At 40.3% G+C, this 535,794-nt stretch overlaps 20 protein-coding genes and 6 long non-coding RNA genes across 54 annotated transcripts in view; 11 read left to right on the top strand and 15 right to left on the bottom strand.

Annotated features, from left to right (window-relative positions):
* LOC148402639 (uncharacterized) overlaps nucleotides 1-24,619 on the bottom strand; it is a 45,537-nt gene extending 20,918 nt beyond the window's left edge. For all 4 annotated transcript variants that reach the window (XR_015857179.1, XR_015857178.1, XR_015857180.1 and 1 more), the window contains exons 1-2: nucleotides 24,474-24,619; nucleotides 20,733-20,800 (exon numbers count right to left, since the gene is read on the bottom strand). This is a non-coding gene — a long non-coding RNA (uncharacterized LOC148402639). The remainder of the gene's footprint in view (nucleotides 1-20,732; nucleotides 20,801-24,473) is intronic.
* On the top strand, nucleotides 16,579-29,701 carry LOC148402638 (hyaluronidase-2). 2 transcript variants are annotated; one of them, XM_088369346.1, is made up of 7 exons: nucleotides 16,579-17,128; nucleotides 22,430-23,087; nucleotides 26,161-26,409; nucleotides 26,976-27,122; nucleotides 27,512-27,598; nucleotides 28,201-28,380; nucleotides 29,120-29,701. In XM_088369346.1, exons 2-7 carry the CDS (start codon nucleotides 22,491-22,493, stop codon nucleotides 29,477-29,479), a joined length of 1,620 nt encoding a protein of 539 aa, XP_088225472.1. In that variant the 5' UTR covers nucleotides 16,579-17,128; nucleotides 22,430-22,490; the 3' UTR covers nucleotides 29,480-29,701. The 2 variants fall into 2 exon arrangements, with proteins under 2 accessions (XP_088225472.1, XP_088225473.1); XM_088369347.1 differs by lacking the exon at nucleotides 16,579-17,128 and having other exon boundaries at nucleotides 22,360-23,087.
* LOC148402637 (uncharacterized) lies at nucleotides 26,084-30,752 on the bottom strand. Of its 2 annotated transcripts, XR_015857182.1 has the most exons (4): nucleotides 30,643-30,743; nucleotides 28,216-28,366; nucleotides 27,948-28,005; nucleotides 26,084-27,570 (listed from the first exon to the last, which is right to left on the bottom strand). It is a non-coding gene; the product is annotated as an uncharacterized LOC148402637 (long non-coding RNA). The 2 variants fall into 2 exon arrangements; XR_015857183.1 differs by lacking the exon at nucleotides 28,216-28,366 and having other exon boundaries at nucleotides 30,643-30,752.
* A 1,012-nt stretch (nucleotides 30,753-31,764) lies between these two features.
* Nucleotides 31,765-36,016, bottom strand: borcs6 (BLOC-1 related complex subunit 6). Its single transcript, XM_088369718.1, has 8 exons — nucleotides 35,892-36,016; nucleotides 35,326-35,390; nucleotides 34,578-35,110; nucleotides 34,297-34,477; nucleotides 34,040-34,222; nucleotides 33,145-33,308; nucleotides 32,966-33,049; nucleotides 31,765-32,871 (listed from the first exon to the last, which is right to left on the bottom strand). The coding sequence occupies exons 3-8, from the start codon at nucleotides 35,097-35,099 to the stop codon at nucleotides 32,746-32,748; spliced, it is 1,260 nt and encodes a 419-aa protein (XP_088225844.1). The 5' UTR covers nucleotides 35,100-35,110; nucleotides 35,326-35,390; nucleotides 35,892-36,016; the 3' UTR covers nucleotides 31,765-32,745.
* A 3,545-nt stretch (nucleotides 36,017-39,561) lies between these two features.
* Nucleotides 39,562-84,263, bottom strand: sema3h (sema domain, immunoglobulin domain (Ig), short basic domain, secreted, (semaphorin) 3H). Of its 3 annotated transcripts, none has more exons than XM_088368583.1 (20): nucleotides 84,112-84,263; nucleotides 82,721-82,798; nucleotides 80,358-80,581; nucleotides 63,418-63,572; nucleotides 58,487-58,549; nucleotides 57,944-58,063; nucleotides 56,692-56,785; nucleotides 56,494-56,613; nucleotides 55,528-55,673; nucleotides 54,881-54,995; nucleotides 48,046-48,115; nucleotides 46,441-46,585; nucleotides 45,933-46,022; nucleotides 45,668-45,797; nucleotides 45,491-45,579; nucleotides 45,145-45,186; nucleotides 44,753-44,910; nucleotides 44,055-44,116; nucleotides 43,411-43,553; nucleotides 39,562-42,964 (listed from the first exon to the last, which is right to left on the bottom strand). In XM_088368583.1, exons 3-20 carry the CDS (start codon nucleotides 80,455-80,457, stop codon nucleotides 42,509-42,511), a joined length of 2,298 nt encoding a protein of 765 aa, XP_088224709.1. In that variant the 5' UTR covers nucleotides 80,458-80,581; nucleotides 82,721-82,798; nucleotides 84,112-84,263; the 3' UTR covers nucleotides 39,562-42,508. The 3 variants fall into 3 exon arrangements, with proteins under 3 accessions (XP_088224709.1, XP_088224710.1, XP_088224711.1); XM_088368584.1 differs by having other exon boundaries at nucleotides 80,358-80,465; nucleotides 82,722-82,798; XM_088368585.1 differs by lacking the exons at nucleotides 82,721-82,798; nucleotides 84,112-84,263 and having other exon boundaries at nucleotides 44,753-44,907; nucleotides 80,358-80,894.
* Nucleotides 84,264-92,285: 8,022 nt separating this feature from the next.
* Nucleotides 92,286-99,877, bottom strand: rhoab (ras homolog gene family, member Ab). Its single transcript, XM_088364491.1, has 5 exons — nucleotides 99,723-99,877; nucleotides 96,257-96,414; nucleotides 95,779-95,899; nucleotides 95,009-95,139; nucleotides 92,286-94,509 (listed from the first exon to the last, which is right to left on the bottom strand). The coding sequence occupies exons 2-5, from the start codon at nucleotides 96,410-96,412 to the stop codon at nucleotides 94,336-94,338; spliced, it is 582 nt and encodes a 193-aa protein (XP_088220617.1). The 5' UTR covers nucleotides 96,413-96,414; nucleotides 99,723-99,877; the 3' UTR covers nucleotides 92,286-94,335.
* Nucleotides 99,878-101,776: 1,899 nt separating this feature from the next.
* On the bottom strand, nucleotides 101,777-104,709 carry tmem115 (transmembrane protein 115). The gene is made up of 3 exons (XM_088369385.1): nucleotides 103,338-104,709; nucleotides 102,839-103,203; nucleotides 101,777-102,373 (listed from the first exon to the last, which is right to left on the bottom strand). Exons 1-3 carry the CDS (start codon nucleotides 103,827-103,829, stop codon nucleotides 102,085-102,087), a joined length of 1,146 nt encoding a protein of 381 aa, XP_088225511.1. The 5' UTR covers nucleotides 103,830-104,709; the 3' UTR covers nucleotides 101,777-102,084.
* Nucleotides 104,710-105,792: 1,083 nt separating this feature from the next.
* LOC148402631 (helicase ARIP4-like) lies at nucleotides 105,793-143,717 on the bottom strand. 5 transcript variants are annotated; one of them, XM_088365290.1, is made up of 23 exons: nucleotides 143,541-143,717; nucleotides 136,092-136,243; nucleotides 121,094-121,325; nucleotides 120,679-120,812; nucleotides 120,292-120,444; nucleotides 117,074-117,285; nucleotides 116,825-117,007; nucleotides 116,524-116,657; nucleotides 115,898-116,094; nucleotides 115,618-115,821; nucleotides 115,337-115,475; nucleotides 114,295-114,472; nucleotides 113,892-114,110; nucleotides 112,934-113,052; nucleotides 112,685-112,809; nucleotides 111,858-111,957; nucleotides 111,559-111,764; nucleotides 111,272-111,447; nucleotides 110,953-111,149; nucleotides 110,538-110,737; nucleotides 110,294-110,383; nucleotides 110,090-110,185; nucleotides 105,793-109,720 (listed from the first exon to the last, which is right to left on the bottom strand). In XM_088365290.1, exons 2-23 carry the CDS (start codon nucleotides 136,207-136,209, stop codon nucleotides 108,669-108,671), a joined length of 4,464 nt encoding a protein of 1,487 aa, XP_088221416.1. In that variant the 5' UTR covers nucleotides 136,210-136,243; nucleotides 143,541-143,717; the 3' UTR covers nucleotides 105,793-108,668. The 5 variants fall into 5 exon arrangements, with proteins under 5 accessions (XP_088221416.1, XP_088221426.1, XP_088221443.1 ...); XM_088365300.1 differs by lacking the exon at nucleotides 143,541-143,717 and adding an exon at nucleotides 137,166-137,283; XM_088365317.1 differs by lacking the exons at nucleotides 136,092-136,243; nucleotides 143,541-143,717 and adding an exon at nucleotides 130,311-130,391.
* Nucleotides 125,885-130,291, top strand: LOC148402632 (uncharacterized). Of its 2 annotated transcripts, XR_015855033.1 has the most exons (4): nucleotides 125,889-125,996; nucleotides 126,169-126,234; nucleotides 126,883-128,451; nucleotides 128,522-130,291. It is a non-coding gene; the product is annotated as an uncharacterized LOC148402632 (long non-coding RNA). The 2 variants fall into 2 exon arrangements; XR_015855034.1 differs by having other exon boundaries at nucleotides 125,885-126,234; nucleotides 127,861-128,451.
* A 5,787-nt stretch (nucleotides 143,718-149,504) lies between the features above and the next one.
* bsna (bassoon presynaptic cytomatrix protein a) lies at nucleotides 149,505-217,806 on the top strand. 5 transcript variants are annotated; one of them, XM_088364328.1, is made up of 17 exons: nucleotides 149,505-149,917; nucleotides 159,932-160,583; nucleotides 174,081-176,171; nucleotides 191,513-191,971; nucleotides 193,741-198,984; nucleotides 199,653-199,694; nucleotides 200,203-200,373; nucleotides 200,519-200,769; nucleotides 202,102-203,035; nucleotides 204,490-206,137; nucleotides 207,758-208,258; nucleotides 209,025-209,347; nucleotides 210,154-210,247; nucleotides 210,453-210,584; nucleotides 210,713-210,768; nucleotides 211,125-211,251; nucleotides 212,677-217,806. In XM_088364328.1, exons 1-15 carry the CDS (start codon nucleotides 149,739-149,741, stop codon nucleotides 210,751-210,753), a joined length of 12,762 nt encoding a protein of 4,253 aa, XP_088220454.1. In that variant the 5' UTR covers nucleotides 149,505-149,738; the 3' UTR covers nucleotides 210,754-210,768; nucleotides 211,125-211,251; nucleotides 212,677-217,806. The 5 variants fall into 5 exon arrangements, with proteins under 5 accessions (XP_088220454.1, XP_088220448.1, XP_088220432.1 ...); XM_088364322.1 differs by having other exon boundaries at nucleotides 207,695-208,258; XM_088364306.1 differs by having other exon boundaries at nucleotides 204,490-206,962.
* Nucleotides 209,634-213,448, bottom strand: LOC148402630 (uncharacterized). The gene is made up of 3 exons (XR_015854763.1): nucleotides 212,652-213,448; nucleotides 210,687-211,196; nucleotides 209,634-210,589 (listed from the first exon to the last, which is right to left on the bottom strand). It is a non-coding gene; the product is annotated as an uncharacterized LOC148402630 (long non-coding RNA).
* Nucleotides 217,807-218,732: 926 nt separating the features above from the next.
* Nucleotides 218,733-232,787, bottom strand: LOC148402628 (oxysterol-binding protein-related protein 2-like). 2 transcript variants are annotated; one of them, XM_088368871.1, is made up of 14 exons: nucleotides 232,649-232,787; nucleotides 226,022-226,280; nucleotides 225,828-225,948; nucleotides 224,101-224,176; nucleotides 223,300-223,434; nucleotides 222,502-222,599; nucleotides 222,254-222,436; nucleotides 222,042-222,149; nucleotides 221,803-221,892; nucleotides 221,570-221,690; nucleotides 221,286-221,411; nucleotides 221,081-221,204; nucleotides 220,671-220,761; nucleotides 218,733-220,212 (listed from the first exon to the last, which is right to left on the bottom strand). In XM_088368871.1, exons 2-14 carry the CDS (start codon nucleotides 226,056-226,058, stop codon nucleotides 220,110-220,112), a joined length of 1,413 nt encoding a protein of 470 aa, XP_088224997.1. In that variant the 5' UTR covers nucleotides 226,059-226,280; nucleotides 232,649-232,787; the 3' UTR covers nucleotides 218,733-220,109. The 2 variants fall into 2 exon arrangements, with proteins under 2 accessions (XP_088224997.1, XP_088224998.1); XM_088368872.1 differs by having other exon boundaries at nucleotides 226,022-226,277; nucleotides 232,649-232,666.
* Nucleotides 232,788-235,933: 3,146 nt separating this feature from the next.
* On the top strand, nucleotides 235,934-279,042 carry mtcl2 (microtubule crosslinking factor 2). Its single transcript, XM_088368345.1, has 24 exons — nucleotides 235,934-237,199; nucleotides 239,950-240,051; nucleotides 240,485-240,607; nucleotides 247,989-248,138; nucleotides 262,198-262,260; nucleotides 264,309-264,476; nucleotides 264,585-264,738; nucleotides 265,200-265,728; nucleotides 265,925-266,222; nucleotides 266,402-266,617; nucleotides 268,460-268,588; nucleotides 269,523-269,624; nucleotides 269,951-270,181; nucleotides 270,375-270,479; nucleotides 270,565-270,732; nucleotides 272,031-272,180; nucleotides 272,258-272,359; nucleotides 273,587-273,651; nucleotides 273,713-273,860; nucleotides 274,071-274,637; nucleotides 274,782-275,049; nucleotides 275,135-275,353; nucleotides 275,600-276,009; nucleotides 276,164-279,042. The coding sequence occupies exons 1-24, from the start codon at nucleotides 236,273-236,275 to the stop codon at nucleotides 276,305-276,307; spliced, it is 5,538 nt and encodes a 1,845-aa protein (XP_088224471.1). The 5' UTR covers nucleotides 235,934-236,272; the 3' UTR covers nucleotides 276,308-279,042.
* A 259-nt stretch (nucleotides 279,043-279,301) lies between these two features.
* On the bottom strand, nucleotides 279,302-287,089 carry LOC148402626 (dnaJ homolog subfamily C member 16-like). Of its 8 annotated transcripts, none has more exons than XM_088370020.1 (16): nucleotides 286,724-287,089; nucleotides 286,440-286,608; nucleotides 285,577-285,758; nucleotides 285,441-285,507; nucleotides 284,756-285,083; nucleotides 284,487-284,671; nucleotides 284,293-284,397; nucleotides 284,054-284,212; nucleotides 283,827-283,957; nucleotides 283,558-283,747; nucleotides 282,931-283,110; nucleotides 282,742-282,818; nucleotides 282,132-282,212; nucleotides 281,965-282,054; nucleotides 281,728-281,898; nucleotides 279,302-281,031 (listed from the first exon to the last, which is right to left on the bottom strand). In XM_088370020.1, exons 3-16 carry the CDS (start codon nucleotides 285,747-285,749, stop codon nucleotides 280,584-280,586), a joined length of 2,385 nt encoding a protein of 794 aa, XP_088226146.1. In that variant the 5' UTR covers nucleotides 285,750-285,758; nucleotides 286,440-286,608; nucleotides 286,724-287,089; the 3' UTR covers nucleotides 279,302-280,583. The 8 variants fall into 8 exon arrangements, with proteins under 8 accessions (XP_088226146.1, XP_088226149.1, XP_088226148.1 ...); XM_088370023.1 differs by lacking the exon at nucleotides 286,724-287,089 and adding an exon at nucleotides 285,921-286,005 and having other exon boundaries at nucleotides 286,440-286,717; XM_088370022.1 differs by lacking the exon at nucleotides 286,724-287,089 and having other exon boundaries at nucleotides 285,921-286,717.
* Nucleotides 286,819-290,959, top strand: casp9 (caspase 9, apoptosis-related cysteine peptidase). Its single transcript, XM_088370028.1, has 10 exons — nucleotides 286,819-287,474; nucleotides 287,952-288,141; nucleotides 288,490-288,558; nucleotides 288,640-288,719; nucleotides 289,160-289,336; nucleotides 289,411-289,500; nucleotides 289,943-290,090; nucleotides 290,163-290,351; nucleotides 290,578-290,687; nucleotides 290,771-290,959. Exons 1-10 carry the CDS (start codon nucleotides 287,343-287,345, stop codon nucleotides 290,900-290,902), a joined length of 1,317 nt encoding a protein of 438 aa, XP_088226154.1. The 5' UTR covers nucleotides 286,819-287,342; the 3' UTR covers nucleotides 290,903-290,959.
* A 2,197-nt stretch (nucleotides 290,960-293,156) lies between these two features.
* On the bottom strand, nucleotides 293,157-295,366 carry LOC148402624 (L-rhamnose-binding lectin SML-like). Of its 2 annotated transcripts, XM_088370032.1 has the most exons (9): nucleotides 295,241-295,366; nucleotides 294,923-294,955; nucleotides 294,764-294,832; nucleotides 294,473-294,608; nucleotides 294,194-294,303; nucleotides 294,091-294,135; nucleotides 293,675-293,807; nucleotides 293,507-293,610; nucleotides 293,157-293,269 (listed from the first exon to the last, which is right to left on the bottom strand). In XM_088370032.1, exons 1-9 carry the CDS (start codon nucleotides 295,275-295,277, stop codon nucleotides 293,247-293,249), a joined length of 690 nt encoding a protein of 229 aa, XP_088226158.1. In that variant the 5' UTR covers nucleotides 295,278-295,366; the 3' UTR covers nucleotides 293,157-293,246. The 2 variants fall into 2 exon arrangements, with proteins under 2 accessions (XP_088226158.1, XP_088226157.1); XM_088370031.1 differs by lacking the exon at nucleotides 293,157-293,269 and having other exon boundaries at nucleotides 293,436-293,610.
* A 504-nt stretch (nucleotides 295,367-295,870) lies between these two features.
* Nucleotides 295,871-298,356, top strand: LOC148402623 (L-rhamnose-binding lectin SML-like). Its single transcript, XM_088370030.1, has 9 exons — nucleotides 295,871-295,997; nucleotides 296,407-296,439; nucleotides 296,535-296,600; nucleotides 296,733-296,868; nucleotides 297,290-297,399; nucleotides 297,459-297,503; nucleotides 297,606-297,738; nucleotides 297,859-297,962; nucleotides 298,175-298,356. The coding sequence occupies exons 1-9, from the start codon at nucleotides 295,910-295,912 to the stop codon at nucleotides 298,204-298,206; spliced, it is 747 nt and encodes a 248-aa protein (XP_088226156.1). The 5' UTR covers nucleotides 295,871-295,909; the 3' UTR covers nucleotides 298,207-298,356.
* Nucleotides 298,357-299,123: 767 nt separating this feature from the next.
* lrrc47 (leucine rich repeat containing 47) lies at nucleotides 299,124-302,625 on the bottom strand. The gene is made up of 7 exons (XM_088370027.1): nucleotides 301,999-302,625; nucleotides 301,146-301,589; nucleotides 300,706-300,822; nucleotides 300,491-300,606; nucleotides 299,827-299,929; nucleotides 299,596-299,685; nucleotides 299,124-299,478 (listed from the first exon to the last, which is right to left on the bottom strand). Exons 1-7 carry the CDS (start codon nucleotides 302,566-302,568, stop codon nucleotides 299,260-299,262), a joined length of 1,659 nt encoding a protein of 552 aa, XP_088226153.1. The 5' UTR covers nucleotides 302,569-302,625; the 3' UTR covers nucleotides 299,124-299,259.
* Nucleotides 302,626-302,863: 238 nt separating this feature from the next.
* On the top strand, nucleotides 302,864-320,888 carry cep104 (centrosomal protein 104). Of its 3 annotated transcripts, none has more exons than XM_088368963.1 (22): nucleotides 302,864-302,998; nucleotides 303,582-303,708; nucleotides 304,211-304,384; nucleotides 304,618-304,756; nucleotides 304,946-305,008; nucleotides 306,382-306,458; nucleotides 307,463-307,631; nucleotides 308,615-308,797; nucleotides 308,896-309,117; nucleotides 310,127-310,342; nucleotides 310,484-310,651; nucleotides 311,277-311,444; nucleotides 311,730-311,906; nucleotides 313,860-314,057; nucleotides 314,879-314,947; nucleotides 315,182-315,260; nucleotides 315,808-315,880; nucleotides 316,008-316,116; nucleotides 316,177-316,315; nucleotides 316,983-317,050; nucleotides 318,141-318,228; nucleotides 319,149-320,888. In XM_088368963.1, the coding sequence occupies exons 2-22, from the start codon at nucleotides 303,596-303,598 to the stop codon at nucleotides 319,283-319,285; spliced, it is 2,829 nt and encodes a 942-aa protein (XP_088225089.1). In that variant the 5' UTR covers nucleotides 302,864-302,998; nucleotides 303,582-303,595; the 3' UTR covers nucleotides 319,286-320,888. The 3 variants fall into 3 exon arrangements, with proteins under 3 accessions (XP_088225089.1, XP_088225087.1, XP_088225088.1); XM_088368961.1 differs by having other exon boundaries at nucleotides 315,182-315,269; XM_088368962.1 differs by having other exon boundaries at nucleotides 302,997-303,134; nucleotides 315,182-315,269.
* Nucleotides 320,848-322,801, bottom strand: b3gnt7l (UDP-GlcNAc:betaGal beta-1,3-N-acetylglucosaminyltransferase 7, like). The gene has a single exon (XM_088368964.1). It carries the CDS (start codon nucleotides 322,515-322,517, stop codon nucleotides 321,282-321,284), a length of 1,236 nt encoding a protein of 411 aa, XP_088225090.1. The 5' UTR covers nucleotides 322,518-322,801; the 3' UTR covers nucleotides 320,848-321,281.
* An 882-nt stretch (nucleotides 322,802-323,683) lies between these two features.
* Nucleotides 323,684-326,047, top strand: c2h1orf174 (chromosome 2 C1orf174 homolog). The gene is made up of 4 exons (XM_088369506.1): nucleotides 323,684-323,853; nucleotides 324,741-324,812; nucleotides 324,956-325,309; nucleotides 325,382-326,047. Exons 1-4 carry the CDS (start codon nucleotides 323,845-323,847, stop codon nucleotides 325,529-325,531), a joined length of 585 nt encoding a protein of 194 aa, XP_088225632.1. The 5' UTR covers nucleotides 323,684-323,844; the 3' UTR covers nucleotides 325,532-326,047.
* A 122-nt stretch (nucleotides 326,048-326,169) lies between these two features.
* Nucleotides 326,170-328,692, bottom strand: dffb (DNA fragmentation factor, beta polypeptide (caspase-activated DNase)). The gene is made up of 7 exons (XM_088369505.1): nucleotides 328,466-328,692; nucleotides 327,874-328,000; nucleotides 327,606-327,791; nucleotides 327,393-327,472; nucleotides 327,147-327,320; nucleotides 326,972-327,072; nucleotides 326,170-326,840 (listed from the first exon to the last, which is right to left on the bottom strand). The coding sequence occupies exons 1-7, from the start codon at nucleotides 328,586-328,588 to the stop codon at nucleotides 326,618-326,620; spliced, it is 1,014 nt and encodes a 337-aa protein (XP_088225631.1). The 5' UTR covers nucleotides 328,589-328,692; the 3' UTR covers nucleotides 326,170-326,617.
* A 1,431-nt stretch (nucleotides 328,693-330,123) lies between these two features.
* nphp4 (nephronophthisis 4) lies at nucleotides 330,124-423,374 on the top strand. Of its 2 annotated transcripts, none has more exons than XM_088370017.1 (29): nucleotides 330,124-330,580; nucleotides 331,082-331,219; nucleotides 345,366-345,526; nucleotides 345,733-345,797; nucleotides 350,708-350,857; nucleotides 352,968-353,104; nucleotides 362,091-362,275; nucleotides 363,774-363,909; nucleotides 376,697-376,906; nucleotides 377,612-377,735; nucleotides 381,466-381,518; nucleotides 385,815-386,006; nucleotides 386,900-387,057; nucleotides 389,729-389,920; nucleotides 392,382-392,569; nucleotides 395,461-395,621; nucleotides 396,487-396,649; nucleotides 403,277-403,408; nucleotides 405,125-405,321; nucleotides 406,482-406,705; nucleotides 408,138-408,330; nucleotides 409,758-409,841; nucleotides 412,242-412,398; nucleotides 412,942-413,021; nucleotides 413,310-413,395; nucleotides 414,337-414,508; nucleotides 418,092-418,271; nucleotides 418,739-418,882; nucleotides 423,038-423,374. In XM_088370017.1, the coding sequence occupies exons 1-29, from the start codon at nucleotides 330,404-330,406 to the stop codon at nucleotides 423,176-423,178; spliced, it is 4,380 nt and encodes a 1,459-aa protein (XP_088226143.1). In that variant the 5' UTR covers nucleotides 330,124-330,403; the 3' UTR covers nucleotides 423,179-423,374. The 2 variants fall into 2 exon arrangements, with proteins under 2 accessions (XP_088226143.1, XP_088226142.1); XM_088370016.1 differs by having other exon boundaries at nucleotides 330,125-330,580; nucleotides 409,755-409,841.
* An 8,306-nt stretch (nucleotides 423,375-431,680) lies between these two features.
* On the top strand, nucleotides 431,681-435,350 carry LOC148402616 (uncharacterized). Its single transcript, XM_088369296.1, has 5 exons — nucleotides 431,681-431,922; nucleotides 432,075-432,130; nucleotides 433,103-433,150; nucleotides 434,335-434,382; nucleotides 434,841-435,350. The coding sequence occupies exons 1-5, from the start codon at nucleotides 431,681-431,683 to the stop codon at nucleotides 434,870-434,872; spliced, it is 426 nt and encodes a 141-aa protein (XP_088225422.1). The 3' UTR covers nucleotides 434,873-435,350.
* A 7,894-nt stretch (nucleotides 435,351-443,244) lies between these two features.
* Nucleotides 443,245-453,253, bottom strand: LOC148402615 (uncharacterized). Its single transcript, XR_015857275.1, has 3 exons — nucleotides 453,053-453,253; nucleotides 450,779-450,967; nucleotides 443,245-443,682 (listed from the first exon to the last, which is right to left on the bottom strand). It is a non-coding gene; the product is annotated as an uncharacterized LOC148402615 (long non-coding RNA).
* Nucleotides 451,342-458,128, top strand: LOC148402614 (uncharacterized). The gene is made up of 3 exons (XR_015857274.1): nucleotides 451,342-451,433; nucleotides 454,026-454,069; nucleotides 456,065-458,128. It is a non-coding gene; the product is annotated as an uncharacterized LOC148402614 (long non-coding RNA).
* Nucleotides 458,129-535,794: the final 77,666 nt, after the last annotated feature.

The raw sequence follows: 535,794 nt of genomic DNA, 5'->3' as shown, positions 1-535,794 counted from the left end.
TGGGTATCCCTGCATCAAAAATGAGACATGTTTTAAGTTTTAAAAATCATATTTCCTATATAAGTCACAAAATGCACACTTGTAACATAATTGTCACATTTAAATAAAATGGTTTTTTTTAACAATGATTCATTTCAAATGCAACCTCTATTGCACATGTATGTCAGGCTAAAAATCTAAATCTATGTTCCAAAACAAACTGCTCATGAAAATGAAATGTAAATGTGAAAAGTTAAATACAACCGAAAGGTAAAGGCACTGATTAATTTGCTTACCACCAGAAGGAGCCAGCGTACCATAGTTTTAGAATCAGTGTATATACCTAAAATAATGCGACAAAATGACTGGTACATGCACTCTATTGTCTGTCTATGATATTAAATCTTTGGAGGGCGGGCTTTCATGTTCTCTCTTGCCTTGAGCCCCCAAGGGGTCTAGAAATTCACCTGATGAATGATTTCAAACAAAACAAAAATGATTGTTTTGGTAAATGCAAAGAAAGAAGTAGAAGCAAGGACCGAGGCAGAGAGGGCAAAACAAATTTGTCATGTACGTATATGTCATGCATTTCCTCATTAACTCTCAAGGACAAACATCCAAGGAAACAATCTAAGTGGCGCAAAAGCTCAAGAACATGACATCTTCTACTATCAAGTCCAATAGGGCTGAAACAGATCTAATTTCACATCCATTCAGACAACAAGCTTTGTTCAAAGTCATTTCTTGAGCCAATGTGGCAAAGCATCTTTTGTTGAAAGCCTGATGATCTCGTTATTATTTCCTCACTTGATCTGCTCATTGCAATTAAATCTCAGCTAGACGCCAGAGTCACCCGGAGGTTACTGCACGGAGAGACTAACCTTTCGAGAATTTTATGACTTTGCATATGACAACGAGAAGATGCGACTATTATCATGGTGTGGAACAGGTTTTAGACTTTTCAATGCATGTCACCTTTAAAATAATTGCAAAACGCTAAAGGGCACATGTTATAGAATTGTGACTTTTTAATTGTTCCAGAGACTTAGTCAAGTCTCTGGAAAACTCAATTTTATTTTTTTCCATTAAAATTATTTCTTGAAGGATACACACATCATCATCAGGGCAACATTATAGCCACAAAAATAGCGTCAAAAAACATACATCGTGATTTGTGGAGTCATGAGCACAGTGAGTTCATGGCACTCGTCTAAATCAAGGACTTCAACACATTGCCCATTTGCAGAACATTTGTAATGGGGACATGTCGAATATCAACCATAAATCATAGTATTCACAAGATTTAGATGTGTGATTTTAATATGACAAATTTGATGACTAAAAGGCAGCAACATTCATTTTTCAAAATAACAATAAACATGTATGAGCTTGGGTTGCCTTCTTCACTGAGCTTCTGTGAGAAACAAACTTCTCAATTCCGATGTTATTTTTTTTCCTAACTTGGATGTTTTGTGTGTGTGTGTGTGTGGGGGGGGGGGGTACTATTTTATAGCTACAGCAATTTTTTGTGCCCCTGGGGGCCCCAGAATCCATTCGCTATCTTTAATGAGATTTCAAAGATCCATGGCCATCAATCTTAAAATGAGCCTGCCTTTCTCCATTTCAGAAAAATTGACTTTTTGAAAACACAGTGAACAGCGGGTGAGGAGAGAAGGTGTCCTCCTCCTCTGCACACACACACACACAGGAATAGTTCATCACTCTTCCCAACAATTCAATTTAGAGGACAGCTGATGAAAGACATCTCTTAGTCGCCATTCATTTTATGTTTGAGAAGCCTGTTGTGAGCTGTATGATCACATGCTTGATCACATGATTGTCGACTTGCTGTCTGTAATCCACCTCTCGGATGATACCGTCCAGTCACACCGAGATAAAATCGCACCTCAAGGCAGAGATGGAAGCACACCACAAAGTTGGTTAGCTGGAGCCTAACCCAAGTGACTCTGGGCAAAAGGTGGAATCCTTAACGTGTTCTTAATGCATGTGCAGTATTTCCGTCCATCCGTTCGCTGTACTGCTTTTCCTCACTACAGTGACTACAGTCGCTACAGCTAACTTGGGCCAAGAGCTGGGATCCACCCCGAAGTGGTCGCTAACTAGTCAAAGAACACAAAAAGAACATTAACACTCACTCTTTCTGCTAGTTTAGAGTCTGAAATTGCTCTGCCATGCATGCATTTGGAATTCGTCAGAAAACCGGTGTACTCGGACAAAAACCAGGCAAGTGCTAAAGTGCAAAATCCCCATTCTGTCATGTTATAGCGTCCTCGTGAAATGGAATAATTTCATTTTCACTCACAATCACAGAACCCTCATCTATAATAACAATGTCCAAAGTATATTTTACTTTTTTAGAAAACCAAGAAATCACAAGAACATAAGTATTCATAGTCTTTTTTACAACCAAGCTCACAATTGAGCCTAGCCGCATCATATTTCCACTGATCATCCGTGAGAGATTTGTACAACTTAATTGAAGTCCTTCTGTGGTCAATTCAGTTGAAAGGGCATACACCATTCTATATAGTGTCACACAGGTGAGTGTGTCAAAGTTGTCTGTGGTCCTCCAAGACAGGATTGTCTTAAGGCACAAACCTGGGCAAGGGTAGAGGGGGGAAATGTGTTGCTTTGAAGATATATTATATTGCTTTGTTCCAATGAGCACAGTGGCATCCATTATCCGTAAACGAAAGTTCAAAACCAGCAGGACTCTGACCAATTGGGGAAGAAGGGTCTTGATTATTATTAGTATTATTATCATCATCATCATTATTATCATTATCATTGCTGTTGAAATCTTTGCTGCAACTGAACATAGGTACAGAACTTGGAATAATACTCCAGCATGTGCCTGCTCCCCAAAAACGACCTAAATTAATGTTACTGATTGCCTGTCAGGAAAAATAAACCTTTGAATCCATTTTCCCAAAGGCAAATTTCATCAGCTAGGTAAATTGAGAGTTGCAATGTCCTCCTGCTGATTAAAACACTTTGCAGTCACCTGCATTCGGGGAACTAGCAGGGACACGTTTGGACTCAACAAAGTTGCGGAAGAAAGTCAGACAAAACTCAGGCTACTTGCTGTTTTACTGTTAATAACTTAAATATATCAGCATCTGTTGGTTATCATACAAGTTGCCCCTCTTAAGCCAAACCAGCTATCCTGCACAGTTTGATGGTGCTGGAGCCCATCCAAGCTGAGTTTGGATGAAGGGTAGATTTGTTCATTATGAATTTGGATTGGTTGCCAGTCAATCACAGAGTGCAAACAGAGACTGACAACCTTCCACATTCACATTGACTGAAATAGTGGGAATGTGTTCTATTGAAAGCAGACATATTATGCAGGACAGTGTCTTCACTTTAAGCTAAGAGCTGCCCCTGCAGACTAAACACCCACTGAGTTTCTCAGAGCGGCTGTCATTCCACTTGAGTTCACATGCGGCTATTCTGATATTGTTGCATCAAATAAGTGATAAAATGTTTCCACGTACCCCCTGCAATGTGCCCAAGTACAAATCACTACTGTTTGGCACATCAAATGAGCCTTTTTTTAAGTGTAATTTTGTCCTCATTTGTGAGCGGGCACCTCGAGTCTACCGATGAATGAGTACAGCGGAGGCGTGGGTTCTGGTAAACAAGATGTCTTACTTTTGGCTCAGAAAAGTAGCCAAAAAATTGGAAAGTAGGTCGCCATTGTGCCAAAGGTAAAGTATATGATCATATATTTGACATTACAAAAAAAAACCATCAACTAAAGTAGACAAAAGACCAAAATTAAGACATGATTACGCTTTAAGTTTTAACAGGTTACTATTTTACTATTACCAAAAGGAACATTTGATCCAAAATCCAAACACATCTAGGGTTGACCAGCATACTTTAATGATTTGTTAGAACTTCCAGGTACGATCAGACATTGTGTAAGTTTAATTAAAGTTGACCAATAAAAAATGTATGTGCGTAAAGGTTTAGGGTTAGGTTAGTTTTCATACTGCCATTAAGATTTGAATGTAGCCTTGAAAACTACAAACTCCCGCTTTACCTTTTCTTTTGTGTTTTAAAAGCTTGCAGGCTTTGGTATTTTCTAATATATCAAGATGATGTCTAAATGTAAAAAAATTACAACAAACTTTCAGTTTTGCCCATGGAACATAATAACATGTCGTCACTGCATTTGTCTCAGTTGTGTAAATTGAGTTAAAGTGGGTAGAGGGGAAATAGACTAGGGAAAAAAAGTGTGTGGGGGGGATTGTGTTAAACGATCAAGAAGTAGGAGTGGGGCTCTTGTAACCATGGTGAGGAAATGGTTGTCATAGTAACTCACAGAGCCCGGGTCAGCGGCTCAAGGAATGTGCATGTCGTTTGCATGTGTATGCGCACACACACACAAACACGCACACACACGCACACAAACACACACATACACGAACACACACACTCATACGCGTGCACACGCACACACATCTTGATGATTATTTTCCATCCCCATCTTGTATGTGTGTGCGTTGTGACAGATGAGTCCTGTTGCGGGAGACACAGAGGAGCTTGAGTATCTGCTCTTCAGGAGGTAAGAAGTGTGTGTGTGTGTGTGTGTGTGTGTGTGTGTGTGTGTGTGTGTGTGCGTGTGTAGGCTCTTGACTGGTCTTTATACCCTACAAGAGCTAGAAATATTATATAATATAATATGTTATCATGTGGTGTATGTGAGAGTGTGCTGTTTTGTTTGTGTTGATGTGTGTTGTTGAGCCAAATAATTTCATACAATAAAGCGAAGAAGAGCCACGAAGCCAAGCGTAACGCAACTGAAGCAGCGGTTGTGTGCTTGTGCGTGCGTATGTGCGTGTTTAGCACAGCATGGACTGTAAGTTAAGGAACTAACAAGCACTGCGGTGCTGCCATCTCTTTACAGAAAATCATCCACATTTTCTTACATATTGCGGTTGAACAAATTCAGGCAGGTCTGCGTATCTGCACAAGCTCACCTGAGCACAAAATCACTCTTTGAAGCAAGAAATTCACACATCATCTCCCCCAACATCAATCCACTACGTTTAGATTTCAACTGCCATTTACATGGATATGAAGAACCTGAACCAACCTGCACCTCTTATTAGACAACTGGAGTGTCTCAACACTTGACTTTGACTTGGAATTCATGAGACTTCTCTGCCGAGTCAACGTGCTTGCATTTGAAGAGTATGCCTTTCATTTTTAAAGTTATTATTATCATGATCATTATTAATATTATTATTATTATTCATGCACGCTCCAGTTCAGGGCAAACTATTGCTATTTTACGACGCAGAGTGCAGTGGCTGCCTCATGGAGTTACATCCTAAAATGATTACCAGTATGTTTTGATAAAGTAGGGGAACTAGACAGGCACAACATTTAACTCAGAGATAACTGACACAACAACGATTACATCTCGATTCATTCAACACTGTGAAATTTACAGACAACACATATCCATTAAGAAGTATTTCATATTTCAAATTCAGTGATATTATGTAAGGATCGTTGTCATGCTTGTTTGTGCAAAGCATGCTCATGAGCTGATCACTGTGTGTGAGAGAAAAAAAAAACAAAACAGCTCTCAATGACTAGTCTTGGAGACCCCTGCAGTAGCGTATTAACTCATTCATTACCATTCTAGTAATAAGTGATGTTTGACATCTATTCTCGTCAATGACAATGTATGAGTTCATAATAATTGCCTCCTTGCCCCAACCCGTGCATTTTATGTGCTCCCTTAAATCTAAGGCTTGGGGACGGGGGTCTGCCACTGGTTCTACTCTCGTTGACTCAATCTGATATAAAGTCCTTGGATTCTGAATCAGACTGAACTCTCACATACATAGACATTTAGTCATTTCGTTCCCCCCCCCCAAAAAAAAATCCAATTTGTATTATTCACCCAGCAGTAATAATCAGCATGATAAATGTGCTCTTATCCCACTCACCAATCTGCAGCCAATTCAGCAAAGCGGCCAAAAGACGATATGCTAATTATATAGTATTCACACAGATTTGCTAATGTCAGAGTTACCTTGGGACCTCACCAATATGATCACATTTGCATTTTGATGTTATAATAGGTTTCACACAGCCAAATTTGCTAGTGTTAACCCTGAACTGACCATGCCATATGCAGTGCAACACAGTCCTTTTCGTTGCCCAGCAAGGGCCACAACACAGCATGTATTTAAAAGGTTAACTTGATGGTATAATGAATGTTGAAGGTGCATCTGGGGCTTTCCTCTCAGGCAATTTTCAACTGTTCTGAATGTGGATCCAAAAGGTATCAAAAACTTAAATCAGATGTACTGGATTTACTGGAATTGATTAGGACTATGATTATGAGGTGGGTTTTCTTTCTATGCTTTGATTTTGTGTCTGCAAACGGTGCTGATGTGATGCGCTAAAAAAGCTTGCATCATAAAAGCACATGCTCTCAAAAGGTTTGCGGCTTGTTGGTGCAAATTACGAAAAAAATGTCAGTCTTGTCACTTCAAAGTTATTTCCGTGACTTACTGTCAGTTTTCAGTTATTTAGGCACAAATCACAAACCCAAGTCATGGATCCTGGGATATTTGACATTTTGCTTACATTTTTTCCAATTTTACTCTTGTGGGACTCCTAAAGCTCATCTCATTTTATTTATACAGCAAATACAAATACAGCAAATGTTCTTTACTGAAGGCAGATTTCTTTACAATGTGCATTCGGATCATAAATGTATAAAAGTATCAAGGGACCCAAGCAATCCAAGTCACAAGTACAGGTCTCTTGCCCTAGATGGCCGCCCCATAGCACCACCTCTGCGCCCTGACATCCCTGCATGTTACTATTTTGGGTTTGTCAGGCCATCTGTCCAAATTGCACATGGTTAGTTTTCTACTGGATTTGTCAAAGTCATGATGATGTGTGCATACAAACGCATCACCCGCAGGCAAAAATCTGATTTTGTAGTCCAGAGTGCCACAAACAGTAATATCTTGACGAATTATGGAGAGGTGGTGACTGATTATTGAAGGGTCGGGATGACGCGGTTGAAGAGATCACGTCCTATCTGAAGAGTCCTTGATAACCCTGATCATGACCTGTCAGCCGACAAGTGGAGAATAGAAAATTTATTTTTAAGAAATGTTATCCTTGTACTCTTTTTGCAACATGAAAAATCAGCTCATCGAAACTAACATCGTGGTCTTGGGGCAAAAGCAGATATTGAAAATGTTTTATGTAAGGTCATAAATTCACAAACATCATCTGGCATCGGGGGAGTCAGTTTAGCCAAGTGCTGGATGGGCTCACAAAGGTCACTGACAACTATAACCTGCCAGGATAAGACAGCCAAAGGTCTACCTTTCGCTCTGGCCTTTATGCGTCCTCTCGACCACTAGGATGCAATCCTGCTTAACTTTACTAAGGTCACACTGTGAGATTGGTTCTCAAAATTTCTTTCACATAACAGGTAGATCCCACTTTATGACATGTACCACTGTAAAGTTCTCCCACCCCCACTTTTGCATCTTACATGGATGGTCAAAAACAAACAATGTGCCACAGTGATTCCCATAGTGATGTAATTAATTTAAGATATTTAATGTTAAACTGTGCATTCAATTCAATTCAATATTAATGAAATTATTGTTTGAGTAAAGCTTTTTATGTTCCTAAATTTAAGCACAGTTTTAGTTGCTCACAATCATATTAATTATAATTTTTAAGATTAAAATCTCTGTCAAGTAGGTATTTATTAACCCTTACGTCTACTACGCTACTATATTTTAACTTTGCTCATTATATTAGTAGTTGTCAAGTATTAAGTCAAGTATTTTTCAGCAGTTTTTTTAGCAACTGACTCTGCGGTCCAAGAGCTGACCTTCGACCTTGGCAAAGTCATTCAGTCTTGAAGCATGTTATGAATGAATAGAGGAGAATGCTACTGTGAATAGACCTCCCACTTCAACTTTGTCACTATTCAGACCTAGTGGGCTCTCAGAGGTATGTTGGGGCCCTTCTGTGAATACACTCAACCCCACTGCCTAACTGACAGTGAAAAGCATTAAATACATCGACACAGACATCAACGTTTTTTCCGAAAATGCCCCACTTGGTGTATAAAATCACTTGAGACTCCTCCAATTAACTACCTCAAATTCTTTATCCAACAGAGTTTTTTTGTGAGTGGAGTCCACCTGACTGGCACAATATATACTTCACAGCGGATGTAAAAATCTAAAAACTCCCTTTCAACGAAATGTTTTCGTGGTATAAAAATAATGACACCAAGGTGAATCATTTCAAAACTGTTTCGTTCATGTGCAAAGCAACTAAAAAGGCAAATGTTTTAGGGAGGTGAAACACAAATAAGTAATGTGGTTGCACAACTGTACACACCCTCTTCTAAATATCTGGGATGGGATGTGGCTTTGTTAACAATTAACTTCACACGGTGAAACTCATGTTAAATAGGAACCAGCCCACAATTGATACCATTTAAAGTGCCTTTTTTTAACATCACATAATACATTTCAGATGTTTTCTGGTCATATTTTTTTCACGTTTTTAGAACATGCGTTTATGTGTAGGTGTGTAAAACTCTCCAACAACCGCCCAAAGTCAGCTGAGATAGGCTTCAGCATACCCAGGCCGTGACCCTCATGATGATAAGCGGTTCAGATGGTGACATTCTGTATAGATCAGGGGCATCAAACTCATTTTAGTTGCGGGCCGCATCGTAGTCACAGTTTCTTTCGGGGTGCCATGATAACTGTCAACGCCTTATATTATATACATACATTATAGGCGACACAACAAACTGACAGATAACTAGTTTTGAAATCAGTGACCAGTAAAACTGTTTAATTTTAAAAAGATGAATGGTAATAAAAGAATGCTGGAATTATCTCTATTTTATAAAGTGTCATTTGTAATTTTAGCATTGATACATGAAATTGATCCAAAATTTGTCTTCGCGGGCCACATAAAAGGATGTGGAGGGCTGTATCTGGGCCCCCGGGCCTTGAGTTTGACATCTATGGTATGGATGCTACCATTCTGTAAACTACAAGAGAAATAAACTTGAGTCAAAATGTCACACTCCCCACCTTCCTTGGCTGAACAGTAACACAAAAATCTATCACTGTCACAGTTGGGTGATCATCAACTTCATTGTACTGTCTTAATGTTCACTTTCCAGTTACTGTGCCATATTTACAGCAAAACGAAGATTACAAGGCATTCCATAAAACAAATTTAATAACCCAATGACGTGTTGGCTAATTTCACAAGGCAGTGTTGGTTTATTAACCGGCTGCACTTTATTTAAACCTCATATTTGCTGCAAGACCTACACCTACACAGCGTGCCCTGAATTATATCGGAATCTATTTTATTTCTGTCACACTTGGTCAGGTTTTATTTTGTCTGTGTGAAATAAAGGAATTTTCATCCAAATGTGCAATGAGATTTTATTTCACCGCATCTAACCCTTGAAGAAAATTACCTGAATCCCATAGTGGAGATTGTGTCTTTTTTTATCTGTTACTCTCTGCGATGGCCCGCTGTGCTGGAGGTAAACAACATTCCTGTTCATTTCAGCCTTGGAGAGCAAAGCATAAACCATAAGACTGCGGAAGCCAGTGAACTCTTCCACTGTCTGTCGGTTGGAGAGAAAAGAGAAGGCGAGCAAAGTCGCTGGCTTGCTGGCTTATTGGCTCAGTGGTTGCTTGCAACACTCTAATGCATGCAAAACAGCAGGCAAGGAAAAACCTTCCTTGGTGGGCCACACAAAAAGAAACGGAATATTGGCACCGTGGGGCTGTTTGAAAAGGCGACATTTGATTTTGTGCTGTCTAAAATGTTCTTCGGCTGACAGTAAAAGCCAACTGAGGTTGATCTTCACGAGGTAATGAGACGTGTGTTATGCATCTGAGTGCCATTAATCACTCAAAGATGCAAGTGCAGTGTAAAAAATGTGCATGCACATCCTTGACTGCGTGAATGCATTATGCAGCGAGGACAATTTGTTTCTTTTTGAACTTTTGATTTTCCCATTCAGAAAAGAAATGTCCACATCACAATGGTTTGAAGAAGTGTTTGCTTTGGATGTGAATTTTTACAGTATTTTTATTTTTCAAGGGTACCGATTTGGCCAGAAGTACATGAAGGCTATTGTTGGTTGACAAAGTAAGATTATAAAGAGCGTGCATCATCACGGGTGACGCAACGATCGAGTGGTTATATCTGCCTCAGAGTTCTGAGATTTGGGCTTTAATTCCAGGCTTCCTGTGTGGAGTTTGTATGTTCTCACTGTGCTTGTGTTGGTTTTCTCTGGGTTGTCCCGCTTCTTCATGATTCCAAAAACCTGCATTTTGGGTTCATTGAAGACTCGAAGGGCTCATCTCATGAATTGTAATTTACAGGATTCAGGCTCCTCTGTTTACATGCTAGCGCCTCTCACCAGAAGTTCTATTGAAGAGCAAGGAGATTGACAGGGGAGCTAGTCAGAAGGAGGTAGAAATGTTTTGGCAAATGAGATGATTGCTCCTCAGTTTCATCATTTGACGCATGTCTCAACTGCAAAGCACAGTTATTACTATCACCACAAACATCCACTTCATGCTTTGTGTCTAGTGGGATTAAATTCATGTGAATTCACATTTCCGCTCGTGCACTATGCATATTTGGAACGACTTACAAATAAGTATATAGTGTTGATATGTTGCCTATATTGTTGAATGTGAAAAACTGTAGAACCGTCAATATGTTTGTATTTCATATAGCCACGAACTAAGGTTCAGTGGCCTATTGATGTTTAAAAATGATGATTGCTAATTTTATTTCTCTCCCTTCTCACGGCTTCAAGAGGCGAATCTGTACTTTGTGTGCAGTTGTTTTAACTGTTGCAGAGATGCGAACACGAAGGAGCAGACGCACTAACTTCGCAACAGCATTCATACATGGCTGGCAGCAAAGATGCGTTTTTCTCCTCACAGAGACTAAGCTTCTGAACAACATCCAAAGAGCAGGACTTTGTAGCTAATACTTAGTAGCAGCTGTGTGATGCTACAAAGGCCAAAGTGTGGGCGCTTACACTGATTAGCATGAAGAGTGCCAGAGCATGCTGGCTCCAAACTAGACTGTTTGTAATTAGAGGATTGCGACTTAGAGTGAGGACTGGGCACTCTGTGCCGAGCTGTAAAGAGCATCAAATCTTTAGAAAGCTGCCAAAGTCGCGAACAACATTTGCTGCTTCTCCTACAAGATGGAAGTTACTCACAGTAGCTTCATTGCCAATAAGGGAATTTTCGACAATCACACACTCGAGACGTTTACGACTGTAAAATCTCTCCCTTGGTGTGTGTGGATCTGCATCACACTCAGGTTGAACTTCTTAAAAAAGTCAACTGTCATATGATCCACATTACTAATGAGTATAGAAACAAAGTATTACTCTAAGAAACATCCTTTTTGCTTGCCCATGATTATTTGCAGATGTTTTCTCATGGTTCATTGTTAGCTTGGTATACTGTGGACGACCCAATTAAGTGCTGGGGAACAGAGAGACAGGCCCAAGGAGCAGGAATAATCTCAAAATGAATTTATTTTCCAAAACAACAAGGCAACAGCAATGAATGAAAAAACAAAATTAACCAAGTCAAGCAAATCAGAATTTAAAGAATCAAATTACCACAAAGAAAACAAAAACACTCACTAATAAGGGAGGAATGACATGAGAAGGCAATGCGACAAATGAAGAAGGTGGCTCTCCTTGCGGCTCACAATTATGCCAGGTTTTGAAATTCTGCATTCAATGCTGAAAGACAAGCTCCAATAAACGATTTTTTCTGCCACCAAGTTAATTTCACATCTTAAGTGTGACATATTTTCTAAATGAATTTAGATGGCATTCGGAAAACTTCACAATATAGGAATGACTGCCATCCTCGACATTTAAGAAATGCATGACGAAAACTGCACAAGACAAGCACATCTAATTCCAAGTCCCAGAAACTGCTCCTCACAGATGAAGAAAAAGGTCCAATGGCGTTGATCCATCTTTTTCCCCACCAATTTAATAAGATGCAATGTTGATGTTAACGTAAGGACACATAAAGCAATTGGCCAATCAATAATTAGATAGGTGTGCTTTTTATTTATTTAATTTTTTTTCTATACAAAAAATATTTTCAGTTGAAGCTAAAACTACTTTTAATATGAACTTCTTAATTGAAAAAATTGCTTTGAGATAAAGTGAAGTTATATATCTACACAAAAAAATGGTCACTTATCACTTAAAAATATGTGATATTTCTCAGAACCCATTTTGGCTATAAAACACTGCAAAAATAATGGACAGATAAATGGCTTTGATCTACAGGTAGACATGGGCTCATGGGCCAAAACTGCAAAGGGCACAAAAGCTAAGGTGGACAGTTTCGGTCGCTTTTACAAGCAGAGTGCTGCTTAGCTTTTTCTGCTGACCACCAAAAGTGGATTTTAATAAGGTTGGGACTGGAGACCCATGTTCTGCTCAGCAACACATTGAGCTGGAACTCCTGCGTCTTCACCGCTGGAAACGCGCTGCAAGAGGCATTCATTCATGCAGGGAGGGTGAAATGGTTCATTTAATAAAGAAAGATGGCATCGATGCTAAAAACCTGTGGCGGATTCATTTCTTACAAGCAAAAACGTGCTCGGCAATCATTAAAGATGGATTAAGGGATGACTGACTGATTTTGTTCCTCAGTGAGTTATTAACGCCTCCCTCCTTTTAGTTGCTTTCTCCATGGGCCATGGAAGAACTGTTTGCAGAACTACAAACCCAATTTTGTTAACGCACCAGACACAAAACGAGCAGAACTGTTCAGTTACTCAAGCATATGATCTAAAGGTGTGCATTTTTCACACAAGATTATAGTAGCCTTCCATTTAAAGAAAAAGTTAATTTTCAGTATTCATTTGTTATTATTTTCAGTTTCAAATGACTCCGCGACCCGACCCTGGATAAGCAGAAGAAGATGGATGGATGGATGGATGGATGGATGGATGACTTTTACCGATCACAGGAGGTTTTTCTTTTTCAGAACGACTGAAAAGTAAAGACAATTTTGCATAGCTGAGAATATGCTGATCTGAATGATTATTCTTTGTGATGTCATAGTGAAGACCTCGTCCTTATCTCGACAGGTCCTCAGAGATTAGGAATGAGCAGAAAATGCTCAGAGATGGTTGGGATTGAGGAAAACACCATTTTAGGTGCGCAATTAGCATTTTAACATGAGTAAAAGATGAAAAGATTGATTTAAAGTGATAGACCCTCTAAATAGTTACATCCAACTGTGAGCATTGATACTAAAGATAAGGCACTGTAATTTGAGCACGAATTGTATGCTATCTGAGGCACTTATCTGATGAAAAAGTGGCAGTTTATTATTAAGCATACATTTATTCCAATTGTATTCTGTGCACTCTTTCTCTCTCTTGCCATTACATCCACCCACTTACAATACTCTTGCCCCCCCCCCTCACCCCCCCACCACCCTGTCTTGAAAAAAGTTGTGTTACCACTGTGTGCTCTGAAGGAGCTCAAACTTGCGGCTGCGGAAGCAGTGAAATGGAATAATTTAATCGCATTAAGAGAAAAACATTCTCTTTTCATTTGTAAATTCCTGGGGCACACTTTTTTTCCCCCTTTGAGCCTCTCTTTTTTTAAAGCACCTTTACACCTACATTTCTGTGTCCGTAAACCGACACAGCGGCTGGGCTCAAGGAACATCCATCAAGACGTTGCTCAATGCACACACATGCAAGCACACGCTCCTACACATCTTTGAATTTATATATATATATATGTGCGTTAACTAACTCTAATAGCACAGCGCCAGCTACCTGCCAGAAAAACATTGTGTTCCTGCTTCTTTGTGACTTAGCAACCAAGTTCCTAGTTCTGGGAGGATGATGTATAGACACCTCACATCCTGGTGAGTCATGATGGAGAGTCACAGCCAACTTCAGACAAAGGCTATAGATACACTCATGCACGCTCAGATTAAAGTCATTAAAGCAGCACTGAAAGCATAAATGCAAAAGCAAGCACCTTAAAGCAGTCAGACATGTGAACCACTTCACCACCTGTGAGCAAACCATGACACATGATGTCCTTTTTAAATGTGTACAGTTCTTACAGTATAGTCAAAGTCAAAGTCAGCTTTATTGTCAATTTCTCAATAGTTTGTTAGAATGTAATATTCATACAAAAGAATTACAACAAGCCAACTCTCCTGGGTGCACCAAAAATGGTTTGTTCCGTCCAATCCCACCAGTCTTGGAATGGGAGAATTAAGATAGTTGTTATCTATCTCTTGTGCATGTGTTAATATTAAAGCCAAGGTACTACTAACAAGCTAATTGAAGACTCGTGACCAAAAAACATTATGCTTGTCTTTTATAAATGTGGTAATGAAATTACATTAAAATGTACTCTGTTGAATTGATCATGCCTGGCGGGGAGCTCAGCGCCCCTAAACCTCTGACCCTTCATTCAAACCAAACTACAAGTCCTTTATACAGATTTGTATCCAAATTAATAGTTTCTTCCTTACTCACTCGGTGGATGCTGCTGGGCTAAGGTTCGTTACAATCAGTCGTTGTGAACTTTGTTGAATTTAAAGCATCTTTGAGTGAAAAGCGCTATTTAAATCTAATGTAATTTAAAACTTGTATTTCGAGGAATTTGTATCTCTTGCCACCACTGTGTTCTGTCTTAACGGAAATCCATTTATAGATACCGTCACTCAGCTAGAGGATCATTATTAAAAGTTGCTCACGCAAACAGACCTTTACTTTTGTCTGTCTTTTCTTGCGTCTGAGGATTTGCCTTCCGGTTGTGTCCACTAAATCCCTTTCTATTGAAATCCAGTGAGCCCCAAATTTTACACGCGCACACGCGCACACGCGCACACGCGCACACGCGCACACGCGCACACACGCACACACGCACACACGCACACACGCACACACGCACACACGCACACACGCACAGCTTCTATGGGGACAAGCCACCTGAAGAGCCCTGCGGATTATCGGACCAGCTCAAATCCTGTTCAGAGCTTTTGCTCCTTTGCTTGGCTATAAGGAAACAGATAATCAAACGCACCAGGGATTTTAATGTATTCTTTAACACTTGATTTGAACACTATCTTTCCAGCTAAGCGATGCTCAATTATTTGTTTCTCCTTCCAAATTGTGAATGCCCTTTTGGTCCTTATCGCTCTGCAATAACGCCACATAGACAGCAAGACAAGCAACCATGCCTCTGGGCTGCCTTGGCGAGCGGCACATTCCAGTTGGATAATGTCACACTAGCGGAGCACAAAAGAGGTGCTTTCACACAGCAAATCCTTTAGCTCAGAGCCGCAGCATCAGCCGAACTGTAAAACTGCTCACTCGAGGCAGTGTCCCAACATGTTCCCTTCTGCCGTTAGAGAGCGCTCTCATGCAGTCAGATCACAGAAGAAATCATTGGTGCACACGTTAGATAGACTGAACATATGTCGACAAGACTGCGGCCTAATAGTATCCACAGGTACCTATGTGTTTTTTGCACTACATACATATTTCTGTACCCTTATGTGCTCTCACTGCACTACTCTAAAACAATACGACAAACTGGGCCTTGGTGCAATGCTCATATAAACCCATTTACATACAGTACAAGCCCGCCTGAGGGTTAAAATGTAAACCATGAAGCTACAAACAAAAAGCAAACAAACCAACGCAGTGGAGTCAAAGTCACCCTGAAAACACAATCCTCGTTCTATAAAAGAACATTTTAGCAGGCTGGGAGGACGCATAAGCCCAGGAAAATTTATGATTCAAATGTAAAGACTATTATTAGCATGCTGCACTTGCTTTTATCTTGAACTTCCTGTGGTGCTGTGATGCACTTTGGCGCATGAGGGAATAAACTAAGAGGCTGAACTATGACAGTCAATGCTCATCTCAAAGTTGATCAGACTGATATGACTCATCAGCAGTCAATATGCACAAGGAACATGTAGATGTATTCATCCAGCATTTCGACTGAAGATTTAAAGGAGGTGCAGTGTGAACATACAGTATCGGAAAGACTGATTGCAAGTGTGATGCTAATCAGACAAGCAATGCAAGTGAAAGGCATGAAGGTGATGGAACCGGAATTATGGGAATACGGAGTGAGGACAAATGAAATGAGACATAAACATTGAAAGAGATGGTGATTTTTGCACAGAACAGGAAGGGAATGAACGCAGCAGATGGACAAAATAAGGATGTAGCAACTGATGAGGACTGAATTGTTTTACCGAGAGCTGTAGAGAACTGTTGTGTATATGGCACAATATTAACAAAAAACATTCAATTGTACAACTACAAAAACCTTTGATTTTGGAAACTCTCCAATTCAAGATGACTATATGAACCAATGGTGGGAAGTTATAAAGTACTAATGAGGTCTTTCTGCAAACCATTCCAACACAAGTGGGTAGTTCAAAGTATCCTACACCGAGGGCAGTGAAAAATAAGACGATGGAGAGGGAGAAATAGACAAACTAGAGCGGAAGTCAGAGAGAAAGTATAGGCAGGCAGCGAGGAAGCCAGGTGCGATAATCCAACACGTCAAGTGTTTGTTTGGACAAGGGTAGCAGCAGTGTAGGGAGGATTATGGGATTACGGCCGGTGTCGATGGTCATGTGAAACGCTTGGGTCATTGCTGAACTCGTTTAGCATCTCGCGGGAAGGAAGCTGAGCTCGGCACATACACCCCAGCATTCCAACCCACGCATCTTTCCATGTACTACTTTATCACTCCTTCGGTGAATTTCTCTGATGTCATCCCTTCTTTTTTCTTTTTATCTTCAATCTTCATCTCACTTGGCTATTCCTGACTCTTCATCCCCCTGCTTTTCTGCCCCTCTCTCTTCCGGGTGTTAGGCTGCTTTTGCGTGTCTTTTTCCATGTCTCCGCTAATCCAGGAGACGACGTGGATTTTTCTAAAGAGGAAAGCATTTGCAATTCAGGTGAAGACACTCTGAAACAATGTCCAGACTGTGAGGAGAACCCAACCTTGGCTTTGGTAAGTTTTGCAACCTCTTGGCGTTGACCAAAAAGATTTTTGTGGACTACTTTTAAGGTTACAACTCTGCAAGAAAATGTAGTTGAATAGGTACAAAAGGTTATTCTGGCCATAAAACAATTTACAAGACCCAAGACTGTACAATTCGTTTCATTACAATTAACACCATAATGTCACGCAAGATAGTAAGCACCAAGGATTAATTACAGATGTGTGTTTCTTGATAAAAACTGCAAAAAGATGGCCAGCAGTTATGGGTAACACCACCCAAGAGGTCATCAAAACATATGGGACCTCAACGTACCTCTTGAAGCCTCAATTCATCTTAACTCCACCCACAACAAGGCCAGTTATAAGCGGAAGAATAATATACTCTACACTGTTAAAGGTCATGTGACATTTCGCTAGCATTTCATCATTGCTAGACATGGGGATGAATTAACACGATGAACATGTCGAAGCTAAAGGGCCTGTAAAGTCCTGGCATTCGAGATGAATGCTTACGTCAGGGGCTCGTAGTGATGTTATGAAATGAAAAGATGCTTCTGAGCTTGTCTCGAGCAAGAGTGGACATGCCTAATGAAGACCAAATTCAGAGCGTGTGTCATTTCGGTGACAAACGAGGCTTCAGGTCGTGCAGATGATGTCATTGGTTTATTCAGTGTATCGTTGCCTCACAATAACATTGATAGGGCGATCCTCTTATAATCACTATGTCCTAAATTCATTCCGCATCATGTATTTGGCAATTTTAAACTCATATTTATTCATACTCGGAGACAGTCTACTTGCAATTTTTGATGAGAATGGTTATTGGGAACGTTTCAAATTCAACACTCCAGTGATGTGCTTGAAAAGAATTTCACCAAATTCAATTGAATTAAATTAATGAATTGAATTTATTTAATTATTTAATTAATTGAATTACTATTTAGCTAACATTACTGACATTCAGTGAGTGTTTCCGCTAAAGATTATGCTACAACTCTCCACAAAAGAGGATGGGGAAAGCTATAATTGCTATGCATTTGCAGGATTGAGCTAACAAATAAATATGAAACAAACAACTTTATAGAGAATAATCCTCTTAATATGTTCCTGCGTGAAGTAAACAATATTGAAATATCAAATATTGTATAAAGTTTACCGACTGAGTTAACATCGATATGATATTAATAAAACATTATAGAGTAGAATATGTACTAGTAGAATGTGAGATTTATCACAATCATATCACAGCTTTTAAGTGACCAAATCTAAGGTAGGGAGCAGTCATTGCTTGAGTATATTTGTGTTCACAGTTGATACAGTTTACGGTGTGACTGTGCATGATGCACGATCATTTATTGCAAATTACCCCGTGGACCTCCAAATTGGGACTCTCAGGACGCCGGCGTTCTCTACAACCCAGTTTAAGAATCATTGCCTTAAGAAGTGTGTCATTGTTACGTGCCCACACAACAATGAGTCACCGATGGCGTAACTTCCTTTGCCTGTGCATTCAATTTGCACTCAGTGGTGGTGTGAATGTGAAAGGTTACCAGTCTCTGTACTGCATGTGCCCTGTCACTGACGGATGCTCAGTTTACGGTATAGTCTGCCTTTTGCCCAAAGTCAGCTGGGATAGACTGCAGTTTTCAGCAACCCACAACACAATGAGTGGGATTAAAATGGATGGATATTAACAGTGGATGAGGTATTTGTACACATGAATGGCTGTACAAAATTGCCTGCCTGCTTGGTAAATGTTTACAATGGCAAGCAACCCAGGTACACATTCCAGATATTTCACTTCCCATTATTTCTATTGGAGCAAAAACTGTTCACAATTCTGAATAGTCGTCCGAGCGTCCCAGAATGGATTCAGTTCAACCTTAGGTTTTCCATTCTACAGGAAATTCAAGTATTTCCAGTGATGACCAAATTGGAAAAAAAATCTGCAGGTAAGCGTAGTCAGTAAGGCAAAAGAGATTGACATCGGACTTTTTTTTCAACCTTTTGTTAATCTAGTTTAGCCCATAAAAATATGTAGACACCCTTGTGTATTTTTTCAGGCAGTTAGATGGGGCTGACATGATTATTACTCTAATCTCACTTCCTCATTGGATTGTACTACGTGTATCTATAAGGCAGCGCCACCAACACTTTAACCAACCACACAAAATGTTTTAAAATTTCTTAAAAATTTGTAGGTCTCTATCAAAAAACAAATCTAGATGCAGTTATGTTTTGCCGTTGCCAATATATACATAGATATGTATCTGTATTCATTTGAATTGAGCAGGAGAGGTGGGCTCAGAATGAGCCTCAGTCCAGACGGACTTGTAAACACAGACCAGCAGCTTTGTCTCAACAGATTAAGCAACCATCACCCTGGCCTTTCACCTGTGACATTGCGTGAAGCCCTGCGCATATTCTGCAACACAGCAGCTTGTGGGGACTTAAACTGACAGTTAAAGGTCACTTGAAAAAGCTTTCCATTATAAAATGAATGGCCGCGAACTCATAATTCCTAACGTAATGCTTTAGATGTATTTTCTTAGTGTGTGCTAGTACAACATTGTGTTGCTGCTAACTCACACTTTACTCACTGTGTGGGATATGTACAAAAGGTAATGAATAAATTGGGGGGGAAAATTGAGGTGAACCCAGTATGAAATTATTATCATAAATATAACTTCATAACTGAAGACAATCTAGAGGTCTCCTCTGTCTGGCACTAATGAGCAAGGATTAAAAAGCCTTTACTTAGTGTATACTATGCATTCTATAACCTTTTAACCTTCTACATTATTCAGCTGTTCTGTTGTACTGTTAAAATAATCAAGTACACTTTAAGGCAAGGAAGGCCAACTTAAATGATGGCAGGGCCATTATTTTTCATGAGTGCTACTGTGGGGCAACACTGGACCAACTAATCAGATCTATGAAAAGAATCAAAATAATAAATATGTGCGCTTAAAACAATCCATTTTCCAAATTACATTTCTCAATGCATTGATCCACTATTCAACAACAAAGCAAGCTAAAGATATCCGACTACTGTGATTTTGAAACTAGAGTATCCAAAAGGAAATCCCTCACAAGCATGGGGAGAATACACAGAAAGGACGGAGCCCTGAATTTAAAAAGTTAAAATGGAAGAAGTCAAGTTTTAGAGGCTTTCCTGCAGAAAAATGTGCCAGAGGTTTATGGATGCTTTATTGGGTGTGATATATCAGTGTCTCTGTGGCTTGATTTCATAGAGGAGATGACCTCAAGCTCACATAGCGCTCAAATATTGAATCTTGTCTTGCTTTGCTCTGTGCTGCTCCCACTCATTTGTTTCCACCACTCAGGGCTGAATAAAAGATGCATTTAAAGTGATGTGTTCAGTCAGTTTTGTTGCCCCCGTATGCATTTGCAAGTAAAACTTGTCTGAGTAAATAGGATAAAAATCAGTTCTTTTTTTTTTTTTCTCCTAATACTGTAACAACGTGTCACGGTACCATCTGAACAGAACAAAATAACTTTGAACTGACTAGAATTAGAGATGAGAAACAAAAATGACAACAAGAATTGTGATGCATACACCATGTGGCGACAACAAAAGAGCGTTACTCACTGGAGTCTGGAAGGTGATGTCGGGAGTGGTGATGCTTGTAGAAATCGTTCGTGTGGGGGGAACATGACCTAGGAGGGCCAAGGAAAAAAATCAAAAGAAAAAAATTAAACTGTGCATCCAGTACTCCACAACATAAATTACTGTAATTATTTTATGTCGCATTAAAGGCAGTGGTTAGCTCGTCTGCCTAACAGTCGTGAGTTCCTGGGTTCGAATCCAAACTCAGGTCTTCTGGTGTGGAGTTTGTAGTATGTTTCCCCTGTTCTTTCATAGGTTTTCACTGGGTACTGTGGCTTCCTTCCACATTCCAATCACATACATGTGATGCAAATTGAAGACAACATACAGTAGTTGTGAAAGTCAGAGTGAATAGTTGTATGTGTATATGTGGCTTGTGATCGGCAGGTGAACCATGTCGGATGTACTTGATCTTTTGTCTGAAGTCAGCTCACCTACTGACCCTATTGAGAATGAGCTGAACATGGATGGATGGATGGATGGATGGATGGATGGATGGATGGATGGATGGATGGATGGATGGATGGATGGATGGATGGATGGATGGATGGATGGATGGATGGATGGATGGATGGATGGATGGATGGATGGATGGATGGATGGATGGATGGATGGATGGATGGATGGATGGATGGATGGATGGATGGATGGATGGATGGATGGATGGATGGATGGACAGGGTCGGGTTGCAGAGGCAGCAGTAGTTGTGTAAATAAATGCTATGGGATAGTGTCAGTTTATTCTCCACAAATATACAGAGAATAATTTTGTAAGAATGCTAGACCACATAATGGAGGAGAGGTCTTTTTTTTTTCCTTCGCATAGCTGCGCTCACGTTCATCATACATGATAGAACCTTTTTGCACAATTTACCGTATGAAACTGAAAGTTTTCTTCTAGTCTCAGCATAACACTAATGGAGCACTTACTTTGCACATTTTTTTTTTAATATAATGACTCTTTAGCGCCCAGTGAGATTAAGAAAATGTAGAAACACAAATATATGACATTTCGGTGCTCCCCGTTAATGGAATGACCATGTCAAATTGAAAAAAATGCAAATGAAATACGAATATAATAACAATGACTAGAAGAAAAAGGAAATAAATACTGTATAGCAACAAAAACTGAAATGCAACTAGTCTCTTTGGCATCAATAACTCGTACGCATTCAGTGCCTGTTCTTTTCCAGACAAAATGAAAATACTACATATTCATCCAGAGTAGAAAGCAGAGCCTAAATCCTAAATCATGGAGGTGGATGAGAAGCAAACATCATTATTGGCAAAAAGTAGGTTGTGTGTCCAAAGTCATTTCTGCGGGTGTGATTTTAAGGGATAATGTCATGAGGGTAATGGATTTCACTGAGGCAAATCATCTGCTAATAATCCACACCGTACAACCAATCAGACTCCATCCAAATGTAACAAAGTTCTGCTTATTCTTCTTATACACTCGATGTCACAGATTGCATGTGACATCAACGAGACCTGATGAATATTCTTCAATGGATTACCGCTGAAAATTTTATTAGCGATGCTAAAAACAGAAACAGAATCTGAATGTAGAATGATTTTCCAACAGTTTGTTTGTGCTGTAAATTTGAGGAGCGCACAGGTGTCACCTATGCTCAACATCATGACCATGACTGACTTATTTTTCTGCCGATTGTTTTTCAGGATCATGGTTGGCTGCTGGAGTCTGAAGGAGTGAGAGACTGATTGTGAGTGAGCAGCTCCAATGGCATGGAACAACCCACCACTCAATCTAAAGCCAAGATGGCCGCAATTTAAACACAGGACTAAGCCATCAGTCATCTCTTGCTCTTCAGCTGGCCTTGGAGGACAGGCGACAGTTCCACGGACCCTCCTTGTCTTACTGCTTGCTGGCCTCAGTGCGGCCGGTCCGCCGCAGCCAGCTCGCCCGCCTCTCCTGTCCGGACAGCCTTTTATCATTTTCTGGGGCATCCCCGATTCCTCCTGCACCATGAGGCCCGACCCCGCTTCTTTTGGGATGGAACGCGAGGGCCGTGTGGCCATCTTCTACGAGGACACGCTGGGAAGCTACCCCTATTTTATCGACAAAGACACGAAGGTCAATGGGGGTTTACCGCAGCACACGCGGCTGGACAGCCATCTTCAGAAAACTCAGATGGATTTAGATGCAGCTTTGCCTACGCCCAGGTATCTCGGGCTGGGCGTTTTACGCTGGGCCGAGTGGCTACCGCAGTGGTTAAGAAATCGAGAGAAGAAGGCCGTGTATCAAGAAGCATCGAGGAACTTGCTGAAAGCCTTCTTTCCTAACTGGACCCCGGAGGAGGTGGAGAAGTGGTCACGGGTAAGAAGGGAGAAAGTGTGGCAGATGAGAGCTGTCAGACATTCACAAAGAGGCGATCGACAAAAACTTTGCAGTGGTGGAGACTAATATTGGATATAATTAAGCCTCCTCTGCAATTTCATAGTTCAAATATTTAGTGAATAGTTGAGTAAGCTTTGCAGTTGTAAGGTTGCGAGTTTGAATCTTGTCCATATTTAAACATTTTCTCACACATCGAGGAAATGTGTGGTTTGATGAGGCCCCACTATAGCGCTGATGAAAATGTATGGGCTATCTTTTAAGTTGCCCATCCCTGGCCTAAGGTATTCAGTTCTATTGCTGTTTTTGATTTTGAGAGGGAAATAAAACATTGTTCCTACAATGGCCGCATATCTAGGACGAGTATGCTCTCAATCATCAGAATCTTCCTCTTAGGCACACCTACTAGATGCCTTTGAAGACGCAATGCATTCTGGGGCCATAAACATCAATATTTACGTTGTCAATACTGCCATATTCATATCAATATATAAAGCTGTAAAAACCAATATGCAATTACCGTAAACTGCAGATTTCTGTACCTAGTTCCCCCCATAAAATCAATATAGTGCAGAGCTCTTGATAGAACATTATATATTGATGTAGACAATGGGGGTTGACAGCAGCTAAATCCGGAGATTTAGGTAATCACAAAGACTACATTTGTGCTGGAACGCTCCTTTGCTGATATGGTAGCATGCACATTGATGAATGTTTGTGGCAAATGTTGCCAGGTTGAGAACGTCAACTGCGCTCCCAAACATCAAGCACACAGTTAACTATGAGTGGTTTGTAAAGCAAGGTTGTGGGTGGCAATAGAGCACCATCATACAAGCAAAGCAGCTGAAAGAATCAGAATTCAATTAAAAACTCATTGTTCAATTAAAACTATTCATTTTTTTAAGTTGAAGGGACATTGACACGATATCTAAATATAAGTTGTCCTGATTTTTCCCAGTTCTTTGCCCCAACTTGAAAAAGGGCCTTGGTTCTTAGAACGGAAGAACAACTTAGATCGTCCTCTTTTTCCTTTTTCAGTTTACAATTTATTGCAAGGTTAATTAGAGGGTGATTAGGTTGATAACCTTAAATAAAGAAAAGATGGCATTATTTCAAGTTTAACTAAGTTCAGTAATTGCATACATATATCAGGGAAATATGAAGCAGAAGTAAAAAAACTTAACTGAGTGTTTAAACATAAGCATATGCCAAACATAAACATCCACTTTGCCTTTGTGAATACTTCAAATTGATTGATAAACACACAAATAAATACATTTAAATACAGCTTGTAGTTCAAACCAAACATTTCAAACAAACTAAGCATTAACCAAACTTAGAACTATAGCATTCAAGTCCATTTCTTACCAGTTGCGTGTGATCAGAAACTAAGGCGTCTCTTTGGGTTTTTTTTCTTTGCTTTCTCTGTTTAAGATTTTTTTCTTTCACTGTTTGTTCCTCCAACTAACATGCTGGTCTGCAGGCAATATGGCCATCCCTGGCATCTGACAGAAAGTTTGGTGAATTGTGGTGTGGCTGTTTTTTATCTGCCCCCTGCAGGTTTGGAGAGGATCATTTGAATGCATGATTTTTTTTATTTTATTTTTGTCACTCACACACACATTCACATCATCACTCACACACATTCACACCGTCATATGTGGGAATCGAACTCACGGTGTCGGCAGACAAGACAAGCAAGTGTACCCCAACACCACCAGCCACTCCCTTGAATGCATGATTGCTGCCTGTCAGTTGACGTTACAATGACAATCAGCCATTCTGTTTACTTTTTTAAATCAAGTGCACTGATAATATTTACCGAATTTGAATCTCGGCTCTGTTAATTCTGTGCTTGCTTGGTTATTTATTTATTTATTTATTTATTTATTTATTTATTTATTTATTTTGGGGCAACTTAATAATTAGATGTATGACAAATATGCAATTTTTAATTATCTAATTATATTATTTCTTTCATGAGCCCCGTTGAGGAGGGTATGGCAGAGATCATGTTGAACATTGTCAAAACCATTTACATGTTGGAAAAGCAGTCATTTATTACTTACTGAAACTGATTATTTTATCCACTGTTACATGTACGTATATTAAGTCCACCCACTGTGGTTATTTAGAGAAAAGTCTATCATTCTGTGCTGCCGGCACCTTGCAGAGTAATCCAAACTGATCCCGTTATCTGATGATCTCCACTTGGTGAGGCAGAATTAAACGTGAGGTCATTGGAACAGAGGGGATCAGGAAAAGTTCAGACCAAAAGATAGTGTTACTTTTTCACCATGCACTAACTGATATGTTGTAATAGTGAATCTATCATGAACTGGACATTGTTATATAAATACTGAAAATGCATAGCAAGTCCTTTTTGAGGACATTTAGCTTGTATACAAATGTATGAGGTTTAGATGACACTGTAGCATTGCAAGGATGGAAACTAAAACACCTAAATGCATCAAAAACCTTTTGAACAGGGTTCGCCAGCTGAAACATAAAAGAGTAAAAAAATTGTTGCGGACCTCCCTCTGAGTCCAGATGCAACTCTGATGGATCATCACACAATAGAAACATGTACTGCTGTCAGACAAGTCATTATTGATGGCCTCCTTCGGAACAACATGTTCCAGTGTGCTCAAGGCAATACAAAAATTCGTTTTAATATAAGAAAGTTGTAAGTCTATAATGGGAACGTTTCAACTAAAGTGCCACGCTAAATAAAAAAATTTAATAAAAAATATGATGCAACAATTGTACAAACCAGGATTACATTATGAACATTTATGGATTATATGTTTGGGGCTATTTTTAATGGGTCAACTCACCTCAGAGGTTTTTCACAACTGCATGGTGGGTCTCACAAAACCACTGCCTAAAAATTGTGTCAAGGCTTTTCTTTATTGTTAAATATAAAACAGAAATACAAGATGCCGCCTACTCACAATATAGAACATTTTTGACAGCGATCTGCAAATACAAAATTTGGTTAAAAAAAAAAGGACGCCCAAATATGACCTAAAGTACTTCTATGCCCTTGTGCCAGGTGGACTTTGAGGCAGCAGCCCAGTCAGTAATGATGGAAACCCTGAGAGAAATCAGACGGCTGCGACCCAAAGCATTGTGGGGCGTCTCCCCTTACCCGAGCTGCTACAATGGCGATTCAGCCCAAACCGCGTTAGCCAACTACAGCGGCCAGTGCCCCCCTGCTGAAAAGACCCTCAATGATGAGCTTCTCTGGCTGTGGAAGCGATGCTCTGCCCTTTACCCTCTTCTCACCCTGGAGAAGCTGCAGGTGGGTGAAGCCTTTGGGTTCAAAAATTTCAATGCTTTGATTTGATTTTCCTGTTGATATTTACCACAAAGGTGAGCGGTGTCAGCCTTGTTTTCATCATGGGACGCATCTTAGTTATGCTTCACAGGGGGTAGTTATGATCAGCAAAGTATTAAGTATGCACGAGTAAGCCATAGATCAGTCAGTGTTCAGTATGCAAATTTCACAGGTGGGTTCGCATTTGCTGCAACAAAGGAGTCAAATGTAAAACAAATTGCTGATGTTTTATCAACAACAGATGGAATGTTTTCTTTTTAGGAAAGCGCACCATCAATAGTTCATCTTCTGTACAGGAAATAAAGGTGTCAAACAAGTGTAAACAAGACAAGAGAAGGACACTAGTATTTTTGGCTTGCCAGAAGCTTTGCTGCACTGTGCATATTTACACAAGCTTATTTTCAACACATCAGGACTTCTTTTTGATTCCAACTTTGTCCAAATATGTCAGGTCATATCGTCAAGATTCATGATCATGTATTGCTTCTGGTTTTTGTACAAATGTATAGGCCTGACCTTTTTTTGTACAGGGTGGAACATCCGGAGGGAAGCTTTATTTGACCAGTCAAATCCAGGAGGCGCTACGAGTTTCCTCTCTGGCTGGAGTATCTTTCGATCTTCCCGTGTTTCCACTGGTCAACAGTGTGTACGCCTCGACCAACACGTTCCTTTCTCAGGTGGGATACACGTGCGATTTGGACTCACATGATGACAGAGGCTAAGTGCTTCAATGTTCCAAATTCATAGGTCTGAAAAGAGGATTTTAAGGCAGAGATGAATCATATGAGGTCAATAAGAAGGAAATTAGGACGATGACACGCCACAACATGGCAACGAAGCACAGCTTTTCTATTAGCCACTGCTTTGGCCTGTCGAAAAGAAGCTCCTCCCTTCACTTCAGCATAGTTGCCTGGTGACAAAAGATCACAAGATGACACCAAGGCACTATTATAACATGACAAAAGGATATTTCAGGAAGTGCACAAAAAGTCTTAGTGTAAAGAATGTTGCTGGCAATCCAATACGGGAAACATTTTCAGTGTCTTTGCACCTTGTCCTCCTTCAGGCAGACCTGGTCAGCAGCATTGGGGAAAGCGCTGCCATGGGAACAGCCGGGGTGGTCATCTGGCAGAGAAGTGAGACCAGGACCGATGTAAGACATTGTCTCAGTCAGTAGTGATTGCATGGAAAAGGAAATACATAGAGCTAGCCGGATTGATGGAGAGCAGAAGTAAAATGTGACTATCATTCAAAAGTCAATAAATAGTACAGTTGCAAAGAAGAAAATAGCCTACAAAATGTATTTGACATGCGATTTAACAATTAATAAATGTGTTTAAGGGTGCATTTTTTATTTATTTATTTATTTATTTATTTATTTATTTATTTATTTATTTATTTATACCTGATATAATTTGATAATGCATCCTGTATTGGCCCGTTGGGAAACAAAATGCCATTTTGAAGATAATAAAATATAAAACAAAAATAAAATACCCCACCTTCATGAGTTTTGACTTCATCATTTTCAGATGGACATTATCAGTGACTGATGGTGGACTGAAAGAGAAAAAAAAAAAAAACTTAACTGATCCATGTTGACCGCAGCTTCTTTGTCTATTGTCAATATCAAGAGGGATCTTGTCGTGTTTGTTATTTTTCAATTGAAACTGACATCTCTTCAAGGAAATAATACAAAAGGGGAAAAGGTTCTCATACAAATCAATTTCAATGTGTTTGTGTGTCCATATGCAGAGAGAATGTCAAGACCTGGCAGAGTTTGTCCGCAAGCTCTTGGGACCTTACTCTCTCAACGTAACCACAGCAACTGGCCTCTGCTCAGCCTCCCTTTGTGAAGGAAAAGGCAGATGCGTCCGTCAGAACCCGAACAGCTCCGCCTACCTCCACCTTCCACCGCCCCCTGACGTGATGAAGGTGTCAGAAACAGTGATTGATGATTGTTGCCGTCGTTGCAGGTGTTACACATACTGTAGAAGGCATTTGGTGCATGATGATAATGATGTCCTTATCGAGGACTCATTCGACTATGAGCCATTAATGAAAACGGACAAGCCTGTTTTAAATGTAAATCAAATTCTAGGATGAAAGTCGTGCTAGCTGGCTTGACATGTGGATGTAGTGCACCCACACCTATTCACATTTTTTTCCTATGGAACCAAATTTCCATCCTCTATCCTGCTTTTCTGTGCATACTCGTTTCCTTCAGCCTCCTTCCAGATTCGTAAAACATGCATGTTAGGTTCATTTCAGTTTCTAAATTCTCCTCATAAGGTATGAATGTGAACATTTGTCTATACCTGGGGTGCCCAAGTCTGGTCCTTGAGATTTCTATCCAACCTGTTTTAGATGTTTTCCTACTTCAACACGCCACATGATCAGATCACCAGAAATCTTTGCAGAAGCTTGGTAATAGTTCTGATCATTTCAATTAGGTGCGTTGGTGGAAGGAAATATAAAACAGGCTGGATGAGGACTCTCGAGGACTGGACCAGATCGCCCTTGCGATTAGCCAGCAGCCAGTCCAGGCTGGATGAGCAGAGCGACTCTGGCTCACACTAATGACAATAAGCAGAATAGAAAATGATGGATGGCAAATCTTTTCATTTTCAAGTACTGAATTGTAGTCCCGCCACTAAACATTTTCTACCGGCAGGCGGAAGCAGCCAAAGCCACAGACGAGCCCGATCCAGACTTTAAGGCAGCTGAACCGGACCCAGCTGAGATGTGGAAGAAAGACTTCCAGTGTCAGTGGTACAAGACTACAGATGGGGACGTCTCAGATCAATCCCCTAAAGATGGAGCCTCTGTCAGTGGGACACGTGAGCAAATTTCCAGAGAGCTCGGAGGGACTGCAGCACCCTTTACAACAGATTCCATAACAAAAGGTGCCTCCACGATGGAGCCGAGTGGAAGCGCTTCGGCACCGATGGAGCCGAGTGGAAGCACTTCGGCACCGTTGGCTTCCAACACTTTCAATGTTTTGTTGTTGCTGGTAACTGCTTGTTTTTTGTGAACTGAAGCAAACTTCAGTTATGAGGATTAAACAGATGTGCCTTTAATCAGGACAGCAGACATATCATGTAAGTCTGTACAAAATTTTCTGAGGATGTGCCAATGCACAGTGATACTGTAGCACTTGTCACTTTTTTCCAGTTGTGGTACAGTACTGGTGGAAAGCTGGTTGATGAGCAACCTTAACAAAAAAGACATCATACCACTGCCAATAAAACTGATTCCAAACCAACCAAATCTTGAATAAGTTCTTTGTACTACTGTTATCAATTTATGTAATCTGCAGTGTTTAAAAATAAAGGTTGAATCATTCAATCTCATAGCAATTTAGATGGGTGTATATTTTGCAAGGTGCCTGTTATCATCAGAGCTAACATATGTCTATTGGGCCTTAAGCAACATTTAAATCAGGGCCTCTATTTCTGAAAATTATTTTTCTATTTGCTACTTCCTCTCAAGGGATAACATAATCAATTGAAATAAATAGTACACTACAAATAGAAAATTCATATGAAAAACACAAAGCAGACTATTGCATATTAGTTAAGCATTTAAGTAGGTAAAGCAACAAAAATTAACATTTGGATTCCTTTTCGTGTTTTACGTTACCCTAGAACAATAAATAAGTATATAAACACTAGTACATAAAACGAAATGGTGAAATGTTTTCTTAAAAAAAAAAATGTAAAGATGAATAATTAGGTATTAAACTACCAAATGTGAAAATGCAATAGCTTAACAAAAAAAGTATCGACCTTATGTGGGTTTCCAACTGGGTCTTAGGTTGTTTCCAAATGGGGAATATCATGTCTGTCTCACCTAGGCCCCATGTGTATTTGACTATATGGGCTTAAACTGGGGATCTGAGTGCTCCTTGTGTGGGTTCCTGCTGGACAAATTATATGCAACCCATGTAGGCCCCATTTGTGTTTGCCCATTTAGGGCTCCAAGTAATTTTGGTGGCTTTGATGTAGTCGTGCAAGGACAACGGCAATGCCAGGTGACAGAAGACTTGATCCAATTTGGAAAATACTTTTATTAAACTAGGGTGCATGGAAACAAATGCAAAAAATAACCAATGGCGAGGATGTGTAGAAGGTTAGCGAGACGGACAAAATGATATCTTGAGGAATTACCACAAAACAAACAGTCACATGTACTTACGGTGGCAAGAAGAAGAAACAAACTCCACAAGCACATGGAACATACAAAGAGCCTGCGCTTGAAAACTACGAGGCACATGGAAACAAGCGATGCAAACATTTGGCACCAACTCATTGCTGAAACTGCCCTTAAATAGCTTCTGATTAGGACTAGGTACCAGGTGTGTAGCCCAGGCAAACCCTAACCCATGCCCACTCAACCCAACCTTTATTGCACCCACCACGTTTACCCAGCTCGACCCCATGAGCCACAAATCCGAAATGTGGTCAATAAGGAGCCCAGTACCTTTGCCGACTTCTAGTCCATATATAAGACAATGTGGGCTAACACAGGTGTGCCCAGGAGCAAAACCAGATGAAACCAATAACCACTTGGTACCCAGGAAACACGCATTTACCCCATTTGAGGCACGACTGGGACATATCTCGAGTGAAACGTACTTTGAATGTCTCTGATCTTGCTCAATAACAATGCCCTGAAGAATACAATACTATACTAAGCTCGTTGACGCTCTCCAGTGGTAGTGGGTCAATTCTGCATCAACCTCACCCAATCAGGTTTGTTATGCGCCGAAGCCGGCCGGCCGCCACATAAATGCATTGTCACCTAGGTCATCACCTTTAACAAGGCAGGGTAACAGATGAATATAAATTTGGTGAGTGACCCACGCTTATTGTACAGCTCACGCTGATACCAGCACGATTAGGCTTTGATGAAAATGTTTTTTATGTAATGTTCCATACTGTAAAAATAAGTTATGTTAATATTAAACTTAAAACAGACGACGAGTATCTAAGTTTGTTACAAATCACAAAGATGGGATGTACACATTTTTTTTTCATCATTCTCATCTTCTTCACACATTTTGTATGCCATGCTCAAGATTTTTCCTGCAGCAAAAATGTATCTTCTCTACTATGGCCAAATTCTAATTTCTGAACCTTTTGACTTTAGATTTCCACCTAACTAGAAATTATGGTTTGTGCATGCAGCTTTCTGCAAAGCCATTTTTAATGTCAATTTCTGGCCAATGTGTGTGTCAGTTGTCCAAAAGCCTTCTTCACACTTCTGAAAATATGTTGATGAAACCCCATCAGCTGAATGGAAACGTTACATCAAATGTGAGTCAACAACCAAAGTGAATTTATTGAGTGAAATGTGATATACAATATATGTTGCTCCATGATAGGAAACTGGTGACTTTGCAACCAAAAAGAAGCAGCAGCCATTCACTATTTTTTTTTTTTTTTTACATTTCATGAGCGCGGTCCAAAAGGCGCATTTTGTTATCAATTACTCTGCAAGTGAATCAATTTGTTTTAGTGGTTTATTGGGTGGACACTGCAGTGGCTTAGTATCATAGTCATAAAAATAACAAAATAAACATCACAGAATTGCCTGTACTGGACAGTTATAATGGCATTAACTCCAAATCCTGTAATTGTGTCTGTCATTGGCTGGCAAAATACAAACAAGTATTGCCCAGGCAGCCACCTGTGATGTGTATTAAGGTTAACAGTTTAACAAAAAGAGTGACATCGTGGGCAGTGAAACATCAATCACTAGCTTTCATTTATCCTTTGACTAGCGATCAAGATACATGGCCCATGTCTGCTAAATGGCGCTTTGGCATCTCCAAGACACAAGTTTGCAACATAATATCCAAATAAATAAAAATAAATACAAGCAGCTTTCCGTGATGCTCACCTTCCCCCGTTTGGCCTGCAGTGAAGGATATGGGTGCCTTTATTGCAATTTTTAAAAAATAGACTTTGTTTGAATCTTCCCAGCCCAAAGAAAATAAAAATTACTGTCCTTGCAAAAGTGACAAACATCACCCCCCCTCCATGTGAGAAGGAGAGGTTAGTGCAACCTGAACAAAGCTCACTGGACGGATACGTTTCCTCCATTTCAAAAGTCTCGCAACAGTGCGATGGAAAGAATCAGGTTCGATACACAAACGTGATTATCGTTAAATAACGAGCAAGGTCCAAATAATCCAGCATGCCTGGTACTCCGCAAAGATGACCCCGGTAGGAAAGAGCGCAGGAAGGTGGAACTCCCGGGGTATGCTTGGTGTCAGGGCACAAACGGTGGCTGGAGTTACTTGCAGATGGCCTCCAGCGCATCCAAGGTCCGCTTGATGTCTCGGATCTGCGCTGCCAGGATGCCGATGGGCCGCATGGAGCGGTCCAACTCCTCACAACGCGCCATCAGCGTGTACATGCCCTGTGGGGAACACGAAGCGGGACTTTGTCAAACACAATTTGATTTTTGCATATGGGAGCGGTGATGTTGGTCTTGTCAGAATACGGCCGATCACCTTAATACTCATGTCCACAGACTCCCCCAGGCTGTCCACTGAGTCTCTGTATGTCTGGATGTAGCCCACGCTCAGAGCAGTCATCTGCTCAGAGATGCGGGGACAAGGAAGACATCATTCGGTAAAACCAATCATGGCGGAGGAAATGAACAACATGTTCACAGGTCGTCAAGCCTCACATTCTGGATGGTTCCATTGAGGCTGCGCATCATCACTTCCACACTCCGTGCCACTTCTTGAGTGTGCTTCTGCAAGTCGACAAGGACGCTCGGATCAATGGGCGGAATATCTGCCGGTCGTCGTGACAACCCTCGGCTACGGTAGATGGGACCTGAACAATCCGCTGCCGAGAAGTTCACATTTCAGACTTTAGAAGGAGAAACCAAGATCAGATTTTCTTTTAATTTCAGATGACAGGCGATATCTGTTTTCCTATCAGTGAAAATGACATTTTACAATTACTTAATTGACTTAGTTTTTTTTTTTTTGAATCGTCTTCTGTAGTCTAGCACAATTGTACTTTCCCAAAGGACATTTGGAGTCTCTTTACATTCTGACACGTAGTAGTTGAGAGTCCAATCACCACCTAGCGGCGAACACTGATTAATCGAGTTCCACACTGTCCATAATGTGACAACCTATCCGTAGAAAAAAATTCTGTTGCCGTCATTTCATTTTGAGTGCAGAAGGTGCCTAAGATGATAAAGGGCGTAATATTGCGCACTGGAACGACTTTAAAATTTTAAATCAGAGGTTCAGTGGTTTCACTTTAAAATATGGTGTTAGTTTTTTGTTGATTTCACGACAACCGAGTAGATTAATTCTCTCATGTCTGTGTTTTCACTCATACATTTTCTCTGATTTATTTTACTTTCCCACTGTAAAAGATAAAATTAAAAAAAGAGTTGTGCAGGTCACGATAATGGTGACAAGTTTGGAAATCATTTCTCATTTTTATATGTATCACATTACCTGGCATTTGACTATTTATATCCCCCAAAGCTGCAAAGGCTTTTCAGATAAATTCGACCACATAAGGGAGAAACAAATGTCTTTGTTCCACTTTATACTCACAGTCACTGCAGTCCAGACTGGGCTTTGAGCTCATCTTGATCTTCTGCTCCAGGTTCTTGGTAATGAAATTGGTGAGGTCTCCCTCATGGCTGACTGTGCCCTCCAGCTCCAGGGCTGAGGAGATGGTTGCCCGTCGACCCTCGGATTGGCCGCCTCTGCCTGCCCCCCGGGCCCCTGCTCCACCTAATGAGGAGTGACCGACATATTAGGTTTAAAAGTGGAGGCCCTTAGTAGATGTTTAAAAACCCTGCTTGTACCTCCACACGCTTGGCTGATCTCATCCAGGCTCTTGCTGTCCTGCATCCCTCGAACGTTGCGGACCCACACCTGGGCCATGACGTGAGGGGGGCAGGGGGTGTCGTCGGAAGGGAGAAGAGGAGGTGGCGGCGGGGAGGAGGTGCTGGGACCTGGTGCTGAGGAGGAGTAGTGACGTAATGACTAGAACGTATGTGCAGAGGGGAGTCAAGGAAGCAGAGAGGACTTTAATTAGCATGTCAGTTACACACATTTAAACAAAAATAGACGCCGAAAACCTCACCTCGAGCTCCTTTCTCTCTCCCGTGGACTCATTGCGCCATTTCTTGTCATTCTTCTCATCCTCCTCCTCATCCTGTTTCTCTTTCTCCTCCTCTCCACTGTCCATGTCTGTGCCGATTGGATGTCCTCTCCAAGACGAATGTTCGGACAGCGCTTTCCCTGAGCGGTCCTGCCGCAGAGGCCACATAGCGCCCAAGCCCGCAGGACAGACAACAGTCTCGTCAGTGTGTGCAGTGCGTGTGTCCTCAGAGGGGGAGAGGTCCATCTCATGAGATGAATGTGGAGAATAATGACCCATTTCTGTGTCCAAACAACGCCGCTCATGAACTCCGATTTCTGCACCCACGTGGTTCTCTGTGTGTCCGTGGGAGGCATCCTCTGACCCCTCTTCTGGAAAGTTCTCCTTACGCCGCACACAATTCAACGAGTCTGCGACACGAGGAGTGTTTTCCGAGGAGGGAGGTGTCGCTACCCCATTTGCCATTTCTGGCACCTCTGTGTCAATCACAGGGGAGCGACTCATCCCTCCACCCGCTGGAGAAGAGAGAACATGTTACATTAGTTTGTTTATAATCAAACGTCTAATCTTCTTTTGACCAATCGTTTCATTCCTAAATCAGTGATTCTCTAAGGGTGCAACAGTGGCAATGAAAAATACCCACATTTAGCAATAATGCAAATTTTGGTTTGTGGGATGAGAGCTTTTCCTAAAGTGCATAGGGAACACTGGACTACGGTACAGTACTTACAAATTGTCGTACGTCGCTGCTGTGGGAACGGAACTTGGTTGTAAACTCAGGACTCCCCCTTCAGCCTAAATCACAAGTATCATAGTTCAAGTCAACGACTGAATGTGACTATGTAGTCATCAAAACTGCGCATCGCGGTCTGTTAAAGGGCTTATCAAAGCCTCCTATACATCTGGCTCCAGCTTTATGACTATCGTTTAGCTATGTAGTAGCCTAGATCAAATTCAACTTTATTAGCACTAGCATGAAATCACATGACATCTTATCATATGATAATATATGCCGTGGCGAAGTCGCCTCGTCGTTTAAGGAAATGGTGAAACACAAACTACTGTAAACGAAAACGCATTAAGAGGGAAACTTAAATGCTGATATTGAAAATGCTGCCATTTGGCCGCCCTGTTAGCTGTCTCTTAATACATGGGGAGTTGCTTCATTTAATGACACTTAGCATCTTAGCATCGACCGGCTATAGGCCTCTCAAAAGACAATGACGATTGCATGCAGCTGCGTTAAAGGTGCATTCTATGGAATCTATATACAAATAGTCATATTTGTTTTCATACCAATTCAGCACTTAATTCGATGATGTAAACGATCAATATGGTTGTTTACGCTGTCATGAAACAGAGCATCTAAAAAGTCCGTTCGGAAACTCCTTCCCCGCAAAGAGCAACGGTTTGGGTTCCGCCTTGAACTAAAATAAATTGTTCCGCATGTATTTTCTCCTTTTCTTTTTTCTTCTTTAGTTTATGGGAATATAGTAAAAATTAAAAAACGGAATTATAAATGGAAAGACCAAGTATTCATTAATTTCTCCCCTTTATTATTACTTCATTGGTATTTAATTATATTCATTAATAATTTGTAAATAACTAATGTATTTATTTTAAGTAGTAAAACAAAATTCAGTGCTAACAAATTAACATCATATATGTAATTTTGTGGATGGATGGATGGATGGATGGATGGATGGATGGATGGATGGATGGATGGATGGATGGATGGATGGATGGATGGATGGATGGATGGGTGGATGGATGGATGGATGGATGGATGCACGGATGGATGGATGCACGGGTGGATGGATGCATGGATGGATGGATGGATGGATGCACGGATGGATGGATGCACGGATGGATGGATGCATGGATGGATGGAAAGGTAGCTGCTGAGGTGAGCTCGTAGCATGTAATAAACTTTGACCACAAAGTGGCAGTATTTGCAAGGTTACCAAATGGATTCAGTATTCTAGTGTGGCCTCTTACCTTTGTTATAGTCCTTTAATGACCCTCCTGGTTTATTTCTTTGGCAAATGTGCTCATGGGTCCAGGAGGTGGCCTATTGCATGTTTTGTGACAATTACACATTCTTTCACTATTTGGTTTTGTGGGGGAAGTAATGGCTCCTGCAAATACAAAAAAGGCCTTTAATTACGACAACCAGAGCCAGAGTTTTTCTACATTTTCCAAATTCATTGTGAATTACTGCAAATTTTGACTGCTTCAAAAAAAACAATAATCAAATCAGATGCAGCAACTTGTGGTGCTACTGGAGACTTCTGAGAATCAGATACTCCATCCAGAGAGGTGGTCCCCTCTTCTCGTCAAGACTGCAAATAAATATAACCACCATTCGATACAGTAAAAGACATAAAGCTATTATTTTGTTTTTACTAATAAATGCACCACTTCAACAACAAGCCACCAAATTACCCTTTTTAATTTGTGTTTGGCTCCGTGCATATGTTGCATGTAAACTCCCTGGCCCCACATAGACAACTTGAATACTGCGAACTAATACTAATCTACGCTAACGCTGCAAATCAATTTGCCTCTCGGCTTTGACGTGACAGCTTCTGTGTAGAACTCTCTCACTTGAAAATGTCAGATCTTCACCAAGCCTACCTGGTCAAATCATGGACAGGAAAAACTAGCTATTAAAATGTCCAACCATCCATATTCTATAGTACTAGCCCACCCACAGTTCAGCTGGAACTGATCCCTGCAAAATTTAGACAAGAGGTGGGATGCATGAGCCAAGGTCCAAGCCCCCCAACCTCACAACTGCGAGGCAGACATACTCACCACTAATGCACAGTGCTACACAATAAAAAAAGTCGATTATACATAATTTATCCCCTTTAAAACTTGTCAATTTGACATTTAACAGGGTTAAATATGCACACACAGACACACATCACATTAGATAAGAGATATGAAAAGACTGGAAAGTCACTTTACTTGTGCTGGCAGTAAAATAAATGACATGAATAAAAAGCACAAAACCCCCTCTGTGACTTAATAAGCGACAACTGAGAAAAGTGGTGCCTTCATCATTTTCATCATCTCTTTGCAATAGGTTACATGTGTGCACATCATAAATCACACTGGCTTGCCTCTGCACTTCGAGCCCTCTAATGAAATGGTGCTTGACATCATTTAAGTGAGTGGAAAGTCGGTGTACGTGAACAGACGGACCGCCACTGCGGCTGCTCAGAGAAGACGAGAAGGGAAAGGAGGAGGAGAAGGACGTCACCTTTTGAAAGGGGAACAAGAAGGAGTGTAATGTAGCCCAGCTGCTCCCTCTTTGTCGTTGGCTCGATGTCAACGGGAGAGCGACCACTTGATCCCATTTGCTCCCTTTCCAGTCCTGTGACAAGCCTCAAAGGCCGCGACAATTAACCAAACACAATTACATCACTCCAATAGGTCCGCTCAATCGTTTTCACAGTTGCCCCTCGAAAAAAAAGGAAACTTAGTTAGTGGCCAATCTGATCGACCAGCAGCTTTTGGGAATACCTCAAAACACTTGGAAACATTTGCCTTGCAAGTGAGATCAGCTTGAGATGCCATTAAAGACATACAATACTCATCTCAAATCATCTCTCCTAATAGAAATGAATGGAAATGCCATTAATCCATTCCAGCCTCTAACCCCCCTGAAAATAAAGATATTCGTAATGTGTCTTTCAATATGCAAAATAGTATTTAAAAATACTGTTATTTATACAAAAAATATAGTCTTCTATATAATCTTGTAATTTATACTAATTCAACAACAATGAATCAACTAAGCATATATATATATATATGGATATTTTAGCAGATACATTGCTAGTTAAACAAAAAATACTGCAGTTTTATTTAAATTAACTATATTTGAGTATAAATCATTAAAATAAAAGAACAAATACGACAGGACTAATGCAAATACTTGGTGGGACGGATTAAGAACTGGGTAAGCTGTGTGTGGCCTACGGGTCATACTTGCCTGACCCCTGCTGTAGACGGTTGACGTGTGTCTTCTGTGTGGAAGCGTTTGATCACATTCTCATTTATACAACATGGCTCACATGGCCTTTCTCATTTTTGACACTTTCAACATTCACGTGTCATCATACACAAAAGCTCTTTTAAAGAGCTGCAGCGCCAACGTTTCTCTTCTCATCCATTCACTTCAGTAGAGGCACCCTGTGCTTGCATGTGACAATAGAGCTAAAACAACAAAACACAGTTTGTGGACTGTTTGGTCGGACTCAGTGAATTTATTTGATTTTTATTTGGTCTTTTCTACCTCTATGTTCAATTTGATGACTTTGCAAACATGCAGTACATTCACAAGAACATCCTGCCCCAGAATGCAAAACGTAGCGTAGTCTTGCGCTGCTTACTTACAGTTTAAAAGCAATTTGTTGTTCACCCCCTTAATCAATCCCTTTAGAAAGCCGCTTGTCCTCATTAGCGTCGTGGGTGAGCTGGAACCTACGCCAGCTGAAGCTGAATGACGGGAAACACCATAGTCAGCCAAAAGCAGTACATTTCTTTCACATTTCAAACTAATTCTAACTCGGTTGGTTATATTGCCTCGCAGTGAGGCCTGTGGTGTAACCAAATGTGGTTCCTTTAGACATCACCTGTGTTTGATAATGAGACAAAATTAATCTATTCACCTTTACACGACATGTTTAGTGCTTTCAAATGCACAACTACATTAACTGGTGTTTCAAATGTAGCTAGTTATTAATCAACTAACCAAATGTTCGACGAAATGTCAGATGACTGCAGTCTGCCTGTAGAATCAACAAGTTAAAAAAAAAAAAAAATTTTCGACTTTTACACAGTAACACACAGTACTTATGTGATGAATATGTTTCCAGTCGATTAATGGCTGGAAGCAGTTTTTAAAAAAGTGAGCACACAACTTGTGAGGGAAATAAATACACTGAGACAAAAATCATGTGAACCACTTTTGTTGGTGTAATACTTAAAATTGAGAAAACTGCCACAGTCTGTGATGTCATTTTTGACCGCAAGGTTCCATCACAAGGCTTGCTTTATTTTATAGAATGTACATTGGAACACCGGCAATTTGTTCCTCATCTGCCCGGCTGGCTCCAAAATGTGTCAGACACAAAACAAATGAAAAACATGCACAATCTGTACAGAGTCCTCAGACAGTTCACTCATCACTCAAGTTGGATTGAACCTTGCCCAAAGTCTTTTTGCGACGCAACTTCTTTTACTGTCCATGTTAAAATTGACAACACACTCACCAATACATGATCTAAATACTAGTTTGGATCCCTGTGAGATGAGGTTATCTACAAGAATTCATCACCCAGATTGTGTCAATCAAATAGTCATCAATTAGTGTGTGAGCATCTCAAGGAAAGTCCCTCAAAAGTAGAGATACTGTATATTGTGAAACCTCCAACCAACATTTTTGAGGAAATAAAGGCTCAGTTGAGGGTCTTGAGTATTACTCCACAATTGAGTTGTTTTTTCTTTGTCTTTTTGTAACCACCACAGAACAGTACCCGTGAGAAAAACAAACCTGGCTGTTCAGTACACTCCAGCAACGTGGATAATACAGAAGAAAGAAATGTACATCAGTGAGTTACATTTCATGAAGCGAATCGCCTCCCAAGCACACGCAGAAATCTTACTCTGCACGTTTGTCACACAAATGACTGTTTTTACATTCTGTTCTTATTTTCTACTTTTAAGAATGTTAATACTGTATGTTCAAAAAAATATTCTACAGGTAGACGTTTTACAATGGTGATAGACCGGGAAATGATTATCTTCCTTATTACCAATGGGGAAACTTATTTGATAGAAGTCCTCAAATTGGAAGTTAGCCATCGTCCAGAACGGATTGTGTTTGACTATAAAAGCTCCACTGCGACAGTTCCTCCTTCAAATAACATTTTTAAGCATAATATCACGACTATAAGGATCACATATGGTTCTTTTGGACACCGGTGGAGCTTGGATTGTTTTCCCTTTGTGCGGTCCACAGAAAAACAACAACAAATATTTTGCAAACCTAAAGTTGCCTTCAATGTTCCCTACAGGGCACAGGTGGAATGATGGGAAAAAATCCCAGAAAAATCAGAAAATACCCAAAAGTCAGGCCTGGAACCTGAGGGGTCCAATCATATTTTGGGGGTGGGGGGGTTGTCAGTGCCCCAATGACCCCTCCTCTAGCTCCACCAGTGCTTTTTGTACCAGCTTAGACATCTCACGTGTTCTGTTAGCAAATGCATGTTAGTTTGTTTCATTTTTGTTTTCACCAATGAGGCAAATCCAAAGTTAAAGACACTTCATAGCTGTAGGGGGAGCCCTTGAGCAAGGAAGAGCTCAATTTTCTATGACTTCAATCACTCCCCTGTATACTGGCACAACTTCTCCAAACAACTCAACTCCTCAGTGCCATTTTCAGTTAATTTGCACATTTTAAATGACATGACCCAGGTTGTGGTTTTAGCCCTGAGCACGGCAAACCTTTCTACCTGTGTTTTCTCCCTTAGATGAATGGTTGCTCTTTTGCAGTCATTCTAATGTGAAGGTACGTCTTTAATCTGAGTGTAATCAAACTAAATATTTTAAATGTACAGTGTTTACCTTCTGAATCTATCATTTATGATGCAATATCAACCATCCACATTAGTTCAGTTCGATTTGAAAAGAACAAGAAAATCTGTCAGAAGCAGTGTTGCTCAGTGTGACTGTTTGAACACACTGCATAAACGCTACTTCCCAAAAGTTAAGGGTATTCAGGTTTAAGGTAACATTCCAGGGTGAATCTAAAATGTACTATAACCTTCACGAGTAAATTCAATATGACCATCTCTGAACTTTTGAAGACACATGTCTAACTGTTCATTGCTTTCTGTACAACTTGAATGGCAGAATTCCCAAAGGGTGTTTGAGCCATGAATGGTGCAATACAATTTCAAGCTCGTCCATCCATTTCAGTGCTTTTCTGTCTCTCCTGCTATCTCTGCGGCTACTTTCCCTCAAGGGTCTGTTTGAAGCCTTGCAATTGTCAGCGAGAAACTGTTGGTCAATTGTTTGAGTCATCTCGGTCTCATGATGTCAAAATCTAAGGTCAAAATGAGTATACCTGTGAATGTTATAACGCATTTTAGATTCATACTGAAATTTCACTTTTTTTGTGAGAAGTCTAATTGAGAATGCTAAATACGGATTTCCATGATGATTGTCACTGCCATAAACAAGTGTGGAAAGTTGTGTTTGTAGTTGGCAACATGAACAAAAACGGATCCTGGGGGCCCAAACTCTTTTTTTTTTTTTTTTTTTTTACATGTGGAATATTCACTTTATGAACAAGACTCCTATTCAGTCAGAGTGAAACGTGGATACGCAGCTGATTCTTCATTCCGCGAAGTATTCCATCTGATGACTTCTTGAGTTCAAACACAGTCATTTTGTTACTTTGAACGTTCATCAGTCACTAAAGTGTAATAAAAAGTTGTTGTTTTTTAAGATGGCAAGTGCATGCAAATATCTTAAACGTACAGCGTGGCTAGAATTCATGACTGATGTGTTTCTCCCTTTGCTTATTTTATCATTTCACTGATGTTTGCCAAAACGTATTTAATATTTAATAATTTCATACAAAAATAAAATAATACGATTTGGAATGGGTAAAGCTTTAACAAGTGTTTTAAACGTGTGATGTGGTTTCTTAAACGGACCTTATTGAAGTATGCTGAGTAATGTGCATAACTTACAGCCCACTAGAAAGACTTTGTTTGAACTAGTTCTTTCACGAAACAGGTAGCGTTGGAGACCCCAAGAGTCATGAATTCCGGCCCACCCTGAACAAGACGTATGTGTGGACATGCACGTGTAGCGTTTGCTCTGCGACATATTCAAGCGCTCCTCGGCGTTCTTTGCTGTGGTTTGCTCCTGCTCTTCCTACCCGCTGACCTCCCTCCTCCTCCTCCTCCTCCTCCCCCACCTCCTCCTCCCCGTCCTCCACCGTGCTTGTGCCTCTCGGCCCTCGCCTTCTCCTTAGCGCCCTGCACCACCGTGTCACGGTGGCGGTTGCGAGGCGGACGGTACCCCAGAGCGCGGCAGTGCTGGCCCAGGTTCTTCGGGTGAACCAGCGTCATGGCGTCGCCGTACCAAGGTTGATGCGAGGAGGCGGACCAGGACGTCGTGAGTCGCTCGGCCGAGGGGCTCCAGACCGCCAGGTGGACGGTGACGGCGGTCCAGTGGTAGCCATGCTCTTCCACTTGGCAATGGTAGACACCGCTGTGAGACAGCTCGGCCCGACGGATGAGGACGCCTCGCTCGATTACCACCACCTGCTCGCCTGACATCACCTGCAGGGAACATTGGCCAAAGTCACATGACATTGGACTGCCATAATTGTTTGCCAGAAACGAGCTAGAAACAGAGAGCTAGCTTAACATTTATCATAGCAAAACTTTGCAAATGTTGTGAAAGAGAGCTTGCATATAATTAAAAAAATATATTTTCAGATGCAATGGAGAAATTTTGTGCATAGCAGAACCTTTTATTTTAGGCTTAAACACCATGTATGGGGAATATCTTGCTTCTGCAAATCTTTTCTATCATTGTTAACGCTCCCTGGTTCACATTTTTCAATAAGTTCCATTTATATGGTCGTCATCACACGTTTTCCTTCTCACGTGTTATCACTTTTGGCTCCCGAGAAGTCTTTTTCCCAAAAATGTTGGTTGAACTCCAGTCGTGTTATGATATCGCTTTTCACTGTATTTTTCCAAGTTAAACTGAACATGTGTACCTGGTTTAGTTCGGGGCTGTTCTCTCCGGCTTGCTTGTACCATATGACAGCAGCGTGCCTGGACCGGGGAAGACACTCTAAGTAGGTACTGTTGCCCTCGGCAACCATCATTAACCTCTGCTCGGCCTCCACCTGCAGCCCGGCTAACAGAGACCATGGAAAAGATGGAAAGAATTATGAGCTGTCACTTAGTATTGTTTTGGTGTCTAAATAAGACAGACCTGTCACTGTTGCCATGACAACAACTGAGACTATAGTGGCAAGTGAATTATTACATTTTAGTTGCAAATACGAATATGAAAAATAAAACAAAAACAAACGTAAAGTGCTAGATTCTTTCCTTCTTCCTCAAAGTTTCTTTTTTATTCTGGTCAATTCTCCAGTGCTAGTGCACGTGCCTACTCAGAAAGTTGCCGGCCCAAGCGTGGGCTCGGGTCAGACCATATGCTGACCCAGGTCCTTCCAAAAACAGTCTAGTTTCAAGCATTCGCAAGGAACTCCAGATGGAAGCGCAGCTTTTGTGATTGCACCAGGTGTTCCGTGCCTGCCACTTCCACGCAATTTTGTGCAAATCTCTCATTTTCATCTTCGGCTGTTATGAGACACATTGTATATAAAAACACGGGCAAAAACAGACCCTTTACCTCCTTGTCTGACACATTGAGTTAATGGATCTTCATCCTCGCCCAGGTGTCGAGCGTTCCTCCTGCAGAAAACAAACAGTCAATGAAATTCCAGGGTTCCTACTGTGGGAGATTTCCAACAGAATGTCGAATCATGTCTCACATAATTTCCATTTTCAGTCAAATAAGACTCAGAACTGCACTGATTGCATGATGACATCAGACATAGCCTACTGCGTAAAACCCACTTCTCTAAATATTGAAGATCCAGATGATGGTAGCCTATAGAAGCAACCAAAATATTTCAAGGATGTTTAATCTTTCATGTATTGGTGGTGCAGGAAAAAAAAAAGTTTTCAAGTTGGGAATAACTGGTGTGTTCCAAGCATTACAACGTTCTCCTCTCGGCCTGAGTTGATTGGAGCATAGAAACCGTGTGACTGTCACATTAGATGAGGCGAGAAGGAGACTTGCAAGGAGCCTCAATTTGTCCAGCACATCCCTCTTACATTATTAGATTGGGAGTTGGCAAAGAGCAAGGATGATTAAAACAAGGGATGAGTTTGCGGAGAGGTTCTGTGGCAATGGAAAATGCTCACCAGAGAGATCTGAGTCCAGTTGTAATTGAAACCAGGCTTCAAAAAGGCACGGCTGTTTTTTACAATTCAAGCCTTATGTGTTTCTCCTTTGCTTCTCCAACTTGGAAATAGACCTCATACCTGCGCACAGCGGGCATGTAGGGGCTGCAGGCATGTCCATCCCACGTGCAATATGGATCTCTGGCCAGGCAACACTCAGCGCAGGCTTCACCGTACAGCTCACACTGGTACAAGCCCAGCTGGGAGACCCCTTCCCTGGAGCCCACAAACAACCACTGCTGGATGGAGGGAAGAAGGAAACATCACCGTTTGGCCTGATAGCAGAAAACGCAAGCTGCTTTAATTATGTACATTTCTGTGTGAGTGACAGCGCGCGCGGCATCTATTTACAACTGCTGTGACTGGGGTCGAGTAACCATAGCAACTGTCCCTGTAGGTGCGCAGATGAAGTGTCATAATGTGCCTGTCTCATTGGTTGCATAAGAAAATTATGTTTTTGTTGCATCTATTACCTTCTTCTTAGAGAGTGTCATCACCGTCACTGGTGACTTATACTGTGAGGATAACACAAAACAATAATGATTACTTAGTTTAGTTAATTTGTCAGGTAGTTAATATACAGACCAAAAATTCTGAACTTAAAATTTATATCATCATAGCGTGGAGTGGCTAGTGAACAAAAGCCTGCACAAGTTAACATTTTTTGGCCTTGCAACCATTTTTGGTAAAAAAGCATCTTTCAATTAACTCAGGACTTGGTCGAGGCCAGCGCAATAAAAACAAAAATACATATTGACAAGCAGATCAAATGACTAAAAAAAAAAAAAAAAAAAAGAGAAATGAGATGATGTAATTTACCTGGAAGACCTCCAGCTCCTCCAGGGTTACCTCCTGACTTGGTCCATGTTCTCTGGGCAGATGGATGGCCTTCAGAACCAGGCCAGAGTCTTCAGCAAAAACACATCCCAATTGAAACATTACAAAAAGCTGTTCTGAAAAGGAAAAGATACATTTCAAGAACCGGGCTCAGTGTACCTGTGCCAATGAAGAGGACATCGTAGGTGCTGTCCACGGCTTCCACTCTGTCCACCAGCAGTTTGCTAAACTTGTAGTGAGCACCAACTCTGACAAGGAGAGGGCGCTCTCCCAAGGGCAACACGTTTTCCTACACAAGTGCAGAAATTTTGATTTAACTACAACACATTATCTAATGATTGCACAAAGTCATCTCCCTCAAAGGTATTTGCACAAAAACACAAGGGGTTGACATTAGGGTCACGAAATAAAACATGAGTTGAACCTCCAGCAGCGGGTGAGTCCTGCTGAAGAAGATGACATCATCGGGATATTCCCTTGTAGAACTGTAGCTTCCATATGTGCTGCTGGGACACTGTGATTGAGAAGAAGAAAAAAAACAAGGTAATAATTGTGTTTATATACTATGTTTCAAAGTGGATGGGTAAATCTGTGGCAGGATTTAAAAAAATCATCTATAGTGGCCATTCAAATTGTGCAGAATTAAGATTCTTCCTTAATCTCTTTCCCGTGCGCACGGCACCATTTTATTAATCGTGACATGGACATAATCTGTGGACATGTGTGACCACTTTTTTTTTGCCATAAATATATGAAATTGACACATCAGCTTAACCAATGGGCCACAAGCAGTGATTTTCAATTCAAGTGTCAGTAGGAATTGTCAAGCCGAGTAGGTACTGTGTAGGGGTCGATGGAATTTGGTCCTGATCTAGATAAACGATTAAAGTGGGTTGAGCTACATAAGGAATGAGGTTTGAGTGTGAACTCACAGTTCCGGGACGTGGGTAGGGCACCTTGCCAGTAAATTCTGCCCACTTGTACTGCGGCCCCTCTTTGTGCAGAAAGTTTCCTTTAAAAGCCCGAACCACATCCTCCATTCGGTAAACACATATGGCTGAGCCATTGAGGATGTCACTGATAACAAAAGCAGTAGTGAAAGAACAATTAGGCAAGACCTGACCACATTTTAGCAGCTTGCATGAATGAAAACACAAGCAGAGGGTATGCACTTAGAGCAGAGCGGACAGTTTAAAAAAAAAAAAAAAAAGGGGTGGGGTGGGGGGGGGGTCTTCGCAGAATGCACTAAATGTGAAGCTGTGTGAGTCATGTTTTTTTTTCTTTCAGCAACGACTCACAAATGTGTTCCAAAGTCCAGCTTGGATGGATGTTCACCTTTTTACATATTGTTCTCCACTGGTGCTTCACAATTGCAGTGCTATTATTTTTGGAGAATATGTAAGTGATTAAATTGCAACAGCTTTGAACACAGCCCTATTACAACAGAAACCACATAATTTATTTCAAAATAAATCACCTGAAAAATAATATTCAAAAAGAACAATTTAACCGAGAAAAATGATTTTTTTTATGGAGAAGGATTTAGAAATTGTTCAATAAGCTGGTTATTGTGCACACCCTATAATGAATTTGACTTGTGTGGTCATGAGTGCTTTAGAGACCTCATAGCAATGACCTTGGTTAAGCTATGCGGTTTCACCCCTCCCTGGATTCCTGTCAGTTCCTGGTGAGCTTCCACAGACTTTTTCATAAAAGCCTGAAGCAGATCAACTCCCACCACCGTGGTGTCACCTGTCATCACGCTTGCGCTGCTACTGATTATTTTTACTTGTGAGAGAAAACTGGGAAAGGATCCAAGATTTCCTGACAATTATAGATACGTGCAACTTAATTTTCAGCCAATGTGGTAGATGTTTTCAAAAAATATAAAGACATGGTCAGCAACTACATGAATCAAGTCAAGCTAAATACATAATTTTAGTATCCAACCACCTCTGAATAATACGAAGAAGTAAATGAAGAAGGGTGCTGTGGGAATGGAACAACCTTAGTCTTAATAGCAAACTAAAAAGAAAAGTTGCCTTGCCATGAGATACACAATGTGACCGTGTAGCGAACAAAAAGCTACTGTCGCAGCAGGATCAGTCATGATGACGTGCTATTTCATAGCATGAATGTGTTCAATTCAGAAGTCAGTGGCAGAAGGTCCTGCAGCCAGTGTGAATTCCACAATATGTTGCATTATCTCTGCACCGCGCACACACTGAAGTGCGACCGTGGTGGGAATGATCACAGATGATCGCCTTTGTTGCTCTCTGTGTAGAAATCCGCAAAAAACTCATGAGGCATCTGATATTTGTCACCTCTATATTCTCAGCGTAACTTCTGTGCAGTCCTGAAGCTAAATATAACAGCGGCAGTTGATCAATAACCATGATTCAGAGTTTTTTCCCTCCACCCTGTGTGATCTCAAATCTCGCTTCGCAGCGTGATTTCCTGCCGACTCCCACCCACCACCATGCTGGCATTTTCCCGCACGGCAAGCGACATGATTACAAAACAGTGTTGGGTGTTACCTTGAAGTGGTAAACAGGCCATAGATGAGTGGGTTCTTCTTGTCTTTGCCATGGAGGATGAAGACGTCCTCTGTTGAGAGAATGATGAAGAGCGAGTTCAGGATAGATGCATTCTTAAACTCAAGTGACAAAATTGTATTGCATGCTTTCAAATGACATGATAGGAAATTTAAAATAAAATTTGGGTCCACTGAATGTAACATTGTGGGCTTTATAGTCTCATAGGCAAAGTACACGTGCACTCTGTCGTGCTTCATTTCAAGGGAATGAGGGGAGTCTCATTTATTGGCCATGCAGGAAGTAAGTCACTACCCTACCACAAAGACGTGAACATCACTTTCTACTTGCAATTTGCATATGCAAGTGTTACGGTAGCTTTTTATATCTTCTACAATTTTTATGGACGTTAAGAAGGTCGCTAATTATACACAGTATATGTGTCGATAGGCACACGAATGTGGATAGGAATAAAATAAATGTGTACCCGTTTTAGATTACAAACAATTCTGTTATTTCTCCTCTCTCCTTTATTCTGCTCCCCTATTCTCTTCCCTCCTCTGATGGCAAACAGCAAAGCGTCTGGCGGTTCCCACATTCCTAACGTTCCTTGTGCTTCAGGTGGCCTCCATGGACCCACACGTCCCTGGATGAAGGTTAATCTCATCTCATAACACATGCACACATGCACACACACGCTCAAATATGGAGGGATAATTTGCTGGTAAAATATCAGAGGCAAGAGTTCTGCAATAATTGACCTGAAAAGTTAAGCACCCCAGTGAAAGTAATTAAAGCATTAAAGAACCAATTAACCAGAAAAAGAAGCACAAAAAAAAACTAATATGGAAGACAACTTGCCATTTAAGAATATTTTACAGCAAATTCTGCCACAATTTCCCTGAGATTAAAATCATTCATTCATTCAGTCAATTTTAACCCAATGTATTTTCATAACATTATTGCAATACTGGCACTCTGCTGAACAATCCTGTTCTAAAAATTGGACACCTGAGTTCTTTCTATCAGTTCTATCAGTCACTATCACCAGCATTGTTTTAAGCAGCATTTAAACATCTTAACTTGTTGTTTAAGTTTAAAAATGAGTTTTTGGATTCACAATTACAAAAGTTTTGATGATGGCGATAGAAGGTTCAACAATCTAACGTATAGTGTGGTGACACAAGAGTCTAAATGTTCTGGATACAAATCTGCCTACATCTAATTACTACTTTTCTTCTTTTTTATGTCTCCACATTGAGGGTGCTTATTTTTTGGGATAAGTATTGCCAAAGGACAGCTCTTACGTGACATCATGAATGCATATATGATTATACGAGCTAGGGGTCCACTGTATTTGTGGCGCTTGCTGAGAAAATACAATCCTGAGGGTCTGTGCACAATGTGAGGAGACCACAGTGTAATAAGTAAAAACAGACGTTCACTTCAGAGAACTGTGGTGTAATTTGGATACTATAAAAAACATCTCTGAATATTCCGTCTTTGTTCCTTTCTGCGAGAACATCTTTCTTATTTAAAGTTCAGCGTGGCAGGAGGAAATTTACTTTTATCACCATGTGACGAGTTTAAATCAGGTCTGATTTAGTGCTGCTTTGCCTGAGTTCTGCCTGAGCCCTTATCCTGATTTATTATTTAACTTCAGCAAATGTAACATGACCTCCTTCACGTGGGAGGGAAAGCAAAGCATACGCACAGACATCCTGCAAAAATAAATAAATAAACAAATATAATACATGACAGATCAGTTTTGCTAATATACTACAGTTTCTTGACACCCTCACTCGTGACTTTCTTTGTGTCTTTATCTTCTGACCAGGTGCTCAGCCCCCATCCCTTTTTTGCTCAAATCCACCTGGGCTTCTCAGGACCCCTTTGGTGCTGCTCCCCTTTTCTTTGTTTCTCACTTTCACTACAAACCCACATCCCGCCCTTGTCCTCCGTGCCACCCTCCCTCCTTGCGGCTGTCCAAGTCATTCTATCTTCCCCGTCCATCTGTCTATCTATCTGTCTGGCCTATTTTCTCTGGAGGATTGTTCTTGTGTCTTCTTCCCTAAACAAAAAAGCCAGTTACCCCCTCAGGGAAGATAGTGTTGTCTAGCCTGCAGACCTGCCGTATCGAGCTAATCTTCTTCCTCCTCCTCCTCCTCATCCTAATTGTCTCGCCGTAGCCCCCAAGGCAGGGACCCCTATTCCGCCTCCCTCCCACCCAGTCACCATGAATGCCAACATACCTTCTTCCCTTTGTCACATTTGTGGCCGCACTGCTAATGTTCACCCTCATTGTCTTATTGTATCGCTAATAGGCTCACTTCCAGCTCGTCTGCTTTTATAGCCCTCTGGGCTATTGGCCTTATTTCTTCGATTGCTCCATCTTTTTTGTCTGACAGGTTTTTGTGCCCTCTGGCAACGGCTGACATCCTCCACTTGATGTCCTTCACTTGCTTTCAGTCCTAAAAGTCCAGACCACTTTACAAGGACACAAATGATAAGATGAGGCTGTCTGACCCGTTGGTTTGTTGTTCTGTCTTATGATAAGGTTTTGGGTATTATTTTAGCATAGTCAATTGTCACATGAGTGCAAAACGATGTATATCATTAGCATAACACATTTTTTTCACTTGAAAAAAGGTTCCTTTTCTTATGCCATCACCATTACCGTTTTCCTCATTGCCTTATCTAAATACGGTAGGAGATCAAACAGTTGACTTCACAAAGTTTTCGGGCTTCCAATGTTTTTTCAATCCCAAATAATGTCACTGTTCAAAGTATCACTGCTAACTTCTAAATATTGTCATTCAAGTTTTTTTTATTTTTTACTGTGTGTTTACTGCGTGTTTTACTGTGTTTTAATGTTCAAAAGCAACTTTGTGACGTGTTTGAAAAAGCTTTGCTTTGTGATTCATGAAGTACTTTCTGTCCCAGCCATCACCTCCTGAAACTTCACGTCCATGTCATTCTCCTCGTTTCACATTTGTGTGTGTTCCCACCCCATGCCAGTTATTCCCACCTTGCCTCCCCATCGCCCCCTCACAGCCTTTCTGCTTCACTTCACATGTCTGAATTGTTTGAGGGTAAAATGTCTTCTGCCCGGGTTGGCGCCATCTCCGGTCCTTGCCTCAGGTTTTATCCTCCACCTCTATCTTGGGACAGAACATGTAAAAACTTTTCTGGATTTATTGCCTCCTCCCTCCTTTTTATCGTCCTTGCCTCCCCTTCTCATCTTATGTTAGATTGCACTACTGAATGGCTCCATAATCAGCACTGTGTGGAGGAGATAACAGCCTAAAGTCCCCTCCTCACCTTCTCGCTCTCCTCTTTCGGTTCCTCCTCCTCCCTCCCTAACCTCCAACTAAAGCTTCGGCTTTAGCTCATGTCCCCGCTCTCCTTCCTCCTCTGGTCTGGTCGACACCTAACGCTTTAACCTCCACCCTCTCCCTCTCGTTCTGCTTCATTGTGTTCCCTCTTCACCGCCTTCCTTTGAAGCCCTTCTTTTCTACTCCTCTTCTGGCAAGCAGCCATTTTAATTCCTTTTTGTGTTGCTTTTGCAAAAACTCTTCCTTCACACAAGCTATGATGGATAGGAGAAGCTGAATGGAGGCCTCCAACGTAATCAATCTTCCTTGTTATAACAAAGCATCTTTTCATGCCCACTTCACATACTTGTAGGAGGTGTTTCCTGGGTGAGGTAACAAAGTATTAAACAATACTTGACAGAGTAATCGGACAGTGTTGATGTTCGGTAGGATGAGTCATACAGTACATGTAAATCCATCTCATGGCCTCCTTCTCCTATTTCACCCCTCCTGTCTTTCTTTGTATGTTTCATGAAAAATTAAATGACAGTAATGGTCTTTGTTAAAGTAAAACTAACACAAATAGAAAAAATAATCATAACAATGTAAAAGTAAGGTTACCTGCACATTTGATTATCAACAGACAGGAGTCACTATAAATTACTTTTGCATTGCAAAATTAAAATGTTACTTGAAAAAACATAACGACTTCAGGAATGTTTCTGTTCTTTCCTTGGGGACACTCAAATCTTTATAAATTTGAAGTTCAAGTGGCTTCCTAGAAGATGATGCTAATTTTTTTAGGGACATTTTCTTTTTATTACCTAATAGAAATGTATTATGAGGAAGAATGGCTTTATCATTGTTGTTATAATAAGACATTCTCCGAAACATGAGCAGAGTAGCTTTCCCATGTCTGGTGGCGTTTACCAGAAGGTGTTTCAGTCAAAAAAGGCAGTGAGAATGTCATCTACAAGACATAAAACAGTAAACACAGCCGACTGTCTGTGTTTATGGTTCAGCAGACGTTTGACTCACAGTTTCACGTGTTGCATCAACACTCACAAGCACATGAGTGGAACCAAGTGCGTGCGTGCAGAGTGACGTAGAGAAATCTTGTCCCGTGAGGGGGTGATCACTTCAAATTAAAGGCAACTGAACCATACTAGATAATTGTGAACGTATGTTTCTGACAACTATTTTAAAAGGTGACAGACGTTTTTTCTTTTGTCATTTGTAAAGTATAGCGCTATTCTTTTAATAGCTCAATTGCGTTGTGTTATAGCTTACAGGTCATAAGAAATTAGTAGAATTCATCACCAAAATACTGTATATATATATTTGAAAATATTTTTATTTTATCCAAGCTAAATTTTACACATTAATGTCAAAACACTGTCATGCATGATGTTGTACCACATCAGACTTGAGTGAATCTCGGGATTTCTTTTTTGTTTGTGTTATAATTACATAATATGGTTATAGTTAATTTTGTTTATTGATCATTTATTTTTAAACATGTTTCAACTGAAATAAAATTACACTTAAATAGTGACTGATCAGAAATAAAGTTGTATCAAGGCAATCATTTTGTGAATATACATTGATTATTTATTAAAAAAGTTTTCACGACTATGATACTCCTGCGTGAGCACGTTGCATTCATAATTCTTTACAGTCACCTAGATGTTCGTAATTCTTTACAGTCACCTAGATGTTATTTCAAGTCAATATTTACAACATTCATCCAACAATGTTTATGAGCAGCAGCTCTGCGTCCATTCAGAAGACAGTGTAAACAGTGCTGCATTAGATGAGTTTGACACATAAACCCAGACGCGCCTGTTGACATTCATAAGCAAAGATGACCTGAGCAACATGTTGAACTAGTATAAACAATTCAAAACTTCTGCAAAAGTTTTTAAACACTGGCTTTAGACATATTTTGAGGTTGAAAACACAGCCTCGTCCCCATGGCCTACACACATGGAAATAGCCTTGACCCCTGAAGTGAAGGGTTATGGGAATGCTTCTTATTAAGGTTTTTTTCATGTCATCTGACCACCTCGCACAATCGCACATATAGCCAGGTGTTAACCACGGTTCCTCCATGAGGGACCCGCAGATGCCTCAAGGCTTCTTGGGATTTGTAGTGTTTCTGTGTGGTTAAGCGTGGCGTAAACACAGCACTGACAGCATTCTTAACCTGATGGCTTAATCCCCCGTGTGGGAGCTTGTGCTCTCTGTGTGTGTGCGTGTGTATGTGTGTGTGTGGGCACGTTTAGTTTTCAACAAACATTGGGGCGCTGAAGTTTACTTTGTGCGTCCTCCGTTAAAAAAAACAGCAGATAAGAATGCACTCCTGTCTCCACATACTCCAAATTTCCACGGTTTCTCTCTGCATGTCTCTACAGTGTCGATAGAATATTGATATAGAAACAAGGTATGAACATCACAGAATCTTTGATTTACAGTATGTTGTGACTGTGCACTATTTGAAAGTAGGAATAAAGCGACAAGTGCGTCAAATGTTGAAATAGAAGGATGTCAATTTGTTCTTAGCCTCAAAAGTAGAGTTTACAGTATTTCTTTAGTAAATTGAATCAAGCTTGATCTGCCACTGAGGTCATTGCTGGCAGCCACCAGTTACTGTAAAAGGTGAAAAGGCTTTACGGAATTATTTTTATGGGTGATGATATCTCCAGTTTCCTTAATTCAGTCACTCTGCATTTGTGTGTGAATAAAAGTGCCTCAAATATATTGTAGTCATAACTGCCTTGAGGCGCCTTTCTACATTGGAGGGAATCTTTTTAATGAAATTTACGTATTTACATGTCCCTTACAGTAAGGACAAGCCAGTCCCTTTCAGTGAAGCGGGATATGCTGTTGCAGCTTTGGACATCCAGATAATTAAATCTGTGCCTGGGACAGCGACAATTGCTTTCAGCACACTGAGGGCAGTAGGTCAAGGTTTAACATTACACTCCGATCGCATCCGGCGGCCTTCTGCATTTGTTACGCCATGACATTGTTCATTGTCAACTCCTGCAAAACTATTTTGATATTTGCTTATACAACAGACTGAGAGAATCATACTAAATGGAAAGGGAACTCGGCTGAGAGAAGACACACCAACATAGATGCTCCAAACCACACACACAACCCCCCCAGAGGATATTTCTGATAATGAGCAAAACGGCAGGAACTAACTGTTGAGGCCAGTTGCAACGGTTACCAAGGCTGAGGCACGTTGACAGACCCAAGGTGACCGACACGGCTGTTGATCACCGTGGAAACAGCAGAGTTATTCAGTTACGCCAAAGCGGTCGGTGCTTGTGCACTCGTATATTTCTTTGAAGCAAAAACTTGTTGCTCGTCCTTCCTTTCCTCACACTCGTTAACAAAACATACAAAAAGGAGGAACGAAGCAAGGGCAACCAGGTCGTTACTGCGTCTAACAGTGAAAGACTGACGTATTTTCATTTTTACTGCACATGTGAGGTTTTATCACTCTTTGTACTCACGCAATTGGTCAAAGTGTGTCTGCAGGCCATCTGGTCCTGGGACTGAGCACACCAAACGAGCCTTTTGGAAGGTGCTCCACTTGTTCACCAAACTCCTCTGGCCTCCAATGTCATTCTGCACACAAAAACAAATCGCATTCAAATTAAAAATAATAATATAAACTAAAATATAAATACAATGAATATAAAAAAATTATATCTTTCGGACTTGGGTTAGTTAAAGCATTGAATAAACAGCTACAGGTTTGTGATGGTGACAATTTGACTGTAGAAGGAACTGATTAAATATTCTAATCCAAGCAAATTGGAGGTTGAGCAACAAACATTGCGCAAAATGCAAACGTCATCATGCACACGTAACGATCATCATGAAATAGTCCGAAAGTAAGAGGATGCAGCAGACACAAGAGAAGATGACAAATATAAACAGTCCCAGTGTGTGTGATTATCTACATGATGTGGTTGGAACATCCAAACAAAGCTTTCTACAAAAAAAAACACACACCTGCATGGACTCAGACACATGCACAGCTAAGCACGTATCTAACATGTGCAGGCAAGCACTTTAAAATAAACAGGCAGTCTGAGGCCGATAGAAGCATGTAAACAAATACAGGTACTGGCCGCAAACATTTCAGCATCCTTACCTTGCACACCCGGGCCACTCTGGAGTGGAGCACCTTCCCAGTGGCCCCTTCGGCCTCCTGAGCGCGCTCGGTGAAGAACACGTAGACCTTATCGTCTTCCGGATTATCAGTTTCAGACAGTGGTGCGACCCGCACAAAATGGGCATCTGGTGAGTGAGGGACAGAGGCAAAAACAACAACATTAATCTGTTGCGCAACCTGCTGCTGATTGCACATTTACATGTAAGAGTGCAAAAGGGAGAGTAGGAACGATAGAGGTTCATGTTATGCGCAGTAAAAAAATCATCTTGTACTGTATCTGTTATCACCAGCAGACAACTGCGAAGTACTGCCTGGCGTTCAGCAGACGGTTTAACATAGATTCGATCCCATAAAACATCAGTCATCTACAACGCTATGTACAACGCTTGCTATTTTCATCACAGTTGACTTTACATTGGTGGGACCAATATTACAAAGGCCCATCTGGAGATGAAGCCTTCCTATAGAATAATTGTTTGGATACGCGTATACAATATCACAGCAGCAATTAAATCTGAAAGTGATGCAACGATGTTATTGTTGAGACGAGAGCTGACCAAAGCCATATCCAATGTCATTTCATTTGTTCCAGATTTCATTATGATTACTCTCAGTTGATTCAATTAATTCAATCACAGTATTTCAATTTTATTTATAATGGGCCCAATTATATCAGAGGATGTCTTGGGGCACTTTTTATACATGGAGCATGTCCAGAAACACACTGCTAATTTTTTATGAGACCAATTGAACCCCGCATTTGTTTTGGGACTCACACTTAGACTTGCTCAAGCCCGTCTGCTTCAATGTTTTGTACTTTTTGGGGTGTTATGTCAGTCTATGAAGAAAAATATTTCCTAACTGAAAAGAAATATGTGTTTGGATAGAAGTCAGAATACACAAGAGACATACGACAGCAACTTTAAGTATGTTTTTTGTTCTTACCCTGCAGCCAGGTGGAGTCGTACTGCTCGGTGCGGATGACATGCCGGTTGCCAAGACTACGGAAGAAGGCAGAGTCTCTGCTCATGAAGTCTGAAGTAATGCCAGCATACAGCTCGCCATCTACACAACGTGGGAGAAACGTACCAGCTTCTATCCACCAAGATGTTCAATCTCGACTCCAAACCTCACCGAACTTACCGACAACTGCTGATGCTGTTTTCTGAAACGGATCGTACGGACATTTGCCCTTCCCACATTCGGTTTGGCTGTAGGAGAGGGTCTGGTGTCCTGGCTGGGAGGCCAAAACAGAGACATGGATTATTTTTGCATTAAATGTATGAAAGAGTTTTTTCATTGGGAACTGGCTAATCAGTTACGCACACACACACAAAAATAATTTGGGGTTAATAGGCTAAGTGGAGGGATTTTAAAATGTGTTAAGTCCAGTCTTAAATCAGCCAGCGCCACCAGTTCCTCTAAGTACCACGTCTGAACACCTGCTCTGATCTTGCGTGGCCTTTCATGGGATTATCTGGTCCCTGACACATGCACACAAGCACACACAGCTTTTTTTGACCACACGGTCACACAAGAGGCACGGCCTTAAACCTATGCATTCATAATTGCCAATCACATAATTTAGAACTTTTTATCTGTTGATAAACATGACAAAATTGACAAATGCACTGGTTTAGAATTTGATAAGTCTCTTTGACGGAAATGTCACATTTGCAAAATAATTGTCAATTTTCACCACTGAATCAAACCAAATTGGGTCATTCCACTTTAAAATATACTATACTATTGCACCCCATTTATCAAGATACGTACATATTTTATTGGAGGGATTACGCTGGATATTTACATTCGTATTTTAAAAACAGGGCATACATTTCTACTTTAGAGAAAGTTGAGACTGGAGGAATAGTGGTCCTTGCATGGCTATAGGGGCAGACACCACACTACCTGATAGGGATGTGCATGGGGGCCAACGCTGGAAGTTGGAACACACAGACACTAACACTACTACCAAAACATACAAACATTTGTCCAAAACGTTATGTCGAGGCAAGAGGAATTCAAAACTACGGATGATAATGCAGATATAACAACCCAGTTTGAGCACAGTTTATGGCTTTAACAGTATTTTGTAACGTGTATATTTAAAGAAAACATTTCTGTGGTTTCCATGCATATGGTTCTATTTTGCACAAAGCCAACCTTTTCTACAGTTACGCTGATATCCACATGTGGTGTACTTTTCTTGCAATAAATCGATTATATCGTCCAATTTTGTATCATGATGCTAGCGTTATCTTGGGCCGAATATTGTCGTGTTATTGTATAAGGAGCTAGTCTGTAATACCCACTGCTAATAATAACACAGAAATGAGGAAATTTGAAACGTGACTAAGCCTGGTTCAGACAAAATGTGGGTTTGCTGTCATACCTGTTGGAAGATGCTGGTAGCTATAAAAGCACACCTTGGGTTGAAGGCCCCTGTGCCACACACATACAGGTGAGTCTTGTTGTAGGGCTGCAGGACTCGTAGGAAGTTAGCACACTCCATCTGGATAGAGAAAGTCACGTGATGTTGATCTTTTCCAAACTCTTTGAACTATTGTTATGAAAAATAATCTATTATCATCAAATAGCATGTGTTTCTCTGTTTGACAGCAATGCAAGTTCAGATTTCAACTCACACGAAGGGGGCATTTAAAGTCAGTGGGAGCATCACCTGTTTTTAATTCCCTATAGTTGTGTGAATGTTGTTCTTGAGAGTTGTTTTTATTCCTGAACAAATATGAAACTTTTGACAGTTTGAATTACTTACTACAGTGGGGAAAAATGTACCCGACAGCGAGGAGAAAATAAAAAATATCTCAAGTGACTCCTGCCACAGATTCATATTTGCCAAGAGGTGTGCACAACAAACACACAGTAACTTATATGCTGAGGCAGAGTCTATTTGTGTTTGGGTATGCTGATTCACCTCTGGATCCTTTCCAGCCATTAGACATTCTTGGACTCGATCCGGGCTGGCAGGCCAATGCAACTGGAGAGAATGAGAGAAAGTGAGATTTAACGACGGTTTTCACTGCTCGCTTTACATTTCACTTAACGGGGATCTGGCAGTGGCAGGTGCTTTATGAGGAGAGTCAGCATGAGTGGAACACTAACCGAGACAAAAGAGGTCAGGAGGAGAAGAGACGGGGCTGTTACTGCAGCAACCAGCCTGACTACTAATTAATCTTCTGATTGACTGACTCCACTGGCTAATTTGGCCATTACAATCACTTAGGGTTTTCAATGACTTCAGGTATCACATGAATCAACACACCAAGATTCTCTTAATGTGGCTTGTCAAAAGGAAAGTTGAGCAGCAATGAGTCTTGTTGAATTCAAAGATGAGCTGTACTCATGTCAAAGTGTAACTTCTAATATTTCTCGTTGTTTGGAGAAGTTGTCAATATGGTCCGAAACCTCGTCGTGCTGATTCAGATCCATCTTTCGGCAGTCATATCATAACCAACCACTAAAATAGTCCTTTACCAGCTTGCTCCAAGCAGATCAGAAGTTTATCCATGCTTCAACGCTAATTAAATACAAACTCAGAATGCTTCTGAAGTCAGCAGACTCGGGTCGATTAGAGGAGCCCGGAGGTCAAACCAATAATGGTGAATCAGCGTTTAGCTGTTACACTGCATGCAAACAGAATGAGATGTTGACAGAAGTGAAGTCAGCCCCCAAGTGCAAATGCTTTTAAATCTAGGTTAGAAAAAAAACCTATGATTAATGGTCTTTTAAAGCATTTCATAATCATCACAATCATTCTCATTGTTGTTGTTTTGTGTTTTTCCCACTTTAAATGTCTAATTTGTGAACATCATTAAATGTTGTTTTCCTAATTATGTGAAGGATGCTGAGTTACCTTGTGTTTGAAATACTTGATATACTGCAACTAAAGCTATCTGGCCTAGCCTTGCCCTGAAGTTCAAGCACATTTTTGCCTCATGAAAATTCAAGAATTTGTCGACAGTAATGTCAAGAATTCTTGCACAATGTGGGATGAGTTGATTATGTTCCAAAGTGTATGGCCATGCTGTTGTTATTCAAGGTCAAAAAGAAGAATGTAACGAGAAATTTTCAAAAAACCTGATAAAGCTGCACATATCGAAGTCAAGACAGATTGTAGTTCTTTGCAACCTGTTTGAAGTTTAACTCTTGCATATAATGCTTTTCTTGGACACAGCAGAAGCAAGGGAAGAATTTAATACTGTCTGCATTCTGACAAAAAATATAATATGAGTATGTTGGCCAGAGTGCCAAAATCTGGTCAATGTTAATTAGTTAAGCTTATCCACACAAAAGTTTATACAGTTCAATGTTTATCACAACATATGATAACTGGTGATAACTGAAATGATGTTTGTGGGTTGATAATGTCTAAGGCCATTCAACATTTAAAATGTAATCATTGTAACTGAAAACATGGCAAAAATTGCGCCAAAGTGATGTCCTGACAAGTGAGGGTGCCATGAGGAAACGATCTTGGATGCCAAGGAATGGCTCCCTGATGTAGTTGCAGCGCTGCCTGATGGATAGCCGATTAGATTAGAAACCACAGTCCGCCTTATCGCCACATACCACACACTGGCAGGAACCAGCATGGACCACCGCCAAAGGATTTTCACCATGCCAAAATGTCATTCATTGGAAATGTACCTCATTGCGGGGAAGTGACTGTCAACGACCCGCAGCCTCGACCTGCGGCAGGACATGAGCAAATCCGTTTCTTCTGCTATGTCAAGGACTCTTAGCGACTCTCTCTTTATGTAGATATATCTATGTATGTATGTATCTGTTTGCATTGTCTTTACTGCTATCTTTTGAATTGTGTAAATGATTATAATGCTGTCTGAATAACATTTAAATTCCAACTCAAATTGAAAAGTTAAAATGGAGTGTACATGGCAAACTGTACAGTAATTACCAGCAGAGCTAAATAAGGGCACTCAGAAGGCTTAAACATTTGTCAGCAGCATAATCAAAGACCAAACATACCAAGGCACCAAATGTATCCGACATAACGACAACAAACCTGAGCTGATGAGGTCTAACAGTATAACACACAGTATAAGCATTTCGACATTGATAAAATAATGTCTGTGTTAGAATTACCAACAGTAAGTGCCAAATGATGTTAAGGTTTCATTGTCATCAAATATACAATGTGTACTGGTTGTTGGCATAACCTTATTACTGCCTATTATTTTTCAATTATTTGCACATAAGGTTATGAGCATCAGACTTAGAATAATTGTTATGCACACAATAGGAATGTGAAACATCTTCCCTTGCACACTCTGCACAGTCCAAAACCTAATTAACAAATCAAATCAATTTTGTGTTTATCCTGTCTACATTACTATGCAACTTCTCACAAACATTCAATGTATAATATTTGAGAATCCTTTTTCGTTTCATCATCATATAACATTTCTCTTCATAAGTTGCCTAGTATAAGAAATAAAGGTCTTGGGTTTGCTTAAATTGTTGATTAATGATTTGACTACTTTGTATGATGTGATGAGTGGGCAGATTTTCACCAAGTTTGATGGAAATATCCTTGGAAGAATATGTCGCTTGTCCAAAGCTGTAGATGTTGCATTTTAACACTTAAGCTTGCCAAAATATGTGGTTAACCTCACATCATGTGAAAAGAAGTTACTAATTATTACACTGAGTCCTGAAAAGAAGAAAAGTCTATATGTCAACAGAGAAGATGAACGGTCATGATGAGAATGTGGCAACACGGGGGGGTTGTACCACCACAGGGAAGGGAGGAAAATACTGCAGACAAGTTGGAACATCTCATAAACAGACTATAAATATGGCACATGACTTTCTAGCCAGCACAGAGTTGAGTTATGTCTTGAATGTGACTATCTATCCTGGTGCTGGCTGCCTGCCTGGCAGAGTGGGTGGCTGGTCAGCCAGCAAACTCTTGGTTGTGCACTTCCTACCTGCCCGCCTGCCTGCTTGCTTGCTTGCTTGCTTGGCTCTCTACCCGCATGCACGTCTCACTGACGCAAGTATTGTTTTTCTGCGACAGTGCAGCCCTGTCTCTGTCCTTGCTGTGACCCCGAACACATCCTAACGGGCTGGCAGAGCCATCATCACGTCTGTCTGCATGTTAAAGCTCAACCAAAGAACTACAAATGTCAAGAGATTTAAGGCCTAGGTTTGTGTTCATGAGCATTAAATCTGGCTATGAATCTTTTCTAAATTGATTTGATTACAAACATTTGGTGGCATGAATATTAGTGCAACCGGGGAGAGACAGAAATGTGATCCTCAGGATCTTGGCCAGGAAAGGGCAGGGCTCACTCAGCACATCCTGCCTCAGGGTGTTGAGACTGGCGTCAAATTGAAGAGTGATACGTATCTATATCTTTTTTCTACACTATTTGGTAAAAGGCAAAGAAAACCACAATAACTTAAGTGTTTGCTTTTATATGAAAACAACCAATACATACAGATTTATACAATCATGTTAGCAGATTCTCCTCATTCTACGTTGATGTGAAACAAAGAACGACATCTACACAAAAGGACAAATTAAATTGTGAATAAAAGATATTAAAAAGTTGGGCTTTGCATCCCACTTAGTGAGTTGTTTACTGACATAGCAATACTTGTTGGACATTGTTTTCTGTGGGGACAATTTTGGCAGGGGTTGCTGTCTGCCTGTGCAAAACAAGGTCCAGAAGAAGAACTTCACTGGACCCAATCAAAGACATTTGGAATGCAGTAAGTACATGAGAGATTGTAATGCACTTGGGTCTACTATCTTGGGTCCAAGCACACAAAATTTCCAAACAAACGCACGACACAGTCTTGTAGAAATTATTTTTAGAACGAGTCGAAGCTGTGACAACTGCAAGGGGTGTCATACTTCCTTCCATTTTCACTAAAAATGATGGCTTTCAGAGGATTTGCTTTGGGAAAAATTGCGAGAATGGTGCCATGTATGTTGCATTCACAACCTGTAAATTTAGCAATTTCAAGACATCTGTCATTTGTTAACTTGAGATTTTCAACAGCCACTCAGCAGATAAAAAACATAAGCAAGTGGAAAAGACTACAAACAACTCAGGACAAACTGAGCTCCTTCTGGATCCAAAATATCTCAGAGCAGTCAAAATGCATCACTTGAATAGATAAAGTTGACACCAATTACCATTTTTGGCAGAGATTATTCTTTTATCAAACATCAACATTACTTGCACTCAAACATGGCAACGAGCCAAACTGGAGAGATGAAAATCTGGAAAATACCATAATTCCTTTGGTTCATTTTATGAGTACCTGCATGTGGAATGAAGAAACAAACTTAATACGATGGCAAGCAGAGGACAATGAAAAAAAAAAGTATTAGTCAGAGGGGTGTGTTTTACGGTACATATCAATCACCGCTACTTCCAAATTCTGACTCACAGGCTTTATTTTCAGGCCCAGTGCTAGTCTAGTCTAACTGAGTGCATGGTGCGGTTTTCTTTCTTTTGGTCGAGTTGCTCCCAGTCAATGGAAGCGGCTGCTCTCACTCTCTTTAAATTCAGTGCAAAAGAGTTACAAAATCTAGATAAACAAATTTGCACGAGTCCATGCAGGAGATTGACGCGTACCCCTACAAGGAACCCCCAAGATGTTCACTTGCAGGGGACATAAAGTTGGCTGCGGTGAAGTGAACACTTGAGACTGCCTTCTACCCCCTATCACACACACACACACACACAAGAATCAAGATGTGCCAGTCACGCCCAAGCACATGTGGGCTGTAAACCAAAATCTTGCCCAAAAGTCTAGATCTGTAGTCATGTTTGTGTGCACGTCATCATACTTTGCAATACAAACACCTACCTTGCGGGGGTTCTGTGTAATGTCATCCATGCTGGTCGACAACAGGTTATCTTTCATAGCCACATAAAGATGCATCCCATCTTCATCAGGCAGCAGAGAGTGCAGATCTCCCGCATCCAAGGGCAGCGTCAGCAAGCGCCCATTTTGGATCAGTTCTATTAAGGAAGGACCACATAGGCATTAACCAGAATGATTACAACGAAGGCAATTGCAGATATTTTGTTGGTATTGTTGACTCAGTAAGATTAGTTTTAGGCAGAACATAATCCATAACTGCTAATTCAGACACACATTCTTATTGAAACACTAGTTAAGTCTCAGTTGACCTTATTCATGGAATTACAGTACATAATAAATTACACATTCAAATTTTAAGGCACAAAAAAGATTCAGACACAAGCAAACCATACTGAATAACATACAAATGGCTAAAGCACAACGTTATGTATCTTCACGCAGCTGTCATCTGACATGTCAACTATGAGAACTGCGCTGGTGATCAGCGGCTAACTGAGTAAGTGCAGCCAATGCACATCCATCTGTCTTGTGTTAACACTTCAAGTATATTTTTTTATAGACTCGAATTTGCACCAAATTGTAAAACTAAGAGTAAAAGGCCTTTTTTTATAGACTACAAACTCAACAGCAAAAGGCAGAAAATTATTATGCAATTACACACACAGTTCTTTTTAACAGCCAGTTAAGACACTTTATACTTTGAGTAATACCTGGAAAATGTTTCTTCAAGTAAAGTCAAGTGGAGGTCTAATTTTCACAACGCTGCAGTAAAATCTAGTTAAGCTCAGTATGTAGGAAATTGTTTTTGTGTTTTCTTTTTCAACAACTGAAAGTGGTTGTGAAATATCTTGGGTGGTACAGTAATTTAACTGTGGCTCTCGACTGTGGCCCATCAACTACAAAAGTGACATTGGATTGGCAAACCACACTGTGTCGCACCACAATGGTCAGACCATTTGCTGTAGATCACGAGGTGTCATACGAATTTTTAGTGGTAATTCTTTGCGGTAATTAATAGTTACCCTCAGAGAGCAGTTCTGACTGTGAACTTATATAAATGTATGATCACATGTGGACCACATTGAATGATGTGGTGGGCAGAACCTGGCTCCTGGGTCTTGAGTTTGACACCATTACTGTTTGACACCATTTCTGTTGTTTGTTGATACAGCAACACTACAGCTGACCCCTCCAGAATCCAGATGAAGTGTTACAGATCCAAATAGCATCATGGCAAGTTGAACTGAACTGGCGTACTTGGTGGAAATGTGCTGCTAAACAGAATTTCAAGTAAGGAATGAATGAACTGCAAAAAAGCCCAATTTCTGGGGTTGTTTTATGAGTTATTCATTTGGGGATTATGATTAGGTTTAGGGTTACTTTTGACTCAACTGCTGTGTAGTGACAGGTAGTTCAAATTATTCTTGTTCACTATGTGCTCAAGGAACCTCTGCGGGAACATCATGCACTTTTTACAAAGGTTCCCTTAATCATTATCCATTTCATAATGTCTCAAGGACTGTCGCCAAAAATCCTCGTTTCCCACGATTGCGTTTAAATGAAGACAAACTTTCTAGGATGCCCCCCCCCTACACAGACAAGCCGTACCTGTTTGTAGATTGACCCCCTAATGGCAGACAACCAGCAATGAGAAGGATTAAATATTGATCCAAAAATGCCTCAAAGAAAACAAAAAGAAAGACGTTTGGGCTGCAAATAAGTTTAAAATGTTCTCATTTGATGCGGCTCGGTTGGACACTGGGTAGCACGTCCGCCTCACAGTTAGGAGGGTGCGGGTTCGATTCCACCTCCGGCCCTCCCTGTGTGGAGTTTGCATGTTCTCCCTGGGCCCGCGTGGGTTTTCTCCGGGCACTCCGGTTTCCTCCCACATCCCAAAAACATGCTTGGTAGGCCGATTGAGCACTCCAAATTGTCCCTAGGTGCGAGTGCGGATGGTTGTTTGTCTCTGTGTGCCCTGCGATTGGCTGGCAACCGGTTCAGGGTGTCCCCCGCCTACTGCGCGTTGATGGCTGGGATAGGCTCCAGCACGCCCACGACCCCCGTGGGGACTAAGCGGTTCAGAAAATGGATGGATGGATGTTCTCATTTGGATTTGTCCAAAATGGTAGGACAAGATCCCAACATACGTACACGTGCATGGAATTTGTGACAAATTTGGGAAAATAGAAAATAATTGACCTTTTCTAACTCACAAATTGTTAAAATGTAACAGATTCTATGTTGATTAGTCCACCCTAATTTCTGAACTATAAACCGCACCAGCTAAAATTAGGGGGAAATCATGTTTTGTTCATATATACGCCGCACTGGACTATAAACCGCAGATATTTGATATATAAGGGATTATGCACAAATCATACAATAAAATAAAAATCATGAGAAATCCATAGATAAGACGCACTGGTAAGAGGTTAAAGTTTGTGCAAAAACTACCACTCGCTTCTGCTTATGGTCTGGAAAATACAGTAGTCTAATTGTTATAGGTAAGAACAAAGTGTGTGTGTGTGTGTGTGTGTGTGTGTGTGTGTGTGTGTGTGTGTGTGTGTGTGTGTGTGTGTGTGTGTGTGTGTGTGTGTGTGTGTGTGTGTGTGTGTGTGTGCGTGTGTGTGCGCGAGTGGAGGGGGGGGCTTAGGAAAAGAAAAAAAACATCCATGTCCACATATTTATGTTTATATTGTTCACATTTATATTTATGCATTGTCTCAACTATTAATTCACACAACTGTTCCTGTTTTCAAAACAAAAACATGAAAGCGTTAATTGCTCTTTTTGTCTGGTTTCTTGCCAAATGAGTGGCAGTGTCTCACCTGGCGGAATGACAAACTTCTGCAATGCAGTCCAATTAAGCAGCTACATGCTGGGAGCTGGTGTGGGTTTGTTTACTTTTCCTAGCTGTGCTGTAATTTTGTCACTCCCAGAAGCAATAATCAGAACCTACAGGAGTCCTCTATTTTTCTTTTGGCCCTTATGTGATTGAACCAAGCTTTGAAAGGGCCATTGTGCTCAATGATTCTATTCTATTAGTTAAAAAAAGTGTGCTTCTCTTTTTGTCATTTTCGCAAATGTGAGTGAAATTCAAGCATACATAGGTCGATGGGGAAAAAAGAGGAGGTGGAGGCACAGCAGAGAGGTAAGATAAAAAAAAGTGGACAATCTGACATGGTGAAAAGTGACAGCCAGATGAAACTGGTCTGATAGTTGTAAGACCGTTACGAGATGAGAATGCCGAAAGATGACATGGTGATGGACAGATGAGGGAAAGAGCAACTGTGGAGAGAAAGCAATCCTGATGGAAGAGATAATGAAATAGTGATGGATGACGGTGAGCTGGGTGGACGGGAATGAGAGACGACAGGAGGTGATTGTGAAGGAGATGGCAGCGAGGGGCATGATACACATGGAGGGTTATTGAGGGGGAAGCCGCACCACATGGCTCAAGTCAAAGACCGACTCCGAGTGTAATAACGTAGAGTAATGAGAGAGCACAAAGCGATGCATGGATAGGTGTATTGAAGAAGATAGGGGGAGATGATAAAGAAGGCTAATGGGATGATAAATAATGATTGGATGGTTGATGAATGAGGGAAGACAAGGAAGCCAGGGTGACTGTGAAGAACTTCACAATACCAAATTGAAAAAGATAGAAAGAGGGGGAAAGGACATAATTATGAGAGGTAATTGGTATATATTAATACTACGGAGAAATGTGGAAAGCCATTTCTAAGAATGGAATGCAAGTGTATTCAGGAGCGTGCTTTATGCTTTAACACTAGTACCCGTTCAACAAAAGAGAAAAGCTGCAAAAAGCTGAACTACGGCTATGACAGCATACTAAAAAACAATCAAAACACTTCTGCTTGGCAGAGGTGAAAAAAAAACAAATCGGAGCTATTTCCACATTATTTTTAAACAGTCACTGTGTTGTCCCAGCATGAGAATGTTGCTGAGGAGAACTATCTATTGAGATGGAGCTGTTGAGACGTAATAATCAGCAAAAACAACAGGAAGAAAAGATGTTGGATAAAAAAAAGAGAAAAAGAAAAACAAGATAGGTGACGCTTTGCTTCAGCTCAATGGGGAAACTCAGCAGGTATTTCTGCAAATAGTCAGAGTGGTAAATAGTTGCATGCTGTTTTCAGAGTCGTTAAAAACAGTGGGGGGAATGAATAGCCTGAATAATGGGATCGTGATATAGAATCAGATATAGAATCATGGAAATGACAAACATTCAAGGTTACCCACATAATACTTGGACAAAGATGGATGACAATGTCTATTTACATGCCTATCAGAAATAAGGATTATTTTGAAAACAAAATATTCACCAAGAGAGTGAGAGAGAGAGAAAAAGAAAATGTTTGTCGCAGTATTAACCAAAAGATCCACACCCAATATGGCAATATTTTTAATGGTGTATTCCGCACTGCCCACAGTGTTACTTGGAAAATATTTTAGTGGCATTTGCGTAATCCCACAAATTGCGATGAAAACATGACCGCCTTGGAAACACTCATAAGGTATACAGTACCCTTGTCATGGGATTTGATTCTCACCCAAATTGAATATACTCAAGGGGGCCTAGTTAATAAGAGGCGTTTTGTAATTGCAGCAAATAAACAGAGAGGGACTATTTGGTCATGTCGGTGAGTCAGCATGTTTCACACCTAAACTTGAAACAACCTAATACATCTCGGGACTTCTTCATGGCAAAAAAACATCAAATGTCTATTTTGTAAAAGTTTGGTGGTGCTTTTAGCGGGTTTGTCAGTTGCAGTGTACTTCATTTTTGTTTATTATAACAAGCATACATATATCCAAAGTACAGTTTCACATTTCCAGTTGAAGGCACACGTCTTATGAAAGCCAGTCTCTTCACAGGGAACCAACCGCACTGGATGTGCATACGCAAGCATCCAGCAAGTCATCTGAATTACAGTGCGCATGCCACAAGAGCAGCTCGACCTTGCTTTGTTCAATATAAAAGCTCAGCTTAATTGAACCCGAAACCACCTCTGCAGTGGGAACATCAACATCCCAATAGGATCGCAGGGGCCAAACCAAACCAGATCCCACTCACACCATCAGAATCCTAAAAATGCTATTTCAATGAGTAGGATTGCAAAAAATGAACTCAATAATACTGTGCGCCGTCATCATTTTCATAAACAGTTTCTCTATTCACGCTGCACTCACACAATTTCCTTGGTTTTGGCTGTTATTATTTCTTACTCACCACTTTATTTATTGCTATTGCAATGTGCTTTATTTATTATGTTCTTCTTTCTTTGTAACTCATGTGTAATGTTCTCTTTTGTGCCATTTCTGTGTGTGCTACTGGAACCAGAATTTCCTAAGGGAGCAATCCCGCAGGATGAATAAAGTTGAGTCTGAGTCTAAGCTTGCCCACATTTAGTTCTGGTTACCAAGCAGCCAAACAGGAAGTAGCTATGCAGCATTTATTTGTCAATCTTTGCTTCTAATGAGGAGGAGGACAAGATACAACTATTAAGAATTGTGTGTAAATTAGATTACTTCTGATTTCAAATATTCTCATTAGCAATTAATGAATACTTGAAGATCTTTGAGTGTGACACAAGCCAAATCTGTCAGACTGGTTGCAATCCGTCTAGCCCTCTTTATCCTAAACAAACACAGATTCTTGTCGACAATTTAGCCTGGTCAAATGCCTCCCATCACCGTCATGAATGGCTTATTCAGAATGAAGACATTCTTTCCTCTAGCCTGCAAATACACAAACACACACGCACGGTTGCACACGCTACTGACTCAGTCGTGAAACCAGCAGCTCCATCCGCCCCACCCTTACTCCTGGGAATGTTGCCGTGGCAACAGCAGCCAAGCCGGCAAAATTTGCGAGCGGGTGTGAGTGGTTGGTCGAAGGGTGGCTCTTGGCCTTGCTGACCCTCCATAACGCTCCCTCTCCAACCACAAAATTGTGGTTGGAAAAAATGACACCTTCTGAACATTTGACTAAATATCGCTGATTAAACGGATGAGGAAATTAATGACCAAATCATCGATGGCTATGGTATTAAATGGAATGGGAGAATTTATTTGATTGTTCTGAACTTGTGGTTTTGTGTTAATCTGGTTATAAGCACAATAATGATTCTTGGAGAAATTAAATCTCGATGGATATAGCTCTTCTTTCCTAAATTATTGTCATACTATTGGAATTTGACCATGGATATTTTGGGTTGTGGTGTGAACAACCTACACAGCCATGGTGAAAACACTCCACACGGAAAGGCCTCACAGTCAGTTGTCAGAATCCTAAAGAATAATATATAATATCCACAAGGAAAACGAGCAGTGTGGCAGACTTCCACACAAGTATGCCCACAGAGTCCAGCCTTTCTTATCAACTTCAAGTTGACAGCAGGGTCAATGAGGGTCATGACCTTTGATCTGAGCCAATTGCCCTCTGACCCCTGTCACTCTGAATCAAAGTTCACATATAAAGGAACGGACGCACCAAGACATAATCCTAAAGGCCATCGCCTATTAGGACATGCAAGCACACAAAGGCAGACATGCAGAGTGGGAAATGCATGAATGGCCACTTTATATTAGTTTAAGCTTGTCCATGTCCATACAGTATACGCCTCAGTGAGTGTCCACTCGATGTTCATGAGTGTTCATTTCACATTAGGGGTCAACAGTTTTATACATGCTGAACATTAGATTAAAGACTACTGGTCATGGGAACTCAGATGGGCCTCAACGTGATTAGTAAATGTGTGGCGTGTGATACAGCTAAGAGCATTCCTGCACATGCGCGCGCACACACACATGCACACAAACACACACACACAAGTAGTAGAGGTGTCAAAATGAATCGACAAGTATTTTAAAGATTGAAGAATCATTTATAGCTATTGTGTTGGGAAAAAAAATCACTCAGTGGATACAGAATCAGCATTATCACTGTGCCCATCTTTTTGGTGTGTGAAGGGGAGTAGTTGTCCCATCAAAATTAATGTGTTTTAAATCATTAATTGTGACATCATGTTTTTCATTTTTATGGCATTGATTTTAGTTGAAAGAAAACATTGCCTTTCCCTTACGCCTGATAACAATGATTTACTGGTCAGGGCGTCTTGGTTACTTCGCAATGCTTCATTTATAGTGTCTTTCGCAAGCCACATTGTTGTCCTGCAATTTCGATTATGGCTCTTGGTTTTATTGCAATTTCATCAGTGAGCCCTGTAAACAAACACATTTGTATTTGGGCCATGTGGCCTCAAATGACACTTTTAGTTTATGTTTATCTATCTGCCTTCTTGTCACATCACAGATGTTAGGAAAAAGAAAACATTTTCACACGCCAACATCCTACAAGAACATGACACAATTGTTTCAATTAACGCGCGACACTGTGAGAATGACGCCGGGTAACAGACAGGGCCAGAAAGTCAGTCACAAGCACTCAGTCTCATGTTTGCACTATTTTTGTGTTCACTACTTATTTTTACGCTTAAGTGACAGTTAATGGGTGAAAGTTGTGGCACTTTTCTTTTTTGTCGTCAGAATTATTGTTTGTCTAAAGTTGCAGTGTTTAAGGATTAATGTGACTTAAACAAAAGTGTTAATGGCAACACTGCTTGAACAGTTAGACAAAAAAATCCATGCTCGAGTTAAGTAAGGATGAAGATAATTTAAGCAACAGTAAATGGGGAAGTTATTTGTGAAAGCTGTGAGAAACAACTAATGTGGTCTGTGTTTATATGGCAAATTACTGTCCATAACAAGCAGGCATGACATTAAAGATGTCAGCACATGCTGTGTTTGTAAGTACCTTAAGAAACCTTCTGCACTTGTCCTGTTGTCTTCTTTAAAACATCTGCAAAGGCTAATGTGTATTTGCATAAGACACCATTGCCAATTTCTTAAAAAAATCTGTATTTGTTTCTCTGACACAAACATTTACCAGGCTTGGAAGTGAACCGTGACTGTCACATGCAGATGCCGCCAGTTAAAGCGAAGGGATGTCACGGTGACGGCAACGATGAAGCAATGAGGCGGAAAAACCCAGCTCAGAACCTATGAAGCATATGGCGAGTGTCAACACTACTTTTTCCATGCTGGCATGTCTTGAATGCATCAGAGCGGCGCTGACGACTTCATCGACACAGTCAAGAACAAGTGGGACGTTTCCTAATTTGGGTAGCAGATGAGCAGTACTGGATTTGTTTTTCTTTTGATTTGACCAAGAGTGATACATTTAGAGGAAGGAAACTTTGCACGGTTTTCCAATTGAACAGCGTAACACAAGTTAGCACATTCCATCATGATGGAATTGGTAAAGGTTTGACTGTGACATGCAGGTCCAGTATTCTGCGATACAGTATACTCAACAGAGCTTTTATGGAGCCCCATTTGGAGGTCATGTACACATGTACATGATTATTTCTTAAAAGGAATATTTTCCTAGCCCCAAGTTAAGAATTTCTACATCCACAGGCATGAAAACACATCTGCAGGTCCACCCATAATTATCCTGTACAAATACGAGGTATAGACAAGTATTTGGGCAGTTGGTGCTATGCTAATCTAAGATCATGTTTCTTATGGGAAGATGTTGCCACGTGTCTCTGGGAATTTTTGTCAGAGGTCAATGATGGACCTGAGAAGGGGTCTGGTCTCTGTTCTAGGTGCTTGATGGGATTCAAGGTCATGGGCAAAGCCATGTTTTTCCATAATGTTATCATTGAAGCATGTCTCAGATGTTAAAAAAAAAAAAAAAATCTTGTTTACCATTTACTATTTCGACATCTGGGCAGACACACTTATTAGCACTATCACTTATCTGAGAAATTACCCTAACAACGTGTGTGTGTGTGTGTATGTGTGTGTGTGTGTGTGTGTGTGTGTGTGTGTGTGTGTGTGTGTGTGTGTGTGTGTGTGTGTGTGTGTGTGTGTGTGTGTGTGCGCGTGCGTGTGTTTTGTCTCTGTGTGTATCTTCGTCCGCCTGCTGGTCTATTCACCGGGCCCGAGGGAACTCCAGTGTCTGGTGCAGCATTCCCTGGGGGTGGAATTTGCTGGCTACGCCACTACTGGAGGGGTACTGGTAGCGGGGGTGGGTGAGGAAACCGGGGCATGTTTCCTGTGGAAATGGGGTTATCACTTTGCCAATTACTAGTGCAATTACAACAGGAACCTCGCAGAAGAAGCCTGGGAACATCTACAGAGCCGAAAGGCCCTTTCAAAAAACCAGGCAATTAAAACGTAACTGTATGTCTTCATTGTTTTGGAGGCTTTCTTTTCAACACAAGATGCATGTTTTTGGTCACTTTCCATTTATAGGATGTAATTTCTCTGGAAATAATGTATGAATCCAAACTACCACATTAAGAACTGCACTAGAGGTGGCTATCTATGAAAGTGTTCCTTCAAATTAGCATTGTTGATCCTAGAGTAGTGCTACCTCCCGGTGTTCCATTTTGGAAAAGGTCACAATACCGTTTGAAGTGTCCAATTAGTTTTGATCATTGCTGCCTTACATGAGACTAATATTAACAAAGATTGATCGTTTCTGTGTATGTGCAATGCCTCCATTGTCTGTAATGACAGATATGATGCAATTTGTAGTACCGTTTCACCCTCTGACTGAATATTACAACAATGTCAACAAAAAGGCCTCTTTCACTTCCAGGGCACAGGGATACAATAAAAAAAGATCATAAAGTTGTAAGAAAGATTTGCCCAAACTGAATAAAATAGTATTCAATATATTCTCCTTCATTTGATAGAATGAGTCCAACACAACTCGCAACTACTGTATTTCTGACTCATGGCTTATTAATGTCCCACGTGAGCTCACAACATTGATACTAGCGCACACACTGAAGTCAACAGCAGACCAAACCCACAGACGGCACGTCTGGACTGTGTCACCAACAGACCAGGCCCTTGTACACGGCTTGAACTTTGACCTCAGCTCGTGTGATTATTCATCATCATCACCATCATCATCAGACTGTGCAGTTTGGCTCCCTGTGAAGCATGGCATAAACTTGTCAAATTTTAGGTCTAGCCTATTGTTATTATAGGAAAACCTTCATTGCCTCACTTTCACATTTGTTGCAAATGACGGCTGGTGTGGTAGGTGTCTACTCACTAAAACAAATTTCTAGAGACTGATTTAAAATGGGAAAGTGTTTTGAATGAACAAATAATGTTCTCATGGTAGGAAAACTAGTAAGCCAAACAAGCATGGCTGTTTGTGGTTTACTTTTCAATATTCCTTGTTGCACTCACGTGAAACATGTTTTATTACTAAAAACAAAATATGTTGCCTTTTTTTTCCAGGGGGGAGGCATGTTTGTGTCTTTTCCCAAAATTACTGTCGTCCATAATCGTATTGCTGAAGACTGCCACCTGTTGCTATGGTATGTACTTGACAGCCTGAAGGCATGACAGACACTGTAAATATATGTTTGTTTTTTAACTGGAGTGGATAATTTGATTCGAATATACACCTCGAAAAATTGTGCATTAAGTGGAGCATGGGGTGCCTTGTCTCTATGTATCAGAAACGTATCAGAAAACAAAAAGTATAAGAAAACAAAAAAGCTCATACAAAAATGAAATGTAACGTGGACTAGCTAATGTGCTCTTTAAAAAATAACAAGCTATCAGACTGATGATGATTTACTTGTTGGCTCAGCCTCAAAGCAGAGTTGAGAGATCCATGGAAATTGCCAAACTGTCCAGTAAAGCTACTAAGGATATTTACTGTGACGTGAAGAGGGGTTCATTTTCAAGTTTATGATTAATGGCTGCTTAAGAAGCCAGCGCAAAATGTTTGTGATAAAAAATCCCCGTATACAGTACGACGACTTCCTGATAAGATGATCTCTTTTTAAACAGGAAAGGGAAGGCCAACATTCAACCTTTTGTGTCCTTGGCAAATCTTCCCATCATTAAGTATTCTTGAGGCTGCTCCTCATTTACATTGCAACAGGAATGTCAGATTGGTATTTACGGGTAGTGAGGCTTGACTGGATTTTAGCAATTATTTTTGTTGATTTGAAGTGAACAAAAATCTGATGTCATTTGGCAAAAAGACTTACTGTAGCTGATTTGCATGTGTTGAGTGGAACAGAATGTCCCACAAACAGAACACAGATTGGGACCTTGGCGGGACCTTGGCTATTCAAAGACATCTTCTCTTTTTCAATTTACCTTTATTTATTCTTGAAAGGTCATGGTCTGAAAATTGTGGGACAAAAAGGTACTGAGTACACCTTCTTGAGTTTGGAGCTTTTACCCTGCACAGAACTCTAATGACATAAACCTCAAGTTGTTCTACGTCCAGTCCATTTGTGACTTGCACCTGGCTCGCCACTCAAGCGTGCTTTGTGAACTGCATTCACTCGAGCAATCAGAATGACAAGAATGCTTGTCAGAAGGAATCTGAAATAATCCTCTATGTCTAGATAAGTGTTGCTCAAGATGTGTCAATCCAAATCCAACTTTCAAAAACAAGGATTCCTTGTTCAATGTTGATATTATGGAATCAATTGCTTGACTTATTATTTTTATTATTATTATTATTATTATTATTTTTAAGTGTAGATCTGAAAAAAAAAGAGGTGAAACTGGACTGATAAAAAGGAATGGCCTCAACAGCAGATGAGGAAAAAGATCCAACTCAAGATAACTAATACGGGGAGGGAGCAAATTGTGCTAAATTATACTTAAGGGAATTAGCAGCAATGTGAGGCTTAATTTTTACTTAATCGTGTGCTTTAGGCTAAAGATAGCCTTCTAACACCAGAACATTTTCCAGTCACCATTAACAGCATGCCCACTGTTGTTGCTACCAAAGCAAGAGTCTACTTTGCTGAATACTGTACATGCAAAAAAAAACAAGGGATACAGTTGTTCACGTGAAAAAGTTACACGTATAGTATATGTACGTGAAAAGAAAAAGACAGATCTGCCAGCTCATCTATGACAGACACGTCCTAAGGCTCCCTTTAACATTTTCACTTTTCTTAAAAGCCATTTCCACTGTTTACTGCTTTACTTGTTTGGCAAAAGTTGAGACCTCCGGAACCTCCATTTTTCTGTTTCTTGTCTGGTTAAATTGACATCCTCAAATACAAAGTTGCCTTCCTTACATAACTTTTTGTTTTGCATGAGCCAGCAGCTGGGTTTGACACAAATGGGCACTTAAAGAGTGACAAACAATGGCCGTTCGACCACTGGGGACTAACAAGCATTAAAATGAATAATAGAGAATGCTGTGGTGTCACATCGCCATCCATGTGAATTGTGCATCTCCGCAGCAGCAATTTGCAGCACAGAGCTTGCAAAGACCTGTCCTAGATAAAAACACATCTGAAAGAATAAATGAATAATGGAACAACTCGATATCCTTATATCACTCTGGAATCATTTGTGCTTTAATGGTACACACTGGAAAGAGCATGAACAATGATGAGGACAGCAATATTACTATTATCAAAAGGCATGATCATCGACCAGTAACTTATTGATTAATTAGGATTTGAAGGTGCTTTTAATCAGCCATAAAAAACACAATTAGTTCTAATGCTGATGACTGTTGTTTAACGACAAATTTGAATTCTGTTGATGTGCTGCTGTTGCTTTAAGGTTTTCTGTCGAGGTCAAAATGAGAACATGGCAGCTGGGTTGTGTGTCTGTCAGTTTTGGTGTTTCAGGGACCACAGAGCTTCAAGATGTCCTTATACTTAATCCAAACAGCCAATTTGTAAGGCTGCGATGGATGCATGGAAACAGCTGTCTTGGAATCCTTCCATGTGTTGGTTTTCCAAAACATCTCTATTATGACCAGACTGTCATTAATTTATTTAATTTTTTTCCTCAAGAATTTGTGAACAAAAGCAGTACGAACCACTCCTATCGGGCAATTTGGATGAAGTCACTTGTTTAAATGTACATTGTATTTTGGGCATCTGTCCATAAAGTGACAATGGGATGTGCGTGTGAGTGTGTGTGTGTGTGTGTGTGTGTGTGTGTGTGTGTGTGTGTGTGTGTGTGTGTGTGTGTGTGTGTGTGTATGCGTGCGTGCGTGCGTGTGTGTGCGTGTGTATGAGCCTCTTGTTAATGTGATGAGGCGTGCTAACACACATTGTTTGTGTGCAGCGTGTTAGCTTTGAGTTTGAATGTATGTGCATGCTCATGTGATGTAATCAACAATACATTGAATTTTGAGTCTGGCTGTACTTTATCACTTATGATGAATCTTCTAAATGCAAACAAATAACCCCTGAAATGTGTTTTGAACTTATAGCCAGGCTGTCTATGAGTTTGTTGCTATTTATTTTTGGGACACGTATAGTTAGTTGGCAAATTGATTACTTTGGTGGGGTTACTATTTTACATTCTGTCTTGTAATGGATTGCTTTACTGGAAGACAAAGCATTCCGTATGTTATAGGGGTGAAAAAAACACTGGAGTAATTCGAGCAGCCAAAAAGAAATGCTTTTTTCTGCTTTGAGTATTGGTTTATTTGGTGCGTGTGGTCAAGTAGGCATTCAAGCCAACCGTAGCAATGCTATGCATGACGGTAACACACAGACGGCGTGGTGAGATGGCCAACTTCAAAATAAAATCTTCCCAATTACGGTAATGCACAGACATCAGTGCCTTGGTATGCTTATGAAGTTTTTCGTGGCGGTGCAGGGTGGCCTAGCGGCTGACTTGGCTCTTCTTTCCGACTAGGAGTTGGAGCCCAATCTAAATTTAAATTGCCATCACAAACTGTTGCCACCAACATCAACACAACACACATTTTGAAATCATGTTAAATGAAATGAAATCATGAAAAAACTATCTTTTTCTTCATTTAATACAAGTACTCAATTATTCGATTTTTCAAATTAGAATTTTTAGTCAGATATCTGAATGCCCAAATATATTCAATAGGTATTCAACAGATGCAACCCAAGTTTGTTAAATCGAAACGCATCTCAACGATCTCGTTTGGGGAAAGTGGAAGATCAGAAAATTACCCAACAATTTAGCTAAAGAATTTCTGTTCTGGGTGAAAAATCTGCTTCTATGCCTGGCCGCAGTTCAAGCTGGGCCTTCATGTAAAAAACGAAAAATTGTGCCGTTTAAGTTGCATTACTATAATGATTGTGACATAATTTCATTTATGCTTTCAAACAACACTACTTAAGATGATTATTCACTCTGATCTCTTTAATCTTAATCTTACATTTCTCTTGGGCATTAGAGGACAACAGAGCTCGACCAGAACCAAATTAAATTAAGGAAATTTGCACCCTCATAAGAACAGCTACCATTGATGGGCACAAAAGTGACTAATCCGCTGATTGTGTCTCGTCAATTGTGTGGAATTTTGTCGATGCAGCAATTATATTACCGGGGGGAGGAGGGGGCTGTAAATTTCAGCCTCAACAAGTTTGTTGGCTAAAGAAGGATGACACATTGCCACCAGCAAGTCAGCAGGTCAGCCACATTGATATGCACAATTCCAATGGGAGCATTACTGGCTATGTGAAACACATTGGTGACAGTGCTGCAGCCTATGGTCATATTCTGGAGCAGATAGCTCCTTGAGATGGTGTTTCCTTCATCACCTGAATGTTCTGTGACCATCATTGTTTTTTTTTTACATCATTACGGGATCATTTTTAACCAGTATGTGTGTGGGTGGGTGTTCTTGTGGACAAGTGGTGGGAGGGGCTGATTTTAATACACGTAAAGCACTCTGAGTTGCATTTTTTTTTTTGCATGAAAAGCAGCATAAAAATAAAGTTTGATTGATAATGAGAATGAAACACAAATCCAAATGTATATCATGTGTGAAATAAAAACTCCATCCTGAATCTACTTTTAATTACAATGACTGGCAAAAAAATCTATTCCATCTGCTGGAAGAAAATGATGAGTATAAAGTGGTGATGGAAAAGGAAATGACCACGACATAGATCTCCCACAGAGAGCGACAGAACGCATCCACACCCACAACCACCCACGCACACACATAGTCCACTATGCCAATACAAATCACAACACATCTATTCTCTGCTTCTAATCTTTGCAAAGATGAATACGCTGGTCTCTGTGGAAATGTATATAGTATATATATAATCATGCATGCAAAGCAAGAAGCGCCATCCATCCACTCCATGCAACCCCACTTACTGAATGGTGAAGCGCCTGTTCCCATGCTGAGATGTCATTAAAGCTTAATTCCCACCTGGAAGAGCTCAACGATCATCTTCATCTGCCTGTATTTTCTAGGTCAGGGATGGGCTACTTAAATGCTGGAGTGGGCCACAGTTTTTTAGTCGTGCTGCTGGGGGAGGCCACATAGGACCACACACTTCCTAACCACATGTATGACATACATGCTATTTTAAATATGGACAAATACATGCTCATGTGCAAAGGGCTCTTGACACATTTATCAATGCCTGTATAAAAGAGCCACGATCCTAACCCAATAATAGGGTTTGAAGCAAATAACAAAATATCCATACTGTGATTTTTTTCCAGTGCAAAGGGCTCTCTCACACAAAACTGTTGAACAGCAAACCAAATCATTTTGTAAATTTCTTAGATTTTTAATATTATTGAGAAACAATGTTTATCCTGCATATCATTCCAAATAATAAAAATACTCGGCTTACTCACGTTGTAGTATAGGGCAGTATAAGAGGTGGTTCAAGCACAACTGTGTCTGCCATCTAGTGGTGAATGATGATATTACAACTTAAAACTACAATCAAACCTTTGTACTCACTCACTTGTTTTTGTGAATATCACTGTTGAACTCTTTGCTTCCTAATGGGAGATGAATTTATCGTGACATAGGGTATTTCTGCCTCAAACATAAAAATGTGACTATTTTCTGAGAATCCCCCAATATTGTCTTCTGAACTGCCACTGTGATAAAAATGCCAACAATCAATCTCCAGTGTAATCCTTCAATTCAAGTGCCTCTCAAGTTGTATAATTTGGAATTTGATCAACATTTTTGGGAAGACTGTCTCTAACGCCGTGACAAACCATTATTGCGCACAGACTGAATCATTATAGGGTCATTAATGGCACACTTCAAACTTGTTTCAAGTGAGGGCCAACCTAGACAGTTGCTGCTCCCATGAGATTGGAGTGTGGTCAGCAAGCATACACATGTTACAAGGACTACTCCACTACAAGTCAGCTATTATATTGATCATCTCTGGTTTAGTTGCTGTGGCAAAGTCATCACACATTATACAGTGGAGGTCGAATCAGCACAGGGCGAGGAAAGAATGAATTTGGTTGTGATGCGCTTCTGGGATTTCTGCCATCGGAACATTATTTTTGGTCAAGCTTTCTAAAATGGTCACAGACACTTGACTCTGAATCCTGAAGGTGGGTGGGAGGGAGCTGTCAGAACTCGACTGGGGGTGGGTGTTTTTAGGTGTCAAGCTTCATTGCTAAGTAGTTTGTAAACAGTTCAGCAGAGATTAATTCATACAAACCGTCTAGGTGGGGGAACCTACAGTCTGTGGGCTATATCAATTTAGTAAGTATTCCACCCCTGATCTGTCCACCCATGACATTTTCAAATAAATAAGGAGCTATGATTCGGGGGGGGAAAAAACAAGTGCTCTATACATGTTTCAATATTTGATCGTTACGTGACGTTATCACAAATGTCATGTAACTCTCAGTAGACATGAAATGAACCAGGTGCTTCACTCTGCTTTTATTCGTCTAAAAACTCAAACTCAGATTACTGAATAAAGACTAAATAATCTGTACACAGTATACTGTATACAAATAGGAAAGAGCGTTTGTGCATGTGGTGAGATGGAGTGACTGACATGTGAGACAGAGCCCATCATAAGGATGTTTCTTCTTACCGGAGTGTGTGAACTGCAGTCGTGGCTGAGATGCTTTCCAGGCCCCCGTTAAGGTGGCTCCGAGGTGGACTAGAAGCACCACTGTTGCCGCTCCACACATCCTCCTACCCCTCACACACAAGAACACCCACTAAGTCACAGCCTTGGCTCCGGATCGGACCAAATCAGGCAGTTCACAACTGCCCAAACTCTCTTGGTGTCAGTGGAGGCACCAAAGTGTTGCACTGTTAAAATAAATAAACAAACAGTTCAGAGAAATAGAAAAATAATTCCAATTGGAATGTGAGTCCAAGTCACAAAGATGTCCCAGTTTGCAGGACGTGAGTCCAAATCCTGAAAATAATTTTGCGCTCCTTGTAAGCATGTAGCATCACCATCTGTGGGCTTGTGTCTTTGGGTTGGGTGCGTGTGTGTCTGTCAGAGATGTGGTGAGAAAAAAGAAGAGGAAAAAAATGAATTTGTCTCAGTGTTGCCTCCTTGCAGCTTGACAGCTCTCTTCTGCTCTTGTCCCTGCTCCTCTCTGCATTTGACTGTTCTCTCTCTCTCTCTCTCTCTCTCTCTCTCTCTCTCTCTCTCTCTCTCTCTCTCTCTCTCTCTCTCTCTCTCTCTCTCTCTCTCTCTCTCTCTCTCTCTCTCTCTCTCTCTCTCTCTCTCTCTCTCTCTCTCTCTCTCTCTCTCTCTCTCTCTCTCTCTCTCTCTCTCTCTCTCTCTCTCTCTCTCTCTCTCTCTCTCTCTCTCTCTCTCTCTCTCTCTCTCTCTCTCTCTCTCTCTCTCTCTCTCTCACATTCTCACATACACTCACACCAGCCGCACCCACGTGCAGACAATCACTAACACCCATCACTGCTCCCTGGAAAAATGACACTTCATCTCAATTTAGCTTTTCACTTTTACTCCCGCACATATTTCCTAACTACAAGTGACTGTGTTCAGTCAATTATTCATTTATAAAACTTAAAGTGATATACATCCCAATAGACTTCACAAGAAAAGTTCATACGAACACACAGTCAGCCCGCCACTTATTATATCCTTGTAGTGATGTAGTTGACCTATATACTATATCCTGCTTCTCATAAATGAGATGAGTTGTTTTTAATAGTGGATTAAAAAAGATCCCTTTCGCCATATTTGTTCAAATAATGGTCAGTATACACCGAGGTGAAAAAAAGTATGCTTCTCTGACCCATCTTGTACCTCTAATTCGACTTTTCAGAAACAATGGTGGCTGAGAAAGAAATAATCATAGAAAGAACCGTAACCCTAAAATAACTCTCTAACTTTCTCATACAGCTGTTTATGTGGTCCTATGTGGCCCCCCATTAGCACTGATGAAAAATTGTGCGCATAGATTTGCTCGATCAGGCAACATAAAGTGATGCAGCAGGCCTTTTTGGGGGGCGGAGTAGAGTGGGCGTCCTTCAACAAGTTGGAGGTTTGATCCCCGACCATTATGACCCTGTCAAAGTATCCTAGAGCAAGACACTGAACCCCCAGGTGCTCTTGAAGCGCCGCCATGAGAGCCTGTGGCAGGCTTTATTTTGTCCCCCCCAGTTTGTTATGGTTACAAATGACCCTGCTCATGAATGTATCGGTTCACAAATAACATCTTTGGACAAATATTGCTATGGGTCACCAACTGTTCTTCAATTTCATCTGCACAGAACATTTAGTTGTGCTTACTCTCTTACATCGTGGGCAAGAGGTTCCCTGCTCTCTGTTCACGAGTTCTACTCTTTGCCAGCCGAATGCCCAGGCCACGCATGGAGGAAACTTGGTTTTGGGTTTGAAACGGATACATTCTAATTCTAATAAATTTTCCGTGCATTCTAATAGACTATCCGTGCATTTTAAAATGAATTAATGTATGAATACAAATATTTTAAAAATTAAAAAATATATTAATAGGACCAGAATTACTTTTTCAAAACACTTGAGAAGCAACATTTTCTGTAATTGTTAAAAAAAAAAAAAATTATACCCGAATGCAGGAAAAAACTAATCCCTCAATCATCAGTGGTTAAGTAACTCAAACTCACTTGGTTAATAATTACAAATATAATGTTTGTTAAATGACATGTGAGCAAAATGTTGCCATTCATACAACAGCATCAGTCATCGAGTTGAAATTTTTTTTAAATTTGACAAGACAAGAGCATCATGATTTCTGGTGGCACTTTTGTTTGGTTTTCTACTACCCTTTTTTTCTAATGTAAAACTGGGACCTTAGCTCATACAAAGGTTGGCAAACATTAGCCTAATTAATGCAGTTCACATTCACTGATTCTGCGAGATTAGTTGTGTGTTACGATGCAGGAACAAGCATCAGAGAAATAAAAATAATCTACCTTTAAACACAGTACCTGAATCACTGGTGCTTTTTATGCAGTAGCTCTTTCCAACAATACAGTGGTGGTCCAATTGCCATGATCTTCACAAACCTGTGTGTGGAGATGGAGAGATGAGAGGAGAGAGTTTTAGATATTATAACTAGCGTCCGCTAAGCCATCAGGTCATTATGACGGGATAATTGGTGACCTGACCACAGGGCCTCTTAATTGCAACAGAAAACCTCCCTCCCACTCGAACAAAAAGCCTCTGATTTTCTCGCTGACAAGTGACATCCATTAGTCAATTGTTGTGTGAGCTCTGGCTGCGGAGATCATTATGGACCTCACATCTCACCGCTCCCTTTCTGCACGAAGCACAGCGACACTAACACACACTTGTTGTCGTGCACATTCCCCGTGTGGCGTGGATTGAGTGTAAACGCTGCGGTTAATGAGCTCTCATTGTCAGCCAGTTGTTCTGTTTGTTCAGAAGCATGAGGTTCGTCTACTCCTTGGGCTGATACCAAGACCAAAGTGTCCACTTTGATTACGCAAGCATATTGATTAGCAGTGCTCCGGCAAGTGGATACGGAGGTTGTTTTGTGTTGTGCTTTTTTTTTTTCAATCTGTTTATTATAAAGTGGAGCAAAGTATTCTGCTTGGAAACTGTTTTAATTGCAAATCGATTACTTTATTTATTTAATTTTTTTATTTAAATTTAATTTTATTGTTAATCCCAGAGACCTGAAGCAAGGATTTGAACGTACAACCAAATATTTATTTAAGTATTTATTTTTGTTAATTATTTTATTTATTTATTTATTCAAATTTATTTACTCATTCATTTATTTGCCGGGCTTTTCAGTCCACAGACTGGTTACCAGTCCATGGTCCAGTTACTGGGGACTGTTGCTTTAAACTTTTGACATTTTGGTGATGGGAACACCTCTAATGTTGCAACTTTGAACTGCCATCATCCATAACGACAAAAGCTCAATCAGCTCATCTAAACTACTAACTCTAATAAATAACTTTACTTTAGCTTTACTTTTTTTGACAACACCACAGGAGGTAAAGATGACGTCAAAGTGTCAAAATGTGATGATGACCACAAAATCAGGAATGTAACTTGAATCGTGAAAATCAGCTCGACATCAAGTCTTCAGTCAAAATAACTGCCAAATCATTGTCTGGGACTGTGTGCGAGTCGAAATTAGTATGTTGGTTAGTGGGCAAGCACCCCGATGCCAAATAATTGTATACTACACAAAGATTAAAATTTAAATCTTTTGCACTGCAACCAATTAACAAAGATTGAGGGGACAGTTTGGCCATGTTACCAATTCAGAACTCAAATCAACGCTCGACCTTACAGATTTCACTGCAGCACACAGCAAATGTGCAATCATAAATAAGCACTTTACCTGCAAATATTGCTTGATGGAGGGCCAACATTTGATGAGTTTGAAGAATTATGTGGACAAACTATTTGTAACGATCGTCCATGGCAGTGAAGACAAGCTTCCACCTATTTGCACCTTCACCGAAAACAGCAAGAAGACTTTCTGTTGTTATCGTGCTGCCACCTTGTGTCATTTCTTGGGGCTCACTCAACCGAGAGCAGATCAAACTTTGCAAAGCTCGCGAGGATACGTCAGCGCGATTGCCTTATTGGATGTGAAAGCTCTGAGCCATACAATGTGCAAGTCAATGTCTCCCGTTCAGACCATCAGTCATGTGCTTGTGGGAAAAAAAATGTTCATTACGAATGTTTACAATATAAGTTAGCGCAATATGTATTTTGTGATATTTTAAAGCTACCAATATTTTTAACAGTGTGATGATAATTTAAATATTTTCGCACCTGTATATTTGGGAATCCTACACGGTATGAGGAAATTTACATTAGTAACTTAATAACAATAGTGTCAAAAACAATTATTCATCCCAGCATGAGATCTGGATTTGCGTGTCAAACACTTTATCTAGCTTTATCTCCAAGCAGGAAAAACACATTGAGATGCGACTCAGCTCTCAAGGCAGCATGTACTGCATGTCAATGTCATCAACTGTCCACTCCTTAAATGCATCAGATCAGCTCCCATTACCGTCCTGTCAAGCAGTACAAGTCAGTGTGACTGGCGTTTTTCAACATTCTCATGCTGGTCATGTGATGCAATCAATTTGTGGAAATCTGATCACTGACACGAGCCCACGATGATATGGCCACCAATAGCATTGTGTTTGTCCTTGCTGTGCCCCCTGGGAAAAATATGCCCTCGGGATGGACAAACTGGTTGAGGCTGAAAGAGGACACTCAATTTTGCCCTGGTTCAGACTGGCCATTAAAATTGCTTTACTGAGGGTGAGCATAAAGAACAAAAGTTGATGTAATAACCTTCATAAATTATAGCACGTAAGTGACCGATTTATATTCAAATCTGTATGCACTGCAACAGAATTGGCTCGCATTAGCTCACAGGTGTCAGACTCAAGGCCCGGGGGCCAGATACGGCCCGCCACATAATTTTATGTGGCCCGTGAAGACAAATTGTGCATCGAATTCATGTTTCATTACTAGAATTGCAAATTGACTTCACTTTTAATAATATATATATTTTTTTAATCTTTGTCCAGTTTTTACTCGTCTGATTTGAAAACGAGTTATTTGTCAGTTTGTTTTGTAGCTTTTACTGTATATAATATGAGGTGCTCATACATTTATTTGGATTGACAGTCATAATGGCCCTCCGAAAGAAGCTATGACTATAATGCGGCCCGTGAAAATAATGAGTTTGACATCCCTGCATTAGCTAAACCTTCTCTATTGTTGTTTAAAGGTATGCATGGGAATACAGAGCACTTTTAAGTATTTCAGCCGCTCTGTCTCCCAATGTTATATTTTCTTATTCATGATCCATAAAGGTAATTTCACACAATCTATTCATGACTGTCTGCTTGGCAATTTGTGCAGCCCCAAGCAGAATACTGATGTGGCACCATGGCTGCTACAACTCGTCGGACATTCTGACTTATCCGCCGGGCAAGACGTGCAGCATTTGGCGACGTCATCGAGGGTGTCATTTTAACGCACCATTTCTGTAATGTGCAACTTCTACCACTAGATGTCAGAGTAATTTAAACTTAGGTTTAAATTCAACCTCCAGCGCTGGCGAACGGTGTCAAGCCTCGAGTTGTTTAAACGGCGTATATTGTCAAGTAAAGGTCTAATATGTTGTTTAATTGTTTTTACTTATTAGTTTTTTTATCATGTATTTTCTGTTAGTCTGGAAACAAACTTTAAAATGCAGTACCACGTCACAAGGCGCGTAATACCCTTTCCTCTTTTGACCTACTTTCTTCCAAATTTAAAAGATCCGTGTAGATTCATAGGGCTATTTAAAGGAAACTATGACGAATTAAATTCATAATTTGACGTATACATAAAACAGAGTCAACAGTTGAGTTGTATAGCATCTATAGTGCTTAACCAACGAAGCCGACCACCACTCAATATTAGGTTATTACGCCATAATCATTTTTATGTCTGCAGTGTTTTTTTTTTTTTACCAGTGCAGCACTTTTAACCACTGAATCGCCCATTTAAAAAAATATCATAGAGCAGCATTTTTTTCCTCGTGATTTTTACGTTTCACACGAGTACTTTACATTCCTGAGCAGAAAAATTCGGTTAAGTGGTTGAATGACAGGGCTGGCGCCTCAGCACTGACAGGGGGACGTTCCAGCAGTCATAATCAGAGATCGTCTACTAAGAACAGTGCTATTGCACGATGAAAACTTGTACTTCAATACTGTACACGGAAATATATGCACAATACAATAGTCTATCTCTGGAATTTTTCCACTGGGGTTCCCCTAGTGATTCACTATCTTACGGATTCACTGACTTCCCTGCCATGTTGTGTTGCTTGCCATGGTATGCTAAGTATGTTGAGTGACTGACTGTAAGAATCAAACATATCTTACTAAATTCAGATCTATGAATACAGATACATATTTTAGATGTTGCATACAGACGAATAATAAATTCGTTCTCTTGATATGCAATTAATGTAAATGGCTTGTTGGGGAGTATCAAGAGATCTAAGCACGCCTCATCTATGTCCAAATGGAAGGAAATTCAGAAGTACTGTTGGATTTTGCCCACAATTTAGGGAGCGCGTTATCTGCGCCTCACGGCAAAAGCCTTTGCCAATCACCTGTTATTCAATTTACTCACTGCGTGCTCGTTTGATTTCTTCAGACTTAGGAAAATGCAAAGACACTGAAGCAGAAATTAGACTTACACAGGTTGGTTGAGTTCAATCACAATTCTTGTTCAAAAAGCTCTGTTTTCAGGAAAGTACAATACAGCGCTGGGCCCTTCAAGAGCGGAAAGTCTCCATTCAGAAAAGGCAAAGTCCAAGGTTGTTAGATCAGTTTTATATTCAGTAGCACATTGTGGGCTGGGATTGATGGGCGATGAGTCTTCGGGGTGGGGCAAGTTCGAAGGAGAGTCTGCTTCCATGGGAGTGGTGCTGGTTATGGGCGATTCGGTGTGTAGGTGGGGGCCGTTGGTGTGTGTGTGTGTGGAGGAGGCTGTTGTCTTCCATCCCGTCTCTCGGCCTTGGCGATCATCTTTGGCCGAATTCTCGGGTGGGGGCTGTTGTCTTCCATCCCGTCTCTCGGCCTTGGCGATCATCTTTGGCCGAATTCTCGGGTGGGGGCTGTTGTCTTCCATCCCGTCTCTCGGCCTTGGCGATCATCTTTGGCCGAGTTCTCGGGTGGCTCTTTCTGGCACCAGCTGGTTTTATCTCCACGTGGCCTTCCTGTGCACATTCTCCTCCAATCTCGGACATACACTATCGTACCGCATTCTTCCAATTGTGTCGTCTTGTGCGAATTTATGTTAGCTTTTGGTTGTGACATCATTAATCTATTGCTCTTACCTGGCTATGTAAAGTTTGTGCTTTTGATACTTCATGTCTTGGTTTACGTCATTATATTCTTAGTTTAATCATGTTTCCAACCGTATCTTTTCTTTGTTAGGCCAAGATATTTCCCTCTGTGCAGAACGTTCAGTAGTAATCAAAAAGATGGCGTCTCGCATTAGGCAACATATGGCGTTTAGTCAAAACACAAGTTATAAAACACAAGATATAATCAAATACTGAACGGTCACGACGACTGTGGCCGTGTCCATGATTTAGAGAAAACATCAGGCATGCATCACACAGTTCTCTAAAGGTCATTCAGCTATTTGGGCAATATATCAAAAGACATTTATTATGCAGTGCACAGAAATACATATTGAATCATGAAGTTGTAGCAACTTCTGTTATTATCGTATTATCAAAGAATGTCTAGTTATGTCGTCTTTATTGGTTGATTACGTGAATATACTTGTCTGCTTATATACTTTATCCAAAGAGATGTGAGCCTATCTGTTATCGTGGCTATGCGGGTTTTTTGTCTTTCGACCCTATCCCTTCAGTACCAAACTCCTCCTCTAGATGTGGTGGTGGCCAAGAGGCTGGCATGAAAGTGACCAGTGGTGGCCACCATGTAACTCCGCCACTGCTCTAAGATATAGTACGTATAGGCGATGAAAATATGGTACCTTGACCTTCAGTGGGGAGAGAAGAGGCAAGAGAAGAGAAACGCTTCAAAATGAAGTGAACTAATCAATACAGTTTTATGGAACAAATATTGGAATTTAGGTTGTAAATAGGTCCGTGCTTCATATAGAGATAATAATTAAAAGAAAAAAGAAAAATAGCGACTGAGTAATAGATGCAGAGTGAGATATCTTTTTCTTGACGATCTCGTCCATCCTCACTGCAGTTTGTACAAGCTCCGCTCCTTTCTAATTTTCCGTCCTCCCATTGGACAGTTCGTGTGCCCTACGTCCAGTTTCATTGGAGATTTCAAGCAGGCAACGAAAGCATATTGGTTAAAAATAGTTGGGCTCGAGCCTGGCTAAAAATAGCCCGGTATATAAAACCGGCGTTCACCAGCATGTGGAGCAGCACACACCTCGCGGGCTGGAGGAGGAGGAGGAGGAGGAAGAGAAGGGAAGGGAAGCAAGGGGAGGCTAGAAGAAGCTAGAAGAGAGGGCGAGGCGATTTGTGAACAGAAAAAAATAAAAGAACCGGCGTTAATGTTCTCAGCTTCATTCCCTGCTGAAATGTTCCGCTTTCGGGTTCTGTTGTGCCTCTTTCACGGTGTCTGACCACCGCATTGGGTGGAGGATGCAGTGACGACCTTCCTTCCTTCCGGCCTATGGTTTCACTTTAATAGAGCCTGCTGTCATTTTCCATAAATACACTGAGAAGAGTTAAAGGGAGGCTTTACTGACATCACAATGTACTCTGCAGGTTTTTAGTGTGTTTGACTGAATAGAATACTGTTTGGTTACAAGGACTCTATGAATGAACTTCATTATTCAGCAGTGGCCCAGTGGTGTTTTTCTATGGGAAAGGGTGGGGCACTAAGCACATTTAGATTTGAAACTTGACATTTACTGTTTTGCTTACTGTTTCAAGAAGAGATTAGGGGCAGAGAGAAAAAGGACCACTGCAGTAAACTGGATGTATGGGCTATATTACTGCAGTGAGCAGAGTTAACCTATAGTGGGGGTCCACTGTATAGTTCTCAGCTTCATCTAAATCGGATTAAATCTGCTGTTGCCAGGCGGAGTTCATTGGGCTAAACCATAATTGCCTCACAAGCAAATACTGTACAGATAAAATAAAAAATAAGTAAATAAATTGTCCATACTGTTCTGTGCAAGTGGTGTCTAATAATCTAACACCACACTATGTTGCACACTCCCTGCAGTTTGTGAATATGGATGTGCTACGTGTCCCATCCCACACCGGAGCAAACTGGCTCACCTTTGCATCCCACACAAGCCCTCTCTGCAGCACAGCCATCAGTCAAGAGTATGAGGCTGCTGCTGCCAAGAGGACTTGGTGTAGTAGCATTATGCTCTTTAGGCAGCAATCATCTCACCCAGGTTTGCAAAGATCCTCATCTGCGTTGACTCTGAATGAGAAACAGCTCATTTTCCTCCACTTGAAAAATGACTATTTTGGCTTACAGGGAGTTTTGATCTAAAGTTATACAATGTATGAGCGCAAAAGAAAACAGACTGCTGCAGTGGAGACGGATAATACTGCAGTGTGCAGTATTAGTGACATTCTAAGCTAACATGAGCATGTGTTTATTCACTTTCATTTTTAATTACCGTATTTGCCGGTGTATTGGTCGACCTTTTTCGATCCAAAATCGACCGAAAAAAATCGACCTCGACTTATACACCGAGTCATAAAATTTAACTTCGTATTCATCGCTTCAAATGTGATGGTAACCAAGGCCGTTTCTCATGCATCTCATTGTGCGTTGCACTTAGAAAATTTGAACCGGGCGGCGTGCGCGAGTGCGCGGCCCGCTGGAAGTCGAATGAGGCGCCGCCACCACCTCCGCGGTGCTTATAAACAGCCGATCCGCTCGGCGGGGGCTATTTTCGGCCACTTGGCTCGTGCGCACGGCCTCCCGGATGTGCCGGGCGGGTGCGCGAGCTCGCCGGCCGCTGGAAGTCGAATGAGACGCCGCGACCACCTCCGCGGTGCTTATAAACAGCCGATCCGCTCGGCGGGGGCTATTTTCGGCCACTTGGCTCGTGCGCACGGCCTCCCGGATGTGCCGGGCGGGCGCGCGAGCTCGCCGGCCACTGGAAGTCGAATGAGGCGCCGCCACCACCTCCGCGGTGCTTATAAACAGCCGATCCGCTCGGCGGGGGCTATTTTCGGCCACTTGGCTCGTGCGCACGGCCTCCCGGATGTGCCGGGCGGGTGCGCGAGCTCGCCGGCCGCTGGAAGTCGAATGAGGCGCCGCCACCACCTCCGCGGTGCTTATAAACAGCCGATCCGCTCGGCGGGGGCTATTTTCGGCCACTTGGCTCGTGCGCACGGCCTCCCGGATGTGCCGGGCGGGCGCGCGAGCTCGCCGGCCACTGGAAGTCGAATGAGGCGCCGCCACCACCTCCGCGGTGCTTATAAACAGCCGATCCGCTCGGCGGGGGCTATTTTCGGCCACTTGGCTCGTGCGCACGGCCTCCCGGATGTGCCGGGCGGGTGCGCGAGCTCGCCGGCCGCTGGAAGTCGAATGAGGCGCCGCCACCACCTCCGCGGTGCTTATAAACAGCCGATCCGCTCGGCGGGGGCTATTTTCGGCCACTTGGCTCGTGCGCACGGCCTCCCGGATGTGCCGGGCGGGTGCGCGAGCTCGCCGGCCGCTGGAAGTCGAATGAGACGCCGCGACCACCTCCGCGGTGCTTATAAACAGCCGATCCGCTCGGCGGGGGCTATTTTCGGCCACTTGGCTCGTGCGCACGGCCTCCCGGATGTGCCGGGCGGGTGCGCGAGCTCGCCGGCCGCTGGAAGTCCAATGAGGCGCCGCGATCTCCTCCGCGGTGCTTATAAAGTGCCGATCCGCTCGGCTTGGAGCTATTTCCGGCCTCCCGTTGGTGCCGGGTGGCGTGCGCGAGCTCGCCGGCCGCGATCTCCTCCGCGGTGCTTATAAACAGCCGCATGCGCACGGCCTCCCGGAATTTGAACACATTTCGTCAATAAATTTCGCATATTGAATTTTGAAGTTTAATATAATGCAACAATTGAGCTCGACTTATACAAAGGATATATCATAAAATCGTAAATTTCCGTCGAATTTTAGGGGGTCGACTTATACACCGAGTCGACCTGTACACCGGCAAATACGGTAGGACTCATGACAGCTAAGAAATAACTAGAGCAATTATGTCAGAAATCTGTTTAGCCCCAGTTACTTACTGGTCTATCTCCCCTTAAGCCCCAAGCAAGAAAACAATCCTAGTTGCTCCTGATCTTCACTTTCATGTTACAAGCAAGTCAAAAATCAAGGATGTGAACACTACATTTTACACTTTCATGTTTCAAGCAAGTAAAAAAAAAAATCCAGGATGTGACCGCTAAATTTTAAGTCAGACGAGTCAGACTCGCTTGCTCAGTCAAAACAGCATACTGTATTTTGGCATTAGCTGCTTTGTGTTCACTCAGTGTATGTATGTACTTGCAGTAGTACAGTGCTAACATAAGTGTGGAACTGATAAACTGTCAAACATTTTTGACTGGCAAATATTTTCAAACGTATTTACACATACGTTTGAACCTAATATCCAGTTTACGGTATATGTTCAGCTTCACATGCCTCCCAAGATCTGACAGGCAATCAGATGTGATTTGGACTCAGATTGAATAGTAAGTAGAGAATGTGTTTAAAAGTCCTCTTGCGTTGAAATAACAGGGGTCAGATTGAAGTAACCCATAAATGTTTTGAAGCCTCCTTTGTTAACAGTTACACCATTGATCCAAAAGAAATACGTTCCCTCCGGTGGGGCTCTTTTCGCATCTTTAGTTAGTATTCAATCAGAGTCCAGGGGGAACGTTAACAATAAACTCGGCACTTCATAAAACTTCTCATCCATCACACTCGCGTGTGCATCGATTGACTTTTAAGAGCTCTGCCCCATCTCCGACTCAGAACGAAAAGCACTGGGTGTTATAGAAAGTAATTTATTACACAAACCAAAGCTAGTTTACAAATACGCTTTCCAGTCCCGTGTGTATAGTTTAGTATGAACAAACCAACAATTCATATTTACAGACATTGCATACAGCTTGGTTTACCTGTTCTGACTTCAGCATCAAAATTTAAGATTTAAACATTCATTAAAATGAGGAATAAAAATGATTTGTACATTACATTTTTGCCCTCTCAATGTCATTTTTTTGCATTTGAAAACATCTTAATCCAGGGCCCAAGCAATAATTAATCTTCTCGTGACTGTCTAAAAACATTTGGTGGGACTGATTGACAGGTCGTTAAGAGTAAGGTCAGGTAAAGCGAGCCGCTCTTGTTCTGCCTGTTTTTTTTTTTCTTTTAAATACTGACAGACAACAATACATTTAAAAATAAAAGGAGGAAATAAAGTGTAATCCAACAATACAGGAGTAGGTTTCTGGAGCAACCTCATCTCAGTAGGCCAGGAAGAGGAACTAGTTTTTTTTTTTTATTTGAGGGAAAACTGACAGGCCACCATCAGCATATTTAATCAAATAAAACTAATAGCAAGCAATTAACCAGGTCTCAATTCTTTTTTTTTTTCTTCTAGACAGTGCTGAAGAACATTGTTTCCCCAAAAAGGCTGTCATGCAGTTTTATGGATCGGCAGGTACCAGCACTTAAACGATAAGGCAGATTCAATTGTAAAATGTGCTCATGGCGGATCCAGGCATTCTCTGAAATTACAAAGACAACCTACAAAACAGCCGCACTTGTGCCGTAACAGAAGGACTAGCGTATGAAAAATACTTTACGGTAGCGATTGCTTTCAACACAAGTGTGTTCGGGGCCATTCCAGCTCGGTGTTACAACTTCTAAAGGCAGGATCCGAGATTTAACAGGCTATGCAGGATTCCGATTACTGTCTTCAAGTCTACATTTCTGCCCCCAAAATAAAATGAAATCAAATTGCGTCACTCCTAGATCAAGAGATTAGTGGTGGCGCGCATCTAAAACACAACACTTAGTATCCGCGTTCTCTGTCCTGGTCTACAGCTAGAAGATCAGCACCAGCAGTCAGATGTGTGGAGGAGGAATGGAGAGCAGACGAGAAGGGTTTGGCGGGCTTATAAATCCATCCACTGGGCCCTCTTTTAATTGGTTTGTCATTCTTAGAACCCATTATATTATTGTTGGTGGGGGCGTGCGTGTTAATGTCAAAATTGCCGAATCATAATCACCATCTTGCAAGTACTTTAAATAATAGCAAGAGGGGGCAACGGTTTGTCAATTGCAACAGTGGGATAATAGAAATGTGAGGTGAGGGCTGAGTAGTCCTGTAAGCACAGGATTAGCCTCACATAGACATCATGCCTTGAGGCTGTAAAACCATCGTATCTGAAGTGGAGGGGGTCAGCTAGAGGTGCACACCCGACCAAAATGTTTCCAGACACCAGTATTCAGGTTGTCTTGTGGTAGGCACACCTAAATTTGAGCCAAAGTGAGAATTTTAAGTGTATACATAGCCTCATCAGAGGGCAGATTGCCTTGCCTGCACAATCGGGGTTAACTATCCCACTGGCGGCCATTATTTACGTGTACTTGCTGTGCCCTGACCCGTCAAGTCATTCAAAGAGGAAACTAAGGTTGCCATCCAAACATAACACAGTCAGCGGAACATCCCCACCACAAATGATCACGCATGGCTAGATTTGAAGCAGGGGCAGGATCTCTTAATGACCTTCGGTGTTGGGCGGGGTGAGGACAAGCGGTCTTTGGATGGTGTCAAGTTCCCACCAAATTAGAAGGCCAAAGGTTTACAAAGGTCGTCGTTATTTGCCCACATCCAATCCCTCTCCTTCTTAGCTTCCCAAACAAAAGTCTCTGGGTAAATTCAGTCCGACAAACAGCCATTTTTTAGCGGGAGCCATTAACTGCAGTCTTTTGCTGACCTCCCTCCTGTACGCCGTCTACTAATTCTTCTATCCCTCCCTGGCCACAGGTACAACAGGCCAGGTGCAAACAGTCCCACAATAACTGCCACGTTACAGCAGTACACATTTACTGCTCTTGTTTCTGCGGCGAGCCTGCAGCGCCGCCCTTGTGGCCATCTCAAACACCTCCCGCACACCGTCCTTGGTCTTTGCAGAGCATTCCATGTAGCCGAATGCCGCGATCCGACCAGCCATGTCCCTGCCTTCCTCAGACTTCACTGGCTCCTGTTGGACAAAAAAGACAATTAATACCGTGTCTTACTACCAGTACTGCTTCAACACAAGAAAGTTCTAAATAACATTAACAAACCATTAGCAGCATGCAACTGGAAGCAAAAAATAACAGATGCACAAAGATGGCCCCTAAACATTGTACTTCTGATGCACCTCATGCATCACCTTACCTTGCTAACTTACTGGGAAGCTAGCTAGCTAGCTTGAGAAGCTAATGTAGGAATCTTTGTTTAGTAATCCTTCTTATCAAATAGCACAAACAGATGGACTCAAGCAAATGCAAAGATCCCCTTTAAAATTCTTTGTTCATAGCAAAGTAGTCAATATCAAGTCCTATCAAGCTAACAGAAATTGGAACAACCAGCAAAAGGACAAAACAGTAAGAGCGCTAAAGACCGCTTGAACAAAGCACATGGGAACATTTCTGCTCAGTCATCTAATGGACGAGTGGCTGTTGACCTGACTATGTATGTTAAATGAGATCAAGCACCTGCTTCATTTTAGCCAGTTCCCGGCGTGTGTGCTCATCATTGCGCAGGTCTTTCTTGTTTCCAACCAGGATGATGGGAACGTTGGGGCAGAAGTGTTTTACCTCAGGTGTCCACTTCTCTGGAATGTTTTCTGTGCGCAAAAGAAAATGAAATCATTTGTTGGTTGGGCGAGGCAGTGCGTTTGACAAGACACATTTCATGAATGTTTGAAACCAGGTTTTCCAGATATCAGATAAGCCAGACAAAGGGAAATAAATTGCATTCATATTTGTTCTGGGTGAAACCAAGCAACCAGTGAAACATTCATTTCAGCCTGTTTGCATGCACTGTGCTGTACAAATCAAAATACAACATTGTACTTGTAAACAAAGATAATCATGTCTCTAAGAGCGCAAAATAGCACTCTTACCTTGTTTTTATTACTAACATACCAGGTAATAGACATTTTCTACTCGTTTAATCACATTTATGCATGACGTTTAAATTATCCAGCACTTTCATCACATGATTTTATATGAACCTATTTCCATATTCATAATCCTAATGGCAGAAAGTGCATTGCGTGTAATTTTGCAGCATGGCTGCCTGGTGCTGCTTGTGCTGCAGCGACTTGCTCTGGCAGTTAATCAACGAACGGCTTTAACGATTATTTGGAAATCAAATAAATTAAGTAACCCCGGAAAGTACCTATGTTGCTCATCAAAATGGCTGGAGAGGAGAGGAGAGCAGTACAAAATTGATTGATGCGCATGACTGTGTTTACGCTCACCCAAGCTGTCAGGGCTGTCTATGGAAAAGCACATGAGAATGACGTCAGTGTCTGGATAAGAGAGCGGTCTGAGCCTATCATAGTCCTCTTGACCGGCCGTGTCCCACAGCGCCAATTCCACCTGAAACACACATACAAATGGTTATTTTGATTTGATTTTCCAGGCACGGGGGTTATAGAAGATTTGCTGTGTGCTTGACTGCACGACAATACAATTACACAATCAGAAGAATTGCATTGATTGACTGCAGTATGTTTAAACTCTACATGGTAGTGCAATCGCACATAGCCAAGTAAACATGGTGCAGCACAACATCCATTTAAAAAAAAAAAAAAAATGTGTATTTTATAGTTTTAACATGATTTGATATTACATTAGTAGTTAACCCCCTGTTATTCTTATGTGAAATAACATGGCAATTGTTTGACAAGATAACTAAATGTGCAATAGTGGCACACCATCAGTGTTACTTCGTACCTGCTTGCTATCCACTTCTATGTCGGCCACGTAGTTCTCAAACACAGTGGGGACATACACCTCGGGGAACTGGTCCTTGCTAAAGACAATCAGAAGGCAGGTCTTCCCACAAGCTCCATCACCAACTATCACCAGCTTCTTACGGATGGCTGCCATCCCTGAAGAGGGAAGGAAGGGTGGGGGTTAGCAAAATAAATTGATATGCTGCTATTTTTACAGCACATCCAACCATCAAATGTAAAGCAATTACCTCGCGGCGTGTACTGTGATATACTGGCAGCAACGCGCCGCAAAGGAAGCAACACACCACACACACACAAAAATTACACTTCAGAATGAGTTTCAGTAACTGCGGAAGTATGCTTGCTCAGTAGAGTAAAGGGAAGTTATTGGGAAACAAGCAAGTACACAAATGGGAAAATGAGGACCTTCAGAGCAATTGTGCTGTTTTCCACTGAACTCGACTCAATCGGCATCATTATGTAAGGCCAACGAAAGAAAATATTTTCCCAAACACCAACAAAATTACCAACACTAGAATTCATTAACACTCCAGTTACAACAATGGAAAAGTGCTCACGCAGTTGCACAACGCTACACTATAAACTACATACATACAACAAATTTGGTTTAAGAATATTGCCTCTCTGACAGCGGCAATCAAAACACGGCATTAGTACCTTACAAAACGGCAGAATATGTAATGCAATGTTATCATAAAGCCAAAGTGGTCTTAATGTTGTTGCTGGTTGGTGTTATGGGTTAGACATTCTTTTCTAATCTTGGAATTATCCTTAAACTAATTCACTATTAGACAGTGAAATGTCTGACAAAAGCCCGCAAGCGTCACGGTAGATGAATAATCTAAGTAGGACAGTCTTGTCAAAAATATTAGAGCATTCCCTCGATGACTTGAACAAGAAGAAAGGGCTCCTGAAATGGGGCAGCGGCAGCCTGGAGGCATGTGTTGACCAATGTTTGACCAAGTCTTGATAACAATGTCCCCACCCCTTCAACAAATGCCATCTCGGTGCTGTAAGGCGGGCTATTACAGACACTGACGGGTGTTTCAGCACTGACTAATAAAAATAAAAAGCCGACAAATATTGATCCAAAGCACACCACAAAGCACACTGAGGGTGGATATCAATGCGGGTAACCACTTTATTAATGAGTGGCTTTCTGTTAAAGTAGAACAAGAACCGGAAGAGGAAAACACCAGCAGGAAGATAAAAATAAAAAAATAAAATAAAAAGGGGAGACGCGCTAAAAAAAAAAAAAACGACAACAGGAAAATCCGTATTAACATTACATGGAAGATTGTTGTGTCTGAACTCAAAAGTCATTTCCTTTTACTGCACGGTCTTCAAGCTTTTAGTAGAACAACTTAAATCTAAACCGAGCACAATGGCCTCACTGACACGCATACACAAAATCAGGTCAAATTACACATGGCTGACAAAGACGCGTCAAATTCTAATGCAAAATTAATAAGGTTTCCGAACATTTAACGAACAACCAGGTTGTTGTCCCCAAAAAGTGTTCGTCCCAGGGGAATGCAGTTGGAGATGAACAATCACTGTCTCAAGGCAAGCTGCTCTCAAAATTAAAATAATGGCTAATGAGACCACGGGTGCGTGTTTTGCTGCTCATCTGCAACCCTTCTCCTACATCCATGACCTGGAAATTGTGCTCATGCCGTCAATTATCAAGGGGATCTATTCTCTGCGCAGTGAGCATTGGGAACACCCCAAAGCACTTAGGTGGAATATTTATCGCTTAAGTCTCAGAGCTCCTTGCCACTGATGTATACAAATGGGTGAATGGGAATAGGTCTAGTTTACAGGGCAAATGTTTGGTTCATGTTAAGAAAAGAAGATTTTGCTTCACACGGCATGTTTTCCCACCAACTACAATTCATTCAGAGGCATGTCTTAAAATAACAATGTAAAGTTACAAATGACATTTTGGGGCACAGATCAAAAGCTGAAACCACATAGAAAGAAGACAATAAAATGATAATGAACAATAAAATGATAATGAAAAGTCAGTGCCGACAAATGGTTGGTTTTGTTTTCTTTTCAGTATGGTCATGAAAGGGTGTGCAATAAACAGCCTAGAAAAGACAAGACTCAAAATATGTGGTTTTGCATCACAGTTTGCGAGTTAAAATTTGCAATTTGCTTATCAGCAAAACACACCGTATAGCAAAACGAGAATCCACCGCTGAGACGGTCCGAAAAAGCTTCATTGGACTGGGACACGCATGTCACTCGCATCACCTGCCGCAGGTAGTCCAAGGACGAAGTATCAACTAGCTCGCAACGACCTTTGTCTCGTGCAGCGTTGTAACACATCATGCAGTCTTAAGGCAGTAATCATCACCTCCATGGCGACAAATAAGCTACACTTCTTACAGGTTTTACATTCCCCCCCCATTACTTTGTTCAATGAGTAGTTCAGGGATAAAATGTCATTTTCCATAAAAAAATGCAATGCATCATGGCTTCATCAATTACCAGTATTTGGCATTGCTGAGTACTCAAATATACTGTAAGTAGGTCTGGAAGAATTTGGTCTGGGGGAAAAAAAAGCGGGATCGTTACATCCCTTGTTTTAATGGCCCAAACCACCCAAGCATAGAGAGGGGATTGTGCCTTCCTAACGAGAGCTTCCCAGTAAAACCAGTGTTTTAAAAGCAGCTTGCCACTGGGTGGGTCACCAGAAAGATGGCGTCATCACAGAGGCAACAGATGGCTAGTGTGTCCGCAGTGGAAGAACGTGTAGGTGGCCTCATTTCAAATTCAACGCCCGGCGGAAAGAAAAAAGATATATAACCAAAAACATGTTTGACGTATGACTGAATGATATCAAGATTTTAAGAAAATCCAATATGTAAGGGTTGCATTTAAAATTGAACGTTGCTCTAAGGCGTTTTAAAATAAGTGGAGTTCGGGGTACAATCATTTATCGTACCGAACAAAAAAATAAAAACGAAAAGGAATTAATACCTTATTGTGGTCTGTCTTTGATTCTCAACCGGTTCAATGAAAAGTCAACGAGCCAGCCGCCTGCTCTGCCGAGGCAAGTCGAGAAGACAGCCTCTTTGTTTGACTACAGCCGTTTCGACAATCTCGGCCAAATGTCAACGTTTCGATTTTTTAAAAATAAATGGATGACCGTATTTGTGAAGCTGCTCTGGTGAGATTGTCGGTATTGTTTACACCACTGATGATCCTACATTCAAATGAGAGCATCTTTCAGCTTGAGCTCAACTGTCTGGAAAGTGCGGAAGCGGCATTTAGCAATGGAGGTCGTCAGGGAGGAAAAAAAGCTTACGAAGCTAGCGTCGGCGAATCTGGTCAGCCTTATTAAACCAGCGCAACTTTAACTACACTTTTGCCTGCTTCGAGGCAGAAGGATAAACATCACTAATTGAGTGAATGTACAGAAAGTAAAGTTTTACCTGCAGTGCGTGCGGACTAACAAGTACAGATAGTAGTGCTCGAAGGAGAAGAGTCGCGCCACCAGTGCAGCCCGTCAGCGTACTACTTTCATACAATGCAATGCTTCACGGGAGCGCGCGAGGAAGGTTGGTGAGAGGGGGAGGGGCGTCGAGCGCGTGCTCGAGAGCCACACCTGCGCGAGCACGTTAACGTTGATCGTGATGAAGCGCGCACACGTTCAATAACGCTGCCACGGAAGCAACAATATATTCAATGATATCAATGAATGATATCATGTAATTCATCAACTGGCACACTTGCTTAATTGAAACAATTATTATTTTGTGTTTACAATGTATATTACTGCAGTCCCCCCATCAGGATGAAAAGCGCTAGCCGAGCGTTATATGTCAGTAGTCTGGGCAAACTGCCCCACCCAGTGGACAGTTTGGGACATTACTGAAAAAAAAACAGTTGCCGTGTACAGAATTCTGACTTTAAAGTGGAATAAGTCAGAATTCCGAGAAAAAAAAGTCAGAATCCCCCCCCCTTTTTTTCTTCACTGGCCCTAATCCTCTTCCGTAGACTTGACTTATTCTCACTTTAAAGTCAGAATTCTGAGAAAAAAAGTCAGAAACCTATCACTCCCCTTTTTCTTCTTCACTGGCCCTAATCCTCTTTCGTAACGCCAATAAAACAATTTCCACGCAGCTGCCTATGAACCAAAATCATACAACGTATAAAATCATAAGGTATACAGAACTTGCTTTTGCACATTTTTATTTTTTTTTATAACGAGTGCTACTGAAAGTTGGTCAGCAGTAAAACAATTGGGCTATTTTGTCTAAGCATTAAAAATCAAACAGAAAATAACGGTTTGGCTTTGAAAACCCTTCATCCCACTCAAGCATGAATTGAAATCAGGGGTGCAGAACCATTCAGTTCAAGGCAATGTCTGTTTTCAAAGTCATCTGAGCATTTTATAAAATTAATGAAAACATGATGCAGTAATCAAACACATATTGTTCATAACCTAACCTTGTACAAATTTCATTTCCACTTTTGCGAGTTGCACGCAAGGCTAGGAAAAATGCTTTCTGGAGTTATCAGTTCATTACCATACTATTTCATCACATGCTCAATTTCCCTTATAGTATCCCTTATACAAATTTCTATTGGTCCAAACCCAACATTATTTCTTCAGCTTTTGACCAAGTTTGATTTGAAATCAGTTGGACTTTGATCAACGATGACCAACTGACCCATTAAAAAACTGCATTTTCCCAACATACAAGAAACCAACCCGTAGTCTGTCAAACTATCATATCGTAATACAACCTAGACATGCCACAACTTCTTCCTCTGTGTTTGTATCCTAAACATGTTCCTTTTTGCCCAATTGACTTGCCTGTCAGAATCTGACCATGATTTTCATCATGCACTTGATCTATGGAACCATGTGTCTTAATCTGTAAAATGCAGCAATTTTATGAATGCATCAAGCCCCCCTAAAAAGCACAAACTATGCTGACTACCACTCAGTGCGGGTGTCCTCTCTCGGTTTGTCCTCTGCAAAAGTTAGGGATAGCACAAACAAAAAGAACCAAATCCATAAAATTTGACTGTATAACAAAACAAAAGTATTGACAGTATGCAAACCCGCTCAACTCTTAAACAGTAAATCAAGTAGGACACAGGATTAGACATTGAGTCAACCTAAAACATCAGACAGATCAGATGTTAACGCAAGACATCCAATATGCGTGTATGGAAAGTTGTTACTGTCAAGTTGTGACCAAAACAGGAGGAAAAAAGACAAGTCATAAAACTGGTCCAAAATAGTCACAGCTGGCACTTTGCTTTCAAATCCCAAAGATATTTTTTGCCCATTGCCAATCTGCTGGAACCTCTCTCCCGTCTCGTGCTGCTTGTGCTGCTGAAACCTTTTGTGGGTTGCCAAACCAAAACCTTGACAGCAAAGTAGCCTGTACAGAGTCTGTCTTGTTGGGAGCCTGTCATGAATGAGCACTCCCTTGGCAAACATCTGTGGTCTGCTGTGAAAAAAGCAAAGGAATTGTACATCCAAGTTGCCATTTATTTAAAAAGCAAAAACAAAACAAAAAGAAATCTCACAGAGCGGTGCACATCGCTCAGCTCAGTTGGGATTAATTCAGCATACGAGAATGGCTGCTTAACTTGCGCCTGTATGCAAGGAGGAAGCGTAGGTCTGCCTGACCACACTGAGCAAATCCAATACGTGTCAAGTGACAAGACACGCTAAATCCACGTTTGGAGTTGACGGTGAAATTAACAGTGTATAAACAGGTCCACCGCCTTCTATCGTTGAAGTTAGGCCTGCCAGTGACATGCTCATCGTGTCTATTACGATCTAGAAGGTGCGTCCTCGAAACTGATGATGCTTGACTCTGGGTTGGCTTGTGCAGCACCGCTCTGCGACATCGAGGATGAGGAAGTGGAGGAGAGGGCCATGCCGACAGCGCCCCCCGCTGCTGGCCGGGGCATTGAGGATGGAGGGTCACGAGGGAGGAGGGGCTGCGTATCGGTCCGGATCTCGTCCACGTCCTCATCTTCCTCGTCGTCCATGCTAGGCCAAGCTGACTGGTCCTCCACACGCTTCAGACGCTCGTTCAGAGCCTTGAGAGCCAGTTGTCTGTGCAGAGGAGAACAAGATTGTGACTTCTTTGCCCATACCACAAAGACGAAGAGCAAATTGTCATCACTTTTTTGTTCTGTTCCGACATTATCACATGAGGGAGAGGAGACGAGACGCAACAAAAATGCTGGTCATGTGACAATAACGGTAACTAAATCGGTAATTCCTAAATGTGGTTTACAAAATAAAAACAATGCTATTTTCGTCAACCAGAACCAGAATGTTACAAAATATCAAGCTAATTCTCAAAAATGTTCCTCAATTCCAATCACAGTAGTATTGAGCTGGATCAGAAGAAAAAGCACACGCTTGGGAGGACATAATAGTCAATAGGGGGGAATAGAGAGGTGGGAAGGGGTGGTGTCGTATCCGTAAATCCATATCCGCCGGGCCTCAGTTTTTAATGAAATAATAATTTGTTGCATGAAAACATGGTATGATTCATTTAATCTCCTGACTCACCTCCTCCTCTCAGCATCCTGCGGGTCTGTCCCCGGCAGACTGATGGTGATGGACGACGGCGCGCCCACGTCGTACCTCTTCACCATCTTCCTGCACACCTTCACCTTCACCAGGGTGGCGTGAACCAATCCCGCCAGCAGGCCCACTGCCGGCTGCAGCGCCTCAGGGAAGAAACTCGCAAAGGCAAAATGATCCGACATGTCGCCGCGGCCCCTGCTGTGCCTCTGGTAGAAGCGTAGGTACACCCAGCCAGACAGGGTGCCATAACTGTATGAGGCCAGGGGGGCGGAGGTCTCCAGCAGGCCTGAGAGGCGCAGCAAGGCCAAGAGGAAGAGGATCAAAGCTGGGGCTGCTTTGAGCCTTACCTGGCAATTAGAGAAGAGAGGGTTTTAATTCTAGATGGGAAAATAGATTGTTTGTCAAAAGTAAAGCCCTATTCTCACGAAAGACATGCTTCTTCCAGCTGGCATCAGCGCATACCAAATATTCTTAGCCTCACCTGTGGAACTCGGAGTACCGTTGTGTCCCCCATGGTCTGCTTCAGTGCCACCAGGACACCTCCCAGGAAGCCGGCCACTCCATGGACGCGGACAGCAAACAGGAAGTCCAGGTTGAAGGTGGCCACATAGGTGAGGAAGTAGGAGAGGCCTGCTAGAAGGCCTGCAGATACATTTACCACTGCAAAGAAGATCAGCAGTTCCAGGGCACCCCACAAAGGCTCCAGCAGGCGCCCACAGGACATCACAGTCCCAACATTGGCCACCACCCCCCACACGTGCTGCTCGATGATTCCGTGGGTGACCAGAGTCCACACCCAGAAGTTAGGAGGGAACAGATATCCGGGGGTAACGCCCAGTGCATATGATGTGTCCACGGCCCAGGAGAGCAGGTAGAGGAGAATCACCAGAGCACTGATGGCTTTCACAACCACACTAGTGCTTGCTAGTGCAGCCAGAAAGTGCTGCCTTGCCACAGGCAGATAACGATTCATAGTGAGAAGGATCCCTTCAGAGCACAAACAGCTCACAGACCAAGTGGCGTCGTTTTGAGGTTAACAGCAAGCCAGAGAAGTGACACTTGAATCCACAAGCCTCATTTCTCTGGGAGCTACCTTAGTAGTAGAGTAGGCAGGAAAAGATTTCATTACGTTTCACTGAAATTCTACGCTTAAACTACACTTCAAATCTTGGACGAGAGGAAAATAAGACACGCGATGCAAAGGGTTGTTAACGTTTTAGCTAAGATATCTTGTGATTTGCTTTTACATTTGCTTACAATCTATCGAGGGGGAACTACGGAGTATGTAACAAAAACAAATCGTTTCAATGTTAAGAGACAAAGTGCGCCAAAGTCCCAAATTCTTGAGATATCTTGCCAGTTAGCTTGTCAACACGGGCAAGCTAATGTTAGCTGGCTGGCTAACCGAAGAAACTGTGAGCTGGTGGTGTGTGCCCGCCATGGAGAAGCACAAAACACGTCTGGGTTATCTTTTGATAGAAGACAAACCTCTCGCAATGCAAGATGGACCAGCAATCCCGTCCACAGATCTCCCAGTCTCGGCATCTACCAGACGAGTTGGAGCATTTCCCGTAGCCAGCAACAGGCCTTCATCAAAACACAACCCCGGATACGTTTGACAGTTCACGTCATTGATCAATATTTCCTCGTTAACGGCAAATATCTTTTTTCCAGACTCTCATTTTCAATTAAATCTACTTTGCTCCTTGGAATGCTAGTGGAAGTATACAAGCATAAAGTACGACTCCGGTCATAAACCCGACTCAGCTACAAAACCACTGCCTGCCACCGTCATCTGCACTCGGCGAAAAGGCGTCAAGTCACGTAACTTTTTTAAAACACGAGCATGCTGGGAAACTGAGTTCATCGGGAAACTGAGTTCATTTATACAAAAGTGCCCAAGAAATTTCCCGTTTGAAATGGATTTCCAATTTGAATTCATTATTCCTGCGGAGGGCAATTCTGACTATCAGCGCCTTAAATTATATACATCATACTTGTACTAAGTTCATTTTGAGTATATACATCATAGCAAACTCAAGGCCCGGGGGCCAGATACGGCTCGCCACATCACTTTATGTGGCCCGCAAAGACAAATTGTGCATCGGGTTCGTGTGTCATCACTAGAATTACAAATTGTCTTCACTTTTGATAATATCTTTTTTTTTCTTAAATATTTGACCAGTTTTTACTCGTCTGATTTGAAAACGAGTTATTTGTCAGTTTGTTTTGTAGCTTTTACTGTTTATAATATGAGGTGCTCATACATTTATTTGGGTTGACAGTCATAATGGCCCTCCGAAAGAGCTATGACTACAATGCAGCCCGCGAAAAAAATGAGTTTGATACCCCTGCACTATAGGCTACACATCAAACAAATAACTAGTTTTGAGATCAAAGACTAGTAAAAACTGTTCGAATATTTTAAAAAGATGATCGTTAATAATTTATGGCAATATCTCTATTTTTAAAAGTGAGGACAATTTGTAATTTTAGTCTTGACAGATGAAGTCGGTGCACAATTTGTTTTCGCGGGCCACATAAAATGATGTGACAGGCCTTGAGTTTGACTTCTCTGATCTAGCAAATCGTGAAATGTGACAAAATATTCTCGCTGTTCGTTGAATGACTGTTGTAAAAAAAAAAAAAAAAAGACACGTGCTTTGGTGGCATTTAACTAAATTGATGTATGCTTATACCTATAGTGTATTAACTTTTATGTTACAAATACATGCATTCCATCAACCCATTTAATTTAAATTACTGTAAATACTGTAGATACTGAACCGCTTGAATATCTGGATCATGTGCCTAGAAGTGTAATTTCTTTCAGGGAGTGCAATATAACTTTAATCTACCTCTTTTCAAAACTGAGTGAATGTGTGAAGGTTAAACGTGTGAGAAACACATGTGTGTCATTATAGAAAATGAGAAAGTACCATTTGAAACACTTTTATTGTCAAACTTCTGAAAACAAACATACGAACAAATAACTTGTCTACTCAGAGCACTGTAATTTAAGATCATACACTCAGTCCATGAATTCTCTACACATCAGAGTTTGACCACATTTAGTCCTGCAAGATGGCAGTTTCAAGGTTGTCACTGCAAATGGAATTCAGACAGACTCCTTTGATTCGTTTAAATAAATATGCAAATTCAAGTTGAAAACTTTGTAAAATAAAAGTCAGTTGGTAAAGCGAATGTCAAGCTGACATCCAAACCTTTTGCCATCAACCATTTCTGATACAAAAAACAAATAGAAATCACTTCCAACAAGATGATCTGAACAATCTATAATTTGTGCTTATCCATGTGTGAAACAAATGTCTTATATTTTAATATCCAATTTTGAGCAGGCATTTACTACATAACTTTCATGGGGGAATCTGTGGTCGGACAGATAAAAGGGTTTCAGATTCAATGATGATGAACAAAAGACAACCCAATGACCAGTTACCCAAATCTGCATCATTTGAGAGATCATTTGTGGATGGATGATAATCGCTCCAAATTTCTTGAGCACTCACCTGGCTATTACTGATTGGTTGGTCCACAGAAGCAAAAACTGTTATTTTAAATATGCTATGGAACAGAACTTTTTTTTTTTTAAACCAGATGTTTTTTTTTTCATTTTTAGTAACAACAAAAGCTCTATGACCATATAAATTTAAAAAAATACAAAAGATATATAAAAAAAATACAAATGAATAAATATTCATTGTAATAAATAAATCACCTTGGAAAATTCAAACATTTTCCAAATAAAAATGAAACAGGTAAACTCGCAATTTCAGAATGAAGCACAAATACAATTCTCTTTGCCAATTCTCTGCTTACTCATGTGAAGTTTTGCTTTTTTATTGTATGACGCTAGGACATTGTCACATATGCAATGGTGTCAAAGGACATGTACACTGGTGTCAATGTGATCAGCATATTAACTGCAGCTCTAAGAGGGGGCTTGATCACAAAATGAAAAATGTTTTTTTCTTTGCCCTGTCTACACATAAAGGTGTTTTGGAGTCTAGTGTTGTGTTAACCTCAAGATCAAACTGCCCAGATGGGCCTGTTCAGTATTTATATAGCATGTTTCCACAAATGGCAGCCACGGATGTTCATTTACTCAACTGCAGAGGAGGGGAGGTCTTTGTATGTACAAAATTGCTTTTGGAATAATTTTACACAATGTTATCAGTACTGCTATATATTCAACCTGTGACAAAATTGCAGTTCTCTCAACTGTTTTGGTGAGCAACATAAATACAGTGCAATTGACTGTGTTTGAATGAAAGAAAAAAAAAATCGCGTCGATGAACATGAAGTTCATACAAGACGGATGGCCATTATTTGAGGAAACATGGTATTGTTTTTATTTTTGGTCATTTAAGACACAATCCTTTTTGACCGAGGTCACAGATGTGCTGTTTTTGGCAAAGCTCTCACCCAGAATGGTTTGAAGACGTGAAGTCATAATAAATGTGACGCACTCAACACTGAAAAGCCATCAGAGCAAAAGGTGGAATATCAACAACCAAATTTCCTTCGTTCTGACACATTTGCATGGAATATCAACAACCAAATTTCCTTCGTTCTGACACATTTGCAATCACAACACACAGACAACAACACAAAAACCTAAACTCAGGTGTGGGTCACCTTGATTCCTGTTGGCATGTACAAACACGGTATATAGGCTTGAGTGAGTGTTTTGCATCATTTGTCACTAGGCTACAGTAAGACTGTGGGTGAGATTTCAACAACTCTCTTTGCATCTTCTCTCTCACAGTTCACATTCAGAAAGATAAAAGGCATTTTCCATTGTTTCTCCGCTACAAAGAGAGCACAGTTTTTCCTCAGTTTCCCCTGGCTAGGTAAAATACACAAAGAATGCAGAAAAACTGATATTCCCATGTCACATGCCTCAGTATGGGTCTTTATCGTAAAGGCCGAGGTCAAAGGCATTTGATTAAGAATACATTCTGTGAAGAGTTTTAAGGTTTTATCATTTGTACCTCATCATCCGTCTTTCCAAGAACAACAAGATTCAATTCTGCTCACCTGGCAGAGAAGTTCAAAATGCTTCTAGAAGTTCTGCTTTCTTTCAAATTTGTTGAAGAAATCTTCTTTTGCAAGATTGGATGTGGCAATTAGGGATGGGCAAAATTTTAACAAGATGAGAGTATGAATTCTTCCTTCCATCCAGCAACTTGAGGAAAAATAATGCTGCTAGTGAAGAGTAGAACCACAGCAGAGGACTGTGTAAATGTGATGTCAAGCTTTAGACACCAAAAACCGAGCTGAGGCTGAACCAATAGCGCCTTTGCTGGTTGCAGTCAAGTAGTTCACTCTCAACAGGCTCAAGACATGATTAAGCATTGATCGTTGCCACAATCAATCCAATTCTTAACTATATTATTTGCCCACCCCTGCAAATTGATGCACACACACAATAACCCTTACTACCATTTAACGTATCAAATAATTTTCCCCCAGGCAAATCTGCCATTTTGTTTTCTCTGGACAAAGAGCAACAAAAGGCCATTTCAGTCACTGCAGGCTTTTTGTCCAGTGATTATTAGAGTAAAAGGTAGAGGCCTCAAGGTTTATGATTTCTTCAATTGTCTTCTGCCCTGTAAAATGTTTTTTATATCTTCAGGTGGTAACTTCAGAGATTCAGCATCAAGACATGACTGTGCAGTTTGCACAAAAGGGACAGGCTGACGTTCATGCATTGTCCGTTGTCCCTCACAGGTTGCCCCAAATAGGATGTAGCTCCCATTACAAACACATCAAGCAAGCATCATTGTTTTCATTGACTGTTTACTTCAACGACTTCCTCATCGTCATCCGAGCTGTCGGGGCTACCGACATTCCTGCCGTTTACAGTTACTCTGGGCTTCTGGTCCTCAGAGTGTGCAGACGGGGAAAAGGATGAAGGGGAAGATGAAGAGGAAGAGCTGGAGCCAGTTGGTGGGTATTGTGAGAGATAGCTTTCACCAGCTGGGCCAGGGGTGGCCGCTGGACCTGGAAGCCCGCCGGGGAGCATTGACCCCCGATACAAGCTGGCCAGGGATTGACTATAAGAGAGGGCGAAGCTTGATGGCAGCATCCCCGCCATGCCTGCCAGGTTGGGGCTCAACGTGAACGGCGGCATGGTGCCTGGAGCCAAAGTGGAAGCGTTTGATGCAGAGAAGGTTTGCGATGAGAAAGATGAGACATCAGCGGTAGTAGAAGTGCACCGCGCTGAGGTGGAGGACGAAGTGGGGACTGCGTTTAAACCGAACAGCTCCGGCATGAAACATGGGTCGCCGAGTGCAGCCATATGGGAAGAGTGGAAGAAAGGGGAGCCTGCCCCCATGTAGAGCGGGTGTCCCCGTGAGCCACCCAGCACGGCGGGATTGAAGCCCTGAACGAGCCCGTAGCCGCCTGTGTAGGGGAAACCCTGGGAGGCTAAAGAGGCTGAGGAGATTTCGCTAGCAGCAGGCTGCTTTCTAGCCCGCTCTTCTGGCAGTGGAGTCGAGGCTTTGCGCTTGGAGCCTATTCTCAAATCTTGTGCAGCTGTGGCATTCATACTGTGCTGGATGACATTAGGCCTGCTGGCTTCAGGGTGGGACACATTTCCACTGTCGCTGTTGCTTTGGGCCGGTTTAGCTGAAGGCAGTTTGTCCACATTGCTCTCGTCCTCCCTTTCTGGCTGACTCCCCTTACCTGCAGCGTAACGCTGCAACTCATTGATTATCTCTGGGCTGTCGGGGGAAAGGTGGCGGGGCAAACTGTTGTCGGTTACTGGCTGCTCTTGGTCAGGTGAGGGACAACTGCTACTACCGGTGGTTGGCTGCTCTTCTGCAGATCCTTGTGGCTCTAAAGAGAAAAAACACAATTATGAAAACAAACATTTATGACCCTGTTTATTTGAGAATGGCTAAAAGCCCTTAATAGCTAAAAAGGACAATTCAGAACGTTCCACCCTGATCCAGTAAGGACCTTTTGTGCAATTTCTATCAGTTTAGCATTACAGTTTTGACCCTACAGCCAGAAAGATTTATTTTGAAATTAGTTTAACAATTAAGACTCCTTGGGAATTATCAGACTAATGTGTGGTCATTTTTTTGACACGTGCCCAGGAAGCATAGACAAACAAACACCGCCTCTTTACAGAGTTATAATTTACTCTATGTAGAAAAGTACTTTATGTTCAGCAGCATTGCGTTATAACATAAGTCTTCCAACCATTGTGTGATGTTGCAGTATTCTCCTCTGAGATCTTAGGCTTGTTAGCTGCTCTGATAGCAAAGATTCGGCCATCTGACGTCCTGATGTAGGTCCCTGAAAATAAAGAAAATAGTTGACCTTGAAGTTGAAGAGTTTCTTCATGTGACAGGAAATTGACCAAATCTAAAATTCAAGTACCAAAACTGAAATGATGAGTGTTACCTTTGGTGCCTCTAATGACATGGATGCTCTCGCCGGCTGTGATTCTGGCCTTGACATCTGTTGAGCTGTTGGTGCCTGGAATCACCATATCTAAAAGAAGAACAATATACAATATTTGCGGCTATTTGCTTTTTCGTGGAGGGAAAAATAGTGCTATCACTTTGCAACGTTTTAATGGTAGTTTTCATATAAGCTCCTAAACCGACTAACCAAAAAAAACAACCACCAATCAGCAGCAACCTACCTGTAGTGGTGATAATCTTCTGCACAAAAACTCCAGCTTTTTGTAAGCAGCTAACAGGAAAACCTCCAAAGCTAGACGGTGATGAGTCTTTGGAAGTTGGAGCCGAACCTGCAGACACCTGGCAAGGAACAGCGGGAACTGGAGCAGATTGGACTGGTCGGACGTTGCCCCCCAGTTTCTTCTCAGTGTGAGGTGGGCGCCTGAGAATAGTTTTGAAGATTTAACACTGACTGCCTTACAAGGACTTTTTCACATTTTAAATATAGATAATTTATTTTTTACTAAATTAAATGATTTTTTTGTTGTAGTTTTGACCATTTTTCCCTTTCGAAGGTACCTGGTAAACGCATCAAATGTGCAAAAAGGAAAAGTCCTTTTGATTTTGAATCAGCTGCAAATATTTAGAATTACATACCAGTTTCGCTGGCTAAAGGCGGGGATGTTGGTGAGGCTCTGGTCACTGGCTGGGTAGTAGTGAGCGTAGGAAGGGCGAGTGTATGGAACAGATGCCCTCTTTTCTTCCTCGTAACCTTTTTTGGCAGCCTTCTTCTCATCAGTGCTCAGCTTCAGCTCTCTGCGGTCCATGAGAAGAGACTCATGGGGGAATGGTTGCTGAAATGAATTCAAGAAACGGAGGTGAGCTATGTAATCTGTTCTTGTTTGTAAATTGACACTCAGCTAGTTCGCATTTTAAGAAGGTGACGGGTTATGTTCTTCTTTATTCTTCTACGTACCTTGGTAATGAGGTGTGGAAAGAGGCACAATGCCTTCCCGAGGACGCAATCCATGTTGTCCCAAGGTTGCAGCTGTACTTGGGAGAGCTCTGGGTCCTCTTCGACAAAGTGTAGGAGAGATTCCACCTCCCTCCTGGTGAAGGTCAGCATAGGGTTCAGATCATCCACCACCCGGTCTGATTGATGGAGAAGGAGGGTTAAAATAATGCAAAGAAACAAAAACAAACACATCTGCACAACATTAGGCTATATTTTTCCCAACTGTATACATACAGGAGCGCACTCACCAGACATGCCCTGCTTGGAAATCTGGCGATCATAGATTTTCTTCTCAAGCGTGAAATCACACACAAGCCTGTAGACGTGACACTGCTTCTTCTGACCGTAGCGGTAGACACGGCAAACAGCCTGGGCATCATGGCACGGGTTCCAGGAGGCATCGAAAACCACCACACGGTTTGCTCCGATCAAGTTCACGCCCAGACAACCTGCCCTGAGACCCCACATAGGTGCACAGTCCAGTTATTCATCACATTGAAAAACAGCATCTATGCGTGAACACATGTTCCGTGTGTCTGTGTGTTACCTGGTTGACAACAGGAAGACCCAAGCTGATGTGTTGTTGGGATCGTTGAACTGGTTAATTAATCTTTCTCGCTCTGAAGTGGTTGTACTGCCGTCCAGTCCTTTAACACATTACACAGCCAGAACAGAGATTTAAAAACAATAGTGTAATATACAGGATTCGTTAATGTTAAAAATAATTTATTATTCACCCGCTTGTCAACTGCTTATACAAAAACTGAACTAAACTGTACACCGCGCTTTGGAAAAAGATGCTACTTTGGACAGATGCGTTTTTAGATTTGTTAGGTGAATGAATGAATAATCTTGAAGACAAATTTGGGCAAGGTGATCGAAATTAGGATTTATCAGCCTTGGCAGAAGCTAGTGCTCCAAATCTTTTACTGTAGGGGACACATACTTCTGATAATTGGTTGGAAGGGATTTTCTCCCCCTTACGACACCTATATTAGACATTATCTGTGGCAATTAAAAAGTGAGAAATGTTTTTCAAAATGACTAAAAGTGACTTTATTTTCAGAGGTTCAGTTTAAAAATCATGAAACACCAAACTATAAATTACGTTGTCTGCCGTAAAGAACCAGCAGGTGGCAGTGCTCATTACAAGTACACTACATGGGGGAGGATATCGGCAATGCATTCAAATGAATGTGCATCATTTGAGTATATTAGCCATAAATCATCACAAAAAAACTAAATGTACTTCTCACACCTCATGAGTATAACATCACTGTGTTTTATCCAAAATAAACTGTCCACTCTTCAAGTAAATCTCAGCTCAACGTCACAGACACAGAGCATGTACTGTAGTGTGAAAAGACCACTCACTGTAATAGTTGACATTTCGGACCCAGTTCTGACTGGCTGTGTCCTTGGCGGAGGTGTTGGGAGAACGCGGTACTGGCCTCTTAGCCAGGAAATCCTCAATCACAGTTAGAGTTGACAAACTCTGACTGCGGGACACAGAAATAAAGGACCGGGTCATAAGATGGGGAACATGGGAATCCAAGGAAAAGCGAGGAAAAGAATGAACCATTTAAAATGTCCTTTTCACTGATGTACTTTTCAGCCTTTTACCTGAAAACAAGAAGTTTATCTCCCTTTGTGACACTCTCCTCAATCAGGTGGAAGAGCAGTACCATTTTTGCAGAGTTCTCCAGGATGCCGGGCTTGTAATCACACATTATGTCCTTCGCCTAGGGAAGCATATAGGAGTTATCACATCTTATTATGTGCCGTTAGCTGAATGACTATGACTTGCTTTAAATAATGTTGATGTTAGACTGATTACGGCTTGTGCAAACAGAGTCCAGAACACACATGGTAAAGTGGAACCTCTCTCCTCTACTCATTGGAATTTGAGTAATAAGTATATCACACAAGATTTCAGCTCTTCACTTGTCGATGACCAAGAGCAACATAGTTAGTTACTTAATTGGAAGTCAGGGACTCACTCAAAGGACTGCAGTAGTGTCCCATTACTTTTGTTCAGCATGACCAGCATGTATGTGAAACAGCTGTCTTTCAAAATGACTGTTTCATAATTTTCAATGTTTTAAGATTGGTTCATGTTTTACACGCTCCCTGTAAAATGCTTTATGAGATTTATCTGAAATGTAAAGTGCAGTACATTATAAATTAAATGTATTATTGACAGCACAATTTGATTCGGTAATTATTTCACTTGGGTTTGCATAATTAACTAATATACTAATTTGTCATCAGGAACACAACTTCATTGAGAATGCTGTGACAAGCTGATGTGTTCAACTTTTTTTTTTTCTAGGGCACTGCAAACAAATGGGTCATTTATTTTTACCTCCACCAAAACTTTGAGGTTTTTGGTGCCCTGCACTCACAGACGGGGATCATACAAAAATGACCTCATTTTCTAAATCTGTTTAAAATTACAAAGGAAATGCTGACTGCCCAAGAATTATACTTAACTCTAAAAAATATAAGATGTGATTCAAGGAAAATAAAACAACAATAATAATAATAATTGTGATGCCTACTAAGGAATTTTGGCACATACCCATTCGTATGTGATGACCTGATTGGCCTTCTCCTGCAAATGGTTGAGACTCACTCCTCCATTTGGGTTAGGGGTTTCCAGGGGCTTTGGCTTCTGATCGGCGGCAGTGGGACAACATGTTGGTGCAGCTGAGGTGATGTCGTCAAGGTCCAGGTCCTGGTCATTGGCCAGGTTTTCCTTCTGTAAGGCTTCATAGAGCACATCTGGATGGTTCCAAATCTTAAAAAGGGCAAAGAACAACCAATGTAAAATGACTTCCTTTGACATGTGGATTATTTAGATTCCGTGTCCCCCCTCTAATTCTAATGTGAACTTCTTTTTCCAGTAGTTCCTGTGGTCCAAACACACAGATGTTCTCCAAAAGTTACTAGCTCTGGCACATTTGGCACGTTCTTTGTCTCACCTTGCAGCAGACGCAAAAGGCTTTGAGCGGGTTGAGGCTGAGCCAGCCAGAGTTCCCCGCCTCTCTGAAGCGGTTCATGAACTCTGTGTAGAGCGCCCTTTGCAGGGGAGACAGGCGCACTAGGATCACGTGCTCTTCCTTAGACGGCAGCTGGTCCTTAAGAACACCGTGGCCTCGTCTATAGCACAGAATCACAATGCGTTCATTTAAAATATGGGAAAAAAAAAATGTCCATTTTAAATTAAATATATTGACCATTGCAGATTCCTTTTATGGAAAGTTTTTAAGGCTCCTATAAGTTACTAAATATCTCACCGAGGGATATATTTGTCCGTGTCTAACTTCCTGTCTGTTCTTTTTATTTTAAGAAACTAGATTCACTTTGATGTCAGTACACTAATAATCTCGGTTAAAAAAAAATAGCGATGCTACTATGTTGGAACCAGCCACAGTGAATCCCACTAATGTATTTATAGTGGGATTCTATTATCTGCTAATTTTTACTATTCGAGTCCCAATCCATTGCAAGTAGTGGGAGCCCACTGTATATCTTTCGGTGCAACATTTGGAAAACTTCTGTTTGAATGAATGGGATAATTAATTTTTAATTATTATCAATCATATAGGAATTCTATGGGAGGTCCAGGCAAGTGAATGGATTTCATTCAACATTTGAAATGGGCCCTTTGATGGTGGTCAGGACAGGTAATGTGATTATTTCATCATCGTTAATATCTTTGTTGTTCAACTAAACAAACTGACTAAAGCGAATTCCTGTCATATTGTCATTTCATGTTGTACAATACACTTATTTTTAATATCTGTGAAACATCCAATGGAAAGGTTGTAGTTAATTTAGAGAATCTTTTTTCTGCTTCTTTGCAAGCTTATGCAACAAAAGGTTGCTCCAACAAACCAATCCGATTGTAACAAAGAATAACTATTTTTGTACCAAGGTCCGCTCTCTCTTCACGTTCGTGTTTACTCAGTGAGTTTGACAAATCTCAAGGTGCTTTTGAGAGTAGCCAGGCAGCTGTCTCACCTCTGTACGAAGCCCTCCAGCAGGCTATGTAGCACGTGGCTCCTGTACCTCATCAATTGAATGTCCTGGGGTGTGCTGTCCACACACTGCCCGTTCAGAATGGGACGCTCAAACATGTTACTGAATTCTTGCCGTGAGCCTGAAACATATGTATATCAGAAGGTCTTCCAAATATCATTTTTTGTAGTTATGCTCCACGTTTTTAATTGTTGTTAATGTTCTCCAAATGTGTTAGTCATTGAAGGTCAGCCAGCTGCAGTAGCAATAAACAATTGACTTACCGAGGAAGTCGGGCCGAACAAAGTCAACCATGCACCAGTACTCTATTAGGTTGTTCTGGAGTGGATATCCCGTCAAGACCACACGGCGCTTGGTTCGAATGTTCTTCAGGGCCAGAGAGGTGCTGGCATGGCAGTTTTTAATGCGATGACCCTCATCACAAATCACCACGTCAGGACCAGGCCTGGCCAAGGCTCTCTCAATAGCTGGAGAAAGATAATTCCCTATTTAAAATTTGATTTATTGCACCTCTTCATCTGCTCTCTCATGTATCTCTCCCACCTATGAGCAATTTCTGCTGCCGGTCCTCCTCAGCCAGGTTGTTTGTGACAGGCCCCGCAGTTTTCTTGCTCTTCTTCTTTCTCCCAGACACAAAGTTCTTCTTGAGCGACAAGAGGCGGAACATCTCATAGCCCATTAGCAGCACACCTCCATCCTGGACCCAGTTCTCCACCACCTGTGCCCTGGATGTTGTGTTTCTGGGTAATCACAGAGAAAACATTTAATTCACACAGAAGATGCTTGGCCTTCTCTGTTGTATTTTGCCTTAGTTCATTTAAATGTGAACCAAAACTAAAGGGCAGAGGAAATACATGTGATAGTTTGCAAGCACACAGAAAGAGTCATCCTACAACTCCCCTCATTGACACACATTATGTCCCATACACACAGAATGTGCGGCAAAAGCACACACACACACACATATTGCAAACAGCTGTACGGTGTGGTAGCACCAGATGGCAGGTCAAAGGTTCAGCTGTTGGGGAAAAAAAACAAACAAAAAAAAAAAACAGAAGGAGCATTTTCCCTCACATGTGGGCACACTGGCATGATGCATGGACCTCAGCAGAAAGTTAACACATTTCATGATATTAATCCACACCAGCTGCACGCCTGTGTAAACTCACTTGTGTTCGTCATTGAGGATGTGAACCTTGAAGTTTCGAGGCCGCACCAGGCCATGGTCGCAATCTGGCGGCAAGGCCTCGGCATCTGGGACCCACATGTTAAACTCTGCCAGCCAGTTCTGCAGCGTGTTCACCTGTGGGATAAAAAGGTTGTCAACGAATATAATGGAGTTTTTCTTCAACAGGCTTTTCCTCGCTCTGATCAGACATTTATTCAGTTCCTACACCGTTTGAAGAGATGTCTAAACTTGAACATCAACACATCATTCATTACTTGAAATTGACTCCTGAAGGTACTTACAGGTACGATGGCGAGCACGGTGTGGGCCTTTGTGTATCTGAAGAGAATGTCAATGAAGGAGATGACCTGCAGCGTTTTGCCCAGGCCCATGCTGTGGGCCAGAATGCAGCCAAAACCACTGCTGCTGCTGAAACGCTCCGCCGACTCCACCAGGTTGTCGTACAGGAAACGAATTCCGCCGATCTGAGATAAATGACACAGAGCTCAGTTGGTCTTTACTCAGACTTCAAAAAGGGTATCACTTGGTACCTGGTGAGGTTTCACTGCTCGTGCCAGCTGAGGTGACAGGAAAATGTCTGTCTCTGTTGCCGGATGGTTCAAGTTGACCAGCACCCGTCCTTGGTCATCTGGCCGATTCAAGCTGTCGTTGACGTGCATGCCACTTTGCTCACGCTCTATTTCATGGTGGGCGGAGTCACTGCTGTTAGCATCGTCCTCACTCTGGCTCAGATTATTCGCACCTATGGAGAAAATGAAGGATGTGTGATGGGGGGAAAAAATCCTGTCCTCTTTGGAATTTTGCAAGAAAAACCATGAAAGTTGAACACTGAATGAATTCATGAAGGAGCAACTTTTCTTCATTAGATTTTGCTAATGCTAAATATAATCCTTGTACTGTAGTTAGTTTCACGTAAGCGTGAATGGTAGAAGTAAATTGAGATAGTACATGGAGATAGTGACCGATTTATTGCTACATTTAAATTCCATTGTGTGTGAAAAAAATTGTAGAGTGGTTGTAACAGGTTGCCAAAGACAAAGGGGATGGAAACATCGTTTTTTGCAGGAATGTAAATCAGAAGACATGAGTCATTTTTGGCCCACATGTATGGAATCTTATAATGTCATCACAGGTTGTACGTAGAATGAAGGAGACCAGAAAAACGGACCAGAGTAACAAGAATATCCTGCTGAAGAACCAATTTTTGAGAATTTTGAACATTTTCCATACCTTAGTTACATTATTTTAATACTGTAAATAGAGGACCGTTAATCCCAAATCTGCCCAAGTGCCAAAGACTTTTTTGACAAAAGCAGAAGACTTTTTTGACGAAAACGAATGTAATGTTTTTTCGGGATGTTTGGTATTTTATTCCTTTACTGCAATAAATACGAAATCCAACTATTTACCTAAAACAAACTTTCACACTTCTAGCGTTTATACTTTGATGTGGTTTCACGTAAGGAAAACCAGTTTGACATCCCTGGTTTAAAACAAATGTATGCATCTGTCTATTTGAATTGATTTAGCTAAGTAGGAAAAGTGGTTTCATAACAGTTTTCTGATGGGTACAAGCAGACACAAAGGGGACAAGCTAATTGACACCTGATGATGTTTTTGTTGTGCGCGTGTTTAGGGTGGTGTTTTTGTGTGTGGCCAGTGGCCACCAGACCAGCATCCCTAATTAATTAGGGGAAAAAAGAACATCAAATGACAAGCATTACACAAGATGGCAGCATGTGTGTCAGTATGTTAGTGTGTGTACAAAAATAAGGGAGAGCGAGAGGGACGAAGATGAAGCGAGAGAGAGCTTATATAACTGCAATGAATGTCTGGTTATACAAGTAGGATTAGAGTGGCGGGGGAGACTGGTTATGCAACTTTAACTAGAAATGTCACTGTGCCACGGTGGTGCGGTGTGTGTGTGTGTCCGCGCATGTGAGCGTGTATGTCTTCTGGGTCCCAACTTGGATTAGCCAGCTTTATTGCGCTGATCTGCTCCTTCTATCACTCTTCCACCTACCTCATCTTACTTATTTACCCACAGCCCCTTCCCTTTTCTTCCTGTCATTCTAGGCTCCTAAACACACGTCTCTAAAATTTAAGGACGTGTGGATTATAAAGCGTGTGCACATGAGCCAGTTATAAAAACGACTTGGGAATGAGAGAAGTGTACAAAGTGTACCCTGCGGACATTTGAAACAGCTTCTGAAATTGCATTAGAGTTGATATGATTTCCAAAACAACAGATGTATCAAATATTCCGTTTTTACAAAAACAATGCCGTTGAAAGAAGTCTTAATTTTACAATGGCTTCATTACGGCATACTGCATGGAACCAATTCAGGTAACCAAAACACAACAACACCTCACTACGAAGCAGTCAAGAAAGCTACAAACACAAGTTAGCATGAAACTGAACATTAATGTCTTTGTATGTGGAACAAGAATATTTGATACAGCTCTTGTCAAAGTGGGAAAAATGATGTGCCCAGTTGGTAGGATTTTGAAATTGTGTGTCTCTGTTGCATTTGGCTCATGAAGCAGTTAAAAGCATGCGCAATGCAAATGTCACAATTATCCAGTCAGAAGGATAATCTCCAAGCTGGGAGTTTCCCGCTGGGAGTTCTGACCTTCCAGAGGCAGCTGACCTACTAGCCCACTAAACACTGTCAAAGGACAAAGTGCAAGGGGGCCCCGAGGCCAACTCCATGTGGGGCAATCTACTTCAGCGGCCTGGAATTGTACCTGTACTTGTTGGAGCTGTGATGATTAATAATTTTCACAAGCAACGTTCCTTTCTGTCGTGTCTTTATAATGCTTGATTTATTTGTGATGTTATAAAGTATACGATAAGTTTTTTATTCATAATAAATAGTAACTGTTGTCACGGTGTCATACATATTAGTAGTGCATTCAGACCGAACCGGAGCTGAGCTATTCACGAGAGGCGATTACATGTGAAGTCAATGCCATTCACGCAGATAGGCGCAAATCTGGCGACAGGTGGCACAATTGATGCATTTGAGGTGATGCGAGTGGAGGCAAGCACACTCACGATGTTAGTAATTTTTTTTCCATCAGAGGAGGAGCTACCGTTTCAAGTGGAACAATTGGATTTGGCTCGAGTCAGTGGAATTAAAATTCGATAAGGTAAGGCAGCAGCTTTTGCCATGTTTATTTATATGTGACAGCCTAAACGTAAAAGGTCTCTAAAGCCCAAACTATTCCAGTTAACAGAAGTGAAAGCCACAACAAATTTATACGTGGTGTCCATCTCGCATGAAAATGATTCGATAAGTATTTCGATACACGGGGTGTGATATGATTCAAGGACGATATATTTGAAAAAGGAAAGATTTAATTCAATTAAACTGAGTTTACATCAAAACCAATTTTCCGCCTCAAATAGGTTTTCCTTACACATTTCTTGAGTATTGATATCAGAGAAAAGTTATTTCAATTGTAAATAGTTAATTGGGGAAATATTTATTTACAGTAAATAAAATCTATTTAGAAATTAATAGTGTTACGAGTGCCTAGTGACAGGCTGGCGACCTGTCCAAGGTGTACCACACCTCTCAGCTGAGACAGCCTCCAGCTCACCTGCGGCCCCAATGAGCAAAACCGCTCGAGAAGGATGGATAGCACTTCTCTTAAATTGTGCCGTCCCTGAAGGGAGCAGTTGCCCAAGGAACACTGTGCACGTGTGTGTGTGTGTGTCTCTCTCTCTATTGTTTTGTCTGACCTGTTTTGTGCGTGGGCTTCGTGGTGGAGGCACATATGTTGGTCTTGACGTCCTGGCATGTGCCGGAGCTACTGGACTCGAAGCAGATGACTTCCTGTCGCAACTCCTGCTGCGACACTGATGATGATGATGACACATGCTTTGTTACATCACCTGCACAAAGGAATTAGCAAAAAGCATGAGAGATTCAATGCTTTGTGTTTACATTCTTACCCTAATCTGGTCACACTTCAAAGCTTGTACAGATAATAAATTGTGCTTGTCTGTCTCTCTGTGTGTTAGTCCAGTGATTGGCGCGTGATCAACGTGTGTGCGACCCTGAATGTAATAAGTAGCATAAGTGTAATATGTACTGAAAATGGATGGATATGGATGCCGGGGAGACACCTGTTTCATATTCAGGCAGCAGTGGTATGGGGAAATCTTGCTTTCTCTGATCACCCAGACGTTGCTTTCTCTGTTGTTCCTCCTGCTGAGCACTTCTGGTGACTGCTTCCAGCTGATGGTCCCTCAGTAACTTCCTACCATCACAAGAGCGGAACACAAAAACTCAATAAGAACTCAGTATGATTGTTTGAAATTGGAATGAAACTTGATGTGATGATGGACAAACATTATACGTGTGTTTTCATGTCCCTCGTGTACCAAGAAAACAAACACGATGAAAGCCTGAGGAACTGCTGAATGTATTTTTTATGACTAATTCCAGAATGTACAATCTTGGGAGACACAAAATGGGATGTTTAAATGCTCAAGCCCCAAAATGAACTCCCTATACAATCGATAAATAGATTTTGCTTACCGAATGTTGCGTCTCATGTGCGAGGGTTTGGAGCTCCTCTTTCTATTTCCTGTCAGGGTGGCGGGCGGGGTGGTCCTTTGGCTGGAGGGTCTCGAAGCAGGTTGTGAGGGGGGAGCGTTGGCTGGCGTCCCCCCTGAAGGTGAGGTAGATGGTGGAGGGGTACGCTGCCATGCTGCGGTGTCGCCTCCCTGAGCCTCATTCTCTGAGCTGAAGGAGGCGCAGTGGGACTGATCTGTGAAACAAAATGGGGACCCACTGTTAAACATGCAAAATTCAATCTATTTATTTTGCATCAAGACCATTCCCAAGATGTCATAGACAATGCATACAGATCATGTCCAGAGCACGCACAGTCCTGAGCCACAAAATGAGTTGCCTTGAGAAAATTCACACAAGTGTGATCCACCAAGTTACACTTTTGAGATTATTCTGAAACTAGCCATTTTTCCATTGATCGTTGTTCTTCATTAAAATGACAAGCCATAATAATTTTTTTAACTGGGATATTTCATCTCATCGTAAGCTTGAGTATGTGATTGAAGTGTTTCCTTTGTTTTTTGGGTGTATGATATAAACCGTCGCTTAACTGTATGGCACTGCTTCCATCCAGTGTGAAGTCGGGGTTCAACCCTTACAACATCGGTTAAAAATGAGTTTGAAAATAAATGTAAACAGTAAGTGAGGTTACCAAAACCTTGAATGCAGTGCCTTTCTACAATACTGGAGGCCGTCAGCGTTTCTGTGTTGAATTTGTGCCCTCAAACAGAGACACTCGTGTGTGGTGAGAGCTCACTAGGAGTGCAGCGGGAAATTAACACTTAATTTGTCTGACAATAATTTCCATACTTTCATTTGCTGTACAGCATATCTTTGTTCGTTTATCTGCCAGCAATGTCTAGAGATGAAAAGACAATTATCTTCCATTAAATGTGAAGGTCCAATAAAAGTCTGTATGCATTTTTTTTACCATTTACACAACTAGAATAAGACACGGCTTCCTGTATTTCAGCTTTGTGTTCAGCAAAACAAGTCCAAAATTAAGACTGACTAAATATTTGTTTTTTTACTTTTTTTTCTTCAAGAGAGGGGATCATTGTTATTTCAGTGTTCGTACTTTTTGTGCTATAAATATTTGTTTGGTGGTGTGCTGTGAGATTTTCCAGTGTAGAAGAGTGCTTGAAGATTTTGCCCTAGAGGCTAGTTGACAAAGCTTAGTTTTGTGTTTGCCTTAATTAGTTATAATTGCTTAACCGTCAAAGTGACGCACTCACTAGTTAAAGCTACGAAAGAAAAGACATGAATCATGCAAATAAAGAAGAACATTTCCAAGTCCGTTTTGGGGATACACCCAAAGTATGCAGTCATCGTTCTAACACTGAAGGAAATCTATAAACTTGATATTTTTGTGCAAATTTGAATTTATTTTTGTACTTCCACCAACCCACTTGAAAACTGCTTTCACTTCATTTTTTTCACGTTTCATCTTTTCCTCCACTACTCCCCCCCTTTTCAGTTGCTCTGCCAGAAACACACTGAACCAAATCTCGGGTTTATGTAAGCACTGGATCATAAATATGGACAGATTACGAAATGAAAAACAGGAAACCCACACAAACAGTACCAAGAACAAGCTGTGCCAGGAACTTGCTAGGGATGACGGGACAAAATGATGCTGCGTTGCCAACACACAGCGTCCTCACTCACAACTTTCGATGTTTATGACACCTGGTATATCATGTTGCCGTTGTGGACCTGCAATATCTACATTGTGACAAGAATGTCTGCAGACACTCTGAGCCTAGCTGCCTTGCAAAACAACTTGCACAAAACACCCAGTCTGGTCATGATACATAATCAAACACAATGCGGTTGGTTAAATAACACCAGTCTGTGCGTGTGTATGCGTGCGTGCGTGGGCATGCATGCATGCACATTGGGACATATCTGAATACATGGAGGAAGGACTAATATTTCAAACCAATTCATAGGAGAAATCCTTAATGATGGGAAGTAAATAAAGTCATGTCAATATTAAAATATTTTTCTAACTTGCTGTACTACATATTGGTGATATAGATGCTCAGCATTACTATTGACAGTAGTTAACTTATTTTTACACTTGTATTAGACTTACCATCACATGTTACTGAAAACATTACCGGTACAGTAACAAGGTTTTATAATGACATTTTGCGGGAGGAGGAATGTATGAAATTGCTTCAAAATATGTTCTTCAATTGACAGTTGCAAGTACACTTAACGAAAGATGAGACTGCACTGCCATATTGCATCGGCAAAGGACACAGGTTTTCTTATCTCAGTCTGAGATAGCGCCAGAGACATAACAATGTGTCAACGTGAACATTTCACATACACATTTCCACTCATATCAGCCCCTTGTTTCCTACCTTCAATGTTACCCGACAGAACAATTTTGTATATGACTTTACGTCATCCAAAGGGCACTGACATCAATATACTCGCACAATGGCTAGCTGTACGCACACACAAACACACACACACACAACTGCACACTGAGCACTCGGGGAGCCGTTAGGGAAGGACAGGAAGTGGAGTGGGCAGATGAAAGTGAGGTCACCATTCAAAGAGTAAGGCTGCACTTGAGCGGAAGAGGGGGCAGACACACACATGATCAATGAATTTGACTGCTTCACACATCACAGTGAACTATTGTCTCACTATTGAAGCTCTATTTTAATACATACTCTACGTACATATAGTGCATTTAGAGTTAGTTTCATTTCTTGTCCACAATGTGCTAAATGTGTGTCTCAACCACAGGAAACAGATAACAACAACAATAACAAGAAAAACATCTGAAGGGCAGAATGAAGGACAACACAAGACCACAAACATAAAAAGGATACTGCAATATTGAATCTCATTTCTAGGATTAAATCTCAATTCCAACCAAAGATTCATAGAAAGATGTACAACCTTTCACACACATCCATCCAAACGTCTTCAGCAACCTAAATGTTACTGAAGTACATCTACATGTATGTTGAAGGTTTCTCAGTAGAGGGCTGAAAACCACAACTTGCTCTTTGTTTGAACGCGTGTCAAACAAATGGCTTTTGCTTGAAAGTGTTGGCGCTGAGAGGAAAGGAGAAATGAAACTTTCTTTTCAAATGAATTTCATCCATAGATTGATGATTAACAAAGAGCAGTAACAATGACTTGGCATTGACTTGACATTGAGGTGTGTCAAGTTTCATGCTTTTTATTTCCTCTCTAGCCACAGTGAAAATATTGTCAAGCTGCTGCTTTTCACTAAAAGCACTATTTCAATGGAACAGTACAAGTAATGTACTACATTCAGGCAGAAGACCTGCGTAGAGATTGTAATCTATAGTGGTAGTTTACTAAATTGATTCAAAAACCAGGAAATACATACAAAGTACTTTGACGCAAGCGTTTGCAACCGTCGGCTTACATAACGCTGAATCACAAACACATGAAAGCAATTTTAGCCCTTTTCAGATGTGCTTTATGCTTGAAAAGTTGCAATTTTCCATTTTCTGTGTCTTCTAACGGCATCAATACAAAAGGAAACTGGAACAATCACATGTTTGTCTGATTAGATGGTAAACAACGTGTATCTAAAGCTATTCCACTCCAGTCTTTTAGGTGCATTAAGTTGTCTGTGTCATCTTAACATCTTATACATGCTTCAATCCATTTTCTATGGTCACAGTGAGCTGGAACCCGTCCTAGCTGACTCTGGCTGAAAGGTGTACTACACTTTATATACTGATTAAAACAAGGCACAAATAAAGACAAACAACAATTCGCAGCCACTGATTGGGAACTGTACCCACAATTCCTGCACCAAAATCAAGTGACTAAAACTTTGATGGGCTTCATGATTATGGCCAAAATCATAACCGTGACTATTTTAATTATGATTGAAATTAGATAATTGTGAAGCTCTAATACATCACTGAAGGTGGTTGGGCTAGACCCCTTATTTACTGTGCGCTTAAACCTTCATGTTTCATCTCATGAAGAGAATTTAGACAATTAAATGTTTTTCTGTCAGAAACCCCACAAAATAAAACAAGACAAAACGCAACCCAAAAGGCAACACAAAGAAGTATTAGTACTGAAAACAAAAATAAGGATGAAGCATATATCAAAAAAGCATCAATCTGCAACAGAATTCCAACTTTCTTCAACAGGCATCATTGGGAAATTGAGAGTTTGTTATAGACTGCACATACAGTTTGTCCACATGCTGTCTCGAGAAGCTGCATCATACGTTACGATGGCCTTTTGTACTTTGCGTACACACTCACACACTGAGTCTTGAGTACAAGTCTTGCACAGAACGTTACTCTCTAATGCCAGCGACGCTGAGGGGGATGTGAGAGGGTGCTTATATAACGGTTGCCTGTGGCTGTTACACAACCAGTGTTCACAAGAACCGCACACACACACACGCACGCACACACACACACACCGAAAAAAACAGTAGCACATACTGCATGTGTGTGTGTTTTACATGTGCTCTCTTTCACGCTCGTCTGTTATTTGAAGAGCTGTCGGACTCATTGATTGAGGTTGTTTTAAGCAACAGATCAGTTAAATCATTAAAAAAAAACACACAAAAAAGAATTTTGTAAATTTGAGGCAGACTGAACACTAATTTCATCAAATCTCTTCAAAATGTGAAATCATCAGTTGTCATAGAGCTGCAAGGTGCTTTTAACAAAACAGGACTACAGGCTGTTATTGCTGTAACCATGACAACCACTTAATACTGTTTTACATAGCCTCTTGTAAAGGACCTAACACAATGGTCCACAGGGAATTATTATATATTATTCTTTGACATTTTGAAACGTCATCCAAATTATCAGTAATAAAAATCAATGGAAATGTGAGTATTTACTTTGCAAGTTCATTTGCAGACTATGCCTCTATGATTTAAATATCAATACTCCTCGTAATAAAATATAAAGGCTATGGGCCTGCACACTATGCATTGAAATCTCATGACATTTGTAGTTATAATTTTGTTGTTTGGTTTGAGTAAAGTCTAATTGGAGTAGGCTTGTTTTGTTAAAAATAGATGACGCTGAAGATTTGTTGCAGAAGAAAACCTGTCAGCCACAAAGGTAAGGCTGTGTGCATATTCATTTCCACCTATTACACCGTCTAGTCAGATCATTGTTTTTTTTGTATTACTCATGGCTTTCAGAGTATTGACTTGAAACAAATGTTTGAGGAAGATGATGTAACCACAGTCATTTGTTTTTGTGAGTGAAAAAGCCTTTTATCTTGTTGGTAGCTTATTTGCACATTTGGATGGGCACAACTTTACTGGATGTAGTGTTTGGTCAATCAAGCAAGATGCTATATTGTTGATTTCTTTCCAAGTTGATTTGGGGATGTGAAGCTTTCTTCCACCTGACAGCTACGACAAATAGCACATAATGGAAATGTATTATTGAATTCAACTGAGCACTGGAGAGAAAGTGATGGATCTCTATTTTGTGCTGCACTGCAATTGAACAGTCTGTAAAATTGTTTTCTCTTGGACATACCAAGATAAAATGGGTTATGTAACGTGTCTTACGAAAGACAAAAAGCACACACACACACACACACGCACGCACGCACGCACGCACGCGCGCGCGCGCACGCACACACACACACACACACACACACACACACACACACACACACACACACACACACACACACACACACGTTTCTTGTAATACAGCCTTTCCTCATTGAGTTATTAAGGCTGCTTTTATTAGCGTGGAAGCAGGTGAGTTACGAAACCCACCGCAGGGGACGCACGAGTGAAGAGGCACCAGAAAGTTAAAAAAACTCAGCGGGCGGAAGAGGACAAAGACCACACACGTGATGGAGCGATAGAGAGCAGGTGAAGTGTGTTGGATTTGTTTGTAGGCCAGTATGTCAGCATTGCTGTAGGGAAGAGGAGGATGAGTGATGCAAAAACACACACTTCCAAATAATCCTCAATTTAAAAGGACATTTTGGGTAATAGCAGCTGCATAATTGCAGCCTCCGCCTGCAGCGGCAGTCTTATGAAAGCAGTCAGACTTCATGTGCTCCTTGCATTCAAGTCGGACCATCACGCTGTTTCCGAATAGGATAGCTTGTTCCTTACCGGCACGCTGTAGCCAATTACAGCCAAGCTGAGTCACTAGTGCAGCACAGATACCTCAGTGGTGCTGTTAAAAGCTTCATTTCTAACTAAATTTTTCTTAGTCTGATACACACTTTATCATGATGGGCAGCTGCAACACAATCAAAAGGGAAAGTAAACACCCACATCATCCACATTGGGTGTAAGAGAACAGGGTGTGCTTTCATCCTTTCCTCACTACCGCACATGGTGCAGAAACAACAGGGCACATAGTGTCCTTTTCACAATGCGCCAGACAAATCAGATTTATTTAGTCATTCCAATGCAAACAGTTCTGCGTTACATCCAGGACAACATGTGCAGAGACGTGTACAAACAAAACCCTGTTGAGTTCTCTCAGGCAGCCACAACACAAAACAACATTGTATGAAGTGGCATTCCCCGAATTTGGGCTGGGCTTGATTGGGTCAATACGTGATGTATTATTGTATTATTTGACTTGCATCATGCACTGAAAAAGGGATTATAAAGTCAGATATAATAAAGACATATTCACAGTCGGTTTGTGGAAAAACCAATCTGTGAAAGCTATTCACAAAAATGTATCTGTTCATTCATCCAGATGAGACGCGGGCGTCGCTCTGTTCCTTCTGCAGTCGCCTAACACATTTACCCCGCTAACCCAGTGGTCTGATGAACCATGTGTTCCTGCCTTGAGAGACACACATTTCCAGCATGGCTCGAGCCAGCCCGCGATGGCCAATCACATGCGGGCATTGCTTAAAGCAACCCTAGAAACAGCCAATCGGAGCGCATGTGTGAGAGGACAACACAGGAGAGCCAGCCGGTCGGTGCACGTGGGACCTCGACAAAAATCAATGGAGTAAAAATTCCTTGAAAGTGGATAAAAAGGAGTGGGGAAGCACTCACGAAGGAAGAGAAGGGATCCAAGAGAGTGAAGGGAATGAGGGAAATGGTGGCAGGGACTATGCATGTTCAACTAGCTGTGGATCCAGTGTTACACAACGCTGTTAAGTAAATTCGCGATTATCACCTAGCGGCTGAAGCACGTTCGAAGGACTTCTGAGATGTCCAAGTGGCTTTCTTGTACCATTTGGCTCAGATTTCTCTCTTACAAAATGCTCTCATTTTTCTGGTCCAAGGATTGGGATACAACTGAGTTGCATTTGAGAAAAAGCCTTTCCCAAATCAGGTTTGGTCTGTTGTCCTGTCTTCTCTAACATTTCAAATAATTAAAAACTGTTTCAATCTTGGATCCCCAGACAGGAAGATTTTCTTCCAACAAACTTGCTCCATCCCTGGCCGTGCAATACCAGTGTGATGTTCGAGTCACCTACCTGTGAACGACTCGGATTCGTCCAGGAGCAGCATGACTCGGGAGTGAAGAAACAGGCTTCTCGGTTCTTCTTGGCTTTTCTCCTCCTCCTCTCTTTTTGATTTCCCCCCAACTCCTGCTTAAAACAATCTGCTACCGTCCAGGCACAGCCAAAAGCCTTAAGAAAGCCAACAGGATGCGGAGATGATTGTCCGTCAGCTTGTTTTACGTTGAGCCTTTCTATAGCACTACTGCCACAGTGACTGACTGACTCACTGACTAACGGCTGGCCCGCTCTGTGTGCAGTTTTCAATAACAATGTCAACATGAGGCAGAGGCAGGAAGGAGGGCTGGCAGCTGAAAAACTTACATAACCCCTGATGCTGGAGGCGGGGCCCAATGAGGGTGGACTACTACGGCCGACCGAGCGTCACTCAGACCCACCGCACACCCCGAGACAGAAGGAGACGCCCACACATTCAAGTCTTTTCTCGAAGGAAAGGGGTTTGAACAAAAAGCAACTGTGTAATTAGAAGAAAAGGACGTAAAAATATTTTCAAGTTTGAAACAAATCTGTACAAGTGTCAGGCTTTCATTTTGCCCCTGTGAGATTTTTAATACACAAATAAAACTCAAAACCTTTCCAAACGTATGTTGTTTTATTGGACAGCAAGAGAATAACTATGCAAGCATTTCCGTGACACATTGTGACGGGTGTTGCTTGGTTAATGTAGAAACTAGGATTTTGTTTGCTCCCATGTATCAGTGATGAAAATGCATCTTTTAAAATACAGTTTTGAACATTGACCCCCTAACTCACTTTCAGGACTGGAGTAGATCAGAATTTGCACCTGCTCAAATTTACATTTTTAAAATTCCAGAAATAATTTCAGGAATTATTTAACCTTTATCCATCCACCAGGTTAGGCAACTGATACCAATTCTGTTTTGTAATGCTGACTGGGCTGCAGAAAGCAAAGTTAACAATTTCTTTCACAAGCGCGTGCACAGACAAACACGCAGCTTTACATATTTGCTCACCATAGGAAATGTAAAGTCTTGCATTAAGCCACTTTTGCTTTTTACACCGATCCGAGTGAAGTCAGGATATTGTTTCAACTTCCTGTGCTTTTAAAACATTTCACGATTCGACAATGTTAGGAGCAGTATCTGTTGAGAAGTATCAAATACTGACATTGATTCTGATACTCAACACGGCACGTGAGAATTGAGTGTTGAGCCTGAACGGTCACTGCCATTCTAAGTGTGCCCATTGCGACACGGACCTGAATTTACGTACATCCAAAAGCAGCAAAGTTTCAGAAAGGACATTACATGTCAGTGCCGTTCTTACAGAAAAGATGGTTCGTTGAACCAGGGCTGTGAAATGGAGCTCATGACAGACACTTTGTGTCCGTTCTGAGGGAAGCCCATATGAATATGTACAGAACCTCGCATACTGCTAATACATTAGTCATAACACTGGGGTGACATGATAACATTTTAGGTGTCACTTGTTGCAATGTTGCAGTTACAAAACAATTAATGAAACTTGCTCGTCCTATTCCATAACAAGTCTGATGAAACCTCTGAAGTGCATGTTGGCATGCACCACATTTGGGTCAGGGTGAAAAACCCACCCCCCTCGCAAGAAGACACAATAAAAGAGATGAAGTGAGACAAGGACAAAAACACGGAAAACAAAAGCCACTTAAGACCCAATGACATCTACTCACCCATAACGTGTGGTTTCATCTACTCTGACAGATCCATGTTTCTTCCCTCCCTACTGCTAGCACACTTGCTCACTCGGCGAGCATGGTATTGCCTCCAGGCAGCAGGCCACAGGGACAATTACAAAACACCGGGTCGCTGAAAGCTGCCCGGGCCTGCCGCACGCTGGAAACCTCCCAGCTTGCTTTCTCTTCCCGCTGCTGCTCCTCCTATTCCCCCGCCCCACGGCAAACTGATACAGGGATGTGATGTCAGCAAGTCACACCCACTCCAGAGCCTGCCTTAGGTAACAAGGTTAAGGGTTCAACTGGGAACATGGCAAGATTGAATAATCGTCTTGATTTCCGTGCATTGTCGATTTGGGAGGATTTTGTCTATTCTAGTAGCATATGACTCCATTCACCTATAACTCGATTTAATTAGCACGATTGGTTTTTTTTCTTCATTTATATAATAATGTAATATGGTCCCTTTGTTGTCCATTATTTGCTGTAGCTATACAGTGCATAAATAGACTATACAGTATATATGTACATATTGTACACAAGCGTGAGAGAGAGTAAAACAAAATGATCAAAAGAAATGTGTAATGAATGAATCTTTTAAATGACAGTGTGACATCTCACTTTATTATTTCTTTTGTTACAGAATCAATGCCAAAATCAACCAATAAATTGATAGACCTTAAAAACATTGAAATCCCTTCCTTTTTTAAAGTTAATAAGATTAAATTATTGTTGTTTAAGTGTTTTATTTCTTTATATCTAAGAATGTGTTTTCACTTATCTTTATATTTCATTGCATTTTTTTTTTTAATACACACTGGTTTAAATAAAGGATCAACATTGCATTTCTGTCAGTGTTGGTATGTGCTTATTTTGACACACCATCTCCATACGACTCCATCTGCATGGCTCCATGCATTGGTGCACACACACATGCATACACAGACAGTGCGATGCAGTTTTGGGGGGAGGGCAGACAAGCCAGAAAGCGGAGAAAGAGGCGGTGACAAAAGCAAAATGAAGGGGGGTCGGCAGGCAGACTGGCTGCTAAGTCATTACAGCACATATGTTCACCTTTGCCACACTAGCACAATTCATGTAGCCCCGCCTCCAAGATGAAGCGTTTGTGTTTGTGTCACAAACTGTGCACAGAGCAAGTTGTAATCCATCTATTAAGTAGTAATCCATCTATCAAATAATCTATTCCCTTGAAGAGGAGATTTTTCATTAGTCACATAATCCCTCCATTGACTCTCAATCAGGCTTTGTTTGGAGTTATTTTTAAGGTTTTGGGCAGGGGGGAAGGGGTGCATCAACTCTGTTGGAATGCTGACAATGGTGCGCAGAGCATGAGCAGACCAGGCACAGCCTGCCTATTCTGACTGGCAAAACAAATAGGACGTACAAGTATATATGTATAAGACTAATGAGATGAAATTTCGTCAGGGTTTTCATCTTGATCCAAGTGTTTATATAGTAGAGCATTTTAATTGTATTTGGTTGGTAATTTGATTTTATTCTAATCGGAAAGTAAGGCTTTGTGTAAACTTGAGTTACTAAATGAGGCCTAAATTTGTACAGGAACGTTTTCAACCTGTCCATTTTCATTGTATGTCTTGGTGTCTGAGACATAAACATTTCAAAACTGGTTGGGTCTCATTGATTTGCAGAATATTTACTTGATTCATAACAACAATGATGAATGTGTGTTGTTGGTTTTTTTTGCATACATTTAGTGGAGTTTTTACAAATCATTTAAATTAATTTCAGTGCAATTGAGTGCAATTTAGTCTTCTGTGTAATACACTGTTACATAGTTTGACTGACAATAAATAAATCACTTTTATCGATCATATGAACTACAGTACTGTGCAAAAATCTCACCAGCTCATGAGTTGATCATTTGAATTAGGTGTGTTGGGAAAGGGAGACGTCTGAAAAATACAGGGCAGCGGCTGCTTATATGACTTGTTATACAGTTATATATTTCTGGAGTAAACAAAGGTTTTATAATGGACTTTGCGATCCATGATTTCAAACATAAGTGGTGTTGAAATTTGTTTTAAAAAGCTGACCACGTCAAAGTTCAACTATTGACTCCTCAAACTAAAAAATGGCCCTCAAGACTGAAAGATTACGGTGTGAGATGAAACTAAGCCATATGACTGTATTGTGTAACTCAACAGTATGACTAAGCATTTCTGCAAATTTGATGACCCCTCTGTCTACAGTTGACACTCAAACGACCACACACATACATCAGCAGCAAGCACACGCACGCTGTGACCTGGTAGTCTGGTGTGCCAGTATGTTGACCAGCTGGTGTTATTTTATCACCTCCCACTCATCACTCAGTGCAGCTCCTTATCAGCACAGATACAGTATATCCCCTTCCAAAAATGCCGTAACAGTGAATGAGGCCAATTCCTGGATCTGCCACACAGCTTAATATTATCAGTTATAACGCTCTACGCATTTGCAGTAAGCAGGTAAGGAAACTGGACTGAAGTGAATATGACGTCATTTTTATTTGCATCCTTAGCGAGAACAGCATTCGAGGTTTCTCCCTTGGCAGCTCGTGCATTTAGGTCAGAAGATTGACATGGCCAGTCTAAAACCTCCTTCATTCTTTCCCTCTGATGAACTCTATGTGTTGTATCGGTGATGTATTGGGGCATCATCTAGCTGCCAATCATTTTTTTAAACGGCAGACTGTACACATCTGGGTTAATTTTGCTGTTGCCATTATGTTGTTAGGTAGGCCGGTAGGAGTAACTAAGTATAAATATTTGGCACCATTTATTTTATTTTTTTCCCCACAAAGTTGGATGCATGCAATTGCCCCAAATGTCTTGCCAAGAAATAGACTTCATATATAGAGGTAATTACGTGTTCCATTCCCACCTCTTGATTGATTGAGGCAGTTTATATTGATGCTTTTCTGGATCAATATTTGTTAATCCTTAACTACTTCAAGAAGACATCCAGATCTGTTTTGAAGGCCGAGTGAGTCGAAAGCGAGAAGTTGGTACAAACTGGACAAATGTCTTCTGAGTCACTCACCAGGAGTCAGACCAACAGGAGTCTGTGACATGGTGGGAGGAAAACATGTTGTTGTGTTCAATCCCTCAGAATGCAAAAAAAAAAAAGAAATGCTGTACACGCCTACACAGTGGCAAGGGAGGAACATGCTAATTAGCACACTCACCTTCTGCTCCTGTGTTTTTGCATGTGTGCACGTATGCATGCGCGTGTGCATGAACCTTACGAAAGAAGTGACTAACCCTGGTGGTAACTGTGCCAAGCACCCATCACACACACCAGTCCTTTCACGTACTGAAAGGTACACAATGTTCGCGACAAACATGCACACACAATTTGATCTATCTATATTTGTCACTTGTTCTCAACTGTTGTCACCCACATCTACCGACGGTTGCTAAGTCGCGCCCCACTTTCATACGTAGACGTAAAATGAATAAATAAATAAATAAATGAGAACAACAGCCTTTGAAAACACACGTACAGTGTATGAGAATTTTGAACATAACTATACACATGATTTCATGTTTAAAGTTCCTTTCAGGGCACATTATTGAGAAAGTGAGGATGACGGGTACAGCAAACAAAATATTATATTAAGATGAAAATATCATAACTGCAGATCACAATTCAAAATTCTATCTATTATGTATACATCAGAGACAAACAAATATAAACACACATTCTGTTATTGAAGCAATTACGTTTCTGACACATGCCTGTCAAAATGTAAAAGTCCAGCCAGGCATGCATATTAAAAAGTAAGCCTGCAGGGATTCTCTTCTGTTTACCATGGAGGTCTGATTTTATAGAGGGGACAAATGAATTTCACATTTACGAGAACCCTACCCGTCAATCTTTGATAAATTCAAGGTAAAAATATAATTAAAGCTTTCCTGAAATGAACATTTGCAAACAGCTACAAGAGTTAGTGTGTCTAACATTGGCAGAATAAATAGCTAGCCATTAGGTATGTGCATAAAATTTCAAAGGGTAATCAATTTACAAGAAACCAGCATCATTACACAGTTTCTATTGATATATTTTAGCTGAGACACAGATTTACCAGAAAGTGATGACTATTAAAAAGGAGTAAAAATGCACCAAATTGTTAGAACCTGTGCTTCAAACTTCCATGATTCTTCAAACTTTCTTAATCTTTATCCTGTTTTTATGCAACTGCTATAGTTGGAAAGCTTGCTAAACAAGGGTAAACCACATAATGATGGTAATTGTTTCTAATGATGTACGAAAGTAATTCTAGTCATTGTGTGAAACAACAATCAAATCAGCATAAGTAAAATTATTATAATTTGAAAACGGTGAATATTACATTGAAGTTTAACGTAAAATAATCTGAAAGCTTCCTTTTAGGACAGTAATCGAACATCCAATTGTTAGGTAATTTGAATGTAGCAAAATATAGAAATTAAGACAATTGTGGGTATAGTATAATGTCTAAATATCAACTGTACTGTATCTGCATATCAATATTTTCTGATTGACTTACTATCTTACTCACAGTATGATTTTTGATAAGATATTAGAGTTTCATGAAAGTAAAAGGACTGCAAGGAGAACAAAATGGGATGCCAAACCAAGGAGAACAACTTTGATTGGGGGTGGCATCCTGGTGAGCTGTCATGGCAACAGCAGGACAGACGTAAGAGATGATGGCGGGTGGCCATGAAGTCACAAGAGGAAAATATATGTGCCATGTCACCATGGGGGAAAATGTAAATCATGTTTCAAACATACCTTGATCAACAAAGCAAACCATCCCTTGCCCTGAAAGGTCAAGTAACATTAAGAATCACAATAATCAAACATAAATGATTTAGTAATATTTTTCAATTAAGGGTTAGGTTCAGCAACAGGAGGATTTTATATCATAGCTATAAATTACAACGCAGCGTAAATGGTACTGCATAAGCTTTTACAGGTCAAACTTAAAAATAAAAATTATCAAAAGACTGACGCGCTAGGGGACAAAACAGGAATGGCTATTTAAATCGGCATCAAAAATACATTAAGGGACACATAAAGGTAGGCTATCTCTGAATAAAATTTGCGTTTGATAAGTAATATTTTTGGAGTAATGGCAAGCACAATATCATCTTTGCATTGCTCAAGAATCAAGCTGGCACAGTAAGTGCGCATCACAAGTAACAGCACAAAGCTAAGGACAGCTTTCCGGCACCCTGGTTGCCCCGGGGGGTGAGTTCCCCTGCAAATAGGACAACTTTGGAACCACAACGGTGCGTCATTAACATACAGTACACCTGGATTTTAGTCTCTTTGTTACCAGGAAGACAAGTTTCACCAACCACATATCCCGAAAGTGACTTTTAGGCCTAATCCGCCTGCACAGTCTACGTCTAGTCGGGTCAGTTATGCAAAGTGTTGCACAACTGCTGAGGTAAAAGGTTTTATAAGCAAAAAATGTCACGATACAACTCCAGCCTTTTTTGTTGTTGTTGCATGATTAATACTTCAATTACATGTCTATTTTGGGGGGGTGGTTTAGGGCTTGCGGACTAACCTAGACAAAAATACAAGTACAGAATGAACTCATGGGGGATACATTCCAGTCCCAAATGCTATGAAGAGCATATAAAAACATTTGCACACATGATTTAAACACTTTAATTTAATTTTTAATTTCAAATTTTTTCAGTTTTAGCTTTCTTGGACAAGTTTAGACACAATGAAATGACAGTAATCACTTGTACTCACCAGGTATCTCATCATCCTCATCATCATCTCCATCATCCTCTGCCTCTTGGTCAGTGATGTGGCACATTTCTGGCTGGCCTTTGCTGCCATTCAGCTGCTGCTCCTCTTCATCGGACATCCTGTTGTGCTACCTTAGCATTGCCGCGAGACGCCTGAAAGAAGACAGAGTGTGATTGGCCTTCTCTTTGTATCCATTCAGCCATCAAATACGATGGAACACTTTTCAGCCCACGATCCGCCCAGTGATTGGGCACACATGAGACAATAATGGAGGCGAGGTCCTCTCAAGACTTTCTCGGGCACTTAAAAAGCTCTCTCTGATGGGGGCTAATGACTCTCTCATGCTTTTCTCCATTGTGTGGTTGCAGTCTTGAAAATCTCCATGACAATGCTGATACAAAACAAACAATTTTGGGGCCCTCAAAAAGGCTACATATTATCAAGGAAAACAACTCTACTGTCTAATGTGCTTTTTGCCCTGATGGTGGCAATGAACAAAAAGGCGTGACATTCATCATAAACTGTCACAACTGAAAGAATATCTTATCAATGGCAGAAATTCTTCCGGTCATGTCTATGTGGACATGTCATAAAACACCTTACCGTATTTTCCGCACGATAAGGCGCACCGGATAATAAGGAGCACCTTCAATGAATGGCCCATGTTAAAACTTTGTTCATATATAAGGCGCACCGGATTATAAGGCGCATAGAATGAATAACTCAACGTTGCTCAAACGTTAAGGCAATCACAATATGGTAACACTCGAAAGAGTGAAAACAATAACAATATATCAATAACTCAACGTTGCTCAAACATTAATATCACACAACTCACAAAATAAACACGTAAAGCTTACTTTAATAAATTAATCCTCATCCACGAATCCATATTAGTCCATATATAAAGCGCACCGGATTATAAGGCACACTGTCGGCTTTTGAGAAAATTGGAGGTTTTTAGGTGCGCCTTATAGTGTGGAAAATACGGCAATTTAAAACAATGAAATACAGCTTTGGGCTCCCTGCCATCGTTTTGTGAAAGCATAAAAAAAATGACTCTAGTCCACTCACCTTCTGTGCCTTGAAGGTTGAAAAGAAATTCGACCAAATTACGATGTAGTATCTACCACTGTTTGAGCATTATACAGGAGAGAGTAATTTCCCCACTGCAGGACTAATTGAGGCTTCTTATCCTCGCAAAAAAAAAAAAAAAAGGAGCAAGCTTTCAAAAATCACTCCCAGTGAAACGCGGGACATTGACAAAGCTAATATCACCTGCCAGAATACCTTGCGTAACATTACAATGCACCATTGTTTCTCAACCTTTTTTCATCCACGGCACACCTTTTCATTAGAAAAAATCTTGAGGCACACTACCAACGAAAATCTGTTAGGTGTTCCACCAGCTTCTATATTCAAATTAGTTATATTACAACGAAAGACATTGTGAACGTGCTTTATAAATAAAGTCCTATATATGTATATATATGGAGAGAGAGTGGAATAATTATTTTTAAATTGTATTTCTTAATTTAATTAAAGTGACATTTTTTAAAAAAGGTTTTAGTGTAAGGAATAAACTATTAAAAGTTATTGTGATTAAAATCCAAAAGAATCAACATTACTTTGTTTACTGTTTTAGAGTGACTCTATAAATATTGCGAGAAAAAGTGGTTGGGAAACACTGCATTACACAACCAATTACATAAGTGGAAATTTGACAACATTTCTTTTTAGCCACAATCATGACTCCAATCAAACTAGACAATCCAGATAATTCTGAATCCAAGGGTCTTATATAAGAGACACGGTAGACTGACACCTGGGTCTTAAACGCAACATGAGTTTACGTTGCCTAATGTGCCAGAAACTGCAAATTTCAAAATGTATTTGGCCATTTCACTTATGCACACATCAACCTCAAAACATATGACAACAATCGCACCAATATTTTGTATTTTATGGAGAAAACATTTTCCCCAAAAAATAAAATTGGCTGTTGAAATATATTAGCATGAATGAACCTGTATGATTGAATATTGCAAATTTCTTTCCTCAACATGACCATAGTGCTTCCTGTGTGCTGATCCTGGCCATGCTTTGTTGACTTTTAAAATGTGTTGCAGGACAATAAAATATAAGCTGTAGGCCAAAAATGGCCCTCTGCTGACTTCATCAACACAAAAATGCTGTTACGCAATCCTGTTAGACTTCCCATAAATGACATGTCACACTCAATAACCAATTAATATGTTATATTTAGCACAAGGAACAAAAGGGAAACAACTCTACAGCCACCTGCCTCACAGCAGAGATGGATGTTATCCATAGGTGAGAATGTGTGTGAACGGTATTTGCCCTACGCTTGGTTGCTGTTCAGTCCAACTCCCACCTCCTGCCTAAAGTCAGCTGGGGTACTTTAACTCCCCCGGGATCCGAATGAGGTCAAAAATGGGTGGAGGGTAAGTTTTAAAGTTGGTGAACATTATTTCTGGACTTTCCAGTCTAGATACAATAGTTGATAATGATTAATTTTGGTCATGTTGAATCATGACAAATATGAATGTCAACGAGTTGTAGGCACGCAAAAGACCTTTTCTACAAAGCCTTCCCAGCCATGCTAACAGTAGTGTGTGCCGCCTCTCCCTGCCATGTCATGTTACATAAGTACCATAAAGATGATTTAAAGTTGTGCGAGTGCGTGTGCGTGTGTGTGTGTGTGTGTTCTTCGCAACAGTGTTTATTAGTCTGTGGTAATGACAGCATTGTGGCTTCAAAGTTCTTTCTTTGCAGAGCCAACAATAAACTGAGGTAGAGGCATAGAATTTCTACCTGATGTGCTATCCTGCATAGTTATCTGCATCCATTGCAGCCTGGTCATCCTGCAAGGGGGATCCTCCCATCTGTGGCCTTTTCTCAAGGTTTCTCATTTTTCCCCTAGTAGGGTTGTTTTGAGTTTTTCCTTGCCCTCCTGGGAGTTTAAAATCAGGGGATGTTTGAGAATAATTGTTAATTTTTGTACATGTGAAGCCCTTTGAGACTTGCTACATAAGTCAACTTGACTATTGTATGAATAAACTTTGCATAATCAGGTAGATGGATTTTTTAAAATAATTTAGACAAAATAAATAAAATGTATTTAATCTTTGTATTGTCATTTGAATTTGATACATGCAACAGTTACAACATACCGGCTGTTAAAATTTCGGCGTGGTTTGATGCATGTTTTTGGAACGTGGGAGGAAGCCACTTGAGTGTAGCCTGACTTCAGACAGCAATAAGAGGTTTGGGGGTTGGGTTTTGATGGGGAAGCTGGGGTGAGGGAGGAGGCCTGTCTGTCTGCTGTTCTAAGAAAAAATGTCGCCATGGGAAAGTGGGGGAGGTGCCAGAGAAGCACAAATAGATGTTTTTTATTCAACAGTACAAGTCGACAATGACAGCTGACTTTTAGGATGAAAGGTTGAGTTGAGGCTATACAAATCCGGGTTGGCCAGCATTACAATTACTATAATTAGATTAAGTTAAAAATGAAGTCAAACTAAAATCTATTTAAGAAGAATATATTTTACTTCATGGTGTTTCTTTTAACTCAATATTCCGTCATTAAAAAATAAAATCAATATCCATTTAGGAATTATCAAACATAATAGAAGATACTCAGTTCTAGCCATTGTAGAAACTGAATGGGCATGTTCCCATTTTGACTGACTTGACGGGGAATACAATACAATACAATTGAATAGAAAGGAGGACAATACATCATTAGGCATCAGCGGTGCTACCCAAGTGATTGACATTAGAACTTCTAAGACCGAAATGCTGTCCAATCCCGGTACATTCACACCATTCAGAAATAAGGAAGCTGGCTTGGAAGAAGATGATGACTAATCTAAAATTAGCATTAAATGTCACTCTTTAAATATTGCAAGATTTGATAAAGTTTGACAGAACATGCATTGCTTTTTAAGTCACAGGGACATTTTGCAGCACACACATTCTTCCTCTTCAACATTGCGAACATCAAGACTCCACGTGTTAGTTGAAATGATAGAAGTGTTGCTACTTAAGTTATTTATTGAAGTGTTAAAAAATGTGCCTTCTGAGGTGTCAGTACGAAAGAAAGTATGGAGTGAAATAAAAGAAATGATTAAGGGGTGTGTGAACACAGCTGCTTGCATAAGACTGCTTACATAAGGTCTGGCTAATAATGTCACCATTTTGCTTACTAGAAAATAAAGTTATATAAGGTCTGTGCCAAGATACAAGGACGTGCCCCACAAGTAATTGTCGACCCCATTTGATTCATTTCCCTTCCTGTAACATCCCAAGGCGCGCTGTAAAAGCTCTCTAAGGAGGATCTTGTCTACGTCAAAAGTACCAGGAAAAAGTCTTGATAAATTGTCAAAATTAAGCAAAAAAAAAAAAAAAAACACTATCCATACCAACTTCCCATTGGAAGGAAGTGAATCAAAGCAAACCTCACCAGCTGCCCTTTCGAAATATCTTTTTATAAATCGCCCACTTATTTTCCCATTCTGATATCATTAAGGACACAGTTGGATGCAAAGAAAGTGGTCACGCCCCACAACACCCCACTCAACAAGCTCACAGATAGGAATTGGTGCTCATAAAATGGATATTGTATAACAAGGCCTGATGTATTAGCTTGGCTTACAGCTTTTAATAGCTTGTGTAAGAGAATTACACAATAGTGAGGCCCTGCTGGTGCTGCACACATGCTAAGCTATATGGATTCAAAGTGCAACGTTTTTGTAGAAACAATGTGATGCTCACAAATGCTGTGTTGTGTCTTATACATTAATGTTGCATCTTCTGGTATAACCTGCATAACGTGGAAAGTCAATTGTGAGACCTTCACTCCTGCCCTCTGGAGGTTACTGCTGATGTTACTAACAGTGTTGCCAAGGGTAGAAAATGGAGTGCATAAGAAAGAATGCACCTTCTGCAAAATTGCATTGCATTCCATTCCATTTGAACATGCCTTGTTTTATGATGTCAGCACATTTGTCCAAAGCCACACCTGACCTAGAAAATAAGTCTGCTGCATTTGTATTGAAACCACAGCCAAATACTTTCATATACTTTTAACTTTGGGCCCGTAAGATGCACAATTCATACAGGATTAACATGGATCAAACAGTAAGGAACACAAACATGCGCATGCACACACGTGACCTGGACCAGTAAAAAACACTGACCTGCATCGACTTGCTTCAGGGGATATTTTTAAATAGATGAACACCTCAGGCTAGCCTCACCCAGGCGCCATCTCGTCCAAACGCCTCATTTGTGTGGCAAAATAAACCAAGGTTTCCTTTTAGTATATAGTACAGCAGTCTGCTGCGTTGTGAATTTAGTCTTTAGTTACAATGCATAAAATTCTGTCAACATATTGTGTTGATTTTCAATCTAAAAAGCTGCATTGTGAAAGATGACAAAAGTCAGCAACCTCAAGTCAAACATCCCAAGGCCATTAGGGAGTGGGGGAGGGCTCAGAAATCACTAAGTAAGATGTTCGGATTGGACTCTTCTGGCAGCCCTCCAGCCAATCACTGATGACGCTGAGGGTTCATGGAGGTTGTTTAGGGTTGGAAGGGGACTCAAGTAGGGGAAGGGTCTTCCATGGTATAGGTGTTTATTAACCATGGAAGGGGCAGCTGATCCTTTCGGCTGCTATATAGAATCTGGGGGGCAAAAAATGCACAACGGCTAAGTGAAACAATCAATCTGGAATATTGCAGAAAAAGAGAAAAGAAATAAAGCAATAGATGAAGTGACTTACGTCGAATGCAAGAAAACTAAGTTTTTGGTGTTGCTACCTCAAAGTGAACCAATGCTGGAGATGAAATTGATAAGGTACATTGTTTGTTTGTAATGACAATTGGCTGCTCAAACAAAAACATGGTGTGATAATAAAATCATGGCTCTGATGTTACATCAATTAATCTGTACTTAATTAATGGTGTTCTTTAATCTCTTAAATCGCAACTCATTTACCATTCCTCAGATTTTCTTTCCTTTAATGTCAAAAAACATGATTGCGTGTGTATCTTTGTGCGCATGTGCGTGTGTTTGTGTGTGCATATGTGGTGAATGTGGTGATACGGCATGCAAACAACCAACCAGCTGCTCTGATTGTGTCTGGCAACTGTGCAGGATTCGAGTTGCAAATTATTGTGACCATTCATGTCACAATCAGAGTTTGTAGATTGTTCGAACTGCGTTGACCACACACAAAGACTTTAAAGCATTAATTATCCATCCATCCATTTGCTGAAATGCTTATCTTCATGAGGGTCTCAGCTGCTGGAGCCTATCTTAGCACTGTCGGCAGTGTACAGCCCGAACTGGTCGCCAGCCAATCGCAGGGCACACATAGACAAACAAACATTCACACACACAATCACACTTACGGACAATTTGGAGGGTTCAATAGGCCTACCATGCATGTTCTTGGATTGTGGAAGAAAGAAATAACACTGAACAACCCCCACGACAGGCTACTAATTTGATGAGACAAATGACACTGCTGACCACTGCTAACTTTGCTTTATTTATATCGCACATTTTGGTCACAAATGAGCTCAATTTGTTTCAAAAACGTAGGTAAAATGTTCAAATTTGGAACAAGAAACTGAACTTGAAGGCCAATACAATACTTGAACTAGAATAGGAAACCCACTAAACAAAAGTGCAACCAGAAGACCAACCAGAAGTAGAACCAGAAGAATAATCAACCAGGGGGGAAAAAATCCATCTCTCTCTCTCTCTCTCTCTCTCTCTCTCTATATATATATATATATATATATATATATATATATATATATATATATATTATATATATATATATATATATATATATATATATATATATATATATATATATATATATATATATATATATAAGGTTTGCCTTAAACCTAATTTAAAGAGTCAATACACAGATAAGAACTTGACAGTGCTTGCTGTTTGCTGTCCTAAATGAAAAAAAAAAGCCTGTGCGATTAAAAAAGCACTCTGTCGTATAGCATGCCTAAAAAGTTGACACACATTCAAGTTGAATCAGAATTGGGTCCATTTAATGCGATGTATAACAACGCGAGGGCTCCAAGTAGATATGCATACCTTATTTTGTTGGGCCCTCAGGAGTCTGTTAGGTAATCTGGCAGACAGAAGGGATGCGATTAAACTGCATAATGAGGGGAAAGGCCAATGTAAAAAAAAAAAAAAAAGAAAAAATGCAGCGTGATCGTTTGTTTCATAAGCCTGGAAAGCTGCATCATTGCACTGCGGACTGAGGGCGCCAAGGTTGCAGCCGCTATTTTGTGAAACCTAAACAGACCCCAGTCCACACACAATCATGCGCACACACGCACACAAAACAAGCCGAATCGAAGTGTTTGCATACGGGCAAACGTTTCTCACCTGCCCTCCCGCCGCTGATCTGTTGCGATTCTGCTCCAAACAAAAGAAAAGCAAACAAAGGGTGTGCAAGTGTAACGACAGGCAAGGGTGGAAGGCTTGTGGGCTTCCAGTCATTCATCAGTTTTTTTGTTACCACAGGAGGCAGGGCAGCCCCCGTCCACCCTGTTCGGTACTCAAACACCGGGACGAAAGTTCCGGAAGTACACGAGCAACCAAAAACCAGCACCGAAGCTACATGGTAACATGCTTCCGTTACTTTTAGTGAAAGAATGTGCATATTGTTGCATATTGCACTTTATAGTCGTTCTTTTTTTTTTTTTTTAAATTGTATCCACGCGCGCGTCCGTCTGTGCATGTTCAAATGTCCCAATTTGACACAACCAAATTTGCAATCTTAAAAGTATTTTCATTTTATCCATTGAAAGGAGAAATTTTTCCAAGGGCAGCCTGGCGCACTCGTGATCATCTAGTCTGCCTCTCAATTTTTAAGTTCAGGGTTCAAACCTCAGCTCAAGCCTCCCTGTGCAGTTTTCATGTTCTCCACACTCAAAAATCATTAAATACTATATTTTCTATAGGTGTGATTGTGTAAAAGTGATTACTAACAATTTAACAATATAACACCAACACAAATATGTTACATGTCAAACAAAATAAAATTAATTAATTAATTATGTATGCTGTGGGTTTTGTTTTTATCCCTCTGCTTTCACAGATAGCAGCATTTCTCCAAAGATTGTCAGTCACGAAATGTGTTTCTACTTTGGGATGGTGAGCTATCACTTTGAACTAAATCATAATGAAGTATTCAACTATCTACAATGTGGACTGTCATGACCAGAAACGTATAAGAAATCAGATTGCTCTGATGTCATAGTTTACAGCTCATGGAATCAGGCCATCGGATGGATGGATGGATGGATGGATGGATGGATGGATGGATGGATGGATGGATGGATGGATGGATGGATGGATGGATGGATGGATGGATGGATGGATGGATGGATGGATGGATGGATGGATGGATGGATGGATGGATGGATGGATGGATGGATGGATGGATGGATGGATGGATGGATGGTTAAACAAAAGGTTAACAACAGGCACGGATCCAGGTCCTCATTAATAAATAGTTTAACGATACAGAAAACACACACAAATGAGCCAAATAAGATTCTGATCGCACTTTGACTCACTCTACCTGCCACAAGGTTATATAAGTTACCTGCAATTTACTGTGGTTTCTTAATAGTCTAGTGGGCACAACACAAATGCTCATGCTAAAAACCTTGCCAGAATGAGATGACAATAAACAAATACTCAATACGGTATACAGTGCACTTGTAACGAAAACACAGACACAACCTGTTTTCACTTCTCGAACCCTACTAGGTCGCTCTAGTATTCGTACACTGTCATCTAGTGGTCAAAACGCGTGCAGCTATTTACATAACAGTGAATCGTGCAATTTGTTCACACAAATAAATTGATTTTTCTTTTTGCATAGTTTTCTGGTTAATGAGTTTAATAAATACGGATTTATTTTTTCTTCATGACAAAATATGTATGTTACTTCTGTTTTCCACTACAGTCTTTACACATGCTTATTTTTTCCATAATAACAAAATCAAACCAGGATTGTCACCGTCACGCTGCTGCGGCTGCCTCACATTCCGGATTTCCGCTCTGGCCACCCTGTGTGGAGTTTGGTGTCACTGTGCTTGTGTGGGGTTTCTCCAGGATTTCTTCAACATCCCCAAAACATGCATGTTAAGTCAATTGAAGAGCTGAAATTGTGGTGGAGTGAATACTTGTTTATGTGACCTCTGAAAGATTGGCGACCATTAGAGGTTTTGTTGCACCCTTTTCTACCTACTTCTTTAACTGTTGGCCTACTTTCCTTTAATAACCCCATGGTATCAACTATTTGGTATAGTTTTCTCTTCTGTTTGAACTGTCATCTACAGCTCTACTTCTCCCCAATTCTCTGTCTAATTCTTTCTTCCTTTATTTCGGATGTTCAACCCATTATCCAAGCAGTGCATCTGAACCAAGAGATTTCCATCAGAGCGGGCCTGCAGCCAGACGCTCGAGAGCAGAAAATAGCATTAAATGACAGGGTAGATTAAGTGTGGGTGTTTTCCGATATGAATGCCATGATATTGATTAGATATCTGTGGAGCGACGGAGGAGATGGACGTCACTGGCTTCTCAGGAAATTGAAAGTGTTCAGGTTTAGACTGGCTTCTGTTTTTCCTCCTTCCTTTATGTCTGTCTTTATCTGCCTTTGTCTTGCAGAAGATATTTTAAAAGTCAAACTGCACGATGCCAACAGCAATACTGCTCGCAACCTAATCATTTATTCATTACATGATTAACCCGATCATGCATTTTTACATATACAGTTGTTCGGGTTATGTGCACTTTACATGCACTCTGGACCCTTACCATGCAATGAGTGAAAGCAATTCCAATGCCAGAAACAAAATGACAATAGCTTAAACTGTGCAGACCACTTCCATACACTAGATGGAGACACCAATCCTGAAGGTCTCGCTCTCTCCTCTCTCACACTTGCTCTCCTTAATTTAGGGAAATGCAGCATGTGTGAAAATAAAACTGCCTCAACATGCTATAGCTGATCTTGGTCTTGGATATAAATGTTTGTTTTAGTTATTCACTCTATTAATTTCCAGCAAAACAATTTTTGATTAAAAAGTAAGAAATATTAAGGTATATCTAGGTCAAAATTCCTCATTCCTATTCAACATAAAATTCCTAGAACAGACCGAATTTCAAAGAGTCTTTATAAAAGCTTTTCTTGATAATGCATGGTCTCTTCTTTCTCTACAGTTACTTCGGGTAGATTCCACTCTTCCATCCCGAAGAAGCAGCACATAGGTGATGGTAAGATAGCATGATGTCGGCCAGGCTTCTATGCTAACATTGCACGATCTCTGTGTGTAAGAAAGACAAAAGTTCTGTGGTAACATGCAGTTAAGGCTAAGGCATGAGTTATTGCTCTTCCTATCCTTGTTAGTGCTTCAGTGCCGCTTCAGCGAAACACGGACTGATCTAGGTCATGGCAGACAAGAAGTCACAGGACTATTAAATGAGGGGAAAAAAAAACCCTGACACTGTTTTTTGACAAGAATGAAAGTAATGAGACGAAGTCATGGTTACCAAGTGAGGGCTTGTTCAAATGTAAAATCAGCACTTGTTTGATATGGGTGAATTCAACACTGGACTACCTTGTTGCAAGTTTGGAACTCATCCAAAGTGAGATCATCTAGATTGAATCGAAGCATCTGGACTTCTTGGTTGTCAAACAACTCCAGAAGATACACCCGCAAGAGGGATACGTTAAATATATTATACATGAATCTAAGATCCTGACTTCAAAAAGCCCTCAACGGCCAAGAAGTCCAGTCATTTCTATTCATCATATGCAGAATACACTTGTTGCTATTTTTTTCAAATAGTGAGTTTTGCAGAGAAACTAACAGTCGTGGAAATAGTGGATCCAAACATATTGCACAAACAACTACGTAGCTTTAATTTTTTCTTGTCTGGGCTATGCACTCAGAAGAGAATATTTTGATTCAATCCCCCCACCCGTTGATCCATCCATCCATCCATCCATCCATCCATCCATCCATCCATCCATCCATCCATCCATCCATCCATCCATCCATCCATCCATCCATCCATCCATCCATCCATCCATCCATCCATCCATCCATCCATCCATCCATCCATCCATCCATCCATCCATCCATCCATCCATCCATCCATCCATCCATCCATCCATCCATCCATCCATCCATCCATCCATCCATCCATCCATCCATCCCTAGCCCCCTCGCTCCATCCATTTTCGTTTCCTTTTGTCCCTTCCATCTCTTAGCTTTCCCCTCGGTTCTTTCATCCATGTCTTATTGTAGTTTAATAAGTGTAAAGTTTTAAAGCTTTTCCTCTGATTCCGCAAACAAAAGTGCTTCTCTTGGGCATGGACACAATGTCGACGAGAGCAGAATCTCTCCCATCACACATAGCTGTAACTAATTTTGCATTGAGGTGGTGAAATTCTTTGGGATGTACTGTTTGAAGGAAACGGAGGCTGACACTTTTTTCTTTGGTGGCTTGGGCGGTGGGGTTTCAGATTTCCTATGAAGCAACTGGTTTAATAAATTGTTAAGTGCAGTTAAATGTCAACTTCATTCAGATATATTGAGAAGGCCAACATAAAGAGAATCAAATAAAGGTTAAAATGATGTTCGTGTACTTTGGATATCGTGTATTTTTCCTTAGGTAATTTAGTTCGAAAGTTTTTTTCTTACATTACCAAGGAAACAGACGTTTTATTTCCAGTTTTGCAATCAAGCATACTCCATTCACATGCACTTCAAAGTTTCAAAAATGATTCTTGTTATGTCATTAACAAAGAGTGAAAGATGGAATTGTTGTATCTTTTTGTCGCTTATTTGTGGCAATGAGTTCAAGTGAAAGAAAAGGAGTTGGCCAGTGAAAGTGCTGATGAGGTCTTTGCGGCCCATCAGTCATTCAATTAAGCATTCACAGTTGACCAATAGTGTTTTATGTTGCTCAGAGTGAAGTGGAAGGCTGGCACGTTGCTCATTTCTAATCTCTTTAAGTAATCGGCCCGGCAGGCAGGTCAATGAGTCCATCATGTCAAAGTGATTGACTCAACGCTAAGGTTAGAGGTTTTTGGTGAGGCTTCAAGGTTGGAGTAGTTCTTTCAACATGGCGCACTGCAGAGATGCTCCTTGGCTGCTGTCTATTAACATTTGACCCTGACATTATGAAGCCTTAATGAAGACATTGTATGCATTCTTTTTTAAAATTCAAAACTTCTGAGTAACGTGTGTTTCAGCCGTCACTTGAAAGTGGCTCTGGGTCTTCAGCTAATTATGCCATGGGTGGAGCAACTCAGTGAAGGCAGGCGATTATTGTTACTTGTCGACTGTAGAACGTCTTGCTCTCAGACTTTCAGAAATAGAGAGATAGCCAATGATTTGCTCAGTTGTTTAAGTTCATACTTGATGGGTGTGCGGGCACCCCAGTGACTCTATTTGTATACAAGCCTTTCAAAAGTCAAGCTCTTTAAAGACCAAACCACTCACCTTTCTCTTCTCATTGGCCACCTGGGACGAGATTTTCATCCTGCCTCGGAGTGCAACCGCTGCAATGAAAAAGGGGCAATAAAGGCACAATAAACGCATTATATTACGAATAAAAATGTTTGCTTTCTTAATATTTGAACATTTTGGTATAATGTAGTCCAAATGTTTAAAACAAATCAGCTTTTTTACTCGTGCATGCACTAGTCAATGCCACGTGGCATTGTGGAAAAAATGCTAGGTTCGAGTGTATTTGCTGGTACTGTTGCACAAATGTGTTCGAACATACTCGTGTATATTTGCAAACGTACGTTTCACTGTATTTGCGAGTCAATTATTTTTAGTCCACAGGAGTAGCTTCAAGATGCATAATTTTTCATTGTAATTGTGAAATTATTTAATTCCAATTGTTATTTTGATCTAATACGACCTTTTGTCAACAACAACTTTTATGTTTTAAATATGTTCGAAATAAAGACATATCAATAAATCGATCAAATATTACATCATTAAAACTGCTGGGTCAAAAACAACCCAATTTCGCTTAAAAATTGACAGCCCTTTTTTGCACAAAACACCCAAAAATTCATTCATTCATTGTCTATTTCTTTCTAGCTTTCTTTCTTGCTTTTTTTTGTTTTCTTGCTTCCTTGCTTTTTTTCTGTCTCGAGGAGTCACATTCTAACTATAGCCTCTCTTGAACTGCAACGTGTGACTCCATGAATCCAATCGCACTCTCTTGCGCTGCCTATCGGTTGTATTCCCCTCTGCCCGGACGGCCCAAGCGCGCTCCCGTCACACGTCAGAACCCAGCCTACTGGTGCTGAGGCTGACGGGGAGGAGGAGGATGATGAAGACGATGGCGGTGATACAGGAGCAACGCTGAGTTCGCTCTCCCTCTTCTCTTTTTCCCCCTTTCGTACCCCGGTCCATTCTATTTTGGACCACATGTATTTCCATTAAAAGGGCATCTTAGCGACACAGAAACAGACAGCTCAGACCGATCGGACGCGGTACCGCTCTTCACCGCCCGCCTGGCTGCTGAGCCGAGACCGAGATGGGGAACGAGGCGAGCATGGAGGGCGGCGGGCAGCCCGGAGAGGCCGGGATGATGGGCTCCGTGATGCCCGGAGGACCCGCGACCGCAGGGCCGGGAGGACAGCACGTGAAACCCGTCAATGGCTCTGCTGCCGGCGGAGGGATGGGAGTCGGAGGCCCCGGGATGGGGATGACGAGGTAGGGCCAGTGGTTCCGCTAAATTTTGGTCTCGTGAAGAATGCACATACGAATTGGAAGGTTGCCTCAGGAGGACATCCCTGCGGTGTGACAGATACCACGGTGGAACCTCCTGCCACCCCACCCCCCAAAGAAAAAACAACTTGACATTGAATGAAAGCAGTTGCTATAGCAGCCACTACCCGAAGCCCATCATCCGCCTTCGTATTCGGTGCTGTCATGTGCTGCGATGGTAGTATTTCCCCTCTTGCGTGGTGCGTTGTACGGACCTGGCGTGACCAGCTGCAGAAAAACGCGCGCGCGCTCGAGTACACGACCGCACTCACTCACTTCCTGACGCGCACGGCTAGGCGAGCCTCCGTGTTTGTCGTTTCTTACCAAATGCAGCATTCGTGCACGTTACTCATGAAATTTTGTTTTGTGTTGCTGTTTTATTCTAGAGGTGATCGACACGTGACTTTCGTGTCGTGTGTGTGCATGTGCGCGCGCGTGCTTCACGGGGCTTGCCTTGAATGCGTGGGATGTGTGTCATAGTGGTACTACGTATTGTTGGGGTTAGAACAGATAAACTCAATTGCACACCCCTCTTATGGAAATAAGAGATTTTGCAGACCTGTAAATTTCCTGTCCATAGAGGCTATTGCCCAATGCATCATTGAGCATTCCCAGCTATGTATAGTAAGATGGGAAGAAAAAAAAAAACGCTTGGACGCAATCAAGTTGACGCAGAAACAGGATAAGCATAAGTAGTAGATTCATGTTACATGTAGGCATGCCGTGTGCATGATTGATTCCCACCCCTTATGAGAGAGGGTGCATATAGGAGCAACGACACGGCATATCCATCATTATATAACATAGCGACTCAGAGGAGGCATGGACAGCTTAAGCTGCCTTCTAATAAACGACAGTTCAGACGAGGCATCATAGGAGCACGATTGCATTTGAGACAGTGTTGCTTCTATCAGATATGTTGGAATAAAGGTTTGCATAGCGTGCAGCGCATCACATTAAGTATTGATAAGACAGGATAAAGAGGCCATGTGAGCTGAATGATCACGTGCAAAGCGTGTTTGCCTGTACCGCCCCCCCCCCTCTTCGTCTCTCGTTTGCAATGCCTGCACATAGTCCTCCTCTCCTTATGTCCGCCTCCCTCTTTCCATTTGAGCGTCCTTCTGGAGGGAGGATGCTTAGATTTCCTCTTCTTTTGCTCTTCTTTCCATCACTCTACTCATCCCCTCCAGCGACATTTGTGTGGTCATAGAATGGAAGCATGAAGATGAAAGAGTATCATGTATTGTATGTTAGCATGTCAGTCCGTCCATTCAAATATACATAGCGCTTTTCTTCACAATGGTCGCCCGAGTTGGCGCTTATCTCACCTGACTTTAGATGAGACGTGCATTTTGACAAACAAGTCTTCACAGGCACATTGCAGTGGTTCACAACTGTTATTACCCTAGGACCCGCATTTTACTGTTGCCACAAAGTCGTGACCCAGTTTTATAGATGTCTGAATAATAGCCTTCAAAAAAATTTGTTTGTTAGCACAACTACATGGTTACATGTTGAACGTGTATTTCAGAACATCTTATTACAAACTGAGCATGAGCAAAAAGAAGAAAAAAAAGAACAATAATGTAAAATACTTAGTTGCTTTGGCTCCATCTGAAGAGCATTGGAGAAGCTATTCGCATAATGTTGGAGGTTGCATCTGCACATGTTCATTTGTGCTGCACTGATAGCATATTTATCTCTTTGTGTAACGCTGCGTCAAAGAAGAAAAACGTTTGACATCTTATATATTTTCTGGCACACCTTGTATGTCTTGATCGTCGAAATGCAAGAGCCCCTTAAAATTTTGACAAGCTGCCTTGACACACTGGACCTCAAGCATGTTGCATATGCTTGCTTATTATTTATTCTTTGTGAGGGTCACTCCAAACAGTGATCCTGGTATAAACTGACAACAATGTTTTCCACAAAAACCAAACAGAATTTGTCAGTGAGTTTGTTCACGCAAGATGGCTGCCCTCTGGCTTCATTCGTGAGAGGCCTTGGCAGTCCAGGTTATTACGTACGTTTACGATGTGCTGTCGACGCTTGACTCCCTACAGATTTTCAACCAATCACAAGCAGCCTGGAAGTAACTCCACCTCCCCGCTGCTGTATTGGTCTTGTGCAGTCTAAAGTGCAAAGATGTAAGGGTGGAAGAGAGTGATAGAGTTATACAGAGCTAAAAGGGTAAGAGCAGTGAATAAAGGGAAAAAGAGAAATGAGGCTATGGAAAAGACCACTCTGGCAAGGGCATAGAAATAGAGGAAAGTGGGTGGGAGGAACAGAGGGAACGAAAGGCCAACCATGAAAAAGCCAACTGAAAATAAAGTCTGACATATTATCATCAGAAAAATAAATATCACTAATATTGCCAAGGAATATCTCCTGTAGTACATTTTGATGTTTACGAACATTATAGTTTTATATTCCAGAGCTCCATATAGAGGCTCCAGCAAATCCACCAGCCTAGTGAGGGATACCAAAAGAGAAGATAGATGGAACTTTAATGTTTTAATAGAAGTCAGGTTTATTTGTACGGCCCTTAATCACAAAAGAGTCTCAAAGGGCTTCACAACCCCACAATTGACAAATATTAACAACATTCTCTCCTCTAAACATTCCAAAACACAGAGATCCACTCTATAAACATGCTTGACATTTTTGGCCAAAAACATTTAATTTAGCCACAAAAAACTATGCAAAAATAAGGTAGCTTCATGTTCAATTTTTTTTTCTAATTGAAAAACAAAGTTGACTGTTTTTGTATGAATCCAACACAAGGTTCATAAAGTGCATGACAATAACAAAATTTAAAATAAAAATGTGTTGTGATTTTTTTAAAACCTTTTGCATTATATACTGTACATTTGTACATGTACAATATGTATTGATTTTTTTTAAAGGGTTGGCATTATGTACTGTACATTTTATTTTTCATGAGCAACTCTATATAATAGAGAGGAGAAATAGGAAAAATATATGCTTAGTAAATAACAATGTTATACTGCAATTAAGGTGGAGTTGCAGTAAAATTGTATAAAGCAGTAATTTCTTAAATCTATACGTATATTCATAATAAAATGTTCCAATCAATCGGTGGTGATTTGGGCAAGACTGAAAAGTGCATAGAAGCGCAAAATAATGGAGCCCTAATTTTCTTCAAGTCGGAGCCGCACTAAGATACATAAAAGGCACAAATAAGGATATGAGAAGAATGTGTGAAGTCTGAATTGGCGTGGGGAGAAAATGAAGACGGGAATCAAGAGCAATGATGTCCAGATGGCTCAGTGAAAGGAACTTAGAGGTAGTGAGAGAGAGAAGGAGAGAGAGAGAGAGAGAGAGAGAGAGAGAGAGAGAGCGAGAGAAGTAGAGAGAAAGCACATATGGAACAGAACATTTGCTTGCTGTGGTGTCACGTGTTCATGTTCCATCTGAGTCAACTCACTCATGCCGGGCTGGTTTACGCCCACTTTGTTGACTGTATTTGCATATGCCCATATGTGATCTATATCTCTGTGAACATATAATCATGAACAAATTGAAAAAAAATCACAAGTTACAAGACTGGAATTTGTTAAACTGTATTGTGACAAGAGACAAACGCTGATTAGTGCGTCCGGCTCACTGTGCGGTTGTGGGTTTGATTCCGGCTCCAGCCTTCCTGTGTGGAGTTTGCATGATCTCCCCGTGCCTGTGTGGATTTCCTCCGGGTACTCAGGTTTCCTCTCACATCCCAAAAACATGCATGGTAGGCCCATTGAGCACTCCAAATTGCCCATAGGTGTGATTGTGGGAGCAAATAGTCGTTTGTCTATGTGTGGGCCTGCACTTGGCTGGCAACCAGTACAGGGTGCAATATTTATTGGGACAAATAAGTCAAAGGAGATCATTTCCTGCTGCACCCTAAAAGATGTATGTTGTAACTCTGAGCCAAAACAGCAACCTTGTTAAGTGCTGTTGCAAATTTTATTGCAAAACAATTCGACTGCTACACAAAATAAAAAAAACAATATTATGCTTATTATTTTGAACAGTTTGAACTTTTGCATTGGTGGAGATCTAAATGCCCTTGCGGTGCCACGCATATACGTTAAATCCTGGTGATATGTCGTCAGGTGGTAATTCAGTGCAGTTATGTAGTTTGTGATTATTTCGCTGCTTTACCACAGAAAATGAACAGCACTGTTCGCAAAGAAATGTGTCAACTTCTCATGACTTCCATGTTTGTTTCTGAGGCTAATACGCTGCGTTTGGCGTCTATTCTCCCTCGTTGCAGTTGTGAAGGTCACGACATGTTTTCTCATTATGTTGTCGACCAGAATTTGCCGCCCATTCACATGCATGTACGCTTTGGTATAGCTCGGAAAGTATGCAGACAACATCGCCGCTATACAGCTTATTGTGTTGACTCCCATTAGCCTTTCGTCTTGTTTTGTGAAGCACTTTGACAAATGAGTTTCAGATTCATCTATTTGCTTTTTCACAACATTACACTGATTTACCACCCTGTCTGTCCCTTCGCCCTCACTGTGGTTTACCCAAAGATGGTGGTAAAGTAAAATTATCCAGCAACCTCATCATTTCTTTCTTGCCAAGAATTTGAATTGCACAGCTCTTGATGTTTTTTGTATTTTAAATGCACTGCATTCACATTTTTTGGTACTAATGAAGTTGCAATGTGATTAATACAATGCATTATGGGGCAGTGGAGTGTGGCTTGTAAGCTACCATAGAGTTGGCTCATTGGATTTTTCACACACAAGAAAAACATCTGCACTTGAAGCAATACAATGGACTTAATTAATGGAAATACATGCCTTGCATGCTAAAATATCCCTGCAAGAAAAATCTAGCAAAACGTCCTCCTTGAGTCAAAAGTGCACAATCAATCCTCAAAGCTCAAGCTGAGGTAAGTAACAACAACAAAGAGTATTTCTGAGCACTTTGAGATGGTCCCTTAGCAGCAAAGTGACACTTAGCTCTTATGGCTCCCTTTACTGTGAAAGGATTGGCACCACCGAAGACAGAAATGGAATGTTATTATAGTCGGCAAGACTTATTTATTTTTTTGGCGGGGGTAAGTTTTCAAAACTAGGTCATTTTGTCAAATGTGTTCAAAGGTTTGCATTGTGAATGGGATTTATGTTCACCATCTCCCAAACGGGAGTCCAGTTATGCCGACTTGTCTGATTGTGTTAAAATGATTGACAATTCAATTCAGTTTGAACACGTGTGCATTGATCCAAAGTATCTCCAATGAAAATGAATCAGTGAACATGTCAGCTTTTATTTGAATACCAATACATTTCAAATGTTATTGGAAATACGGGTAAGCTAGTGTGCTTCTTCACTACTGGTGAGGTGCGGTTGAGCAAGGCAGCGTCCCCCATCGCTCAGCTCAAGAGCTGCAATTCTGTTTGCACCCCTTTCACTGTAACACATCTGCATGTGTATCATTTGGTTGTCCGTGGCGCGTGCAGCGCAGAAATATACAGCAGTTTGAATTTCCCCATGGGGAGAATAATAATAAAATGAATTTAAATAAAATGAAAGTAGAGATGCCAACCCCTTCATGACCTCTCTGGAATATTTTTTGTCAGTATCATTTTGGTTTTGATAGGAACACTTGCATCTCAGCCAAAACAAACACATGTCATCATAACACTTCCAACACTAATTCAAATGTTCAAAAGTAGTAGTTTAATGCAAACATTTCTTTTACTAATACGTGTTTTCTGAGATGCTAATTACATTTTTCGGTCTAGATTTTTATTCTTCTCTTGATTAATACACCTTGCATGAAAACCAATGCAAATGCATCTTTATATCTTAAGAGTTCCATTCCATTTTACATTACATTACCACCACTAGAAGGAGCCTCTTTATGTTGTTGAGGGATGTGTGATCTGAAGTGCCAGGATGTGGCAGTCATTTTACATTCACACAATATGAGATGGTTACAGATTTGGGATTCAATCACCCAGATTTTGACGCAAATGAGGGACACGGTGCGGCTTAGCTGGGAAAAGTCTACTTCCGTCCCAGCGTACAAAATTGCAAACACCCTCCTTCCGCCAAATTCTACCAGCACGACGCCGAGCAAAACCAAAAGAAAGAAAAGTTAGCTCTCCAGAAGACTTGCTTCAGGAAGGAAAATTGGATCCTACGTTTTGGAATCCCACCCAGAGGAGCTGGACGAGGCGGCTAGGCAGATGCAAGTCTGGGCTTCCCTGCTTAAGCCGCTGCCCCCGCGACTCGCCCTTGGATAAGCGGAAGAGTTGTTTGGATGGCAACTCAATGTGGCACATGCATGGTGGCACAGAATGACAGAGATGTCGGTTTTCAAATATGGTGGTGCATGCTAAGCATAATCATTATTTCAGACCATCCCTTTCTTCACTCTGCTGCCCTTCATTGAGATCATTTTCACACCTGCCGCCATTTGTCATGGCTTTTAATTTCAGGGTCCAAGGCAGTTGAGTCACTCTGTCTTGCCCGTCTGGCTCATTCATTTTCTGTGAAAGGCCGGCTAGCAAAATTGTCAGCCTGTTTGCGGTGTAAATCATCAGGCTGCAGTCAAATGCGTAAATGTTGTTTTTCCTGGTAATGTAATTGCTGCCCGGATGAATGGCCTGGATGAATGGCTCTGCATTATGCGCAACACCTTGTGCTTGGGTCTTTTACAATGCATTCTTCGACAATTATTATTCAGAAGCAACGCAGAAAACAGGCTGTCTCAATAGTCATTCAGGTGGTGCTTCTATTTACTTTCCAATTAGGTCCTTTAGATTGAATTTAGACTAATGATTCAATATTGCAATCCTTATCGTGTTTTTTGGGCTGAGTAAATTATGAAAGGGCACGTCATTAACATTAGCCTTTAGTTTCTTTTGCAAACAGCCTCATGGTTCATTGAACAATTCTGTTTATTTATGTTGCTAATGGGGGTAAAGGAACAGAAGAGTAACTTTTGGCTCCAATATAATGTGAAAGCTATCCTGGCCGGTCCACCAATTATTAAGGACCAACAAAGTCGATCTGGTTGCCATGGCAATGTTCAAAATGTAATTTTGTAAACGACTATACATGACTTCAAAGTTTGGAAGACTTTTAAATATTTTTTTGCAATCATAAGTCTTGTAGTCATTTAAAGACTTCATTTGCATAGAAAATTGGTGGACTCCCCGATATTTGTCCACGGAGAGTTCCAGCTGTGCATTATGTAGTATTCAGTGATGCTATGCACATCATGTTTTTTTCTCAAGACAACCGCTTGCAACCTTTGACAAATATGATGTCATCATATCATCATATTGTACATCGGTAGTGTACGTTTAGTCCATTCCATACAAAAGATCTTCCATGATTACTGTGGAGGTTTTATAGTTTCTGAAAAGGTGCGGCTTTATGAAAGTGCACGAAAAACTGAGGAAAGGCATCACTACCGATTAGATGTATCAAATTGTACCACAAACATGTGAGACCGATGCAAGATTGACTTGGATTATTTCCTCCTTGGCTGTGTAACCACTGGCCAGTAGATGAGTCAGCTGATGCAGCAAAGTGAGATGGAAAAGATCAATTCAAGCAGCTGCAGCACCACTAAAGCAGATAAACATCTTGCTCATTTCCTCTCCCATTTTATACACACGGCAAAAGATTGCGAAGATGGCATCATTGTGTTTACTTTGCTCACATCAAACTTGTAAGCGCCTTCTCAATCTCGAGACGTGAGCAGGACGAGGCTCTCTTGTCAAAACAATAACAACAGAATCTTTAATCCAGCTCTTGTATTGGATCTCACAAGATTGTGTAGACGTGTTGCTGCTGCATTTAAGTTTTAGACATTAACTATTTTTTCCCAGCTGTGCACTAAAGCTTATCCTTTTCTTACTGTACTGCGGTTCCCTCACCAGCTTTTTAAGCCTCTTATTCTGTCTTCTTCCACCATCACCCAGCTGCCTGAATTAATGGAGCTTTGAGCTTCCTGTTGAGTCACTCTATCAAATACACACATGATGAGACAATGTGCAAACAAAGCATACATAGCAGAATTCCCTCACAATGTTTTCCTGCGCGCAAATATGATACCATTATTTAATGTCTTAAAGTTCTTGGTTTCTACTTTCGTACGACCGAAACACACACTCTTGTCACAATCTGAAGGAGCACATTTGCTGCTTCTTCACAAATACGTAATTTTTTTGGTATTTTGGTCCAATTCATCACCCCACCCTTTGTTGTAGGGCCCTTAACTACCTTCTTGCTTGGGGCGCCAGGGGATGCCACTTTATGTACAGCAAGGCTGTCCAAACGTTTTGCAAAGTGGGGCAGATTTGGTGAGGTGAAAATGTCTGGGGGCTGACCGCTTATCTTAACCTGGCAAGAGCCAGATTGATATGTGAATCCCCAGACAGAGTTCTTCACAGTATCAATGTGGGACTGCTCCACTGTGATATGCTCGGGAAAGGTGGGACAATTGAGTGCAATACTTCAAGCTGATTGGACGATGTGGCAACTTATGCAGCCTACCAAACTTTGGTTTTCAGCAATCACGGCAAGGGAAGTCCTAATCGGGAAGTTATAGAAGCGCAAACCTCTAAAAATTCACATTGCGTCTCTCGTTGCTCTTCTTCCGAAAGGAAGCTGTGAGTAACTTCTCAAGAGCAGGATTAATTGCAGTGCCCATGCATTATTACAACCAGTTTGGTTGGTTCGTTTGTTTTCCCCGGCCTCAGCGCTTCTTGCTTTCGTCGCAGCCTCATATCCCACCAACAATAACATTGTTGCTTTGTGACTGGCCCGGTCAACTAGTGACCGGCTTGGAGGAAATCAGCAAGCTCAGGACAAGTTGGAGTGTTGTATTTTTTTGAGCTCACAAATACCGTGAGAATTCAGCTACCATGCAAAGTTACACTGAGCTTCTAGTTTCTCTAATTGTTCACGAACGTTGTAGTTTGCATGTTTCTTCTGGTAGTGTTTCTTGATAATGAATTTTTAGAAAATTGCCAGCCGCTCAACGAACTTGGCAGACACAGTTGTTTTTTTATTTCGGAAATAAAAATATGCCAATTTCTACTTGTCCTGGAAGCAACAGCCCCTCTGGAAAGTGCCACACAAAAGTCATGCAGCGAGAGGTTCAGTTTGACACCGAACACAACCTTGGGATCGGTGTGTTCGGAGAGGCAGCGTGCGCTCGGAGCATATTTCCGAAAGCAACCAGGAACAGGTCTGTGCCCATCTTCTGGTGAAATATAGTTTCCTTTTTTCTGTACATTTAGTTTTCTTCTGTGGTTGGCGGTGCTGAGGGACGACAAGTTCTTAATATTATGCCAGAAGCTGGCGGCCGGTAGAAATTTGAACACGGGCCGCATTCGGCCCACTGCGATTGCAATTCACACATGCGAGATGTGTGTGTGTGTGTGCGTGTGTGTGTGTGTGTGTGTGTGTGTGTGTGTGTGTGTGTGTAGCCTGCTATGCTCCCTTTTAATTGCTCTGTGCCTGTGGTTGTTGTGAGTTCCTTTCCCAGCTTTCATCAGCACCCTGGACTAATTATTTTTGCGTTTTTCCCCCTCAATACTGTTTCTGTCAATCTGGTTGTAAGAAGATAATGGGATTGCCTACCAAACATTGACATTTAGGATTCTTAATTGCTTATTCATCCAGTACTATGTTAAATGAATCCGTTTCCCATACAGTTACGGAACAAACTTGAAATAGGATTAACACACGCGCACACACGCACATGCACTACACATTTGTGTTTGGTTTTCTTTTCATTTTAGGACGTGTTTAGATTGACCCAGCATTAGATTACTTGCTTGTTATTATGATACAGTTTGTGCGAGCAGCAGGTGCAAATGTTGACGTATTGAAAATCAACCACTTTCGGTTTGTACTCAAGGTACAAATGACTTGATGTCTAATTTTTGTCTTCTTTTTCTTCTTCTCTTTCAGGGGACCAATGGGTCAGATGGGTAGCCCCAAACTTGGCATGCAGCAAGGAGTTCAAGGTGGAGGCGGGATGGGAGGAATAGGAGGTTTAGGAAGTGGGATGGGTGGAGGAATGGGAGGCAGAATGGGCGGAGGAATGGGAGGTGGGATGGGAGGCGGAGGAATGGGAGGTGGGATGGGAGGAGGAATGGCCACTGGAGGTGGAATAGGCTCGAGAAGCGGTGAGCCCTATCGCCTGGCCGCCCATGACACCCCAACCTCCCCGCGTCACATGCAGTCAGGCCAGGGGTCCGGAACTGGACAGGGCTCAGGCCATGGGATGAGTCACAGTCCAGCCGGGGCCGGCATGGGGGCCCATGCAGGGCAGAGTCCCGGCCAGCACGCCTCCAGACGAAACCTGCAAGTCGACTTTAACAGTTCGGGCGGCTCCAGGACTGGCCGCTCCCCCTCGGTGTCACCAGACCGTGGTGTGACACCCACCTCGCCCTACTCGGTGCCACAGATCGCGCCCATGCCAAAGAGCAAACTGTGTCCGGTGTGTACCACCACAGAGCTCTCCAACCCACCAGCTGTGCCCAACTACAATATCTGCACCCAGTGTAAGGCCACCGTGTGTAACCAATGTGGCTTCAACCCAAACCCACACCTCACTGAGGTAGGTTGCGCTTGCATATGCCTTGGTAATAATAATAATGACAATATAATAAATTATTATTTCAATTCATTGCTTGGTCGCACTTTACTGTTATACACATTACTGCTGTACTGTAAAACCTGATTGGGAGTTACATTGTGCTGGTCTAAGTTACAGGAAATTTGAAATGAGCCTTCAGCATCATTGTTGTACTAAACACCCCCCCTTCACCATTGCTTGGTCGCACTTTACTGTTATTCACATTACTGTTATACTGTAAAACCTGATTGGAAATGATTTCTGTGCTGGTCTAAGTTACTGGAAATTTGAAACGAGCCTTCAGCATCATTGTTGCAGCCTGTAATCTAATAAGTGCTACTTGCATCCATAAGATGTCACATCATAACATCAGATAGCATTTAGCAGAGAGGAGAGTGATGCCAATTAGGAGGATCAGCAAGAGATTACACTTGTTTTGATTATGTTGGGATTCAGTTCATTAGTGACATGGGTCGCTGACTGTTATTTGATTGTTTTGACCTGGAATTGTAGTTCAGCATGTTATAGACATTCATGCATGTATTATACACGTAGACTTACATAAGGAGGTTAACGTTTCCCCGTCCCCCATAATTATGATTATGATTATGTTTTTTGAGCTCACCTGCGTTTTACAGGATGCTCCTGTCTCTTTTGAAACATGGGTGAACTACATGAAGCCATTTCCATCATCGTGCACTGCTATTGCCAATTTATCACTTTAAATGGATACAATTTTGCAAGAGATGCAGCTTCTTATTAATATGGATGAGAAATTTTTAAACGCCCACACTCCCTGATGTGTTTATGTTTCTCTTATTGTTGTTGAAAAATGACATCTGGGAAAGATGTTAAAAAGCTGTTGTGTGGAAGCTAGTCATTGAATGATTAAGAGCAGGAAAAGTGTGGGTGTTGACCCCTTGGGATAAGTGGAGGTGCTTGAACACCCACATCCCCAACAGGTGCAACGCCTCTGGACACACCATCTGATATCCATACTGTCGCTGTCCAATGTCCAATATATTTATTATATTTATTTATATGTGAAGCCCAACCTACTCTGTTATAGCTATTATAGTATGTACTATATCACACATTGCAAAATCTATGGGAATTATTTTATTGTTGACCAAAGACACCCAATTTTGCTTTGCCCCAAAATCTATTCGGTAAATAAAATCTGTTCAGTAACTACAGTCAAATTATAAACCCGTTCCATAAAAATTATACTCATGAGAAGTTTGCATGCTCTCGCCGTGATTGCATACATAGGTTTTCTCCAGATGCTCCGGTTTCCTTCGGCTCCCTGTTTCTTGCCTATAGTCTGCTATGCTTAGTTCACCCTTGACCCAAATAAGGACAAGCGCAATATGAAATGGATAGATTAGTAGATCGCATTGGTCAATGGTTACAACCAAGTGATTAAAGTTTGTCAGTTCACAGGGCATTACATCAAAATAGAGTCAATAATAAAGGCAGCACTCGCTCACTGTGTATAATTATGCTAACCTGGGAGATGGGAAACCCATTTAGCAGCCTAGAGTGGTGGTAATGCAAACTGATGGTATTGTATTTTTTTGTGTCCTGAGCAACCAATATTCTGGGAAATATCAGACCCACTCCATCGGTAGGGCCATCCCAGCAGAAAGCATGTCCGCTTTTAACCAAAGTGCCTCTAGTGTGTAAAAATGGACAGTATCTGTATTGTAGTGTTATTTATTGAACCTTCATTTACTTAGGAACATTACGACAACTCTTCTCACGTGGAGTTCTATTATGATGATAACAACGCTAAATTTGGCCTTTGTATGTGTGAAGAAATGATAAACATATCATTTGTTGCTATTTCCGATATAAATGCATTCATTCAACTCTGTCTCTCTTCCTCTGTCTCTCGTTCTCGCTGCCATTTGTCATCAGACTCTTTTGCAGACAATGTCTTCTTCCCTACAGCCTGTTTGTTGTTCAACACACTGCATGCTAATTTTAGACTCAGTGTGCATACATGGCTGCTGACAGAGATGTGCTGCTTATGTGTGTGCGTGTGTGTGTTACGCGTGTAAAAGGGGAGAGAAAAGAAGGGATTAATTGGTTTCAGCAAAAAAAAAAATCTGCAGATTGAGGTTTCACTGCCTGTCAAACATGTTTTATGTTCAAATGTGTGAGTTCATTTGAATACTTTTTTTCTGGCAACAGTATATCATTCTAGCTCTCGTGCATCCCAAGGGTGTTTGATGGGGATGAGGTAAGGGTTCTGTGCAAGCTCCACACCAAACTCATTCAAGCCTGCAGAAAATGGCCTTTTCTTAAACCGTTCCCATTCCATTGCGTACAATCATCGCAAATATCTTTCGAAGATGAACAATTAAGATTGAGGGCTCAATAAGTCAACTTATCAATGAATTCATTGATTAAGAAGTGTGACCGCAGCTACCTATCCACCCATTTGTCACACTCTAACCACTTGTTCCAAAATAAGATGTTTACTTGATTATTCATAAACTGCAACACATTTCTTATTCCCACATATTTTAAACAGTGAGATGTCATCCTTCAAATCCCAGTACCATGCATCAAAGAAACGTAGGTCTTTGTGATTTTACTTTAGACAAAGTATTCTGCTCACTTTGTATATTAGTTATCTCCGCAGGTGATAAGTTAAAGTCATTTCCTGAGCTTGCAATTACTTCACATAATGTGCCGGGAATGAGCAACTCCAGTGCTATTTCATTGCAGGGAATTGTGACTAAATCAATGATTCATTTTCTTTTTGTCCGCTGCTTTTCATATTTCAGATTCACATTCATTATTTTCCCTTCACATCTTTCTCCTTCTTCTCTCAAACCGTATGTGTGTATGTGAAAATGGGGGTTGCTACTTGTTTCCATTTAGAGAAAAAGAGAAGCTTTATTCAAATACTAAACCGGAAAATTGTGTGACGCCATCCACATGATCATGACAATGAGACTTAGGACATGAGACACAAGACACACTTTGGGCTGGTCGTCTGTCAGTTGCAGTGTATGTATGAACAAACAACCAGTCACACTCTTGTACACACTGTCAACGACTTGCCCCCTTTTTTATAGGCATTTTGGACTGACACAATCTTTAGTCGCAAAACCTCAAAATGAAAGGCGATGAAAGGTCCGATGATTTTGTGCTAGTTTACAGTCTAGAAATTTGGGTCAAATTCCAAATCCTACAGCCTCAGGGGCATTCCTCTTAATACGAATCATTACAGCGCGCACTGATGGTTTGTTAAAATGTCAAAACATCGTTTGTATCTTCAGTCTATGAAGGAGGCTACAGTGACTAAAACCTATAGGGGGCACTACATTAACGTTTATTGGCCTCTCCGCTCCCTTTCCCTCTAGTATAAGGGTGCCCTTATGGCTCGTTATCTTCCTGCTTCTTCTCCTTTCACTTATCTTCACGCCCTTCCTCACACCCCTCTGAGCTGTGTGCCAAAGATGGGGGAGGAGGATTTATTTTTCCTCCTGCATGGAGAGAATCATGTCTATTCTGGGAAAGTAGGATGAGATGGAAGGTAAGAGAGAGGAGGGGGGCATAAAGATGGGGAGAAGGTGAGAGAGTCGAGGGTTCTCTCCTCACATGCATTAACTATAAGAAGTTCCTTTAGTCAAGCAGGTGGACAGGACGCTCTCACAATGACGAGTAAACACATGCATATGTCGTGTGTGGTTACGCGTGTACTTTGACCAACACACAAACGTTGACTTGAACACATCCGCACCGAGAGGATGCAGCTGCAAGCCCAGCAGTTCAAGCGCGGGAATTCCTAATGAGGCGTTTTAAATGATGAATGCATTCTGCTGGCACTCACATGGCTGCAGATGGGAGGGAGGATGGCGCCGGCCGCGGCTTTCGAGCTAGGCTGCAGCTCCACTGTGACAAAACAAAAATACCAATGTGACCAATAAACTGAAATATTTTAATTGTGCTTCCACTTGAAGCTTACTGCAAAAGTGACGCATAAAGTCAAAGACAATCAAAGTGTTTAATCAAACCAGCCGCTTTACGATAGCATATAATACAACATGACATAGATGGGCAAACGGAAATTAACATTGACGTTATTGTTATTATAAACTTTTCAAACAGCTGCTAATTTCCCACACTGAACATCTACATCTGTGGGAGCAACAACTATTCCTGGAGTTTAAATAGAAACTTTCTGTGCCTCTTATCAAGTCAAGTCTAGTTTATTTATATAGCACTTAATCACAGATATGTCTCAAAGGGATTCACATGGCCACAACTAATAATTATTCTCAACATCCTCTGATCTGTGCTGGAATTGAACCTGCAGTGACGAGTGCATGCAAGGTACCTAAATATAACACCTGAGTCTTTTGTAAATGAATTCCTCGATGCAGTCATGTCAGTGGCTTTGCAAGAAAAAAACTGTCAATGATTTACCTATCCCTAACTCAACCTATTCCCAACGTCAAAGGTAAAAGTAGTAATGCGGGCTTGCTCACACATCACAGCACAGGGGGGACATGAAGGTGGCAGAGTAGCATAACTAGAAGCTGCAGGAGGATTTCCAAAGGTTGGCTGGCTGCTGCCCCAGTGCGATAACGCCTTGCTTTGACTGAGCTTTGCAAACGCGTCTGCACTGGAAGGGAGATGTCTTATCTCCCATTTCCTTCTCCCGCACAACAGACACCCTTTTGTGGCGACTGCTGTACCCAAATACAGCAAAACAACAGTGGCAAGCTAATAACAACCTTTAGCATTGAACAAAGAAAGCAATAACCATGCACAAAAAAAGCACACAGAATTAATTAGAGAGACATATTCTTGTAACTACTCTGAGCTACACTCGGGGTCTAAGCAGACATGAACTGCTAATAGAAATGAGACACGGCTAGGTCACACTAAAGTGGGGTTGAGAGCTGATTGGATGACATAAAGAGACACGGCTTATGACTTCAGATGTAAAACTAAATTGTTGCGTGTTTCCCGCATATGCTGTACGTATTGCAATATGTATATTTGAGATTCGTGTTCCCCAACCTTTATTCAGGTATTTTGCGATGTAAGACAAAAATGTCACAGAAACTGGATACACGGGTTTATGTATGTTCTGCCATGCAATGGAAGCGTGGTTAACAATTCTGCCTGTCACTGTCATATGTAGATTGATGAATAAGGATACATATTGTACTGTGCATTGTATATTGTTTAGATAATCAAACTAATTATCCTGAGGAAGACCAATAAATGTGTTAAAGGAAAATTAAATGTGACAGACCACAAAATTCAAAGACAGACCATCCAGCTTCATGAATTGCTTTGATGTAGACACATTTCATCAATTAAACATTTAATGAAATTTTAAAATCCATCATGTCTTCCGTTCTTCTGATTTAGTAGTAGTTTAACAGCATTTTGGAATTGCATTTACACATAACATATTTCATATTCATATTAATCCCCCTGCAAATTTATCACACTAAAAGTCTTATCCGCCTATAACAGACCCATCTATCCATCCACAATCTTCTTGTGTATTCACAGTTTGTCCACTGCCACTGATTGTGTGTGCATGCGGTTGGCAGGGAAGCTGCGATCACACTGGGTTTGTTCCAAAGCGCTGAGACAGATTTTAATTAGGAAACATACGGTACGATCCTAATCAATACCATCGAACCCTTTGAGGTTGTTCAATAGAAAGAGAGGTGTGTACGTGTGTTTGGTGTTCACCCATTTTTTGTACCGCTTAAGTTGTGGGTGACCATTCAATCGCAGGGCACATGCAGACCACTAATCATTCTTACCCGTACACAACATACGTATTTAGAGTCTTCAATAATACCAGCCTAATCGAAATATGACTTCAAAATTAGTGCAAGTGCAAATGCCTTAAAGTGAGTGTTTTGTTCCCAATATCAGCACACACATATTATTGTACTGTCTTTTTGTTCTGCAAGCTAGTGAAGGTACACACACGGCATATGAGATAATACAACCGGTTGTGTGTGAGTGTGTCAGTGGCTCCTGCTGCTCGCAATGGAGGCAGAGGAAGATAGCGAGAGTGTTGTGCACACAGCTGGAGAGTGCAGCACCTGCGAGGCGCCAATTATGGTTCATTGATCGCACTTTTCCTAGCTATTATTTCCGCGGTGTGTGTAATTGTGTGGGAGTCAGTGAAGTTCACAAAGCCAGTGTGACTCCCACTTTTGAATGTGTGATTGACACATGCAACTTCTAAAATACACTTCTGTGCCTCATACGGACTAGTTTCCAATTGATTAGATGTGGAAAACACCGGTCAATAGTCATCGGGTGTCTATTTGCAGTTAATCAAAGAGGTCACCGTTCTTGCATTGAAGGATGACTAATATGCGTGTGCATTTTCATAACTAGCGAGTGAATCTCTGTGCTTTGTTATTGGAAAAGTTCCAGGAACGTCCTTCCAGCTTGCGGAATATTGATCAGTGCATTCGTCTGTAAGTCAAGTAAGCCAGAAAGACAAATTGTTCCTTCATTGGAGTCATTCTGCATATCAGCCTCCAATCAATGTCGACTGTCAGTCATACTGCAGTCACTGTTCATCCGACAGAAGTGAGTACAAACATTTGTAAACATTTTAGCTTTTCACGGGTGGCGCAGCACCCAAATAAATGATATTGTAATACAATTTCTGTTGGGGTTGTTTTAACTTTAGACTTTGTAGTCGCTTTTGTTGCTATCGGTTTAGTTACTATTGCCAATGTGTTGAGTTATTATGTGGGCAGAGTTAATTTGTGAGCTGCACACTAACTACTTTATATTCTCGCAGTGTTGTCCCATACATACAATAAAATACCGATCCAATCCAAGAGACAGATTGTGACCCTGTGTCAGGTTTGAAGGCTCCGCATAAAATATCCTGCACTGTCTTAAAAAACAAAAAACAAAACAGTTTTTTTTGGTCATGAAGCAGAAGGCCACAAAGAAGAGGGAAAAAAACAAAATGAAGGACAAACTGGATATTTTGAGAAGTTGGTCAACTACACCTCCCATTTTGGTGACAGACGCTATCTGCCCTTTGCTTACAAGTACATATTAAAGTATAAATAAAGTTAAGCATTACCATAACATATACACGATCAATGAGTAATCGTGTTTCCTAAATTTCAGTATCTCAGTTCAACTATCAACTAATTTTTAAATCAAAACAATCTTGAATATTATTTTTTCCAGCTCTAATACATATTATCCCATACAAAAGATCAATGACATATAAAATGCACAACTTTACATGCAGGCATGTTTTTAGGATATATCAGTCAGTCTTGACGGCTTTAATTCTTATGTTCCATAATGTTTCAATCAGAGATTTGAAAAAGTAAAAAATCTAAATAGGTGAAACCATTCCTGATCAAACCTGTGAACTAACGCTAACACTGGAGCAGTCCTTGTCAGTTGTCTCCCCATTTCTTTGCCCGCTTGTTTTCCTGAGCCCAAAAGCAATTTACAGCATTTTGATGGACAGGTCTATTAGCGTAAATGCTTTGTGTGGGTTTCAAGATGTAAGTGCATATGGATCCTGCGGGAGCCTGTGGAGCCGTGCAGTGCACAAAGTGTGGCCAATTGTGAGTGTGTGTACTTGAGTGTTTGGTACTGTATGTGTGCGTGCATACGGTCCAGGCTCAGATTTGTAGAGTATGTAATGGGCTATATTGTATTACACTTTGGACTGCCACACTTAACCGCAAACAGCTTCAAGTACTTGCTTACTTTACATTACCACACTCCGAATCTTGCTTGAACCGCGTCACCATCTTTGAGTGTTCAAATAATGGATCTTTCAAGACAGCAACTCTTTATCTGGTCATACTTTCTTCATGCAGCTTGGGGCTTGAACCAGTAAATGCTAAATAAATACCGCCCAAAAAAGCACTGAAAGAATTATGTTATTCATACGTCACTGCTGTAGTTGACTCATTGCTTCCCGTTAAGTATGAATCCAGCCATTCATTTTTTACACTATTAATAGCATTGCAGGTGTGCTGAATCCTGTCCCAGCTTACTACTCTACTGGTCACCAGCCATTCAGAGGGCCTTTTAAAACTTTGAATACATTTTTGCGTGTTCCTGCTGTGTCATCTATTTTTATGATACTGCCTCACTGTCTTAAATTACACAAGTGAGCAGCGACTATATATCAAATCCATTACCCTGATTAATGTCCATGTAGTAAAGTTATCAATTCACATCTGCTTGTTGAATGCCTTGCATTTGATTTTTCAGGTCCAACTTAATCTTTCTATAGCTGTTATAGGCCTGTTTTATTTCAAATGTACAGAAAAATGCTATTAATTATACCTTAACACAATAGTTTCAAAATTGAGATTATAATTATAGGCTGCAAACAACCGTACTAATATGCAGTGGTGAACTGCGTGTTTGGCACAGTTGGGATTTACCCCGCTTAATCCACCTCTTAACACAATCATGTTGCAATACAAGAAATCATCAGATGAAAACACAATATAATAGCGCACAATGGTGCCATAGACATCACCCAGAGCAGTTCAGAGTAATAATATGTTAAAAAATGTTATTTCAGGCCACCTACAAGATCTGAAGCAAATATAAAAATCTACCAGGTTAGAGGAACACTCCCATTGCAAATATATCCTGTTTGAATTTACCACAGTTAAATGCTGGTTCCAATTCATACCTATATGGGAGAGCCACGAGAGGACAAACAAACAAAAACACCCAAAAATAACAATGCATGCTTTCCATTGAAGTGCAGGTTAAAAGATGCTCCAGTGAGGGACCTAATCAGTAGTGACCATGTCCACTTTTGTCAGGCTAAGCGACATTCAGGGCACTCTGACATGTGTTATACATAAAATGTCGACAGGGACAGTCTTGTATTGATTAAACAAGCCCCTTATTTCCATTTAGAGTGCTAATATCATCAAATTCATGTGACTTAGCTTGATCGAATGAACGAGGGAACAACTGCAGGATGGTTTTCATGTATGAGGAGCCATTAAAATGTGCTGAGGTGCCCTTGAAGTAAAGCATTTATCATACAAACAGGACAACTACCTTTTAACATGCATTGGACACTTGCCAGCATCTTTGGTCCTTTGCAGTTAGATTCTATGATGTCATCTCATGCCTGTTCAAAAATATGCACCCCGGTGACACGCATGATATTGGCTGAGAAGTTACTCTAACACATGCTTTTCGTGTTTGTGACGTGTGTCATGGTAACAGTTTCAGTGCGTGTTATCCCACTTACAGTATACTTAGACACCCACCTTTAAATTGAATAAGGTGATGTCGTCACTCACTTCTTCCTGGCACCGCGTAGTCTGTAAAAGGGATTATTAAATTTATATTAGGGCACAATTGGCTGCACTTTTGGTAGTCACTTGGCTGTTTTAGAGGGTAAACATATAAATACACTGTAAAGAGTACATTTTATAGAACATACATGAAAATATTACTAATGTGTTCATAGACAATTAATTTAACATGTTAATTGCTATTTTTAATTTGCTTAATTCTAATGAATTTTTTTATTCATCTACCAAGTGTGTGTATAAAAACCGGTTTGAAGTGTATAAAAACTGTTTTCAAAGTGCATAAAAACTGGTTTCGTAACATGTATGAGAAAAAAAACAAATAGCCAAACTGACTACATGCAGGCAAAAAGGAAACAGAAAAATAAGTCTGGAACTGTGTCTACTTGTGCTCTGTTTTATTGATTTATATGTCGAAATATTAGTTTCATGGATTAAGTGAGAAAGGGGTAGGAATCTAAAGTCCTCCTACTTCTTTTCGAGCATTCTTCGTTGTTGTTTTTTTCTGACTTGAATATGGCACTTTAAAGTGTTATTATATTTCATTGTTTTGTTTTTCCTCTTTTCGTGTTTTAAATATGTTTGAAATAATGACATATCAAATCAAATCAAACACCAATATTTCTTAATCACAGTGGAACCTTGCTAGTCAAACGCATGCATATTAGGGGCACATGCTCTATTGGAAATAACAAAATTGGGTAAGAACCAATCGAGGGTCCAGCTAAACTTTTATTAATTTTATAGGCATTTTTAAACCTACATTATATAGCATATGAACAAATTTGTCCTTAGTCATAAGATTGTGATAAAATTCTAAGAAGAAATTTGCAGCAGATTGGCCGTACATTCGTATCACATAATTATGATCGTTTTATCTGCTTAATGTTTTAGCTGGTGCACAGGTGTAAAATGCGCTCAACCACTCTAAGACATAATAAAAGCAACAGAACAATAGGAATATGCAGGGCTCTGTGGCTTATGGAAAATCGTGTCTCTTTTTGATGTTACGGATGGGATGCTATGAAGTATTAACAGACCGGTGGAAGAAAACATTGTCACATGGCAGAAAGAGGCACGCTCAGTACTCATTGTTTTTCATTTGATCATTTTAAATTTATGACCTACAAGTTTTTCATACATAATGGAATTAGGACTTCAGTGTAGGTTAGATATATAACTTGACGTTACGTAGCTACCATAGTTATGCAGAATCCAAGGAAAAAGCAAAACATGCATGCAGAGGTAATAATTTTTATAATGCGAGACCGTCTTTCAAACTCTGAAACTTTACGTAACTTTAATTGTGCATTCCGTGAAAATGTTGCTTGAATTTTTTCCTTGCTGACAATGCGGCAAGACATTCAGGGTCCATTTTGAAAACCCACTGAAGTGAGTTCCTTGTCACTCTGCACCAATGGTGTATGTTTTGTAACCACAGGAACAGACCACTTCACAGCCAGCATTCTATTACATTTCTATTCGCATCAATGCTTGCCATCACTTTCATTAGTCTATTGCCATTTTGTTAGCAGTGAGCAGAAAAAGTGAATCTAATGAGAGGATGGCTCATAACAGTGGTAGCGAGTTCTGTTCCACCCTCATTGTGCTGCTTTGGCTCTTCAATTGAATCTTGCTCCATCGCCTGTTCTCTGCATATCTTTTTATGTCTGCAGGCTAATTAATGACAAATTGGATTATAGAGTCATGCTGAACTCTGCCCAATGGAACGCACAGTCTTCCTTCCACCCCCATTCTCAGATGAGAGTCTGTGATATTGGGAACACTATTTTGACAGATATGACAATCAGATCACACATGAATTGTTTTGTCAGCAATGCCACCAATTTGTGGAAAGATCACCACAGTAAAGGAGAGTGTGTGTGTCTGCCTGTGCATGTTTGTATGTGCACATCTGAGTGCATATATTTGTGTCAAATTCACATAGAGACTTGTTGCTATGCACAATCGATTTGTGGTGGGAATAAACGCATGCGGGTAAGCGCGAGGTGGACTGGACAGGAAAGCCGGAAATAAAGGTTCTTAAAGAATCTATTTTTGAAAATCAGCAAATCCTTAAGTGTAATGCAGTCATGTGATTGGTTTTGATGTCCACGCTGATTAGATGTCACACTTTTGGATTATGGGATCCAAAAACAACAGAAGTATTTTCCTGTACAGTGGAGCCTGTTCTGGTTGATCTCAAGCTATTCCAGAGTGCTGTTGGACCCCTTTTTCATTTGCATTTCACACCATTTTTTTTATACCATGCCTAAGAGGAGGTTTTTAGAATGATACTGGCTCATAAATAGAAGGATGAAAAGTTCAAAGATGATATTCACATATCTGATGTTTTATGTGATATGCAGACATCCTTACGTCTAAAATTTTTGTACAATTTTAGAAGATAACTTTTTGTTGAAATTCGAAACCATCTGTCTTCTGGAGTGGTAATGGCGTTTCCACTGTATTAGATTGGAAACAAATGACATACTGTGATTACATAGAATTTTGTGTGTGTGGGGGTGATTGAGTTATAGGTCCCTGTGGGAAACCCATCTCTGTTAGTCCAGGATTATGTGTTTTTTGGAGTAGAAGTGGATAGATGGTCCTTGGGGCTGGGCTGTTAATGAAGCGCGACATGATTAGACCACAACCAGATTCACTAACTGCTGAGTTGATCCCCTCCGGGATCTACTTTCTTCACATCTTGTTTTTAACAGAACCAATAAATTCAGTTCAGATGTTTGTTCTCCCCTGTATTATTTTGATTGGTGTCATTGTCTAACATAAAATACATTTTTCTTTGATTCTCACGTCAGCTGAGAGCTGTTTCTATTATTTTACTTACACGTAGCTGTAAGATTGAGGGTTATAAGGTTAGACACAATACTCTGGTATATCCTTTCCACAACAAACTACAACCACAGTAATAAGCATGTTGGTAAATTACTCAAAACTAAGCATGATTTTCTTTTAAAGGTCTCATTGTGGCACAGCATGGATGCAATTACATTCTGCAGTTACCATAATCTTGTGCAGATACTTTCTTGATCATCCTCAAAGAGTGTGTTGGAGCAACACTATGGGGGAGATTCAGAAGTGGAGGGGTGGGCGGGTGTAGGAGTGCTGTATGTTTGCGCATTGCATTATGGGAATGAAAGGGGATGGGAGCAATGTGAAGAGATTTACAGTGCTGTGCTCAAGCTGCAGAGATGCTAAAATAGCAGTCGGTATGGTGGCTGAGTGTTAGCGGCTGATGCAAAGCTGTGAGGACAGACGCAACACGAGCGGGTCGACACACTACACAGGAGGTTTTTTGCAGGGTATGTCTTTTTTAAGTCAGAAGATGTGAGCAAACCTGGTCTTTAATTAAGCATCAGTTATCGTCTGGAGGATGAGAGCTGATGTTGAGAGATGATGAAGGGTGAGGCTCATTTCATAATCTTTCTCGTTATATTTGCTTGAGTCTCGTTTATAACTGCTGTGTGCGTGACCATATGGATTTATGTTTGAAAATCTTCTCAGCCACATTGCAGTGATCTCTCAACAGCCACCTATGGCCGAGCTCAGCTTCCAATTCTGGTCAAAATGTGTTGCCAGTTTTCAAAGGAATAAAAAGTGATGGTCATTATGTAAAATTGTCCAAATGCACTCCCTCTGTCATTGCTAGGCATTGAATTAATATAGTATTCACGTGGTTTGTATTGAAGTGGAAGGTGTGTCTTGTGTCAGAGTCTGCTGTGATAGTAATCATCATAAGTCCTGTTATGTTTCACATCTTTCCTGTCCACCTTTGGATTTGTAGGATGTCACTGTATAAGCAGCAGAAAATGTGTGTATTTATTGCATCAGATGAGGAGCTTTCTGTTTTTGATAAACTGAGTTAATAAAAACAACTCAAGTAGACCAACTTTGTCTTGCTTTGTAAACATAGCTCCAACATTGATAGTGACAGTATGTTTATGTGCAGCTCATATACAATGCCACAGTATCCACCCATCCAATTTCTGTACCGCTTGTCCCCACGGGGGGTCACGGAATTCTGTGTAGCCTGAAATGCAATAAAACAAATGATTCAAATGTTAATAACTGAGATGGAGGGCAAAGTTAAAATGTCATTTTGGCTTTCTGTTTGCAGGTCCAGGAATGGCTATGTCTCAACTGTCAGATGCAGAGGGCTCTTGGCATTGATATGACCACACCTCGTTCAAAGAGTCAACAACAGATCCATTCGCCTTCCCATCAAGCGAAACCTCTCGTCCAGCCTCAGCAGGCTGCACCTCAGCCAACACAGCGAGAGACTGCAGCACAGCCCAAACCTTTGGCACAGAGCCAGCCCACCCAGCAACAGCAGCCGCAACAACCGCAGACTCAACTCTATGGCCAGAATCAGTCCTACCCTCAGTCACAGCCATATTCACAGTCCCAAGCATACCCCCAATCCCAGACATACCCACCGTCACAGCAATATCCTCAGTCCCAGCAGTATCCCCAGGCCCAGGAACATCCCCAGGCCCAACAGTATCCACAGTCCCAACAGTATCCCCAGTCCCAGCAGTATCCTGAGCCCCAGCAATACCCCCATTCGCAGCAGTACCCCCAGTCCCAGCAGTACCCCCAGTCCCAGCAGCATCCACAGTCCCAGCAGCATCCGCAGTCCCAGCAGTATCCCCACTCCCAGCAATATCCCCAATCTCAACAATATCATCATTCCCAGCAGCATCCGCAGCCTCAGCATTATCCCCAGTCTCAACAGTATCCACAGGCTCAGCAGCAGCCTTACCAACAATCCCAATCCGGACCCCAGGCTCAGCAGCAGCCTTACCAACAATCCCAATCCGGGCCCCAGGCTCAACAACAGCCTTACACACAGTCCCAATCCGGACCCCAGGCTCAACAACAGCCTTACACACAGTCCCAATCCGGACCCCAGGCTCAACAACAGCCTTACACACAGTCCCAATCCGGACCCCAGGCCCAACAACAGCCTTACACACAGTCCCAATCCGGACCCCAGGCTCAACAGCAGCCATACCAACAGTCCCAATCTGGACCCCAGGCTCAGCAGCAACCTTACCCAGCGTCCCAGTTTGGACCCCAGGGTCAGCAGCAGCAGCAGCAGCAGCAGCAACAGCAGCAGCAGCAGCCTTATCCACAGCCTCAGTCTGGTCCCCAGGGTCAGCAATATCCCCAAACTCAGCAGTATCCACTGGCTCAGCAGCAGCCTTTTCCACAGTCCCAGTCAGGGCCTCAGACACAGCCTCACAGTTCTCAAAACTTACACAGTCACACATCTTCCAGTGGTCCCCAGATCCAGACAGGTCCTTCCCATCAGGGAATGAGGTCTGACTCATATTCCCAGAAAGATCAGAGAACTGCTGGAGGTTCTGCAGTAGGTCCCAACCAACCTGGTGGTCCAAGAATCCCTCACCCTGGTGCTGTGCCCCTCCCTGGCTTGACAAAAGCACCGTCCCAGCCTGATCTAGGTCGTGGCTCTCCCATGCACCAGTCTATGGCACGGCATCATGACCGCACCAGAAGCGCTGGCTCCTCTCCAGCTCACAAGCCCCAGAGTCAGGCCCATCCTCCTGCCCAGGATGGACTGACCAAGCTATTCGGCTTTGGAGCTTCCTTACTCAACCAAGCGAGTACCCTGATCAATGTGGACCCTTTACCAACCTCATCCGTGCATCCCAGTCCCGCACGAGGCAAGGTGGTATTCAGTAATGCAGCCCCTGACAACAAGCAGCCACAACAAGGAGTCTCAGGTGCCAAACCATTTGGCATGGGGGGTTCTCATGGTCCGACTCAAATGGGCGGTCCTCATGCGCCGACCCAAACGGGTGGCTCTCAACCTCCAATCCAAATGGGCGGCCCCCATGCACCTAGCCAAATGGGGGGTTCCAATGCACCAAAGCAACAGCAGCAGACTGTGCCCCAACAACAAGGAATGCCACAGCAGTCCCTTCAACAAAAAGACCCACAACAACCTCAAGGGCAGCAGCTTCGACAAATGCCGTCACATGGGCAAAAGGCGGAACTAAAGCAGGATCCTGCAATGGCTCCCACCGCAGCTCTGCAGCCAGCGAAGCCCAAAGTGAACTGTCCTCTGTGTAAAACAGAGCTGAACATCGACAGCTCTGACCCACCCAACTACAACTCATGTACGCAGTGTCACACTCAAGTGTGCAACTTGTGCGGCTTCAACCCGACACCACATCTGGTTGAGGTAAGGAGAACAACAAATGACACAAAATATCTCACACAATGAAATAAATGTGGGTCCATCAAAACAAAAGGAAAATGAAGAAGTAGCAAAGAAAGAAAAAAATCGCCTAAGGAAAGGTCACATCATAAAGAAAATGAAAGGTGGAAGATCAGCATAAGGGGGGAATCTCAGTATGTTACCATCAACTGATGGAAAAAATATTCCAAATTGAGAGCAGAAGCATGTAACTTGTGCAGACAGGCAGATTGAAAACAAATCGTTTGCTTTGAGGCAGCATGAATCCTTCAGGGTCTTGGGGGAATACAGTTGGTCGTAGTACTGTACTGTGCTACTGCCTAGAGATAGACCTCAAGATAATCCACAAAGTTATATTTAGCTACTACAGCTGGCTGCTAATTTTATTTCGATCAAGCGTATATTTGTGTGTGTGCGTGTATTTGTGTGTGTGTGTGTTTGTGTATGCGTGCTTGTGTTTGCGTGTGTTTGTGTACGCGTGCTTGTGTTTGTGTGTGCTTGTGTTTGTGTGTTGTACAGCTCTAGAAAGAAAACAGGAAGACAGAACAGCATTAAAATAATAACGTAGGAATACAGTATAATATAATATATATACAAACCATGGAGCACCCATGTTTATTTTAACCCGAGAGCTGGTTATTGGGTTGTGATTAATGCCAAGTGCTACCAGTTATCTGAAATATAAATCTGCTTGATTTATTCAAAACTAAATCATTTGCTCATTATCATAGTGCCCTCTAGCTCATTTCTTCAAAGGCTATGATTTGGTCATTTAAAATACTGACCATGAACAATTATTACATCTACTCTTCTCTGTATTTCTTCTCCTTTATTTACACCAATACAAGTGTGATTTAAAAAATAAAAGATATAATTAAATGGAACCAAAGGTTCACTGGTAATTGGTGCTTTCTTTTAGAGGCTACATGTTGCAGACAAAAAGCTGGAAGCGATAAAAGCTGTATAGAAGGGATGGAAAATTCTTTGCATTATCTCAAAATAAATAGTAGAATTAAACACAGACACACACAGTAGCTTGCTGTTTACAACAGTATATCCATCGATAAAAAAATCGAACACTCTAAGATGACAGTGCAGATGACTGGTGGTTTGCAAAAGACAAGAACACTGTGTGACAGCAAAACACTTGATTTCTCAATAATTCATGGCAGTTTCTGAAATATAAATAGTGGGAAAGATTAAATATGTAAAAGGTGGTGGTGTCTCCTGAAACAGCAAAGTAGAGAGTCGCCGGGTTCACTGTGTTTCATTTGGCCGGCTATTTGGTCCTTATTCCTGACTTTAGCAGTTTTCTGTAAATAAATAAAAGAAGACACAAAGCTTATGAATGAAGACTCCAAAATTCATTTCATTTTCGTCAACAAAACACAGCAAAAAAGACTTTCCCAGTAAATAATGCATGACCTTAAATGGTGCAATTCATTGCCGTCGTAGAAGCTGTTCAAATGCCAATAAAACGAAATGATGACGCACACGTACGCTGCATAAGCAGGTGCTGGTGACTGACTGAATGAGGCCATTTGTACAGACCAGTCTGTCACTCCAACTTTCACAGCCATTGCCGGTGCTGTCGTACCAATTATTACTGCACCAGCCCTACCCACCTGAGACACCATCTTATCATTTGTGTGTTTTTCTTGCCCCACTTTTGTAGCTCTAAGCTAGTGTTGACTACATTTGCAATTGTGGTTTCCAACAATAACCAGCCACTATCCTGAACGTGCATAGAGTACCTATAGGGGGCCACAGAAATTTTAGACCATGCAACAACATCACATATTGACTGAGCATTAAATCCAGTCCTTGAATACAAATACAACATGATAGGACGAATGAAAAGAAGGCAAAATATTTCCTTCCTACAATTTCTGAAGAGTGAATGGCAGTATTTGGGATGACACTCAAGCGTCCACTGCAGCGACTGATGTGCAACATAGACAAGGATCCAAATTAAAAATTAACAAGAGATGAAATCACCATTTCAAAATATGGGTGGATAGATCGAGTTAGAATGCAGTGAATCACGCTCCTACATTTAGAAAGAACCCAGAACAAAAAAAACAGTGAGCAGTAGCTAAACCAGAAAGCTGCTCCTAATGGACCAACGCTTCGCTCCACTACTTCAGGACATCTCGCTACAATTAATAATACAACAACTCCACACACTTTGCTTTACTTTCTTGCTTCACAACTTTATCCAAACTCAACTTTATTTTTAGAGTATTTAAAAATACACACAACTTAAACAGTGCAGTGTATAAAGATCAAGCATAAAACATAATACAATAAAATCTTACCAATATTACTTCAACAATAATAATAATAATAATAATAATACATATAATATCACACTACTACAATAAAGTACTATTACATTAATAATAATAATAATAAAAGTACTATTCAAACCTCTCCCTCACTTAACTCTACTTAACTGCCACTCCATATCTCCTCTAAGATGTTTTCTTTGCTGGGGGGGACATCAACGACGGCAGTAGTTCCTCATGGCTGTAGGTAGAGCAAAAAAGGTATAAGGTCTAATCATGCCATGCCCAGACTATACATCTTGTACCAAAAAAATAGCACAATGAGGCAAAACGCTATGAAGAAAAAAACAAACAAAGAAAATATAGAATTCATCATTTTAGAATACCGCACCAGATTCCTTTTTTTGCCATTGGAATATTTACATAGCAGCTCAAACAAGCTTTGAATGAGAATTATAAAATAATAACTAAATAAATACAATATATATCTTAATGGCTCAGACTGCTGACTGTTGTCATCTTCGCCTCATGCAGGTCACATACTACTTTTTTTTCTTTCTTTTTTGTACATCCTTTCTCGGGAACTTGAGACTGATAGGGCACAGGCTGTAGTGCACATTAACACAAAATACATACTGATAAAATATACGCTGGCATACACACACACAAGCAGAAATGGAAGACACCCACAGGAACATCATGAGACAGTTGAAACAAAGGTGAAGGAACAATGTTGCCACGGAATGTGTGGAATTCCCTCAATGGGACTTTTGAGGGAAAAGAACTTGGGGAACAAACACATTTTTTCTCTCTTTTTATAATGCATTCAGCTGTTGAGTGGCCTTGACTTCATCCAATACTGTAAATGCTGATTCAGAATGCTTAATCTCCTGTTTACTGGCTTTAAACTAACAGCATCCTGTAATTGCAACTGAAAATCCTGCGGGAAGAGCATTAAGTACGACAAGGTAACTCTGCCAGAATGGATGAAGAGCAGGTTCAAAATGAAGGAATAAAACAATGTTTATTTCATGGAGCTCATCTGAACTAAATCAGAGAGATGTTTGCATGTTTTTGCAATTCAGAAAACGGCAGCTATTTGTCGATTTGCAATTTATTTTCATTCATACGTTCAAATTGAAGTTGGTGATTTCAACTCAACACAAATGAAAATAAATGAGTATGAATCAGAAAGACGCGTGAAACTAATCATTTTCATTCATCACATTCACTGGCAACCTCATGTTCTGTCTAAATAAATGGCATGTTTAAATCTGATACAAAATAGGTACAGATTATTTGAGTGTGTCACCCGTGCGTGTAATAATGACGATTTCAATGAACTAACTTATGAGACCTCGACTCTCAATTAATGAAGTAAAAATAAAGCATCAAAAACATTTTTCAAATGTGAGTAGTAGTGTTCGTTTGCTTCAGAGGGGCGGCCTCCTCAGTGCCGTTGCTTGGAAGACTTTTATGACCTCACAATTTATTTTGTTATTTGGTATTTATGTGGCTTGCCCAATGGCAAGCAGAAGGTCAGAAACCAACTTTAGGTAGTTAATGTTCACACTAAACCCATTATTATGACAATAAAATCATACAGACAGCTAAATAACACTGTCCATTTTTTTAAAATGATCAACCATCACATTTTGCCTTTTAAATGTACTAGTTTGTGATGTTAATCACCGAGAAAAATGATGCCTTGTTTATAAAGCTTGACAGTTTATTAATGGTTAAGAGAAAAACATGCTCACTGTAGGCTAAGCGCATAGATGCTCTCCATGCAAGTCGAGTTTACCGTGTTAGAGAATTTGGCAGACCGCATAGTACTGCCTCGCTAGAGCAAGGGCATATTTCTTTACATTGACAGAATAAACTAGAATTCAACCAGCTAAAAGCAGGCCTACTAAGTTGTGGCGCGGGTGGTGTAATGCGATTTCTATGGATTTGATCGAGGTGCAGGCAAACAGATTCATTGCGCAAATTACTATTATTATTATTATGATAATATCATGTTACATTGGTGTTATTCATCGCAAGCATACATCCACACATAGTTTGACGCAGACTTTGAACTTTCAATGTACTCTGTCAGCAGGTTAGACAAAAGAAAAGTGTTTAAAGGAAGCTCTCTTTCTTAACACAGCAGACATTTTGTGGAGGCTCTGTGGGGGAATCAGCAGCTGGAGGGACTTCAAGCGCCTCACTGCACTACAGCGCTTGTACTAAATTGTGCTTTAAAAAAAAGAGAAAAAAAAAGAAAAAGGGACCATGGTCTTTTGTATCGCTGCCCCCACACCACCTCTTCCTGCCTCCCTGCGGGTGTTCATTTCAAAGAGCAACACTGATATGTCTTTCTTCTTCTCAAAGCAGCATTGAAAGTCGGATGAATTAGTGAGTCATAACTGGAATTCTGCGTGCGTGTGTCTAAAATAGGTTTGCCTGTGTAGTACATCATGCCACAAATAGGAAGCTCACAGTGTTGACTCATAAAATTGAATGAAAGTGGTAAATTACTCATGTGATCTGACAAACAACCCAAATGTTAAACCCTTTCGAGTGAGAAAAAGAATGGAATTAACTAATGCACACCATCCCCTTGTAAAGGTGAAAAATCCTGATGTGTGTAACAATAGGATTGTGAGATTACGTGTGTTCACAGGGGGACTGTTGAATTGTTGCACAACATGTGACGTAGTCGCAAGAAACATGAGAGAAACCTGGGGTGTAACATAAAAACAAGTGAGCAAACATGATGGCTCTAACCAACCATTCTGTATAGTTAGAGAGACAGAACAGAATGAAACAAAGTGTATGTCAGAAAGTCAATAATGATCAAAAGAATACCCACATGGAAAATGTGATATTAAAGAAGGCACCTGGTGGCATGGACTCCAGTCTGCCTATAAATAGTGCATCATATTCCAGCCTAGCTTCCAAGTCATGGGCAGTAAAATTCTCTCTGGGTGCCATATTGTGTAGATTAGCTGTGCTGTTACCTCACAGAGGGGCAACATTCAGAACTGTTTGCTCACAGGTATATTTTCAGAAACAGGCAGATGGCAAAAGCTTGGTGGGTAGACACAACCAATTTACAAGTCAAACTTCCATATGTGTCCCAAAGTCAAATTAAATGAAAAGTTACAATAATCCAAGATAGCTGCTTCTATTTCCTTGTGATGGCAGGCAGGTTCCAGTATGAACACCATTTACTATTGTTAGCGACTAAATATGATTTCACCAATTTTTTTTTTACTCCATCGGGGTGTGAGGCCATTATGACCATGTGGAGAACATTTAGGGTACTACTTAGCAAACCGCTCTGAATGGACTCACACTGACAGTTTGACAATGTCGTGAGTGGTTGCCAGGACGTAAGCTGCCAGACTAGCTGCCAATCATCTGTCAGATGCTTTCACAATGGCCATCCTTGACTTTGCTGACAGCTAGTAACCTGTCACACACACACACACGCACGCACGCGCACGCACACGCACAGGCACAAATACCGCAAAAAAGCATATGTTCATGCAGAGAAAAATAACATGCAGAATTATCATACATACACACTGTTTGTTTTTAAACTTCAAACTTGAATACATTTTTTTAAACAATTCTTGTTTTACTTTTGATAGCATTACTTTTGTCCAGCATTTTAATCAAATCATTACTTAAGTAAAGTTTTTTATTTTCCAATATAGTATGGTGTTAATGTTCAAACTATTCAAACCAGCTCTAACAATAATGTTAAATATACTTTTCTGAAGTAAAACGTCTGTCTCATTTTTGATAAACACTTGCTATACTTTATCTGTGGTCATTATAGGAGTACTTGTAGAGCCAAGCACATTTTGAGGTGGTACGTCGTATAAAAGGTTTGAGAACTACTGCCCTATATGTTTCTACTAAGTGACAAATGCCACTCTTGTGTTTCTGTTAAGAACTAAATTTGGCAGTAGCCGGCAGCCATGGAGGAAGACGACATGGGAAGTGCAGGATTGAGAAATGAGAGAAATCAAGCGGATGACTCACACGATGACTCGACTGGGAGACACATAGCAAATCTGATAGAGCGAGCTTAACGAATTAGGCAGTGGGTGAGCTGCTGAGAAAAGTTCAGAGGTCCGGCAGTGAGGGATCACTTGTGAGAGAGAGAGATTAACTTGAGGGGTATACCCAGCTTGATGTATTTGCTGGGTCTTCTTCTTGCTCCCCGTTGCTGTTTATTGAGTGGATGAGTCATACGCAATCCTTGCTTGTCCACTAGAACATTCAACTGTGGCTTCATTCGTATAACAACACAACTTTGAAACATCAGGTTGATGCTTGTGTTTCCACAACATGAGAAGTGTCTGATCTGGTCTATTAAAATTATGCACCAGTTGGTGAGTCAGAGATTGCCATAACAATGCCAGAAAATTTCAATCCTGTGTACTATCAAACTGAGTTTAATTTGACTGACTTTTATGCTGAGGTCAAATTATTACATATTGTTAATTCAGATCATAAAAGAGAAGCTCAAAACAAATAGAAATGATACAGAGCATCAGCGTCATATTTGCCTCTAGGAGATGATGATTTTTAGCCTTAATTGCTTGATTGCTTTGCTGTTTGTGTAAAAACAACGCACACACAAATGAATTCCTGGAACCTTTGTGAAGAATTGCTTTACGGGCCAAAAAGAGCCAATTTCATTTTGGAGAAATGATTTTTTATATGTGGAAAGGGAAATAAAGGGTCTCTTTCTTACATTTGCTCAGAAGTATCACAAATAGTGTGATTGTACAGGAATACCTCATAAAAGTCTTGCTCCACCACTGCCAGTGGGATGATTAAAAAAAAACATGAAGAGGATTTGATGCTCTCTGTTCACATATTTATGAATGGACCACATCACATTAGACTATTTGGCTGAGCACTTAGACATGATCTGAATAGGCATACAATTTGGTCTCAAACCCGCATCTCCAAGAGACTCCTTCTGCTGTGCCGGCCCACCCAGGTTGACAGAGAGCGCTCTGCCAAATTGGCAAACATTCGTAACAAGCTTTGCACTGATATTAAAATCTTTGAAAATAGAGCCCAATGTGTGAACTATCAATAACTCATTAACTAAAAATATGCCCCATTGACATACATTTTGTGTTAGAGGTTCGTATGCTACTGAGCGCCATTTTTGTTTTGAAATGAGATTGATTGATATGATTGTAATTTTAGCATTTTGTCATTTGAACCGTGTGGAATTGGTGAAGTTTATTAATTTGTTCAGTGCACTTTAGGGTTAGTCAAATTGTAATTCATTAACTTAATCAACCAAATGTGGCCAAAAGTCCCTTCTGTTTTCATTGCACTACAAGTCATTTGAAACCTGCAACAAATATCAGTGAGAGCATGGCCCTGCACCAACCTATACTCTATATAGTATACACCCTATGACCTATATCATACAGTATGCGCACACTTGCCTCCCCACTGTTATTTATGGTGACAAATTGGAGCAACGACGGTCTTTTCTAACACCCTGAGAGCGCAAGCTTGAAAGAAATCAAAAAGAGAGAAGGGGGTTGGAGGGAGTGACTGATGCTGAGAGCTGGGAGCAAGGGAAAAAATGTTTGGACCCTAACATGTTGCAGAGGGAGACTGTTGATGATAAGTTGAAATGACTTCAGCTATTTGACTTTCATTAGTTCATTCATTGGACTTAAGTGACATTGCTGTGTTTTCAAAATGAAGACAGATGTATTTAATTTGAGGATCGCTTGCTTCAGATGTATCTATGTAGACACATACAACTGATGACTATGCACAGTCACACATACCTAAATGGTTTGCTTCTCATTGGGGTTTTCCTGCCCTGTGGTGTGTGTCTCTGTGTGTGCATGAATGTGTGTGTGTGTGTGTGTGTGTATGTGCGTATGTGTGTGTGTGCGTGTGTGTGTGTGTGTGTGTGTGTGTGTGGGCATGTGTAGAACTTGAAAAATCCAGCTGCAACCAGAAGCCCAGGTGGTTGCATTCTACTGCTGTTGTACAGTTACTCACTCACTCACTCACTCACTCACTCACTCACTCACTCACTCACTCACTCACTCACTCACTCACTCACTCACTCACTCACTCACTCACTCACTCACTCACTCACTCACTCACTCACTCACGCACGCACGCACGCACGCACGCACACACACGACAGGGCTGGCTAAGTCTATATCTAACAGAAGGGCAGCTGTCCCCCTGCTGTTTGAATGTGGTACTGTGTTGCCTCTCTCCATGGTTCTGATTTGAGTTTATGCAACGGTTGGGTTTCGTACTGTGTTGGCTCTCTCCATGGTCCTGGTTTGAGTTTATGCAACGGTTGTATTTCGTACTATTTAGTCTCTCTCCATGGTCCGGATTTGAGTTTTTTTAACGGTTGGATTTCATACAGAAAGTGTTGCAGTTTACATACTTGCAAAAATAATATTCACAAAAAATCCAAAACTAAATGAGCTGCAAGTGAACTAACAACTTTAGTGGCATCAAAGTCAAACCATCATCTTTTTTAGTCAGCCGTTTGCTGTCTGTCTAATCAAATAAACCTTGCATGCGTTGCCTCAACACGGATTGACTGTCAGTATGTTTGTTCCGTGATTCAAAACAGATGGAAGTGATGCGGAAGTGAAACATAAAGTGAAGCGAACATGAAAAGCGTATCGCAGCAGGAGTCACCGCGGCTGTCAGAGTGCAGTTTGAGCCTCCTCCAATATCCATTGTGAAGCGCTATATTTAGGGACACCAGCACTGCGGTCATAGTCCACAGCTCAAATTAGCATATTCTTGAGTGTGTACAGGTTTCCACTTTATTATTTTAATGATGTCGCATTTCTTTGTCGAGAACAGTTAATTTTCCCAGAAGCCTGCTTTTAAAAGTGGAGGAAGGGAGCAGAAAGAAACACAATAAGACTCATTGTTTCAGTTGACTACATTATAATTTACACTGTTTGGGGACATTGACACCCATTTTAAATTCATATGACACCAAATATACTTTTTATTTATTTATTCTCAGCATGGGAAATTCAATTTTTGGACAAAGGTAGTGATGGAATGTCGTATAAAATTTTATTGTTGTTGTTTTACGATAAACTCATCTTGAATCTGTAATTTTAAGTTATCTATACTTGCCACAAAAAAAAGGATACAGTCAATATTTTTTGTGCTTCTCATCTGAGAAAATTAGTTGAAGACTTTTTTTCCCCCTGGAAACTAAAAACTGGCAGCAATAGTAGAAACCATTAGTTATTTATTGCAGCCTTCTTGGACTCCAACTAGATTCGATTCCATCTCACAATGACAGTGGTCCTGTGGGCAACAATCAATAAGCTGAGTGTATGTGTGTGTGTTGCACTAAATCTCTGGAAGGCTAGATGGTCATTTTATTACCCCAATGGGCACAACAAGTCATAGAAAGTATTATTATGGGTAACTATTGTGTAGTGTGTTACTGATTAGGTATGTTTCCATGTATATACATTCATTTTTTTATGTCATAAATAGATATATCATTTTCTTTTTTGTTTTTGTTGTTCTCCTTTTCCGTCACGTGTAATTTTGTGCTCCGTCTTGCCTTCTTCATCTTTTTTCACCTTTGACCACACACCTCATTTCCCAGTTGTGTTGTCACGACCCATAAATAATCTCGTATGTGACCACGTATCGGTCCACGGCCTCAGGGTAACTACCTTGTGTGTTTTTTTTGGTGCAGCTAAATCTCACTAGCAGCTTTTCTACATTGGGTTGATGAAAAAAGGCTGAGCAATGGTTTTGTCATTTTCACATACGAGTGGAAATATTTCTGCAATGCCCTCAGGAAATGCCCGCGTAATGATATTTGCTCAATCTAAGAGCTGCCAAAGCCACTGGATTCAGTCGATATATGTTACCTGAAACATAATATATCATTTATGTTCATTTTCGTCAATCATATGATTATAATTAGTTTTTTTCCTACCAGTTCATTTATAGGCACCCTTAACTTCAGCATTCTTAGGGGTGAAGACAGAAGCGATATGAGAACAGTTTATGCTCTGTTATACTATGCTATGGTATGCCGTGCCGTGCCGTGCCGTGCCGTGCCGTACCGTGCCGTACCGTGCCGTGCCGTACCGTACCGTACCGTACCATACTATACTATACTATACTATACTATACTATACTATACTATACTATACTATACTATACTATACTATACTATACTATACTATACTATACTATACTATACTATACTATACTATACTACAACTTGAGTTACACAAAATAAACAGGAGCCCAGCCCATTTCTTGAACATCTGGATACCACCAAATTTCCCTAAACAAGCTAATAAAACCACTGAATAGTGAATGCAGAATGACCCAGATGTCGTTTGGCTGCAGTGGTTGCAAAAAGAAAGTGAGCACATGTGTGGAGGCTGAATCAGCACACTGAGTTGGGTGTCAGTTAGTAGACACGCACCCACGCACACACACACGCTCGCACAAAGAAGAGCGCGAGCGAGAAAGAGAGAGCTCAGACCTAGTAGCAAAACACTGGCGACATGAGTCAAGCTGTGAAGGGCAGATGACTTTGTCTGATGGATATAAAAATCACTGGCATGGGCACATATAGACACAGTGACAACAGGATAATCAAACAAGGATATTGATTGAAAAATCGAATTATATTGTCAAAAGAAAATTGTGAGCGAGGAAGAAATAACCTGCAAAAATCCCCTATCAATTATTACGCTTGACACAATGAGACAGAAAGCCTTCCTCGCTCAATAGAAATAATGCAGTATTTCCACACACAGGCACACACACAGAGACGCATGTACACTCTCACAAAGAGCCCCAAAGCAGCTTCTCAGCTAAAAGTGCCCAATTTCATGAAGCAGAACTAATTCACTGCTCATTTTTGTTCCGCCGCCTCCTCTCTGTTCTCTCACTGTTTCTGTTCACATCTTTTTTCACCACTAATTCACAAATGTGCTTATCTTCTATGCTGTCTTCTCTGCTCATACTTCCTTCGCGCTCCTCGCTCAATATTCTACCTTCACCATTCAACCTGAAATTTACCCCCGATGTCTGACCGCTTCATTCTCTTTTCCAATCCCTTAGTGGCTGCTATGTGAACTTTCTTTTCTCCACTAGCAAGCTCTTCATCTGCAAGTATTGGAGCAACATTTGTAGAAAGTGAAATAGCACCAATAAAGCACAGATGTTCTCCAATAAGGGAGAAATATTTTATTATATATAAATATTTTATTTCTTATCATGTCATAATAAAAGGTGTTAAGTATAGACATGTGTTTTTCTTTTTTCTCTTTGAGTGAAATATAGTGCGCAGTTTGATATATTTCATCCCAATAGTGAATTAACATTAAATTGAATGTCACTCGGAGGAATGACATTTTTGAATGTGGAATAAAAGAAGATGAATCATCATATATTGTTTTGTGTTTGTCAAAAGGCTACTTGATCAAACGAGTGACTCACAAAGTAAATACATTCCTGCATCGACCACTTTAACTGAGATTTTACAGCTTCTTTTAGGCACTTATACCAGCTGTCCACAAAATTGTGTGAAATAAGTGGAGCATTGTAGTTGTAATACACACTTTTTCTTTCCAACTATTTCGTCTTGACAGAATTAGGGAGGTGCAACAAGCCATCATCCCATCCAAGATTCACAATTTTAAATTCTCCATTTGTTTGACAAAAGAAGCTCAATTTCTTCACCTTCACTTCTGTCAGCCAGCATCACAACTTAATTTTGATTTTTCAGCCTCTCTCCTCTCTTCTGTCTGATCACTTCCTAGCCTCAGAGGGGAGCAGCAGCAGCAGCCATAATGCTTTCTGCTCTTCAAAGTCCACACTTCAGCACTTCAAAGGCTGTCGTCTCTCTCAGCCTTACACCAAGGCTAATACTCTAATACCTAGCAGGGTGTATACGGCAAAGCAAGAACTTCAATTTGGTCAGCTTTTTTTCTGTTGCTGTCCCTACAGAGCTCATTTGGGGGTGACCCTGTGCATAAATAGGAAAAAAAACCTGCACTGATTTCAAGACAGGAGAACAGCTACAAGGAATCTTGTAAAGTTGCTGTTACATTTTAGTTGAAAATACAATGGTCAACAGCAAATTTACATCAGAAATGGCTTTCTGTGTCTCTATATTTTTGGCGCTGACTTAATTTTTTTTTACTATTTTCTAGCACATCCGGGAGGTTCATTTTGGGGAGGTTCACGTTTTTAGAGGGTCTGTATCATGGTAAAATAGCATGCTATTTTAATCTTCCCAAAGTTCATTTTATATATATATTCCCTTTTATACAATGGCAATCTAATTTCTTATGAAGTATGAGTTATTTTGGTGGCTGTTTTTCTAACCTGGAAGTGAGACACCTGGTTCATTCAAACCCGGCCTCCACTGGACTCACTCACATTTGTCTGTAGACTCAAAGTAGACAAAATATACTTAAGACGTCTAAAAAAACAGCAATGACTTGAGCAAAGAGGGGTATGTGGAAACATTTAATAATTTATTTGATGCTCCAAAATCAGAACAGCTGCTTGTTAACTCAAGTTGTAGGGACAGTTGCGCTGAGAAACTAGACGCGTGTTTAGTCTGCAGGGACGGTACAGGAGGAGCTCCTCACATTGTGACCTCACTAAGGGATTATCTGGTCATTCCTTTGGATCAGGCGGGGCATCTGCTTAGAGAGGAGGAATGAGCAGGAATTTTGTGTTTTTGGGTGAGAAATTAGCATTTAAACATTGCTAAAAGCTCCCAAGCTTGTGCTTTTGATTTCTCCAAGAGCTGAAATTTTAGTCAGAAAGATGCTATTATAAAAGTCGGGGTCTCGACACTACTTCATTCACACTCAAGTCATTTTTTTCTGTCCATGACATGCTCCATTTTTACCTCAACTTCAACAGGATTAAACACGCAGGCTTCCAATTATGAACATTACAGTACAGCAAAGCAACTCATTGATTACCCATGTCCATATTCAGTAACAAATAACTTAGCAGTCTCAATCTTACATGCACATGTGCGACTTCACAAGAGTTCTGCCCTTACAAATATGTTCTCAGTTTTGACTCATGTCAGTGGTATTATATTAACAATATGCTTATCAATATGCAAATAAGTGTATTTTTCCTGCTTTCCGAGCATATAGAAGTGTAACTAAAATTGTGACCGGCGAGTATATGTAATGAAACTTGTTTGGGTTTCCTTAAGTAGTGCATTATGCCACATACAGGATGTTAAACTGGACACGGAAAGGTATTGTAAAAAAAAAAAAAAGCATGGTTACTGCACTGACATTCTCTTTTCTTGTCAATTCAGCCTGTAAAAAGCAAACACACACAAACACGCCTACCTACACCCCTTGATGCCCTGATTATAGTTCAAACTGTCTTGAAGCACCTTTGGCACCATAATAATCAGTAGCTTCCCAACGCCTACTTTAGCTGCAGCTCTAGTTTCTTCCTCCACTTGCTTGAGCCTCAGCGGGGAGGCGCATCCTTTGAGGCAAGAGTTCAGTGATTTTATGTGTGTGTGTGCCTCACATGCACGTGTGCTATCACTCACTCGACTCTCAAGATTCAAGATTCAAGATTCAAGAGTTTTTTATTCGCCATGTTTGAGCGTGCCAAACAAGGAATTTGACTTCGGTAAATCACAGCCTCTGTTCAACATTTAGGTGACTAACAACAACACTCAGCACATGTGAAGAACGAAAGATATTCTCAAACATCCCCAGATCTTAAACTCCCAAGAGGGCAAGGAAAAACTCAAAACTCCAGCTATGGGAAATGAGAAACCTTGAGAAAAGTCCACAGATGGGAGGGTCCCTCTTCTAGTCCCTCATTGCACCCTTTGGCCTTCTCCGCTACCCCATCCTTCTTCCTCTTTTCCCCAGTCTCTTTCTGCTTGTCATCGCTCACTTCTTGGTTATCATTCAGCTCAACAGACTGTTCCATTTTGCTTTGATGAGATATGTGCGTGTGTGAACATGTGTGTGTGCAAGTAAATATAAGTGTACAATGCAGGAGAGTGCAGCCTAAAGTAACAGTCAGGATGAGCAGAACAATGCAATTCAGGGGTAAAAATAGCTCCTACTCTGTCAAAAGAAAAGAGGAGACCAGAGTGTGAGAGGATGGAATGAAAGGAGTGATTATGCTCACAAGAGTGAAAGACAAAGGGAAAAGCTTCCTGAGTTCTAATGAAGTTGTTTAGCATTAAAATAAACTCATAGCAAAGCAATACAACAGAGCAGAATTGGATTTTTAGATGGAACCAATCGCAATTCAAATCAACAATATAATGACTTGACGTTATTAACGTCATGGACATATAGCAATTAGTGCTATCAGTGTTATCAATCAACAAGTGCTGTCAACTGCTATAAAAAGCCATGGCAAGCGTGGCAACGTTGGGGTACCTGCATATTTCGCCCAGGTTTATAAAAGGCCAAAATGGTGCCCAATTGTAATCTTAAGCCAAAATAGCAGACATCCTGTTAGTTTTACCATATGGCTCTAAAATATATTTTTATTGGTCTTGGTCCGTTACAAATGCCTCTAAATTTGTAGTTGTTGGTTTTATTTGATATAATTCAAGTTATTCTATTTGCATTTTTACAAATTAGAAATGATTCATTAAAAATTTGTAGGGGGTGCTTGTTGCCATTTATTTAGAAAAATACAATTGCACACAATTGCAAACAAAAGACCAAAAAAATATATATATTTCATCCAAGCGATGCCAATCCCAAGAATACCTGTGCAAACACTGCCAAGCAATGGCCAATATGTCACACAAAATGATTTTTATGATCCCGAGCATTCCGTAACACGCTGCCCAAAACTGTTATGGCATATAAAGCACAAGGAAAAACAGTGGAAGATACTACTTTAATGTTATAACATTGACAGGCATTTTATCAAACATTACGTCAATGAATTCAGATGTTGTTTCCTAAATATGTCATGATTTGGACTGTCTTGCAGAAGAAAGAGTGGCTATGTCTCAACTGCCAAACCCAGCGGCTGATGTCTGGAGGAGGTCTCGATGAACCTCCTCTCCCTGTTCCTCACCCGTCCCCAAAACATCAACCCTCGGGGTCCCCACGTCACCAGGCGCCAGCTAGTCAACAAAGCCCCCTCCACAAAGCCACCAACCTGCAAGGGTCCAAACAAGCCCAGCCTCAGACACAAAAACCACAGTCGGGAACTGGAGGTAGTGAACAGTTTGGGCCAAATGCTACCAAGCTGCACCTAGACACCAAGAGCGCCATACCAACTACAACAACTGGACCAACAACAGAGACCCAGAAGAAGACAAAAACCTCAGACGAAAAACCTAAAATGGAGCCTGAAAGCCAAACTGCCAAAGACAGCAAAACCACGCTCAAAAAAGGAGATCAAATCACACCAATCAAGGAAATTAAGAAGTCAAGGCATTATGACGTAAGTAACAGTAATGGGAGGAGTGCATTGTAACAGTTTATCCATGTGTATCCTTACTCATTCTCATTCCTGAGTTTTATCTTGACACGTGCCAACATCTTCAAAACTACATGTATCTCTTGTGACTTTGAATCAAAGTGAAGAGATGACTTCAGGATAGAGCCATTTATTCGGACTAAGAAAGATTCCAAAGTGCCTTTGATGATGCCTTAACATTACATTGCCCTACTTAGAAGACATTTTTTTCAATTTTTTTTTTTAACTTTGCGTTAAAGGTTATACATTAAAAGTTACGCTTCATAACGATTCCTGTGCAAATGGACCCCATAAACGTAATGACAGATACACTGTATGTATACCAGACCAAACATTGGGGTACTCCCATTGTATGAAAACCATATACACATAAACTGCTTCTCTTTCCAGGACTTGTACACTTGTCAAATATGAGTCATCTGATAAGTTGCAGTGCAGTTGTTTTGCACTGAACAGGTAATCAAAAACATATTTTCACACAACATTGCAACTCATGTTGCGACCAGTCAAGGAATCCAATATTTTCAAAATGTGTCGTGTAAACAATCACGAACAATTTTTCTGATATGTACTTAACTATTCTTGATGGCGTTTCTCTTTGTGTAAAGTGAAGGTTGGAACAGCTGCAGTCTGCAGCTGTTTATAAAGCAGAATATTGATTTCCTTCTAACAAAATGCTGACATTGTCAAACACAGCAAGGCAGACATGGATTAGCGTTTGGATGGGGAGCGAGTGAGGCTTTTTCTTACTCGACTGAAGCCAACGTTGCAGCAGAGATATGTTTGATGTACTTATATGCAACATCATAATTACTAAGGCTGAAATAATGCAGCTCTGTGAGCTTTTGAAATGCAAGGAATTGGCACATTAGTGTTGGCAAACAGGTCAAGTGAAAGCTTATTTTATGTGCACTGTTGAAGTTTTTTTCAACACAATTAACAATAAATAGGTGATTAGTGCACAACTCCTGTGTGAAACTTCTGTTGGCAAAGAGGTCAACAATTGCAAACTTGGTTTTTACATCTTGACCTTTCTCGAAACAATGAACAGTGCCCATTAAACACAAGTATTTTACTATCATGTGATGGGACATTCTAAAAAAAAAAATAAAGAAAACAGATGTGATTTATTATATGCAATCATGATTGAGACCATGTTGTTGATAGTCCTGGAAGATTTTCATCATCCTATTTTTTGTATTTTGCATTCTTTCAGTCATTTTGAATTTCATTATACCAGGTTAGTTCTTTGATTTGTCATGTTATTAATCAGCCACTGATGAATTCTGATTCACCTTTTCACTTTTTTATGTTGCATTTTTAGCACTGCAATCTTATTTGTTGATTCAATTTCATTGACCCCTCAACAAGAATGCCCTTTTTATATATTGATTTATTTATTGTTTGATCGTTTTTGTTCGTTTGTTTTTTGATTCCCTGAGAAATTATGTTTTTACGCTAGCTATTCTCATTATTTTAAAATAATCTCACCTTGTCAGTGAATGGGCAGTAAATATTGCCCTTATGATGCAGAGATGATTCTGTGATTAATATAATTATAAACTCTTGAAAAGTATGAAGTATTTGCAGATGAGTTTTAGAATTAGATCCATTAAGACTTTCTAGTGAGGAAAAGCGAATCAGAAAATTAACGGCTGGATGGTGGCATATACTGCATGCAAAGTATCACCCATTGAGACCTTAAAGGCTTTTTTTTTTGTTTCTCTCTTTAGGATACAAAAAACAGCACACATGACTTGTCACGCAGCCCGCAGAGCCTCAGTGATACCGGTTACTCCTCTGACGGCATCTCCAGCTCTCACAGCGAAATCACAGGACTAATTCAAGAGGAAGAGATGAAATTGAGTGAGAGGGGCATCATCGGGCGGGGCTCCCCGCCAAGCCCTTCAGAAATTAAGAAGCTGGAAAGTTCCATGAGGCCTTTGCTAGAGAAGAGCCTTTCCGAAGACAAAGCGGACAGAAGAGGAAGGAAGCACAGGGATAGAGACTTGGATGACAGAGGGAAGCATCGCCCACGCTCTTTGTCAATCCCACCAGATGCATATGACTCAGATGAAGAACTTGAGGACATAATGGAAGAACAGGAAGACGGAGGAGACTGGGAGGCTAAACGGAAAGAAGGGAAGGAGGAGAAGAAGGAAAAGAAGAAAAAGGAAAAGGAAGGTGAGCCAACCGAGATGACCGATGAGGAGTTCATGAGGAGGCAGATAATGGAGATGAGTGCTGATGAAGGAAATGATGAGGAAGAAGAGATGGAGGAAGATGAAGATGAGGAAGATGAAGGATATGGGTATGAGCGAAAGAAAAGCCACCACAAACACACCCTATCTGACACAGCAAAAGAGAAGCGCCGCCTACAGCACCACTCTAGCAGTTTTGAGGAGGAAACAAAAAGCTCCACCGATGTTTACAAAAGCTCAGTAGAAGAGGGTGAGGAAGATCTGATGGCGTCACAAGGTGGTCTGAGGCGCTTTAAAACCATTGAACTCAATAACACAAACAGCTACAGCCGAGACATTGAGCTCAGTAACGAAAATGACTTGAGCCTTGATCGAGAACCCGAACTGGAGATGGAAAGCCTCACCGGCTCTCCCGAGGAGCGCTCTCGAGGTGACTACTCGTCCACTCTTCCACCAACCTCTGCATCCTCTTACGGCTCGGGCCAGTCTCCTACATCCATCTCATCAATGGAAGAAGACAGTGACAGTAGCCCCAGCAGGAGACAAAGGTTGGAAGAGGCTAAGCAGCAGAGGAAAGCACGGCATCGCTCTCATGGCCCTCTGCTTCCTACAATTGAAGACTCTTCCGAAGAAGATGAACTGAGAGAGGAAGAGGAACTCCTGAGAGAGCAGGAGAAGATGAGAGAGGTTGAACAACAAAGAATCAGAAGCACAGCACGCAAGACTAAGCGGGATAAAGAGGAGCTGAGGGCTCAACGACGGAGAGAAAGGTCCAAGACACCACCCAGTAATCTTTCACCTATCGAAGATGCTTCTCCAACAGAGGAGTTGAGACAAGCTGCCGAAATGGAAGAACTCCATCGTTCCTCTGCCTCTGAATACTCCCCTCAGAGTCTCGATTCCGAAGCTGAGGGCTATGAGTCCAAACTTTACAAGTCAGGCAGTGAGTACAACCTTCCTACCTTCATGTCGCTTTACTCACCAATTGAGAAATCATCGATCACAACCACAGTTGCGCCATCAACCACTTCCAAGCCATTAAAGAGTGCTGAGGAGGTTTATGAAGAGATGATGAGGAAGGCAGAGCTGCTTCAAAAGCAACAGAAACAGCAACAGTCTCCAGTAAGACACAGTCAGTACTATGAAGAAGACATGAATGGAGAAGGTTATGATGAGGAGTATGACTATGAACAAGATCAAACAGGCTATGACAATGACACAGTTGAGATGGAAAGTGATATCTATGAGGAGATTCGACAAACATCTCAGAACATCACAAAGATGCAGCAGGCTACTGATGAGCAAGTAGAGATTGAGAGCTCTTATCCAGACAAGCAATTTCTTGAAACAGGTTCAGCCTTTGCAAAACTACTGGAGCAAAGCAATGCTCTTTTGACTCCAGGAACCAGCCCCACCCAGCTCTCCTCTCCTGTGTCTTTTGCCGAAGCAGGAGGACGCATCCCTGATGTTAGAGTAACTCAACACTTTGCTTCAAAGGACAGACACAAAGACAGATTAAAAACCCAAGCGGGGAAAAATGGAATAACCCCAACAGTAGCTGCCACTACAATTGCAGCTTATGGAGTTTATGCCAGAGATGCTGTAACAATTTCACATACAAGTACAAGTAACACGATGACATCCACACAGTCATCTATGTATAGCAGACACACAAGTCCTGCCACATCTTCAGCTACTGTCTCAAGTGTATGCAGCAAAATTGCAGAGATTACACAAGCCTATAGTCAAAGAGAGGTTATCACCAGAAGAGTCGGGGACACTCGCGGTGTTCGTGATAGCCCAACAGCTTCTAATGAGCGAATCAGTGAGCCACGCTCCCCTAAGTATACAACTTATTACAGGAGCACCAGCCCTCCCCTTTCACCGTCCCCACCACCACAAAGCCCCACCCGCTCCCCCTCCAGGAGGGCGACAGCTGAGTTCTCTACACAGACTTTCAATTCAGCACTACGAATGGACTCTGGGGGTTCTGGGCCGACATCTCCAGTGATGGCTCAGGGAACCCAAACTTCACATAGATCGGTCTCCCCACGTCTCTACCGGCAGCAGTCGTCCCAGGATGTGCCATACTCTCCACCTGCCAGTCCAGCTCGTCCAATGACCGTCAACACGGCTACATCCCCTCTGTCTTCACCCACACGATTTAGCCGTCAATCTACATTTGATTCTTATTCACCATGTGGTAGCCCGCCAGATACGCCACCTTACCAACATTCACCTACACACAGCTTCTACAGAACACAAAGAATAGAAAAGGTAAATGTTGGAACAAGTATGGTTACCACAGCCGGTAGTTATACAAGAGGTTCCATTTCTATGGATAATATATCCCTCTGCCGCATATCGACAGTGCCAGGCACTTCTAGGGTGGAGCAGGGCCATATGATCCAAGGTGGAAGCGTTGTGGACCTCAGAACAATCACCAAACCTGCTCCAATCATCATGACTGATCAAGGAATGGATCTCACCTCTCTAGCCACTGAAAGCAGAAAATACCAAGGTGGCTCAGATGGGAGCAGACAGTCAACAATTGTACAACCTCTGATTATGAACCTTAATACCCAGGAGACCATCACACCAACCACTGTGAGTGTAACTGTGGCGGCTTCAATGTTTATGTCTCAGACCAAACAACCAATGATCTACGGTGATCCCTACCAAAACAGAATTGATCTAGGTCAGGGCATGGGTTCAGCTGTGTGTTTTTCCCAAAACAAACCCCCTCTATCACCTCCAGTGGACCCTTCAATACCAAAAATTGATGCAAAACTTGAAGACCTTAGTATTCAACAGAAGGAACTCCAAAAACAGCAAGAGAAGTTGCAAATGCAACAAGAGCTTCTTGAGCAGCAATTGCAGCAACATCACCATATGCAACAACACCAGCAGCAGGCATCTGTTTTAGCCAAGTACAACTTTTCCGGCCAGGTCTCACCCTTGCTGAAAAAAGACTTGCTGGTCAGCCAGACAAGCACTGCCTCAGCTGTTGTCAGTGCTGTGTCACCAGTCATCAACCCGGAGATGTATATCACTGGACCCATTGAGCTGAAAGGAAAGCCCAGCCCCCCTGGCATGATTACAGGTGGAAAAACACCACATAGTATGGTAGTACAGATAGATGGGGGACAAGAGCAGGTCAGGGCTGTGACCCAGATTATAAAAGTGGAGGAAGGACAAGATGCAGCAGATCTGTCAGGAGGCCAGATTAAACCTGACAACCAACCAGCTTGCTGCGATGTTGTATACAGACTTCCCTTTGGTGGAAGTTGTGTTGGTGCTTCTGAGAAAGAAGGTATAAGACCTCCTTCCGCTCCACCTTTTTCCTATGATTCTGATCAAGAGAGACAACCTGGAAGATATTGTGAATATCCAGTGGAAGGGCCCAAGTCCCACACATTGCCTTATCCCGGTCGGCTTCAACCCTCAATGTCTGACACAAACCTGGCTGAGGCGGGGCTGCAATCCTACCATTCTAAACTAGAACAACTTCAAGTCCAAGGAGAACACGCAATGGATCTAAACGCTGTAAAACACAGCTATGGGGGATATATTGGGATGCAGTATGGCTCATACACAGATTTGCGTCATGGAGCGGAACTCCCTGCCCCAACATTGCCTATACGCCGATACAATTCCTTGTCCAACATCAATTCTGACTATGGCTACTCTGCTCGTGACATTGCCAATTTCCAGGAAGCTAACTTAGCTCAGTACAGCGCCACAACTGCCAGAGAGATCAGCCGAATGTGTGCTGCGCTCAATTCAATGGATCGCTACGGAAGCAACCCAGACCTGATGCAGTTTGGGAGTCTGGGGAGAGGAACCAGCCCGGCGACCTCAAGGTTATCAGCTGGTCTTGGCTTGAGACAAAACCTGCTTTTTGGATTGGATGGGAAGCCATTATCCCACAACCAAGCACTTACTCACCTCATAAATGCCAGACAGGCCAGTCTTAGAGCCATGTACCCTGCAGCCATTCGCTCCTCAGATGGAATGATCTACTCCACCATTCAGACACCCATTGCCTCTACCTTACCTATCACAACTCAGCCTGCTTCTGTTCTTCGACCACTACTAAGAGGGGTTTACAGACCTTACTCATCCCCCAACATGACGCCTGTGCCCCTGTCTAGTCTCACCAGATTGCCAATGACGCCAAGAACGTCGTTATCTGGACAAGCTCCAATCCGTTACCCTGGACCAGGTCTTCTCCAGACGACATCGGTCTCTGCCACTACTGCTAATGCAATAACAACCTTAGCACCAACGAGTGCCCCAGTATCTGTTCCCATGACAGCTACAGTCCAAGATGAACCGGTTTACCTGGGTAAAGGTGCTATTGTAACCTCTTCATCTGTAGAGGTCACATCAGCTGACCCACAGCATCAACCGCTAAACATGTCCCAAGCGCACTTGAACAGTCAACAACAACAGACTCAAGCAACAACTGCTCATTGTTACGCATCAGTCGGCCATACAGATTCTTCTAGCAGTTTATCGGTAGCAGGGGGTCTACCTCCATTCCCCCCACCTGGTGCTGTACACAAAGATGGTGAAACTGAAGCTGAAAGGTTACATCGTCAGCAGGAGCAGCTTCTGCAGATGGAAAGGGAGCGTGTCGAGCTGGAGAAACTCCGGCAACTGCGTCTACAGGAAGAGCTGGAACGAGAAAGGGTTGAGCTGAAGCTGCACAGAGAGAAGGAGCATATTCTGGTGCAGAGAGAATTGCAGGAGCTGCAGAACATCAAGGAACAGGTATAAGGAAAAGCAGGAACTTAAATACAGAGATTTAAGGTGTTTTGTGGTTGGAAGTTATTTTTTGTTTTGTGGTGTTATTGATAGTTTGTTCTCCATTGCATCAAATAGTACTGTAACAATGTTTGGATGCGGGAGTGACATTATAAAGTCCCATATTTTTGTTTTTAACAACCTGATAAGAAATTTTTAATTGATAACGAGCTAAATATGCTAATAGAATCAATATCAGCAATAATTAAATCAATTCTTTTGAACATATGTGGATGCGTATGTTAGCATTTGATTACTGTCAACCAACAATGAAGTGTTTCAATTTTTTTAAATGAAATTATGATATATTTGTCATAACTTACATTGTTGGAATGTCATGCCCACTGTATGGTTTACAATTCTCCTCTGAATGTGTAAATACTTATACAGTATCCTGCATGTAACATGCGTGATGAGAAATGGATTTTGATTTTTGTTGTTTTTGTTGTTTTTGTTTTTAAGGTGGTCCATGTTCTATAAAATCATATTTATTTCCAACAGTGGTGACAGTGGTGAAATACTAGAATGTCTTATCGCTGTCCCAAAATAATTTCCTTTACCTCCCACTATGTTTATTGCTGTGCTTTAAGACTTAACAGAAGAGCTAACATAATAATTGTCTTCTTTCTCGATAGAACAAGCAGTTGAAAATCTTTCAAGTTAACTCTGTTAAACAGGTGTGGAAGCTTTGCTTGATACAAAATCAGCAAGAGAATGTTTCTGCATCCCATAGCCTCCAATTGCAGCAAAATTCCAAGCACTTTTATTTGCAACAACCTGTCATTAATGCAATGAGGAAACTCCATGAAATCTGTTCTTACACGCATTACATGACTAGCACTCGCACTTATCTGCAGATGCTGTTCTGTGTGCTGTACTTGTATTTTTGTTTTCTGGCAATACAAAGAGGTTTAGGTCTACTCTAACCCATCCGAATTAATGCCATACCATATTCTGGTTCAGGAGGCTTGTGATTTTTTTTTTTTTTTAATCATCATTTGTCCAGCCAGATGCGCTGAAGAAACTGCTTTTTGCTATACTCTTTTTTTTTTTTTTTACATCGTTTTAGTTCTTTTCCGATCAACCTCTCCCTCGTGCCTCATCATCACAAAACCCGTTCATAAATACTTGTCAAAAACCTTTGCTCTCTGCCTATGTATGATTGTTTCTGTTTCTACAATCTAGGTTCTACAACAGCAGCAACAAGAACGAGAGAAACAACTTGTTGTCCAGAGGGAACAGTTGGCCCAGCAAAAGTCCCAACTTGACCAGATCCAGTCCTTACAACATCAGCTCCAACAGCAGCTTGTAGAACAGAAGCGACAGAAAACAGCCGCTGCGGTCCAGAACTTGCAGGTGAGGTCAACAAAAACTCCAAGTCAACAAAAATTCTCAGTTGTACAGATACACTGCAACCTATCTGACAGTGAGGAAAGTCTGCGGCCATTGTAAACCTTGCATCATGTGATGACAAATGACCACAATTGATTTCCTATTGCAGATGGATGTGAACGGACAGCCTCTACATACTGACCATCAAACTGGAACCCGTTCACTCCCCAACTCCTCTTCAGAGATGTGTCTAAAGAGCCACGAGGAGCATTTTGAGAACCAGAGCAATATGAGGAAACACAGCTCCATGACCAGACTGAGCAGAGACAGCTTGGATGGAGAAGGCGTTGTCTTCCATGTTTCCCCTCGCAGGAATGTGGATAGTTGTGTGCAGACAGATGATGAAGATGGAGAGGAAAGGTATTTACATTTATGAATGTGTCTGTGTGTCTGAGTAGGAGTGTGATATGTTTTAGCCTTTAAAGTACTTAGTGTTTGTGTTAATTCCAACATTATGTGTGTTAAATTTATATATCAAGCACAAATAGTATGTAGTTGTACATGATATGTTATAATTACTAATAGACAAGTTCATACAAACCAACTACAGATGATTTGTTAGCATTTAAAAAACCCAAACACTTCACTTTAAAACAAACGCAAGTCTAAATTGAGGTTGATCCCAATTAAATTGACAATATATTGTTACCCTACTGTGTTAGGTGCTACATCGAAATGCCGAAAAAGACACCCAGCTTTCTTTTTAGATGGTTTCAAGAGGAAGCACTAGAAGGCTGAATCGAAACAGTCAAAACCACGACATATCTCGAACCAAAATGTTACAAGGTATCCACGGCACGGCAAGACAATTATCTGATCAAAAGTGAACTGAATAGGGAAGGTGTAAATTGACACGGAAGAGAAGAAACGAAAAGAGAACACCTCAAATAAATCATGCAGCTTAGTAATCACAAATCGCAGTAGGGTGCACTAGTATGTGGCGGATGATGGCTGGCTTGAGTCTTTTGGGTCACCGTGTCCCACTTTTGGATGTTGGTGGTGGTGCGGGTGTATCTTTCCTTTACAAATAAGTATGTCACTTCTTTGTCATATTTTTGTATTCTGTTATAGTTTGTTATGGTGTTTTTCTGTTGTTGTTCTTTTTCTGTCCTGTTCTCTCTTTTCTCTGTGTAGCTCACAAACCTTGTTCTGTCTGCCTGCATTTGCAATAATACCACAATACAAACAACCACACGGGAATTATTTCAAACTCTTGTGTTGCACAGAAAAAATATTTCCAGCATAAAAAAAAAACAGTTTCTGCACGACAATGAAGCTGAGCGGGACAAATGTGTATGCGAAATGTTTTCACTGAGTACTATATACCATACAGTATAGGCTGGATATGATCTAATTCTCCAACTGGTCCCAAAAATTATACGTTTGATGATAAATGTTCACTTTTTTTCTGACAGTATGAGCTAGTAGTAGCAGCCTTGTCGCAACTCCCTAGCACTGCCCTGGTTGTCATGGTAACAAAATTTGGGCCAGCAGTACAGAAGAGCTAAATGAGCAGTTGCTCATTTGCATGAAACAGAAAAAACAGGTTGTAAAATGCTCTGTTAGTCTTGATCCTTGAGGTACTTTGATGACAGCATGACACAGACATCAGGGAACTGATTTAAATTGTAAAAACAAAAAGTCTAATATAAAATATAATGAAAATTGTTGAATTCTTCCCTCCATCACAAGGTACATGATGCGTCATCGAACCAGGCGGCGTGGTCGCAGCGTGGACTGCTCGGTTCAGACAGATGACGATGAGGACAAGGCTGAAACAGGGCAACCAGTCCGCCGAAGACGCTCTCGCTACTCTCGACATTCCGAATCCAGCGCCACTGGCAGCGGAACTGCCACGAGCACGGCTGCTACTGACACCAAAACCAGCACGTCTAAGATGGTATCCTCCAGCATAGCTATCCAAACCATCAGGGAAATGTCCTGCCAAACCGAAGTCGAGCACCTTGGAAGAGTTTCCCCTGCCATCCATGTGACGTTACCAGACCCAAACAAAGTAGAGATCGTGCACTACATCTCAGGACCTGAACGGACCAATAAAGGACAGTCACTGGCATGCCAGACTGACCCAGAAGCCCAGTCACAAGGTGTTGTCGCTCCCCAGCTCAGCATACCAACCACAGTGAGCCCGTATTCTTCCTCCACCAGTAGTGGAACCCAACAATCGGGTTCCACTGACATTTCGTCACAGCAGCGCCAGCAGCAGCATATCTCAGCAAATGCGGCCAAGTTTGAACGCAGACGTCCTGACCCACTCGACATTAACTACCAACCTCACAACCACCTGCACAATGAGTCCATCTCGAGCATCATCCGGCAGCAGCAGACGGTCCCGAAAACCACACAGGTCCTCTACTCACCTGTCTCGCCGGTTTCACCTCATCGCCTGTTGGAGAATTCGCTATCGAGTGAGCGGCTGAACAAGGCCCATGTCACTCCTCAGCAAAAAGCATACACTGCAGAGTCCCCCCAGCGACATCCCTCCATGCCCAGACCAATCAAGAGCACCCAAAGGTCCATGTCAGACCCCAAATCTCTTAGTCCTACAGCGGATGAGCACACAAAGGCTAGGCTGTCCCTTTATCAACAACAAGCACTACAGAACCAGGTAAAGTCACTCAATGGTGACAACAATGATGTTGGAATTACAGACAATGCATGAAGAATAATGTGTTTTACAGGGATGATGTTTTTTTCTTATTATTTTAAGTGTGCACAGTTCATATTGAGCAGATAAGGCCAGATATCACATGTTCCCTATATTTTAAAACGTTTTTAAGTTTAAAAAGTTTGCAAGTTTTAATATACTACTTCTGATGAAACATCAAATATTTATTTGAAACACCCAATTTCTTCTAGGTGTCAACCTAAGATCTTGAATTAATTTGTCATATGGTTTGCTGGGAAAGAAAAAGAGTAGAAAATTACAAGCCTTGTCACATTACATTGAAAGTTAATTTGGCACTGGCAATATATGTCACTTCACCATCCAAAGCATTATTCAAATAATATCTAATTGCATCAAGTCATACATATTGCTTTAATTTCTACTGAGCAAAAGACAAATTATATGGGAAAGTAGTTGTTAGAACCCTTTTCCCTGAGCAAGCAAACCTAAGAAACTGGATCTTATCTCTGACAAAAGACAAATTACGTGACATTGCATCCCAAGTTCTGACAGCATATTACAAAACAGCTTCAATTAGCTCGATAATCCTAATAAAACAGCAGTCAGTTTAGAATTTACTGAATTGGGGGGTCATCTGAACCACAATGGTAGAAGGTTTGATCTCAAATTTTCAATTTAAAACAAAATAAGAATGCTTTTCGGTTCTCTAAATTTATTTGCAATATTAAATAAATATAGTTCAAGAATAGAGTCAATGAACAATGCCCAAAAAGTGTTTTGGCAGTCAAAATAATTCAATCTCTTGTTGAGATTGTTCAGTCGTCTAACCAGAAATGTTTTAACAATTTCGATAATGTTATTACTCAATTTAATTCTCTAGTGAGATATGTCAGCTGCTTGTTAACACTGCTCTATTCTCATCATAACGTTCAAGGTTTTTCTTTCACAATTATTAGGTCATGTCTTCTAACGCAACCCCCTTGTTCTTTCTTGTTGTCCTTGTCTTCTTGTCTATGTCTCCCTTGCCTCCTTATATTTATTTCCCTGAACTTTTTCAATGAGCTTGCCTTCTTCCTGTCCATGTGATATTTATCTTTTGATTGATTTGTTTTCTTGATTTTTCTCCAAAACTATATCATACCATTGTGATCCCTATTCCTACTTTTATTAATTTTCCTTCTTTCCGTTGGTACCTTCCAATCCTGAACTACTTCATTATTCATTTTTTTGCTTTCAATTTGATCCTTTGATCTCCCAACATATTATGCCTTATTATGTTCTCAATATTTCATCTCTTACCAAATGCCAAACAATTCGCCTGTCATCCAAACAATCACACCCTCTTATTCTGTTTGACTCCTTTTTTTTCATGTTTTGTCTTTGTCCCCCATATTGTATTGCTCTTCCACCCCACCCTTTCTCTCATCCTACAGCTGGCAGCCCTTCATCAGAGCTCGCTGCTACGTAAGGTCAAGAGAACCCTGCCCAGCCCTCCTCCGGAAGAGACGACGACATCAGTTCATCTGCCCCTGATGACCCCTGCCCTTCAACAGGTCTACTTGCCATCCGTGCCCAGCCTGAAGCCCAGCTCCAGGTCTGGCCTAGCCGCCAAAGCCAGCCTTCTCAAAGACCTCACCCATGAGCTAAAGGCAGTGGAGCAAGAATCAACAAAGCTGAGGAAGCAGCAAGCTGAACTGGAGGAGGAGGAAAAGGAGATTGATGCTAAACTGAGATACCTCGAGCTGGGGATTCACCAAAGGAAAGAGACATTGGTCAAGGAGAGAGAGAGGAGGGATATCGCTTATCTGAGGTGCATGGGTGATGCTCGGGACTATATGTCTGATAGTGAGTTAAACAACCTACGATTGGCAGCTGCAGCTGCATCACATGAGACCAATGGACTATTGACAAGACCAAGTACTGCACCTCTCAGCCAGTTCAGCAACGACCTGAACACAGCAGCCCAGTACACACCCACATCATCTTTCCACTCGCAATATCCCCAAAGCCAACCAGCAGCACCAACTCAATCAAGTTTAGGCTTCCAGTCCTCAACATTCAACCAAGCTCCTTATCCAACAGTGTCTCAGTCCCAGGCCTTACCACAGCCGGCCCCCCTCCAGACTCATGGTCATCCTTCGGGACCACCCTACCAATCTCAAACCGCATACTCTTCCCACACCTACCCTCAAACTCAACCCCCATACCCCCAAACCGACATAGGGTTGCCAAGTGCACCGCAATCTCAGCCCCAACCAGGGCACACTGGTTTTGCTCCAGCACCACCTGGTCAGCCCCCATACCCCACCCACAGCTCACCTTATCCGAGTGCTGTGTCCTCTTACCCCAGCCAGAGTGCCCCTTACCCTGCGCAACCTCAAACAGAGATTTTGACAGTACATCAAGGGAGGCCGAGGCAAACGTCGCTGGCTGATCTGGAGCACAAGATGCCCACCAATTACGAGACAATCAGCAATCCTACGGTCGTGGTTACAACCACGGCACAAGACAGTACCTATTCCAGTTCAGCTGCCTCATTTGGTCAATACACTGGAACAACAACCATGGCCAACTATGGACCCTATGGCTCAGCAACAGTCTCCACTGGTTACGGTGGGTTTTCTACTATTCCACCCAGCACCTATGGACAGTATACATCAACAACAGTTGGTTCGTATGGCCAATACACCACAACCACTGCTAATGCATATGGCTACACAGCAACAACAGCCAGCTCATATGGACAGTACACGTCAACCGTTTCCAATGCCTATGGACATGCTGTGGATAGTCCCTCCACGGCTGAGGGCATGTACGGGGCACCTGGTTTGGAACAAAACATCCCAAGAAACTACATGATGATTGATGACGTAAGTGAGCTGACGGCAAAAAACGGGCTGGGCACGACAACAGTGGACATGATGCATCACGGCGGTGTTGGGCGTTACCCCGGCGACACCCACGGTCACAGCAGCACCATTGGCAGCACGACGCGTGGGGGAACTAGCAGCGCCATGTACGGCAGGGCAACCGAGGAGGAAGCGGCGATGCAGGAAGAATTGTACGACCACCATGGCAGGGGTAAGAGCAACTACAGGCACGGACCTCTAGGGGGCAGCAGCAGCGTGAGCACTAGCATGGGTGGGGGATCCTCCTATTACTATGACTACGACTACAAACATGGAAGCTTCCGATCTGGGGTGCAGAAATCGTCGTCCCCCAGAAGCCTTTTGGCTCCTGCTGTCATGTCCAGCAAACGCAGCAAGCACAGGAAACTGGGCAGTATGGAGCAGAAAATCTCCAAATTCTCTCCCATTGAGGAGGCTCGAGATGTAGAGGCAGACCTGGCCTCTTATTCTTCAGCAGCTGGTGGAGGTTACCCTTCCTCCAACATCCGAGGACGTCAGCTGATAGAGGACTACGGCTTCAAGAGGAGTACTTACGACACTGGCAGCGGCATCACCCATGGTAGTCGATACTTTGGAGAGGAGGATGACCGGGTGTACTACACTTCCACTGGCCGCTCACGCTCCACTGGCTACGGCATGGACAAGATCACAGCCAGAGACTACTCTGGGTACCGCAGCAGATCCTATGAGAGGGATGACCGCTCCTACCGATCTGGCTATAGCCGGGGGCGCCACCCAACCAGGCAGTATTCTGAAGAGGAGAGCCCACTCAGTCCCCTGGGGAGATTCATGGGTTCCGGGCGATCGTCAAGCTTAGGCCCCGACCCATATGACAGTCGCAGCAGTAGATACCAGTACTATTATGGCCAATATGGTTCCAGTCACTCTCTGCCAGATGTTCAAGACCACATACGGGACCTACCCCGGACCCATGTCTACAAGTCGGATGATACATACATAATAGACGATTATCATTGTGCTGTGTCAGACAGTGAAGGTAAATGTGGGAGCTGAATGCCCACGGTCTCACTACCTACTACTGCTCCCACCATTTATCTAAATGTCCCCCACCCACCCAATGGATAGGCTTAGAAAAGAGAAAGAGAAGAAAATGAGGCAGAGCTAGCTGTTGCATGCCAATGTTTTCTTCTTCCTGAGAGTCACTTGGAGCTCTCATTTCAGTGGACTGCTGTCTGTCTGTCTGCCTGCCTGTCCGTCCCTCCGCCTGTTCGTCTGGTCTTCTGTTTGTCCAGTTCACGCATGGTTCTCCGGCGTGGTCGTTTTCTTCGTTCGCACCACTCTGATTCCCTTGGAAGGTCTTCTTTGCACGTCACCAATGCAAATTGTTTTACAGGGTTTTATCGTAATCTAATGTTTGTCTTTTGCATTGATACTTTTCACATGTTTTCATTTCTAAATTCTGGCGGCACTGCAAAATAGTCTCATTTCAGAAGGACAACCTCAGCCAAATATAAATATTATATTTTATTGTATACTCAGGTTTCTACCCAACATGATTGGCTTATCCTTTGTAAAGAAAAAATAGCGCCTATATAGTTTTCACCGTGGACGTTTTTGCAGTGTTTATTTGGTCTACTGTAGTTACAGTCTTGTACCGTGAAAGTGAAGTAAATTGTATTTTGCATGGATATAATTGTATTATTTTTGATTTCCTGTGTCTTCTTATACTTTTCTTTGGCATGTGGGTGGTCTTTCTTCTTTTTCTCAGCCTGCATGCCGCTGTCTCCGAACGACATGGAGATTGACTGTGATCTGCTTTCGGTTTCCAAAGCCTACCATCTGGGCCAGGAAGAGACAGACTGGTTTGAGAAGCCACGTTCCAGTTCTCGGCACTACGGCAGCAGCCACTCAACCGGAAGGAGTCGCCATGGTGTGAAACACACCTATCATGATTACGATGAGCCTCCCGAAGAGGACCTGTGGCCTCAGGATGAGTACGGCCATGGAGGACGACACTCTTCGTCCACCCGAGACCACCGGCACCATGGCAGCTCAAGTCGGCACTCATCCTCATCACGTCATTCGGATGAACCAAGGTCCTCTAGGTCATCTAAGGCCCATTCTAAAGATCCTCCATTACGGCACGAACCTTCAGGGCGGTCTTCTTCATCGGGAAGACGCGGTGATTCAAGGTCTGGAGCTTACCAATCATCGGACTACTCTCGGGATCCGTCTGGCCACCATCATAGCCAGAGATCTTCGAGGCAAGGGGATCCGCATCGCTCATCACGCAGCAAGTCTCAACAACAAGTCGACATGCAAGGCCAGCCAGGTATGTGGAGGAATTGTGTGTGTATTACTTACCCTATTTGAAAAATAAATGTAAAATAGAATTCCAAACAACATTCTCTAACATAGTTTGGAGGGAGAAATGCTGACCAGCACATCTGTGTCAAAAACGTTTTGGGTTCCAATCATGGCTTGGATTTTTTAGTGTGGAATTTGCATTTTATCCCCCGTGCTTATGTGAATTTTCTCTAGGTATTCCCGTCCATTCAGTTAATGGAAGACTCTAAAGATGTCCCATAAATCTGGATTTGGATATTTTAGATAATGTTGATACCTATTTTACAAACAAGTAACATCATTGAGTCGAATTAAATGAAAGTTAGTTACAGAACTAGAACTTGATATAACTGAGATTCTTGAATTAAATGATATTATTTTAATTCTAATAACAGACAAAAATCTTTAATATCACTTGTTCCGATGCAGTTTGGTTGTCTTTTACACTCGTGTCCCCACGGGGATCAACAGTCTTTAATTAAATCTATCAACCGTAACCTCTTGGAGGAAATTTTCTCCCCGAGGGCATCACTGTTCTTAGTCATGTACTCATTAAATCTCAGATTGTTGCTTCTTCTCATTTTTTATATAATTCCATTTTCCACGTCTGCTTCCAGTGTTCATAGCAGTTGTTTACAATGTAAATTCAAACCTCACTTTGAATTGGCTTCAATGAAACATATATACTGTAGATTAAAATTAAACATGAGCCTTACCAGGTCAATCTTCTTTTCCCCATATAAATCATCCAGGTACTTCCAGGTCTGGCTCTTCATCAAGGGGACAGGGCCCTGCAGGTGGCCCTTCAGGATCCGGGCGACAGGTTGGCCAGGTTTCCCAGAACGACGGTGTCCCAGGACAGAGGACGCAGCTCCAACAAGCCCAGACGTCAACGGCAAGGCCGGGGCAGCAAGGACCCCCAACTACCACTAGTGCTCAGCAACAGCCCCCAGCCCAAGGACAAAGCATGGGGGTGGGGCAGGGCCAGGTTAAACCCGGGCAAATGGGAGCAGCTGGAGGACCTATGGGGCAGGCCAGGCAGACAGGACCCACGGGAACAACAACTGCCCCCATGGTGAGTATCGGAAATAAAGATTAGTGATGAAGACAAAAATTATAGAATTATTTACACTTGAGTCAACAATACTCTTTTAAACTCCATTTTACATGCATTATATGTTGCTTCCAACAATTTGACAATATATTTTCCTTTCATCTGCTGGTAGAAGATGGGTTAAGAGCTAATTGGCTGACATGCAAAGTCAGTTGACAAGATGAGGTCAAGTCAAGTTTATTTATATAGTCCTAAATCACAAGCAGGTCTCAAACAATTATTCTCAAACTGCTTTTGTGACTCAGTCTACCACCATTGCTTTTTGTATCTTCTTTGCCTCCCTCCTCTTCTTCCCTAATCGCTCTACTCTAATGGCTAGTGTCTCAAGAAGTCAATACAATTGAACCGATTTGCCCCCTGCAAGCATGGTGCATATGGTGGCTGCACTATGTAGTCAAAAGTCTTGACACACTTTAAATCAGTTAGTCAGGAGTCAGAAATCACTTATTTAACCCTTGAGTTTAATTGTATGATGTCATTTTGGACCATTATATGCTTCCATCCTTATAGGCAAAGTTTTTCCCGGCATAGTGCACAAAATGAGGTCGTGCTTGGTTGAGTTTAGTGTGAACGAACTTGACTTGAATCCTGATCTGTAATCTCATCAAGCAACACCATTCAGATCTCAAAAGAACTGTTAATAACTATCATTTTCACTTCCTGTGGCTGTTATTCAGACAACACTTGGGTCCATATGGAGGATTTGCCCCCTGCTGTTTTCAGCAGTGTTGCTAAGCGATGAGCTCTTTCTCTTGTTCTCTCTGCAGGCCAAGATTGAGACACCTCCAACAACAGCCATAGGAGCAAAAGCAGCACCTGTCATGGCCACAAAAGGAGCTCAACCGCCTCTCACAGGCATAGGTGCCATATGCACACGCACGAACACACACACACACACACACACACACACACACACACACACACACACACGCACATTCACATTGTTATTCAGCTTCATTCTGAGAAGCTGATTTGCCTCAGATGAACACGTTTTTCATGCTGCTCATTGACTCATCATTCATTGGTTCCTTTCTTTGTCATCTTCCCAATTATCATCTTCCGGTAGGCTCCAAGGCAGCTCCAAGGCCCGGCGGTATAGGCAGTGCGGCAGCAGGTCAGCCAGGCATGGAAGGAGACAGCATGTTGTCCAAGATCCTGCCAGGAGGAGCTGCTGAGCAGGCTGGAAAACTAGGAGAAGGTATCCTGAAACCATTCATTGTATAGTACATGCATATTCAGTTGGTTTGATGTCATCACAAAGTACTCTTTGAATCGTTCTTTCATCAGCAAGACACTTTACCCTGTATTGTGTTTTATTATTCCCAGCTATATCCGGCTTTGGCAAGAAGTTCACCTCTTTCTTCTAAAGTGCTAAGTTCAAGGTGTGTATTTTTGTTCGTTTGATTTCTTGCACATGCGCTGTTTAACTTTGGGAAAGCAAGCTACTGTCATCCTGTTTGCAGAGTTGCTTTTTTCATTCTGTAAATAGATAAATAAATAGATAGATTCACATGTAGTACTAGAGGTTTTCACATAGAATTACCAATTTTACCAAAATTCCAGCAAATTTGATTTCAGAAGTGTGCATCAAACTATAATTGATAGCACTTGACGGTTATTCAGTACCAAAGAAGTTGCTCTTGCTTTCCAAAGGTTTAGTCACCCCTGGGTTACAAGGATAAGGTGCATCAAAACAGGAAAATGTAACAACTGACATAATGAATTTGTGCCTTTGCAGGACTATGTAAAAACTCAAAGCCATGCGACCCGTACCAGACAAACCTGCAACGTTCCTCTTGTTTTTCATTCCCTGAAAGAGAGAGAAAGAGGGAAGGAGCGGACAATGTTGAGACTCAAGCATGCAAGTGAGTACTGGATCCGGACTTCTAGGGATCGTAAATTTGATGAGGGCACAAGGTTTAAAGCCATTCCCAGGTGTCTTAATACAAGATCAGACATTCCTCCGCCAAAATACACAAAGGATTAAGACACTTCACATTTGGCACACTCGCTTTGAAATCACACAGTTTTGAGAATGTCACAGATCGGAATGGAGCAGGGCGACCAAATGGAGCTTGGACCAGGGTTTATTGAGGGGAAAAGGTAGTTGGAAGGGAGGATAAGGCAAACAAGCCAACAGAACCGACAAACTAACATAACAGCCTAACAAATATCAACGGGACTGACTGACAGGGATGGCAAACAAAAACAGAACTGTGAGACAAGAAAAAATCCGAAAAGGGCGTGACACGCAGACAGGACTTAAATACGCGACAGGTAACGCGAGGCAGGTGACTGTGATTTGTACATAGATTGTGAGTAGACACAGGAAGGGAGGGGCGAGTACACAGACAGAAATAATGACAACCTCCACATAATAAAACAACCGGGGACGAGTCGTGACAGAGGAGGTGGTTCTGTCTCGAGAAAATACTAGTATGATTTCTGAGGGTGGAGCTAGGGTGTGTGGCAAAGTGAGCAGATACTCGGCATGGGCAACATTGCATTTTTTTACTACCATTTTAACATTTTCTTTATGTTAAAAGCAATCGAATGCCTTTTTGCAGTGTCATTGAAGACCTCTGGCACCTCTGTGACTCCAAAAACTGTTTGCGCAATGTCGCCACTGGTCTATTCAACTCTGGCTGTTGCCTAAAAATGACAGATATTTGCCCACCAGAATGCCAAATAATGGCCAGGAAAAAAAGAGTGGTGACATGCTTATGTTGTAGATCAGGCAAAGTGTGACATCACAATTCTGAACAGTTGGCGTATTTTCCAAAATCGAAAGCTAACAAAAGATTTATTTATTTATTTATTTGGTTTGGTCAGTTTGTCATTTCATGCATGAGCAGGTACGCCGGGTGTTTCAATACAAATACGTCAATTATCAATAACATTTCCCCTTCAAATGAAGTGTTTCACTTTGAGCCTTGCTTGTTTGAAGTGTGATGCTTTGGGACACCAGTCTGTGCATTTGGAGTTAAAAACAAATTCAAGGCTTATTTTTAGATTGTTAAAAAGATGGTAGCTATTCCTGGCATAAGTGGCCTCAAACTGTCCTAATCTATTTTGTAGAAAACGTGACTTTCATTACTTCTTGAAACAAAAAAGTGTAGCTTACACTGCAGGCATATAGCCAGACTGGCGATGAGCGCATGTTCAAGAACAGTGTTGGGATCATCCTTTGACTTCTGTCAAATATTTTGAACCGTGTCGACATTTTACATCTGCAGGATGGAACATAGAACATTTGACGTTTCACCTAAATGACGTCTGTTTTTCCACAGATTATTCCAGGGCGCCAATCATCAATCCAAAAATTCACTTTAACCTCAACTGGCTTTGAGACAAAACAAATGGTGGATCAAGAACAATCCTGAAGAACAAGTAAAGCAGAAAGATCACATACAACCAGTCAACCATGTGGCTCCAAAACACACTTGACTGGGAGAACATGAATGATGCAACGTATGCAGAGGACTCCGATCCGTACCACTGGAGAACTTTAGCATGCTTTGTCTCATCCAACAAAGCTGCTTCGCTCATCTTCCTCTTCCTCTCTTCCGAAGGATTTGGAAGCGAAAGGGACGTAGAATATTTGCAATGCAGGTTTTTCTGGTACCGACCACCTCTTTGTTTCGTCACCCGTCCAGTTCATGCAAATGCATCGTTGACAAACGTCAACGGCGACGTTATGCGGGCGTTCTCTTTCTATCTACATTCCAGATTGTGATTCCTCTTCTGCACTTCGTCCAGTTCTGTTTTCTAATTCCCACGCCAACGCTCCTCAATTTGTCTTTAAAGAAGCATAGTGGAGAAGGAGAGAGAATTTGGAATGCATGGAACTTTATATCTAAGACCTTCACACTGTTTGTCATCATTAAGCAGAGGCCATAAAGACACTGGCAAATGCGTCGGAGCTCGACGACACAAACAGGAACAAAATAGAAATGGGAGTTTGTATTCAGAAGCAAACCGTTTTAGCCATTACAAAGCCATCAAGACATTTTCTGTCTGCTGTCATATAGTCCCCATTTTTGAGTTTTGATTTTTGTTCAGTTGCCAGCACAGCCTTAATTGTTTATTTATATTTTGTTTTAACGTGAAAGTGGACTATTTTTTTATGGCATCCATGAACACAATTTATCCGCGTATTTCTGTACGCTGACAATGAGATTATCATTTTTTTTTATCATCACTTGTTTTCTATTCATGTTGCCAAGCTCCCTTTCATTTTTGTTGTGTTAACACTCATGAACTCATGAACTATATCAAAGCAATAGAATTTAGGGAGCCGAGTCAAGAGCACAACAGTGTGTCATTTGACCAAGTAAAAAATAGTTGCCTGCGTCAGTCTAAATTAGCAGTCATGTGACGCTCACCAATCAACATATAAGGAAACGGAACACCCCCCTCCCATCCCCATCCCTTAATCCCAACCTCTCAATGTTGTACCACAGCTGCGGCTGACTAATACAGTACAACGACCTGCAACCAACCGCAGTGGGACATTTTGAGGCGCGAGTCACCGATGCGGCCGAGAGCACTGCAGGCCAGCAGAGAGGCAGTGAAGAAGCAGACCCCGGACTTGGCACCCTAACCTCGGTTTCGGGATCACTTTGGGACAACGCCACCCACACTCCCACCTCCTTCCGAGCCAAGGCCTCGCATATCGTCAGTATGCATCAGCATGTCAAGTCGAATGTGCGCAGTGCACATGAAAGCACATTTCCAAATGGTGTCAAGAGAGGGAGAAAAAGGAACCAAAAATCACTTTTTTCCCCATTTTCTATCTCACCCTGACCTACAACCTATCTCAGTTGTCATGGAAACTACTCAGGTCAGTGCTCTCCCTCCTGCTGATGACGCTCCTGCAGTGCATTGTGGGGTGGATCTGTATTTTGCCTATACGCCGCACGACAGCAACAACAAACGTACAGTCGAGGCCGAACGTGACGAGCAGAAACCGACACTTGTGTTGTATATTGTCCATGTGAACGCTCGCCGGGGACCTTCGCATGCTGCCCGGCGATAACAAAAAAAAAAAGGAAAAGAAAAACCTCAAAGTCACCTCTATATTGTTTTGTTCCTAAAATTCGTATGTATGTGCATATGAGTGCAGCACTTGTGTTTGTATGTATCCGCGAACGATGAACATAAAAAGAAAACCTGTTCAATCAATCGCCACAGGTACGGTACGGGGCTAAAAGGAAAGGCCACCACTCATCTCCACTCGTTCTATGCAATGAATCCCATTTAGTAACAGTATGAGCCAGACATGTTGGCATAAAAAAACACAGTCATAGCCAAACGCTAAGGTTTCGCCATTAGTGAATAATAGCAGCAAAGCTTACGCGATGCGTTCAACCGGAAAATGGAAAATACAGGAGCATCGTAATACATTTTTAGTTTGATTCAAAGGGTGGAACTCGTACACATTCATAAAAGAAAATCATTTTCAGAAGGCTGATTTCCAATGAAGCCCTATAGCTTCGGTAATGTTCTTGCAACTGTATAATTTGAGAAGTTCATTTTCGGTTTGGATTAGTTATAAAGCTATAATCATTAAAATTCTGACAAAACAAATAGTGCAAATAGTGAATCTACATGTCGTATGAGTTTCGCTTATGAATTATTTTTCCCACGATATTGACATGTATTAGAATACGTACGCCTGTATTTTGGGCTATTTCAGAAGTAAACTATGGTAAAAATCTTGCTGTGGTCAAATTGACCCCGAGGATCCAAACTGTTGGTGATTTTTACGGTAACAGGAGAGTTAAATAGAACAAGTGAGAAAAAACAAACAAAGTTGATAGCGGCACACAGTTGATCACAAATGTCAGTCATAACTGGATACGATGCTTCAAGCAGCACGTGCAGTCCTTGGCCGAATAAACATTGAGAGGTGTTCCCCAGAGATTTATCAAGAAATTCATATATATATTGAGAGATTCTATACAGATTACCATAGATTCCAAAATGTGCCCCATGGCTGCTCAGTGGTGAAAGCGACCTCATGTTTTCTTTGTGTTTGTTTCTGATGACATTGACGATACCATGGCGGTTTACAAAGAGTCAGATCAAAGGCACAGAAGAGATTATACTTATTATATTATATTTATTTGTTCTCTTATGTTGCAATAACGTTCCTTGGGCAAGTTGTAATAATTCTCCCCAATCCCAATAACATTGTTCATTATTCAGTTTTATCAAATCATCCGGCAGTTATATAAAGTATACAGTATGTTGTTTTCATGTGAGCAGAAGTTTCATACCAAAACATTTTAACTTGAAGATGAGTCTATTTGACCCATGATATAATATGAGGGTCAACTGTATTATGATAAGACTGTGTATTTGTCAGAATGGGATGGAGATGGGGCTCAAGAAAATTGCTATTTTTGTTTGGCATACAAATCAGTCATCTTTAAGAAGTCTATATTTTATGAAATATGAATGAGAGTATTTAAGAAATTATTTTCTAATAATCATAGGGGATGCTGTACGGTTGGGGGTATTTCAGAAAGGAGGACGTTGAACCCTAACGTTAAAAAAAATTGTGGAAGAGCAGAAAGAAATATTTCATACACAGCTGGCGAAACTATCAAAGGTCATCACACACTATTTTCTCAAACACAGATAGAATCTTTATGAGGTTTCTAATAAATTGATATTTCGTAGCCTGGCCACCGTTAGTTCGCATTTGCTTGTCTCAATCAGCCACTCGAGGTGACTTAAATATGCATCGCAGCAAGGGCTTTTAGTCTACAGTGTAATACTAGTCATCGAAGAAAGCCATTGAAGCAGTTGTGCTGTCTGCGCTCTGTTGGTGTCTTGTCTAGTTCTAGCAATGTAATAGACTAGACTTGAGAGTGAAAATCACCAACCCACGGCATGTTTGAAGCACAAATGTAGACAACTAAACACACATATTGCAGATGATTCACATTTTGACATTAAATTTACTTTGGATGTGAAAAGCATTCAAATAAATCTCCATGACCACATCAACTCTGCTTTATGTGCAAAATAAAACAATGGAACAGATGACATTTTGGAGTGTTCAAAGTCGTTAACTGTCACTAACACTTTTTTGTTTGTAATACTGTTTCTTGATAGCCTCAGCAATAAGTGACCAGTTTTACTTAGATTGCATTTTAAAATGATGTTTACATTATTTATTTTTTTAAATAAATTTTGTTTTCTTGACATGAAAAAGACCAACGTAAAAGTTCCGCATTCAACAATTTTTACGGATAAGTTTACAGTCGTGAAAAAGGGCACGTGTAAATGTCGCTCAGAGATTTTTTTTCCCTTGTATGTGTGAATGGTCAAAATGTTTTTACAGCCGTGCTACATAGGGCAGCATTCCATGAAAAAGACCTTGAAATATTATAAATGCATATTATAAATAGATATTTATGAAGAGATGTTTAAGGTGAGCAGGAGCGGAACAGAGATGAAATGAGACAAGCTATAAAATTGTATTGGAGTCTTTTTGTTTGATTGTCCATATAAAGAATCATTAGTGAAACGGCATGCATGAATTGACACCTATCCCAGCAATCCGAAAAGAGAGTCCACTCAACCCCTTCCCTTGACTTTTTGAGCCTCGTCGACATTCCACCTCACGAGCTGCCATACTTTGGGGTTTGTTCCCGGTGTAAATAAGGGATGAGAGCCAGTCCACTTGACACAATCATGGCACTTCATGGACATGTTCTTTTCAACATGTAAATGTCAGCAATGATAAAACAAGCAGGTACGAGTGGGGGGGTTTGCAAACCACCACAAGGCAACACAAGTTGGAGCGTATGCAAGCCTGAGCCTCCTTATAGCCAAACGTGCGCTTTAATTGTGTGTAAAAACAACTTCAACAAAGAGAGCTGAAGATCAGACAAATGAGTATAGGACAAACATTTGCATTGTGTGTGGCTGGCTCGTGCCGACTGTTTGATTATATTGATTGAAAAAAATGGAATCAGATATGGAGAAAGATGACATTGATCTCTGTAGAGTTTCTATAAATGTTGTGTTTGTAAAATGCGATACCATTCAAAACAAAAGGTGGGTTACTTTTCCGGCTTCCGTGTAAATTCTGGGGTGGGCACATGGTATTTGGAGGGGAAATGGACAATAAATGTAAAAAAAAAACATAATTATATAGATAAAATTGATGAAGCTGGAGATGAAAAAAAAAGAGCCTAATAATAACAACAACGTCCATTGTTGTAAGTGCAATGAGCTAAACTTCCTGTTCTCCCCATTGTAAAACCTTGTGTACGTTTCTGTGTGTTCCTCCTGTAAATGGGTGTAGTAGACCTGGTGCATCATGCCATGTAATGTGATGAATGATTAATTATGACCTAAAAATACATTTCAATCAGGAAAAATAAAAAACAAATACATACGAACCTGATGTGGACATTTTATTTGGTATGCGGGATACTTACCAAAAACACAATAGTGCTTAGTGGGATCCTTCGTATTAACTTCTCATGATCACAACTCTACATCAGACTGGGCAGGATTTGAACTTAATCCATGCCACTGTAATTTTCATATTCCCCATCTGCCAGCTGTGGCTACGTAATGCAGTTTACCACCACCACCACCAGTGTGAATGTGTGAGCGTATGAATAAAGTAATGTATCCACTGCAAGCGCATTGAGTGTGCTCCAGGAAAAGCACAATATAAATCAAATGCATTATATTTTGAATGACTGTAAACCTTTTGAATAATATTGTATCACAATCAAAACTTGTTCATGATTGTCTTATAGAAAAGTAGAACCAATTGACTTTGGACTCTCTTGCTGAGGCAGCTAAAATCAATCATACTCCCGCAGTCCATCAAGCACTCATTCATTTACCGTGGCTTTATTCTATTGTTTTATTGAACCGTTAAAGGATTCTTTATGGAGCTTCTCATCGTTTTGATATATACAAATATATGAAACATCACAACGGTAACCTCTGAAGATGTTAGCCAAGGACAAATATGAAGAGTTCTTTTCCAAAATTTTGAATGTTCTAACAAAAAAATGACATTTGCCCATACCTGTAAATTTCACACTTGAATTTTATTCGAGTTCCTTTGATCAAAAAAAAGGTCTTAACATATTCAACAAGTTATTAGTTGGTGTTTTTTTTAAAGTGGTTGTATTTTGTCAAGCATACTTTAGCCAGCATACAACATTTTAAAAAATAAATCTAAAAATAAGAGAGGCCAACATCTATTGCAATAGATAACAAATATAAATATTTTCTGTTGGGGCAGAACATTTTCTCTTCTTTTTCATATAAACTGTTGAAAACAAAAAAAAGTCACCATCCATAATTGAAATTAAGGATTTTATTAGTAGACATTCTCTTGTCCATGACTCTATCAAGCTGTCCACAGTACGCCCATATGGTCCCCCACCAAAAAATAAAACATCTGGTGGTATGTCCACACCAAAGAAAATGCTTTAAATACTATAAAAATAAATCAATTGCACAAAATAATGTGTCATTCATTTTGCATGTGATTACCTCTGTGTAACACGAGTACACAAACAACAACAATCACATAGATAGTCCAAGAGAAGGGGGGAATAAAATTCAACAGAGGAAATGTTGGGAGAAATACCAAAAGCAAACAAACACAAAACAAAAAAAAAAAGATTTGACGGTTCAAATGTTGCTATGTGCGTTAATGAAAGAGGCCTTGTACCATTTTGTGTTAAATACAAATTTTGTGCATATCAACACTGCACCCAACTTTAGTGTTTTGATTACACATCACATAGTAGATTAGGCTTTGCCCAAAAAAAAGGCAGATGTAACAGACACAGAAACTACATGTACAAATAAGTCTAACGGGTGCATGTGGTTAAGTGCTCTAAAATAAATACAGGCAGGCTATGGAAAAAGGAAAAAAAAAAAAAAAAGACATGGAGTTTGGCCACCGTTCAACAAAATTCATGTTTGCGTTTTACAGTATGCAATAGTCACACAAAAACAACCATTGTCCAGAGATGTTCTTGCTTTAGCTGTTTGAAATTTCTTTACTATTACAACCACAGTCAGCACAAGAGCTGAGCTTTTTTTATTTTTTATTATTATCATTGTATTATTTTTACATTTTTACAACATTTTCACTTGGAATGTAAAATAAGGATTCAATGTGCTGATGGTCTGCTGCAAAATGTAGAAGATATTAACAAGGTGTCACATTACCAATTGAGGTTTTTCTTTTATCTTTAAGTGTCTACACCAAAATAATATCAAGTTTTTTTTTTGACACTGGAATTGAATCATTTAGCAATTTTTCAACATCTTAAACATGTGTGTGTTTTCTTGACAGCAAGGTAGCCATATCGTACCAACACTTGATACTCCTCATTCTGTTGTTCAAGCCCATGTACACACAATTTGCATTGATATGCCGCATATTCCGTCATGGGCCATTTAATAGTGACATATGGAAGAAACAATTAGCGATGGCAAACAGTTACAGGTATCGCAATTCACGTTGATGTACAATCCTTTATGGGGAAGAAGTGAGCAAGTCAAGATGAGTCAACTGTTCAAGAGAGGCCTCTGTGTAAGTCTTTCCTATCTGCGCTGGATGAGTGCAATTGTAAAGGGTTACATTTTTAAACGTGTCCCTCCTGCTTATGACAAGGCGTGTGGAAGAGGTGGAAAGGGAACAGGGTGAAGGCTACTCGTCTCATCAGTAGATATCAGGCAGGTCTTGGTAGTTTCTACTAAAGTAACCACCCGAGTAGTTCCAGTCCTGGGCGCCAGTGTTCGGGTTGGTACCCAATTGGAACCACCTTCAACAAAAAAAATTAATAAATGAAAAACACTAACATAAAAAAAAAAGCTGATTGGTGCGCACTTCCGCCCAATGAGTCAAATGCCCCCCTCCTCAGATTAACTGACACGTTTCCGTTAAACATATTCACCAATTACTAGTAAAATTCCAAGACGTCCAAATTCCAGTGATGTTTCAAACACCAACATTTGCCCTAAAAACTAAAGTTACCATGCGCAAGGTAATATTACGGGTGAGAATAGCAGTGTGAGCAATTTGTGTATTTCTGCAATTTGGTTTTTTTTCTGAATGAAGGATTTTAGAGGCATTTGAAGTGCTTGGGTTTTTTTTTAATTCACAAAATTGGAAACTGCTTGTCACATTGCTAGTTAGTGTGTGAGAGCAAGACTGTGAATGTGTTACACAGTGAAAGAGAGCAATAGTGTGAAACCAAAAGCAAATGAACTCTCCACAAACCTTGTAGACCACTCTTCCTCATTCTTGGCTCTCTGCTTTCTGGCTGCTCGTTGTTTCTCTTCTAGTCTCTCCTTCTCCTGGCTTGCTTCTTCTGTAAAACCACAAGAGTCACAAAGTGGAGCCATTTGTGTCGTCCCCATGAGGCAGTTATGGAGGCAAACAGCAGATGGCGACAGCGCTTCATTATCTTAATCTCATCCGTCCATCCATCCAGTGAAATGGTCCCCCGTCAATGGCATATTGCTTACAGACAAACAAGCATCCAAACTTGCACTCATGGACAAAGAACATGCAAATTCCACACAGGAGGGATAGAGCAGAGTTCTCAAAGCCAGGGGCATTTATTTTTGCTAAAACAATGCCAAACTGAGCCCAACAAAACACTAGCTGGTTGTAGACAATGCAATTACCCATTTTGCCATTCTCCATGGCTCGAATGTCAGGTCTGAAGCGACAGTCTGATGGGGCCAAAATGGCCTCCATGCCTGGCTCCAGCTCATTGAGGGACAATGCAAAGTTGGTGAAGTTGTACATCTAAACATGGAGAAGTACAAAGAATCTGTTGAGATTTTGAGCACACAATTATTTTATTTTCCTTCCTCTCCCTTTCAATACCTGAGCTGAGTGAGCCGGTCTAGGATCTATTCTCCAGAGCAAAGTGCTCCCTGGTATGACCAACACAGTCTCTTGGACCTCTGGCATGTCATCAGCATCATCGTTTTCCGATCCTACTGGCTCCTCCTGGTAGAAGGGAATAGAGTGGATTGAGAAATCACATGGTTAATCATCACATTAGCTGTTCTACCAAGAATATGCTAATGAGGAATTCTGCATCGACATTCTGCATCGACCCAAGAGAAAAAAGACTCGTGTGATTCTGACTCAATTAATCAATTTACACGTTTTTGCTTCCTGTTGTCTCCTTTCTTCTCTGCCTTTTTGTGAGCCTCGTAGGACTGAGGATCAATACTCCACATGCACTCCGTCCACTTCCCATAGATGACACAAAGCTTCTTTTTACTGCACAATGACAAACACAAGAGGAAGATCCGATTACAAAACCAGCTTTCTTGGAAAACTTTATGCAATATATTAAAAATCATATCATGGGTGACAAAGTAAAAAGGCTAACCTCTTGTCCTGGATGTATCCCTCCACTTTGTGCAGCTCTTTGCCAAACATCCCACAAGGCTTGAAATTCAACACACACTTGTCTCCAGTGCTGTGTAGACAAGAGTGTAAGCATTTAACACCTCTCCATAACTCATGGTGAACTGTATGCGACCTAAATGTTACACGTTGCACACCAAGAGAAAGATGTCTCACGGCATAATAGGTTAGTCATGACTGCAGAGCAGTACATTCGTTTACCTATGGTTGACTATTTCTACTGAGCCATACTGCTCTATCCATAGTTTGCCTAGAATGATGTTGTGCACGCAGCAGTTCGGGTTACTCCATGTATATGCCTCATTGTGCCTAAGATAGAGAAGGAAGGGGAAGACACATGAGACAAAGATGGGACATTGCCACAAGGACTACATTTAAATGAGGAAAGTAACTCCCACATTTCTTTGACATACTTAAGTAGCTCGAGAGTGATGGTCCCTTTGGGCTCGGCCTCAACACTCTTCCCCCAGAATTTGAGCTTGGGGTATATGGAGCCATGGAATACAAAGTCTCCTGCCAGGCTCTCAGCATGGAAGGCACTCACTGGTGGATGATGGGATACCTGCTCTGCTAGCAGCCGGAAGCCCTGCTCCTCTCTGTGTAGACACGCAGGAGCATGAAGGGTGAATAATTCATGTTAAAAAAAGATGTGAAGATGTACCTGGTAAGTTCATAAGTCTCCCCAAGAAGAGGGTTGAAAGGTTTTCCAGTTCGCTCCCACTGAGATGCAACCGCTGACACGGCAAACGCAGCAACAGCCTGAAGAAACAATTATAGACAACATGTTTAGATCACTCACGGAAAAGCTTTTTCAACAACATTTCTCTCACAGGTTTGGCTATTTAGTCGAGCTCGTCTGCAACCCGCGGCTCATCCTTTGGCTGTGGCTCTCCCAGACTTTGGAAAATCTATTTTAAATGTAATTTTGCCTGTTTGTTTTTCAAATTATATTTAAATATTAAGATTATGGCACTTCCATAATGTTAAAATACAATATGCATCACAATCGCCAATGTGAGACACTTGGCCTTAAGATTGAGATGCTTGAGCCCTGGTAAGAAAAACATGGATGAATCCAAGAGAAAAGTTTCTGAAGAAAAAGAAAACAATGTTGATGCAACATGCTACACAAATATGTTAAAAACAAAACATCACTCAGATCGCACAGATGCCAGCTGTGAAAACGAGGGTGGCGTCTCCTGCCCTGATGTAACGACGCTGTACGTTGAGAAGCAAAATCTCTTCAACCAGGTAAATAAACGTTTGACTTCATAATAAAAAATGTAAGGCGGACTAGTCTCAGACATTTCTAAAGTGTTGATGAGGAGGCAATTTTCTTTTGAACAATTGCAATTCTGTGTTTGATTTCTTCCCACCATGCAACTTAAGCGGGATACACAACACACAAGCTGATAATTGTGCGGTAGTTCACGCAGTTCGAAAGGAGTGAGTGTCTGACCTGCATGCGCTCTATGGAGTCAGACAGAGAGCAAGCTCTGTTGATGAGGTAAGTGTGTTCCATGTATTCGGTGATTCTCTGCAGGAAGCTGAGGGGCTCGTTGAAGACAACGGGCATTGTGATCTTGGAGAGTTCCTGACAAAGTACACATGATAAGAAGTGTGGAGATGACTTGGTTTATTGCCAACACTAACAGTTTTGCATTGGGAAATGCAAAGTATTTGCTTGCACAGTCACATTAATAATGAAATCATCATTTCCCAAACTTGATATTTGTCCCTCGGTAAGAGTAAATCATAGCTCGAACGACATTTTCAACACAGGTAAATGCGTTAATTTGTTGTTGGTATTGTTTCGAGCATTCACATTCAAAGTCATCTTTCTCCTCTTCTTCACATTGACCGATCACTGCTTATTGCTACATAACAGCTGTGAGTGCAAAACCATTTTTGAGAAGTCAATGGCCTCTCTAGTGCAGTCTGAATAAAAACAACAACAACAACAACAAAAAAGACCCTGCGCCCATGAAATTTGCTTGCTATTTATTTCCTTATGTATCGAGAATACAGTAAATCTTCTTGAATCTTAGTATAATTCATTTAATTTGTCTCCTACAAATGTGTGTTTTTTGAGTGGGTTGGAGCGGGAGTTGGGGGAGGTGTGCACAACTTTCATTAAAAAAAAAAAAAAATAATAATAATAATTAAGATACACGTGGGGAACAAACAAAAAGTTTGGGAATGATGAGCATATTCAGTAGAAAAAGTCAATGAGTAAGATGGGATCAATTCCAATCCTTACCATTCCGATGCATTTTTTAAGGATACTCCAGACACTAATAGTGCTTCTGGAAAACATGGGTGCAGGTAATGACGTCCTAGAATGAAAAGAGAAATAAAATGACAATTGACGAGTGGAGAGAAAACAGAATTAAGAAAGAGGCAGACCATCTTTCGAATCTGAAACTTGGAATCCAATCAGCATTTCGTGCACGGTGTCAAACTCAAAGCCCGGGGGCCAGATACGGCCCGCCGCATCATTTTATGTGGCCCGCGAGACAATTGTGCATCAAATCTGTGTGTCATTACTAGAATTGCAAATTGTCTTCATTTTTAATAATATCTTTTTTGTTAAATATTTGACCAGTTTTTACTCGTCTGATTTGAAAACGAGTTATTTGTCAGCTTTTTTGTAGCTTTTACTGTATATAATATGAGGTGCTCATACATTTATTTGGGTTGACAGTCATAATGGCCCTCCGAAAGAAACTATGACTACAATGCGGCCCGCGAAAAAAATGAGTTTTTGATTAGAATCTAATCAATCTGATATCCGACACATTTTCACACTTTATGTATGTAGGATTTTTGTATTTGAGTGCATTTGTTTAACAAATGTGCAAACTACCTTTCAACCCAAACTGTTGCTATGGTTGCAAGGAACATGCACCATCGGTGATTCACAGAGTATTACATTAAATGCAGACGCTAAATTCTAATTAGCATGTCTGGCCTTTGCAATGGTATTTAGGTAGCAAATATTTGTGTAATCGTTTGTTTTACATGTCAGTTTTACAGTAAACTACAGTTGGGAGTGCCAAATAGCTTGAAGAAAGAATATTTTGCCTCTTATTTGCAGAAGTGTTTGCTACATGCACATGGGGCACTTTCATAACTTCAAACGCCACACCCAACAAAAATTGTCTCTCAACCCCAGTTGCATCACTTTCATACACTGCGTTGAGTTTAAGATCAGGGGATGTTTGAGAATAATTGTCAATTTTTGCACATGTTGTCCTGAATGTTGTTAGCTACCTAAATGTTGTACAGAGGCCGAGATCTACCGGAGTCAAATTCCTTGTTTAGCATGCTCAAACTTGGCAAATAAAGATTGATTCTGATTCTGATCGTAGAGAGTTCTCGAAAGAAAACCGGATAGGTTCAACAACAAATAAAAATGTGATTAGGCGATGGGTTACTGTATCCGTGCAACTCTATCTGATACAAGTACGCTGAAGTGTAAACAATGCATTGGCACAAACAAAGTTTGTAGATAAGCAGAGCATGCTGTCCAACAGGTCTGCTATCAGAAAAAGGAAGCTTGTTTGTCCATTTGGCAGGAAATGAGAGAAAAAACGGAGCTCGCTTTTCACCTGGTCCACCTGCTGTATCACACCAAGCCTGTTCATGGTCATGTCTGGGGTTGGTTAGGTTAAAGCGCAACAAAAATAGCTGATAGTAGGCATAGGCAGACATCCTGGACTTGGAGAGCAAGTCAAGTACAAGTACAAAACTACCAATGGCTGCCCACAAGAACCTCAAAATCGTTAATATCCAATCAAAGTGAATGAACAACCACTTACTTGATGATGTTCTTACCTTGTGGTAAGGTTTGACAATTTCTAACCATGCCCCATGCCCATGCCCATGACAGTAAAACCTGTTTCGGACTGAGTGGTTTCTGGTGGAGTTCACTCTGCTACAAATACACACGCGTGCCTGAAAGGTGTTGCAGGAATGCAGCAGTACCTGTGTTTCTTGACACCGTTCTCTTGTGGCTTTGATCCATTGTTCTTGGTGCTATCAAACACCAGTGCATCTTTGTAACTGGACTCTGACACCCCTTCATATGACTCGTCCGAATCCAGGCCTGTGAAGCATAATAATTACAACTATGTAAATATGGTAACATGCCAGCAATGAAACAGTCACTCGGCACTAACCTGTAACGGCGTCGAAGAACTCCTCTTCATTGCTCATCTTCTGTCGTCAACCCTGACAAATCTGACTGTTGACTGGTCAACCTCTAACACATGGTCCCTCTGATGAAAACCTCGGAGAGTTCTTCAGGATAGAAAATGGTCGGCCAAGGTTCCCACTGGATCGTCACAACAGCAACAGCACAGTATTTGTGCTTGGTTTCCACAAAATGCTTATGATGGATGTTTATGGAGGAAGAAGAAGCACACCAGCTAATGTCTGCTGTTTGAAAAATAAATAAAGGTGAACATTAGCTAAGACGGTGTTATTGAACATATAGTTTTACTTTTTGATGATGCAAGGTAGAAATAGAAATATGTGGAGACAAAAGTAGTTGTTGAAAAGCAACATGAGAAAAAAACTCTGACCTGACTAAGTTACAGGGAAGAAAAACTAATGAATATTTCACACGAGATTTTTGTAGATGTCTGTGTGTATTAATTTGAATTACATGACATTGCAAATACCCTGTAGTATAAATTCTAACTTCTGTACTCTACGAATATGACATTTGTGGACATTATGAGTTGTATGTACATAAATATCTCATCTTCGTTATATTTAGGAAGTTAAAAATTTAAAATGGTGTGTATCACAAATCAAATCACAGCATTTGAAATAAAGTGCACCATTAATTTTACAGTTGGCATCCTCATACAAAATCTATATTTATTGGCTGCCTTGCCCTTTTTAGACACATGATAGCAGCAGCAGCATTTTCCTGCACTTGAACAAGGATGATGTGCTTGAGTTGCACACGGCAATTTGCTGTTGCATTTTAGCTGTTAATTTACGAGAGTTATTATGAGTTTTGTTTCTTCTATTACTCGTTTGTCCATGCACTTTGTATGTTAACACTTACACAGACTGAAGCAAAACGGATACAGGCACGTTTACAAAATCTTCAACTGATTTTCACCACAATTACCGTCTTTTCCGGACTATAAGGCGCACCTAAAACCCTAAGATTTTCTCAAAAGCCGACAGTGCGCCTTATAGTCCGGTGCGCCTTATATATGGACCAAATTCCTAAATTTAAACGAGCCCGAAGCATTGTGTCATGAAATAATTCATAAGTGGCCCGCTGAAGACTATGAATCATGAATCAAAAACACTATGGATCATTATTTTGTGATTATAAAGTAGTTTGTTGCGTCTGAAGTTGAAATTAAAAAGATAAAATGGAGAATGATTTGATTTGGATTAAAAATCTGACATGACGCATTAATAGTGTGCCTTATAGTCCGGTGCGCCAAAGTTTTAAAATGGGCCATTCATTGAAGGTGCGCCTTATGGTCCGGTGCGCCTTATAGTCCGGAAAATATGGTACTACTAGAAACACCTTATTTTCTTGGACTTTTGCGTTCATTAAAATTAATTCTAGTTGCTGTTGGTTATATTTTCTAATGTGCACACAATGCATACAGTTGCTGAGGCTTCATTATTTTTTAACTCAAAACTTACTACAATGGTTTAGGTACACCACATTTTTGGTGCACATTTATTCCTGCAATCAGCATAATTTTGACAACTGTATACTAAGGATATATTTATCATCTCTTCGCATCTCTAACTGCAACTGTCCGAACTGACTTTAATCACACAATGCAATCACATGATTTTGTTCCCTCCCTAATCCAAGCAGCATCTTTTAGGTGTATAATGCTAAAAGGACAAAAAACAAAAGTGGCATGATATTTTTATTGTGACACAACTCACATGGTAAATAGATACAAGGAATGTTGACTAATACTCTGACTCAATCATCACAAAGATCAGAAAAATGTTAAATCACTGGATGACTTGTCGCTCAAAAATCTGATACATTTTTAAGAATATGATGCTTTTATTTTTGATTTTGAAAATGTACTGTCTGTCTAATGAAAATTCTACCCAATAACATCTTAGGCAACACAATGACCAGACACTATGATTTTATAATGAAGTCACTACTGTTGTTATGAACAAAAGGTGGTGACAAAAAGTTCTCATTAGGACAAAAAGAAAGTCATCAGCGGTAGAATTCTAACCTAGATTACCATGTCCAAGAAGAAAAAGATAGGGCAGGATGTTCTCTCCTTCATGGAATCGATAAACAGTGTGAATGATTGTCTTGTAATCCACTTCCTGGAGTGGAAAATTATATATCGTTTGACCTAAAATAGAAGCCTTGAGAGACACACTGGAAATGAAAATGGAATGGAAAGCGATTAGCACTAGGGCTGCCAAGGTTCGTCAACAAGTCATGACTGTCGACGTCCCAATCCACTAACGGCTAATTTAAAAGCCAATGTCAACAATTTTTTTTTTTTTTTAAGTTTTGTTTTCCCTCTAAAAACAAATTCTGTTAAATCCAGTAAAGACTAAACTAGACTTCTCAATGTGGTGTTAAAAAATAAAATAAGGTGGTAAAAAGAAAACAAGAGTCAAGATACTTAGCGCTAAATGACCAGTTAATACTGAACAGAGACAGAACATACACACATCTTTCTTCCCCTCACATGCACGGATCCGCACGCACCTACCGAGAAACGTACCACAAGTCCATTTCACATGAGCAACAAAATCACAAGATTTGTAAAGAGAGAATTAATGTCAGTCGCCCGCAAATTAAGTGTGACCTCACATCTTTAACCTACAATCATCAAAAGAACAAGCTTGTGATTTAGGAAGAGCTATTCTGTAATCCTTTCTATAACTTGCTATATAAGTTTTGTCATACCACAATAGTTTTTTGATACTTTATAGCTGGTATCGTCACTACGACTTGACCCAATATCTTAAAAATAAACCAAGTATCGGCCCAATACCTGATATCGGTACTGTCCCATCCCTAACTGCAATCCAATGTTGAAAAAAGCAAATGTGCAATGTAAGCGATTGTTAACAAGTTACTCCAGGCACATCCTGTAATTTCGGAAATAAACCTGACTGCCAACCTTTATTGAAAAACAAACTTATCTTGCTCAGGATCAAATAAGGCAGGGGGGAAAAAATAAACAATAAAATCAGGTTTTGAAGTCACCTTTGAAACGCTGTTCCAGGAAACTGAATCGTCCTGCTAGTTCATTCTGATGACTATCTATAACTATGATAAATTAGTAATTAAATTACTTCTAAACTGGCTTTTTACAGTGTGTCAAAATGCCTCAAAGTGTTCCTGAAGTCATGTGTTTTATGCAGAAGGATATCCATTCATTTAGAAAAGGATGCTTGATTACTCATACGCCCACAGACCCATGAACATAATTAATACAATAATTGTACTAAGTTCATCTTGTTTTTCCTTTTTTTAATCACTTCACCGCCGAAACATGTCAGGTAATGAACCTAAAACAATTTGTTTGATATAAAAGAAACCAGTGAAATAATGAATACAATGTTCTATACGAACTGGCACATTTCCTTTTAATAAAACAATTTTGTTTAGCAAATATCAGCTTTCTTGGTTTTTTTACTCGTTATGACCATCCCTAATTACTAATACATTACATTTCCACAATTTGGACCATTCGCCTTGAGATAGACTCTGCTTGGGGCAAATTGTGCTTTAAAAAAAAAAAAAAAAAATGCGTTTAGATAGTACGGGGGAATGAGTTTTGGATAACTTGTGAGCAATACTGATAAGGTATAGAATCCCTTTCCAGTTTACAAAGGTTAAGGTTAAACCACGCAACAACTGACAAAGAAGTTGATACAAGCATCCATGACTGATAATAGATTTTATAACGCAGCTCCATAGCAATTTATATCTGTAGTTTCTCTGCTGGTCAGTGTTTTATCTTAAACCAGGGTGGTTACACAGTGGGACAATGATTGTGTGCACAAAATTGCCTGTTATTTCGTACCCAAAAACAGATTAAAGAGGATATAACAAAATAATTGAAACGGAACATCAGTTTTGATTTAAAAGACGCGAGTGCATCAAATCAAGCCGAATCCAACTATGTCACTTTAAAATATATTGAATCGTATTTGATTGGAATTATATATTTCTGAAGGAAATGCCAGACCAGTGGTTCTTAACCTGGGTTCGATCGAACCCTAGGGGTTCGGTGAGTCGGTCTCAGGGGTTCGACAGAGCCTCCACTGGGGAGGTCTGAACAAATCTGATTTATTGTGTAAAATCTGATATGCCAGTATGTAATTTGTTGTGAGTTCATGCATTGTTTTGTTCTTTGAACAAGGTGATGTTCATGCACAGCTCATTTTGTGCACCCGTAAAAAACATCTATGTCTTGAATTAAAAAAAAAAAAACAATTTCACTAACGAGGGGTTCGGTGAATGCGCATATGAAACTGGTGGGGTTCGATACCTCGAACAAGGTTAAGAACCACTGTGCCAGACTGTACTTTATTCATATGTAAAATGACAACTACACCTAATGAATCAGCAACTAAGAAAATATTTATTTAGTAATATTAATAGTATAAAAAATTCCTATGGCATTTATGGGAACACATGGTAGCCAGACAGCCTTCAATCACAGACCCCACTCACAACAAGTTAACGTTTGAAGAATATTTGACATTGACTTCTGTCACACACATGCCCATTAGTTTGGCTACCGCTGCAAGATTCAACTCAAATCTGTTGAAATGTGGCCTTGAGAACATGCGTTTGCAAAATGTCTTTCCTGTCGCAAAATTTTAACCACACGTCAACAATAATTGGAGAACAAATGCTGCCACTCAAGTAGCAGTAACCATTGATCCAAGAACAAAGATACAGCATAACTCCCTTCCACAAAGCGTTCCTATTGTGGCCAAATTGGACATTTGACATTGATTCATTATGGAGAGCTAGTTCAAGAGGTCTTCTAGTCTTCACTACCATGCGCAAAAGATTATATTTTAACATCTTGTCCCAGTTTGACAATATCTTGCATTATTGCTGCTGGGCCACAGCCCAATTATGTGAGGCTACTCAAAGTTCATTGACACTGGGCCAACTGGGCCAGTACAAATTTCATAAATAAGAACAATTCAAAGCATTTTTTTATGTTTCGGAACTTAATGCTGATGAGTTTTCTCTACTTAAATCACAGTATGATGACCAAGCCTCATGCAATTTGCGAGTGAAAAATGCACATTTTATACATAATCCCAACACATTAAAAAGCAAAACTGCAATGAGGCATTTATGTGGCACAATGAAAAGCTTAACGCACACACTATATTGTGAGTTATACTATTACCAGGGAGAGAATCAATTTATACTATCGTACTAATATTTAGGTCATATAGCCCAGCCCCAACAGATTCCTCTCATTCGTTTGAATGTTATATAAATGATATAAAATCAGAGAAATATTTGGTAAAATGCATTTGCACAAATAAATGACTTTCCTAGACATCGCAGCCACTGCAGTCAGTTAAGACTACATCACGAAATATGCCCTTGATAATAGAATACAAAGGAATTAGCTTTGTTTCTTTGTTGTTGATAGAAGACAATTTTCACTGCAATCATTTTGCCAGTGTAAAATAGCAAGGAGTAGGCCATTATACATTCCCCTCAAACTTTGTAGAGTGTGGAGCCAAAGCCGAGGAAGACCCCACAGCATGTTAAAGAGTATATAAAATAATTTATTTTAACCCATTGCTTCACTGTGGGATTATTGGAGCCGTCTGTTCGCCATTCTCCATGAACTAGGAAGTAGTCTGCTAAAAACTAACAAATTGAGATGTTTCATTTGATAAACTGTTACAAAGTAAACAAGTAGTTAAAACATACAGGCTTTACTTAGTACTGTCCACACACAATGGTTGCAACAGTGTGAACGAGTTTCTCGGTACAGTAAAATAACTTCCCAACTTGCCGCAATGGACTTCAGTGTCAATGACCCACAATAAACCTCCTACGAAACGAAAACAATGGGTTTCCTGAGGGTTAGATGTAGATTTTGATGGAGGAGGTTACAAGTTGAACAGGCATTGCTGAGGCAGTAAAATTCCATGGGAGGAAACTTTAACCAACACGGAGCTTGAGATAATAACGCAGATGTTCCCACGCAGATCAGTGCGATTCGCGCAAATCTACAGAAATCTATAGCACATTATGTCCCATTTCCAACTCGGGGCTTATCTCACACTTGACGTTGAACGGAGCTAAAGTGAAACTTATAGACAGAAGTCAATCAGTGTGTGCCATTATTGGATTTATCAACAGCCAACAGGCCAACAACCCCCATTCAGTGTAGCCTAAAGACAAAAAAAAAAAAAAAAAACACTGACTGTCCCAAATGCTGAGTTGGCTGCTATCATTAGCAAGTACTGTACAACAATTCGTCTAGCTAACACATCATCATCGCGATCAAACTTCAGTTGTCTACGTGGTATGAAATCCCGACGAACAACTTAAAGCGTTATTCTTTATCATAACGATATTGACCAGCCAAATGTCTGATCCAACACTGACAGGACATCATAGTGACAGCTAGCATTCACGTTAGCGTTGCGGCTAAAAGTGAGGAAAGCTACCTCGTACAGAAGCGCCCATATCTGACATAACAGACCTTAAAATGCTCAGCCATGACACCTAAAAATATATAAAGACGGAAAAGAGATGCCATGAAAACATGTCTTACCAGGATCTCGTGGACAGTGTAAACGCTTTGACAAGTCCCGAGTAAGAATTCGCAGTCGAGCTTTGGGTCTGACACAGAAGCGGAAGTGGCGAGCCACGGGGAAGGGAATGGAAGAATGACTGACATAATAGACAGCCAATCAAGCCCGTGGGTGGGAGCACGCTGTCCAATGACAAAACATGTCAGTAGCAAGAACGTAACGAAGGGGGTGGGAGAAGCATCACAATATGCAGGCAGGTCACAGTATGGATCGAATACATCCTGAAAGAAATATATATATTTTTTTAAATTACTGGGGAAAATATGTTCCATCCTTTCTGGTTGATATGACTGATATTCTCATCTAAACAATCTTGCAGAGAGTACCAATAATTTGTAGCTGTACCTAAGCTAAATATTCTGTACTTTATATTGATGTCAACTTTTGTTTCACTTTAAAAATAGCGGGGGGATAATCAATTAGTCAAGTTTATTTACATTATGTATGTATACACCCAGGCTGTGGGGACATTCCCTTATTGCTATATACAACTCTCAACTTTTCCCTCACTTGCACTCCTCTGCTACAGGTGTTTGGAATTCACATATGTAGCCATTCCAGCTGCACCCCAGTTGCAGAAAGGTCCATCACTGTTGTCCTGCGTCTTCCTCTGCTGTCCCCGATCCCACATTATTCTGTCCTTCCCTGACAGGGGTTAGGAACTAATGCATTCCTTCTATGTATTGAATGTGACATTGTAGTACACCTTTTTACGTAAATGCTGTGTTGAAAATTGGGCCGACCCAGAAGTTTTTTGTTTTTTTTTGGTAAATTGACCCAAACTAACAAACCTAAACCTCAACCCACTAAAACCTTAACCCTATAATCCAGGGATGGGCAACTGGTGGCGCATGTGCAATTTTGCAATTGTGTCTTAACACAGTATATAGGCCATCTTCCATTTCACCAAGGGATGGAGCACGACTTGTTTTTCCAGATAAAGTAGGCCACGTGAGACACATTCTCTATGAGTCACATAGACAGCTTCAGAACCCCTCGGGTCTGTCTCGGAGGGAAAATGTGCAGATGTTCAATCTGCTTCTACAACACTACAATTAGGGGGATAAATTATGATATTATTTTAGCATGCAACAATAATTTATACATGAGAGGTGTTGTAAATTGCCTTGAGGCATTGCAAAACTGAGGGACATTTTTGAGTGTGTATGTAGAAAGTAAAAATAAAATATTTACATGACAATTATTATTTACAATTAAATATTTACATATTTTCATTTATTGTGAAATGTTACTTTGTTGAAATGTTCATATGGAGGCGTTTTGTTTTCAGAGGGATGTGGCTGAAAGCAGACAACAAATATATTTTTAAAAACAAGACAAACAATTAACAACAGATTAACAGCTCGGATGTTATAAACAAAGGTTATAGAAAATGCATTCAGAGAAAACCAAAAAATGGAAATGAGGGAAGGAAAATGTATTTTGTTGTTCTTGCGTATATTGTGGCAGCAGCAATATTGCTGATGCAGCTCATTATCACCAACACAACAAAATTGAAAGCTAGACAATTCCTTAGGCTCTAACATGCAAGGGCAGCATCTTTATAATGTGTCCCTTTTACCCTCAACAAAACAATAAAAATGAAATGGTCTTGTTATTTAATAATGTTGACATCCATTTGTCACCATTACTGAATTGTAACAAAGTATTTCTGAAACCCAATGTACTGGGGTGTGTACGTGCTCATGCACCATCAAAAAAATAATGACATAAAATAATGCAACACAATGAAGACCAGCTCTTAATATGACAGAAACATTCATACCTGTATGATGAGGACAGATGGGTAAAATGAACTGCGTGATTATTCATGCCTTTGCGCAGCCGTTAGGCTTTTGTCTCGGTTCAGCCACATAGCTTTCCTTTTGATGTCTTTGCACTGGCTTAGTTCCAGTAAAATATCGAAATACAGGGCCCTCAATGGTCAGGCTCCTCCACACTTAAGTCATCTTGTGTCTTTTCATTCTCCTGTGTGGCCACCGAGGTCTGCTGACCAATTAGTCCCGCATCAAAGATTAAAAATCAAAAATCAAAAACCAAGACCAAATACAGTTTGACCATAGAATGGTTCAGCACAATACTTTTGTTCTCATTGGTGTATCATGATGTTGTGGAGATGCAGAACATAACAAGATGAGAAGACGAAGGCAAGTCATCTTCTTTTATTCTCTACACACAAAAAATATTGTTTACAGCGTAAGTAAGCAGTTTAAAAGTTATCATACATTTCAAGACTGTCGTTGCTTTGAAGCAAGTGAGGGGTTACAGATTTGGGGTTAGGAATAGGGGATTAGGGTTATTTGTCATAGTAGGGTTTCAAACTAAAGTCATCATTTTGAACTAAGGTTATGCTTTCAAAGCAGAGTTTTAAACCAAGGTTCAGGTTTCATAGGAGGCTTTGAAACTATAGTTAAGGTTTCAAACTAGAGTTGAGGTTTCAAAGTAGGGTTTCAAGTTAAAGTTAGAATTTCAAACTAGTAAACTCATGTGGGCTAACATAGTTGTGGCCCTGGCGGAACCGAGGAACAAACCCAGATGGAACCATGCTTATAAGCCCATGTTAAAAAACCACATGGAGCCCAGTTTGCTGGGTCTGTCTATCGATTTATACGTCCGTCTATCCATCCATCTACCTATAGGAGGTCTGTCTGTAGAATCACATAATGTTCTCCAGGTGGCGACAAAGTTGCAGAAATGTCACTGAGTCGACGCTCATTACAATTATCCACATTATCCACATTATTTTCAAACTACATCAACTTTTTTTGCCCACATAATACTTGCAAATTCATGTACACTCACTATTTGTCATCCCTTGTAAATATTTGCCAGCTGTTTCTATAACATTTATTACTGATATTGACATTTATTTATAAAAACTATAATAGAGGGTACAGATAAGAATTGGTTGATTTCGAGTTGGATAGACAGGGTTTTACGCTTACATTTTTGTTATTGTAATTAGTTATGTTGATGTCTACGAGGGTAATACGTTTTAACAACAAAAACAACAACAACAACAACAACAACAACAACAACAACAACAACAACAACAATGATAATAATAATAATAATAATAATAATAATAATAATAATAATAATAATAATAATAATAATAATAATAATAATAATAATAATAATAATGTTTTGGTTGAATCTCGTCTTTCTCTCCTGTCGCACGTCCCGTTATGTGGGCGGAGAGAGAAAGCGACATCTCCGCCTCCGACTCTTCACGCATACTCGTCCGCGTCCTGGAGGGCAAACGCTGCGAACGACAACCGTTGCGGCTTTGCTAGGAAATGCATATTTTTATACATAAAACCTTGAGATAATTTTAGGCATTACTAAACACAGTGAAGGGTGCACATCTATTAATCAGATCCTCTCGTATGTATTTTTCTGTATCGCTTCAGTGCGTGAGCTTTTCATTGTAGCCAGAGCGAGGATCTCGCTCCTTTTGTCTGTGCGCTGTTGTTTATTCATTTCTGTAGAACTTCTGCCTCCCACTACCCTACAACAAGCTATATCCTTTCTGTTTTCCGGGTTCGCTTCAAACGGAATGCATGACAAAGTCAAAGGAGGTTGATGTCCACAACAGCCCGGCTCACCTCTCCTTCGCCTCGCCTAAGGAACGGAGACTCCATCTCCGGCAGAAAATGGAAAGCGGAGGCGGGAGAGAGAGCTCGGACAGTGGGCAGGCGCAGCACGCGGAGCTGCCCGCTATAGTCTTAGCTCAGGGAGGAAAGAAGAAAATTAATCGCGCTCCGTCACCTGCCAGACCCAAGGATGTACCCGGGTGGTCTCTCACGAAGATCCGAGGTGGGATCGGCGCCCCCAGTTTGAGTGTGAAACCGGGTGCAATCCACCTGGGGAGCCGCACCTCCAGGCGCAGCCCCATAGGAGGTCTGAGCGCTAAAGACACCAAAGCCGATAAAAGTGGTGTGAAATCGGTGGGCAAGTCGTCCGCTTCCTCAGTCAACGCGTCGTCCAAAACCCCGGCCGCCAAGATGTCTAAAAGTAGCAGCGGTGCACGGAGGAGGGTATCGGACGCCAGCATAGGATCGGACGACTTATCCAAGGATTCCGGCTGCGCCACTGGGAAGCTTTCCCCCACCGACAGCAGCTCCGAATTGTCGGACTGCGCCTCCGAAGAACAAAAGCTCTCATCAGACGCTCCCAGCAGTGACACTGAGTCGAGGAGCAGCCGAGGCGGAGGGGAGAACCTGCTCGGGAATGGAACTTCACAACAACTCGCTGCTGCTAAAATCTTTACGGAGAAGGGCGATAAGCACCGATTGTCCGTTGGTGTTGAGGCCGGAGAGGAGAGCGCATCTCCGGCTGAGGAGCGCTCGGTCACCTCGGTGGACAGCCGAATTCCAGCCAGCACATCTCTTGCTTTCTCTGACCTCACTGAGGAGTTTGTGGACAGTATGCATGAGGAATTTGTGAGGGAAATTGAGGAGCTGAGATCTGAGAATGATTACCTCAAAGTAAGTCACATACTGTATATTTGAATTGGTGTCATCATGATCATGTGCTGGGCAGGTTGGCAGTGTGTTGATTGCATGCAGCACACTAATTAGAATCATTTCCATTATCATTGACCCACCTGACCCACATAAGGGTGCTGCTCGAGATATTAAAGCCCATTAATGTTATAACACTGGCCATTTAATATTATCGGCCTGCCTGTTGCAAGGGACCCACAATGCTACTCTGGCTTTTTCAGGCGAGCTCCTTAATGTGCCTTTAGGGTTTACGGTACAGTTGACTCAGACATGCGTCTGCTGCTTGGATGCAAACCAAGGTAAATGACTACCAGTACCAGGGCACTGATGTTTAGAATCTTATGAGCAAAACCTGCAGATTTGGAGCTGCCATGATGACACACAATAATATTTTAAAAGCACCATGCTTGTGTGCAGTCTCATTTATATAACAGCTGTCCAAAGCTACCAGACAACCATACCAACAATCCAAAATGAATAGTTTGCTTTGGTATCTGCTATGTCTGATCGCTAAAGGGGATTGACTCGAGTGCACTTGATTGTAGTTTGTTTGATAATAATGCCATATTTTGATATACATAATTATCAATTGAGTTCTGTCAGTTAAATGGCACACCCTTAAAAATGGTGGGTTAAAAACAACCCAATTTGGGTTAAAAATTGGACCGACATCCTGGTTTGTTTTTTTGCTCTAAATAACCCAAATTGACAATGCAAAGTGTTGCCAGGCCCACTGAGAGCCAATTACGGTCTAGCCAGAGCCTTCCTCAAAGATAGTTCCACAGCCGATAGTGGGAGCTCAGATTTGTGGAAAAGGGGACCTAGATCAACCTAGATCTCAGAAGCAATATGACAACGTGACAATACCCCCCCCCCTCCAAAAAAGAGCCTCACGGCAACTGTCATTGCAGCTGTGAAGAACACCTGCTTGATGCAAATGAAGTGAGCATCAAAAACAGAGGACTTGAATAGAATATTTTTGTAAACTAGACATGCATCTCATTCAAAACAGTCCTTCTATTTATAGGTGTCAAAGTGTCACTAAATGTGAAACATTCAACATGCAGACATAATATCTAAATATTTAATTATAAAAGTAAATCTCAGTGTTTTGACGATACATTATATATTATGATGTGTGACACGATAAAAGAAAAACCCTTCCAACCAACCAAGAAAAACCTACTCTGTATTTTCTACATTGTAGAGGACTGCACTTAATGAGAGCAAAATATTTTTCTCCTTGCAAATATTGCTCAGCTCCAATTTTGAACCAAGACTGCAATCTGGTCTTTGATTGGCTCATTTTCTTCTGACTGATCACGGGACCAAGAAAACCTCATCCCTGTTGTTCCTATCAGTTAGATGTGAAAAGCGGGTCAGTGGAGCATTTCTCTCTCGGTACATGAACTTGTGACTCCCCAGCTCTGTGACCTCACGTCTTCGTTCTCTGCGGCCGTGTTTTCTCCGCCTTACTGTCTACACGTGTTTCATGCTCTGTTTTCCCCACCTTTCCCCCTTTTGGTTACCGGCGTTTATCCTTCCTATTCCCCACCTTTCCTGTCTTTTCGGCCTACCATTTCCTGTTTTCGCCTTTAATTCACTTCTTCCCCTCTGTTCTTTGCAAATGTATTGCGCTCTAGTCAGTGTGACGCCAACAGATTCATTCACTGTCTTCCCTCAATAGTAAACTTCTGCATGGATGTTGGGATATTTTTAGATGCTTGGAATTATTTTTTTATTTTATGTTCTGGTGACCTTTCCATTAATATAAGATAATTGATTGGTGATGACCTTTCTTCTTTCAACCTCATTGTTTATACTCGAAGAGTGCATACACACCCAGCCTACAGCTGTGAAATTTTCTTTTATCATTAGCTGCTGACCCATATTTTCCAGCTGTGGTAAATGATGACAGCATTATTACTACTGCAAACAGTCATTCTTTTTTTGGCTACACACACACTCTGGGAATCACTCTACTAGTTCAACAGTGTCCCGCAAATACAAGTGACCCAATCTTTGTTGGGACCAGGCACGCAATTTTAAACACAGTGACCTGATATGATTTATGCTCCTCTACTGAAATGAATAATTCATTCCTATTATATACACAAATCTTGAATTATCCTCGTAGCGCCTTGTCCACCCTGTGTCATTTTTTTATTTGACATCTAGTTCCCGATGAAGTAATATTTTTTGCTTTGCTCTTAACTACTACCTGCGGGGACTGTAGTAGAGTATTCACAAAGAGAATCCAATATATTTGATCTGATCTTTTACCTCCTTACTAGAAAGTAGATGGACTGAAGAATCAATACAAAACAATTACTTTACTTTTTATGCACTTTTTTTGTTACTTAGGACATGATCTCTGGATTATAATACCTCTTTGATTTGACAAGAGGAGACATTGTCATACTATTTGTCATCCTGATATTCTTTGTGATTGTGAGGAAGGCATGTCAGCTAATGACAAAAGGTGGTGATTTTGAATAAACACCAAGGATAATCTGTTTGTATGAATGACTGACACAATAATAAATACTGTTTAGAGGCTGACAGCAGAGGATTTGGATAATTTTAAGTTAAAAAATGTCTCTAAACAATTACTCGATGAAACAGTTGTCAATTAATTTGATAATTGATTAGTTAGTTGTCAATTAATCGATTCATTTTGATAGCTCGAGATGGAGGATTTATTCCCATCATGTATTCTGTTCTGTTTCCAGGATGAGATGGAAGAGTTAAGATCCGAGATGCTGGAGATGAGGGACATGTACATGGAGGATGACGTCTACCAGCTGCAGGAATTGCGGCAACAGCTGGAGCAGGTGTGTAAGTGTGTGTGTACGTGTGTGTGTGTGTGTGTGTGTGTGTGTGCGCAGCCAAGCATGAGTGGATGAGAGCTCAACCTCACACTGAACCTCATTTTCTTTGTTCGCATATTTTGGAAACACAGACGCGAATCAGAGACTGCTGCAGAATGTTTTTAAGCCATGTGAGAGTAGAGTGGAGCCTCTAATTCAGATTCAAACTTTTTAGGGAAAAACCCTCTTAAGTATTATGTAAAGGGCATTATAAAAAGACAGTGGCACTTTTTGGGACTTTTGAGGTATATTTACCGTTTGAGTTCAAAAGTTGTACAACCTGAGAAGTATTTGTGTTCAGTTGTAGTTCATAGTCAAGATCCATTGTAATTCACTCACAATTTCAGATTTTTTTGTTTTGTTACGTTTTGATCCTAAGTGTGTCTTTGATTGGCAGGCGAACAAGACCTGCCGCATTTTGCAGTACCGGCTGAGGAAGTCAGAGCGGCGCTCCATCCGAGTTGCGCAAACGGGGCAGGTTGATGGTGAACTGATACGAACGCTGGAGCAAGATGTCAAAGTAAGTGTTTGCTTCCAAGATCTTGCCTAGTATGCAGACTTGAAGGTTTATTGTCACGTCAGACAGACAGTTTATAGACTCATTCAGAAATTAATTGGGTCAAAAATGACATCATTTGGGTCAAAATTGGACTTGGGTCAATTTGTCCCATTTTTCTGGGTCACTTATGGGAGTTATTTTGTGATACAAAACAATTGAAAGTTGGGTCAAAATAAGATTTGTACACATTTGCAAGCTTTGTGATTAAGTATTATGATGAGACTGATGTTGCCTTGGCTATTGTAGTTTCATTTGGAGAAATTTGCATTTTGTCATTCCTCCCATTACTTTCCTTTCATCACAGGAATGTGACGTTTTTGCCAAGAATCATTGTCCACCTACTTTAAGAAATTAAGATAGGAACTTTGGTGAATGATACTTTGATAACCCATCAAGCATTCCAACCATCCAAGGGAAATTCAACTTGTTAACAAACGGTAATGTACTTTCCTCAAATAACCTTGGTCATGGATGACCTAGTTCTTCCACAGTTTAAAGACTGTGGTGACGGAAGGCTTCAAAAAACCCCTTAATATTATTTGGTTTGATTATCAGGCTGCCTTAAGGACAGTGAACCACACTCTTCCGTTAAACTAACCTCAATGACATGCGCATGCACACTGTCATGAATACGCACATGACACACACACGCACACACGTGTGTATGCGCTTGCACTTCTGTGTGTTTGTCCCAGGAATGTGGATAGACGTATTCAGATTCTCCCCCCAAATTTTCCAAGTAATGGAGAACAAAGAAAGTGTTATATGCTAAGTGATAGTTTGTATGTGTGTGTGTGTGTAGGCCAAATGTGGTTTGTGTGATATCACGTCAAACCCCCCCCGCTTGGCTTTTCTGTCTGCGGCTCAGCTGCTGTCTCACCATCTAGTTGTCCTGAGAGAAGGAATGATTGAAAGAGGAAGTGGAAGGGATGAGTATACATCCTGTGTGGGTAAAAAAAAAGCAAGAGGCAACTGGTGACTGTTTGAAAATTCAAATTAGCCACTCAGAGTGAGCGATAAAACAGGGAGGGGGGAGGAGTAAAAAGAGGACAAGACTGCAAGGGGGATTATGTGACTTTAATGGAGTTGATTTGAAACAAGATCTGACTTGAATTTTAAATAGAAAGGTTTAAAATGTAAATTGAAAAATGCTATAAAGCAAGAGAAGGCTTGCTCATACCATGAGCATAAAAAGAAAATAATTTTCCATGTGCCTTTTGTCTTCTCATGCAGAACAATAAAACAAACAATTTTGGAGAACTGTGGCCCCTGAGAATACTTTCCTCAAATGTATATGAGTCCCCCATTTCCGCAGCTCAAGACAATTGTTCTTATTGTGCTTTTACCACAAATTACTTTCTTCTGTTTGGCTGCAGTGGCTGTTAGGTTAGGCATTATAGCGCCCCATCAAACACCTTCTTAGAGTGTATTAAAAAAATGTTAAGGCATGATTGTGGGAACATTTCCTGGAAAAAAAACATGCACATATAGACAACTTGAGTTAGAGCAGCAGAGGACTGCAGTAGAAAATACGTGTCCTGTGAAAAACGACACTGGTGGGAGATACAAACTGACATCAGTGTGTCCCTCAACAACACATGAGTGATTGTCGCCTTGCTACCAGGGGCAAACGCTGGCGGGGGTCAAGTTACAACGCATTGTCTGCGTGCGTGCGTGTGTGTGTGTGTGTGTGCGTGTGCGTGTGTCTACTCACTATTCATGTCGTCTTATCATTCGCCTTACAGACAGGCACTCTTGCCTCTCATCACTGAGTCTTTTTAACTGGTAAAAAAAAATCAAAATGAACAAACAAACAAAATAATACAACAAAGAAACAAAATATTTTATTTAAATGTACTAATATTTATTTTTTATCCTTCATGTTTCATGTTGCACAATTATACTGCAAATAATTCCTACTTTATGAACTCCTTCACTGACAAATTTTGATTCTAATACAAATCTACGGGTACAGAACTGCGAGTCGACAACGGGTCCACTGTTCCTTTCTGACATAATATAGTGCTTTACTTTTTGGACAGACTAAACAGACAGAATTGGTGCCTTCCAGTCAGTGTTTCTCTTAGTCGTGACAACTTGACCTTGACTTCTTGAGCTTCACAAAAGTGAGCTGCTTTACCAAATTGGCTTAACTACTGCTTATCCTTGAAGGCACTGATTTGGTAATGCACGCGCACGCACGCACACACACATACACTCACACACACATCGTCCCCCATCTTACTGCTCATTTCTTCAGCCTGGCAGAGTGTGAAAACTCTCATGATGAATGTAATACGTACTGTCAATGTTGTAGTCAGGCGACTGTTATTTTTAAACACATCACGTCTGTTTGCTTTGTAATGTATGTCAGTGTCAGGGCGCCATGTGACTCGGCAAGTGTATTTCCCAGAACAAAACAGAATCTCCTTCAGGAGGCCTGACATAATTTCCTGTCCCACTCACACACTGCTCTCATTCCCACAGACAGCTGCACACATCTGGACACATACTGTAGTGTGTACCGTATTTAGACACAGGATGTAGCTAGTTATGCTGTCCATGATGTCAACGATTCGGCGTGTATTTTTTTTCCTTTGTCATTTAAGGTTCATCATCTGTTTTAGCCGGTTTTGGATAACTTGATAATATATAGTTAAGTGGATGAAAGCCATGTGGCTCCACTCTCGTGACTGTTGCTCAGCACTGACTGGAGGTAATGCAAAACTTCTTAGTTAGTGCCAAATAAGGAGAGAATGCAGCCTACTCCAGCAGTGACCCAAAATTAAATTTGCTTTATGGTGAAACATGTAATATGTGTGCTGCTTACACTCGCTACCCCGAAATTATGTACAAATACAATAATGATAATTTACAGAATCAAAAACTATATTTATTGCTGTAGAAGTAGTAGTAGAATGAGATTTCAAATTACAATAAGAATTTTACAAGCATTGTACAATAGTTGTTTTGTATTTAATACATTAAAAAAAACCTCAGGTTTATTACCTCTTCTTCAGGGATGAGATTTTTCCGATCGTTTCAGACCAAAATGACCATTCTAAGCGCATGACGCACGCAACAAACAAGTTGTTAAGCAATTAAATTAAGAGTGGGGTGCTGTTAAGAGATTTGCGACCTGGTGTTAGCATTAGCTGGCGCTAAATTGGCCTTGCGCTTAATGTCATTCATGCCTGTTTAATGTGTCTTACATCTGTTTGGTGCATTTGTTAATCATTTCCAAGATAGGTTCCACCCCCAACTTTTTTTCGACAAGTATGTTTTGGCTTGCAACTAACAATTATTTGAATAATTAATCCCTCAAATATTTTGTCGATTAATCAATCAGATAAAAAAAGATGTTTTAATTGTCACACCGTCATCCTATGACGCGATCCACTCTCTTACGAAGCTTCACTTTACACTCAAGACAACTGAGGGTCAGACACAAACCCCCTTATGTCCTCATTATAACGTCTAAGTCAGAATGATCTTTTGTCAGAGCAAAAGGACTGGAGCAAGTTAATAAATCAAAGGCAGCTCTATCTGAACAGCTTCTGCTCACTTGGTTTTTACTTTGCAAGCGTTTGCAAGAAAACCATTGCAGAAAGTAAAGCTTCAACATGAGCGTCAGACCTCAAATTCTTCCTGACAATAGGAAATTGTATCAAGTCGATACTAAATCGCCTTTACTAGAAGCTCTCACAATAGTAATTCATTTACTTGCTGTTCAGATGATTTCACAGGCATTGCGTGCCCATTTGGGATGAAGCAAAACATGCACCGGACTGAGTTTTCATCACATTCCGTCATCCCTCTACGTCCTATCCAAAGATCAGAGGAACAGCTGTCGTGCCAGCATCTCACTCTCTCTTTCACCCATAATGGTTTTATATATAGACTCTCCACAGATTAGTCATGATGTAACATCCTCTAAATGGGCGTCGAGAGGACTTTGTGCAGGCCGGATGTCACAACGGTCAACTCGCGTCACCGCTGAACATCAACACTAGGGCTGCCCATGAAAACTTCCTGTAAAACCTAAAGTAGATTCTTGTATGTTGAAATTTACTGTGCAAATATAGTCACACTTTCCTTGATGTGCTATGATGTCAGGTGCAATTCGGTAAAATAACAAATTTTAGGTTTTTTGTTCTTACGTTGTGTTTTATATCTAATACCAGGGAAAGAAGCCCATTGAAACTCTTTTGACATTAAGGGCTATATAAATAAATGTGTCTTGACACAGAAAATGTATTATTTTGTATCGAATTGTGCATGCCTGTGTTGTTGAGTATGTTGCAGTTGGATGAGACATCGAAAGGTATAGGAAAAGCATATGTTGCTTTCTCATAAAACCCCCGTAGGTGTGAAAAGCTAGTTGAGGTTTGAGCTACAAGCAGCTTTACAGTGTGCACAGCACAAAAATAACAATGATGCAATATGAGGCTCTTGCTGGAAAGGAGCTACGCGATCACAAACCAAAGGAAAATATGTACACTGTCAGCCCAACAAAAACCAAAAATATACACATCCATCCTCCAAGCTGTCATTATTTCACATGGATTGTTAGTTTCATCATCTTTTCGGGGCGAGGTCTACACTTAAAACTTTTTAGGTTTTTTTTGTGATTTGACTATTTTTTTGTTTTTTGTCAGCTCAATTTTCCGTCCTGCAACACATGCATGGCATCTTGCCCCACCTTTTTTATATTACAACTTCTCTTGCTGTGCCCTCCACCAAGAACTGAAAAAACAACCTAATTTCAGACACGCACATGCTCACACGCACTCACGCCACAGGGCAAACAGCTTTCTCAGCCAACAAATGGCAGTTAGTAATCTCATAGTTGACACTACACTATGTGGTTGTGTGTCCAACAAACAAAAGTCTGTTCCTACATCACCTGGGTCATCCTTAACACACCTTACCTTACAATTTCTGTGTGTCTCTGTTTGCGTGCACAGTGTGTATATATATTCTGAGTTGTGTTTTGTGGAAGACAGGACTTGCACTGCTTGCTTTTGTCAGTCTATTTTCCCTTCCCTCTTGACTTCAAATGCATTCACACACACACACACACACACACACACACACACACACACACACACACACACACACACACACACACACACACACACACACACACACACACACACACACACACTTAATAAATTCAACATGCCTCTCTCTCTCACTAGCAGTCTCAGTGAATGCTAATTGAACCCTATAGCGAATCTCCAGTGGATGTGAATTCCATCGCGTTCACTTGGACATAGAGGAACAAAAACGCATTTATAGACACTCAGTGGCTCACAAAGGAGAAAATTCTCCAAATAAAGAGACGAAAAAGAAAATAGGACAATGGCCAATGAACGCACTGCTGTGATGAATAGATAGCTTCACTTAATGTAACTTTAGGAACTTTGCCAATTTGTCTTTGGTTCGGTTGAGTGTATCATACACTAAGAATAACAAAACTGCATTATGTTAATCTATTCATCTCTTTGTCATGTACTATGACCACCAATATGTGCATACTCTGAATTGCTTGAAATATAACAATTGAAGCACAAGAAAGAAAAAGTGAATCTGAAAAATAAAGCAGCATATTTAACATTTTAATTTACACAAATACACACACAGACTGTGATGGTTCCATCATAGGAGACATTTACCTTGTCCCGGTGTTACATTAAACTTGAAAAGGTCTTATCCATCACTAAAGACCTAATGATTTATGCTACCATGACTTATGGGTACCCGCCTGCTCTCAACTGTACCGGTTACAGATTTATGTCCTCTGACACACAGAAACACACACACACACACACGCATTGTGCAATAAGCCAAGAAAGGACATTTGTTTGCAGAAAGTGTGTAAATCTTGTCCATGAGCTACGCCCCAATAATGCTTTTTGGGTTTTAAGTCAAGTCAAAAATGTTCTTTCCCATAATGTGTTTTATTGACCACCATGAGTCTAAACGCGGCATTCTGATTATTATTGTGTTTGTGGAAAATGAATTAAGCTGCAAAATTTGAATCAATCTCAAAATATATCTCAGTGCCCGGCCATCTTGGAGCTTGCTGTCGACTGAAAATGACATCACAGCTGCTCAGGGCTCAGGCAACAACCAATCATGGCTCCCCTGTTTTCTGAATATTGACATAAAACGTTTGCGAGCTGAGTCATGATTGGTTGTTAACCTGAAACCTGAGCAACTGACCCACAGTGGGATTCGGCTGCAAGGCTGAGTGTGTGGTGAGCCTGAGTGACCTCAGGTTCACCTTAAAATTAAACAAGCTCACTGTCACTTTTAGATTCAATCAGCACTCACAAGGAATGATGTAGAATCTTCCGTTCACACACAACAGGACTGTGTGTGATGGAGAAGTTCAGGGGGGCATTGTTTTGTGTGGGTGGTCAATTGGAGTATTGTGGCATTCAGCTGCACCCTTAGTCCGGTTTAGAAACGTTCATACAATGACATACACATGTAGATTCAACAGACAGTTACTAATTGTGGTTGCATACCAAGATGTTATACATGACCAGTGAGACATAAAATGAGTCTATCAAATAACTACACAAACACAAACAACAGCAATGCAGTACAATTTGCTCAGTAAGGATTTTGTTGCCATTTAGTAACCAACCTATTAATGTTGAGTATTAAGCATTCAAACTGAAAACAGTAGTCACATTCAAATTGAAAGTTCATGACTTACAAGTCTTACGCAAGTAATTTTTCATGTATGCAGGATTTAAATAAATGTTTGGCTGTTTTGTTTTGCTTTTGATGGCTGTATTCAGAGTATTAAGTTAGTCCACTTCATTTGCATATACAGTATATTGATTTGAATTTCATTGAACAAAGTGATCTTCCTGATTTTCTTTAAATACTATACAATATGATGCAATACAATACATCGTTACGTATATGCCAATACTGTGTGACTCAGATATTTCGACTGACTTTTTAGTTAGTCTATCCAGTGGTGCCTTTTCCATATCTCACGTCATCAGTGAGTTGACAATGTATTTGTTAGACTACTTTGATCGAGAAATGGTTTTAACCCCAGGGAAAATGTTGAAGATATTTACAATGAGTCTTATTTGAAGATATATTTTTAGATACTTATCAGGATTTGATCATCTGAACTGACTCAATATAGACTGTCCCATAGCATCTGTAGGAATGAAGTGAATCCACAGATATCTCCACTTCCTTTAGTTCAGCCCTACAGTCTCTATGAATACATGTGCACAAAGAGCCATGGAACAAGGCCAAAATCACACAACCAAGTTAAACCCTTGCTGTACTTGCTCACATCTCACAGGTGGCGAAGGATGTGTCCATCCGTCTCCACAGTCAGTTGGACAGTGGGGAAAAGAAGAGGGCCCGCCTGGAGGAGGAGAATGAGGAACTCAGAGTCCGACTTCAGGATCTGGAGGTCGCCAAACAGGTCCTGCAACAGGAAATTGACAAGGTAGGACTTGATTATTCACAGTGGTCTGATCTAAGATTTCTAAAGTTGGTCTGCCTTTCTCTTAGCAATAATAAGACAATAAGGTGGAAGACATAAAAGCGGTTATTGTGTGTGACATGGTGGGTAACATTAGCCGGGGTGTGGTGTAAATCAATATCAAACTCCATAAAGGAAAAAAGTCTTTGGTCAGCCACTGTACACATTTCTTGTTGACCCTCTTTTCTTTCATTCTGATGCCATGCAAGAGACCAAGAAGGCACAATTTGGTCCAAGTGAAGTGAAAACTAATTTGGGAAAGCAGTTGAGATAACTGTTTTTTTTGTATTCACTGCTTTAAAAGTGGTATCTGGCAGGCCTCATTGTGAGCATGCTGATCAGCCTTCTTTGTCTATTTCCCCCCCCCCCATGTTTGATTGGGCTCTCAAAGTTCTGGTCCTGGCCCAAGACCTGATGTGGGTCACGGCGAGGTGGAAGGCCGGGTTGCTGGCAGGGGAGCTGGATTGTGTTCCCTCAATAAAATTGGATGTTTGTGTTTTTTATCGCTCTACTCCTTAACTATTGATTGACCGTTTGCCTGATAGAGGAGACAGAAAGCTCCCTTGTTGTCCTCGTCCTTCACTAATTAGATAGACCTGCGGGGTGCATGTATTGTACTTGTCTTTCAATTTTACTTCCAATTTTTTTTGTTGATAGAGAATGTTGCCCACTCCATTCCCCACTGCATCCTCACTTGTACGCGGACACTCGACTTTAATTTGGCTTTGCTGCTAATTGAATCACTTTGCCTTTATATAACCCAGAATGGAAGTGTTTCAAGTGTTTGACTGCTGCAAATAGCAATGTTTTGTTTTAGTTTTGATTGTTGTCAGTTTTTCTGTTTGTTTGATACTTCCAGGCTAGTTTCTGAAATGTTATGGTTTGTTTTCTGCATGGGTAGGTAGTTACAGTGGTGGTTTCATATGGAATAAAATCAGTGGGCATTTTGGTTGGAAAATTACAGTGCTCTTCTTTGTCTATCTATTTGCAACTGATCTTCCACTAGCAATGGTATGAACTAAAGACACCACGGAACGATTGGTACACCCGGAACTGGCCGGATAATTTGGAGTCTTGGATTAAATGTTAATATTTTGGGAATTTGAGAACACAAAAACCTTGTCACAGAAGGCTAGAGCCTGAGCTCAGCAGAATTTTCTCAGGTTAAAAACAATATTTTCTCCCTCGTTTCTGCTCTTTTATGTATATAGTTTTGTTCCACAAGTTCACGCCAATATGTTTTGACAGGGCTCCAGATAACGTTTGAATCGGCTTCAATCCCTAAGATTTGAACAATTGTGTCTATAGAAGTAGTGATTTACTTTGTTTAGCATTTTAGTCTCATGACTCATTTATATAGTGCAGCTGAAGTTTTTGAAGTCCTCGCTTGCAGTGCTCTGTTTTAACTGAAGTAGATTTATGAATGATTCCTTGTAGTGCAGGAGCAACCGTTTGTTCTGATGTGTGCTTTTCTCAGCGCACATGAGAGCCACAGAAGGTTTTGTGGCTATTTGACAGCTCTTGGACTTGCTGACCTGGCTTCATGTTTGGCTGTGTTGTGACGAGCTATGCCAACCCCGCAGAAAATTCTTCACATTGCTGATATGGTTTAGGGAACTTTGTGTGTGCATTTACTCACACAGGAATGTCTCACCCATTTGTGTCTCACCTTGGGTGATATGAATTAAATTCACGAACTAGTGTTGGTCGTATAGTCATTGTACTAGTAGGAATAGGAGTGTTTAAAGCCAAAAATCAACAGTCTGACCAAAAGACTTTGAAAACACAGAGGACAATAAACGTTGTGGTGATTCGAAAGGTGTTGGTGAATTATCGATTGGCAATGTCTGCAGCCTCTGGTTATTAGTATTATCCTTATGTACAGTACGTAAGGTTATGAGTAAGTATGTTCTAGGCAGCCACGGTAGCCCCTTTTCAGGCCGCCATGGACAAAACAGGACGGTTGTGAGACACCGTGGGGCGGGAACAGAATGGGCAAACGCGACAGGCTGGGTTGCCATGGATGCCTGTTTTTCAACTGTCAAAAAAATTGCCACGGTAGTCACCATATGAATGAGAACGCTAGTTGGCCGTGGTGAAACGGGTTGAACAAAACAACCCGGGAGTATATCAATGGCGGTATAAAATAACCCTCGTGTGATGGGCAGCATACAGTATGTTTCCCATCCATAATTTGTGTCCCCCCCCCCCCCTTGCCTCCCTCAGTTTTTTATCTTACCTCCTCCAACCTCTCAAATCTCTGTGTCTTCACCTGTCTCCAAAATGTTTGTTCCATTCCAGCGGTTTGACATTGGAATGCGGCAAGGTCACATTTGATGGCACAAGGGTTATAGAGGGAAGGCTGCTGGTTGAGGAGGAGGGACGAGGGGTGGGTGTCTGTGTTTTTTTGTGAGAAGCTCCAGAGGGGGTGCATCTTCTGAGAATGTTTGATTTGAAGGTAAGCAGCTTGACTGAAGTAAAAGATTGATTGAAGGTGTAGAGGAGAGGGGGAGATAATGAGTTTGGGGGATTTGCAATAGAGCCATGCGGGGTGATTCTGCAAGGAAGTGACTGCTCATCTACTTCGCCAACAAACTGGGAAATTAATCAGGACTGTCTATTCTAAATACAGTGGACCTTGCAAACTGTTACGGGATGTTGTTTGAATTTTGAACAAATTTGTATAGAAGTGATATGGGAATTAAATTGACTTCTGATGAGCATTTGATGAATCGAAAAATGCATTGTTTAAATTTTCAATCTATCTCTGTATTTTTAGCGATGCATAGATTAATTGAGAATTTATCGATTATCAAATAAATAAATTTTGAAAATTAATAGATACCCTTAATACATACCCTATTCCATTTCAAAAATTGCAAAAAATGATTGAAATGTCATCTCGATTGTTAATATTCTCTGATTATTGTCCTGTACGATAGAAGACTGGTTATCTTTGTGTGTAATACAAAAAAAAAAAAAAAAAAACCATTTGTTTTTCCTTTCAAAACAAATAGCAACGTTTTGGCAATTTTCTGACATGTTACAGACCAAACCGGTGACTATATATTGATTTGTTTAGTTTTGTGCATTTGCGGCACGTCACTCTAAAGTTACGTCATGTTTTTGAAGAAAAAGATGGAAACTGAACCCAGCCACTCCTCAGCCTCAAGGTAAGCAAACACAATGCAGTAATGGAGAGGTGGAGAGCTATCATATAGACAGATTGCTGTTTGGGTAGAGAAAGAGATACAGCTGCTCCATTGGCTGCTTGAAGTGAAAGAGTTGCTCCAAGAAAGGAGAGGAAAATTGAGACAAGGTTGTAAACAACAAGAAAGACATTTCTTTGTACAGGGCAAGGAGAAAGGAGACAAAAGGGGGCTGTACCAGGTGGGGTCTTGGCAGGAGGGCTGGGTGAGTTTAATTGGAAAAATAATCTTTGATGATTACAGAGAAAAAAGGCTGCATATTATTTAGGGATTTGTTTTTTGTCCATATGTAGCCACGCTTTCTCGCTCCTTCTCTGCATATGATCACCATAACTCAGCTGAAGGTCACTGAAGAAATATCGCCCCATGTGTCCTTGACTATATGTGTGTGTGAGAGAGAGTGCAAGTGCATGTTGATTTAGGATGAGTCCATTGAGCATGATAAGGTCATCTTGTCCACTTGGGTAGAGCATGGTATTGCTGTATTCTCTCGCCATATTCCAATAATTGAACTGTCAGGAGCCAATTTGACTGACACATCTCACCTTCTTCTCCTATCAGCCGTTGTTTAGGCTCAATGCCAAAGAAAAATCAAACCCAATGTGCAGTTAATCTGTTGAAACTACTCCAACTTCCTCTCAAATTCAAAAACATGTATGTCAAGTTCATTGAAGACTCCAAATTGCCCTTAGGTGTGAATTTGAATCTAAGTGCCATGCAATTGGCCTGTGATGGATGATAATATTGCACACTGCCATCATGTATTACACCATGCACTGTCATTTGAAAAATATATACAGCATGTGCTCAAATGCAGTCTTGCATGAGTTGTTCATATCTTGTGGTTAAAACTGTAGTTGTAAACACACAGCTTTATCCACAGCTTGCTTTGATTTGGGTTAGTTAGTATTGTGTGTTGGAAACATATCCCTCCAACCTCACTAGATAATGTGCCACTTGTGTAGGTGCCCCATGCACATTGGCGGGTTGCTAGGAGGAACATGTTGAACCTATGTGAAAACCTCTTCTATGCTGCTCTGATGGCCGAATTGCAAGTTTTTATCCACGCTAAGTCCATTTCCGCAATTTACTTATTCCAGAGGGAAAGTGCTCCTTGGTATTTTTGACTTTCAGGAAGCCTTACCTATTGTTTCAGACCAAGTAGAGGGATGTAGGGAGAAGGTAGCTACGTACTTTGCTGTGCACTTTTCCATGTAATTGTGTTGATTAAATAGATGTTTGCTGGCCTAATGTGTGGTTAAACCCCAGAATTTCCCTTAGAAATATTCAGATGACTTGTTTGTTTTCCCTTTTTTTCACTCCTTAAATCATTGTGGTCCATAGCCTGCAGGTCATGTCAACAGTGATCATTCCTTATGGTCCTCAATAAAATATGTGTTCTCTCCAGAGACACGTGTTCTTAAATGGGTCAGCGCATCAAAGCAGCTGAACTTAAACTGGCTTAGAGTGAGTGATTGATTAGGTTAAAGACGTTTCAAGGAGAAGAGAACCATGTGACTTCTAAGTATCCCACTTCCCACCAAGAGAAATATATAAGCGCATGAAGAAACATTTTCAGTATCAAGACAAAGTGAGATTGACAGAAATGTCTTTTTATCTATAAATCATGATTTATTTCTTAATTTGAAGCTGTAGAAACACGTGATCTCAGAAAAAAACATTGCCGCTGCATTACTGCCTTTTTAGCGGGGAGTTAATCAAAATTATAGGTTTAATGCCATTTGAGGGATATTTCCTTATAAATGATGTAACAATTTTTTGGAACATTTTAGCTTCAAGGAAAGTAATACACGTAATGTACACACTCACACAAACTAGTGGACACATACACCCACACATTACTTGACAATGCAGCCATTAAGCTATAATTGGTGTGCAGATTACCTCACCTGTGGGAGGACAGATGGGCTCTCTTAAAAGGTTCGGCACTGGTCTCCTTGTGGATCTGGTGTGTCTGATGAGTCCGCACTCACACATATACACACACACATACACGCACACACACGGACACACACACGCACACGGACACACTAAAAAAAATGATGGTTTAGCACGATTAAGAACACACCTCCTGTGTGTGAATAAAGTGATTTAAGTGGTTTATTGATTGTGATAATTATAGCCAGTACACTGTCGATCCATTTTGTGCCCCTTAAGACTTAATGGGCCTTAGTGCTGGTGTCACACACAGAATTTCATCCTTTTTGTTTAGGGAAATTTTACTGAGTCAGCACAGACAAATTCATTCAATACATGGGCGGCTCCTATTTGTACATTACCTTAACTGATAGTATGTGCTTTAAATTACATGATCTGGAATGTAATGGCAGACACAAAAGGTTTTTAGCTGCTGTACTTTGAGGCCACAAAGAGTATACATGTACAGAGCCCATTCTGCCCACTCTCCCTTCATCTGCACAGAACTAGATGAAGTTGCTTCATTGCATTTATAACTTATTACTTTTACTCAATAGCGTGTGAGTGTTTTGATTTGTTATACGTTGTGGTTTCCACTGCAATCCACACTGTCTGCACTGGAATCTTTTTACTCCCCCTTCAGCGTCATGTGCTCCTCTTTTGTTTCCAGTTTCTCTCCTTGTTGTCCCTCACTTATCTTCTTTCCTGAACTCTCTCTTCAACCCTCCCCCCCTTATATTTTCTCCTATCTCCTCCCCTCACTGCTGCCCTCTTCCTGGCTTCAAAAGGAGGCGGCGTGACATCATCAATATGCGGCCGTCTCTTGCTGGGAAGAGGAAGTGGAGACGTGGAAAATGAGGAGCTGGCGCCTCCGGCTGATGCTAGTCTGGCAGCTGCTCAGTTACTAACACTACACCGACGGTGTCGTGTGTGTTGCTATGGTTACCCTGCAGTGTGATGTCCCACAACAGCAGGCAGGGGAAATGCTCTGGACTGTAAAATGATTGTTTATACTGCAGTCGTAGAGAATTATTCAATAAGACAGTGATGTCAAAGTGTTATCAATGCACTTTTTCGTTGCATTTAAAGTCAGAATTATGAGAAAAAAAGTCAGAAACCTGTCACCCCCCCTTTTTTTTTCTTCTTCACTGGCCCTAATCTTCTTCCGTACGTGTGAATCTTATTCGTGTAAAGATCTTTTTTGACTTGACTATTCATTGAATTATTTTTGCTCTAATTAGTGGCATTAAAAAAAGAATTTAAATGCAAGTGATACTATCGTTTATCATGGTAGTTTCTGTGAAACTATATCATCCTGAAAATTAATATTGTGACAGGTGCTTGGGCTTGATACCAATTCCTAGTTTAAGTTGTCCCTAAATATTTTTCAATTTCACATTTTCCTTAACAGCCTCTTTATCTATCTATCTACCTTGTAGGCTTCCATTTGTTTCCTAATTGTTAAATTATGTAACGGGCACAAAAGGACAGAAAGAAAAGCACTGTTCTCTCCGTGCCCCTTGTCCTTTATTTCTGTGCACTAAACCTCATCTCACGGGTGACCAGATTATATGAAAGATGCTGAGTGGTGCCGACAGTCCTCTCCGATTGGATCAGGAGGAAGAGCAAATTCACCAGTTAACTGGAACATTTACTGAGGTGGATTTTTCTGTTAGGATTCTGCAGTACTCAGCAGAAAATCCAATGTGCTCCTGGAAATTTGCTCGTCTCATTTTGAGTCCCAAAGCACAAACTCTGAAAAATGTAACCCAATGCATTTTTAAAAAATCAGTTCAGTATCTTAAAAAAAAAAGGTTATTGTCAATTGCAATTTACAGTATACAGAGATGGCGTGAGAGGTTTGTTGTAGATATGCTCAGTTGAGTGGATGACACTCTAATCCTGCTGTAAAAGAGATTTATATCATTTCGCATGCTTGTAGAGGACACTACTGGACCATGACCACGGGTCAACTCCATCGAGATCACAATATTAATAGTGAGACCAACTGAGGTATTTAGCTTTCCCACTCTGAGTCACTTTTGTAGCTGGACTTAAGCGATCATAATAAGAAAACGAAGTACTGTACTTTGTGGTTTATCGAGGAAAAAATGTCTTGCATTCAAAGATGACTAAATATCGGTGACTTTTCTTTTCTAAATGACATTCTATTATTTGCAAAAGAAATGATCAGAAATTGAGCCCAATGTTTATTTTTATTTACATTTTTATACTAACTTGTGTATTCAGAAGCTGTCACATGAGATGTATTTGTTTTGCAGCTGACCATGCATATCTAATTTTGTTAGGATGCAATGTTGAAATCACCTTTTGTTTCCTTAGAATTGTGGATATTTAAGTATTTCTCTTTGTTGGATGGCCAAACAAATTCTTGCGTGCGTGTTGTCCCCTAGGAAAATGTGCATTGCAGCCATTAACAGCCACATATCATGTTTGTTAGTGTTGTTTGTAGTTTAATCAGTGATGTTTTACGTCTCCCACTTTTATAGTCTTTCGGGCAGACAGAATGTCAATAGACTGGTCTGTTTTAAGACCAAGTTGATTTACGCACACATGGGCCTGTGTTGATTGCAGGCCAGCATCTGAGTTATTTTGACGCTCTGCAATCGGACCACAGCAGGACTGTAACTAGGTCGGCTCAGGTCAAAGTGACTCGTGTGTGCAATGATAGTTTTTGCTCCTAATTTTGTCATGTCATTTTCAATAACAGTGGTGAAACGGACTCGCCCATAAATCATTTCGTTGTCATTTTCATTTTCATTCAGTTCTAAAATAATCCAATCAGACTCAAGGCATTCTGTGAAATGTGAAATGAAGTAAAGGAAAGCAGGAAAGTGAGATAAATGCCAAACGCTGAAGGGCAATAAAGAAACTTACTGTACAGTTTCCTTGACAACCTGGGGTGGTGCTAGTCCCCACCACATGCAGTGAAGACAGTGCAGGAAGAGTCGTCAGGAAAATATTGAGATAAAGTCCGATAGATTCACGCTAATTAAATTGTTCAGAGCGGACGGAACAATATGTCATCAACATTGCGGCCTAGCACATTATCTCGGTGCAAGTATCACAAGACCACCATTAGATGCGACTGTCTGCACTATCATTACATTGCAAAACTATACAATTCCTACTACAGGTTTTGCACGGTATACTGCTACAAGAAAACTATCAAGATGCTGCACCATAAAAATGTACCAATGCTACATTTCCGTCACTGGTAATTTGGTGTAGTTTTGACGATAGCAAACAGTTCACCAAAAAATAAGCAAGCCTGGTGGCTTTAAGCTGTTTGTTTGTCACTGGGAAATATGCATTTGTAAGCAGAACACCTTCCAGGTCCTACACACTTACAAGCAAATGTGAAGGGGCGCCACTTGCAGTAGCTATGGAGGACAAAAGGCAATATACACTACAACACCCCAAACTCAGTGCTAAAACTAAGCAAATCAAACATTGTATAAAATGTTCAGCCGAATCATACTGTAAAAGTCTACTATTTTAATGCTAACATTTAATGTGAAACGCCATAAATGGGCTAGCAACATGATTGATATTGCGATGTGTTCTTCATTCATTCATCATCCGAGCGGCTTTCCAACTATACAGTATATCTCTTGCGCTTGACAAATCTATTAGGCTATCCATCATGACGAGACCATCAGGCATCAGGAATTGCTTCATTTGAGTCAGTTCAGGTAATGACATGATGTGATATAGACATATTAATTAACATAACTGGATGATATGTTGATCTCTGGTGGTGGGAACATTTGTTTAAATTAAGTCTCACATCTCATAAATGCCAGGGCTGCGAGTTGGCCTATTAATCCTCCATATGTGTATTGATGCTCGGAATAAACACGCTCCTCTTGCATCGTCTATTGCAGGAAATTATGCTACAATTTATATTCCGCACACAGCTGGACGCTTGCTATTAATCCTGTCACTTCAGATGAATTAGCATAGGAGGGAACAGCAAGACCTTCCCATGGTTTCCCATAAAGCTGCTGAGTGAGGAAGAGGTGCACTTGCAACATGTGCTTGCTTATGCAGCATTTGATCTGAACACTGATCAAACACTCACCCAAAGGTTGCCAGTGGCGTGTCAGGTCCGTCAAAGCCGCCCTTTGCTTTGCTCTCACGTCCAAATATCGGACAGGAGGAACGGATTAACAGATTGTCGTGCACTTTAATGGAGCACTTGTTAAAATGCATTGTAATGGATTAGTTCAATGCAAACACTCACACTAAAATACATCACTGTTAGCAAATTGGAACAAAATGTGAGCTACTACTTCTTTCTATAATGTGGCAAATATCTAATGGCTTCATCTGCATTCAATCACTCCGATGTCTTTCGCTATACATTGCTAGTAAACAAAATTAGGGGCTATATTGGCATGATCATGATTATTTCATTGGTGCCAAGTTGACAAGATGTCTCATCTTCCCAATTTCCTAGGGAGGCACAGTTTCAACTAGAATGAGCATTATAATTAATCAGTAAGGACCGATTGATTGTGGTAAATTGGTTATTAATTAATTGTATCATGCAAAATGGAGAAATCTACCTCACTGCAACGGCTCCGTTGATTGATATGACAAAATTGCCTGCAACGAAGTGAAGCATATCACAGTGCGCACAACCACAGACACACACACGTGCATCCACAGAGCAGATGGAGATTTGTTGTTGGAAAAGCTTTTGTTGTGTGCTGATGTCCTTCCTCACATATGGTTTGTTGGCAGCTCATGTGTCTGCAGAGTGGAAGAGGGGGATGGAGAGCATTGTAGAACTCTTATATTTCCCATGAGCTCAGGTTTTATATTTTTATATTATCTTTGTATGTGGTCAATTTTCCGGCAACACAAGCATCACTGTGCACAAAACGATTAACCCTTACCCTAACGAATATATTGACTTTTGACATTATATTCACAAAGTGATATATTACAGTTTTATTAAAAAAGAAAAACGTTACTTACGTATCGAGGAGCAAATCCATGACATGTAGGTTGGGAGACGGCCACTCGAACAATTACACTATTCCACTCCCACTGCCTCTGCTGCTGATGTCTCCAAGTGGATTCAACCCGTCAGCAGTGATGTGCCAGCAGACAGGAGAGGCGTGATGCAGGTGGTAGAGTGGCCATCTTTCAAACAGCATGTTTTGGGTTCTTCAACAATTACTTTTTTGGGATAAACTAGTAACATTTACTCAAAATCTCTCCTTGTACAATGTACTTAGAATATCTGAGTGAAAAAACTTTAGTACACTCGACATTTTTTACAGCGTACGATATGAGGGCTTGGTTATTTTAAGTTCTCAGGAGCATATTTTATGAAGAGCCCAACAAGCTGCAGCCTACTTAGTGACCTCTTTATCACGCCCCTTTTGCCCTCCTATAATGCATGCTTTCCATGGCCGCCTTCTCCCATCGCATTACCTCTTCCTTTTTGTCCTTCTGTGTTGTTTCATTAATATGCTGCCGTTGGGTGGCTTGCTGACAGGCTTCTGATGCTCTTACCATAGCAACGTATTTGGTGCAGGGCTGCTGGGGGTTTAAATGGACGCTGTTTAACATCTTTTATTCCATTTCATTTCCGTGATCTCATTCCTAAAATATATGCCAAATAAAACAATGAAATCCAATAAATATAACTAATAACCTCCACGTCTTGTCTAATAATGATATGTATGCATGACTCTGCTCATTAAAATTAGTGGTGGTATAAGCATTTACGGTTGAAATAAGATGACACTAAAAATGTCTGAGCACATGATGAGAAATTGTAGAATAGGTAGACAAGTATTCAATAAAAAGAGATGGTTCTTTGGGGACGCCTAACTTTTACTAACATAACGTTTATTGACAGAGATGAAGGAACTCTGCAAACATACAAACATGTATAAATCTCAACGACCACACCAAAGCAAAACATTGTATTTGGTATTATTTAATGCTAGGCCAACATTTTATTCAATCCAAAGTCATTACACAAGTGAGCCCAAATGTAACTCTTTGCAGAAACATGCTGACAAACTAAAATGTGTTGGTTTAGGGGACTATCTTTCCTGCAATGAACAATAAGGTGCAATAGGACCCTGGCGTGGAAAGGAGAAAGGTGAGGCATACTTTATACTGACTCCTCATTAACAATCCTTTGTTGCAAATGTAGTTCAGTTGACCTTAAAGACGAACGATAGCGTTCACTCACAGAAGAAAGCAAATAACATTCCAATTATTACTCTGTATTTAAGAGACAACATCTGGACGACACAGAGAGAATTCCGATCAATATGCAAGTCGGTCTTGTCGGAATGACTGTTCATTTGTTCAAGGTCACTTACTACACTACAATTGTGCCTTATTAAGAAGTGTCTGGAGGCACAAACGCACACACTCACACACACAAAAGCTTCTCTACTAGAAGTGGTTGAAAGTGAGTCGAGCTACGCTAACAAAGAACTACAAACTACTCCCTCCTCATCTTTTCGTTTGTCCCCCCTCTTCTTCACCTTGCATCCTTTGTTCCTTTTCACTCTCTGTTGATTCTTGTATGTCTTTTGTTCATATTGTTCACAACTGCATGGTTATCGTTTCCAGGGAAATTGTAACAGCATTATCATCAAATGGTGAAAATGAAGTGGGAATAAAAAAAAAAAATCTTTTTTATGAATAATTTCCTGTTTTCTGGAATTATCCATTGGAGTTTTATAAATTGTCACATAACTACGAACTAACTAACAAACTAACTAACTAACTAATTAACTAACTAACTGGAAACTAATTAAAAAAAAGGTAAAACATTATCAGGTCACTAGTAAACCAAGCTGTCTTCATCACCTGTAGAGTAACTATAAACCTGAAGGCAATGTGAGAACCAGTTTGTGGTCCCCACCTATTGCATATGTGTTTGAGTGTTTCTGTGGTGAATAATTCATGAAAAAATGTATTGAGTGAAATCCTTCATCCTTAGAAAAAAAATTGAAGATCAGCTCACAAAACTAAAAAGTGATCTGAAATGGGGTGGGAAAAGGCCAGAGAAACTTTTATAAAAATGAGAACATACTATAGTTTGTACCTGAGTAAAAGATAAGGAAAAGCTGTGTTAAAATACAGCGTAGAATAAAGCAAATGTGAAGACACTCACAAAATTGTTATATAGTAAAGATGTTCTTTAGAATATCCCATATAGAATTCAAAGGCATCCAACCTCTTAAAGCATCCTGATAAAATATTTAAATGAGTTTCAATTAAATTCCCCATGAAAATATTAATCTTGATATGCACATATGCTCTAGTTTCTACTGCTGCACCAATTGCCCGGAACATGAATATTGCATGATTTATACATCCTTTGAAGATGTTCTATATATATACATGTACTGTACAGGGCAGGTACATAACTTGCATAATCCATTCAAGTGCATGGAAATTCCCTTTTCAAATGTTGCTATCGCCATACAATCAGGTTTTCCTGGATTTCTTTTGTTTTGCACAGACCCAAGCAGATCAGCCAACTGGAATGGTTGTCTGAAAGTCAAGACCTGGAAGCATGGCGTTCGGTGATGCCAGTCTTGTGTCAAGTAAAGTGTCCTAACACTTGTCAGCTGAAAGCCTGATCAAGTAGTTCCGACATCTTTTCAACTCCCTCCCAGAATCGATAATCCCATTAACAGGAAGGCTTATTGATGATGAGCTATCTAAGAGCCACAGACTGTAGGCACTGTGATAAATATATTTAAGTGGGTTTGGGTCATGGAGGATAAGAGAAATTTTGGGAAAGTATCAGACAGCAAGAACAGTGTGGTGCGAAAAATAAAAAGGTCAGCGTGTTGACAAAACATTGAGGGAGGAGGAGAAAGGAACCATCGGGATGGGCAGAAAATGGGTAGCAAAGAGGGAAGGGAGGAGCTCGTCATACCTATGGAAATGAAAAAAAAAAAGGCAGTGCATTAAATACTGTCAATGTAAAAGTTACACACTCAACATTTACAAGACGCAAATCATCTTCTATCATTTTTTTTGTCCTCCTCTTTCTTCCCTCCCACCATTTTCCTCTTTTGTTGTTGTCCACTGCAGAGTAGCTTGTTGCCATGGAAACACACCGATCCATGATAAGATGGCTCGGTAGTGTGCATTCGCGTATGGGCTGAAGTGAATACGGGATGATGATTCATGAGTATCTAATATGCTGAGCAGACACTTGGATGAGCACAGGCTGATGTCTGTATGAGTAGAGTTAGCATCGTAAAGCAGCTTTTTGCAGGATGCTTTGTTTGTTTGTTTGTTGTTTTTAAATCTTCTCTCCTCTGTCTACTACAAACTGTGTTGAAGCAGTGATCCAGAGGGAGACACCACTGCGATACAGCTGCAGTTCCTCCTGCCAGTGTTGTGTCATGTTATTGCTCCTAACAGTGTTGCCCTGGTGATAAACACCACAATGGCGATGATTATATGCATAGCCATGACAGCTGTACTGTTCGTGTGTCTGGGTGTGCTTTAATGACTGATTTCAAAACACTCTGAATCACAATTTTCCCAACAGTATTTTTCAAATTATTTTCCAAATATAAAATCAATAATTGTTAGTAATCTACAGGTAAAATATTCCATTTAATCAGTTTTGTGGTTTGATTTGTTGAACAGTGAACCAGATGAGATTGTTGGGAACAAAGCCACTTGGTCTATGTTGTGTATTACTGACACCTACAGCACCACAGAGGGAAATAATTGTATTCAGTACTGTGTAGGTCATGTTCTGACATCAATAAATGGAGACGGGTGTATCAAATGCATTGCTGATGATGTGCAACGTATCATGATAATGTGACTTTTTGCTGTTACAGAACTCCCAGAAGAAAAGAGGAGCGCGACCCAATAACAAACCTGACAAGAAGCTTGCCCCGCAGGTAGCATACTCAAGCACACTAAAATATACATTGTTACTGAGCCAGTTTCTGAAAAAAATTGTATGTCTTAACTAACCCAATATGAGCACCATCAAAAGTGGAAATCAAGGAGAGAGGCAGATCTAGATAGCGCTTTAGTTTTTCTACCATTCAGTCATGGTAATAATAATGATAAATAATGAAATAATTATAAAAATAAAGCTTTCTTCAAGGAAACAAATCAAACTGTAATTCTGAACCAGCAGCTTCACAAAAGAGAGAAACAAAGTGTAAAATTCATCATCATACATAATTATAATGGGAGTGATTTGAGTGATCATTTTATGTTATTTATATATAAAAGAAAGAAGTGGTCATAAAAAGTGAACACTGTGGAATGTAATTACTTGGTAATGAAAAGAGAATGAGCCATAAAGTTGTCAGGAAAATAGTACGTCATTTTATAAAAAAGTTAAGTATTGCTTTAGTCTTCAACTGGACTACTTCACAGAAGCGTGTGCATGAAAATAGCACATGCTGCTGCAATTAAGTTCACATACACAAACCCTTGGAGTGATGCATTATGCACTCCACAATTATGATGGACTGAACATAGGCCATTTGATCTTTATTTCAAAACAGATCAATGTGAACACATCTTTTTTTCATTTTATAAACATCAGAGGTGGACGATTTACCACATTTTGCCGGTCGGTCACTCGACTTGGGCACCCTTCAGTTCGTCCTTATTCATAATGTAATCATACGTTTGTCCCACCATCCTCTTTATTTTCAAAACACTTCTATCATCGCATCTCTGGTTGTCACAACAGCTGCCATCAATAACAATGAATTCCAGTGACTTCATTGTTATACAGTTAGAAGAGCATGTCTGCGAGACAAAACAGCCAAAAACATTGCCTCATCGACCCACAATAACATGAACATTAACACAAAAGAAAATATCTGCAGCTTGCCATCCAACTCAGGAATTTATTTAATTTATTTAGTTATTTAAGAATCCCGCAAATTTCACATTAACATATTATTATTAATAAACCTACACACCAACGAGTCCCCCACATATTGGAACATACTGGAACTAATATCTCTTATGGGGAAGTGTGCATATTTTGTCCTTCAAGTGTTCCAATCTGTCCAAGCAAATGAATATCAATGTATGCCGATAAATCAATGTCTGCTGTATATTTTATTGTTTTTACTTCATTTCTGCCAAGTGGCTGCCCTTTATCTTGTTTTTGTAGGTATTTGTGCACGCACATGTTCGGCCCACTCATTGTTTAACATTGTATTGCAAAGATAAAACCAGCATTTAACTGAGATACAGATTTGACATGTCAAGACTAGCAAGAGCTGATCCTCTCATTGGCTCTCGGTCCGAAGCACTTACCATAAATGGTCTTGAATGTGCTGCCCACCTTCTGACTTTATGTGTTTGGAAACACTTCACAGGCTGTAAACCAAATACACCCACGGAGTTGCCAGGGAGGTGTGGTTGAACTGGATCAACTTGGGTCACAGTACCAAGTCATGTGTTTCTCCACACCACAGTGGTGCTTCAAATGACTCTTTGGTTGACTTTCAAAATAAAATTTCTCATTGAGATAACTTACATTTGGAACAGAAGTGAAATGCTGGTTTTGGATATGTATCATTTAGTGTGGATCAGGATTTCTCGGCATTGCTTAACTGAGGTCTACAATTTTCTTTCTCCCATTCCTCCCGTACCCTGTCATAAAAAAACATATTCAGGTACAGCAGAAAATGTTCTCCCAACTGCTGAGTCAACATGCTGCAGCTACAAAACCTATATTTCCTCTAAATGCCCTTCAAATGAACTTAAACAACTGCCATTTGAGAAAAGAATGCAATTTTATTTCGGTGATGTTATAGTCATCTTATTTAAAGAGAGTCTCGTGAGACTTTTAAAATAATTGGTAAATGAATCTTTCCAAGTGCTTGTTTGGTAAAGAAAAAGCTGATGCCAGCTGCGTCATAAAGATTGAGTACTCACTATATTGTGCTTGTCATTTATTCCATCACCACAGGAAGACAGCTCAGACCTCAAGTGCCAGCTCCACTTCGCCAAAGAGGAATCAGCCTTGATGTGCAAGAAGCTAACCAAACTGGTGAAGGACAGTGAGTCCATGAAGGAGGAACTGGCCAAATTCAGGTCCCTTTATGGGGACGTTGACGCCTCCATCACTGTCGAGGAGGTAGTGTATACGTGTAGATAGATACAAATACGATAGATGGGTGGCTGGACGGCAAGGATCAAGGCGCCGAGTTCAGGAGATGAGCTCATTTTATTTGACTGCCGTCAGGTTGCTGACTCCCCTCACACCCGTGAGGCAGAGGTCAGAGTTCACCTGAAGCTTGTGGAAGAGGAGGCCAACCTGCTGAGTCGGCGAATTGTGGAGCTGGAGGTGGAGAACAGAGGCCTCCGAGCTGAGATGGACGATATGAAAGTAGCACAAGGTAGCATTTTGTTGCACTCAATGTTTGTGATTTTATTTTTATGCTCTTGAATTTGTGAAATTCAAAATGAAGGCAACAATTATTGTTGATAATACCTGTACTATAAATACTCTATGCAGATGTCTAATGTCAAACAGTAAATGAATAAATCAATGCTATAGTCAGAAATGAATGTGAACCTTAGCAAAAATAATCTGCAGAATTAAAACAAAAACATTTCGTCTCACTCCACCATAAACAGGGGACTGAGAAATATACATCAGTAATATAGTGATAAGATATGATCGACACTACACTGTTCACTATACATGTGAATGTAAAAAAAAAAGTATTGTATGCTATTATAACACTCATCTATGTTAATGTCTAAGCAAGAATACTTTTTTGGAATACCAGCATTCACCTTCTGACTATTTTGGTTCCCCCCACTGTTGTTTAACATCGCTCCTGCTCTTCTTTAGATGGCTCTCAAGAACTTAGTAGTGTTGGAGTTGGACCAGGGACAGGGCCAGTTGTTGGAGTAGGTGCTTCATCTGAAAATGTCATGGAGCTTCAGAGACACCTCCAGTTTGTGGAGGAGGAAGCAGAGCTCCTGAGGAGATCCCTCATGGAGATGGAAGAGCAGAACAAGCTCCTGATGAATGAAATCAACCGCTATAAATCCGAGCTGCCTCCACCGACAGCGCCCCTCGCTTCGCTGTCAGACAGGCTTCTTCACGACGGGTCGCTCCACTCCGTACAGGAGGGAGCTGTGCTCATCAGCCCGGATGCGTCCCCTCAAGAGGAAGAACTTCGAGTAGCCCGACTTCAGATCGTAGAGCTAGGCGGGAAAGTGAGAAAGCTACAGTACGAGAACCGAGTGCTCCTGTCCAACTTGCAGCGGTGTGACCTGGCGTCCTACCAGCCCCCGTCCTCCTCCTCTTCATCTTTACAAGTGGCTCTGGAGACTAATGAAGAGGCTGGAGATTCAGCCGAGTGTCTCCCTACCAGGTAGTGTCCAAATGATGAATAGCCTTTTTTCGGTTTTGGTTTTGATTCACCATTCAATTAATAAGATGACTAATATTTTGTCGCCTTTTATTGGGCGGGTATTAATCGTCATCCGTTCCACCATTTTTGCTCAAGACAAAGGCTATGGGTCCACTGTAACATAAAATAAAATTATGTTTCTCTCATTTTCCATCAGTTCGCCACACCGCAAAGAACCGTTAGGTGTGGAGAACGTCTCTCTGGAGAGCACTGAGCAAAATAAGATGGACAAAACTGCCGGGCCCAAAGCCTCACCGTTCAGCCTCCTTGGATTCAAGGACCTTGACGCTTTGCTCGCCATGAGGGATCAGGCGCGCCTAATTTCCACAGCGATTCAGCTCATCACATCTCCAGAGTCCAACTGCCTACCGTCCTCGCCATCCATCTATCACAACGTTTTCAGCAACGAGGCGGCAGAATCGGGTGACCTGGAGAAAGCGCAGCCTCACTGCCAGGTTCGTGGTTTTTTGTTTTTTTCTCTCTCTGTAGTTAGAGTCAAAGTAATCCAACAACAGTAATAAAATGAAAAAACTCAAAAGACAACAAAGCTTGTCTTTGTATCAAATAAATAATACCTTTTGAACTGCCTTATTTGACTTAACTTAGTGGCATTTACTATGGGTGCTCTCGATAGATTTCCGAGCTGTCCGACTTGGCTGACAGGCCTCTAGTTGGCGCTCTGACCAGCAGGCTGCAGGCATTGCAGAGCCAGCTCCAGGTCTTTGTGGAGCGTGTCGACAGCCTGGGTAAATCCTCACATGGCGAGGGTCAGTCTTCCTTGACCTCATCAGTCAACGTATTAGCCTACGCTGATGACGAGCGCAATGCACTCAAGACTGCAGAAGAGAAGGTAAAACACACGACGTTCCATCCTCCTCCTCATTTATTTTCATTCTCTTTATTTTCTTGATTTTTTGTAAGCTTTTTTTTGGTTTGGTTCTTTTCTTTTTACCACACTCTGCTAATTCTACTTTCTGGGCTGATTTAACCATTCCCAATCTCATTGTTCTTGCACTGGATTTACAATGCATGTTCAAATCTGACCATTATGATAAACACATTTACCAATATTGTGGAAAAAAAAAAAGATTTGGTAAGATCAGATGTATTTTAAAAAAAAGTCAGAGTTGAGCTGCTAATGTAAGCCTCCCTCTGTGGCCTCTGCATGCAGTTGGATCAACCTCCTAATCCAAATTTTCCACACTGCTGTAGGCCTCAAATGGAGCCTGGTTGTTGCATGACATTGGTTCAATATTTATTTTGTATTTTGAATTGGGTCTTTGGAATTATATTTGCTCATAATTGTAGTAATGTGTTCTCCATGAATATCAGACGTGCTGTTTCGGATCCTTTTCAAGTCCACTTATGTACTGTATGTGGCAATTAGTGCGGATGTACAAAATAATACCTAACTTATTTTAAAGCATCCATGATTGCTACATATACTGTAGCTGGAATTGGGTGAAATCCTTGCATCTGCAAATTCATAAATTATGAATTCAGGAAACCCAAACAACAGCATGACTTTTGAGTCATCAATATTGCATTGTCAAATAGAGCAAGCCATTTTCAACACATTAAATTGATTATTGATTTATTTGAAAATCAAATAGCAGACTTGCGTGTGGAATGACCAGTAGTATTTACAGTATTTGTGAAAACATGAAATTCACTAAACTTGAACTTGGGACCTTTTGGCGCGACGCCAGCGTTATGCTAATTTGCATTACTGTAAAATGTATCAAGGGCGACTATGAATACATTTAAATTGAGTCATCATCAAAAGCATGGAAACCCCTTTTTTTTAATTTGACATGAGAAAATATAGAATTGTCCAATTTTTTCTAAAATTATAGTGTTTTTGTATTTTTTATGCACTTATTTTCAGATTTTTTTGAAATACAGTACCTTGGTGGGAAAAAATACATACATTTTGCTTGAAATGCCCTTCAGATAATTGCATTTCTATTCCACCTTTTTGCTTTCACTCAATTGTGATATGATTTTTCAGCTAAGTGAAATACTTTTTAGACTCCATTAGAGGCCAATTCTGAGTCCAGACACCCTCCACCCCTTTTCCCTCCTTTTCTTCCCTTTTCCAATTGTCCTTTTCTCCGCATGGGAACCATAACACTTTGCTTTTCACCCCCCCCCCCCCCCCCCCCCCCCGTTGCCCTGTTTTTAAAACCCTTGCTCTCTGCCATTTTTCACACTTTCCTCCCATCTATATCACACCTTGCATCTCTTTTCCCTGTCTTGTTCCATCTTTGCAATCTTCCCTCCAACGCTTGTTTTTGTGTCTCTCGCTTTGACCTTTCCCTCGTACTACTTCTCCCACCCTTTTTCCTCCTGCTGCCCTCTTGTGTGCTCTTCTGTCACTATCCTCTCCTCAGCCTTTCATTATTTCCTTTGTTTTGCTTTTCTTTTTTTTCTCCACCCTCTCCTTCTCTTCTCTGACCAAGATCTTTTTCCTCTACATTCTTTTTTTTGTCATGTGAGAGCCACCGATTGTTATTTTTGTATGTGTTTGTTGGTTGAGTGTATGCATTTTATTTTGTGTTTGTTCCTTTTGTTTTTTTTTTGTGTTTTTTGGCTTGCTTTTCCACCTCACGCCACATTTTGTTCTCTATACTTTCTTTGTATGTTTGTTTTTCATTTCTTTCTTCATTGACTTGCCCACGCATGAATGCAGCAGCCTGATTGTAGGGACCAGTCGCAACCAGGGTTCAAAGGCCAATCAGAGGAGAACGGTCAGGCAGAGAAAAGAAAAAAGCACATTGAGCGAGCAGAGGACGATGAAAAGGAGACACAAGATACACTAGTAAGTAACACAACACTGTGATTTAGAACAGAACTCGTGTTGTTTTGGAACTGAAGCCTCTTTCACTCAAAATGTTTGCATCAGAGATGTAACAGTAGAACTGGTCTGACTCTCACATTAAGTCAAATAGTCTTGAACTATTTCTAGCTCTTCTGGAGGGGTCCAGGTCTCATTCTATTTCTAGAACTCGGTTACCCACCCTGTGGAGTAAAATAATTTCAGCCTCTTGTATCCATGATCTAGTTATTTTGGTCACAACCCACAATTTGTGGCCACTGCAATGGCTGGGAACTTCGACTAAGCGCTAAGTGGAGAGCTTTGTTTCAGAGCTCAGCCCCTTTTGTCTCTACGACGGACCAATGTAGAGTTTGCGTGACTGCAGACACTGCACCAAGCCACCTGTCGGATCTCACAGCTTCCAAGATACTTGAGCTGTTATGGAAAACAAATGCTGAATTGATTAGTTATCTTTGCTACCATTACAATTCATGAATGTAGTATTTTTACTTTCATTAAATCATATCACATTGTAAGAATGTAATGTTTTAAAAGCTGAGTTACTCAGCCGTCTTTCCGCCTTTGTTACACCTCTGATGCTTCCAGTCCATTTGGAGGTCGAATACCTATTACAACGATGTGCCATCAATTCACCACATCAGAGAGAATGCACAATTACAAATTTCTCCTTTGACAAAAAAATAACACTTTTATTACAATGTGCTCTTAGACAGTACTGTACTACTGGAAGTTGCGAGGGCCAAAAGCAGCAGTGCCCCACCAAATGCAGCAGATGGCCCTTTGCTTCCTCCACTTTTCTATTCATTCCCCCTTCATTACTTACTCACCAACCTGTTTGCTGCCTTGTCCACTCATCACGTATTTTTTTACCCTCCCTACCCACCGCATCTAAATTGCTTTCCACGATCTTATCCAGTCTAGTGATTCCATTGCCAAGTCGTGCGAGGCAGGCGGTTCAGCTCAAGTGGAGCTGGAGGAGATGGAAGCTCAGAGGAAAATGACACTGAAATTCTCACAGGTTAGTCATGTGTCACAAATCCACGCACTGCTGAATAATGAACAACTGAAATGGCACTCAGACTGTCACCAAAGCCAAATATTTCGAATATGCATCAGTGTCTTCACTGAATTTGGCATAATGCACATGCTTTATTGAGTGTGAACTTTATTTTGTGGGTTCTTGACCACAATATACCTGATCATCATGATCAAATTCTTCACGATACAGATTAGGTGTGTACAAAATAGAGGTTCAGCAAAACAAACACGTTGAGATATTGTAACAAGGATCCTTAGCACCAGGAACGGTCCAGGTAACTTTCAAACTCCTTGTCAATCTCGCAGCTCCACGAGGAGCAACAGAAGGCTCTGCTCCGCCGGGACTTTCAGCTGCAGAGTTTAGGCCTCCAGGCTCGGCTCCAGCACAAAAGATGGGGCCAAGAGAGGACTTTGCTGGTACAGGAGTCACAGCACCTCAAACAAGCGCTCTTGCTGCTTAGCCTCAAGCTACGCTGCTTCCTCAAACACTGGAGGGTGGGCTGCAAGAAGGACACTGAGTGGAAAGACATTTTGGAGGTACAGTCTTCTCTTGTATTACAACATCATCGCTCTATGGATATTAAATAAAAAAATAAAAAAACAAGAACAGAACATCTCCAAATTTTAGTCTCATGCCGCAAAATTTATCTAAATCCTAAAACGAAGACCATACGTTTTATATCGTCAGAAGGTGGGGTAAACAAATCCTACTCTGTGTTTGGTCATCTAGATGAACAACCTAAAGGACCTCTACCTTTTATTGGAGGAGGATAACCTGCACTTAACGGGGAAAAAAGCCGATGGAGACGAACAAGCAGTTGGCCAAGCAATCAAGGTTGGCTGCACGTATGCATAAAAACATACTTGCTTATTTCCAAAACACACTCTCTCAACGCGGATTCATCATTTTCACTTTTTAGTTGAGTGCTGTCAGCAGCACTCTGGCCGACCTAAAGGTAGCGCTGCAGGACCTGACCGGCGAACTGCGGCAGGAGCGGCAAGGCTCCCAGGAACTCACCCAGCAGTTTGCAAAGGCCAAGGCATCATGGGAAGTGGAGAGGACTGAACTTAAAAGCCTCATTGCTCAGGTGGGCAAGGAGAAGTATTTTCCTGAATGAGGCTCTAGAGAATGACAGCAACATGTCAGGAAAGAGTGGAGCAGGGCGAGCAAATGCAGCTTGAACCAGGGTTTGTTGAAGAAAGTTGACGGCCGAGCGTGCTCTGGCACGGGCGTGACACAATAATAATCCTGCAACCAGCTCTGAGTGGGTCCTCGTACCTTTTTCTTTAATGGCAAATCCTTGAAGGGGTAACCAAACTTTGAAGTCAATGTAATAAACCCAGCTTGAACTAACCTGTGATAGGCATGCCAAGCTATTAAACAAAACTCTTTGTTAGTGGGACTTCCTAAAGTCAAAAGCCTCAACATGCTTACAATTTGGAGTTCAGTCGAAATGCACCTCCAAAGTCAAACTTTAGCTTTAGACCTGCAAATCTTGAGATTTTAGCTCTGAACATCTAATACAGTAACTCCACAACTAAATGTAACCATAGAACCACAAATGTAATTTGCCGACACAGCAAAGTATCTGGTCGCTTGGTACAATAGAATTAATGACGATTCAATGACATGCAAGCTAATGTAAATAAAGGAATTATCTTTTTGTTAAACTAAAATCACTAACCTACACTAATGTACAATAAGCCATAAATAAAGTAAACATTTGTATGGAAAATACTTTGGGACCATGGTAACCTGGACTGACTTGTGCTGATAACATTGTGAACTGAAGACCCCCTTGTCGTTCCTTGTACAATTTATCTGCTTGTATTAACACCTATCTGCTCGCAGCTCAGCCAGGGGCGTCACCATGGTTACGCACACAATGGGTGAGCAGATAGAAGCTCTGAAATGTGAAGATCTGTTAGCTTCTTTATCCCTAAAGGAAAATGGCAAAAATATGATTGTTCCCGCTATTTACATGCATAATTACCTCTTATAAAGCAGTAAATGCTTATTTAAATGGGATGTCTCTTTTATGGGTAAGCAATGTTTGCATGAGGGATTCCAGTGGGCTGCCTTCAACATGAATGAATCTTGGCTAAACACGCATGTCATATTCCACGACTGACCACCCGGCGGGCCTTTTAGCACTATTTACGGACTGACCTGGTCCACAAAGTCACTGTGCGTGGGTGTGTGTCAAAATAATGGGCTGCTCGGCTGCGCCGCGTGAACTTACATGGAGGCAGCGACAGGGAGAAAAAGGAAAGCTAAGGTCCTCATTAAAAAAATGCACACACACACACACACTTACTATGGATGCATTACCAAATTTTTAACTTCCAATCTTTTTAACACAATTCACTGTTTTTTTTTTCCTAGCTTGAGAGCAAAGCACCCAAAGCAGCCTCTTTGTCCTCTGCTGATGCAATAGACCCACCTGACCTGAAGGTGGCACTGAAGAGGGAACGTGAGGAGCACCAGCACCTTCTGGCTGAGTCCTATGCTGCCGTAATGGACTTGACCAAACAGGTAAAAGTGTTTATGTGAAAGACAGACAGTATTATTGGAGGTCATTGATTCTCTTTCTTGTCTCTCTGGCATGACAGCTTCAGATTGGAGAGAGGAACTGGGGCAGGGAGAAGCTGGAGCTCTTAGAGCGGTTCAGCCAGGAGAGAGCTCAGTGGGAGCAGATGTTGAGAGAGACCAAGGCAAGTGTGTGTGCGTGTGTGTAAAAGGAAAAGTTGAAGATAAGAAGGGTGTGTGTCTTGAGATGATGGAAGTGGATGATGGCGTGCATCAGTGATAAGGGTTTCCTTGGAAGACCTTTCATCAGATGCTTTCTGTCATAGTTCACCTCAGTTCCCCGGTATATTTGATGTTTTATTGAAAATTCAGAAAAAGAAAGAACATTGGAAGATCCTTCGACTCCTTAATAAGGCCACATTGAATCAGCTCTTTTTCAGCTTTTGCACCTAGACAGGAGTTTTTAACCAAGTGTTTGGTCATGAGGTCTTGGCTTTTTTTCTGTCAATTCTGCTGTCCTGAATCGGATACACATTTCAATCTAGTAATATTGGTGAATTTTACAAATAGGTGTGGGGTTTGTTTTTCTTTCCCAGGCTTGTTCCATTACAATTCTTGTTTAAGCAATAGATTTTCAGGTTGTTGTTGTACTAAGTTCATTTTGTTTTTACTTGTTAATCACTTCGCTGGTTCTTTTATCTCAAACAAAATATTTTAGGTTGCATTACCTGACATGTTTCGGCTTGTACTTCCGCCTTCATTAGACTCTGAGTACAAGCCGAAACATGCCAGGTAATGCAATCTAAAATAATTTGTTTGAGATAAAAGAACCAGTGAAGTGAATAGATTTTCAGATTTAGGATTTTGCTTATGAAGACATTCATACTTGTTAATCAAAGAGAAAAGAATAGATCCTTACATTGGTAAAAACAAGCAATTGTGTTCAATAAACAAGATGAAAATCAATCAGACCTAATGGACAAACATAGAACATAGCCAGTCCAACCGTTTAGAATGTTTCGAAGAAGAAAGAAACCACAGATAACGGTTAGAGAAAAACAACAGCTGTTGAAGACAGAAACTGAAAGCAACTGGCATAATTGCTGATGGCACAAATTATAGTTTGCAGAAGACTTTCTAATCTAAATTTTTTATTTCCGGTCCCATATTCATCTTTTGAAGCCCGAACTTCAATGCCCCCATCTTGACAGTTTGTGTAAAGGAAACTTGGCAAATGCTCCCAAGGATGGAAGTGTTATCGTGTTGAACTGTTACACTTGAGTTCCGGTGGGAGCAGTGGTACACCCAAAACTGGTTGCAATCCCATCACAGAATTTCAATATGATAATGTCATGTTTTTATTTCCATGTGTCTATATATTTATGCGTATATGTATTTATTTATCTCCACAGTCAAAGTTTTCAGGTGCTGAGTCCCCGGCAGACACACTTGTCACCAACGGAACAGGATCGCCAAGGTAGACACTCGGCTGTAGCAATAGTGAGCATTACATTTGAATGATCTTTTTTCATTTAAAGGACCAAATCCACACTTGAGCTCGATGACCCAGAATTCCAAACCACAGCTGACCTCAGGGGCTTGATCCACTTCGCGGCCCCGCCTCCTTTGATTTGTCCACAGCTGAGTGACTCCAGCAAGAAGAATTGGACCTGTCTGACTGATGAGGTGATGACACAGTTTTTGTGAACAACTTTTTGAATTAGTAAATCAACCTCCGAATAGCTTTGCTTCCATGTTATGTCCGCTCATAGTTTGCTTTTCAATGTGCCTATGTGAGGGTGCTAAAAGCAAATTTTGACTCTTTGACTCATTTTTATCCTTATGTTATTGACATGTAGATGACCTAATCACTTTTACTTACATGGATCTTCTCAGATTCCAAATGTTGGGAAAACCTGTAAAACTTGGGATGGCCCCAGCGCTAGCCTCTCCTGCGGCAACTTAGTAGGGTCAGAGCTGGATCTGGAGTCCGTCCAGAGGAGCCACACTGCTCCAGAAAGCACCGGAATCCGGATGTACTACAGCCCCCCTGCTGTACGACGCACGGAGCACCAACAGAGCAAGCGGGAGAGCGAGGATACACACGGGAACCCAAATGGGAGCTCTGCCCTCAGGCTGAGTGTCCCTGAGGCAGGCCCGGCTGAGATCCAGCAGCCCTCATCCTGCTTTTCGTCATCTTATGAGCAGTGGCTGAGCTCGCTATCCAAGCAGCATCGAGAGCTGCTGGAGAGCAGAAGCGCATGCACTGCCGTTTCTGTCACCGCTGTAGTCAACAATGGCTCGGCAAACTGCCTGGCTGATGGGATGGCGTCATCAGCATTCCGCGACTTGGAGATGGGGGAGATTTCAGCAAACTTAAGTGATGACATGAAAGAGATGACCAATTGTGTGCGCCAAGCTATTCGCTCCTCATCTCTGGAGAGGAAGCCTGGCAAGGAACCTGTAAGTTAATTCATAGTTACTTGTACTATTTAAATTCTCCCTTGAAAAAAAGTTTCATAGCCTTGATGGCACATATTATTAAGGTTTTTAATCACACTTTAAAATGATACAAACATTTAAAAATATACTCTTACTCTTTTGCAGGCGGTGGGAATGTCCACCAGATCCACACAAACAGCTGCACAGTGCGTTAGCATCGGGCTTCAAACTGACAACCTCACCAGCAGCAGGGGCGCAGGTTTGCACGCCAAAGCTTGGTCACCCCGGCCCTCGTCTACAACCACTTCCCCGCTCGCGTCAACTCGAGTGAGACAGATCTCAACATCTCTGGACAAAGTTCACAGCCGAATCGAGAGGCCCTGTTGCTCACCCAAGTTTGGATCTCCGAAGCTTCAGCGCCGTGTATCCTCTGGTATTTCCACTTTTTGAGTGTATACCCTGTTATTGTCAACTTTCTTTTGTCGTTTTTGTAATTATTACAATGATCTTGTTTTCAGGCTCCACCTCCAGACTGGAAGGGACTCCTTCGTCTCGAGAGCGCAGCCTGTGGAGCCTCCAACAAAGAGCCATTAGTGGGGGTGGGGGCTCAGCCTGGGCCCGCTCAACCACCACTAGGGACAGCCCCGTGCTCAGCGGCCTCACTGATGGCCTCTCCAGCCTCTTCAGTGTGGTGGAACATTCGGGAAGCACCGAGAGTCTCTGGAGGGGGGACGGAGGTATAATACAACATCATATATAGATGCATAGTCAGTTTCTCTAAAAACAAAAACAAAATGATGTTCCACAGAGAAGTGTTGTGAGGGCTCATACATTCATCATCCATTACTTCCAAACTACATCTTAGCCGATAATAGCAGATGATACTGATGTACCATATTATATGTACGTCTTCTTAGAGAACGAACCCAAATAAAATAAGGTTTATTCATTTTCAGCCAATCATAATTCATGTGTGTGTTCAGGTGCCAGTCCAGCTCGACACCCTCACACAGGAGGGAAACCCTCCTGCGCCTCAGTTTGCCCATCTGACCCAAACACTCAGCGCTTCGGAGGTCTTGTCCAGGAGTTCTTTCAAAATGTGTGCAGCAACCGTAGCCAGGGAGCTGTCACCCTCTCGGGAGAGAGAATGCAAAGAGACTCCCTTGTTGGAGGAGGCTTTAATTGCGTAGATGAGCTCAAGCAAGAATGTCTGCCGGCTGCTGTGGGAGGTCTCGGCGCCTTGGCCGGACTGTGTGGGGGCAACGACAATGTGACCAGGATCGTTAATAAGCGGTTCATGAGACAGACGGCCGGCGACGAGATGGTCAGCATCATGGGCGGAGGAGGGAAGGACGGGACGGTCAGTGCTGGCACTGCAGGATCTGGAGCAGAGGTGAGGGCTTTGGCTTGAACGATATTTTGCTCAAAGCATGCTAAAGTGTAAAACTGAACATATCTTTGAGCACTTTCAATTGTTTTCCTCACTGTAGCAGATGGTGAACAATTCAATTTCATTGGGTAGTGATTGAAAGATTTTTTTCTGTCAGGATGGACCCTGTGATTGCATTGCCCCATCCAACTGTCCCACCCGACCTTCTCGGGGCCCTCGCACCTCGCCAGGACAGTGCAAACACCGCCCACAAGAGTCTTCAGCCTCTGTCGAGGAGAAGCGAGACACTTTGACAGAGTGAAAACATTACTTCTCCTGCGCGCCCACACACGCACACACACACGCACACACACACACCGGAACGATTCCTTTCAAACATGGCACCCCACTGCCATAGCAACACATTCACTCCCTTCACCTAACCTGCCACATACGTGCACTGCCAAACATAACACACACCGCTCAGCACACATTCATGTTACACACACAAAATCAGGTCACCATTTTCAGTGTCAGTAGTTCTTACACCAGGAGGACGAGCCGTCATACCCGTTTAACAATCACAGTACTACCAGCAGGACGTTCTGATAAGTATCACTATGGACCTAATGAACCCCTCACCCTCAATAGTTTCACGTGTTACACCACCGAGCTATTACAGCAGGCTCGGGGGACCGAAACGAAAGAATGTAGTCACCCCCTCCTGCATGTGCTGCTTTGTCTACAACAAAAACAGAGAGGAACTTTTTATGCCTATAAGACATCGCTCTCACCACTGAAGTGAGGCGATCCATTTTTAAAAATCGTACAAATTGAAGACCTCAACAATAAGCGGAAGCCTGGAACCTTTTCTCCAAACATGGGACCATTGTGTTATGTAATATTTGTCGTTGTAGATTGTAAGGGAAAAAACAACATCGGCTGTTGATTGAAAGAGCTGTTATGTTTAATGTGGCCACAGGTGAAGTGCCTGTTTCATTTCTTCACTGATGTCAAAACCCGAGCCGAGGCGATGACAGTAATGCGTAGTTGGGCCCGTTGTTGTTTTGTGCATCCTCATGGGACACACGGTGGAAAATGCCCTCAGATAACCGCCACAGTGATTTGGCGAGAGGTAGATAAAAGTTCATTGTAATGCAAGCATTACGCCGTTTTTCACATGATGTCAAACAACCTCCGCTGCATTTATTTCTGCAGAGAAAAGCTGTTATCTGACAATTGAATCAAATGGGACATACCGTGGAAAATGGACTTTTAATTGATTTTCAACAAATTTGTGGATTGACCTTTTATTAAAGACACCTAGGAAATGCTTTCAATTATGGAGATGAGCATAATTTGTCTGCTTTGCTACTAACAAGTGCATGCCTAGCTTAAGCTGTTTTTCTTCTTGTTTCAAAGAAGTCAGACTGTGAAACAGGGAAAATAACTGAATTTGCTTAAAAAAAAATCCAAAATTAAATCTTTTTTGCATTAAAATCAATCAAATTTGAAAAAGAAACATTAGAAGTGTGTGAAAACACTGTAGTCTGATTTTAATGAAACGGCCTTGCTGTCAAAAAAAATTAGCAAAAAGTTTTGTGTTGTGTCATGCACTCATTTACTATGATTTTATTTCTCTTCATATTCATTTTTGTCTCATACTCTAACAGTGTCATCAAATTGTCATCAAATCATGATGAATAACAAAATGGACAGAGAAATGCAGTTAAAAACTTTGCTGTACATCTTACATTCTGTTGTGTCACCTCCATTATGAAGATCAGCTGATAATTGAAGTGCCTGTCACATGGCTGTGGACTCCATGTAGAAACAAGCCCAGCAGGCCTTTTATTTAAATGACAAAGATTGTTTTTATGCACAAAAGAAGCTACAAGTACTGTATGTACCACAGTAGAGGAACAACAAGCAAAAGGTTTACAGGATTAGGATCGGCTGATATATCTAGTTCACATTTTATACCAATGTTCTCTCTGGAAATAAATTATTTTTATTTAGTTTTTTTTAATATTATATATATATATATATGTTTTGGGGGGCTGGTTCTTTATCTACACTATCCACTTTTTATTGTCGGCCATTTTTCTTAAATGTAAAGTAACATATCACATTCTGACGTACGTAGCAAATGATGTTGCTTGGGTCAAGATCACATTTAAAATACATTTAAAATACTCTTTTGTGGGATTGTTGTTAATAAGAAGACAGTATGTAAAAATGCATTTGTTGTTTGCGTTTCACTGGCATCGCACATTTCGTCTTATTACACACTTGCAATTTTGTTGCTCAAAATTGCAAAAGAAATGCATGTTGGAATTTTTTTAATGTTATTTTTATTCTTAAACGTAGAACGGCATGAACTGCCGGTGTCAATATGCACCATTGTTCCATTCAAATGTCATCGAGCCATTTTTATCCATTCCCAGCGTTTTGGAAGTCTTTGTGGAGAAGTCAATGGACGCATTGTAATCACTTCATTCATGAAAAGTTTTTATTTGCCAGTTGTTGAGAAAACTACCTAAACCTTTTGTTGGCAATATATAAAATAACTTCTTAGCTGTTCATCGTATTAGCTCATATTTAGGCTTATACCTAAAGAGTGACTTTCTGTAAATTAGCGAGAAATATTACCTACAATGTGCTTGACTTTTTTAAGTAATGCCTCATGAAAAACGAGAATGCAATGGAAGCTACAATAAAGTGCAAAAAAAACAAATTCCAATATGTTGTAGATTCAATAGAATATTTTGTTGTTTTGAGAAAAGCTGAATGTCAACGGCTGATCTAAATGCAGGTCGCTGTGGAAATATGTAGCTGTCTCCCTTTACTGACCACACTTGAGCATTTTCTCTGTACGTAGGGTATGTGTAGTCTTAAGCGGCTCAAACACACGCACGTGATAATAAAAATTAGACCAGTCATCCCAAGAGGGCTTTTAAAAGGTTTGTTTCATTATTTTTTGGACCAATGTAGCTTGTCTTTTAACTGCCCACTGTGTTTTGTCATAGAATTCACAAATAAATGTTTGAATTTCCATACTGGTTCATTTTCTTTTAGCTTTTTGATCCTTTTGTCATTCTTTGACAATTACAATAATGGATGGATGGACGGACAGTGTGTGTGTGTGTGTGTGTGTGCATGTAAATACAATAGTATTGATGATAAATCAAAAGGAAAAATGGTAATAAGTTCTAAAAAGTATCAGTATCATAGCTCCAGGTCCCTGGTTTTTGAGTCCACTAGGAATGTGTTGCTTTACCCATTGAATGACAAATAGACTGCAGAAAACACACTGTTTAAAAACCATAAATTATTTTTATTTCCCCCACAAAAGGAGAACTCCACTGGTGAACTTACAGAAGCAAACATTGGTGACTAACGTGCAGTAGCAATGAAATCTATACAGTACACTGAAACTTGTAAACATACAACAAATGTATTGTTCACAGTAAAATCTTAAGGTTATTCACCATGCCAGAAAAACAAGAAAAACCAAACAAGCAAACACAATGCAACTACAAAATTTCATTGGGCTACATGAAGCTACTTGTGGGTTTTGGTTGCTACATTGACTAACACAGTTAAATTTTACACTCGGGTCTTTCTATCTCAAAGGAAAACTATTCTGAGGTCCGATGGAAAGATCACAATTAACACAACAGTAGTACGCAATATTGCACCAGCCACTCAGCATCCAGAGTAATAATCTTTCAACAGAAGACAAAACATGCATTAATAGTACGCCAGTATGATTTATGTTGTATGTAGTATGTTTTAAGATGACCGGTCAAGACTGAATAGCCAACCTTGTCTCAATATTCCATCTCTATTCACAATGCCGCAGCAACAGTTGGAGCAGCAGAATACATAGCTATTTTTCTCATAAAAAAGATCCACTAAAACATTTTAGGATGTTTTTGGTAGGGTGGAATAGATTAATTGCATTTCCATACATTTCAATTCAAATAGTAGATTTATACATAAAGCAGACATGAAGATGACCAAAAACGTTTTGCTTCATCAACAGGGTCAAATGGATATAAAAGGTTTTTACCCCCCTATTCAAATGCCATGTTTTGTTGTATAAAAAATGGAACCATGATAAATAAATTTTAATGTTATATGAGGGTGTACACACTTGCACAACCACATTGTGTCAGCTGTTTATTTTCAATTCCCAACTTAAAAAGATGTTTTCTCTCACCGAGTTGCACAGGTTTTAGGTAATATTAAAGGTGCAACAAAACGTACAATATTTATAAAATTATTTAACATTATTTATCTCATTTTATAGCACAAAAACGTGTCATTTCAACAAGGGTGTGTAGACTTTTAATATACGAGACATTATATATTTTGCCCATCTTTAAGTGCATTGACGATTTTTTTTTTTTTAAATAAAAATAAAGAACCAATTTCAAAGGGGCCTTTACATCTTGTGATTTTTCTTTATGCTGGCCAGAGAAGAAAAAGTTTGGACACCCTTGCTGTAACACAAAAGCTGCAAGACAAAACAAAAGGACATACAAGCAGCCTTTTGAATGTGAACTCATCACCCACTCCTAACCTGTCTCCAACTATTTACTGGGGGTAATCTTGTGGAGCCCTGGCCAGGCAAGGACGTAGTAACGAGGCAAGGTGCCCTCCATGAGCCTTTCCATCCACAACCCCAAACGGTCCAGCTTGTGGTGGATCTGGAGGGTGGACGTGCTACGGGAGCGAGCCGACTTGCGTGGAGGGTGTTCGTCACGCGAAGCCGCCCTCGACTTTCTCACCGACGGGGCCGATTCATCCTCCGGCATTTTGCTGTCCGGATCTTCCCCGGTGTAGACGGGCTTAAAGAGACAGAAGTACTTTTTGTGTCCGTTGAGTGCCAGCACGGAGCCGGTGTAGTCCATATTGGCATTGGCTTCGTCGTCCTCGCATGCAAAGATCTGCGCGGCGTCCTGTGCGCTTTCCATCAACGTACACATCCACTCTCTGTGCTTGTCTGTATTCAGAAAGGAGAAATGCAGCGCCGGACTCCTAGAATATTTCAAACAATTGAAATGTCATGATCGGTTAGATGTTAAGACAATAGACACAGTTTTTACAAACTCACCTGTACGAACTGAACATATTGTGTCTCGTCTCCTGTGTTGCGAATGAAGTTACCTCATTAAACAGACAGTTAAACAAGCCCCAATAGGCCAGCCCAGCTGTCGAGTCATGGCCCCGATACACCAAAATTCAAAATGGCAAAGATTTCCCTGGTTGTGTAGTTTTTACACTTGATGGCTTGAGAATAAAATAGCTTAAAAACGAAGTTTTCTATCATATTCCTTGTTTGAAGAGGGTTTGAATCGTGTTTTGTTTTTAACGTAATCATGTTTGGCTGATTAACACTGACAAATACTTATTTTAAAGATCCAGGTAAAATAAATAACAGTTTTATGATGGTGACAGTTTAGAGTATAGATTAGAACAAATGATTCCAAATGTCATTTAACTGAATGGGAAATGCTATGAATAACCAGCGGCATGGAGTGGCTCGCGCTTTAAGCTCCCACTGCTTTTTACCAAGCTCAACTGTATTAAAATATCCTCTCACCACAGTCACAAGCTTTCTTCTTTTGGAATGTTTGAGTCTTACACAAATGACCAGCTATAACTCAAGTTAGAAATGACTAAATAATGCACCAAATACAGCTTCATGGATGAAAAATGACCATTTCAACATACCCTGTGAAAGAGTAGACCTCTTTGGCAAACTTGCTAAGCAAAATGTTCTTCGAGGCATCCGTGATCACGAGAACAATGTTCATGTGTCCCGGCCTCAGCCTCACCAGGTTGCTTATGTAGGTGATGTCTGTCAACTCCGTCACCTCCACAAAGTTCTTCTTGGGAGGCCGACTGTGATAGTAGTTATAGTTAATAGTCATTTTGGATGAATATTAAATCCAAATGAATAAACATTACCTTGACGGACCAGGACTACCCGGAGATCCATTTTCTGTTTTAGTTGTATCTTTTGCTTTTGGTTTGGGGGTGTTTTCGTCACTCGAATCACTGAAGCCACACACAAAAAAAAAAGTGAACATGATCCAAGGTGTGATTCCTTACAGAGGCACAGAGACAAAGCTCACCTGAATGCTTGGACGACCACAGTTCCAAACAGGATGAATAAGGCAGAAAAGATGAGGGACAGCAAAGGCATCATCTCACGCCTGCAAATCACCAAAGAATGAAATTAACAATCATTTACAAACATAAAGTAACAGTCCCCACTATAATAGGCTTCAGACTTTGCAGCCCTGGCTATTCAGAGATTTTCATTCTATTTGCACTATTTGTGCATTCGCCCACTATATTGCGGCAAGCCTGTTGTTTCCGTCTTACTTTTAATGTCAAATATTTACTCAAATAGGTACTCACATACATAAATATCTGTCCAAAATACTGACTGTCCCTCTCAAATGGCTGTGAGAATGGAAATCATTTCATAGTTCAAGATATCTAGCCTCCAAGAGATTTGTGTTTAGAGATGTTCTCATTTTATGACATGTTGTTTTAAATTCTATTCTTCTGAAGAGCTGTAAATGCTCTGCTTTGCACTCCAGTAAAAGGAGTGTTCCATTGCTACAACCGCTGAAATGCATTGCACCCATCAGTTGCCGCCAGCGCATGTTACACAGAGCAACAGTACGTCAAAGTGTGTACACGACCACTTGTAACCGTTTCAAAAATTCTACCCACCAGTTGTTGTGCAAAATGTCATCGATGACTTCAGTGAGGTAATCATAAAATGCATAGATCCATTGGATCACAAAAATCTAAGGAGAGACAATAGTGCATCAGACTAAGCTCATTACCAAAATTGATTCCAACAAATGTTATTCTTAGCTGAATTGGGCAGCCAAACTATTTCCCAGCCAAATAGCATACAGATGCAAACTCGTTGTTGAGCTCGGGCAGCATGGCATCATGGATCAGAATTGACGGGTCCTTCTGGAGTCGCTGCAACTCCGCCACAAGACGCTGCTTGTCTTCTTCACTGCCATTCCAAGGAGTCACTGGCTTGAAAAGGGCCTTCCCGGCAGCATTGCGCCTCTCCAGGATCACCACCTGTAAAATTGGAACACCGCACACAAAGGCAAATCTGGAAGTGATAATTAACGTGGGTTTAAATGTCTGCTGCTATGCATTTGATTTTGTTTTAGCTCAATCCTGCTTTCTTTGGGCAAATTTAGTGGGTTTTATTAAAATGCACCATTGATTTTTCACATAAACAATGAACATAATGAGATAAACATTACAATATAAATATTATTTCACGCTAAAACACTGGATACCGGATGGATATTAAATTGGGGGGGGATCGGTGGACAGAGGGAAAGTTCGATTGGGTGGGACGCCGAGTTGGTGATCTGGATGGATGTATAAATCAGTGGATGAGCAATTTGATGGGCTATCTGTATAGATGAATGAGAATGTATGTAATTGGTGGCTAATTGGGTTTGTTAACTGCATCAATTGTTAGTAGACAAAAATTAATGGAGTAGAGTGACATACCTGCGGTGGCAGTGGTATCTTCGTACTGTCCTTGCTGGTCATCAGGATGTTACAAAGCGGTTGCTGTAGTTGTTGGTAAACATAAGCAAATCTCACAACCTCCTTTGTGTTGCTCGAAGCAAAAGCCAGAAAGGCTTGGTTCCCCGGAGAAAAGCTCTCATCGTTGCCCGTAATCAGCAGCACGCAGTATCTGACGGGAGGAAGAACAGCCGTGATGAAGTGCACCATGGATGTGATTTGAGGATGCAAACAAACACACGCTTTCTTACTTCCTCCGTCTGTGGAACTGCTTGACAGGACAGAGCTCATCAAAGAGCTTCTGATTCACCAGCCTGGGTGCCAGGAGAAATTTGTTGTTTGACATGAATTCGTCAATTATCTGCTTTTTCATCCCTTTAGTCTGCAAAGAAGGAAAAGAGTCATATCTTATGGCTTGCCTGATTACAAAAAGACTCACCTTCTTTCTTTTGTTAGGCACCTGATTACAGTGACTCACCTGTATGATGTCAGCAGGGTTGTCTGTGTTCTCTTTGAAAACCAGCATGGTCGGAGCATAGGTGTTAATATTAAATTGTCTCTGCAACTCGACCGTTTCTGAAAGGCCCTGGTCCACGTAGCCAAATTGCATGTAATCCTTGTACGCGAAAGCCGTCAGCTGGGACAAGCGAGAGATTAAAACCAATGAGCACATTGAACTGAAAATGCAATTGCGACAACACTCCCGACCGGGCTCACTTTATAAAGTAAGGGAACCGCAGGCACTTGGTCAAAGAGGAGCACGTGCGGTTTGTTGAGTTCATGCCAACTGTTCAAGAACCGCTTTTCATTCTTGTCGCTGACCTGACAAGATAAAATTAGGCTTTGATATGAATGCTGCCATCTGCATTCATGTTGTTATGCAGGAGTAAAGTCAAATCGGAGATGCTTACCCACTCCACGAGTCTTTGCGGTAGAAGATCTTCCACAAACTGCCTCAGGTGCTCCTTTGCTACAGCATAATGGAAGAACGTCACTTTGCCATTAATGACTCCGAGTATAGACGGCGTACGATGAGCGCCGAGGTGATTGGCTAACCGTCTCTCGTAGCCAACATCCACCACACCGATTCCGACACCTGCGTAGATGAGATGTGCGCCCTTTGACTTTTACCATCTACCTCAACATCTCAGAGCTGTTGAATAATTTCTTGATTCCAAACCTAGCGTCTCCATTTCCTGCACCACCTCTTTCCACACGGGCTCGATGTGGATGCAGTTGAAGCACCAATCGGAGGTGATTTTTATCAGGTAGGGTCTCCTGAAGCTGTCGGGCACCACATCGTTGACATATTGGTTAAAGTGCAGTGAGTACTTGCTGTCGGAAAAATCCCGGTGGTTTTTGCTGTTGAATGGGAAGTTAAAGAAGGACTCTTCGAAGTTGAAGTTGTCATGGCGATGACCACCATAGCGGCTGCTGCCATACGGCTGAGTGTCATCTGTCTGTCCGTAATGGTCGTAGTTGGCACGCTTGTCCTCACTGGATAGAATCTTGACAGTAGGTAGAACATGGCTCGCTTTAGATACACATGAACTCATTAAAACACATTTTCTAAACAAACTGTGAATACAATTCATTACAAAAAGTAGAGGCATGAAATGTAATAAAAAAAAAATACTATACAACTGTCTTCGTACATGCATTTCCTTTAAGAGTTGAATGCCAGGTGACATCCGCAAATCTGCTTGTGAGTATTTGGGAGTCCGCTACGGATGACAACAGCTTTGGTGCAAGTGTGCTGTGATTGTGTTTTAGTGTTCACTCGGCTGATGGCCCACAATATAGCTGGGAAATATTGTAAACAATAGATAGACTATTTTTCTCTTCAATTTCACAAAATTACTTACCTCATATGATTTGGTAATCCTGATAAACATATCCTCAGCGCCTGGATTTTTGTTTTTGTCAGGATGCCTTGAAAAGAACATATTTATTACAAAACTGTTGACAAGCTTGTGTCACTTTTGTGTTAAAGATACTCACCATTCTCGAGCAAGTCGCTTGTAAACTTTCTTAATCTCAATCTGACTTGCACCTCTAGTGACACCCAAGGTTTTGTACGGGTCTAGTTCAGGTCCAGCCTTGGCCACACCGAGCTCCAGAACAGATATGACCACTATGACAGCCAATGGCAGAGACATCTTGAAATCTGCCATCACTGTTACCTTAACAACATTTTAAGGAAAGGGAAAACGCAATAGTTTGTCTTGTTTTTAGGAAATGAACAATACAGATGGGTGTAACTTCAACAGAATGATTGTGCTCCTATCATAACTACAATGGTGATTCATTGCCAAAAGCATTTTGCTGGCCATGAATCTGCTTACCTGAGGTTGAGCTGCATTGTATTTGTTTACGCAGGGAGGTACATTTGCTGTCGCTTAACTACCTGGTATGCTCTACGTTGGAATCCTAATAATTGGTCATACATATTAAGTAAATGCCCCAGCATTTACATTCATTATTATTTTTGAATGGCTCAGTAGTTAGTTAATAGAGATCAGGGAAAATTATGGCAGGAAGCTAAAGGTTTACATATTGGGACAAATTCACACTTTTAAATTACGTTACAACAGATGAGGACATGAAGAAATGATCACATGCAAATAAATACATAGGCCATAATCAGAAATGTAGCAGACAAGACAGCAGAAAATTGATTTAACAGATATAATAATGTGACAATATGTCACCGTATGCGCTAAAACTACGTACAGTATATCACCGTGCTATAGTACTGGTTTCGGCCACGATCGAATGTCCAAGCAGATACATGCATATGACACCAAGAGAACTTCAATTGGTACAAAAATTGTACATTTCCGTGTAATTGCAATATCAGGCACCTTCAAGCTGCAGGAGTCAACCGGCACTACGCCACATCTTTACAGCAGGTGATGATGTTCGTGGGGGTTCTTGGTGTATGCTGGACGACGACAATCACAAGGCGTGTTCGGCAGCAATTCCATATTCTCCGGGGGAAGGAGACAGTCAACGATCAGTCGAAAGCACCGTCTGGAAGATGAGTATTTCATGGATACACAATCCGCGTTAATGTATTTGTGATCGGAGTCATCATTTAATAAACAAAACAAAAACGCAAAGTGCTCCTTGCTGAATTGTGTCTTACCATAGTTCGGTGGGTATTATCATATCAAGCGCACCTTTTTTTTTAAGGCATGCTCTCTGGGTTGGCCAATCACAAACAAGTGTGATGTAAACAAGGAAGTAACGCTCGTAATCGACCACAAACAAGATGCACGGAAAGGACGTGTATTTTTCAAAATTGTTATTATTCTTGAATATTTTAGTGTCACGTTACGAACAAGATGTGTTGAGAAGTAGTTTGTGTTCAAAGCGTGAAATGTACGACAGAGACTTTTGTTGGTCAAGTTAGCCATATCTGTGGTTTTATTTTAGAAATCTCGAAATCCGATATAATCTGGTAAAATGCTGAAACTGAGAAGTAAGTAATTATTATTTTAACTAAAACAGTAACTCTTATACAGGAAATAAAGGCAAAAACGCCCAGACCCTGCCAAATCTGCAAAAAAAAGTACCGGAAGAAAGATGGGGCCCACCCATTATGGTGACGTCATTAAAAAAAACAATACGGAAACCAGGAAGTAGACACCCTTGCCAGCACAACGCGCTGATATAAAATATCCCCTTTACGACCTGTACGTGTATTTTTTTCATTTCGTTTTTAATCACAGCTTTTTTGACAGCTATTTAGTACTTAATGGAAAATGGAGGAAGGTCACAAGAAGATTCTTCAGCGCTATAGGATAAATATTGTCACAAGTTTGGATCCATCAAGTGTCTATGAGCGTCTGCTTCAGAAAGGGGTTTTCACTCCAGAGATGATCGAGAAAATTAAGGTAGGATGGCAATGGACACTAGTTTCAAATTTGGTGATAAACTGTAGTGATACGCCAATTTTGAAGTACGGCGAAAGGGGGGATGTTGCGTGCAGCTTGGTGGACAAGTAGTCAACGCATCATCTTCCTCTGGGCTTCTGGATTCTGTTACAAATCAAATTTTAAAAAATCCTTCTTTTGTTTTCCCAAGACGGAATCATAGCAGACCAGACTTCATCTCATGCTTAAACATCCCAGAAAGCAAGGAATAATTGTTATGTGGATATTTTTCATCTTTCATGAAATATTGAAAGATTTTTTTATGGATATTTGGAACCAAAACGTGTTTTGAAACAATAATCCAGAAGTAATTATAGTCATATAATCGACCACGTTGTACCTCCTTTTACTGTCCTTCAAAATACCACTCCAACAAATATGAGCTTTTGTATAAACGAGTATGACTGTTAGTCATGTCAAGAACATTAATTTTAACAGAGCTCAGGAACACCACGGGACCAAGCCAGGCAGCTGGCGCGGGACCTGGCAACCCGTGGAAGTCGGGCGTTCCCTCTCTTTCTGGAGTGTCTTCAGGACTCCGAGCAGCACAGTTTGGCAGAGCTCCTTCGAAGTGGAGGGTCAACGTCCAACCACCTGATTCTCCCAGTTGTCCGGACTCTTCCGGTTTGTAAGTGCACATTACTCTGTCACATTTATTCGTGTCTGACCTTGATTTTGCAGTGTAAATGTATGTCATGTCACAGGTGGTGTGCATTTGTTGGAATTTTGCTGAATAAACTTTTTAGTTTTTCACATAAAGACTAATGAGTTGTTTTTTTTAACAAGGACATTATAAATTCTATGACTTATGGCAATATTTTTTGCACGCCCTATATTATGACCATTGCTTGTTTGTGAGTCCGACGCAAGGGAAATTTGCTCTTCTTCAGTGTATGGTTTCAAAAGCATTCTGAAATTGGATACCTTGCGTTGAGCAGATGCTTAAAAAAAACACTTGAACTTGTTTCTTCTGCAGCCTCTGCAGTGGATTTCCAGAAGCAAATAAAGGCTGCCCCTATACATCCACTGCACATTCCTGCTCCATGTAAGTTATCATATTTGTGTTGGGTCCCAAGTTTGAGTGATTGGCATATGAAATGAACATGAGTGCATGCTTCTGCCACAGCCCCCGGAGCAGAGAACCGACAAGCTCAGACGGAGATCAGAACCAGCATGGAAGGCAAGAGACGGCGGGACAGCCTTCAGGTAAACATCAATTAGTTGTTATGCACTTGTATGGAATAAGGGAGCTGTAATTTACGTATGTAAAGAAGAGCTAATTTTTGCTCAATGTCTTAGAATGGTGTGTTCTTATTTTACATTTGCCAATTTAACAGTTACTTTACTTGTCTTTTATGCTTCCTCTCAATGCGCGGATAAAAGATCACGAATCACAGTATTGACCAGAATTGATGAAAAATCCCTAGTCCGCACTGTTTGAAACCCAGACAAAACCAATTAAAAGTGCCTTTAAAGTGGTTTCAAGACAATGATCAATCTCAAACTGCAACACTGTTAAAATTGGTTAATTGCTGTTTGATTCACATTTTGTAGTATATTCGGACTCACTTATTTGTCGTATTTTTGAGCAGCCAGTGCAACTACATTGATGTCATTGCTTACATAGATTTCCCCTTGCAACCCAGATCTACAAAATGGATGCCACCCCATGCGGACACTGCCTTATTATCAACAACGTAGATTTTGAGCCACAGAGCGAGTTGAGTAATCGCACGGGGTCCAACACTGATTGCAACAGGTTGGAGAGACGATTCGAAGCACTTCACTTTCTCGTTGAAGTGAGAACAAACCTCAAACAGCGAGTAAGAATCCTTCCTTGTTTTTGCAAGATGCCAGATTAACCGGTGTGATGCTAAGCCTTCTCTCCACATTACAGCGGCTCAAACACGAGTTGTCTGATTTATCCAAGAAGGACCATTCGCCGTTCGACTGCTGCGTGGTCATCATTCTGTCCCATGGGACAGAGGTGAGATGCATTCATATTTATAAGACAATGTTTACCCCGTCAATGTTTCACTTGCGTCTTTACTACTGTTATGACCGCTGTATGTATTTCTCCTATTACAGTAAATACAGTGGGTGTAAATGGTAAATGGACTGCACTTATATCTTACACCACATGGTGCCCAAAGCGCTTTACAATGCCTCACATTCACACACATTCATACACCAATGGGAGGCTGCTGCCATGCAAGGCATGCTACCAGCAAATTAGGGTTCAGTCTCTTGCTCAAAGACACTTTGACATGGTCACCAGGGTTGAGGATCGATCCCACTACCTTAGAGTTGAGCGGCATTGCTGTCCCTGTACCACTGCCCAGTCACTTCGGTTGCATTTGATTGCATTTGGTTGAGTCCGACCCATATGAGCACCCTAAATCTCAGGCAACGCGATGCCATCATTTCAGGTGAATCACAACCGCTTCCCTGGTGCCGTTTATGGAGTAGACGGCCAGTATGTTCCAGTGCAGCAAATTACAAACTACTTCAACGGGAAACACTGTCCCTCCCTGCAGGGGAAACCCAAACTTTTCTTCATCCAGGCCTGCGGAGGAGGTAACTAATGGTCAACGTTGACTCCTTTGACACCATTGGTAGTAATAGCAAAGATTTGTTTCTGCCATTGAGGTGAAAAAGACCAAGGCTTCGAAGTGCCATCTGATGAGTTCGAACCGTCCGAGGGCGGAATCGATGATCAAACGGACGCCATCCCTGCTTCCTCCAGCAGCGACTCGCTGAGCACGTCTGATGAACCAGACGCCGGCGCCACACTGCCCACCCCAAGTGACATTCTTGTATCCTACTCTACTTTTCCGGGTACACGCCATTGCAGAGTTCAGAATGAGTAGAATGTGTATGTAGCCATTCTGGTCTACCCGATGGCAGTAGTGCACCTCGTGGGCATTTCTTTTACCTAATTACAGAGCTTATATTTTCATTTGTATTGGAACGTTTATGAATAAGCATGCTAACACATTTCATATATACATTAACTCTCAACCCACACCATCCTCACATTTTTTGATCAATTGATACCACACAGGTTACGTGTCTTGGAGGGACACTCAGTCAGGCTCCTGGTACATCGAGACGCTGGACCGCATCCTTGAGGAAAATGCTGCCAATGTTGATTTGGTCACAATGTTAATGATGGTGAGCTTCTCTTCTCATTATAGGCATATTTTCTGTTAAAATAAGTCATTATGAAATGATTAATTGTAATTGTTTGTTTTTAGGTTAACAATGAAGTCTCCCAGAACTCAGCAAAAGGCATTTATAAGCAAATGCCAACTTCATTTAACTCCCTTCGAAAACATCTTTACTTTCAAACCTCAACCCCGGGACAAAATTCAGTTCAACATACTTAAATGTTACTGTACTCTGTACTGTGCCGATTTTTTAAATAAATAAGCAATTCATTGGGATGATATGGTCTATTTTCATTTGATATTTTGGAATTAAAAACAAAAACGGAATCGTTGTAGTTTGTGTACGGGTATGTTTTAACAGTAGATGGAAGTAATTCCTTGAGTCTTGCTGTACATGTCTAAATGAATTGTCAATTTGCACAATGTATCATTTTTCATTTCTTTGTAGGTATTTATAATAGATTTTTACACTGAGTAATTTCTACAATATAAAATTTTGGTTCAGGGTAGTCTTTGTAATTGTAGTGAAACTACTTATGCCGTTGTGATATCAGTATTTCTGTGTCACCATCGCAGCAAAAACAAATGCTTTTATGTGAGCACAACACTTATTATTTTCCACTTGAAGCACTGTGCATTGCCAACAACAGCAGACAGACAATCTAGGATTGTTGTCAGCCAATGAGTCTGCTTTAAGAGATGACAGGGAGATTACATAGTGGCCCAAGTTGAATTGGTAAATTATAACAAATTCTGATTACTGTTCTTATCAATTAAAGAAAATGGATTAAGATGATTTACTTGTCAGATCATTGCCCTCAAGGATCTAAGGGACTTTATCTCGCTAAGAAAGTGGGAGTACTTGCTGTATTTGACCCTCTTCCACTCTGGAGTTGCACGCAGTGAGAGGCGCAGAGCAGGTGTGGTCATAATTATTGGCCCCTGTACATTGGGTTCACCCCAGTGGATGAGAGAGTAGCCTTCTTCTACCTTCGGGTGGGGCGACAGGTCTTGACCCTTATTTGTACCTTGTACCAAACAGTAGTTCAGAGGACCCACCCTTTTTGGAGTGCTCAAGACTGCTAATTCTGGGGACTCCGTCACTCTGCTGGGTGACTTCAGAGAAATTCAGTGCAACAACCGAGCACACCCATGCAAATATCATTCACGCTATCGAACCAGAATCTTGATAGATATGCTGCACTTGGATCTCGACAAAAGAAAAGTGCTCACTAATACAAATTTAGACAGATTTTTTAACACTATTTTAGGGGGGAAAAATGTCTCTTTAGGATATGTAATAAATGTCAGTTACATATTACATATTATTACATTGGTTTATTAAAAATGTTAAAAATAAAAGCAGTTTTGTTATTTTTTAGTGTCACTAAAACAAAACAAAAATGCTGTGTCTCACCAGATAAACTAAACTAGGAATAATCCACAATTGAAAAATGGACTCAGATCTTTGTGTATCCATCCATTTATTGTATCTGTTTGTTTTTCAGTGCTGACAGCTTCATTTTTTCTCCTCACAGAAGGTGACTATCAAACTCCATATTCAACAACTGTAGCTCTTCTTTCCTTAAACAAGCTTTTCATGCTTTTACTTTAGTTGGCGCAATTATGGATGATGTACAGCAAGCAACCACCTGTGATACGAACGCTTTCAACGTCCATCGCCTACAATGCTGTAAAACCCCCGCCTTTGTCTTCAATAATGTTTCACAAACCTAAGACTGAAATAGTCGAGCATTTTTAGTTGTCAAAGAGAACCTCTCGTCATGTGACAGATTTCGGAGTCATCAGCGTCCAGGAGGCTTTCCATGGGCGCTCAAACTCACTTGTGCAGTGACGGCATACCTACAGCGCAGATGGCTGACAGACTGCTCTCAGGATGACATTTTGGAAGACTTCATCTTAAGGTATGCATTTTGCTTATTTGGCAAGTGTTATTTGATTGAATGAATGTAAGATGCTGCACCCGACAGGCTAGCCCAGTGCATATGCATGTACGTACGTCACATGTATAGAGTAAAGTCAAACTATTGTGACAGTTTGTGTTTCTTCTGCTGACTCATGCTTTATGTCTGCAGATGCAATGGTAAAAAATGATTCAAAATTAACAGGGCTTTTCAACACCCCTGATCACTGTAGTAACACCTGCAAATATTTGCAGGCCAATTACAGCTGCGTGGCTGCAAGTATGTTCCCTATATTGAAATTATAAATATTGTTTTAGATCTGTTTTTAATTTAAACAGCTGTTGTGGCGTGTGATGAGAATTTGGCGCATTTGTGTTGGTGAGATTAACCGTTTACCATCCTGAATTCCTGTATGTTATGAGCATTTTACATTGCAGTAACAGTTCATCTTGTTTATTGCTCTCGAAAACATTTGTACTGTGACAAAAAAAATATTTAACTTGTGCATGTCTAAAACTTCAATCCAAATCTTTGAGGCATTATTTGAAGAACCAATGTTTTATTTTCCTTCAAATGCAAGTACAAAGTTGTTCAGTCAGCAATAAATTGCAATGACTGTTCAACTGGCAGCACTTTGGCTAATAGGGATGAGTCACAGGATCTGCAAAAAAGGCAGTCAATTAATTCAAGCTAAGGAATGTGGACATTTGGGTCAGTTAATGCTGCAAGGAAAAGAATACAGTAAATCTTTACACACACACTTTCAAAAATGATAGTTATCTTAGTCAGCAAGTTAAACACTGAAATTGTGGTTACTGAATCTTAAACTAGAAATTGAAGTATTAATTTACAATAGGAAGAACACCTTGCAGTACTAAATAGGCTACCAAATACTTACATTGACACGTGTACGAAATCTCCAAGTACTTGTAAATGGTTACGCATGGGTCTCCAAAAACAGTGTTGCTGGCGGTGATTGCACAGCCATATTTTCCATTGCACCTGTGAATGAGGAAACCGGATTATTCCTTTTCAAAAACTAAAACATGCATCTGTGCCATTTTACATTTTGGCAACAAGGTCAGTTGGGTGCGTGCAGTCAACATTGTCTAGCTCATGAGCTGCCCTTCTGTATGAACATGTGGTCCGGTCACGGCGTCCGTAGTCTGCACCATAGACTTTAATAACATGTCCGAAACCTGGCATCAGGAAGAGCGAAAGAAAGTTGGTGATGGAACTGTAGCAAATTCAAAACTTCAAGACATTTATTGCATGTGCATAAAACTCATGGATTCTTGATTTAATGAGTCCAAAATCTCATTTTATACTGTAGTATTTAAAATCAGTTAATTTCAGAATTAGTGGGGGGGGTTACCAGTAGATCATGCGCAAACATGCCTGGCAGGGGTGATGGGACCGACAAAGGCCATCACAACAAAAGCTGCACAATTCACAATGTCAGAAATGTTGGATACATCTTACCACAATGCAAGTGCGCCACAGATCCCTCACATGCCACCACAGTTACTGTTGAAATAAATTAAAAGTTAGAATCGTGCATACTTTTCAGCACATTAAGACGTACTTGCTGGCAAGCAGGTAAAGTTGGTCTGAAAATACTTGAAGGTGCCAACACAGGGGTCAGGTTTGCGGAAATCCTCCAAGCTCACTTCACACAATTTCTTGCCATTGCAACTGCAGACAATTGGCATGACTCAGAAAAAGCAAAGGCAGTCCATTTGGGAAGTAATTGCTACAGACGGGCTAGCCACCAACCTCCTCAGTTAAAAATAGGGGGTGGGTTTTGGGTTTCCACAAAGTTTGTACTCAGTTATGTTTCTAACAACTCCTGCCCAAAGTATACCTTTTCTTGAGCCTGTTAGCAGTGTTTGGCTGAGCGCAGTGAGTGTTAGCCAGATCCTTTTGAGGTTTGTTATTGGCGCAGACCAGTGAGCTTGAGCGACCATACAAAGCTTGCTGCACGTTGATTACTCCGTGATCTGTTGCACAAGAGCGCAATCAACATACATTGTATCAACCTCTATTGCATACATTTTAGGCGGGAGAAAAATTCTGAATCAATCTTCAATGACTTAATAGATTTACTTTTACTACGTCAAACAACTTAGTTATGAGACATAGGCTGAAGTCTCACCACAGTATAGACGATGGACTTGCCAATGGCCGTAATCACAGGTGGTAATTTTGTCTGCAGAATCAACAACTGCAAACGGGGAGGGGGGAATAAAATTAGTTTTAACAAGTTTCAGAAACAGGAATCATACTACATACAGACATGAACTTTGACAGTCACCTGCTATGAAGAGCAGACACGCTGCGGTCAGCACTGAAAAACAAATATCAGTTTAGCTTGACAAACCATGGCTGTGGACATTTTATTTTGGACAGCATTTTTATTTCACTGCTTTTTCTATGGAAAAGGTTGGCTGATTAACCGACTGACAGACATGTATATTACTGAAAGCATCTGAGAAAACCTCAATCCTGCTCATACAACAATATTAGAATTCACATCTATGACTACAAAAATAAACAACATTTGGTGAGGTTGATTTGTAGAATCACTCAATTTGGACCATGCATTTTTTTTTTTTCTGAAGGTAATACTCACAAACTGCTGCAGTAAGTCTGAAGCAACCCGATGCCATATTTCACCCAACCCGGTCTGTAGCACTTGTACATGGTGAGGTGAGGATCACTCCAATTTATAGTGGCTGCACAGCTTCCAGCCAATCTGCTGATCAACAGCCACACCTCCAATGGGCAAATCGATCAACTCAACACCCCCTCGTTTGAAGAAGAAGAAAAAAAACTGTTTAGGACAAAACCTGTCAAAATGAAAAATAAATAAATAAAAGTGAAAACAAAAACATTAAAACCATTTAATTGAGAAAATACATTCAAAAAATATATGGAAATATAAACAAAAGTGTTTACTACAATATATAAAAAAATAGAAAATAAAAAAGATAAAAATATTAAAAATGAATAGCAAAATAGATGTAGGAATAAATATAAAAATATAATGAAATATCAATATATGCATTCTTATATTTTTTCAATTACATATCTTTTATATTTATTCTCATTTTCACTAATATTTTTATTTTTGATTTTGGCAGTTATAGTCGTCCATAGAAGATGGCCAGCATTTTTTGTCAGGCCATTATTTTAGGAACCGATTTATTGTTCAAAACATTCCAACAGGACTGAAACGATGAGGGGGCGGGGCTATTGATTACCAGATTGGCTGTAAGCCTGGCATTTGCTATAAAAACACATGGTCCTCTTCTCATCATCATCGTTTGTCTTACAGACTGCATCGTGCAAAAGAATGTCCGCTTCGCTGAGATTTCGTGCAGCATTATGTAAGTACCAACTTTAAAGGCAAATCCGCTACATGTCAATTGTTAATTTCAAGGCGCCTGAGTCTAAATTTGACAATTTGTACCAGTATAATTTTTTCTTCACAAAGCCAAATTGATAGTATTGTTTATTTTTTTATTTATTTATTTTTTTTACCCCCCATGTAACACACATGCGTCTTAGTCTTCATGGTTACAAGGCGGGTTTGGCATTTTTAGCTGTCGGTGATAATGAAGAGTTCCAATGATGAATATGATGTGTGAAAAAATTATTAAATAATCCAGGTATTTGAAAAATCTACACCTTAATGATAAACACAATCTCATACAGCCTTTGTAAAACAGGATAAGAAACAATCTCATCAGAAATATCTTTGGCCAGTCCGTAAATTGTATTTTTTTAATTTTGCAGTGCTGTCAGCAATGGCTTTGCTTCTCACAGCAGGTGACTATCAGATTTAATGCCCAGCACACACAAGTAGCCCTTCATTTCCATTTTTCTCAAACAATCTGTTGATGTATTCACATTGGTTTCTGCAGTTTATGCTGGAGAGCAAGTGACAACCTGTGATTTGTATGGTTTAAACATCCATCGCCTGCACTGTGGTAAGACATGGTCTTAAGAGTTTATTTTAGTTTTGGCTTTTTTTTTTTTTTTTTTTTTCTAAAAGGCCATCTCTAATTTAATTTAAAGATGGTCAACTCAGTGCCATGTTGATTGCTGTCTTTCCCTCCCAGATCATGGTGTGATCAACGTGCAGCAGGCTTTGTATGGTCGCTCAAGTTCACTGATCTGCCATGAGGGCAAATCTCATCAAGAGCTGGCTAACGTACGGTGTGCTCAGCAAGGCACTTTCGACAAAATTAAGACAAGGTATTCATTGGGTTTATTTGACGATCGTTGGCATTAAGTTTGTCTTAAAAATGTTTATACAGTATCACATTTAAAAAAAAAAAAAAAAGAAAAAAAATCTATGCTGCTATCCCTGACAATCCCAGATGTCTGCATTGCATTTTGATAGAGTTGAATGTGTTACAGCAGAAAATGGAAGAACTGTCTCTTTAGTTAGTAAAACTGAGAAACATTTCCTAGAGAATTGTCTACAAAATAATGACCGACATAAATTGAATGTACCGATATACTTTTAAATTCAAAACATGACTTCACATCTACATATTGTAGAATAGCAGCTGTCTGGCATCACCCATGTGGTAATGGCTTATGAAAAGTGTAAGATGTGGCTTATACTTGTTACTTTTTTGAAGGAACACTGAGTCATGCTATTTGTTTCCAGATGCAATGGAAAGATGGTGTGCGAAGTGGGCATCAATGACTTGCGCAACCCCGATCCATGTCCTGGCACCTTCAAATATTTGCAAACAAACTTCACCTGCTTGTATGCATGTAAGTCACCTGTGTGCCATAGTGTACATTCAATACCTTAATTTAAATTTTCTCTACAGTTACTACTGTGGCGTGTGAACAGTCAGAGGCATATTTGTATTGTGGTGAGACAATTCTTTTTTTTTTTTACTGAATTCCCATTATGAACATTTTTTGAGTATTTGGCTGACTCAAATGTCAATTACCACTTTTCATCTTGACGTCAGATCCACAAACTGTTATTTTCGTCTACGGTGCTGACTATGGACGCCGTGACCGAGTGACGTGCGCAAATAAAAGGCAGCTAAAAGAGATTGAAAATACAAACTGTCTGCACCCAACGGACATTGTAGCCTCAAGGTATGGTAACAAGAGTCAGCCTGTTCATCACAATTATCACCTTGTTCTAAATACCTGCAGTTTGTCTACATGCACTCTGATTGGTGACGATACAAAATGTAACCTGTTTGTTTTTCTCAGGTGCAATGGAAAACACAGCTGTAGGATCGCAGCCACCAATTATTTGTTTGGAGACCCCTGTGTAGGCACCTACAAGTACTTGGAAGTTTCTTACACATGTCACTGTAAGTAGTTTGTTGCTCATGTAGAAAGTGACTTTCGCTTCTCAGAAAAAGCTTTGAAAATGTGTCCTTTTTATTATTGTCTTGGTGAAATTAACTAATTTGTTTAATTGTAAAAGTCATAGCTTGTACATTTTGCAATTGTATTACAAAGTAGATGCTTAAATTTATTTAATCATGGTAGTCTAAACTATATATATTTTTTTTCCTTACAGCTCCAGGGAGTGATGCCAAAAATTATTACTAAATTTATGGTTACGGGACCTGCATTTTTGAGTCCATTGTGCATCTGTACACTTGCTGGTTCCATACTTTTGGTCATGCCGTGGTGGTCAAATGTCAGTGTTCAAATTGGATCCACACCCCTTTTTCCCTCAATAAAGAGACTTTAATTCAATGCTTGTGAAATGTTACCAAATGACTACCTCTTATGCAGTCTGCACCCTTAAAACAATCACTTTCACATTTACTCTGCTCCTCCTGAAAGTTTTGCTTTGTTGCATGTTAGAGCTGACATGTTTAATTTGTAGCTTTAAGACTCGGAGTATTCTAAATGGGTCACTTTCACATTATGGCAATTTTCCAAAAAGGATGTGCTTGAAACTATGTGACAATTGCAAGGTTCAATTAAGCTATTCCTTTTTATCAAATGATCCGGAGTTTCTGCCACTTTCGTAGGCAGTTGAGTTTTGGATCTGTAAATTCACACTAGTTAACTGTTGGCCTAAATAAGTCGGGTGTAAAGGCAAGTTTGCAGAACTGTTCCAACATTGTCCCATTGAGATTCCCCCCCCCCACCCTGAAATGGTAAAGTGGCATGGCTTTTTTTGAAAGCGTTCTCTGAACATGGGTCATGAAAGGTTCCGAAATGTTAATTATACATTGTGAAGACAAGATGACTTATTTTAGTCATGGCTCACTTGGCAGCTTTAGGACTTGTTACTTGCATTGATCATTAGATAACACTGCAACTCAACATTGTATATTTAATGAACTAAGACCTGTAAACATAGTGCAGCAAAGGGGTAGTTATCTTGGCAGGAATGCAGAAATGCTAGTTCAAACCAGTCACTGTATGACAGTCATGCACAGTTACACTAACGAGTTAATTATGGCGTCCAAATGCAAATACCAGTTAAAACAAGTTAAATGAGTGCCACAAAACACATTACAGTAAATTTATTTGAATTTAGAATGAGGTGTGAGGGTGCTTTCAGGCTTAAACTAGAAAAAAATGAATGTGCCCAATTTCTGCTGCATTCTTAGAACTCAGCCCTTGTGGAAACCTGGGATTGCTGTACTACCAAATGACTGTCAAGTTGGGGATGTCTCCGGAGAGGTCCGTCTTAGACGGGTAGACCACCTTTAGGTTCCCGTCTTGGTCGACAGTTCGGACCTGTTGGATGGTCAAATCACTGCAGGCGTCTGTACTAGTTGGCTGGCCTGATGGGGCGTCCTCTTCATCAGAGCCCACTTCCTCTTGATGCTCGACCGTGAACTTGTTCAACTCTGCCATTTTCTGCAAGCAAACAGAAGTTATCCTTTTGCTTTGCAACGTTGTGACTTATTTCAAAGTTTAACGTTCTTAGAAGTTTGGATGCTTTATATTTGTATAATTTGAACAAAAGGGGCTTACTGCAATCAGAGTGTCCATAACATCTTTGCAAGTCTGCAGGCTGTTTGCACTCGTCACTTCCAAAAACAACTCTTTGGTTGTCTTTTTGATCTGTTGAGGACAAGCGGCATACACAACATCATGTAAACCATAATGGACTTTAGCTTTTTTCAAATGGCCAAGAGAGAGTATGCTCTTTGAAGTCTTGTCATAAATGCTCCCCGAATTATATTTTACAAGAATCACACACACCTTGGTTTTCTCACTGTTTGTGATAGGTGGAAATGAGATCACGTGGCCCTCTGCATCCACAATACAGGGATAAAGTGCTTTTCCTTGCAGAAGGTCCAGGTATCTGGAACAAGGTGGTAAGCATGTATTGCCTTTATTAAAAAAAATAACAACCTGAAAGTTGCTTGAGATTTTGTAAGAAATGTGAGCTGTGAAAGACCATAAATTGAAGCATAAAAGAAATCAAAATATACTTAGTGGATATTACAAGCCTATCTCTAGTTCAAATGATTGTGACCTGTAACCTACTGTATACAACTCAATCGATAGATATAAAAAAAATGAACTACTGATAGTTGCATAAGTGTAGACACCCTAGTTGGGATATGCTGTTTACAATTAACCAGATCAAAATAAAAATTCATCTTATCTATTTGTACTTGCCCTCTCAAAAAGACTTTTTTTGCCAATTGACGAGCAGCTTATAAATCACAATGGTGGAAAAAGTAAAATGTTTTAGTTTTTTTATAGTATTTTGGTCACATGAAAAAAAATCCTGGTATTTGGACAGGAGTGTGTTAGCTGTTTGTTTATTGTATTACAACACTTGCAATTTCCAGTCGTTTTGTCAGCTTAATTTACCCCCCAACAAACAGAAATGTTTTGATAAAATTTTGGGACTGACTTGTGAAGACCAGTGACATTCTGCCTCTTCTTCTGCTTCCTCAGCTCATCAGCCTCCAGTTGAAGATGCCTCATCAGCTCTACGGCTGTCATATCCCTCCGACCCAACGGCGTGATCTGACACGGCACAAAAAAAAAAGAGCCACCGGTGACAATCTATAAGACTTTGGTTGAGTTTTGCCCATCGGAATTAGACAGGGCTTGATGTAAGCCTACTTTGAGCTGTGTGGGAGGTTTGGCATCATACACCAGTGGACCTTTGAGAAGCTGTACATCATGAGTGGCGATGGTCGCGATGGTCCTCTTTCCGCATATGTCCTCATGAAGTTTCGTCTGGTGGGAACAAGTGAAACTTCTAAGTCTATGAGAAGGTTGATGTATTGAGAAAAGACATGAGGGCAGCTTATGTTAGAGGAGGACAATGCAGAAGATAGACTTTGTAGAGCGACCCTGATGACAAGATGTATAGAGGATGGATGGGTGGATAGATTGGATGGGCTCAACCAGTTTCAATTTCTACAGAAACCTGTTCAGCAAAAACTAAGTGGACTTTGCGGGTTGTTGCCAATGCCTGCATTGCTTAAAAATATCTTGGCCACATAATGATCGGAGTGCCAAAAAAAAAAAAAAAAAAAGATCACAATTTATTGACATACCTGTGCCACAAGGAACCGCTTAAGAGCATTCCCAGGTTTTAGGAGCATGCCTCTGACCACACAGCACACCAAGTAAGGGCGTACATCCTTCACCTCCGCACTCACTCTGACCGTGAGTGCCTCAGGCGCATCGGAAACATGGAGAACCCTAACCACCATCTTGTTGATTTCTTCCAACTCGTCTCGTTCTTCCTCCTTCTTCTTCTTTTGCTTCCTCTTCCTGTCATTTGCACCCCGCCCCCCCTCCATGTCACCTTTCTCCTCTCCCTGCCTTCCTTTTCCTCTGAGGTAGTCGAGAATGGACTTGGTCTGGCAGCCTTTCACCATCTTCTCAAGGCGCTTGTCATTCAGCTTGTTGCCTCTGAAGTTGATCTCCTTTAGCTTGGGGCAGTCACTCAGGCTCAACGGGATGTCGCTCAGCTTGTTGTTGGAGAGATCTAGCACCTGAAATGGCAAACAAGAGTAGAACCACATCAAGGTCTCTGAGTTACTTTAGCACTTTGAAACGAAAAAGCAATTCATGCTAATTCTGTTGTAAAAAAAAAAAAAAAACTGTGGCAACCAAATACTATTTTGTCCCCATGCTTGTGTGACCTCTTTATTGCAAACAAGCAAACAATTTGTTTCTTGTAATATCATTAACGTCTGATAGTGGTATGACGTTTTTCTCATAAAATGTTGTGTTTTTTAAATTACCAGAGTAACTTTCTTAACATTAAAATTGTCCCCCAACAACTCTAGGAATGTATCCATCCATCTATTATCTGTACCGCTTGTCCCCACAGGGGTCTTGGGCGTGCTGGAGCTTATCCCGTATTTTTGTGTGACCGTGACCCGACGTTCAGGGCTTCACCTTCAGAGCTGATAACTTGTGAATGTCCGTGCTGAGCTCCACGATGGCATTATCCGAGGCCATCAGGGTGCTGAGCAAATCCAGCCTCTCCGAGTAGAAATCCCTCGGGAACCCGATGATGCGGTTCTTGGACATGTTGACGCTGCAAAGCTTGGGGCATTGGCTCAGTCCATCTGGGAGAGCCTCCAAGTGGTTACAGCTCACGTTCAAAGTGGTTAGCTCGCGTAATTGCGTGATCCCCTCCGGTAAAAGGCCAAGGTTGTTAGCTGACAGGTCCAGAACTTTGAGCGACTTGAGGCTGCTGATGTTATTCGGGATACATGCGAGATTATTTCTACACAGGATGAGACTCTGAAGGTTTGTCAGATGCTGGATGTCCTCGTGGAGCTCTGTCAGACTTGGGCACTGGCTAACCTCCAGATAATTGAGGAGCGTGAGGGAATAAATGGCTGACGGAAGGCCCCCGTATGATGAAATTTTTGCATTGGCCGAACTACCTTGTAAAACCAGTTCACGTCTCTTCTCTGCTGCCGCTTTTTCCACTTCGGGCCATGCTTTCGTGTCATCCATGTTGGCAATTTGACTGCCGCTAAATGTAAACAAGGGGATCCATGGCTTCCGTTTAAAGCCTTCGGAATAAAAAACAAAACACTACTAATTAGCGTCCTTCAAAGGACCTAATGAGAATTAAAATATATGAACGTACTAGAAAGGTCTATTCTTTTATCTTGGTTCAACAATAGTGGTTAAAACTATACGTTGTGACTCGTGACCCTCTAATACACTTTTAATACCTTTGTTTTGAAATGACAAACTTGATATCCGGTTTATAAGCAGAAGACGGCAGAGCGTTACGATAGGCCTGGTAAGTGTGAAACTACACTGACCACAGTGCATTGCGATGCCAGCCGCAACATCGCGCATGCTCGTGCAAGTTGCCGCTTGTGGTGATGGAGATGAGACGCTAGTGCGAGCTGTCAACTTTACGGTGACGTTTACGGTAAGACTTATTTGAACGCACCAAATGGTGCCTCGTCTGTCTTGCAACTATTTAAAACGTAAAGCACTCAGACTGGAAGACATAATTTTGTGTGCTCGGTGAGAGCTGCCCAAAACAACATCACAACACAGCTAGTGTAAGTAAGCTCTGCCATGTTGGTCAAATCCCCATGAGCGCTCGCCCATCATGAAAAGTCGCGTAGAGAAACTACCACTCAAGTGTTTCTGTTTCATTAACTCACGGTCAGTATCATCATTACCTGCGTAATATACATTATTATTATTAGGTACTATGTTCTGGGTACCTTTTTGTCACCATTCAATAGCTACACGCATACGTACCTATACTTTGGAAAGATATCTCGTTATTAATATTATTTAGTCTAATATAACCATTTTATAGTAATAGCAATAAGGAATTGTATACAATAATTCTGTATTAGATTCTGGCCTGTTAAAATTGGTACAGAAAGATGCGTCTCTTTTTTTTTTTCCTTGACCTAAAACAGTAACTCATTAAGACTAAATCTCCACACAATACATCACGGGAATATATGTTACCTGGCTTGTTTTTATTTTTGCAGCATACGGCGGAGGGATGCCCAGAAAGATAGCATTTATTGTACTTAGTTCTTCCAGTCATGAGGACAACTTCAGTGCCCAGCACCTCATTGTCCATGCACCCACTGTCAGTGGTTGGAGATCTAGCAGGTAGTATACCAACACCCCACTGATTGTACATCACCCAATGACTGTTGTCATCACTGGTTACATTTCAGGAATTCTAAAAATCAAGGTCAAATGCAACAATACTACTGATCTGCATTATATCTGTATTTTATTTTATCCTATACAGACACCCAAGCAATGTCCTGTCACTTCATAAAATTATGTCAGCCTCTCTTAGTTCCTGATTCTTTTATTAAGTCCTGATTATTGTTATTGTGCAGGGGAAACCGCAAGCCCTGTTATTTCTAAAGTAGTTTAAAGTAGTACACTTCTACTGTAGACTTGGCTAGTGTCATTGTTAAATTCTGTTATATTAATACTGAACCACTTCCCTTGCTAAATTAATTTTCTGTGGTGTGAAACCTTAAAATTGACCTATTTGAAACAGTCACGGAATCGTGTGACTGCTGTATGACTGCTGGAATGGCGGGACAGTTGGATCGGGTTTGACTCACAGGCCAAAATGATGCAAAATGTTCCACAGGTTGTGTAGCTACCCTCAGCACATCACCCTGCAGCTGGTGGAAAGAAGTCGGGTGAGGAAGCTGCAGTTGCTGGCCCACCATTACCTAATCCCAGCTAAGGTGGAGTTCCACATTGGAGACAGTCCTCCTGATCCTTGCACATCCATGTTCATCGGCCAACTTCACAAGTTAGGGTGAGACTACTGAGGATAATTTTAAACTCCTATTTTTTAGATATTTTACAACTGTCCAAAGAAGGCATTCCTGGTGAAATAGAGTTGTAGGATCCATTGATTTTGTAATGTGAGAACAGGACGTTCATGAGATACATGTAAAGAAATGCTCATTTCAAAATTATCTGTAAGCATGTTTCAAAAAATTAATTCACCAAACAGATACAATTCTGCATGACGCCCTCTCTCCACAGCTACGTGTCTCTGTCGGACAACGAGAAGACAGGCTTCAGAGCTCGGGAGCTGAAGTCGGTCCATGTAGATGCTGTTGGAACGTACTTGAGGATCACATTCCACAGAAATCACGTGAATCGTCACAATCGCTACAATCAGGTAAATGAAGCTCAGTGATGTCACAGTCTATCTTCGTCAGTGTGCAGAGTGAAGCGCACTGCGGATACTTTAGCACCATTTCCATGACCCGTTCTGAAGCTTGTAGCTCTGTGGTTGGAAGAATAAATCATTTTACCTTTTGTCAAAATTTGTAGATTCCACCTCACAGACATTTATTTGGGGTTTCAGGTTGCGCTGGTGGCCATCAATGTGCTGGGTGATCCCCTGGATGGGGGCGCTTCTTACACTATTGTAAGTATCAGCTGTTATTGAACTTTTATTTTTGCAGCAGTGGGTGGCGCTGTTGTGCTGTAGCTAATCTTGAGACATTTCCCCTGCTTACTGTACGATGGTGGACATTGAGAAATTGGTCTTAACTTTAATTTCAAATGGAATTAAAAAGTCTTAAATTTACCTTGCTTTAAACTGAAGGAAAATTATGAGATTATTATTATTTGCATCCATTGTTAATTGAATTGTCCATAGTTATGAGTGTGAATGATTGATTGCTTGTGCCCCAGGCCATGGTGTACTAACCCTTTCCGTCTCTGGGACGCAATGCAACACCTCTGACCCTTTCCATATAAGGAAAAGCTGCATAGAAACTGAATGGAACATGTTTTTGGCTCAAAGGCATAAATCATTACGAAGTGCTAGTGCCCATATATACAGTATGTTTGAATGATTGATCTGACAAGAATGTAGTAAGGAAATACAAGGGGAAGTTTGGATTCAATCACACAAGAGGGAGGCTTTTAGTTAGTCATTGTAATCAGATAAGCCTGCAGACAGATAGCTTTTGAGGGGAGAGCACTTTTAAACATGCACCCCCACTCACACACACATTCACAGACACACTCTCACTCTCTCCCTCATGTAAAGACACTGACACACTCGTGCACAGATTCCAGCGAACAAGCAGTGCATTGTTTTTCTTGCTAATCTGACTAAGGACCTCCACCTCAGCACTGAACCCACCTGTAGGGTTTCAGTTGCTTGCATATACATCTCTTCCCTGGTCTCAAATTGTGTTGACACAACTCATGCTGAACATACATGCACAGCGATGTTTGTATTCCGAGCAGCAAGAAGCAGTATGTACATCTTGTAATGTAATGTAATGCAATGCAATGACTGCAACTATCTTCTTGACTTGCGGCCTTCATCAATGTTTATCATTGTATTACTTAGTTTTGTGTCAGTTCATATCATTGTTCTTACTCTTGCTTCCGCTTAATTTTATCAGTAGCCTTTTGGGTGGTCCAGGCCAGCAAGACCTTTTCTTTTGACCTAAACACTATTAGAGGTTCTGGATGACATTTATAACAAGACTTCTAATATTTATGCCATAGAGTTGTAGTAATTTATTTGGAAGTCAATGGTGAAGTCTATTTTCTTCATTTTGTAGTATTTTATAACCCTAATTTTAATCTGAACTCTAATCGGATTGAAGAAATTTTGTCCACCTAAGCGTAGCCATGTATCTGTACAAGTTTAGTGCTAGATAACAAGGGAACATCCTGTGTGTGTGTTGTGTTGTGTGTGTGTGTGTGTGTGTGTGTGTGTGTGTGTGTGTGTGTGTGCGTGGGTTCGTATGTGTGATTTGTCCATCTGTTTACCCCCAGCCAAGAGGAGAGCAGCTGATCGAACACTACCTCAACGGCACCCAGCTGGAAGCCGCCTTGGATGCGACCCTTGCAGGGTGAGACTCGGCCATTGAACCCGGGTGTCTTTGTCTTGTGTTAATAATACTGCACAAGCAGGAGACAACCAATAAGGCATTCAAGGACTCGTAGATAGAACGCAACAATTTCATATTGTTTGATGGACAAATTAGCAGATTTGCAAAATTGCTCATTAAAAAAAATTTATTTCGAGCCTTGTACCCCTGTAAAAGATTCAGAATAATTTAACCATATGAATATTTTCAACCTTGGTGTGTGCTCTTTTTAGCATCCCTGGTGTCTTCAAACTTGCAATCAATGAGCCGGTCTAACTAGTTTCCAGTAGTCACTGTGATGTTTGGTGACATGGTGTGTTCCACACGAAACATAGGACGAAGAAGGAGACATTTGACCCGAAAATTAGAGACGAGCATATTTCTGTGATAAATTTAAAATCCATGCGAATCTGGCCAACCTCCCTGGGCGTAGCTGGAACATGCCAATGACAAGTTGAGGAGACGGATAATACAAAAGTAATAATACAAATGTGCCCAGAGCAACCCCAAAACAAACAAACAAACAAACAAACAAACAAACAAACAAACACACAAACAAACAAACAAACAAACAAACAAACAAACAAACAAACAAACAAACGTTTACTTGGGTTATCTTTACATGATATTTACATTTTTTATCATTGAATCGGAATTGGAGAAGCCTGGAAATAAACCGTCCATTTGGGAAAATTTTGAAACCGCATCTAAATCCAAAACCCGCATTTGAGCCAAGTTGACCAGGTTTGGGAATTTGGCAGACCCCACTGCCCCTTAAAACTTGTTAGCCTAAAGTAGACTAAACTTGAGAGCAGCTGGAAGCAGGTGCTGTAATGTGATTTTTGTTAAATTCGATCATGGTGCAGGCAGACAGATTCAGCTGTGTTCACACCCGCAATGGCGCACAATTAGACAGTGCTTTGCTTTGGACATTCGCCGCCAGACACGAAAATAGAGCCAAATTTGTGTCTTTCTCTTGATCTTAGAAAATATGACTCCACATCTCCCTTGGATGACCTGGCCTTTGATATGTACCAGGACCCTGAAGTTGCCTGCATCATCCGCCAGCTGGATCAAAAAAAGCAGGATATGGTTCACCAGGAGAGATTTGAGCAAGCCAAGTATCTGAAGCAGGCCATTGCTGATCTTCAAAAGGTACCATCAATACTGTTCCAGTATATTGAAAAATAATTGGTTTTGTTATAAGACAAAATTCCTAAATGAAGAAAGTTCGCCAACAATATTTTGCCTCTGATTATTGCGCCTCTGAACGTTCTCTTTGTGTACGCCACCCTAAAAAAAACCTGTTCAACATTTATTGAACAGTACTTAAACATTGCTCAGATTCCCGTTCCTGACCCGTTTGTATAGTGTTGCCATGCACACCATGAATTCTTAATAAGCTCAACAGCTGCAGTGACTGTCAGGTCATGTCGATTCTTCTGCCTTCTTACTCAACCTCGCAGCTTTTTGTAACCAGAGAGCAGCCACACTTGCCTTGTCAGCTGCACAGCAGTCAAAGCTGTTGCCATGGCAGTCTGAAAGCCAATAAATACACTGTATGCATTCAGTTAATTGCAAGCTTTATTTTATCCACTAAAAGAAGTTCTTATTTGTGGAACTCCTCAACAGAAAAGCATTGTACAATTTTCATGCCAGAGAAAAGATGTTGCTCGGTTTAATGAAGGGCAATGACATTTACTCACAAATGAATTTTGCCTTGTTGATTTCAGTTTGAAAATATAGATTCACCATTAAGACAAGTCAAGCCAAATTTATTTATATAACCCTTTCATTAATTAGAACATGGTGCTGACTCGGTGACTGATAGAAACTTCACACTTGCAAACATGATGACAAAAGTGCTATGAGCTTCATGAGCATGAAAACTTACTGTGCCTTTGTTATCCCAATTTTCTTACGTCTACTGTGCCAAATTCTCAACAATACTTGACTAGCACATATCTAAATCTATATACCTAATCAGAATTCCCATATTGTAGTGTTTCTTTGGCAGCAGTAGTTCTTCCTCTAAGTAACTGGCTGATTTAATTTGGTTTGGACACCAAGAGCAGTTGTTCTGTCGTTACGTTTTGCCTGAACAGCATCCTGACAAGACCTCTACCCATTCTGGACAGGCTGGGGAGCATTTGGCAAGGTTTGATGTGGAGAGGCAGTGTGCAATTGAAAAGGAGGAATATGACCTCGCCAAGAAAAAGAAGGATGAAATGGATGCATACCGGCGGAGTGTCTACCAGCAGCTGGAAGTCCACAACCTGTATGATCATATGGCAATTGTTCGTCACCAAACACAGGCAATGGTAAGTGAGTTGCTCTCTATGCCGTATTTTTTAAGAAGGTAGGGTGTGGGAGGCACAATTTATTATAAGTCACTTCCGCTCATTTGCTTCATCTTTAGATCACAAGTGCATCGGAATCATGTCCAGCCAAGGAGGTTCCATCACCTCTTTGTTCTTCAGCCATCCCTTCGCTCCCCACCAAGTCCATTGACACAAAAAGGAAAGAGAAAGCCCTTTCAAATACTCCACAGAGCCGTCTGTCAGACTCTGACACACTCTTACCAAAATGGAGCAACTCACCTGACTCACCTTGCGCCTCGTCTGAGCTTCAAATAATAAATGTAAGTGCCACTTATCTTAGCTGAAGAAAAATCCCACAGAAAATAGTGATTCAGATTTAGCTCTCTTTCTTTGTACATGCTGCTATAATAAGTACAACATGGGCCTTGCTCTCCGACAAAGATGAGCAATATAAAGCCATGTGGGACTAGAGACAAGCCGAAATCAGCATCACACAAATGAGTGAGAGGCTAAAATGGCTCACTAACTTTGAGTTAGCGGTGCTGCGGGCTAGGTCTCTGAGTATGACAACTACTGAATTTGTGGCTTGTTTACTATCCCTGTATAGTAGTGAAAGTGGCTACATTTTGAGTCATGTGGGTGGAACCCATGGCAGAGAGTATGTGCTGCGTACCCAAACAGTGAAATGTTTTACTGAAGCCAAATGAGGGAAAAACATTTTTATTCTCAAGGTGTCTGGCTGCATAAGTAATTTTGTCTTATTCATAGTCAGCGTGTCTAGTCCACCTCAGGCCAGGTACACGGGAGGATTGTTGGTGGTGGGATTCTTTTTACATTTTACTCACCACCTCCCGAGGTCAGCCCAACTACAGGTTTAAGTTTCTCTATTTAATTAAAAGTCTGCAACAGATGACTGACGCCGCCAGCTGCCCATGTGGGTTTAAGACCGAACTTTTGAGCTGGGTACGAAGCAGCCGACCACCAACCGACCCGGGGGGCAAAGCGCAAGAGGATTTACTGAAGGGTGCCGAGGGCTGCGCGATCTTTAAAAACATAACAATCACATTTATTTTAGTCATGCTTATTTATTTGTATATTTGCTATAGAAATCATTTTTATTATAAATGATTATTCATTGATTTCAAAACTTAATATTTATTCAACTAGTAAAACGCTACAACTCAAAACTACCATGACTCCTGCCCATTCAACCCTGCACATTGAACACTTTATTATTTTCTTTAAATGCAAATAAGTAAACTGGATATTTTTTTCTAGTTTCATATTAAGTACAATGAGTTTTCCATTTCTACAAATTTCTTTCATTAGTTCATCGGTGTGCCTTTTGATGAGAGGCATCTGCCAGCCCCACAGGGAAAGGACCAGCCAGTGGAGGCTATACAGAGCCCTGCAATGGTTCACTCTGTTCCACTTGACACCCAACGTCGTCTGCTTAGCCCTGAGGTGGGCGGAGAACCGGAGCCCCTCTCGGAAAAGGCTCAGAGAGAGGCTGGCCATGCAATAGAGGTGTATGGTGAGAGTCTGGTAAGTGACAGAAAAGGTGAAAACCGCTAAGTGATTGTATGGGATTTTATAGGATCTCCATATCTATTGTGTCATAAAAACAGATGAATTCCAAAGTAAACATAATGATTTGTTTTTTTTCCCTTGACTACTCTTTTCCAGGTTGCAAGGGCATATTCTAAATCCTGGTCAAATAGGGAGGATGCACTCCTGGCAGTGCACAAGAAACTCTTGGAAGTGCCCTCCACGACTCCCAAAGAGGAGCTGAGAAGCATGATAAGAGCCGCAGTCTTCTTGGTCAAGAGGGCCCTCTCGGAGAAAGTTTCATCTGTAACTCCTTTTCTTTCTAGTCATTGGGTGTTTTGTTTGTTTTTTAATTAGTTTTTTTAATCAATTCCACCAATGGTTCTACCAATGTATCCGCAGTTATATGTTCACTGGAGCCCCGTTACAAACACACTTTATGCTCCTGGTTTTGAACTCTCACACACGGAACAGTGTTTTCCCTATGTATGGCATCCAAACCTCCTCTCCCAGAGCTTGATTCCTCAGTAAAAAAAAAAAAAATAACATCACAAAATTAGCACAGTAACATTTCTCTCTCGTGTAGAGCAACAACAATTCTCAAGGTTATTAGTTTATTACTTGAACCACCATGTATCTAAATGCATTTACACGTACATACGTTCCCCATCAAGGTGTTAGCGTATGTGGTTATATATTCAAGTCATTATTTTCTGATTAGTCATTAGATCATGTACCAGTAACTGCACCTGGGGTTTGGAAATGCGTTCAGATTCCTTTTAGTAGCCAGGTAAGGCAATTCAATGCCAACCTGCCTTCAGACAACAGAGTAAACAAAGCACAATAAAAGCAAATGAATATACCAACAACAAAGTGCACAATTCGATTTTGGATATATTTGTAAACACACATAAAATCTGCCTCAATTTAGGTTTTCCAAGCCTCCTTGAAGTTGCTGCTCTTCATGTTGAGCCAGCTCATCCCAGGTCTGGGCAGAGTTGAGGTCACTCACTGTTTGGAGAACACTTGGCCCACCCTACTGGCCAGGACTGGAGACTTGACTAACCACCTCCGCAACGCTGCCACAGCCACTATCCAGGTATTGTATCACAATGACATTCATGGCCAGTCTAGGCGGCTCATTTCATTCCCTTGACATGTGCCATACTAGTCTCGACATGGTGGAAACACATGGTGCAGTTCCCATGTTTCCACATTCCAGTCACTTGATAAAATGTCACAGATGAGGTATTCCATCTTCTTTGCACACAACTTCCTCTCCATCCAGATGTTTGTGTTGAAGGATAAATTAGAATGTACAACGGCACACGGATGCGACTTGACAGTGGCTTACAGTGCATCATCTCTGTTGTTTGCTGTTTAGGAAATTGCTGCCCTGAAGGATGTTCGGGTCTTGCACTTTGTACACGTTGAGCTGGTGAAGCCTTTCAAATCCAACTTTCCCTCTCGTCTAGCCCAGAGTCGGGCCGAGCTGCTCGAAAATCTCCTGGTGGAGCTGGGCACGGAGAATTCTGGATTCACTGTGGCGAATGTAATGATGGTAAAGGACTTCAATTGATTCATTAAATGTCCTGGCTCTTGCATTGGGTCACCAAATTTGTTGACTCATTTTGAGATTTTGGGAAAGCAACCTCTTTTTCTCCACTTTACAAGATACTTCAAAAGTAGAATGTCATATATCGCAGAGGCCAAGTTTTGGTTGATAGCATTTCAGGTATCCATGAATTGAATTTTTGGGGTCAAAGTGTGTTCATTTTTGTAACCTTTACAAAAGCTTTTACACACCTTGATGAGTTGCAAAATTGTGTAGGCCATACGCAGTCTCTGGACACAAACTAACATTTCATTTCCTTAGCTTTCAGCACTAACCTACTATCCATGTTCAAAATGTCCATTTACTGACCACGGTGGACAAGGCAATACTTGTCCCTTTCTTTTACTTTATGACCCCTCACCCCTTTTAGCCCTCCTGAATCTTTTATCATTGAGGGCAAATTGTTAGGTTTGCCTTTAACCTTTTCCACACAGGTGGCCTTTGTTTGCATGTTTGCACATGCTTGCTGGTTGCCTTTGTGTGGAGCGCCTCCAAGATTTGCTTAGGAAACACTTCCAGTCATGATTGAGATGTGACGGGATGGAGGGGGGGTTTCCTTTGCTCATGTCACTTTAAACATTTCAGCGAGTATCCTGCATGCATGGTCTGTGCTAAGATTAAAACTTTTTCACTATTTATTTATTTATTTATTTATTTGTTTGTTTGTTTGTTTGTTTATTTATTTATTTATGATTTGATCCCACAGGTGTAATTAGTTGAATCAAACAAAATATGCCTTTTTTGCAGTCGATAGCATCCCCAAAATAACCAGAGCGATAGATTTTTTTTCTGTTACTCAGTAATATGTCTTCCACTCTCAAATGTTCTGTAGTGAAAACCATCCGAGCCATCCAATGGACAAGACCCTCATTTAAATATGGTGGTCAACAGTTTCACACCCATTGCTAACATCAAGCACAATCTATAGTGTACGTGCAATTGAGTGTGCACCCTAACCCCTAAACTTAGTAAAACACCCCAGTCATATTGGATCACATACAACATAGTTACCACCAGCATGTGTAAAATGTTTAGAATGAACATGCAATGTAACACATTTGAAGTCTGTCGGTGTGATATAACTCAATTATTATTCCCTACTCCCTTTACTAAATGACTTTCATAAAATGCATACGACATGCCTACAGTGGTTATATTTGTATAGGCTACAGAAAAAAATTCTTACAGTCTTTGCAGTTTAAGTTAACTGGTAATTTGAAAATATACTCTGTTATGTCAAAAAGCAACATGAAGGAAAACACTCAATGAAACCACAAATTGTATGTTAAGTTGCAGGAACTTGCTAAGTGCAATAGAAGCCTGTTTAATGCCATTGTTAGTGAAAAATAACTAACGTGAAAACAAGTCATTAGGGAAAAGAAACTAGTCTTTTGCAAAGCAGTATAATATAACAAATATGCCCTGTATATGTCCACATACCACATGCCCATGTCGCTAGTATGTGAATTTGATACCCCAAGAGTGTTAGGACACGGATGGTTTGAACATTTTTTCCTTTTCCTACTACCGTTACCTGGGTGATCTGCCTTGTGAAATTCTGTAAGGACTCAGCTTAGGGGCCCACTATGTAACAAGGTATGGGAATCGGAACTGGTTGCAGGAAAGTGCAGGTGGGAGGCATTTCTGTGTACTTGCCGAGGAGCAAGGCACGGAAGCCGTAATTGCTTGGGCGTATTTATGTACCGCTGTCATTTGCGGCACCATGTTACTGGTTTATTTGTGTGTGTTGCAATGTCAGTATAACTTGTATTAGAGTTTTTTGCAAAAACACCCAATGCTTTTGGGATGAACTCAAACAGATTTTGAGCCAGGTCACACAGAACATCGGTGTATTGAAGCTGTATATCAATAAACACACTTCTGCTGTATCTTTTTCAGTTTTGTATGGCAGCCTTGGAGCATGGTGCGTCTGCTGTTCGAGAAGTGGCAGTGCGTATCATCTTGTCCATGTACAAGCAGCACAGTTCGGCTGTTCTCAGCTACTTTCCATCTCCTAATGCTGCTCGGAAGAACTTCCTTTACAGAACCTTATTTGATGGCTTTGCCAAAATCGACGGAAAGCTGGAGGAAACTCAGGCAAGACTTTTCATCTGTTTTCCGATCAGGATTTTATGTTGCTCATAGTGATACCAATGACTGACATTTGCCGATACCAGTCACATGAATTTTTGCCTTCATGTCAGGGTTCGTTCAAACAGTTGCTAGAGGTTTGTTTGGCAGACGCTCGCCTGTACTTTTCTTGCCGCGAGGGAATTTTTAACATGTTCAAAATTTGCTTGCGACAAGAAAAATAAACTGTTGGTTTTATTGAAATGCAATCAATGAAGAGCAGCTTGAAGGTAGGCAATGGAGCTGCTTCACATATCAGATGGATGTTTTTTCACATGACACCATAGATATCTTTTTAAATTTTATGCTACAAAGGACAAAAGGAGGCATTAAAATTTTAGCTTAAAGCCGCATCAATGCTTGTTTTGATCAAATAATTTGTAAGCATTTAACTATTTAAGATAGTCTTCTAGCTCTGCATTTATTTAAATTCCAATACTTGCTTTGCACTATGTAGCCCATATACGGGTTTGGCTTTTGTTGGATGACTGACATGCTGGGACATTTGACTGTAATGCTTGTGAGTCACCCCGTGAGTAAGCTTAATTTGCACCAGCATCATCAGAATGCTAGCCCTGCCATTACTGAATTGGCACACTGTTGCGCCTCAGTCATCATCAACATCAATGCAGTACAACCTTGCTGCTCCAAAGGTTACAAAGCTTCGAGGTAGTAGCACACATCAGGCTCCATGACTCAATATTCAAATAAAAGTAGACACAGATAATGAATGGTGTATTGACGTTGTGACAAATTTGTCCGGCTCTATAATGGGTGGTGGTTTGCAGGATGGGCAGAAGGAGAAAGAGGAGATCCACTCTTTGCAAGAGCAGCTGGCTGCCTTGACGGACATGACAGTAGGTGGAGTTATCATCGGAGCACAGTTACATCACACCTTGTAAAGGCTTCTAATTAACATTTATAACTCCGCTTGACTCAGTGGGCTTTCAAAAAGTCTATTTTACAAATAAAACTGGTACATTGTATTCTAACAAAAGAGGGAAAGAACACTCTCCATTGTCAATCAACAAATGTCTGTCATTTTCTTTTAGATTGGGACTATTTACTCACATGTGTGTCTTTTCTTAAAGGAGGGAGACGGTAAAAGTACCAAAGGACAAATGGCCAAGAAAGAAGTTCCTAAAGTTGAGAGGGTGTCTCAAAAGACTGGTAAACAAAGTATGTATGTGGAGACAGATCCAATTCAGTTTAATGCCTTTCAACTGTTTATTTTTTTCACCATCAGGCTTGGTTTTGAGAGCGAATTGAATGTACTGTTAATCTTTTGAAACCTGCAAAGACAAATATTGATCGCCCCAAACATGACCTGTTCATTGTGGATTGCTTTCACAATTTAAGGAGTTGTTAAGTCGCAACTGCTATAATTTGTCTGTCCAGACACTGAACTTGGGGGCTGCATCAGCCATGAAGGCGAATGTCAAGTATTTCCTATTTTACTCAACTCGGGTTTATTTATTTATAGAGCACTTTTAAAAAAAAAAAGCAGCTGAAGCAAAGTGCTGCAGTTAATATCTCAAACATAAAACAATAAATGACAACTAACTTATTCATTAAATAATTCTTACTTAAAACCAAAAGTGGTAACAAATATTGATTGAATGCTAAATGTACAAACTTTTCATAATTTCAATGTTAAAAGAGTTTGATGTAGTGCTGTCCAGTTGGAAGTGACAGGTCTCATCTTCTTGTTTAACAGCAGTTCTAAAATTGTCTCAGAACAAGACAACACCCACCGAGGAGGTCCAACGATCTGTCATATACCTGGATAAGTAAGTGACGTGTGTTTAGGCATTAGCTTGTTTAGCTGACTAGTATCTTCATTCACAATACAATGCAGTAGATATTACAGATTCATGGTCATTGTTTTCTAAAACTTCAGTTCACTGTTTTTTCCAGCTTATGTATATTCTGCGGCAAAACTGACGATTCTTTCACGGAAGATGGTTTAGACCTCCACTACTGGAAACACTGTCCCATGCTGCGGCGCTGCGATGAATGCAAACAGGTAAGCTTCCACCAAAGCAAAAAATTGTTTCTCTTTTATTGCAGCTTGTGGTGTTCGCAGGTAGTGGAGATCTCCAGCTTCACAGAACACCTACTAAGCGAATGTGATAGTAGGTCCAAGTTCAGCCAGTGTCTGCGCTGCTCGGAGGCAGTGGCCACAGAAGATCTGACTCGACACATGCAGGGTACCACTTGCAAACGTGAGTTTCCCATCTAAAGTTTTGGATGACTGGTTGAGTGGGAGCAATGACATTTTGTATCTCTATATCATTGAAGTGTTCAAGCCAAAAGTGATTAATATTTTTTTTTCTATTTCACTAATCCATTAATTTTCTATACTGTGCATCCTCATTAAGGTTGTCGGTGAGCTGGAGCCTTTATTCGCGGACTTTGTTCATTGGTACTTTGTTGGCTATTTAAGCCTCTTGCTCTGCTTTATCCCATGGAAGTTTGGAAAATTGTCTTGAATTGGAATATAAACCAGATGCGATAAACTGTAAATCTTGAAATATGCACAAAAGAAGCCAGAAAGCATCTGAAGGCCAAGTGGATGTAGTTTTGAGCTTCAGCTACTTAAAAGTATTTCTCTGTATCTGGCTGGTGCTCCAACCATATATGCCAGTATTAATAATTGACAAGTGTGGAGTCTTCTTTGCGTTTCTTTAAGGTTTGGCTTTGTTATTCCATAAATCCCATTATTCTCGACATTATTGGATTTTCTTGATGAATTCCTTCTTGATGAATTAAATCCATCATTGAAACAATGTCTAAATTTAAAATTCCGTTCTTTCCTATCACATTTTCCTTTCCTTTCCAGTGTTCTCTATACCTGTACGGTAGCTTAAAGGTGTCACATTTCTGTTTCAGCCCCTGTCTCAGGTAAACGCTCCAGCCACTGCCCTTTGTGTCACAGCAACTTTTCACCGGGAGAAGAGGTAAGATTCTGAACAAGTGTGTCAGCTCAAACAACTAAGATGCCATTCATTCTTTTCATTTTTCCGATTTAGATTGGGAGAACTTAGTTACATCACCTTTGCAAATATCAAAAAAGTAAATCTTTTTATCAAAGGTCTCACATACTAAGACAAATAGCTTGTTTGACAGACCCTGGGCGTTCACACCATTAGCATTTCCCCTCAACCATCAAACCAACACTAAAAAAGTAAAAGATCAGAGAGGAACGGAGGTAAAACGCTGCTATTGTTGACCCATTTAAAGACTTCAAACGAGGAGACTTCTTTGTTCCTTGCTGTGCTGCCTCATTCCTTCTCTCAAGTTGAATTGCAAAAGGTGAACCAAGGAGGGAAAACCCTGAATAACCTGCAGGGCTGGACTGGGAGAATTTTTCAGGCCAGAAGTCAGTTTTGTAACCCTGTCTTTGTCCACACGTGCATGTTCACACCCGCACTTAAATGCATGGGCACAAGCAAAACGCATTTGTGCGCACACACATGCACACAATCATTCTTTGGATTTTGTTGTGGGTGGTACTGGAAAAAATAATCGAAATCCTTGGAATGAGGGCGAGCAAAATAATCAAAAGGTCTCTCTGATTTTGACTGTCTGAGTTGGCCTTTCCCTTGCACTGCTGTCTTGCGTATACTCTGCATCTGCTTAGAGTGTCAGAACAACCAGCATAATAATTATATTATCGACAATAACACATTTAATCAATTTTTTTTCTCATTTCATTATCATTGCTCGTATTCAAGCAGAATCTGCTCAAGGAGACGTAACGCAAATAGTGTAAACATACTCTGCGGTGATCTCACTAAAAACTTAGACATGACATGCAGTTTCTTGATGCAAACACACCCGTCAAAATTGCTGAGGGGGAGAAAAAAACATTACGAGAAAGTCGCACTCTTGCCTGAACAGATGCCATGAAAGGCTGCAGTGTTGTAGAAGGAAGGAGGGCGGCCATTCCGCCGTTGGCTGGTACCTACAGTTGCCCGTGGCATCCTCGGATTGAAGGTCCTCCAGGGCACAACTGGACTTACTGAGCAGCTTTTGTACATGTTGCAGGCCTGGAAGGCTCACCTAACGGGCAGTGAGGGCTGCAAACAAAACTCACGCAGGGCCGCGGTGTCCCAGAGAACCCAACCAGCACAAGGTGAAGCATTCATACCCGCTTGTCCATACATCCACCAGCACAGCACAGCACAGCACACATTACAAAGTGCAACTTTTCCAAATTGGCTTTCTAACTTAGTGACATGATTCATTATATTTATGAAATCTTTACATTGTGATTTTTCATTTCTTTTCATGACAGTCTTTAGAACCACAGTAACACAGAAATATTTGCTAATTACAGTTGTCGGTACAAAAAACCCAATTCCTATCAAAGAGCTCTTGTGGCTCTTCAAGTTGAGTGTTCAAAGGAATGGATAATGGTCTTGTCTGTGTGGCATCTCAAGCCACAATTACTCCAGAAATACATCCGTTTGGAATTAATGGCATAATGTGGGGTCGTCAAGAGTGTTCACAGAAAACAGTCAAACATGAAATGTGTTTACTTCTCAGGGTGTACCTTAGGGAAAGCAGAGGCAGGTACAGAAAGCCACCATGAGTTAATCTGTGTGGTCTTCATTTCACTTTGGCTATAAACAACTGTGGCAAATATCTTTTACTTTTTTTTTTTAAGTTCCAGGAAATTTACTTGGAATAGAGCAGCATTTTCCAAAGTGTTAAGCCATTGCTATACGAGTCTAGCATTATACCCTTGGAATGTGCTTTCACTACTGCTTAAGAATCCCTGCAATGAGGTTTTTCTTGAAGGACACATATTTTGCACTTTTCTCGCAGTTTAAAAACAGTTTGTAGATTTCTTAATGTCTTTTTCATGCTTTCACCGAAATTTTCTTCAAAGCAAAGGAACACAGTCAATTCAAAACGACACCGCCATGTTTACGCTCTTTAATTGCTGTACGTATATGGCTGCTTTGTTTTGGTCATAAATACAACGCGAGACAAAGGTTTTTATTTTTGTCAAGGGTTTGACAAGTGGTGGGCCTCTCTGTTTGTGTGCAGGTAAGGCTGTTGCTAGCACAAAGGTCCCAAACACCTGGTCGGTGGGAAGTCGAGGTGGAGCCAGGGCTTTGGGAAGAGGCAGTCGGATCCCGTCTTTGGCACCCCTGGCTAGAGGACACACACCTGGGAAGCGGTGACTGTTAAAGAAAAAAACTCACCTTCTTGCTGTAGAGGATCAACTGTCACCCATCATGTCATGGCCCTAGTTTCTCAATCTTGGGAAAGGTTTTATGCCATGTGATTTGATGACCTGCTTGCAATCAGAATGAGTTTCGGCTATTTGTCAGGGTTCATACAATGTTGCAAAAATGTTCGCAGACTGTTATTGCTCAGTGAGATATGGGCTTAAATGAGAAGCTGACCCGCTGGTCGTAAAAATGAAAACATTGTCATGCCGAACTGAATTCAAGTCAGAGATCTTTAGTCCAAATTTGATCAAGGTCCAAATTGGCTCCACTTGTTCACATCACACATAAAATTTACAAAAAAAACAAAAAACAAAACTAATTATAGGTCCAGGGTATGCTTCATTGCAACCAATGATGAAGCATGCAGTAAGTCGTTTCACAGTATTTGTATAGCACACCCACATCACATAGTTAAACACAAGAAAAAAGACTGGTTAGAGTGATAGCAAAGGTTACAAAGTTCAAAAAGGGGACATTTTGACAATTATGTTGTCATTAAAAATGTTTCAGAATAAAAGCATGAGACTATTTTAATTACAAACTAGCTCTGAGAGCGAGTTGAACGAGTTAGACTGCTAAAGTGTGGCAGATGGCGAATAGAACCGAAATAATTTCCAATGACGTCATTAGGAGTTATTTTGTCAGACCTGACAATGCTCTCCTACAACGAGAGACCCAGATGCTACTATACAGCTGTCGATATACTGTATGCCCAGTGCCTGTGGCATTTGACTGCGGCTACACAAACAGAAGTCGCTCCTTAGGCACCAAGAGGTGTTGCTGTATTGGGTTACTGTTGTCTTGCCAGATGAGGTGTGCATTTGAGCAACTTTACACTAGAAATGTCCCGATCCCTTATTCTGCATCGGTACCTGCTCCTTGTCCGGCTCTTTAGTGAGTATCGGACAGAATCGGATTCAGTCACAGGAGCGGGCCGATCCTGTTTCATGTGTTTTTGCGGCGTCAAGTCACAGACTCGCTTTTTGGCTGGCGTAAATCATTTCGATGTACAGTTGAAGTTGAGTTTTGCTAAGGCTTAAGCAAAAGATTGAACTATAGTTCAGTGTGTTGTAAGTATAGCAAAACATGGAAGTAATCATTTTAATGTGTACTGTAGTATATGATTTCTTCCACACCTTAGGGTTGAAGTTAAAAAAATATATATAGTACTATAGTGGGGCGGGGGGCGGTATCAGATCCGTATTGGATTGGGCACACCTTAAAAAATCGTATCGAAAGCCAAAAAACTTTGGTGGAGTTTAAAGCTAAAAAGATGAGTATGTATTTGTCCATGTCCTAATTCGTATTTATTGACCCGACTGCGTATGTAATAATTATAATGTAGGTTTGATATTGTGTACATCTTCATGACAATGACTATTTTTTTGTTGTACTAAGTTCATTTTGTTTTTCCTTATTTAATCACTTCACTGGTTTCTTTTATATCAAACAAATTTTTGTTTGATATAAAAGAAACCAGTGAAGTGACTATTTTTTTTCTGCCTAAAGTACCCGCATTTTTTTAAAAAAACAAATAAACTTGCATAACACAGGTTTTGATTATTTTGTTGACTATGGCGTTATTCCCGAGCAGCATTTCTTTATTAATGAATCAAACAAAAGCCACTTTTAACAGAGATGAACACAGAATTATTTTGTTTTTATTTACACTATATTACCCCCTCTCCAAAAAAAATACAGAATTTCAGACACTTTGGTTTCTTTTTACCCTGATTTTGTTGACAATACACACTGAAACTCTTGCACTGTTATTAATGTAAGGCACAAACCGCCATAACACATTCAACTCTGGATCCATGAGGCTCAAATTTGAAATGGCACAGAGAATTGCACTGTAGACCTGTATGGTAGTGGTTTCCCAAAATGGAACTGTATCATAATAGTCTTCTGCTTTCCTTCATGGATTCTTGCACCCACCACCACATCATAGAGAGGCCCTCTTTGCACAAACCAGTACTTCATGATGCACCATGCTCCACATTTTGAGGAGTTCTTGGGCGCTCAGTTTGTGTACCACAATGAGGTTCTTGTAAAAGCACGGCTCGCTATTCATGGGGCTCATCCTGCGCCTGGTAATGCCGAAGGTCCTGAAGCCGGAGTGCATCTCCGGGCTCAGGCGTAGCCTCTGCAAACACATGCCCAGAAAGACATCGTCAATTGGGTACAGTTCCAGGTCCTCGGAGACCACAAAGAGCTTCCTGGCCAGCTGGGAGGACATGAGGAACCCCCCTCCCCCCACATAAGGAGGGTATGGCTTATCGAAGAGCTCCCTGGGGATGTAATATTTGCTCTGTCTGTTCCGGATGGGAATGGCCTTGGAGATGGTGTCCCCCACAAATAGGTTGGTCTCCTTGTGCTCCTCCACTTTGAAGTTGATGAGGTCCAGTAGGTTGTCGGTGTTCACAAAAACATCGTCATCCCCTTTGAATATAAACTGCACGTCTGGGCAGTAGATGTGGAACCATTTGAGAAAGTTGACTTCTTTCAGGGTCAAGTTGAAAAAAGTGTCCATGAAATCCCACTGCAGGATGTCCCCGTAGATCTTGTCCTCATACTCGATCAGCTTCTGAAGGTTCTTGCGGTCTTTGCCAACGGAGGGACTCCCCAAAAGAAAGAGGGTCTTTATGCTCTTCCCTTCCACTGTGTGCTCCCTGCCCCAGGTTTTGCGCACCGCCTCGCGTCGATCATGCTCCTCAATGACGGACTTGACCACCATGAGGAGGTGCACCGCTCCCTCAGTAGCTGTGCACTTCTCCGGGTGGTTGATAAGCATCGGAAAGTACCTGCAGTGCCGGTGCAGGACGAACTGGTGAAACCTCGGGTCCAACCTCTGGAACCAGTCCTTCGTCCTTACCGCTGCGTCCTCGCTGCAGTTTAGCACCTGCGCGTCCCAGAAAGGCGCGCTCCTGTTGGAGCGCCTCTGCGCCTCGCGTACGCTCGGAACTGTCGCACGGTTATGGCTCGTAAAAGTGGGCTTGCTGCTCTTCTTCTTTAACCAAGAACACTCCCCGCACCAGTCGGTGTGCCTCACATACCTGCCCGTAGTGTCCTTTTCGGGGAATTTAAGCTTGTGGAGCAAAAGGAGCGAGGCGAAGAAGAGGGAGAGACTCAGAAGAGGCTTCAGCAAACCTAGCCGCTTTCTCCGAAAAAGCTGTTCCATGGTGCTCAGTGCAGTGGAACGCGGATCTCCAACACTTCTCCTCGGACCACCATCGTGATTCGTCTTCAACTTTGTGTCTCTTGTCTCCAGCACTCCCTCTCGTGTGACCCCCCAGGGCCCCTGCGCAGACTGATAACAGGATGCGCTGACATTGATGTGGCCCCGGGGCTCTTTTTGGTCATGGTGGAGACGTTATGGTCGGCTTTCGAGAATGGCCAAATGCTGTCGGACACGTCACTTGTGCCCCAAACTTCTCGACTCTTGGCGACGCACGCACGTACGCACGCACAGACCCAGCCCCCGTTATACTCACTCTTCTACTTGCAAATATTTCCTCCCCTTCCTACTTTTTGCTATCAGGTGTCCACAAGTTTAATACCTAATGTACATATCTGACAAAAAGTGAAGGGAAAGTCCGCACTTGGTATTGAATTTAATTTGGATTTAAGTGTGTACAGTTAACAGACATTCTAATAACTATTTCCACTTGCCATTAACTTGACTTTCAATTTTGCAGTGACTCTTTTGCCAATTTGCATAAGCGTCTATTACATTATCCATTGTCTCTACCGAAAAAAAAAAATCATTGTGCGTTATAATATACTTTGATACTAAATACTATGTTAATTCGGTCGATTCATTCATATTTTAGCAACTTTTCCGTTTTTGCACATTATTTGCCTCTATCTTGAACAGGTCTATTACCAGCCACGTGAACAATATTATTATAATATATATAATTATTTGTAAGAAATGATAAGGCGAGTAAATTCCCGTTGTTTATGCATGACCGACATCTCTTTGTCGCACACCGCCACCTACTGTACAGCAGTTGCAAAGGGCAGTCTTTGCTACAATAGTATCTCGTTCAGCCAAGTGAGTCGTTTCCAATGTAAAATATCCACTATCCTAACCCCCAAACATTTAAAAAAAAATAAAATAAACTCACACACTCAAAAAAAACCCAACCAATATTCAATGATTTCACGAAACTCACTCTAATTTTTTTAATTATTTAGCTACTCTGTTTGTCCTTTAAAAACCTTTATGTTTTTTGAAAATGAATCAAGGGGCACTCAGAGTGTTTTGCCCAGCTAAACTACCACCCCCGAGCGTTCATTATCGTAATGGACAGAATTACGTAAAATACGTCATCACGCTCTGTCCTGAACGTGAACCCACTGCAGGAAACACGCGAGAGCGGATGTAGCCGAGGCGCTGTCAAAGCCACCAGATCTAAGAAAACAACGCCTTAACACCGGGAAGATATTATTGGTCGGATGTAAAGCCAAAGTCGCAACAAGTTTAGAAGTCGTTTGAATCGACGATGCACAAGGTCAGTGTACGGGTGATTGTTAATTAACAACTTAAGTCATTTAAGGTTACTATTTCCTTTAGCAGCGTTAGCACGAAGTGTACCGAGACCACACAAGCCCCCCTAGCTCAGTGTTTCCCAACCACTGTTCCGCGGCACACTGGTGGGAAATTGTCCAATATTAATTACGGAGCGCATTGTAAACTGGATTGCCAAACCACTGGTCAGTTAGCGCAAGGCTTGGTCAGTCACTTGCTAATCGTGCATGCGTGGAGAATCGGAGAATCTTGAGATTTCATGTGGCACCTTCACTGTGATCACCACTCAGCTGCTGTCAGAACAGCAGAGCGTCTTTAAATGTGACATTGTTGTTATTGTCGCAGTATTCATAGAGCTCGTCTAAAACAGTAAATATGTTGATTCTTTTGGATTTTAATTACAATCACGTTCAATCCATTATTCCTTACACTGCCTAAAACCTTTTTAAAACCTGTCACTTTTAATGAAAATAAAAACAAAAAAATAAATAGAATACAATAAAAATATATTTTTTATTTTTTTCAATTATTCGACTCTTACTCTGTATACATAAATACAATTTTATTTATACAGCACCTTCACAACTGCTTTTGTCATAACAAAACTAATTCTAATATAAAATCTGGTGTAACACTTAACAGATTTTTGTTGGTGGTGTGCTTCGAGATTTTTTTCCAATGAAAAGGTGTGCCTTGGACATTTTAGCCAGCTTGACATGACCTTGGCCACGTGAGCAAAAGTCACGCCGTACCGTATTCCCACGCAGTGATTAAAGTCTTAATCAAGACAGTGCTTTAGAATGATAAATCAATTGATGGAAGATAAATAGCTGATACTATTTCAAGTCTAAGCGGATGTTTTTATTGCAGATGCCTGGTCAACGCAACGATTTAAAGCACAGAAAGAGGAAGAACATGTCTGAGGCCACATACACTCAACAGGTTGGTTTACTCTGCTACTTCATGTACTTCTTACCTGTGGCTCATGTCGGCTGTGCAGTGTAAAGTCCTCAATAAAACAGTTTTGAGGTTAAGCATAAGAGTCATACCAGCACTCAAAGCCTTGTCTTTCATGTGGCTCACAGGGTTCTGCCACAAGGAGGAAATGCGTGACGAGTCAGAAGACGCACTCTGCAGCAGAGAGCAGCTCAGCAGGCGGTGATGCTGAAAGACTGTCACGTATCAGCTGCGAGTGCCTCCAGCTCGCGGGCAGGCGGCGATGCTCAGCATCTCCCCTGCTGGACGAACAGGAGGGAAAGGAGAATACGCTCAGGTCGGCTCTTGTGTTGGACAACTGCGCATGGTACGATGTGCGGGGTGGGCTTGAGGCTACTGAGGGCATGGATTGTGAAGAAACAGACAAAAACGTGTTCCCCGATGACGACAGCAACCAGATTCTTCCTGTGGAGCAGTTCTTTGGAAATCTGGACGCTGTACAGGTAAGCCATTACCTCATAATATTTCCTCTCATAATATTTTTGACGAAATTACACACATTTTTTACCCGGCAGGACTTTCCTCAGAGAACACCAGTGACTTCTTCCCATCATCAGAAGCAGCGCAGACGGCGGCATTACTTTGCTCGGGAGGACAGTGACGAAAGTAATGAGGAGGCACACCTCGAAGGCATGCCCAAAGATGATGGCAGCAGCACTTTGTAAAGACACCCACCTCTGATGTACTTTTAAGCACTTAGCAAAAGCGGCCAAGAGAAATGTATTTTGTCAACTTGATTGTCACAAGCATCAAGGTAATTTGAGGTTTTTTTTGGTGCTGCAGATGACATTTGAGGAAACATCCCACTTTAAAACGCAGTACTACCTGCTAGCAATTTATTAGCGTTGTTGAGGACGTTGATGAGCGAAGCGACCTCAAGACACAAGACAAACCAACTTGGATAACTGCTGTCAGTTTTAACAAACTCAATCATTGGTGATAACTAAGGTGTTATTTGTGAATATTTAACTTCATTCCCTCACAATTCAACTTTATAATCAATGACCTCGCGACCCACACGTCCACAACACCGCACAGTGTGAATGTTGAAATGTTACTCATTTAGGTTACCTAAGATAAAAATGCATTTTATTCAAAGTGGTGTCATAACATATTGAAGGTGCTATTTTTAACAAATTGTCATGCCACGTAAATGAAAAGGTTTTAGGTTCAGATTGAAGTCCTTATAAGCAATAAAATGACATCTTTGCATCACACCAGTAGCCAAACTGAGATTGTTGAAAATGTAATGCGGGATGATGCAACGTGAACCAGGCATCATATCAAACAACCACACCAGGAATCTATTGAAAATGAGCATTTATTATTTGAAATTGTCTTTAATTATATTTAGGCAGCTTTAACTGTACATCTTTGTATATCAAATCATCTTTCTTCATGTATATCTTATGACACGGTGTTGTTAACCCTCCAAAAAGTCACTCAAAAAAGTTATTTGTATATTTATACTTTTTTTACTCCATGCCTTATTCATGGTGAATGTTTTTCACATTGTTCTATGCAACGTCCAGACTGAGTGATTGTCAAACTCAGCAGTCATTGTAAACATTTAATGCAGTAAACATTACTGTGCCAAGACTAATGACAAATTGCCCTGTTTCATGTTTCCCTGCTTCAGTTAAGGCGGCTGCAAAGTGATGTCTTGTCATTCCTTGAGAAAAAGCGTAGTAGGTGATCAAAGCGGTTAAAACAGTGAGGTCATTTTGTTGGAAATCAAAAATGCTATGAATTCATTCTAAGCGCATCTTTTTCCGCTGGTGCTTTCTTTTAAAGATTTTGTTTGGGTCACATGGCACATTGTGGGCTTCCTTCTTGTGGCACACGATGTGGACCAGCTTCAGGTTGTCCCGTGTAAAAAGCAGTCTGTAGAAGTAGGTCAAGTTGATGTCATCGCTTGTATGATTCTGCAGCGCTTCCAGGAGATCTGGGATGATGGTACGCTTCTTTTCAATCCTGGATAAACAAAAGGTGAATGTTTTTCCTGTGCATTTTTCTTATTTACATACAGTATATTGTCTTGACATTTCTTCAGATCTCAGTGGAAATGCTGTGAATATATTGTCAGTGCAGTCCAAGTGTCCAACCTGTGGTCCAGATTCCAAGTGCTGAACAGGATGCGGCTCTCCCTGCTGCTGTACGGGTTGATGGAATGGAGTGACGCACATTTGGCCTGGTCAAAAGGGCCCTAGGGGTGCAAGTGTACAAGAAGTGCCTCAGAAATTCTCCCTTTCCAAAAGATGACAACCCTCAGCTCAGTACCATGCAGGTGAACCAGCCCTCTCGGGTACACAGTCGCTGGGTCTCCTTTTGAGTCCGGTCAAAGTAGCAGCCATTGTATTTGTCCAACTTGAGCATCTGCGAGATGCTCTCCGCCGCTTGCAAACACTCTTTTCGGACTTTAGCTTTCTGCACTGATTTGGTGGCTTCATCCAACTGTTAACAGACAAGAAACGCGTATTGTGCGGTGGTACACATGAGAACCATTGCATGCTTTTATGGCTTCACCTCTTTCATGTAGCTTCTAATCCTGCTTTCACAGTTATACTTCAAGTAGGCAGACTTGGTCTTGAAGCGAGACTCCACGCCTGGGTGCAAAACAATTTTTGAAGAATATTAAAATTTGAATTGATTATTTTAAGGATAGTTAGGGTACATTTTAACTCTGGAATTGATTACTTGGAATGGGAAAATAGTGGGGGAAAAAACATCCATCCTTACCCCTGAACCAGTCTTCATCCTCATCTCTGCTCTCCAGCTCTGATCTGTCCTCGAGGGTCCGTAGAAGGTCGCTCAGGATTTTCTGCCTCTTAGGAGATTTCTCTCCCGTCAGGAGGCCTTTCGCCGCTCGGACGAGGGCCTTGGTGTGCTGGTCCGAGCTTAGTAACAGGGCAATGTCACACACCGCTGATGAAAGATGTGTTGACATCATGGTTCAGAAATGGAGGTCGAGTGAAGGCCCAGCCAGGAGAAGACACCTTTCACTTACCTCCGCTCCATGTCTGATCTTTGCAGAGGACAACAAGTTCTGTATTGTCAGGCAAAGTTCCGAAAAACTCTTCTGTCACCGTTGTGCCGTCTTCGTACAAACAAAGATTTGCACCAGAAAGTGGCAACTGTAAAACAACAGAACATAGAGAGCATGGTTACAAAATGCACGCAATGAACTAGCGCAGCAGTAGAAATAAGATTACGTCACAAGGCACGCTCCGTTACTTCCGCACTTGAAGTTTGTATATTTCGCACAAAAAGTGACGTTATTCATGTTTACAAGTTTTATGATTCGACTCTTTAGGGATATGAAACTACTAATGTTTCAACATCAGTAAAACTTTTTTTTAACGGATTTCAAAATCGAGGAACCGCTTGTTTATGAAGGGCAAACTGCAAATTAATGCACAAGGGTATTGTTCATGTTCTTATACTTTGCACAAGAGATTATTACGATTTTTTTGGAGTGCAATGTGTGCGTGTATCGATCGCCACATCCTTATTTTGTTTCGGAGAAAATAATAATAATAAAAACAATAAGCGGTGCAGTTCACACCAGTTTAAAACGAAGCACGAAGATAACGACGAACCTCTAATATGTTGCAACCCTTTTTAAGCAGTTCCTTAACGTTTCTCGCTGCAACTCCATACTTCCTGTTATCGTGGAGGCTTCTGATTTTGTAAGGCCTGCTTTTTTTGAAAAGCTCAAACATTTGGCTGCTTATCTGCACAAGTCTTGTTTCCCAAAACTCGCATTCTTGAGCGCTTGTTTGTTGATCGTCTTCTAGCCATTTGCAAGGAACCAAACGGGTATCCGATGACGCCTTTAGCGCGGATTCGCACGTCGCTTTCGTTGCCATGTTGTGTGTGGCAAAGTTTTACACAAATCAGATGTAAAATATTTGGCCATTCATATTTTGCGACCTGAATATGCAAACTTTAATATTTAATATGGTTTAGTGTTAGTTGTAATTATTAGTGGTTTGCAATGATGGATTGATTTACATCACTTAACAAAAAGACAACAAATGAAAGTCAGTCACATATATGGAAAATCCCATGGCATATTTCAGGTTTTGACACAGATTCAATTTAATACATTTAAGCAATTGAGATAATGGATGGATGGTTAAGAATATTTCAATATTCACCATCAGTGTTTCAGTCATATACATTCGGAAAATTGTTTTGTGCTACTTTCTTTGGGAGGCATAAACATTCTTGAAATTATTACACATTGATATTTTTTGGTTACCTATATATACCCTTGAAGGGATTATTTGTGCAACATAATTAATGTAATTGGGCGGCCGTGGTTCACGAAGAAGAGTTGTCCAATAATCAAAGGGTCAACTGTTTCATTCCTGCTCTGCCTGAGTCATGTCGTCGTGTCCTTGGGCAAGACACTTTGCCCTTCTTAACTCCAGTGTCATTCACACTGGTGTACTGCTGGGTGTGAATGTTTGGTGGCAGACGGAGGTTCTGTACTCCAGCTGCTGGTGTGCATCTAAAGCTAGTATAGTGAAAAAAATAAGCCTGTTCGTTTGTTTTGATTGGATTACTGTTAATGTTTTCTGGCATGTCATGTTTTGCACTATCTCTCTATCTCTACTGTGACCTCTAGTCTATGTGATAGGATTCTTTTATGGTTAGATGTGCCACACCCAACACGGCAGACGCTTGGACATATCGTCGAAACGGGTCAACCCACTCATGAAGTGCTCTATGTTGGCTCCACCCACGACCTGTTTGAATTTTTGCTTGCAGGTTTATCTATCCCAGGACGCATTGCGCTGTGTCATTCTATTGTTCATCAAATGTTTTTTCGTTCTGATTTATCAACATCACATTTTAACATCAACATGAGCACACATAATCAACGACTCCGTATATATCATGACTGGACCAATTAGTACTAATATAAGTAACGATTATTCACAGAAAAAAAAGTGAATATATAAGAAGTCAACAAATAAAACAAATAAAAAATGAAGCTAAAGTGAAACAGATTTGCAAAATCAGTCCAAAATGGTGTTCCTAGCCATGACCACTTGAGTTGGAGCGCAGCATGACAACGTAATTATTACCATAGCAACCGACGCTACGTGATAGGCGACTCCAAGTACGAGGTGTGACAAGCATACACACCCATCACCAAATTTCGGTCTTTGTAACACTCCACTATAAAATAGATCTCTATATTTCACAAACTACGTCTTACTCTTAATCATTAGTATATACGTTGCTGTCGTAATCATAAATACGCGTGGTGCAACGTTTGATTTATTAAATGACCCCCGTGTACAACATGGTACGACCCCATTTTAACATGGCGACCCCCTTGTTTTCTTCGTTGAATACCAACCACGAGTCTTTATAATTGACGTTTTCATCCTACGTTCCCCTCAAGTATCCGATGTTGACAGGAACCCTGTTTTGTTGATGTACTGTAATGTAATGTGTGATCCTCTAACAAGATCGACCGGTAGAAGAGCCCATGGCACACTGTCGTTCATGCTACTACAAGTATGGTAAAAACAGAGGACTTCTCATCGATGGCGGACAGCTGGAGAGACGTGTTTGAGAGGGGACGTTTGATTCCCCCGCCGGGGCAGATGGTGCGCCAGGCTGTGGACAGCCACCTCACTCAGTCCCGCGGCGTTCAACTCACCATAAGTCGGCTCACGGCGGCGCACCGACCCAAGGTGAGAAGACTCACTGCTAACACTTGCTATAGCTCGTTCGACTGGAAGAGCTGTTGCTGCCATCGGGATGCGGTAAAAACAAAGATGATCAAATAAAAGAAGATAAACTTCACGTGCAATCTCTGACTATAGTGGAGCAATACGGTCGTGGCAATGGCCGAAGATCATTTACTGAGGTTGCATTTCCCTAGTAACAAAATAATCGAGGACAGTTTCCTGATCAAACTCAACAATTCATACTCAAATAACATTTCTCGGTTGAATTTAAATTCCATTAATCATGTCCAGCTCCACAAAAGAACCCCTGTTTTTTCAATACACATGCTTTTGACAAATAATTCACTTTTTCCCCTGTAACAGTGTTTCCCATCCTTTTGCATGCCAAAAGTGCTCAGCTGCTTTCATTCATTTTTTGGTGCAATCGAACTTATCAAATATCCAACTTGTTTGTGGAGTCTTTGTTTTACCACTACACAAATTGGGGGTCTTTAATTCTCACAGGAGACCTCAGAGGCTGAACCAGATGCCACTTACCAGCTGCGAGTGACATTCTTTGATAGAAATCATCAGTACTTCTTTGGGAGAACATGGAAGAGCAGCCCGCAGAAGATGAAAAACAATAAGATGACTTTCAATGAGGTATTTTTTTTAATACTTGACTGGTTGATTTCATTACATTGACTGCTCTTAACACACAGATGCACACAAATGAGATATCTCAATCCAACCAAATTAAACTCTGCCGGTGACTTTATGTAGCTGTTCTCCTACAGAACAAACGCCCAAACTCATATAACCTCTAAGCCTTTTTAAGGCGAACGTAAAAGAGTTTGACCTGATATTAACCTTCTTTTAAATTCATAGATTGCGTTATCTCATTATAGGCAATTACTGCGCAAGAGGTGTCATCTATTTTTTTTTTAAATAAAACAGTACATTGACTATCTACAACCAATGATGAACGTTTGAACCATGTGCATGATATGCAATGTAGGAACTGTCTAATATTCTACCTTAACAAAAGTGATAATGTTGAGTTTTAATTGACATGGTCAGATCAGTATTTATATTTATCTTTTTTTTTTTTTTTGGTACATTGCAGTGATGTACTGCTGTCCCGTATCCTAATAGGTCCCGTTCATTATATATTCTTTTTACTCTGTTATGTAACTAATTGAGGAAGCCAGCATTTGAAAACAAAGTTCTGACATTGTCTATTGAATACCTCTCTGAGAATCAATACGGAACATTCTAAACTTGTAGAATATTTGATACAGCCCTTGTATCGGATATCATCGGTGAGCACACAATTCATTTAGATGATTTACTACTGATGCACTAAGATAAGCCAGTAAACCTTTATCCATACAAGCATCTGTAATCATGATACATTAACGGAGACATGCAGCGCATGTTTTACCTAATTAGTGATATGATTAATGGCACTCATTAGTTTAGGTGACTTTTTTATCGGAGCATGCCCTTGTTACATGAAATATATTGGGTGGAGGGCAACACAATTCCATAGTTTCGTTTCGCCTTTTATTTGCATTTGCTGCACCTGCATTATACAATGAGATCCCACACAAGAGCTGCATAGAATACTTTGCCTGATTGTGATGTTAGTTTCAGGCAGGGGTCACCAACACGGTGCCCGCGGGCACCAGGTCGCCCGTGAGGACCGCATGAGTCGACCGCAGGACTGTTCTAAAATTAGCTCAAATAGCGGCACTTGTCAGTGAGCTGCATCTCTTTATTTTACAGTCAAACCTCGGTTTTCGAACAAATAGGAATTCTAACAAAAAATTCCAGATTTTTTTGCTTCGGTTGTCGAACAAAATTTGGAGGTCGAACCTCGCGAGATGAGCCGGGAGGACCCGAGAAAACCCGACCGCGCGGCCCGGATGCCGACTGACTCCGTTGTTATTGTATTTTCGTTACTTTGAGGACTGTATTAACCCCTAATCATGCCTCCAAAGAAAGCAAGTAGGAGCAGTAAAGCCATCCTAAATCACGCTCTTAAAGCAATGCGACAGTGAGCGCCCGGCGCGCTGCGGTTGCGTGATCGGACCAAATGAAGCTCCCTGCGCACTGAGGTCCACTTACAATTTGGAAAGTACATCAGGACTTTAAAAATATTTTTTAAATTTCAGCGACGGCTCTGTCACAAAAATGCGACCAGCGCGGTGCAGTTGCGCGGTGGGCGACGCGCTACGGTTGCGCGTTCAGCGGTGCGCTGCAGTTGCACGATCGGACAAATATGCGCAAATGAAAATATGCTTAAAAAAAGCGGGGCTTTTTTGTCGTGAAACGGATTAATTTTTTACCACTATTTGTAATGGGAAAAATAGATTCGGAATTCGACCGATTCGCTTCCCGAACCGCCTTCTGGAACGGATTGTGGTCAAAAACCAAGGTTTGATTGAATTTTTGCTATTCTTGTTAAAATCACACCTACACGTGAACTGGAAATGACAATAATAACACAGTGAAAGCCAAATTGAGCAAATTGGCTATTTCAGAAGTGTGTGTCAAACTGTACCCAGGAAGTAGCCCTCGGTTTAAGAATGGTTGGTGACCCGTGGTTTAAGGCAACTGACTGCCTGAATTTACAGTAACCGGACAGAGCGTCAGGCTGAAGCCTGAAATTCAAGTCTGAAATTTTCTTCAACAAAAAGCACTGCTGACCGCTAATAAATGTTATTCATTTTCAAAAGAGTCACACGTGAATGGAAATAGTGCCTGGGGTGATGACTTAGTTAAATATTTGTCATGTATTTTTTCAGTACTGTACTGTACATAATTTCATTACCAGGTGATCTGATCCGACAAACACTTTCAGGCCTTTTGCTTAGCTACCATAATCCCTGTCACCTGCATATGAGACCCGCAACAAGCGCTTGAATTCTATTATCCGTCTAGGGATGATGATGATCATAATAGAAACCAGATCATGAAGTGGGCTGGACCTGGCTTTGTTCTGCTGCAAGAACACCTTCCAACTGTTTTAAAAAAAATATATGGGTGTCAAATCACTGTTTGATATCCAGATAATACTAAAAGGAAGCTGCATGGGCCTCTTCAACTTATCATTGTCAGCTCTGATGGATTGCTTTTAATATTGTGAGAAAGGCAAATAGGGGCAGTGATTAGAGAGAGTTTATGAAACAAGATGTCTCAACAGTGAGGATTTCTGTTGTGTTTCTTGTCAGGTCTTGCTTGATTAGACTTTTTCTTGGCAAAGGAGCACACACAGAGTGATATGTTTTTTTAATATGCTGTTTTGGATGCAAGGCTACACTTAAGGAAATGTAGTAATTCACAATATCTGTGTAACAACCATTTTTACAATTTCTGTATTTTATTTGACTCTTAAAAAATATGCAGCTTTTGTGATGATTACTCCATCAGAAATAATGATTTACAAGCACCTTACAAAGCACATGGAGGATATGAAAACAGAATCCCAGAACATTTAGGACATTTATTTATCATTGTAATAGCTGTTAATTTTCCCTAAAAGGTTGTGGAAAAACTCCTTCCTATTTCTACATCTCTGTCTATATTCTAAACAATAATGTCAGGAAAATTTTATTTTGAAGCATCCAAAGGCACTTTAACAACAAAAAAAAAAACATCAAATATTGGGTGATAATGTTAATAAAAAGTAAATCTTGGCTATGCCTAAAAACCCTCACTCACGGTTCTCAACGACAGTGAATTATTTTTTGATTCCTTAAGGATATTTTTACCCAAAGTATTAACACCAAGTAAAAGACTGAACAGCAGAGGGCAATGCTGTGCCTCAAATGACAAAGAATGGATCAACTGAAAGAGGTACAGAAAGAATGGTGACTCTTTCCACATTATCTCTCACTGTGATCACCTCATTTAACTGTCTTCACATGGAGGAGCTGCTTTCAGAGCATGTGCATGTTTGGACCACTTTTCTAACCATTGGCACATTACCTGAAATGAATAATGACATGAATTTCCATTGGTCAGATGGTTCATCCCAGCTACAAACTTTTATCACACTTGCTAACAAAAGTCCTCAAATACTGCAGTTTGGTATTGTACATAGTTTTCCCAAGTTGTGTTGTAGATCGAAATAGCTGATGTGCGCATTATGGTGTGGTGCCGCACTATACCGAAGGGGCAAAGCTTGCCACAGAAAATGACTGAAAAGAACCCCCCCAAATGATTTACTGTTCTCACGCCTTCTGTTGGCGTGTCTTAAAAGTACCATAAAAGTCATTACTATTTCCTCAAACAGCCACATAGGAAAATAGCCACATAGGAAAAAAAAAAGACACAAAAGGCCAAAATGTCCTTCCTCCATCCATGTTTATACAGTCTTACATTCCTTAGTTTCACTAATTACAAGCATGGTTATTTGAAAACATTGTAATTTTAATTAAACAAAAGAAAACAAGAAACACAGTAGAATGAAAAAGCAGAACACTAAAAACAGAAATGAGCTGGAAGAGGATGAATAAACTCCAGACGTGATTCATACAACCTTTGGTGTGAATGCACCGAAAGATGTACAAGAAGAACCTGACTCCATTTACTTGCCATCAATTTGTCTGATGTTGCCAAATGTTAAGTAACTTCAAAATGGTCCCACACTTTGGCAACATAAGTAATTAGGCCATCTATTGGTTGCTGCCAATTCTGAAATCCACCTTGGCTGTAAGACTATGATAAATCATCTCTAATGTCCATCTCCAATTCATTGGTGGCGTCCCAAAACTTGGCTAAAAAAATGTGAGCATGCATTTATCATCATCCAATTTGTCCACCTTTGTTTATAAAAGGGTATTCCCCTGAGAATAAACCGCTTTTAAAGTTAATACAGTTCAGACTTTGGAGCAATAATGAAGTGGAGGCACACAATAGCATTGCAAATTGGATCTGTCAGTGTAGCTGCTGTTAAAAGCGTTTTATTCTCCTCAAGAAACAAAATCCACAAAGCATAATTTAGCTGAAGAAAAGTCTCATGACTCTGTCTGGAGGTTTTCTGTCGCTGTTTGCAAACCTCACTGACGGTGAGCACAAATCACGTCTATTCAAGCGTGTTTACTCGCAGGCACAATGGACGAATCTGTGCCCTTTTCCCCAAGTGTTAACAGGAGAGGTGAGATTAATTTTATGTCAACACTTCCAGTCACAAAAGGTTTTTATAAGAGTCCTTTTGTATTGCCGTGTACAATCTGCATGTCCTTGACTGAATGCAAGAAAACACCTTGGAGTGAAGCAGAATGTTTTCTTCTGTCCATCCATCCATCCATCCATCCATCCATCCATCCATCCATCCATCCATCCATCCATCCATCCATCCATCCATCCATCCATCCATCCATCCATCCATCCATCCATCCATCCATCCATCCATCCATCCATCCATCCATCTTTAGTATAATGTTCAACAAGATGGGAGAATACAGGATCTTCAACCATTCCTTTTTGCACAACCCTTCTGTATCATCCAGTGACCTGCATCCTCTCCTCTTTAGCTCACTCCACAGGTTCAATGGGGTTGAAGTCTTGGAGACTGACATGGCTATGGGTGGAGCTTGACTCTGTGTCTCGTGACCCAACTATCTCTGTGATTTTCAGTATGAGAATATGCTTCGGCAGTAAAAAAAAAATAAAAATAAGGCTTTTAACACACATCTTGTATGGTAAGATGAATAAAGCCCAATTAATAGTGTGCTATAGATGCATGTTATAAACGATAAGGAAATTCCTGTGTTGGTCAAGAATTTGGAATTTGGTTGACGTGTCCTAAGGTGAATTAGTGAATTAGTCCAGCTCTGAAGGTGAAGATGCCCGCTACTCCCACCCCGCACACCTCCCCCTGCTTACCCTTTTGCAGTCCACTTACATTGGCTGCAAATGTGCTAGTGATCCAGCAGATATGATGAAAAAGTTAGTTTTGCGTTGTATTTAAATACATTACCCTAATTCCACGTGTAGATATGGAGTGGAACAGTTTTGCCCATCATTTTTTACGCAAATAAGTCAGAGGGATCTTTTAGCTCACTTCTAAGTGCAATTAATTTATTTTTTCTTTCCTGGAGTTATTCTTGACAACACATAAGTGCAGCTACATAGACGATGTCTCTTGCACTATGCACGAGTGTGTCTGTTCATATAACATCACGTTCAACTTTACTCAAACATTAAGTTTTCCACAAGCTGGAGGTGAAGCAGCAGGCAATGTTATGTAGTGTGAACGGGGATAAACGGAACCTGTGTCATTGGGCTCACATTGTGAAACATTGTATATTTGCACTTGCATTGCTCTGTTTGCCTCTATGGATGACTGTGTGGATTGTATTGTCAGGCTTTGGCGGTCTTTACAACATTTAGCTGCTTTCAGCAATTCTCCATTCAGGCATTCGTTATTCATAGCGTTTATTTATTTATTTATTTATTTACACCAACTGCACCTTTCAAAACACTGCTCAACCATAACCTTGGAAATGTATTTGGTGTTTTGTATGAATAATATATTATTTATTGAGATATGATTTCTGTTAAATTAATATTTGCCTGCCACTATTTTTTGGGAACTTGCTTCTCAAGTAGGAGTTGTACTGTGAGAAATGATAGAGAGACGAATAAGGAATTGGAAATGCTTTTCTGCATTTGGAGAGAAGAACATTGTGATTGAGTGTAGCCATGTAACGCAAACACTAATTAGTAGTGTTTGAAAGCGTGAGCCGGCAGAGTGCTGACATTTTAAAAAGAAGCAACGATAAAAGCTCTGAAAACAGTTAGGCCCCTTCAATTGTTGTCTTATTGCGACTGATGCAGTCATGGCCTCTGCTTCCCAGTGAGCTTTGTTGTTGTTGTCCTATTTTGTACCTGGGTAGAGCCAGAACTGTGAGGTGGAAAATCTGTTATATTTTGATTATCCTTGGTCAAAAGTCGTTTGATGATAATTGGAAATAGATAATACTAATGCCTTTTAAAGTTTTTCTTGATGTTGGTGTATCAATATTAATCTATTGCGCGAAGATTCATGTACCTTCTCCTATGTGCATTAACCAGAGTGGTTTCGAAGATTTAGATTTAAAAGAAATGTCACTTCTTAAGCAGGAAAAATGTTGTACATGTAAAGTGGGGTCCACACATATTGATATTTTACATCTCAACTGATTAATCAAATTTGTGAATTTCCACGCTACAAGAGAAAAAATCCCATGTGCGTGTTTACGTATAATGTGTGTTGTATTTAAAGGTAGAGTGTGTAGTTTAGAAAATAAACCAATATTTTGTGTGTACTGGAGAATGTTAAAATCATCTTTTGAACAATCATCCCCACCTAGGCTCATTTTATGCCTCTAATTTTAATTGTTATTTTGAATCTTGTCGAGGTGCGACAAAACCAACCACTCGGAGGCTGTCGAGACAGAAGGGGTGACCGAGGAGTGTTGTCAGTCGTTTGATCGCATGCACCACTGCTCGCAGAGCCTTTCGGGGACACCAGGCAGACTCTCGTCAAGGAAGCCATCATAGTTTCTCAGATGAATTATTTAACTCCAATTAGCAATAAATGTTAAAAAGACAGACTTGCACCGCTCTCTCCTTCAAATGAAGTGCAAACATGTATTATGGTGGTTCTCCTATGTGGATGGCGAGACACTGGTGGAGCTGGGGCGGGGGCATGGGGGCACGAGCTCTCCTGAAATATGCATCTCATGATGCTCCCATCATGATGCTTCACCGTAGATATGGTGCACTTTCAGTGATGAGCATTTGCAGCAAGCTTACCTTTTGGAATTTTTGCCGAATAGTTCTACCTTGCTTTCATTGGACCATATCAAATGTGTTTGGGAGATTTTGTTATGGTCTAGTTGAACAGCAATTCTGCAATTGCATCGCAACTGATACGAAAATGTTACAAGCTAGGCTACAGATGGCTGTAGCTATGTCACAGGGGTGTAAACCATCCCATTGAATGACAATGATTGGATTAGACTGCGGTGCAATAGGCCTTCTGCATTAGAACTCCTTGAAAGTTTGACGAAAATGAGTTGTGAATTGTTTTGAGTGTTGTCGAGAAAGTCCAATAGATGTGGTGGACTGTGGCCAAATCCCCGCTTTTCAGGGATTGCAATTTAGAAACAGCACCAGCCATATAAAAGCGACCAGTCGACTTGCCATCTGGTATGAAAGCTCATTAGCCCAAAACGACCTAGAGGAGTCATGCTTTAAACTGCTAAGTGTGCCGATAAATGACCAGCAGTGAACTCGTATCGAGTGATGTGTTTTTGTGTCTTCTGTTCACGATGTTCTTTCACAAGGTATGACACTCCCTTCAGTAAATGTAGCGAGCCCATGAAATCCTCTGTGTGAAAACGCCTTATGATTGATGGACAAAGCAGCCGCTATGGCAGCACAGAGAGGCTTTCCGGGTACCTCTGTGCTTAATTCCTTTTCCCAACTGGCATGCCACACACACACACACAGAAAGGGAGAGTTATATGCTTCAATTATACATGGGAATGGTGGGGGCCAAGTCTGCGAGGGCTGCCGGAGAACTGATCAATATTTCAGTTCCAAAGGGACAAAACATCTAGCGGAGCAGCTGCTGCTTAACAGCTTTACACTTTGGAGTGGCACACCCTCCCTGCACCACACAGCTATAGACTTGGGAACTTAAGGGAATTAATTGGCCACATGACCTGACGTCATATATTTAAGATAGGTGAGACATGTGTGGAAGGTGTTTTGCTGTTTGGCTCGTTTGTCTGTTAGAAGAAAATGATGCTGCCATCATTCTGGAAAAGTGTTTGTTTTTCTTGTGAGTACATTGATGTTGAAAGTTACATGGTGCACAATGACAGCCGCAGGCAGAGGAATGAGGACAAGACTATTTTGAATGTGCAAAATGTTTGGAAAATGCACGACTGATTTTGTACTTGTTTTTTTAAAGTGCTCTACAAATAAAGCTCGGTTGAGTTGTTGTGGATACTTGTATGCGTTTTGGACACATTGTCCATAAACTCAGTTCTGGTGTCACAGTGAATGAAGCCTGTTTGCCCAAAATGACTTTGTTTTCGATATTTTATTTTCATTTTTTTTTCATATATGACTGTATGGCTTTGAATTATTGGCAAATTGGTTTTCTCTTTTTTTTTTTTTTAATTCTCTTTGGCGTAACACTGTTTTCCGTGCATTTCTTCCATATTGCTGGAAAAGACTACTCAGAATCAAATACAGTATGACATATTTTTTCTCTTATGACAAATGTTGACATCTAAGGTGCTTGTTTTCATTTGTGTATTAAACATACAATATTATGATTGGGTCACTACAGATATTGAGTTTTAATTTTCATAATCACCACTTCTGCAATATACAGCAATGGTAAAAAAACTGTATGCCTTTAATTGCTCCATTTATAAAAGGTATGATTACAACTATTTGTTTAATAAAATTATAATTTATGTAATTTTGCAAAGTATTTGGCCATGGTGTGGAACTGTCCACTATTTGGTCTGTCTTATATTGTTCGACGAGTCAGTCCAAAATACTAAGCAGCTAGGTCGATAAATTTTGGTCAAATTTAGACCAGGATCATTTCACTTCAGATTTACACTGTACCTAACTGCTCTTGTCTGTCACTTAAATATTCCAGATTGTTGGGCTGCGCTTGCACGTGCACGTACGTGCACATGCCCCCCACTTTCCCACCCACCACACAGTGCCTGCGGACTGACTATGGGGCATTTCAAACCGACTAAATGTCAGGCGAAGCAAAACATGGGTGAAAAACCAAGACTTTACCAAGTGGGAACTGCAATCTGTGGTTGGCTAAACGTGAGATTGTTTTATTACGTAGGATATGTGGCATGTGCAGCACTAGGCGGAGGAAGTAGTAAATATATACATACATAATGGGAGCCAGGGATGGCAACTTTAATTTTGTACTTATGACCAGTGTAAGGTAGCCTCAAGGAAATATTCAAATCTCTATTGCTTTCTTGTTTACTCCTTTCTACTTGAAACTGGATGGTGTTGTGATTGAGGGTGTAGGGACTCTCAGGACTTCTCTGAGTCAAGAGTTCAGCTTCCAGACTCATTTATTTCTCCACGTCAGTTCTCGAGCTATCATCCATCTTTGCTTGTGTCTCTGTCCATGGAGGCCAAAGTATTTACCTCACAAAATGTAATTTAGTAAATATTGTACATACTATTACCGACATTTCATTGCCTTACTGTATTTTCAAATCATTTTGACAAAACTTGACACATAGCTTTGGGGTACTGGCATACTCGTCTCAAGAATTGCACAAGATCAGCTGAAATACATTGTTGCTGTCAATTGTAAAGGATTTACAGGCGTAATTTGCCCCCAACGCATTTTGCAAATGCTAAAACCTCCAGTTTCAACTCAATACCAAAGTATGATTACCTTGCATGTGTTGTGGGGTCTCTAATACAATGACAAGCATGTCAAACCTTAAAATGTTTCTGGAATTTTCCAGTCGTTTGCCCTGACACCTCAAATCAGGAATCATGATTTGTAAAATCATCAGTCAACATCAGACACTGATCTGTAACCATCAGTGTTTTTTCTCACGCCACAAATGTTAAACATAAAATGTGCTTCAATAGCCAATTTATTTAAGCATGTAAAGCTCTCTTTCCTTGCTGGGTATTGCATTATTGTCACCCTCTCTCCTTGGAGGGATTTCATATACGTATATGATTTGGGCTGTGAATTCAGTAATTACTGAAGTCATTTTATCTTTGGCTGATAAGTCAGTTAGCTTCATTTTGTCCTCAATCTGTTGTTGTCTGTAGATCTTTTTGCTCTTCCTTTATCCATCTTGGGAGATGGGCAAATAATCATTATTTTTATGCAAATAAAGTAATCATTATTGTAAGATAGCACACATTTAGTTTTGTCCGCTCGCCATATTCATTCGACCTATTGACGTCACAAGTTCCAGAATTTCATTTGGTGTTAAGCCATTATTATTATTTCCAAATGTATAGCTTGAAAGGTTTGTCAAGAAATAAAAGTTTCTGGTATAATGTTTAACGAAACCATGCCATAGATACAGTAAAATGTTCAGAATTATGATCAAGTATATAAAATTATTTTTACAATGGGGACACAAAGTCAACCAAAGTCATACAAGTACAACCAGAACTTAACCACTACAATTAATCTTTATTAAGAGCAGTTATTTTGAATGATATCTGAATATTTGTGATAAAGTACTAATAATTGTGCCCATTTGAGTGTTAGTATTTGAATTTTTGTACCGCTTATTGGGTCTCTCATCTAGAAAATTTGTCTTTCCTGGAATCTGATTTTGCACGTACACATATTCTACTTGGGTCACTTTTACATTCTCGGTGTATGTCTGCTGATGTATGTCCAGGCTGACTTGTACCACCTGTGGTGCAGTCTGTCACAAAAGCTCCTGTAATTTCCCCTTTCCCTCATTCACACAACCATCTCCTCCCTTCAAATTAACTGACAGCCGTAGAATTTCCTTATCATCTGCGCAACTATCTAATCTTTCCAAATCCAGTGGCAGCCAAAGAATTTCACTCTGAGAGGATGTGAAATGTAACCTGCTGATTTTGTGCCAATGAAACAACTCTTTCACTCACTGTTTGTTGGCAATGCATTACAAACCTTGTATGAACGCTTCACGACCGAGAATCCTCTGGCGTGAACATCCTTGCGCATCTTCATAGAACTTTGTCTTATAAGAGCAAAATCTCAGGGCATAGTCATGTGGAAGTCAACAATAAAGTGAGTTTGTAATTACTCTCATAATGTATCAAAGCTGATTTGTGTTTTTATGTAGGCCACCCTTCCAATGCTGCAAAAAAGTCTGATGACGTTAATCTCAGACATACACATGTATGTATAACCGGAGAATTTCTATAAAATGGTGTAAATGGGCCATCACAGGGGCCTGGGTAGTTGTTATAACGGCAGGCTGTTTGTCCTTGAGTGGAAGATTGAGTGTGTGAACAAGGCAACTTTGAATTTAAAGCTATCACAGTGCTGCTTCCTGCCCAAGGGCAGCCATCCTTGCCCACACCAACTTGTTTTTGGGAGACTTTTGAATAATATTTTTTTCTGAACAATTGTAAAGCCTCAGGGACTCAATTATGACTGTGACTGATTTATTTCCCCCAGCTCGGCTGTTATCATATTCATAACCAGCCGGTCAGTTAAACAGAAATTGAGCACGTGCTTCATGGGACTTCTTTCACCCACTCCCATTCCTGTTTTCTTTCCCTTCTGCCAGAGATTGCAAGAGAATCAATTTGGACATGTATCAAAGCAGTGAGAAAAAGATGAAAAAGAAATTGGACCTTTTTACTGGGAAATCTGTTAGGAACAATGTTCACATCTGGATTACCCTGAGTCCCTGGACTCTGATCTGTAACTACAATGCAATTTTCCACACTGTGAAGTACCAGATGACATTGGAATTAATGTATTTGTAAAGGTTCAAGAAAAGTTCAGTCAAAGGTGCGTCTTCTGTTTGGAAAGGAAATTGCATGGAAGCCTTTCAATACTGACTGATAGACAGTATGAATTGTCTGAAGGCTGAACTCTCCCGTTTGTTTCTTGAACTTGACAGAAACATGCTGCATGTTTAAAGGGGAAGTCAATCCCCAAATTCTCTGTACAATATGTGGTATGTGCCCTCCCTAGTTTAAACACCGTATTGCGTTTGTGGAATATGAGTTAAGGAGCAAAACTCACCGGTTGTTACCCACCTCTGCAGGCACTTGATGTCGACTGAAAATGACAGTGGTCAGAATCACAGTTGCCAGGTCACAACCAATCATAGCTCAGCTTCAGAAAGGAAGTGACCCTCTATTGATTGAGACCTGAGACCTGGCAACTGTATTGTCATTTTCAAAAGACAGCAATTGGCAAAATGGCCGCCCCTGAGATGTATAATAGGTGAATTTTGCCTGTTTAATTCATATTCCATGAACAAAAAAAACCAAAACAATACAGTGTTTTTACTAGCTGGGCTGCACAGAACATATTATTAAAAATATATTTTGGGGTTGCCTTCTCCATTAATCATCCAATAATAAATCAATAAATAAAAGGAAACAATGAAAATGAATGCACAACAACACTAATGATTCAGTCAGTATTGAGACAACAATCTCTGTCATTATATGTCCAAACATATTTGAAATCTCCCAAATGCATGTGTTTGATCTGATGAAATCAATGGGACTTTTTGACCAAAGAATGTGAAAACAAACACGTTACTTTTCAGCACCAAAAGAGCACCACACCTCCAATGAATGTCATTTTGACAACATCAAGCTTTTCTTCACATGAAAGTGGGAGCTCAGTCACTGTCGATGGAATTGTGAATATTTTCAAATACCAGTCAGCACAAAACCTTCTGGCTACTGCTAGAAATGCCAGGGTATTTTTTTTTCTTCTCTCACTGAGTTGTATAGGTTGTACAGTGGGTCACATTTATATTTTTGCCATTTGTTCATACAAATAAAACAGATTATGTCTAGTTATAATCAGTACATTAACCCAATGTACCAATGATGTAAAGTGGCTGAAGTAGGAAACCCTATAGAAAATAGATGCATGGTTTGGTTTCTTAATTAAAATGTAAACTACAGTTCTATGGGGACTGAAAGTCAGTGAAAGGTCCACTAGGTTTAATTGCACTATAAAAATGAAGCAATCATATTTATAGTTTTAAAGAATAATACATCAGCTGAGGAGGATTGGTGGGTGGTATATCAGATGAATAATGTTTTAAACTCATATTCAAGCCTTTCTGTGTGTGAATAAGTGAGATTTTGTGCCTTATTTTCAATTTGAATGGCAAAACAGATTTTGGAAACAATTACCACCACAACTACCTACTACGGCGGACTACAAAAAGTCTCGCAAAAGACTTGAGTGTCTTCCTCCGAACGCTGGTAAAAATAGCAAGGTTAAACCTTTGCAAGTCTATTCAGCAGAGAGGCACACACTCGTGAATGTGAGACGTGTGATGTCAAATTCTCCACAGTCAGGTTATCCTGCCAATCTGATGTCTGTCTGACTACTCTTTTACAGGAACTGCAGGATGGAGAGTGAGAGAGAAAATCAAAAGAGAGAAAATCAGAAGCAGCACATCAATGAAACATTTTCCAAGAAAGCATTTTTAATATTGTGTTCAAGTTTGTTCTACCTACAATCAGTTTTCACGATATTCCTTCCTTCTTGTGTCTCCTACTTTGTTACACGGATTATTTAACCTGAAGTTCAGTGATAATGATGTTGATTTAATACACAGATATAAAAAGGGTTTACAACAAGCAGTGTATACTTGCAAATTCTCATGAACTGTATGGGAATAAAGGACATAAGGACATGTACATATGTATATGGAAGAGGATTTAGGTTAGTGAAGAAAATAAATAGAGGGACATAGGGTTCTGATTTTATTCATAGAATTGTCACTTTGAAGCCACAATACTGACTTTATTCTCAAAATTCTGACTTTACAGTGAGAATACTCTCTTTATTTTCAGAAGTCTCACTAACCATCTCACTCAACCAATTCCCCTTTTGTGATATCGTGTTCATGGTGTCATTGTTTCAGTTTGTTGTTTGTTGGTAGTTAGTTCACACCTCTAATGTTTTTCCTCTAATGTCTTTCGGTATACAATGCTGAGGCCTTGAACCAGTCCCATTTTGTATTCTGAGCAAGTCCCTTTTTATGATTTATAACAACATTCTCCTTTCCTCCAGATATTGTACTTCCACACATCTCTGAGGTTGCCCAGCAACGTGTTGGTTTTGGAGCTGGTGGCATTGTCAACAAGGTCAGATGGCTCAGAACAAGCCCTCGGGCAAGGCTTCACTGTTTTGGATCTTTTCCCCAACAAGACAGAGCCTCAAGGGGACAGAAGGTGAGGAGCCTATCTTAGTCATCCTTAGCAGCCAGAAATGAATGTTTTGTCGAAAGGTTATATCGGACGTTAATGTTATGTCAGGGTGGCTCCTTGGATTCCGTCTATAAAATTCTGTCTTGTTTGTACTTTTGCTATACAATGTCATACGTTTACAAGGCCAAATATACTGATCTTTTATGTTTGTTTTTGCTTTCAAACCATAGATTGAATCTACTTCATGGGTCACCAAGAGTTCTTTTACACCCACTGCTGAAGGATATCGTTGACTGTAAGAATCTTTATATGGTTTCTGCAGATGATTAAAAAGTCTTAAAATCTATTAATCCAAAAAAAGGCACACATTGTCTTAAATAATTATTTCAAAGTCTTAATGTTGACATGATAAGAAGAATTAATACATAAATCCCAAAATGAATAAATAATCCCAAATCATAAAATAAATCAACATTCTTAAAGAAATAATTCCCTGAAAGATTTCTTGTGACATTGTACAATCATGAGTGGAAGTGATAAAACAGTGATGTGTTATGAAGTTGGTCTTAAATTTAATTTCAAATGGAATGAAAACATGTGTTTTGAATCTGAGTTGCTTTAAGATGAGTGAACCAAGATTTATGCATAATTTTTTTAACAATAAAACTCGAGCTTTGCATGCTCTTAAAATGGGCCTTTCCCCCCTTAAACCAAAATAATGTAGTGATTTTGAGATGCCAACTATGTCACCCTGGCTAGCCTGTGTAAATTGACTGTTTGTGTAGGTTTGCAAACAATGGAAGGAAGAATCCCCATCTGAATGTTTTGAACTCCTGTAATTCTGTTAAATTCATTTCATTGAATAAAAGAAAAAGCAGACATATGTAAACACAAAATGTCAATGATGAGCAGAGAAAAGTAAATATTCTGCCAATTTCTACAGGAAATATTTCCATTTCACATTTAAATATCAATTGTTGCATCAATTTAAATACATTTTATGAAAGTTCGCAGGTGTGCATGAATGTTGACTTTAGCTGATATCATTTTCTTATTTTGACTGCAAACGAGTTGCGTGAATCAACAGCGCCTCTACTGCTTGCAATGAACTCAAATTGGTGTGAACTGTAACCAATCAATAATACCTCAACCATCAATGAAAAGGTTTTCATGCTGTTTGCCAACAAAATACTGCTTAAAATTTTAAGCTAATTGTGTTTGTAGGAAGCACACCCATTAGAAAGGTTATATCATCATTTTAATTAAATGTAAAAACAAATCCTTTCAAGGTTTCTTCTTAATCTCATGGTTGTTTAAAGGCGGTTTGTTAAAAAGTCAGACTATAAATTACAAAAGACTGTAGCGCTTTACAGTATGAATAACAATGTGTTCAGTGAGAGCACCGGGTTCTTGTCTTGGCTATCATGTCCCATGAATATTAGAAAGGCCTCTTTCGAACGGACTCTTACATGGGTTGAATTATTAACTACATAGCTCGTTGTTTAGTCAAACGTTGCTCTTCTGTTTCAAGCGGCACACTGCTTGCTGCCACTCATGGTGTTTTAGCCCTTTTATGGCTACAGCCCTTTTTTCACCCTGACTTCTATCTCCATCAGTGTGACAGGGAGACACAGTGTCTTGATGTGAAACCTTTTGAAAGGGGAATTTATGGGAGAGAGCCAAGAACTGTAAAAATAAAAGTCAATTGTGCTGCTGGATAAGAGACACATGTTTTCTTTCACTGGTCATTGATGTCCTGTGTTAAAGATTTATGATGAGAATATACGCCCTAAATTCCCCTTTATTCACTTAGCCTGACATTCCTTTGCTTCTACAAACTTTTTGGGCACGTTGATCATGCCATGTGTGTTGCTGGTAACACAAAACAATGTTTAAGAAGCTGCATTTAATTTCCTTTTATATATCTCATCGGAACATCATATGTAACAAGTTAGCAGAAATTATATCTTATTCTGTGTTATTCATTCCCTTGTCCTGTAGATAATGCTCTTTGTACCCACCTTTGTTTTGTGATGTCAGTCAGGGAAGCCAGCAAACCTGAGCCCTGCCAAGTCCGGCAGTCGTGCTCACTTGTATGTTTGTGTTGTGTCCACAGAGATTTGCCTTCTGCGTGGAAGCTTCTGGCAGGTGCAGATAGAACACTGACTTGTGAATATTTTGTTGTAGTGAGCTGAAATTTAAACTAGTCCCCTGTATTTCAGATTTTTTTTTATGGAAAAAATCGACGGGCACAAGGCGAATAGACATTCATGGTACAATCTCAGTAGCGTGAGCGACAATGCATTTTAATGTTGGACTGACTTGACCACTTTTCTTGTTTATTTGAGCTGCGTAAAAACTGGGATTTTAAATTCATTCACACAGATCATCACATTTTAAGGCTTATTTAGACTGAATTGAGCTTTATTGGCCAAATATTTAGCAACAAGACTGTGGCAAAGCATAACCAGAGGCCACTTATTTATCTTTTTTATTTTAATCAAACACATAAAGCGAAAAACATTTCATATCTTTGTCAAAGTAAAAATTTTAACTGAAAGTAAACCTCCTGGGGTTATTGTAGGAAATCTGCTCTTTTGGTCTTGCTGTCATGTTAAAGGCCATCGATGTTAAAGTTAATTGTTTTAACTTTAGAATTCTGCCTTTGTCTTTTTGTGAAAGTAACTCAAAAGTAACATGGAAGTACACATTACAATTGAGAGACAGAATCTAACGAAACTAATTTCTTTAGAATGGCAATAACCTGTAATATATACAGTGCACCCATTTAAATTCTAGCAGTAGCCTGCCTATAACTGAAAATAATAATGCAAGTGTAGACGCAGACTCATGGTACTGGTAGCTAAGCACCAGCCTCCACTCGACCATTCTAGATGTTTTTATTTCCATCCATCCATGAAGCTTAAATTCTTTTTGTAATCATCTCTATTAATTTCTTCTTTCCACTCAACCTCTCCCAAAAACCACTGCTACTGTTTGTCTGATGCTGAGCCATTTTTTATTTACTTATTTTTTTGCATCTGTACCTCAGATCCATTTCGTTTTCACATCTTGTGCCAACCTGCTCCTCAGATGACTCTGAGGCATCACACACTGTGCGCTGCAGCTGTAAGGAGTCTTTTTTTAGGGCTGGTTTTCTAATCTATGCACACAGCATCAGACAGGTACTCGAGGATGATGCATAATGAATAAAAAGAAATAAATGATGAAAAAGTTGTTGGCAACTGGACAGGTGTGCCAAGTAAGTTCTGTTTGATACATACTGCTCTCCTTTTTCTTCCTTTCTGTTACTTCTGCATTGCACGTACAAACAACAGCAACTCCTGTGGATCAGTGGCAAACAATATCCAATTGTTCAATCTATAACAGATGATAAATGTTGAAATTTCTCTCACAGTGGTACAGTTGAAAATAGTTGATCATATTCTTTGAGTCAATGTGGCCACATTTTCCAACCAATGTTTAACATTAAATAAGAATACTTGTAAAATTTTGAAATGGAATACGAAAATAAAACAAAAGGGATTTATGTAAATTTATTCAGAGGTAAAAAAAAAAAATTGGCTTACCATTAGCCCAAGGGTGTACCCTGAGAAGGGATAGACTTCAGTTGACCTGCAACCCCAATGAAGACAAACTGGAATGAAACTTGCTAAATATGTTTAAGAGTTGATGGTTCTTTAATTAACTGAGTTCTTTACATGGTATTGCAACCGCACTCTTGTTGGTGCCACTTGCAGTGGAATGCTCGACAAACTTAGATCAATCTCATTTCCTGTACATTTTCATTGAACAGGTGCCTGTGTGTTTTTATACAACATGTCATTAATTGCAGACTAATTGCTGGCTTAAATGCCTCTTAAATACATGGACTGACGTGTGTAAATTTTGTTATTTTTATGACAAAAATAGTAGATATTAATGGACAATGTATGGAACATCTATTGGCATAAAAATGTTGTGCATACGGGGGTACGTGTGTCATCTGCATATGGCTACGGCACTCTGTTCCAGGACATTTTGACGAAGGAGGAATGAAGAACTTGATGGTTTTATGGTTTGAGGTTGGTGTCTCAGCCTCTAGTCAGGAATGCAACTTGTACTAATTTGTCATCGATGCTGCTGAAAGTGCAATCATTAACCTTGACAGAGTAAAAACATTGTGACGCTGTCGTGGCTTGAAGGACGCCACCAAAGTCCCATTTGCTCACCTTGCAGATGTTAGTTGATGGCTGGGGTTGTTGCGAGTAACATGTGGTTGGATGAACTGCTTGAAAGATGACAACATTGTGCTCATCGCTCACACCACAGGCTTATATGTGCCGCTGACGCCTTTCTGGAGAAGCATATTTTCCAACTTGAATGCTGTCATTTTGGTAAAGACCTGGAAAATGATGCTGGCAATGTAAGGGAATATTGCAGTGAGGTTGCTGACAGCCAAATGAAATGTTGAAAAATGAAAGCGACTGTGTTTTGGGTGTCATGTTGTCAGGCGACTGAAAATAGTACAATGTGATGCACCATGGAGATGGATCATTCTTCCTTAAGTGTGTAGAATATGATTGTTTTGCTTCCCTTGTGTGTCAGATTACAGTAAATAATCAAACAATAAACAGCACTAAATGTGTATACTCGGCTTTAGAGGAAGACATTCTTCTTCTTCATCCGTGAAGACATTCAAACTCAGTAGAGGTAAACACATTATAACCAGACAGCTGTATAAATGCCATCATACAAACATTTGCCAAAATTGGCCTCAATTTTCCAATACTTTTGAATACTGCAAAAAAATGAACTATAAAGACAGATAAAACATAAAGAAATAAATAATTAAAATGCAAAGCCATTTTCCCCAAAAATTTTAGAGCAGTGGCTTAGAAGCCAAGAAAAAAATACATTGTATGAGGTACAAGGATGCCAACTGAATTTTATTTTCCCTTTGAGTCATCGTGGCACCAATGGAACTGTCCACCACAGAGAACCATAATAACACCATACAGTCGATTTATTATCCTCCATGAACCAGGAAGTAGTCTAATAACTAAAAAACAGATGGGCAAACTCAACTTTACCTGTTTACTTTATTTAGTAATTGTTTTGTATTCATCATAACAGTTTCCCTGTGTCTTTGGAAATTATATACATACACTAGTTGAAGTGTATCCAATTTTTTTGTGTTGGCAGACAGTGATCATCTGAAAGCTATTAATGAGACACATTTGGAATGTGTGCTAAAAGGACATCCTGCACTGGCTTCTATGATGCACCTCCTTCCAGAGAATGTCCTCGTGTCAAGCAATGAGAACATTCCTGGACTTGCACCTTCTCCAAGAGGTAAATTATCCTCCTTAGAGGCTATAATGTTTGGCCCATTTCACGTGGAGGTCCTCATTCTTCCTGAGTTTATTTTTAATTAACTGTCTGGTATGCAATCAAAAGAACCACAAAATTAAATCATGAGGAAATTCTAAAACCCAGTCATGTGACACGAAAACTTAGAAACTGCCCTTGAACTAATAACAGAATGGCAAACAACACAGAGTGTGTGAGGAAATGTTTTTGGGGTTGGGCACAGGAAAACTCAAATATTTGCCATAATTATAGAGTAACTCGCGCTATTTTTTGTAAAATGTATTGAGGAAAAAGAACAGAGTAATTTTAGTTTTTGATGTTTAATAAACTCCAATTAAATCACATGAGTTACAGGCTCAAAATAAACTTCAGGAGCTACTGTTGTGAACATTTCTGACAGTTTAAACCTCTGTCCTCTTTAGGAACTTTTTTCAATCAGAACTTGAAATGTCAAAAGTGCTCTGGGAGTGAGTTACTCAGAGGGAATGCAATGAAGTATGGCAGTACTGAGCTGCAATCATTGGGAGTTTGTGGAAGGTCTGGTAACAGACTAATCCTCGTTATGTTCTGGCTCTGCGAGCAGGGGAGACCTAAGCTGCGTTTTAAGACCCCTCCGGCTTGATATTCACACTGCATTCAAAATGCGCGCTCTCAAGACAAAAACGGCAATCAAATGCTCCTCGGTTATATTTAGTATTCCTGAAGAGATCAAAATCACAGGCTTGATGTGTTGTGTCTGAGAGGTGCGATTGTGTACAGTTTTGCTTTAGCCATATGAAAACCATCACTAATTTTTGTCTTTGTTTTGGAGTCACACGCAGCACTGCAGTGGAGCAGTCATTCAGAAGATTTTTTTTATCACAGCGTCATGAATCCCCCAACCCTGAATTCCCCCCAATTTTTTTTTTTTCTTTCTACGAGTAAATACTCATGAGATGACATTGCGCATCCAAGGATTGTTATAATTGTGGCTTGGGTCAACTAAAAGCAGAAAGACCAACCATTATTCTGTAATAAATATGTGATTTAAATTGTGCCTTTTGTGAAGAGCAAAATTATGGCCGCAGGAAAAGTGAAGAGCAAAATCCAGTCTCCCTGCCTGTTTATTACTGAATTTGTGTTATATCAATTCAATTAGACACAAGTTCACTAAAGTTTAAGTAACTACCAATTCATTCTCTTACTGGTTGCAAATCTTGCGATTGTACCCTACCTTGTTAAAAAAAAAAAAAAGTTGCTAAGTTTGATGACACTTTGGTTTCATGCGAATCACTGGCCACAGAAAAACACTTTGTATATTAGACCTGATCTTTCTTTCAGTTCTCATCTAAAAAAATGTATGATTGTCTTGTTTTTGATGGTTGTTCATACTTTTGTCAATTCCCCCCTGATCTTTCTTTCAGTTCTCATCTAAAAAAATGTATGATTGTCTTTTCTTTGATGGTTGTTCGTACTTTTGTCAATTCCCCGGTTGTCTCTGCATGATCACAATCTATATTGCAGTGTTAACTTACCGATGAATCCACTTGCTTTAGCAATATGTCAACCTGAGCCAAAGTGTTAAAGGTTATCAGACGTAAAAGCAGCTTTTCTCCTGACTTCAGAGAATACGAACAAGTAACGTGTCAACTTTTTAAAGGTTAAAACCGTGTGGAGAATTTTATTAAATTATCTCTGGGATCCATGCTAAGTAAAGCTGCAAGTTTTTCTGGAAGCAAACATAAAGCAAATGTTCTGCTTAGTTTCTTAAATAGTGCTCACATTTAAGTTGTACTGGCATGACTGTAACATGGAATCATGTATTTTCTGATCTTATTCCCTGCTTTCGGAGAGTACAAATCGGGCTTTGCCAGAATAGGTTTTCTAGGAATAAATGAGTCATAATTCACATAAAATATTCTTCCCTTTTGTAACTTCCAGTTTATTTTGTAACATTGTTTTTGAACTGCAATCCAACATAGCAGAGTTTGATTTCAGTGAAGAGGGCAAGTGCCCGGAGCGAAGCTGGAATGCTCTTGGAAGCAAAGAAGGAAATCCCAGAGATGCAAATGGCATAAACATACTTTGATGCTAGGTTTTTCGCTGTCAACAGGGGATGCGCTCTTGAAACCTATGTTGCTCAAGATGCTACCCTTCACCTTGAGCAGATTGACAATCAGCCTCCAGCCATCCCTCGAGGCCTTCGAGAGTCAGCTGCTGCAGCTCATCAATGCCGACTGCCAGAACACGGTAAAGCCTTTACGCCATGACATGCTTGGCCTTTATCCACCTTTCACATGCCACTCTGGTGTTAACTGGAACAAATCACCTATTAAATGATCATTTTATTGTTTGCGCACTCAACAGGAGAGGTCATTGAGAGCCAAAATTATGAGAGCTCCATCAATGTAGCATTTTGCAAACAAATTTAATAAAGTCCTACATAGGCAGTACATATTCCAAAAAGCTGAATGAGATTTTCTATTTTAAATTGCGACCAAATGCACCAATACCAACAAAATTGACCCTGACCCTTCACTCACATTTGTTCAAATGAGGGTACCAATTTACAAATGAGTCTATATATATGAATTTAGTTAAAGAATTTTCGAAGGTTTACGTGTCATAATTTTTTTAATGTTTGTTCCAAATGAAATTTGATTTGAATGAGTTCAACATTATTTCACCAACAATCAGCAAACATTCTTGCACATGCATATTTGAAATGTGCTTTTATGATACTCATGCACGTACACTGATACCATTTAAGGGTTTCGAGGCACATTTGTCAAATTAAACATAACCGTGATAGCCTTGACACACCTCTACAAGGATTATTTCCTACGTCCTGGCATTTTTCTTTATCTCAGTCTTTATTTATACAATCTGCAAACACAATTCTCTTTTTTTTCTCGATAGCTGCCATTGCACATTACCTCCCAATGAAATGTGACTTACAGTAATGTATTCTCTCCTTGTTGGGCTCCAAAGAAACAAGATGGTTTATCATATTTGACATGTGCAAAAGTAGCCTTGCTATTCTTGTACGACTGCAGAATCAAGTATATATACATAATGTTATTTTGCATTCAAATGTATATTTTGGTTATCATTATTCTCCCTCTCTTCTTTGTATCAAGCTTATTAGCAGTGCCGTCACGTGAAAATAGGAAATAATAGAAATAGGAAAAAAGGGGAGGTTGCGGAGAGAAAACTGCTGACATAATAGTGAAGCCATGACATTACTAACCTTTCCATTTTAAGCTTGCAAAGGCCCAACAGATTGTGTTAAGCAGAGCTCCAATTAAAGCAGACGATTCTTCACTGGGCATGGACATAAAATGGCGCAATCAGCCACAAAACTATCAGACCAGTTTCCGGATTCACCTCCTATATGTTTTGTCTATTCTAAAGTTAATAAAAAATAAACACCTATTAAGGGATCAAGTATTTCCATAGACAGAGTGGGAGGATATATTTTCTTAAACTGCATTTGCCTCGTCTGCCGATGTACTACGGCTACATCAAAGAAAGGAAATATGGAGCAACATTTTCTGGGCTTTGATAAAAGTCCAAATACCACTCCGCCAGGACTGATGAAGTTTTGAGGTGTGTTTGCTGCTCGCTATCAGCAGCGACTGTGCATCCCTGTGATGATTCCAGTCAGGGCAAGTCATCACAGTAATAGTTTTGTAGGTAGATGATGGTAAGGTTGTAAGTTGCGCACTTATTAAAAAAGTGCGCGTTAACAATTTTTTTATATTTCTGTAATGTAACGTTTGCGATAAAAAAGGGCCTACTGAGTAGACAATCTCTATCAGATTTTCACCTGTATCGATTAGGTGGGTCTGGAACATATCGTTGCGCTAAATGCATATGGATGGTGGCAGAGTATTGAATTTCCCTACCCATTATATTAATGTAGGATTTTGCTTCACTAAAACCCCTTGTTGAGAGTAGACTTTATTTCTTTTGCAGTACTGAAGTGCAAAGAAAAACCTAAACAGTCATTCACGTGAAGGACCTGAGGTGTTTCCCACGTCATTGTCCACAGTAGCGGTTTGAAAACCAGAGCGTAATTTTGTCAAATTACAAATGTCATACCCTAAGGCGTGTTTGACTTTAGAGGTTTTGCTAATTATAATTGTTAACCCACCTCTTTGTGGGTTAGGAATTACTGCTTTCATATGTTATACAGTCAGTCAAAAGATGACACACATTTTCACTGTGTGGCAACACTGATGCGAATAAGCTTCTCATTTTGGCGATCATGTTTTTTTGTCCTCCATTGTATACCACGTGCATTAAAGGACATCACAAGCATTGTGCCCTGCGCAGATTATTCATACTTTTTCATTTTTATCGGAGCACTGTGACGACATTCTTGCATCTTTGAGAGGTGTTAATACAAGCAGAAGTCACGTCGATCGCAGCTTTTAATTAAATTGCGTATGAGTGTGCATGTGTGAGGGCCAAATACATGCGGATAGAGAGAGAAAAAGTCTGTGACCTTTTGAAGTGTGACTCCCACTGGATTGTCATCAAGCTGGCTTGTGATGCTGTCGCCTTACCCGCCAACTCACTTTTTTTAGTTGTGTCAGTGAATGCGTGCAAATGCTTTTGACTTGATGTCAGTGTGTAAAAATTTGGTGCAAAAAAAAGCAGGAATAGGGTGGCGGGTACATGTACAGTCCTTCCTGCTAGTCTGGCATACAGGCCTGGACCTCACATAATCTCCCCATAAGTATGTCTATTTTTAGTGGAGAAACTATCACACTGGCTTCTTATTACACTTATCTTTGCTAGCACATATTGTATACAGAAGCCTGTGTCCTAGATTTTGTACATTTCATGACATCTGCATCTACTCTATGAATTTGTAATGCCTTTTAATGAGCACATGGCTAATTTGTGCCATGCTCTTGAACTTCTGCAAACATTCACTGACCTCTTTTTTTAAGAAACTAACATTAACATTCATCTGCTCTACACCCTGAGCATGTTTGACCTCTCATGGCAGAGGTGGAATCATCACCTTAAACATCCCATAGCAATGGTTCACCCACGTCTCAACTAAAATCTGTTACTCTTGATGAAAAGGCTTGCGATTGTGTCAGAAATTAAGTAACATCTTGGCTCATGATCAAACGAAGAGCGAGAACAGACGATAACGAAGAGGGGAGTGAGGAGCACACAGGGACTGGTGCCTTGCCGGAGGCAGAACAAAACGCCCAAGGCTGATTTAATGAATGGAGAAAGACTGCCAACAAAGCTCCAGGAACTCTTCATTTGTCCTAAAATAGGAAAAACTCCCTCAAAGTAGGACTGCCCCTGCAGACGTGCACCTTCTATAAAATGGAAAATGGAGGTAGAAAACGCCCAGAAATGAGAGGCAGTTTCATTATGTCTGGCTCAGAATAAAAGGCAGAGTGCCACTTTGTAATAGCAAGGCATGTTACTTCGTAACTGACACGGCGGAAAGAAGTTTTTCGGTACAACCAGCTACTCTATATGACACATCTTGATAGCGCAGAGCAGGGTTTTTTCAAAGTGCAGGACCATGAGGTTCCTCTTAAAAACGTAAAATGCGTTGACTCACTGGAGTCTTGCTGTCTTTCTTAGCTCATAAAGTGCCTCTGCTTTCCAAACAAATTGTGCATCATATTTTAGCAACAGCAGTATTTTGACTCTACTAAGATAATTATAGATATATGTATTTTAACAATAGTTGAAAAACACCATTTCAAGCCTTGGTGAAATGTGAAAATCTCCTAAAGCTACTTTTGCACTATGCTGCCAGTGACCATGGCAGCTTTGTTTCAGGTCACTGTGGGGGGGTCATGAGTAAAGTTGTCCTGACCCGATCACGTGATCAAAAATTGGGACTGATCGCGTTATTTTCATCTTCATAATCCTGCAGTACAAAGAAAATTGTGAAAACTGATGTCTCACTGTTTTTATCAGTCAATCAATTAATCTTTAAATTGTCCATCTCAAAATGTTAGCACACAGTCTTAATAACTGCTGATAAAATATTGCCCTCTAGGGTCTCAAACTTTTGTGACAAATCCGATGTTACGCTTTTAGATAACATAATTGCTCTATTTTTGCTGTTGGACCCTCAAACGCATTCCATGAGGAACACCATTTTTTCCCCATAACATCTGCAAAAAAGTAACAATAAAAAGACTTGTATGGCAACAGTTTTAGTAGATAATATTAAACATAACATGCCTGCACGTCATGAAATGTGTTAGAAAGAAAATACTTGAAAATGCAGTGTCCGATTCTGATTCTTGGAAGTGTTTCAGCAATTGGGCAAAAGCGATTTACTCAAACCGCTGTGGCAGTTGAAATGTGTTAAGGAGTAGGGAGGTGGGAGGACGAGAGCAGAATGCTAATGATGCTGCCTCTGTTTCTCGCAATGGATGACTCACGCTCAACATGGGGGCGCAAACATCCACAGTGTGGGTAGCAACACATACGTATGTGCATGTACACGAGCACGCAGGCCGCCAGTCACTTTCCCAAATGATTGAGTTCCACTTCTGTGTTGGATAAAAGTCAGGGCTTCACAATGAAGTAGATTATTTTAACGTTTTGACTGAGCAGTACATAATATAGAATGTGTGCTGTTTGTGGGTACTTTGTAGATGCTGGATATGTACAGGTGAGTACAGCATGTTAAGTACTTTGTGTATATAAATTGCACGCCTTGTATTGGTCATTATATTTCAGCTGTGCTGTCAACTGATTCCAGTTGGTAAAAGGTTTCAAAAAAAGTACACAAAAAGTCAGAGAGACTTCTCCACTCTTATCATTTGGGCCAGTGTTTCCTCTAAAATGCACGCAGGCAAAATTTCACGTGGATTCTATATGGGGCTTTTTTACAGTGATATTAATGTTGGTGTACACTACCCTCTGCAGAGGGCTTTAACTCTTGAATAGCCTTCAGTTCTCTTTGCTGGAATAACAATCAGCATAATCAAAAATGAAAGCATGGCCTAAAATGCACTCCCACATTAGGAAATTGGTAAAAGAACGGATAACAAAATGCGCCTCAGCAAATGGATCAAATGTACCTAATTGGAGATAATTTTGACGAGTGGTAATTTGGATAATCATGAAGAAGAGGGAATATAATATTGCGAGCTAGATAAAGACAAGATTATCCGATGACTCACCTCTTCTTTTATACATGGGTAAGGCAGTCTATTGATTTCAGCTCTAGTTGAACAGGCAATGTGTTCTCAAATTACTTTTTTCCCCCTCGATTTTCTACAGCGTGTCAAGTAAAAGCACCAACACCTTTTTTGGGTAGCCATAGCTCATGGGCAGATATCTGTGATGATTGCAAGAGTCACAAATGTTTCATAGGATTCTGTGCTTTGAAAAACCGTCCCTGGGTTACTCTTCTGCGATGTAGGGATACAACATTGCTCTAAGTCCTCAAGGCCACATCGATATCATGTCAGGCAGAGCTGTTTTTGATACAGGCAAGCAGCCATGTGCATAGTTGTCATATCTGCTTTTTTCTCTATCAATACAGTATTTCTCTCTTCTTCTCACAACAATTCTATGGTTTTGCGGAATTTAAATTCCCTTCATGACGTCCACACAAGAATGACTTTTCTAATTAAACACAAATATCCCCCCACAAATGTCTGTAATTCCCTTGTTTTCTTGTTAAGCAAACAAACCGCCCCATTAAGACTACGAATGTGTACTGTTCAGCTTCCCTTTTTCTTTTCCTTTTAATGATACTAACATCATTTAGTCACCTCAGCCCCAAACGACTTTTTTCAGTTGTTCCGCCTCGATTGTCAAGTGCTCAGCCCGAACGCAAAAGGGACCGGATTGATTGGGTCCACAGCTACTGACAGGAGTCTGTGCATTGATATCACCAAAGAAGGAGACGAAAAACTTGTGTGTGTGTGTGTGTGTGTGTGTGTGTGTGTGTGTGAAGGGGGGGGCATTAAGACAGACGCATCCGCATGCCACCTGTGTGTTCATCACTCTGAAAAGCTGCGCTTATTTGACGCTTGAAATAGAGTACAATTTAACTTGAGGGGCTGTGAGTCCATTTCATTGTTCCCTTTAAGCTTCTTAGCTGTAAAATATTCATATTGCAGGCAAGGGAGGAAAAATTCTGTAACGGTTGAAGCCAGAGTGCGTCAGGAGAGAGAAGAGAAACAGATGAAGTGTGGAAGAAAAGTGGTGAAATAAATTGGGAGCTAAAAAGGATGGGGATTGGAAGGAGCAAAACGGGGAGTATAAAATGGAACACGAGTGTTTTAATTGATGTTTTCCTATAAACAGCTTTGAGTATTGCTGTCGTATGAAAACTCCATTGCAGTTCTGTTACATGAGTGAGGAACAGCATTTCCTCTTATCTTCCCTCCCATAGACTAGGAAGTCACTATCCTAATTATAATCCAGATGTCACACTTGTATGCCCATCAAATGCAGCCCTAGAAAAAAAGATGTTTCAAGTTCTTGTTCATTTTAATGTCAGGTGCCACTAAAGGATTATCAAATGACTAACTGACACAAAAGAAAACATGCAATGCCTTAAAGAAAACTTTTTGGCAGTACAAAGCTAAGCTAAGAGTTTAAGTGAATTTGGTCGTTATCAAAAAAACGTTGGGAAAATATCTCAATAGGCTCTGAAGCCAACTCACATGAGCTGTTTTTTTACATTGTTCTATTGGACCAAACACATGTACCTTTAAACTGAAGAAACATGGGTGGTTTCTTAATTTTTTTCCATGACTGTATGCCAAGCTTCTTCTAAATTGCATTTTTGGGGGAGCGATATATGCCTATTTATAAGTATCTTAAAGGTCCTAGGCCATCAAAATGAATTTTGTTCTATTGTTTTATGCATAATATAGTTAAATTAATATGACATGATTTAAGTTGAAATTCTATGTGAGTTTGCAGTTGCATACTCTAGTGTTTAGAAAACCTGCAAAATGAGCAGATTTGAATTCAGTGTCTTAGTAATATACAGTGCCCTCCATTATTATTGGCACCCCTGATTAAGATGTGTTAAAGCCTTAAAATAAATTCTATTTTATTGTAAAAGCACACTCATTCTGAAAATCGCAGACATGGTTGGTTCACCAGACGCAGATTCAAGCTCCACCCTAGCCATCTCAGTTCCCAGACCTCAACCCCATTGAAAATCTGTGGAGTGAGCTCAAGAGGAGGACCCAGGTCACTGGATGATTCAGTGATGAAGCAAAGAGGACTGGTCGAAAGATCCTTCTTTCTGTATTCTCCCATCTTGTGAAACATAATAAAAGAAGATTAGGTGCGGTTTTGTTGGCAAAAGGGGCTTGAACATCAGGGGTGCTAGAAATTATATAAAACATGATTTGATGTAATACACCCATGTCTTGTGGAAATCAAAACCTTGGCAGCAACTGTCGACCTCAGAGGAGTCAAGGAATAAAGTGCTTTAAATTATTTTTGGAAAAACTCCTAAGCATTTCAGAACCAGGATTGTGATGTGTTGAGTTGCATTTTTTTTCATCTGTGTAGTAAAGTTCTGCCAAGGGAGTCCGTAAGTTGTTTGTCTACCATTGTTTACCTCAGTTGATTAGTGGCCCAGTCCGAGAGTATGTTCAATTGAGCTATTTTTGTTTTGATATATATGCTATAGTCTCCTGTCAGTGATCATTATAGCTCTGGCACTTGGCAAAGGTGAAAAACATTAATTGGAGAGAGCCTACCCTATGCGATCCAGCTGGAAGACAGTTACATAACACCCACAACGCCAAATGAGAGCTGCCATGCTTTAAACAGCCCATATGTACCATGGTGAGTCACCGCATCATATAACAAAATGAAACGACAACTTTGACAAAAGGCACCGCAGTGGCCCTGTAGACAAGGCCTGCTGGGTATTCATTATGAAACCTTGGCATATCCATTTTGATTGCCTGACTCTCTCTCACTGCCACAGAACTTGCAATAAGAGGTGTTAATGGAAGAAGTTAAATGAAAGCATCAGTCGCAGTTATGACAAGAGGACCAAATCCAGTGTCCCCAAATAACTGAATAATTTTGTACGCTCAACCGTTGCTCAGTAAGATGATGAGCAGCGCTAACAAGACAAGGGTAGTTAGTCGTAAATAGAAGGAGGAATAATGGAAACTGTCAAAGCAGAGTTGTAAATTTCAAGAAAACAAGACATGTTTTATCTAGTTTGTAGAGTAACAAGGCAAATAGGACCTTGCTGTTGCTTCTTGGAAGAGACACAGAGGACAGAGGGGCGGATTTGAAATGCTAATTTGATTGCAAAGATGTGGGTGGATGTGGAGAAGTCTAGCGCAGCAAGAGGGACCGGAAGAGCTAATGGCAAGAAAAGAAGGATGCAGGTAGAGGATGGGAGTAGAAGATGTGTCGGCATTGAAGTGCAGAGAAGTCAAAGGTGAGGGGAGCTGAGTATTCTGGGTTGAAAGGTGACAGTCAGTCTGTATAAATTTGTTTGGGAACAGGATAGAGATATAGTCACGGTCTCTACCTGCATCTGTCCACATGATATTTTACTTTTTAAGCATCTTGCTCGAAAAACATCTTGCTGGAATTCACCCTTTTTGCTGTACATAGACGCACAATTTTATTCCTTGCTTTGTGAGGTCTAGCTCAAATCGTGTTAGACAACACATCCAACTTTTTTAGGATTTCCTACAACTGTGCTTTCCAAAGTCTGTGACTTCATGCACTAATCAATGTTTTGTGTTTTGTTTGCATTTATTCAATTCTCATCTCAAAAATGATATGCCAAACATGACTGATCAGACCTCAAAGTTTGGATGTTAAGTAACTTAGTTTTACACTTGTCCGTTTTAAACATTTATTCTTGTAATGGTCAATGGAGCGCAGAAACCTATCCCAGCAGACGCTGGGTGAGCAAAAATACCAATAATGTTAATAAAACATTTATGACAGCTACTCGCTGACCTTGGCAATTATTATTTCTAGTTTCATCATTTCCTGGAGGAGGTCGCCAGCACCCCGCAGCAAATTGTGTTTGACATTCGAAGATCAACTTTAAATTGCACCGAAATCATGTCGCACGTTGACGTACAGGATGTTTTTGCAGTGATGCCAATATGGTTAGAAATCAGTCCTCTGCATGAACATCTTCATAGGAGAAGTAGTCGAGGAGATGATGCTTTTCTTCAACTATGTTAGTTACTGTCTACTTTGCCTCTTTATTTTTCAGCAACAGTCGAGCCAAGAGAGCTCACTCAAGACGGTTGTCATCCAGGAAAGAAGGCTTCATGTTGGGGTTCACAACGGCTGGTGTTTCATTGATACACCTCAAATAATGGTGCTGGAGCCCTTATGCTCAGGGGTCAAAGGACGAGTGGACAGCGTCTCCAAACATAATACCCAGACCAAGGACAGGTGAGAAAGACTTTTACATGACATAACAACAGGTGTCATATCTTTGTCAGTGAAATTGTTGGGCAAGAATGTTTAAGAGGATTCCCCTCTGTGCCTTTTTTAAATTTTCTGTGTTGTTGAAGGCCTCATAGCTGAGGCAAATACAAAGAGCTATTAATGCGTTAGAAAGTGTGCCCACACCTTTCGCTGGTATCATGGATTTCCTAAAGACGAAAGGTTGTTTGCTGTCAACACTCATGAAAACATGCTTACATGCTGATGTAATGCAGCAATAGGCCAACTAAATGAAGAAGAGGTCTCTATCTACTGGCGGCGATGAGTGCAAGCCCACAGACTAATGCTTTTATCTTGATTTGCTTGGACAGCAGGCAATAGTGTAAATTTGCACACTTTGTCGACCTGAATGCCTTTTCTTTTTTTCCAAAAATCAGTTTTTGTATATATACTATATTTTTTGAACGGTTAATTATTATCCGATTCTCAGATTTTTTTAATTGAGTCCCATTGCGAGTCTTCACGTAATAGTTATGTAGCTGCAATATTATGTGAATGAGACAGTATTGTCGTAATCAAAGTATGTTTGTAATCATAATGATGATACTTATTACTGGTAATCTTCTGATTCCACATATCAGAGAATGAGAAACCAATAGAAATAATAATAATAATAATAATAATAATAGTAATAATAATAGTAATAGTGTAGATAATAGCACGTCATCTAAATAATCTTTAGCACATCCACCTCACAGTTCAGAGGGTGCGGGTTCGATTCCACAACCGGCCTTCCCTGTGTGGAGTTTGCATGTTCTCCCTGTGCCCGCATTTTTTCCGGGTCCTCCGGTTTCCTCCCACATCCCAAAAAATATGCTTGGTAGGCCAATTGATCACTCCAAATTGCCCCGAGGTGTGAGTGCGAGCATGGATGGTTGTTTGTCTCTATGTGCCCCGCGATTGGCCGGCAACCATTTCAGGTTGTCCCCCGCCTACTGCTCGATGACGGCTGGGATAGGCTCCAGCACGCCAGCGACCCCTGTGGGGTCATGTGGTACAGATAATGGATAAATGGATGGATAATAATAATAATAATGAAAGATAGGATGATATTCTGGGGTTTATGTAGTAAAAAAGGTAAATGTTGCTTGACGCAACCTCACTGTTCAATCTTGCCTAAGGAGTATGCAAACTGTAAATAGCAAATATGAGGAGTGCTGTTCCGCATCTTACGCAGTATACCACTTCATTCCCGAGGTATACTGAGCAAACAAGTGTTAAATCTTCAATGCAAAGATTTATGTTTTTAATGACTGGAGCTGTATTAAATGAAGGGACCTGTTGTCGTTTAATTCAATGGTTGTGCAGCATCACTTGTTTGGCTGGCACACCTTCATTTCATGCCTGTGTGTGTGTGTGTGTGTGTGCGTGTATGTGTGTGTGTGTGTGTGTGTGTGTGTGTGCGTGTGTGTGTGTGTGGTGTGCGGGGGGGAAATATCTTCAGCTCGACAGGATCACTGGCTCCCCAGACGCTCGGCCTTCGCAGCAACTTGGAGATCAGGCTGATCAATCACCAAGCTATAGCAGTTGTCTTTCAGCTGGAGTATGTCTTCTCTGCTCCAATTGTCCGAGAGACAATGGTAAGAGGGATATAAATGCACCGTATTTATGGCACACACTTACAGACAATAAATAAAAAAAATATTAGAACAGAACTTGTCCTCACTTGACAGGTTACATTAGTCATTCGTTTACATATTTATGTGCAATTTGACCAATTTATGCTCTTTTAGTGTATCAATTAAACTGTGTGTTGACAGGTAATAAAATTAGCGGCATAAATTTGAGTTACACTACGTGTTTTTTGCTAACCTCTTTTTTTTTTTTACTACCAGCAAACCAAAATGTTCTGAAGATATACGGAGATAATTAGCAAAATGCCACAATTATGAAGACAAACTGGGCTAACTTGAATCACTTAGGACTTTTTTTTGAATGCCGTTATATGCCAGTGGCACATTTCCTCATGTTGGCAAACTTTTGCTCTGTGAGTAAATTCCAACTGTCAACATCTTCCACTCCAGACGAGTTCAGATGAATAAGTGTTGCAATTTTTGATGGGAGTAAATAAACGTCAGTATCTTCCCGAAAAGGGTAGCGGATGAATATAGCGACTGGATCTAATATATCAACTGGCATTTCAGTTCTTTAACCTTTGCCTTTTCACAGCTCGCTTTTCAGAGAGAAGTCGGTGTTGTAGCTTTTATGAGCAGTCTTAACATTGTGCTCCACATTCCCCTCCTCCAAATACCAATGTTTTGATTTGCAGATGAGGTAAACACAATTCAAAAATGGCCATGAGTCTCTAATACGATGTATCTCAAAAAGCGGAGAGCATTAAAATGAATACTGTAATCTACAGTACATCACAAACAATTGCTTTGTAAATAATGATTGTCTCGGTGAGCAAATGAGATGCAATCATTTGACCTCACCATTGTGACCTTCCAAGGCCTGGACGTTTGAGGGACGTTACAGGTGCTTCATTTAGGTTGTGTGCGGGAGTAGAGTGTTTGTGTTGCTGTATGCATGTGTTGTAATTCTAATCAGCAGTTTGCCTTGGGTGTACTGTGATAAGAGCAAGATAAGCGCTCCCTCCTGGAGATGATGTGAGTGATGCCTGAAATCACACTCAGGTTCACAGTGAGTTTTGACGATAAAGCTTGCACGGTGTCAAAAAAGCGTCACGTGTCACTCAACTACCTTGAGAAGTGCGATGGGACATTCTTCATGTCCCTGTGCTGTGAAAAAGCTGTCACAGATGTGACACAGTTTTTTTCTTTGCTTTAATAGGGACTGAGCTGAGCTCTGCCTTCAGGGCAGGCAACAATACTTCACGCTGCTTGAAACTCTTTTGTTATTTGGCACGGGACTGGCTCTGATTGCCGCTACTACGTCATCAAATACCTATCAAGGCCTTGTTGAAATGTGTTTTTAAGCCTCAGCATTTGACACAATCAATGTTTTGCTGCTGTTTTCTTGCAAAGGTACAACAGACTAGCAATTCACTTAGTGTTTGCATTCCAAGGCCACTCAGTCAATGTTCAAATGACTTCATAATGGTGATGAGTATTGGCTGCTGGCTCTATTATTTTTGAATTGCTTGTGCTGTGTAGCTTTGAATGGAAGTACCAACAAACTAATAAATAAATACGTACAATAGATCTGCCAATGCTGCGGAACAGCGAAAAAACTTCTATAACCACAACAGAATAGCACATACCTTTGTATTTGAAATAAAATAGAATAGGAGAGACTATAATGCCTCTATTGTCACTGCTAAGCAATACATCAAATTGAAAAAAAGATAAATCCTTTGGTTCTTTTGTCAAAAAGCAAGTAATCATTAAAATGGTTGCACGATCCCGGTGAGTGCCAATATTTTGAGCAGAAAAGAGAACGACTTGTGTACGCTGGTCGGAGAGTGATGAGCGTTTTACTTTGTCACAGTAATGGTCAATGTCTAAAAACAGGTTATAGGGCCATGTCACACTATGTGGAAATCCTCGTTCCCTACCAAAACGTTTTGGACACACCATACCTTCTGTGTGGTGGTCCTGAAGCGTCCAAGATGCCAGATCAGCAGTCTTTGGTTATGTCACTACACAGAATACGACACTTCCAACTCATAATCAGCTACAACAGTGACCGTTCGGGATTTTTCTGTCGGCTCCAATGCGTAGCCTGAGCTCGTCACTGTGTGATTTTTGTTGTTTCATTTTCACGATTTTGGCTCATGTTTTTCCTGCTCTTTTTCTCTTTTGTCTTGTTTATGTTTTGTGTCATCTGTTTGTTGTGATTCTTTTTTCTGTATCTGGCCTGCCCTCCCTGGTTTTATCATTCCATGTCAGATGATATGATATGCTCCTTGCACTTGGTGTGAGAATGTGTCACTAAGTGTTTTCCTACTCTTGTGCTTGATGCTGCCTATCAATTACATCACACTGTATGCGGTCTTAGTCAAAAGGTTGGGGCGTATTGCTGTCTGCTTTGCTCTTGATGGCACTCATTAGCTCATCACTAATGGAACCCTGGAAGATAAATGGAGGCAGGAGATACTCCTAGTCTGTTACTTTTTGTCTTTTTGCCAAAACACAATTTGCCATGGGGCAAGGAGATAGCTGCACTCATCCAAAGTTTTGAGACAAGGAATGAGTGACTGCCTCCACTTTGTTGGTTTTGAAGCTAATGGTACACAAGTACATAAAAATAAACTGGATTATTTTTCTCACTGAGAAATAATGGAAATTTATCTAATTTATGGTTCCAATTTCACCTTACACTTTACCATTGTTGATTGTCGTGCAAGTATAAAAGGTGGTGTGGTATACATCTTTTCCAGCGTAAAACAAAAACAAAAGTGTCATGATTTCTCTGAGGAGTAACACTTTCCTTTTTCATTCTTTTGTCTTCATTATAGTTTTCCTTTTGGGCTTCTAATCTATTTTACCCTTGTTAAATGTCATATAAGAAAAAAAAACGTATGGACTGAGAAACGTTTTTTGTTGTTGCTTATTTTGCGTTCAATTTAATGTAAGTTGTTTGACCTCTATTCCAAAGGTCCACTTTGTTTCATTTCTGTCTTTTGTGCTTGAAAGACGAGCAAGCACCAAGTTCCTTCCTCAGAACATAACTGACAACTCTCTCAAACTTGGATGGTGACAGCTTTTGATGCCTGTCAAAATGGGTTCTTCATTTAAGCAAATCATTAATGAATGTGCCTGTCAAGCACATCATATGTTCACCTTCAACCCTGACTGGATTTGAGGCTCAGCAAATTCTGATGACTGTCTAAGAAAGTCCAAGCATTATTATGTGACCTTTCAAACTCCTCTTTATTGTGCCCTTTTGCTTTTACTTTTACTTGCTTCTTCAGACAGAGAATGGGACTAAGAGCAATATCGCTATCATTTGTTTGGTACACAGGCAGCCTTACAACACATTGAAAACAGAATCATCAGTAGGCTGAATACTCGAGCCTCCTTTCACTGAGTGCGCTGAATAGCGAAAAGGTCGTCATCCTCTATTTCAGTCTGGTTTTGATTATAAATGACAAATTCCAAGTCAGACGTTTGGGTGGCAACAGAACATAATTTTAATATAATTGAGTGATTTGTGCAATGAATCACTGTCGGAAAACTGGAGGATGTGTTGCTGCAGACATTTTGCTTCAAGGCAAATGTAAAAAAATCATAGAAGCTAAATGTTTTTTCACTCTGTGCCACGAAATGGCGTTTAAACATGGAAGGAAATTCAAGGAGAGTAAGGAGGAGGGCACTTAAACAATCTCAGAAACTTGTTTGAACCAAAGAAAGAAAAAACAAATGAACAAGTCTAAATACAGCACCTGATGCGTAGAGCTTCTTCCATCTTTTCAAATGTATAAGCCAACTGTAACAACCTATTCTAACCTCCTTAATGACACGTTATTACGTTTTTGTAATGTTGAATTCAACCGTATTGCTACTCATTTCGGCAGCCAGGATGACCTTACTCTATTTCAAGTGTGTAGTCGTAACAGGTCAGTAGTTGTAGCACGATAAGCACCTTTTCAATACAAATGTGACAATTTAAGTTCTGTCCTTCCATTTCCTAAATCACAGGTTGCGGATTGTGGGCAAGTGCAAAAGACAGACTACACTGCAGTATCGGCATTTAATCACATGAGCCATATCGTAACAAACAACATTCACAAGTGTGAGAGCTGAGCTATGTGCACTCGCGTGAGTGAACCAAGTTATTGTCCACCAAAATTCAAATCATTACACCCAGTTTACAACAGACTTAGCATAGGAAACTAATTCCATCAATGAATCTCACCTTAATTAAATGCATAAATTCCTGTAAACGTTCCTTTGCAGCACAAATAGCAGAGATCAATTGGTTTATGGACACATGTGTGGTTGTGGAGATGGATGCAGTGACATGGCCAGTGGCGAAGTTCATTGAAGGTGTTGCCGTATACAGCTTCTCCTCTGGGCCACGTTTTAATTGGCTGGTGACAGTAACATGCTGTGTACATTGCGGCATGGTATTGCCACTTTTCCGAAAAATGTGCGATATGTTCTTGGTTGTGTGTGTAAACACAGTGATCGTGGGGGCCCTGCAGCTCTTAATGATGTTTGCTGAGTGAAAAGCGCCTGCAATAACATGCTCATTAAAGAGCCTAGTTTACTATACGATTACCCCAAATATGGATTGACTCCCATCTTTGTCCTGGGTTTCTTGACCACATAGTATCTCACTGCATCCCCCACAAACATCTCCCAGCGTTGTTGACCTCATATTCAAAGAAACCTGTTATATTTGGTGTCTCTGATGTGAAATGCCATGTAAATGTTAATTAAATGTTAATCAAACAGCTTAAGCACGGTAATGTCATCAGGATTTGGAAGTGTTATATTTAGTTGTTTGCCGCTCATTCCTCGGCGGTCAGTCCTAGCCCAGGGCACTTTTATTTCCCCCTATTGTACATCAAGAGGAAAAGTTGAATTACATGGCAAAGGAGGTTATATATATGCCGGAGAGACAATATTTCGCCTGCCTAATTAAAATGAATGTCAGACTCGCCCCCCCCACCGAGGAGTACATCAATCTCCCCTCATGATAGGCCCGGAGTGAGTCGTACCCTGTCACAATCTGCCAGCAGTGCCATCTTTCTCCAGACGAATGCATTCCCCCAGAAGCTAGACAGACAGTGGCGATAATGTTTGCATATGGAATTGCTGATTTGTGGATGGTCACCGCACACTTAGGTCAGGCTCGCACTCCCGAGGATCTTAAATCCCGACTTGAATGATAACGGCAGTTGTATAAAGTGGCTGGTGGCATTTTGGAGCCATTCGAGGCTTGAACATCTGGCGAAAAATCAATTTCCACTGTTACTTGTTAGTCTGTCAGTCCCTTGTGCAGTTTTAAAGCAAAAGAACATCGTATATGGCTGTTTTCCTCTTGTTTTCCAATTGCCCGACTAACTACTTATTTATTTGCTCGTGAATTTCCCTGCTTTTGTAGCCTACGTTTGTATCAAGTTAAAACTTGTGGAACCTCACTACAGTCTACATGAGTTGTAGTCTTGGCATTTCCTCACCATTGGTGCACATTGTGTAAGCTAAATTACTGACTTACTACGCACCTTTTGCACAATTGCTATGATGAGTCACTTGAATTCGGCATAACACAGTATAAAACTTCCCACAGGCAAAGACGCATGACCAGCAATAAATGCAACAGGCACACCGGTAGAAAAGCAATAACAGGTGACAGAAATGATACACTGCTAAGCACCACCTGAAGAAAACACGGCGTCAAAACTGCGGCGTGCTCCAGCTCCCGCTTGATTGCAGTTACAGACCTTAAATATGTTATCTTATTTTCCGCCTAAGGATACAGCAATGTTGTATGCACTGTGATTGTCTTACTCATATTGCATGTCGTATAGAATTTGGATGGGAGATCTGGACATGATTTCTAAAACCAGGGGTTTTTAAAAATAGAAATGAAAAGCCCTTTGATTCGTATCTGACTTTCTAATTTTCATATATTTTCCTAAAAGATCGCAGTGGTGATTGTAGATGGGGTCATTATCTTCATTCAGTATTTCCATTTCTTTTAATTTTTCAAGATCCCAAACTTCTAATGAAGTGAAAACATTAAACATGCCTTGCAAAAGCATCTCCTTGAAGCCATGATAGAAAGCAAAGTCTAATTTTCCCAGCACAGTATATAGCCTGCCGGGTTCATTTGAGCTACTCATGCAGATGGATGAAAATGTGAATGGTTTAGTGCTCTTAAGTTAATGATCTCAGCACGAGTTGGCTACCCCCCTCCAGGGCTTCTCACTGTGGAGACTAGTAGTAGGAGCCCTGGGCTGGTGCCCGCTGCAGTCTTCTGGGCTGGAATAATGACTTGAAAAACCCAACAGACATGCGGTAATCGTAATAACTGTCAGGCCCAGTCTCCCATCAGTGCTCACATCCTCCTAATTTAGGATTAATTCATGCTGTGCTCTAGGAAACTCTTTGTTTCATCGTGTCTTATCACTTTATCCAACAGAAAGCTGGAGCTATAGTTCTTTTCTGCTTCAAAAGATGCAACTAGCTCCATCCCTAAAGTTTTATATCTAACATTAATAGTGTCACTTTGGAGTTCAGGAACATGTTGTACTTGACCTTGTAGATGACTTTTCCTCCCTCTTCCTCCCATTTTCAGGAATAATGGAATTTCAGCTGTGTTAGACTCAGAATTCACAGTCTGCCACCTTTGGATGGTTTTGCTCCATTTTCCCATTGTCCTTTATGTTCCTCCTTAAGTTTGATGATTTTTTTGAGGGGGCCTGGCTCCAGGTCACAGATCTTAAGTCTTTATTTCCAACACGGCAAGTATTTGAAACATAGATTTTATTTTTCTAAGAATTCTCAAACACTGTGTTTTATATTTGCAAACAAGATTAATGTTTTGCCTGTTGGAGCAATTACATGAGCAGTGCCTGTTATTGTTTTCAGTGTAACTTTGTGAGAAATATTGGTGCTTCCCTGTTTTTGCCATAGGCTGCTATTTTTATTCCGATTCCTCCCCAATTGCATGCACCATTAAAAGTTTCGTCCTTTTCTGCTGAGTAAAATCTTATGACTGTTAAAATAGAATTTATGTATGTATGTACGTATGTATGTATGTATGTATGCATGTAAGTATATGCAGGGTTATTCACATTTACGTGATACAAGATACGTTCCTTGCATCAAAACGTTGAGTTAACGGTTGTGACAGCTGTTTAAACCTAATTTGTTATACCGTAACTCGTTAGCTTATATTCTATTTTTGTAGTGTAGTGAAATTAGAAGTTAATGACTTGACTTACACATAATTGGCTTCCTCTCATCTCTGCTCTAAATTAACAGATGATGATGCACAATACTCAGTGTATTTTACTGCTACGAACGATTGAAAGCTGTCTGCATCTGGTATTGTTAAATGAGACTTTTAGAGTTACTTTGTGGATGTGTCAAACCCTTCAAGCCAACACGTGCGAGCATCAGAGCTGGTTCCTGCAGTAAATTTTTTAAATCATAATGCCATTAAACACCACCTCCACTCGCACAACTTCTCATTGTCATCCTCCAGCTTTTGTGTGTGACTAACCATGGACTGTGTGCGCATGGATTACATGCCTGCATGTGAGTTTAACCCCATTTTGAATGAAACTCTTATCCCTGTTTATTTACTGAAACCACAAGTAAACAGTCCCTGTGAGATTCCTTTAATCCTGTTGTTTCATACCCCAAGCTCTCTGAGGTTTATGCAGTTCATATGTAGATCACATCGTTCCCCAGTACAAAAACCGAGCGTTGAAATGGATAGCGGATTCGTGCCGCTATGAGCTTTTCTTCTCAAAAGGATATTCTTTCTCTTTTCCCCCATTGTCTTTTCCTTTCAATGTGGATACACTGCTTTTGAGAGATCCCGTCAGTTGATTATGAATAAGTTATTCCTTGCTTGATCTCAGTCATGGATGTACATACATGTAATGCATGTTTTAAAGAGATGTAGTTGTGAAAATGTTAAGATTAGCTCACAGCCCCTTTCGGCCTTCATATCATTACTTATTTTCTCTTAGCAAGTGTTGAACATAAAACTGTTTTCTCATTCTGATGATCAGGCGACTGAACATGTGCGATAAGTGTAGGACAGTAAAAGCTCTCTCTCCAACGCTGTAGGCCACATAGAGCTCAGCCAGCATTTCTGCCCCCGAATAACTCCTACACAGTACCATATTCATTGAATAATACAAGGTGAATGATTGCTCGTGTGCTAGACAGTCACGTTGCTCAAGGGTTCTTTTCTGCTATGCTTGACGTATATCACTTAATCGGGCTCCTTAGGATTTTTACCGGTTTCACTGCGTAGTTGAAAACATGCATGTGGAATATTTCATAGTGTGTCATATTAATCCCTAACTAAGTAATTGAACAGCAGAAAGCACTTCTCACCGAGTCATTGCTGTGATCTGCTGCATACTTTCTGCTTCCAATTCAGTGAAAGAGTTGTGCTTTTACTGGTTGAGGGTCAAATTATAGTCTGAAGCGAACAAACTCCCCATAGGAATTGAATATTGATTTGCAATTCACTGCTACTTAATTTGTGTGAAGCGCTAGAGAGTCTCATCATATGTAAACAAACAGAAGAATAACAGCTTAGGAATCATTGTGATGGTTCTCAAGGCTTGACATCAAGAGAATAGCTTCTCAGTAGTTTCCATGGAGACCCTGGAGTATCTACGTAATGGCCTGTATAATACAGTATTGGTGGACTACATTCAACATCCTGCTTTTGTATAGGTCTGTTCAGTTTTTGGTACCCACAAAAAACAACTGGCTATATTATCATTGACTCAGTCAGCATGTCTTTTCTTTTGTCTTTTTAAATCTGCTAGTAAATAAGTTTAGTCGTAAGGATTCAAGTATTTTACAAATTGGTTGCCATTGTATGCCTCTCAGGTCTGAGCTTTAGCATGCGTTTGTGCATTTTCTTCAGGTATCCCCCATCGCCTTTCCGTATTCCAAACACCCGTATGCTAGTCTTTATTAATCATTGGTGTAAATGTGAGTGTGAATGCTTGTTTAGAGCTATTATCTGGTCTGTGATGGGCTTGGTGACCAGTCCAGAGTGTACCCCACCTCCAGCTTGCCCAGTGATGAATGGTTGGATCCGTGCATTGCTCACAGAAAAAGGCAAAATAAAGGAAGTAAAGAAAGTGCTAAACATGCACTTTTGGAGAATCTGTTTAATAGGTTTTGCATTATCTTGCTAATTAACAAAGAAATAACCATGGGAAAAAAATCTCCCTGTGAGGGGGTACTTCCTTCGTGTTCCTTAGCTATAATGGATGAAATAACATTGATAAACCATTTTTAGACTCGTAATGGCTTAAATTGCATTTTAAAAGAACGTACACTGACAACAATTTCGCACATGCACAAACAAAATATTTAAGGGCATTTAAAAGCAAAGTAAAGGGGAAAAAAAGTAGGTTTCTAAACTGACAGTGCAATTGATTTTAAATGCTTAAAAAAGCGTTCTCCAAAGGTGTGAATGAAAAGTATTTATACTAGGGGCTGACTTCACCTCTGTTGGCAGCTTAGTCCACTTGTGTGGAATAAGCTTTTACTGAGTCAACAAAAAATACTGATGCTCCCCATTTTACTGTGACTGACAAAGTAAAATGGTTCTCATCCGCTTTCTTAAACATTCTTATGCAGAGAGCTGATGGTATCTCTTTCCAGATTTGTAATACAGCAGCACATATGAGGACGTATGCTGCCATCTATGTCAAGATCACCAAAGGATTTGCATGGCATTCAGGCATAGTTTTTTATTTTTTATTTTTAGTGTCGTTTTTTTTTTTTTTTTGACTGATGACCTGTAGCAAATGCTTGTGGTTTTCATGTAAAAAAAAAAAAAAAGAACTCAATTCTATTGAGTGAACCATGATGGGTTTCACTTTGTTTTGAACAATGGCCACTATCAGGATCGCTGTGTAGTGTATATTGTGCGCCTTGTGTATTCTACCTGTGATTGATTAAAGTTGTATGAAGCTGACCAGCTTATTAATCGATTCAGCAAAAGCCTGCAGTCCCTTGTGGAGGACGTAAATCTTTCACCCCATATTCTTTCTTTCTTTTCTTTCTTTTATTTTTACTTTCCCACGACTTTTATAGTATAGGTGCAACGGGGCAGACTGTGAATCATATTCATCCACGGGAAAGGTTTCCTTAACTCTGTGTGACCTAGATTTAAGGTTCCCTATGGAGAGGGTGAATGCAACAATTGCAGTTTAAATAATTATTAGCTGTGCTTAGAAAGCCAATACTGTACAATAAATTATTTTTGAAAAATAAGCACGGTTTTTTTTTTGCACTGCCAAAGAATGTGGAAATAAATAGAAATGTGCCAGTAAGGCATTGTTTGCACTTAAGTTAGGGGCTAGAGTTGAACTCTTAAATCAACAAAATATATGCACACAGAGTGTTACAACCCAGATTCCAGCAATTTAAACTTTTGCCTTTCACATCCAAATGTGGGTTGAGTTTCATACTGGAAATAGTAGACCCAAATACAAGGATGTGCCATTAGAAATGTGTTAATGCAGTGCTAGAATGTGTCACATTTGATAAGCTAAATGTTGATGTTAAATGCAAGAATGGTATTTTTGTGTGTGTTGGTTCAGGCTCAATTGTCCCTGTTAGAATGAAACAGTCAGGATTGTGCTATTTAACTAAATTGTTCTTGACAATTGAGGACATGCCTGCCAAGTTAAATTCTGACCATTACGCGCACATTTAACAATAATTAGTTATAGCTGACATGATGACTACTTTCAGTGGTGATAATTTTCAGAGACAGGCTCCTCAAATATTTCCGCACTCACTCATATTTTGAGTCCTTATTATGAAGCAAGATTTTTTCTTTTCAATTAACTAAATGTATTCATTGAACAATGAGGAGATCTTTAAAGCAGACATCTATGGGTAAGCCATTCAAATTTGATTCAATAATAAACCAAGAAGGATTGCTTGTTTACTTATTGATTGAGTGGTTGGTCGGTTGGACAAAAGGACAAGCTCATCAAACAAAAGGTTAACAATTTGAAAGGAAGAAAAAGTTGGTTGGTTGGTTGGTTGGTTGGTTGGTTGGTTGGTTGGTTGGTTGGTTGGTTGGTTGGTTGGTTGGTTGGACAAACATACAAGCTCATCACACAAAAAGTTAATACTTTGAAAGGAAAAAAATAAAAACCGATATGAATCAAAGTTGGGTGTAGAGCGGCGTTCCCTGACACTACATTGCTTAAACGCCTATGTGTCCCATCCGATCAGATAAGCGGGTTGTCATGGCCTTTCTCGGCTTGCCTTTATCAAAGTAGCTCAGTTCTCAGGTTCGAGGTTTTGAATATCAGCTCCGACCTTACTGTGTGGAATTTGTGTTTTTTTTTCCTATGCTAGTGTGGGTTGTCTCTGTGTACCTGTTTTTTTTTTTTTCTTAGACTCGCCCCGTTCCATAAGTTAATGTTGGCATGAATGCTTGCAGCTCAACTGCGACCCCAAGGTTATGTTTACGCTATGTTTCCAGTAGCAATTTTCCCCCTGTATTTTCAAGCTGTTTTTCAGGATAGGCCTCCTGAGTCCCAGAAGCTCAATTGCGCCCAACATTTTGTCCCGCAGTTTACAAGTGTTTCCCTATAGTCCCTCCTGGCCTGTCACTTTCTGATGGGATCACTTTCTGTCATTTGTCACATTCTGTAAATGTTTTCCTTCGCTGTGAATGGCAGGGAGTTTCGGCGCTTGTTTGTTGCATTGCGGGAGTCTGATGGCGCTTCTTTACCTGGCTGGCCGGCTCCAGAGTTGGCATCACTATGGAGAAGCACACTGCTGAACGATACGATACGATACGATACGATATGATACGATACAACACGATACGACTTTATTTATACCGCATATTTTTACCGCATTTAATTTGTTTAGCTTGGTTCAAGATCCAGGAAAGTGATATCAATTATCTCTAAACGTATGTTTGAAGGTACTGCAAGTGTTAAAAACATTTAAGTACTGAATTATTATTATTACTTTTTTGGGGGGGCAAGTTTACACACCTTGTCTTTCTGGCATTAGTCGGTCCTCCTCTGCTTGACGCAGTGCGTGCCGGCTTTAGAGATGACCCGGCCACCAGTCTACTCAACGCCAACGCCGGTCCACATTTTGCAGGCTCACGTGTGAGCCCGCGGACCGCAGGCCGGCTTCGATGTTTTCCAACAAATCACCGGCTCACTTGGTTTTGGTTGTGCGTGTCCACACACCAAAGACATTTGAAAAGTTTAGTGTTAATTAAGCGCAACGACACAGCACACATTATTTAGCCTGTGGCTCAACTCCAGACTATTGCGCACATACACTCGTTCAGGAATGGGAGTCGAGCAAGGCATGTTTTCAGTACGTTGAGTGGACACAGCTCACAGCGTCTGACAAATGGCAGGAAGGCTCTTTATTTATTTATTTATTTATTTATATATTTATTCATTCATGTATTTATTTATTTATTTACCTCATTATATATATATCAAAGTGAAAGTGAAAGTGCTTTATTGTCAATTTCTTCACATGCGAAGACACACAAAGAAATCGAAATTACATTCCCACTATCTCACGTAATTAATATATATATATATATATATATATATATATATATATATATATATATATATATATATATATATATATGTTGCATAAACTGATGTTGCAACACTGCATATGGGAGCTTATTGATTTCATTGTCAGTAATTTCTGTGTTGCCGTGTCTTTTCCCATCACACAGCTGTCTGCCACATCAACATCCCGGGCAGCATTCCTGCAGTGCCTCCATTGGGCGATGTTGTGCCCATTCCACGAGCAGCCAAACTGGAAGGGGGAAGAAACACAACTGGTACTACAAGGGGGTTCAAAGCCAAACCCTCTTGGACTCATGGTTTACAACTCGGCCACAACTGAGAGCGCTGCGCCACTCTCAACTTCAGGCACAGTTCAGGTATCACACTGTTGTGAACGAAGGCTCGAACGCAGCTAGAAAGAAAGGTGCTGCAGGCATTCAATGGCCTAGAATATGAAAATATTGGTATTCGAATTGCTTTTCTTAAGCCACACAGGACTAACCAATCAGAGCATAGTACAGAACAGATACAAAGGGGGTGCCTGGGCCACCTGCACAAGTGTCACGTGTTAAAAACTAGGTTTTAAAACTAGGGTTAGGGTGACCAAGGAGGGTTTCAAACTACTTTTAGGGTTTCTAAGATTAGGGTTTCTAACTAGGCTTTCAAACTAGGTTTAGGGTTTCCTATTAGGGTTTCCAACGAGTTTTACGATCGCTAATTAGGGTTTCAAACTAGGGTTAGGGTTTCCGACGAGGGTTTTAAACCAAGGTTAGGGTTTCAAACTAGGTTTTAAAACTAGGGTTAGGGTTTCCAACGAGGGTTTCAAACTACTTTTAGGGTTTCTAAGATTAGGGTTTCTAACTAGGCTTTCAAACTAGGGTTAGGGTTATAAAGTTCTATAGAAGAGACTAGGGAGTTAATTTTCTTTAATGAACCCCATCATTTAATTTTCATGGGCCAAAGACGGACAGGCACACCTTTGTCTGCTGTAACGTGCCTGTGTCATTTGTGACAAATTTTACAACACATAATCTTTCAACTTTACGCACACTATTTAAATGTTGAACTTGTATACCTTTTAGGATATGATCAAATTTCGGCTGTCCCCCAGTTCAGAAAAAACGACATCCAGTCCAAAGACGTCTGTGAGAACAAAGTTGGACGATGGATCACGTCAGGGACGTTCATCTTCATCGCCCACTCAAAGTAAATGTCACCTCATCTCTTGCAGATGTGTTTCTTTCTTTCCATTGCTTAACTAATATAATTGTAATGACAAATTATTTTGTTTCACCACACTCAAGTTGGCATGTCCTGTAAAACAGAATCCACTATGCAGTGTTGAGGATGAGCACACTCCATGACTGAGGCTCACGGGAACTGCAGTCAAAGTGCAAACACTTGAGCTGAAATGTCTTTCTTGTGCATGTCGAAGAGGTCAACTGTGGCTTATACAAAGCAACTCTTCCAAAGTCCAACCCTGTTACAGCTTAAAATTTGGATACCAATTATTGAATTAAACCCAATGACCTGTTTGTTGAGCTAGTCATTGACAGCATCTTTTATTTTATCAACAGAAGTCTGGGCCCGGCATTTAAATTTACATGGGTATCATGTGATAAGTGGAACTGCTGTTAGGGCCATGCCAACGTGCTGAATTGTGTGCCATATTAATTGTATGTATTTGTATAAAACATTACATTATTTTGGTTTAATTATCTACAAAAAGGTATATGTTATTATTATAGTCTAAAATTATTATAAGCAGTCATAAGAATTACAAATATTAACACTACATCACAATTTAGTCAACATTCGCAAAAATTGATATGAGCAGTGGCTAATTTGCATCATAAAGAAGTACCCCAAAATTGACTTTAGTAAATATGGCTGTTTAGAGCGGGCGATGCGGTGTGTGCTATAATTGTTGATTCTCGGGACGTTTTTACAAAAAAAAAATGGTTAAGACCTGGATCTGTTTAATATTTTTGCAAAGCATGCCTTAATGTTGCTTGAAAAAACAAAAATGGTTAATTGCAATCTAATGAAATGGCAGCCATTGAAGCTACTTTGTTGCAATGGGAACTCCAAAAGAATACTCCAATTACCATTCAGTATTTAGTGTGTTTATGTGGTGATCTGTTGGTGTTATCTTATATATCTAATTTTCGTAAACTGATCCAATAAACTGCAGTGGTGGTTTAGCTTTGTAGCTTTAGTGTTTTATTAGAAGCGCACTAAAACTCAAACTAATGCACCCAGATTCAAACTTCATTATGCTAAGTGACTGTAACAGTGAAAGCTACCCATGAACTTCCTAGGTATATGCAGCCCGTTGTTTGTGCCACCAAGGAAAGCAACATTTTGAATTACTGCTGGATTATTGAAAGACTGTTGCCCCTGCAGCTTTGTCTGATCACTGTTTAAGATCCATTTAACCACAACATATATACTAGCACAATTTTAAACGTGCAAAGCTACAGTGAAAACAGTGAAAAGTGGACCAGTGAAGCGAAGCCGGCCCTACAGGACTGTTTGGAATGCGATGTCTGGCTTTGAAACTTCAGCTGGCCGCTTGAATGAATGTACGGACATCTTACAATAGTTTTTGTGAGGACGTGTCCCAATAAAAAAAAATTCACTCGTTCAACATGGTTCACTGCCAAACCCAGACACTCAGGAAGGCTAAGGTAGACACCTTTCGAAATACTGTACAAATGGTCGCAAAACCAGTTGAAAAAGGACATTAACATTGCCAAGAGAAGTTTTGCAGAAACACTGGAGAAAGAGATTACCGCTAGCGGCTGTATCACTGTGGAATGGCCTAAAAGCAGTTACAAACTATAAAAGATAATCCCGCCAAACAGAGAACAGTAAGGGGACCGGCTGATGCTGGCTGACACCCAGTTCACAATGGACCCCGCCTACTGCTCAGAGACTGCTGGGATAGGCTCCAGCATACCCATGACCCTTGTGAGGATACAGCTATCTGGATGATGGATTGATACTATTAATTCACATAAAAGTGGTTTAACAGAGGGCTATGTGACAGTAGAACAAAACCTTGCCACTAAGTACTTTACACATTTTCTTGGAGGTTTACTCAAAGCTGCTGGTTTTATATTACCAAGCGTGCTCTTCCTTATCGTTCCCAATATAATAATATCCCTCCCAAAATAACTTTTGAACTACAAGTTCTAAAATCCTTTTTAGATATTCTACATCCTGCACACATCTGAAGATAAATGTGCCTCCGTCTGCATTTCATATTGAAGCCCAAACTGCTTATTTTCTGTACTTGGCGTCTGGCAGTAAATACATCAAAATTGTAGTAAACACAACACACAGCCACTCATCTCCCATGACAGCTCAAATAAGTTGAGTCGACCCTGGCCATATGCGCAATGATTGGACCCTTTAATAAGGTTGTTAACTTATTGTGGGGGAAAAGAATGGTCTTGATCTGGGTCCACTTCAAGGGCCCATGCAGAGCAGAGCGTTCTCTGAAGAAAGCCCAAGTGGCCTGAATGATTCAAGCATGTGTTGAGAGGGAAAACCAATGATCTCTGCCTTTTGTTAATTCCAGCCACTAAATAATTATTGGCTTTGTGCACGTTCGTGCATGGATAGAATTTGTATTTCTGTTTTTTCCTTCAGATAGCTCTGGAAAGGTCTTTATTGACTGAATATGACAATGAAGTATTCTGATTGAAATAAAATACCGATATTGAAGAAAAAAGAAGCATTTTTAACAGATAAGAAAGCCCCCAAAAAAGACCTGTAATACCACATCAAGGTTTGAATCCTATTACCTATTATATTGTATAAATGAACTATAAAAAATTAAGTGACTTTTCTTGGAAAAAGGTCCAAATCATTCACAACTAATGTATGAGTTTTAAATGAAAAATCAAGACTTCAAATATTTCCAAGGTGTGCTGTAACACGCTGCATTTTCCATGATCTTAATGAGCTGAAGTGTAGAAAAATGGATGGATGGATGGATGGATGGATGGATGGATGGATGGATGGATGGATGGATGGATGGATGGAAATATGGCAGGAAAAATGGAAAAAGGGAGTCTCAGCCAAAGACAAATTTAAATGAATTAAAAACGTAGGAGCAGAAATGTCTTATTGTTGTTGCTGAGCATGTAAGTATTGTCCATAGTTTAGCTCAGTTAAGAAAAAAAAAGTCCATCTTCATCAGGTAAAACATTCCCCGCTGGCAAGGAAAATAATGAAAACGAACATCCTCAAGCCAAATGTCTTCAGATGAGAGGTAATGCAAGCGTAAGTTTGAGACAGAGAGCCAGCATAGCTCTGTGTGCATGTTGTCTGAACAGATGGGAGCTACAGTGAGACACCCCGGGCAGACCGTGCAATTTCCAAAAGATCATTCGAGCTCTAGCACAGAGCACGACAAAGAGTAGGAGGGAGGACAAAGATGCTGGGAAACCTTTCGTTCCGGAATTACCATGGCGACCAACCAAATACCTCAGGAAGAATCATTGTTGAACTTAAAACTCACAATGACATCTAAATCTAACCCTTTTTCAGGGTGGATACATTTACTACTCGGTTCAAATATCTTTTGTATTTCTCACACTGCGTTCTGCACTTCCTACTTTGGTGTAATCATGGCAAAATGTGGATTTACATTTATCTTTTATACAAACCACTATTCATGTTAGTGCAATACTCGGAATGCAGTGTTTTGGCATCTTCTCATTATAGTTTCTTTTAGCTATTTAAAGTAATGGCAGTGACTTTTATTCCATTTGCAATTATTTGATTTTTGATTGCAAGAGTATCCCGTTGTGGTTGTTAGCTCAGAATGCAAGAGGTAAAGATGTGAGTTCAAGTGACAGATTTAATTTGAGATGGTCACTGTTTACTTTATTATTCAACAACTTTTTGTACATATATTTTGCAGGTCAAAATGACATCCACGAGGTTTTTTCTCCAGAATCACCATGGGGCCCTAAGGTAAGCAACGTTGAGGCAACATTTTAACTTTAATCGTGTTATTTTGATAGTTTGTCAAAGCTTTTGGCAGAAATTGCCCGAGCACTGTTTTTCCAAGGTTTTTCTTTTCCAACGTCAAGTGTTAATGTGTACTCCACAGTACAGATGCAAACCCTAAACCTCATAACTGAAGTTAACGTGATAACCAATTGATCACCTTATTGCCCGCCTATGTTTTTTTTGCCAAGCAAACAGGACTGAGCTTAAAGAATCCATGTGCCGTGGCTTTTATTAGTAACCTTTCATTGTTTTCAGAAAGTACATCAAGAGCAGTAATAATAATACATTTTTAGCACCTTTAAAAAGGTGTTTACAAACTACTGTTCGAATAGTTTTGAGAGCCATCCAACAAATGTCAGACAGGCAGTATTTTACAGCAGCTAGGCTGCTAGAATCCTGTATTGACTGTATGACAGGGAAAGGACATTTTATGGCACTCAAAAATTTGGCCAAGTGGCAGGCAGCATATAAATGGTAAAAAAAATGGGCCTGAAACTGAACCCAGCAGCACACCAAAGACAAGGGAGTAATTGGCTTGAGCAGGCGTTGCCTAAATTGACCAAAGATATTTGCTCTAAAAGAGTAAAACCATCTTCGTCCAGAACCCCTGGACCCGTACCCAGTGTTTAAGCTGATCAACTAAATTAGTGTACTTAAATGTGTCGAAGGCACAACAAAATGAGTTTTGTATAAAATGAAGTTTAATATTTTCTTAAAGAGCAGCGGGACTTGAATTTTTCAATTTGACAAGCGTATTTCTTTCAGCTGAAGAACTGCTTCGAACATTGATTGAAAAACTTTTTTTAGTACTACTATACTAGTACTACTAGTACTACTATTACTACTACTACTCATTGTAGCTATGTGTTGCAGGGGTGAGTAACAGTGAGTAGTGTTACATTTTCACGGTATAACCTGAGAACATGTCAGATGTTTTATGAGCCAACTAATGGCTGAAGTGCATATGTCCCTGCGTCTAGCTCCTACATTTATACAAAAGACTAAGTAAATAACGGTGTGAAGCACAAGTCATTATTGCTGAGGCTGCTCTGAGTGCACACTATAAATCTATTTGGCTATGTATTCATCTATCATTTTAATGGCACTCCAAGTCTTTGCATGGAGAGATGAAATGGGAATCAATGTGTGAAGCCATGACATTGCTTTTGGCATCCTAAACTTCATCTTGACTAGTTGTGCAGCAGTAGTCCCAAATGCACTCTTTGTTTCCCATTTCCCCTGCTTTTAAAGATACAGCTATAAAAATAAGCATTTCAACCAACTACACCCATTTCCTTTTCCTGCTCAACAAATTTCTCTTCCCTTGTCAACATGGCTGTCAAGTGCTGATTAATCAATCGCATCCTTTTCTGGGATGGCGAGCGTAAACAAGCCTTTCTCTCCGATTCTGTCAGCAGCCATTGTTTGATCTGACAACTTTCTCTTGCTTGCATACATTATTGATTTTTAGCCCCCTGTTTGCTGCTGTGCAGAATGCTAATTAGGCCGTGATATTTATAGCCAACGTTTGGGCGAGCCATTGACTTTCCATGTTGATGTTGATACTATTTTGCATCGGGTCGTGGATGTTTTTCATAGTCATGCTGTAAATGCAAGCGCGTGCGTAGTCTCCAAACCAGGGTGAGTCTCTGTTGCACTTTTTTTGCTGGCACTGGCTGATCTGGCAGCTGCTACTGTCTCAGTCACAACTCATTTGCACAGATGCCTGTAATGCTGAATAAGTTACACTCCATTCTTGTCTTTGGATACCATGACAATCGTCTCGTTTTACCTCATTTCTATGTTAGCACTACTGTTCATTGCTTTGTGCAAGCACTCCTGCTATCGGTCTTCAAGTTGTAAACACAATGTAGATACTCATAACAATGTCTGTCTGTGTGTCTGTGACTGTCTGTCCATCCATCCATCCATCCATCCATCTGTCCGTCCAGCCGTCCGTCCATCCATCCATCCATCCATCCATCCATCCATCCATCCATCCATCCATCCATCCATCCATCCATCCATCCATCCATCCATCCATCCATCCATCCATCCATCCATCCATCCATCCATCCATCCATCCATCCATCCATCCATCCATCCATCCATCCATCCATCCATGCGAGCGACCTAAGTTTTTGTGTGATCGTTGAGGCATATTTTCTTGTCAAACTACAAATGGTCCTTCTGTTGTCACATGCAAATTGCAAGGTATCCATTGTCTTTCCAGACCACCGATAGTGGCTGTTAAACAGAGCTTGATAAAACTGCAATGTAATATGAATGGCAGGTGTATTATCTTTGAAAGGAAGCCTTCTATTGCACTGCTGCCAGGGCCTGTAGAATTGGCTTCCCTAAGAAGCAGAGATGTCATTAAAAAAATACACCTCTTTTCTTGAAACGAGCGCAAGACCGTGATTACGTTCCTGCTCTACAACCCTTTTTGTAGGATTGTAAAACTCAGCAGCTATTTTGTTTCAACATTTGTTGAAAGTATTGCAAGAAGTGTTATTATTCCCTGTCGTCCTTGGTTCTTTCAAGCTACAGTTTAGTATTTTTGTTGCACTAGATTAGACGCAGGCCATCACAAATATCTTATATGGGTTAAAAGCAGCCTTGACTAATATGTATAGAATACATATTTTTGCATGCAAGTAGGATTGAAGCACTATTTGCTCGAATCCTTGGATGTTTGTATGGTACAGTCCTTGGAGTGCAATGCTTTTTTAGCATTAGAAATAAACACAATTTCACCCAGGGTCATAGTTCAGTTCAGCATCTTAAAATAGTCTAGTTTGAAATGCTAAATGTTGACCTAACGTGTTCCTACTGCAGGCTTTGTCCTATCCTGCTACCCTAAACAAGATGAACAGTGTAGTAGTGGATGGATGGATGGATGGATGGATGGATGGATGGATGGATGGATGGATGGATGGATGGATGGATGGATGGATGGAGGGAGGGAGGGAGGGAGGGAGGGAGGGAGGGAGGGGCGGACGGACGGACGGGCGGGCGGGCGGGCGGTCGGGCGGACGGACGGACGGATGGATGGATGGTGGGATGGATGGAGTGAGGAAGGGAGGGAGGGATGGATGGAGGGACGGATGGATGGATGGATGGACAGACGGATGGAGGGGATAGATGGATGGAGGGGATGGATGGATGGATGGATGAAAGGATAGAATCAGTGTCGAACCTTCTATTATCACCTATGCTTAGTCTCTATCAGCTCCAATTCTTCATACTTTGACTTGGTAGTCACCTTCTGACAGCTTGCTAATATGTTCCTTTGTGTGCTTGGCTGCTACACCCTTTGTTCTTAAAAATTACACTTGCTTTCTCCTTTCCTGTCCCAACATCCTGGCAACATTCGAAAAGCTTTGTGTACCGGACGATACCTGCTACACAGGAAAGACATCGGTCCAGCCATCAAATTGTCAGCTACGTATGAGGTGTCAATGGTCAATGTACAGTACTTGAATTCTGAGATAGCTGGATCCTTACATTCAACATAATTTTATATTTTTATTGTTTCGTGAAACCCTTCCTTCAGGTCATTGCGATTAACCTGTAATGCTCCTTAAAATTTGCAAAGTGCTCCTCAAATGAAGTCATTGAATAAAAACTGCTCTTCAAAGAATCGTTATTTCAAGTCTTGTATGAGCAATGAGGAAAGTCATTGGGTCACTGTATATTGAGTTTAAATGGAGTTTACAACATTTCAGGTTACGTTGCACTATTAAGCAGTCAAGTACTTCTAAATGGACATCTTCTGGATCTTTAACTTTAATGATGGTGCTGTGATAGTGGCTCTTCAGCTTTTGGCAGGGAAACTTCTACTGCAGATGTTTTACATCACAGAAGATGCATTTGTAAGGAGACATTATGCTTTGTAATTTGGGTGGTTGGATGAGATGCTAAAACAAGGAGAATAAGATTTGATTCGGTTAATCTAAATTAGTGGAGACTCATATATTTTCTGTTTTTTTCCCAGATAAGTGTAACACCATCTGTCCATGCCAAAATTTGAGTTTGTTTTGAGGTTCCATTTGCATCTTGTCAACTGAATCCACCGCCGATTTTTTACAAACACTCTTTGTAATGTTTTAAATTGCGTTTGTCATTTGAAACTCATTAAGTACAAGCGTTTCCCTTGTTATTCATAATAAAACAATGATACCAAAACAATCACAAGCTATAATAACATAACATAACATGACGTGATGATAACTATTCACCTGTGTTTCTTTTCAGCTATCACTGTCTCAACTGACAGCTACCTCACACTACCCGACCATGAGCAATTCCAGCTCAGGGTTGCCATGGCAACAGTCGTATCCCTCTCTTCACCAGCCTTCCCTAACGGTGCCGGTCCAGTGGCCATCACATGCTGCAAGATCTCCTTCCCTCTGCGTTCAGAGACATGCACAAAATACACATATGGCGGTAGGTGCACACTCAGAGTTGGAAAGCAAGCCAAGAGGCCTTCATAAAGACAGCACACACTAATACTTTGCACAAAATACAGCATGCATAATCATTTCAACCAAAGTATACACAGGCAGTCACTGACTGAGTTCAAGAACATGTTTACAGTATCCACTTGAGCTGAATACACATGCCACACTAAACTTTAGCCTCAAACCATTTATTTTGCCTGTGGAAATATGACATGTTGCGTGCAGCAGATTTCACCTCTTCATCTGTATTTTTTATTTTTTTTTTGCAGTTTAAGATCCATTTCTGTCTCACCTACTGTATCTCAGAAAGTTATAATTGTTTAAATCACAATATTGGGTCATGCCTTTTTCTCCTAACAAATGTGTCTAATTGAAAGCTTTTAGATCTCAAACATAATAATGGAAAATACCTGTAAACGTAGCTAACTGGGTGTAACTGATAACCAGCTTCATGGACTTTCGGAGTCTCATTGCTTCAGCCAGGGGAATGCAGAAATGAAGACGTCAGCTAGACTGTGCTGTGTTTAATTACGGAATAATTTCCAGAAATGAACTAAGGCTAACCTGCTCCCCCAGTTGTAGGTATGCACAGCACAATATCAGCACTTTGCCTGTGAAAGCTGCCTTGTCTCTGCATAATTGGACCATGTTCACCCACAGGCATTAGGCATCTACACCCTGTGGACACTTCATTAGGTACACCTGCACAACCTAATGAGAGCCAATATAAGACGAACTATACATCCAAATGTTCATATTTCCAAGCAAAATGATAATGCTCAGTTTTCACACTGTCACTTTTGGTTTTACTGCACTCGTGATTTAGGTTGTATTCTTCCCCATTATCTGCATCATTACGTGCATGCCATTCTTCTTCAGGTCGGCTCAGTTGTCAGCAGTGTTCCGCACCTAGAGATGGATATTCAGCCAGAGAGGGATAAGACCCATTTACTTAAACATGAGGAAGACCAACTTCAGGAGCTCCCGTTCACTCATGTCCATGCCCCTGTCATCACAGTGGGTGTGACTACACCAAGGTGTGTCAAGTAAAAAAAAAAAAAAAGAAATTGTTTGGTTTCGTCAAAGTCAGTGTGACTTTTGAAGTAGTAAATTGCCTTTGATTGATACATACTGTCCACCCATACCTTGCATTTTTCATCTTTTTCCTTGCTCCAACATTTACCTCAACTCTCTGTGTCTGACCACATTCTGTAAAGTCTCCTTATCAAAAGAAGCACTGGGTGGACTGCCAGTCACCAGACAGATAGTGTCTGGCTTACACCGCTTTCTGTCAGTGCTACAGGCTGATGGGAAATTGGTGACTAAGCACAGTATGTGCCCGTGCACACTTTTTGCCTGTCTGTGCTGTAAACAGTGAGAATACTAGTAGGACATCACATAGAAATCACATCCGTTTATCATGTTTACACTTATAATTTATTATTGAAATACATAATAATTTGCCGGGAACACCTCACTGGGGAGGTTTCCAGGAGCCATCCTAACTAGATGCTCGAGCCACCCAATCTGTCTTCTCTAAATAAATCAGAGCAGTGGCTCTACTCTGATTCTTTCCTGGATGACCAAGCTTCTCACCCTATCTCTGAAGCCCGTATATTTCCTGTGAGTGTTTTTGAATTGCCTGAATACTGTTTTTTCATCAGGATTTGTTCAAGGTTGCAAAGACGTTCACCAGACATCCACACAATATTTGTGCATGCCTGCGTGTTTAAAGTTACAAAGATAATTGCAACAGTATATTTTTGTGACTTTTTGTGCTTGAAGGGCACTTCACCATTATTCCTCAAGTAGTTCAACTTTGTAATTGTAGATGTTTGAGTAGCATTAGTTAATGTTGATTGGCCAAAGTCACCAGTGAAGCCACATACTGTAAAACCCTCCTGTGAGTCTTAGTGTGTACAGCCATTCATTACAACTGTAAGTGACTGTGTTGCTATCTACAGTGGTATTGATTGTCTTACTAATTGACAGTGGTTGTTCTGAGTAATCCAGTATTATTGTTCTTAGACGGAAGAGTTCCAGCAATCGCCAATTTAAAAAGTCAAAGTCTGCTTTATTGTCAATTTCTTCACATGCCAAGACACACAAAGAGATCGAAATTACGTTCCCACTATCCACATAGTTCACAATGTACATACAAGTAAACAACACAAGAAAAATAAAACAAGAAGGCACAATCAATGAATAAATAAGAGTGATGAATAAATAATAAATAAACAAATAACACAATAAATAAGTACAGGACGCTACGCAGGAGGGGGAAGAGAGTTCAGGTAAACTCTGGTATTGCTGTGTTTACTTAGATAATGATCCAAGTAGAGTTGGCTTTTAGATGGAAGAGATAGATTATTTAGTCCAGCAGTAAGACAGCAGCCTGCCATAGAGATGTGCCAATATTTTTGACAGAAAGGACTACATCCAGAAAATAATGGGCACTCTGACACAGAAACAAGATCTTGCATTAGTACAAAGAGTGCGTAATCAAGCAACTTGCAGAAACAGCTTTTCGAGCCTACAATGTGGATTTAGACATGCTGCTCTTCAGTTCAGTGGGCTGAAACATCTCTGCCACCTCTTGTGGAAGTAGAAAGTTTTTTCGGTGCAATGACTCATTTGTTTGACAAGAACAATGACGTTTAACACCTGTACCATTTTGCCTTCATAGCCTTGAACATAAATATAGTTTAAAAAAAAAAAAAGAATGACTGAGTGGCTGGTATATGAAATTCAAGCCACATCTGAGAGAAAATAAAATGATCCACCAACCTCATTGTTGTCACCATAATTAGTTTGATTAAGGCTTCAGTCTGGTGCACCGTTGGGTATCATCTGTTCACCAACTGGGCACAGACAACGCTTTCATGATAAGCCTAAACATTATCCGAAACATTAGCATTTACTGTGCTTTTAGCCAGCCATCTGTGTGCTGTGTTGGGTGTCATTGTTGACAGTAGAAGTTATGAATGTTACTATGGCTGCCGCAAGACAGGTGGTTGCTATGATTAGCCATAACTGACAATTATGTGAGGAAATCCTCAGGGTGTACTTCAGCGCCCTCTGTCTTTTCCCTCCAAGTACTCTCACGGTCCCTGTGCTTGATGAATGTATCCTGAAAACATTTTGGAGAAAGTGAAGACTGAAGTTGAACTTGATTGTAACGAAATGCAATGAGTAAATTGAAGTTAAGCTCCGGTAAATTACAAGCAATCTTCAGCTCCCTTCTGACTTCACAGGAAAAATTCGAAAAAAATTAAATGAATGGAGTGGTTTCCAAAAGGAATAAATATGCTTTCTAAAATAATCTTGATGCAGGATTCCAGCGGCGTGCCTGAAAAGTTGCCTATGGAATGCCATTTTCCACTACTCAATGTCGACCTTGTATTAACTGGTCAGTCGGGTAAATTTGTCATTGACACATCATTGTTTTGATGATGTACGGCCAGAAATGAACACACGTGCTAATATAATCTTACTCTGTTACTGTGCCTCAGCAGTGTAACTCCTGGTCTTCACTTTGCTGCAGCAATTCATTTTCTTGTTGCCCTCAGTTTCCATCTCAGATCAATTTTGTTTACAAGATTCTTAATAGCAACACATTTTATTTGATTTTTTACACAATGACTTTAATTGCTGAATTCAATCTCACCTTGAATGCTTATAAATGTAATGCAACTCTTCTCCTCACAGCTTGTCCACAGTCAGTTCGAGGAGTTCACTGGCCCACCTCTACTCTGCTGGCTTTCCTAACATTGTGGATTCGAGAGGGCAGGTGGCAGAAGTCTTGGATGCCACGGAGCCGGTGCCCTTTGATCCACACCGTGAAGAAATGGATCCTCTGCGGGAGAATCTTTTGGTCTTCCAATTTCTTGCATTTACAAGGTGAAGTTGGCAGTCCTGTAATTGTTATTATCATCCTGCAGATATGCTTGAGAGTATTTCTAAGTTGCACTCAATCACAAACAATGAAATAGTCTATGTCACATCAAAACTATAGTCAGTATCACAGTTTTATGTAATTGTCTAAAAGTTTGTCTATTCTTGAGAAAGATCTACTTTTGTTTGGTTTCTTTGGTCATCTAGTGTTTAAAAGAAGTAACATGATTTTCCCTAAGTCACAAAGAAATGAGAGCTTCATCTGATAATCGGATTGTTGCAATTAATTTTAGATGGTGAATTTTGGCACCTGACTCAACGACATATTTGTCATTTAGTTAAATTAGTTTGTTTATTTGCATCATTAAAACACCGTAATGAGAAAGATTTCTTTTGGGCTAGGGTTACATCTATTGTTTGAAATACATGAAAGAAAATACTCCCTTTTTCACACTTCTGACCATGCACTACAAATGTGTATCCTTGCATTTTTCAATCGCATCCAAGGAAAAAAAAAACTGCAGACGGCCGAGTTCCTCTTTTTTTACCCCCCTCCTGCTGAGCTGCGTCGAAGATACAGACGCACTCAGGCATTAAGTTCTGTCAGTCATCCTCTACTCACATGTCAGCTGCATGCTCATGCACCGCACGCACACATATGCTCACAATTCGTGCAAAAACACATTTCCTGTCAGCACACCCTCTGTCAGCAAGCCGTCACAAAGGCCCCGGAGCCGGCGCCCTCTCAGTGACAGTAGAAGATGCGTGCTGAACACATCACTCGCATTACTGTGTCCTTCTCTCGTTGTGTATGCAATGTCAGCAGTTTATTAAGGCCGTTCTTTGTTGTTGTTCAATATGTCACCATGACATTTCGTGCACAAGCACTCGGGATATGTTAGCCTTGTTTTCAAATAAATGTCCATGCTTTTAACAAGGAAATAAGCAGTATGTATCCCATTAAACCCTTAACACTTTTAATGGGGAAATGGCAGCAGACAGACTTGCGTACAGTAGTTTTAAATGACACACAGTGAGTACAGCATCCTCGTATTCAAGGGATGACTTCCTTTGTGTGGGTGGTTTGTCAGTTCATAAAGAAATTTGTGAGGTAAGCTAATTGAATTAGTGCAATTACTTTTTAAAAGTATTGGCACACTTATTTACTAAAAGTAGGATCAAAATGTCAGCGTATTCCCTCTAGATAAAGTTGGAGACCCAACGACCACTTATTTGTCAACTTTGAACTATATTAACAATAAACAATGAATGAAACAGTAATAATGCGTACAGCATAGGCATAATCATAAAAAAAGTGATTGGACCAATCAACACATAAATATAGTGTTTTGAAGAATTTAATTTTTACATCTAAGTATTTTCTTGTTTGTACCAAAAAATGAATGATAATTTTACCACAAATAATTGTGATTATTATTTTTTCATTATCATTGTCTTTAAAATGGTGATCATTTCTGTTTGATTATGATCCAAATGGAACATGTGTTGGAACATCTGTTGAAAAAATTACAATACATTGAAAAAAAAGAAAATTCAGATTTGCTTATTAAGTCGTAGACATGAAGGCAAGACATAAAGGCACACCTTGATTAACTTCTCAGATGAATCAATGAGAGCTAGAAACACCAACATTCTCCCAAACACTCTGTCCTGTGCCCTTTTACTTTCATTTGGCTGTCCGTCCGTCCATCTTTGTATTCACTCTGTGGATTCTTATTTCATGATTTTAAAATGTATTAATATTAACCTGAAAGGAAATGTGGTTGTCTCTGCTGCATACATTTGTGTTGCATGCAAAATTCACTTTCATTTTTGTCTATTAAGGTGATTGCTGATGGCCCAATACAAGTGCACGGAAGTTGATTTCATTATTCAGTGTAATTCAGTGTAATCTTGTAAGTGTGCAATGAAAGAAAAGGCTTCTTCTTTTTTTTTTTTTTTACAACCTCAAGTTTGTTTAGCGGTAGATATCTTTGTGTGGGTGCTGTTAAAAGGATGAAGGGTAGTTTTAAAGATGGTTGAATGAGTGACTTTACATTTTACAACAATCTATTTCTAGAATTTAATTAATTTAGATGTAATAATTATTTTTTAACTAATAATTGAGCAAATGATGAAACAGTACACTGTTTGTTAATTAATAATATTTTTAGGACATCACATTTGTTGAGCTATTTCAGGCACCATGAGGCATTATACTAGAAAATAGTCCATTTCTGAAGTGATATAGAATAGATCCCAACTATACATACTATATGATTTCCTGGTAAATGTTTGTACAGTTATAGAAGAATACACTGCATATTCAGGTTTAGTACAGCAAAGGGTGAATTCATATGTGGACAACTTCCTTTACAATGTACAGAAGAGAGTATTTCAGTCCATTTACTGAGTTGCACGTCCTGATTTTGTTAAATGCAGTGTTTTTTTGTTTGTTTTTAATCAGGATGCCAGTGGTGGGGATTGGTCCTGAATGGCCAGCCAACATCTACTTCACCTTCCAGTTCTACCGTTTTCCACCAGTCACATCACAACAGCTTCGACTGCTCAACAGTGACAAAGTGCAGCAGAAAGCAAGCGAGCCGCTTCCTTGTGTTCTAACCTCCATCAATAATGACGGCTCTGTCAACTCTGGTAATGATCCTCTGTTGTCTTGGAAAGATATTGATACGTTTCTCATAGATTGTGTTACCTTCTTTTGGAGTTTTTAGTTTGTAGCTGCACTGGTTATAGAGTAGTCACAGTAGTTTGCTTTCAATGCACAATCAATGAGGAATGAGCATCATACAAATGGTTGATAACTAAGAATTCACAACATAAACAATAAACAATAAACAACATAAACAATCAACAACATAAACAAGTCAAAACCACAACCAAAAGAGAACATTATTCAAAGCATACACAAACTTTCTAAAAACAAAATTATCAAAATAATATGCAGTCTGCCGTGCTACATGATGTTTTTTGTAAACAATAGCCAGTGGCGGTTCTATACTGAATTACCACCTGGGCGAGACCACTTCTGAGCACCCCCCGTTTCATTTTGCACAGGAGATTTTTATTAGAATGATATAAGAGTAAGTGAAACGTGCATTTCTCATTTGTTGCAATTACAATAGGAAACACTTTTTAACATTGTAGCATGCAGAGTTAGCATTCAAAGCAATGTGAAAATACCAAAAAACTAAAATGAAAACATGTAACACAAATGAACACTTTCTATATCATAAAATACACCCTGTATGTGCACAAAAGGTCCAAATGTACCAGGAAAAAAAACGTCAAAGCACCATTCCTCATGTGAACAACGTTAACTATAACTCATATTGTGCGTGCAAGCTTCATTGTGATTTATGTCAGCCCTATCCAGCTCGGAGTTGTCCAATCATTTCGTACAAACTGCGAGCCAGTTTCATGATGCTCCACGATGTTCTCCGATGCCACTTCCCTTTCAATCAGCCAAGCGGCCAGTGATTGATGTCTATTCATGTTGCAACTAATGAAATGGAAGAGATATTACTGCTACTGACAGAGTGTGATATTGAATACACAAACATTACCCCCCCTCTTACCCTACAGACCTCCTCAGAAAAACATTTTGGATTAGCACTGTCAATATTTCTGGATGCACTCTATACTATATTACCCAGTGTACTTTCACCAAGATCTTTCCATATATGGTTCAGTATTCTCTCCCAGAAAACCTTTACACCAATTCAGTGGCAAAAGGTGAATAACTCTACCCTTTTACTTTTGAAGGATTAAGACTTAAGGGTGTGGTTTAGCAGTTTGTCGGTTTATTGCCTCTCTGGGTTTAACGTTCTATTCTTCTCATGACATCTGTCACATCCTTTTCTTTTGTTTTTAAATGAAAATGTCAAAGTAGAATCACAGTAGAGGACATGAAATCAACTGGAATTCATAACACATAGAGTTCTTTGTCAAACGTAAACAGATATCATGGGAAGCTTCTGGCTGAGTAATACCTTGAAGGTGGAAAGCTCCAAATGTGCACTTTTGGTGACAATAATGCTTCATCTTGGAGGTTACAACTGTCATCATATGTGTCATCATAATCATACAATCGCACCTCATTAGACTTTCACTGAGTTTTTTTTTTGTGTTGGGTTGATGTTGGTCATTTGAGTCCACTGAGTCACAGCTATGGAACTGCTCTGGAACAAATTATTCCAAATGTAATTAATTTTCCATGGGAAATTCAATCAAATTAATGTAGGCCAGCCAACCATCGACAACAACAACAGCCAATGTTCCGTGATGTACAATTGTGGATGGATTTTGAGCTTCCGCTGTAATATAAATACTAAGAGCGATGGAGCGTGAAAACAGTGAAGAATACAGAACGCATTGGTCAATTTGTTTTGCTCTTTGTAAAGAAAAAAAAGACTTTTGCATTTTTCTTTTCAGAAATCCGGGAAAAAAGGAATGAATCTAATTTATGCAAAATAGACCGATTAGGGCAGTATAATGCTGAAATAACAATCACAGAATTAAGAACAGCCATTTGTCCACTAGTGGTATCTCTCCTGAGAACCTGCAGTTACACAGCCAAGCAATAATGACCATAGAGACACACACACACACGCAAACGCACACTTCATTGTTGCCCTGCATGACTTTCAGGCTGGTTGGCCTGCTGTGCACACATCAGACAGTCTATCCTGGTTGTGTAGTAGTGTTGCAGGGTGAGTTGTCACTCTGTTGGGTGTCGCTCCAAGTCTGCCAACCCACATGCACACACATATATGCCCCTCGGGGCAGATATCTCAGTCCTTGCCTGCTTCTGAACGCAAACACCCACAGAGTGTTGTCCGTCTTCCTCTTGGCTCTTCTCTTGCTCTTTCATTGTTACAAGCTCATGGCATGCTGGGTGAATTAATGGTCCAAGTGAAGACTTCCTGGGTGTTTGGGCAGACGGTAAATGATTTTACCCTGTGTTTGAACATTCTTGTGGTCATCATACGCAAAACATACTTCTTGACAGACAAAAAATATTCCAGCTGTCCAGTATTTTAGAATATGGAAACTTTTTTTAGTATAGTTTTAGACATCCCACATGTCTCAAACAGATCTAAACAAGACTATTGACTGGGAGCCGCAGTGCTGAGCCAATCGAGTATGCTAGCATCAAATATATGGAGCTGAGTAAGTACTGTCTGTAGGGTATTATTAGTATAATTGGGCCCCCCATCCATTTTATGTTCCACCCTGAAGTCTGAGGTCTGGGGATAGGTCTGAGTATGCTCGTGTAAAAATACCTAAACAAAAACACAATTGATTAAACAATAAACTGGGAGTACTAACAATAAACTGTGATGGAGTGAGGAAATGTAGTTTAATGTCACCTTTCATATGGTATAAGGATTCATTTTCATGTCTGTCTTTCATGCTACATTATTTAGTGTTGATGATGCTACTTTCAACTGGTCGGTTTTTCCTGGTAGTTGAAATCTGTTATTTGGCTGAATTGCCTCCTCTCCACCTTCTCTATCTTTGCGCAGATTCACCTGGGCTGCAGGTACAGTTCAGAGTTGATGACAGTTTTCTAAAGCCAGGAGAGAAGCGTTGGTTCCTGCGCTACCTGGCCCTTCACACCATGCATGTTGACATTTGGGACAGTGAGTCATTGCTGCTCATAGGTTCAACAGCCATTGAGCTCAAGGTAATACACTCCATTTGTGAGAAAAACCAATACGATATTATGGCTCTTACAGAAAAAATTCTCATTCCATTTCATGTGACATTTTAACCACCAGCATAATTTATAATAGATTGCAATCTGTTTTTGCAACCCGTCATGGCATAGCAGTGCATCCATCATTGATTCATGCAGATGCCTGACATTATAGAGAAGCATGTCTCAGTGCATAAAGCACACCATATCCTCCATCAAAAAAACATTACTTTTGATTTTTGTTTTTCCCAAACAATAAAACAAATCTTTAACTACAATATAGTACACAGCTTTTGTATGATTTTTTTTTCTTGTGTAAACCTAACACATTTTTTGTAACACATTCGTTTTCTCTCTCATAGTGCCAGATGAGCACAGATGCATTTTAATTCCATCATATCTTAGGCCCATATTGTTTTACTATAAAGAAGTAGAAGAAAGACTTTGTTTGGGGTCACTTAGAAATGTCCTTATTTTTCAAATAAAAGCACTATTTTTTTCAATTTGGATCAAACTAATCAGGAATACATGCATTGTTAATGTGGTAAATGACTATTCTTGCTGCAAACATCAGGTTTTCAATGCAATATCCACATAGGTCTATTTTCAGCAAACATCCCTCCAGTGTTCTAATGGTCCATTGTGTTTGCTAATTGTGTTAGAAGGCTAATGGATGATTAGAAAAACCTTGAAAACCCTTGTGCAATTATGTTTTCATGGAGAACACTAAATTGTCTGAGTGACCTCAAACGTTTGAACGGTAGTGTAAGTGTACATTCATCTATCCATTATCAGAACTTCCTATCCTAACAAAGTTGTTTTTAAATGTCCCTTTCTGCCTCTGCATCTCCAGTACATGTTGCGGCATGGCAAAATGGCTGTGCAAGCACTCCATGAGCTGGAGGTTCTGACTACCGACTATGTCGGAGAGGAAACCTTGCAGACAGGCGAAGCCTCCAACAGCCCCTCCACCATCATCAGAGGTCGGCTGCATGTTCGCACTGGAAACATTGGTGGCAAGTATCTTGGAACATTTAAAGCATGAAATATACTCTGACAAACACACACCAATAACCACCAAAATAATGATTGGGCCACTTATTCTATAAAGTGTAGAGTACGAGACACGACGTCTTTCCCAAGCATTAGGCCTTCCAGATAAAACAATGGTGGGGTTTTTTCAGATTGTAGGAGCATTACACGTTCATCTTTCCTACCATCTTGCTTTTTATGCAGCAAAATCACGTTTGGGAATGTTTTGATGAATTCCATGTTGCGTGTTAATTGTTTTTAGGTTTTAATCAAAGCCGACTGACACATAAGGATTATCGACATTAAGATCTGCTGCTCACGTACGCACCCTCATCATAATGAAAAACACCATGTTGAAAGTTGAGCAAATTTCAGCAGTCGCTTCTGTTACTTTGTGCTGTTATCCGTTGTTTCTAATGCTGACAGTTTGTCTGTCTGTGTGTGCGTGTGTGTGTGTGTGTGTGTGTGTGTGCGTGCATGTGTGTGCGTAAAATATGCGCTTTATTACTCTTGAAAAAAGTTATGATTTTGTTGTGTTTGTTGCTTATATGCAAGTTTATGTGAATATTTTTCAGTGTAGAGTACTTTTCATAGAGTAGTTTTGATCCTTCATCTTACTCTTTCCCCTAAAATATTTACAAACCACTTACGATATTCAGCCAATGTCCCTTCCCGTAAAGTCATGTTTACTTTACTATGGTTGGAAAATGACAGGGGGATCCTTAAGATTGATGTTTTTTAAAGTCTAGAAGGCTGCAAAGCTAACACTCTACCATGGAGAAATATTTTGATGTGATAGTTCCACTTCAGCTAGCTAGGGAGCTCTCTATTTCTTCCCTTCTTTTGTACTCATTCGCTTTGGGCTTGTACAGAGCAATGGCTGCTGCCAGTATCTTTTTTTTTGCCATGCATCAACTGCTGAAACATACTCCCTTGCATAAACAACGCATCATTGTACCCAACCTTAGAAACAGCGCAGAGTGCCATTCTAAGTTCTAAATATGCCAGCACTTTCTCATTGTGCTTATCACTCAAAGCAGGTTGAGAGTGCAATGGCTTATTGGATAGAAGTGGCGGTGAGGGAGCGGGTGGATTGTGTCTGCATGTAAATTCCAATCAATACTCGGTTATCCATTAGACAGCTTGGCGGAGAGTCGGAATCAATTTGGAAAGGGAGGCGGGCTCACAAGAACTTTTCTTTGTTTCCTTATCCATGTTAGCTCATTTCCTCACATTCTCTCCGTGTTAGTTCTCACATTTTTTTTGCCGCCCATCACCTCCTCGACAACACATCTGGGAGGAGGAAGCGAGGTGTCTTTTCATCAGACTCAACAACTCTTAATGGGTGGCTTGTTGAAGGATATGAAGGGCATTCATTAGTGGGCAAAAAGGCGAAAAGTTACACACGGATTGAGATGGATGTGCCGGGTGAAGGTTTTGACTGAGATTGGACAGGGTGGAAATCAAACCGCTCACACATGCCGAGGAGGCGAGCGCTCATGCGTCCACGCAGACATATAGACAGACAGGTGTAGCAGAGCATGGGGCACCTTGTGTGATGAGCCTGGCGGATGGAAATATTCTGCAATAGAACACTGATATCATGTGAGACTCTTCGCCTCGTGATTTTTCTGTCATATGCTTGGATTCTTGCAATTCCAATACTTGTAAATCCACCCTGGCTGTGTTTACAGAAATGCATGCAGGCCAAGCTAATGCCACTTTTGAAAGACACTCTACCTGGCCGCATACTTGTGTACTGTAGTCACGAGGGAAACACATTGGCACAAACAACAACAATGGAAGCGAACGAGCATTTACTTAAGGTGACACGTTTTAACTGAGAAGAGACTGAGGGGCAGCAAGAAAAGGAAACACTGTAGCAAATATAAGACTGTGGATTATATTTCTGTAGCATTCATAGGGAAGGCACAGCTACAACTTAAGTTGATGTGAACATTGGTGCACTGTTTATTTCAAGCCTGATGCATATGACGCTGACAGTAGCTACTAAAATGATTTGTGTGCCACATAATGGAGGAAATGCTTTTTCCCAATCATTTTAGCAGAAGCATATGCTTATCTATTGCTAGAATTTCTTTAAACATACATTACGAATACTTTTTTAAGCTTTATTTATATTGAGAGGTGATAAATATTTTAGTTTCAAACATTGGGAACCAAAATCACACAGAAGTAAATAATAAAGATTGAATTTACATTACAGGTTTTAATTGTATTGTAAATATCAATTTGAATTTGAGATGTACAATGTTGTCTTTGTAAAGGCAGTTTTAATACAGTTTTTCTCTTGGATTTCACTAGATTGTGCACTTCTACCTAATCAAGTCTCATTAGTGAGAGGTATAAAATATAGGTTCAATTATGCCCTCTAACATCATGATGGGCCTTGTTACAGCAGTCCTGCTTCAATGTGTTTCAATCATACATTCTATGAAACTTGTCTTTTATTATATTTATCGGATTTTTTTAATTGAAAAAGTTTGCCTGAGCCTGTTATTTTAAATGAGAAAGAGCAGACCACCAATTGATGTCTTTTTCTATTACTGCAAAGTTAGGTTGGGATGTGAAGATTCAAGGACAAAAAAGAAATGAAATGTAAATGTAAAAAAAATGTCAATTTTTCAGTTCTCCAATGAAACTGACTGACTGGTCAACCAAGAGGAAATCGATTTTGCTTTATTGTCTTTATCTGATGAAGCCATGCAAGTAAATTGGTGGTAACCTAGGTGATACATTAAAGCGATGTTTCACCTCAGCCTCGATGGCCACTTTGCAAGTGCTTAATGTCTAGATCGTAATCATCAATGATGTTCGCTTGGCACAATAAATCAAGGCAGACATTTTTCTACATTTAGCACTGTATAGCCGAGTCCAAGGCAAAGTTGCATTTTACATAGGGTTTTTTTTGTTACAAAGTAATTTATGCGCACCTAGCCCATAAATATGCTGCCATCAAAAGTTCTGAAAAACTGAGGCCTATTTCTGTAGTTTTGCATTTTGTTTCGGCATCGATAGGTACATGAATACCAGTTAAGCTTTTATTTTGAGGGAAGCATTTGGACCAAAACACCAACTTTTTAACAGACAGACTTACAATAGACTTAAGCGAATGAAACCTCTCATTTAATTGCTGCAGCTCTTCCCAGTTAATTCTTGACAAGAGGTGTGGTACAAGAAAGAATGGTTGCCAAGCACAGGCTATATACTGTATAAATCACTTACTGGAGGATTTAATCTTTCAATAAACGGAATGGTGGAAGGGGCAGAGTACCCTCAGAAAGAAACATGTGCAGAAAGTCCAAAATTGAGATTTGAACCTGTGACTTCAAATTGTTCAGCAAATGCGTGCCGCTGGAACGAAGAGCCCTCTCCTGTTACATAAATCTGTTTACTTGCTTCGAACTACTACATCTATAGCCTTTCTCTTGCTCTGCCAATAGACCGGCATGCGTATGCTCTCATGCACACAAGCAAACAGAAAGTGTATATATATATATCTGTCTCTCCACAGTAGACAAGGCGACTTTCTTCAACCTTCACATATCTGCAGCAGTCTGATAAGCCCCAGAGTGAGTGCTGCAGCTAAAGAGAGCACTGAAACTCTTGCTGAAAGGTGCTTTAAGTGAAACAAATTATATGTGGAATTTACCGAACAATTAGTTGGTCTTCAGGACTTCCCCAAGGGGTGATCATACAGTACAGTATGTCTTACTTATGAAAAGGTGTTTCTTACCTTCAAAGGCCTCGCTCTATCAACCTTGCTTTTAGCCCTGAGGTGACAGGGAGAATCTGCTTATTCGGAAAGATCAGTGGCCTGGAATCAGGAGGCAGGAAAAATTGATTATTTCAGACTACTTTGAAAGTCCCTCGATGCTTGCTCCCATTTGTTCTTGGGCCAGTAAATTGCTGGTTTGTTGTGGCCTTAACCTCAAGAACTGCCAGCAGAGCAAAGTGGAGTGGGCCAGGGGGTGCCGCCCAATGTGATTATTGTCATGCAACAGTGCCAAATTATCAATAAATGTGATAGAGTTCAGCCCCCTGCTATTTTTTTTCCAGTTCGCATTTCCCATAAATGAGGAACAGCTTTACTCAGGTGTTTTCTCTGCAGCACAAATAATATTATTTAGGGGTGGTAACAGCAGAGTAACTGATATAATGTTGCAATATTTTGGCAACTAAAATATAACAATATCAAGGCTAAAGACTAATTTATTCAGTAAGATAGCTATCAACAATGCATCTCAATGCGTAACAGAAATTGTAAAGCCTCTTTTTGTTCACTAACACACACAAAAACCTCATCTTTTTGTGGTTTGCTTTTCACTATCTGACTCATTCGTGTAGTGTTGCATTTTTTCTGTAACACCCAAAGATGCCTCATAATGAAAATAAAACTCTCACAAATTGGTCATTGGAGTTCAGGAAGTATTGAGATACAGTGCCTATTGACTCGAAAATTGAGAACTTTACATGATACAAAGGAGCTAAAATCAGTTTGCAAAGATTTCCAAGTTTCCTAAAAGGTCACAATGTTATTGCCATTATCGTTCAATGTAAAGTATAATCCATAATTTAATGGGAAATTTAGAAATTGTGTGACCCAGATGTAGACCTCCATGTCAATTAGATGAGTATTTGAATAGGCATTATTTGTTAGGACTATTAAATCTCCTATGGTGATAGATGGTTAATTAGAATGCTTAACAGATTAAATCAGAGGATTTTAATTGAGTTCATTATTAAGCCATTTGTTTTATTGTGAGCAAATATTACTTGATGTTCTTCATATTGCATCCTAGCAAGCTTTCTTGCTTGATTCTATCCATCTCGAAAACAATCCTATACACAAAAGGAATTAACTGAAAGGCCTATAATGAATCATTGAGGCGTCTATCTTGATGGTTTTATTATAGATTGGAGATGTTTAAGCAGAAGTAATGTCCTCACAACAGTATTTGGGGAAATAGAACTCAAACAATTACATTGCGCAGAGTGGGGTGGTGGTAAAGGCTGATGGATGATGAAGGCGATGCTTTGAGACGGCAGACACCTCGACCATTAATCTGCAGAACTGCTGTCTGTGTTCATGGCAACCCCAGGCTCCTATTATTCATTTAGATGTTGCCCATTATCAGTTTTTTGTTGGAGTCCGCATGTGAAGGGTAGTTTTGATACTCCTTCTAACACCTCCTGTGCTCACTTAGCTACGTGTTTCAGGTGGTAAAGCGGCGTAACTGATGCGGTCACTGTATTTCATAAGGAAGCGTCCTCAGTGGTATACGGAACCTTATTGTAAAAAATTATGAAACGTGTTCTCTATCAACTAAGCAGCTCCTTGGGTGTGTGTTGACAATTGAAATTTTAGAATTTGATCAAGGCATTCTGTATAAGTAACAGGGCCTTAAACATGATTAGACCTTTTGGCAGCTCCATATGTTGGCCTGGGTGTGTAAGAAAAGTTTTGATACTGGTGTCACAAAAGATATATTTCAGTTACAAACTACTTTTTTTTTTCATTCAAAGTAATCCACACCTTCATTTACTTCTGGAAGCATTCTTCCAGATGTGTGTTAAATGTTGCCTACTTGACCTCCATTGCAGCCCGGTCACCCTGGAAGGGGGATCCTCCCATCTGTGGTCTCGACTCAAGATTTCTCATTTTTCCCTGATCGTTTTGTTGTTGTTTGTTTTTCCTTGCCCTGCTGGCAGTTATGATAAGAGAATATTGGTCAATTGTGGGCATGTGAAGCCCTGTTTTTCCTTGCCCTGCTGGCAGTTACGATCAGAGAATAGTGGTCAATTGTCGGCCCTTTGAGACGTATCTGTGATTAAGGGCTAAATAAACTTGACTTATAAGCGGTTCAGATAATGGATGGATTGACTTGACTTGATCCGCTGCGCCGTTGTCACGGCCATCTTTATGTCTTCTATGTGCTTTTGTTCTAGTTCAAGCGGAATCCTCAGGGCGCTGTGAGCAGGCTTGTTGTCATGGTGAAGCAGGCTCTATTTGTCCTGTTTCTCCTAACACACTAATGAAGCAAAGCCTGCTGGAAACCACTAGAAAGACCTGCTGGTAGATCTCTCAGTGAACAAACACAGTTTAGTATAGGATTTGAAATGTTTCTCTTGTGATAGTAGTCCTGGAACTCATATTTAAATAAGGTGTGTTACAGTATGTTTAAGTTCAGTTCATAAATGATTCCTCTTACCCCACATGAACTTATCTGTGTGGTTGTGTGTGCGTGTGCGTGTGTTTCACTCATTTCACCCCGCTGTTAAGCAACAATGCAATGACAATGTAATTTAAGAAAAAAATCCATTAATTACTCCTCAAAAGGTATAACAATTGACCCTATTTTATAGAGTTTTAGAAGACACGTTTGATTTAATATTGCATGCCCTCAGTCATCCAGGCTGATTGTGTTTGAAAGTTTGGGGTCATTGTTCAATGATAGCTATCGGAACATTTGCCCTTTACAGTGAAATAAAAGTCCATTTAAGCTTCTCTTTGACCTTCTCATATTGAGTAGCTCTTTGAGGTATAAAACGACACGGCTTTGAAAATCCAACTTCTTTCTCCCTTGAAGGCTCCCAAGCAAATCTGAGTAGAAGGACAACAGACCGCTTACAGTCTCATTCTCACATCATCATCCCTCATGAGGTCACCGGTGGCTTCGCAGGGGGTAGCCTCTCTACCAGGAATATTCTCCAACTTAACGGTAAGTAAGCAACCGCAGCCAACACTCTGTTTGTCCTAACATGTCTGTTTTACCTTTTCATATCTATCAAGTATATCAAAGTGCCTTCATGTGTTTCTATCTCAGCAATTAGCAGTGAGTGTCTTTCACTGCCGGGCTGCTGACCGCCTTGATCAAGCCAACCAGCTCAATTTCACATTGTGGCTGTTGGCTGCACCATTGACCCACTCAATTTTCAGCCTAATTGAGCCTGCAGAAGCATCTCTGGTGGCGAGCCACAAGCTTGCTGCGTATGCCTGTGTATGTGTGTGTATTGTGTGTGTGTGTGTGCTGTGTGTGTGTATGCTGAGTCCAAGCAAACACACACACTGAGACAGAAACCGCTTTTTCCTCTCACTTAAACAAGCAATGGCTAGTCAAGGGTATAGCGTGTGATGATGCTAAGTGTGCACTGGAATGTCTAAAATGAATGACACTCGCATATAAACTTGAAAGGCACTTTAGTGAGGCTGAAACCTCAGCCAAAGCCTAACGGCCACAAATATGGATTACTACTAAATAATGCAGTTTACAAAATGTTTCTCTTAAGATGCATACATTATTTTGCCGGGGAATTAAGGAAAGGGGTGAAAGGAGTTTCGAATGCAAGGTCTCCATATATTTGAAAGAACATTATAGAAAAATTCATTAGATACCTTGATGTATAACAGTTCAATAATGTATGTAATAACATTTCAAAAAAGCAAGCATAACATTTTCGCTATGTATAATAATGATCACTATGTTGTTTTGATGAAAACAAAAAATAAACATTGCAGGTTACTCATTAGTTTCTCACTACTTGTCAGTTTTAACGTATATTGGTCCAAACTGATGTACTTTTAGTTGTACTAGATATTTGAAAATTAACAGCAAACTGAAGAAACAAGGGTGGGCTCATTTCTTCTATTTCTTTGTTCCCCATGGCTGTGTATTGTATGACAACCTATTGTCTCATGGCCACTCAACTGTCGTGCTTTGTCTCTTTCATATGCATTTTCTGGACACCACACAGTCAGGTGGGATAGAATGCAGCTTTACCACAACCCTGAGTAGGATAAGCGGAAGAAAATTGATGGATTTGAACCTAATTTAAATATGACTAGCTGTTGCGTGAGCTGCCATATTTCGGCTAAGCCCACAGTTCACTTTTATAGCTTTACACATTTTCTGTGTACTGAAGCTAAAAATACGCAATGCAAAGAGGCAATGATTTGAGTAGTCCCCTGTTTCAACCTTGGCCATGCTGGAGTGTTGTGCAAAGTGCAGGATTAGGGAAATTTTCTTGTCAGAGCTTTTACAGCAACATGGATGATTTGCATGATCCAGTCCGAATCATAATGGATTATTTGCTGACAAATGCCAAATGCCAATAATTAGTCACTTCCTCTTGCAGTGGATGCATGGCTTGGTGGGGTGTTGGGGGGGGGGGGATTGGAGCTAAGGAGCGTGTGTATGTCGCGCCACGAGTAGGACTCTGGCCCACTTGTCGTAGTGCCAGTTGTTTGACTCCACTCATATCCGTGCACAAGCTGTTGGTTTTGTGCTCCAAAAATACTTTATAATTTGTTTGCGCCTGTCTCCCCTGGACGTTTGGCGAGAGTTTCGAACATATGGCGGTGACAACAAAGCGATTACAATTTATTCTGTTCAGTGAATAAATACATTTCATGCCTGCATATGGTTTCTTCTTCGTAGTGAAGAACACCGCACAGGCCCAGAGACTGCAGGTACAAGAGGAGCGTGGGCCAGCGTACAGAGGTGGAATCAACAACAGCACCAGCTTTTCTTGGGAAAAGAGCAAGCTTGAGAGTGGCCATCGCAAGCTGCAGTGTATGGCCGCCGTGCACCAGAAGGAGGGCAAGAAGGACGCTTATAAAACGACTCATGTTATGGTAAGTTCAAACTGCATTTCTGGAGTGTGCCTAATGTCAATTGGAGCTCATTGTCTTATATTGAAAGTTTATTGTCACTTAAATAGACAGTTGAGAAAGTGTCAGCTTTCCTTCTGGCTCAGAAACACACTCACACCGGAGGTTTCATAGCGACGTGGTGCATCTGCCAGGGAGCCTGCCATTTTTATTATTGTCACGGTAGCGCGCCCTTCAAGCACCCGTGGTTTAGTGACTGAACAGTACAAGTAGGTTTTAATTGTTCCTCTCCCTGTAGGTACAACTTGTTCTTTCACTCGCGGGTGCACATGCTAAATGTCATTTTGCCAGTATTGTGTCTCACTCACACGTTTTGTACATTACACTTCCTGCGGTACGACCAGTGGTTTTATTTCACGCAGCCCTTACAGCCAATTCCCTGTCAAATATTAACAGCTTCAGCACATTCTCACTTTCCATGCCTTACAAATACAATTGAGATTCAAAACAGTTTTGAAATATTTTTCCATGTTTAGTAATTGTTTAACCAAACATTTTGGTCTTGTACGTCACATTTTCATGAAACATCTAATTTCTTTTGCGCTGATTTTTCCAGTTATACGTTAAGCTTTGCTGTTTTACTGTATTCAGGTTTTAACCTACCGTAGTACTCTGAGGTGTCCCTGAAATGATTCCCTAAATTATTATAACCATTGGTTCTATTTGAGAAGACACTGTTTATTTTATTTACAGATTTAATTTAGAAGACAACTAGAATTGAATATTAAGTTAATTTCTTGATAACTTTTTGGCAGTGAACAAAGGATTATAAAATATGTTAGTATTCATTTCAGATTTAGCACAGCAATGAGATAGTTTTATTATATTATTTACATATGTAACTCATTCCTCTATCATTTCACAATTTCTCTACACTAAAACATATACTGCTTGTAAGGTTCTAGCTATGAGCAGTTGATCCAAACAGTGTCGTGAAAAATTGAGACTACCCATAGGCTTTGTTTTTGTTCAGTTTATTGTTTTCAAACAATAAATGCGGTCTCATCATTTGATATTTAGACTTTGATAAGAAATTGACATGTAATGCTGATGTACCGTGTAGAGTAATATTTTTTGTTGTTTTGCATTTTGTTCCGCTTTTTAAAAATATTGTTTGGTCTTAGGATGGGACTAAAGACATTCCTTTGACCATACAACCTTCTTCGAGCATCTTCTTTGAAGACATCAGCAAGGCAGAGGGCATCAGCAACATGCTTTGCCATGCTATCACAACCCCGCATCAACTTTTTGCCAGCCTGGGCTCTGCAGAGTACATGGAATTTGTCCTTAAAAACCCTTTCAACTTGCCTCAGACAGTCACCATCCACATCAATGATCCTGAGCTCAGGTGAGGGTCCATCATTCACATGTTTTTCTCTAAGAGGGAAAAGGTGCCCAACATGATGTCCCAAATCTAGCACGCCAACTGTGAGCATGTGTTTCCATGTAGTTTGTGTTTGAGCGTTAACTATGCTGACAGTGTAACACGCTTTGCTCTGAAATGAAAACATGTTAACACTTTGTGGACGTGTTCCCAAAGGTGGTGAAGAAGGGACGGAAATACTTGTGGAGTTGTTAACATTGAAAAAGTGAAACATAAAGAAACCTTTTTTTTTTTTTGCTATCCAATGGTAGACTGAATTTGGATGCACTGAGAAAACAGATTATTACTGCTGCTGAGGATACCTGCCAAAATTGTACAAATTCAAACTGGACATGCAAAGCTGTAGACAAGTGTTCTTCAGTAAACGGTATGATAATAATAATGATAATGATAATAATAATAATAATAATAATAATAATAATTATTATTATTATTATTATTATTATTATTATCATTATCATTATTATTATCATTATTATTTTTATTATGTGGTGGAGTATAAGCGAGCGTACAGATGTGAATATAATACTTACTGGAAGTACAATAACGAAGCATTTGTCCATTATTTTATAAGGCTGATTTCCACTTTTTGTTATTTTCAGATATGACTAATGGGCTTCACATTTGCATATGATCACAAGCTTGCTTGTGCAGAGTACATCAAACAATTGTCTAATTGTTGTTTTGTAATCAAAGACCAATATATCTCAAATGACACAAATCACACACATTTACGCATAAAGACAAGAATAATGCTGGTAAAATGTGACTGCCCCTGTTTAATACAGTACACATATGGCAGCCATAATAGCTGTAGATTCTTGGATCACCCGCACTCTGTATCTTGTCATGTTTATTTTTTTTGCATTGTTGTTAATCTCCACACACTAAATCGCCTGTTAGGGATTCAGCTCATGCCTGTGTTTTGGATTAACACACATCTCATTGAGCAACAAAGGTTGGAGAGCGCCATGGATGATTCATTATGGCATTAGCCCTACCATCAGGTTTACCCAGTCTAATTGAGAGTCATCCTTCTTTCCATCGATCTTATTATAAGCTATTGCTCCTTAAAGTTTCCTTGACTATTATTTTCTGAGATTTCTTTAAATGGTGTATGCCCTTTTGTTCTTCAAACAGTCAGAAATTTGTCAAGTAAGAAGGAAGGTTGGATATTTTGGAGTTAACGCCATTGACAATTTTACAGACAGGGGTCTTTTTTTTGTTTCTACCCAGATGACACAATCCAGCTAATTGTTTCAATTATTTTCATACACACCACAATATTTGCTATGGTGTCTATTTTATGGATGGTTTGACAGTTCATAACAGTTGACACCTCAATGAGATGATGTATGTTTTAAAGTCACTTGTGTGTAATATTTTCTTGATCCAGTGTCATCACTAACACAAAAGAGTGGCAGTACTTCAAAGAACTTACTAAAACACCTTCTTTGCTGGAGGAGGACATGTTCCACTTGGAGGAAGGAGCTCTGGGACCAAAGGTTTACCTACGACCTAAGGAGAGCGTTCATATCCCACTAAAATACCAGAGCTTCCTGTGTGACCATAACATGAGTAGTACTCAGGTAAAGTTGAGGGCAAATATTTCCCGCTTTAGATTTTTAGCATTATTCTTATAAAACATGTCTGAACTCTATTTACAATCCAACACAATAACAAACATTTTATTAATATAGTGCATTTTACCACAGCTGCCACTGTAACAAAGCACCTCACATACATATAGCAATGGTAAATTGAAACACAAATTTAGTTAAAAGCCGAAGAATAAAAATGGGTCTTCAAACGAGTTCGACAGAAGAGGATGCTTAATTCAAACATATTCTTCCCAGTCACAACAATAAATGAGTCCCAATACGAAGGCTGAATCAAAAAATGATGCTTTCCAAATATGGTATAAAGATGTAATGTTGTAACAGACCTATGGATTGATATTTTTAATGTCAGCAAAGTGAGCCACAACATATTTGTATATATGAAGTAGTATTAATTTAAATGTAAATATTTGTATTAATCATATCAAATAGACTCAGCATATGGAAAAGGACATTTTACACAACACTAAAGAGCTGTATAATATTATTTGGTCATATAAAAATTAATTACTTTGTATTACAAAACAGTCTTTAAACAAAACTTCCGATCACTTGCCAAAGTGCATTTAAAATATTAGTTTCACAAATCATTCGACCCCATAGGAGTGTCATTCTTTTTGCAATACAGTGGGCTTGTTACTATGTTGGTAGTCTGCTGTGATGTGAAACCCAGTCAATATTTAGCTCGATCTCAAGACCATTAGCTGCGCCAAATTTTTGAAAAAGCTCACAGTCACCAGCACAATAATGAACACAGTGAAAAGCCGAATGTCCCTGCGGTGGTGTAGATTTCAGGAAAAATCTGCCCCCTAAAATAAAAAAGCATTTAAAAAATACATGTTCCTTTTGCTTTGGATTTTGTTGAAGATGCATGACCTAAATGGAACTCTCGTTCAAAGCAGTCATATACCGCCATAACATCTCAATACATGCCTTAACTTGTCAAAGTTTCATTTTAATGTGACATCAAAGTGTGAAATGCTGTGGCATATGAAATCCAATCTGATCACTATTATTTTCTAGGGAGTTTTTCTTGTGCAGTTTTTGTATTGAGTCGTGCAAGTGTCACCTCATATTGTACCGAATTTGTTTTTGCCCAGTGGGAGATGGGAGTGGAACTGAAATTAAGCCACTTATATAAATATTATATATGTAATATTAATGAGATATATCATAGCTGGCTTTACTTAGTGAACATCTACTGACACTCAAAAGTTGATGCCAAAAGGACAAATTTGCCTATTAAATCTTCATGCTGTTGTTTTGTTTTTGTCAGTTTTTTTTTTTTCTGGCTTGGGGTGCAAAATACAAGCTATCCGATGCACTCATTCTCATCTGGGCTTGACAGATCATCAATTTTGATAAGCATTCTGTGTCTTATCATATCCTCACAGCAGGGGCCGAGCTTTGTACCTCCGAGCAAAAGTTATAATGTGGCGAAGAAGATTGTGTCCAATATGGTTGCTGCCAAAACCATCAAGGTAAAGCGTGTGTGTTATTGTGCTCAAGATCTCCTCGCTATAGAGGATCATGTTTACCTCCTATCTGATTTTATTCTCAGCTGCAAGAATTCTTAAGACAGAACTTGCAGTGTGTAGCCTCCGCCCTCCTCTCCTCTTCCCTCCGCTGCTGCTCCTGCTGCTTTGAAGTGCCAACTATTTCAAAAGTTACACTATAGCCAGACAAGTGAGAGTGTCGAGCAAAATTATACGCCAGAAATCACATTTATCTTGTTTATCTTACTGAACTTTTTACATTTTTTTTTTTTTTTTTTATCTCCAACTGGAAATGTCAGGCTTAAGCGTTAAAGTGCCTCTAAAAGGAGGACAGTTTGACACGTCTGGCTAATCTAGTTAAATGAAGCATGCACGCTAAGTATGGCTGAAGTTACTTTCCCATTTCACACACCGTTAATAATACGTAAGAAGTTGAGAGGAGGCAGAAACAACGTCAGTATAGTACATTTCTATTGGATGAACTTGATAAGACCATGTGTTTTTTTTTTTTAATCTTCTTGTGATGTAATTTACTGTGTAGCCGCATCATATTACTGCTGTCAGCAAAAACTATTTCTGCTATGTGAGATTGCATTGGAAGTTGCATTGTATTCTGCTCTCATTAGGCAGCGAATTAAATTTAAGCACTTAAAGAGAGTTCATATTCACCTGATGTAGTAACCAGCAACCATGTCCACAAAGAATAGAATAGAATAGAATAGAATGGACTAGAACAAGCTGTTTTTTTAATATCTGTAATCATTAGAATTAATCAAGTTTATCTTTGGCTCTTTTCATTTTGCAAATTCATTTAATTTTATGTTAATGTAGCATTTGTTTTGTTTGGTTCATTCAAAATTGACATTTCTGAATAACTAGAAATACTTGCAGAATAATAATAATACTGCAGTGGTTAGATTTTTTTTACCCCTTCTGGATATACAATATTGTTCTATTAATAATAATAGGGCAACACTGCAGTGGTTTGATTTTTCTTCCTTCTGGATATACAAGATTATTACAGTCTCTGACCAGCTCAGAAACTAAAGCCCTTTTCATACGGCACTTGGTTTTCTTGTTGTGTGCCATGAGACAGCGTACAAGATGGAAAGCATCCCAATGCAAGCTTGCCCATATTTGGACGTGAGTGCATAGCAGGCAGCTGACTAAAAAGTAAACATGCAGTCATAGTATCAAGGTTATTTGTGTTACGTACACTCATTGCCCTGTTTAATGGAATTATTACCCATGTTCCAATAGTCGCCTTCCCATTTGTGTCTCGGTGTCAGAACTGCTCTCCCATGAAAAGTAAAAAACAAACCTGAATCCTGTTAAGGTGAAAGAGGTCAGGTCTGAGTCAAGTATGTGTCCTGTTTGAATTGACAGACTGTCAGGATGCCAGCTTTGATGCCACTGTCAGTCAGAACGTCACCATAGCCACATATGGTCAGCACAGGTCTGCAGATCTGATACATCAATCATTTGCACAGCTGCTGTTGGGTGGTAAATCAATTTCTGTCAGGTTGAGAGTCAATAACCAAAATGTACAATGTCACATTTTGATATAAATTTGTCATCTGGTGACAACGAAGAGCTTCCCCAATGGCAAAATATTTAAATTTTATGTGAACGCACCTCCATGGTTCTTACAACCGTATGTGGTTGATTAAAAAGATTATTTATGATTATCACACACACGGAAACTAAAGCTGGTTTAAGTAGAACCATTTTCAGTTTATTCTTAGTGACAAAACACAAATCTGCTTCACAGCAGACTAAAAATAATTAGAAACATACTTCGAGAGAAATCAGGCTTGTTCCAGCTGTGGAAAAAATCTGTCTTGAAATTTTATATAGCATCTGCGATGTCACAGCAACGTGGCCAGCTCAGTGGCCTAGTAGTAGAGTGTCCGCCCTGAGACTGGAAGGTTGTGGGTTCAAACCCCGGCCGGGTCATACCAAAGACTATAAAAATGGGACCCATTGCCTCCCTGCTTGACACTCAGCATTAAGGGTTGGAATTGGGGGGTTAGATCACCAAATGATTCCCGAGCGCGGCACCGCTGCTGCTCACTGCTCCCCTCTCCCCCAGGGGATGGATTAAAATCACATGGGGATGGGTTAAATGCAGAGGACAAATTTCACCACACCCAGATGTGTGTGTGACGATGATCATTGGGACTTTGGGACTGGGACTTTTAAACATGTCAGGTTCGAGCCACAACAGCGCTAAATTAACAGCATTCATAATTACTAAACAGTATTTATATGTTCTCTCTCAGACAAAGTGTTGGTTGTCTACTAAATAAAGCACCGGTTGTAATGAAATCAACCTAATTGAAAGAAATCCTGTAGGCGCTAATTTTATTGACCTTCTATCTCCAGGTTTCATTCAAAGCAGAAAATGGTGATCCAATAGCCGTCTGCCAGGTGATCGTGGAGCCATTGCCTCACATTGTGGACCAAACATTCCGGCTTTACCACCCAGAACTCACTTTCCTCAAGAAGGCCATCCGCTTGCCACCTTGGCATGCACTCACTGGTAAAACAGATAAATTACTACTGCACACTTCCAAATAATGTATTCCTGTTTACGGCAGTAATTTTCAAGTCGGTGCCTTTGCTGGATAAGGAAACATACTTCGTGTCCCACACTATAAAGCAGTAAAACATATGACTGATTTTATTTGTAATTACATAGACAAATTATGCAACAGTCTTCAAAATCTACATCTTTAACTATGTTGGATGGGTTTATATTTACATATTTTTCTTTCATTAGGAGGCTATTGTAACAAATGCTCTTAAACATTAAAAATTGCAGTCATGTATTTTAACTTCATCGCTGCACTTTGAGGACTGAACCAAAATTTGCATTACATCGCAGTCCAAAGAAAACAAAGCACCAGCAGTATGTATTTTCAAACAATGCAATTCTACTAAATAATGCTATACACGAATTTAGTCATTTAGTCGATAGTAAGCAAAGCATTACACAGGAAATGTGTATTTATTTGACTTTGACTTTTGACTCCTGTATTTATGTGCTTTTAAAAAAAAAATCATTCTTTATTAATATTTATAGCAGTTGGAGACACGAATGCTGAGGCTAATATTTCTGTACGCTGCAGTGACCCAAACATCATCTGTCAGACCCGGATGCTGGTGAGAGAATGACTTCCTTCACACAGTACATACTATAAATCTCTCAGCCCACACTAATGTAAGCAGGGGATTAATTACTAAAGTGAAAGCTTCAGCATCATTCTTTGTTTCAGGGCAGAGTGCTATTCCAGCATTCTTTGTAATGAGTGAAGTATCTTTTTTGAAACACAAAGAAGGCTTGAGTCTTTTTACCAAGTTGAATGCTTTTATTATGCTTTTTAATGGTAATTTCTGCCCACTTATTCCCCCCTTACCTTCATCCATTTATTAGTTTTACTTTGTCCCTAGGCGCCTGGAGAGCCTCAGGATGTGCACTTGAAGGTACCTGGAAGTCCGAGTCCCAACATCAAAATGTTCTTTGTGATGGTTTTCACGTAAGTATTCTTGTGGTGGGCACAATATTAGACGCAGTTTGAGAAGATTCTCTTTTTTTTTTCCCTGCTGTTTTGCATGTTGATGAATAAGAGAGAATGAATTCAAATGATCTTAGTGTAATGGTGTAATGTAAATGTAGAAACATGTAATTGATATTGATGAATATTTTATGAATATACTGTAAAAGCAGCTTTTATTAAGACAACAATACTCTTTTTTTCAAAGTAAAAATCATAATTATTTAACATGTTTGGAATGTGGTCTGGCATAGTATGTTAATCAAGTAGTATTAGAGAGAATTTATAGTTGATTTGGTGTTTAAAAATAATATCTTTTAGACTTCCTTTAGCACTTTCAAGGACACCATACACTCAAAGAGTAAAATGAGGGTAAAAAAATTGGGAACAGGATTATGACAGTCAGAAAACATGTTTTTTGCTGGTTCTACCTGGCAATGTGTTTTAACAGTACCATCATGTTTACCAATAATATGTGGAGGAGGGTATGAGCACAACTACTTCAAATTATGACTGCTTTCTGCTGTTTAATTCATGTTGATAGTGGGCAAAAGGGGAATTCTTTCTCATCATCAAAGTTCCCAAATGACTTAAAGCATCTTCCAAATATCTGAATGCTCTTTCAGTTCTGTCACAGAGCACTGCTGAGTATGTGACTACATCACCTCCCACTCACAGCTCTCCGTTTCAGCTCAGGCCGCTGAGACTTGAATTCCCTTCCTCTCAGCGGTGGGAGGATGATGATGATAATGATGATGACGAAGATAGGAATGGCGGTGGCAGTATTGGCTGATCATTAAAATGCAAGGGCACTCGTAGATCAGCCCTCGTCATCTTTGACCTCTTGTTGCCTCCTAGGAGTGGGGATGGTGGGGGTGCATTATTTCACCGCATTTGTTCCTGATGATGATTTCTCTCCACAGTGATAAGTGGATGGCTGCCCCTTCGCAGATCTGGCAGATTTATGTGCATTTCATGGAGCAGGTTGATGTCAGTTGTATCACTGGCCAACAGAGTTGTCAATCACTGGTGCTGAGGGGGAGGCAGGCTGCTCGCAAGGTCAAGTGTTTCTCATCACATCCCCAGGAGATTGAGGTACAGCGCCAGTTTGTAAATTTAGTGCCTAGAAAGTTACAGTGTGACTCTCATTTGATTCTGGTCCCAGTTTATTATGTTCAGTACATTGGGTTCTCTGCCTGTAATCCTTATTTGCTTAGGGCATCCGCACAGTTATTTCAATCTAGACAGCACTCACATAGCAAGATGCAAAGCTACAAATGAAAAGATTATTCAAGCTCAATGTTGAACTCAATAACCTAGAAAATCTCATACTTGCCAGATGCTACATAGGTTTTGGGCATTACAAACCAAGATTTGGTTTTGAGTTTCATGGTCACTTCTTTAATGTACAATTCAATTCAGTTTCATTTCTATAGCCGTTAGCTTGCAGGTGTCAAGCCAGACCTTATTTGCATCGACTTCATGTTTCTTGATAAATTGAAAGTTGTCTTCACTTTTTAAACTGCTAAAGAATTATTGCAATCAAATTCCCCTTTAAAATAAATGTATTAACATTTGAACAGTTTTGACTGGCATCTGGTTTCCAAAGTAGTTTTTCATCAATGTGTTGGTTATAAGTAATTTAAGGCAATTGTACATTTATTTGTGTTCTCTCTGTCATAGTGTCCCTCCAAAGTAAACCCCAACTACAATGTGAGAAAAATTAGTTTGACACCCCTGCCTTGGAGTTTTCCTGCAATTGTTCCGCAAATCTGAGGGGAAAAATAACCTCGCACCAACAATTCAAAAGCCAACAAAAAGCGTTTACTGATTTTCAAGTCATTATTGTGACATCTCAACACTATTTCAATTCAATTCAAAGTCTGCATCTTGCCAAGAAAGGTCCAGATACATGCTTGAACCACGCTGTTGGCGATCATACATGGATTTGATCTATCAGATAATGTATTGTTTCACTAGTCATTTTGACCCCCATCATGGTTCTTCCAATCTGACCGAAGTCCGATCCTCTTAATTTTTCCAAGTGATCCAAGGGTATCATCAGGTTGGGGTAGCATTGCCTTGGCTTGCAGTGTTTTGAATCTCTCGAGTCTGGGTTAGTATGACAAAAGCCTACTGCATACCTGCTTTTGTTCGGCGGATGGTCTCTCTAAAAAATGTTTTTGAGCCAGATGGAGAGTGTGAACCATGAAGCGCAGTGAGAAACTGACATGCATTGCTGCACTTTTGGACGGCAGCTGCTCATTAATAGACGAAGCGTCATTATGCTGCCAGTGTACCAACACTCTTTCTTATTTCTTATCTCTTTCTTCTCATCAAACACGTTCTGGTCTAATTATGTAGAAAAGTAGCAGATTGAGGCATTTCCTCATGCTAGAAGTAGTTGAGAAGTTTACTGAACTTGAACTTCCCCCGTATTTTGTCTTTCCATTCCACAAACCACATTGCTGAGATCTATTCCGCAAAGCCTGAACTTAGCGGGATATCATAAAATATGTCCTGACCGCAGTCCAGATAAGCGGTAGACATTGGATGCATTGATGAATGTTAGGTTCATTGATGACGTGTCCTGCCAATGGCGAGTGACCAGTGCAAGGTTCACCCATGACACTCACCTCTAGTCAAATGGCATAGGTTCAAGCTCACCCACCTACTAATCAGGACAATCTCCCTCAAAAATGGTTGTCTAGATGTTTCCACAGAAATAAATGACTTCTCTTTGCAGCATGTCTTCCATGTTTGTGGCGTGTGTTGACATTTTGATATTTTCATGTCACATTTGTTTACATTCTGTCACACAGGATACGCAAGTCAAGTTAGTCAGAGTTTGGCTCTGAAATGAACACCATGTATTCCATTTTTTCTTTCTATTTCTACTTGGTTTTCTTTTTTTTTTTTCAAATCCCAAAATCATGTTTGTAATTACATTACATTGAAAACAAAACTTCACAATTTGGAGTTTATTTTTATTGGACTGTGTTGTTATATATACATCAAAGCATGTACTATACTAAACTACTAATTGATGATAGATGATTTTGGGTGTTCTAATGGACTTTATATCCGCCATATTATAATTAACAAATTACACGAATGCATTACCTATTTTGTTTTTGTTTAGTTCAATAGAAAAATATTTTTTGGTGTTTTTCAGATTAAAAAAAAAAAACAATCTCAGAACATATGGATATACATGATTTTCACTGGACAATGACAGAATACATTTACAACATTCTGTTTAAAATCCAATAAAAAAAAAAAAATACTTCCTCCAAATTAGAAAAGCAAAAAACAAAGTGATCCTATGTGTTTATAATGACAAGATTAGGCATTTCTCTGCAGTGATCTGGGATTACTTTGTTGCACAGCTCCATTCTAATGAAGGCAAAACAAAATGACGGAATGTGCTACAGAATTATTATCTTGAACTTTCCGAATGTTGACAGGATAATCAATGTTTTTACATCATTATCATCCATATACGTAGTAGAGATACAGGTCGTACTTTCCTTGAAGAAATAGGGTACAGCCCAGAAAAAAAAGAAAGAAAGACAAAATCGACAGATGTATTTTTAAAACATTCCGGCATAATGTGCATCACAGTGGCTGCTTTGATGTGACTCTCAGCAGGTTGAGTCGCTGTGGAACGTATTGGAGGAGTCTTATGAAACAAGATAAAGCTCACCCCCAGAGAATAGTTTTGGTTTTCTCAACAGATAAAAAAAAAACAATGCAGTAATTCTCATTCTCACATCCTGCTGTCTCTCCTTATTTCGTCTCACTGATTACTCACGATTCTCACTCATGGTCTGTCCTCGTTTTTTCCCCTTCCTTACACCACCTACTCATTAATTTGGTTGCCAAAAAGCTTATGGTAAGTGCATTTTTTTTTCTTTCTTTTTTTTGGCGGTTTTGCCTGCAACTTCCTGTCAACCTGAATATTTCATGATGCGTATTTTGCCAAGGATCCAGTGGTTAGATTTTTGCTGGTAATATGTACATTAATGAAATTATGAACATTGTAACAATTTATAAATATTTTTTTTATGTTTACAATTTTATAGAATACAAATCTCTTCATAATATTACCTTGACAATTTTATTATATTCTTTCAAATCTAATTTAATTCACTGAATTAGTACGCATTTGTCAAATTGAGGTGGGCACTTTACCAGATAAGAATTCTCCCTCAATCCACGTCTTTCTTTGTCATTTTACTTCACTTACACACAGACTCATTTTGCCACCTGCATGAAGAAACTTTTTTCTTTTTAACACTCGGTCTGTACTTACATACGGATTACACACGGCTTACAAAGCGGAAACGGAAACCACTATCTTTGGCAAACTTCCATGTTAGTGCGCTAATACAGTCCGTTGGCACTGACATGAACAATTACACAGACTGACGAAAATTCACTTCAGTTCGTCCTCAGTCCTTGTGTTTTTTTAAACTTTCTTATCCCTCATCTTTTGCTCACAAAATGGACACCCCTTGGCAAACATTTGCCCCAAAATGTGATATTTCTGTGGCTGAATCACGAATACTTAGTATGTGGAAGTTCGCCATAATACGATTAAATATTGTACAATGCCATATAAAAGTAACAAACATCTTCCAAACAAGTTTTCTCTTTATTTTAACTTCCTCCGCAGGTCAAGCCTGGAGGTGTTTTCATGTTGCCACCTGCAGGAGTGCAAGAGCTTCAGTTGAAGGTGCAGCCATGGCGGGCAGGCAGTCGCTTCCTGTATGTGAACGCGGTGGACGTGGAGCAGAAGCAGTTAGTCACCACTTGGCTCCTGTGCCTCAATGTCCACAGGCCTGTGCTGTCCAAGGTGAAATGATGACATTAGCGCTCTTCCAGACACTCAGACAAGACACCCTGCATGTTGTTGATTTTCATCATAACAGCACTGACTCCGCCATCCTGTAAACACGTTGACCTCGTCAACCAATAGAGTCCCGTTCTGAGTGGGTGATACAATGTGCATATTTTTCCCATTTTGGATTCTGAAGCTCTACTGTTCGCTCTCAAGTTTACACAAGGTTTATTCTTTTATGTGTCTAGTCAAAATGCATTTTAAAATGCAGCGTACATTTAAGTTTTAATATTCATAATTATCCCAGAAACACAGATCAAAAAGCAAACATTGGTAATGACAGAAGATGATTAAAATTAATAATTCAGAAGATGTTGTAGAAGGATTTGTTTACATGTTATAAATGTGCTTTTTGGATCTCTGTGCAAGAAAATACTTTGCTCAGACCATTCTATTAAATGCAAAATTGTCTGTGTGCGCAGGCGTTTGAAGTGTGCGTCCCAGTTAGCAGTGGTCGGGGCAGCTCCAAAAAAATCACCTACGTTAACCCTTACACCAGCAGCCGCACCTTCCTGCTCCATTCTGACCATCCGGATTTGCTCCAGTTCAAAGAGGATAAATTCCAGGTGAAATTAGACTGGTAAACCTTGTCTAAATGGCCAAATGTGCCGTAAAAAAGGGGTTTATGCCTTATGAAGTGTTTCAGTGTTTATATTAACGGGAATAAGGTTGAAAACTATCTTTTGCACTTTAAATTAAATGGGTTCAATCCATTCTATGGCAAGCTTCCGGCATCATAAACCGGGACAAATATACAGCCGTTTAAAAAAAACAAGGCTTCCAGTATAAACATTCAAACAAATGTCTACTTTTGTTTTCTATTGTTTAATTAAATTGAATTAAATTGAATTATTAAAACATGTCAAATCCAAGTTGTGATGCGTAACTACCTTTCAACCCACATAAATATTTTAATATACATGTTTTTAATCGTGGGTCACTGTTAATGTAGTGCTCACTCGCATGACTTAAGTGCAAGTAGTTCTCATTTAATGACATTGTGAAAATGAGTATGGGTGATTGTCTCCCTCCGTGGAATTCTATGTAGTCTGCCTCAACCCAAAAGTCATCTGGCATAGGCTCCACCCGCCCTCAACCCTAAAAAGCAAAATTGCTATAGCAAATGAAGAAATTGATGAATGATTTTAATAGTTGATCATCTTAATGTATATCTATATTTTAAAGACCTGGTCAGAAGCTGAAAAAGTCAAATGAATGAACGTGTGTGACTATTTGTATTTTTCTGTATTTCCTTGCGGCAATATACAGGTATATGACAACGCTGCGCTTGTTTCTTAGGTGGAGTCTTCAGAAAAACAAAAGCGCGCGAACAAATAATTATTTTCTAATTATGAAGGGAAATGAGTAAAAACCTATTTGAGTCATGCACAAGTAGGAGTCATTTCTGTTATTGCAGTTCTTTTGATGAGATGTGATAAAAGGGAAAAAACAAATGACAAAACCCATTAACAATAAAACCAGTGAGATGCAATGGGAGTCTTTTTCCACATAAACTATTAAGGCGAAATGCTGATCCTGACCAGGACCCCATTGCATCAATTAGCCTGAGGGAGGGAGGTGGGCCTTTTGTTTTATTTCATATTGTTAGCAACGCTCCAGGTGTCTAATAAAGCATTAAGCCCGCCAGCAGCATTTAGCAATTGTGGGGATACTTTGCTTCCTTTTTCATATGACTTGTAATAATAAAACACGTTTTCAGCAGGGAAAGCGCAGCAGAGATCAATACCGATAAGCTTTTGGGGGATATAAATCCTCCACATAGACTCATTTATCTCTCGCATGCTGTAATACAAAATGGAAGCGGATTGATTGAATTACCGGGAAGAAGAATAAAGGTAACAGTGGAAGAAAATTGGGCACATGAGCTGGTAGAAGGTGAAAATAGCTAAGAATATAAATATGTCCCTTAAATGCAGCGTGCGATTGATCAAAGTGTTTGTGTCTACTACAAACAGTGTTCCAAAATAATTATTTAAATTCAAATTAGAAGCAACGACGTAATGCACATGCACCCACACTCGTACACACACATATGCATGGTATACTGCACGCACACACATGCATGCAAATAGTTTGTAAAGTTAGTCCAATTTAAAATTGGTGGTCAAACACTGGTCATATTTGTACATACTGCTCATTTTCATCAAACGCATTTTCATTGTTCCTGTTCGTATTTTATAGAAGAAAAAGACTGTTGAGATGTTTGAGGCATCACTAAAACAAAAACTAACATTCAAGTCACAGTGGTGCAATATATCTTTGCATAACATGAATGTATGAATATATGAATGAATGAATGAATGAATGAATGAATGAATGAATGAATGAATGAATGAATGAATGAATGAATGAATGAATGAATGAATGGTAAAGTAAAATACATTTCTGGGGGCTTTGGTGAAACCAATCCATATCTATGAGTACTAAAAAATAATCAGTAAAGTAGAAGCAAACTTATCCTTTTTTTTTTTTTTTTTACTTTACTTTATTTACTTGTTTTGAAGCACAGACGCATCTGACATTGCCCAGTTACTGTTTTTCCATTTTATTTATATGTCGATATGATTGAAGATCTGCTTAACCTCCTGAGCCTAAAGGACCAAACGAGAGGAGCGGATTTTTATTTTTTTTGTTCATCTGTAGATGTTATAAAATATTAATTGTTCAAAAAATATTACTTCATTGAATAGTCAGCCACCCACCAATTTTCACCACCAAATCTGGACCTCTTCGCACAAAAGTCACGATTGATCAAATGTGCAAATTGCATGATAAGAACACGGTTCCAACTCTCTTGGATGTTGTTTACATCCAAGGAACCACCCACGGTTTCCTCTTTGTCTTATCAGTGCATGCTATCTTTTAGACTGAATCTCAACCTAAGGCTGCACAGTATGGCAATATGGTGATTGATACTCACAGCTAGCGACTCAAGGCAAAATTGCGACGAGGCACAAACATGGTGGCCCCAAGGGTCCTAATCTTGCCCATCCATACATCTTCATGAGTAGGAGTACTCATTAGGGTTGCAGGTGAGCTGGACCAGCTGACTTTTAGCTCTGCTCCAGCCAATTGGAGGGATCACAATATTTCATTCACTATTAATAAAGTGAAATTTATATTAGGTTCTGTAACAAATCTTATCTCAATGGGAAATGAAATTTAGAAAGTCAGTTCAATACAAAGTTTTGTGCAGCTGTCTTTGGATCCACTCCAAAGCTGTACATTTCCTTTCTTGGCCCATTCTACAGCCTTCCAGGAAAGTTTCCTTAGAAAGCAGTTAAATAGCTTTTGAGTTCTGTCAGGAACAAGCATCCATACAAATGCGGGGGGAGGGAGTATTGCCTCCCATTTTTATTTCTGATTTAACGCGTGGTGGACAACATGTGTGAGTTTATTATTAAGTGGTAACTCCAGCCCCTTCTACCGCATGGACCATGTGTGATATAACAGGCCAAAATGTGGAGCTGCTAGTCATCTCCAACCAGCTGTAAGAAACTGCTGCTCGACCCTCCAATGCGCTTCCCAGGAGCACATTTATTCTACTTTAAAAAGAATGTGGACCCACGTTGTGCACACTGGTAGGAGAATCTCTCCTGTGTGTCAGTGAGAGTGTCACTGCATAACTGCCCTTGCTCTTGTCTGCACTTTCTATTTCTGCTTCTCAGACTTAACATCAGAATACAGCATGAATCTCTTGAGCCAGGGTCTTGTATTTATTGCCTCAGAGGAGGAATAAATCTTTATGTAAGATTTCCTCTCTGCATTTATTCTGACATTACTGCTAGCATGTATTTAAAAGACTATGCTGTGGTGTTTGATTGTTTCGACGATTGGATCAGCAAGTGAGTTTTATTTATGCTTTGGTTGTTTAATCAGTTATGTTTCATAATAATTGTGATTTTTTCCCATGATCAATGCACGGGTCCTATTGTGGGGAGAGCAAAAAAAGATAGTGACGTTGGCCACTGCGATTTCAGCTGTTTATTGCACAGGAGAAACTTTGACAAATTTAAAATTAAAAGACTTACGAGGATCCACTTCAGACTCTAGGGTGATTCCATTTAATAAAACGTGTTATTTATTGTTTCATTATTTTTTTATGCAGCAACAATGCTTAAAAAAAGACATAGCAAAAATTGTGGTTCTTTTTTAACAGATTTTTTTTTTAATTACATTTCAATGGCAAAAATTTACCTGATTTGCAAGTAAAATGGTTGGTCACAAAACAAATGCAAATGTCAAAACCAATCCCACAGGGACACAGCCAATCATCACTATACTAAAGCAATTGATTATTTTCGAGCCACAGTTGTCATTAATCTCCTATCCATACACTCTTTTCTGCTTTTAGGTGTGATTGCGTTTAAAAGTTACATTCCATCAACACAAGTATTGTTTGGCATGGTCATGACAACTATACAGATGGTGAAAATGGAAAAAAAACTTGCTGCTATAACAGCTTTCACTCATCTGGGAAGACATGGAAGATATTGATGAGTTTATCAGTCATCCGGTCATCTACCTCACCATTTTAATTAACAGTGATTGCCTCATCGGGATGGCATTTCATTTCTGACATACTGCCAACAACTTGTTCATGGGTGACTTGCATTTAAAGGGAGAGAAAAGCTGGTTTCATCATGTCTTCAGAAAGACACAATTTCATTTGTTCGTTGTTTGTTGTGTTTGCTGGTCAGCTTGATGGGGGAGAGAGTTACACCATCGGACTGCGCTTCGCCCCCAGCCAGAGTGCAGGTTCAGTGGAGATACTGGTCTACGTGAACAACCTGGAGGAGAAGACTGAGGAGACGTTCTGCGTGAAGGTCACTTATTTTTGAATCAGTGGATGTGAGGTGTCTGATTCAGTTTTTCTACTTAAAATATATAATTTTGTACTTGTAAGAGCCTTTGTTTTCTATTTTGTATTTTTGAGAATTGGGCTATGAGTTGCTGTATGAATGCCCATGAGTGGGATTTATTTTTGTGGTGATCTAACGAGCCTGCCTGAAATAAATCAACCCTTGACAAACACAACTTAATCATCTCAGCTGCACTGTCTTTCTCACCCGGCTTATCGTTTTTTCCTCTTTTGAGGCGTCCAGTCAATATTCTTGACAGTTCATCCGCAACCATCAGAAAACGCATCGAGGGTGAAAGCAATAACATTTTATCGTCTTTAATTGCCCAGCAAACCCTCTTCAATGCCACTTTATAGTCAGGTTTTAATCTAACTCAAGCCAGGGGTCCGCGCGCCCCCTCTCACCTCCCAAATAATTTATCCTTATCATGCCATTATTAGACGCACCGCCATAATGGGGGTATGATGTTTTGAAGTGAGGAGAACAATGCTCCCTTCATTCTTGCCATGTGTCTTGCACAAAGGGAATGGCGTGCACATTGTGTTGCATAACAGCCCGTTACACAATCGCCTCCACCCCGTCCTGTCTCATTTTCTCTCTCATTAGAATGCAGGCAGCAAACTAAGCTTTGAGCGCTGCAGTGAAGACTAATAAAATGAAGATAACAGCTCAGTTGGGTACACTTCATCTTTACCTTTTCTAATATGTGGTCCGAAGCAAATATTAATTTTCCTACTTTTACATGGCGCTTACGTACAGCATCAAAGCTTTATGAGAAGAGACTACTGGTGGTCGATTTGGGCTATATTTATTTATTTAACATAAACCATAAATCTTATTCCACAAGTAATTAATGATACAAAAATAACATATGATAGTAAATTAGGTGAAGGCAAACCAGAATTTAAAATACAATAATAAGACAAGAATAAAGGACATGCTGAGGAGCGGCGAGGCTCAAGACTTGGATAAAACGCCTCCACACTTCACATCTGAGCGACTGCAGAAGTGCTTGGTTGGGTAGGTTGATTGTAATTGCGTGGGGTCATCTAATTGGGGTGAGGACCGCGTTTGTCCTATGTGGAGCAAGTACCTGCACGGAGACATCCCAGCTCTTGTTCATTTTTATCATTTTCAAGTGTATATGGCTCCCACTTTTTAAGGCACCAAATGGAACAAACTTTCACTTTCCTATTAGGATGCAAATCCTTTGCAGCCGTTTGAAGCCTGTAACGCATAGACTGCATCACCAGATGTTTTATGTCATCCATTGTGATGCTCTGCCTTGCTTCTTCAGTTCCTGCTTGTTCTTGGGCCATTTTCCCTTCAGTTTTGTCTTCAAATGAAATGCTTGCTCGCTGTGATTCAAGTCAAGTGATTGACTTGGCATAACATTGCATAACATTTCTCTGCTTTGTCTTGAAAACAACTTTGGTTGCTTTCACAGTATGCTTGGGGTCATGGTCATGCTGCACTATGAAGCGTAATCTAATGAGTTCTAATGCATTTCGCTGAATATGAGCAGATATAAATTAATGCTGCTGCTTTTGTCATCAGTCAAATAGTTAATTAATATGATACATAAAAAAATTGTTCAGTTGGCAGCCATGTATATCAAAAAAATATTCACTGGTGGCTCTATCCGTCTGTTCGTCCATCCATCCATTTTCACGCTTGCTAGCTGAGTATTAAAGCAGCCACAGGAAAACTACTGTACTTCTTCCCACTAGTAGAGCCAGTTGCCAGCAAATACCAAGCGATGCAGAAAATAATGCTTGATATTGCGAATGCGATATGCTATAAACGATGCCCGGCCACTGTAAGCAATGCAAGTGCATGTGGTGATAAATGGGTTGCTATTCTCTCTTCCAGTAGTGTTTTTGTTGTTGTCAAAACCAGAGTAATTGCCTGGCCTGAAGTGCAACCCTCAGTCGCACTAGCATGGTTGCTCTCTCAGCAAGGTCCAGGGCACTTTATAACACCTAAGTGCTGCAAGTCCAGTAACTGTCAGCTCCATGAGGGAGGGGGGGGGGGGGGGGGGGGGGCAGACTTCCTTTGTAACGTTAACCCCCACTCACCAGCACCCATACCTCGCCCTTCCCCTAACTGTCTGCTCACCTTGTTAGTGCAGGGCTCCTTCCTGTCAGGTAGTACAGAGGGGAGGTTGACTAGACAGTAACAGGTGGCTCTTATTGTCCTCATGTGGAGCGAAACCACACTTCACCTCTCTGGTGACCTTCAGCTCCCATCCAAGTAGGTACAAGAAAACAACATGCTCACACACATTGAATGAGGGGCATCACAGTGTGTCAAAGTGACAGTGTGTCTGATGAGCACACCTGCAAGAGCCGTGTTAATGAATATGAGTATATGTGCAGCCAACTCGCCCCTTCATGCTCTTGAGTCAGATTTTTGTGTGCATTACTGCAACGAATTGCTGTGTTCACATCATTTATAGAGGCTGAGCATGTGAAAATCAGTTAAAAAAAAGGCAAATAAAAATGATACCAATGTGCTAGTTTGAACACACGGATTACACATATACTGACATTAATCCTACTCCAGTCACCGCCATCATGCGGCTTGACTTGTTTATACAACAAAAACACTGCCCTCATGTCGCCTCTAGTGTGTGTTTTGAACGTAATTCCATTAAAGAGGTGTGACAAGAGCATTGTTGTGTACAGCCAGTTTTACGCTATTTTTGGCGCTCCCATTGACAAGCAAGACATCGCCATGGCACTGACTTTCAAACATTATTTTAATACCAAGTGGCACGGCAAATGCACAATGTCCCCACTCTGAAATGGCTGTAAGCTGCAACAAGTGGGCAACATACTCCCTAAAGCCACACTGTCACGTCGGTTTTTAGAACTCCTACGAACACACAGATCCTGCGGTTTTCAGTCCAGTAAGCCTAACTGACATCAAAATGAGGCAGAGGTTTTATTCATACAAAGTATATTAATCATTGCTCATATTAATCATAGCGTGCTTAGTTGCTTGTCTGTTCTCGTCTTATTTCGTCTTTCTGTTCAGTTATTCTCGTCCCTAGTCGCGCCTCTATAGTCTGTCTTTTGAGTTCCTTCAATAAACCCTGGTCCAAGCTGCATTTGGTCGCCCAGCTCCATTCACTTCATGACAGAATGTTGGGTTGGGCATTCGGACTCTCCTGGAATAGTTTGCATTTTAATTTTTGGCAGGATTTGGGAGTGGCCTCTTAATGGTATGGATTGAGTCATACTTAAAATTTTGAAATTACAATTCCCTTAGAAATTGTGTACATGTGGTTTGACATGCTTGAGCAGTGCTGAAATGCTTCAGAAATAAGCATATTAATTAAGGCTTTGTGCATAACTAACATCAGATATAATGCAAATATTCCTCCTAGTGGGTGGGAGCAGTGCTAGGCGCTCTGCGATGGAGCAACATTTCAAAATGTCATAACCAGTAAGTGCTTGGAATGAAAAAAGTGATAATGGCTGCGTAGCAAAAATATGATAATTCACATTCAATAGCACTGCTTTAAACGCTTTTTGAGTTTTATTATTAATATGCATCCAAATAATTATTCGATACATTTGGCCACCTTTTCACTTTTTATCATGTGCAAGTGTATGTTGTGCTGTGACGCAGGTGTACGTTTGACAAGTTGACTTTGGTTTATTCAATGCAATTATTTGATCTCTATATGTGAGCACTGTGCAAGCACAATCACACTTTGTGTGAGGAGCTAAGGTGTTTCGACTAAGAGATCAATCAGTGCCCATTGTCCCAGTGGGTATTATACAATGGAGGGGAAATAGTCCTACATACTTCAAGGTGGTCTTCCTTAACAATAATTGTCTCCTTTACAAATTCCCCTACCTACCTGCAACCAGGTGGTTCTTTATCTGAACCACAGCCAGTAGCTGCACTGGCCTGTGTAAATGAGCTCAACTGAATGAAGGCATATCAGGTCAGCGGCATGCGGAGCCAACTGTAATTAGAATTAGATGAGAAACAACACCCATTCACGGCCCTTTTACTCCAAGTACTGCAAGCCAGTCCCTTATTTCAAATGTTACTTACTCTTAGTAAGAAGTGAGACGGAATGGTGCTGAGTTTTTTTTGTTTGTGTTTCTAGCTTCGTTTAATTGTATTCTTGTGCTTTCATGCAATAAATATTATACATATGTGACATTTGAAAGGATTTGTGTGCTGTATAGTTCTTTATTGCTATTGAATTGTCTTATTGTTGTTGGCGGGATTGACCTACCGTAGCGCTCTCTCGCACCGAGGGTGTGAAAGTCTGGCACTGAAGGAGCTGCTTGGGGACTCGAAAGTGTCTAAAATGTCTGCTTGGCCAATATCCTTCTATCTGCTATCTACTCAACGGAGTCCAGTTTGCAGCCCAAGACACAGCCAGATTTCCCAACCACTCGCTTAAGTGTCTTTGTATCATTGCCTCCTGAGTCTCCTCAGCAAATCACCAATGATGAAGCTCTGGAGCCTCATTTTTATTCCATCATGCATCAAGATGATGCTTTTTCATAATCCCGCTACCACTAAAGAGAGGTGAAAACACTAGTAACTCTTGACTTTGATATTTGTGTTTAATGGAGGTTATTACTGGATGCCTGTTTTTAAATGTTTTTTTTTTCTTTTAACACTTTGTTTGAAGAAGACGTGAGTACTGAGTGCACAATGGAAGATGATGTTGACAAATACAGGCTAACTTTTGTGTAAATGGAATTCGGTTGGTAAAAGGTCACGTTTGCTGACAGCGCTATACATACAATACACTTCCAGTAAAAGCTTTAAGTTGGTGCTGTAAATACCAACTTATCCTTTATAATGAGATTGTTATCAAGTCGTTGCACATTAAAAGGTCGCACGCCATCTGCATTTCAAACCAAAAGACTTGTATACTTGCTGAGCAGTCGCCGTTATTCATTCTTCTGGACCGACTGACATTCTTATTCTCATATGATTTTCTCTGAAAATCTTTTAATTTAGTAAATTTATGACTATTTTCCTATCTTTTTTTCTTGAACTTTTTTTAATGTTCCTCATATTGCATATTTTAATATTGCACATTTCTGACTTTATTCACAGGAAATTATGACTTATCCTGGAACTTCAAATTCTTGTAGGAGTATGAACTTTTATTTTTTCAATTTGCTTTCTTCCACTGGCAAGACTTTGCCGATTGAGTCAGCTTGCTCTCAAATTAAAACAAAATTTAGACTGATGCCGTGAAAGGGAAATTATTCAATCTGATGCAGATAGCAAGTACTCAACTGGTAGAAGGGATTTAAATTTCAAATGAGAAATCATGTACCATTTCAGTTTAATCAAGTCTCTTTGAAAATCAGTCCCGAGATTTCTGGCTTAATACACTAAGTGTTGAAAATGAGGGAGAGTGTAAATTAAAATATGGACCCTCGTTTGGGTTTACCTCTGACAGCCTTACATACTTTAGTTACATTTTGGACTGTCACTAGTTTGCCAAATCTTTGTTCTAAATTTAGAAATAAGCAGAAGCCTGTAATAATCCCTTCCAGTCCTGTGTGTGCCAGTAAACTCATTACCAAATGGTTGACCACTGAAGAAGAAAAAGAAAAAACATCTTATTAATTTGATTAATGTGATGTTTTATTGGGGCCATATCAGCTATCTTTCTTTTGTCATCCAACACAAACAGTTCTGATTTTCAAGGAGTTGTTTTGGGATTTGACTTGGCCATCATGCATAGAATTGGGGGGGTTAGAGTACATCCAATTCCTTGCTGGCATGGTATGAAGCTGACTATGTATGTAGTTGTTCATTTACATTATTAAATTTACAGCTGTTTGGCAAGACATTTATTGGACTAACATTTTATGATCATTGTCTGTTGGAACTTGTACAATCTTGCCAAGTGACACTACATGGGAGATCAGTGAATCTAAAATGTATTATTTTTGTATTTTGTCTCTATTTTGGACAAACTGCAGTTTGCTTACAGCAGTGGGCCCTCTGCGAACTCACCATGTTGTTCTTTGAATTCCTCACTTTTCTGCACCTTTTAAAATGGCCGTGCATTGATCTCACAGCTTTTGCTGTGTGAATTAAGAAAGAAGTAAATGTTTGGAGTCTGGGTGTTTCTTAGTAAGAGCTTAGGCCCAGCGCCCACAAAGATTGTGTGTAGTCCTGAGCTTGGGCATGAGGCCAAGCGTCACTGTCCACAGACCCGCAGCCAGCCCCCAGAGTGGCAGGTCATTCAGGGTTCACGTTGCCGTCAGGCAAAGAATGATCCGATGTGAGAGGACAAGCTCACGGTTCACAGTCACATAAAAGCCTTGCTCACTGTGGGATTGTTAGAAGACAATTTTGTATTTAGCCAATGCACACAAGCGGTATTCACATGCTTTTTTGTCCCACTTTGAGCAGAAATTAAAGTGAAATAGTGGTTCGGTTAGCACGTCGGCCTCAGAGTCAGGAGATGCTTGTTTGAATCCTGTGTGGAGTTTGCATCGTCTCCCTTTGCTTGTATGTTTTTTTTTTTTCTCTGGATCTAGCTTTCTTACACAACAACATGCATGTTAGGCTAACTGAAAACTCACTTTGTTTGTTGGTGTGACTGTTTCTCTGAATGAAAACATACAGTATGATTGGACATTTGTTTTAGAACTTATTTTCAGCAATCTATACCAATATGAGAACTGATAACAGGGGTGGGGTAACAGTGATTATTTTGAAGCCACTTGTAAAGTCCAGATGGTTAAAAATCTAGCTATAAAATAAAATATTGCAGCCTCAGTCATCATAAACCAAACTCAAATCAAACTGAAAAATACAACAGAATGATTTTAGTTTTGTTTGAGAGACTCAAGTGTTCCCTCTGTGCTTTCGGGATCATATTGTGCTTTCCAACTTTTTGAATGTTGAAAGAAATCCATGAGGAGATGACTTTCAGGACAAAGTGTAGTGTTAGGTACACAGTACAAATAAATGGTGGGGCCAAGCTATTTTTGGCTCTAGAGCAGAGGAAATGACAACTTTAGAAACAACCTTTTCCCTTTTCCCCCCACCTTACTCCTTTCAGCAATACAAGATGCAACCGTAGCTTTTCAGCCATGTATGCTGTCATGACTGGCTAGGAGTGGGCGTGTGATATTCAGGATTCGTGCTACCTCTGTGGTCAAGTCAGCCTCGGGTCTTGTTGCTGTCAGCGCCCCTGCAAATTCGCCTCATTGACAGCGGTCTGCATACACTGCATGTCACCTTCCATGCTCTGTCACTGCCTGTAGACTGAGCAGAGATGATCAACCCATTTTCAAAGTGTATCTTTGCCCCTCTGAGGGACTTTTAACAATAACTACAGTCATGCACCGCAATCAGCCTTTTCATTAGACTGTCATCCCTGCTTATACAGTGCTGGAAAAAAGGCAAATACTGTCAGGCTGCCAGATCCGACTCTGATGGCTCTTCATTATTTGGAAACAAGTACATTTGCTTAATGTTCACGTAGCCCCTCTGGGATTCCCCAGAAGAAGAAATTCCACTTGTCTACTTTATGTACATGTCTCTGCCTGGCTATTTAGGCTGTAATCTCTGCTATAAATATCAATCAGGCCAGAGTAAAAGGATTGAGGGCATGTTGCCATGCAGTTTGGTAATCAGTGGTCTTATAAGTCATTAAAGATTTTTGTATAATTAATGCAGCATATGGTAGGACACCTGCTTTGGAGACTTGACAGTGTTAAAAGGCCTGCTAAAAGTCGTTATATATTCTTCGCACAAGACATTAGGAGAAGCACTGTCAACTAGCATTACTTACAGACGGCACGCCATCAGTAGCAGTTGCACCATAATTAGTTGGTCAATTTACACTTGCCTTCAAGGTTCTGCAATGCAGCAAATTGCATTTACTGGTGATAAGTAATTGCATGGAGAGTTTATAACTGTGAAGGAATTGAATCAGTTTGTGTTTAATTGCTTAAGTGATTAAACAACTGTAATCAGTTTTATAATAACAACTTTATGTGGGTACACATTAGTGGCAGCTGGTGAAGATTTCTCGCTTGCGGCAGTCCAGAGGTGACCCAAAAAATGGTCACTAAATATACTGTACAATGCTGTTGGATGCTATGATATATATGACTCATACCTGTCTTAAGCCACGCTCGGAGCATTCCCAATAACAACAGGCCACTAATCTGATACAGAATCAATGCATTGTGATGTCAAAGAAGCCAAAAGGATAGGTGGTGGCGGTTCAACAGTACAGAGTGCTACAGCGCCAGTTGGTGCCCATTCTGTCACTGTTTCAAATTTGTTTTTTTGTTGGTTTGTTTCTTTTATGTCCGGGGCAGTTATGAGTATTTTTCATCACGGCATGTGGGTCATGTGGGTTGTTTGAAGATGTGGAGGTTGAATTTATTTTATTCACCAAATTAGAACATCTTAAAATTTAGGGATAAATAAAGTGTCTAGTCCAACTCCAGGTTGATTAAAATGTCTTATCAGCTAGGAAGTGTCACGACCCTGCCAGAGCACGCTCGGCCGTCAACTTCCCTCAGCCACACCACTTCGTTATCGTCATGTGTGTCACCTGCTCCCTCTTGTTACCTGGTGTATTTAAACCCTGCCCGTGTGTTCCTCCTTGTCGGTGTCCACTGTTGTGTTCCGTCCCTGTCCGTTTCCAGTGTTCCTGTTCCTGTCGTCTGGTTTTCACCCGGTCTGTCTGGAGGCTCACGGTCAGAATTTTAATCTTGTCCAAGTAGACTTCTGTCTGTCTGTCTGTTTGCTGGCCGTGAGTCTCTATCCTGTCTGTGTCTTCGGTTCCCTACCTACCCACTTCCCTACCTCCCTTCCAATTCCCTTTCCCCTCGATAAATCCTGGTTCAAGCTGCATTTGGTTGCCCTGGCTCAACTCATTCCTGACAGGAATTATCTTGGAGTCAAGTGAGTTGTTATTGCTTCATAAACACTGTACCTGTGAGCTCCTGTTCACCAACATGTTTGTTTTGGAGTCGTCAGTAGCAACAGGTCCAGGCTTTTTTTTTTTCCATGGCAAATGTCTTGGTCATTAAATCAATATCTGTCTGAGTGTGATTTTGCTTGGTCTTTGTTTACTGATCCAGCAAATATGAAGGTGAATGGAGGGAGGACGGTAAGCATATTTCCTTTAAGCACTCGCTGAGATGAGCCATAAACAAGTCACGTGAGCTGGTGTATAAAATGTGTGGTAACCCTGCATAGGCATTTGGATCCTTCAGATATTACCATGCACTCGAGCTGCTCCAAGGCACTCCAAAGAAGTACCTGTATGTTGTACTACAGTCCACCATCACATGAGAACCGTAAAACAGTGTCGAGTTGTCCTGCCCGAGTGACGCAAGATTCAAATTGGAGGTGGGACTTCATCAAGGATCGGTTCTGAGCTCCTTCTTGTTTGCGATGGTGATAAGGCGGAGTGACAGATGATGTCAGGCAAGAGTCTCTGCATACTTTGGTGTTTGCTGATGACATTTTGATGTGGTCTGAGAACTTAAAAAGGAGAATGTACTTATTGGAAAGACGAGAAACGCAGGCCAGAATAAGCCGGTGGAACGGTGATGTTACAATTGATGAACATTTAGAGAAAGTGCTGGAGTGCAAGTACTTGCGACCCATTACATGGACAAATAGCAGCATGGAGGAAAGAACGTGTAAGGAGGATCGGTGCACACCCTTCAAAATGAAATACTTCATCAGGCAGCCTAGCATTGCATTCAAGCAAACACCGCCACTCTGTTTCTCCGGAGAGCGCAGAGAGTGGATGCCAATGTTGCTTCCTAAAAGCTTGTCCACTTGACTTTTCTGCTGTCAATCGTTGTAAGTAATAAAAACAAAATCAGGGAGTCCAGTTGACACCTGTTGATTTTCTGTCTGCAGCTCCGCAGTGGCCTTGCGGAGATTACAATGACTCGTCAATGTCTTCAGGCATGTGACACAGTTCTTTTTCTTCACTTTACTTCTTTGACTGTCTTGTGATAAATGTAATGATGCTCCATTTTTTGCATGATTATTCCTCCCCTCTCTGAGGGACTGTCTGTAGATGTGTCAGCCACCTGCTGACCTCCCAGGGGCAGAAACCAAAGCAAAGGGGGAAAAAAGATTTTTAAAGTATTCCGCTGAGGTGGAGCTCCAAAATAGCTCCCCTCCACATTGTCAAGGAAAATGTTTTACCTTTGAAAGGCAAATGGTCTCAACATGCCATAATTAGCAACAACACAAGGTTGGTAGATGATTTCAGTCTGTCAGTTGCCGTATTGACTTCCTTCAACCTTGAGCTGGACAGCACAAAGGCAGCAGAGATATCAAAGAGATTGCATGTATTTGTGCCATGGCTGGGTTTTCAAGTAGTGTTTCAAATTAAGGTTAGGTTTAAAACCAGGGTCAGAGGTAAGGGTGTGTGCTTAGGGTTAGGGAGTTAGGGGGGGGGGGAGGCTAGCATGAGGGTTTTGGCTTATTGGTTAAGTTTCATACTAGGATTTGAAACTAGGGTTGGGTTAGTGGTTTTTACTAAGGGATAGAAACAATGGAACTGTGGAATTGGGAATAAATGGGAAATCTTTCACTGTGAAAATGAGAAACAAGAAAAAATGGTTTCCCACATGACTTGAAGTGTTTTAACAGAGGCCTCAGCCTTTGCACAATCCGTGTTTTTATACATACAGCAAAACAATTTAAAAAAGATCAGAGCCTGAGATAACAAAAGCAATATGACATTCTATACACTTGACGGATGAAGGTGGAAAATACCGTTTTTGTTTAAGTAGACTTTTAAAAGGTTAAACCATGTTGTGGGTTCTTTCTTTTGACGCCTTAGTATCTGAAGTTGCTTTAAACTCGTCTTTTTGAGTGTCCTTTTCCCTCAATGCTTATGGGACATGAGTCCTGCATTTGGAGACTTTCCAAAGTGCTTTTCAAAGCCATCTAAGGCCTACTTTCGGGAGCTCGGCTTAACTGACAGTTCATAAAGCGTTTAATGTTTCAACACTAAAGATTGTTGGGTAATGCTGTTAATTACATGTGCATAGTAAAAATCTGAGAGTATAATCAAGCGTGCAGACAAATTGTTCATGTTAATTTTGTTTATTTAAATGGCATCCTATCTGTGACAGAATCGACATTCCTGGATGGAACTGCCAGTCAGCTGCACGGAAGCATAGGTAGTGCTTTAATATTCGTATATCTTGTAATGAGTGAGTCAAATGTCAGTGTTTCACAGCGAAGGCAAAGTCCCACCTGCGATGAGCATCCAAATTAGAGCTCACAAACATGAAAAGACGCGCTTGTTTTGCACGAGTACCATGGACAGCTCCATGGCACACTTGGGAGAAAAGCCTAAAGATAGAAAAACATTAACCAGTGGCGATGGGGATATTGAGGTGAGCCCGCTCAGCATTAAAAGTTCCATATCGATGACGTCCAAGAAATCTGTGTGCTTTCAAGAAGTTGCAGGGATTTTTTTAAATGAGTTTTCATAAACTGCAGCCAAATGGCAATCTGTGCCTCCCTCTCTGTTTTTTTTCTTGTGTGTTTCCGTCCACTTCCCAGTAATTTCACTTCATGATTTAAATTAAACAAATAGCGCCCAACTCAAGTTCTACTCCGCTTGTTGTGCAAGGCAGAATGCTCAAGATGGATCTGTTGGCATGACTCCATCACAACTGGAAGAGCAGGTGGTGAGGAGAAGGCCCCAGGGGTAGCTCCAGTGAAGCAGACCTGGCCTGTAGGCAGCCTCGGGTGCTGCCACCGTCTTGCTAGGCACCAAGATGCTTAGCGCTCTCCTCTGATAACTCCGTATTTTATCAAGAGGAATTGTCTTTTAAAACCAGACAAAGGATGCCCCAATTCACTTAGATTCAAAGCTCATATCTCACTGAGCGGAAAAGGCTTGCAAATGTTTGCAAGTGGCAAATCCGTATTTTTTCTTTTTTGTCAGGGTCCTGGATTTGACACCCCTTGACGAATTGTAGTACCTCCTGTATTATTCGGAAAGTTATTGTGCTCGATCAGTCATGTTTCAATATGGAATACGGGTGATACATACAGTACTATTTTTTATCAAACCATGTTAGACACAAGTGCGCAGTGACTTTTGCAACATCATGTACTATTTCTATTAAAACTGTGATCTTTCATGTTTTCTATTGTGTATCCATCAGGATTGGAGCATTGGTAAGACAAATCTTCCCTCTCTACTCTTGCTCGAAATGTCATGAGACTTGTCCCACTTTGTCACTTTCTAAGGCCTTTAAAATCCATTTAATTCACAAATCTGATATCACTTCTTCTGTCTTGTTATCTTTCTACATGCTCTTTCTGAGCTTATCAGTCCCTGGCTAGCATCCTGAATCTCAGTGCTTTTGCGATTCCCTATGATGGAGCTGGCTATGTCTCCAGGCCCAAGTCCAAAAGCAGCAGCCTGTCCACCTCAAGGGGATCTCAATCGCACCCTGCTTCTTCCTTCTAAACACAGCAAACACTGCTCAATCCCAGTCTTCTTCTCTACTTTTTATTTTAGAACCAGTTGGTTTTATTTGTGGAGTAACATAATCCATTTTTTTGTGGTCACACAGATTAAAGCACATTTCTCAGTCTTGGAGAGGAAAGAACCGAATATAGTAAAGAGAGGTTTTGCTTCAAAGTACAACACAAAGACTGAACAGTGGAACCACTGATTTGGTAAAAAAAAATATTTTCAAGTCTGATTAATTGAGGAAACAGATTACTAAACAGTAAACAGATGAGTAAACTGCCATTCTCTTTAATCTTGCATTTGAAAATTATTACTTTTCACGGAAGTGTAAACAATGTGTGAGCCACGATGAAAAAAAAAACATTAACAGTAAGACACACAGTGTCTGAGTACAATTCACACTCATATTTACACCTACATGGAGTTGGAACTGAAACCACCCTCCCTTCACCAAAGTCAAGCAAGTGTACCCTATGCCTTCTGTGACACAATCTTTTTTTATTTTTAAATTATCAAAATATGTTGTCAAATGTTCAATACTGCAAGCATAGTGAACACAACTTTGGAGGTTCTAGTAATTGTTCATAGTCCAAGAAAAGTTTTATGTCAGCAGTATTGTTTGCTGTGAAGAACAAGTCATCTTTAATGTTGAAGCTTTTTTTTTTTTCTTTTGTTAGAAACAACAGGTATTAGTTGGATTTATTGCTGATAACATATTGATTTAACAATAAGGTTGGAGTCAAACTGTTACCCTCTCAATATAATAATCTATCTTAATAACCAATACAATACAATATGCATCCATCAGTACAGAGATATTATTGGAGGTTAAGATAAGAAACGCACAATTACATTTGTCATAGAATTCACTGTTGGGGTCTTCTCTATGATTATTTTTGCCACCCTGCTGATGCTTTCATTTTGTAGTAGCACTACCATTACAGGCATAATTGATTCTTCAAACTGCCTGGAGATACACTTTTGTTGCAAAATTCCATTAGCACACCACAACACTGCCTCAGGGATGAATAAGGCACAGGAGGGTCTCCAAGCTTTGATATTATTCTTTGAGTGTAAATAAAAACTGGACACTTTCCTGCTTTACAGTCAATGATGGGCATGCTGAGGTCAATGGCTTTGTAAAAAGGAAGCCTAAATCTTCTATAAATTTTAGGATCACGGTTCATTAAGAAAACATTTAATGTATTAGGCCTGTGATTCCCAACCAAGGTGCTGAGGGAGTTCATCATTATCCATTTACTGTGTGCAAAATCATTTAATGAGAAATTTATATCTACTCACCTGGATAATGTGCGATATTGTATTGTATACCAATGATAGCAATTCAATGTTCTGTGCGATATTGTCTTGTATATCAATGACAACAATTCAATGTTCTTTCATTTGATGTCCGGAGGTACAATAAACCTGTCGACACAACAGTAATGGTGTTTAATTTGTGGATAGGTAGGCAGTACATTTTTATTCAATCAGAACATCAATTATCTGTTCAATTAACACTCACACATTTGACAACAAAATAAATCTCGGAGTAAATTAGGATGAGACCATCATTATTTCACTTTATTTTGTGTGGTTTGAGTTTACTCTAAATCTGCTATCTTAAGGAAAGAATAGGCTACAAAATAATCCAATATTAGTTTTTTATTCAGAATAATAATTTGTTCTGTCTCACGTTATGTGCATTCTGTTAGTTAAACAAGCTTTATCGATGCTTACTAAAAACAATTTCTGAATTTTACCATTATCTCTCCGGAATAAGCCATTGCTTGCTTTCTTTTCTCAAGTCTTTTGTAGCTGCATCCCACTCTGGCCTATATTATGTGTTATGTAATGCACACACACTACCTGAGGGCAACAGTTCTCCCAGCGACAGGGGAGACCTCCTAAGATATGCACTCTTACATTTTGGAATGAACAATTTTTGTTGTTTTTGTGGTTATTTCAGAGTATTCTGTTTATGGCACACATCTGTATAATTAAAATTAAATGTAATATATTCTCTCTGTCTCTGTATATATCAAATTTGACCACTTGTTGGATGCCGCCAGAACGAGCGAGGACTCAAACATCCTAAGTGGAAGTAAAAACACAAGTCTTACTTTCATTATTAACGCAGTTAAAGTGGACTATTCATTATAAAAGCAATGTAAAGGTGGATGTATTCATGGTTGAGTTTACGTCTATTTACCAAAGAATTTTCCAAATTCTTATCCATAGTCACGACATATGAAAGGTATTGTTGCTTGTCTTTGAGGGGCACAAATGAAGGGACAAGAAAAACGAGAATGTTGCTTCTTTGTTGTAACAAATGTTTTCATCATTAAGAATTTTACATATCACATTACAGGCATCCAGCTAACACCTACATCAGAAAAGAATATTGTCCTTAACTCCAATGGTGCGTAATATTGCTTAAATATAGCACATGTCCAATGCCAAACATCATTGTTAAATCACCTTGACAGACTGTGCACCCAATGAAATGTAATGTCATATATGGTAATGACTGCAGGTCAAGAGCACAATGACTAAGTAATATGAGAGTCTAAAATGCTTTTTGACTGCTAAGTTTCGAAGTTGACACAAATACAATGTGTGACACACACATATAGTAATGTGGGTGGTTTGGTCTGCCTTTTTGGAAGAACCCAGTGCTTCAAGAGCAGCTGTTCACTGGTTTCCCCTGTGGCCTTATGCCACAAAAATGTGTGCACCAGCCGACAACCACGCGGATCCACCAAGCATGCAGAAACACAAATGATTTAAAAAAAAAAAAGGTGTGTGTGTGTGTGGCGGGGGGGGACTACTTAACACACTCCCAAGAGCATAAACATTCAAACATTGAATAAAAGAAGGTTGCTGAAAGGCGTATCCATCCAAAAACAAAGGATTATGAGAACATAAACTGCTTGCATGGCAGCATAAATCAGCAGGAAGCATTCTCCTCAATAATTGAAAGCTGTGGCCTATAAGTGAGTACCCTATCAATCATAGCACCAGAGCTGCCACTATATTAACAAGGCACCAAATAAACAATATCAGGGATGAGGGCTATTGTGCTATTCCCAAAAGGAAGACATCGTTGATAATCCCGCATCCAACATCTCTGGGGAGCAAACATGCATGTGCGTGTTGTCAACAGAAATATTCACTATACCATTCGTAATTTGCAAAGTGGAATTTTAAGTAAGAGTGATTAGATCAAGAGCATACCATCTTGGTGGTGTAGCTGCTCTAAATGGTTTAAATTTGCCTGCCCTTGTTTCCCATTTGACTTTGGGCTGAGCTTGTTTAAATACAAGGAGGTTTTTAGAGTGGCTGTAAGAAAGTTTCTTTGGCAAATCACACTGAAGAATTTGGGATAATCACAGACAAGGACAGCATGGAACTTGGGAATGACCTCCAACAAGGAAGATAGGACAATCAGAAATGAAATAAAAATCTGATAGGTCCCTGTTGCCACTGCATTAAAGAAAAACTAAAACTAACTAAAATGATGAGTTATGTACTAATCCTTACCGTTGGGTTACATTTGGTGTCTTGAATGAATGAATGAATGAATGAATGAATGAATGAATGAATGAATGAATGAATGAATGAATGAATGACTCAGTCAGTCAGTCAGTCAGTCAGTCAGTCAGTCAGTCAGTCAGTCAGTCAGTCAGTCAGTCAAGCATTGCTTAAGATTATCAAGACATTCTATGCTTTCAGAGAGTTCCAGCCCAATTTTAATATTTTTTTTCTCAATCATTCTGTTGTACTACAATGATTACTTATTATAATTGCCAATGTAAGTGTCTGTATGTATGCACAGGCTATTTCCTGGTTTGAGGGAATAGAAAATGCCAAACGCAAAACACATAGTGACTCAGATAGCAGAAAGTGGAAGTAAATCCCTCGATCCGCACCAAATTGGAATGGGTTCTTGACTGATGATGTGCAATCTAGTCACAAACTTTCCTTGAAATCAGTTAAGGAGCTTTTGCATAATCCTGCCAGATAATTAAATCACTAACAAATGGTGATTGCCACATTATGTCCTTTTAAGCTTTTGCAGAGGTAATTAGATTGAACATCACAGACTAAGAGACTAAGAGATTTATAGCTTGTCGGAACCTTTAAACCTTTCCAAGCTACTAACAAATAACCCCCCCCCCCAATGATCAGTGTAAATAAGGACATGTATTGTATATAGAGATACGCCTCTAATGATGTCAAATTTACATTCTGATTCATATCAAAAGAGTTGAGTTCATTTATCTTTCACATTTGCTTTTATGATAAAAAACATCACCGCTTGTAAGAATAAAGAGTAAAATAAGAGTAAAAAAATATAATGAATGCATCCTCTATTTTTGAAATCCTTGGTCAACTTCAACAGGTTTCTGACTTTGGACACCCCAAGAATTGCAGTAAAATTAGACCCCCAGGCACTAATGTAGACCTTGAATGATTAAAAAAAAAAAAACACTAATTGTCTTTAGAATTTGGAAACCCAAGTGCAAATTTTGTTCCTTTCATGAGATTATAGCACTGCTGTCTAAATCGTTAAGAGATTAACAATGTTGGCTGATCACTAGGTATTGATACTCCAGCCAACCAATATATCATCATCCATCCATCCATCCATCCATCCATCCATCCATCCATCCATCCATCCATCCATCCATCCATCCATCCATCCATCCATCCATCCATCCATTGGGGGTCACGGACGTGCTGGAACCTATCCCAGCGGACATCAGGCAGTAGGCGGGGACAACCTGAACCGGTTGCCAGCCACTCGTAGGGCACACAGAGTCGAACAACCATCCACAATCACACCTACGGGCAATGCGGAATGCTCAATCGGCCTACCATGCATCTTTTTGTGATGTGGGAGGAAACCAGAGTGCCCGGACAAAACCCACGCAGTCACGGGGAGAACATGCAAACACACAAGCGGACTAAACAGCGCATCACTGAGCTGCCCCCAATACTTCATATGTATAGAAATGTGTCCCCTATTTCACTGATATCCATATTTAAATCACTTTTTGGTTTGATATTATCACAAGATAACAATCTAGACTTTAATATTGCTAATATGTCAGCCCTTTTCTCAAAGTCTCATCCAGTTGGACAGGACGAACGTAGTACATGCTTACAAAGGTTAGCAAGTGCATACTTCCAAAGTACGCATCTCAAATTACTAGTGAAGGTAAATTACCTTTATGCACATGCCTGTCAGTCTGAATAAACTCGATATCCACCATTCCTATCTAGTTGTGACTTTCCATGCAACTAATATGTTTGAAGTTGGCTAATAAAAAACATTCTCTTGGCTTGCATCAGTCTGTCTTGCTGTCTCTCTGTGCAATGTCCTGTTTTGTGGACTATAATTCTCCTCAAAAGTAGAGCACTCCAAAAATGAAAACAGGTCAGGCCTTTAAGCAAAAACAGTTCTGTTTTGGGATAAATCTGGCAAACACATCACCGTTTGTGTGAAATGAATAATCTCACCACAGTAGAAAAAATAATGATAATGCATCTGTCAATTAATGAAATATATATGGTCTGTCTCTATAAAGTGTTAGTATTGTGCTTTTATTTGACCACCACAGCTACCCCAACTTAATAACATAGGTCATTTCCAAAATAATTTTTTGCAGTATGTAGATGCAATTTGTAATGTCAAGTATAATTAATATTGTTAGCCAGAAATTTATTTTTTTTACAAAAAAACAACAACCTGAAAACAAAATTAAACTGTTGATTTGTAATTATTCTCTGTACTTATATTAATCGACAGAAAACAAAGGTTTAGGTTGAATACTATTCTTGAAATGATCGATAGTTTGCTTTTTAGAGGCCCGCACCACCACGACCAATGATATCGTTCTTTTGGAATGCAAAAGAACCATCGTTAAGATGCCTTGCAAAGACACCTGTGTCACAGTCAATAAGTCAAAGGGCGTGCCTTCAGCTGGAGTTTTTCGGTTTTCCACACCAACTCAGGTCGGTCACTCCTAAACAAGCATTGTTGTATAAACTGATGAAGCCTTCTCAGATGAGAGGCGAAACGTCTTCCAGGACAACCAGAGGAGTCCAGCTGCGATCGATTCAATAAATAAATGACCTGAATGAATGAGAAACTCAAGCCCAGTGAGATGCCCCAAAGATGAATTTGGTACCACCTTCCTCGCTTGAGTTTGAAATAGTAAAATGGTGAACATTCGCTAAAATGTAATGATTCGGCATGAAGGTATTTTATGATGCTGCATGTTTTATCACATGTGGTCAAATCAATTTATTCAGCCCTGTGTAATTGCATTTTCATTTGAACCATGCCTCTTGTACACCATTCAATGAATAACGTGAGAAAGTGTAGAATGGTTAAAACAATAAGCCGCTGAAACAATCTCTGCTGACACCTTCACTGAGTCAAAAGGTTAATGAGTTTATGCTTTGTCAATCAAATTCATTATCTGAGCACGGATTAATTTCTCAGCATTGTGCCGTCCATTAAAGCACGACCAAAAGCAAAGCCTCAATTGGAGGGAAGTTAATTGCAGTGATTAGCAGCCTCCTCTTGAGGCGTTGTAATCGGGCAGATGAACATAGATCGCCAGTAATTTACTATATGGGGCTAACACAAAGGATGAGGGTCGTCAGATACCAATGCACCTCCTTGATTTCTTTGCTCAGTCTGAACAACTTTTGCTCAAATGTTCAGATGATATTCAGAGTGGAGAAATGTTGACTGGAAGCTAAACCATTTGTTCATGCAGCACGGTTGAGAAGACTGGAAGCCTGCTGTTGGACTTAAGGGCAGCGTGGAGATAACGATGCCCAAAGCATGCCACCTTATCTCAACCTCTGCTCAACCTTGCCAATCTCTGGGCTGAATCCACATGTTAATTCAGTTCAGTGTTTTTGAACCAACTGGGGAAACTGTAAGGCAAATGTGCAATTTGAGACCATGCTTTTAACACCCACTATGTCTTTTTATCGTGGCTTGACATGAACTCATCAGCCACTGTGGCTACTGGTTTCCCAGAATTATTTGCCATTCAGCATTTTCCCTCCCCACAATATTTTTGTTGGATAATCGGGGTTATTCACAACCAACCTCCGCATTCGGTAAAACGCGTCAAAGCACTTCCTTCCACTTTAGGTGATTTGCAAAGTCCTACGCCAGGAGACCGGGAAAAAGCAACTGTAGAAATATTAAAAGTCTACACTGAAGAACACATTGTTTGATATCACGTTGTATACATTTACATACATGCCTTTGGCAAGATTTATGCGCAGATTTTATTTCAAGCAAAGTTGTTGTTGTTTTGTTCATGTGTGCCCAATATATCATTGTTTGGGTAGTTTTTGCCCGTTTACGGTTTCCCTCAACAATTAATTGTATAAAAGTTATGGTTACTGTATATGGCCTCTAAAGTTCCCTATGAAAACATAAAAAAAGAAAGGGGGGGGGGTATGACATGAGAATCTTCATGGACACCTTAACTACTCTCACACTGAGTGCCAAAATGTCTATTCTATGTTTAATAAGTGTTACTTTTGGCGAGTGGGGTGGAGGTTGTGAAAGAATAGCATTTGGAAAGAGCAGAGTACTGCAGTCTGAATCATTTTCTTCATACTGAAGAGATGTTTAACTTCCACTTAATTCCACCATTGTGTGGGGTCCATATTGATTTAGGCTGTGTGAGGCGATCCATCTTCCACTAAAGGACCCGGACACCCTCCGCTTGAGAACCGTAGCTAAGTGAAATGAAGCAGTTGATAGCTATCACATGACACAACGGCATGCTTGTCGACAGTTGAGCATAATTCATGAGTTTGAGTGCAGGCGGTGGCCAGCTTGTAATTAAGATGGCTTAGTCGCGGATTGAGAGTTGGTGTGCTGGAGGTCCTGGAGGTCTTGGAGATCCCTGGAGATAGGTGGAGGTGGATGTGTGTGTAGGTGGTGCTGGAGGAAGGGAGGGATTTTGAGCACAGGGAGGTCAGGTTTTTCCTCAGAGGAAAACATGTCAAGTTATATTTAATCAGCACAGTGAAAGTGAAGTTCCATAAATTGTTGTTGATTCTTCTCTAAATGTACATTTTCTTGCAGAGCAACACTCTGGCAGTCTGCTTATTCACTTCGCCGTAGTCAAATATTTACCATCCTTCCTTGTAACATATTGTCAGAATGCTTTTATGAATTCACTTTGGGTTTAAAGCTTTTATCGAAAGTCATGCTGGTTGAAGAGAAATGTCTGTAAAAATTAAGTCATTTAAATCCAATCGTTTACAGGCACACATTTGTCGGCTCCAAGATACATAAATCTGTCTGCTCTAACGAGCAATTTACAGTGAAATCCTCAATTTAGTTAACCGTTCGCTCAATTTAGTCTCCTTAGATAAAAATCATGCAGACTAATTTATAACAGTCAATAGTTATTTTGTATATTTTTATTATTTTCTCATACCCGGGCACCACTCAGATGTGTCTGGAATATAAAGTTTAATGTTTCATAACCTTTGTAAAAACGGAGCTCCTGCAAAAGCCACTGACATTTAGTTTGGCGTTTTGTCTATAGTTATAGTGAACCAATTCTAACATGCAAATGTTTGTTACGTATTTTCTTGATGCAGACTTGTTCTGGCTTTTTTTCATAAAACCAAAGCCATATACGTTATTTTCTAAGAATGGTGGCCCACACTAGTAAGAGCAAAGTCAATGAAAAATCACACTTTGAACTGTCAAGGTTGAACTTGTCCCACTTTCCTCTTCACTGTGTCAAATAGGCTCGTTTTTCTCTTTCATGTATCCGCACCTCAGTGCAGCTGAGTGTGATGCCCCAGCATTTTTTTTTTATCCTATCAGGGCAGCTGACATCAGTCAAGTCTACATCAGTCTGTCTGCATACTAAATTCTAAGATCTCCAGTCTGCAACAAATATTTTGTCAAATTAGTATCAACTGGCATGTCAAGAAAAGTCAAGTCAAGTTTATTTGTATAGCTCTAAATCACAAGCAGTCTCAAAGGGACAAACAATTGACAATAATTCTCAAAGCATCCCCTGATCTTAAGCTCCCAAAATGTTATGTTTTAATATTAGTTCTGTCTTGACTGACAAACATGATATTCAAAGGAAATTAGAATATTCGGTGTCGTTTTCAGCCTTGTTTTTAGCACACAAGAGAGCTGCACAAGACGACCACCAAACCCCGACACAAAGTCGGTCGGATCTCATCCCTTTTAGGAGAGCTGGAATTTCCTCGTTGCTTAGGGAACCAAAGCTGATTTTTCTCAGCTTTTGGTGCACTTGCAGCACCGTGAGGGTCAGAATGAGCATGCGAGAATGAGGGTAAAAATGCAAAAATGTACACATCCTCCACGTCTTCTGTGTCCAGCACCCCAAGGCGCAAAACATGCCACTTATCCCGCTGGATGGTTTCCCTCTGTCTCTCCCCATTCAAGGTGAGGGGACACAACTTTTAAACCCTTTTTGTAGGTCAAAGATGAGTTATTACGCCATGTGTGCAATAAACTGCATGAAAAATCATCAAATTGAAGAGACTTTCACTGTCTATCATTTTCCAAAAAAGGAATTGGAAAAGACATTTTAAAAAGCCAGAGCTAATTTTTCTGAGAGGAGTGCAAAAAACACCTGTATGACATGATCACACGAAAATCACCTCACAAAAAATTGCGGAAACGGGTTTATTGTTATGTCCCTGAATGACGAGGATAAATATCTAAAATCTTGCTTATTTCAGTCACTAAATATTTACTTTTGACAACCAGGAGATAAAGAGAGCTTGTTAAGTCTTGTTTTTTTTTTTCTAAAAAAAAGTTCTGTCTGCTACGTTAAAAACACTCACAATGAATGTGAATATGATGTGTGTATTTATCTAACTCAACTTTGTCTTATCATCCTTTGTCTGATAAGATCAAAGCATATTACTTTCTTGATACAAACAAATTGTCCTCTCTGTCTGAGATGAGGATGGTATCAGTGCAAAAAGGTCAGCAAATAAATCATAACAATTACTGCTCATCAAGGAGTTTTTATCTTGATAAAGCTGATTCCAGACAAGATGAGTGATATGTACATTCTTAGAGGTAGGGTGGCTTCCCTTCTTCTCGAAACCAGTTACATATAAGTGATTCTGTAGGGCTGTTTGCAATTGGGAAGGTCACGAGCGTGTTTACAGCGAGGCTGAAGGAAATAGCTCCTGTGTATCTACATCTCTTCTGAGCCTCGTTGGTCACGTAATTAAGTGGCTGGCACAGTGATCAATCATAGACTAAATTGGATTTGTGCAGTTTTTTTAGCTCGATACATGACTTTGACCATGACATTCTACATAACTTCTCACAAGAGCCAAAATTACACAGCCTTCTTTGATAATCAACAATTCAAAACCTCTCCTTGATGCCAAGTACAAACTTTCTCATTTGAGTATGCTATCTACATTTGCAGTTAAACTGCGTGTTGCATGAAAAATTTAACAACAAACAAAGCTATTTCTATTTCATATCTCTTTTAAAACATATTATATCTGAGAGATCCTCAAATGTCTGGAGTTAAAAGTAATTTCTTTTTATCCAATCAAAACTTGTTTGCTACCGTCAGTACGATTAGAGAATGGGAATTTTGGTGCAAGTCCAAGTTGTTCTGTTCTTTGTCTCAGTCTCTGAAAAATACATTTCCATACTGCATGTAAAACACATACACAACTTACATTTTATGTACTGAGGATGTATCTGAATAATCACGGACATGGAACATTGTCTTAAAATTCAATGGTGTCTTACAGTATCTTAAACTTCTTTCAAAGCTGAAAGTTGCAAAAGTACATACTGCTTACTACGCTTCTAGCAATGAGCCGAACATTCTCCACTTCCTTATCTCTTGGACACCAAAGATAAAATGGAACATTTCCTCATTATGTCTCCCGCAATTTTGGCATAGCTTCACTTTGCTATGACAATAAGGACAAGAGGTTTCTTGCATCATGCTTCCTGGCACACGCAAAAAAAAAAAAAAAAAATCCAGAACGTGGCAGTATGCTTACCGTTTAAGTCCTTTTCTCCAATTCAATTCTCAGACAGGTGATAACAAGAAAATGGATGGCATTCTCTTTGCACTAGGTGTATGGGCTGCCACAGGCTTTAATTTCTATTCTCACTGCAGATAGGCGATCATCTTCAAAGTTGTTATTCTTGCTGTCAGGTGTAAAAACGATTGAGTGCAGAGAAAAAGACGGATTCACAGCAAGTTACATACGCAATAAAAAAAAGTATATATACATATATATATTTATATGTACTTGTTTGTGTATATATGTTTGTGTACTTTTTGTGTGCATGTAGATCTGCAAAGTGAACGTGAGCGCCCTATGTTGCATGTTATGTTTTGAGGTCGCTGGCACATGGAGGGAATTATATGAACTATATGTGCCATGTCTCTTTGGCGAAGTGAATGGATAGGCTTTTGCGTGATGGAAGTTGGTGTGAGCAAACAGGAAAACATGGTTGCTGTAGGCTGCCTCTGCCTCAGTGTGCATAGGCAATGGGGTTAATTAGAGAACCCACTTTGCTCATACTTTTCAAAGGATGAAATGAAAAATTAAGTAACAGCCCTTGCACACCAGCGGGAAGTCATGATGGATAGACAAGGAGAACAAGTCGTCCTGGTTCGATCTCAAAGAAACTTATTTGGTTGTTCCCATGATATAACAACGAACACTGTACTTCAGAGAAGATGCCATGATCAAAGAGGAGCGTGTGCTCTGGGTCTTTAAAATTGCCTGCTGAATTCTTGAAATTTTCCCTTTGATGACCTTTAAAGGAACGGCAGGCGTGTCGTAAAAGTAGTGAGCCATGAGTCAGGAAAGTTTCACAAGAATCCAACACTTTGGTATTGTTTCCAGGATATGGAATCAAGCGTGTGTCTCAGAATGCCCATGAAGAATTTTAAATTCCCAGCAGCCCTCTAGTATGTTCACATGTCAATGTCAGGTTAGGTTAAAAGAAATGCCAGGGCGATTGCGCCACAAGTGGAACACCAGTATAGGAGTTCTGGTGTACACAAAACGAGAAGCGGGAGGAGCTTTTTGGGCACTGATACAGAGACATTAAAAATGTCAAAGGAATGTTATAGAATGGAACTGCAGATTGCAAAAAACAGTCACGTCCCTAAACTTTCACCGTGGATTCCTTGATATTATTGGGTAAGTACAGCGTACATTTAGCAGTGTTGATTATATAAACAGACTATGATAGAGGTTAATTGAAAGGTAATGACATTATTGATTATGTTGACATCTTCAAAGGGGCCTTCTAATGAAAAGTGCAACTCTGAATATTAATCACAAGTATTTGGTGGCCATTCACAGAGGGATGTGGATTTAATAAATATGGATAAAAATGTTTTGTATATATACGTATCTCTCTCTCTCTCTCTCTCTCTCTCTCTCTCTCTCTCTCTCTCTCTCTCTCTCTGTATATATATATATATATATATATATATATATATATATATATATATATATATATATATATGTGTGTGTGTAAGAGTATGTAACCGTTTCTATTTATAGATCCAGCTATTTCATCACCTTTCAGCGGGGATAATCTGTTTTTTACCTTTTCTCTTTCTATCTTTTAGTTATACATATTTGCCAATATACTTTCACCAAAATAGTCCCATTACTCAATTATGAGCTTTGCGAGGTTTAAGAGTTCAAGACTAATGTTGATCCTCAGAGAAATTTTGCTTGCAGACAAGGAATGGAAAATCTGTCATCTCTCTCAATTTGACTTCATAGATGGTTCAAAGGTCATTAAATGTGTTAGCCTGATCTACAATATTTTCTTTAATGCAAACACCTTAATAATTAAACATCTGCCCGTTTGACCCAGGAGAATCCCACTGGAGACCTGTCCTATAAATAATTCAACTTTTATTAAAAGTTGACATTAAATATGTATGCCATGCATGGACATCTGGCAAACATTTGTGATCACCACTTTGGGCAATGATTAGAACTGACAGCTATTATCTACCTGTTTCCTTCTGGGTTCCTTTGGAGTGAACCCTTAGTTCCTATGGGTGCCTGACCACATCTTTTTTGTCAATATACTATACCGTGGCAGCACTCAGGAATCAAATTGGCATCTTGACTGAACTACTGTCAAGTACCTGTTGTTTTTCATTTTCTAGACCTTGGAATGAATGTATCATCTCTTTCAGTAGACGTCTTTGGTTTTCAGTGACTCGTCGATATCCTCTTTGACTTGAGCCATCTGGACATAATGTGTAAACCACGACTGCATTCCCGCTAGCCTGTTTGACCAGCCTCCCCACCGTTCCTTAAGTGATTTTCAACTGGAACAATTACTCTCCTGTGAGGAGTAGTGTGTTAAACACATGTAAACCCAGCACGGTGCAGAACATGGGCTCTGGTGTTGAAGAGCATAAGTCAGGACAATTATCTTTGTAGGTTTGCGAGTGTAAACATGCCACCCACTGACACCACCACCTGCACACCCACCACCTACTCCCAAACGGTTTCATAACTGCACTTGTCAATGTTGGATTAAATGTGACTGGCATTCATCTGTTGATTTGTTATTGGCCCGCAACAAAGATTGTTTTCATAACCTCCCGGAAATGATCCATTACGTCGTTTATTATTATTATTATTATTATTATTATTATTATTATTATTATTAATGGAAATAGTGATCATAAAGAATGGTGCGGATGTGTCAGTTTCACTGCAGATCTGATTGAAACTGAAATTATTTACATGTATGCATGGAGTGACATCAGTAAGGATTGGTGCTGCAAAAATAATTGAGGTAAACCGTCCATTCTTGATAAAATGAACAGTAACTGCAACGGCAGCCAGTGAAGTTATAGTCAGACTGTGCAGGAATGTGACACTAAAATGTGAATCATGGCGACAGGTGAAGAAATAAAATCCTGCAAACTGCCAGATGCTTTCTGTAGGTCCAAATTACTTTCCTGTAAAAAGAGGAGATTTCGTCACAAATGTCTGTCATTTAGAGAATTGTGGAAATGCTACATATGGACGGGGCATGGGTGCTCCATTCCATAAAAGGAAAGCAAACAAAAAATTATATTGCTGTACAGTTAAAGTCCCACAAACTAAATTCTCCCGTACGTACCCTCATGTCATGTTATTCCTATTTGCTATCACAACTCTTGTAGAGAACTTTGTATTGACAATGATGCTCTAGAGAGGCACAACGTTTACCACCATTTTGTTGTTTTGATGAACCAAGTGTCAACAGCCTTGGATTAAGATTGAAATGTCTGATTGGAGAATAAATTACACTGTTTTATGCGTACAATGAGAAATTTGGTAAAATTGACCAATATTGTCACAAATTGAACTCTTACCATGTTGCAGGACATATGTAACTTGTAAATTTTAGTTGGCGATGACCTAGTTGTGCACATGGAAGTTATGCCTATATCTATTTAAACTTATCTAAGTATTATAAACAAAAATATTCAAAGTATTCAAGAATTATATAATAATATAAAAGAGATTTAAGTGGCAGATTGTGAGGATAATCGAATGAATCCAATTTTGTCAAGTTTTGGAGCTGTTTTACTTTTGGACCATATCACTTTTTGAAAGTTGAGGTCGAATCCCTAGTTGTCGCCTGCCAAACCGTTCAAGTGACGAGGGTTCACTGTGTTTTGGAGTCGTTATACTTTTGGAGCATATTTCTTTTTGAAACTTGAGGTCGAATCCCTAGTTGTCACCTGCCAAACCGTTCAAGTGCCGAGGGTTCACTGTGTTGAAGAAGACTAAGTGAAACCACTCAGTCCCCGACATGAAAGTACAAACACTCCAGCTTCGAGACATATCAAATAGATGCTGTTGCACTTGGAGCTCCTGGAGCAAAACTTTACAGTGTGATTCCCTTGATGTTGTCAAGTGAAATGAAGTGCTCACTTCTCTTATCACAGCAGGCGGCACCAACTGCTGGATAACGTGGCTATTCGGCAGGTCACACTCAAACAAACCAATACCTTGGCTCAACCTGCAGACAACTCTTTGACCTTCTGCTGTCACATCAGCAATCAGTTTGCCGTCACAGCTTTGTGTCCAGAGCTGACCCTCGTGATCACGTCCTGCAGTCATCTACTTGTTAGAGCTTCTTTTCTGTTAGCAGCAGCAGCAGTAGCAGCAGCAGAAGCATCTCACCTGGGAGCAGCAGACTGGAGGGGAGGCAGGGAGGAAATATTGATCGTAATAAGCCTGGCAAATGACCTCTGGAGTATTTTTAGACCGGAGCCAAATGACTAGGGAGGAAGTGGGCCATTTCCATGAATGAGGAATGAGCTGGTCTTTCTCTCAAGCAAGACGACCCCCATTGGGATGTAGGAGTGTATGCAAAACCCTCTCCTGAGGATCTGTTAATTATTCAACCCCAACACCAATCACTGAGCCCCCCCCCTCACCATACACTGTATCCCCTGCACCCTCTACATTTACAAGAACACACCATTGAGTGATTGAATTGTCGGCTGATGAAACAATCGACACTGTCTAAGTTAAAAGCCCCACATTATAAATCAAAGCAAACATCACAGCCAACTGAGTGATTAATGCAATTTAATATCCTCACGATGTTTGCCTTCCTCAAAAACCACACATTTAAACGGGAGTATGCTTCATGATAAGGTTGGATTAAAAACAAATTATTATGTTTAATAAGGGAACTATTGCATGATGTTTTTCATACCCTTGTCAAATTTTCTGTTTACTATTACCGTCATTTCCTCTGCCTAAATGACTTTGACAGCTGTTTCAATTTGCAAGCATAAAAACAATTTATGAATGTAACGCGGGCTTTTAGTGGGAGTGCCTCGCACTTCGAAAACCATCATTTTGTGTAAAGCTGAAGAATGTGGATGTTTTCATTTTTCTAATCATTCATCTTAAACAAGCATGCCATAGTTTGAGATCAAAGGTATAGGCATGCATTATATTATACATTGCCTTTGTAAAAGTGTTTTTTGTTACTTGTATTAGATATTGTTGTAATTAGTGCAAGTTGCAAAGTTCCTCATTTAGCTACAACAGTGTAGTTGGACACCATTAAAACCTGGTAGATCCCCATCATCAACTTACTATTAGACTGCTGCTATGTTTCTGCCATAAACAAATGTCCATGATACAGTGCAGAAAGGTCTGACATGGGTGAAACAACATAACATTTTGGTACGAGTACCCACAACATTTGAATGATCTGTCTAATTCTGAAAATGATCACCTACAGGCTGCCTGATTGGCAGTCTTCTTTCTATACTGAAAGTGTTCCAAGAATTCACATTTCATTTTGATTGGCACAAAATGTGGGCGTTCACACATTTGTGAGATTTGCATCTTCACAACTAATTACTCATGAAATAAAAACAGGCTTCCCTGTTTCCTGCGGGGTGCACCCACTCTTCTAATCCACCATTGCATTTCTCTAATGACTCAAATTACTCAACAAAACATTGATGCATAATCCCCAGATAGTGATTTCAATTTAAAACCTGGCTACAACAAGCTTCAGTCTAATCTTGAACTATTCAGCTTTTAGGTCTTGGAGTAAGTCTTGTAAATCCATCAGTGTCACAACAGTGCTACTGGAGTGTGACTTTGGTTTTTAATGGAGTGCAATAGTCCCCACTTGTTTACTCGTTGTTTTAAGCTAGGAAAGTGGTGTATTGACCAAAGCCTTCTTACAACACACTGAGGTAACCAATAAATCACTGAAAATAAATGGTTGGACTTTTGGAAGACCATTCTATGAGAAAGACAATCTGTTTCTAATTTTAATTATTGGAAATATAATGATCACCATTGGGCTGTTAAAATATTAAAGTACAATTGTGAATTTAGCTACAAATACAAGAAATTGTTTATTAAAAGCACATACAACATGTCATCGGCGTTGTGATATTGCCTCTGGGAAAAAAGGTAACTTAGAATGCTAAGGGTTCATAAAAGCCATGCTTCATGCACTCATCATTTGTGGTTATCAGGAATAATTTGGCCATCAGTGGGAACATTTATGCACAATCTGCCTAAATAGAGACTAAGCAGCATGAAATGACATGCAAAAACTGTCCTCAAACCAAATTAATTTGCCAATACATTTTTGCCTGCTTTGATAAGAGTAATGCCTTTTTGTCCCAGCCAAAGCACAAGAATGTGCACTGGACAAGAAATTTCAACGAATATGCAGAAAAGCAGCTTTCGTTTTCTTTTGTAAATTTAGGAAGATATTACACACCAACGCTAAAGCTTACCTTGCATTAACGCCAGAGTTGAAGATGTTAAAAAATATTCTAGCTGGTCCACCGACAACATAAGCCACGAAGGAGGTTCCCTAGTAACGACTGCAAGATGTTCTACTTATAGTATGACCCAGTGTACCAATTAATGTGGTTTTGAAACTGACAGATTAGGATGACAGTACAACATATTGTTACTGGAGGTAATTCAGTTGGCTCAACCGCCCTGAATGTTTGATATCAAAGAAGCAACCTCCCTTGCAGAAACACTTAAGCTGCCGCCAGGATGTGGGGCAGCCTGGCCAATGAGAGCGAAGTGTTGTGGAACAAACCGATTGCTCCTGGCACGGCAAAGCAAAACCTTATCACTCCACAGATGCTTAGGACGTAAATGAGGAATGGTGGTTAGTAATGGTGGTGGTGAAGGAGGTTGCTCTGATGGGATTTTCTTCCCAGGATTCTGCTGCGTTTACTGCTTGTGTCAATAAAGCCCTCGTAAACTGCTTAATTGTATTCTGTAAGTTGCCCGATCAGGAGAGATTTGGAAAGCTGCCTATTTTGTGGGCTGGATGGACTTTGTGACTTCAAATGCTTGCTATACCTACTACAAAACCTGTATGAACACTTTGTAGTATTTCTTGCCTGCGTTATTTCTGAATCATCCTTCTAATGAATTAAAGTTTAGCAAAGAAAAGGATGTCCCCTCTTAAACCCTTCTTAGTGCTTTAGACCATGTATGGTGTGTTTTTTTTATTTGTAATTTATACGAGTTGTCAATTCAGTGGTCTTCAAAGAAGATTTTCATCAAGTAAAGCTTTCATTTATTGTAGTGCCAGTGGGACATTTGTATTTTAGGATGTTTTATCTTCTGGTGAAACATTGATGCTTCTTAGGCCAATTGGTATTGTCTTGTAAATGTGGTCTTAGCTGTTGTGCTGTTTTTCTATTCTTATTTATTCATTTTTTCTTTTTTTTCTTTGATGTTTAGGACCATTGTTGTGACTTACTACAAGAAAAGAATCATTCTCAAAAGTGAGTGTTAAGAAAAGATAAGAAAATAGCTCTGCATTATGAGTTTTGTAAGTGTTGACATGTTATTTAAAACTTTGCCTGTCATTTTTAAGAATATGGAGATACTTTGACCCAGAAACAAGTATTTATATTGTCATTGATTTTTATGGGAAATGCCTTGTATGTTTTCATTGTCTGAGGGGTTCTACTTCTGCTTTAGCTATCCCATGTATGTAGCGACTACTTCAACCCTAATGTTTCTTCATGAATTAACACTTGTGGACTCTAGACAATAAAATAAATTAAATAAAAAAATCTATTGAAGGAGCAGAGACTTCAAGCATTAGTGGGGTCAGGGTGGATCGCCATCTGACTTGATGGGTCGAGAGACAAGAATGGAGTGAGAGGAAAAAAGAGAGACGAGGCGTTGCGCATGTGAATAACACGCCAGCTCGGACACACATCAGTGATGATTCTGTCGGGTTTGCTCTGTCTTTGCATATCTATTTTGAAATAAATACCACATTCATAAGAAGATATGTCTTTCTTTATCTTAAAAAAATCAAACAAATGTGGAAAGTACATTTTCTGCCATCATATCTCCCAAATGCAAAATAAAAATAAGAAGAAATATGAATGAAGTCAGTATATTTACAGGATTAATTAGCCTCAGAATGCTGCAGGTAAAAGCAAAAAGCAACACCATTTTGAAGCTGCAACTCAATAAAGCAGTCTGCAGAGACATTCACATTTCCATAGAAACCATTTGGTTGATGGGACGCCCAAACTCAATATGAAATGAGCAATACTGAGACACATATTCAGGAAGTCTGTATGCTATTGATTGTATTACCCTGGAAGAGCTTGTGTCAAATGGAAAGAGGAAAGCAGTTTTTGCAAGTAAATGCAATGTACATGAATTATTTTGGATCGATACTTTGTATGTCAAAGTGCATGTTGTTTTGCCACCCATTGGGACATGTGATGAGCCTACCTCACTGATTTCCCACAACACAATGATTAATTGCATGCGCTTTGTGAGCTGATACATTTCTCTTAGTTCTTAGCATAGGGGAAAGGCGTAAAGACCACTTTATGATGCAAGCTGTTAAAAATAACAGCTAGGAAAGGTCGATAGGGGAGATTCATTCCAAGGGACACTGGGTCTTAAAAGTTGACTCTACAGTAATGACTTCTCCTGAGGATTCAGGATTGTAGCGTTTCAAAAAAGGGGAGAAAAACAGGAACTACAGGCCGAGGAACTTCAATATCTGAAGCTGTCGTGGAGTTTGAAGTGGCTAATGTGCAATAGTCTATAATATATTATTGCTATATTCTGCCAATTATACTGTGGCGATAGCTATAAAAGTGAAAAAGGAAACACTTGTTATAATGAGTTACATCTGCCTCACAGTCTAGAAAGTAGATGTTTCAAACTAGAGTTCGAGTTAAAAGTTTGGTTTTCAATTAAGATTAAGGATTCAAAGTAGAGTTTCAAATTAGGGTTAGGGTTTCAGGGTAGGATTTTAAATTGGGATCAGTGTTTCAAAGTAGGATTTCAAACTCAAGTTGGAGTTTTAAAGTTTGGTTTTAAATTAGGGTTAAGGATTCAAAGTAGGGTTTTAAACTAGTATTATATTCACTCGCTTTTGGTTCCATCATTTTGGGATGATAAAACATTTAGAAACTGCACAATGACTGAGTACACATCAGTGACCTTTGAGAAGAAAAAATGATTGCATTCTATATAAATGTACAATTATTTCATACAAGACCTGACTAAAAATGCTTGACTGGGGGGCTAGTTTCAAGGAGGAACCTAGTCATTTAATTTGCTTGTAAATAAATGGCAAAAACAGCTTATCTGACCAAAGTAATTTGCTCATGAGTGTTCTGTAGTGTTTGATTTATGGTGTGTGCGTGTGTGCGCGTGTTTCATTCGTCCTGCTCACTTGTGTGTTGTTAAGATTGTTTCATTGCATAATGTGATGCGAATCCTTCCCATTTGATTTCCAGGTATACGGCAAGGTCATACGGAAGAGATGCCGACTTCATCCAAATGGCTCATTTCTATGTTTCAAGGCTGCTGAAGTGGAACATTCATTTGAGCAAATGAATTGGCAGTCAATGTGTGAAATCAACCTCTTAAACTGTTTGGATCTAAACCAAAGACTGCTGTTGTCCTGTTATTAGGGGACCATTATCATTGGCTTCAAAATGGTTATTGGGTTTTTCTAATGACTACTTAGAGTTGTGATTTATGTGACACGAGCATACCTATTACAGTCAGGTGAGACATAGATTGATTTTGTTTATCCAGCATGACAAAAATTGCATGCCTGAATGCAAATTTGAACTTGGTGCACAATTTCCTCCTGATGTTGAGAGATTCAAGCGTGGAGATTCATTTCAATTGAGGGTTTATGCATGTGTGTGCACAATCCCACTCCTCTTGAATTGCCTGCACAATAACCTCACCATGTTTTGCAGAGAATTCATTTTTGATTTGGTTTGGTATTGTTTGGGGTTGCAGGGAATTTGCCAATACATGCCCGGTGGACAAGAAGACCCTACAAATGGAAACAAAGGTCTGGTCAAAATTGAACCTTCACAACTGATTGCCAGACGAGAGCATCATCTCAGTTCAAAACTGACTTCCTTGTCCTGACAAGGAGATGGTAAAGTACAAGCACACCATTTTAATTTACTGAGGCCAAATAAATACTGATAGAAAATAGAAGGAGAGCTTGGCGAATGATAATAATATATTGTTTATAGCAGTCAGAGTAGAAAGGGATCGTGCTTTCAGAAGCATGCGCTCATACCTTGGTCTTTTTTCCTTTCATCCATTTTTAGTTGATGAGGTGGTTTACAATTGCAGTCACGATACAAACATATGATTAATGAAGAAATTACCTTGAGTGATTGCAAGTATTGTTAAGATATGATGCAGTATAGCTTCGATTTATCTTTGATTTGTTTCTGTTTTTAATGCAGCCTTTGCACCTTTGCAACTGTACCTAATAAAGTCGCCAGTATCTGAAAATTTCAAAAAAAGAATCAAATCAGTGGGTTGATTTAATTTAATTGGAGGAGGAACCTAACAGGCAGAATGAGATTATCAACAAAATATACATGTTGTTTTTTTAAGATTTTCCATTCAAATAGCAAGAAAAATATATACTCTAAACAACATAATACTTTGAAGAGACATCCCACCAACTTAACAGAATTAAATTATTACCAACAGAAAATTCAAATTCAGAACACAATACACAACATGTCAATTATCAGCACCCTTTTACAATATAACAGCTGGTAAAATAATTTACGAAGGAGTGAGACACTATATGGGCTATAAAAGGTCAAATATGACATATCAAAGTCAAAAGTCAAAGTCAGCTTTATTGTCAATTTCTCCACATGCCAAAGACACACAAAGAAACCGAAATATTAGCAACTGATTGAAGTGCACCGAATTAAAAATTAGCCTACTCAACACACACGCTTTGTGTCTTTATAACATTGACAGTTTGTTGAATAAAAGACATCTTTCAGAAAAAGCCCCTTTGCAATCTTGATGATGCAAAGAAAAAACAGTTGTCCAAGTAATCACGAAGACAAAGAGGAAAAGATATGGAAGAATACATCTCTCACTAAGAGTTTGCCTTGAGTGAATATTTTGAAATAGCGGTAGAAAAACCCTACGGCTGTCCGTCAGTTTGACCGATTAGAACACTATCAAGTGCAACAAAGGCACCTCTGATACAAGAGCCCATGTTGTGGGATTTTCTCCCTGTGGAGCAGCTGACTAACTGCTTGCAGGATGGGAAATCCTACACGGTCTTACTGAATTTAGTCACATCCTACCGGGAAGTATCAGAAAAATTCTCTGACTTTGAACACAGAGTAAAAAGTTGGAAGACAGTAAAATATTCAGAGTACGTTTTAGTCCGAAACAAATGTGGAGTGATATTTACGTTTATTTCACTCAAACGTTGTAAGTAAATTTTACGGTAAGTGCTACAATATATGTCATGGTGGAAGCAGAAACTGATTTTCTAGAGTTCACGCAGGAGGTCAAAGTGAGCAATGTACATTTATAAAACTTATGTATCGAGCTTGCTTCAGTAAAACTGATATTTATCCTCCAATAAGCCAAATGCCTCTGTCTCTTGTATAATATGTTTGTACATTATTTTGCAATATAATGATGAAGAGGTGGATTACGTCACCTAAATGAAACTCATCTAAACTCAAAACCCACGTACGCAACATACTGCTCGCAACTGTTTTCTTGCAATAAAAGGTTTATATACTGTCGATAATAAATAATCTAAATTTCTTGTAAATGTATCGCATTTTAAAAACAAATGAAGTGATGTCCCCAATTTGAACATATGTCAAACGCAACTGAGGTGGACAATCAATATGAATGAATGAATGAATGAATGAATGAATGAATGAATGAACGCATGAATGAATGAATGAACGAACGAACGAACGAATGAATGAATGAATATTCAGTGGCACACTATAGGCTCTATTAGTCCGGCGCGAAGGTTTTAAAAGGGTTATTGACTATGTAAAGAGAGTCCACGTGTGCACAATGCGTGACCTTTCAATTGCATTTGGATGTGTCACTCGAAATGGGTGGGCCACATTTTTTGTTACGCATTTATAGTTGTACACAAACATCTTCATGCCGTACATGCACTACCTTGGTGTCTATTTGTGTTGGTTGAAGTTGCATAAACCAGTATTTCAGTCCCAGCACTCTTCCATCAAAGGAAAGAGGACTGAATTAGTTAAGAAAACTGAAAAACACGTGATGATTCATTCATAATTCATCAAAGAAGTCCTCCATAGTTAGACTCGTAGGGTCAGATACGTACAACTGTTCTGGTTGGAATTGAGGCCAAGATTCCAACAGTCTGTCAGTCAGAGCCCTATTTTCATTCAGGTGCAAGTCTAGCGCAGAGTGCTGTCTAACTGCGTGCATGGATGGAGTGTTCTTTCTTTTGGTATTTGGCTACCTTGCACTGGTAGAGTTGCGTCGTTTGTGCCATTGTGTGTTGAAAGTAGACTATTCCCAAACAATCTGCGCCGTATTTTTTATTGACATCAAAATAAAAACCCAAGTTTGCCATGCCTAACATTGCGGGAACAAAAGTATCACCGTACTTAGGGGTCATACCCGACTTGGAAGCGCAGAGCACTAACCACTGAGCTAAAAGTCTGGCCCACCACCCGGCCTCAAATTAGAATTAAGAAATTAACATTATTTGTTTTTTGAAAATTGCCCCCATTGTGAATGTTTTGTTATAGCCACACGTGGTAGCTACAAGGGGCCGGATATGTTGGAGCCAATTTAGTTTCCTTGGGTTGAATTCTTATTTTTGTTCAAGATTTGCTGGCCTTGGGCCATGGACTTTTATTTGACAAAGCCTTTGGTCACCTGGTTAGTCACCTGATCAGTCACCTGATCAGGTAAAGATGGCTGTTCCCACTTGGTAGTCAGTCTCAGCCGGTCTCAGTTAGACAAAGAAAGAAGGTAGGAGTGATATATTTTTTTTACCGCTCAAAGGCCGCTTCAAACTACTTCAAGCCTGCTCCAAGCTTGTATATTTTTGGAACTTGAAAACATGGAACCCTTTATGTTGAAACCTTAGTTGGAACTTGAAACTTGGAACCCTTTATGGAACTTGAAAACTTGGAACCCTTTATGTTGAAACCTTAGTTGGATTACAAATAATTTGGATTTGCACTTGTGTGCCACCTGCTTGCCTGCCTGCCATTCCCCTCTTCCCTTCCCTTGCCTGGCCTACCACCCTTACCTGCCTGCCATTGCCTCTCTCCCTCTGCCTGCATGCCTGCTTGCCTCAATTTTGGACATTCTACCTCCATCTTCAAAAAGGTATGAGCAACAGCTGTACACAGTGTTTTAAGATAAGTGTGTGACAAGAACTATACATCTAACCTTTGAAATTTAAACTGAACTGAAACTGACACTCAAAATAATTATCATTTAAAATGAAGTGTGTTATTTAAATATATTAAAAAATGTACAATTAAGATAATTAGATGCTAAGAAAGCATTAAATGATACTGTTTGTAAGAATGCTTTGACCTGGTCTATTGTTGAACCTTGCAAAAGGTCGAATTAATGTCACTGTTAAATCAATCACATATACTCTGAGTGACGCAAAATGTGCGATCAGTAAGTCAGCATTATTAGTTGTACATTTTTCAAATATGAGCATATCCGCCTCAGTTTGACAAGCTTTCCTTTTTATATGAGCCCTGAGAATGCATACTGTTATGTTGCAGCAGGTAAACATGAAGTGGTACATGACCATATCAGTATTCCTCCAGTGTTCATACAGCAGGAGGCAGCAGGACAGCGTGTTCTGGAAGCGTCGAGCTTGTATTAATGTTGTCAGCAGTCAGTGAAACTTTTGTAAGCCACTCAGTGCTAACACAGCCTGAAGTGCACCTTATCACACTGTAATCAGTATGTGTGCCCCATGTTTGGGCTTGCAATTTTAATTATTGATTGAACAAAAGCAATGTATGTGGTTCATTATGATCATTATAGCAGATAGACTTTAGAGATGTTCATTTTTGGGACTCAAACACAATCTTTCCAACTGTTAACTCACTGACTATATATCTTTCAAAGAATTGCAACTACACAAATGATTACAAGAGCAATGAGATGCAATTAAATTCGACAATTTACGATGTTACATATGCTGCAGTTAGTGGTACCATTCCCATTTGCTTTCTTATCAAGCTAAACAAGGACTATGATTTGAATATTCTGTGATTGATTGCATGTTTGTGCAGTTTAAGCTGCACTGACTAAAGACTGCTTCATTAGCTTCACACACAAGCTGGCACACAAGCATTTCCTCTTTTGTGGCAAAGGAAATCCATCCATACATCCATTTTCAACACCACTTATCTTGTTCAGGGTCGCGGGGGGCGCTGTAGCCTATCCTAGCTGACATCGAACGAAAGGCAGACTACACCCTGAACTGGTTGCCAGCCAGTCGCAGGGCACATGTAGAGACAAACAACCAGCCCACACACAAGTCATGCGAGTTTACCCCTACATCACCAGAGACTCAGCAAAGTAAATATGAAAAGCAACATTTGGAAGAAAACCCACACAAACTTGCAAACTTGACACTTGAATGCTCCAGATTCAAACTCACGTCCTCAGAACTGTGAGGCTGATGTGCCAACCAGTCGTCCACCCTGCTGCCAAACATTAATAAATAACTTGATTTTTATCACACCATCATTGTTGATTTGCATATATATAAAATATCCATCTGTTTTCTGTACCACTTGTCCCTATGGGGGTCGCGGGCGTGCTGGAGCCTATCCCAGCCATCACTGTGTTGGAGGGGGACACCCTGAACCGGTTGCCAGCCAATCGCAGGGCACACAGAGACAAACAACTATCCGCACTCGCACTTATGGGCAATTTAGAGTGCTCATTCGGCCTACCAAGCATGTTTTTGGGATGTGGGAGGAAACCAGAGGAGAAAACCCATGCAGGCACAGGGAGAACATGCCAACTCCACACAGGGGAGGCGGAATCAAACCCGCACCCTCCGAACTGTGAGGCGGACGTGCTAACGAGTGTGCCACTGTGCCGCTCCTGAAGAAGAGGAAGAATATTAAAATTACAGCACATATTTCATCCAGTGGACAGATTTTTCATGAGTGTTCTCTTACTGGTAAGGTTGAAGGAAAAAAGTGGCAAAATACTTTAAATAAATGTTAAAAAAATAAATGTTTTTAAATAATAAATATAAAAAAAGAAAACATTCTTGCAGTCGTCCTTGACAACAAATCACATTCATTTTCTGGAGTGAAACAGCGGGGGAATTTGGAGGGAAATGTGTTAATTCCACTAACATCTGTCATCTTTCCGATTGGATAGCTGCACCATAAGCAACGTTAGCGGCTTTCGTGAAGATCCACTGTGAGGTCATTATTATTCTAAAACTGCATCGAGCTTTGAATCACAGCCAAGTGGTCGCCTGCGATGAAGAAAAAAGTGCTTCTGACATCTGGGGATGTATTAAGGAGGACTGTTTTTATTTTATCTCGAATGAAAGTAAAACAAGCGGCTCGAGAGAGATCAGTCGATTTATCTTAGGCACGATTGCCGAGAAATACTCAAGCAAAGCCACACTTGTCATCATATATCCCTTTTGGGGGAATAAAAAGAAAGATAACATCATTTCATCTGACAGAGAGATGACTGAAAGAATCTGTGGTCATACTGCTAAAAATGGCAACGTGGATATGGATGGTCTACCAATAATACACTGAGGCTCAAAACACTTCCTTCACTATTTCATATACTGTAATCTGGTGTTATACAACAACATGCACTATTACGATTCAATGCCTGTATCGGATTATTTTTTTGTGGGTCTATTTACATGTAGATTTTAAATGACTCATATGTGATTTGAATGCTTACATTCACAGAACACATGAAACAACCCACATACTCAAATGATGAAAATGCACTTACATAATTACTTTACATATATAATTTTTATGACACCAGATTTGGATGCCAAAGGTGGCTCTGTTAGAATTTTTATGCTGGAACAGTTTTTGTCTGCAACGGGGAAGTCTGGAATAGTACCTCCATCAGATTGTATATAGTATATACAATCTGATGGAGGGATATACTATATACGATACTAGATTGTGATATTTTTTTAAAAATGCATCCTGAAGGTCGGTAAGGGGCAGACAAAGAAAGGAGAGAACAGTTAAAACCAACCAAAGAAAAAAAAATACACAGGCATAGCAGAGAAACATGTATGAATGACTACTATAACGATGCACAGGATGAACATATATCCTGTGATAAGCGTCGTACATAAAGTCAGCACATAAGGTGAGGCGTACCCATGTGATTTCAGCCAGCACCAGATGATTAAGCCTGCATGTGATATTTGCCTTTTTTATCTATTACTAACACAAATATTTCAGAAAGAATGACAGTGGTGAGGGAATAACATTCACTGAAAAGCCTTTTTCATGCTTGCTCATTTGGATGTGCTGCCTACCGAGGAGTAAACGCGGCTAATTTTGTCGCTGGTTTAGATCAAAAGCTGACCACATCTCACCAAGATGTATCTTTTTATTGTTGAAAAAGAAAGCCCTGGCTTTGTTTGTTTTAAGAAGAAGGAGGAGGAGAGTAGCATAAAAGGGAACGGATGCATCCTTTACAAAAGAGTAGGTGGGATCTTAATCACTCAACAGTTCCACTGAGACTGCTTCGAGAGATATTTCAGGACTGAGCAAGGGGCATAGTCTTCATCAAAATATCACTTGATCTCTTGTGTGTCCCAAAGCTTGGAACAGTAAGACACTGCATTTATTAAAGCTTCCTTTGGTGTCCTCATGCTATTACCTGTAAATAAGGCCACCAAAAGAACACTAAATCACTCTGCCGGCCCCTCTCCTACCGAAGGCGCTTGTCTCATGTTCCTCTCAAATACATTTATTAATTCAATTTTTCTGCCGTCACTGCAAACATCCACGCCATGCTGCCCAGCAACTCTCTATTCTGTGGTGCCTGCACCTCAACATATACACGATGAATGGGTTCGCAGATTGCGCGCAGCACCCTACAAGGGACTACTAAAAAAAATGAGCAAGGTTGATGGAACATACTCTTGTTCTAGATTGACTTATTTTTTGAATGGTCACTTAGGCTGAAGACCTTGACATTTGCACTACTGCAGTTTGTCATTGCTGTAGTTTTATTCTAAAGTATTTGACACAGAATTGGCCATGTACTGATGTCAAATATTGAGTTTAGTTTTCGGAAACAACCAAAATAGGTCCATTTAGCTCTCAGATTTAAAAGAGCACACATCCATAGGAGAGAAAACAAAAACCTTGGACGTGCCCATAACAACTCCAAGCTCTGGAGAGCTCAGCAAAAACGATATAATCAAAAGACCTTGGAATACAAGTGAATAAGAAAATAGAAGAAATATAACTTTCACAATACAAACAAAACTCAAGTCACACTTTAAATGTTAGTGTTACATCAAAATCAAACAGATATAGAGTATACTATATTTTGGCAGGGTGCAAATCATCCATTCAGACAAGATAGATGGATTAAATTTAACAAAACTGGGGAAAATGGGCTTCCAAATGGCTGGAATCAAACTGTTTTGGCGTTTTTTTCAAAGGACAGACAATCAACTCGTATTAGAAATATGGGAATAAAAAAGAATGGAGAAACAGTTCAAATCCAAAGTATAGCACATCACACCAAATTCAAGCATTTTCAGTTCTTCTTATTCAAAGTCAGCAAAGACAATATTTTTTGGTGTTCTCTGAAAGATTATCCTGAGCAATTATCCTGTGTCGTCAGGTGTGTTAACAGTAATTACTCCTCACCAACCTTCTCGGAAGAATGTCAGCATCGACAATTGTGAATGTCAAACCCAAATAGAGGAACAACTGTTCTTTGTATAACATGTCTCACAATTTTCCACCGCAAGCTTGCAGTTAGCTTAGTTTCTTCTATGGCTTCTTCCACTGGTACACCTACTAGTGTTTTGAGACTTTCTTGTGTTGCGTTAATCACTGCCACCACACTACATATTATTAGAAATCTAAGTGTAGCCGAGTATATATTTTGTTTGATGTTTTAATTTCATTCTATTTTATTCAAAATTTGTTAACATTCTCAACATTATTATCTCTACATTATTCCTACACCCCTTGATCATTTACATGAAACGTGGGAGGGTATAGCGAAACCAGTTTTATTTCAGTGGGACCTGTTTGTGCAACTCTACTTTCTATGACAGTTACAGACTTTAACGATGTGGGAAGGCCAGTTGTTGCAGTTTATAAGAGGAAACATTTCAATTTGCTTCCTGATACTATTTACAGTGAAGATCTGATAAAAACCCTTCAGTGAGAATATGGTATGTCTATCATCACCAGACGTTTAGTCATTGACCTCAAAGTATTTTTATGAAAGTGTAAAAATCATAGTTGCATTTACGTTGTGCAAGTAGTTTTGGGCCTCTGGAAATGGAGGTACACTACATTAAATGTTTAATGGTGAATGCAATATTTTGTGAAACCTCAAAATCTTCACTATGATTCTCAACTTGACTGTTCATAAAAACTTCAGAAACACTTATTCCAGAATGATCCATTTAAACTAGACCAAGGCAAGTCGATCATAACTTAAAAAAAAAAAAAGTTCCACTTATTTCTCATAGGTCTGATTTATCATTTGCCTTGTCTTCCCTCAGGCAGCACACTGAATCTGCCAAGATATATTACAGAAAAACTGGTTCAGTGTACCAGTTTTAAGACCTTAATATTAACCTACAAAGACAGAGGAAAATTCATTACAGCATATTCCAGTTGTCAGGTAATAACGCAGCAAAATTTTTACATAATTACGTGAGAAGCAAGTCTACATTACAAAACCAATTCACTATAATACATTTCAGATTGACAGATATGTGCTCGTGAGGATAAGAGGTTTAGAAAATGAATGGGTGTATATACCATCATTTAACCAAATTGTTAAAACCGATCAATGAGAAAAATGTGAATTGAAGTTTGTTGATGGTTTTGCAGAGTAAGGGAACAGCACCATATTTGCAGCAATAAATCAGAAGGATATACAATAATCAAAACCAATTTGCTCAAATTAAGCTACCAGTCTGGCAGAACAGACTGGCCAGAGTGAAGGTGAAGAAAAGAGACAAGTGAGGGACAAATGCTGGAATTTGAAAGACATACAGCCAGGCCAGCCAAATGGATAGCCTGACGTCCAGCTTGAATTCCCGTGGGAGCAGTTAGGACAGAGAAAAAGGAAACAACAGGGAGAGAAGAGAAGGAAATTCATTATGTGCAGCAGTGGCCATGCCATGAAATTTGCCTGTGGGAGAACATATCAAAACAGCAGGACATAGAAACATGAAGGGAAATGGCAGAAGTGTGAGCATGAAAACATTAATGACGTTTATGGATTGGAGGATTGGAGAGAGGGAGGGAGGGAGGGAGGGAGGGAGGGAGGGAGGGAGGGAGGGATGGATGGATAGAAGTTTTGAGAGATGAACTGCAAATTTTATTATCATTGTATTTAATAGCTTTGACGTCCATATTCAGGCAGCATCTTTGCTCTTTTGTCTGACAACAGAAACAAATGAAAATGCAAATCAGACAAAGTGCATTGTGAAATTGTCTGTATGAAAACAAAGTAACTGTAGATAAGAGAGAGCAGGTGGTGGGTTAACTAACTGTTCCACAAAAGGTTCCTTCTCTGCTATACTTGGTTTAGCAACATATCCAATCAGTTCTAAAATAATGTTTTTAAATGACGCAACCACACAACAGATTTCATTTCTGACACTTTAGCGGGTTGGATAATTGAGCGGTGCCATAAGCAAAGCAAAAGCCGAACCACTTATATTTAGACTTTTAATGATGTCTCTTCTGGGACGCAATATGGCGTCAGCCAGCGAGGAGACCAGTTATTTTGTGAATGCATATAGCTCATTCTTTTGGCATGAAGTAGCAATATTTGTGCATTTTGTAAGCAGATTACCGTAATTTTCGGACTATAAGTCGTGGGTTTTTTCATAGTTTGGGTGGGGGGGGGCGACTTATAATAAGGAGCGACTTATGTGTTTTTTTTTTCAAAAATTAAAAAAAAATAAAAAGTGAAACCGCGATAAACGAACCGCGATGTAGCAAGGAATTACTGTAATTTGAATTTCAAATGACGTCAGCAGCGCGGCGCGATGCGGCGCGGCGGTTGTTTACAAAAAGGACAAAGATTGTTCACGGGATGACGAAGGGCCCCACGTACTACCAGCATCATTAGCGGCTTTGTTTCTAAGTGACACGGAGGACGAAGAGTTTGAAGGATTTAAGGATTTGGAGTGACACAGAAGGTTTGAAAAACTATTATGGCTTTTACGCACGCCCGGTCCTACTCTACGGCGCTTTCTTTTACCTCTGTGGATTGAACTCGGGGGCCGGCGCTCGACCGGGTGGCTGTCCAGGGACGGTGGATGGGGCTCGGACATGGCTTTTACGCACGCCCGGTCCTACTCTATGGATCTCTCTTCCACCTCCGTGGCTGGAAGTCCACGCCGCCACACGCCTGTTTGTTTTGTTAAATAAAGAACCGTTTACCAAACCCACGTCTTTCCTTGTATTTTGTTAACGCTACAATATAGTTATATACTAGATCTATGGAATAACGACGAGGCTGACGTCAGGGCGCACGCGCGGCATTGTTGACAAAGGACGAAGAATTTGATCGATGGATTTAATGATTTAGAGTGCACAGATGGTTTGATAATATTATTGCTTATATAATAGTTATTTGATATCTAATTTATATATCATTATATGGGCCTGTGGAATATTTTGAAGTGCAAGCGCCGTCAGCGGCGCGAACCCATTGTTGACAAAGGACGATCGATGGATTTAATGAATTGGAGTGACACAGATGGTTTTACAAACGTGTTATTTATGTAATAGTTTTTTATAATAACTCTGAATGTTACGTCAGGCTCGTTCTCAGCTCTTCGTTTGTGTTTATATCACGTTAGCATACCTATCGTTTAGCCTGTTGTTGCTCGTTCATGTCTGTTCTTGGTGTTGGATTTTGTCGAATACATTTCCCCCAAAATGCGACTTATGCTCCGGAGCGACTTATATATGTTTTTTTTCACGTTATTGTGCATTTTATGGCTAATGCGACCTATATTCCAGAGCAACTTTTAGTCCGAAAATTACGGTAGTCACTTGATCTTCTCTCCAAAGGAACATCTTCAGATACTGTGAAATTCTTGGCTGACTACCTTGGAAGTTTAAGGTGCTCATGGAGAGTCGGCCGGTGTGGGCTGTTAATTGAGTCCCATAATCATCCAGCACCATACTGTCATCCTACCAGAAACTCCTCTCGAATGTCGTGCTCTGTCTACGCGAGAATGCTTTCATTGACGACAGGGATTTTGGAAACAGAAAAGGAAACATTTGAACATACTACTAAACTGATACGGATACCTTTTTCATTGCATAGTTCAAGTGGACCAATTGCTCTTATTCTTTTATTGCTTCCATGTAATACAATTCCAATTTGAGTCAAAGCAGCGTAATGAAAATCAAAACATCTTTGGATATCCACAGATTAGAATTTTTCTATTAGAGTAGGAAATCAGATAAAAACATACTGCATTCTGTCAATGTAAGCTTGATGTCACGGAAATATTATGCATGCTGTAGACACAACTGTCTGCCCACATTACAAATAATATAAAGAGACAAATCTACAAAAACTGCTGTAAATGTGACCTCCAAATGGAAACAATAATGTCACAACTCTCTGTTGAACCACTTCCCCTCTGATTTTATATTTTCTTTCTCATAAAGATTTTATTTGAGCACTTCTGGATGCTCCGTTTCCAAGGCAACAAAGTCCACCTACTAGTTCTATATGCCTGAGCCCTGAAGCTTGTACTATATTGTTTGACTTTTTAGCCTCCACACTACGACTTTCATTTAGTGATATTGCCACAGTAAACCTTATCAGTTGACATCACAGTCCAAGTGCTTATCATTTTTACCCTCACGCTCAAAAGGTCATCTCTTGTATTACTGTACTCTATGTAAACATGTATGTTCCATAGTTCCATTCACTAGTGCCAGGGATGAACTAGAGCCATTGAAATGCCTGAGGAAAAATTACCACAAGTGCAGGAAGAACTTGCATACAGAAAGTTAGTTTGCTCCAAATCTATGTGCGCTTATCCCAGCTGTATATTTTCTTTCACTTTGTTCAACGAGGTGGTTGTAGTGCACTTAGTCCGCCTAAGTCGTGCAACGTAGTAAAAGCTTCACTTATATAGACCACATATAGCACTTATGCCACTTGCTGTAAGTTACGAGTCAGACTGGCAGAAAACCTGTAGGTGTGAATTGTTTTCAATGCATGAATGTGAAGCTGAGAAAGCACAAAAAGCACTCTCGAGATATTTGCATGTCCCATGAAAACATTCACTCAGCTTACTCTTAGCCCTTAATTAAGAGCACTATTTGACACCCTGGTGGTCCTGAGAGACACTGAAGAAAAGGGTGTGGGGACAAGCAGGATGAAAGTCAATTGCATCTGAAGGCTGTACAACTTGCACACCCTACTTCAGTATAACACTTTGGGACGTGTAGCAGAATCTAAAATGCAACCACTGACTGACTGCAGATGGTTGTGCCTTTTAAAGGTCTGACTGTAAAGTACATTTGCAGTGCAGCCTAACGTAAATATGATGATGCATTTTGTATTATATGTGTTTGAAGATCATCACTTAAAAAGTACACACACACGTGGATGCACATACCCCCCCCCCCCCCCCCACACACACACACACATTCACTTGTATGGCTTTTATATCCCATTCATTTTAAGATCAATATTTATATATTTATTTCTATGGTCATCATCCATGGGTGATGTCATCCTTGCAGCAATGAACAGGCTCTTGTACCTCAACCCGTGTCCAGGGTGAAGAAAAGACCTTCATTAGACATTGGAGCTGGGGCTGACATTGTAGACTTGCGTTAAGAGTTTTGTTTTGTTTTATGTTTTACTTGATTATGCTCTGCCCAACAAAATAAGGGAAACTTTAATTTTGCTGGCTAAATGAACTTAAAAAATGGCAACCTTAAACCAAAATGTCGGACTACCTCGACCGTTGTGGGTATGTTTTTTTTTTTTGTTTTTTTTTATCTCTGACACATCATGTGTGGGTCCTGGTAGGTTAGACATGCCAGGCAATTTAAATGTATTGCTTAAGACGACGTTTAATCATGTTTTTTCCACTTCAATTACTTTCTGAAATGTCTTTCAACTACCATTATACAAGAATCAAGCAATTATTTCAGCCTTCAAAAATGTTTTTTGTCTAAACCCGCCAATCATACTCGCCCCCACCCCTCTGTCAATATGTGTTAGTTTGGAGAAAAGCTGGGATGAATCCAAATGCAAACTAATACCAAGTGAGCATCAGGATTGCTGCACCGTATGTGATAAATTGTTCAATTGAGATGACTAAACAACGTGCTTTCACTATGAGCATTCACAACATGGAAACACAAATCCCCTCCTGCACTTTGTGTGGACCATTTTGGTGAAAGGGAGTATTTTCATTTGAATTGTTTTGTGTTTTTAGACATTTAGTTAGAGTCAAAGACAAGCAGGGGATTTGAAAGGGGTTTCCACATTTGTTGTTTATCCAGCGGCAGCCAAAGCAGAATACAGATTGCTTTGTTGAAACTTTTAACAAAGTCCTAAGTGGTTTATTCTACCCCATGAGGCAGATAGGTGAGGCTCTTCGCCTCAACTTTCATTCTAATATGAAGGCACTTTCCTGTTGGATAAGATGAAATAGTCCGTGCTATTTTAATTCTCATTTAATTGACTCTAACAGCATAGCCAGTGAGCCAGTTATATTTTGAGCTGACAAAAGCATTCAAAAAGTTTTGTGTAGCTTCTCCTAGTAGTGCCAAAGTGCTTAGTGTAGGATTTATTTTACATGCTTAGAAAATGTTAACGTTATCGCCTATTTTAAGACATTTGTACATTAACGTGTAATGGATCTACTTATGTACAAACTATCCAGTTTGTCGTCAGTTATAAAAGATTCAGACTCTAAGATATGAATAGCTTATTTTACCTCTGAATTTAATGAAAATGCCATCACTAAAGATGTTTCTCCACATATTTGCAATTCACGATTCACTTGATACGACCTGATATTTGGGGACCTTATCCTCTGTTAGTCGATGAAAAACTCACCTATGACCAAGAATTGCTGCGGTACCATCTTGCTGATTTATGCTATTTTCTCTAAACTCAAGATGGGTTCTCTCTGGAAATAAGAGCTGAAAAAAATTTACAAAAAAATCCCCAGGAAAATTCACAAAGTCATCCTTCTTTCATCCAAAGCCCTGTGAAGAATGAATTAGCAACACACAGTAAATTGCCTGTGATAGCCAAAGAGCAATTGGCATACCTCTGTCACTACAACTCTGCATGGTAGTTTAAAAAGTGGGATGACTGCCATTATTACTGTTTGGGTTTTCCAAAAAACAAGTATATTTCGTTCGTGATAGAAAATGAGAGGGGGGGGGGATTTAAAAGCCCCCTTTCTGTCTTTTGGATATAGCACATTGAGGAGGAGGCACAATTGCAAACAGACAAATACAACCATGTAGTAATTGACCATAGGAGTAATTCCAAACTGAGTGATGGTTCCCATGTTTGAAAGACTCCCAGTAGGATGCGGGAGAGCCAAAATGTCTGCAGCTGGACGGAGTAGCGAACCGATGCCCTGGTGAAATGTTGGCCTTTGTATTCTGTTGCTTTGTGGTCAGGCCTCTTGCAAATGCTATAACTAAATTCTCCAACTTGCATCTGATCCCATGTGTTAGCAAACACTAACCGCTTTGACATCATTACTGCTGCGTGGCCAATTCTTAATAGAACAGAATTATTTTTGGTAATCTTGATATTTTTGAGGGTACAATATATTACTGTTTCCCCACCCAATACAATCATCCCCCCTCACACACCTTGAAATGACATACAATAAACAACAGGCTTGTTTAATCTAAATAAATTAGCCCCAGTTGGAGACAGTAATAATGGAATACAAAAGCAATAAGCTGCTGACTCAAAACAAAATGAAAGCTGTAAATATCCTGTCTGCTGTGAGCGCTGCCCTCCTTCATTATTGGGAGAAACCGGTTTTCTTCGGCACGCTAAAAGCATTAAATCGAATTTAAAACCTGTGATATGAGTTTTTGACAAAAAGACAATGTAACTGCATTTAAGGAACAGTGATTTCCTATGGTAACCTAATTCTATACCAGGGCCTTTGTCTTGCAAGATGACAGGCACTGAGGCAGCTTTCTTCTTCTATCTTTCCTTTGTGGCATAAACATATGACAGGCAACGCAAGAGATGACATCTTGTTATCTCCAAATAACTTCAATATTTTGCTATCTTGTGTAATTATGTGCGTACAAAGATCCACATTATTTTCGAAGCTTATGCCATAAAAAGTCAGACTTTTGGCACAAGACAGTGCACCACTAACGCTGAAGACTGCAACAACAATAATATGCATTCTTATGAATATACATACATATGCATAACATGAATAAAGAGAAATCATGGAAGAAAACCTTTTGGAAGCTGCAAAACACGGGAAACAAGGAAGGAGATTCAGCATTCAAGCAAGACCCTAGACATAAGGCCATATAATTATTTAGGATTTATTTTGGACAATATGTGGAATTAATTATTATGACAGATAACATTTTGAAAAATGACTTTTTATACCGACAGCTGATTTATGAAAATGTTTTCTTTGTCATTCGTTGAATCTGTATTTATATTTGCAATCAGTCGTTGGTTGGCAATCTCAGCCTAAGTAATAAAAACAGACTGAGAAGTGTCGCTAAATAATGCCAAAAGATCACATATGGTTGATTTTAATCTCAGTCTGGTCTACCTGGTTAGATGTATTCAAAGGGCCAAGGCCATTTTGGCAAACTCATTTCAATCAATCAGTTTGAATAACCATTTTTTTGTGAATTAATTTTAAGTATCTTTGCTATTCAAAAATCATTAACTCTAACCACTCCTGCATGAACCCCCATTGTATTGAACCTACCACACACAAAAAAAAAACAGCACATATACGGCCCTGCTTTTGTCTTTTGGGGAAACATGACACAGCATCGCTTGGAGTCACTTGGTAAAATCAGCAACCATTTAAGCAACCTTCCCTCAGGTAGATTTTCAGTTTTTTGCACCGTGTGTAGGCAGTCTTGGTTAGTCTTGTTTAATTAAAACAGCCTCATTATTGAACAGCGATCAATTATCTGCTTATCTTCGCTGGGTGTACTTGGGGCCTTTGCCAGCACCCTGAAACTGAACTTGACGCATATAGACAACCTCTAGAACTGTAAGGCAGATGAGCAAAGCAGTTGGTCACATTAATGGTGTAGGTTTTTACAACTGACATAAATATATAAACATGAAAAACATTCGTAACCATACACAAATCCAAGGCTCCTTCTATGCTTGTAGCACTGGTAAAACATTAAAAATGATGATTCTAGTTGACCCAAGGCCTGACTAAAGGTGACTGACAAGCAGTGTGGGCAGTGATCAACTCAGTCATGTGCATCCCTTGAGAACCAGCAAAAATGCATGTAGTGTAACGCAGTCCCTTACTAAAAACCCAACAAACTGACTATGTTCACTATAACTCTCAGGTGTGAGGTTCTGCTAGAGTTATTATGAATGTTCATTTTTTTGTTCTCCTTTGGCAGGCCTCAAGTGGGGCAAATGCAATTATACAGCAATGCTTTGTGGTTATTTAGCTTGGCTGTAACACAGTGAGAAATATTTGGACACGGCTGCTCTGTGGGCTGCACTGTGTACTGTGCGTGTGCGTGCGTGCGTGCGTGCGTGCGTGTGTGTGTATACAGGGAACCTGGATGCGGATGTTAAAACTGGCGTTTGAAGCGTTCACTTTTACTGATCAGCATTCCACAAGGTGATTGAGAATGTGCCTTGTGGGCCAATTTTGCTCCCCGTCATGCTCCTGCACATACAAACAAACCAGTTTTCTTAAAAGCACACACACACTTACATTTTGTGTATTCAAACACATGACAACTTTTTTTCTGTGCTTTATATGGAAATGCTTCTCATTTTTAAATAGAAAAGTAACTTGTTGGGCCCCAACCACATATATAGACTTCATACCAAAAAAAAAAAAAAAGTCCCAATGATCATCGTCACACACACATCTGGGTGTGGTGAAATTTGTCCTCTGAATTTAACGCATTCCCATGTGATTTTGATCCATCCCCTGGGGGAGAGGGAAGCAGTGAGCAGCAGCGGTGCCGCGCTCGGGAATCATTTCGTGATCTAACCACCCAATTCCAACCCTTAATGCTGAGTGCCAAGCAGGGAGGCAATGGGTCCCATTTTATAGTCTTTGGTATGACCCGGCCGGGGTTTAGAATCCACAACCTTCCAGTCTCAGGGCGGACACTCTACTACTAGGCCACTGAGCTGGAAATGCTTCTCATTTCTAAATAGAAAACTAACTTGTTGGGCCCCAACCACATATATAGACTTCATACCAAAAAAAAAAAAAAAACAACGGCGTCATTTCTCATTGTTTACTGTGCTTATTTAAAATTGTAATTTCTCTTCCAATGGAAATGTTCTCACAAAGTAACTGTGCCAACAACAAAGAGTCCAAATCTGCCGTTCCCAAACTTTTTAAGCCTGTATAAATGAGTACTTTAAACATCTCATCTGAATTGTCCCCAAGAGTTAAAAAGTCAATTCAAACAAGCAACAAAAAGTATCATGCTCGACTATCCATCCATCCTCTAGACACATTCAAATGGACGAGGACAATTTGGAGACATCAATTCATATTAGATGCATGTTTTGTGGATGTGCCTGTGGAAATTAAGCAAATTATTTTAATTTTTGTTTTTTTCTCTCATTGTTGTGACCAATATTTCATAACCTTCCCAAACGTGTTTCCTGGTTTCCAATAAAAAGTTTCTGTAATTGTTCCTGAACTCTATGCCCTTCCTAAGATATAGCTGATTCTAGTCATTCTTTAAGACAGAAGGTCAGAGATCTTCATCGTACCACACAACAGAGGAAGCACCAAGAGAGTTGACAATTTAGAGGACAAAGACAGTAGGACACTGGAGAAAAAAAAAAAAAAGAAAAATTATACACTGTGGGTTTGCAGTTTCATTACTAATGTGTGTGATAAATAAAAAGCTTCAATGCCCGCCCGGTGTTAGCCTTCCTGGTTCTCATAAGCCTGTTGCATTATTCAATTCTGGCTTGCAGATAAACACGAAAAAATGTTTGTCATTCCACAAAGTTTAAAAAGACAAAAGTTTTTCCTTATTGGTTATTGTTAAATGTCATGGGCATGCATAACTTTGCACTGCTTAGTTATTCCACTACATGCATAGAGTTGACGATATCCAAATAAACATGAATCAGACATTCGGTTGTAGCTGCGTCTTGAGCTCATTAACCTTTTAATTAACCTTTTGATTCTGGCTGCTGCTGTGTCTTGGAACATGTGGCTGATGGAAGTGGACTAATATTTTATATTCATAATATGCTGATGGTTAAAATAACATTGGTGGTGGTGGTGACGTGAAAGCGAGCTGATAAATTTAGCATCCTATATTGCTAACCAGATAGACATCAGATGGAAAATTTAATATATTCCAACAATTCAAGGCAACATTGCAGAACACATACGAGACTATTTAAGAAATGGCAGAAGACAAAGTAAAGTTCCCACAAAGCAATCGGTGTTGGGAAGTGGTTAGGGTTAGAAGTCTGTAATAAATTGAGCACTAGTTTACCTGTCTGAAAATTGACATTAACCACCTGAACCATCTTGACATGAATTTAAACTTTGCTTTGCGATTCACTGATCATCCATAGGCTGTCATTTTGAATATTAAATATGCACAATACATATGAATGAGCTGTATGAAATTTGTCACCTTTACTGTCTCACGTAACTCACTGAGGTAACCAAATCAGACACAGCCTAAATTATGGAGATGAAAGATGGCACCTTTAAGGACTTTCCTACTTGTTTTTGTCATTTCATATTGCTTTTGTGTGTCACGTAAACCAATTTTGGACTGTGACATTTATTGATGGGGAGTATCGGTGGTTGTTGTTCTGTACCCTTTTGGCCAACATGTTTAAAACAGCCTTGCTTTTGTTAAATGGTGACTGTTGGGACTAATGAACTGCTTGCAAGAATAGAATAGAATGCCCTTCATTGTCATTTTACAATGCAATTGTACAACTCCATCCAAAATGTGGAGCCCAATATGACAAGTCATCGGCTGTTTGAGAACTACAGTAGTTCATCTACAGTACTTTTAAACACAGCTTGTAGCAAACTTTAGTGATATCATGATCCCAGCACCTTCGGTCAAGAGAGACTTCCTTCCTGGTTTCTCTGATCTCCAACAGCTTCAAATCATGTGCAACAAGAGGGAATAGAACTCTGCACCTCTTGTATGTGAAATGCCAATGTGAAGAAAGCTATGTTGTATTTTTGACTGGAGAAGAAGCTTTTCTTTGGCTTTTTATGATTCTAGTGTTATTGTTATGATTTTATATTATGTGTGCAGCGCTTTGTTACATCTGCGGCTGTTTTGAAAGTGCTATATCAATAAAATTGAGTTGAACGTACAATGGCAAAAACCAAACAATGATTAAACACTGACAAGTATAAATTTGAGTATTACAGCCTTGAGGCATGAATGACCCTTTTTAGGAACTGTGCGTGGAGGTGGAAGTCCCGCTTACACAAACGCTTGACAGCCTTCAGAAAAAAACTGTAAGTTATAGTCAGAAATTATTATGGGTTTTTATTTGATGGATGATAGTACCTAACAATTGGAAGAATGTTAAATGAGAATTTTCAACCGTTGGGATCCTATCCAGTGCTACTGCTTTTTCAGTGGCATCCTATGGATGGGTTCAACAAAAGCTCCCAGAGAATGTTCTCAGTTAAAGTAGAGGAGACATTCTCCAGTGAAATTGTTGCAATTTTTTCCAGCAAGATGCAAGACACGTGACACAAATTAAGCTTGAGATTCCTCATAATTGCATTGATATGAAAAGGAGGCACAATTTATGCATTCCGGAGCGCTTGTGGGAGGATCTATACATCAGTACCATATAAGTCATACCTGAAGGGAACAGTTCGGTACCCAAATGATGTAATCCAACAGTCTGCGAAGAGGTTCAATGTGTGGAGTAATTTTTTTTGTGTTGCATCATGCTAGCCAGCTGTTGTTTTTATTGCATGCATTTCATCTTCTGAACTCATATTTGAACAAATATGATCAAAGTCTTTCAGAACTGCAGAAGGCAATGTTTTATCAAAAGGATCATTTTGAGAATCCATTTAAAACAGGACCAGACCAGAACAGATTAAAAATTGCAACAATGGACTCTAAGGCTCTTTTGTTCAATAATATGTGACTTGATCCATGTCATCATTCTCAGTCATTGCTGTTGGTATGCTGATGGTGTGAATGACAAAAAGTGCATGATTGGATTGCGTCACATAATATAGCATAGCCCGCAATTGACTGCCGACTAGTCCGGGGAGGAAATGGAACGTTGCGGCCTATATTGGTGTTTTCTACACTCTTCTATTGTAGAAGAGCTATTGTGAATGCCAAATTTGTCAAAGGATAAAGATTTGACACTGGAAAAACACATTACGGAATCAGACAACAGTGATGAACAAAACTACTTTATCCAAACATTTTTATCTTGATAATCTAAAAATATCTATGCATATATTTCAAAATATTCTATTGTAGAAGAGCTATTGTGAATGCCAAATTTGTCAAAGGATAAAGATTTGACACTGGAAAAACACATTACGGAATCAGACAACAGTGATGAACAAAACTACTTTATCCAAACATTTTTATCTTGATAATCTAAAAATATCTATGCATATATTTCAAAATATTCTCGTTTGACTGTCAATAGTTGTATTCAATTTTTTGTCTTTTATCTTGTAATGGAGTGACAACCACCAGTGCTGTGGTGACGCCCTTGCGCCCTTTATTATCTATATTCTACTTTGGTCCTTGAGGTGGGGCTAATGAGCTTTGTAGCGTTGTTGTCAACGGCCACACCCAATTTTGTTGATGCTGCAGTTTTTTACTGTAGCTCTATCCGCTGTGTCTGGTGGGGCATCACCCCACTTGGCCACAATACAAGCAGCTTGAGCTTAATAATATTGTAGATTGTCCTCAAGGTGACAAAGAGCTTTCTTGGCATTTTATTTTGCTCTTCCAATTACATTCATAGCTGGGAAGAGTTGAATAGTGATGCATCTAAAGTTTATTCTAAATAGCCACTTTAGGTTTGGAGTTGATGCCACTTACTGCTCCATGAAGTCATGACCTCCACACTAATGTCAATCACTCCCAAACAGTGAGGTAGTATCAATGTGTTGCTAGATTTTATGCACAGTGCTGAAGGTCAGTCATATTATTGTATTCATATTATCATCGGTGAAGCATGGTAAATTTGAAAGCCATGTGATGAGAATCTACAAATGCCTGCATTTACAGTGGATATATAGTCAACACACACCTGTTCAAATGATGGCTTTTGTCATGTGTTTTTGGGCTAAAAGTTTTATTTGTGGAGAATACAACTACTATTCTGTTAATTCGCTGCCCATTATCTATGATGCCAACATTTGGTTATTGAAACAAAGAAGGCATGACAGAGCCATGTCGTTACTTGTCATGATTAAAAATATATTTTGAAATGTCTGAAGTGAAAGTACTGATTCCATAGTTTGAGTACTGATACAATGGCCTTGTAAATAAAATCGGAAACTATATGGAAAAACTAGACTGAATGATAAACCCTTGCTTTAGCGTTTACCAATCTGTATTTATTTAGATGGGGAGAGAACTTCAGCTAAACAGCATCTCAAACACATCATTACCTGAAGTTTTAAGGAATGTGAAATTTCAGTTTCAGTATCCACTTTCTGCGAGCAAGTAGTTTAGAAAACATGCATTGTTTCTGTGGCTTTAGTGAGAATGTAATGTTGGTGTTTTTCTCTGTTTATTGTGCCGCAGTGAAACAAGGTTCAAGTGTAGTTCACAGATTCGTTAGCTTCTGGCAAAGGTAGATATAAAAGTTGCTCATTCAGATGATCGCTTCGTACAACAAGGGGAAGAAGATTAAAAAAAGTGCAAGTATGCCCATGTTACTGTGTCCAAGTTGAACACTATTCTGCTGCACAGTGTTTCAACATCTCCCTCGGTAACCTGTCGCACAGCAGATAACACGTAGGGCCTTGGCAGAATTTTAATGCCCCCGTTTAAGTACTTACTGCATTACAGTGCTGCCAACTTCAAGCAACTGCCAAGAAAATTCTTCCAAAGCTATTTTTCTTTGTCCTTCAGAAATCATATGGTCTTGTTATCTATTCTTTTTTATATTAATTAATCATGTAAATAATCTAAAATTTACAGTGCCTTTACAATCACATCCAGACACAAGTAGTTTTAAAGTGGTGGCAGCTGGCATGTAACAACAGGCACTGTTGCCATCCCTACAGTTGGCAATGGCTCAATCAAAACAACATTTCAAAAAATTGGTTGGCTATTGTCTGGTTTCAAAAATCAGAGCATCACATAGTGGATCTACGTCGAAAGAATTGCAAGATTCAAGTTGCTGACAATGACAGCCAGACAGCGGGACAGTCGTTCTTTGAGGTTCACTGAGGGAGGAGGAAGCTCTGTCACTGGAAGGCCTGACATAAAAAAGCAAAGAACACAGACGGGAGGTGGGCAATGAGCCCAGAAACTGTTGTCATAGCTCCATGTGAAATTTGACAGCTACCCTCAAGACAAAATGTTTCACTGCAAGAGTGGACACGGTAAAAATTGAATACATTTTTGAAAGGAAAAAAGGGGAATATGGTAACGTTCATTTTTTGTATATCACAAATCCCTTTGGGATTTCAAAACATACTCAAATTGTCTGTCCCAGCATAAAATATACTAAAAGATCTGCTGTAACACGGGCAGCTGAGGGTTAAAGAATGTAGCATGTGAATGAAGTGCCCCAGGTTAAAATCTCCTCAGCTAACCAATGAAAAGCACATAAATTACATAACACGATTTGCTGTATGAATACTATCACCGCCTGACCATAACCTCGTAGGCCTACTGCATGTGATGTATATGATTTTCTTAACTATCTCAGTTCTCCTGCATGTGCTGTTAAAAGTTTGGAGCTAAGCTTTAAAAATATAATTATATTGCCCTATATTGAACAAGTATTATTTCTGTTTTTTGCCACCAGAAGTGATGTTCAAACGCCTATTTCCACTTGAGACCACACTTGTAGTTAAGTAAAGGCTCATACAGTAAAGATAGGATATGATCACACTTTGTTTCAATAAACCAGGTGTTGACAACTTTGAATAATCTGAGCACGAGTAACAAAATGAAAAGTCAAAGTCTGCTTTATTGTCAATTTCTTCACATGTCAAGACACACAAAGAGATCGAAATTACGTTCCCACTATCCCACGGTGACAAGACATAGTTCGCAATGTACATACAAGTAAACAACACAAGAAAAATAAAACAAGAAGGCACAATCAATGAATAAATAAGAGTGATGAATAAATAATAAATAAACAAATAACACAATAAATAAGTACAGGACGCTACGCAGAAGAGGGAAGAGAGTTCAGGATCCTAACAGCCTGGAGAATGAAGCTGTTGGTGAGTCTGGCAGTGCGGGAGCGCAGGCTCCTGTACCTCTTCCCAGAGGGCAGAAGATCAAACAAAGAGTGAGCGGGGTGACTCGCATCACTCACAATCGTGGTCGCCTTGAGGGCGAGATGCCCTTCAGGGAGGGGAGTGAAGCACCAATAATCTTACCAGCCGTGTTCACTATGCGCTGCAGGGTCTTCATGTTGTATTCAGTGCAGCTACCACCCCAGACAGCGATACAACTGGAGAGGACGCTCTCAATGGTGCCACGGTAGAATGTAGTCATGACGGCCGGAGGAGCACTCGCTCGCCTGAGTTTCCGCAGGAAGTACAGGCGGCGCTGAGCTTTCTTCGCCAGTGACGCGGTGTTGGCGGACCAGGAGAGGTCCTCACTGATGTGCACCCCCAGGAATTTGGTGCTGCTCACCCTCTCCACCACAGCACCGTCGATGGTCAGCGGCAGGTGTTGGGTGTGACCCTTCTGGAAGTCAAAAACAATTTCCTTGGTCTTGTTGACGTTCAGCAGGCGGTTGTTGTCCCTGCACCACGCGGTCAGAAGGTCAACCTCCAACCTGTACTGAGTCTCGTCACCCTTGGTGATGAGACCCACCAGTCGTGTCGTCAGCAAACTTCACTATGCGGTTGTCGCTGGAGGACGCAGTGCAGTCATGCGTCAGCAGGGCGAAGAGCAGCGGACTGAGCACACAGTCTTGGGGGGCCCCTGTGCTCAGCGTGATGCTGGTGGAGATTTTATCGCCAACACGTACCACCTGAGGCCTCTGACAGAGGAAGTACAGTAGCCAGTTGCAGAGGTAGGCACTGAGGCCCAGCTTGTCGAGTTTGCAGATGAGTTTTTGTGGCACGATGGTGTTGAAGGCACAAACAGCAATCTCACATACGAGTCCCTACTCTCCAGGTGGGAGAGGGCCGAGTGGAGGGCAGAGCAGATGGCATCTTCAGAGGACCGTTTGGGCTGGTACGCAAACTGGAAGGGATCTATGGTGGGGGGGAGAATGGATCTGATGTGCTCCAAGACAAGCCGCTCAAAGCACTTCATGATGATGGGCGTCAGTGCCACAGGGCGGTAGTCATTGAATCAGGACGGAGCAGGCTTCTTTGGCACAGGTACGATGGTGGCAGCCTTGAAACACGAAGGGACGATGGCCTGCTGCAGGGAAATGTTAAAGATGTCCGTGAAGACACCCGTCAGCTCCCCAACGCAGTCCTTCAGCGCTCGACCTGGGATGTTGTCAGGGCCCGCCGCCTTACGGGTGTTGATAGCGGCAAGCGCCCTCCTCACGCTGTCGGCAGAGAGGCACAGGGGCTGCTTGTGTGGAGGGGGAGTGGTCTTCAGTGGGCAAGTGCTGTTCTGAGCGTCGAAGCGAGCATAGAAGCGGTTAAGATCGTTGAGCAGACGGACGTCGCCCTCACAGCTCTGTGGCGCGGGCTTGTAGTCCGTGATGGTCTGAATGCCTTGCCAAAGGCTCTGTGTGTCCCTGCTGTCCTTGAAGTGGGCGGTAATCTTGCAAGAGAACGCCCTTTTCGCTTCCTTGATGCCCCAGGACAGGTCGGCCCTCGCTGCCCTCAAGCCAGCCTCATCCCCCGCTGAAGGCTTCGTCCCTGGCCCTCAGCAGCCTGAGGACAGCCCCCGTCAGCCATGGCTTCCAGTTAGCCCGAGTGACGATGGACTTCGAGTGAGTCACATCACAAGAGGAAACGGAGTCAGTATACTCCTCTATGTCTGTGATGGGAAATTATCAGTTCACCAAAGTGTGATGGATGCATGTAAGTCACAAGAAGAATAAGTCATCGATTAACATAAACTGTAGATTGTTACAAGCCAGATTTCTGCAGTTTAAGGAAAGCCACTTTGTACTTTGTATTTTTGCTTTGTTTGTTTGAAATATTCACCCAAAAGTGTTACAGTATAATTCTGCAACGCTGTTTCTCTTTTTACAAGTTAGGTTCCATTAATATACTTTTTACAGCTGTGGTTTTTTTCAATATAGAATACGTGCATACATCCCCTTTAATGTCTTAATCCTATTGTAATGACAACTGCTTTTCAATTGTTGTTTCCTTCCAATGATTTCTTTTTTTTTGCGGAATACACCTTCAAGCTAAGATTACAGTTATAAGAGACCAAGCAGAATGACTCATTGGTTTATTTAAAAAAAAAATAAAAAAAGATGCCAGCAGTCTGCCATACATGTGTCAGTCGTAATGATCAAAGAAGAGGCTGACGAATCAGGAATAACTTAATTTCCCGACAGAGATGTCTGTGGCAAGGCTACTGCTTATTTCCACTGGGATCATGATGAGCAGGCTTTGACCCATGTCTGCTTTGTGGCTGACTAAATCACCACTAACATGTGACGTCAAAGTTGATACTGCATTTGCCTTTTTTTCCTCGTTTTATCTGTTGTAGTAGTTTTGCATTAAACAGCAGTTAATTTATGATGATAATTTACTATTTATTGGATGTTGGAAAAAGAAACGGAAGTAATTGCCGTACGCAAGACTTTATGTGCCAGTGACACTTCTTTTTTTACTCGATTAGGTTGTCCCACAGACATATTTCTCATATGAATAATCACAGCATGTCTCTGTTTCCTATAAAGAAAAATCATACTGACATTTCATTTTGGGGAAAACATTTTAGATTATTAAATTATTAGGGATTGATTCACTGAGATCCCAAACAGCATGCACTCTATTGCTAGTTGACTCAGAGAGTGTGCGAGGTATTGGTGGACATGTTGCATTTTCTACTAAGATACCAAATAGCAGGTGGTAAAATGTGTTGTTGAACGTTTACTCCCTTTAACAGATGGAGTAAAAGTGAAGATTTTTCACTGGTTTAGCTCTGGTGGTTTTCACCAGTGAAACGCACAAAATGAATTGTGAAGTGATTGAATTGGAAGTGTTAGTCAAAGCCAGATGGCTACAGAAAAGAAATGTATTGCCATAATGATTTTGAGATTTAGACAGCATCCTAGTAAGAGTGGGTGATTGAGGAGACAATGCTAAAGGGTTATACGTAAGTCCACTTACCATTTACGTAGTGGAATGGATAAAGCTGAATGCACACATGCGCTCTCAATTTTAGGAATAATGTGAAATGAAGATGTTATGGTTCATTTAAGTCTTCAACGTGTGCCACACAACTTACTTTTATTACTTTGTCTTCATCATTTCAAGTGAATGTCTCATCTGCCTGTGTGCATCAAAGCCATAATGCTACTTCTTGGCACCCTCTGTGATATTTTAGAAGCACCATTCTGTATTATATTGTACCATTATACAGTATATAAATAAAGGTGCAAGGTACAATTGATATGAACATTGACGTTTTGACTATATGACAGATGCTGCTTTTTCAGACGCTTGAAGTGGCCTCATACATTGCTGCCAAATGACCTTCGCTGATGTTACTGACTATAATACAGTAATGGGTGGAGATGGATGATGGTGAGGCTCAAGAAAAGGTCACTATAAACAAGGCAGGACAAATGCAGTATGGGTTGCACCGTATCCTCCTCACACACAAAAATCATCATTTTTAGGGATGATATACCAAACGTTTCTCAAAAGAGGCCAGCACTTTCTTTGTAGCTATTTCTCTTGACTGTAAAATAAATGCAAGATACTTAAACTTAACCTTCAAGTCTTTTCCATATTCAGGTCACTTTTTGCATCAAGACAAGTAATAATTTACATCAATATACTAGCCAGAGATGTGTTCTCTCTCACCAGGTGGCCCATCAGCCTGGTTGAGAAGGAACACCAGAACTGAGCGGAAATATTACACAGTAACAAAACAACAACAACAAAGAATGTAATGTTCGCATAATTAGGCTCAAGCCCATTTTGAAAGCTAGAACATGCTAGCACAAGCAGGACCTTGTGCTCTTGCTGAAACAACTTGCAGAGAGGTGGGGTCCCCAAATACTGTATAAAAACAATACACAATCATTGTATTTAAAGATCTGCCCACTATACCTTCTTTTGATGGATGTGAGACAATTAGTACAGTGCCCGCTGAAATCCTTAATCAATTGATTCAACTCACTTGTTTATCTAGTTATGAGTACTAATAATCAGCGTTTTAGTATCAGTATTATATTACATTGAGCCAGTAATAATGTAATATAACGAGTTACGACTTAAGATAATGGACGCATGGATTCAGTGTATTACATATAGATGCAAAATATTATTGTGTGATCTATATTGCTTGCTCTGTTAAGGGGGCTGCCAATGCTGCTTTTCCTGCATGAGGCAAAGGTCCCAAAATAGGCATTACACCACTTGTGAATTATGAAACATACATTGATTTTTACCAAGTTATAATGAAGTTGCCAGAAGTGTGCCCTGCAGTGACAAGAGCAAGTTCACTTCATCAATAAAATACCCTGACTATTCATAAACTAGCACGGCCTCAAATGCTTTAACGTCGTTTTTGGCCCTTGTATGCAATACATAATGGAATGCTCTTATTAGTTGTTTGTATTCAAAAGGCATTATTTTGGGCTTATGTACACACTCCCAGAGGACATGTTCAAGGTGATCCCAAATGCGGTGTTAAAGCAAATGACATCTTGGACCATAGCATACATTATTTTTAATGTACCGAGAAGCAAGCAAATAAAGTTTGCCATACTCAAAAAAATTGGACAAGCAATTTAATTCTAAATTTGATTACTACGACAACTACAGAGTGCATTTGCATTGACATAAACTGACTTTAGGAGGTGGTGGAGACTTAAAAATGAATAGATCAATCAAAAGTATGTTGTTGTGTTAAAAAGTCTTACTGGATAAAATATATAGCATATGTATAACATATAACATCAGTTACGAACTATTACTGCAGTTTGTATAATCTGTAGAGTTCACCTGTAAGGATATTTATGTTTCTACACACGTCCAAGCACAGCTCAGCCCACAAAGATCAATAACTATGGATACATTTCAAATACATCTTTGTTTACTAACTGGAAATATGTTAATTGGTAGTCAAACATGAGACAACAACATTAATTTCCTATGTTCTTTAGTTGCGACGCAACATGACACAGTTAATGCAAACATTTGGGATCGGTTTAGAATAAAATGTCAAATTATTTGAGTCCTTAATGTAGTACTACAATAGGGACATGAGCTGGAAAATAGTTCCATTCCACAATTACACAGTGCTTAGTGTTGTTCTGTTTGCAAGTCACTGTTGCACTATTGCCGATTTTCACATTAAAATACTTTAATTTCAGATCTTATCATTGTTACATGATATTGTCATTGTTTCGCTAGCTTCACATTAGTTTCCCATAATGACAACAGAAAGGTTCCCCCTTGGATTCCACTTTTTTGTTAAAAATAAGAAAAATACATAGATTATTCCTCTCAATACTAATTTGCTGAAAAAGACATGATCTTCCCAGATTTACAGTGACGTGTTCTAAGCTTCACCTTCACACCTTGACATTTTTGCAAAGCATAATTAACAATCAACTGTAGTGTTTTTCTGTGTTCAGCTTTAGTATCTGTACCCTAACTGCAGTAAGTTAACTTTTTTCGCAGACCAGAAAGAATATATGCCTGTGGTTATTTTTAAATCATCTCCATATTTTCTATTGTTTGTTATTTAAAGGTTAATACTATAACACTGATGCTAATTTGCTTTTGAATTTAATTACAATTTATTAAACTGTATTTTAGCATTCAAATAACAGACAATTGTCAGTGCAAACACATTTTGTGTAGTAAAATTCCTGCAGGAGTCAATGAATGTCTAGAATGAAGCACACCTGTACTTTTTTATAGAACTGTTCGCTATCCAAACTGTACACCACAGTGAGGGTAGAATAGTAATACCGATGTTCAAGTGATATCAGTGTCATAGTATCATATAATGATTACAAGTACAGATGTATGTCTCATACCAATTCACTGGATCCCTGTTTCGAGACAATATCGTGCTGAAAAAGTGTGAAGAATTTGTGTCAACATGTTGTCGCACTGGAAATGGGCAGCTGGCTTCTAAATATTGAAATTCATCCAAGGGGAAAATTAGACGTGTAATTTTGTTAATCATCTTATTCTACTTTGATTGACATTAATGTGATTCTTTTAGCTGGGCCTCAGTGTTCATCTTGCCCTCTCCACCAACACCAGCTGAAACCTCCATGCACCAAAGGACAGCACACATTGTCTCTAACTTTGCTATTTCTTGCAGCGAGAAAAAAAGAGGTGGCAGCTCCTCTGACCAGCCGAGCTCTGTCGGTATAATTGGGGGTTGTGTCGGTAGTGGGGCTGTTGGACTTTAATTGGACAGCAGCCAAGAACTTGTGTGGATGGTTGTGTAAGTATTTTCCCCACCAATCTCAATTACTCCCCTGCTGCAAAAGCTCCTTGCCATCAGAACTTACACAAAACATTCATTTCTGCCTGAAACCTGTGTGTGTGTGTGTTTGTGTGTGTGTGCGTGTGTGTGTGTGTGTGTGTGTGTGTGTGTGTGTGAGAGTGTGTGAGAGTGTGTGTGTGTGTGTGTTTAAACTTTGGAGTAGGCATTGAATCTAATGAGATGCAGTCATGCTTGTGTGTCAACGTGTCCATATGTTGAATTAAGTGAGACATGTTGCTTGAACTCCATAAGCATCCAGAGAGAATTGGCTCACACATATACTGTCTATAAGATGTTACCAGTATTTCACTTTTCTGCATGGAGATGTTGCATGTTGATCCTAGTATCTGCTGGATTCATCCACCCACTTTGGGGGTAACTGCCCCAGTGCCCCGATCATTAGTTGCACCACTGTTGCCTTTATCCTCCACATTTTCTCTCGTTCTTTCTTCAGCCGTTGGTATTTCTTCAGATATTTGTGTTTCTTTGTCCCGATGTTGCTATCATTTGGTATTGCTGCATCAATCATAACTTTTATCCTTACTGTCAGGCTGGTTGGCTACCACCAGTTTCTCAATCGGGATTTGGAAGTCCCACAGGATCTTGTCCTGGCTCTTCTCACCTACCTTTGGAGGTGTCTGCCATCTTGATTCCGGAGACCTCCAATCCATATTTGATGCAGATATACCAGTAGACTATTCCTGCTACCATGTACCGACCACCAGCATCTTAACACCCAGCTGTGATATGCTTCACCGTCTCTGGGGCTTCTGTGCACAGCCTACACCTGGGATCCTGTATCATGTGGTAGATAGACCCCAGCCTTCACTGATCTTGTCTTTAGTGCCTGTTCTTGTGATGCCATGATGAGCACCTCCGTGTTGTCTTTCAGTACAGCCTTTTCAAGCCACTGGGTACATCATATGTATACATCATATGTTTTCTCAAAGTCAACCAACTTCTTCAATTTGTCGGTGGTACGTGCAGGGGCTTGTCTTTCCATGACAGTCCATCCGGCTCCGTCTCCTTACTAGGCTTCTGTTGCCTGAGGCATTCACTAAGCAGGTCGTCCCCATACGCCATCATCTTGATGTATTCTTGCAGGGCTATTGTTTCCTCCAAGATGGTGGCCATGACGCTCACTAGCCCACGGCCGCCCCTCTTTGCGCTTTGTGTGCTGCCTCAGGATGCTGGACAGGGTGGACCACTCTCTGCAATATAAGGTTTCATGTCTTGATATCAGTGGCTTTCATCTCTTCCAGAGGCCAGGATATTATGCCAGCTGGCTATCTGATGACTGGCAGGTCAAAGGTGTTAGACTGGATCCTGTTTTTGCCATTCAGCTGAAGATTCAGCATCTGCCTCACCCTCCGTAAGTATTTAGTTGTGACCGCTCTTTGAGCTGCCACCTCATGGCGGCTAGCCACCTGTGGAATTCCAAGGGGTTTGAATCCTGATCCAGGCGAATGCTAAGATCCAGCTGGATCCTTAGACTATATGCCGATACCTCGGATGAGTGATGAAATTAGTGTCATGCTGGTGCCTGGGCAACAATCTCCATGCCAGGTGTTGGGGAACTAAAACTCGATGGGAGACATTCATGGATGTAATGCCCCAAGTGAGCTGGGATGGGCTCCCCCGCAACCGTGACCTTAATGAGGATTAAGCAGAGCAGATAATGGATGGCTATTGTAAAACATTCATGATTTTTTAATATTTCATTTTCGTTTTACTCAAGATGACTCAGCGGCTCCCTCTAAAGACAATCCAGACAAAGTACAGTGTATGGATGACCGGAAGTTGCTTTGTTATAATACAGTTCATTTGAGTAGATTAATCATTAAATTTAAATATTATTTCCCACTCTTATGTAACCCCATTGATTTCAGTGTGTGACTGCTGTACAGTATGCGTTCGGATCCAATCCCCTTACTCTGCCCCTTATCCCTCAAGATAAAGAAATAACCAAGACTTGTTTGGCCAGAACAATTTTCAGTGTGAATATTGGGATATAAGGGATTTCAATCAGCATTTGTCCCCTTGCAAATGTTTAGCAGTAACTAGCTATTACCACCATGGGGAGTTTTATTTCTATGGTAAAGTCTAACCTTAACATCCATCCATCCATTTTCTGAACCGCTTAGTCCCCACGGGGGTCGCGGGCGTGCTGGAGCCTAACCCAGCCGTCATCGGGCAGTAGGCGGGGGACACCCTGAACTGGTTCTAACCTTAACAATGAAAGATAAAAAAAAAAAGGACCTTTACTTGAACTCATTTACAAAAGTTAACAGCTATTAAGCACTGTAAGTGCCACATTGCAAAGATTGCCAATGTCAGCTGGGATCAGCTCCAGCTTCCAACATCTTGAGGCGAGCTTGTGACGTATGAGAGCGTTTTTCTTTTATTGCACACCAACAAGTCTTAACCGCCTTTTCATAATACTTCTACATCTTTTTTTTCTTTAGCGATGTTTTAAAAATAACTTATTATTTGTTAGTTTGTGACCGTTGCCATTATGGTCTTCATTTGACAATATGCTCTTTGTCATCTCACATGCTATCATATGTAGATGAGGGGTCTTGTTCACATGTAGACACTGCACACGATCATTGATTTGTCTGATGCAGTAATTAAGGTATATACATCACTTTTATAAATGTTCTAGCAATAGAGATTATATGTCAAGTGTTAGTTGTAAGTAAAATATTAACACTGTTAAACTTGCAAATTTGCACAGATTATGAAGATGATTGTGAATGGTCCTTCCAAAGACTCCCTTGTCCCTCAAAGGGTGTAGCGCTTTTGGAAGTGACGTGTAAATACTGAATGTATAAAGTGTGGATGTGTTGCTCGTGTACTATGTTGAATTGAAAAGAAAATGTTGAACCATGAAAACATTTTTAGTTTCTTTATGTGGCCTAATGAATACCTGACAAACGCCCACCCCCCCAAAAAATAAGAGTAAGATATCACCATCCACCTGAAAAGCACCTCTGGGAGATTTTCTGAGTTGAGATGAGAACCCAAAACCTTCAAATACAAACCCTTAAAAATAACTTTTCTCCCAGTTAGAGTACACTTTATGGACAAAACTCTATCCTCATGACATCATTTTGACCTTATATTACCGACAGCGTCCAATTTTCAAATTTGAAGTATGAAGCTGACATTTGCACTTAATTGGGTCTTCTTGTGTAACTTGGGCTTCTCACAGTTTTCCAGGTGGATAGTTTAAGGGTATGAAGAGCCACCAAAATATAAAGTGTTAAGTGTGACACGGATGAGTACACATACTGAGAAAAAGCTAACAACGCCATAAGCTCAATTGTTATCCCACAGCATCCTTGGCTCACCTCACACATCCCTGTATTTAAAACACTGTTTAATGATGCATAGCAATTGCTTTAAGCTGTTTAAGACTGGAATATCCTTGATAGGGATGAATGAATAGAGGGTTTTTTTCTGGTAGTAAGAATACGTGACAGGTAATTAGTGAACTAGATGACAACTATGAAGGAAAAAACAGCAGAAGAAGAAAAAACAGGATCCACTTCCAAATGCACCACATGGCGTTCAACATTGCAGTTCAGAGAAAATGAAAGCGATGGGGAGGGATGGAGGGAGACTACTTAATTCACATTTTATTGCTGGATTAAAACATACATTTTCCTCTTTAATTTATGAAGTCAAACGACGGGAAGCTAAAAAGAGGATTGCTAATTTAAGACCTCATTTGACACACCAAGAGTTTCCTCATTTAAAGCCTTAACTTAGGGCCCAACCGGTACTTATGAGGGAGCAAACAAGATTATTCAAGTACTCCGTTAATGCATTCATTTGCATTTGTGAACACACAAGAAGCAATCTCATTGCAGTACTTCAGTTATAGGATCCGCAAACCGTACGCTGGTGGGAGCCATCCCCAAAGATCAGGTGGACCCAGTGGAACCCCCTTTCGCCACAGCATTCATTTAACACCCAGTTTAGACATTTGATAGGAAATGATTTTGTGTATGGCTACCCTTTTTGGGAGGATGTTTGAAATATCAAAGTTAACCTCACTAATGCATATTGTTATATAGCTGAAGAAAATACCCAAGCCAGACAGGACGTCGGGCGTCAGCATATGAGGTAGATCCGGTATATTTCCAAATAAAATGGTTCTGCAAACTCTTTATTTTTTTGTTCACAAGACATTACATACGCACTACATACAGACCTCCCATTTCAGCTAACTACAAAGCACAAATGGTATGAATTGCACCGAAACACTTTTTTTTTACAGTCAGTGGGAATTTACAGTCAGCAATACTTGCTGGTTAACCTGAATTAACCCCAGTGGTAAATGTCGCTGACACTCTGCACATGGAAAATGATTGCTGTTGTTTTTGTTTCTGGCAGTATTAGGCAGAGACAGACCATTTCCATCTGTTCTAGGCACCCTTGAGGGTGTAATAGGATTTCAGCGTGGTGGAGGAAAAGGGTGGGTGGGTGGGGGGTTGGGGTTACTCTCTATCTTCATCCTTCTTAACCTTTCCTTGATCACGTTCAACTCTTTTACACTAAAAATTCACACCGATGATTAAAAACCATTTAAGTTTTTCACTAGGAGAAAACTCTAACAAATCCAGAGCAGATATTCAAATTTCAAACTTCAGAACTTTGAGAGAAACGTTTTAATAAATATTCCACTGTACTGTGTCAAGCTTGTGGCGGAATTGATGACCCAAGTATAGGTAAGCGAACCAGAAATGCAAATATAGGTAGCTTAATTAAAAAGGAAAGAAACAGGCAAAACAAAATAGTGATAATCAGAAATACAAAATCAACAAACGTCCAAAGGGCCAGCGTAAACAAAAACTAGCAAAACGGCTGTGAACATGGAATGATAAACAAATAGTAGCAAGACTGGAACAAACAAAGGAACATTAGGGAAAAATAAAATGAACATTTCTAATTATAAACCAAATCAACTAAGACCATGACGGTACTGCCTCATAACCAATATTTGTTTTGTGAAGTAAATGTTAGGAGATACAACTACTCTCGAATATGCTCCCTCTCTACACATACATAAAATTAAATTGAACGAGTGTGACTTGTGTTTGCAGCACACTTGGCTTTGAGTATAGTTCCAAATGTGATCTGGTCCACTTCACGGCAACAGAAGCAGACAGGCTTTTCTGGCATGTAAAGGGGAACAAACTCTTTAGCACTCATGGTGGTACCACATCCCTTATGGAGACAACTCGAGAAGACAGAGCGAAAGGCGATGGGCTCGTCTGCCATGCCGCCAGGGATCTGCGGCACGTGTGCCTGTTTAATTTACACTACATATGTCTTCATGCAGCAGGGCTCTCTCTCCAAGTCATTTTCAAACTTGACTCCAAGCTTATAACAGCAGCCAAGGCTGTTATAAGGCTTGTGGCTCGGGGAATACAAACGGAGTGCTTATCGGCCGGCCACTGCCATCCGGCCACTTCTCTCGTAAGGCTGGCCAGTGACAGAAAACGTCAAGGCCCCTTCTACAGCCACTTTAGTGTTTGTTTTATTTACAGCCATAAGTGTTGCAAGAAAAAGTTGCTTGATTTTGCCCTCTTCAGTATGTGCTTTTATACCAAATGATAGCAACTCCATGTTGCCCCATTTGTATAGCCCTTTCTTTATTTTTTAATCTTTCTAATTATTTTTAATGATCATATTAGAAAATAGAGCAACAGTGTTTCTTCAAAATTTCTCTGTCTTGATGGCCAGATATTTTAATTTCAGCTTTTCAGTCTATTCTGCAGGCTTCTGACTGAAAGTTTCATTTTCCTCAAAAATGTGCTACCAATTGTCAAGGCATTGCAGACAAAGTAAGCATCATGTTGGTTCCAAGTGATTTTTAGAGATTAGCAACAGTAAATTAAGGGGAGTGAGACAATTAGAAAGTGACATTATGCCTCGTTCTAAAAGCTAATGATACATTTTAATTACCTTAATTTTCTTCTCTAATTTAATAGGAGGAATCACACAAACCCTTTTACCACAAGTTTATTGAACGCTATTTTGAACACCCACAAGTTACCAATAACGGCTCCCGCTGAAATATTGTCCATATTCCGTTTACTCGAGTAGAATTTTGGAACTATTGAACTGTAAATTATTTGTTAAAAGGTCAGAGCGCTGTCACCTTCACCACAATGGCTATTGACCTTCCCCTGGGGAGCTCAAACTTTAAATCCTGTAAGACCTTTCAATCCCACTAGGAACCAAAGGGGCCCCACCTGCACATACCGGCAGCAACTACTAAACCAACTACAAAACTTTTCAAAGCCATCCATTCCTACCTTGCCTTTTCTTTGATTTCAAAGTTAACGTGTAATACAGGTCGGCCTGTTCATTATTTACTCTGTATAAATTAAGGTCAGATCCAATTGATTAAACACATCCAACTCAGCACGTTGCCCTTTAGATGCATGTCCGCTCTGGGCTGAACGATATTTATTAGGCGAGTTTACGGGTCCGCCGTCAAGCTTGTGGCAAAAGGCAGGGAGGAAAATAGAGTGATGAAAGCAAGCAGAGGAGGCAGTCTAAGAGTCAGTCGACAGCTGTTCAATCTGGATGATTAAATCAGCAACTTGTGCTACAAAAATGTGCACGAAGAGGCTGAGAATGTTTTGAGAATTGGTTTGGGGAATAAAGGCTCCTTATCGTACTTTAAATCATCTCAAGCCCGAGGACTGGGTCGACTAGTTTTTCTGGTATTTTACAAGTGACATAAGCAAGAATATGCACAAGACAAATATTAGATGACTTCAGACAAAATGACAATGTGCAGTTACATACTGCCACCCCCACCCGTCGTCATATCACCTTGTATATTGTGCTTAAAGCCAACGGTAACTGGGGCTATGAATTTTAAACAAAATCAATAGGGGACAGCCTGCATAGTTGGCATATCACCTTGGTAATACACAGGTAGTGTGTGGGTGTAGTAAGTCATTTGAAATGTTGTATAATGTGTTGACAGAAGAGTGAAATCAGCAGCCACTGCCCTGGTCACAGTTGAATACCTCAATAAAGTCCAGTCACAGATAGAAAATTTGCAGCAAGGAAGGACAGATGAACCACCCAAATTACTGTGCAAGTAAAGAAGCAAAGATGACAAGCTCCATTACTGACATACTTAAGTGCCTGACATTAAAGTTTTTTTAACAGAGCCGTCGGCTCTGAGGAAGACTGTCAGCAGGTAACACCTTAAAAATCTTTGATTGCCTGAACAAAAGAATTTGCTTACATGATCACAAAGACATGATGAATCTCATCGAAATAACAGCTAAGATATCTTTAGGATTTTACTCAGGAACAGTCAAATATTTCCTCCATTTGTTACCCTCAAATAAGTTATATCCCATCAATTACCATGCACTGACAGCGAGGGCTCACCCACAACACAATTATTTTTTCCTCATTCTGTATGGATCTAAACGTGGAATACTGTATAGAGTAATGTATTATACTCATATTGATCTGTTCATCTGTTCAATTTTGAGTTGTTGAGGGAATGTTCTCATCGTTGAGCTGGAGCTTGAGGGTGATTTCATGCACAGTGACTGTAAGCTTTGGCAACTATATCAAAGAATTCCTGAATGGGAGACGCATAATACTGATTTTCTCATCTTACACAGTGTAGGATCAATTGGAACCTCTTAAAGCTTCTTACCAGTGCCTTGAGGTTTTAATCTGCAATTATTATAGGGTGTATATTTTTAGTATGTTGCATCTGCAGTATATTGTACATCAATGAACTAACCTTGAAGTCCTGTTGATGTTATGCTGGCTTTAGAGAATAGGCTCTCTTTTGTTGCCATGGTGATGCCAGATGACCCAAATTACTGGCGAGCCCCCATCCTAACATTACTTAGCACAGACTTGTGTGCACTGCTATTAAACTTTGCCACAAACTAAATTTCCATTCCAAGTAGTCAGAACTAGGCTCAATCTCATCTTTTCCCTTTTCCCTAGAAACGCGCGCTAACCAGGTGACAACAACATTGGCGATCAAAAGGAAAAAGGCTTTTTTTTTTTTAAAAAAACCTTTGTCTTTGTTGCTGAGATGGGAATGAGATTGGGCCCAAATCACTTAACTTGACCTTTGTGTTTTGCTGTTCTCTTAGCTTTTTGTGAGTTTTATATCCTTTTTTTTTTTTTCTTCATTGTCCGGTGTGGCTGGGACTTACACACGTAGAGTCATGTTACCACAAAAATCATCTTCTGCTGCATGCACACCTGCCCACATCATAAATGCACAATAGTTAAAAAAGATAAAGAAGATATACATTAAAGCCTAGTATTAAGAGAATTGTTTTGGTTCAAATAACAGTATACTATATCCTGTTCCACTTGTATGAAGCAAGTGTGCTTTGAGTGAATGCATGGACCATAACTTGTGTTACATGTTCAGAATAAAATTAGTTTATAGGGTCCCTTTACCCTTCATGTTCTTAATAGAGACTGTAATAATATCAAACTCTCACAAGTCTCATGCGGATCCTTAGAGCAGCTGCTTTGTTCAGCACGAGCTTGTGAATTCTCTTTTTGCATGCCAGTTAAGTTTTACTACGATGTTTGACTCATGCTACTTCAGCACTTATGGCTCAACGTTTCACCATAGATTCCCAAAACACACGACTCATTACCCATGGCACCATTCGTCTTCGAATTGGAAAGTTATGACTTAAATCTGCAAACATCTCAAGGCCATTAACTATACAACCGGATCCTGTGTGGCAGTCCAATGTGAAAAATAATCGGATGCACAATTCATTTAAGATCAATGGACGGAGGAAGTGAAAGAGTTCTTAACACATAAATACTGTTCAAAATTGAGACTTAAAAAAATACAATCTGGAATATTGTGTAAGGACATAGTACAGTGTACCACATGCACTGCAACAAGCATTTTCTGTGGAAAGGTCAGATAGCATCAAAGTCTCCTCTGTCAATTTGCTACAAGTTACAGTGATGCCATGTGAAAAATAACCTCTGCTATTAAATGTGTGGTAATATCGGTTTGCCACCATTGCGGTGTGTATACAACCCATTGAGGGACTGATGATTTTAAAATCCTTATTAAATGATTGTGGTTTGTCCCAAAAAGGCATTCCCAAAGAAACGTAAAACTGGGTCAACCAACAGTGAGTGGATATGTGCAACAACCACAGAGATTTGAAATATCCAGTTTAGTATAGAGCAAGGTTTCTATTTCACCAAGACGGATGAAAAATATGAAGACACACTCCAAAATAGATTTTGGTACGGGGTAATGCAGGATTTAAGTGAGAAGTAGTCCTAATTTTGAGGAACACAATACTACAACTAACACTTTTAAATCTTTGCGTGGGTGGACTAGATGGTTGAGGCAGCCACTGTAAAAGCAGAAACCACCAAAGTGGAGCTGAATTGCTGAATGCATTTTGTTCCTTCGTCATTATTTTTGGATACAAGAACCCTGCCACAAATTGAGTTTGGTGTTATGATGTAAAGCCTAAGGTATTAGTAGAAAGTGATTGTTTCACATACTTTCTCAGAGTTTTTGCGTTTCCCTTTTTTTGCTGGGAGGTACGTATACCTTCAGTTTGATCACTCCGCACAGCATAGCACAGTCACTTTGTCAATGATGAAAAGAGCAAGTGAACCATCAAATGGCTGGGAAAACTTTAAGCTATCACCTCCAATGAGCTGCTGTGTTGAATTCACGGTGAGCAACTTGATCATGACTGTGAGATGCATATTGCAATGCTCAATGGCAGATTTCCAGATATTCAACCTCTGTCTCAAGTCACTGTATTAAGACTTTACCGTTCACATTGTCGCTACATTTTACAGAAGAGAAATAAACCATTCACTTTCCCACTCAAAGGTGGAGCATACCTGAAGTGTCAATCACAGCAGTGACGGACACAGACTGAAAATTATACATTCAATAGATGGAGACTTATGTTTGAACATTTCTAAAGACCATGGACCCCCACCCCTTGCTGTATCACACCGTGCAGGGCATTTGTTTCTTACTTTTAAAAAACAGGAGCAATCAAATATTTGGTGAAATGAAGGGATGTTTATTACTGCCACGAAGCACCAGTAAGAGATCATGCGTTTACGATCGAAGGTTTATTTATCTGTTTGTTTGCGGGCAGTATAAAGTCATAATGACTTGGCGGGCAAAGGCATGGGCCAATGAAGAAACCATTCAATTTATATGCAGACCTGATAGCAGATCTGCAATTTCAACTCAAGGCCATGCTGAATAGCAGGAAAGGGAAACAAAAGCTAGATGAGATGAATTTGGCATAACACAGCGAGAGGCCTTATGTGATGGACGGCATCACTTCAATCCATCTTCATGGTCATTAGTCAAACAAGTGACAAATAAAGATGTACTGTAAATGAAATGACTAAAGACGAGGCAAATACCAATGCATATATAATGGCAGACGTATTATGCTAGCATCACTCTTGTAATGCCACTCTGCATTTGGAAAAGGAAATTGCAATGCCAACATGGCTGCACACCCTGATTAGAAGTCAAGTGCTGACCTTTGCCAATGTACAAAGAATGCGCTCTGTAAGTCAAAACGCAACGATTTATTCAAATTGTTATGCTATTTATTAAAGTGAAAATATAAGAACAAATTAAGATCCTCATGGAGCGTTATGAACAAAGCAAACATAGTATTTCACACATCAGAATCAATGGAGTACAATCACTTGAAATGTGGAGATGGGAGGTGCAGCACGAGAGGTCAAAGGCTATTCTCAACTTTTAACGTTACATTATACGTTATATAGCGTTACATAGTGAGTTTATAGTCACATTTGATTGCATTTTGGGGGTGCGATTTATTGAGATGCTTGTTACTAATGAGCATGGTGAATGCAAAATCTGAAAAGGTGCTCTCAACCCTTACAATTTAGAGAGATGGTTATCCCCATTTTAGCCAACATTACATTGATAAAGATGTAATTTCATGCATTCCAGGAAAAGTCTTAACCTGGCAAGATCCAAACTGATTTGTGAATCACTTGACGAAGTAATTCACAGTATCAATCTGGGACCGCTCCACTGTGATCTGCTCGGGAAAGTTGAGACAATTGAGTTCAATACTTCAAGCTGATTGCACGATGTGGCAATCTATGCAGCCTACCAAACTTTGGTTTTCACCAATCATGGCAAGGGAAGTCCTAATCGGGAAGTGCAAACCTCTAAAAATGCACAATGCGTCTCTCGTTGCTCTCCTTACAATAGGAAGCTGTGAGTAACTCCTCAAGAACAGGATTAATTGCAGTGCCCATGCATTATTACAACCAGTTTGGTTGATTCGTTTGTTTTCCCTTGCCTCAACGCTTCTTGTATCAGTATTCGTAGCTGTTGTAGGTTTTTATTCATCCCACTGTTCACATAAGCTGTCTTTCAGCCATATGTGGCACATATATAAGACTATTCAGTAGTTCAACAATTTATGTTAACTGTCTCTCTTGGATGCAACAGTGGATCAAACGTGAGAAAGAGGTGATGTTTCCTCAAATGCTGTTATGGAACTCCAGAGAGTTTGGTTCAGCACAACATTTGATATCTGAGTTCCGGATTATCCCTTTAGATTGATATATTTGTAAAATCTACTGGAGACTGAGCTGTTCTTGTCAGAGAGCAATAAAAGGAGAACAGACAAATACCGAAATATGGAAAAACATCAAATGGCATGGCAGAGTCTCCTTTGTTCTTCAGCATCATCAACTTGTGAGAGGGAGTTCTCTAATTCTCCAATAAAATAGGAGTAGTTAAGAAAAACCTGTTTTGTTTTCAAATAAAAGTAACATTTTAAAAGAGACAATGCTCTTTCTTTGGCCATCCAAATTAAATGCATAGGCTAATCCTGTAATGAACATGATGAAAACCTGCCTCAATACCCGAAAAAGAGTACGCCTGAAACCAGACCCCTTCCTTCACTTAATTTGAAGCTCGACTGACCCCAGCTACTCTACTAAGCAGACAAACACACACACGCACACATACACGCACGCGCACACAGCTTTGTAAAGCCTTGTACGACGGCCGAGGGAGGCAGATGGGGCTCAGAGGAGAGAAAATGAATGGCATGTGAGAGAGTGGAAAACATCTGAAAGACACTTAGAAAGAGGCTGAAGGAGGCATCACGGAGGCGGTATGTGAGACTAAAACAGCATGAAAACGCTACATTAGCTCCCTCTCTCCCACTACTGGTGGAGGCAGTAGCCTCCACAATTTGCAACTCTAATGGTAATGTGGTGATGAGAGCTAATGGATACGGTCATAGGAAATTAAAAGGATTCAACTCCTGCAGTTCCCCTCTAGCTCCATCCCCCTTTTTCATGTTCTTGATTGATAGTCGAGCAGACGTTGCTCTACATTTAGATGTAATCAGGACTGTCTTATCAGAACAGATGAAAGGCCTCTATTCCGGGGATCAATCCATTTATACGCCACATATGATCCAGCCACTTCATCTATCAGTGACACATCTCAGCCCCACTATTGTTGGAACGTGACACCCTTCCATAACTGATATACTCACATCCCTGGAATATGATATACAGTACTGTATGTACTATCCAATACTTTTATGTACTGTATAATATAGGTTAATGTTTGGCCGATTGATTTTGACATTAGCATGTTAATAAGTCCTTCCGTTGTGGTACAATGGCAGTAATTACTTTTTAGTGCTCTGATTCCGATGTGGACTTGACTGCCTTCTTATTATTATTATTATTATTATTGTTAGTTTTTTAGGAAATTTATTTCCAATATTACATCCCATTATAATGGAGAACTAGAGTTGAATGAATCTGAAGCAAATTGGACAAGGAAAAAGTCATTAAACTATTGACTAAAACCTCTGGAATCATTCAGGAAACAAGCTATATTTTACTCACTGTAGTTGTGAAGTGTCTTTAATTTTGTTTTTAAGGCATTGTAAAAGGACGATGCTGAAGAATTTTGTTGACATAAAAACCAAGGTTAGAAGCTGTGAATGTACAATTTATATGCAGATTAAGCAGTGTGTTTTTATTCTTAGTTTGCAGTTCTTAGAACAAATGGTAACTAAATTAGAAAAGCAAAATCTGCACATTATTTTTTACTTCATACAAGAAATATGCACGATTTATTTTATAAACTTACAAAAATTGCATTTGCTGTTACACACCCGTTGCCATGGCCGGAACATGGGAGGCGGTGCCCACTCATCAAGATGCCACTTGAGTCAGAGGTCTCTTAAAATTAAATGTTTTTTAAAATGTAGTGGTTATTCTATTTTTCCATAGTAAATATTTTCCAATAAGAAATGCTAATGTTGAATTTGACATTAAATATAAAGCAACAATGTTGTGAATTTTGTTTGACTGACGCCCAGTCTAATCTGAAACGGCTTTGCTGAGAGTAATGTTAGGTCAGCAAACTTACATGATGAATATTTTAAAGTGGTCCTTTTCATTTCTTACATAAACGTGTCCATCACAGTGGATGTGGCCATTATGTCCAACATCAATTTGACAAATTGTATTCGTACAATGGCGTTAGAATGACATAATATAATAAAAATGAATGGTTCAGTATTAATGCCATGATTCCTGGCTTCATGATACACCTTCATAGAGCAAATTAATGCGGCATCTTCTAAGAACTCTTCACTTTGCATGTATGTGTCATTGACATTTGCTTGGGCGCTAAAGACGGGGTCTATACATTATGCAGCATTAATATTGTTTCCAGTAACACTGACTGCCAATGCCACAAAGAACACTATCCAATACTAGTCATTGTGTACAACAGGGATGTCAAGCTCCGGTTCTCAAGGACCGCTGACCTGCATATTTTCCATGTCTCCCTGATTCAAACAATCAACTCATCACCAAGCACTGAATAATTATCATATCTGTCCTCATCATTTGAGTAGGTGTGTTGCAGCGAGGAGATGTGGAAAATCAGTAGAAAAGGATCAAGTTTGGACACCCTTGCAGTATAGTATAGAATCATCAAAAACATAGAGGAAAACACACACTGTCTGTAGGATAATAATAATAATTAGACACCCCACACGCATTTCCTGTGCTACCCTTAAGACTGAGGTCTGGTGATGGGTCTGCATAACATGCATGAATAGGGACTGTCACTGTTGGGTGCATCAGTCTACAGTTTTATCAATGTCATGTTTGTCAAGAAAGTCAGCCCTGAAACATTTCATAGTTCCCAGTTCTAATTTTGTACTGAGCATTTACAAAATAATCTGAAAATTAATAAATTAAGTAATTATAAAGTAGAGAAGGCACTGGTTTAGCACATCCGCCTCACAGTTCCGAGAGTGCGGGTTTGATTCTATCTCCGGCCCTCCCTGTGTGGCGTTTGCATGTTCTCCCGTGCCTGCGTGGGTTTTCTTCCGGGCACTCCGGTTTCCTTCCACATCACAAAAACATGCAGGATAGCTGATTGAGCACTCCAAATTGCCCGTAGGTGTGAGTGCTAGTGTGGATGGTTGTTCGTCTCTGTGTGCCCTGCGATTGGCTGGCAACTGGTTCAGGGTATCCCCAGCCTACTGCCCGATGACTGCTGGGATAGGCTCCAGTGAGCCTGCGACCGCCGTGCTGACAAACGGTACAGAAATTTGATGGATGGATTGATGGATGGATAAAGCAGAGAGTTGATAGATAAATAATTAAACCCAATAGTGTCTAAACTGGCACCAGGTTATTCTGCATATCTAAAGTAAGTGAAACATGAATACACCACAAATCAACAATGTTTATGTTGGAGACCTTGGCTGCCGTCCACATTTGCAAAGTTAATTTTTTTCACAGGTGTTGGGATTTCACATTCGCTTAAGGGCTTTGGTGTTCTGCGTGCTGGCCGCAAAAGTGTTCATCCTGAAGTTGTGATTTAAGCTGCCAACACCTTGTAATCATGCCAAGAAAATAAAGGGAATGGGCCAACATTATTATCACTAAACAATGAATGAACTCATCATGTGAATTTCACAATAGTGAGTGAAAAGTAGCTGGCACAGAGTTGAGTTAATGATTCTACTTGGCATATATTGAGCAAATAGCAAACTCTTTTATTGGCACAATTGCATACTTTTACTATGTATCCTGTTGGCAAAAAAAAAAGGACGTCCATGGAGGAATTAACTGTATTTTGTAAGAAAAAAAAACTGCTTAAATTGCATCGATTTGGATTTACAAAATGTGTACATTGAGTCTAACTGAATCAAATCGTTCTACTTTAAAATAGAGGAATATATTTATCGAATCGTCTTTTATCGGCGAGCTATATACTGCCACAATTACAATACTCTATCGACAAGTTCATTAATTCTTTTGAAATGACAGACTCATTGCGTCACCCTCTCGAACTGAGCCATATTGAATCAAATCGCATTGCCATTGAATCTAACCAAATGGAATCGTTCCAACGACTTTAAATCATATCATAGCCCATGTATCAAATTATGTATCAAAGCTTATTTTATTGAAGAGATGTGCACCATTAGTCAGTACCAATGTGAATGTGCGCTTCTGTGTGCAGTGTTGCTTGTCAGCCATGTTTAGCACTATTTCCCACAGTCCATCTGTCCATCCATCCCTGCCTCCCCCCATCCATCTACTTTCTTAAAGATCCGGGGTAAGGTTGTGGAGCCAACAGCTCGAGCAGCCCAGACTCCTGATATTATTCTCCCCACCTATTCACATTGTCCCGAGTCAAGGTCAGCAGCTCTGTCGAGTCGCTGATTATTGGACTAAACTTTACTTACGGAACTGCTCCCATGCCTTATTTTTGGCTTGGTAACAGCCAAAGCTGTGTTCCACTTGGCCAGCTGGTACCTACTATGGAGCATCCAACAGGCCAAAAAGGCTTGATAGGACTCCTTCTTCAGCTTGATTGCATCCCTGATCACTGGTGTCCACCAACGCATGAGGTGATTGCCACCACGGCTGGAAATGACCACCTTAGGGTCGCAGCTCCAGTTGGCCTCCTCAGATTCAGCTTTCTCTTACAGGTGGGAGTTGAAACACCTTCTAACAGAAGACACTCTGCAAGATTCCTACATTATGTTTGAGTCTGCCGCGTCAGACTGGCATCTTCCCCTGAATACTTATTTAATGAAAACTGCTTTTCAAACACCTGTGTGGTTGTGGACCAAGTGGAAAAAGCCATCTTTGTAACAAATGCACTCATTAAAGTGGGGTTTATGTTCCTTATAGAAAACCAATAACGCTGTGCATTGGGCAATGCACCGAGCGTAGAGTTCATAAAATCCTTATAGCGTTCAGTGATTTAGAGTTTTTATTAACCTTTATTTACTGGCTAGGAAATCCTAGACCGTGGTTGAAAACCTAACACGACAGGGGCCCAATTGTACTTAATGCAAGATGGCATGCTAAAATATAAAATGTAGAAGAAATGTGATAGGAGCAACCTTGTAAACAAGAATCATAATACCAATATTGAATCGGTAAAAAAAATCTGTAGGAAAAATCAAAGTAGTGAATTGTATATTGATTTCTTTTGACTTTAAGCTGTTTCATTTCAAAATATGTCGATGACCATATACTTGTAGTTACTGAGGAGATGACATTTTACTTCATAGAATGCAATATGAGAGCGGGAAAATGAGCATGCAGTGTTTTTCACAAATCGTTTTGTTTAAAAAGAAAAAAAAAGAACATTTCATAAAATTAATTAATGGAGCTGTCAACCACATTCAGTGCCTTTAAAGAATGTTATTAAAGTGATTAATTTTATATGAAGCAAGAAATGAAACGGGCCTTTAATCCTTTTTAAGGCTTCAGTAAACAAAAAAAGATAAATTCATACACAGAAATAAGCGGCTAAATCCAGTATGTCACAAACAATATTACATTATTTGTAGAAATAAACAAATGAAATACAAAAAATTAAGCGATTGCATTTATTCAATACATGCGGATGTTCCAATGGATTTTTTTTTAGATTCACATTCATACTGCACCTTCATCATAGAAGGACAATTCCGTATTGATTGGCATTCCAGTAGATTTAAAGGCTTTGAGCGGTCATCTGGGATCCAGAAACAACTTTGAAATGACTCAATGATTCATCGGTGCATTAACCTGCAGGCTGGCTATCATTGACACTCACTATAGTCCAGAATCAACAAGCAGACCTCACATATTCCCACAGGTTTGCTGTGAAGATGGATGGGGTTATGTAAATGGTGGTGAGGTAAGTCAAAGGTTATTTTCTACTTCTACTCAGGGGAGGTCCTCCTATTACAACCATGCGCAATGTGATATGGGAAAACAAAAAAAAAGGAAGCACTACAAACGCCTGCGCTGTATACAAAGTGGACATTATCGTGAACAAATACAACCTAATATTACTAGTACTAATATGATCAAATCACAATGACAGTTGTTTAAAATGAAAATAATTTTTTGCATAACGGATTCCCACTCCGTGATTAATGCATCAGTGCGGGTGACCGGGATTAACTTGAATTTTCCAGTCATGCATTGCCTTCAATTTCCCTGCAGAGATGGTGCACCCTCTCACCCACACAGTACCCTCAATCCGTTCATTTTCTATACTGCTTGTCTCCATGGGGGTCACGGGCATGCTGGAGCCTATCCCAGCAGTCATTGGGCAGTAAATCCAAAGCCAATGAAAGCCTCATGTTTAATCACGCTTTTCAGTTTAACATTGGATTTCATACATGAAATTCCCTCATTTAACATCATGGAGGGCATTTGTACACTCAGATTCTCTGCTTTATACAATTTATCCATTTTTCTATGTATCAAGTTCTCTCTCTTTTCAAAAAACACACTATATAAAATGCTCAGAATCTCTGCTTTATACAATTTTTAACAATGTTTTTTTCTTTTTCCACGTATCGAGTTTTCTCTCTTTTAAAAAACCACAAAGCTACTAAACTTTTTATTTTCTAACTTTCCTCACATACTTTACTATAATTTGCTGTCAGCATCTTTTCTCTGACTTCCTGGAACACTATTTTTCCATTAGTAAAAAAAGACAAAAGACTTGCCGCTGTTGGAGAAGAGTTGGACTGCCTGCAAACTCTACACAGCATGGGAGCAAGGACGCAAGCATTTGCTATACATACATTATGAATCAAATTGAAGTACTCACCATGAATTCAAGACTCATGCTGGTAAATACACAAAAACAAACTGAATGAGAGCTATCACCAAAAAATAGAAGAACCAAGAGTACATCTACACCACGTGTGTTTTAATAAAAAATGTATAAATATGTTTTATGTATTTGTTGGAATTTAGGTCCACAGGCAAGCAGTCATCAGTCATTTAAAAAAAAAAAAAATCAATAATTCAACATTAAAAATCCAAACTGAGAATGAAAACAAGCTTTGTAATTGTCTCTGGTGAGCAGCTGTTTGGCTCTCATTTCCTTGTTCCAACAATACAGATAAATACAGATAACTCGGTGGAGGGGGGCATGTAGCAAAGTAAAGATCATCATAAATTATTACTTTATTGACATTCTCTGTTTTCTTTTGTGGTGGAGCAATAAATGTTTGTTTTTACACGTTTGTCATTTAGCGCGTCATTTAACTTCATAGTCTTTGTGTCATATATATTTTATTCAATTGGCATTCAGTATTATAAGGTTTCATTCCATTCTACAAAGTAACACTTATCTTTATGGCTGCCATTTCAAATTCATTATCAAGTGTCTCGCAAGCCTTGCAATCTTCTCTTAATGGCCAGCTTGTGTGGGAAGTAAATTGTGGTGGCTTATTGTGTTACCCTGAGTCTCCAGTTACATCTCGAGGTTATTGACTGCACCCACGGACAACTTGGAATCAATACAAAGGAGTGCAAAAGTCATTGCATTTTCATTGATCATTTGAAGCAACGACTCTGAGGCGAAACTTCAGCGGATGACCCGTTTCAATGATCGGCACAATGTTCGACAATACTATTTGTGTAGATGTGCAAACATTTACAATTGCCTTACTCCCATCTCCATTATTATTTTTAATTTTAGGTTTATCCTCTCATTACTGAAGTGATATTGATTCGACTGTAAGAAAAATACTCCACCCATATTTGGATTTTTCCCAAACGAGGACACACATTGTTGCAATGTGGAGGTGTCAAAATTAACCGATGAATTGACATCTAATCATCTATCAAATAAATCAACGATTTTAATAATCAAGAACTCAAAATCATCTGTTTTCACCCTCTCAAGAGTAATTATTCACTGATTTGTGTAGCAGACTATTAATGATTATCCTGAATAGTGTAATGAATATGTAGCCTGCACAAAAAATTGCTGGAAATCTGCCCGTGTTGCTGCTCTGGTTCCCGGGCTTCAGGAACCGGCCCACTCATCGGAAACAAAGAGGAGACAGATGCTGCATTCAGGCAGTGTTCATGCCTTCCTCTTACCTCCTTGATCCATATTCACAATATGCAGATTTTTTAGTTGCTTTAATGTAGGCTGGTCCATTAGTAGTGCAACAAAGAGAACTTGTGCATACTGCTCTGTCAATGTATAAAAGCATTTTGTTGTACCAGAAAGTCAACATGGGCATTTATAGCATTTCCCTTAATGGCTTATGCATTTTGGTGACCATTATTGCTGCCAGCATTTTGATGGCCACATCGTCATACAAGAATTATGAAGTCAAGAGCAAAAGTTTCTGTAGTGGGTGTGTAGCAGCTTGTTGCGTTGCTTCCAAGGGTTGTTTAGGTAATAAATAATCCAGAGTAACAAGGCCTGAAGATGAATTACTGCAGCAGATGCTTTCATTTTTCTTCCTTGGCCAGGGTCAATAAAAAATACCCTCGTGGCTATATTTCAATGACGGCATTCTTGCAACAAAGGATGCGATTGAGGAAATGAGGATCAGCCATACCGATGATAGGTGAATGAATGCGCTCGTTCACTTTTCTTTTTATCCCTGCCTCCTGATGTTACGCTTGTCTTCTATATTGAACGTTTGCTTCTTGACTCTTTGGAACAGATTGCACCCCATGTCTACAGATTAGCTAAAATACATGTCTCTTGTTACACTGATTGAGTAGGATTTTCAAATAGGTGGCACGGTGGCTCACTGGTTACCTCGCCTCAGAGTTCAGAGGTGTGGGGTTCGATTCCGGCTCTGGTCTTCCTGTGTGGTGTTTGAATGTTTTCTTCAGTTCTGGATGGGTTTCATTGGGGTGCTGCGGTTTCCTCTCACATTCCAAAAATATGCTCGGTAGGTTCATTGAGGGGCAGCTCGGTGGTGCACTGGGTAGCACGTCCGCCTCACAGTTAGGAGGGTGCGGGTTCGATTCCACCTCCGGCCCTCCCTGTGTGGAGTTTGCATGTTCTCCCTGGGCCCGCGTGGGTTTTCTCCGGGCACTCCGGTTTCCTCCCACATTCCAAAAACATGCTTGGTAGGCCGATTGAAGACTCCAAATTGTCCCTAGGTGTGAGTGTGAGTGCGATTGGTTGTCTGTCTCTGTGTGCCCTGCGATTGGCTGGCAACCAGTTCAGGGTGTCCCCCGCCTACTGCCCGATGACGGCTGGGATAGGCTCCAGTACGCCCGCGACCCCCGTGGGGACTAAGCGGTTCAGAAAATGGATGGATGGATGACGGTTCATTGAGCGCTCTAAATTGTCCGGAGGTGTGATTGTGAATGTGCATGGTCGTTTGTCTGTGTGCCCTGTGATTGCCTGGCAACCAGTTCAGGGTGTCAACCGCCTACTGCTGCAAGTCAGCACGCCTTCGACCCTCGTGAGGATAATCGGTTCAAATAATGTATGGATGGACATTGTTTGGCTTATTTTATTTAACTTGTGGGACTATGTGTCTAGTGGATTCTTACAGGCTGGATTCTTTTACGCTTCATATGTAATTTTTCATTGAAATTGTGCTTTGAAATTTTCCAAGCTAATAAATAGCATTAGAGTCGCCTTAAGTAGTGGAGATTTGAACATACTATATCTATTTTTTTAGTCTTTCTAATCATCACAAATACTACAGCAGCTTACTAACTCAGCTGTATGTCAGTATTATACTGCCCCGAGGTGGCCAGGCCACACATGTTTAAGAATCAGAACAATGTCCAATGAATTGAAGCAAAAATTGTGGCATGAACTCTTTCTATTTTCTACATTCTAATTAATCATTTTGTTAGTGTATGGTGTTATACATGGTTTGTACATTTTTAAACACATTACAGATTTTTTTTGTGCTTTTGTTTAGAGGCTGTGACAAATGAATGACATTCATTTAAATGAGTAAAGTTGATTTAAAATAACGGTTTTTTTAGAGGGTAGATCACAAAAATTAAACTCAAGGCACCTCTTTACAGTACACGCACGCATACGCACATGCACAGATACACTAAGCTGTGGCACTTAGCCATTACTGGCTCTGACTCATCTCCCAGGGTTTCTTCCCTAAGTTGAGGGTAATGTTCAGGTTCAGGTGACTTGCTGCACTTGACCTCTGGTGATCCATCCACTAGGCTTGAGGGGGGGAGTGAATAATGCGGTTGTTTAAAAGTGACCCAGGACACTGTGATTCATTCTCAATTGCCACCGGGAAAATAATGGTAACCAGAAACATACTAAAAAACTGCAAGCCATAAAACAGATAACACAGAGAAGAAAAATAAATTCCATTCTAGTAGTTAATTGATTCAATTAATAATACAAGCACTGGTGTTTACACTTTTTTAAAAACTATTTGACATACAATACTGTGTGTATGAAACTAGAATATGGACCCATGTATTGATATTACACATCACAATGCGCTACGCCTAATGGTCCGAAAAATATAATAATAGGCAACACCTTCATTGTGAGTTATAAGGCAGTATTTTTTGTGGCACAGCATGCAGGATGCGTAAGAGAGTTATCAGAATGGGAGATCATAATGTATGAAAGCAGTGCAGTCATTATGTCTGATACTTTTTTAAAGATTATGACTTAAGTGGGAGAATGTTATTTATTCACTAATAAAGACCCATAATGAACAGACTCTTCTACTATCACTGTTCTGTAGATTGTATTTACAGTGCACAATAAAATGACGCTTGACATTTAATTAAAAGCCAATGAGCCAGTTTCATTGGGGAACATGCTGGGCAGCAGAGTGCTGACTTTGAAGACTAAGTGCATTTAATAAAAAGCTATCAAATCAATAAAATGAAAGATAAAGGAAAACAAACTGGCGGCAGGTATTACTATTGTTATTCGCATAACATTATGCTTTTAATTCATATAATACTATGCCTGTTTCCTTACAATTTTACCTTTTTCTCCCCAAATAATCACCTTTTTTCACGTGAATGTTCCTAAAATGCTAGTAGAGAAACTTTTGGTAGTGCTCGCCACTTTTTGCAGTACTCACCACTTTTTGCAGTACTCACCACTTTTTGTAGTACTCCCCACTTTTTGTTTGGAACAACTGTGACCTCAATCAACATTTGACAATTCTGTTCATGTGTTTTTTGAGGTCTCAAAATAATTTTAATTTATTTCCAAACATGTAAATGCTTTGGGAACAATTGAAAGAAGATTTTTTTAATGATTAAATATGTTTTGTAAATAATTAGGCTGTACAAAGGTTTTGCACAGAAATAATTGTCCTGGTGGAGTACATGAAATCTATTTTGTCTACCATGTCCTCCAATCAACTCCAACACATGTACTTTATGTCTGGCTTTAACAAGTCTTTCACCAAAATGGGACAGGCTCCTGGTTCCTTCTTCACTGATTTATTTTTGGATTTGCCATGCAAGAATTCCATCTGACAGTCTAGTCCGAATGTGACTCCAGACCATTACTTAACTGGTTTGACATCTGGGAGCACATTCTTGTCTCTTTTTGGCTCAATCCAATGAGGACACTCAGACGCACACAAAAATGTCTAGTTGTCCAAAAATGTGAATTATCTCTCATGGAATACCCCACAGTGTAAAGATTACTAAGTCAGTATTTATTTTGGTCTACGGCCTTATGATAAAATGAAGTATTTTTGTTTCACCTTAAAGCTGAGTTAGCGGGCCTGTTCACTCCCTGACTGATATGCAAATGTATGGGTTTTCTTGACATTTTGAACAGGGAAAGCCTTGGAGACTATAAAGTAGGAATCCTTGACTTTTCTTCATGATTTACCATGAGGCTATGGAATGTCAGCTATATCAAGAAAGTAATTAATTTTGTTGTTCTTTACTCACCTTTTTACACCCTTCTCGTTGTGATAAGATGGTCGCATCTTTGCTTTGGGGACTTTCTTGGCAGTTGCGCTTCACAGCTTTTGACAACTACCATAATATACAAAGCACTGATAGCGCTATTCTGTTTCACCTGGTAATTCATCTTCCTCCCAACTCATAAACTGAATGATCACTGCAAACATCTGTCCAATCCTTCTTCTATGGTATGGTTTCCTCATTACGGTCACGGGTGAGAGGCAGGGTACCCCTTAATATGGTCAGCAGTCAATCGCAACCCACGTACTGCATTAGCAAACATGCTTTCACATTTGCGCATATACAGTAGACAAGCTTAAATTCCTCCTTATGGAATGTAAGATGAATGACTCCGAAAAAAAGTACCGAAGTATTCGTTGATTGTAAATGAACCTAAAAACTTTTAGATTTAGTAACTGCTAAATAAATACACCCCAAAAATTTTATTGGACTCAAGCATCACACAAGCATCCAAAAACAACAATCCCACTGGTAAATATTAAAAATCATTACAGTTGTTTATTTTAAAATGTGAGTGGATCTGGATTTTAGAAAGCAGTTTTGTTATCGAAGCCAATCTAATCCTCGTAATATTTTTGGAGCACTCATTAGGGATGCCTGATGAAGTTTATAATCAGTATGCAGATTAGGAGCACATCAATTTGTTGACAATTCTGCCGTCATATTTTTATCCCTCAACACGACAATCATGCGAGAGAGCAAGTGAACACACCTCAGCAATACACTGTATGGTGTTTTTTTTTTTTCTTTTGTTGTTTTAAGATTTATGTTTGTATGGCTGCTGAGTTGTTTTCAGCAAAAGTTTAAAGTGTTTAAATGCATAAAATTACTGACGGGAAAAAAATTATTCACCATATTATGTATTATGTGTCAGTGTAGACAGAATGTCCTTCCTTGCTCTCATTTCTCACTAAAAAAGAAAATCATTGTTTACCATATTTGTGAAAACAATTATTATAACTTTCTGGGAGAGGAGGCATCTCAAAGAACCATTTATAAGTCAGTTTTTCCATAATAATATACAGTATGTCCCCTTTGATTCTCACTTTCAGTATCAAAGTGCTTCTGCTCATCACCTTACCATCCATTTTCAACACTGCTTATCCTGGTCAGGGTCACAGGAGGTGCTAGAGCCTATCACATATAGAGACGAACCATCAGACACAGCCACATGCACATACACGCCGCCACTGAGTGGGAATTGCGCTCACGATACTTGCACACAAGTCAGGCACATATAGCCCTGCACGATCAGCGACTTACCTCAAAGTAAAATTGTTTTTCTAATAAACTTTTGCATGCAATACATTTATTTATTTATTTTTGTGTGTGTATTGGCGAACCTCAATTTCAAATTCAATATCAAACTCAAGCAGAGAAGCATGAGTTCTTTTCAGAACTTAAATCTAAATGAAGTTTGCGACTACACTTGAGAAAATGTGTAGAGAATAATCGTTCCTTTGGGTATTTTTAAGGCTGCAACTAATGAAGGTCATTATCAACACATTGGACTTGTTGATACAGACACTCTTGGAATCATCTCTTCCGTGTAATAGAAGTGAAAAATCTTGAAAGGTTGGGGACATCTTTTGTTTCCTGTGCAGCACGTCAACCACAGTTTTGAAATGTTTTTCAGCTGGATGGGTTCTGAACTCATAGATGCACATTGAGCTTACAGTGCCCCAGTGACACTAATGTTTCTGAAGTAGGACATCTTAATTTAATCAATTAAGTCTTCTTGAGAGTGCATTGACGATCTTCGCAGCCAAGCAGTGATATCTCCAAATGTCCTTTCCAGATTTGTTTGCGAGTCTGTACTTTTACTCCATGATTTCTATCTTCTGTGGCATCCTAATTTCGACTCTCTGCACTCGAGGGCGTGATCCCTGTCAGGCAAGCTCAGTATGTGCTCGGTGTTGAGTTATTACCATAGATTTGCCACCTCAGCAAACATGGCCAAAAAGTCAAATCAAGTCTATATCACTTTTGGGAAGTCTCATTGCCCTCAAAGCAGTGGGCTTCTCTTCTTGTCAACAGTTGGTTCTTGTCCCCAAAACAGAATCTAAAACTCTCACCCCAAAGGACCTCTTCTACACATTTTTTTTTTAAATCCATCATCTTTGATGAATGAACTGCATGTGTTCTAGACTGTACTCATGTTCTAGTCTCTATAGTATTGCACCATATAGTACAGGATAAAAAGAAAAAACAGTAGGAATAAAAAATCCCGATGCCATCAAAGCCAAATATCATAGCGATGTTAAAAAATTCACAAGCAGCACCATCCACAAAGATATTGCACATAAAGAATCCACCACACAGTGAGAACTTGCTGAAAGTGTGCATGTGTGTATGTATGTGAGGAGGAAATAGTTTCCAATTAGAGGTGGTTAAGAGCTCATTAACGCGGACCGATCCACCAGGGTTTTCCACAACTTGTGAGGATGCAGGTGAGGGAAAGGAGCCCATGCCAAACCCTGGGCCCAGGCTCCATCCCCATCACCCTACTACTGATATACTCACTATCTTGCTCGTGGAAGTATCTAAACCATCTAAGTCAGCTCTCTAACTTTTGACCCAAAACATTTAACTTTGGCTGTCCCTCTGATAAACTCATCTCTGATCCTATCTATCTTGGTGACACCTAAAGAAAAACCTCCACATCTTCGTTTCCACCAGCTCTGCTTACGGTTGTTTCTTCTGAGCCACTGTCTCCAATCCACACATCATGGTTGGCCTAATCACTTCTTTCCCCTCCATCATAGCAGAATCTCTTCTGTCACGTAACACTTTTCCTCCACCTTTGTGAAAATCGCTCTAGTGTGACTGTAGGCTGAAGTCCAAGCTTGACTCACAGCTGTTAGACAGTCAGATGTCCCAGGAAATAAGAAAACCTCACCTTTGGCTCTCAATATCGATGCACTTTAAACTGTGTCAATGAGTGGATCCAGTGGACCTGGTACTCAGAGCTCCTGGACCCGAGAGCGCTGAACCAGATTGACCTAGCAGCAAAGCCCAGATATTCCACCCACGTTCGTGTCTCACCATCCCAGCAGGCCACATTTGCACCAAAATATAATTACATTGTGCATCTTCACCCCCCCCTCCCCCCAAAAAATCTAAAATTACGCCATTCTGAGCCCACGCGGTTTAAAAACAGACCAGAACCTTCTACCTTCTGCATGCAAACATTTTTTCTCCTCTTTCAGCGCCTTCATCTTCACTTTGAAGGATGGCACCATAAATATTGCCACCGGTGCACAGTAATTCTTTTAGTAAGCATAAAGTTTGCATAAAGGCTGAGTCACTTAAAATGTTATGTCAAGTGACGGCACAGTATTTCATTAGCTAGGGCTAATTCACACTCTTGACTTTTTTCTAGAGGTCAGTCACCTGAAAAAAATAACTTATAAACGCCCTGACAATTAAGCCTGGAGGGTATGAAAAACAAAATGCGGACCAGAAATATATACTCAAATAATTATTGTCATCTTTATCAGATAAAACAGGTAATGATCACTTTAATTACGACCACTTAAAATGATTTTTGGATCTTTTAACAGTAGCCCTTTCCAAAGTAAGCATCTCACAAAACTTTTACCTCACTCCTCCCCTGAGCAATCAGGGAGAGAAGGTCACACTTTTGTCTTTTTTGGCTCCTCAGAAGATATTTTCGTCACTTGAGCAGAAAAATCATTAGCAATGACACCATGTCACCTCGCAAAGCTGTCAAAACCCCCTTTGGAGCGGTTGCAACCCAAAATGTCAGTCCGAGGGCAAGACCAAAAACCCAGATATGAAATAATCTTTTTGGTAAGACCTCATAACAGCATGATTGCACCGACGGTAACATTTCAGCTTTGGAGGTAATGGAATGGCTATTGGTACACAATATGTTCATAGAAAGGTTTTAAACTACTTTTTCATTCCAATAAGGAAACTGCATAAAATGTAAAAGTCGTAAAGTCATTTTACTGCTCATCGCTGGGCTTTTGTTTTTTTTTAAATCACGATAGACATCCTTTCCTATGGTAGTATTACTAGTGGGAGATGGAATCTGTCCCAGCTGAAACACAGCCAGACAATTATTCACACTCAATTTTCTTGGTCACCAAGTGGGAACTGAACCCATTCTGAGTGAGGGAAGTGAACCACAGCAGCATCATTGACAAACACAAAGTCCATTTTAAGGCAATGAGCCATGTTGCCACAGCTATCTTGATAATGTAACAAATGAAATTCACACTGGTATCCTTCAAAACTTTGTAGACTTAAAACGATCATGAACAGTCTCTCAAGCAGCCTTCCTGGGCGGAGCGCATATTCTACATATTAGAATTGAGAAAAAAAAAATGTTTTGTACCAATGCACCAGCTTATTGCAGTGCATTCTAGGACATTGCATACATGATACACCATTGGCCAGGTGTCAAGGGCACAGGTACCAGACTTTGAGGAATTAGGCTGATGTCATTAAGGAGGAGCCAACATGTATGAAATCCTAAGATTATGGATACCGCATTGTAGTGACATAAGTTGCTCTATTTTAAAATGAATGAAAGCCATTTAATATTTCGTTCGTGCAACTGTACGAACTGGGTTCCAAGGAAAGTTTGCATTTGCAATACCCATTATATTCCATTGAGTCTTCCCAGTAGACAGAAGCAGATCAAACCCAACAAGGAAATTGAATCTGTTACATCCTGTGATGATGATCTTACACTCAAAGAAGATTTGCCGAGCTGATTAGACATTTTCTATGTGTGTCTTCAACCAAGACAGCTTGCAAGCATACTTTTAATTGAAGGGAGTCACTCTCGACACTATTAAAATTAATTGCCTATAAGTCATCACTTGTTTCGAGGAGATTAAGTACTCAGTTGCAATGTCAATCAGGGCAAAACTTGTATCATGCTAACCAAATTAAAAGTCAATTTTACACCGTACACTGACAGCCATTTTACACTGTAGAAAACGAGCATGTGTGTTTTCTCCCTGTATCTTTATTTGAAATCAGATTGAATTTCCAGTATTGAATTAGCTACTATCTTTCATGAAGTGACGGCATCTATTATCAGCTCTGACAGCATGATGGAGTGTGTTGCATTTCACTGGTTGCCTATTTATATGCAATCCATATGGCCACGTGTGTATGTCCACCTTGCAATCCACTCAGGGAGAGCATGCATCATTATTCTCAGCGTAAACAATGACAAACATTTGTCTGGCAGAGACACATGTACCAACAAAAATGACATCTTATGTGCATTGTTAACATTCACAGTTTGAAGGCATAAAACAGCAGATTATATGTACTTTTAAGATTAGCTCGCCACCACCTGCAAAGCACAATGGATTAGTGCCTTTATTAACCAGTTCTATACGGGGCCAATTAATTTTAAAAATGAGCTTCTTTATAGAAAGGTTCAACCGTAGTCTTTCAAAGGGTATAGAAAGATAAACTTCAAAAGGTCACTTATTCACCTTTCATCTTTGGACTTGTGTCAGTATATCTGAAGAACTTTGACCCTGACAGAGCAAAGGTTGATTAATTATACCAAGAGAATAGAGTTCAAACCATAATAGCAGCCTTGCTGCTCCGCTCACCTCGCAGGGCTTCTGGCCAAATGGTGCACTGTTGAGCACAATGACATGTGTAACAAGGCAAACACACCAATTAAAAGCAACTTAGCATTTATTGCATTTCAGCCGCTTGGCAATTACTGTATTTTGCTCCGCTTGCATTTTTTACACAAGGAGCCAAAAGCAGATCCTCTTTTAAAAAAATACAATCGTTTCTATGACTCTGGGATCAATTAAGTACTATCTTGACATGGCTAATGAGTCCCCTTGGTTGAATGTTTCTTGCTGTGTTTTCAGAATGCCAACAATTTGTTTATTTTGAATGGTTTAGAGGCAGTAGCAATTTTTTAATTGCATGTTCTAAGGTCCTCTGTTTCACCATCACGAAGCAATGGGGTTTATCAAATGGGAATAATTTGCCTTATTTTTTTATTACATTGTTTCTCTTTGGCGGATCAACTGTATTAGTTTTAGGTGAAATTAGCCACTCTGGGGCTTACAGTTTCAACTTTCAGTTACATTTGCATTTATGTAATTGCAGAGAACATCAAGAGAATAGAAGAACATTTTATAATTTTATTACACTTACAAAAATGGATTTTACACCTTACTAGCAAGGTGGGTTATGTCTCATGGAGTAAAGTAACTGAAGCACTTCGAAAAAATGTTAGGAGTGAAGCCCTCTCACCGGCTGTTAACTAAAGTGAACCAAAAATTAGAGACTATGCTCATTAATCCCTATCTGCACACTATTGTAAAAATATATAACCATGAAACAAATTAGGATGTGGAGCCAGAGGGTACGTTAGTTACATCATCAAGTTGACAGCACATTGGCCTACTTGAAAATCGCATAAAGAAGCACACCATAGACAAGACAAAGGAATCCTTAAAAAAATAAAACTACAGTTGATGCAAGAGTAACAAGTACAAAGTCATTTACAGTATTACTTGCAAGTTATTTATTTATTGTGTGCTAAACTTTCTGAAAAAGACTATAAAAAATGGGATATTTATTTTTCTTCACTAAAGAGTCCAATATACATTTTGAATAACTGAGCTGTCACCTTTTTTGGGTGGTTTGAGTCTAGAAAAAAATGACAACTGCCCTGCCAGCCCTATAATAATGTCAACATGAGGCAATACCATTATGGTGCTTGTCTCTGCTGCACAATATTTCAGAAAAAAAAAGAAAAATCAGTCTATGTGCCAGATGTCAGTGAAGGGTCGCAACATCGCCACCAGCTGCGTCACTCACTCTGACGCTTCTTCGGCGACAAAACAGATGACCTTTGAGCAGCTTCTCACTCACTATTTTAAAATACCATCAACACAAGTAGTGTAATGAATTCTCTTGTCACCTCCCCCTCATTCCGCCTCCCCCTTCAAAGGCTGTACTCGTGCTCTCATGGTCCTGGCTGCATCCGTGAATGCACTTTAATAAAGCAATGAAGGGTTTGGCAGGATCAGTACATTTAGGAAATCTATTGAGGCAGCTGAGCTCAAGTGTTGGTTTTAACGCCAACTGGGGATGGCTTGATGGTAAGACATGTGGTAGAGGGCAATGTCACTGAACCGTATGATAAAGAAAACTTTTCATCGTTGTGACTGGGTAATTGATATTTGTTATTAAAGATCAACTCCAGCAGTTGCTATTGAGATCAATTAGATTTGGAATACTGCATTTGTTTGCTGATAGTATGTGTAAGTAGTGAAAATTAAGCACGACTGTAAAGTGAAAACTTCTTTCTGCCTTTAGATCACAAGCGAGTAGAATGTGGCAGCAAACCAGTCGGTTGATGACTCGGTAGAAGCTAATGTAGCGGTCTACATTCAGTTTCCTTTCTTATTGAAGAGCACAATTTGATGGACCCACACACTGAACAACAGTCACAGAAGGTCCAAATCAAAACATAAAAAGTGCTTGATAAGTAGCCTGAAGGAAAAGAACAGGCTCAAGTAATGAACAGAATATTTCCATTTCAATTATTTCTCATGAGAAATGATAAAAATGGCACGCAAACAAGCAGTTTTTTGTGTGTGTTCTGTCTTCCTGAATTTGCAGTACATCACGCACACATTCCAGGCGAACTGCACCAGATGACACCCTGTCAGTTAAACCCCCGTCACTGCGCCTTAAGAGGACCAAGTGTATAAGCTGAAAATTGTACTGTTGTATCGCAATGGGTCATGTTGCGTAACATGTTTGTTTGGATCTAAATGTTGCACTTTTTTTTAAGCTTTAACAGGCATCTGTGGCTTTGCAGCAGCCCGACTGTTAGGCTTTCCTTGCAACTGTGACAGCCTGTGCTGACTCATCTTACCTCCCCTCTCAGTTCACCAGCTTAATTCTGCATTAAATCCCCTGCAAGCTGGTATGTCAGATTCAAGTGTCTGTCTTCTTTGCAACTGTCTTAAGGCTGCCATATTTTTGTCTCTATGGTGAGTATACAGATGGGTGTACCGGTAGCTATTGTGGTTTAGTGGCTGAGTCATACGCAATAGCAGCATCAAAGTTCCTCCCGATGTGTTCGGTGAAATCAGCTTGTTTTAGGGGCCAGCCTGATCTCATGCCCTCATCCAGCCCTTCATACTAGTGGGTCAATGGAGAATCTGACTTTTGCTACAATAACAACCTGTGGCCTGGGTCTTTCCGGGTGAGTGAACGCATATTGTCTGGTTAATGTTTTGGTGTTTCCTGACATTGAGGTCTATTGAGATGCACATATGAGTATATGTCACCTCGATTGACTGCTTATAAACCTTGGATATAATTTTCATCCAAATGTTGGTAGAACTACACATTTTACAACTTTTGGGGTGTTCAAATTGCAAGGTATGAACTGTAAAATATTTCGATATTCCATGGAGGTAAAGTTGCCGCCCTTATGGCAAAGATGTAGGTCATAACGATGATGATGGTCTGTTTCCTTTTGATGGCACAGTGAGGAACACGGGGCTCATTGAGACGCAGTCAGTCCATAAAGGCTTCATTGAGTCTCTAGCATAGCAAAGACTCTCCATAGCCTCCCAAAATGCACCTGCCACGACCAATTGAACCCGTGGAAAACCAGACAGGGAGCCATATAGAGGAAAGGAGAATTGCTGAATGGGGGAGTCATTGTAGATGGAGAGGAACATCATGTGTGACCGCCTTTGCCATTTAATAGGCTTGTCCTATGACTTCCGAGACAGCTATTAAAGCCAGAGGACAGTCATTCAGACAATATGCTACTGAATAAAGGACTACTAATACAAATGCATGAGTAGAGAAACAATGCATTTCAGTTATTTCACAAAATTGTTTCAAGTGATGCAATGGGCACTTTAGGTACAATTTCCAATTATAGCGACAAGGATCATTTGGTACCAGGCCACGTGGATATAACGGCACAGAGCAGGGTGCAGACCCCCACCTTTGCCAAAACAATAATGCCATAAAGTGCTGGATTATTGCAGACTATTATAACAGTTCATATGGTTAGGAGGGAAAAGAAACCGCAGAAACTGATGTTAATTAAGGGTTAATAGCCATGTATAATATGCCCCTCAACTTCTGTAGGTGGCATTGATGTACACAACTAAGTGTGAGAAAAGCTTAATGATACACGTCATTGCTGCTGAGATTTTTTTTCAGCCATCATCATCATCATCATCGATCATCCATTTACTTTTTAACGTGTCCTTTTTAAGGTCATGGGCAAGCTGAAGCCTATCTCAGCTGACTTTTGGTAACAGGCAATATACCCTCAATTGGTTGCCAATGAACCTCAGGGCACATATGTAAAAGAATTTCATGAACACATTATATAGATGACTTTTTAATGGTGGAGGAAGCTGGAGTTTCCAGAGAAAACCCATATACCCCAGTGAGGTGGTCGCTACTTGAGGCAAAAAAACACTACCAGCATGAGGTGCTTGCAGCAGAGACTAAAGATGAATAATTAGTCCAACAGCCCCATAGAACGGCTCACTGACTGTCACATTTTCAGTGATAGGAAAATGGCAAAAGATTTACAGGGTTGTTTAATTTCACATTACGATAGTAGATTTCCATAATGTCCCCTTTCAAACAAAACGTGTGACACAATTGTCAGTACTCCATTTTGGAAATGAGTGTATTTAGTTTGTAGAGAAAAGAGTGAACTCAGCATTGATGACTAATGTGCCCATCATATTCCCCCATAATGGCACCCCGGGGGCTTATTAGACAGTTTCAGTCTATATTCAAACATAATAACCCTCCATTTTGTCACTATCACGCAGCCACTAGCTGTCAATCAACTGTATACCCACTTTTTCAATTAGAGTTAAAAAAAATAAAAAATGGATTGAAGACAGGGCTCCACTCAAACAGATGTAAAAGCATCCGACAGTGAACAGTGTCATTTTTCATCAGTAAACGTGCATATCCACCTAGTAAGTGGCGCCTACAGTGCCGTAAAAAAGATAACCCAAGTAAACATAAAATGCAGTTTGTAGATTAGTTCATTAAATAATCACGATCGTTGTTTGCAACACACACACACACATACGCACACACACGCACTCTCCCCCCAGCGCATTCTTTTTCTTCAGATTTTAGTACTGCAAGAAGACATCAGGAATTAAGATGACATTTTGTGATGAAAATGAAGTAATATTTTAGCATACTTTTTTCTGTAGAACACATTTAGTCTCATTTTTATTTGTCAACAATTACACACTGATTTAGTTAGCGTTACCGTCATGTGAGCAGCATTGTGTCTTGTCTGGTCTCCCTCACATAATAAAGTATCGTTGATGAAGACATTTTTGAAAACTCGCAAGTTGGGTGTTATGTGTTGATGGTTTTAATGGCGGTGACCAAAAGAAGGAACCAAGTTTAAGATCGCAGGAAGGCAAGGATGTACTCAAAAACAACTTTTGCTTTCAAATTTCTCTTCTCTTTTTCCATTCATTGTAATTGTAATGAAATCACAATTTTATATTTTTGTATTTGTTAAAATGTACTAATTAATAGACATCTTTAATTGATTATCTTGCAATTTACATCGTGGGCAGGAAGCAGTATCTTCAATGGATACGGCATGATTTGGTGAAGGTCGGTGTAAATATTCCTTCTCAAACAGACCTGATGATTAATAGGAGGATACGGGAAAGATCAGTCTAATCACACCACCCAGATGACACCGTCTGGGCTCAAAGCCCCCCCTGCTGTGTGTGGATGAGTGCCCGGCTTGTGACCCAAACACCCCGATCGCCACTCCCTGTCCTCACACATACACTAGAGACCAGACACACTGATACCTTCTCATCTGTCCTGCTTACATCACCTGGTGCTGGCTCCTAAAAGTATAGCGCTATTCTAGGACCAAGGTAACAATCAACATGGCCAACATCGTTACCCTCACTTTTCCCCGTGGGTCGGACACAGAAAATAACTTTCCCTTTTCCCTGGCATCTGCAGATAGCGGGCTAAATGAAGACATACAGCCCCCAGGTCCAGCGGCCTGCTCAAGGTAACCTCTGCTGTCAGCGCACATTTGCCAGCGCCGCCTGTCGAGGGGAGAGGGCACGGAAGAGTAGAAAATAATACGCCACTGAGATAATGTGCCATGCTTGCAATATTAATTAATGATAATTCCTGCTTAATCCCAATTCATGTGCAAGACAACATTCACAATGGGGAGTTCTACACCTTGGATTACGACACGCAAGCTTCATGTTTCAGACCGGAGACCGGATCTCATTACTTTCCAGACATTCACGTTGTGGCACTGACAAATGAGTGCATTTTATATTACAATGATTAACCTAAACTTCTTACGTAGATACAAGTGGAGATGAGAAAGGAGCTGTGGATTGCTAAGGAGGCCCAAGGGTGAATGTGAAAATATATACTATATATAAAATGCGCAGAGGGTTCATGTTTAATCCACAGACACTATAAGGACAATAATACAAAATATAAGGTGGCCTAAATAGATACATTTTGTCATTTACATTGATTTAATTGGGCAGCACGGTGGCACACTGGTTAGCATGTCCGCCTCACAGTTAGGAGGGTGCAGATTCGAGTCCACCTCCGGCCCTCCCTGTGTGGAGTTTACATGTTCTACCTGTGTCCGCGTGGGTTTTCTCCAGGCGCTCAGGTTTCCTCCCACATCCCAAAAAAATATGCTTGGTAGGCCGATTGAGCACTCCAAATCGCCCCGAGGTGTGAGTGAGAGTGCGGATGGTTTGTCTCTGTGTGCCCTGCGATTGGCTGGCAACCAGTTCAGGGTGTCACCTGCCTACTGCCCGATTACTACCGGGATAGGCTCCAGCACGCCCGCGACCCTCGTGGGGACATGCAGTATAGAAAATGAATGGATTACATGATTTAATGTTCATGCTTTGTCCAACCTATTTCTCTGAAGCAGTCGAATAATCAATCAGTCACTCAATAGGCTGTTGTGTGAAGCACTAATGTATTGGCAAAGTCAGGTACTGTAGATGTCATTGACATTTTTCTAATCAATAAACACAGTCCATTAGGAGAATTGAGTGTGGTAATAATTAACTGTTAAAATAGACAGAAAAATCAATCATGATCAATTCTTTCCGATGATGGAAAGTGGTCAAATGTAAATCTACTTATGCACCCAAAAAAGTTTCCAGGCCAAATTAGTAAAATAATGCCTAATCCACTACATTCTGTAGTCTACATTTTTAGACCAATTTAAAAAATATAGATAATGGGAGACTACTATTTGAATTGAAGTACCTTGTGTAATTGTGCCAAATACATAAACCTACATACATTCGCAGTTATTATTTAGATGATATTGCCATGTTCTTGAAAAGATATGTTTGCCCTTATGTAATATTTTGTTGAAATTCAGTGAACACATCTCGGTACTTGTATCAAGACGCCATTCGAGAGTGGTCTTTATTTTTTCCTTTTACCCACTTGAGATGGAAGATAACAAGAACACAATATTCCCCCCACCCACTTTTTGATTCTATGGGGGCTCATTGAAAAGAGGCAAAGATATACTTGATTGCAAAAGCTAGGAAAGGCAGGTGAAATATTTATCTTGGGGCCAATACAGTACAATACTTACATGTTTCTGATTTAGTGACATGGCAAACAGATGCATTTCTTCTCTGGAGAAAATCAACCGTCATTATATTGGATTTTCTTTTCATTGTTGTTGTTTTTAAAAGTGTTTAAATGACAACTTCACTACTAAATTCTATACGATGCAAACGGCTTTATATAGACCACTGAGAGCAGTGTTTAAAGTCCCATTGCAGGCTTTCCGCCTATAATCTCAAGTGTCTTCTTTATTAGACTGATTTTGAATTACAATGGGGCTACATTCTTGACCTGGTTACTCTAATAACCTGGTTTTGCTGAATGCGTCAAAGAATAACTGGGTTACTCTCTGATCGTGAGTCATATTCATCCACCGCTGTCACTGTAAATTTTCATTTCAATGTGCCTATTTATAAATCCTGATTACAATAAAGTTTGGATGCTAAAATGGAAATAATAACAGAACATAATGATTTGCAAAGAAACTAAGAAATAAAAGAGGAAGTCAGTAAGAGCTTATGCAATAAAGGCTCCTGAATCTCAGCACCCACAAGTGACACTTTCTTACCGACAGTTCAGTCAGAGGCAAGTTTACCTTAGCTACACTCTACAAAATGAAGTATTGACTTGAGTTATTTTTCTTTCTTTGCTGGTTCCACACAATTGGACAACAATGTCGCCTTTTTTTAAATCTTTGAATGGCGGATTTAAGGATTGCGTGTGGATTAGGTCCATCTTCGTTTTGGAACACAATCCACAGACGTCCTTTTAAAGTAACTTAAATTATGATGTTTTTCGTGGTTACATCTGTCTGTTTTTTACAGTTCAGCTTTAAAGCAGAAAATCCCAAAATGAACTTCTATTGCAGTCATCCAGGTCACACAATGATGGAGACTTAACTCATGAGAATCATTGAAAATGAAGGACAATTTATGGCGCTTTCTTGCAGGAAATCTGATGTGAAAGGGCCACGTTCAAAAGCTATCCACCTCTTGAAGCACGCCTGGCACCGGCAGCCTTTCACCAATCCACTTGCGTCAAATGTAGTATGGCCGGCATCAGCTCGGTGGATGGTATCACACGACTGTCATCTGTGAACTATGCCAAGAAAGAATTACTCTACAGTGATGTAAATAATTAGCTCAAGTATTAGGTGCAGGATGGTGGTGGGTTCATGCATTTTTAAACGCGTACTCAGCGTCAGGCATTCTACCGAGTTGAAGTGACAGTCAACATAATGGAGTGGGCCTAAATGGAAGATTACATGTCATCTCGACTCTCACTGAATAGCAGCCTTCCTATCCTTCCCAACCTTTTTTCTGTCCCCCCCACATGTAAACCATTGCCTAAATGATCACCCCTACTTCCATCTCACCCACCCTTCCCAAGGCATCTTCTTTCTGTATGACAGCAGTATGTAGCTCCTTTGGGAGCTAATTAGCAAAAAAAAACTCAACACACACACACACAGCTGCTGAAAACAAGGTATTCAATTCTCTTGCTTGGTGTATTACAATAATGACAATGCTCGCATTCTGGGGATGAAGAGAGGTGGCATACAGAGAAAGTACTGGGGCATCCTTAGGGAAGGTTGGGCAGAGAACACTGCTTTGGTAAGCCCAAACATTAATGCACACAATGTCCCAGGTGCCAATTTAAAGTCACTTCATTTTGTCACTCAAAGGCAATACAGCTTGTCTAATCTCATATAGCAAATGGAACTCAAAATAAAGACAACATAAAACCTAAGAATGAGCCTACTCAAAAGGAGACATATTTCAACAATCTAGGGAGAAGATGAAGTAGTTTTCCTTCCCCTAAGCACTTTGTTCACTTCCAAGACCTGCGTATAGTTTGCTTTTTGCCTTTTGTTCTGCAGGTTAGTAAACAGCACCATAGGATAAGTTCTCAACAAACTTACCTGGTGGTTATTTATCTCATAGTGTTCTGGTCGTTCTGCGTGTGGTCGTTTTTTTCCTTTTCCCCAAACCCAAATATGTCGGTCCTCATAGTTGTTGGACCTCGATCAAAATAGCATCAACTAGTCACACCTTGGCTACCAAGTCCTAGAGATAGGTTGTGATTGTGTTGCATGTAAAGTTGTGCAAAAAATACTGAAACAGTTAGATATGCACATTCAAAGGTTTACAGAAAGTTGCTTTAAGTTAACCTTTAAAGGTTATAGTGAATTTTAAGTTCATGTTGAAATTAAACCCAGATGTCAAATGTCTGAAATAATCTTTTGTGACTATTGCACATTGAGAACTTTCAGACTCACCAGCATGATAAAGGCGCATTGATTCAGCTTTTCATTATTAGTGTTTTTTAAACCCAATCAGAAAGAATGGAAATAATCCGTGCCGCTGTCAAACTAACATTCCTAATGGCCGGAAAACCTTTACCGGTATTGGATGTGGAGGTTCATCTGCTCACCACCAGTTTCCCCTTTTCATGCTCACGAATAGATATCAACTGATGTCTTATATGATGTGCAAAAATGTAGGTTGAACTCTGAATTAAATATAATCGTGTATAGGTTCTTGCCTCGTGTAGGGTGTTGTTAGACGACAATGTACATTAACCTGTGACATGTTCTCTTTGAAATGATTTTTCCCTAATCACTGAAGCAGAAGAAAAATACCCGAATAATAACACACTGATGGATGATACCAAGCCTCATAGTTCTTGTGCAGCCTATCATAGCTACAGCCAAGTGTCTGTGAATTAATCGGCAAGGCCCTTTGTTGCTGTGCACATGCAAATTATGTTATTAGAGAGTCGAGTGAGATGACACAGCTGCAGCTGCAAGTTTGCATTTGTGAAGGCAGTGCATATAAAGTGTACACGGCCCCTGTAGGAATGTAAGCCAGCTCTAATTCTCAATACGTCCAACCAGCATTAGCCATCGTTTCAGGGTCAGTATACTCAGATATGAGCGCTGGTAGGCAGATGAGTTCTTTAAGTAAGGTTTAGCGTTGTCATGGTTACAGTACAAGTCCCTTTTTGGTTCAGCTTTTTATGAACGAAAGAGATACTGAGAGAAGAAAGAGCACAAGAACATTTTGGAAAATCATTTTGAAAAATGGTGAAGGACCTTGATCCTTGGTATGGGGGGGAGCAAAGTTAAAACCATATTCAAAAGCTTTTACATTTGTGGCTAATTTTATTTCAGCGAGCATCATATTCCATTTGCGTGCAGTAAATTCTGGGAGCAGCATATTTGCTTGCGGCTGCGTACGATAATAGTTAGCCGACTATTTTATACATGAGAAATGTGACAATTATGAAAGCAAGTGTTTGGAGATTTGTGCCAGCACCCCACAAACACCAAGATGTATTTGTTTGTTTTTAATGGAGGCAAATAATACTATATTGTAAATTAAAAGAATAAATAAACTTGTTTTAACTATGTAAGTGTAATAAAGATGACTATCACATACACAGTGTGTTGAATGAGGGGGGCATGCTCGTGATTGACAGTTGCTCCATTTGCGCCAGCTGACTATCTAATGGTAGGTTGTGCAAGTATTTTCATTTTTTACTTGACTGTCGCAATTTTTTTTTAAGATTTAGTTCACAAAAATTAACAACTACCAAAAGCTAATTTTGAAAAAGACAACAATATACTAAAACTATTATAACTGTGCTTTATCGCAGTGGCACCTCATCTGAAGCTTACTGTTAATCCAAATTTTGGCTCATGACTCAAAGCACACAACTGACCTCCTGAAAAGCTCGAAAGTTGAGGCAATCATAAGTCATGGTACTACCACAGTATTTTAAATGTTTCTTACTACGTGGAGCAAATATAAAGTTATCGGGCTCGTGAAATACGTCATGCCTTCTTCAGAAACTTCTGAAAGCATCGTCTTGCAAACCCAAGATGAATAGCCCAATGATGCTAATGTGTTGTTGTAAACCACTGAAGATGGATGGATGGTCACACTGAGGCATGACGAGGAAAAATGCGATAGCTCCTCTCTGAGTTTGGTGTGAAGGGACGGATGATCAAACTGTGCCAGAGCATCAAGGAGGCGGCTGAGGATAGATGACTCACATTTGTCTTTGTGGACTTAAGGAACAGAAAGGACAAACATATTTGGATGGCTTCCAAAAGACGATGCCTTTGCAAGGAAAGGCAAGTGACGACAACAAAGTTAAACCAAGCTTAGGAAACAGCAGGGTTTAAACTTTTATAAATCCCTTGAAAAAAAAAAAAATCAAACTTTAAGCTGCTGGTTTTTAGTAGCACAATGTCAGAATCTAGAATACAAATACAAACGTGATCCACGCAGTAAAAGACAAAAGTGCACAAGTACTGGCACATGCTATCTAGTTGTAAGTTTAGTGCCTTGCTCTAGGGTTAATCAATGTTGCACTGGAGGACAGGCGGCACTGTTGTGGTCTGCAGCGCTTCACAAGATCCGCCCTCCACCTCCTGTTATGAGTCTTCTAGTTTGGTTACTGCCGGCCAATGATATGAATGAAGATGTATATATTTTTTTATTCTTTATGACCCCCGTTGACTTTCAAGGTGTTCAAGTTTGAAATGATTAAATATATTTTCCCCACCCCTGAAAAAAATGTAAAGTTAATTTCTTAATTGTAGGCTTAAATTATCACTGTCATAAAATATCAAGAATGTTTAACCACACAAAGTCTGAAAGGGTGTAAAATAAGCACAAAAAAGTACAACTGTTTCCTTTTTGAAGAACTGCAACTGATATACTAGAGAAGGAGCAGTAATGTGTTCATCACCACCTACTGTCTTTTTTACAGTTACAGATAATATGTAGATCATAGATAATAGTGACCTGAATGAAGTTTTTCTATAGATACAAGCTGTCGTTTGGCTGATTTAATTTTTGTTTTGACTTTGTTTTTACAGCAAACACTTGCTGTATGATGGACATGACCTCAGCTCACTTCTCAATAAGCATATATTTGAGCATATATTATTTAAAAACGGTTTAATTATTAACATGCCAATTATTTACAGTACGACATTGGTGTATAATTTCATAAAGTACAATGATATACAGTGCTATATTTAAAAAAATACTATTTTTTTGCTTGAGCAGATTAATATAAATTCCATCTTTTTTCAATAGGTAAAAATGATGTGAGTGTTTTGAGTTGGGATAAGATACTGGAACAAATTACACTTGTATGTCAACCTTAGACCACTGCATTGCTGGATTTGAAGAGGTTCCAAGTCTGTCTGTCAAGCAGCATAAGCACACATCTTCAGCGTTTTGGTGTGTTGTCAGTATCATGATCAACATGGTTGTCTGTGAATGCTATGTTACCTTGTGTTGGACACTGTATGACTGCATTTCTGCTATTTCCAAGTATCCTTTTTAAAATGCACCACTGAACCCAACCAGTTGCTCTTGATGCCGTATCATCAATATAACTAATATTTATTTATAGAGCACTTTCATGGACAGTGCTCCCCAAGTGCCTTTACAGACTGGTGCAAAAACGCAGCCTGGTCAGAGATAAACTAAATACACAAAGTATAAAACTGTGTATGTCGAACTATAAGTCTGTAATACAGTGTAAGTGTAGTACTTGTGTTGGGAAAGTATTTCTTTAAAAGTATACATTAAAATTATACATAGTGTATAATTCAAGGTAATTTTGACATGTTTTATGTCACTGCACAGTGTGTACAAAACCTGTAGCCCTTGAGATGAATCTGTCCCCAAGAAGCAGCTCTCACTTTCAAAAAGGTTGGTGACCCCTGTTCGACAGTGAGGTCCAATCATGCCGAGCAAAGAATGCCCTGCCTCCCTGAGTGATGTCTTCAATTTAATTAAACTGCTTCCACTTTTAAGACTCCGGATTGCACATAATAAAAATCAGATACTATACAAAATATAGCCCTATATACTGCAATTCAAAGTGCAATAAAATGTTAAGTAGTGCTGCATTGAAATTTCCATATTCACTCAAATAATTAACTAGAATTAATTAGTTAAATAATGGTAATTATTATTAAGTACCTCCAATCCCACCAGCAAAGTAGTAACCACATGTGTTTTAATCTACCTCCATGATAAATCAACAATGCAGGGCTCCTTTGAGAGTAGATTTGATTGAACTATTTCAGCTGTCCTGGTTGCGAATGAATGTAAATAGCCCTGTGGTGTTCACACTGCACTCACCACTTGTCAAGCATGAATCGAGACAGATAATGCATTCACACTCTCTTCCAATGCATATGAATGAATTAACATCTTCAGGCATAAGCTCCATAAACGGCCCGAATGTTCAAACTTGGAAACCTTAGATGGGAATTATCCATAAACTGGAAATTTCCAGAATTACGGGTTTGTCTATAACAGGGAAATTAAATGTATTTGGAAATAAGAACTAGTAACTGATAGGAGAACATTTTCATAATATGAAAACCATTTTTGAAAACCAGTATATATTACCTACTGTATATATGACTCAGCAATCAAATGTTTGCATTTAAACACTTTTAAAACAGTCTTTGTGCAGCTTTGGAAGTACCCCCCCCCCCTCATTAAAATAAAATGTCTGTATTCAGAACAGAGAACTTCAGAGAAATTAATCTCTAGAGGTTCCAATTTATATCACAAGAAAACTGAATTATATTGAAAAATGACCAGAATCTGTGCCATTAATCATAATTTGTTGCTTAGTAGGTTAAAACAAATGAAAATGATGTCTCTTTAATATATCTGCACATTCTAATTTCTTTTTCACTGCTGGCAAAGATGAAAGTGATATTTTAATGACGTATTATAAGTCCATGAATTTGCGTTCCAAGAAAGAAGGAGCGATGTGGGCGGTCTGGTCTGATGGTCTAGTCCACAGCAGTGTGAGCTCTCCAGGTTCCAAGCTGATTAAGAAGAAAAAAAGATGAAAGCTGGGAGAATTTCTGAGATGAAAGTTGATGGCCACTGGGTGGATTGTGTGGACACCTCTCTTGGGGCATCAACTTACTACAATTGTTTTCAGTAAGGCACAACAATTAGCTCGCCTTTTAAACGGTTCAAGTTTAAACTGCAGGTGCTAGTTTTGCTTTAACTGCTGACACAGCGGGTTGAAAGGTGACAAAAAATAAATCCATCTCTGTGATAATTTGGGGGAAGACAGCAATAGCATGTTGTGCTGGATTTAAAGGAATAATGATTAACTTTAAATAGTATTTTTTGTATTGAGAGCACAAGTGTGTAAGGCATACCCCAGCAATGTAATTTGTGAACGGGAGCTCTCTCCAACCTCAGCTTCAATGGACCCAAAAAATCTGGCATTGAAACTCCCAAATTATTGTTATTCAATAGTTAATTGAGTCGCTATAGTTGGGTGATAATAAAACAACAGTCGATCAATGTAAACTGGGAAAGGCAATGGATGGTATTAAGTGTATTATTGGAAATGAACTTTCTCACCAACTGCCACTGGAGGAAGTGACTTTGCGTAAGAACTGAACCACTTCCAAGTGGTTCACTGTAATATCTATGTTAATGAAGACAGCCCACACTTCATGAAGAAAACCATGATTTAGGTGACATGGACAATATAGTCCAGAGCGTACCTTCTGGGCCTCTTGTCCAAAGTCAACTAGGTTAGAATCCAGCTCAAATTATCTACAGTAATTGTATAAAAAAAAAATAGGGCATTAGGGAATGCTTCATTATTGCGGGAAAACAGAATTATTAATATAAAAAATGGATTGAGGTGTGTGACTCTATGAGCCCAAGGAAGACAGAAAATGGATTTTCCTACCGCAATCAACTTCAGAATTTTTTTTATCTGCACTGTTCACCAGTTGATGAGATGTCTGTGAAACACAAACTTACAAGCATATATGTAGCCCTTCACATTGTATTGAAGACAAAGGCAATAGAAAAACAGACCCTCATCTACTTTGGATAATATCTGCATCTTTTTGATTTTGGAAAAAAAAAAAAATATATATATATATATATATATATATATATATATATATATGTGTGTATAAACCTGTGGTCTTGCTTCTGTCATTTCAATTTGTGGCTCGCACATAACGTAACATAGTGTCCTTTTCAAGTGAACCGACGAATACCGTCCGGGGCTGCCATTAGTCACATGTCATCAGACATACTGAAAATGTGACAGTGAGTTGAGGTCACATGTAGAAATGCTGCAATCACGATTTTAACAGAACAGAGAGGCTGTTGAGGTAAGCACAGATTTTGAGTGCAGGGCTCAATCCTCAGCAGGGTCTGTATTGATCACAAACACGGCAGTACCGTGAAAACAACCGAAAGGTCAAGGCAGCGGGAACACCATCTGCAAAATATGAAAATCTTAAACTTCTGTGATATTAACGACAGAATGTGAGCTCCTCTGTTGCCTGCTGGCAATTAACATCTAGAGGGAATATGTCAAGACAACTAGAATTAATTTCACAGAGGATATATGTGTCGTCGACAAAAAAAAAAAAAAACGGTGCATGCATCACGCTCTGTTAACAGTCTGCAAGACTAGGCCATAGATTTCCCAGTTCGACAAGCAAAAACATGAGCACTATTTCTTCTATTTGACCGCTGCATTTAAAGTGCATGAGTTGAGTGTATATTTCTAGCATTCCCACTTGCTGTGTTTCTTGTCAGAAGTAAATGCTGAACAGGATTAAATAAGAGTTTTTTTGGGCTCAAAGAAATGTGATTTTTTTTCTCCCCTGCTTTAGTCTTGCAAGTTGAAAGTGGGGTCATCAGTGTTTGTGTTCAAATGTGGAAATATAGGAAAATCCTTTTTGGTTTTATGGGTGATACAATACTGGTAAAGAACTGGAGAGTTCAAAATAAAATTCAGTCTATCAACCCTGCTCAATCTTTAACAGAACATTTCTCAAGTACAGTACTTCTTGCATCTCTCGTGCTGATAGCTTATCATACATTATTGTCAGACTGTTATTTTTTTTTCTTTTCTGTTATCCTGGTTATCGCTAGATCGTACACAAAATCAAATGAAACTATCTTCTCTCATCTGGTGGAAAGACACGACAGTTGGCGAGAGAAAACTTAAGCCTGAGATGACAGATTGAAACTCGCAGTAGCTCACCCTTCTTTAACTTGGTCCTTTTATCACTGGACTTTTGATCCCCTCGACCAGCCATTCTGAGAGAAAGTAATCAAAGTTATGTGTGGACAGGAGAAGCGCATCATTGTGACGATGAGAGTAGACCGGGCTGCACAAGAGAGACGTGGGGAGGCAAATCTAGACTGTCATAAAGTCAATGTGTTCGCTTCAAAGGGAGACAAGAGCAGGTGGAGGGCAGCGGGGTTTTGGTGGGTGGAAGCTTCCTTTGTGAGAGGAGATGATAAAACCTTCGGGCGGCAGCTCGCCAACATTTAACATTCACAGGGAGGAAATCGATAGCTACAGCGGGTGAATTCTCTGTGTATCTATTGTGTTGCTGCTCAGTGAGATCAGCTTGAGGTTTCAACAGGGAACCTTTACCATTCTGGGTGTCCTCCCAAAAAAACACATCATCATAAATTTAAAGGAGATGTGTCTGATTCTCTCGAAGTGTGGTCCAGAAGTGTGACTTGAGAGCCAAATAATATACTTGCTCAAAACAGGGTCAACATAATAGCTGCTTTAAATCAAATCTAACTGTTGTATGCCCTGAATAAACATAGTTGACTCACTCCTTTGTTCACAAGAGCTTGATGAATGCTGTGGTCTCATCCATTGTGTCATAGTATACCTGAGCACCGAGCAGTCAAGTAAAAACAAATTAATTAATTATTTAGACAATCATTTCATTAAGTAGCGAGACCACTTTCCAACAACATAGTGTTCTACCTTGTTTTTGTTCATCAATACATCATAATAATATTATTATTATTAATTTTTATTATTATTATCCACCCATTATCTGTACCACTGGTCTGCACGGGGGTCACGGGCGTGCTGGAGCCTATCCCAGCAGTAAGCGGGAGACACACTGAACTGGTTGCCAGCCACAGAAACAAACAACCATCCGCACTCACACTCACATGTGCAATTTAGCGTGTCCAATCGGCCTGCCAAGCATTATTATTTTTATTTTTTTGGGGACGAAGGAGGAAACTGGAGGACCCGGAGAAAACCCACGCAGTCACGGGGAGAAGATGCAAAACATAACACAGAGAGGCTAGGAGGTGGAATCAAACCTGCAAACTGTGAGACGAACATGCAAACCAGTGCATTATTTTTATTATTGACACCAAGAAACTGGTTCCAAAAACAATGGTATTCTATAAGCTAAAGGAAAGTTATTTTAAAATGATGCCACAACAAATGTATGTTGTAATCCACGCTGAAAAGCAGAAGATTAAAATGTATATACACTTTGTTACAAAACCATTATAATCATCATGTAGAACGGCTTTTTTCATGGTGTGTATGTGGAGACCTGTTTGTATACAGCATGATAGAAAACCCGAGCTCCACTGTGCAAGTAAGTGGTCTATGATAAAGCTATTCTATCAGCCAGTGAGTTGGAGGTTATTGCATCCGTTCCGCATCCGTGAACACGCTGCTTAAAAGCCCGGCAAAGCAGCTCTTGGGGAGGCCTGTTTGCAAGTGCTTGATTCACTTTATGGAATGTAGAATGACGTGGAATACACTGACTGTTTTGCATGAATGTCTAGTATCTTGCACAGGTAATGTCACAGAAAACATGGCGAGAGACGGTGGAGATGGTGAATGTTTCAGCAAAGTTTCTGACCTGCAGTTAAAACAAGCGTCTGTATTTCTTGAGTCAATATCCGTTGTGGATGCAGGGAGGCTGATCTATGTTTAGCCATGCAAATGTGAGGATTAAAACTTCAGGCTATGCTGGAAAGCGGGATGGCGCACGCTGCTAAATTAGTCATTCTCAGAGAAATGCATTCACAGGCAAATGCGTGCATGCGGGCTCACATTAGTGAGACCCAGTTTTTTCTTTTTCTTATTTTGTTTGGTTGCGGTTTTCTGTCAAATTTTAATGTCAAACCGCTTTAGAAAAGTGTTTGATGTCAAGAATAAACATTAAATCTACTGGCTCGCCATTTTTTGATGATACGGCAGGGTGAGTGATGTCTTCCAAATGTGACAAACATCCGCTGTCCTGGGGACAGCACCAATCGTCTTTGGCATCAATCAGCCTGAAGCACAATACTTGTCCCCAAAGCCCATTCAGGTCCTCTCATTGATGTGCTTCCCTCAAAAAGGTGAATCATTTGTTCCACCCTCAGACATTCTCTAATTGGATTGTAAATCTTCCATGATGATTAATCATACAGCCCGCTTCAGAGGTGCTAATGAGGAGCTATTTTAGCTGAATGACATCACCACCAATCACCTCTGGCCACTCCAGGCTATACGACTGAATGTATTTTCAAATGTGTCTGTCAAGGATGAGATGAATTTGATTTTAGCCCTTTTAGCTGTAAGCACTATCGAGTTCATCTCCCAACCATCTTCTACATTTTACAGACTCATTTCTACGTGACTGGGGGTGATTAAGATAAGTGTGTGTTTTTTTTCAGTATGGCCTTTATGTTGGACAGCCTTGTCCAATTTTAGCACTTTATGGCTATATAAATTATGGCCTCAAAGGATTAAAATCAAAGCAAATCAAGGCAACTATAGCCATTCTCTGTCAGGCATTGGTGATTCATTGTTCATGCCGAACCCTTCCATATTTAATCATTAAAGAGTTCTTAATGCTTCTTCTGCATTGTACATTTATGTAGTCTTATAAATTACTGGTCCTCAAGCTTTTTATTTTTTGCCATGGACCAGTTTTACATGAAAAAAGTGCTTCTCAGTTATTTTCTATAGCACCCCTGTAGGAAGAGGGAAATATTTCACCCCACCTCAACTATAAATAATACCAATTGTCTATTGCACCACTATTTGAAACAGACTGACTTTACACGGCACACTTCTGAGCATAGCTTAGGGTAACTACCGAATATAACAGCTTTATTTAGCTCCTGGCTATGCTGTAATTTTACATAAAATGTGTGGGAATTTGAGGTACATTGCCTCACCAACAAGCCTATCACCACTTATTGTGTAGAGCAGCCTTGGTGGGGGAGAAATACCCATCGCTTTAAATCCGAATACTATCTTTTTTGCTATCTTGTGGGCATGCCTTATCTCTTTCTTTTATACATGGTATCATAGGACCGAGACCGGCAGTTTGACATGTATACAGACTACAAAGGCATAGGGAGACCTACCTGACTCATCAAATTCCATTTTTTTTCCAGACAGGTGTTCATTGAGCAATGTTTTGTTCAGTTTCTCTGTGCACTAGGATAACAAATGACCCACATACTGGCACGAGGTTTTGAGAACCACTGGGTAGATAACTAAATTTACTGACTTTTCACACTGTGATGGGACATGCGTACACAATCGTGGCCACAGCAGAGCTAATTCAAGTTTCAGTCTGAAAAAAATGATGTACCATGTCTGCACCATCCAATGACAGTAATTGCTTTCGATTGTATTCTGTACAGTAATTTGCCGGATGTTTTTTGGAGGGAAATTGTCGTAAGAGGGATCTGGATAAACACTAAGTTGGATTAGCCACCCCCGCCTCAACAATGGTCTTGTCTCTAAGAGGCAGAGTGAAACGTGTGTTGCCAATCCTTAAAGTGTGTGTGGAGTGGGTGGGGGCCAGGTGGCCATCCAAAACTGGAGAATACCATAGTTGCAGTCTTGCCTGGCCCTCGCATACTTGCCCAAGCTGCCAGTGAGAAGCGGCCTGGGCCCTCTCCTCTATACTTAGAAACATTGGACTAGTCAACTGTACTGTCCAAGCCCTTGAGGGGTGTCAGTGTCTTTGGCAGGTGCAGGTTTGCAGGCAGGATTGATCACACCACACTAAAGTATCTCCCTGGCAGCTGTTG

Source organism: Syngnathus floridae, chromosome 2 (genome assembly GCF_059516105.1).
Source record: "Syngnathus floridae isolate MCC-2025c chromosome 2, RoL_Sflo_1.0, whole genome shotgun sequence".
Taxonomy (NCBI): domain Eukaryota; kingdom Metazoa; phylum Chordata; class Actinopteri; order Syngnathiformes; family Syngnathidae; genus Syngnathus; species Syngnathus floridae.
The sequence above is the reverse complement of the archived record's forward strand: the minus strand, read 5'-3'. Positions and strand labels throughout refer to the sequence as shown.

Coding starts and splice junctions, on each gene's coding strand:
- LOC148402638 (XM_088369346.1), top strand. CDS start 22,491: ATGGCATGGAACAACCCACCACTCAATCTAAAGCCAAGATGGCCGCAA. Junction 27,123..27,511: donor CCAACACGTTCCTTTCTCAG/GTGGGATACACG, acceptor GTCCTCCTTCAG/GCAGACCTGGTCAGCAGCAT. Junction 27,599..28,200: donor GAAGTGAGACCAGGACCGAT/GTAAGACATTGT, acceptor GTCCATATGCAG/AGAGAATGTCAAGACCTGGC.
- borcs6 (XM_088369718.1), bottom strand. CDS start 35,099: ATGAGTCGCTCCCCTGTGATTGACACAGAGGTGCCAGAAATGGCAAAT. Junction 34,223..34,296: donor GATCAGCCAAGCGTGTGGAG/GTACAAGCAGGG, acceptor ACTCCTCATTAG/GTGGAGCAGGGGCCCGGGGG. Junction 32,872..32,965: donor CTGTGGACATGAGTATTAAG/GTGATCGGCCGT, acceptor TGTTCCCCACAG/GGCATGTACACGCTGATGGC.
- sema3h (XM_088368583.1), bottom strand. CDS start 80,457: ATGTGTGGAGCGGCAACAGTGGTGCTTCTAGTCCACCTCGGAGCCACC. Junction 54,996..55,527: donor GAGTGGCCCGGGTGTGCAAG/GTAAGGATGCTG, acceptor TTTTGTGTGCAG/AATGACATTGGAGGCCAGAG. Junction 45,798..45,932: donor GGACTCACCCGCTGCTGGAG/GTTCAACTCATG, acceptor GCACTTGTGTAG/GAAAACGTGTTGCCCTTGGG.
- rhoab (XM_088364491.1), bottom strand. CDS start 96,412: ATGGCAGCCATCCGTAAGAAGCTGGTGATAGTTGGTGATGGAGCTTGT. Junction 95,900..96,256: donor TAGAAGTGGATAGCAAGCAG/GTACGAAGTAAC, acceptor TGTGTGTTTCAG/GTGGAATTGGCGCTGTGGGA. Junction 94,510..95,008: donor AACTGGCTAAAATGAAGCAG/GTGCTTGATCTC, acceptor TTTGTCCAACAG/GAGCCAGTGAAGTCTGAGGA.
- tmem115 (XM_088369385.1), bottom strand. CDS start 103,829: ATGAATCGTTATCTGCCTGTGGCAAGGCAGCACTTTCTGGCTGCACTA. Junction 103,204..103,337: donor CGGTACTCCGAGTTCCACAG/GTGAGGCTAAGA, acceptor TCTAATTGCCAG/GTAAGGCTCAAAGCAGCCCC. Junction 102,374..102,838: donor CAGGATGCTGAGAGGAGGAG/GTGAGTCAGGAG, acceptor TCCTCTGCACAG/ACAACTGGCTCTCAAGGCTC.
- LOC148402631 (XM_088365290.1), bottom strand. CDS start 136,209: ATGTCCGATGAAGAGGAGCAGCAGCTGAATGGCAGCAAAGGCCAGCCA. Junction 113,053..113,891: donor AGGTCATCACATACGAATGG/GTATGTGCCAAA, acceptor ATGCTTCCCTAG/GCGAAGGACATAATGTGTGA. Junction 111,765..111,857: donor GTCTTCCTGTTGTCAACCAG/GTAACACACAGA, acceptor GTGGGGTCTCAG/GGCAGGTTGTCTGGGCGTGA.
- bsna (XM_088364306.1), top strand. CDS start 149,739: ATGGGGAACGAGGCGAGCATGGAGGGCGGCGGGCAGCCCGGAGAGGCC. Junction 176,172..191,512: donor CGACACCACATCTGGTTGAG/GTAAGGAGAACA, acceptor ACTGTCTTGCAG/AAGAAAGAGTGGCTATGTCT. Junction 210,585..210,712: donor GGCTGGAAAACTAGGAGAAG/GTATCCTGAAAC, acceptor TATTATTCCCAG/CTATATCCGGCTTTGGCAAG.
- LOC148402628 (XM_088368871.1), bottom strand. CDS start 226,058: ATGAGCAATGAAGAGGAGTTCTTCGACGCCGTTACAG. Junction 222,600..223,299: donor ACTCCATAGAGCGCATGCAG/GTCAGACACTCA, acceptor TTGTTTCTTCAG/GCTGTTGCTGCGTTTGCCGT. Junction 222,437..222,501: donor GAGACTTATGAACTTACCAG/GTACATCTTCAC, acceptor GTGTCTACACAG/AGAGGAGCAGGGCTTCCGGC.
- mtcl2 (XM_088368345.1), top strand. CDS start 236,273: ATGACAAAGTCAAAGGAGGTTGATGTCCACAACAGCCCGGCTCACCTC. Junction 264,739..265,199: donor CGATATGAAAGTAGCACAAG/GTAGCATTTTGT, acceptor GCTCTTCTTTAG/ATGGCTCTCAAGAACTTAGT. Junction 274,638..274,781: donor GGAAGCCTGGCAAGGAACCT/GTAAGTTAATTC, acceptor ACTCTTTTGCAG/GCGGTGGGAATGTCCACCAG.
- LOC148402626 (XM_088370020.1), bottom strand. CDS start 285,749: ATGGCAGATTTCAAGATGTCTCTGCCATTGGCTGTCATAGTGGTCATA. Junction 284,213..284,292: donor CGGTTCCCTTACTTTATAAA/GTGAGCCCGGTC, acceptor CGCTTGTCCCAG/CTGACGGCTTTCGCGTACAA. Junction 281,899..281,964: donor GGTAGTCCTGGTCCGTCAAG/GTAATGTTTATT, acceptor CTACTATCACAG/TCGGCCTCCCAAGAAGAACT.
- casp9 (XM_088370028.1), top strand. CDS start 287,343: ATGGAGGAAGGTCACAAGAAGATTCTTCAGCGCTATAGGATAAATATT. Junction 289,501..289,942: donor TTCTGTCCCATGGGACAGAG/GTGAGATGCATT, acceptor CCATCATTTCAG/GTGAATCACAACCGCTTCCC. Junction 290,352..290,577: donor ATCCTACTCTACTTTTCCGG/GTACACGCCATT, acceptor GATACCACACAG/GTTACGTGTCTTGGAGGGAC.
- LOC148402624 (XM_088370031.1), bottom strand. CDS start 295,277: ATGGCATCGGGTTGCTTCAGACTTACTGCAGCAGTTT. Junction 294,609..294,763: donor AGTCCATCGTCTATACTGTG/GTGAGACTTCAG, acceptor CTTGTGCAACAG/ATCACGGAGTAATCAACGTG. Junction 293,808..294,090: donor TGTGGCGCACTTGCATTGTG/GTAAGATGTATC, acceptor TCCTGATGCCAG/GTTTCGGACATGTTATTAAA.
- LOC148402623 (XM_088370030.1), top strand. CDS start 295,910: ATGGTCCTCTTCTCATCATCATCGTTTGTCTTACAGACTGCATCGTGC. Junction 296,601..296,732: donor CATCCATCGCCTGCACTGTG/GTAAGACATGGT, acceptor TTTCCCTCCCAG/ATCATGGTGTGATCAACGTG. Junction 297,963..298,174: donor AGTTTCTTACACATGTCACT/GTAAGTAGTTTG, acceptor TTTTCCTTACAG/CTCCAGGGAGTGATGCCAAA.
- lrrc47 (XM_088370027.1), bottom strand. CDS start 302,568: ATGGATGACACGAAAGCATGGCCCGAAGTGGAAAAAGCGGCAGCAGAG. Junction 301,590..301,998: donor ACAAGTTATCAGCTCTGAAG/GTGAAGCCCTGA, acceptor TTGCCATTTCAG/GTGCTAGATCTCTCCAACAA. Junction 300,607..300,705: donor AACCTCCCACACAGCTCAAA/GTAGGCTTACAT, acceptor GTGCCGTGTCAG/ATCACGCCGTTGGGTCGGAG.
- cep104 (XM_088368961.1), top strand. CDS start 303,596: ATGCCCAGAAAGATAGCATTTATTGTACTTAGTTCTTCCAGTCATGAG. Junction 305,009..306,381: donor GGGGCGCTTCTTACACTATT/GTAAGTATCAGC, acceptor GTTTACCCCCAG/CCAAGAGGAGAGCAGCTGAT. Junction 316,316..316,982: donor GCAGGGTACCACTTGCAAAC/GTGAGTTTCCCA, acceptor TTTCTGTTTCAG/CCCCTGTCTCAGGTAAACGC.
- b3gnt7l (XM_088368964.1), bottom strand. CDS start 322,517: ATGGAACAGCTTTTTCGGAGAAAGCGGCTAGGTTTGCTGAAGCCTCTT.
- c2h1orf174 (XM_088369506.1), top strand. Junction 324,813..324,955: donor AGGCCACATACACTCAACAG/GTTGGTTTACTC, acceptor TGTGGCTCACAG/GGTTCTGCCACAAGGAGGAA. Junction 325,310..325,381: donor GAAATCTGGACGCTGTACAG/GTAAGCCATTAC, acceptor TTTACCCGGCAG/GACTTTCCTCAGAGAACACC.
- dffb (XM_088369505.1), bottom strand. CDS start 328,588: ATGTTTGAGCTTTTCAAAAAAAGCAGGCCTTACAAAATCAGAAGCCTC. Junction 328,001..328,465: donor AGGGTTGCAACATATTAGAG/GTTCGTCGTTAT, acceptor GTTGTTTTACAG/TTGCCACTTTCTGGTGCAAA. Junction 327,321..327,392: donor TTAGAAGCTACATGAAAGAG/GTGAAGCCATAA, acceptor GTCTGTTAACAG/TTGGATGAAGCCACCAAATC.
- nphp4 (XM_088370016.1), top strand. CDS start 330,404: ATGGTAAAAACAGAGGACTTCTCATCGATGGCGGACAGCTGGAGAGAC. Junction 376,907..377,611: donor CAACTTCAGGCACAGTTCAG/GTATCACACTGT, acceptor TATACCTTTTAG/GATATGATCAAATTTCGGCT. Junction 387,058..389,728: donor GTGGGTGTGACTACACCAAG/GTGTGTCAAGTA, acceptor TTCTCCTCACAG/CTTGTCCACAGTCAGTTCGA.
- LOC148402616 (XM_088369296.1), top strand. CDS start 431,681: ATGTCTTATCAGCTAGGAAGTGTCACGACCCTGCCAGAGCACGCTCGG. Junction 432,131..433,102: donor AGGAATTATCTTGGAGTCAA/GTGAGTTGTTAT, acceptor TTCTGTCTGCAG/CTCCGCAGTGGCCTTGCGGA. Junction 433,151..434,334: donor TGACTCGTCAATGTCTTCAG/GCATGTGACACA, acceptor TATCTGTGACAG/AATCGACATTCCTGGATGGA.